The sequence below is a fragment of the Python bivittatus genome, unplaced genomic scaffold, assembly GCF_059951505.1.
Source record: "Python bivittatus isolate LINGU-HERP-01145 unplaced genomic scaffold, Pbiv_v1 ctg000330_np1212, whole genome shotgun sequence".
NCBI classification, from domain to species: Eukaryota; Metazoa; Chordata; class Lepidosauria; order Squamata; family Pythonidae; genus Python; species Python bivittatus.
In genome coordinates, this window is record NW_028277058.1 from 4,756,141 (window position 1) to 5,332,856 (window position 576,716).

Sequence of the window (576,716 nt, forward strand, 5' to 3'; positions counted from 1 at the left end):
GAACCCTTTTGTGCTCCTTGGCTGATATGAAGGAACACTGTGCATTAATAGCAGCAATGTAAACAGTTGTGGCCTTTATTTAACACAGAGATAAATGTAACTCATTGTTGGCCTTAGAATCCTGCGTTTTCATTGATCAATGCATTTTTGTTCCTTTCAGATTCAGCTCTTTCCTCAACTATTTCATGTACTGTATTTCACATGGATGTTGCTTTGGCCAGGGCAAGGTTCCTTGCAGTAGCCCACGTTGGAAAGGTTAACTGCACATCTCAAATGAGCAGAGTATATCAAAGGACTTGCCAACTTTTCATGATCTTGGCACACCTTTAGCTCCAGAGGAACTTAGGATAATCAGCTCCTGCCAAGCTCTGACATTTAAGAGTCAGGTTCAGCTTGGTTGTTTTTAATGATATGTTGAATTATTTATGCAGATATTGTCCTCAAGGACATTGAAGGCAAGAGAACTCAGGCTTGTAAGCCCACAAGGCTTTGGCTAGCCCATGCCTCTTGCTAATATAGGCCTTTGTATTGCTGTTGATATTCCAGCACTACTACAGTTCTACAGCTAGTGCTGTGCTGATTCAGAGTCAAACAGTCTTCTGGGCTAAAGACCACGTTATCTCCTGTGAAACCCTTTGGGGGTAATGGTCACAGAAAGTGAGCTGGGCTGGCAGCTGTAGGCAGGGCACACACATATTTGTGAAGTCCTTGGTGCTCTCTGAGCTTGCTTGTTTGTTTGTTAAAATTTGTATGTCGCCCATCTCCCCCAGCAGGTGACTCTGGTGGTTCACAATGAAAGTAAAACCCACAAACAGTTAAAAAATAAATACCCCCATTAATTAATTGGGTATTAATTAATTAATTAATTAAAATTAATTAATTAATTAATTAAAAAGTCGAACTACAAAAACAAGCCCTATAGATAAAAAACTACCCCACAAGCCACTTCCAGTCATGTGAGCCCCCATGCAGTCCCCAGGCCATCTGGCATAGCCAAGTTTTCATGCTCTTCCTGAAGGTCATGAAAGTGGGGGCACACCGCACCTCAGGTGGTAGGTTGTTCCACAGAGCAGGGGCCATGGCAGAAAAGGCCCTCTGCCTAGATCCCACCAGTCAAAATTCCTTGACTGGTGGAGTCTGTAACATGCCCCTTGCTGGACCGAGTGGGGTGGGCTGTTGTAAAGGGGGTGAGAGAGCTCCTCAGTTAACCTGGTCCTGTGCCATGAAGGGCTTTAAAGGTGATGACCAACACCTTGAATTGGACCTGGAAGCAAACCAGCAACCAATGCAGCTCACGTAACAAAGGTGTTATATGGGCCCCACTGGGGGCATTCAGAACGGTCCATGCCGCTGCATTCTGTGACAGCTGTAGCTTCTGGAACTCTTCAAGGGTAGCCCCATGTAGAGTACATTGCAGTAATCCACCCAGGAGGTGACCAGGGCATGAGTGACCGTGCAGTGGGCCTCCCGATTGAGGAAGGGGTGTAACTGACGCACAACATGAAGTTGCACAAAGGCCCTCCTAGCATGACTGCCACCTGTTCTTCAACAGGAGTCGTGAGTCCAGGAGGACCCCAGATTACACTCTGGGTCTGTCTGGGGTAGTGCGACCCCATCAAGAACCAAAGATGACAAACTCCTAGATCTTGAAGCTCCCCATACCCACAGCCACTCCGTCTTACCAGGGTTCAGTTGAAGCCTGTTTTCCCCCATCCAGGCCCCCACAGCCTCCAGGCACCGCGAGAGGGCAGCCACAGCATCATTTGCTTCCAAGTGTTTGCTTGCAGACATTTCATTACGCAACTAGGTAAAATCAACCGTGCTAGTGAGTGTGGGGTTTGCTCCCTGTTTATATAAAGTACTTGCCCTGACAGTTTTAGTGGGGTGTGGTTTTCTCCTTGGTAGTTCCTTGATCAGGGTTTTGTCACACTTGGTGATGTTACCTAGTCAGGTAATAAAACAACTGCAAGCAAACAGCCAAGCTCAGAGAGCACCAGGGACTCCACAGTTCAGCCCTGAGCTACAGATATTCTCTTCTATTGGATCATACATATTTACCACACACCACACACTATCTACCCACTCTCTCTTTCTTCTGCATCATGCATGTACCAGCACATGCATGTGGGCAGCCTGAACTGTACTGGGTTGTCTATTTTATAGCTTCTAGCTGTTTGAGATAGTTATGAACATAACAGTTACTCTTCACCCTGAAAATTGGGCCACAAAAATCACATTGGAAATAAAAACTTGATTATTTACTATACCAGGGTGGGGAATAGACAGGGAAAAATATGTATTATCTATGCATCTATGGTAAGAGTTAAAAAAAAAGAAGAAGTTATGGTCACATAGGACCTGCTCTATATTTCCCCATGCGAAATTCAAGAGCGAAACAGCATGTCATGAAAATAAAAAAAGAACACATTGCCAACATTATCCATTTTTATGTGCTTGCCATAGTGTCTATCACCTTGCAAACCCCTAATGCTGATGTGCAAAAATCCAGCATTTAGATTTATTTAATTATGCTGACTATGATGAGGTCCCAGAAGCTAGGAAGAGGGATGAGTGAAGAATCATCTACAGTGAGATTGACCCTTCAAATACAAGACAGTGATATGCTGCTTTTTCTCAGGGAGTATTCCCTGCCATGAGAGGACATTTCTTTATCCATCGATACAATGTCACTGATATGGGATGTGTTGAAACTGCTACCAGTTGCAAGCCCCTGAGTTACATCATTTGATCAACCTGGGAGTTGTATAATTTTGCTGCTGGAGCTGAACTTTCATCTGGAAGAATTCTACACATGGACATCCTTATAAACTGAAACCCTACCCAAGTAGGATTCCTCCATCTCATAGGACTGTGTCAATATATGAACATTATAGAACAAGGCCAGTGGGCAACTAGCCATAATGGTGCTCCACTCTGTTTCTATGATGACTTTGGGACATAAGGAAAGCTTCTGCAAGAAACTACTGTGAATTGCTATGTCTAAGGTACCTTGCACTTGCACACCTGCCTGAGATGAAGTTAAGAAATAACTCTATTGTGATTTGTGTTTTGAAGATTAGATAGGCTAGATTATAGAAAGAAGAGAGTCATGTTGTAACTTTAGAGAAAGAAGTTAAAATGTAATTGTACTTATGACTTCTTTGAAGAATATTGAAAGACACTTAATTATGTCTTTATATCTTTCCTTATATCTTGCTCTCTTTTTTCTATTTTCTGTTTTTGTTTCTTATTGCACTTTTAGCTTTTTATGTTATTTCTTTTTTAATTTTTCTGTTCTAATTTAGTTGTAGTTGTGGAGTCCTTGGGATTCTCTGAGCTTGGTTGTTTTCTTGCAGATGTTTCATTACCCAACTAGATAACATCTTCAGTGCTGGAAGGGAGTGGGATTTGCTCTCTGTTTATATACAGTAGTTTGCCCTGTTGTTTGCCCATGCTGGCTGGGGAATTCTGAGAGTTGAAGTCCACACATCTTCAAGTTGCCAAGGTTGAGAAACACTGGGTTAAGGTGTTGGCGGACCCAGGTTCAAATCCAGCCTCAGTCATGGAGGCTTGCTAGATGATTTTGGCCCAGACTGTCTCTTCCTCAACCCAATCTACATCACAGGGTTACTTTTGTGGAGATAAAATGAAGAGAAGTCTCATTGTAAGCTACCTCGAGCTTCAAGAGAAAAGGGTGGGATATAAATCAATCAGTCAAACAAGCAAGCAACAGAACACCCTTCAGAAACTCCACTGGCTACAAATTCAAATGAATCAACCTGTTTTAAACTCATTTACAGATTATCCTTTCTTCTTAACCCTAGGACAAAATCAATCAATGTCCTTTAATGTTTTTAAATGCTTTTCCTTTTCAGGGTATGTCTTCCATTTCTCAAGACTTTGGTTCACCAAAGAAGGGGAACACATTTCAGCAACTGAAAATTAGTCAGATCAATCCCACCCCAAGGCTCTAAATTATTCATTGGCCCTTCCATATTTAATCCATGTTTCAATATGCTGGCACGCAGGTATATGCAGACGCCATTCAAATTTGACAGACAGCCCTAAGGCCTTCCCTTCCCAGCCTGGAGATATATATCAGGTTCTATGTCAGTTGCCAAGAATGCAAATCAAGGGAAACCTTTTTTGTTTTTTGTTTTAAAAAAAGAGGGCTTGCCAATTTTTCTTTCATGTTTTAGCAGGTGATTGGAATTCTTAAATGCCTTCCAATTCCTCTGATAGGAAAAAATCTGTGCGCCTCTCTCTCTCTCTCTCTCTCTCTCTCTCTCTCTCCATATATCCAGCCAATACTCTTTAATGGCATTCCAGCTGTGTCTGTTCGCAGAACCTTGTTAGCAGACAGCAGTGTCAGCACTCTAAGTGAAATAAACGTTATTGGCCTGAAGTGCCGGCACAAAATGGCTCCATCACAATTGCTGATTCACACACTTTGGTGCCAGAGACTGCTTAGGCAAAATGAATATAGGTTCATAATTTTGTGGAAGGCAGGAGAACATTGAACATAAGCTTCTGGTCACTATTGCCTGACTTGAGAAGTGAGAAAAGATGATGGTCTTACAATGGCTCTCCTTAATTCTGAATTAATGAGTTGAGAAGAAATTCCACCCCTTGGTTCTGGTTGGCATAATTATTGATGCAAATTGAGCATTATTGTTGAGTGCCCTAGACTGCCTGCTGGATTGCTAAGTGTGTGTTTCTCAGCACTTCACATTCTGCAGCCCTTAATTTATCCAAACTTGATTTGGACCAAATATTAATGAAGCAACAGCCTTTCAGCATATTAGGAATGCCTTTCCTTTACTGGCATATTGGTCTAATGCTCTGTTGAATCTCTCTAAGAGTTGCAATCAACTCTTAAAAAGGGAATTTGAATAAATAATTGCATTAACAATATTTAATTAATTTAAATATAAATACATGTCAGTTAAATTTAAGTTTTGTCATATTCTTCTCCATATTTTGGACTGAAGCCTTCAGCATGCTGCTCAAGTGTAGTCATTGATTTCTACAAGGACTGTGGGTCCTTTTCTAAAAATAAGTATTGGTTTGGAAGGATGATCCACTATTGGTTACCAGCACAGATATTTCAGCAATTTGTAGTATCAGGAATTGGCAGTGGCAAAATGTCAATCTTGAGAGGTAGACCAGACAGGAAGCCCAGTCACATGAGCTAATTCTACTTTATTGTAAGGTTACATTAACAGAATCCTGCAAGTCTGGAAATGTATCTCCCCCCTGTCCTCTTTACAGCCCAAGAAACTAGGGAAGGTCCCTTCTGAGCTGGTTGCCCCAACCACATTCCTGTTGGGGGCTAAGCTGACTTTTATCTGACCATTCCCTTGGCTGCGTCTCTTCTCCTTGTCTCCCAAGGTCATTCCCACCTACCATTACACTAAATTAATACTTTCCACCAATGTCTCCACTGAACAGCATACTGTATATGATGGCATATCTGGGACAGTTTGTTCACATACGTGAGCCTTCATATCTGCTGCTCACAGGTATATATTTCCCTGTGAGTGTGCTTGATAGCCACAAAGCATTTAAAGTATGTGCTGTTATTATTTCCAACTTCAAACAAGGAAAGCACATAAACAACTTGTTTCATTATACCAGTGTTTCTCAACCTTTGGCAACTTTAAGTTGTATGGACTTCAACTCCCATGCTGGCTGGGGAATTGTGGGAGTTGAAGTCCATACAGCTTAAAGTTGCCAAAGTTGAGAAACACTGCATTATGCTGTACGCTTAAATTCTTAGTACATACTATGCAGGCTTTGAAGCATTTTCTATTTATTGGTAAGTAACTTTGGCAAATGTGTTCTTTTTTCCTACAACTTTCTCTACTCTCAGAATATAGTTAAACACACTTATTTTATATTGTTTTATTTTTATGGTTTGCTTGGTGAATTCCACAGCTCTGTTCTCTGTATCTTGGTTCTAATTTTCCCCTATTTTTTTTCCCCCCTATTTATGGACATCATCCTCATGTGAAAGTTTTGATTGTCATAAAATTGATAGCTTCTGCATTCAGACATGGAAAAGTCAACAGTGTTTAGATTCAGCTGTGATCTAAAAAACCTTTAAAAGTTGACATCTGCTTAGGTCTTGTTCCCAACAGTCAGACTAGCAGAAGAAAAACATGATATTAATAGCCTGACAACTTCCTACATATCCAAATTATCTACACTTACTTTAAGTGAGTCTTGTGTCTCTGTTGATTATTTTTTGGAATTTTTGTTTTGTTTTGTGCTTAAATTTAGAGTCACCAATAAGAAATATACTATAAACACTGCTGTCTGCATCTGCTGCGCTTGAAAACTATGGCCATTCTTTCAGTGATATTTCTTCTCCTTCTCCTCGTCCACCATCATTCCTCTGCCTTCCTGCAGCTACAAAGAAAACTCAAGGCTTACATTTCCTTTCTAAAATCATAATTCTAAGCAAGGAAAGAGAATATTAAAAAGGCCTGTCAATTTTATTATTCTTAATAACACTAGTGTGGAGGTAGCAGGGAGAAATGAGGAATGTTTCTTTACTTTCCATACTGGCATTCTTACAGTGATTGGTGGGCATAATTCAAGTGAGAAAATAATTGGATGGAGATTTTTATATAATCCTTCTAGACCAGTGTCTCCCAACCTTGGTGACTTGAAGATGTGTGGACTTCAACTCCCAGAATTCCCCAGCCAGTGTGCTGGCTGGGGAATTCTGGGAGTTGAAGTCCACACATATTCACACATCTTCAAGTCACCAAGGTTGAGAGACACTGGTCTAGAAGGTTTATATAAAAATCTCCGTCTAGAGCATTGCCTGAATTCATGAATGCCCCAAGTATCTAGCGGGAATGAAATCCTCCCCATTTCATGCAAGTGTATCAATATCATGTCTTCAGTTCTAAGCTTTGCTCTATCAAAGTGGCAGTGGAGAAGTGATGAGGGGGGTTGCACTTATGTGGATGATGTAAGGGATGAGACCACAATTCTTACTCAGTTTTGAGGCCATCATTATTTCTGGCATATGGATCTTGCTCTTTAAGTAAGGCAGAGATCGGTAAATCTTTGGTGCCAGGGCCAGTGGTCCTAATGCTGTGCCAAATGCAGAGAGGAGTGGATTGTTCATATTTTTCATTTTTAAAAAACTGGAATATGCTTATACAGAGTTTATAGTGTCACAATATTTCGGTATTTCTTGCCTTCTTAAGATGGGAAAAACTGCAGTCAGAAAGGATTCTGGGGGCCTTGAAAAAGGGGCCCAGAAGCTATGGAAGCCAAAATTTAGAGTGCCTGAGCAATAGCCATCACATTGTATCATTTTAGTAATAGTTGGTTAAGAGCCAGACTATATATTCTAGTTGAGATGTTTCAGCAGACAAAACTGTGGGCATGGGATTATACCTGGTGCTACCCCTTTTATCCCCTCGAAAAACAATGATCATAGTTTTCTTGTGAAATAAGACAAAATTAACATTTACTCACATCTGTTGATTCCACGTGAAGATGAAAGAGTTTCATTAAGATTGACAACATCTCAACATCCAAGCAGGGCCAACCCTCGCATTAGTTGATAGGATGGCATATTGAGAAGGTGCTGGCTTGTGGAAAGTGACTGTGAAGACCTGGAAGATAGGGCTATATCTACTACTTGGTCTGCCCTATTTCCTCTCCGCCAGTGTACTGGCTATCCCCAGTGTGGATCATTCAGTTACCAAGAGGCCTTCCATGCACAGAATCTGAACCCCCCATTTTGTTATGCATCTAAGGCTACAAAGTATCTTGGGTTGGCATGCCAAGATCGTAAATGGATTTTGTTTAAATTAAACTTAAAAGTGAATTTGGCAGCTGTGTCTGAAGCAAAACATTTGAGAAATCATAAAGGTAGCCAAAAGAGTGTTGAAAAAACAAATAATGTATTGGATTGGGAAAAAGAGCGTCACAGAGTCCTAATATCCTTATTCTCATTGAATCTTTGGAAAGGGAGAAAGGAAGAAAATAAAGGCACATAGTAAGTTAGTAAATAAATAAATGACCTTAAGCATACGTTGAAGATCCTGACCAGATGGAAGCAAGCCAAAAGAAACTAAAGCATAATCTGGCAATAACAAACATTTGCATACATCAATAACTTTCCTCTATGCAGTAATCTCTTACAGGAACTTTTTTCATTCATGTACCCACATTTACTGTTCAGAAAATACTACTACGGTGCATTGACCTGCTCGGCAAACATCATCTTTAATCAATCTAATGAATAGCTCTTTTGTTTGCCAGTTGCTGTGTAACGTGTCACTTGAAAATGTGCGACATAGAGAGTTTGTATCGCTTGAAAATACAGGAAATAGTGAAGTTAGCCTACAGATGTACTCAAGGGGCCTTCTTCCTACTCCCCAAATACAAAGAAGCAGTAGCAGCATGAAACAGGGGACAAGGTGGAGGGCTCTACATCTGGGACCTAAGTTTGGGATAAAGAACATATAGTGAACCAAGTATCCAAGTTCTGCTTTAAGTCATCTAACAGGAATTAGGGAGAATGAGTATTGCTGCCACTAGCTCTGTATTTTCAATAACATGGAATCAAGTTTTACTCCATTCAGGAAGTATTTAGACTCATTGTCCTTCAGAGCATCTGGACATTTCCAGAGATGAGAGAAGGGGCAAGGATCAGATGCTAAGATTTAGCAGAATGCAAGTGACATTCTGGAAATGAAGACTTCCTTTTCCAAGGAAGCATCAAGGGATTAATTTTAAGTGGTCTTCAGGTGCTGGTTTCTGCCCAGCCACCTGGTTTGGAAGTCAACATGCTGCAATGCCCCAAGTTAACAAGAGGCATATGGTAGCAGTAACTCAATAACAGCTGAGAACTAGGGATGGTTCTCAATGCTCCCAGCAAGACTCAAGATGAAAGCAGGCAAACAAGAATAATCTGGGAGGGATAATCTGTCTCAGAAGAAAGAAGACCACTGTTCTATAACCTGTTTCTATATAAAAATGAATTGCAAAAGTGAGACAGACTATTCAGTTTTGATTATTTTACAGAAGTAATAATGACTATGTCCTCCTTTGTGATGCTGTCGGTACCAATTGACTTTTCCTCTCAAATAGTTTATTTTCCTTTAAAAAATCAGGTTCCATTACTATTGGTATCTTTGTAGATCTACTGTCTGTTTCTTGGCCCTGTTAGGTCAGAGTAATGTTGCTGGATATACTTCAGCCACTATGCTACATTGGGACAAACTCTAGACCTGAACAGGAATAAATAGATGATATTTTACATTCTTAAAAATAATAAATACAGGAAGCACCACCACCCAAGTAAACCTTTTCTTCCATTGATATCCCTCTTCTTACAACCTTGTTTTTTATTTGGAGATAAACATGACCATCAACATCTTCGGTTTGCTGCTACTACTGTTCCCATCATCATTCCTATCAAGTAACAGCAAAGCAAGAGTTATTTTGCAGACTTTTAAACAACCATGTGAAATCTGGCAAGTTCTCAACAAGTCTCATTTGTCTGAATAATGGTTGGAGCCAGGGAAGTTTGATATTGCTTTGAAAAGCTGAAGAGAAATAAGCCACGAGTCCCAAACAGATAGTGAGCAACTGTTTAAGTCAGCCTCAGTGTTCTCCTGGGAGTCTGCATTCTTCTAAGGGGAGTGATAAGAACCTTTTACTATTTACCCCCATGAACACATGCCAAGAACTTCAAAGGATTTTCTTAATTGACTACAGATTGAATAAACAGAGTACTTTCTGCCAACACCATTGCAGCCTGCTCTAACTCTTGACTGTTGGCCCCACGTGAGCTTTTAAAAGGAGGGAGTCAATTTAGGATTTTGCCAAAAATGACAAGAGATTGGTGCAATCTGCTTGCTTGGCTATCTGTGGCACCAGCTCTCAGACTCACTTCTTTGTATCTAAAGGCCATTGTGTTGGATGTCCACATGTGTAGGGAATTCAATGGAACTGATGATAACGCCAGAGAGATAGTATACTGTAGCTATGTCTGGCAACTGTTCAGTTTAAAGTGAAACTGGAGGTCCTTGTTTGCAGCCAACAATATCCCTTTACCCATGGCAGTTCAATGAAAAGACTTACAAGTTCATTCTACTTATTTGCATTCATTTCAAAGATGTTTCAGTTGCTCTACAGGAGAATGACCTCTCGTGATATTTTTAAGAACACAGTTTCACCTATTAAATCAAACACCCACAGATTTCACAGCTGATAAGCAGTCGTCAGAAATTAAAGGTATGTACAGCTCAGCATAAAATAACCCACCCAAAAGATCACCATATTAAAACATTTGCTTTGAGAAATCAGCAACCTAAAAATCAACTTAATTAAAAGCCAGGTTTGGCAAGCTTGATTTATCCATTGGTAGAGATTTCCATTGACTAAAGCTGCCACTGAAAAGGCTGAGTCATGCCTTCAGATATAACTGATCTTACTGACAGCCAAAATGACAGCAGGGCCTCTAAAGTCATCTTATGACCTGTACTAGAGGAGATACCATCTTCTCACTGGATGTATACAACGGTAGATACCTACTGTGTACACGATAGAAGAGAATATGTAGCTCAGGGTTGAACTGTGGAGTCCTTGGGGTTCTCTGAGCTTGGTTGTCTTCTTGCAAATGTTTCATTACCTGGCTAGGTAACTTCTTCAGTGCGCTGTGTACACACTGGGTTCCAAGTTGGATGAAGCCACATATTTCTGTTCCTGGCAGTTTTTTCATGTGGTCTTTATCCATATGACTATCATGTGAGCCATTGCTGGATTCTGCTTTAGAGTGCTCATGATGGGGCAGGCCTAAACTCCAAAAGTATTATTTCTCCACTCTTCAAAAATTAGACATCGATCTCTTATGTAGGTTAAAGTTGCTTTCTTAGCCTGTTATTGAATCAGCGATTCTGAATATTTGGTATTATATTCCCTTGCCACCTCAACTAGGCTAACCATTCTACGTTCTTCTGACATCCTCTGTTTAAAAGAAGCATAGGCAAGTATTGTATTTATATTGGTTAAGAGTATTGATTAAGTCTTTAGGGCAGAGATGGAGTTCTTTTGAGAAGAAATGCATTTTTTTTTAATAAAGTCTCTGAGGGCCACAATAAGAAAGCAATCATATTATGATGTCATCTGAGATGGATAAATATTTTTTTTCCCCAATGCAATTATTAGTGAGGAATGAAGGTACAGTTCTGGTCCCATATTCTTAGAGATAAGCACCCATGAGACTTTTGTCTGAGTATATATGAAGGATTGTTCTCTCAGCTTATTTCTGGTCTATATCACTTTTACATATATCTGCCCAAAGGTGCCATCTTTCCTGATCTCTCATTTGCCTTCAATGTTAAAAAAAAACCCAACAACCTAATTTTTAATATCTCTTTGCTATTATTTTTTGTTTTAGTTTGGTTTTTATATTTTTATATTTTAATGTATTTATTGATTGTTTTTAACCCTGTTGTATGCCACCCAGAGTCACTTGGAAAAAGTGAGATGGGTGGCTAATAAATTGTGTAAATAAATAAACAAACAAACAAACATGCTTTTTTATCAAGAGAAGCAAAACCTCATGGCCTCAAAGGCAGTCTGTTTATAAGTAGAAGCAAATGTCAGTCTTTTTAGTTATATAGCTACATGTGAGTACTTCAAGGAATATACTTTCATAAACAAATCATTCTGCAACGTTTTTGCTATCAGGAAAAGTTCTAACATGCCTTAATAAGAAGTCCTGGAAAGACTGCAACATAATTTAAAAAAAACATTTTTGTGTGTGCTTTCAAGTATTTTGAAAGCATATTTCTAAGAATTTTCTGTCATTGATCTAGAGATATGTTTTCAAAATACTTAAAGCACACACAAAAGCACTTTTTACTATGTTACAGTCTTTCCAACACAGAGTTTGAAAGGAAGCAGTGGGTGTGTATGCCAACCAGCTTTTGAGTGTGAAGTATTCTCACTCTAAATTTTTGAGAGACCATAAAGCAATATCCATATCTAGCAGTACATGGACTGTCCTTTTCCAACCTGACAGTCCCTAGATACCTCAGTCTTTTATTCCCAGCCAATACTGGGCTCCACTAAATCTGGAGGTGCCAGATTGAGAAGATCTGGAGTAGGATGTCTCCAATCCATAAAACTTTTTAAATTAGATGTCAATTTCTTCTCTTCCTCCAAGAGCTCCATCGTTCTCCTTGCAGGAACCTTACGTGGCTGGTTAGGCTGAATCCCATGGAACAACATGGGATTTGTGGACAGAGGTTTGTTGCTCTTGCTATGTTGCATGTCCAGCTTTTATGACAAACATGTTCTTTTTCACTTGTACATAATTGCTCTGATCTTGTTCTTTGGTTTGGGGCCTGAAATTGACCAACCCTGATTTTTTGCTAACATACTTGTGTGTGTATGTATGTAACTGTTTGTTGTGGTTGCACTATGGATTTGTACATTTTGGTTAGAGGGGTGTGCATGCATTTCTGTCTTATTTTTCTGGGCTAGTTTTTATTGTAAACTAGAAAGTGCAGTGTTTTGCTGAGGGTGTAGTGTATTTAATTCATTGTGTGTCAATAGAGAGCATTATCATTAGTTTATTCTTTAATGACCTTAGGGGACGTATGCTTGATTTCTTACAAATATTGCTTCCTGCTGTATGCCCAAGGAGTTTTCCCAAGTTAAATACCATGAGTAAATAAACCCTGCTATGATTCAAATGATAGCCCAGGAAGGGGCTAGTTAGCATTTGTAATAAGAACAGCTGATATTATAGTGCATTTCTACTTTCTAAAAGTCCTTAAGGAATCAGAAAGTCTCCCACATCTGCCTCCTTCCTCCTTATGTATGTTTACTGCTGCCCCATCCATTTTTTTCTGAGCTCTGTTTTGCTTTTTTATAGTTTTCCAAGCAACCCTGCCTCTTCATCTTCTGCAGCGTCAATCCGTTTCGAAAGGGCAACCTTTCTTTACACTGCTACTACTTTTATTGCTAGGGACATGGTGCTTGCCTTCTCCTGCGCTTTCCAGTTCAAACTGCTGGATGCATCTCATTTGGACAGACTACTCATGGGCAGCCCTAAAAGGACAGCCATCCCAATGCTGCAGGTCTCCTGTGCAGCGCAGATTATCTAGTGAGCAGAGGCAAAATAAACTGGAATGCTTCAAGGCACTCAGCAAAGTCTCCAAAATGCAGATAGATAATGCCTATGTGTTCCATGCATACAGGACTCAGATGGATATTGTTAATTTTAATTAATTGATTGATTTACATCCTTCTCTATTCACAAACTCTGGATAGCTCGCCTTTAAATAAATAAATGAATAAATAATCATAACAATCTATTTAAAACAACAATCATAATAGACACAGTAGCACCTGACACGTTTCCCAGGCCCCCAGAGCTTGACGGAATAGCAGTGTCTTCCTAAACTGTGTGGGATAATGTTCTCAAGTTTAGTTGTGGGCAGTTTGTGGGGGGTTGTGTGCATTGCTATTGCCTCTTTTGCAAAGAGCAAGATAATTTCCTTGAATGTTCTTGGGATAGGGGGTGAGGGTGTTAGTCTCTTTGAGGTAGGTCAGGTCAGGAAACAGACACCACAATGATTCCAGGAATGTTACTTTATTGTTATTATACCTCACAACAATCTTGAACGCCTGCCAAGTTTTTCTTTGGCCCCTCTGATGCGAAACAGAATTAAGGTGGGGTTATTTTGAATCTTTTTCTCCTTCTTCTTTCCCAGGAGGTAAACTGTCTTTCAATTGTCCCTTACTTGTTCCTGCATACCTTACTGAAGATTGTCTCCACATTCCTCTATTGTGTTTCTCAACCTTGGCAACTGAAAGATGTGTGGCTGGCTGGGGAATCCTGGGAGTTGAAGTCCACACATCTTTCAGTTGCCAAGGTTGAGAAAGGTTGAAAGAAGAGGTGGCTAAGGTGGTTTCTCTTCTCTTCTCTTCTCTTCTCTTCTCTTCTCTTCTCTTCTCTTCTCTTCTCTTCTCTTCTCTTCTCTTCTCTTCTCTTTTCTCTTCTCTTCCTGTTTCCTTAAATTATAAAAAGCTTACTGTAGCAACAGCTTTGAACAACTCTCTGTGAAGTAGATTATGCAGTGGAAAAGGGACTGATCCAAAGCCATTCTGTGAGCTTTGTGGCTGAATGGAAACTTGAACCAAAGTTACTCTTGACCTTATCCACTATGTCACACTGAGTACTTCTAATTTATTTACTAGATGGGAAAGCATCCAAATGTTTATGTTCCAAAGAGTACATATTCCTGAACTAACTATAAGAGATGTGTATCAAAGATTAGATTATTTGCTTCCTCAAGATTATAAAGGAATTGGGCTTCCTGAGTGACCATAGTAATATAGTTCATTAGTAGGACTAAACCTTCTGACAGTCTTGAGCAGTTCATGATGGAAAGGGCAGGATAAAAGAGCTGTTGCTCATCAGCCCTTCCAGTAGCTTTTTCTAGTGTGTAAAAACAACTGATGTGGCAGCATTTCATTTTGTCAAACTTTCTCCAGGACCTCTGGACAAAGCCACAGTTTGCCTTTTAACTCTGATAGTATTTGGCATTTTGAAACATGCTCCCAGCAAGAAGGCTACCTCTGCTGAAATATGTCAGTAGCCATCTCTCCTCATTATCCAAATAGCCCTTTTGATGGATGCCAGTAGCAGACAGCTTTTCCTGCTAGTTCTAGTTAGTGGAAGTCTCACTGCTATTGTTTTAGCATAATTATCTTCAGGGTTAAGTAGAGGCCAGGCTGTTCCCCAGGAATGCTAAAGTCACAGTTGATTTCTGCTCATAATTCTCCTTTCATTGTGAAGCAAGAACCGATTCAGGACATGAAGAGATAACAGACATTTCTGTAGTAGTACAGGACTTGAAAACACCATTTGGGGAGCTGTTTCTGATTTCCTTAGAAAGCATCATTCAAGAAATTCCTTCAAGGATGTCAAATGAAAAACATGTCAGTTCACATCTTTTCTGCAAAGTGAGCAACAGGGTAGGATGCATTTCCAAGACAAGAGTCATAGTATTCTTTGAAATAAAAGTACGGTAAACCTGTGGGTGGGTGTGCACCTGAGTGGTGTGTGTTTTGTTCCTACTTGTTGCACTGAGTTTAGAAGTATGTTGCACTGAACTCCAAGAATGTCCCTTTTGTTTGTATGAGACCTACTACTGGTTGTATCATAGATAAAATGGAGGGGGTGCTCTGTGGAATCTCTAATCGAATTGGTACATACCCACTTTTTATTATCATTTGTTTCTTTTTGCATTACATATATAGTCCACCTTTTCATTTATAGAATGCTTCAGGCAACTGAGAACATTAAAAAAAAACAAAAACCAAAAAGTTGAAAACAAGATAATTAAATCTATATTAACATATACAAATACTGTAAGTTTCTTCCCCTCTGCCAAAACCTGGAGCCAGCCTGCTTATATAATTATGTTATTAGCATTGGTGCTGACTGGAATTACCTCCCAGAGACCTGAATTTTTGCCAACTTCAAGAAACATTCTTAAAGTAGGATGGAGGGAGTGCTATTCCAGTAAATCTAGGGCTACATTCATCACACACGTGTTGCACATAAAAAAGAGACAGGGCTTTGTTCTAACAGTTACAGTTGCCATTTTGACACCCCTGATGCAGGGAGAGACAGCCATTTTTTCCCAAAGTGATTTGCCATTGCCTCCTTCCTTAGGGCTGAGAGAGAGGGGCTGGCTCAAGGTCACCCAGCTGGCTGCATGCCTAAGGCAGGACTAGAACTTACGCTCTCCTGGCTTCTAGCCTGATGCCTTAAACTACTACATCGAACTGGCTCTCTTGTTATCCTTAGGGGTGTTAAAATAGTGTTTTCCCCAATGATAGCTGCAAGGTGTATAAAATCTGTTATCCTTTACCATCCATTATGTTGGAATCAAGTCATGTGACCATCAGTGGGGGCTTATTGACCATTTCCTTTCTGATCCTGTAGAACAGTGTTGTCCAAACTTGGCCACTTTAAGGTGAGTGGACTTCAACTCCCAGAATTACCCAGCCAGAGTTGAAGTCCACTCACCTTAAAGTGGCCAAGTTTGGACAACACTGCTGTAGAAGAATTCAGAGATAAAGTGGATGAAGGAATGCATAAACTGTTAGCAGAACCATTAAAAGATAATAAAAAAAGAATGTAAATGACAACATGTATAATGGGACGTGAGAATAACCTTGGGAGACAGGAGGAAGTGCCACCATCTGGACAATGGTCTGATGAAGGAAATCTGAGTCCAAAGGAGGTATTAGGGCAGAGAAATCATCTCAGAAGATACCTTCCCTAGTTTTCTGGAAAGTAAAGGCAAGGGAGGAGGGAAGTGCTTTCAAACTTGTAAGATTCTGTTACTGTAGCCCTACAATAAAGGCAGCATTAGTACTCATCGTTTTGGTTTCCTGTTTGGACTACCTCAAAGGGCTGACAATATGATCCTGGGAAAACAGGGAGCCTGAGAAAGAGACTCAAAATAGCCCCACCTTGATTCTCTATTGTATGAGAAGGGGCAGAGAGAAACATTGGCAGACTTTCAAGATTCTGTTATTGTACCCTACCCAATAAGGAGAATTCCAGTAGTTCTTGCAGTGTCTATTTGCTGACTCAGCCTACCTTGAAGTGTTGACAGGGCCCCAGTCAGCTTTGCATGCTGCTGTTCTGCTGTGATCAATTACAAACAGCAGCCCCTGAAACTTCAGACTACTTGGCAGGACCTGAAATGGCTTAAGAGTGAATTAGCAAAACAGGCTGAAACAGCAGAAGATGGAAATTACCAGTCCAAACCTCCTCCTGCCACATGGAGGAACCAAGAAGTTGGCATATGTTTCCTATATCAAGGAAGGAAAAGGACAGGAGAAAAAGTGCTGCGTGTGACTCAGCTTTTTTTTGTGACTCAGTGGTTGTTAAAATAAAAGCAAAAACAAACCTGTTCTGCTTAGGTCATGACAAAATCGGGTGAAGGAGGCAAAGCATGGGAAATGGCCTAGAGATGGAAGGCGCTGGAGCTGGACAGAGAGTCCCATTCCATTTCTTCTGGAGTGCTTTCATCGGTGGATGTTGTCTCCCACCGCTTTAGTGCTGGGCTAAGGAGGAAGGGCAGCAAAGCTGGAGAATAGATCCCGTGCTCATGTCTAATGTCCATGCACAATCAAGAGAGTTCCGTGTGAAAGTGAGCTCAGACCAGAGATGATAAAAGCAGGATAGGGATCAGCAATGGGAGCAGCAGATTTCATCCTCTGCCAACAGAAGGATGGGTGGAGAGCCACTGAACTCAGTCACAGGAAAAGGCCCCAAGAGGGAAAGAAAGGCCTCACCCTGGAGATGAGAAAAGAAAACATGCAGCTTGAGAAAAGAAAACTGTGCGTGTATTAGATCTCCCTCCAGTTCCAATTAAACAGCACAGCTACAGCAGTCAGTCCTGCCTTTCTCTGAAAACAGTAATCCCTTCCCCACTGACCAGGCACGTAGTGATAGCCATGGCTTAGCTATTGCAGTCAGTCTAGGAGTCGTGTTCTTTGCGGCTAGGTCTTGACAGTGAGTCCAGTGAGGGAGAGGCTTGCTTTTTCAGACACTCTTGATTCCATATCTTTTTCTTGGAGGACTTGGACTGCAATCAGGGTCACTGATGGTGTTTAGGCAGCTCATCCGACTTGCTGGAGTTAATTTGGTCAACACAACCCTTCTTTACTACTATATCTACCTACTCATCTACCACCTACTGACTAAATGTGTTATGGGAACCGGGCCAGTATGTATATTAATCATTATTAGAACTGTCATGCATTGGCTAAAAATACTGAAAGGAGCAGTCTTTTTATGTAAAATGAGCAGAAAAGTGACCATACATTTAGATTTCTCTACTTCTAGAAAGACCAGGGATTAATCATTCCAGGAAGGAAGGAAGGAAGGAAGGAAGGAAGGAAGGAAGGAAGGAAGGAAGGAAGGAAGGAAGGAAGGAAGGAAGGAAGGAAGGAAGGAAGGAAGGAAGGAAGGAAGGAAGGAAGGAAGGAATCTGGGGATCATAGCTCATGGGGGAGAGGAGACAATTATCTTCATGCCCCTCCCTTGCCAGATATCCAAGAACCTCCCTTTTATCTTTTTCTTAAGATTTAACATTACAACTTTGCCTAGTTGGCCAAAATGCACGTATTAGCCTAGCAATATGCAACCATCAAGCCAACAATAGCATCTGAACAGTTTTTAAAATAATAGATGCCTGACTCCCAGAACATTCATGTTATTTAACTGTGCATGGATCTTGAGAAGACGAGCAGAAGCTGAAGTATTCCACATGTATATGTGGAATGGGTATAGTTGGGAACATGTTACACTGCAATCTTTTGTATCCCTACAGTAGATGGGAATAAGCCTCATGAAACAGAGTAGAATTTACTTTGTTGTATGCATGCAGTGATTTGTGTTGGCAAACTTAAATAAGAGCCATACGATGTGCTCATTATCTTGAGATCTGAATGAAACAGGGCATCAGCAATTGTGGTCTTTAGCTTCCTTCCTTCCTTCCTTCCTTCCTTCCGCCTATTACAGTCTACCACTCTTTCCTTTTATAGGAAAAGCATACCAATTGAGAAACATTTTTAGAAGAGTGGATATTTAAGAATGGAGACAGAATACAAGGTAACTTTAACTGGAAGAAACAATGTTTTAAATGGGGGAAGCGATCAAAAATAGAACATAGGCAATATCTACTCACCAAAGAACAATATTCTATTTTAAAGAGATATGCACTCCCCTTCTCCAGTTTTCTTTTGGCACTCTCAAATGGTCCCCCCTTTTTTTTCAGAGCTCTCATTATTTTACCCCACATTCTTGATTAAGCTTGTCTTTAGTCAATCTGGATATTTCAGTGAGGAAGAAAGAATTGAGGCATGATTGCTGGATAACCTAGAGACATATGTACTTTCTTTAATGTACATGGACAATTTGCAACCAAACCTAACTGACTTGGAGAAGTAGACCCAATGAAAGGGTGGCATAAGGTTTCTCACTATATGTTTGTTTGTTTGTTTATTTATTTATTAAATTGATATGCCGCCCATCTCCCCCAGAGGGTGACTCTGGGCAGCTCAAATGTTTAAGGATGAATTTCAACCCCAGCCCATGTCAAGCAGAGCAAAACAACTTCAGCATTAGGCAAGCTGGGCATCTTTCACTTTAGGAGGCCCTCCTGGATCACTAACCCCCATCGTTTTGGATGTATGCTGAAATCTTATGGAGACGTCTTTATCCTAAAGGTACTTTTATTTCCCTAGTCCTCTGTCATGATAAAGAAAAAAACTTCTCCTTAGTTTTTCTTACCAACTATAACAGTTCTCCTCAGAAAACTCTGCTGCTCATCATTGGACGTGTCTGAAAGACGTATCCTTCCTGTACATATTATTTATTTCCAGGTGGAAAATATAACCCTAAAGTCTTGGATATAACTCTGCAGAGGTCCCACAATCTCCTTTCTCTAGTCTTGTTTCCACAATATGTTCACCTGTGTTAAGGGATGGGAGCTACGCTGTTGTAGAAACAAATAAAAAAAAGGCCAGTTCTCCCATTTTTCTCACCTAATCTTCCAAGAAGAAGACCCAGAAAGAAAGAATGGCTGAAAAAGCAAGCTTCTCCCTATATGGCCAGGCAGTACAGAGCATCTATTGCTCCCTGCTTGGCCAATGGGAATGGCTGAAAATGTCATGAAGCTCTGTCAGTAATCGCTTGGCACAAAGGTTAATGGGATACCAGGCATTTCCTGAAGTGGGTGAGGACTCTAAATTCCCAAAATGGTGACTTTTCATACAGTGTGATTGTGTGAATTAGTGTCTGATTTGATTAAGCATAGGTAGTTCCCTAACAAATGGTACTAGATTTCTCTCAGGTTTGCAGTGGCCTACAAGAGTATTTTTCACTGATGGATTACAAAACACCTACCATATTATGAGCATAAACTCAGACAACACATGTCATTTGTGATCAGCCAGTCAACTGTTGTCTGCTCACAGAGGCTCAATGAACTGAATGAGGCTCCAAAGTTTTGACCACATAGAGTGATGGCCCTGGAATTAACTTTTAACCTACAAAACATTTAAAAGTTAACATACACTTCTTCTCCTATAAAGTCTCTGCCTAATTATTGTGTTAACATAATACTGGAAAACTTTGGAATTACACTTCCCTCAAATCTGAAGTACTCTGAAACCAACAAGTGGCTCTGCTTACATACAGTTTTGATCAACTTTTTGCTGAGATATGAAGATAGTGAATTCACCATGAAAAAGACAACCAGTGTAGATATTGCAAAGATGAGCCAGAATGGCCCCAGTTCTTGACACTCCACCAGTTCCTTTCAGAATGTTGTTAGTTTTTTACCCAGCACTTCTAATCCTTCAACAGGAGGTTGTTAGCAATGCAGGGTGTGGATCTTGATTTTTGTTGATATTGTCCACCTCTGACTGTTCGTGACCTGACAGGTATCATTTCAACAGGATTGCTTGTCAGTAAATGCTTCTTTGACTTTGATTTTATGGTTATGCCAGCAGTAATGGCATCAAGCCACCATGTTTTCTGTCAGAATCTTTTCTAATTGCCTTCGATTTTTCCAAACATCAGATTCTTCTCCGATGATTTTTTTCCCTTTGTATCTATGGGTCTGTATTTAAGCGTTAGCTTCATTATTAGTGCTTCCAGTCCAATTTTACATTGTGGTGTTTCTAAAACCAGAATTTGGACATACATCTCATTTATTTAGCATTGCCACTACCAGGGAAACGTGAAAGCTAGAGAAATTTAAGCAGACTAGGCCCTTCCCAAATATTATGTTTCCTTGTTCCTTTTCATATTTCCTGAACCTTTTGTGATGCTACTTTGATAAATATCTGCTGACAGGATAAAACCTCCTAAATATAACACTCGTAGAAATGCATACCTCTCTGTTGCAAGCCTCTTGGAAGTTGAACTTCAGCAGAATAAGGCCCTGTTCAACCACATAATCTGCTGACCTTCTGGCAACAGACCTGGACACCGCATGGCCTTGTAGGAGGTTATTGCCTATAGCTGCGACTTATAGCTGGGACTTCAGGCTGGACTTAATTTCTATCCTTAAAAAGATATTTATATCATAACAAAACTTAATATATTCATATATCTGGGTTACCATCAATGGCACAGCTTCCATTCACAATCACCATACATGCTGGGAATCTTGGAAGTCTGCAGCAGTGTTTTATGCTCCTTCTTATGGTTCTCTATTTCTCTTTTCTTTTCAAAAGACAGACCATGTCCATGTATTACTACTACTACTACTACTACTACTACTACTACTACAGTTATTATTAGTCTTGGATATAACTTGGATATAACATTACATTGACCCATCCCACCCGGTCAGGCAGAGAAGATGTTATGGACCCCGTCTACGAAATAATGTTGCCTGGGGAGCCCAGAAGAGGCTTCTCTGCCGTTGCCTCCACCCTATGGAGCACTTTCCCCCCAGAGGTGAGGTGGGCCCCCAATCTCCCGGCCTTCTGGAAAGCAGTGAGTGGCATGAAGGGGGTAGCTGGCACCCTGAAGATGCTCCCGTAGGTTAATAACCTTTATTTACCATCAGTGCCTTGGAAAACATTATTTAAGTACATTGTTTATTGTATTTTAATCTGTATTTATTGTGGTTTTATTGTAAATCATCCAGAGTCACTCTTTGAATGAGATGGGCAGTGACTAAATGTGAAATATAAACAAACAAACAAATAAATAAATAAACGAGCAAGCAAGCAAGCCAGTTTTTAATTTGATGGAACCCCCAGCTCTTTGTTCTTATTAAGATTCATATCTTGCCTTTTTGCCAAATGATGCTTATTTTCTTCCATACATGTTATTGGGTAAATTCTAGTCTTGACATTTAAAGTTGGAGAGGGGATATTAATATATTATCAATATGCAATAATGTTCAGGGTGTTGGACTAGCATGGGGGAGATCCCAGTTTAAAACTTCTTTCAGTTCTGAATCTCACTAGTTAACAATCAACCAGTCACTATCTCTCAATCTATTTTATAAGGAGGATATAAATCTTATGGAAGAAAAGTGCAAAATATAATAATTAGTAATCCTTACTGCATTAAGTTCCTTCTCATGCTGTGGATTTTTTGCAGCTGAAATAGCAACAGCCTTCACAACATGAACATAGCTGTAGACCTGGGGAAACATGAGAATTTGCAGAAATGGAAACAGTATTTGAGGGAACATGCCAGAGAGCATAACTCCCCACACAGCTCAGTTAACATGTTTAGTTGTCTTGAACTGTCAGTGAGACTCTTGAGAACAGAAATGGGATATTGTGGAATTAAATGAGGGAGACATGCTTGGTTGGAACATGGGAGAGATGGAAAGGAATATCTTGGACATAGACATAACTAGTTCCTGGAATCTCCAACAGGAATACTGCAGTTCCTACTGTAATACATAAAAACCATCCCTTTGTGTCTTTATTTTTGACCTGCCCATTTTGATTATACAAATAATAATTTACAGGAAAATAGTATGACTATGAGCATTAGCTCATAGCAAAGAATCATTAAAAAAAAAAAAACAATTTGAATTATGCAAGTTACACCTGCTTCTTAGCTCTTGAGCAACCTACCTAATGCTTTGTTTTGTTTTTCCCTCTGATGAATTAACTTTGGTGCTGCAACACGAACTTTGTTCACCACAACCGCTTATGATGAAATGTCATTAAGAACAAGGAGAAATGGTTTCATATTTGGCTGTTTACCAAAACAAGGAGAATTATAAGATGGGAATTTTAAACCTCAGAGGAGGTGACTAATTGATGTTGTAGGTGTTAAAATACAAAAAGGTTTATAATCTTCCCTTTCATACAATGGCGTGCGCTGTATTTTTTCCCTCTACTTAACTTGGCATGTCTTTTCTTCCCCCGTAACTATACAATTGATTTGTGGTTGAATTGACAAGCACGTACTAAAGCTGTATTTGTAGCACACTCTTATCCATGACTACTGAGAACTAGGGATATTGGAGAAATCCATCATAGATTCCTTTTAAAAAAATAGCCTGATATGTCAAAACAGAATCCATCATTTCTCAGATGGGTGCACAATTTATGGAGTCTACTAATGCTCCTCTTGAAAGATTTTCCAGCTCAAAACATCAAATACAAAAAATGGGTATATTGAGGGAATATTCTATTGAGATACATTGTGGGAAAATGTAAACTTTTGAGAAAGTTAAATGCAAAAATGCCTATATTCATGAAAAGTTTCATGTATTTTTTTTAAATAAAATAATTAGGCACATTACATAAAATTCCTTATGTTATAAGGAATTTATATTCCTGATAAAATGTCATTATAAATTGCATGTTTTGTACACTTTGTATACAGCTGTGTACAACATGCATACAAAATATTCTTGTAAGGGGAGATAGTTGAAAATGCTGGAGATTGAAACTGGCAAGACTACTACCTCTTTGGAACTTGGATGGAATGGATTAATGATTAAATATACACAGGTGATATGGACCCTTTCTCCCATATATCTAACCATGCTATAAATTATGCCTTAACAGCCATTTTTTTCTGCCCTGCACCCATGATGTTGCTTTCCTCTCATCCAGTCCATAAGTGAGAAAGGTTTAAGTCATCCTCAGTTGTTCTTAAAGTAGCATTTACCTCTTATTCCAGCATTGTCCAAATATAGGTATATAAAATCTACTAGGCTTTATCACTCTCTGGGCTAGAGGGAAGTCAGGTAACTGCAGTGTCTGGGAACAGAGGCAATAGAATCAAGATAGGGACTGACAATGTGGATGGCCAGTTTTGTGCCAGTACTGGGAATTCAGAGAGCAGTTGTGAAAAGCAACCCAGCTGATTGTCTAACCTTCTCAAAAGTTAGTCTCATTGGCCTCAATGTGCGTATAAATGATAGCATAATTCTTATTTATTCCTGTGTTCTGGACATAGAGGTTAGTTGATAGAGGTAACTTAGTTGTCTTTTTCTACTGCATCACCAAGAAGATAGCCCACTAGGTGACTGGCATCCTATCCTGCCAAACATTTCCAGAATAAAGTCAACATAGCATTAACATATTCCTTATGAATCAATGAAATAAGTCTTTTCAGGCTTTGGGAACTGAGGTTTCTTTCTCTCCAAAGTGGTGTACTATGCTCTGTCTCCTTTCTGTTCTTAAAAGGAATTCAATTTAATTTTTATAACCTCAGTCAGAGAGATTTGTGCCATTCTTATAACTAAATCCTCTCCTTCTTGCCATTTATGATTTAAAAGTTCCAATACATTTCTTTATTCTACAGAGGAAGTATTTAAGGATATCTTGGACTGTTTTCTCGACCTGCAGGTGCTGTTTATTGCCATGTGAAGAAGGCATTTAAATACAAGCCTTGATTGACTGACTGATTGATTGCAATCAGTAACATGGTATTTAATACTGGATGATAATGGAAAACCTTGTCTACATATATTCTTATTAATTGGGTGAGTAGTGCTTATACAAACTGAAGTTGACTCATAGCCATTCACTGCAAATTTTTTGATTGATCACCATCTCTCAGTGAAACCTAGCCCACATAGTTGCTATTGTAAGGATTCCATTGGATGAGAAAATACACTGTGTTCCATAACGAGCTGTAATAAGAAAGGTGGAATAATAATAAGAGCAATAGCTAAAGCCATTTTCATTACAAGTTCTAACCATGCAGTCATACAGATACATTCATATAATTGCCTTCCGCTAGCAAAAGTCCGCTGCTTCAAAGGTTTGTGTCTGTTGTATGGAGAAATCAGTGCTAGTTACAGACTAGGAAAACTTCAGTGCATATTTCAGTAAGAACTTAAATATGTATGCTTCCCACCCAATTTCTAAATTGGCAAAGGGGTAACCTTCAATATGTACTCTGTTGGAATATGGTGGTACAACTTTCTAAGCCTTCACATGTTTTTTGTACCATTTAGCTTGTTCAAGAAATTGAAAGCTTATATACACTTTCTGGCATTTGGACTGAATAAAAGTATTACAACACAACTGTGGATTTTGGATTTTTTTTTTCTTTATGGATGGATGAAAGGAAAATATTACAAAACAACATGATATTAAGGAATGCCTGTTTCCAAAAATAAATTTCTTAGGAAAAGCTTCACACCTAAAAAAAATATGTGTATTAGGAAAACTTTGTATCAACGTTCGTGCTGTTCTTTTTGGGAGGTAATGGGAGTCAGTACAAAACTAAGATGGAACAAATATAAGTTACAGAAAATGAGAATGACAGTTCTTCCATTCAAAATGAACTCTAATTTTTTTGATGAGAGACAGTGACCTTGGACAAATCACTTTCACATAATAAAAGAAGTGCCACAATGAATCATCCATTTCTTCGGGGTGGAAGCCCCACGGGCAGGAGAATATGATAGCAATAGACTTCATCTACTTTTCTTTCCCAGAAACTGATCCTGGAACAATATAGGCAATATGACTGGTAACCATTGATAGCCTATTCTGCATAATTTGCCCACTTCCTTTAAAGTCACCTAAGGTAATGGCCATGATCTCATGCTGTGGCAGAGAATTTCATATGATTGTCAATTAGTTTCACTAAATATTCCTAGGGTTTGATACTATGAAAAAGGTTGCATTAAGTTTCTCTTTTCAAGTTCTTCATTTAATTGTTTCCTCTTCTCACTCCCTCAGGCTCCAGTCTTCACAACTACCCATGTGAAGAGTTCTGCTTCAGCTCTTCACATATGACACTGCTTGCAGGGGATAAAATGAATACTGTGTGGTAAGGGCAAAGGAATGAAATAGGACCAAGATCTTCTAGTAATAAGCAGGTCCACAATTCCTTGAGAGAGACTGTCATCTACGTGTGGAAGCTCTATATCAGACAACACAGATATTTAGATATATTCAGACATTGCAGTCATCTCATATCAAGGGCCCATATAGATACCACAGGGCACATAATTACTTTATGCAATTGTGCCTTCCTTCAGACCCCAGCTTGATCAGAGAAGCATGAGTGATCCCAGGGACAAATGAAAGAAGAACCTGCTTCAAAATCATTTTAATGTGGGCTGGTTGTATTTCTGAAATAAATTGTTTATAGTCAGCTATTGTTTAATAACTTTGGCTATAAACCACAATTTGCAGCATTTCATGCCAATTGAGAGCACTGTGTTTACATCTGTATGTTCTACATTTACACAGAGCATGACATAAGTCAGCAGAGATTTTTAGACATGGTGGGCGAAGCCAAGTACATTCCCATCTTAAAAAGAACCTCCTACACATTGCTCCATCCCCTCTTTACTCCCCTTGCTTGTCAAGTCAACATTATTTAATTGCCTTTGTAATACAAATGTAGCAACGCATGACAAGATAACAATCTTATCCAAAGAGGGCCTGAATACTCAACATGTTTCAACGACAACACTCTGAAGGATGTCTTTTCTCAAACAGGTACTTAGATCTGTTAACAGGTGTAAGCAATAGGTTTATAGATGTCATCAACCCTGTCATTTGCAGGAGCTGAAATAAGCTTTTTGACACTCTCAGCTGACACAAAATGTTTGCAGTGAGTTATAGATCCTGCTTTGTTACGGTCCTCCCCATCTTACAAGAAATTTTGTCCTACAGTTGCTTTCATCCAATGGCCATAAAAAGCCTATTCTTCACAAGAGTCTTTATATGTAATGACATTTTCTTAGCAGAACTGACAAAAAGTAGATACCCCTTTGATTCCCAGGGACCAAAATTACAACAATGATGATTGAGACCCATAGCTATGGGTTCATCCCAGACTAATAGTGTTACCTTCCTTTGGGAAGAGAAAGCAACAAGGAGCCAGAAGCATTAGGAGAAGCAGCCACTGCAATTATCAGCCCCCCAGTAAAAACAAAGACAATACTGCTGCCAATGGTTTCATTTAATGCTGGGCACAGAAATGATCTTGCTGGGTTTTTTTTGTTTGTTTTGATTTTTGTTTTTGTTTTTATTTTTTTATTTTGCTATTCATTCTTTCGTTTGATTTGATGAGAATGAATTTGCTTTCAGAATTTATTTCAAAAGAAAAGAGAATTTTGGAGAATTTCTCATGGGATATGGTGGTGTTTCTGGATGTGTTTAATTCTAAAGTAGCCACAGATGTGATTGTGAAAGTTGTGTCATTCTTTGTGCTATCATGTCTCCATCATGCTGCACACTTCAAATAAATTCCCAAGGAAAGCATCATGAGGGAACATCTGCTATGGCTCTCTTGCAGTAAAGATGCTACTGTCCCCTTAAAGGGAAATTCTGCTCTTAAGAAAGGGTTGAAGAATTTCTCTTCCCCCTTGAGAAACTCAGAGTAATTGCTCAGAATTTCTGCCCACACATTGGGTGGTCAATTGCAAAATGTCTTTTGGGTCCAACTCTAGATTCATTAGCCTTCATAAACAATGACATCATTGGCATTGTGCTACATGGGTAAGCATATCTATGCCTACTATGGCACCGTGAAGGTTGCTATAGCCTTGCATAGTATCCTAGCATTCCTATCACCCAGTTTGTCACTTGAGTTAAACAATAGTAATACGAGAAAGATTTGCAACTATCCTGAGGGTGAAAAATCCATGATTAAATCATTTCAGTTCTGTTCTCTTTTTGTACTCTCAAACTTGTCAGTCTAATTTATATCTTCACCTTCCCAGCAAGTCAGCCCATGGGAGATTACAAAACAACCATAAACAGCATTAACTAATCACAAGTTTTCATCAGTGGAAGCAGCTTCAAATAAAATAATAAAGAAATATTAGAACATGCATACATAAATTCCAAACCAGATATCATTGCACAATATTGGTCTCATGACCACGAAGACCTTGAGCCAAGTCTTGGGCCACATGGACCTCCTTTCTAGGCAGCTTTCATAATAGATTTATGGATGAAAAACAGAAAAATGGAAATGCATTCATTTAGGTAGGCAAGAGTCACTGAGAGTCAGGCAGCATACAAGTTTAGATGATGATGATGATGATGATGATGATGATGATGATGCAAAATGCAGTCTAAACATCTGACTGACTATGTGAATAATAATAATAATAATAATAATAATACAAAATCACCATCAGTCAATAGCAAAAGACAGCTTTACTATGAACAGCTTACATCCTGTGATGTTACCTTTAATACCATCAAACAACATCTGTGTATCCCAGGTCCTTGGGAAGGACTTGATAGTGGATAAAAATGCCAGTCTAAACATCTGGCTGACTGTGCAACCAACAATATAATAATCCAAGCCATAAAAAGGTTCTTAAGTTAAAGCAAGCTGTTGGGAATTTTGCTCAGAGGAAAGCCAGTTCAATTAATCCAGGGCTGGTATCACATTCCCCCAAAGAAGCATTAGACAAACACTTGACTTCCTCATTCTGGACCTATTGCAATTTTGGGGTTTCTTTCAAAGGCATCCACACATAAAGTGCATTATAGTAATCTATTCAGGAAGTAAGTAGCACATGCATCAGCTTGGCCCTATCTGGGAAGGATTGAAGTTGGTACATCAAAGGCAGATGCAGACAAGGTGCTGCTTGCCACCACACACACTTGAAACCTCAGAGGTAACACAGAAGTGCCTTTGAGCTGCGAACCTGCTCTTTCAAGGGAAGTGTGACCACATCCAGAGCAAGTAAGGACCCCTATCAGCAGACAGAGTTATGACCAACAACCAAATCCTTTGTGCATCTTGATTCAGTTTTAGTGTGTTACGCTTCATCTAGACTGCAATCTGGCTGAAGCAAGACCTCACCATGGAAGCCAGCATACATGACCAAAATGGACAAGAAAATAAATTCAGAAGTAAATCTCTGAAGGATAAGATACTCCCTGCAAAGCAGTAAAAGAGATCACTGCAACACACTTTACAAAGTAGAGGTTGCTTAATATTTGAATCAACCTTTATTTTTTATTTTATTTATTTATTTATTATCAAATTTGTCACCGCCCATCTCGTTGAATGACTCTAGGCTTACATCTTCCACCTTCCTATTATCTGACCACATAAGCCAACTGAAAATATTTACCTCAACTTTCAAACAAATTATAGTTCTACCTTGGCCACTGTTGATTGTTTAAACTATGTTTTCAGAACAGTAAATGATCCAAAACTTTACATAGAGTTTGATCTTGACTTATTTAAATAAATTGCAGATTAAACAAACTCCTGATCCCTAAATTTTGGATATAACAAGGTTATAAGTGGACTTCTGTGGCATAAAACCTGTTTTGTTTAAAAGGAGAAACAAAAACTAAAGGAAGGAGGGGACCGTTTCATGCAGACTCAAAAACAACATCTGGACCAAGACCCATCTTAAAGTTAGGCTGAAGTTAAGAAGTTTAAATATTCAACCCTTTGAAATTACGTACGTCATGTTTCTCAGCTACTATGGGAATTAAAAACACTGATAATTATCAACTATAGATACCTTTCCAGTACAGAACAGATATTACAAATGTGTAGGGATTTGGATTTGAAGCATCAGAGAGTTCAGGGAACAGTCATACAGCACTGGTATTAAAATGGGACATCTTTTCCCAGGATAACATGGTTGCTTTTTGCAGCTGCTGGGAAGACAGAGGTGCTGTATGGGATTGGCCTTCAAACCTGAAGTACTGCACTGCAGCTATCATGTAACATAAGCTATATAAATCAAATGAAATAAATACATATTAATAGTAATATAATGTAACCCAATAGTTCATATAAATCAAATTAAATAAATACATATTCAGGCATCATAATCTAAGACAGATTTTTACAGTCAACAGTTAACTATAATTATATCCCCAAACCCTATGAAAGATGTACAGGTAGTCCTCATTTACTCACTGCCTCATTTAGCGACCACAGTTATGACGGTGATGAAAAAGTAACTTGACAACCAATCCTCACATTTATGACTTGGCAGCAAAGGAAAGCTGAAGTAAGATCATAAATATAGTTGTGGTTTCGTTTAGCAACCACTTTCCTTGACAACCAATTTGCCAGTCCCAATCGTGGTCACTAAACAAGGACTACCTGTAATGTGAATTTACTGTGTATTCATCCTCCATATACTGGATGAATGTTAGAAACTGTTGTAAATTCTTTATTCTTTTAATATCTGGGTCTAGCATGCCAGCACATGAGACACATACATGTAAGAAAGTTTTGTTTCCTCACTTCCCTTCCTATTACTTCCTCTGTTTCTAATCCCTTTTCATCAGGCTAGACAACAAAATGCTTTTCTATTAGATCTAGACACCAGTCAGAAGCCATTTTGTGGAGTCCTTGGAGTTCTCTGAGCTTGGTTGTTTTATTGCAAAAGTTTCACTACCCGGCTAGGTAATATCTTCAGTTCTGGGTAACAAAATGTTTGCAAGAAAAGAACCAAGCTCAGAGAACCCCAAGGACTCCACAGTTCAACCTTAAGCTACACATATTCTCTTCTATTGGTACCACATATGGGTGTCAAATGCTTCAGAAAGCATGCAGATGGGAGGAATTTGCATGCAGGCAAACCTCCACCAAGGAACAACTATTCTTTCTACATGAATGCCTACAACAGCATACCCTGCCCACCAGCATCAGGAGAACTGAAGATGTTACCTAGCCAGGTAATGAAATGTTTGCAAGAAAAGAACCAAGCTCAGAGAACCCCAAGGACTCCACAGCACAACCCTGAGCTACACATATTCTCTTCTATTAGAAGCCATTTTGTTTTCCATCCAGAGGAAGAAGAAGAAGAAGAAAAGGCAGATGCAATGCAGTCAAAAGGAGCATGATGTAATTCTGCTCCATTGGCTGGTATCGTGGAGAAACACATACATGAACAGCAAGTTCACTTGCTGAGCTATTGCTAAAAGAGGGTGGCTGCGAAGCTACTGAGAGCTATCAAGATACTCAAGAAACCAACATGTTTGAAGAAGTAGAAAAAAGTTTGGAGAGAAACCCATAAGGAAGCAGATCCAAAATACCTTCATAGGGACAATATATGGTCACTCGGCATGGAATGATAGCTGAAAGTGAAAGAAGGATTTGTGTATCCTGGAAAGTGGCAGGACTGGCTGGTTAGAACTGTGAGAAATGCTGCAAGGCTTACTTGGATGTAATAATAGCACAGAAAATTCTTTGGATGCCAATCTTTATGTAGCCAAAATAATCCTATCTATGTACAAACCAGAATTGTAAGTTTTCATGATGTAACCTAGAGAATGCAAGAACATTTTAGAGGAAAAGTTTGCAAAATACAAGAATACTTCAGAAGAAAAGTTGGAAAGAGGGTAGATATGACAACCTGAACAGACCAGTGGGGCCTGAGGATACTCAGTGAGTGACTGGGGTAGGGTGGGGGAGAGATTGAAAACCAAAAAGGGAATACAAGGTTACATCTTGTAAGATGACACAGCTGGCTCATAAGGACCTTGAACAGAAATATCTATACATCTCTTTTTTTGTCTAATTTATCTGATGCTACATAATATGTTTAATTAATTAAAAACATTCACAGTGCAGTGAACTGTGAGTGCAAGAACTATTTCTTGCAATCTTCACTAGGTCTTCAAAAGTGCTTTCTACGCCAATTTCTTGGTCAAAACATTTTGTCTATGATTTCTAGAACTATACAATTATTTCAGCCCATTCAGGGGCCTTTTGCATACCTGCTTCTTGATAGATGTCTTTGCCACCCTTTTCCATCATATTAGATTTTTGTAACTGAACTATATTATAAACTATAGTGTTGTAGTAGATACGGGGTGATTCTAGGACTTCAAGTGTCACAAGCTCCATTCTTTGTATGGAAGTGTCGTTTCACTGCCCAGGATGTTATTCTGTCAGATTATACTATTTTCTACCTCCCACAGGTAGCAGTCAATCATTCAGCAGGTGAAAGATGAAACATAAAATGACAATATCAGGCCATGGGTGAGTGAAACTGATGGATAAGATGTTTGGCAGAATGGAAGTGAAGAAGCGATGAGGTGGGATTGAAGAAAAAAGTTGCAGCCAATTAATCAAGCCCTCCCCTTTCTACCTGGCAAATTGCCTGGGTAGTTAGCAATTAATACTTTAGGGAGGGCATGATTGATTGGCTGCTACTTTTTGTTAGAGTTGGCAGCTGTATTCGCTGCTGCTTCACAATTGCCATCTTCTTTTGTGACCTTATATAACTCCATCAGCCATTCTGATCCCAGACAGACCAAATATGTGAGCATTGTTCCCATTTCTCTCCTTGTTCACTGCCTGCATCTTAAGAGCAATCAGAAAACCTTCCTTCCCTGCCTCACGCAGGCCTACTTGCAATGTACAGGATGTCCTTGAAGATACCCTTAGAGAACTGAATAGCTCTAGGAGGGTTTCAGGTTATTAAATCAGAATTATTGGCATGAACTAAACAACTGCATGGGGAACAGATAACAGTATCAAACTATTAGAAATATCTGTGCTACAGACCTCCTCTTAGTTCATTTTACTGAGCCATGCCTAACAGAATTTTAGATTGATTCAAGCAAGAAGGAAGGAAGGAAGGAAGGAAGGAAGGAAGGAAGGAAGGAAGGAAGGAAGGAAGGAAGGAAGGAAGGAAGGAAGGAAGGAAGGAAGGTTGGTTCAAACAGAAGCTATCATGTGAATGTAGCCTGGCAAACTGTTAAGTTTCCTGAAGACACGGCTTTATAGTGGTACTTAAAATTAAGAGGAACCAAGGGCAATGTTAAGTGAATTATCATCCTCTATATTTAAAATATCTAGAGATTTTCTGGCAGGAGGTAAATGTAAGACACTGTTGGATGCTATTTGATTCAAACTTCATTATAATTAAGGAAGACATATTGAAAAGAATGGAAGAAATAAGTCATTACTTTTTATGGGTTTGCTGCAAAGGAAGGTGGACTTCCAGTGAGTCAAATTAATTCCTTGTAACTGCATTCAGAAATGATTTGCCATTGCCTTCTTCTTGGATCTATATACTGGACTTTCCAATCTAGCCAACAATCCTGGAATTCCCAATGTTTATTCCAACTTCCAACTACTTCATATTAAGGCTGACATTATCCTATAGAATTCACCAGGTTCCCCTCTGAGAAGCTTCTTATTACTCAGGTGGAAAATCCAACAGTTGAAATGTCCCCCCACCACCTTCCCTCCAGCCTCTAAGTCTGGCTCTTTATAAGATGGGAAATTCCATTCCTGTGAAGGCTGATGGATGGGTAAGAGGCATAATACCGGAAAGGCAGAACCATCATTTCTTCAGCCAGAGAAAAATCCTGCTATTGGTTTCAGTGGAATATTGTAGCAGTCCAGGTTCAACACATTGAACTCGAGGGGCCTGGTTTGGGAGAAAGCTTTTGTATAAGATTATAATCTGAGGCAATAGGGGGAGTTCAGGCTGTCACCAGAGCATCAAGGCTGACATGTATGGTCTTTTGGTACCTGAGGTAGAATGCCACTTTCTGCTCCATAATTATTTTGGATCACGATCTGTTCACCAGTGTGAAGTTCAGGAATGAAAAGTTGCCTAGAAACAGAAAGCAAGTCATTGTAGCATCACAGCTAAAGTGTTGGTCTAGGATTGGGGAAGCCTCAGTTAAAGTCCACCCTCACTCAATGGGAGCTCACTTGGTGAGTTTGAACCAGTATCTCTCTCTCACACTCCAACTTACCTCACAGGATGGTGATGGAGAAAAACTGGAGGAGGTACTGCCTTGAGTTCAGAGAGGAAAAATGGGCTATCAATCTAGCAAATAAGTACTCCCGAGGGTTTCCTTTGCTCTCAAAACATATCTAACGACGTCCAGTGAAGAGTAGCCACTATTTTGCTGAGTAAATTAGGGTAGATAAAACTTACTAATAACCTCTCGATCTCCTCTTCTAAAGGCAAAATATTCCCAGATTTGTTTTTTTCCCAATCTCGCTTCATGGGACTTAGTTTTCAGTTCCCTGATCATCCTTGTTGTCTTTCTTTAAACCTCTTTTGTCTTGTTTGTATCCTTCTTAAAGGGCATATCTGGCTCCTACAATCTCTTTTCAGAGGTCTTAGTTTCTTGTTTTGGCCTTTCTCTGACTGTGTTCCAATTTCTATGAATCCCTAAACTTGTAGTGCCCAGAATTGGACATAGTACTCAAGATGGGGTCTGACTAACTCAGAATAAAGTTTAATTACTATTTGAAAGTTACACTTGTCTTGATATAGCCTAAAATTGCATTTCCCGTTTTACAGTCACATAGTCAATTTGAAATCAATTATGATCCCGGTTCTTTATTTTCCCAAGTACTATGACCAAGCCAGTTATCCCAGTCCTATTTCTGTTTCCTGGAGAAAGAATATTGAATTTCTGTCTATCCCCTGTCATTGTTTCTTTCACTTCTGTAATCTGTTAAGAAGATTTTGAATTTTATTTATCTCTTTTAGGACACTGCTGTCTCATCTAACTTTATTTTATTCTCATCAAAGTCATTAATAAGCATGTTGAAGGGCACAGGGTGAGGAATCCCAGCCAATACCTCATTTTAGTTTGACTGAGGAACCAGATGAACACTTTTTGAATATAATTTTTGAGCAAGCTACATGTCCACTTAATTGTCATATCATCTAACACATACTTAATTAGCTTGCTAACTAGAATGTCATGGGCTATTTTGTCAAATACTTTGCAGAAATCAAGATACATTATGTTTACAGTATTTTCACAGTCTACTAAGCAGTCAAAAAAGGGGATAATTTTTTTCTGGCAAGACTTGTTCTTGATAAAGCCATACTGATTTTTGATAATTATTCCATTGTTTTCTTTTTTCTTTTTTAATATAATTTTTATAGAAGAAATTTTTAACAAGAAAAAAAACCAGTACAAATATTAGAAAAGAAACAAAGAAAATAAAGAAGAGTGTATAAGTAAGAAAGAAAATAGGAAAAAAAGAGAAAGAAATAGAAAAGAAAAAGAAAAAAGATTATAAAAAAGCAGCTTCTGATCTTTTTGACAGCGATTGTAGATACAGATATGTTTTACACTCTCTCTCTAAGGTGACATAATAATTTCTTTCTTTCCATAAGCTACCCTTTCTAATCTTCAGACCCATAAATCACAAGTTCATTTTTCTTTTTTTTCAGCAAAAAGTCCATAAGGAGTTTCCAGTCACTGATAAATGTAATTGTTGATCTTTCTCTAACCAAACAAGTTAATTTTGCCATCTCTGCTAGTACTGTCTTCTTCACCAACCATTCCTCCATTGTGGGTACTTCAGAGTCTTTCCATTTTTGCTCATATAATAGGCTCACAGCAGTAATCATATATAAAAATAATCTTCCATGGCTCTTTTCTAATTGACTGTCCATTAATTCCAGCAAGAAAAGTTCTGGTTTCAATTGAATGTTGAGCTTTAAAATTCTTTTGTATAATTATTGAATTGTTTTCAAGGTATTTACACATCAATCTCCTTATGTTCTCCCTAGATATCAATGTCAAACTAACTTATCTGTAGTTCCCTGAATTTTCCTTTTTCCCATTTTGGAAGTTGGGGACAATATTTGCTCTCCTCCACTCATCTGGCACTTCATTTTTCCAGATTTCTCAAAGATAACATACAAAGATTTAACCAAACCTTCAGTTGGTTCCTTCAGTATCCTGGGATGCAATTTATATGGACATGGAGATTTAAATGAATTAAACTTATTCAAAGTAAATAAGTATTCCCTAATCTTGCTTATATTAGTCCTTAGCTTCAATCTTTCCCCTTCATCCTGCTCTTCAAAATCTGTAGCATTCATAGAAACTTAATGAGTTGGTAAAAAAGGTGACATTTCAACAATTTGGTCTGTACTTTTACACCCAATCTGTAATCAATTATATTGTTTGTTTTTAGGAGCACATAAGATCCTATACAGGCTTGAGGAGGTCTGCTTGCCTCAATAAATACCAATGACAACATTTGTAGCAACATTCTACCATACTAACATTCCAAGGGCATGTGTCACTCCCTTTTAAACTTCAGAGATATGCAACCAGACTCTTCATCTGGTTTCTAAAGAAGTTATGGAAAATTACCCTCCATCAGAAACTCAGATTATCAGAGGAACTTCAAATACTTGGCTCTTTCTGTTTTATCCACTGGCAGTGTGAAATCACAATCATAAATTTACAATTATAATAAATAAGCTCAAAGAATCCACAGTAACTGGTGCAAGATCCATTTAAGGCATAATCCTCTATATTTTCACATGTTACATAATTATACCATAAATACAGAAATATAGTAATATGCACTCATATCCACGCATTCATAGACAGAGAAAATAGGTAATGATACTATGCTGAATTTGTTCTCCAATTTCCCAACAGTTGTTGTCCCCTAAGAAAGAAGCTACTGTTTTTCTGTCTCATTTTCAGGGTGTTTTAGAACCTTTTTAAAATTTCTTTTTGTATGGTTTGGATCTGACTTCACTGATGTGACATAATAGAAGGTGTGGATATTGTGATTTTACTCACTTCTCTTTGGCTACCCACGCTTTCTTATCTGAAAAGGATCAATGCAAGGATCTCAACCATGAAATCTTCCCTTGGTATTTAACTGAAGCACACATAGCCAAAAGACTGTTGGAAGGTTGATTGTACAAAATAAGTTAGGAAAATCAAACTTAATGCTACAAATCCCTAGAAGTCAAACATAATGACTTATAGCTAAAGTCAGTGCAAGAATCCTCTGTCCCCATCATAAGGATGTTAGTAAACTTTTCTTCTCTCTGAAAAAAAAAAGGAAAAGCATTTTCTCCTTACCCATACCACATAAACACACATACACACATATAGACATACATGGACATAGACATACATGGATGGGAGGTCTGCCATAAAATGTTGCAGAGTTGGATACTGCTGGTTAGTGTTCTAGAAAGAAAACATCCTGCCTAAATGTTCCATTTCACTGTCTGGGGGAAAAAACAATCCCTCATAGAATATTCAGTATTTTATGGCCAATGCACAATCCTATTTTAAAGAGTCTTCCCTATAGTTCTTTACCTATTTTTAACAGACTGCTGATGGCTCCTACTTTCATGTGGATAGTGTCATTTTTGACTGCAGAAGGATCAAAAGATAGAGAATTAGCATATGAATAATACTTGGGTAGAAGTGAACAAAAAAAAATATTTTTTTTGTAGACACAATGGGAAATGGAAGTGATATGATGATATGATGTTAATAAAGAGTAGCACTTTTAGCTGTTTTCCACATTTGTGGAATTTTATGGGGTCCTTATGGGATTAAAAACTTAATACATTTGTTTCCTGCTAAACACTGGCTGGAAATTGCCATTTTCATTTGCAGGCTCTTGGGTGATCCATCCACTTTTGGAAATCTGAATCTTCCACTGACTATAATTGAAAATAAGCAAAACGCTTTAGCTCCCCCCGCCCTCTTTTGACAGAATTGTGTGATCTCTTTTATGGAGTAGACACCCAGGGAATGAAGGGTTTTGGACAACTACATCAAGGCCAGAACTCTGTACTAAGAGCCACCTTTTTAAATGAAATGCCCACTAACTTTAGTTGAGTTATATAAAATTTACAGTGTTTACTCTTATGAGTGGGTTAAGACAACTGTTTGGGGTGGGGTATCCAAAAAATGCATCGATGCACATATGCGTGCACATACAGAAAATATAAGGAAAATTATATGAAATTCAGAAGTAGTCCAAGATAAGTATCCTGTAAATTTTGAGAAGAATAGGTGCAGTGAGTTTTGTAGTGGGGGGAGGGGAGGATTAATTTTCCTTCTCACCAAGCAGCTGGCAGGAAATTAAGATGAATGAAAACCATCTTATGGGCTTCTGAGGGTACTCAGTTGACACCAAGTCTCAGAAAACACAAGAGACAGGAATGGATGATGGACAGGGAACAAATAGTGGCAAAAGTGGAAAGATTTAAATTCCTGACATATTCCAGACAAATGCAGAAGGATCTCTTCTCAGATCTCACAGAGTTTGTAAAAACTATTAGTTTTCTCCCTCCTAAGGCAGAGAATGAGGAAGAGCCCTGAAGACTGGAACAGAATGCCTGAAACATATGATTTCAGCATCTCTTCCCAAATCACTGTGATTTCATAGCCATAGTAAAACCATTCACTAAGATTACAGCCCTCCCTCCCTCCTCCATTCCTGCACTATTTTCCTTACATGGAGAGCTTGCAGAGAAGTGTATCAGATCCATTTTGCCAGACATACAGTCTATGTCCCTCCAATTCTCTGCATTAACAGCAAAACTTCAGAGAGCAACCCCCCAATTAGATCTCTTTTAAATTTGTTTTAAGCATCCTAGTTCAGTCTCGGTTCAGCCAGATCTGTTGCCCCTCACCTAATGTCTAGCATGGAAAAGAGATTCCTAGGTAAAGGGAAAAACTCTCAAGCAGGGAGAAAAGAACATGAGCATGATCATACTTCAAATACCAAAGAACTACCATACAAAACTGGCCAATGACATATCCACTGCTGGTCCAAGATAGCAGGCTAATTCCCATAGACTTGAATTACAGAAAAGTAGAGGCATCTGGTCTGATGTGATCTGCTATGGAGCACCTTAGCCCCTTCCAAATGAATGGGAACAAGCAATTGTGAAACAATATTTCATACAAACTGAATTTGTAGGGATCACTGCATCTGGACATGCATCAAACAAATGAATTGAAATTACAATGGACCTTTTGCAGTCCCCAGTTTGATCCCTGGTGTTCATAGTTAAAAGGATCCAAAATGGAAGACAGGATCCCTTGTGCCCAAGAGCAGCCTGAATAGCTGTGCTACTCAGAACAAAGAAACCATGATTACAAGGGAGTCCATGGGAAAGATTAAACAAAAAAATCAAAATGTCAGGTGCAGCAGCATGATCAAAGCCCCACCTCTTTTTTACATGTGTGTGAAAGATGTTAAATAGAAGTGGGACTTTAATCACATGCATGCAGCTACCACCTTGACCTTTTTTGACCCCACCTGCAGATACCCTTGCTAGATTAGATGGGCAAAGAATTTGACCTATGTTATCATAGTTTCCATCAGAATTATGAAGGATAAAATAACCCTGGAATGTCCCCTACCCAGCCTTCCCAAAAATGTAATAATCTTGTTAAATTGGAAATTTTTCTCTCCTTCCCTATTTTCACAGCCATTGTCTGAAACTACTACATTTTTAGGATGTGACCCTATACCAGTCATTAATTTGAAAAGATAGTTTTCAGGGCTACATTTTTGCAAAGCAGTGTGCAAACAAGAATGTGATCAAGATGCAACTTCCACCATAGATAATATTTGCAAAGCTGATTTAACCTCATAAGCCAATTACACATCCAGTCAGAGGCACATTTAAATAGAAGGTTCTTTAATTCCTGTACAAATGTTCAGACATTGAGAGTTCATTAATAGGAAGGGAGTTCTGTAGTGTTGGAGCTTGGCTATGGAGGCCCTGCAGCTAGTGTACTCCAACCTAACCACTCTTAACAGCATTCAAGAAGAGCTTGTATGTTAGTATACAGACAAAAGTATATGAATAAAGGAAAGAATCCTTCAAATAGTTGGGTTCCTAACTGTTTAAGATTTAATGATCCTAGGGAACTTGCTTCTGAATTCACCTGGATAGGATTGCACTCTGAAGCATTGAAACTTTTATTTCCTCCTTGATTATTATTCAGTTGAGGTAGAGTATTTAATTCTGGTAGGAAAAAAAAATAAATACATTTCCTTACAATTTGCTAGTGCATTTCTTTTTGTGGTCAGGGTATAACAGAAGAGACAAAGAGAAAATATCCTCTGGATGTAGAGCAGGTAATCTAAGGTTAATCTGTTTCCTTTCAGACCTGAAATAATGAAGACCGCATGTGAATTGCTACCAAAATAAATAATTGCTTTGGATATTTAATTATGTAAGAATTTGTGGTTAAGAGGTAATATACCAAAATCCAAAGAACGATGGCCTTTCAGCATGAGAATGAACTTGCCACACCTATTGCTTTATCCTGGTTCCCAAGGATTCACCAGATATTGGATTCAACCACCATGCTATGCCATAAAGGCTTCCTTAAACATGACATTTAGAAAGCAAATATTTTATTATGTGTGATTTGTAACTTCAGGCAGGTTTTGCTAAATTGTATTATTTCTCTACACATAAGTAAATCCAACTAGTAAATAGGCATAAAATTTTACAGGAGTTAAACGTGAGCTGGAATGTACTTTAGATGGGTGGCTTTTATGCTTGAATAATTTGAATATGTAGTCTAGTGGTGTTTCCCTTCTTTCTTTTTTAAGGATAAATTATGACATATTTCAGAGTATCTTTTTGGAGGTAATGCATCTATTGGTCAGCCCTTCATGTTTCAAGAGAAGGTAATACATGCTTGGATAACTTACCTTTACCTCCTAGTGCCATCTCAGAAGTTAACAGTGAAGTTTCTTCACCCCCCCCAAAACTTAAACTCAGATTCTGCCCCCCCCCCCTCACAATCGATCAGTTATAGGCAAAATTGATGTAATTAAAATGGGATCTTACCCACTCTAGTGACATAACGATCTAGCCCCCAGACCTCTCAAAGAAAGACAAAAAGACAAAATAGGGTCTCCAGGATGAAAAAGGTTGCATCACCTTCTTTAAGGACATGAGAGTCAACATTACTGCTGTTGCAAATGCCTGGACAAAGGAAAGGGAAGAAGAAGAAGGAATCAGGTAAGCCATGGAGAAGAGAAGATGATTCCACAGTTCCATTCCTTTGAGCCTTCACTTTCCAGTTCCTTTTCAACTGCCCCCTGACATCCTTTCCGTTCAGTGAAACACCTTCAAGGGTTTCTACAACCAATTGCCAAGCTGTTGGTGGTTCTCTGCAGTCCTATTTCTCCTTTCTTTTGACCATCTCCAATTGATTTTACACTTGTTGGCAGGCAGCACAATATAAAATGTGATGATGACCTACATACTGACAGAAATCTATTTGGGTCTTTAATTCACTGCCAAATAAAGTTGTTATCATCTTGAAATGAATAAAAGGAACTAGGCCAAATGGTGATAAAGCCTCAGAGATGAAATGAGATTAAACCAATGCAAATTCACCTGGCTGTTTTCTAATTATGTGTGCACTGGTTAGCTATACTTATTTTTTGTCTAATCTTGTGTCAGGAGGCCAATTAAATGTGGCTGTTGTCAGCAACATGAACAGCATGTTCATGAGGCATATTTTGCAAAACTTCTGTTGAGGTATGATGATATGTAATTGATGAGTTTACAATATTTTGTTAATATTCAGAACATAAGTACTGATTGATTGCATTCAAAAGAATTTCACAAAAGAAAACAGAGTACTGTAAATATTAAATAAGGTCCAAGAAATATTCCCAGTGTATTTGCTTATTTATTTTTTAAAAAGAGTTTTGAACTCATACTACATATTCTTACAAGATAAAGTTACTGCACCTGCCACCTGGGCTGTTTTATAGGCTGAGGCTGGTGATATTTACTTCAGTTGTGTATGTGTATGTGTGTGTGTGTATGTGAGAGAGAGAGAGAGAGAGAGAATATATGCATAAACATGTATAAATAATACAAAAATAAATACAAAAGGAACTCTTTGTATTAGCAGCATGGTGAGTGCTGGATGAGCAATGGAGAATGGCTTCAAATATTCACTCATTCATCCACCTTTCTTAGTGGTCTTGGACAATCTATGAGTTTTAAGGTTCTCAGAATCTTGTGAGAATTGTTTTGGGAAGAAACATGGGGCACAACATGATAAATAACTTTGATATAATTGCATATAATTTATCTGAGCTAAACCTTTTGTCTAGCTTTTATAAATATTTTAGCAGTGCTCTTAAAGACATTTCCAAGGAGAATGCTACTGTATCGACACAGGTTGAATGTCAAATTGTGGATTAGATCTTCATCAGTGTTTAGATCACATTTGAACTCTTTCCTTTTTCAGGTAATGAAACAGAATTTCAGCAACTTCGCTGGATTGAAATGGAAAAGAAAGGTGGAGTTGGATGCCATCTGTAGACTGGTTAACATCAAATCCTAAACACCCTTCCAGAATGAGTTGATACATATATTAAACAGCATGTGGGACAAGCTGTAAAAATAAATCACGGGTGTTTTTCCTGATCCTGGAAAAAGACATGGCTGCAGACAAGTGTGCTATATTCATGTCCCACACACTGGGATGCAAATTTTTGTCTTGGAATTCAATATTTTGCACAGCCCTCTCTCTCACAGTGCTGCTTTTATGAAGTTATATTCTCTGAATAGGGGATTGGCAGGCAGATTTTGAGTTTAAAGTAACATTTATTTTATTTTATTTATTAAATAAATTTATATAGCAGCCCGTCTCACCAAAAGAGACTCCGGGTGGCATACAACAATTAGATAAAAAACAAATATAAAAAACAAGATGAAAAATATAAAAATCACATTAATAAATATCATAAAAACCAAGATACAGACCATACAGGAGGGGAAATAAAAATGGCCCCCTCAGCAATGGAGCCATCTAAGCAGGTCTCTGGTTCCCTGGGAGCCCCAGGCCTGATCACATAACCAGGTTTTGAGGGCCTTTTGGAATAGCAAAAGGGATGGCACTATTCCTTTTGTGGATGAGTTCCATCCTTATGAGGAAGGATATTCCTTAAGGTGGGTACCACAGCAGAGAAGGCACATTTCCTGGGACCCACCAAATGCAGGTCCCTAGCCAAAGGTATCCACAACATTCCTTCTGTGTGAGATCTGATGGGGCAGGCTTATATAACTGGGGAGAGGTGGTCCCTCAGATAGCCTGGTCCCATGCCATGAAAGGCTTTAAAGGTTAAAATCAGCACCTTGAATTAGACCCAGAAGCAAACTGGCAGCCAATGCAGCTTACAGAGCAGAGCTGTAACATGCACTGTTCTCAGAGCACACATAACTGCCTGTGCCACTGTATTTTGTACCAGCTGAAGCTTCCAGATATTCTTCAAGGGCAGCCTCATGAGGAGTCCATTGCAGTAGTCCAATCTGGAGGCGACTAGGGCATGAGTGATTGTAAGCAGGGCCTGCCAATCCAGGACTGGGCACAACTGGCACACAAGATGAAGCTGTGCAAAGACCCTTCTAGCCACGCCTGCCACCTGCTCATTGAGCAGGAGTCATGAGTCTAGGAGGATCCCCAGATTACACACTGGGTCTGTCTGGAGAAGTGCAACCCCATCCAGGACCAAAGATGGCATAGCTCTGGAACCAGTAAGCCCCCAAAACTACAGCCACTCAGTCTTGCCAGAGTTCAGCTGAAGCCTGTTGTTCTCCATCCAGACCCTCACAGCCTCTAGACACTGGGATAAGATGTTCATGGCATGGCTTAATTTGCCAGGAGTGGAGATATATAAGTGAGTGTCATCAGCATACTGATGATACCTCATCCCATGGTGATGGATGAGCTCACCCAGCAGTCTCATGCAGATGTTAAAAAGGAGAGGAGAAAGAATCAAACCCTGCAGAACTCCACACAGTAGGGGCCGATGGCGGCACCTCTCCTCCCTGATCATCACCAACTGAAATCATTCCTGAAGGAAGGAGGTGAACCAGCACAACACCATGCTGCCCACCCCCAATCTCTGAGCTGATCCAGAAGGATATTGTGGTTGATAGTATTGAAAGCCACCAAAAGGTCAAGTAGGGCAAGGATGGATACCCTACCCCCATTCCACCCATACCAGAGGTCATCCAAAAGTGCAACCAATATTTGAACAGAGTTCAAGCTTTGAGTCCTTGACTCTTAAACATTTGGCTTTGAATCCCAGGGCCACCTACTTTGGTAGTGCTGAATTAGAATTTTCAGTACCTTTTGTCCTGGAAAACTCCTCCTCTTGAATGGCTACATCACTGGCCTATAGAACAAGGATGGACAGTTCAGCTAGCAGGTGACCTCAAAAAACCAGAATTCCCAATTACTGCATTACTATCAATATTTGAAAGCAAATTAATATATTCAACAGGAAATAAAGCAAAACTGATGGAGAAGAAATTGGATGGCATATCTAATGACTGGAATTGCCCAGGTGTTAATCGCCTTGATGGTATTTCCACCACTGAGTTTGGACTTTAAGATTTTCTTCACTCTTCTGATGTATTCATTACTAACCTTCTTCTTGATTTCAGTGTGCTTGATGTTGTGAGCCTGAAGGATGCCCAGGTATTTGTAGTGAACTTCTTCATCCAGACTCTCAATGTTATTTCCACAGGGCCTCTTGATTCCTTCAGTTTTCACTATTTTTCTCTGGTGATGGTAAAGGTGGCACATTTGTTGTTGTTCTTGTTGTTTCAATTTATATGGCTGCCCATCTCATCTAAGCAGCTCTGGGTGGCTCATAACAGGTAAAAACATCAATCCAATAAAAGTCTTGTTTTGAAGAGCAGTTTATAATATGCCTTCTTGCGCTTGGGTTGTCCAACTCTCAAATGCCATATCACAATATGGATTCTCCATCCAATTCCCAGTCCAATCAGAGCTGAAGGCCAAGAAAAGTTTCAAACAAAGGGTCATGGATGTGGCTGCCCAAGAGGATATTGCATCCCTTAAACACGTTAAGTCCTTGAAGTGGCTGGTTCAGCACAAATCAGCCTCCCAGTTAGAAGAGCATTTAACAGCTTATATGCCCCAACATTTTAGAAGAGGTTTTTCAAGAGCTCGTTTTGACAACTAGACTCCATGGTAAGATATGGGAGGTTCCGTGGAGTTCCATTTGAAGAAAGACTGTGTATCTGTGGTGCACCAGCTGTTGAAGACATCGCACATATCCTCTTTGATTGCAAACTATATTCAGCAGAAAGGACTGTTTACTTAGATTCCTACTTAAAAACTAAAAAAATACTGGGGTTCCCAGGAGAAATTGTCTTACTTTTTGCAGGGGACGAACCTGCATATCACTAGTAAGACTACATTCTTTATATCAAAGGCAATTTTGAAGGACAAACTATTTAGATCAGATTGGGGTTAACTGCAGGGGTGATTACTTATTATGAATTTGTTCTACTGTTTTCTTTGTATTTACTTGTATATTTGTATTGGTTTTTTACTTTTGATACGGTCAGATGACTAAATCAATTAAATTTCTGTTCTGTTAACAATCCAATAAAAGCAAGTAAAAAAAGCTTGTGGAGCAGAGGTGTAATGTCTGCTGATCTCGGAGCACGCATAACTGCCTATGCTGCCACATTAATACATCTAAAGAATGAGCTTTAACAAAAGTGAAACCCCCTCTGACTCCACCAAATGCCTGTCCCACTCACTCATGTGGCCCTGTGATATTATCACCCATCCATTGAAGCCACAGCCTATCTCATAGGCACTGAAGAACTGTCTGCCTTCAAGCAACAATAAGGTGCTCTCCATGCAGGGAATAACTGTCATTTTTTAAATTAGCCATAAGGAGAAATTTAAGACAGATATTAGTTCAGAGTGTGGGTTTTTTAATATATAGGTTATACCAACAGAATCTTGAAACCTTGACAACGTCTTTCCTTCCCTTTTATACCAAAGAGGGATAAAAGGCAGGGCGATCTTGAGTTTCTTTCCCATGCCTTCCTGTTTTCACAGGGCAAGTTCATGTTTTCTTAAGGGCTGCCACATAATTTTTTCAAGACCATCTCCATACTCCTCTGCAAACATATTTATACATGTTACTTCAGGAATATGATCGAAAGAACCTGAGATATTTTTTTCCCTTGAGGGGGGAGGAAACAGTGTGAAAAAATTGATTTCCCTAGTCCTGAACTCTGATTTAGTTCCTGCTTCAGGAAGAAGGAGGAAACAGAGGAAAGCACAGTTAATTCTCAGAGCAAATTTTTAAAGCATAGTAATCATGCTTTAATGAAGGGAACACACTAGAGCTTGATGTACTTAGATTCTGTTTAGCTTCTTTCAAGATTAGCTCAGGTTGTACCAAGGAATTAATCAGCCTTAGCCCCTGAGAGCATCATAAAAGCCGGATGAACAGCAGCATTGCATATGCCAGCCAGTTTTGTTAAACTGGCACCTTTAATATATGGCTAGATTAACCTTTATACTGAAAACTGACATGGGTAGCTAATGGTCTATATGTTTAAGGAATGCATTAAGCCAAAGACGGATATTGTATGCTTCAGTTATAGTGGTGTTATCTGAAATGTAATCCTTGACTCCTTGTTGAACTAGGTCTGTGAAGTAAGTCTCAGACCATGTCACCAGAATTGTTAATCCAGCTACTAAAACTGAGAGAGGAAATATCTTGCATTATCACTGGTCAGAAACTGGTTTGGTCCCTCGTTTCCCTAAAGAGGCATAGAAAATGTTCTGAGAAACAGAAGAGAAAAGGTCTTTACCAAAAGGGTCTTGACATTTTTAGCACACTGCAGTTCCCAAGATGCTTTGGAGGCTTGTTACAACCAGTAACCAGAATAACAATAGATATATTGTCATTGAAGATAAAATCCCCGCAGGGTGAGTTTAAGACACTTTGCTGCCTGGCACTTCCTTTTTATCCAAGTGAATGTGCATTAAACTAAAGACAGCTGGATTTTTGACACATGAGGTAAAAATCCCTCAGGTATGTTTCCTCACCAGTGGCAGTAACAAAAACAATAAAAAGGAAATCAATGACTAACAATTTGCTGCCCTTTCATGTCATCCCCGTTCTGTTCCCTAAGGTGGCTGCTTCTTTCCCCCAAAGGTAGTGCTTGCCTTGGGGGTTTGACCCTTCTTTAACATCTGGGATTTATGATAAGGTATATGGGTCACAGCTCTCCATTCTGCTCAAAACTGAGATTTCCAGGTTGGATGAGATGGTACAGGCTGGCAGTGATTCATTAAAATCAGAGAGGAAGAAGAAAAGAAAAGGAGCCAGGAATTACAAGGAATTTCTTTCAGGAAATTTTGAGACTTAGTTCAAGGTTAAAACTTTGAGCAGAACTGATAGTATAAGCAGAGTAGCTTCTTAACATGGATACCAGTAGTATCTCAAGTTACATCAGGGACAAAATTAAAGTTCTTGTTCATTGCCAGGGATTTCAATGCTATATACCATAACTGGTTACCAGCTGGTGAAACACTGTTGCATTAGCCCACTGCTCTTTTCTTCAAGGCATACAATAATAATAATAATAATAAAAAAAGGCAGCATTTCTAGCCAGCTTCACAGTGTTAATTTATCCCAAGGGAAGTGAAATGTAAACACTTCTCTTTGGATCTGAAAGCTTGCAAATGTTTTTTCTAGACACAGTATTTCCATTATCACATCAGAGACAAATGCCATAAAAATTTCAAGTAGGGTACAAATCCTATCTGTGCTTAAAGCTGGAATGGAAGACCAGGATGAAAGCCTCACCTGGAATTTTTAATAAGCAACTATCACCTATCACTTTCAGACCCATTGGAGTAAGGAACCTTATCTGCTGTCTCTGATTATGCCTCCTTTGGCAGAACCAGGTGGTTGTACACAAAATACAAACAATTCTGCACCTATTACACCATGCTAATTCCACACCTACTGTTCACTCAAATCCTGATGCAACTCTAACATGGATGGTACATTATAACCCTAACCCTGTTGAATTTATGCAGAAATTAAGTGTGCAACAGGGACACCCAGAGTTGCTGCAGGTGGGTCCTGGGCACATGAAAAACTTCCAAGCAGTTGGAAGAAAAAATGCTAGGCTCTATTTAAAAAACCAAATAGAAAGCAAACATTCCAGGAAAAAAAATGGAGTCTGAATGTCAAAGATTAGCCAAGTACCTTGATTGGTTAGAAGACACTTTAGGAATTGTTTTGATGCTAAATGCTGAAAAAAAATGTTTTTAAGCTAGAGCCTTCAGGCCCACACTCAATATGCAGCTGCAATTAAATCAAGCTGTCTAAAGATACATTTTCTTCATAAGTATAATTGTACTCCTATTGCCGTGTATGCACAGGGAAGCTTCTTTTTCAGCAAACACCTTATCTTGTGGATCTCAATTACCATTAGACTCTACCCTCTGAGACTGGGCAATGCTTCAGTCTCAGTGGAGTTTAGAGCTTCATGAAGCCAAATGTTCCCCTGAGTTTGGAAAGTTTTAATCATTCTCTGATGACTTCTTAAGTGAAGTTATTACAAGATCCAACACTTACCTGAAGTAAAGTAAGAGAGAGTGCCTTTTTAATATTTCACATCCAAAAGCTGCCTCTAGTGACAATTAACTGAATGGCATTCTCCACCACTGATGAGGCATCAAGCTAGGTGAGGAGATTTGGGGCAACTGTGTCCCCAAACAGAAGGGATCACCAGGAAATGAAAAACAGCTCAGGTAGGTCTGTCACTTCTGGGCTGCAAGAATCTGGACAGCCACTAGAAGGCAGCAAAGTGATACCATTTTTACATGCCAGATATAGTAGCCCCAAGCTGGGGAGAGGGAGAGGAAGAGAATTTGACCCCATTTCTTCTTAGCATTTGCTGCTATAGGCAGTTGCTTTACTTTGCCTCATGTTAAGGTCAGTGTGCGTGCTGTAGGAATTGGGACTCTTATTTTCCATAGTCCAATCAATAGCTCCAGCACAGACATAGTGCTCACTGTCAATGAAGAACTGGCATATAAATAAGAATTATCTTAAGCTAAATCTGATCTCCTTAACCCACCTGCGCAAATTGGAAGGAGGAACGTTGTTTGGGTATTCAACCTTCTGTTGTTCTTGTAACTTGGCAAATGTCCAGGCTGCTACTCTGTGGAGGGTAATGAAGGGTCTACTCTAGATCTAAAGATTCAAGACTATTGGACAATGCCACCTTTCACATATTCTCTCAAATTCTTCTTTTTCCTGAAAAAGATGTGTTAGGGTCAGTTACTAAAGTGGAAACTTCTTACCACTTGTAGGAGTAAATCATGTGTGTGTCATTTAAACTGCCCAGTATTTTTCATTTCTACTGGAAGTAAAATATGCCACTATAAGGTCTTACTGATCTACAGCAGGGTTTACTAGGTACTGAATGACACAAGGCTTCCTGCCAATTTTTTATTATATAACATTTACTTTAGTTTGTGGAAAGGAGAAAATGCTTGTGAAACAAACACAAAATGGCCACTCCTTAAATTATTTCTAGTGTTCAAGTATTATATTAAAAAGCACTGTGATTTTTTTTTTCTTTTGGAGAGATTTGTGTTCAAGAATAAGATATGGATAGTGGTGTCAAATCCTTACAAGTACAAGTCTGTCTATATGTAGAAATACGTTGAAGAAAGCTTCCATGTAGTTCTTTTCAAAGTCCTATAAAAACTTTTCAGTGAGATCAATCAACATCTTAAATGAATGACTTACTTTCTGAAAGATGATCATGGGTGGTTAAAGTTCAACAAAAGTTCTCTCTTGTCTTGTTGGCACTATAAAAGTTTAGCATTTTGACCAACTAAATTTGAATTGATGCTTTTTTAGTATTACCAAACCTGCCCCAGCATTGGATGGATGGATGGATGGATGGATGGATGGATGGACGGATGGACAGACAGATTTTCCAAGTTGGATAGCAATTCTAAATGTCTTACACTTTGGTTAACCATGAATGGCAGTGCTTATACATTAAGTATAGATTTATATATCAATTATTCAATATGCAAGTTTTTTTAGCACGAAATGAGCTGTTGGAAAAAACTTCCAAATTACCCTAATGGAAGAACCTTTACAAATAATCTTACTCTGGATATAGACACAAGTCAGTTCAGGTTACTTCTAGAATGACCCATAGTGGACTGTTATTTATGGAGGTCCAAATCAGATAGCTTCTGCACACTAATAAAATAAACCTTTTATTTCAATATCATGGTAGACTTTGCCAACCTGGATGGACAATTGAATATGATTCCAGGAAAACTAGAAGCCCTGTTCAGTATTCAGCTGAATGCATTAACTGCTTGAATAGGTAGCAAATGAAGTTGCATACACTGGACCCCCTTCCTTCTCTCTGAGCTCCATATAAAGTACTCATCTAGAGGTCTGAACAGGAACTATACTCACATAAACTTGAATGTGAGTCCAGCATTTGAGTACATTTGGGGTTCCTGCTTTATTACAGTCCTGGATCACATGGAAAAATGTACTTCCATTCAAGCCTTCATCAGTACACTTACCTCCAGTTTGAATGCACTGGATGTTAGGGAAAATACAGTGCAGGACTACTTCTCCATCCAGCCAGAGGCCTTCTACATTTAGCTGAACACCTGAGCAGAGCTAAAGAGAAGAAAGGATTATAGAACCCTAAGAGAGTTAATGGTAGTAGCTTGAGATGATCTAAGTTATTATCTTGTCAGCTGGAAGTTATTTTGAGTTGAAACAGTGTAACTGGGCTTTGATGGCAGCGATTCTCCATAATTTCAGGCAGTGTAATGGTACGTGGGAATGACCTTGGAGGAGGAAGAGCTGCAGCCTAGACAATGGTCTGATAAGTCTGAAGGAGGAGGGTTGGCAAAAGTATCTCAGAAAGGACCCTCCCTAGTTTTTAGGAGAGTAAATGTGAGGGACAGGAAGGGTCCCTTTCAGACTTGCAGGATTCTGTTAATGTAACCTTACAATAAAGATAGAGCTAGTACTCCAGGTTGCATCTTATCTGGACTGCCTCATAAGAATAACAGGCAAGGATCTTTGTTGCCCCCAGGAATTATACTTTGGATCTTTTACATGTAGAACATCCACTGTATCACCAAGGAACAGTCCTTCCCACCATCTTTCAAGAATGTTGGTTGCATTTATTTTGGATCCTGACATAGGACAATGAATTGAGATAGGTGTGACTGGAAATTAAGCTTATAAGATGACACCTAAACAGAAGAATTGGATTTCTGTGGCACAAATCCGTTCCTATGACTAATCAGAGAAGTAATATATTTAGGAGGATATACATTGCTGGCCTGTGTCAGGTTTTTATGGTCTCCTGTTTAGCATTCATCTTTCAAATTAAAAATAGCCCATATACACTGTATGTGCAGGTAATTCCCCATTTCTACCCTGAAAATGGGCTTTTTGTTACTCGTGCTGCACTAAAAGTTAACTTTTTATGCAGATTCCGTTAAAATACACATTGTCCCTAAAATATACAATTTAATGCATTGTTGAGCCAAGAATTACTCTACAAAATCTAGGGAATGTATAATTCAAAAGATAAAGTGTTTCAATCTGTATATTCATCCTAGAAGGATTGATTAATTTGGTTTTGATTAAATGTTTGAATCTCCCCTACTAAAATAATGTATCTGAAACAGTGATAGACATAGGTCATTGTAGTGAATAGTAGAAGAAAACATATATAATTCCATCATTTCTTCTGCTGCTTATTTTTTTTAATTAATTGATAGTTTTAAATTTAGATGCAATTCCACTAAACTGGTTCCTTAAAAAGCATTAATTAGAGCTATTCAAATTGCTTAATGGAAAGTGCTGTAAGCATATTTCAAAAGTATTTTAAATGCCTCCCATTTGAGAACCAGTCATTCCAGTGCATTCTAGGTTGAGAATAAATAAAAATACCTGAGGGCAACAGAGAAATGCTTGGCTAATTTGGCATTCAGAGGCCACCCTCGATGGATATTTGCAGAAAATCATTTTCCTCCTCTTTTTTGGACTGAATATTTCCTTCAAGCACATAAATGCACCCAGTCAACACAAGACGAAGCACCACTGCTGAAGCACACCATGCACTAAAACATTTCTCATAGGCACAATCACAGAATTTGGTAAACCTTTATCAAAGCCAAATATCTCAAGGATTATTATAAAGTTATACTGAAATTCAGTTTCTCTCAGATTTCCCTAACGTACTCATATTCTGAAAATAAAGGCTGGTTTTTCTTCTGCTTTCTTGGACAGATGGAATTTGAATAATATTTTTAAGAGGTTTTATGGAGTTTCCATTTCAACTCCACAAGGTTGCTAAGGCATTTCTATATTTTTTTTCTCCTTGTTTTTAATTTTTTTAAAAAATGATATTCATAAAGATATTTTATCTAGAGCAGGAAAGCATAACCTAAGACCCCAAGCCTCTTCTGTGTTTCTTCCAGAGCATTTCCAAAAGTTGTCTCATCTAGCCACTTTTTCATGGCTCCACGTTTGTTGGGGAATAACCTTCAGTCTGGTCCACCGATAACAAATACAGCCTTTAGCCTAAACCAGTGTTTCTCAACCTTAGTAACTTTAAGCCGTGTGGACTTTAACTCCCAGAATTCTCCAGCCAGCTGGGAGTTAAAGTCCTCAAAGCTTAAAGCTGCCAAGGTTGAGAAACATTGGCCTAAACAAAGTGGCACATGCCATGTAGCTTCCTGGGCTGCCCAGAATTCTTTGGAGCAATGCAGTTGGTGCTGTTTGCCTGTCAAGGCATTCCAGGAAATACAACTGGTGAGAAACTGTGGGTAAATCCTTATGCCTTCTACCTGTGACTGCTTTTTCTTAAATGGCACATAATATGATGTGATCTTGCTTGTAAGGCCACCATGATATTGTAACCAATTGGAGGCATTCTACATTTTTTTTTATCTTCCAGGGAAGTAAATAATAGCAACTAAATAGCTGGGAAGAGAATTATTAAATTACTCCTGCCTGCTTGCAGTGCTTCCAATCCAAGCCAGGGAATCTGCATGCATACTTTGGCAGAAATGGAGTAGTAGTAACAGAATTGCATTTACGTAATGATTGTAATACTTTGTTTAATCCTAAGAGTATCTCTTTATGAGTTTCCTTTCAGCAAGTACTAATAGCCTAAGTGGGCAGGATAGCAGAATTGGGGCTGTGCTACAATCTCAGTACGGCCCTCATCAAGTAAGACGCCTTCTCCTACCCATTTCATTTAATGTAATGAATTCTCTATGTCCTGGATTATGGCTAAATGGGTTTGTGCTTCAGTAACTCCGGCCACCTTGAAGAAAGTTCTAAGCAGATTTGATGAATTTCAGTAGGTGTTACACTGGAAAGTGTTAGCACTTGGTTTCTAGTTTTGAAATGTATGTGTTACAGATGAATTGCTCTGAGACACTCTGTGTAGCTTACTAAAGCATATCAACCATATGATGACCTGAAGAGGATGCATGGTCTGAGGGGGCTTGACTTTGTTTGATGCTTTGTCTTGTCTTGTTTTCCTTTATATAGGTACATCTAGTATACCAGTTGTACCCTTTCCTGGACCAGAAGGCCCTTCAGACAGTCACTCATGCCCTAGTCACCTCCCAGTTTGATTATTGTAACCCACTGTACATGGAGCTGTCCTTGACCACCTAGAAGCAGCAGCAGGGCTAGAACACGGTGGAGTGGGCAGTGATGAGAGTGCCATATTATACACACATGACCCTGCTGCTCTGCAAGCTGCACTGGAAGCCAGTTGGCTTCCAGGTGCAATTTAACATGCTGGTTATCACCTTTAAAGGTGTTCATGGCGTAGGCTTTGGCTATCTGGGGGACCACTTATCTCCAATTGTGTCTGCCTATTTGGTTCAGTCCAACTGTCAGCTTTTCCAGGTAGACCAGACAGGAAACACACCCAGATGAGCTAATTCTAGTTTATTGTAAGGCTACATTAACAGAATCTTGCAAGTCTGAAAGTACAAATCTCCCACTGTCTCTTTTACAGCCTGATAAGTTAGGGAGCTTCCTTTCTGGATTTCTTTCTCTGCCTGATATTCAGCTGCGGGCTATACCCTCTCTTATCTGATCATTCCCTAGGCAGCATCTCTTCCCCCCATCTCCCAAGACCGTTCCCACATACCATTACATCAGCAGAGTGGTGTACTCCAAGTCCTGACAATTAAAGAATGTCATCTTGTGGGACCCAAGATGTACAGCAGTTACTGCCCTTTGGAATGATCTCCCCCCAGAGATTTGTGTGTCTCCCCCCCCCCATGTCATTCAGGAAATTATTGTTAATTGGTTGTTGTCCTAGTCCTTTGGAACAAGATGATTGTGTAGCCTCTTTTTGCTTTGTGTATGATCTGTTTTGGTTTACTTTGAGTATTTTGCTCTTCTGGTTGGTTGTATTCTTTTATAAGTTGCTTTTTGATCTTTAGCTACCCAGAATCATTTAGGAGTTGGGCAGCCAGTTAAATAGACAGACATACAGGTATCTGTCATCAATTTCTCCTACAGAAAAGCTTAGATCAGGTGGCCTAGAAACACATACATGCATACATACATACAAACGTATTCATTGTTCTAATTAAACTTATGTATTGCCACACACTAATACTTATTGCAAGGCTAGTGTTAACTTTCAATCTTGAATGGATCCCTTTGCTTTGACTTGGCCATCAATCTGTGCTAATGAACAGAATGAGCTGCACTGCAATTTTACTGGAAACACTTGTTCCTTCCTTTTGCATATTTCATAGCTATTCATCTATGAAATAATTGCTGCTTCATTCCTTATTGTAAATCTTTGCTTGGTCTTACCCAGCTACCAATGCCTATACTATATATTCAATCTATGTTATAGGGATAAACTCTCTTCCTGTTCTCTGCAGATTTTTCAGAGTATAAATTAAGATGGATTAGATCAAAAGAAAATAGTTTAACAGGGTAACTTGATACCAGAGAGCTATGGGAAAAAATGAGAAGCAATGACCAACCATATAAATGTTGATGTGGTTTGGACCAAGTACTGAAGCCGTTACAAAAGTACCAACTTCTTGGGGTTGGGGGAAAATAAATTATGGTCCTCTGACTTTTCTAGACTTGGATGAGAGAAAAGATTTTCAGCTTGGCTACCTCAAAAATGTTTTTGGTCAGCTACTCATATAATTAGAGATAAAAGAATCATTACACACATACCCCAACACACATAATGGTTTTATGTTTTAAAGCAATGATTTTGGGATATAATTTCTATATTTTCAAGGCAAGGTTGGGGGTGTACAACTGCAGTTCTGAAAACCTTGGTCAACATTCTGCCAAAGTTTAAAAACTTCAGATACTGAAGCCAGATTTCCATGAAAAAATTAAGAACATGACAAAGTTAAGACTATACTTTAAGTTATATTATTAATAAAGTTTAGATGTTCATCTGTGATGTTCATGTAGACACAGTTCAATCACCCTTTTTTAGTCTGAGGAACAGCTTTCTCCAGCTTAGTGCTCTCTAGATACCTTGCACCCATTCCCATAATGCATCAATATGGGCATTGGCTGTGGCCCAGCGGTGTTCACATGGTCTGGTCAAAAAAGATGGCAGACACAACAGTGTGATGAAAGCTCCACCTGAGACACACATAAAAAAGGAGCTGGAGCTTCAAACACTGTCACAGCTACCATCTTTACTTCTTTGATCACACAGTGCTATGGCTGACTGGAGTTAAAGTCCAACACACAGAGAGGGATCAAGTCAGGGAAGGGTGGTAGAAGCTACCTGTAAGGATGACATCTAACATATGGTGTTGCTAATTAAAGCCCATTTGTTGGATATAACATTTCTATGATGTGAAACTGGCTCAAATTATCCTACTTTGGACACGTTATGCAAAGACCTAGCTCTCTGGAGAAGGCTGTAATGCTGAAAAAGGTGGAAAGAAAGATAAGAAGAGGATGACCAGAAGCAAGGTGGATGGGCTCAGTTACAGTGGCAGTGGGTGCACCACTGGATGACCTTAAAGGACCAGGTTAAGGACAGATCATCATGGAGAAAATCTACCTATGTGGTCATTAAGAGTTGACAACAACTTGATGACATATATCATCATCATCATCATCATCATCATCATCATCATCATGCAAAATGATGCATAAAGTTTTGACCTACTGGGGAAATATTGCATAATTCCAGCCTATATGTCCTGAACTTTACAATAACAGATGTGCAAATATTAAGCAAAGGCAGGAGAGGCAAATGTAATAGCTTAAGCAATTCTCCTAGTTTGTATCATCTGGTTTTCTATGCCCACAAGCTCTTCACAATGATTTTTCACCCTTTCTTCATCCTTAAGATGAGACATACTTATTTGTGGATTTCTGGATACATGTACAGAAAGAAGGTTTGATTCCCATTTCAATGGAGTACCATAAAATAGATTGGAGCAAAACCAAGACCTATACTGATCCCATTTTTCTTCTGCATGTTTATGATGTGGTGGACAGCTTCTACAATGGTGATGTTGAATGTGACCTTAAGATGCCTTAATTCTGCCTCTGATTATGGCAAATTTTTTTCTAATGTGGTTTTAATCTGGTTGAGGTTTTTTATATGTTTGAATATTTGTTTTTAACCTGTTCCGTTTGATTGTTGTTTTTTAATTATTGTGAGCCACCCAGAGTCACTTACAGTAGGTGAGATGGACAGCTATATAAATCAATCAATCAATCAAACAAACAGACAGATATCGTGTATCCCCTCACAAACTTTAGTGGAACCAAATGGCAATATTTCCTTCTCATTTTTAAGCTGCCCTATTTATTACTTCAAAGCCCTTCCTGCAAAGTTTTTTTTTAATTAGTAGTTTATTTAATTGCTTCTCACTTTGTCTAGATACAATATATTATTAATATCATGCTTACCAGTTGTCCCAGTTGGTTCCTCCACCCTCAGAAACCCACAGATTTTTTTTCTTAGCATCCAGGAGGAGAGATCAAGCAGAACAATACATCTCAGCCATAAGACAATCTCCTACTTATTGAATGGCCAGAAACACGTGCAACGTGTTTAGTACATTTCTTCCAGCTTGCTGGAAGGACAACAGAGAGCACTCCTGGACCAGCTGACCATGTTGTGCTTCTGATGCACCACAGGTGACAAGACTTAAAGGAGTTGTTTTGTCACATGACTTCTGGGAAAGGGAGTGGGAACAGCCAAAAGAGAGCAAGAGAAAGTGCTGGAAAAATATATGTATATCAGAGGATATGATGAGATCTGAGGTCTGAGTGGCCATTGAACAGAAGAACCTTTTACAGGGCTTCATAATCACTGAAGCCAAGGAGATGATTTATTTATCACTCTTTCACTTTAAATAATAGATGAAAGAGGCTTTCTGCTTACAGGGGGAAAAAATCAGTTTCGCTACAGAAATGATGTGAAGAGCCTGGATTATCCAAAGCAATATTTATTTCTAAAGTTTGTTTCAGAGCTGAAATTAAACTCTTCTCATCCAAAACAGCAGTTCATTTTCAAATACAGATGAAATGCTCAAACCAGAGATTTTCCCAATATCCCACAGTGGAATTCATGATATAAAGGAAAATCCAGATATTGTTAAGCAAAGGGCAGCTTGAAAAATCGAGAGTTTAAAATATTACCAAGTGCTGCTGGGTTGTTAGTTAACCCGCACAACGAGTGACAGAGCTGTGTACACAGGAACACTTTTTTAGGGTGTTTTTTTTAACTGCAGCACAATTTGCCATTTGCTATAAATGACAGTTTCAGAAAAGTAGTGGGCAGAATATTTCCAGGCAGTGAAACAGAAAGATGCATGAGGATGCACAACAGCCAATCGTCTTGCCGAATACACTGAAAACAGAAGCAAGGGTGCCATTCAAAAAACAATTATCACAGAGTTCTGATGTTTAAAAAACAAAACACTTTTTTTTTACTGTATGCAAATGACATACAATTCTGAGCAGGATCACAGGTTTTCCTCAGAATTGGTCACTTTGGAAGATTCTCAGGGGTCAGTTAGAGCTCACTTTCTTGATAAGCTCACAGTAAGTGATATTAATGCTGAAAATATTACAAAAGCCATTGAAAAAAATTATCTTTGATTCAAGACATAGCCTAGAGAATGGTGGGACTCCAATTACTGCCAAGCACAATGGAATTCTGAAGCTTCTACAGAAGAAATGAAATGATTGGAAAATTTATGCTCTTGGCTGTACTTGCTATTTAGCATCTCCAGCAGCAAAATTTAGGACATTTTTTTCTTCTTCGATCCATATGATTTTCTACTGGATCTATTCTATCTCTTTGGAGAAAGTGCCAAAACTTACTGGAGAAGACTCTTCATTTTATAATGAAACAGAAAAATCTTCATATGCTGCAACTTAATGGTTGAGCATGTATCACTTGAAAGGGTCATAAATATCTGGGATGACCTTAAATGTTATTTCATATCTCAGTAAGAGGATTATAATCAGCCAATTCCACCAAAATACTACAAAACAGGAGAAATAAATGCAATATCTCTTCTATGGGTAATATCTGGAGCATGTGAGAATTCCATTTTATAAATTATATGTTCTGTTTCAAGCATGCAATTATACTCATACACTGAGAACTTGAATACGCTGCTTCAGAAAGAGGCTCTTATATTCCACAGACTGTATTCTACCACAGTGAAGCTATATGTGGATCTATTAGAATGCTTTATTAAACTATTAAGGATGATATATTCTCTGTTAATATGGCCAAGGTAGAATTTCAGCAGTCAGACCTCTTTATAGAATTTGCTGCATCATGACTGATCAAGAAGATAGATCTTGATGTTCCATCTGAACTGAAAAGATTCACTGGTATAGCTTTCAGTATGGAGTAAAAATTCCTAGTCGGTGACCAATACTGAAGACAACAGCTGTGTTTGATCCTATAGGAAGAAAAATCTAAACTATTCATGGACTTTTGGACAATCTCCTGATATTGGGCCAGAAACTTAACTTTAGTCTCTAATACTTATGTACTCTGCATATGTTACCAATAATATGTAAAGCTACATCTAATACAGGGTTTCTCAACCTTGGCAACTTGAAGATGTGTGGACTTCAACTCCCAGAATTCTGGGAGTGAAGTCCACACATCTTCAAATTGCCAAGGCTGAGAAACCCTGATCTAGCATATGCAAAATAAGTATGTTCACAAATTACAACTGCCTGCAATCATCAGTCACTGATCTGATCCACAAAGCAAAATCTGCTAAATATAGAAACCTAAAGGCAAGGAAAAAGCTTCTTAAGAATTTTGAATGGACTGTTGTTGGATAAGTTCTGCTTCCAGCAGGTTAGCTTTCCCACATTATGCAGACATATTTCCCGATCTGAGCTTAGAAGAAGCTTGCTCCTGCAGTGCCTTAACATTGCTTTAACTCTCACTACTAATTTTGTGGGCTCTATCCTCTAAAGATTTTATTAAATAAAATGGGGGTGAAGGAACAAAATAATTTTTCATGATGTGGCAAACGCAGACATCTCTATGCCTGATCTTAATGTGTTGGAGGGTATGTTAATATATAATTATATATCAGCATTTAGCTGGCAGACTGGAATCAAGCAACCTCCTTGTCTTTTACTCATTTTGTTTAGTTGATTCTAAAACCAGGTGGCAAAGTTTGTATATGTTTATAGAATATGTATGAAAAGACCTACAAATTTGGAAAAGCATATTTTGGATGCCTTGCAGAGGAAATCTTTCAAACTTGTTGGAACCCAACAATTGCTCCACCTTACAATTATCTTCATTTAGAGCTATCCTTGTCGAGTATATTTGCAACCCTCAGCCAAAACTCACTTTTTTTTTCCCTCTGCCCTAGCACAGGTAATTATTTAAAGCGGTCTTTTTTGTTTGTTTTGAGGAATGCAAAAAAATATTGTAGACTATCACAGGGTGAGATCATAAAACAAAGATATTTTCTTCACTTTGATCAAAGCAAATATGGTAATGGGGGCATAAAATTATAGTGCTTTCCTTGCCAAATCAAAGAGAGACTACAAGAATTTACCACTGACATCCATTCCAACATATTCTTTCTCTCCACATATGCTGCAGGCAGGGCACAGAGGGAGGGGCAGGAAGGCTATTTAATGACATATTCAGAAAGTTGGTGTGTTCCGTTTATTAAAACAGTATGGTTGAGATTGACTGAAAATGAAAGTATTTCTGCTAAATTCCTAAATGATAACTAACCACCGAAAATGTAAAAGGAAAAGTGATTGCACTTGGATATTTGACAAAGGGATTTTTTTTCCCTTTCAGACATTCCTTTAGAAACTTTTCTTTTATTAAATAAAAACATCCTTTTCAATGTGCTTTGATGATATCTGCTGTCTTTTTAAAGATAGTTCCTGCCAAAAAGTTGAAAACACTGCAGGACAACCTTAAGCCATTTTGCACAGAAACTGAGGGGTGGAGAAGAAGATTTTCCTAAGCCAGCCTTGGAAAGAAATAGCAAAGCCTCTGAAACATTCATCTGAAATTACTGTTGGAATCATTGAAAGAACTCTACAGGTAGTCCTCATTTAGCCACTGCCTTGTACAGTGACTGTTCTATTATGACAGTGATGAAAAAGTAACTTTGCAATCAGTCCTCACATTTATGACCTTTGCAGGTCTTTAAAGCAAAGTAAAGCTGAAGTAAGATCATAAGCACAGTCGTTGTTTCACTTAGCGACCACTTTGCTTAATGAATGAGTTGCTGACCCCAACTGTGGTTGTCTAAAGGAGGACTACCTGCATCTCCTATGGTCTCTTGCAGTACCGAAGATAGGGAATGGCAAGTTAGGCCACAGCAAAAAACTCTTTGCAACCCGAGGCTGCCCTGAAAAAAATAAGGGGCTAAAAGGGATAGTGACTGGCTAGGTATTCTGGGAGTTGAAGTCCAATATATCGCTTTGGAGTGGCTGGTGTTGGCTCTGTTCAGTGGCTGATACTGGCTCTGTTTGGACATATCAGTAGCAACTGAAGATTGGGGGACTTGACCAGTACACATTTCAGCTTCCCATAATGTAACAATCTTTGATTCACCCTTCTTATGTGATGTTTAGTCATATGTTTGTCATCTGTGAATACTAAATTGCAGAACAGAACAATTAATTACCGATATATGATTGACAAAGTTTGTAGCCAGAAAAGCACTTAAACCACAGAAATGACCCCCAAGAGAAGGGGCAACATAGAGCCTTCTTCACTTGGAATACTCTCCCTCCACGAGGTCCTTTCCACCAAGTGCTCTATGGGAAGGCTTCCAGAAGAGACAGAGTTCCAATTCTTGGTTTGGTTTGGGTTTCTTAAAGTATTATTCATTATGCCTTCATGAATCACTGTTGATACAAGCAGCCTTGAAAGGATGTGTTCTGAGAAGCAGGGTATAAATAATTGTGAAAAAACAAAACCACCCCAAAACAAAACAAAATCAGAAGCCTAAATTGTATTGTGTAAAGGGCTCAATAACAATTATTTAAAAAATAAACACTATGTATACATTTTATTTTAAAGTATTAGATTTAAAAGATAAAACTAAAAGAAGAAAGCCCTAAATAAAGCAATCTACCCCCCCCAAAAAACCTAGAAAGAACAGTAAACACTAAAACAAGAGAAACTGATTTCACGATGCAATTAAAATTTTACACTGTTCAACAATATCGTAACAGCAATATTATATTTATACATAACATTACACCTCAGGTTTTGAACAACTGATTAAACCTAGACCATTCAGAACCATACTGTCCAATCCTGCCTCTCCATTAGCCAGTTCAAAAGTCTGAAATTTCCTAGAGTAAATCTCTTATTATTACTGTTGGTCACACAGTCAGCCAGTTGTTTAGATTGGGTTTAGCAGTTTTATCCACCTATTGAGTCCTTCCCCAGATGTTGTTTGATGGTGTTAAAGATATTGCCTCAGGATGTAAGCTGTTCCAAGTAAAACTGCCTTTTGCGACTGACTGATGGTGATTTTGTCAATGGCGATGGTCTTCAAGTGGTGCTCCAGATGTTTTGGCATTGCACCCAAGGCACCTGTTACTATTGGTACTATCCTTGCTTTCTTTTGCCACAGTTGTTCTATTTCTATTTGCAGATCTTTGTATTTTGTGAGTTTCTCCAGTTCTTTCTCTTCTATTCTACTGTCTCCAGGAATTTCAATGTCCACTATCCAGACTTTTTTTATCTTTCTTATCAACAATTGTTAAGTCTGGGGTGTTATGTGGCAGGTGCTTGTCTGTTTGAATTCTTAAGTCCCAGAGCACTTTAGAGTCTTATTTTCTATTACTTTGTTTTGTGGTCCCACCAATTCTTGCTTGCAGGCAAATAGTATTTCTTGCAGACATTCCAGTGCACCATTGTTGTTACTTTATCACGCTGTTGTTTGTAGTCAGTCTGTGTGATCTTCTTGCAGCAGCTAACTAGGTGGTCCGCTGTTCCTTCAGCTTCTCTGCAGAGGCAACATTTGCTGTCTGTTGCTGTCTTCTCAGTTCTTGCTTTATGTGCATTTGTTCTTAAGGCTTGGTCTTGTGCAGCCAGAATTAGCCTCTCTGACTCTTTCTTCAACTGTCCTGCTCTTAGCCATTGCCAGGTCTTGTTGTTAACTGCTTTGCCTGCTCTTTGTGTGTGTGTGTGTGTGTGTGTGCACTAGCCATGTAATACTTTGCCTTGCCGTGTCTCTTTTCTATTCTTCATTTGGTCTTTCCTGTAGGCCAATTTGGTCTCTTCAGTATTCAGTAAGCCTTCATGGTATACTAGCTTCAGTGCATCTTCTTCACTGTCTTTGAGATATTCCTCCCATGCCCTTTTTTCTTCTTCAACTGTCCAGTGTACTTGCAACATTCCACATCCACCAATGCTCCTTGGTAAGTAGAGTCTGTCAACATCACTGCGTGGATGAAGGGCATGATTCATTGTCATTATTTTTCTGGTCTTCCTATCCAGTGTTTCTATTTCCGCTTGAGTCCAGTCCTCTATTCCAGCTGTGTATCTAATGACTGGTATTGCCCAGGTGTTAAATTGCCTTGATGGTATTTCCTTCACTGAGTTTGGACTTTAAGATCTTCTTCATTCTCATGATGTATTCACTACTAACCTTCTTCTTGACTTCGGTGTGCTTGATGTTGTCATCCTGAAGCATGCCCAGGTATTTGTAATTATCTTTTTCATTCAGACTCTTGATGTTATTTCCATAGGGCATATTGATTCCTTCAGTTTTCAGTATTTTTCCCCTGTTGATGGTAAGGGTGGCACATTTGTCGAGTCCAAACTCCATTGCAATATCTTGGCTGTATATTCAGACAATGTTGAGCAATGATTCTATTTCAGATGGTGTTTTTCCATACAGCTTCAGATCATCCATGTAAAGGAGGAGGGATGCATCAATTCCTCTGTCAACAATACTGAACAAGTCAGGCCATGGCAGATGTTTCTGATGTTTGATAGCCATGGCCTGACTTGTTCAGTATTGTTGACAGACAAATCAATGCAATGACAAACAATAGTGGTGATAGAATGTCTCCTTGAAAGATTCCTCTCTTGATGTTAACCTCTCCCAGTCTATCGCCATTGACCAGCAACTGTGTCTTCCATTGTGCCATTGATCTTTGCACAAAGCTTCTGATGTTTCTACTGAATCCTGTTATTTCTAGGCACTTGATTATCCAATCATGTGGCAGGGAGTCAAATGCCTTTTTGTAATCAATCCAAGCTACGTTCAAGTTGGTCTTCCTTCTCTTGCAGTTTTCCAAAATCATCTTGTCAGTTAGGAGCTGATCTTTTGTCCCTCTGCTGTTTGGGCAGTTTCCTTTCTGCTCAGATGGAAAGAGCCTGTTTTCAGCTGTTGTTGTTGTTGTTATCCCTTTGACTCCAGAATGACTCTGGGTGCCTTACAAAATTGAAAATTAGAAAAACATAAAGAGAAAATCTGATGCATTTGGACAACCACATCCTATATATCAAAAAAAAAAAAAAAAAAAATTACCAATAGGGGCTCCCGGTGCACCCTACTCCAAGATAATTTTGATTCTTGGCAACTATACAGACAGGTCCATGGAGTTTACTTGACAACATCTTTCAGAAGTGATTTGCCATTGCCTACTTCCTAGGGCTTAGAGAGAGTGACTGGCCCAAAGTCACCCATTTGGGTTTTTGCCTAAGGCAGAATCAGAACTCTCAGTCTCCTGGTTTTTAGCTCAGTGCCTTAGCTACTACACCAAACTAAGTCTCCATTTATTTTTACTTACTATGTGTATTGGCATACTCAACAAAGATTCCCAACAGAAACATTAAAAAATAGTATTAAACTCATAAAAATATAACAGAAACTAGATCACAAAGCACAGACAAATATTTAACCTTCCCCATGTTACTTCATTGTTTGCTCTGCCTTGTTCTATGTGTTTTGAACAGTAGTTTATTTAAGAAAATGTTCAAAATTTCAGAAAGATAATGCATGCACATAATGAATTCCACTTCGTGCTGTTCTGTGTGGGCACACCAGCAAAACAAAATTTATCCGCTTCCTCTTCTATTTCCTTAGCAACTATCTGGGTAAGGCTGATATATAGGGCTGACCTCTTGTAATGGTTTTCAATATTTTCTGATTGAGGGCTGCATGTTTCGCATCATTTAAATTAGTTTTTCAGATAGTCTTCAAACTGCTTCACCCATATTTTCTTTGGTGCTGTTTGTTGGATCTTCCATTGCGCTGGTAGCTTTCTTCACAATAGTCTGTAAGGAAGACGATGTTCTGCCATTTGTATTCATGCCCAAATCATCTTAGTCTGCACTTTTTTATTTCATGTTCAGCTGTAGGTTGTTCACTGCTTCTCAGCCTGATAGTATCCTGTAAAACAGCTGTGACTCCATCAACTCTTGCTACTTTACCATTTTTCAGTAGCGTTATTGCTGCTTTTACTTCCTCTGTTGTAGGCTTGGCATCCAAGGCCTGATTTTCTGGCACTTCAATGAGCAGCAGATCCGCTGATGGTCCCTGTGGCTTTTCATGGTTGTATAGTTGCTGGAATAATTTTTTCCATCTTTAAAACTGCTCATTTGAAATCATACAACTGTCCCATCTGCCTTATATATATATTATTGTTTGCTGATTTAGTTCTTCCACTTAGGTATCTGACAGTGGTAAAGATAATATGATGCTTGTGGTTTTGCACAGCTTCTTCCAGTTCCAGGGCCATGGTGTGTATGTCTCACACTTGCCTTTTGCTGATGGCAAAGTTCATGGTTGAGTGCTGGTATCATGCATTTTCAGCAAGCTTGGTTTGTTTGCTTTGATCAGTCAAGTCTAGGTACCAGTCTGAGATCCATATCTGTTTTCAGTATGGCATATTCATAGATAGCTTCAGATTTTTTCTTCTTCTTCATATCCATGTCATCAAGCAGTGTCAGGGTAGCAAAGCATTTGCTAATGCTATTTGGAATTCTTGTCCACATCCAGATTCAGCCAGTTTTGACCAGTTTTTTTGCTGGCGGAACCATTTGTCATTTTACATCTCAGAGTTTAAGCTGAATCTTTGCATAATCTAGCTAAGGATCAGAGCCACACATGTACATCTTTGATGGATAATAGGAAGAGGTATCAGGTAGAATGTAATCCAGAATTGATGCATCTTTGCCATCTGAGTGTGCCAGGAGCTGATGCCTTCGGGAGTGGTAGAACAGGTTGTTTCTTACCAGCAAGCCATTGGTTGCTGCCAATTACAAAACTGACACCATTTTCATTTATTTCACTCAGCCCAAATTTTTTAAGTTTTCTTCCCAGCCTTCCTTTCTGTTCTCACATTGGCAGGGAAGTTACCCGCTATTATGACTAAATCCCACTTGAGCACACAGCTGAAAGCATTTTGAAGTTGGGTGTAAAAGCCATCCTTGACATCATCTGGGCTAATGTTGGTAGTCATGTAAATAGAGAATATGCATGTTCAAATTATACATCATGCTGCAACGTTCAGAGCAGTTGAGAAGCCAGCATACTTTCGGGTTGTTCTCTTATCTGTTGTTCTCCATGTGTTTATTGCCACCAAAGTAAAGTAATGTTACTTCTTTACTGCAGTCTGGTTCTTAAATTCCTTTGGTCCCTGATTCAGTTAATCTAAGTTCTGATAGTGCCACTACTGAAATTTGTAATATGATTATTCTTTGGCAATGATTTCTTTTTCACCGACATGGTGGCCAGTGCATATATTCCAAGCAGCTGTTTGGATGTCCAATTTTGGCCTAATAAATTTATGTTTTGTTCTGGGGTATATTTATTTAGTTAGTTACTAGATTTGTAAGGCCATCCAACTCTGACTCTGGGCAGCGTACAACAAAAAAGCAAACAGTAAATAAACAAAGCAAAAACAAAAAACCCACCCCACCCCAAACCATGTAACATTAAAATATGTACAATATATAAATATAAAATATAAAATGGCAACCAAGAATCACACAGAACAACCAGAAGGAGACTCCACTCAACTGAGGGAAAAGTTAGGTCTTAACACCTTGCCTCAGGGTGAGCAAAGTTGAGAACTGTCATATAATGGGGGGTGGGTGGGAAACAGGGACAACCACAGATTCTTTGGCCAGTTGCAAACTCTTCACGAGCATCCTGGCCATGATTCTCCACCCATGTTAGTGGATCAGTTACCCTGAATGCAGTAGAATTTCTGTCTTAATTTGCCCATTGTCAAGCACCAGACCAACCTTCCTTCTTTATTCAGACTTGGAACTGGCTGCAGTTCTCTTAATGCATGCAATTGTATGAACAACTGTATTTCAGGGAGCTTTATAGCAGTGTTTTTCCAACATGTGTATGTGTGGATTTTTACTGAGAAATGTAAAAACGATGGCCAGCTATGATATGGAATGCTAGGAACAAAACAATACATGAATAATAATCTGAAATTTTGCTTTTGCAACAATTTTGCTTTGGAAACAAGTTTTCAGCACTCCAAAGTGGGGGGGGGGGTAAGGAATCAAGGGAACATTTCTAACTTAAGCATGAAGAACAGGATTGAGGAACAGTGGAACAGTACCTGTATGAAAACAGAAGAAGCTCCCTCATGTAAGGTTACTAAAGTGTTCTACTGCAAATGAGCATGTTATTACTTTTGAATTCTGAAGGAGCCCTTGTTGGAATAATAAATTTTACTATTGTTCTAGATGTTTTCTAGTTAAAATACCCTTTTTATACTTAATAGCAACTTGGAATCAAATATAAGTATTCCTTTCCCAAGGCAGGGTTATAGGATTTGCTGTCTTTGGGATTATATGAGGATGAAAATATATAAAGTATTTGTGACATTTTTATAGATACTTTATGCAGAATAGAGATATGAGTAATAGAACCAGAAGAAATATTTGATTTCCTGGTGCCAAGTTGGCCACTGGCAAACAAATGTTCAGGATTAAACAAAGTGGTAGCTATTTCAGTTCCTGGCAGATGTGGGGAACTTTGTCAGATCTTACACAATTAACAGAGAATATCAACATTGATGGAAAAGAGAATCATGAAAATTCTCACAGAAGTTTTTTGCCAGAAGAAGCATGTATGTGACAGATCTTTGAAGGGAGGGACAGTCGTTGGACATTTCCATATCCTATAACAGGAAATATAACTTGGAGGGAAAATTTGGGGGGGGGGGGTTCTCCTAAAACGGTCTCTCTGGGAAGGAAAACTTGGAAGATGAACTTCAGCTGAGTTTTCATGAACTAATGGCCTTCCTAGTGGGAAATACTAGGTCCACAGGATGGGGATTTAATGGAACATTTAGGTACTTTCAGGCATGCATCATAAATTCCTCTATCAAATTTGTAAATATGCTCTGTATGGAGGTAACTCGGGAAAAGAGCCTGAAAAAATGTAGTCAACATAAACAGTTGGGATATTTTACTGAAAGACAGTAGCCATAAAGTGTATATTGAATGGTTCATTTGCCACTGTAAGCTGACAGCCAGATTTCAGATAGAAATGTACAACCTGCAGCCCTCCAAAGACCAAAACTATGAATGTTTAATGCAAGAAAAAAGTTACCAAACCCATGAGGACTAATCACTTTAATGTTAATTAATGAATTTAAGATAGAGTGCCTTCTGAATGTCTGGACCTCAGCTCCCCAAATTCTCTTGCCAGCCTAGCCATTGCTGAGAATTCTGGGTATTGAAATCTTGAGATATGATGGCTCTCCTTTTCTCAATTTTGTTCGCCAATACAATTAATTTTGTTTCATTCATTAAATCTATTATAAATCCTCACTCTGAGAACAACCTAAAGTGAGCTAGATCACATGTATGACAGCTGATTCCTAAGAGGAAGCTGAAATGAAATTAAAGCTGAAAGCACTTAGCAGTCCCTATGAGCTTGACGTGGGTATGAGGCAGAAAAAAGATTGGGATCTACTGATAGATAACACCAAATGACTTCCAATTATTTAACAGTAGGAACCAAAAGAGTATTAATGCTTTCTAAATTAATCTCTTGGTCTATAGTCACTCCAGTGTAAAACTGTGCTTGTATGTGGCAGCCAATCCAATTTAAGGCTCATGAGATGTTAGATCAGTCTTCCCAACTTGGATGGCTCCAGATATGTACATTTCAGCTGTCAGAATTCTCAGTCATAACTATGCCAGCTGGGATAAACAGTTGGCTCCACCCATAGCTCCTATTTTCCACCTGGCTTCACACAGTCAGTGGTTTTCCAGGCTCTATTAAAAGAAGAAAGAAGCCATATGAATATAAAGTCTGTTGGCACCTGGCCCTGAATATAAACACAGGATAGAAAAGTTCAACCAATGAGTAAAACTTAGCTTCCCTAGTGATCTTGGTAAGAAAAGCTTAAGAAGTGAACTCACAAGACATTTAGCTCTCTTGACTTGTATTGCTTTTCATGTGTAGATGGTGACTGTCTTCTACAAAGGGAATGTAGTGCAAGGGCACAATGATTATTCCCACTCAGCCTGAATGCAGATAGAAGAAGGCTCTAGATGGTAACCAACAATTGCCCATAGAAGAAAACAGAGCTATTCCTATGCTGCCATTTGCAGTTTGAGGACAAAATCTTTACTGGGATCATGGGATACAGGTGCTTCCAGTGTTTCAAAAAAGGCCACTCCTACACTATTTAGCAACACAGGGTTAGCGTCTGTTTTAATCTTGCTTCCCTGGCAATCCCAATATAGCCAAGATTAAAGCTTTCTTCTCCAGCAATCTTGCTTTTGTGAGAGATTAGAGAACATTGGTAGTGAAAGAATTTCTCTGTCTGGCTGTGTGAGAAGGTGCATGATCATTATCTATATGTGTGAAAGAGCAGGCAGAATTTTCCGTATCTGTTTAAGAGCAAAACAAATTGGAGAAAATTGTGTTTCCTCATGAAAGGAAAAGGATGTAGGGAGGAAAAATAAATGTCTCGAAGAGCCTTTCCACACAACCACTATTTCTCCAGATGCTTAGAATTCTCTTTGAAACCCTTTGTGACTGTCCTCATTGCCAGGATCCTCAAAATGCTAAGATTTCCTAGCAGCTGACCAATGCCCCCTCCAGTTGGTCAAGATGGGATCAACCTTTCCTTACTTCTCTTGGTTTACTTGATGACTTTTACAAATGATGACTGGTTTCTGTGAGTGGGGGGCTTCATAGTAGCCTCTGGAGCTATGGCACCTTCACTTCTTCTAGAGTTGTGACAGTCCAAATGCCAATATAAGGGCAGACTTCCCACCAAAGGAAAACCCCTGCTCCCCCTTCCCATTCTTCTGCAAAGCTAAACCCAGAGGTATTCCTTTTTGTTCAAGACAGACAAAGGTGTGGGACCATTGTAACATGACAGTAATCCAGGGGCAAAATGAATATATAGAATTACATGTAAATCAATATGAATGTGAGCATAGATGGGAATGTGTGCAATTCTGATTGTAGCAAAGAGGAATAAATCCACCAGGGCCACTTCACAATTAGAATTCAGGAAGCCAGTAAAAGCTAAATGTTGGCACATATTTTTAAAAGTGATCAAAATGTATACTATAATCTTTGTGTTTTTACTGGTTTCCACGTGAGTTTACCTGTTCTGCATTTTAACTGATTTAAAAAGATAATAAAAAAAGGTGTCACCTTCTCAATATTGGGCTATGCTGTCCTGTATAGTTGGAATGTCCTAAATTGTGAAGTTATTTAAAACTCTTGTGTGACTGACTCAGGGCCAATCCTGGCTCTCTGGGCTACAACTGGGGCTACTAGAAATAAGCTGCAAAAATCAAGTTGACCACTAGATCAGAACAAAGACTTAGTTTTTCTGTAGCTTTTTGAGGTCCTCTTATGGTCAGCTGGATTTTTGCAACCCAGATCTAGAAGCCCTAGATTTAAATTTAAATGCACCATTGAAAGTGCTATCGGTATATTGGGAAAGTAACAGCTTTCAGATCCTGCCTTTGCTCTCCCATACAACCAGTATGTTATGTCTGTTGGTGAATTACTGCTGAAAATTTTTTTAATGTTACAGAACAGGAGATTGCAGAAGTCACTGAAATAAAATCCTGACTTGAAATGTGCAACTGATTTAAATATGGGGCTAGAAGCTAGCCTTCCTCTTCTTCCAGCCTTCCTTGGGAATACAGCTTCCACAGTTGCTATCCAGCGTTGTCCTGGCCACATTCACTAAGAATTGTGGCATTATAGTCCCAACACACCTGAAGGACAAGGGAAGAGTTCCTTCTAGATTTTCATTAAGACCATGTTGAAAAAGGCTTGGTTCAGTAAAAATTCAAATGAATGGCCAAATTGGAGGGGGCATTAATTTCTTTATTTAGGGTATTTACCCATCGCCTTTTACAGAAATACAAATAAATCAGGAGAATTGTGACTAAATCTAATCATGGGGCCAGGTTACTTGAAAGACCACATATCTCCAATAGTCTCTAACTAATCCTGTTAAATCTGGCAGGAGGGACATGCTTTGGGTCCTATCAATTAAAGATTGTCATCTTGCAGGACCCAGGAAGCCTATCTTTTCTGTCATATATAGGTTTACATGACCTCCATTCTCCTTCTTGGATGGGGGGAGGGAATTTCTCTAAATTTTAGATAGTATATATCGTGTATGGTGTTTTCAGTTACATTGATCATTAGGAATTAGTACATGACCTTATTTTCAGGAATAAATCTTAAATAAATAAATAGGAATCTTTAGACATACATAGCCATAGATATTACTCTATAGTAGGGTCCCCAAAGTGATCAATACTATCCTCTAAGGGTCGATGGGACTATCCATTATTGTTGTTATTGTCATTGTCATTATTTGCAGTACTATTAATGTAGTATGTATTAAATTATTCTCATCTAATAAATGTTTGGGGGGGGCGATGAACAATCTGAAACATTATGAAGGGGTGGATGAGCTAAAGAGTTTGGGGAACCCTGCCCTACAGGGTTTAAAACCTCTACCAGGAATTGAACTCACAGACCTTTGTACCTTTGTACTGGATAACTATTATATATTAGCTTTAGAAGTTATCTAGGTCCTGGCGCTCAGAGCTTGCAGGAAGGGGGTTCACAGAAGCTATTTGAATAGTATATGCATATGCATATGCATCCATATTCCTTTACACTGTAACTGAAAACACTACAGATGATATACCCTGTGTGAAAATAGAGAATTTCCCCCCACTCTCTAAGAGATGGGGTGTGTGTTGGAAGTCATGTAAAATACCATACACAGGGGCATGACATAATATAACTTCCATATCTCTCTGCTCTGAGAGTTTAAGGAAAGGTGGACTGTATATACCATTGACATACTTCAAAACTGCTTTGTAGTTTGCAATCATTTGGGATTTTGCAATCATAAATTGGAGCAGCATACAAGCCTGGGGAAATAAAATAAATAAATGTACATACTTTCCTCTTTTTCTCTCTTTCCCCCCCCTTTTTTGGGGGGGGGGCGGGGTATTTTGATTAAACACTAAGGATGGTTTATAATCAAACATAAAAGCAAACAAGAAGAAAGAATAAAAAGTAAAATACAAGTGAATAAATTTACATACTTCCCTAACATGTCCAAGAGCTTAACTATACTATTTTAGGTGTTCTCACAACAGCCTTAACGGACTGTGAGTACAGTGTTTCCAACTCTTCATTCAGAGGTTTCAGAGCCAAGGTGAGATTTTCACTTTGAGCCCCTTGGCTCACTGCTAAGCTATGCTATTTGGAGTGTTTTGAAGGCAGGCGTCTAAAGACATCCCCAAATATTAACTGAGTGGGAGATCCCAGACAGAAAGCGCCCCATAGTCTTTAAATTACAGTAATCTTGAGAAGTGGTTCTGTATGATTATTTGTAAAATGAGACAGTAGCTCATGAGAACATAAATTATAATGGCTTGTTTTCTTCACATAATGTTTGACAGAACATTTCCCCAAGCCCCTCCCCTGGAAAAAAAATTAATACATAAACAGCTTAGATTTTCACTGAATTTGACGAAAGGAAGAATGAGACAGAAAGAGAAAGAAAGAGATGGATTCACACACATTCAACTGCAGCTCCTGTGGCAAGTGTTTTGCGCAGATCTAATAAGAGAGCCAACACAGTATAGTGGGTAGAAAACAGGAATTGGAGAGTTATGAGTCCAAAAATCCTTCCCTAACCTGAAGGTGGGGGCAGTGGATGTATGACTTCCAGCAAACCACAATCACACAGGGACAAAAAGGATGAACAGATTAGGTAATAAACTTGTTTTACATAATAACACTTCAGACTGCCAGTCAGAACGGGTGTGATTACTTCTCTATAAAAAAGTCTCAGAAACACATTTGTGAGAAGAACGGCTTGTGGCCCAGTTGTACAACCCTTGCTTTGCATGTCACAGGTCTCAATGAGGTTTAACCAGATATAGTTTTTGGTAGGACTCAGAAATAATACTTCCTAAAAGCCTAGAGAACAACTGCCATCCAGTGTGGATAATGTGGACAATACTGGGCTGTGTGGCTCAATCATCTGACTGCGAATTAGGCAAATGCCTATATGCTAGGATATTGAATCACAATTTCCAGCATTATGGCAGGAAATCATTAACTTCCTCCTCCTCCTCCTCCTCCTCCTCCTCCTCCTCCTCCTCCTCCTCCTCCTCCTCCTCCTCATTCAATACTATTAGCTCTTCCCTGCACTCTGAATTGCTTTGATTTATCCCAAGTTAGTTGCTATATGTGAGAATTAAAGCTAGTTGGTTGCTGAGAAGGAAAACAAGGATAAGTCACATAGTCCAGGTACCCTGAAATATTTGGAGTTAACATGTGTCCTTTACAGAAGACAATCCTCTATAAGAAGGTGTTTTCTATTTAAAGGGCTGCCCACAGCAGCTGTGGTTTAATAAAGAAGAACCATATTTAAAGGTCTTTTCTAAGCCAGGGTTTGCTCATCAGCCTTAGCATCTGGTCAACCAAGTGAGCAGGTACAAAAGTTAGCTGTTTGTTGTCTTCATCACTATGGTGAGAATATATTGTATTCCTACCTAAAACTTAGGAAATATTTCCAAATGTGCATGTAACCATGAAAATCACTGCCTTCTTTATTTCACATTTATATGCCATCTTAGTCATAACTAGCTCTCTAGCAACATATATACCCACATATTTCTTTACTCTATTTGCACATTTCAGAATCCAGTAGGAGGTAAGGTATTGGAGTAAGACCAGGAGTCTCAGATTCAAATTCACTTTCAGCTTATGGATGCTTACTAGATGAATTTAGGCCAGACATCATCTCTCACTCCAGCCTATCTTGTTGGAGGACAGAATAACTATGTATGTTGCCTTGAATTCCTGAAAGAAAAGTAGGATATAAATCTTACAAATGAATGCATATATAAATATTTTACAGATAGTGGCTGAGAGGCTTTGACTTGCTCAAAGCTACAAGTAAATAACTGAGGCAAAGATTTCAAGCCAGTGCAAATACTGCTCGTTAATATCAAAATATGTCAAAACTGAGATTTGTGATGCCTATGAAAAAGGGATTTAAGAAAATGTGAGGAATTTTATATTTTAAAAGTTGGCATTTTGTTGCATATTGAAATGATACAGAATGCTGCCTAAACGTCAAAGGCAAGAAGGAAAGTGTGACTACAGCATTTGCTTGCAATTTTTAGATAAAGTAATGCTAAAGCATTTCTCAAAGGAATGGATTAAATGTTCATTATGTAAATGCATTTCCCCATCAATCTATCCTTTGTTCATTTAGATAAAGTGGTATGCCAATTCTATGTCAAACAAGTGCTGATTACAAATAAATAATTCAGCACTGTCTCCAGACTAGGAAAAAAGAGCAACAAATTGGAATAGAATGTCAATAAATTTACACGGCTAAATTTCAATCAACTTTCTCTGATTGGATAATTATGTTCCCAGGTTGCCAAGAGGGTTAAGGGAGAAGGAGAATTTCAGCTGACAAAGATTACCATCCAGAAGTGCTGTCTGCTAAAGGGGAGGACAATAGAACAAACCAAGGTAATAAGATGTCATCTCAGAACTTAAATGTTACATGGGCTTTTCATGCTTTTTACAACAATCTATGTCCAGAAATTAAGTTAGTGAATATTTCACTATCCCTGTAGGCTTCTGAAGTAAGCAATTGTAAATGAATGGAGACACGGACATGAGTGAACCAGTATCACAGTCCATTTGGCTATTATTACAAATATTTGTACATTTGGCGTGAAGATCTCAAAAGATCCAATACAGTTCCCCAGTGCAGAGAACATTGTGTGTTCAGACAATTGGTCCTACTATTATAACAAATAAATCAGCCACAAGAGCAAGATAATGGGATACAGACATTGAAGGACAGAGATGTGTCTATAAGCCCTGCCTTTCACTATCTGACGTAACTTTCTGCTTTAGGTGTGATGATGGACGTAGTCTTATCATTGCTCTAATCAACTTTTGAACATGAAAAAAGAGAAAGCATCAACATTCTTTGCATCAAGCAACAGAATGTCTTGATTAGCACTGGCATTTAATTGAACACATTCACTAAACTATCTCATATCTTTGTGCATTTGAAGTCCTCCAGAAAGCTAAAAATAGGGGAGGGACAAGGCATGTTATTCAAATCCCTGCACATTTAGCTACTCATGCTATCCTATGCCCTCTGCCAGGTTCATTCTCACATGTTTCAGGTTGTTCCCTGCCAAATGTTGGTGTATTAAGATTACACTAGACAAGAGTGAAAGAGGCATAATATGGTAATCCAGTGTATCAGAACAAGTCACTGGTGGGTGCATATTGATTTTAAATAGCTGTACTGGGGACCTCTGCACACCACTTCCCTAGTCAATTTTCCACAATTTGATAGTAGCTTTACTGGAGGAAGGAAGGTACAGGTCCAATACAGGTACTCCCCTCCCCTTACAGGAACAAGTTTAAGATGGAGAAGTTTCAAAGAAATAGAAGAAGGAAGAGGTTTAATGTCCTTCCTTCCAACACTGCCCAGCCTTAATCAAATTTACAACTGTTCCTGGTTAGTTTGAAAAAACACAATGAGAAATCCATTTGCAAATCTTCCCTATGACAACTAATTTGGCTCTCCTGTTGTTGTGAAACCTACAAGAAAGATGATGGTACGTTCACATCTAGCTTTTAGCCTTTACAACCCAAGTAGAAATTCCTAAATATCTATCCCATTACTAATGTGGCCAAAACAAAATGTTAGTAAAGATACAAGCCAAGTTTCATTCCTATCAACTGGATGGATAGATTAATGGGTCATGAAAGGCAAGGGCACATGCTTTGCACACAGAAGATATTTTAGGTTCAAATCCAACTGAGAAGGATCAGGGGATAGAAAAGTCCTGAGATCCTAAAAAACCTCCATTAGGAGGTTTCTGGGCCAGGTGACAACATCTCTAAGATGTCTTGCTCCTACTACTGTATGTTCAATGCAAGTTGTTTCTATGTAAGTACCTTAGTATCACAGGATTTCTATAAGTGTCTTAGGATCACAAGCTTTGTTGCTATGATCTCATAAAGAAAGGGATCACTGAAAGTTTCCTGAGAGGCTCAAAACCATTTAGAGAATTCTTCCTGTCTGATCTTCCACATTTAATTTCCAAGACAGTTAGCAAGCTAATTATGTTTCACTTGTAGCCTAATTGGTTCTTTCTTAATGTAGCTGTATGTTCATATTTCCTGCAGGAAATAGGATTGATCCATATTAGGCTGAGATGATGGTGCAGCACCCTTTGCTGTATTAGAGCTTCTCATTACAGAGCTTCTACATTAATCAGAAAAAGTGGAATTCTGTATTGGCCTGAATTACAGTCAATCATGACACTGATGTGGCTTAGATGGATCAAAGCATTGCATATCACATGTAACAAAAGTTGTTTAAAAAGAAAAGAATGTACTTTTTTATAAGATTAATCTTACTGATTCTTCCATACACAGGAAAAAAAAATGCTTAGATTAATTGCTGAATTAAAATTCCCAGCTTTCCCAGAAAGCATGAGTAATATTGAAAGATGCTGGGAAGTATAATTCATCAATATTTTGGGGAGTGGAGAACAGTTGCCTCATTTTTGATGTAAATCTTAGTTCTTCAATGATTTGCAGTATTACAAAACACACACACACACACACACACACACACACACCAAACATCCCCTTCCCCACCATTCTAGCAATAACAGAGAAATGTTTTGAACATAAGTATTGTTTTGAATAATAATAATTTATATATATATATATATATATATATATATATAACACATAATATAAATATAATATATAATTTATATATATATATATAATTTATATTATAATAATAATTGAATAATGTTTTGAACATAAGTATGATATTAAAGAGATCATACTTATATAAACCCCAAAATATGCAACTTGACCTCTTCTGACATTTAGTCTATGAACTTGGATGTATCACTTACCCCCAGGGAACCCTGAGAATTATAGTTCTCACTGAGATCCATAGATAAAATGTAATAAATTAGGTCGATCTTGGGAAAACCCAGTTAGTTAAGCTGCTTTAACTTTGAAGAATAGATGGAAACCCAACACCATGTATATTTATTAAAGTAGGTAATCTACTGGAAAAAAGTATAGTTCTCCACTTTCCCCCAAACACACATAGGCAGTTGTTTCCCATCACACTCACAATTGTCCTGAACCCCAGATTCCCTAGAAATGAAATGTTTAGCAAAACAATAACAGATAAATCACTGTTATTTCTTTTTCGCATGTCTGCTTTTCAATGTACCTATGCAGAAAACTAAAATTCTGAAGTCAGAGCTTCAGTCAGGCCTGAAACTTTCTCCTAGCAGAGCCCTAGACTTCCCACACATTCTTTCTTATTCATAGAATGAAGCATTTCTTCTGTAAAATCACTTCATACTACCATTTAGATCTTTTTGTCTTTCTCATGGTTATCCGTTTATTTTATTGTTGATTTCTGCCATTGCTTTCCCCAGTTTTCTTCAGTCCCTCTTCCTTACTAGCACTATCTCTCTTCCTCTTGAGATCCTTCACATATACAGTCTGTCTTCCTCTTCCCATTGCTGACATAACCTTCTTCCTCTCCCCACCCCTACCTGCAACTGAGTGTTCAAGTCTACACACCTCAAGAACATGCACGTGGAGAAAAGCTGTCGTGTCCAGTTACACCACGTACGTCTTTCCCAGCAAAAAGTATGTTGTGATGTTCTTTTCCCAAATTCTATTTTTTACATTAAAAAAAAAAATGAGGCAAGTATCAGCATGGGAAGAGAAGGGGGTTGGGTGGAAGGAAGGAAGGAAGGAAGGAAGGAAGGAAGGAAGGAAGGAAGGAAGGAAGGAAGAAAGAAAGAAAGAAAGAAAGAAAGAAAGAAAGAAAGAAAGAAAGAAAGAAAGAAAGAAAGAAAGAAAGAAAGAAAGAGACATGAAACATGGGCTAACCCCTCCTTCTAAAAATAGCGCAGTCCCTATTTGTATCAAGGGCTGCTTCTGTAAATAAAGAGTGTGACCTGTCTAAAAACAGTTGCACACTTTCAATCTTGTCTCTCATTTGTCTGAGGTACATCCTAAAATATTTTCAGTGAATTGGGTCTTAAGAGCATTCCTTCAGCTGCTGTCCGCTTAGTTAAAATAGCTTCCTTCGGTTAACGTCACATAGCTTCTGATTGGAATGATGAATGGCAAGCACCAATAAGTAGAATGGAATAATTAACAAGAGCATTGTTGCCTTCCTATGTCTCAACCGACCATCATTATACCAGAAAAGGACGGCAAGACCTTTAAGCAGCTGCAGTGAGGGAACAGCTGCCAACCTTTGTTGGGCGTAAATGACAAATGTATGCTCAGTGTACTTGTTTTTCTCTTTTGTTCCAACATCTGTGATATAGTCTATATGCCACTAGCAATTACTTGTGGAATTCTGGTAAGGAAAATAAAATATGATTACAAGGACGGAAGCAAATATGATGAGTTATTATGGCAGGAGAATATGGATCTGGCACTCTCAAAATTGTTTAACTGCTGAGTGAATGCAATCAATCAGTTTGATTTGTAGAACATATTAACTCCTTTAAAATGTTCCATTTTATTATTTTTTTTTTTTCAAATATAATCTTCCGGAAAAAAATATATCCTTTTTATAGGCTCTTGAACTGCATTCCCCTTTCGTATTCAAAACTATGCTCCCAGAAAAGTCTCAGAAATGTTGCCTGAAGCTGTTAGCCCTTCATAGACCATCAGGCAGGAAGCAAAATCTTTAAAAGAAAAGGAAAACAGAGATTTTCCTGGATTCAGCACATAAGCAAATCCACAATTTTAAAATCTATTATCTTAATTGGGTGCCAGAAGAAGGCAGCAGGATACCATATTCATATTATTGCCAAGAAAAGTGTATGTCCACATTCAGGAAGCCATCAGGATTCAAGCCCAACTTGAAAGAGACTTGACCAGACCTCACTGGGGTCCAGTTTTTAGCACAATTAAAGCCAGTTGAAATGATTTGCCAGCCACCAAGTGGCCTTCTCACATTTGCTTCACTAAACAATGGTGCTCCAAATGGTAACCAGATATAATGGTATGTGGGAAAGACTTTGCGAGACAGTTTACTTTACTTTACAATAAAGTAGAATTAACTTATCTGGTTGGGTTTCTGTCTGATCTATCTGGTAAAGCTGACACTATAGCACATTCAGGTTAAGTTTCTGGGGAAGCTTGTTTTGATAGCCAGCTGGTGGGAAAAGAGATAGAGCATTGGATTAGGATTTGAGGGGGCTGGCTAGTACAACACAGTCTTCTCTGTTTGAGGAACAGCTACCAGCTATACTTCACTAGTCCATTTGGGTGGGCCCTTCCTTCTGTTTAGTTTATATATTTAACTGGACATGTCTCCATCAGTAGCACAGAAAGACCTGTGAGAAAAAGCAAAGCTGACCAATCTAACAAAAAGCAAGACAGAAGATGACAAATCTCAGGTTCATAAATGACATCCAAGGAGGCTGAAGCCCCTTATCCTTAAGATAACTCAGAATAATAATTTCGTAGGAATTCCAGAAAGCCAAGGGGAGGCAGCTGGGAAATGCCCCCCAGTGCTGTGCTGCTGCCTCTTCTCCTCCCCCTCCCCCTCTGCTTGAGCAGAGTAATGACTGTTTACTCTACATCTTCATTTGCCACATGGGCACAAAGGCTGTCATGTTATTATACGTTACTTTGTTGATCAACAATAGTGAAAGCCATAGGCACGCCCCGATCTGTCAGTTTGCTGATGAACCTTTGACATCTCTTCTCCCTGCTATTTGTTCCCTCTCATGTTAGCAAACATGGTTGTGATGACAACACAGGCAAATCATAGGCCAAGGATTTCATGCAAATGTTTTGTTTGCAAACAAATGGAAGGTCTTTCCAGGAAAGGGGGGGGGGGGGAAGCCAATGACTTTGTGCTTTGAGACCATAATAGAAGGCAAAAACAAATGTGCATTGGTTGCTATACAAATTGGAGTGACAGCAATGCAGAAGCTTCCAGGCTAATCACTAGCAGCTTAGATAAATTATTACAAAGAATCAATGAAAAACTCATTGTGACATTTTAGCATTATTTCAGTGAGTCTGGCCCATATCGCCCAAAGGAACTGGAATATTCCCAGTGATCATTATGAGCTTTGCTTCAGGCCTTAAGGCAGGAAATTGAATTGAACTGAACTAAATTCCTCCTAAAAAAGAGGAATTCAACATTGCTGTGGTTTGTTCCCACCTTATTCAATTAAGGGGGGAGGGGGAGGGAAGGGTCTATGCCTGTGTTTCTCAACCTCAACAGCTTTAAGATATATGAACTTCATGGCTGGCTGGGGAATTCTGGGAGTTGAAGTCCACACATCTTGAAGTTGTTGAGGTTGAGAAAAGCTGGTCTATGATTTCCCACTTCTGATTCATGATAAATTCAGATATGATATGCTCACACTCATATTAAAAGGGATAATGATAAGATATTAGATATACTGTTCAGAAAAAGAGCTGGATAAGCTGCAAATCTTTCATACTTTGTATACTTCCTTATATAACTGAGGAATAGCTCAGAGAATTGCTCTTTTCGGTTAGAAATGCTCTGCTCATAGAAATACAGAAATTCAGCAAAAGGGCCAACTGCATTTTATACTAAATATGCAGGATTAGCTTTCCCATGCTTTCTATTATTACTTTTATTTTCATTCTTGTTATTGCTATGTGCCTTTTTCAGATCTCCATAAAATGTAATTGTGAATAATTATGGAACTGTTATATGGTCGCTTGGTCATTTATTTGTTTTTTCCTTGTATTTTATTATTTTAATGGGTTCTGGGTTTTTACATTGTTATTGCATATATTGTTCACTGCTCAGTTACGTACATAAGATGGATGGTTATATCAATTTTCTAAATAAATAAATAAATAAATATAAATAAATAAACTGAAACAGGGACATGGGCAATGTCTCATCATCTTACTCCTGACCCCTCAATGGAAGATATCTGAATAGAAAGTTGCTCCATACCTACCAACCCTGTCTTCTGGGTTAAAGTGAGCCTTTTTAAAATAAAAATCCAATGTGGTTGAAACTACAGGTAGTCCTCGCTTAATGACCACAATTGAGACTGGCAGCTCCATCACTAAGTGATGTGGTTGTTAAGCAAGACATCATGTGAGTATGATGGGCTTACGACCCCACTTCCACTGCAGTCCTTATGCGAATCACCTGTGGTCGTTAAATGAGACATCATGTGATCATGACTTGCGATTTTATTGTCAACTTCTCCATTGACTCTACTTGTTGGGTGCCAGCTCTAAAGTGTGCAAATACTGATCACATTATGCTGCGATGGTTGTAAACACCTACTGGTTGCAAAGCACCCAAAGCTTGATCACTTGATCACATGACCATGGGGATACTGTGACAGTTGTAAGTGCAAGGACCAGTCATTAAATTACTGTTTCAGTGCTGCTGTAACTTCAAATGGTTGCTAAACAGGGCAATTGTTAAGCAAGGACCATCTGTAACCAGTATTGTTCCTTTGGAGCAAGAAAAGGAACAGTAGAGTACTTTAGTCACTGTGATAATGACTCAAGAAAAGTCAGTATTTATTTCAATACTTAAAACTTATACCTATTAACCCAGAAGTGGGGAAAACATAACGTAACTGGAGATAATGTAACACTGGTGAATTTCTTGCCCTATAACCAAAATATATCATGCTGGGTATTTTCATGTGTCTTACAAATGTAATATCAAAGATCTCTCTAAAACTTTGCAAACATTTATGCATCCTTATCTATATGCTCTATTTGCATAACAATTCAAACAAAGGTAACCAAAGTTATGGAAATCATGTTAAATGCCACATGCAAATGGATTTCTTGTCTAATTCAGAAGAAAACACTGGAGTCCCTTAAATATAATGGAAGAGGCATCTGTAAAGGATGACTAATAAACAAATAAAAATAAAATAATCCTAAAAGACTGTAAGTTGCAAAAATGCTCTTCTCTTTAAAAACTGATCAAAAATTGTTCTATTCAAATGTTTAGATGAACTTAGCCAGTTTATACCTCCTGAAATGCCATACATATCCCAACACACCTGCATGCCAAAAACAGCAGTTTTTCAACATGTTCTCATGTAGCTTCCCATAGATGACAAGCACATGCACTACAATGGGAAAGTGATTAAAAAGCTGGGCATATCTGCTAAGGGTGTCTACAGGATTTAGTCAAAAAAAGTGAAGATGGCAGCCACGATGGTGCAATCAATGTTCTGACCATTATAATGTGCATTGCACATCTGACGGACGTAAAAAGCAGGCTCAGGTTTCACCTCACAGTCATGACCACCATCTTGAATTTTTTTACCATACCCCATAGACACCCCTGCAAGCTGGGAACAGTGCACCCCAAATGTATTCTATTAAGAACAACCACTTCCAAAAAGAAGTGCACTCTAGAGATGGTATGTATAGAAATGCATACGTTAAAAGAAGTGCACACAAAAATCTGAACAAATCTTTGTGCAGAGCTGTCGTTCTGCCTGTTTGTCTGCCTGCCAGAGTCTCGGTGCGGGGCTAGTTCAAATAAGCCTCAACTCAGGGAAAGTGAGCAACTGAGTGAAACCAAAATGGACAGACTCAGTCATCCAGACATTTGCAGCTTGTCTGAGATGAATAAGTAAGACTGACTTCTGAGCACACAGAGGATTTTATTACAACTGTTTATCCTATGGAGACTGATTTTAGGTATGATGTCTGAGGAGGCATAAATAGGGCTACTCTTGGTGTACATATTTGCTTCATGGGCAGAGCAATTTTACTCTCTTGGGTGAGAAATAATTAGAATCCTCTGCCAAATCTAGCTTTTTTTCCCCCCCCTCATTGTAATGGTAAAAGAAATATTAATACTGGTAAGGATATGTGTGCATCTTTGTGTGTGTGTGTGTGTGTGTGTGTGTGTGTACAGGAGCACATGCACCTTATATATGGTGCTTGGATGGGTTCAGACAACTACATTTGTTCAACCAGGCCTTGTAATTAATGTCATTTAACATGAGAGACAGTTGGATAAGTCCACATATCCACACATCCAGACATGTATACATACGTGCCAATGAAGATGGTTCTTCTCTTATAATGTGGGTACAAATGGGGTGGAATCCTGAACCCATCTGTCTGGGAGGGAAGATTTAAATTTCTCCAGTGTGTGCATGGCAAGACCTCACACGCTGCAAAGAACAGAAGAAAGAAAAGAAAATATATTGTCCATTATGTACATAAAGCAATGTTTAGCTTGAATCTAACAGGAAGGGAACTGAAAAGTGTTGCAAACATTAATTGCACAGTATTCTGCATAAATTTGGAAGTACAAACAACAATGGAGGATCCTTCTTCTGCAGTTCCATTTTGGAAAATAGAGAAACTAATTTACTGCCAATTCATATGGAGAATTTCTAAACATCCTTAAGTACAATGTTCTGCTCCACAGATCAAAAACCTTGTTTTTACTTTTACATCATGCACATACATACAATGAACAAATGCTAGTGATACCTCTTTAGGAGATTATCTGAGGCATTTCAAGGAAGAGTCATGAGGCTTTCAGGAGAACCAGCAAAATGTCTTAGGGTAGACCTCGCACATTCCTAGACCCTGATCAGATTTCACTTAACATATAGTTCAAAGAAAACGTGGAGATTTCTCCTTCGGCATAACATCTGAAGGATTTCAAAGGAGGACCAAAGCTTTCAGATAAGACAAGGAAAATTTCCAGCGAGGTTTCCTATTTGCACATCCCTAATAACAGACCAAATTAACAAAGCTGCTCTATCTCCTGAGTATCTTCTCACATGTTTTGTTGAAGTTACCTAAAGTGTGGAGGCATCATTTTGACCTTGGCCTATAATAATATGTCAGCTACAAAGCCGTATGAAATGAAAACAATGATGCTGAATTACAGTTTTGAAGAGATATTTTTATCCTTTGTAATATAAAAGTGAATGTATCAAAGGGCTTTAGTGCTTTCTAAGGGAGGAAAAAGCCTCAAGCGGTGCAGTCTATAAATGAAATGTTGGCGACTTACAGTAGGCACTGCTTATTTACTTTCTGTTTATAAACCTTAATGTGTGTTTTCCATGCATTCTGCTTCATGCCAATGATCACTAAGTACAAGAGTTCCTTTAAATCAGCAGTGACTGTGGTTTGGCTTCCTGCAAACTATGTAAATTTATAGTTTGGCTGAAGGCTCCAGACTGCTGCTTTTCAATTTTGGAGACTCCTTTTTGGAATATCAATGTGCATATAGAGCTTATGTGGAGCACTAGGCAGGCTTTAGAGCATTGTGGGTCAAGCACTGGAGGAAGGAGGAGAAGAATGAATCTATGCCTGGTATGAGAAACAGAACTTAGCTTGATATAAAGTCCTTCAGCATATGTGATATTCAGCCTTATGTAGACATTTTACTACATATCCAAGGCAATTTATTTAACATTTGCACCATATTTCCCACTAAATATTTTATAAGTGTCATTTCAAAATTTCTTTAACAATTCTGTAAGGCAAGCCAAGGTAACTATTATTCCTGTATTCCTTCTGGGCAAATGAGGCTGAGAGAGTACAGCATGCATAAAGTTTGTACCTGTCTTTAGAAAGCCAATAGAGAAGAAGTGACATGAAATCAATTTGGAAGGGAGATCCAGAGCACTGAGGCTGTTACTCAAGGGGCTTTGCTCTTATGGAGGTTAGTCTTGTCTATGACTTCTCCTCTCAAAGACCTTAAATATGAAGGAAGGAGAGGCAACATAATCATGAGCCCAGCCAGTGTCAAAATCATTTGGGGAGTAGGGTAGGAAGGAAGGAAGGAAGGAAGGAAGGAAGGAAGGAAGGAAGGAAGGAAGGAAGGAAGGAAGGAAGGAAGGAAGGAAGGAAGGAAGGGAGGGAGGGAGGGAGGGAGGGAGGCAGGCAGGCAGGCAGGCAGGCAGGCAGGCAGGCAGGCAGGCAGGCAGGCAGGCAGGCAGGCAGGCAGGCAGGCAGGCAAGATTCCTATCTTCCTTGTAAGGTAGACAAGGGGGTATCTTTGAAATAAAGACACATTTCATATTGTCCACTTGAATAAGGGCATATCTCTAAAATATTTCTTCTTGAGCTCTTGATGGCTTGACTATAAGACAGTATATAAGCCGGTTCAAGAAAATCCTGTTCAGACTGACATACTTTGGCAACAGCTGGGCAGGTATTCAGTCCAGACTGCAGGCTATTATGTCCTCCCACTGGACAGTTCCCTTGCTGCTTGCTCCCTCAACTTCCTTACCAATCACCTTGTGTCTGTGTGTCTCTGTATGTATACACACACAGAATTAAATTAAATTAAATTTGTATAGAGAAAGTTAAAATGTACATATATGCACGCACAACAAGCACCTTACAAATAAAAATTCCTTTCTTGCATTTTCTCTGCTTTTCTTGAATAACATCAACTGCAGATTCTGTTATAGGAGGCCTTTCTTACTTGGATAATGGTTACATACATACAAAATGTCCCTCATTTACAATGTGGCAGAGTTCTGTTTCCAAATTACTATTTTACTTTTCTTGAGCAAGAAGAAAAATGATAAACCAGTGAACAGGTAGACTTTTTCTCTATCATCTCTCTCTCTCTCTCTCCCCCTCCCTCCCTCCCTCCTTCATCTAAATAAGTAAAACAGGAGAAAATAGGCAGCTCAGAGAAATTCTGCATGTAAGGCAAGTGCATAATCATTATACTCCCAAGGAAGACCTGCTCTAATGGAATTTCCTGGTGTTATTCAGGAAAAGCAGAAAAAATGCAGCAATGGGGCATTCTTGCCAGTGGCGTCCACTATCAAAGCCCTGTCCCGTTTTAATATGTATCACATGTGCTGTAAAAAAGGGGGTTGTGCAATCTGGAGGTCTGTACCTCCTCTCCTGCAGACATCCCTAATTTCTTCTTTGGTCAATTAAAGTGCAGGAATTAGTCTAGAAGAAAATAAAGCCCGGCAGGCAAGCCAGACAGAAACACTTCATCTATCAGAAGCAGCTATTGTGAAAATGAAGCAGAAAAACATACCCAGAGGTTGCCTTTCCAGGTGACAATGGGTAAGAATGGGGCAATATAAACCATTTCTACCCTCCCACAATAGTTCCTGGCCCGCACTAGCAATGGGGTAATCTAGCTGTTTGGATAAGCTCTAAGAGAGCTTTTGCAAGGACTTTTGTATAGATAGTCCTCACTTAATGACTGACCTGTTTAGCAACCATTCAAAGTTATGTTAGCACTGAAAAAGTAAGTTTATGACCAACCCTCACACTTACGACCATTGTAGTCTCCCCATGGTCACATGATTGTCATTTGGGTGCTTCACAGCCAGTTTCCAACAAGCAGAGTCAGTGGAGAAGCTGACAGGAAAATTGTAAGTCACGGTCATATGACATTACACTTAACACCATGGGTTATTCACTTAGCAACAGTGGTGGAAGTGAGATCATAAGTCCATTGTGATTATGTGATGTCTTGCTTAATGACTGCATCGCTTAGCAACAGAGTTTCCGGTTGTGGTCGTTAAGTGAGGACTACCTGTATAGTGTTCATTCCAAAATAAAACCAGGAACAATTCAATCCTATTCCACTTTTTATCCTTCCTAGAACTATTGCAAGATGTTGCTTTACTCTGTGACAATTACAAGTGAATATTGGAGATATTTGTCCAGGGTTTTTGTTTTTACTTTTCATGACTTGTTAATAGGTTCAAACAGAAAATGCTTATCTAGTGGCAACAACACCACACTTACAAGCTACCTATCTTAAGTTGCACCCATTTTTACTTTATGTAGCACAATGCTTGGGAAAGTAGCAGACCATGTAGAGGAGAAATGGACCAGAAGCTACACTTTTCTTTTACTTATTTGCTTTGGCTTCAGAGTACCTTGAAGATACTTAAGGTGTTTATGAAGCCTCTTAATTTGATCCAGATGGAAGTAAAAAGATTTGGAGATTCAGGACAAGGTTTAAAGGGAATGTCGGGTTCATTAAAATTCTTCAGAGTTTACAGAACTTACTTTGCTCCTACACCCTGACTACCCATGTGATGATTTGGTATTAGAACTGTCTGTTAAAGTTAATAATGTAGAATGCCTCCTTCCAGTTTATATTCCAGGGGAATTGAGGAGAGAGGAATTTAGAAAGGTAGGTGGAAGGATGGGTCTGAGAGAAGCTCAGAATCCTAGCCTCAGGAAAACCTCCATCTGTCAGAAGGACAAGTATATGAACATATTTTTAGTTCCAGGGAGGGTAAGAATTGACAGCCTATATATATGTAATAGCAAGGGAACCTCTTTATTACCTATTTTCGGTTATTTAGTAGAAGGTAATTCCTTGTTCAAATGTTAACAAAGTGACTGTACTGTTCTATATCTTCCCCATGTTCTACCAAGTCAAGTTACCTCTGATATATAAAGATGAACAGGAGAAAAAGAGAAGAATTTTCAAATCATAAAAGGGTTGGGTAGCAGCAGAACCAACACGTCCTGTAGAGATATTCATGTGTTGATGGAATTATGTTTTAATGGGAAGGGAAGGGAAGGGAAGGGAAGGGAAGGGAAGGGAAGGGAAGGGAAGGGAAGGGAAGGGAAGGGAAGGGAAGGGAAGGGAAGGGAAGGGAAGGGAAAACAACACCAAAGTCCTCAGCAATCCCATGGTTCTGGCTTTGATGTCTCATGAACAAGACAAACACCATATTGTCTATATAACAACTGGTCATTCTAACACATCTATTATTTTCTTTACTGAAAATAAATTTTATTGCTCTCCTGGAAGTCTGGAACAATGTGCTGGAAAACTCTTCAACTGCTACGATATTTCTTTGCTACAGCGAGTCTATAGTAGAGTAATTCATTTGGTGGGGTGATAAGATTGGTAAGAAGCAATGACTCCCTTGCACTCTGTGTGTGTGTGTCCCTTCAAGCCAGTGTTGACTCCTGGTTACTGCCTGTATTAGTCCCTGCAGTTTTCTTGCAAGATTTTCAGAATTGCCTTCGTCTAGGGCTGAGAGATAAGGACTGGCCCAAAGTCCCCCAGGTGTTGTTGTGCCTAAGGCAGGACTGGAGCTCATGGTCTCCCAATTCCTAGCCTAGCGCCTTAACCACCAAACTGGCTGTCTCCCTTGCACTTAGCTTGAGCCTATTTTATTACACTGATTCTTCCATTGTTTTCTTGGCAACAATATAGAAACAATTTGTAACTGCCTTCTTCTTCTGGGGTGTTTTTTGATTCAGTTTTGGAGATTACCTATCCAAATACTAACTGGGTCCAGCCCTGTTTAGGTTTTTCAAGATCAGCCAAGGTCAGTTAGGTGTGCCACTGACCTACATGTTAGAACAACTTCAGTCCATGCTCATTTCCTGCCAGTTTACTTACCATATGGAAGTGGCTTGTCTGAAATGCAGTGTCAGTGGTTACCCTGTGCCTGTCCCATCACATTTCTAAGAATACCATTTCTCTTGCATTTTCTGTTTGTCCCTAATGCAATGAACCAGATGCAGAAGAATCTCACATACAGGCCATTTATTATCTTGGGGAAGACTTGGTATGTCTCGAGATCTATCAAAATAAATGAAGCTTGGCCAGCTGGGGTTTCATAATTAAACATCAAATAACCCGTACACTTGAACATTTGTAGGTTACTCAGCTTGGCTTTAATTTTACAATGAATGTGAGAGCTCCCTATGGGGCTAGTAGTGAAGTTCATTTTTTTTTTTTAATGGTCAACTAGGTTATCAAACAAATGGCTGTGCTATGAAAGCACGTAAAGTACATTTTTTTCTAGACTGTTCCCATGATTAAATGCTAAAAATATAGCTGGGTTGTCCTAAAATGCTGAGTAGGTGCCTTTTACCTTGAGACTGGATCTTCATCATGTTTTATTACCATTCATTTCATAATCATGTCTGTCAAGGTGGCATTTTGCATACAACCTTTCTGTTAAATCAACAAGGCACATGTATTGTTCAATGAACAATAGTTTGAAGAACAAGTGGAGATGTTGCCATTCAGCTATTTTGTCTGATGGATATTCAACAGAGGGTTTTGTGAAATATCTGAATATATTTTGGGAATATTTAATAACAACAACAACAGCAACAACAATTTATTAAACTTGTAAGCTGCCCAACTCTCAACTCCTATTTCTTTCATTGCTGCAAGTTTAATTTTGATGAATATAAAGGCCAAGTATTTTCTTTCCTTGAAAGTTACTAAGAATGAGCATTAGTAAATCAATTTCTTATAGAAGGTTAAATACACATTGTTGCTAGGAAGCAACTGTTTCTGAGAAAGCGAACATCATTTGCAAGACTGAAAATGTTTGTGGAATAATAAATGGCCTTCTGCTAATGAGAAATGTTTTACAGCATATAAAATTAGAACTCTGGAGTAAATGAATAAAAAGACCATGTTTCTCTTGACTTAAGTAGACATGTCTATATTAGGGTTTGTGATAACAGTACAGAAGTGGTTTGCCATTGCTGCCTTCAATGTTAACCTCCTAGTCTAGTCTACAGTCCTAAGGGGTGATTTGTAAAATGTGTACGCTCTTTTCTTATCTCCTGCTTTTCTTGCTGTTTGTTTCTAATTCCAAGGAAACCCAAATTAAGATGACAACCATTATATCTCGAGTGGGGGGAATCTAACCTTTCTCTCCGGCCCTTTTGTTTACAAAAAAATCTACATCATTTATATCTTTATCTTACTCCTAAAGAATAACATTTAAGTTTGCCTCATCTAATAAACAGACAGACAGACAGGCAGACAGACAGATAGACAGACAGACTGATTAGGACAGACAATGTTCATTTTCTCCTTGCATCCCAGTGTCATTTGAATAAATTGACTGGCAGTAGATCTGGAGACAAAAAGGCTATTTTTACACAACACAACACAACACTACTCTACTTCTCTACTACAACAGCAACCTATTTTGGACTGTTTCCTGAACTGGCTGTCTAAAAGTGCTCTGGAGCCTGCCTACCAGCAGTTGTGGTAGCTCAGCCTGTCTTGGACAAAGTGACCTGCTGTGATCTGTGGTTCTTTATGTGCTTGGCCAGAGCCACACAACCATTACATTTACTCCATAAGCACACACACCACACGTATATAAACAAAGAAGGAAAAAGAGTTAACCATGCTCAGAGTTGGTGTGATTTGGCTGCTTAGTTATGCCAGGCACAGAACATGCAGGCACAGAAATGAGAAAATAACTCACCAGTAGATCTTGCTCTTGATGGTAAAAAGAGTGATAATTTTGTTGGATAGAAGTTGGGGCTCATTGTACATACTACAAGCAAACTTGATTCAGCAAGACTAATAATTACAAGTGGCTGTGGCATTGCTAAATAAAACCTCCAGGATAGTCATAAAGAGGGAATAGTTATTATCGCTCTTAAGCAAATACAATTTAGAAGGAACAATATTGCCATCATTCCTTTCGTGCATCCCTGTAAATTGGATCCAAAGATCAATGAGATGAGATGACAAATAGGAACTGTAAGTAATACACCTCTTCATTAAACATCAGAATCAAAGATGATGTAATAATAGTGGCAAAACCTAGTTCCTCTCTATTGGACACAATTCCCAATTTCCCAGCAGTGACTAGAAAGGATGAATGCCAAGTAACCTCCTTACTGAATCATTGAGGAATATCACACTTCTGCTCATTGAGGCTACAAAAACAGCCTTTGGATTTATGCAAAATTCCTGTTTATCACAGCAACACCCAGTTCTTATTCAGACAATGAGAAAGAAAGAGAGGTAGAGAATCCCCTTCCACATGCAAGGAAGGGACCAGACTGAGATCAATATTGCCTTTGTTGGCATTCACATTGCTATCTTTGGCAGTCTTTCATTAACCCCACGTTTATTGGAAATCCTGTGACAGCACTTGTGAGATGGAATCATTTCCCATTAGTTCCAACTCCCATGTTGGCTTGTTTCTGGCCTGTAGGATTCTCCCTTTCCTACAGAGCCAAGATGCCACAGAGTCTTGCCCCCATGATTCCCTGCTGAATAGAGAAGTGCTCCTAGCAATGGCCAGCTTCTTTTCCCCTCCTTCTCCCTTACCATGCAGCTCCCCCAGCAGGCATCTGGAGGAAAACTTGGCTAGCTTAAGCAAGTAGTCTTTCTAGATACCCTTGTGTTGGCATGATAATACTACTATGAGTTTAAGCGGCATAGCTGGTAGCCAAGAAGGTAAGAATAGAAGTGCTCCGATATTGAATTATGGCATACTTCTCTTGATGACGACATTGCTTCAGCTGTCCCTTTTGATTATTCTACTACTTTCCATTTGCCCAGAGTTTAACCTTGTCTGTGGTGCTACTTTTCCATGACTTAACTAACCAGTCTGGCCAGGGGTCATCCCTGTTATGTTCCCCTATGGAAATGTTAAAGTGAAGTAGAGAATTAGTTGTTTCAGCTTCACCAAAGTCTATTTTCTTTCCGTTCAGTCTGGCCAGAGGGCTTACCCTGCCTCACCACCACCATTCTGCATATCCAATGCAGGAACCATTCCTGACTACAGAATGAGGACAGGGGACAATAAGGGAGCCCATCCAGGAGCTTCCCCCTTAAAAACTCTGGAGCCAAAGCTTCATTCAAAACAAGTTTCATTCCAAAGCCTCCTGTGATCTCTGCCAATAATGCTTTTTCCGTATTTAGACCCTGATGATTCCGAACCATGCTATTGCTAAGAAGGCTTATGATATGAATGCTATTTGGCTTGAGAAGCTGCATTGCAAGGTTGCTCTTACATTTTCTCCTTTGGGAATTGCTTTGATGTTTTACTTCAAACATCTATGGCATGAATGTAGAAACGATCATTTCTGTGGGGCAAACAGAGACTCTGAGCATGTGCAGAGTTCACTTCCTCCCCTCCACACACATACACATGTCATACTGGCTAACTGGTATCACCTGATATTAAAGGTCTATCACTGAGATCAGGAGAAAGCAGACAGAATCTGTGCAATACTGGGTACAACATTTTTGGGAAGAGGAATATAAAGTTTTCATCATCTCATTATGACTCAGCTTACTGAACTATATAGCTGAAGTTTATTCTGATGGACAGGGTTTTCTAGACTTTCAGGCAAGAGTCTTTCCCGAGTCTGCCTGGCGATGTCAGTGACTGAACCTGAAAGCATTTGGTTGCAAAGCAGCGCTCAGCTTCTGAGCCGCAGCCCTCTGCTTTCTCTTTTTTTTCTTCAGGATACTCCTCGGCATTCCTGAACTTTTCAGAATGACCATCTATACATTTCACCGCCCTGATCCAAACCAATCTCTGCACATGCTCGACTATGCACAGTTATATTCTTAAACATCTACCCCAATAAACTGCTTCATCAGTTTGTTCACTTCACTGTAAAATCAACTAGCAGTTCCGTCTCGTGAACAAGGAAAAAGGATGAAGATGAGTAATATCTGTCTGGCTTTTAAAAACCCCTTGGAGGTTAAGCAAATATTTTAGTAAGTACACATAGAGGAAACAGGTTTAAAAAAAAAATTTTTTAACTATAATCTTAAATGAAAGTTCGTGGAATGTTAGGACAGGATCCACCAATTCTTTCCCTCAGAATGTCCAAAAATGTAATATCAGCAGTTCCCGTGGAAAAAAAAGTGCATATTTATGTCTCCCTCTTTCCCATTTCTTATCTTAATTTTCTATGCTAATTGCAAATAGCAGCAACCACAATAATGTTTCAGGTTTGAAAAGGGAAACCAGAATGAGGAAAAAAACTCTCTTCCTCATTTCCATTACAGTATGCAAATACTGAAAGAATTTACAGTTTACTCTGAATGCTGGTTTACATAAATGCTTTTTGCTGTGCCAGTTTAGTTCTCTGTGGGATTCTGAAGAAATGGGGTGGATTGTAGTTCCTCATTTCTTTTAGGGCTCATTAGATAAAACACGGCTGGACAGGAAAACAAATTGATTACAGGCCCAGCCAGTGCATTTCACAATTCTGCAATTTGGTGAATTACAACCTGTACAGTTTCTAGCCAATAACAGCAAACACAAAATCAGCACAAAAAAAGGGGGGGGGGCGGGTCAGCATATTGGCATCTTTCAAAAAGTCTTAACCCAAGGATGATTAAAGGATGATCTGAATTTTCCAGCCAATTATTCCAACATGAGAATAGAATGGCTGAATTTGAGTTTGGATCAGTATTGGCCTAGATCAGTGTTTCTCAACCTCACCAACTTTAAGATGTGTGGAATTCTGGGAGTTGAAGTCCACACATCGTAAAGTTGATGAGGTTGAGAAACACTGGCCTTGATGACCGTTGATGGCTTATTTTTAAGAGAAGGAAAGAATAGGTGAAGACCATCTGATAATGACCATTGATGGCTTATTTTTAAGAGAAGGAAAGAATAGGTGAAGACCATCTGATAAAAGCTTAGTCTCAGCTATTCTCAAATCCTACCACCATGTTTTCAGTGCTTTTCTTTGTTCCAGTTGAATCTCTCTTGATCTTCATGCCTATTGCTATATATCATCCCTTCTCTCTTGTTTTATAATTCTCCAACCTCATTTAGTCTTCTGTGTTTTAAGGGCCAAGGAAGTCTCCAGGTCATATAATTTGCAAAACCTAGCCTCCCTTTTTTCAGGGAATTCCTCTGACATCCCAATCAGTTGTTTATTGTTGTTTTGTTTTGTTTTGTTTTTCTAGAAGCTAGAAGGAAAAGGTTACAGCTTTTGGCTCATTAGAAAATATTCCTTTCCCAATGCTCCACCCAACTGAATTGCTAGAAATTGTATTTTGGTGCTAGCTCCTGAGCACTATAGTAAGTTAATTAGTCTACTCCTCAAGGCCATAATGCATGAAACTGGTTACAGTTGTTGTAGGTAGATAGGGAGACTGCAGTGTCAGTATTACAACCACAGAAATCTCCCCCACCCCCAGAAAGCCACTAAGAAAATATATCAATATTTGTGCTTTTGCAAAATGTGAGTGGATATGTTCTATGTTCTGTGTGTATGGCTGACATCCTAAAAAAAAAAAAAAATTCCACCCTGCAAAAAATTCAGAGCAGAATTCTAATAAACTAAAACTACATCCTGACACCTTTAAGCACTGCCTGATCCAATTTTGCCACTGAAGGCTCAACTGCAGCTTAAGCACCCTACCTCAAGTAAGATAATCTGGCCTCAGTTATCTACCTCCCCACCCCAAATATCCTATGCTTTACCAAAATAATAGATTATTAGCAAGTTTAGCAGATTGATTTTAGTGTGTGTTAGTTGCCCCAAGTCACTTAGTCCCTATAAATTGAATCAATCAAGCAGTCAAGTGAAATGATGTCCAGACAGACACATCGACACCACCAAACCAGATGGAATCCTTGAATCACGGTCACAAACTATCTGTCTAACATAATTCTCATTTGAGATGTCTACTTTTAGATAGGTTGCTGTGAAAGAGCAGCACTTTATTTGTATTTATTTGTATTTTATTTATTTCTAGCACTGTCCTTGCGGCATTTTCTTCCTAAAGTAGGTTGTTTAAAAAAAAAATCACAAGTTTTTTTAAGGCCTTGAAAGCATGTACACAATGAACTTCAGTGCTGTGTTTTTATATCTCAGTTATTGGGTATTGCATAATACAATTGTTATTAATATTTAACTACTGCAATATGTAAGTTGCATTGCCATTTTCCTGGAACAGTTTACTGGGACTATAATATAAAATGCCTAGTCTTAATAAAGTAAATGATTATGGGATTGCTTCAGAAATGTGTATGTGTGGAATGTTGTACCTGAAATGTTGTCTTCTGCATATGACACATAGTTACCCTCTTTTAGGAGAACACCTGGTAGAGACCTTCCTGAGCATCTGAATATCCAACTGTTGCTATATGTTTCCCTAGGGCTATTCAGTTATATGAAGCTATCTTTTATGCGATTTAATATTGCAGCTGTTTAAGGAAAAAGTTTTCAAGCTGTTTGGATTCAATCCACTATTGTTCAAAAGGTGTAAAATGAGAAGTCATCAAGCAGAGAACAAGCTGATGGAGAAGCAAGTTTTTGCTTTAAACATCCGCAAATTGGTTTTAATATAGCTTCACATATTGTTGATGGTCTCCCAAGGGCTTGTGTTTTTAGTTCTGCATCTTTGTGAATGGAAGGAGTGGTTTCTTAACAGGATTGCTCGCCACTGTGTCAAGAATGAAGGTGCACACACCCAATTCTGCTGTAAATAGCCATCCATGCTTATCAGGTGCAGTGAGAACAGGTCAAAGGAGAAAGACAGTGACTGAACGTACAGTCACAAAATAAACTTGTTGAGGCATTATATCTCAGGATAAAAAATCAGTCATAAGAGGCATAGAGCTTCATGTATTTCTCTGCATCCTTTCGCCTGAGTGCTGGTCTTTCCCTCTCCAGCCTAGCCCTTCTACGCTGAACAGGAAGAACTTTAGTGGCTTCTGTAGTATGTAAATATAGGTAAGACCTTCCAAACCATTTGGAACCCCAATGTGGCTGAAGGGCTACATTTCTCACATTCAAGTGGCTGTGAGCTCTCTTGAGACCTTCCCATTCAATGTAGGAAAACTAGGGACATAGAAGCTCTGGATGGGTATGCTGGAAACAATATGGACCCTGTCCACCCACATATTCCCCCTTGCAGACAGAGCTAGATGCATATAGCAGGTTCTTAAACAATTAAAATATTGCTTGAATTCAACTTACTTTTCCTAAATTAAAATTAAATTTAAAACAATTTAGAAGATTGCTCCTAATATATTCATTATTTTTCTGTTTACCTAGAATAATGTAAAGGAAGGCAATTTAGAGTTCATTTATTCTAACTGCCTGCTCATTTCAATATCCACTAGAACAGTGTTTCTCAACCTTGGCAACCTGAAGATGTGTGCTGGCTGGGGAATTCTGAGAGTTTTCACACATTTTAAAGTCACCAAGGTTGAGAAACACTGCACTAAAACATCTCTGATATATGACCATCCAACCCATTTTGGTCATGTACCAAGCTTAATTTGGTGTTAATGTATGGATGGACAAGAGCTTTTTCTCTCAAGGCTTTTGGGAGAAGTTTTGACTATAAGGTAGAATGCACCTTTAGCATATTTACTGAGAGAAGAGTAGAAGTGCTTTTCCCCAGCAAAAAAAGAAGGTCTGTTGGCAATAGACCTTCCATCCCAGCAGCTCTGAGACACCAAAAAAATTCTTGCAATTAAAAAAAAAAAATTAAAAATCCTTGCAATTCAACCATGTCTTAGTATAAAAGGAATTGTTGCATTGGACAGAACTTTGGTGACCACTCTAGATGAACCCAGATGATTCTGTAAATCCTATTTACTTTTATTGTGATGTAAAAATAGGGAAAAGCAAGCTGTCACTCTTAAAGTTTTTCAAGCTCTACCTTTCACAGTTCTGATCATGTGGGTTCAGAATGATGGGAGCTGAAGCCTGAAGCATCTGGTAGTCCCCAGTTTGTCTACCCAGGTTATAAATCAAGATTATTTGGGGATCTGTCCCCTAAAAAGAGAAGGGATGGAAATTCAAGGCAGGACTGCAAAAGAAGGCAACCAGCCTCCCTTAAATTAAAGAGAGAAAAATTAAGGAAGGGACAGTTTACTTCAAACAACCCTAACTTTGATGTTATTGTACCCTACTGTCCCTCTCCTTAGCCTGAGCACAACATTTTGTGGGCCAAGAGCAATTAAATAGTTCAGTTCGGCTTATAAAACTGAAAGGTGATAATAAATCTCTGTTTACCGTAAGACTACTGAAAAAGTCCCTTCTCGGTTCTGGAAAGCATTGTCAAGCATCTTGGCTCTCTGTCCAAAATTCGTCACTGCTTCCCCAAAAGAACCATTTTGGAATGATGCTCCTTCTAAGTGCATAAAGCTCCTGCTGTTATTGGCTTTGAATCTCTAAGGATTACCCACTAAAGCTTCCACATGTGCTGAGGATAGGCTCATGATTAAATCTTGGTATAAGATCTTGCTGCTCAAATATATTTTCCAGGAACAAATTACTAAACCCTTCCAGAGAAGAGCACTTAATGTAAGTGCTGGCAACGTGATGTTGCCTCCCTACTTATTTATGGATGCAAAGTGAGAAACTGCTTCTGTTTAAATGGGGAAAACAAATGAACAGGAAACACACAATCTCTTCCCCTTTCATTTCAGCCAAAACAGAACTTCATTGTTCCAAAGATTTGTGGGGGCAAAACAAAGGAAGTAGAGAGTGTGTGTTTGTGTCTCTGTGTGTGCACATGTGGGGGGAGTGAAATACATTGTTAAATCTTTGTGGCAGTCCTCTTTCTCTCTCTCTTATGTACACACACAGATATGTACCCATATATACTATGTACAGTAAGTCTGAAATTACCAAGCAAAGCATTATGTTCTTATGCTTAAAACCAGCTATTTACAGCATTGGAACCTTCAGTAATGTGGATCTGAAATTCCTATAATCTTTCACCAGCAAAACCACTGGTTGCACATGCTTTGCAGCCTGATACATTCTTATAGGACCAGACACCTTGGGAAAGGTGTCCAAGAGAGGCCAGTGTAGAAGAGATTGGAGAATTCAGACTACAGAAATAAGAACGCATCACTTTGTGGAAAGATGAGTTACCTGCAGGCTTTCTACTATGGATCAGAAACCATATAGGCATTTTGCAGCAATAATTTAATGAGACAGTGCCAGTGATTTTGAAGGATCCGCATACTGACATTCGCTAAATAGGTGAGAAAGAAGGCAACGTTGCCCCAATGGCATTCTGAAGGTTAAACTAGATACAATTTTATTCCTTTGCTAGTTGTAATATGTAGGCTTTTCAATAAAAAGAAAACAGCATGGAGAGGAAGAGTACTGTGCTAACCTGGAGTGAGATTCGGGAAAGTAATGAAAGGGGCTTTAACTGGAATCCTAATTTGGAATTGGCTTGCCTCACGTACTGTTTGCAGTTCCCATGATCTCCTGTAAGCACTGGCCATTACAGATCTCTCCAAATTGTGGAGTAAATAGTCATTAAGTGGCAAGTGCAGTTCAGTGTAAGCAAGAGGAAATTAATGCATATTATTAAAAAAAAAAAAAATCCTGCCTTTAGTGAATGCTAGGGTGCTCACATCCTGCTCAACAGGTTCTTAAAGCTTCTTTTTCATATGTGAAGCATCACAGTGCAGGTAGTTTTCCAAACTACAATAACAGCTCAGTGGATGTATGACAGATGGTACAATATAATATCCACTGTATTATAACCTAAGAATAAAGCAGGGACTTCATAATTGTGGGAATTTAAGATTTAAATATTTCAGACACTTTTACTGCATACTTTATTTACTGCTGGATACCTTTGTTGTATCTTCATTGAATTTATAGATTCAGACTTCTGATCAATCTTTTCTTGGTCCCAAACTCTTGTCCATTTATTTATTTATTTCCATTTCAGTGCTGCCCGACTCCAATGGACTCTGGGCAGCTCTCTGTACATTACCATTAAAAAATCCCAGTACAAAAAAAAAAAAAAAAAAAAGGATCTGGACACTCTGAAACAAGACAAGACAAGACAAGACAAGACAAGACAAGACAAGACAAGACAAGACAAGACAAGACAAGACAAGACAAGACAAGACAAGACAAGACAAGACAAGACAAGACAAGACAAGACACATCCAATAAGGAGCCCCATCCTTCTCAACTCATGGCTTCAGAGAACAACCAGGTCTTCAAGAATGCCAACAGGGTGGAGCCACAAGGATTTCAGAGAGGAACTCATTCCACTGAGCAGGTGCCATGAGAGAGAAGAAACCTAACCCTAATCTGATGGACAGCACTGTTTAGTCAAATGGACCCAAAATATGCCAACTCTGCCAGCATATACCAGCTGACCAGAAACCGTGGGAGATAGGCATTCCCTCAAATAATCTGGCCATATGCCAGGTTGGGTTTTAAAGGTAGTAACCAGCACATTGAATGCAGATGGAAGCATACTGAGGCTGGCCATCACTGCCAGTGCTGCTGCCTTCTGGATCAGTTGAAGCTTCCAAGTGGTTTTCAAGGTTTTACATTTTACATTTTCAAGTGGTTTTACATTTTCAACCCAATGTAGAGCACATAGCAGTAGTCAGAGGACTAAGGCATGAGTGACCATCTGAAGGGCCTGTTGATCTAGGAAGGAGGGCAACTGGCACACCAGAGGGAGCTGTGCAAAGGCCCAATTGTCCACAGCTGGATCCTTGCTGCAGCTTCCAATTGCTCTTCAAGCAGGAGCTACAAGCCCAAATCATAGCTGCTTAGTCTGTCATTAATTTCACATGCCTAATTCATCAGCAACCCTAATATTCTCCTTTCTAGTAAATTGCAATCCCTTCTCACTGCTTTTATCATGCTGATACAGTAGTCCCTGGCTTGATGTTCCTTCTTTATTGATGTACCAGGCCTCTTCCCTTAGCAGTCTTCCAAAAGTGAAATTGATAACATTGCAATTTTGAAACAAACGGTACTCGGAAGCATACGTAAACCAAAGAAGGAGAGGAGGAAACTTTTGAAAGAAAGTATTAAGGTAATGCAGTGCCTCAGATTTGATTCAGAAGAGGTGCATCAGGACACATGGAAGGGCAAACGTAGCACCTGTGGCATCATTTCCCAGGATGTTGGAGGTAGTGCAGGAAGGTTCTACTGTAGCTGTTTAACCCCAGAAACAGATGTGGTTGTTTTAATGAGTCAGAGACTGTAATGGGCTGTGAAAATAACCTTGAGAGACAGGAGGAAGAGCCGCAGCCTAGACAACGTCAGACAAAAGATATCTCAGCCCACAGAAGGAATGGGGGCATGGAAAGCATCTCAGAAGGGACCCTCCCTAGTTCTCTGGAAAGTACAGACAGGAGGGGGAAAGTGCTTTCAGACTTGCAAGATTCCATTACTGGAACCTTGCAATAAAAGTAGGGTGAATATTCATGATTTTGGTTTCCTGGTCTGGACTACCTCGAAGGGTTGACAGACAGATATGATGTTTGTGCTCTTGACTGCTCCTAATTACTTCTGAACTGAATCTGAATCATCGCATAGCCCTAGAAAAGGACACTGCACAGCCCTTTAGTCAAGAGAATGGGTGTACACATGTGCTATGTAGTCTAAGAATAAGGCAATTAACATACTGCTGATATATAACACTCATGTAAGACCACTCCAGTTGGCTTTTAATATGAAATAGCCCAGTTCTTCCTTTGCTTTTATCAGATGAAAATGACGGGCATCATTAGCATATTTTTGGCACACAAACTCCAAATCTCCTGGTGACCACACTCTGTAGTTGAAAAAAAATGTTAATATTAGGGAAAGTTAAATGGAACACATGGCAGCCACAGCAGAAAAGCAAACCCCTGAACAACCATGCCCAAGTCTCCCCCTCAGATTCTGTGGTTAAAAGTCCTGAATGTCACTTAGATGTCCAAGAGAATTAAGAGATCTTCTTTCAGTGTAAAATATTATTTGTGGTGACAAAGGCAGTGCCATGTTAAAACATGACCTGAAACTGAGCTAAAGATGCAGAAATTAATGTGAAACCAATTGCCCCATAGTACTCTGTTCTTTAAAAGCCATCTGCAATTTTCTTAAAAATAAAACCTCTTGAGATAGTTACCTTTCAAGAGGGCTAGGAGATGTACATCTTATGTCAGTTCTTATGTCAAGGAAAAGGTGTTAGGAAATAAAAAGTTATAATAGTGTGTGTGTATGTGTGTTTTAATTGAGACAGGAATTTGGCACTTAGAGAGTTCTACAGGTACTGTATATGAATAATAGCTTTGTTTTCAAACAATCTTTCCATACATTACGCTCAGCTAAGTAAAGCAGAAAAATCCAGCTGTTGGATGATTTAAATGGCACTCACGGAATAATCTGTCTGCTGATATCTCTAAACTGTCAAGCTGCACCACCTTGTTAAAGATGTGAGAGTTGGACACAGTGGTGAGAAAGCTATATAGAAAGAATGTTTCCACTCATCACTTTTCTCCACTGAGAACATCAAGTAACACTGGCTGAACTTGTTACCTTACGCTGTTTCAAGGGTTTGATGAATCATCTAGGCAAATGGGAAAGGCTCAGCTACAATTTCTTCTACTCTTAGAGATCTCTGAATGACAAATTGGGAGCTGGTGCCCACTCTTTATTTTTTACAGTGTTCTTTTTTCCCCCCCTGCCTTTTATTCCTTTCAATTTACTGCTCATTCCAATAAGTCATAATCTTCTGCTAAGAATTTGGCAGTTGCAGACAAGAAGAGTAATTTGTGATACAATAACAGAGAATATTATTAATCTCAGACAGTGAACATCACCATGGATGGAGGCTGTCCTTGAGAAATTCTACAGGGGTTCAATATCCATATCAATGTGAGCCTAGACCAGACCCCATAACTATATATTTTGGGGCTATCATATTTATTCTGTGTAATAGAACATACTGTATATTTCATATCATTTTGGCCTCCAACATCAGTACTTTAAGATTATGGGTTGGATTTTGAAAGCAGGGTGGGGAGCAGAGTGGAGTGGAGTGCAATTTTATCCAGAGCAGGCAGTGCAATCAGAAGAAGCACCACCAATAATACCTTCATGTTGTCATTTTTTTTTTTTTGATTCGCATCTAGCCTACAACTGATCCAGATACAAATCAATCTCTTTGTTTGATCTGATGAAAAGTGATAGAGTTGGAATCATCAGCGTACTGATTTACATAAATTCCAGATTTGGAAATGCCTTTATATAGCTTTTTAATATGGGTAATGTATAACAAGGAAAACCAGGAACAAAGCTGTAGGATCCCCTAGAATAGAAATGAAACATTGAGGGTTTGTAATTTCCAATCCAGACAAGCTGTCAAGAAGAATATCACGGTCAATATTACTAAAAGACACAAGGAGTTCCAGGAAAGTTAAGAAGGTTGCAATCATCCTGTACATAGAATGAAAGCATGCAAACATCACTGTATGTCAGAAACCCAGGAACCACAGACTTATTCTGGAAGATTTCGCCAACACTAGCCAGCCAATGACAGATTTATTCGAAAAATCTCATCTCTTGTCTTTAAAACCCAGAACAAAACATGAGAAAGTACATCCTTACCATATGCAGGAAAAAGACTCCTACTTTCCATTTCAAAACAAAGCAGGATAGAAATCATTCATGAAATAAGTAAATAAAACTAAACTTAGTTTGCTTTAAATCCGATTTCTAGTAAATAGCATGAAAGTGAAAAAGTAGTGAAAACAGCTCATGAGAAGGATGAAGCCGCCACAAGTAGTTCCCCTTTGATGGGTACACCATGTAGCGCCTCCCTTGGCTATTTAGATGTGCAGCATGAAAGCCTGCAGAGAGGACCTTTGCGCGGGCAGTTGTATGCCAGGAAACTGCCTTTCCAGAGACGCCAGTGCTGTGGCTAGGAAGGCCAATCCATTGTGACAGAGGAAGACCATGTAGAGAAACAACAAGACGGTGCAAGTCACATCAAAGAACAAGCTAATTTGCACACTCATTGATTTTATCTCTTGTGATAAGGTCTGAAGAAGGTTTCTCTCATTCTTAACAAAGTGTTTTGTTTTTCAAAAAAACATGGCTAGGGAAAAAACAAAATAAAATACAAACAATACGTATATTAAAAACACCAAAAAGAAAAGAAACAAAAAACGAAGCAAACAGATGTTCATTTTATTTAAGATGCACAAAGAAGCTACACATCTTGCAATCAATAGATAAGGGTGTCTTGGTTTAAGGGCTGTCTGCTGGGAGGGGTCAAAAGATGGTGGATGCAACTGTGCGATCAAAGCCCTGCCCTTTGTAGACATGACATTAATGCGCATATAGAGTGGAGGGGTTTTGGTTATGCACTAATGTCTGCCGTCTTGACTTTTTCGAATCTCCTCCCACGCAGACAATCCTGGTCAATTTTAAAAGCAACAAATTAGCCCGTACAGAATCATATTGTTCAGGCTTTCCATTTCATCAGTACAGAGCCAATTCAAAGGCTGAATTAAGCCCATATTTTCCATCCCAAAATTTAAATTCAGAATGGGAGTGTATTTCCAGCAAAACCAAACCATACTTTACAAATTCAATAAATCCAAAGTTCTTCCTAATGGATAAATTCCAAGTTGTCAGGGTATAACGTCATATTAACATCTTTAAAACAGACTTCTTTTTGCAAAATCATATTAAAAATAGTTTCAATAGCCCAAATCATATGTGTCAAATACACCACAACTCCAACATCTGGACCGTAACCTAGAGTTTTAGTCCATGATATTGAAAAGGGCTGGGGACTCAGTGAGAATCTGCTTTGCACACACAACTTTCCAGGTTCAATAGCCTGTCTCCTGCATCTCTAAGTATGGCTGGAAGAAGTCCTGCCATTATCCTCAAGGGACATTGACAGTCAAGGACCGAGAATGCTGGGTTAGCTAGACCAACAGCCTGACTTGGGAAAAAGCAGCTTCCGGTGTTTCTATTGTCTTTGTCAGTTTTCAGTCATCTGGAGAATGTTCACTGTGATTGCAATAGGAAGCCAACTCTGAGTTTCAGCTGCATGCTTTGTGCATTATTGATCATCCATGTTGGTGGCCAAGAGTTTGACAGCAGCTTTTACCCATTACAACAGTGTTCCTCAACCTTGGCAGCTTGAAGATGTGTGGACTTCAATTCCCAGAATTCCCCAGCCAGCATAGCTGAGGTTGAGCAACACTGCATTACAAGATAGTGTCTCACTACAAGAAGAATTAACCGCAAAGCTCAGACATAGGCAATATAAGTACTTGTTTGGGTCTTTTCCTCGCCACTTGACACAAATGAAATTGAGCCCTATAATATTGACTACGTGGGGCTTTTTATAATGCTTAGCAATGGCTTGCATCAAGTTCCCGGCGTTCTGAGATGATTTGAGGTTTCTTCCTAGCACAGTAATTTGTTAAATCAAATGAAACATATGGCAGCAAACTCTAAGGTTCTGAGCAAGAAGTAATCATACAAGTCCTGCAATGTATGTCAACTATAGGCTGCCAAAGTTCTGGCAGATTATCAAGATTTGAATTTCAGCCTTCATTCCTTCTGTTGCTGCTATCAAAAGATGTGGAAAGAATGTACTGGATTCAAGTTTTAATAGCATTGTTTAATGGACACTTCCCATACTCTATAGCAATGTTTTTCAAACTTGGCAACTTTAAGATGTGTGGACTTCAACTCCCAGAATTCCCCAGTCAGCATGCTGGGGAATTCTGGGAGTTGAAGTCCACACATCTTAAAGTTGCCAAGTTTGAAAAACATTGCTATAGAGTATGGGAAAAACACTACTCTATAGAAATGAGAATGTATTTATGCTTTGAAGACCTTTACTAGATGCAGTTTTCTCAACAAATTGTTTCCCAAAGTGTCTGTCCCAAAAAGGGTTCATAAAAGTACACATATTGATGAAAATAGCTGAAAGAAATACTGAGGAGAAATGTGAATGGTAACTGCATGCACTTTCAAGAAGATTTTTTATAATAATAAAAAAATAAGATGATTAAAAAATGAGATAAAGAGCAAAAACTTAGGTGAAAGACTGAATTGTTCATATGCCTACCCCACTGTGCTCTTATTCACTCAGTTTAAAATTTGGTCAATCCACAAATTAAAAGATCTAATCCTACAAATTCCAGTCTTAATTCAGAAATCTTAAGTTGATTCCTTCATTGGTATCTAGGGTGAGATCCAGAATGGTGAAGCTATTGGACTAGGATCAGAGAGGCAAGGTTCAAGCCCACGCTTAACCGTGGAAACCCATTGGCTGCCCTTGGGCCCCAAAGGGTTGCTTCTGTAGGGATAGTGCGAAAGAAGATCCCCATGGAAACTGTCTTGAGCTTTTTGGAGAAAAGATAGGATATAAATGTAATATGTACAAGGTCTAGTGCTACCTGGGAACATCTTTCTAAATGCAACATCTGTTCCATAGGGGCACTAGCTGCTTCCAAAATCTGACGATTTTAAACTCTGGAGCAGCAGCATCTTCATAGCAACCAAAATAGACAATCTGATGAAAGCAGCATGGTATTTGCACAACGCAAACTCCCTCTCTTTTGTATGCGCATCATGATACCACATCCACATCCCAAAGGGGAGGAGATTTCAGTGTGACACAAATCAGATCATGTTGATCAAAACAGCCAGAGTTGTAGACACCCACGCTCTGGAGATACTAAGATGCCATCCGTTGGCAGAAAAGCACAACATCAATCCATAAACAAACAAACATTAGGGCTTATAGGCGAATAATATTCAGGCATGATCTTCACACTGATCCAACACAAGTTACATTGGTGTCACAGTAGAGATGGTCTTCATGCTTACAGCACAACAGTTTTCACCATAAAGTCTTTGCATACTCCTGAGGTAGAACTCCTTGCAGAAAATCACACTGTAGCGTGGACAACACATCTTTATTTGTGTCACCTGTACTGAGGAAGGGGAAAGGGCTGCTCACCACTCCTTGTGTGTTAAATTGAACATGGAAAAAGTAATGTCTGAATAAGACTTCTGGGTAGATACATAACATTTAGATACCTCTTGATTTTTGCCATAGTGACACATGATCTAGAATGGCCCCCATGCTAGATCTGTTTCATTGCTGCAAGACTCTGATTTGTGATATGTTTTGATATCCAGGAACTGAAACCTGCTGCAGATGTCATAAAGAGATGCATGCTTCTCACAACGACCTATACTTTGTGGCCTGATCAAAGACAAGTCATCTGCTTGGAATTCAGGTTATAAAGCTACCTTAGCATCTTACCTTTCATGTCATGGTGTGAATGCCTTGTTTTCATTGTCCCAGCAACTGCTCGTTTGTGTCACAGTGAAAGTGCAGCCAGAAGAGGGACAGGAGAGAAATTACTGTTTGCACTAGGCACAGCCTTGAAGCACAATGTTCAGTTCTTGTTTGATTGTGGCAGCAAAATATTTTATGCTAATAAATAAAAGCCATCCGCTAGGTCAGAATGCCTGCTTTTCAAGAGAGTCTTCATGGTCACTAACCAAAAGGTACTTAAATACCCCTTGCTTGAGTAGGTTTTGCTGAATAACTGCCAGGCCAGAACTGTTTTGTATTATGGAACTAGAATACCATAAATTCTCAAAGGATGAAGACGAGCTAGGGGAGAGCTTGGAGATTCATGGGGACCAGCAAAATTAGTAGGGAAGAGTTGGCTTGTACCACCAGGGTCCCTGCAGTTCCAGATTCCAATCAGGTCTTTCCCAAACACCCTGTGCAACTTGCAAGAATCCTTGCCTTGTATCCTCAGTTTGACTAAGGACCCAGATATGGTTTGTATCCCACCCTTATTTTTCTCTTATACTTAGGGCTTTTTGCTACTTTGACTGAGCCTTGGAATAGTGTTATACCTTATTTCTAATTCATTCCACCATCACCACCACCACTACCACCCCCCAGCCATAGTTATTGTTGATCTAAGACGAAAACCCAGCAACCCTTATTTGCCAGCACATCATACTGGTTCAAGCACTGAACAGGCACCAGAGAGACCCAGGTTCATCACTGAAGCTCATGGGAGGACTTTGGCCAGTCTGAGCAAAGCCTCCCTCACATAGTTCTTGTGATGAAAAACAGGAGGATGGAATGTTGTGCACATTGCCTTGAGCTTGTTATGGAAAGGAAGGGTGCAAATCTAACAAACAAACAAACAAATCTGCCTGCAAAATACACTAACTTCTATGGAATTGAATTTAATGCCTACAGTGTGGACAATGTTCTTTATGAATTCCTGACTGCAGTATTTACACGTCTGAAAGCTGCCTTTGTTTTAAAAGGAAAGCATGAAGGGATTTATATCCATCACAAACACTGGGGAGCATTTTTTGCTAAATGCCCTGTGCTAAGGGTTAACTATATCAGTCTTCCATGGAAACAAAACAGATGAGTTACCCAAAGACTTATCAGAAAGGACACAAACTGAAAGCTTGCCTAGGTATTATCTATAACTTGCTAATGCATTATTGCCCCAATTGTTCCCAAATTTTCATACCTGGAGCACACTTTTCCTACTTTAAAAAGTGTGACTTTTCATTCCATCCCATGAGTTAAAAATGTCTTTTTTAATCATCATAATGAACAGTCAGTCTTCCTCATTGCAACTGCAGCTTAGTGAAGTGTGCATTTATGAACTGATTTAGCTGGTGTCACTTTTCTCAGAGCAAATTAGATGCTTCAATACATTTTTTTTTAAATTATCATGCATTTTCTTGTGATGCCACTAGTGTTGGATCAAAGAAAGACTATGTAATGACCATGGGTTAAATACATACATACATACATACAGTATATACATTTCACAGACGCACGCACACACACACACACATATAGTACCAGAACCTCATCTATCCTACACATAAGAAAGTAAGCAAGTAAAAAATTGTGACCCTTTGGAGTCCTTGGGGTTCTTTTGCTAGAAGATAGAATATTCTATCAATTCCTCACTACAGTGCCTCCAGAAAATCAAAGATGCACACATAGATGAAGATGAAATTATGGTCCCATTTGATGTCACAGCACTCTTTACATCTATAAATCTGGAACTAGCAAAAGAATCCATATTAGCAGTACTACATAACACACCCAACCTAACCACATACACCCACATTGAAATACTCAGAATCATGGACCTCATCAACATCTGCCTCACTACCTATTTTCAGTTTGATGGACAAATATACCAACAAATCAGAGGCACACACATGGGATCATCATTGTCAGGACTCATAGCAGAGATTGTAATGCAACGCCTAGAAACTATAGCACTTATACACATACAACCTAAAGCATCTGGTATATAGATGACAGCTTTGCTATAATAAAAAAGGAACAACTACAGAAGACACATGAAACCATCAACAACATCTTTGAAGGAATAAAATTCACCAGAGAGGAAGAAAACAACAACACGCTACCCTTCCTTGATATCCGCATGAGCAGAGGAAACAACAGCAAATTAGAAACCCAAGTCTATCGGAAGACAACCCACACTAATCAAGTACTCCATTACCAAAGTAACAACCTTACCTCCCACAAGAGGAGCTGTGTAAGAACATTATTCAAGCGAGCACAAACGCATGCAGCAACCCAGAACAGCAGAAAAAGGAAACAGACCACCTATACAACATCTTCCAACAAAATGGATACCCACGCAACTTTATCAAGAAGTGCCTGACCACTCAACCTACTACAACACAACCCACACAAGCTATGAAAAGGATAACACTACATGAGAAACATCTCAGAAACTACCAACAGACTATTACAACCACATGGCATCCCCATATCACACAAACCAACTAAACCCCTCCAAAACATCTTAAGCAAACCAAAAGACCCAGTAGCCCAAGAAGGAAAAACAGGAATCATCTACAACGTACAGTGTAAGGACTGTGACAACCACTATGTAGGACAGACAGGCAGAAGGCTAGCAGAGCACATCCATGAACACCAACTAGCAGTCAGAAGACATGATGGAAACTTCTTAATCTCACAACACATGGACAGATTTAACCATAGTTTTAACTGGGAAACTGTCAGCATCTTAGACCAAGTTAAATCCAAACATGCAAGAGAATTCTTGGAAGTTTGGTATTCAGACAAGTCAGCCATCAACAGGCACATAGAGATAAACAACATCTACACACTATTCAAAAGAGACAAAAGAAAGGAAAACAAAAGATCAGAACATCTCTTCACCAGCAATCATCACCCAGATAAGCAGAGATTAACACCAAGATTACCACCAGACATACAAGCAGTAAACAATACCTTAATCAAGGAACTACCAGAGGAAAAAAATAGAACAAAACAAAGCCCAGACCCCCACCAACATTAGCAAGGCATGCCACAACATATAAACAGAGAGCAAACCCCATTCCATTCTAGCACTGAAGATGTTACCTAGCTGGGTAATGAAACATTTCCAAGAAAACAACCAAGCTCAGAGAACCCTAAGGACTCCACAGTTCAACCCTGAGCTACACATATTCACTTCTATTGTGACCCTTGTTCATTAAAACAACTACCTTTTCTGTCAATTTTCTATGACCTTCAGCCTCACTCTTTCCAGGTAAGAGTTTCTTCTGATAGTTTGTACAGATCTGTTGGTTACTTTTTTGATCATCCCATCCCAAGGAAGGAGCTGAATGCAGACAATACATGTTCTTACAGCACACATTTGACTTCTCAAACATTGAAATTCCCTAGCTAACTGATCACTCAGGATGGAACCAAGATCTTATTTGATTGTAATAGAGAACAGAGAGAGGAGTATGCAATTATGGGGGTCAGAGGACTACATTTGGCCTAAAAGGAGCATGCCAAAGGCCACAGTAGCAAGCACAGAACAAGATAAATGGTGGTTCTTTTGCAGAGTTCAAATCTTTCCAGAGAAGGCTGAGTAGAGCCTTTTCAAGCAAATACAGAATAAAATGCAAGTCATGAAATCATTGATAGAAAAGGAAAATATTTCAAAGCCTGAAATTTTCTGGTTGCTGTTCCTATTTTCAAATAAGTATACTATCATAGGTATTGGCAAGAAGGGTATACAATGACAGATGCATGATAACATAATCAGTCAAACAATACAACTTACATACCTGCATCAGACTCATGGCCCAAGTAAATAACTGTAGCATTTGTGTGATGATAACACTACACATGTGCCATTTTGACATCATCAGGTTTTTTACAGATGCTGCTGTATAGCACTACTCTGTCTGAAAAGTGTGGATCTCTCAGAATGGCCAAATCTATCAGTTTCCCTTTCCCCTGCACTTTTTTTTTTTTTTAATCCTTATAGTCTTTTGATCCTCTTGATGGAAAAAAAAATGTCAGTCATAAATCCTTGTGAAAAACAAACCCAACCAAATTTTCACACCTTTGTACTGTCAGATGCAGTAGGTATTGCTGCTGGGTGACTTACGTTGAAACGGGCTACTCAGCTGGAATTGGAAATGACAAGCCTGCCACACGCACCCGCAACAGCAGTGGCAGCTTTTGTTCAACTGCTAGAAACGTGGCTGAATGTGTTCAGAGATATTTTAGAGCATAGCAAACAAATCTCACTGCCTAGATTGATGAGTGAACAGTGTCACTTTCTCCCAAGGTCACATAAAACTTTCCTTCCCATCCATTTGTGAAGAAATGTGTCCATTTTGGAAAGTTGTTCATTAAAAACAAAAACAAAAAAAGGGAACTTGACCACATTTCCCACCATTCTTACCACTCAATTCAAGCCATAAAAGCCACCATGGGAAAAGCAGGGCAAGTTGGAGATACCCCAGAATGTCCTCCTTCAAATTGGCTTTTAGATCCTAGTGGCCAGTCCCTATGCTTAAGCACTACAGCAATTAGACAGAGCCCTCAGTCTTCAGGGGAATATTGATTCTCACATTCATTGGAGTTGTATTAAGTATATAACCTGCACCAGTTCAGATAATGTCATGTATTGCCCAGAAGACTTGTTTTATGACCTTGGCACTTGTTGGAAAAAGAAATAAAGAACTGCCTTACATCTAAACATCTGCAAACTGGAATAACCTTGTATATTTCTTTCAGCTGGGCTTCCCCCAAGAATTCAGCAGTTCTGGTGTCTGCTAAGAAACCATTTCTTTTCCAAACTCCTTCAATTTTCCTATTCTCCAGCCAAGCTGGATTTGCACACCATAAACACAGCACAGATTTTCAATCTCTGCAATTTTAGTTTCATGTACTGGTTCCAACATCAATCTGATGACTTCAGTGGATCTTTTCATCCCCTTCGCACCCCCTCTCAAAAGATCATCTGCAGCAATTGTTAATGCACATGGCCTCTGTTAAAGGAATACTTAATTGTCACTCAGCTGCAAATAAAGGTTTTCTCCCTGAGGAGACTTAGCATGCCTCGCTACAGGCTTGCACACTTAAGGACAAAAGCACTCATTTACATGAGGAAGAGGATACATTTCACAGAAAACACTAGAACTTTTTTTCTGTTTACAATTTTTTTGTGGCTCCATCAGGATGAGCTGTAGCATGTGACACAATGCAGTGTGACACAGATGGAGAACAGTGACCAACAATAAAAGTTTGAAAAGCTGGGGAGTGAGTGGTCTAAAACCTGGCCTGTGCTTCCTAACATAGCAACTCAAGAAAAAAATTATGGACATTTCTAAATAAAAAAGCTAAGACTGAGATCTAATGTATCTTCCCTAGCATAACTTCTGCTCAGTTAGATTAATAGTAAGCTTTATTAGGTATAAGAGATTTAAGGACAATAGGTGAACTGCAAGGAGGTAAAGAAATATACCAGGGTCAATATTTTTATGATGAAGACATATCATTTGTGGCACAATAAGGAACATGTACATTAAATTGAGAAGGGAAGGATTAGATCTACTCCCCCCCCTAAAATTTTCTCTATCACTTATTATTTATTTGCATTTTATATTGTCTGTAGTCCTCATAATGTTTTTGCTACTTTTGTTGGTCCTCCCCCACATTTTTAGGCAGAAAAGACTTGAAAAGGGTCTACTTTTTTTTCCCAATGTCCCAGGGCACTTCCCCACTGTTTCCACCCAAATCTTTTAGTAAGCAATTTGAAAACTATCCACAATTGTCTTCTGACCTCACAATACAGGGAACACTATGAACCAGGTAATATTTACCTTCCTTCCCTCCATTTGACCAACAGAAGAAAATGTTATCCAGTGTCTACCCTGCCCATTCAGCTATATTTGATGGTTAGATAACAGCAACAACAAAAAAATCATCATTGTACACCAAAAATAAATAAATAAAATTTTAGTGTCTTCCCCAAGCTAAGCTTTTCAGGGAATATATTTGCATGGACTGCAAAATATTTGAGAGGATACTATGGTAGGAAGCTATGTGAGGGGAAATTAATTATAAAAGTTGTGAATAAAGCACAGAAGTCCTCCAAAGGCCTAGTTACTATGTCATTTTCCTTCTGTTGTACTTCAAAGCCCTTTAGCTGAGGCAATTTTGCTGCTCATTTTTCACCCAGGCACTTTCCCTAAGAATTATTATCATAATTGTATCTTGTTAAAACACCTGGGTTGGAAAAGTAGAGAGCTAAGTCTTAACTGATGCATACAGCAGGATCATATCATTTCCACTGCCTGAACAGCTGCATTTCAAAAGGAAGCTGACCCTGGGCTAACTTTGGAGAAATCTGGGGGGCTCTGAAGGGATAAAAGGTTTAAGATCCAGCATGCTTTAAAGAGCTTATTTTGCCCATTAAACTTCCTAAAATTCCAAAAGTACAAAGAAGGGCCAACGTTTTTTACCAGGTTCACCCGGAAGTCCTCAAAGGTGAGATTAGCGGGCTTCTGGTGGCTTCCAGTGCATATATTGCATTCCTGGCCCATAGGAAGGGACAACCTCAGGGAACAGGATACTGAACGTCTTTAGGAGGCAAAAGAGAATGTAATGGTTAGCTGGAGTCCAGGAAACAGAAGTAAGGTTCTACCAACAGTAAAACAACTCCTATAAAATGTAGAATCACAGCAGTCAAAATGAAAAAGCAGCTTTGCTGTTATTTCCAAGAAGCTGGAGCACCATATCTGGTTCCACTTTGCAGGCAGCTCCTAGGTACATGCCTAGACAGTGTTTTATGCCCACTTGGATTATGTATCTTGCCCACCTGGATTATATATCTTGTAACGCACAGAGATCTGCTTCAGCTATTCAAACTTACTATTTTTCCAGAGGAGCACAGTTTATCCCTGCTGTAGTTAAGTTGTTTGCAGCTAAAGCCAGAGCACAACTGCTATATGGGGCTTAGTTAGGATCATAAAGCATCATGATTACTTTAGAAAGAATTCAAACAAAATTTTTGAGAAACATCTTTCAGGTTACCCGCTGCCTCCCAAATACAGTACTTGACAGGATGCAGGAATCAGTAAACTTGAATCCAATCTCTGGATAAATAGCTTTACCTCTTGGCTAAAACTACACCAGAATCCTGGTGGACTGACCCAACTAATATTGGCAGACAACTTCAAATCGACTTGGGAAACAGCTGCCCAAAAGAAACTGAGCTACTCTGGCTTTTCCAGTGACGCCATCTTAACTTTAGGGCTGGATCAAGCTAAAGCAATATTAAGGCAAAGGATCTTAGATACAGAAGGCCAAACAGAAATTGCTGCTTTCTTTCACAACATATTCATAAATAACCAAATTTTAGCTCTACACCAGCTTCATATTTATATCACATCACAGTTCCCAAATCCAGGAGAGCTTTATCTTTAGCTCAATTTAATGCTCTCCCCACAGCTGTTTTGGAAGGGAAATAAAGGAAAAAACCCCTAAGAAACTCGACACCACCCCTATGACATGGGTGCCATAGACACCACAGCCCATGTTCTTTTGTACTGCCAGTTGTACAGGGCCATTCACCACCAGCATACCCCTTTTTTATCTAAATTTCCAGGACACTCCAATACTTTTTATTTGCATTATTTGCTAGATAACCAGGATAAATCACTCTCTCTAAAAGTAGCAAAATTATGCATGAGCTTCACCCACAAATGGTTGCCAGTAGCCATTGATGTTAGGGGTTAACTTTACTTTGTTTTTTTGAATGTATTTTTATTGGTCAATGACTGAAATAAAGTTTCTGTCTGAGAAGAAAGGTGTTTTCTGCTCAAGAGAATTACAGAAGTCTTTCTTGTATGGTGTCAGATCTTCATCAGTGGAAGCACAATTTTGGATGCATCTTCTTTTATGTTTTGATACAACATGCCCCAGTATTGCAAAGTTGTAACTGACAGCCAATTCACATGACACAGTTGACCAACCGTGGGCTAGTTTTCAGAGTTAATTATGCCAGCTAGTCATCTGAGAGTGTAATTTCCCCTGATCTAGTTAAGTGTGTTGTGCCAACAAGGCCAGTGAATAAGTAGTGTAAGAAAGATTTGAATGTATATATTTCATCTTCCATATCATTTTTAAAAAATGTGTCCCATCTATCAGATTTCTGAAATCTATTTCACATCACAGCAATGTAATTCAAACCACTTACAGAAGACTTGATCCTTCTGGACCCATCCCTCTTCCATACTCCACAAACTTACCAATCACTTCTTCCCTTTACTTGCTTTCCATGTTCATAGTGTTTGTTTCCCTAGTTTGCCTTTCAATTATATTTCTCCTCTTTCTACTGAGTTTTCCCTTCTTTCCATTATTTTCTGAAGTTGAATGGTAATCTTGCTAATTCAGGGGTTCCACAACCCAGTGAAATCATACATGAACTTGTATAACATCTCCCCCCTCCAAAGAAAACTAATGATATCCCCGAGGATAGGATTGGGCAATAAATAAATAATCCATTTAATTAAAATAATAAAATGTGACTGTCTGCATCAACAGATCTTCTTAAGCGGTGGCATCACAAGTGCTCACTCTGGCCTTGTTCAGACAAAATGAAAAGCAAAGGTCTGAATGACTTCTGATTATATTTCAACTTTGCTTATACAAGCCTGGTCAAGGTTTTAATTTTTTTTAAATAAAATCTTGACCATCTGCTACACTGAGTTTGAGAAGCCCTGCGTGATCAGATGAAACATGTTCTCTTCCTAGTATCCAAACCTTTATTTTTTTTTTTGGCTGGATCCAAGGAGCAAGGAGGAGCCTAAAACAACTTTGTTTTTAAATGTATTTTCTGCTCAGAAACTGCCATGACATGCTATGGAGATTTTTATATCCTGGAAAAAGAAAGTTGCTTTTTTTTTTTTTAAGCATCCGAACAGAATCATGACATGATTTTTCTAGGGCCATAAGATTTTGGCTGCAAAACTCCAGATGGCCATGAGGTGGCAGCAAGGGATTAGTGTGTATTACATCTCTTCACTACCACCTAGTTGTTGCATGGATTTTGTAGTCCAAATCTGGTAGCCCTAATTTTATATGATTTTGGATTATGGTGACCATGTCCTGCAACATTTGCAACAGAAGGCATCTTTTCACATGATAGAAGAATCTATGTGTGGGAACCGGAACCTGGGAAGCAACTCTTAAGATATTCCCATCTCCTCTTTAGCCCCTAAGCTAAATGAGAAAAATTTAACTTTCCTCAATAATTGTATATTGCTTGCCTCTAGACATATGGGCAGATAAAGCAGCACTTTTGATGTGAAATTTTCTTTGCTCCTTAATTAGCAATTAATAGCCCTCAATTTGTGCCCAAAAGCACATTGGACTGAAGTTGAAGCAGTTTCGGTTCATGTCTAATGTCTAATATCTAATTCACTTTTTATTTTTTTGGAGAGGGGAAGAGGTAAGCAGAGGCATGTTTTCAAATATGTGACTCATATAACAAGCTCACTCTTGTGTGACCAACATTCCCCTCCCCCAGCATGCATATGGTATGTCATCAACCAATGATTTCATTTAAGTTTCCAGAGGCAGCTTGAAATTCCAAACACTGTAGCTTGATCTGACTGTGACAAATATCCTTAACAAGCCAGCTCATTGGGTGAGCAGGAGCAGTGTTATTCCAAGCAAGCTGCAGACCAAACCTCAAAGAAACCAAGCAAACGTAGAAAAGATGTGTACATGCAGCAGAAATGCTTTTGTTTCTTTAACTTAGTTGTAGTTTAGTTTAACTTTCCACTGCAGACTTATTTCCATTTTGCATGCTTGCCTCTCCAAGCTTTTAAAAATTGGGTCATACTGCCATGTATACGATACACAAGGAGATAGATATTTTGGTGAATTGGGTCTGTGGAAGAGAAAATTCCACAGGATGGTGGTAACTATTGTTTATCATCTTAGATCCTAAGTATAGGATACCTCTGAACATGGACATTACGTGTCATGAATTAACTAGACAAGGGCTGAAAATTGCATTCTAAGGATTTAAAAAGCTTCATTTTAAGAAATAAGTAGTATATTCATCCACACATCAAAAGGGTTAGAAAAGGCTTAAGCTGTTGGGGGCACAAATGGTGTTGGTGACAAAGGAGAACTACAGGAAACTGACACCCATGTAAGAAATACTGTAGCCTAAAACATTAGTTCAGGAAGCTGTAAAGCCTAAGGATTCAAAGAAGTCTACTGTATCAAAGCTGATAGCAACACAACACTGGGTTTAGGTTCATGATTAGTAGAATTTTGTAATTTGGCTGGATGTACTCAGCATCATATTCTATACATCTTATGGTAGAGCATATCCAGATTGTTTTCATTGTGAAGCAAGTTCTAATTGTCTCCAATGATATTCCCATCTATGGAAATGATAGAGGTGAATGTTCTTAGAGGAAAAGAGATCAAAGCAAGGAATGAAGGTAGACTGGGATATATGGTCACAGAACAATGAGAAGGCTTCAAGCTGCAATAAGACTTATATGAAAAAGTACTATTTTTTTTGTGCCATTCATATATAGAGATGCCACAACTGGCTTGTCGTTATTTACTGAAGCTATTGCACCATTTTTTTCCTTGACATTCTTCACTGGTCAGTTTGAAATGTTCTGTATTTCCTGCCATCCCTTGATTTATACATATACCCTATCTTTCTCAGCTTGATCTTACACGTTCAGAGTGGCCTTGCCTTAGCTGAAGAGAACATTCTGCAATCTGGGGCAAGGAAATCTTATGAACAGGCAACTTTTAAAAATCCATGAGAAGATCCATAGAGATGGACTCATTTTAGAAAACAGCATTAAGTATTTCGCAATGTAATCCTACCTTGGTCTGCTTTGTAATAAGAGATTCTTAAGCCAAGAAAAAGAACCCCATGTCCAACAATGATGCTAGAGTTGCTAGCTGTTCTTCTGAAAATTGAATTTGTATTCAATGAAATCATCATATTAATTCATAGCATCACATCTTATTATTCTGTCACATGTTCTTGCCTGTCAGACTGTCTCTTGAGGAATTATTAATGTGCATCTTAATTTCAATTTTCAGCAATTAATCTATAACTAAAATAAATTGTATTTGCATCTAACATCTTCTCTTTTTGAAGATCAACCATTTTATCACATCCATTTCCTTGAAAGACACATAGAAGATTTGTATGTCTTGTATATGTATTCAAGCACTGGAGAAGACATGGTCCCACCTTGGCACTCAAAGCAGCATGGAGGTGATGAGTTAGTGGCAAACTTGGTTCCTCCCACCACAACCAGCAGTTTTGAGACAAATAACTTCTGTATGTGTGTTGTAGATGTGCAGAAGGCCACTAAGGGCCAAAATAAAGGGACATGGCTGCTCTGATTCAGTCTTTATGGATCTGTTTCGATGGAGTGATTTGATCAAATTAAAGCACCACAGTGTAGCACTCTGTAAAGTTCCCAGAAAACAAATCAAAGCAAGCTTCCTTAACTTTGAAGAAAGAAGTGAAAAATATATGCCATGCACCATCCTTACAGTTTTTGATTATATTTGTTTAGTCTTTAAGTTGTTCCAATATTTGTCCCATTATAACTAGTTGAATGGATATCCTGAATAGCTCTTGAAAAGTTGCTTTAATGTCTTCATAAAGTTTTACCTTTACTTCCAACTCGTCAGACAAGATTTGACTGACCTCAGATAAAAATGCAGCTCTGAAACTGAAGCAGATAAGGTATTTGCACATAATAATAAGGCAGGAATCCTGATTTATTCAACCACCATTTATCCAAGCAATGTGGTTGTACACACAATCCAATCACTACTTCATTACTTCCCTTTGGCGTGGATAGGAAAACAAACCAGAAAGGAATAGCCTTAGGTGATATCAGATTCAGGATTACTATTATTATAGAAATATAAATCACTGTTTGTGAGAGAGAAGCCAATACATTTTCAGGATAGAGATGTCAGTTATGTCAACAACCACCAACCTCTCAGCTTCAAGACACAGGACAAAAAGTCAAGTGGCTGAGAGATTTCTGGCATGTTTGAGCCTAATAACCTAATTAAATTATGTGAAATCAGGAATTGAAGGTTTACTGTACATCCAAGTCCTGGTATGGTGCTCTGACATTTTTAAACCAGTTTTATGCCTGGTTTATAAATCCTGGCTTGTTTGGACACGCTCAACATAAAATTATTCCTTCCTGGTGAAATGGGCATTAAAGGGCTACATTTGTCTCCATACATCTCATTCACTTCCTGGTTTGATAAGAAAGAATTCCTGACTTATAAGTCTATAATTTACAAACCAGACCAAGGGTATACCTAGGCTACTGTTTGGTCTGATTGGTGGGGATTCTGCAAGGTCTCATAATATTTTTTTTTCTTTGGCTCCTTTCACCTAGAAATGCCAGTAACTGATTCTAGTGACCACCGTATACAAGGACAACCCTGGTCCTTTCATCCTGTCTTTCTGCTGCTGGGACAGTTGGAAGAATCAATAGAGTTTGAAGACTTCTGCAAGCATTCACTTGATCATGTGAAGGCTTGAAAGTCAATAGAAGATATAGTTATACATATAGCCCCTTCTCTCTGACCTCCATGTCTGAAGAAAAGCTACATATGCATTTGTCTGAATGAAAACACAGCTCTTTGCACGATCTCTGACTCTGCTTTATTAGTACATTGATTATTCTGCTGTCATTCAAGCAAATGTGAATACATCCTTCAGATCTCTTGGCTGAACTCATGAGGGCCAGACCTATATATGGATTCATTCCTCTGTTCACTTTAACCCCATTTATTTTTTTAATTTAAAATATTTTTATATAAGTTGGAGGTTCGCTGGACACGATCTGGGGAATGGCTTTCCTGCAGGCACAATATTCTAAACTCCTATTCTATATATGGTACTCTCTTATTGGCTGATGTGAGTGGGTTCTGTCAAAGACGACAAATGGATTGCCACTTTCTTCTTCTGCCCTGCATACATCCAAACCTGTTCAAGGTGGGCTGGAGAGGAAGAAGCATTTATTGTATAAGCAGACGCTGCTCCCCCATAGCCTTGTGTCAATATTATATCTCAAATATATATATAGAAATAAGTAATTCTTTGGAGTAGCTGTCGGGTCTCTTACCTCTGATGAACTGTATTTGTTACATGTAAGCAGGTAAAACTAGAACAGCAGACCTCGTCATCACTGGTGTTGTCTCTACATGACCCTTTCGTAACAATGTACCAGAAAACAGCAGTGAGGTTTTTAGGCCAGTTTATTTGTCCACCTCCCATTATCTTGCTGTATTTGATTGGATTCCCCCTGACCCCACTCCCTTGTTCCCATGGACTGAGTACTCTGTAACTGAAAGCTTAAATATCAAATAGTGTAGACAGTGGAATAATATCAATAAACAAACAAACAAAAAAGTGACCTCCATTTCTTTTCCTTTGCAATCCTGGAGATGATTTGTCTTAGATTAAGAAACTGTAGTGGGATAGTCTGCTTGTCCCCTTCAGCGTTACTGTAAGGCTAAAGTAAATACAGTTTCTTAGGTTCACTTTGAACAGTTTTATTTATTTGCATTTGACAATATTTGCAGCATAACCAAACACAAAAACAAAATTACAAAAGCAAAACGAAAGAGTAATCAAAACAGCTCAATTACTTTGGAGTAATCCAAAGTCCTATAATATGCACTCTCATTAGGACCAATGACATGTTAGAATAAGAGAGATTTTACTTGCTTGCAAAATGGGGCAGCACATATCTCCTTGGGAGCCGTGTTCTGTGGGAACTACCACAGAGAACATAATTTGTTTAGTCCTCACCCCATGTGTGTGGAGGAGGGAATTTTCAACAGGCCCTTTTTGGATTAGATTGGATAAAGATTCAATTCTGGAAAAGAATTGCCTGGTATATCCCAGTGCTACATCTCATAGGTTTTTTAAAGGTAGTCCAGCACTATGAATGGGGCACGAATGCCTACTGGTGCAACCAATGCAGCAACTTTAAAATTGGTGTTTTCATGGGGACCATGATACTGTCCATAGTAAATATCAGGGTCACGATTATTAAACTACTCAATTTTTATTGACAAATAACCATATTGGTAGGGATTATCTGAGACAGTTTCACCCTTATCTTGATCTTCATAGCCTCCTAAGACCAGATTTCAATAAATGCCAAGATCACTTTTATTCTAGTATATTATTTTTCCCTGACCCCTACAGAATTGAAGCTTGGCAAACAGCCCAAGATGCTAACAGATCTTAGCCTGGCCCTTTCACTGAATTGAAATTCTGGCCATTTCACAATTGTTGTTCTAGTCTATGGCATATACTCCAGTTTTCAAATTAGAAGAGAAAGGGTCAGGGGACCCTTAAAAAACACATATTCCAATCCCCATCTCCCCACAGCTTTTGGTGAATCCTGCCCTCTTCTTTGCTGGGATAAAAAAAAAAAAAAAAAAAAAGTAAGGGAGCTATCATGCAAGAAATGAAAGCCCTCAATCATTGCCCCCCTTTACTAGATTTTTGGTAATAGATATCTTCTAAGCTAGGAGTCTTTTTTTCATCTAAGGCTACTGTCTTAGGGAACCATGAGAAAAGTGAGTAAAGTAAATCAGGTCTCCCTAGAGACAAAGTGTTGGCACCCACTATGATGACCTCTTTTTTCCCTGCTTTTTAACATCCCCTTCTCGCAATCACTTTCCTCAGATGCTACTTGGAAATGACAATCTGATATTAGACCAAGGGAAAGACTGAACTAAAATAAATACCATATATGGTCCTAGCATCATAGGCTGCCCATTTCAATCTAAGGCAAGTCTACTATTCCTTATGTTTAAACATTAGGGCAGGCCTGCACAACATACAGCCTGTGGGCCAATTGTGGCCTGCCAAAGGATTTCATGCGGCCCGCATCGCTCGTGAGCACGAGGTCCGAAAATGCAGTATGCCTTTTTTTTTTTTTTAATAAAGTTTCCACAATGAACTGTCGCAGGGGTGATTTCTGGGAAATAACCAATCAGTGCTCAGCCTGTGAGCACTGACACATTATGATGGTGACGAGGGTGGCAAAATTACTCACTGAAGCAGCTGTGGGAGAACAGCCATTCTGATAATTGTAAATTTTACAAGACTAATACCTTTGTAAAATGGATGATCAAAAGAAGCAGAAGAACGAATTAGAACATAGAGTGTTTAATTCAGAGTGGACAAATAGATACTTGCTTACGTACACTACCAACAAAATATTGTGTCTTGTTTGCCATAATGGCCGTTCCTAAGGAATACAATATGCATTGCCATTTCAAATCAAAACATCCTGAATTAGCCAAATCAGACATCAATGAAAAACAAATTAAAGTGTCCAAATTGTTGAAAATTCTCAGTGGGGAACAACAATTTTTCAAGAAAGTACACTCAGAAAATGAGGCGGCTACTAAGATTAATTTTCAGATTTCTAAAGAAATTGCTGCTGCTGGGAAGTCTTTTACTGAAGGCGACTTCATAAAGAAGTGTTTGTTAATTGCAGTTTCTGGATTATGTCCCGATAAAAAAAATGTTTTTGAGAATATAAGCTTGTCCCGTATGACCGTGCAGCGAAGAGTAGCTGATATAGCCAGTAACTTTAACGATCAGTTAAAACAGAAGGCAAACAAATTCAGCTATTATCCTTTAGCGATGGACGAGAGCACTGATTTGAAGGATACTGCTCAACTTCTAATTTTCATTCGAGGTGTTGATGACAACTTTGAAGTAACCAAGGAACTGGCGGGTTTGTACTCCATGTGAGTTCAAACTACTGGAAAAGAAATCGTAAATCAAGTGAACAAGTGTGTAACTGAAATGTTAGGCATAACATTTGAAAATATAGTGGCCATTTGCACTGATGGCACTCCATCTATGTGCGGGAAAAACCTTGGCACAGTAACTCTTGTTGAAGAGTTTGCTGGCAAAAAAATAACCAACTATCATTGCATTGTACATTGGCAAGTGTTATGCAGCAAAGTTTTAAATTTTGACCATGTAATGTCAGTGATAGTTTTGATTGTAAACTATATTTGTTCAAGGGGACTGAAGCATAGGTCATTTCAGGCATTTCTTGAAGAAGTTGGTGCCACCTGCAACGATGTACTCTATCATACAGAAGTTTGTTGGTTGAGCCATGGAAGATTATTGCAACATTTTGTTGCTCTCAAGGAAGAAATTGTTCAATTCTTAGAGAATGACTCGAAAAAGTTCCCAGAGCTGCACAATGAAGTTTGGAATAATGACTTGTATTTTTTATGTGACATTACAGGTCATCTAAATGAACTAAATTTACAGCTTCAAGGGAAAAGTCAACTTATTTTTCACATTCTTGTAACAGTAAAGGCTTTCAAAACAAAACTGAGGTTATTCAAAAGCCAGCTGACAAAAGGAGAAATGTGCCACTTTACTACGTGTATGAAACATATTCCGTTGTGTAAGCATGCCAAGTTAGGAGAAAAATATTCAAATGACATTGAACTTTTGATCCAGGAGTTTGACAGAAGACTGACACTGTCCAAAGAAGATGCATTAAATTTAAGTTTATTATTATTATTATTATTATTATTATTATTATTATTATTATTATTAATTTGATTTGTCCCCGCCCATCTCCCCACAATGGGGGACTCTGGGTGGCTTACAACAAACTAAAATCAGCAATACATAATTAAAAGATTATAAAACCATAACTGAAGATCCTTTCTCCATGGATCCACAGGAACTCCCTGCACATTTACAGCTAGAGGTTATTGAACTTCAGTGCTCAACAGTTTATCGAAATAAACACAGAGAAACCAGACTTCAAGACTTCTACAAGAGTTTGGACAAGGGAAAGTTTAAAAATCTGCTAGATGGTGCCTTACAGGTTTTCAGCATATTCAGGAGTACCTACATATGTGAACAAACCTTCTCCATTATGAACTTGAATAAAAGCAAGCAACAATCAACTCTAACCAATGAACATTTGGAAGATATTTTGAAAACATTGATTTCAAACATAATTCTGGAGCACGATAAACTGCTGACAAGAAGTGTAATTCATCCCATTAACGAAATGTAAACAGTAAGAAAACCTTAACAGTATATTCAAATTTACCAAAGTAATATTTTTTTTCTTAAATAATAAGTGTAATAATTGAAAATTATACTATAGTACAATTAATGATTAAAACTATAGTACAATTAATGATTAAACTATTTTGCAAATAAAAAACATTATTATCCCATTATTATAACTTTACTTGGAAAGCGAGGCACTAAAAAACTATCTGCGACCTGAAGAAGTTTAGCCTATTTAATTTCGGCCCTTACCTACTGCAAGTTGTGCAGCTCTGCCTTAGAGTCTCATTTGTAGCATCTACAGATACACATGAGTGTAATGTCTCTATTCTTCCTGGGTATTTCAGGCTGGGCCTTAGGGGTGGGGGGAAGAAGGAAAATATTGAGTAGATCAGTACTGAAATGGTCCCCAAGGAATGAAAGGTGTATTAAGTATAGGGCCCAGGATGACTAGTAGAACTGTGCAATTTATTCAAAAATTTTGCTCATGAGCAAAGCACTCTGTAGATTCACAGCTTGAAGTTGTAAAGCTAAGATGTAAACACATGTGCCCAGAAGATCTTGGGAAGGCCTTGAAACAGTAACTATATTGCTTTCCATTTTCCAGAAGCAAATCCAGAGGGGTGCCAAATTATTTTATGCTGTTCTGTCCTAGTTGCTAGTATCCATCAGTCTATAGAACCCTCCTCACCTATACAGTGAATGAATGCTTGACAATCAACATCCATTTCATGGTTGTCCCTAGCTTTCCTTTCCCACTACCTGTTTAATTGCCTGCTTCTTTGCTTTACTTTTTAAAGAAACACACTCTTCTCGTTTCATAAATTCTGGTTTTTGTTTTGTTTTCCTCAGTCACCTGGACTGAACTAAGTTATTCCTCTGAGATGGAATTGGGAAATATGTCTCTAATGATGTAGCTTAAATCCAAACTTCTAACTTCAGGTGTCTAACCATAGGGTTGCTCATCAGACCTCATGTTTTCCTTTGAATGTTTTATTCACTATCTTTCCATCCTGCTTATGACACAAACACACACACACACACACACATTGGTGGCAAACTATATCACTGAAATAGCCAAATAAATGTAAATGGAAAACATGGAACACCAAAATACTGAAGCACTGGAATTTTCCATTGCACTGTTTTCCACACAAGGGGTCATCATATCTTCCCCTTGGGCTTACATTTTTTGCAGAACAAACCCTCCACCAGAAAATTAACAGTGAATCCTGGGATTTGGGGATAAATGTATCTATGATCCGACATACACCTGTGCCATAACATTGATGTCATTGTGAGAATGAGTCAAGGGGTGTTGGTGCCACTTCATATGAATCCATTATAATCCCCCTAAACGTAACAAAAGATGTATTTCCAAAGCTATCATAATCTTGTTGCTGTTCTGTGCAGTTGACTGTGTGTGTGTGTGTGTGTGTGTGTGTGTATCAAAGCACACATAAATCAAGTTTATAAATCAACCCTTTTATTATTTCTGAAGTTTTGATTTTCCTCCCCTTTTAAAAGGCAGCACTTTTTGCCACAGTGTGAAATATAAACAATTCACACATTGACCATGGAAATTTCTGCTTTATTCCATGTCCCTGTCAGGCCAACACAGAATCCCTCAACTTAGCAAATAACATGTTTGTACTGGCAGTGTCCAAATGGGCAAAACTCCCATCCAATCATTTGGAAGAGAACAAAGTGAGGGGGAAAATGTTTGGGTGTTACTGTTATGACTCCTACTCAGTTGAGGTGTTGTTTTTTTTTAATTTGTACTCTTTAAGTGATTGATATTGGAATATGTAAATACTTTGGGCAAGTATTTTATTTTTATTTTTTCTGTGAGAAGATTGGGTGAGCATCTAGAAGAATCCTGGAATTGAACTTTTATCTTCCTGCCTTTTCTACTTGCACATACACCCTGGTGATATTTTAAGTCATTCTGAAGAATGTGACTTCTATGCCCACCTTACTTATCAGCAACCATTCAACACCGTCTGCCCTGCCAAATGATGTGACCTGTTTTTCTTGAACAAGTGGAAAAGCATAGTGCTGTACAGGAAACTAGCACACCAAAATTCCTATTCCAAATTGCTCAAAATACTCTTCCCAGTCAAAATGGGAGTTGATTTTCTACCAATTACTTAGAAAAGGCTTAATTTCACCCTCCAGAATTATAGATGGAACTGCTGCTTATCACACTTAATCTTATGAGGCAGCCATTTTTAAAAAAGCCCTCTACTCCCAGGAACACAAGAGGAGTTTACCACTAGCTGCATTTCCTGGAATAAGCTGCAGCAGTCCAAAATCATTCCAGGAAGTGCTGCTGGTAGAATGCTATAGAGAAATTCTTATTCTGCTACTGATTGGTTGTGCTCCATGGGGAGCTATATGGTTTAACTTGGTGGGATGTTATTGCCAAGACTGTGCACAATTCAAAAGGAGGTGTAACTTCAGTGAGAGTTTACATTGAGCACTTCTTCAAAGCTGATTCACAGATGATGTGACCTCTCCTCACATTGCTTCTAAAAGCAAAGTAATCATGTTGCTTCATGTTGCTCTGAGCCCCTTGTCTGGCAATACTACTTGATGGAAGGTGCTATAGAAAACATCTGGAAGAACTAGAAGATCCGTCTGTCCATGCACAAGGTAGGCATAGAACTTATTCTGACTACTGGAGGTGCTGGGTGAGGTTTGAGGCAAAACACAGCCTTGACAAGGAGCACTGCACTTTCTTCTCACTCCAATGAGGAGAATCATGTTCCCGAATCGATGAAGTGCCTCAACAAGATGAAGCATAGCTGACTTCCACCAGCCAATAATACTGTGTCAAGATCCATCCACCAGTTGAATAACATTTCAAGCCTCATAAAAGCAGCTTTCATTTTCATGCAGTTTACACAGTGATTTAGAACTGCTTTCAATTTTCTTTGACATGATTTTTTTACTTTTCATTGTGGCAAAGAATTCTATTGGGAAGGGGCACAGGGTGAGATCTCTTTTTAATGGCACATTTTTCTATTGTCCTGCTGCCTCCAAACCTGCAAACCCTTCTGAGATATAAAGGTTCCATGGGAGACTCTGAGCAAAAGGAAGAAAAGCAAAGAGTCTGAAGACCCTCAGGAAAAAAAAATGGCATATGAAAAACAAAAGGTATGAAAAAGGCCCTTCTATCTGCCAGCCACAATTTCACCATTTTTTTTTTTCTTCTGCTATTGTTTGAAAGAACTTTCTTGCTTAAACTAAATGGGAATGGGCTAAAAATTGCAAAACAAAAATGGCACAGCACTGCAAGTTGCAAGAATCTCATGCTGCCACTGTGAGCAGGAAGAAGCTTCAAAACAAGGGAATCCCTGTCCCTGGCTTTGTCACCAATAATACAAATAATATATCAGTGCTGTCCCCTTCCTCAGCCGAAGAACACTGTTTTTACATTAGGCTGAACATATCTACAGTCCTCTGGATAACTGGTGTCATGACTGGGCAGAATTCCAAGTTGTACAAAGGATGGTCATTGTGTCTTTCTTCGGTCCTCCGTATCAAGATGAGGTGATGGGAGGACTAGTGTTTGATTATGTCCTTGTCTCTTCTCTGTGCTTACACAGAATACTTTCAATAAAATACTGAGCATCCCTTAACCCCGTATTATGCAAACTGTCATTATTTCATTCTGCACTGGAACCCACTCATGCACAATTCACAGAGAAAGTTGTGAATCCAAGTTTCTTTACATTCTCATGACTCAGGGTGTGGGTTGATGTAGCAACCAGATTGTAACATTTGGGAGGTGGTCTCCTAAACTGCATTTAGAGAAACAACCAGAAAAACCTCTTTCTCAGATGTACCTTGACTGTGTCATAATCTTCTAAAATAGTATATTGGCATCCACATTGTCATTAACTGACCTTTTAGAAATGACATATTACTTGGGATTTTCTTCTGCTAGAAGACATGAGGCTTTCCACATGTAAACAAAACACACAGTGGGTGATGATTATGGTAGCTAATTAAAATAAGTAAACAGATTGAAGGACATTAAAGTTTTATACTTTCTTGCCATCTGGTTTCCCTTCACATTGCATGGAATTGTGTATCTCTGTGTGTGTATATCTAAATCAATAGCAGAGTCACTGTGAAACACACCAGCAGTGAGTCAACTAATTCATAGAAACAGCCCCCATGTCTGCTGTTGCAGTCTTGCTTCTTCTTATAGGGACTTGGGTTTGTTTAATTCAAAACGATTCATCTCACTAATGACACTCCATGGGAAACCGAACAAACAATGGACAGTCTGTTCCTGTCCTGGAAAAGCAATTTGCCAGGTTCTAGTTAATGGGAGAACTCCATGTTAACAGAGTTAGAGATGACTCCAGCAATTGAACAGGTTTGGAAACAGGCCTTCAAGAAATGGTGAACAAGGATTTGAGGCCATAGTCTTAAACTGGATGTCTGGGGTTTCTTCAGGATATTTCTTCAGAGCAAGCTTATGGCAGCTGATACCATCAGCTGAGTTTGCTCAGCACTCAACTGTGTTGTCCAAGTCCTCTAAAAAAATCAGATAAGAAAAATGTGATAATGTGTCTGTTTGGAAATAATGTGCGCCAGACATTCTTTCCCCTATAAAAATGCCTGTTTCGTTATAGCTAAAGGATCATCCTGAAACGGAAGTCAGAATCTTTTCACATGTCCTTGACTGTCAATAATGGAAGACTAGAAGAGTAGATAAACTTACATCAGCTCTAATTACATTTTACATGTACTGAGAATTGTGTAAAAATCCTAGCACCTACTTTTTGGCTATTATTGGGACACAGCTTATTCAAAACTTAGAAAGTCCTTATCTCACACAAGGTTTTCAGCTGAAAATCCTCTTGCTTTTTTCCTCTTCATGTTTCTGCAAGTCACTTGCCATTTCTCAGTTTCACCCACTTCACAGAATTGCTGTAAATACAACAGAAAATATAGCCCATTCTGTAAATTAACTTAAGTGCATGGCACTTCTCTGCTATTTTCCTTTTCTGTGTGGCAAATTCTAGATTGTGAGGTTTTGGGGCAAAGACCTGTAATCATCCACTTTATAAAGCATCATGGCCTCTGATAGCTACATAAAGAACCAGATCAACAATAGCAGCTATAATAACAATGGCAACAAAACACACAACACCTTGAAACAGACTATGGAAATAAGGATTTGGTACCAGGTGACAGATCCTCTTCACCAGGCCCCCACCCTCAACCCAAACTGCATTCATTGCTCAATAGATACAGATGGACAAGAAAAATAACTTGCTTTTTGCGGGGGGGGGGAATTCCCAACGTTCTTTCCACATATATCATATGAAAGAAATTGAGATATTAGAAGTCTGAATGTGGGAAAAAGAGAAGCTGACAGAACTCTCTATTTTTGATAGAGAGCTTTGAATGCTTAATTGTTAAAGCTCTGGATTTATCTATGAGGTTCTTCAGCAATCTTTGTGAGGTTGACTTAGAATTGGGACTTCTTTTTTTCTTCTTAGCAGAGTCTCACTTTGCATTATGTATTTCAGGGTTATCTATGCAAGAGTGTATGGATATGCTTTTAAAAAGGGTGAGAATGGTCAGAAGATTGTTGAAGGAACACATCCCAAAGTGACATATCTTGGAGATAAAATAATTCATCCATATCAAGTTGGGAATCAGATCCAAAGACTATAGAGGGATCTTGGAAAATGAGCAAAGCATTGTTGCTCAGCCAAATCTCACTGTAAACAAGAAATGGTTTTGTTTTGTTTTGTTTTGTTTTAATAAACCTTGTGGTCCAAAAGAGGATTGATATGCAATCTGGGTTGGCAGAGAGTCATCCAGAATTTAACAAAACTTCATAAACCCTCTCTGCCTGCCAACAGGTCATTTGGGGAGCACTACAAACACACTATAGGCATGTTCAAGGTTTCTAGCCAATGATGATGTTAACTCCCCCATTAGAGCTCCAACACACTTGTAAGCAACCTCAGCAACCTCTGAGGTATATAATTTTTTAACAGTTATTGGCTGGTTCATAGTTTATAAAATAGAGATTTTACATATTTAAACTCGTGGGTGTGTGTGTGTGCGTGCGTGTGTTGGTCCTGCCTAGAAAATCATACAGAGGAATGTTTGTGCTCAATCCATTTTTTTGGCTACTAAAATATTGTTGGCCTATAACGTTCTTCAAATGTTGAAAATGGCTGTTGGGTCAGAGAAGACCGTTTCTCAAATATCTATTAGAACAACATGTATTTCCAGGGATTGGCCAGGCTCTGTTAATTGTCTGCTGTTTAAAGATCACTGGCATATCAATAAGCCTGCTTAATGAATCATGTTAGACTCTTATTTGTGCCCTGCTGTGGCCCTATTACAAAGTGTGCTTCATCCGGCTCTAAGTGCTTAAGTCTGTTGACAGCATTGTGTTGTTGTGATTATTTTAGTAACAAGACAGGGGTGGCAGAGGGCAAGTCAGATTGATTCTGGAGTGGCAAATGGATCAGACTAGTCTACCTAGGCTGAAAGAAATAGGTCATTTCATCTCAAGATTGATGCGCATCTACATTGCTTTCTGCATACCTGGATCAAATGATGAACTTCAAAACCAACAATTTTAAAGGAAGGAGGGAGGGAAAGAGATGGACAGGAGTACAATCATTTTTCTGTTAACTGTCTGTGGCTTAGTGAGTTAGCAAACAGGATTGAATAAAAATAGGACAGTTAATCATCTGCTGTACAGACAGCAAAGCTGTTTGTGGTTTAGAGCAGGTCATTCACCCTACCGTCATTTCTCATTTACTATTTGTTGTGTCTGCACTGGAGTCTCAGTGAACTTATTGCCCCATTGGTAAACTCAGATAAACATCTTATTCTCATCTCACTGGCATTTTATCGTCCAAACATCCTTCCTTCTTATATATCCAGCAAATCCAAACAGACTTCTAGAAACAAAGAAAGAAAAAGGCAAGCATGTTAATAAAAATTTAAGATGAATGTGCAGAGCTAGCCACAGAGTTCCTAGGCCAGCTAGATCTTGGGACTGCAACAGGCAGTGCTCCATGGGAAAGACTATCTTGGAAGGAATTCTGAGAACCTGAAGGCACTAGGTTGGACAAGGCAGTCTTAAGGAATGAGCATCTAACCACTGTGTCCCAAATGATGCATAAATTGGAAGATCTTGTAATTGGCTGGGAATATATGAAATTTATATACCCCTTCCCATTATTTACTCTAAGTGAATATTAGGAGAGTTATGGGCATAAACAAAATGTGCCTATCATGCTAATTTATAGAACATTTGATGGAATGGGTTAATTTTAAAATGCACAGCAGACTAATACAATCTGGATTTGGACTGATCCCTTTGTTTCTATAAGAAATTTTCCTCTAATTTTCTTTCAGTTCTTTCTTAGAAAGAAAGGCCACAAGTCCTCTATGCCATACACACATCTTGATGTGATGACATCAAAACTGTATTTTGTATGGTACTTTACCAATGCATACATAAACACTTGTTTTTTTGTTATACACTACATTTTAAAAAACAATAGAAATGTGTGCCAATCATATGCACATTCATGTCAAGGTCATCATTTTTCACCATTTTTTAAAAGCATGTTATCACTATACACTTATTTAGATATCTTTAAGAAGGAGAAGAACGTAGATGGGAGGAAATTAATGCTATGATGAAAAATATGACTTTATTGTGGTGTTCTGTGTAAATCTGAACCACAGACACATACCACATGTAAATTTAGTCATTCCATATTCTAAAACCCTATGTTGATATTCACATGAAATAAATTTTGGAGACATTACACTGATCTGAAGGATGCATCACTGCCATTCATCCCTTTCAAATGAGGAAATAAATGAGCATGAGTGACAATCTTGTCTCCTAATCCACATGCCCTTCACCCTGAATTATTTGTTGGTAAATGACATGAGATGCACATAAGGACAAATTCTTGATAGAGGACACCATCCAAGCAGAAAATTGTCTTGCTGGGCCAATAATTATATTTCTTGCTAATCAGCCCTTAAAAACAAAAAGTTGCAACATACCTAACAGTTTTTCAGCTAAAACAAGATACATCTATCAATCGTCATTAAGATATTCTCTTTTTATTTAGTTTAGAATTTGCAATCTAAATATTTTAACATAACTGGGTGTTGTTGTTGTTGCTGTTATTATTATTAACTGCATATGGCTGAAACAATTAGACCTTTCCAAATTATACTGCAGCTTTATTTACCTGTCATCTACTTTCCACATGATATCATTTCATATATATATGAAATCAGTTATACCATGACTAATAAGTATTTTGTTATATACAAGGCAAGTAGATTTGACCTATTTCCTTTTGGAGGACAAAAGTATAGTTAATGCTGTTGCCTGTCAACATTCCTCTCCTCTCCTCTCCTCTCCTCTCCTCTCCTCTCCTCTCCTCTCCTCTCCTCTCCTCTCCTCTCCTCTCCTCTCCTCTCTTCCCCTCCCCTCCCCTCCCCTCCCCTTCTTCTTGGTAGTATTGGAGTCTCAACATGTAAGTACCAAAGCAGACAGGAGCAAGGTATCCACAAGGTATCCTTAAAAAAGTCAAGATGGTAGCCAGAATGGTGTGGTCAAAGCTCCGCATGTGTCACACAGAAACAACAGGCAGGGCTTGGATTGCACTGTCATGGCTGCCATCTTGACTTTTTTTTTACCACATCCTGCAAGCAGAGATTAGTTATTTGTAGAAACCTATTTAGAAAAGCTATATGGGGACAACAGTCCAAATTAGTTGAATGCTGAGCTTTTTGCTGGGAAAGAAAAACTAAATATATATTCCTACTGCTGAGCTATCTGAAAGTTAGAGCCAGTGTGAACTAACTACAGTGAATCATAAATAACATTGCATGCATTTATGGTTTAATGAATACACTATTTTTCAGGGACTGTTCTTAATCACAGATTTAAGTAGCAGTAAGAGGCAGAGATCAATAGTATAGCATAATGTCATGTTCAGAAATGTCAGGAACCATTTATTCAATTATTGTTGTTATGTGTGTAGGCAGGCAATAATATGATTGGAATTCATTCCTTCAGTATTGTTCTAGAGTTTATATGGGGAAGTCTCCATGATTTGAGCTTCAAACAATATACTAAAAAGCAAAATATTAACCTTAGTGCATTCTTATGTTCATTTTTATGAATTGTTTTTCTACCAGTCCAGGATATTCTTAAAAAGTTTGTCCAGCACCATAATTCAAATTCACCAATTTGTCTTCATTCAGCTTTTCTGAGGATCCAGCCTCCACAGCCATATATTACAACTGGAAAGACCATGGCATTGCTAATATGTATCTTTGTAGTCAGTGTGATGCCTCTGCACTTAATATTTTGTTTAGACTTGTTATAGTTTTTCTCCCAAGCAGACACCTCTTTATTTCATGGCTATAGTCACCATCCCTGTACATTTTTGAGCCTAAGAAAATGAAGTCTACCAAAAAAAGTCTATGCATTGTGGAAATGCGTGTTGTGATGCTGATGAAAATGCTGATTTCCATAGACTGCATATTTAAACAGTGTGCCTGTCTTTTCCAAAAACCTTCTCTTGACCCCAGTTACCTTTGTGCTAGAGAAGATTTCCGGATCACTTTTTTTGTACTATCTCATAATTATCACAATGTGCAACTTGGTACTACAAATAGAGAGCTGCCGTACTGTTGTTGACATGACCTCTAGTGCACTTTTCAATGTTGCCACTTTGCACAAGCCAATTCATGTGTCTGTTTAACATGTAACATTTAACACGTAAACAATTGAAAGTGACTACAGGACTTTTCTGATACATACAATCTAAATGTACTACATCTATGTTTGAAAATATAAAGATGTATTATTTATTAGAACATAAAAGCTTGACCCTTGTTCTTTAATCCCATTCTTAATTCTAGGCCCAATTCCATGAAGATATTTTTTTCTTTTGAGAATGTCTGGCCAAACTAGCCCTGGAATCTTCACTCAAAGCACAAATATTCATTAGGGCTTTATCTAATCCCCTGCAGTTAGAGAACCCTGTCAATTTTCAACAAGCTCTTAGAAGTTGTGAATTCTGGAGAGCTTTCAGTGTGGATACACAAGATCTTAATTTATACCTCTAAAACTAGAATCTGATACCAATAGTATTAGTAGTAGCTTCCCAATCCTTTAACTTTAGCCGTGCAAGATTAAGGCACACATAACCGGTTTGAATAATAATGAATGAATATTTTTTCTTATGGACACTGACCAGAACTGCAAACAAAAACACATTAAAAATAAAGATAAAGTAAAAACAGAATGAGATAAAATATTACAATTGGTGATAGGTTTGTCAGTGGATAATAGAAGTCTGCCTAATTTTAAAGCAGTATAACAAAACTTAGCTACATTCAAGGAGACTGAATCATACTGATCTGATAACAACTATACATAAAAAATATCAGAATTTCCTGGGTGTTTCACCAGGTAAGGAGTTATAAGGTGGGTCCCTGAGTCCTTATAGAGGATATAGTATAGCAGGATGTGAGCTGTAGTTTCAACAGCCCCACTTGCATGGTTACTGAAAGGAAATAACTGTTAAAACTGTCAAGATTTATGGGAATTATGTAAAGTTCATCTATGCTATTTAAGACTAGATAATACATAGAAAGTCTGAGCAGATGCCCAAAGAAGTGCCTTAGTTTGAGAAAGATTTGAGTCAAGTGCTCCTCTGAAATGCTGTGAATTCGAATCAATGATGGGTAGCTGGGCTTTCTTTCACTCATCAAAAGAAATCTCTGTGCATATGCAGAGCTGCGCTGAGGTAAAATAGCAAACTGAGGCACAGATATATTCTCTCATCGCTTACTGGAGGCACAGTCACTAATTTCTGCCAGGTTCTTTACTACATAGCGGCAAAGCACTTGTGATCCTCAAGGCTGTCAGCTCTTCGAGGAAGGTCAGGTCAGGGAAGAGACCTCATAAGAACTCCTGGAACACTACCTTATTGTTAAAGGGTACAATAACAAAATCTTGAAAGCCTGACAGATTCTCTCTCCCACTCTTATGCCAAAGAGAATCAAAGCAGGGCAGTCTTGAGTTTCTTTCTCTTTCCCTCCTTCCTTCTAAGGGTAATCTGGTGTTTACCTAACAGCTATTGAATTCTTTCTTCAAGGTCATCTCTGTCCTCTCTACAGACATTTAATACGTAGCACTTTGTCATTTGTTAACAGTAGCTAGTACTGTTGCGCCTGCTGATTTTTTGATTCCACAGGTGGGAATGGTACACCATTTTAATAACAACAGAGTGCAATAGCTCTTACTGTTGCTTTAACTACATCCTTTATTTGCTTGCTACTATATGATATTGAAATGTTCTGGCATACTTGATGTCTAAAGGGTATTTGAAAGATAGTTTACAAGTCCCACCAGGGAAACCACAAGGAGGGGAGAGGGAATCAAGAAAACCAGCATGGCATCGTGATTGCAGAACCCAAGCTCTGCCCCTTTTTTACACATGTAACACATGAGATGCACATTAAAAAGAGGTGTGGCTTCCACTGTATAATCATGCCTGCCATCTTGATTTTTTTGACACCTCCCCAGCATGGACACCTTTACGTCCTTCCTTTTCCTTCTCCGTGTATGTACTGTGCAGTAACATACACGCCAAGACTACAAAATGGTGTGGAAAAATCTGTCATCACCAATAAAATTCTATTGACTATGGACAGGTGAGAGTATTGTTTTGTTCAATGCCAAGGCATCATGGTGAACTAATGTCTTACTTTTAAATATATATGACACATAGCACACTTTTAACTACTTTTATGGCTTAATTATTTCTAGTTTTACACTTAGCATACTATGCTACTTTTATTGCTCAGTAGCAGTGTTTCTCAACCTTGGCAGTTTCTGATGGGTGGACTTCAACTCCCAGAATTCCCCAGCCAGACTTGAAGTCCACCCATCTGAAAGCTGCCAAGGTTGAGAAACCCTGCTCCATAATTTCTAGCTTTATTTCTCATTTTAATTTTTGGATGTTATTATATACTTCCATCCTGGGAAAACCTGGTATTGAATGGCAGGTAAATCAATAAATGCCATCATTATCTGTATTTCATTGCTTTCATTATTCATAGCATGTAAACTGAATCATAGGTATCCATAATGCCCTAAATTATCTGGGGAAGGCTAGAATGAGAGAAATGGTTAAAGGGCATGAAAAATATAAATTAAGTGAAACTCTACTTCAATATGGATAGATGATTTGGAATGAGGTCATCAGTTGACAGGGGTGAGGTATCACCAGTATGCTGATGATACTCAATTATGCATCGTTCTCAGGCCAATCAAGTGATACCATCAATGTTCTGTCCCAGTGTCTGGAGGCTGGAGGGTCTGAGTGGGGTAGAACAGGCTTCAGCTTAACCCTGATAAGATGGAGTAGCTGTTGGTTTTGAGACCTCTTGGTTTTGGAGACATTCCACCTTTATCTCTGAACGGGGCAGTACTTCCCCAGATAGTCCTGGTATGCAATTTGGAGATCCTCCTGAACTCACAGCTCCTACTCAAAGAGCAGCTGGCAGGTGTGGGTAAGAGGGCCTTTGCACAGCTTCATCTTGTGTATCAGTTCTGCCTATTTCTGGACGAGGAGGCTTTACTCATGCCTTACCTACCTCCTGATTGGACTACTGTAATGTACTCTACAAAGGGCTGCCCTTGAAGAGCATTTGGAGCATTCGGCACCTGGTCCAAACTGCAGCAACACATGAATTTTAGGTGCTTCATGATATGTTCATGTCATACCTCTGTTTCACAAGTTGCACTGGCTCCCAATGGGCTTTCAGATAAAATTCAAGGTGCTGGTTGGCTTATAAAGCCCTACATGGACAGGGCCAGGGTACTTGAGGGATTACCTGTCTTTGATTTGCCCTACCAGATCCAGCAGAGTTGGAATGCTCCAGGTCCTTTCTATTAAAAAATGTTATCCTGTAGATCTAGAGTTGGTGCCTTTTCTGTTGTAGCACCAGCTCTATGGAACAGCGTTCCCCCCAAGATCCAAAAGGTCCCTACCTCCTTGGGCTTCCATAAAGACCTGGATGTCTTGTTCTTATCTTTTATCAATCGAAAATGAAATGATTTTCAGACCCCAAGCATATCTTATATAATTATTATTTTGGAATCTTATTTGGGAAGTTTATTATGCTGTGGGTTTTGTGGATTTAATACTTTTTGCCCCACATAAGTCACTACTGTGGGATGCTATATAAATTGTTTAAATAACTAAAAATAATAAAAAGATATGATCTAGTTCTAAAAAAAAATGCAGAATTCTGATATAATTCTGGCTAATCTACATAAAATCAGAGCATTAATATAGGTTTCACTTATAGACCTTCTTAATGGAGTTTCCTGTTAAATTTTATCATTTTTCTGAATATTTTTGATTCATTTATTTTTCTTTTTATGAAATGTTAGCCCTGCATATCAGTACAATTCCTAGGAGGGCTTTCAGAATGTATAATTCATAAGTCTGTGTAGGAAGTAGGACAAAGACTTTGGATACTGAAATATCTGTCTTCTACGGATACCCTTGACTGACCTGAAAATCCAGTGTTCGGCATTGAAGTTTCCCTGTGGTTGCCTTCTCAGTGGGTAACTTAATTAAATTTCAACTGAGCATAAGAGCTGGTTGGGGTCTGACTCCATGCTTGGCTTTTTGGAGAAGCTCTAGTAATTCCTGAAACCTTGAAGCAGATTGTTTCAAGCAAGTCATAAAAATGTCATGTGTCAGCTGCTCTAAGGCTCCAGCTGCCACGCATAACTTTCCTGCCCACCCTGTTTCAACTATTATGTTCAGCCTGATGTATTCTTTTGATTGTCTTCACAAAGGCGACATAAAACCGAGGTGGAGATTTTCAACAATGGCCTTTCCCAATTTTAGTTTTAAGGAAGTAAAGGGAGAAAACATCCTATTGAGTGCCTTGATTTTTGTTTCTCTTCAGGTTCTGCAGTTGACCTTAACAAGTATTTGAAATGATATGCAATGCATCTGGCTAGAATTACAAAAACCCACATTATTGTAATTTACTGTACTATTGGCATGTTGCAACTAGAATTAAATATTTGTTAAGTGTCCATTGATTTAAGCAAGTCTATGCCTCATCTAGAAATCAAGATGGCTCAGTTTCACTCAATCAAGACTGTTCATTTTATTATTTATTTGACCTTTATACTCTTATTCCTCCCCAAAGTTCCTAGAGTAAATTTCCCAAAAGATAGAAAACAATTTAAAGCCACAATAGACTTGATAAAAACAAAACAACCCTAAATAAAATTTCCTAAACCAAAATAGTAAAATAATTAATTAATAAGTGCATTTGACAGAGCAATCAAAGTCAGTCTGGTTCTGGAGCAGTTGTTTCTCATAAAACTCCTTGCATGTCTTCAATGGTTATTTAAAACTAGACAGTGTGGAGGCCAGGCTTATTCCCCAAAGAAAGAATTCTGTAATTGGAGTACCACCACTGAGAAGGCTCTACTCCTAGCTTCTGCACTGTAAGCTACACTTGCCAATAATGAACAGCGCCTCCCAGATGATTTCTCATAAGGGATGGGTGGGGCAGGGGAGACAGTTTTAAACTTCCGGCCGAGAGTAAGTTATGCGAAGCCACCCTGGCTTTGTCTGTACCTACTGTACCTACGTTACACTTTAGTAAACTTGTGTCAGGCCTAGCCCAAGGAACTCCAGGAGACCATGCAGATTCAGTTCAGCAATGTTTATTAGCTACAACCTCTAGCAAGAATCTTCCCAGACTGAAACTAGTTCCCAGGGTCAGCCAGTCAACACAGAGTGAATTCCTCAGGGAGGTGCCAGCCTTATCCTCTTACCTGCCCTTCAGGAGACAAAAGAGGATGCTTCTCTCCCTGAGTCTGGCCTTCATAATTCCATTCCATCACAACTTCTTTGCTGAACTTGCGTGTCACGAGAGTTTCTTTGGAGCTGAACGGGGTGAACCTTATATAAAGCCAGGGTTCACCTTTGAGCACTACCCGGTACCCACCACTCACCTTTTTCCCAGTTGCCAGACCACAAGAAGACCCAATCGACTTTGCCAGGAGATGGCCAGTGGCAGTGAGGGCATGAGCTCGCGGGATGGCAAGGAGTCTGGACCGGAGGTCATGACGGCAGGGCCAATCCTGAGCGAGGGGAGAGGAGCAGCACCCACGGCCAGTCTGCGGGATGCCAGGTGGTTGTTCAGTGTCGGGATGGGGCCCAAAAGGTTGACGAGATGTGGGGTCACGACGAGCCACGACTTGGGGTCCAGGAGCAGAGAGCTGGAAGAGAGGCTGACCCGGATGGAGAACAACTTCCAGCGGCAGCTGGCTGCCATACAGGGCATTCTTCAGGCATTGCTTTGTGGACCCGGGGCCCTGGCTGGGGCAGCCACAAAGGTCAGCGCAGAAGCAGGGGCCAGTGCGGGGCCCATGTCCAGGCTAGCAGCAGCAGCCAGCCCTGTGGGAGGCACGACGAAGGACCAGCAGGCAGCAGAGGCACTCCAGTTAAGGAGCTTGAAGAGCAAGTTCTCGGGGGATCCCGAGCAACTGCCCTGCTTTCTCAGGCAGGTGAGGAACTTCATGAACCGGAGTGGGCACCTGTTCAGCAACGACGGGGAGCGGGTTGCCTATGTAGCTGATCTGTTGGAGGGGCAGGCAGCCAGATGGGTCATCCACCAGTACGATGCCAATGCGGCAGAGCTGGAAGACTTCCCCGAGTTCATGCAGGCACTCAGGGATAGGTTCGAAGATACATTGAGCACCAGGTTAGCCTGAGATGAGATCCAGCAGCTGCACCAGGAAGACAAGACAGTGTCTGAGTACGCCTTGGAGTTCTAGTGCCTTGCAGAAAAGCTCACTGGCTGGCCAGAGTCCCTAAGGATCAACTACTTCCAGGATGGGGTCCACCCGGAGATCCTGGAGAGAGCACTCAGCAGGGATGACCCAGAGACTCTAGTGGAGTGGATCTGACTGGCAGGGGCAGCAGAAGCTGCCTGGGACTGGGTTAAACAAGGAACCCAAGCCCAGGAACCAACCACACCTGACTGCAACAAGGTGGACCTGGAGGCGAGGCGCAGGAGCCGATGGCGGTGGCTCGACGACAGAGAGGCCCGGCAGACAGCGGGTGCTTGCTACTGTTGCGGAGGGAATGGGCACCGGGTGGTGCAGTGCTCCTTGGGGCAGGACGCCCCAACGCACTGCCCAGAGGACAGGGCCCACCGACCCCTGGCTACCAGAACCCCCAACCAACCCCGGAAGGAGGCAGCGGCTCACGGAGCGGCATGTGGTGGAGCTAGTTGGCCCACTTCGAAGTCCGGCTCCGCGAGGGGGGGAGAGCGAGCCAGCGGAAAACGACAGCCGTCTATACGGAAGCGCACCCCAGTACAGCTAACAGAGCCACAGTATGAGGACCTGCTGGGAAGCAGGGACTGCTCACCCATATGGGTGAGGGTACACCTCAAGGGGGTGAGATCGGGGGCAGAGGCTAACATCGAGGCCCTGCTGGACTCGGGATGTACCCGCTGCCTTATCCACCCAGTGCTGGCATCTGCGCTGGGGCTCCAAGTGAGGAGACTCAGGGAGCCCATCGCATTTAGCCATTTGGACGGATCAACAGCAGGGGGGAACCGGCGCAGTATTGCACTGAGCTGGTCAGCATGACGGTTGGGGCCCACCGGGAGGAGCTACGGTTTGTAGTTACCCCGGTGGCTGACCATGCACTGGTGCTGGACCTGGCATGGCTCAGGCACCAGAACCCGCACGTCGACTGGGTGTCCAAGACCCTGCAATTTGGCGGCACCACCAGGCAGACTGAGTCAGGCTGCGGAGGAGACACGATGGCAGAGGACCCAGCGGAGCTCAAGGTGCCGGCAACAGAAAGGGCAGCCAAGGGACGGCAAGCTGTGGCGGCAACTGGAGTAGCGGCAGCGGGACCTGGGCAACCAACCACACACAAGGCAAGGACAAGGACAGTGCCAAGCATGACCAGAAAGTGAGAGGGGATGGCAGCAGTGGAGACGGCGGTGCCGGGACCTGAGAGGCCAGCAGCAAAGCAGGCGATGGCAGCATTGGCACTGAGAGACGTGGCAGTAACAGCAGCAGAGTCGATGGCGGCAGGAGCCGAGAGGTCCACACCAGGTGAGGGGAGAGAAGCTGGCAGTAGACCGGGACCTACCGTGGCCAGAAGAATCTGGAGATGCTTAGGACCCTGCAGGAGCTGTTGCCTAACTCAAATATCCCTGTGACCCAGCTGGTGGCGAAAGGCATGATGCGAACCCAAGTGGAGAAGCAGTGGGAGGAAGCCGAGCTGGAGCGGATGCGAGCCTTCACGGAAGTGGGCAAGAAAGATTCCTGGTTGGCGAGCAATAAAGAATCATTGAAGGGACAAAGGGGCTTGTGGTGGCGCAATGGGGAACTCTATGTGCTGGAGGGTTGCTGTAGGGAGGTGCTGGAGAGAGGGCACACGGATGGAATTGCGGGACATTGTGGATTTGTCAAGAACCTCCACCTCCTGCACGGGCAGTTCTGGTGGCTGTCTCTCCAGAAGTATACGGGAGAACACGTGGCCAGCTGCCCAATGTGTGCGACGATGAGGGGAGAGAAGGGAAATCCTCGGGGACCCCTCCAGCCAGTAATAAACCTGGCCACGGTAAGGCTAGAGCCCCTAAAGCCCTACGGAGGGCCACACAGTTATGGCAGATGGGGGGCAGTACCCTGGTAAGCCCAATTAGAGAGACGGGGTCTCTCTTCAGGGGGGCAGTATGTCAGATTCAGCCGGCACAGCACAGTGAACGCCGCTGTTGCTGTTTCACCTAGTCAATTTCACCGCCCCAGGCACAAGCAGCGAAAAAGGGGAAGTGAGCCAAACTGTGAGTTAATGGGCAACAGGTGGAGGTGGTTAACTCCGGCCGAGAGCGGATACATTGTATCACTGCTGGCTTCCCTCGAGCGCTGCAGACAAAGGGAACCGCAGCAGCTCGGAAGCGCAGCAATCAGCGCACGATTGAGAACTCCCGGCTTTACGCACAACAGGAAAACCCAACAAAGGCAACAACCACACAAACAATAGACAGCAATCAAGAAGACAAAAGAACCAGACTGAATCTGCCATTTGGGCAAGGGGGGATTACTGCGGGTAATCTGTAACTAGGCAACAGGGTAAAGCGCAGGAACAGGGAAACTATAAAACACCATGTAAGTTATGCCAAGCCAACCCTGGCTTTGTCTGTACTTACCTACGTTACACTCTAGTAAGCTTCTTTGCTGAACTTGCGTGTCACAAGAGTTTCATTGGAGCTGAACGGGGTAAACCTTACAATTCTGACCTGAAAACAGACCTGTCAAACCATTGAATCTAACATTCTTCTTCTTTCCATTCCTAGCTATTGTATTTTATTAATATGGCTGTTGTGAAACTACCACTTGTAGTTCCCTGAGACTCTAGAGCAAGTGATCTGAACAGAAGATTCATGAAGATTCACAACATGAAGATTTTGATTCACATCAGGATAACTTACAGTCATCCCTTCATAGTGAGTGAAAATCTACCCTAAATTATTCCAGTCAAACTTAGAATTCATACATCATTTGGACCTAGAGCACCATCCAAGAAGATTTATTAATGGGAGCACTGCAGAATCATCACAGTCACACAATTCCAAATAACTTGTAACTAGGATCTTTGCTGAAGTCATTTCCAATGGATTCATCCAAAGAGATTTATTGTGTGAGAAATGCCATTACTACCAACGTCTTATTATATATGAATGGGACATAATTGTTCTAATATTACCAAAAAAAACAAACAAACCTTGCATATAAACTTGAATCACTTTAAGCCTGGTGTTAAAAATTTCTTAAGTGAGTCAATCTTCTTCATCACCTTCCCTGATTGATTGATAGATTGATAGATTGATTATGTGCCATCAAGACATTTTCGGCTCCTAGCAACCACATAGATTTTCTCCATGAAGATCTATCCCTAACCTGGTCTTTCAGACCTTCCAACAGTGCACTCATCACCATTGTAACTGAGTCTATCCACCTACCTGCTGATCATCCTCTTCTCTTTCCTTCCACCTTTCCCAGTATTAGAGCCTTCTACAGAGAGATAGGTCTTTGCATAAAGTGCCCAAAGTAGGATAATTTGCACCTGGTCATTTGTGCCTCAAGTGAGAACTCTGGGTTGATTTGTTTGATGATCCATTGGTTTGCTTTCTTAGCTGTCCATGGTATTCTCTATTCTCTGTCCACCTTCCCTAGTGACCTTGTAATTTAATGTCAATGTGAAGAGGCTTTTTTATATTAAAAAAATGCACCCCGGGTTTCATAAAATGAAAAAGGTAGATAAAGTCTATCATAACAGCCTTAGAGTAGAGAAAGTGCTGTTCTGCTACTCTCTCCACATGTTCAATGAAGAGAAGTTGAAATGAACAATGTATACAGTATGTATACAGTAATCAAGTGGAAATCAATTAATTGATGTCTCTGGATGTGCAAAGTAGTTCCAAAATGTGCTTTGTAATTCCCAGCTGAGCTTTATGGCCAACTGTGGTTCTCTATAGAATGCTAATATGTCTCTATGAATGAGATCTTTTTATTGCCAGTGTTAAACAACCTCATGCAAAATGCTTCTTACAATCTACTTTTTTTCAGACAGCATTCCATTACCCCCCAAAGTGATAAAAAGCTTGGAATTCAATAGCTTATGGCTTCAGTTGTGGAACTTACAAATCATTAAGGATATTTCTTCCAATGAGGGTGAATCCCTTAAAATTGCAGATACACAAATTGTTTAGGAGGTTTCACTATTGTAGTATAATACTCCAGGATGAAATCTATTTTTAGATATAGAGATGTAAAACATTTTTAAATCGGATATATTTAGTAGAATTAAAATAAGGACAATGCTTACTTACTATACCCTGAAAATACCCAGAAACAATTTATATCCTACTCTGGAACAGGAACAGGAACATGTTGGATAAATGTACCTTGAATGTGTCTCTTGCCCATATTTCAGTCTATGATGGAGAAGACAATCTCCCTCTTAAAATTTGCTGCCATTATAATGGTAGAAAGGAGCTCCTACTTCTTTCTTTTCTGTCCTTCTTTCTTCTTTACTTACTACTGCAGGGTTATTGGTTTAACAGTATTGTAAGGTCTAGAGGCATAGGAAAATATAATTTCCCTAGGACATCTGAAATTAGGATGATAATCAAGTGACTTTGCAAACCACATTAAGCCTCCTACTGCATAGAATACCACCAGATTGGGTGACAGAGACTGGGTGATTAGAAATCACTTGTATAGAGTTCTGTCTAAACTCTCTATTCAGTTTAGGCATTCATGACAGTGGTAAAAATCAACAATTGAAGGGTGGGGGAATCACAATGTTCAACTCCACATTTGTTCATTATTTCTGGCCCCAATGCTAACTGCCTGGAGAATTTAACCCACCATTAAATGCAATTGTCAAAAGCAATGTGACCGTTTCTTTGCAAAGCACTTTAGAATAACCTGGCAGCATGTTTATTCAGAAGTAATCCTTAGCACTTTTCCTTTTAGGACTGATGGATAAACAGTTAGAAAAGAGCCATGGAAGATTATTTCAGTATATGATTACTGTGGCGAGATTATTATACAGACAAAGATGGAAAGATTTGGTATTATCCACCACGGAGGAATGGTTGGCGAAATTGACAGAACTTGCTGGAGATGGGCAAACTGACTTCTTTGATTAAAGAAAGGTCATTATTGACATTCATCAATGACTGGAAATCTCTTATGGACTTTTTGCGTAACAAAAAAAATGATTTCGTGACTTATGGGTTTGATGATTACAAAGAATAAATAGTTATAGAAAGAAGGGAATTATGATGCAATCTTAGAGAGAGAGGTTTGTTTAGAAATGTATGTATAACTACCAAGAGGAAGATTAGAAGCCACTTCCATACACACACACACACACACACATACATATATTCATATTTGCTGTTCTTTTATTTCCTTTTTTATCTCCTTTTTTCTTTGTCTTTTCTTTTTTCACATTTATTTTACTATGTTTTTTCTTTGAATGTATTTCTTATTATGTATGTAATTTTTTTAATAAAACAATTATTAAAAAAGAAGAAGTAATCCTTAGTGACTCTATTTGGACTTATTCCCAGGTAAAGCTGTGCTAGGTTGCAACTGAAATTGTGTTTACATTAGTTGTTTTGAATTTAAAACCCACTGTTTTTCTGCTCATTGCAAGAACTATCTCCTTTAGGAAATACCAAACATTAACAGCAACTGAAAGAACACCAAATACAAAACTGAAGTGATCCAGTAGGCTCCATTTCCTGTCCTCCTTCACCACTAGTTAGACTGGGAACTGAATTTCAGGAACATCTGGAAGCTGCAGGTTGCCCATCACTGTAAAGTTTTGGAAGAGGAAGGATTTATGTTATTGGTTTGTGGAGGGGAGTAATTTCACACAAAGTTGAGGGGCAGAAAAATGTATATGTTAGAGAAATAATGGGAAGAAAAAAGCTTGAATGTGGATAGATATGGGAAATGAACAAGAATTCAGGGAGAAGATGGGGAAAACTAGACTAAATGATGGGGAAAATGTGCATTCCTCTCAGATTGTATAGCAAATTGAATAAAGTACTTCAACTTAACCTTCCCTATCTTTGTTTATACATCTGTAGCAAATAATATTAAAAAAATCGCAACATTTTGTATCCATTCCCAAATGCAGCTGCTCGATTTCAAAAACATTAAACTTGGCTTAGTCAACTGAAAGAGCAAGGGTATGAAACAAGCCACTTCCTGAAGTATAGACTAAATTGAAGGCTACAAGGAGGAGGCAGATCTTGGTGTCTGAGACATATTTAGAAGCAGCAAAAGAAAGAAATCTCCACAGTGACATTGCATTACAACTTGTAGAAAAAAGGTCAGATGAGTAACTGAATTTGATGACATAGTCCAATCATGAAATAATCCTGCAGTATTCCATGAAATCCAACAATAAACCATAAAAGCTCACATACTTGAAGGTTTATACTTCCTGTGTGATGTTGCCTCCAGCAAAATGAGGCAGGGTCTGAACATATTAAAATAAAACTGGCATCATTTGCAACTCCCATTACCATCACCAAAGAGTTGGCTTTAGAAAAAGCACATTTGGAATGTTAAATCACTGTTCTCCACAAGCTGTCCAAAGAGTATGCTGGTGTAGCAATAATATACAATAATAGATTATTTTTATATATTTAATATATACTGAGCACAATTAGGAATAAAACTGGTCTTTGGCTTTTCCCATCCCCACTATCTGTTACTGCTGCTTCTTGTGCATTGAATTCCTTAACAGTAAAGGATGGCACTTTCTTCTTTACTCCAATGAGTAGAATAAAAGAAAGCATAGTGCTTTCATAGTATTTCATAGTATTTCATAATATTTCATAGAATATTATTAGAAATTCTACTATAATACTGAGCAGGAAGGTTAATATATTATAGGGAGGACCTGCCAACCACACTATTTGCTATCTGCAGGGACCACAGCATAACTAAATCTAGACACAACAGAAATTTTCTCCTGTTGTTCCAGGCCAGGAATGGCAACTGGAAGCTGGGAAGAAGAATAACCATTGTGTTATATGGAAAAATAAGCCCAACCCTCTGGTATTTATACAGCAATGGTCAATCTAGAGATTCATACTGTCTACCAGTTGCACATGATGATATTACAGTTCCCATTTCTTTCTGCATATGAAGAAGATTCTGTGTATATCTCAACTGTGATATAATATTTGAGTAGATCTCATGATCAAAGCTGAGTTTCCCAATTCAACCCAAAATAGGATGAACAACCCGGCTGCACGTGAACCAAAATTCCTTCTTTGTAGTCCTGAAGTCTTCTCTGATGACTATTGTTGATGATTTCTTCCCTCCTAGTTAAAATAATCTATGCTCTGTCCTTTCTAGTGCACACATATGCACAAGCACATACAGTTACAGCACAAAGGGAGAGCAGAAACACACAGACACACAGATGTGCTTCATTATGCAGAAGCCTCCTGCAGCCAAGATTGCTAATGGGGGGTTGCAAGGAATTTCAGAAGCCATGCTCTGTCTGTTTTCCCTGCCTTGTTTAGATTTCCTCCTGACATTTCAATTTTTTTTACTGAAACATGGAGAAGAGAGTGGATACAATCTTCTGTGGGAGGGTGCGGTTTGTAGCATGTTAGCTAATATCTTGGACCAAGAGGCTGCACTTCTTGAGATGGTCAATCTGCCAAATAGAAACCAAGCTGAACTGCCTTGGTTATTTTCTTTGGAATTACAAAGTGGACACAAAAAGAACCCTAAAGGTCAGTGAAAAGCAGAACTGAAGAACATTGTAGAAATGAGCAGCTGAACGATGAAATCAGGAAACTGCTGAGCCCGGCTTTTAATTACTCTTACTTCAGCTGCAAATACAACCTCATTTCATCAAATACAGCATCAAGAGGACATAGCTGTAAATGCATTTGTACTTATTAGATCATCTCAGCAAACCATTTTAATTAATAAATGGGGATCTATTTAACAAGACAGCAAGAAATATTTGCAGTTATACATTAGTATGTTGATTCTGGGATCTATACCAGCAGGATTAGACTGAAAGTGTAAAGGAAAATGTATATATGAACTTACTCTATATATGTATGAAGCTTAGGAAATTAATAAACCAAGGCTTATTAATCTTTCAGAAGGTAAGCTACAGGGTGTAACAAGTCGCTATATTTGACATGAGGCTCCTCCATAAAATGACATCCCCACATTAATTTCTGCCAAAGATTGCTTAGGCTTCAAGATTGTTTTTTCTCCTCTTTCTCTCCTTGCTGTATTCATTGAGAAGAAAATGCCACCTATTTACTCTCCCAGTTGGCTATACACTGTGCCATGGGATATGATGCCATTTAACTAGTACTCTGAACAAAGTCCTACAATCTGATGGATCATATGAACAGTCAGCAGGTCCTCTGCATGAATATGAAGGATTTCCAAGGTGCTAACCCCAGTCATAATGTGCAGGAAGGAAGCTATAGCTATGGGGACTGAAGTGGTGGTCTGGATTACCAGAGAGTGCGAGGTTATGGACACAACAGCAAAAATGGCCCATGCCGACACCATTCATCTGGAGGAAGACTGATGGATGTCTTCTTTTTAAAATCAATCTGCTGTCATGATTTGGTTGGGCAAGTGTATAGTACCTGATGTAATTTGTTTTGGTTTTAAAATGTCCTATCTTTTCCTACAACAAAACAGTGATTAATCCCAAATTAGTTGTGTGCTTCCCAGCAGAAATAAAACATGTTCTCCATAAGACCTCATTCTACAATTATCCAGCTCCTCCACAGGCAAGGGGACCTGTCTTTGGAGAACTTTTTCCCTTCTCCCCTTTGCCATCCATCACTAACGCAGCACGCTTTTCAAACAGCAGGAAGTAGCAAGAGAGTACGTACATTTGTTTGCTTGTTTTTGCTTTGCCCCCCCCCCCCAGCTACTTCCAAGGACAAGTGCCAAGTTTTAAATAGCATGTGGTATTTTGGGGCATGCTTGTTGCAAGGGGGCCACTTAAATTACATTATAAGGCAGTAGGTTGAGGTGGCAAAGCTTCATTGAACTGCCAGCCTGCTAGTTCTGGAACTTGAAATTCTGCTCAGCTTGGCCTCCCTGTAAAATCCAGTCAAAACAAACATTTCTCCAAAAATCCAGCCAGTCGAGCTTTTACAGATATGATGAGCACATGTCTGGATAAAAGTAAACGTCTGCTAACTGTAATAGGGAAGAGTAAGTGCTTTTTAGCACTCAGATTAATGGGCATGTTGAGCATTGCCTTTGCTTGTCTTTTTCGCCAAAGCTGGCAGAAATTTCTGCTGCCCCACTTACAATATACAGTAGGGAAATGGACACGATTTTGCAGGCACCTAACAATTCTGGAGCACATTTCCGCTCCTTATCTTTGTTTTGATCACCTAGCAGACTATTGCAGTAATACTGGACAAAGTAGAGCAGAAAGTAGCATTCCTCAGGATGCTCTCCTTCTCTGAAAAGGTCATGTGGTTTAAAATTGAACACAAGCTGTAAGGAATGGCTTTATTGACCTTTCCATTCCTTATGCTCTGCCTTGGGAGTCCCTCCCTGAGGCAAATGCTGATTATTCTGAGCTGTGCCTAAGGACCTGATTCCCACTTTCCCCATGCCCTGACATAAAAGATGGTTAGATGGGTACAATCAATAAAGAACTCGTCAGGGTTATGTGACAGCATCTTACACAACTTCTTAAGGCCCGAGGCCAGTTTAGGGGGCAGAGTAAAGGAGGCAATATTTGCTTCCACTCCATACTCCCATCCTAGCATCTACTGCATCTCACTAATGGTAGGACTGGCCTTATACCAAAGCTTCTTGGGCATGAGGAAGAATCAAGGATCATCTTCCCTGGATATCCCATCTTAAGAGCTATCACACTGTCTCATAGACCTCCATAACGTGTAGCTACCAAAGAATTGCAGCATGCAACTGGGTGACAACCAACCTGCCTTTCTTCCCCAGGCTTCTGTCCTAGAACATTGCACCATGCAAATCTCTGACAAATCACAGTCATTACAGTCACAGACAGAACGAAGCTGTAAGATAATTAATTTCAGCTGGATTTTAGCTGCTGAACCATGGAGACTACATAGGCCATTGTCCATCCAGTTAATAAATACCCTGTATCTGGCTGCATTTTGCTAGGTACCTGGCCCATGGGAATGAGCCTTTTTTTCCTGTTCATTTGGAATATAAAAAGAGTGTGCTGGTTACCCAACACTGACATATTGCCAGTAAATCATTGCCTACCACAGCTATCTAAAGTCAGAAACTGAGCTGTATCTCTTAATTCTCCTACAAAGGTTCTTTAAAGAGATACATTGGTTCAGAAATTTGGCATGCATGTGTTAGTGTGTGAATTTCCACTGCCAAGTGACATCAGCTGCCTTAGCTCTATTCCCTGCAACAGTAACTGAGTAAGAAGAAAGCCTCACACATGATAGTTAGTAAAAGAAAATTAATTTGATGCTATTTTTCTCCTTCTCACTCTTTCTCCATGGAAGGTCAGGGGGAATTGTTTTCCTGAATGATGGCTAGGTAAAATCCCCTTAACTTTCTGCCGTCTCGAGGCATAATCATAATTACACCCCATTAGATAACGAGTAATAGTTATTTTGTCATTCTAATCTTGGGGGAAAAGGACTCTTTGACTAGTCATTGCTTCAAGGGTTGTCATGAGTGTTCTTCTGCCATCCTGTTGAGATGGGCCTCTTCTGGAACTAAAATAACGTATCTGAAACTACAGCAGGGGGAAGTGGGGAGGCGAATATATATATATATTCGCCTCCCCACTTCCCCCTGCTGTACTTCAGTATATATATATTGTCATTCTCTCTCTCTCTCTCTCTCTCTCTGGGATGGCTTTTCTCTAAAGAATGGAGTGAATGATCAAAATAGATTTTTAAAAAAATTGTTTACAGAAAAAATAAAGTGGCCAGCCAATTCCCTTGCTGCTCACCTCATTTTTAATTCTGCCTTGGAATATTTAGCGTGTTTCAAACCCAGTGTTTCTCAAAGGTGGAGCAGATATTATATATCACTGATTCCTGCTGTCATGTCCTCTCATGTGCAAAGATACAATAGCACATGCTCTTCAGCTGTTGTTTTTCATATATACCTTCTCCCAGCTAATCCTTAAATCTGCTTGGCTATTCTTGCTTATAAAGTAACTTCCCCCAACACTGAGAGAGAATCATAGATGAAATACTATTTTGGTTCTTTTTAACCTGTGGAATGCACAGTTAATTGTCTCAGGGATCCTCTTTCAATCCACCTTTGATCAGTGAAGAGATCAAAGACGTCAGACACCAGCTAAGGACCGGAGGGTCCTAAATCAGTCTCAAGCTGCTGCTTTGTAATGGTTTGTTTTGACGGAGAGGCTGGTCACATGGAAGTCTGTGGAACTAGGTCAGTGAAAGCTTCTCAAGGGGAGGGAAATCTGCTGGCTTAAATCTCTCTTTTCTCTGTCCACCTTCCTTCTATCTTGTAATTACCTTCATAGTGTAAAGCGTGCAAAGGTGGATGGGTGAAAGGGAGGAGGCAAGGGATCTTGATCTCCCCAAATAGTTTTACAGCTCAAGAACAAGAAAATGAGAGTCAGCACAATGCCGGGCATGCCATGTCACAGAATAGCAATGCTGCCAATGAGCAGATTGGAGGGGATAAAAATAAGTGATTCTGCTTCCAACCTCTCCCTTCCTAGCTGATTATTAGCTGAGCCAATTGCCCTTCAAATGCTGGCATGCCTTGTAAAAAGTGACTCTGAGCTGCCTTGAGCTCTTGTCTCCTTTTGAGAGTTCTGCTGAGGGCTGCCCTTCAAAAGGAAGGAGAGGGGGCTATGACAACAACTATAGTTGATCTCTTTCTCATTCAAAAATTAATACATTTTTTATACAGTTAAGATGATGATTCACTAGTTGCGTCTGGTCCCAGTCACAACCTGGGAATGTCTGGAGATCTCTAGAAGTGGTATGTAAAGTTTGGAAAGTAAGACTATACATCACTATCCTAGAGGAAAGACAGCATATAATGGAGATGAGTCAATAAGTCAATCCTCTAGAGATCATACGCATGACACTGTGGCTGTACAAAAACCACCTAACCCAAATGGTTCACAACCTGATCTTCAGTTCTGAGAACAACACAAAGCCACCTTGTGTTGGTGTAAAGAGCAGCTCATTCTGAATCATTCCTGATTGTGGAACATTATTTGGGAAGACTAGGATTCTGTTTCTCCCTTCTCCCATTGCCTAGAATAGGAAGAACAGAAAAATTGAATGGCGTTAACTGTTTTTTGTTTTTTGTTTTAATCATAATACATCACAATTTGTAGCTACCTTAAACAGTTATGAGGGATGAAACCTTCCAAATGTCATACATATCAATCCAGGAATTATTATATTCCCCTCCATTGCAGCCATAACCTTTTTGGCAATTCTCCAGGTTGAGATGAAACTTTGAGGAAAGCAAAATCATTATGCAGGATGAAATGTGCCACATTTCATAGAAATCAGTGCAAAGATTTTCAGCTTCTAGTCTTGCTGGTAGCATCCACTTGCTCCAGTGATTTTTATAATGATTTTTGGAGGGATAAAGGAATGAGGACTAGAAGAAGAAGAAGAAGAAGAAGAAGAAGAAGAAGAAGAAGAAGAAGAAGAAGAAGAAGAAGAAGAAGAAGAAGAAGAAGAAGAAGAAGAAGAAGAAGAAGAAGAAGAAGAAGAAGAAGAAGAGGAGGAGGAAGAAGAGGAGGAGGAGGAGGAGGAGGAGGAGGAGGAGGAGGAGGAGGAGGAGGAGGAGGAAGAGAAAAAATTATTGTCTTTAAACAAAAAGATTTGAATATGTGAGGAAAACAAGGAAGGCTAGGATGGGAAAGGAATGAAGTTTGAATAAATAAACTCTGGATTAACATCAGGCAAGAATAAGAATGAGGATGATCAAAAAATAAATCAGATGGTTCTCAAAAGAAAGCGTCACAACATATATAAGCAGATAAAAGAGAACTTGGGCAACAATGCCATGTGTTTTCAGGAACACACACACATCTCTATCTCTGTATCTCCAAACCCCATAATCTTGCCTTCCATTCAAAATAGCTGATCACATGGACCCCTTTTTTGGTGTGTTCTTTCCTGCATGCTGCGAAGATACCCAAACAGCCCAACATCCAAGGTAAAGCTCCATGGAGAATTATGAATCAGAGACAGGGGCCAGTTAGACATGTCCATCCTTGAGTGAGTTAAAAAGACCCATGCTGAACAACTCCATTCTGCAAGAGATTGAGGGTTTCTGCTGAGTTGTAGCACAGCATAGCTTTACAAAGGTCTTGGTTACTTTCTGAACATGTTCATGGGAAGAAGGAGGTAAGTATTTATTTATTTTATTAAACAAACGTATATACCACCCATTTCAGTGTACAAGCGACTCTAGGTGGCTTACAAATTAAAAAAGCGATAAAAAACAATAATCTGTACAAAAATATACAAAGCTAAAGTGTGGAGAGTGTCTTCAAGCCACCAACCACTCCCAGTGCTGAGACCTCCCCCCATGTGATACTCATACTAGGTGGCAGAGCCAGGTCTTAATGCTCTTCCAGAAGGCCAAAAGAGTGGGGGCAAATCTCTACTCAGGGGGCAAGAGGTTCCACAGGGTGGGGGCAACAGCAGAAAAGGCTCTCCTCTTAGACCCCACCAGTCAAAATTCTTTAGCTGATGGGGTCAGTAATATGCCCTTCCTGCTGGACTGGATGGGACAGCTCAATGTAACTGGGACAAGATGGTTCCTCAGGTAACCTGGGCCCATGCCATGAAGGGCTTTAAAGGTCATAACCAACACCTTGAATCAGACCCAGAAGCAAACCAGTACCCAATGCAGCTCACACAGCAGAGGTGTTACATGCGCAGCTCTAGAGGTGCCATAACTGCCCATGCCACTGCATTCTGCACCAGTGCAGCTTCCAGATACTTTTCAAGGGTAGCTTCATGTACAGCATGTTCCAATAGTCTATATGGGAGATGACCAGGGCATGAGTGACTGAGAGAAGGGCTTCCCAATATAGGAAAGGGTGCAACTGGTGCACAGCACGGAGTTGAGCAAAGGCCCTCCTAGCCACAACATGAACTGTGTGAACATGAATTGAAGTGTAACTCTCCTATCTTAAATTTAAATTGAGTTTGGCTAAAAACATATTCCAGGCCAGTTCCAGGCTGAGACAGCCCTTGCATACAGTCCTCCTGTGCAGATTTTCCTGTAAGTAAGCTTAACTAAACATTTTGGGACTTGAGCAACCAAGCATGTTTAAACCATCTGTTAAACAAATAGTTACACAGCTTCTGTAGCATTTGTTTTCACCTGATTTAATTATGCTTTAAACTTTTGTGGATTTTACCTTCTTTCTTCTTTTCCATAAATTTAAGGGAAAAGGAAAACAACAGCTAATCTCCTAGGGGTTTATTTTATTTTAATTTATTTTCTGCTACACAATCATTATGTATATACTGTATGCCAAGATTTTATATTTTAACTTAGAGCCTATCCATTATTTTTCTACATGTTTCTGATAAATAATTATGGATTGCATAGTCCTATGGCAGTGAATAAAGCCACATATTTTAAGGGGAAAGATTAACCTATGACCTGACCTACCCACTAACGCAGTGAAGAGTAGTTAGGAAAGATTAGGTGTCCTGTAATGGATGAAAGGTAAAGCTTCAAAATCGCATTGGTGTTAAAATCTGTCTCTTAGTACACCATAGTCTTTACCTGAAAATAAGGACCACTTCAACTTTTTATCATTCTATTGTCACTGACCATCAGTATTTTGATATAGTGGGAAGATCAAGTAAGAAGCAGGGGAGGATCAAGTGCGAGGGAAGGGGGAGTTTTCTGATGGTTCTTGAAAATTTCTTGTCAGTTCAGCACAGGATTCCATGAAGATGCTGGAACAATGATAATAATAAGGAAAGTACTCATGATTTATCAGAGTCATTCCATGGAATATTCCCAGATAGGCCTATTACATTCTGGCCTGTAACCAGGAGTAACTCATTAAAATTAATGCAACTTTTAAAGCACCAGCATCTTTTTCAGGCTGAGTGTGCCTTGGTGTGCCAACTTGGTATGCCCATGTAACACGACTACTTCTTGTGCTGCACTGGCTCCCAGTAGGCTTCTTGGTGCAATTCAAGGTGCTGGTTGTTACCTTTAAAGCCCTACGTGGCACAGAGCTTGGTTATCATAAATGATGTCAGAAAATATGAGTTGGGCAGCTTTATTGAGATAGATGAGAGATAGATAGATGAGAGACAGAGATAAGTTTAACCTCAGAAATAGAAACATGTGTAGAACAGAATGTGTACTGAATTGATGGCAATCAGTATCCTGAACTCTGCTCAAAAACAACCACACCAGAATGTGTTTTATGTAATGGCAGCAGTCCTGTATCTTCAGTCCTGAAGGAATGAATGTATACAAGTGAACTCTATAATAAAAGTGGGGTGAAAGGGTGCAGAATCCTTTCCCCATCCATTGCTCAGCTATGCCTTGGTCAAAATCCGTGATTATTTTATAATGACTATATAGATAAACTGTAACAGGAGGAATCACTGGTGAAAAGAAGGATGGATGGATGTAGATGGTGATGATGCTGATAGATAGATAGATAGATAGATAGATAGATAGATAGATAGATAGATAGATAGATAGATCTACCCATATTTAAAGTTATTCTGCTATTACCACATACAGCAGATCTGTACTTTCTGCTTCATCATCATTTATTTCAGTCATTGACCAACAAAATTTTCATTCTGTACTAAAATTAAAGCCATCCTGTTGTGCCAATAGTTTAATTTACATAACTAAAATTTAAGGTCCTAGTACAAATATAAAAACATAATACCAATACTGTTAAGATTATAACTCTAATTAGGATTCCAAAGTCAGCTATGAATGCATCTATATAAATCTATGTAAATGATATACTATTATATAAGACTCTACATAATGCTCTACATAATACATAATGGATGTGGTCAAACATGAGATGACAAGATTGAACATCGACATCTTGGGAATCAGCGAACTGAAATGGACGGGAACGGGTGAATTTAATTCGGGTGACCATTATATCTACTACTGTGGGCAAGAAACCCTTAGAAGAAATGGAGTTGCACTCATAGTCAGTAAGAGAGTGGGAAAGGCAGTAATGGGGTACAACCTCAAAAACGACAGAATGATCTCAGTGCGTATCCAAGGCAAACCATTCAATATCACAGTCATCCAAGTCTATGCCCCAACCACTGATGCCGAAGAAGCTGAAGTTGACCACTTCTATGAAGACCTACAACACCTTCTAGAACTAGCACCAAAAAAAGATGTCCTTTTCATCATAGGGGATTGGAATGCTAAAGTAGGAAGTCAAGGAGTAATCGGAATAACAGGCAAGTTTGGCCTTGGAGTACAAAATGAAGCAGGGCAAAGGCTAATAGAGTTCTGTCAAGAGAACAAGCTAGTCATAGCAAACACTCTTTTCCAACAACACAAGAGACGACTCTACACATGGACATCACCAGATGGTCAATACCAAAACCAGATTGATTATATACTTTGCAGCCAAAGATGGAGAAGCTCTATACAGACAGCAAAAACAAGACCAGGAGCTGACTGTGGCTCAGATCATGAGCTTCTTACTGCAAAGTTTAGGCTTAAATTGAAGAATGTAGGGAAAACCACTAGACCACTCAGGTATGACTTAGATCATATTCCTTGTGAGTACACAGTGAAGGTGATGAATAGATCTAGAGGATTAGATTTGGTAGACAGAGTGCCTGAAGAACTATGGACAGAGGTCCGTAACATTGTACAGGAGGCAGCAACTAAAACCATCCCAAAGAAAAAGAAATGCAAGAAAGCAAAATGGCTGTCTGATGAGGCTTTACAAATAGCTGTGGAAAGAAGGAATGCGAAAAGCAAGGGTGAAAGGGAAAGATATAAGCAACTGAATGCAGATTTCCAGAGAATAGCAAGGAGAGATAAGAAGGCCTTCTTAAATGAACAATGCAAAGAAATCGAGGAAAACAATAGAATGGGGAAGACTAGAGATCTCTACAAGAAAATTGGAGATATGAAAGGAACGTTTAGTGCAAAGATGGGCATGATAAAGGACAAAAAAGGCAGGGACCTAACAGAAGCAGAAGAGATTAAGAAGAGGTGGCAAGAATACACAGAAGAACTATACAAGAAAGATCTTAATGTCCCTGATGTCCACGCTGGTGTGATCACTGACCTTGAGCCAGACATCCTAGAGAGTGAAGTCAAGTGGGCCTTAGGAAGCATTGCTAACAACAAAGCTAGCGGAGATGACAGTATTCCAGCTGAGTTATTTAAAATACTAAAAGACGATGGTGTTAAAGTGCTGCACTCAATATGCCAGCAAGTTTGGAAAACGCAACAGTGGCCACGGGATTGGAAAAGGTCAGTTTATGTTCCAATTCCAAAGAAGGGCAATGCCAAAGAATGCTCAAACTATCGCACAGTTGCACTCATTTCACATGCTAGCAAGGTTATGCTCAAAATCCTACAAGCTAGGCTTCAGCAATACATGAACCGAGAACTACCGGATGTACAAGCTGGGTTTCGAAGAGGCAGAGGAACTAGAGATCAAATCGCCAACATTCGCTGGATCATGGAGAAAGCACGAGAGTTCCAGAAAAATATCTACTTCTGCTTCATTGACTATGCAAAAGCCTTTGATTGTGTGGATCACAACAAACTGTGGCAAATTCTTAAAGAGATGGGAGTACCAGACCACCTTACCTGTCTCCTGAGAAATCTGTATGCGGGCCAAGAAGCAACAGTTAGAACCGGTCATGGAACAACCGATTGGTTCAAAATAGGGAAAGGTGTACGACAAGGCTGTATACTGTCACCCTGCTTATTTAACCTATATGCAGAGTACATCATGAGAAATGCCAGGCTGGAAGAATCACAAGCCGGAATTAAGATTGCAGGGAGAATCATCAACAACCTCAGATATGCGGACGATACTACCCTAATGGCAGAAAGTGAAGAAGAACTAAAGAGCCTCTTGATGAGGGTGAAAGAGGAAAGTGTGAAAGCTGGCTTGAAACTCAACATTAAAAAAACTAAGATCATGGCATCTGGACCTATCAATTCCTGGCAAATAGAAGGGGCAGAAATGGAAGCAGTAACAGACTTCATTTATTTGGGCTCCAAGATCACCGCAGACGGAGACTGCAGCCATGAAATTAAAAGACGCTTGCTCCTTGGGAGGAAAGCTATGGCAAACCTAGATAGCATATTAAAAAGCAGAGACATCACCTTGCCGACAAAGATCCGCATAGTCAAAGCTATGGTTTTTCCAGTAGTAATGTATGGCTGTGAGAGCTGGACCATAAAGAAGGCTGAGCGCCGAAGAATTGATGCCTTTGAACTGTGGTGCTGGAGAAGACTCTTGAGAGTCCCCTGGACTGCTAGGAGGTCAAACCAGTCAGTCTTAAAGGAAATCAACCCTGATTGCTCATTGGAAGGATCGATAATGAAGCTCAAGCTCAGATACTTTGGTCACCTAATGCGAGGAGAGATCTCTTTGGAGAAGACCCTGATGCTGGGAAAGATTGAAGGCAAAAGGAGAAGAGGACGGCAGAGGATGAGATGGTTAGATAGCATCACTGAAGCAATGAGCATGAAACTGAGAAAACTCAGGGAGGCAGTGAAGGACAGGAAGGCCTGGCGCAATATGGTTCATGGGTTCACGAAGAGTTGGACACGACTTAACAACTAAACAACACATAATGCTAGACATGATTAACCATAAGTATGAATAGTTAACAGAGTATATAAAATCACTAAATCACTAAAATCTACATTTCAAAACTGAGGATTAATGGTATGACTATAAAATGATGGTGCAAAAATTTAGGTAGACCAAAGAAAGGATGACACGGTATCTAAAGACTAAAACCTAAAATAATCTATTCACACCATCACACACACACACACAGAGAGAGAGAGAGAGAGAGTATATATACAGTTGTTCCTCATTATTTGCAGATTCCATATTTGCAAATTTGTCTACTCACAAAAATTTCTTTGTAATCCCAAAATCAATATGGTGCTTCCACAGTAATTCATGGACGTGTGCAGAGTGGCAAAAAAATTGAGTCATCCAGCGTGTATGTTCCTAGCTGAGGCCAAATCAGGCAATGCTCTGCCTTCTTGTTTTAGCTCTCATACTGTAAACAAGCCTTCTATATTTTCCCTAGAAGCAATGGTTCAGTATTTGCTAATTCAGCATTCACGGCAATTTTATGGAACATAGCTACCATGAATAATGACAATTGAATGTATGTGTGTGTGGATGTGTCGATGTGTGTATAAAACATACACACACACACACAAACATGTGTTTTATGGGTGTTGCCTTAATTGTTCTAATGGCTCCAATGCATAAGAGTGTGAGTTATGATGAATAGGTGTAACTGTATAAAATAAAATAAGCACCTAAATACATCAAAGAAAGCTATTGACCATTAAAACAGGCTAGAGTTAAAGCTCTCCTGAATCTGGGATTGAAATTTCGTATAAATATGAAACTGGTTTGGGAACTTCAGTTTGCTGATTTATACATGGATTCTGTGGAAGAGCAGCACATTCTGTTTGACCTTCTGTGTCTAAAATCTTAAGTTTAATTTAGCTTGAACTGGCCCTAATGGTAGATTTTGTTTTAGTTTTTGTTTTTTTCCATTCAATCATGTCCAGTTCTTGGAGACTGCTTAGACAAATCCCTGCAGTTTTCTTGGCAAGGTTTTTCAGAAGTGGTTTGGCATCGTCTGCTTCCTAGGACTGAGAGTGTGTGACTGGACCAAAGTCACCCAGCCAGCTTTTGTGCTTAAGGCAGGACTAGAACTCATGGTCTCCCCATTTCTAGCCTGATGCCTTAACCACTACACCAAACTGCTCTCAATGGTAGAATAGTATCACTGAACAAAATTAAGTTTCCTCTGGATTATTTTTCCTCAGAAAGATTTGAAATTACCTGCCAATATTATGTGACCAATCCAACAGGGTTGTGGAATAGTTTCACCCAGTAAGTAAAACTATTTATCCAAAGACTGGCTTTAACTCCTGCTTTTCACTGAAGTACCAAATTTGAGATACAGCCTGTAATCTGGAAAGTACTTCTCAGAATTTTAGTTTGAACTCTGTCTATTGATGCCATGTTGTTTTATGGTCCTAGTTGAGCTTCATATAGCAACTGTGTTCAAGCTTTAGCTGCAAACAACTTAATTGCAGTAGGTATAAACTGCGCACTTCAAGCAAAATAAGAAACTTGGATAGCTAATGCTGATCTCTGTGCATTTTGGGATACATGATCTAGGGAGCATTTCAGCTTTCAGAAGCTTGAAAAACTACCTCTAAATATTTAAAGTTCTTGACTTGCTCAATGGTGTGTCCACCTAACTTCCAGATTTGCTGTTTCAGACATCTGGACAAAATAAGGATCTTGGTCTTGGCAAGTTTATTAGTTTCTCTTCATTGCAGTAGTTGATGCATGATCCCAAGGTTCTTTTAAGACCAAGAGAGACCAAGGGCAGAATTACTGCTTCATCCACATACAGAAATATACTGATATACCTATGGGCTTGGTGGAAAGACAGAAGGCAGAATTACTTAAATAATTAAATAAAACTGGGGCCAATACACATATGTGTCTAACTCCCCTCCTTATTAGTATTTCTTTTGTGATGTGTCCTTGGTTACTATACCTGATCTTCAATCTTGAATCCTCATGACTTTTAATAAGCAAAAGCAGCAGAGATTTATCTATTGTAAAGTGTTTACGTTTATACCACAGTTTAGATCTAGACACTGTGTCAAAAGCAAATCTAAAATCAATAAAGGCTGCATGAAGGGGTGAACCAGCTGGCTGGGTATAATTTTCTACTAAATGTTGTAGCACCATAGTGTGGTCTAGTTTTCATCAACCTATCCTGAACCCAGCCTGTTCATCCATAATATTGGTATTATAATAGACCAGCCACAATCCTTAGGAATCTTGGCAGAGCAATCTATTGCTATAAAAATTGAAGGCCCACCACTGGGACCCACCAATCCCAACTGTTATTTATCACATCAAAAGTTTTAAGATATGAACCAGGGGCTTTCCCCTGAGGTAAGGAGATCACATCCACCAAAAAGGTCTCAGTTTGAGCACTTTCTGCCTGGTCCATCATCTCTACAGGCCACTCATTGCTTTCTAAGGACAGGAATGGATGAAGTTGTTCTCTTCTCACTCCCAGCCCCTTACAAATACACCTCATACCTGTGTTTACCAGCTCTGATACAAAACTGTTTTCTAATCCAAGCCATCTTGAACCTTTCAGAGCAGATGATCTCTGGCCCTTCATTCCATTCTAATAGCAGCCCCTGTTCTGATTGGCTATAGTGTCTGGAACCCCCCATCCCTTCTCTCCAGTGGCTGGTCACTTTCTCAGGTATTTTGTCTTGTGCTGCTGGGTTCCTATGTTCTCTGCTGGTCAGCAGTTGCTACTTTTTTATAATCTTGTGCTTCATCCAATAATGGCCTGTTAAATCAATGGACTATCCTCAGCTGCAGAAGCTCATGCTTCATTTAATCCTTACATCTCCCATGGGTATCCTTTCTGTTTCTGGCCAGGCTGGGTGAAGTATGCTACCCTTGCTTTCCCACCCCTTCCCTTCCAAAAACATCTCCAAGGTAGGAATGTTGCTACTTTCTATGGAGATGAATTGTCAGCTCTTCTTTGCTGCAGAATTTCCATGGACCTTACAGAGAGTTGTAGGAGCAAAAGAAGAACCTGTTCACTCTTGCTTTGATTATTGTAGCATCAGAAACCATAAGAGAAGAACAACAAAAGAGAAAGGGTCTGTGTTGTTGTCTGAGGAGATAATGGATGAAGGAACGGTGAAGGCATCCGTGTTGCAAACATCTGGGAAAGCAAAGCGAAGGCTTGAGGACTAGTGAGAAGGGAACAGTCCCTAAAAGGAAAAGGCACATGTTGAAAGACAGGTCCAGCAAGGCTTGCCCTCCCTGTAGGGATGGGAACGGCAAGAAGCAGAGGAATGACCAGTGAGGTCATGCAGTGGCAATAACCTGGACTGCAGACCAGACCAGCCCTGTTGCCAACCAGCTGTTTCTTAAGAAGCAGCCAGAAGTAGCAAGGGAGATAAGCAGCTTAGACTGCCATGTGGAATTGCTCACCATATGCCTTTGAGATCTCTTTGAATCTAGACAAGCTTAAAAATATCCTTTGACTTTATGGGGGAATGTTTAGAATAATGAGGATTTCCATGTTGTGACTTAAGTGTACAGGCATTCAGTAGCTCTGAATAGTCTAAAATATTTTAGAGTATTCTTGCCATTTACAATGTAAACATGTATTTTAGAAGTAAAATTGCTTCTTAAAGGTAGAAGCTCAGCTTTAGGTCAGGGAAAACTTTAGTAAAAATATGTTTGAGTATTATGTACCAGTATACATTTGACTAACACAGTTTACAGCGTTCAGCATTACACGATCTATTTAAATGGGGGGGGGGGGGACCAGCAAACTCTTCCCTTGACAACTAATAGAACTGAAGACTGATGCCACCGGAAGAGTTGTGCAAATGCAAATGGTGAGAAGCAAATACACCTCATGTCCTCACTGACTGAGCTGCGCCTTGAAAGAACACTGCAGATTATATCACTGATGATGTTGTTATTCCCTCCCTCCCATTCATGTTTTTGGAATGACCACTACGTACTTTGTATGATGTGGCTGCAACTCTCGAAAACAAACTTATTGTACTGTACCTTGGCTCAGAATCGAGCCAGTCATGCCAAGGTGCTTCAGATGCATGAGATTCATAACAGCATCTTTTCCTGACTCTCCTGAAAATTTCAAAGGCAATGTACAGCAGATTTGACTCTTGAAAGGACAGAAGTGGCTCTGTAGCTAATAAGCTGGCTATCTATACAATCAGGTGTAGGAAATATGGGGAGGACAATCATCTACGCTATTTGTAGTTGTACTAAGTTACTTTCATGTGTGAGCTACTAAGAATAAGTGAAGGTAATGAATAATGAAATGCATATTTTTTTAAATGAAGGGCTAGTAATGTGGGTGCTCTGTGACCTAGAAAGAGCACAGGTATACCTACACACTTGTTAATGTTGTTTTGACCAGGGATCCAAGAACCAGTTGTATCTTCATACCATTGGAGGTAAGGACAAATTGTTCTTAATTTCATGAGCATTCTATATCAACAGTGCTGAAGGTTCTGTTCCTACCTGATTGGCCAGGAAGGAGAGAAATTGCAGAAGTTAGTATTGTGTGGCCTAATGACATTTATGTGATGGAAGTTGGCAGTGTTCTTTGTTTTCCCCCAGGCTTTTTAACACTTATGTAAAACTGCTGGAAGAGGTCATCCAGGGATTAGAAGTACAATCAGCCTCTATCAGTTCACCTGTTTATGATGTTAGAGAGAGCTATCATACCTATGTCCCCCACCTTTCTCTCTCTCTTGTTACATTCAGGTGAATTAGTGGAGATATTGAAGTAGTAATGGCTATGGGAGAGACAATAAGCTATAATTCATCCCTAACAAGTTAGTGGTTACATGCCAGTCCTTTGAGGTAGACCAGACAAGGAAACCAAAATTATGAATACTAATACTTTTATTATAGGGTTATAATAACAGGATCTTGCAAGTCTGAAAATGCCTCCCCCTCCCTCCTTTTATCTTCAAGAGAGCTGGGGGGAGGGTCAAGTCTGAGATGTTTTCTCAAAATGCATTTCTGCTCTAGATTCAGATTTCTCTTATCTGACCATTGTCTTGGCTGAGGCTCTTCCTCCTGTTTCTCAAGGTTATTCTCACAATCCATTACAACACATGAATAGGTGGGTATACCTATTTGGAGAGGTTGCATTAATCTTTTTTAAGTGAGGTTGAACACTTTCTAAAGAATCAGCCTCCTGGATCAATATTTATAGCTTCTCTGGCCCCCAAAGGATTCATCTTTTTTAATAATTCAAAATTCCCCTCCATCAAATCTTGGGTACAAAGGTATAAAAGCTGAACACTAAGGCCACTGAAGTTATGCCTGGATATGATTAGAGATACAGGAGCAGAAAACATCCAAATATCAGGAATCTGAATTTGCTTCCCTTCAATGGAATGTGAAACATAGGCCTCATTCATGGCAGAAGTTTTATTCTTGAGTTTGGCACATCCAAGTTTGCTGGGTGGGGCTAGTTCCTCACATGAACAAAGCTTATAGAAACCATGTTTGCTTGTGAACTTAATAAAGCTGTGGCTTATTTATACTCCAAGATCGGTGTCTGCTGTTCCTTGTCAAGTGCAAAGTCTTATTTAAGGATAAAGGTACACAAAATGTTAATGTTTAAAGGATATAATGCTTTCCAAAATGCACATTTTAAGTTATATTTAAGCTACTTTTATGAAAAATGCCTTCAACAATATTGTGTTTGTTCAGTCATGATTTAAAAACTTTTGGAGAATGACATAGAAATTGGATGAAATGGATTTACACATGAGTACAGTTCCAACTGAAATAGGATGGAAATAGGCTAATTCAAGCAACTCCAATTGGGAGCAAGATGCTAGTATCTTGGGTGTGGATCATACAACCATTCAGATTTTTTTAAACTGCATGCATTAAATGCTGGAGGACTAAAGTGGTAAATTAGATGAAGCCTATTTATGGTTTATCATACCGAATAAACATTTGCATGGAGTTGTACAATTGCACATGTCATTGAACAAATTTGCTCCATTCCTCTTCCCTACGTGGCTGTTTGGTCATGAAGATTGATCTTGATTATCTTGATGCACAGCTGAACTTAATAATGGCCACCAACACTGTAGAACTTACTGCAATAAGGAGCTATTTATCAAAATCATGGAGAACCTGCCAAGTACAGCCTGTGAAGAAATCATTGCAACTGTGAAGTATCCAGACAGTTTGGGTGCTGAAGAAAACTAAATTATGTTTTTCTCAGCATGGTTGCCAAAAGCACAGGAAGGATGGCTTTGTATCCATCTGTCTGAAGCTTTTTTTCTAAAGGTGCATAAGTTGATACACGTGTTCTTTTTGGGGACTTCATTATAATTCAGTGCATTTTGAAATGCATTGCATTTTAACAGTGGTGTATCTTCATGTCCCCATTGGTGTCATTTAAATTCTTATGTGTTTTGCTAAGTTAATATTTATTGTAAGCTGCTTTGGATCCAGCCTGTAGAAACATAGCATATATACTGACTAAATAAAATAAATACTAATGAAAGTGTGGCCCAAAATATATTAAGGTGATACTTATTAGATTTCCCATAATGAGTTCTGAGCCAGTAGGATCTTTATATTATACTCGTAAGATTTGCTTTATAAGGGTATAAATGTAGCTAAATTGGTCAGATACCTCCTTTCTAAAAAATGTTGTTCTGCAGAATATTGATACATTATTTTGCACACCTGAATACTTGTGACACAATGATGTCATGTGCAATGATGTCATGATGTAATTGCCATCACTTGCATATTTATGTTGGGACAAGTACACCACTGTGTATTTGTATGATGTCATTGGGCACATGTTGTCATTTGAACCACTGGAATGAGGTTTCCCTCCAAGATCTGGATGGCCCCCAGTCTGCTGAAGAAGAGCAGTGAAGGTCTGGCTTTTGGTGAGAATGAGCCCCCTGCCTTCATTCCATCTGATCTGTCACACTTGCCATTTCTTATCTTTTATTTATTTTATTGTAATTTCTCTGTTTGATTGCCATCCAGAGTCATTGGAAATTGGGCTGCATACAAGTTTAATAGATTATCATTATTGGTTGCACAGTCAGCCAGTTGTTTAGACTCGACTTGGCATTTTTATCAACCTATCGATTCCTTCCCAAGGACCTGGGAGAGGCAGATGTTGTTTGATGGTGCTAAAGATATCGTCACAGGATGTAAGCTGTTCCAAGAAAAGCTGCCTTTTGCAGTTGACTGGTGGTGATTTTGTCAAGGTCAATGGTCTTCAAGTGGTGTTTCAGATGTTTTGGGCACCAAAGGTGCCTATTGCTACTGGTACTATCTTTGCTTTCTTTTGCCATAGTTGTTCTACTTCTATTTGCAGATCTTCGTATATGATGATGACGACGACGACGACGACGACAGCATGTTACAGATACCACTGACTGAATCATCCTATTATCAGGGTGAAGCTATAATAGGAAACTAATATTTTACTTTTACTTTTCTAATTACATCCCAGCATCCTAAAAAAAAAAAAAAAAGTTTACACAGCAACACATCAATATTGTATTATTACATTCATTTTTATGAACTTTACTTCCTAGAGAAATGGTTCACAGCTGTAGATATACAATCCCATATTTGCAACTTTGTAAGAATGTTTCATTACTATATACAGGTGAAACTTGAAAAATTAGAATATCGTGCAAATGTTCATTTATGTCAGTAAGGCAACTCAAAAGGTGAAACCAATATATGAGATAGACGCATTACATGCAAAGCGAGATATGTCAAGCCTTACTTTGGTATAATTGTGATGATTATGGTGTACAGCTTATGAAAACCCCAAATTCACAATCTCAGAAAATTAGAATATTACATGACATGAATAACACAAGGATTGGAAATAGAACAATATCGGACCTCTGCAAAGTATAAGCATGCATATGTACTCAGTACTTGGTTTGGGCCCCTTTTGCAGCAATGACTGCCGCAATGCGGCGTGGCATGGATGCTATCAGCCTGTGGCACTGCTGAGGTGTTATGGAAGACCAGGATGCTTCAATAGCGGCCTTCAGCTCCGCTGCATTGTTCGGTCTCATGTCCCTCATCTTTCTCTTGGCAATGCCCCATAGATTCTCTATGGGGTTCAGGTCAGGCGAGTTTGCTGGCCAATCAAGCACAGTAATCCCATGGTCATTGAATCAGGTTTTGGTACTTTTGGCAGTGTGGGCAGGTGCCAAGTCCTGCTGGAAAATGAAGTCAGCATCCCCATAAAGCTCGTCTGCGGAAGGAAGCATGAAGTGCTCCAAAATCTCCTGGTAGACGGCTGCATTGACTCTGGACTTAATGAAGCACAGTGGACCAACACCAGCAGATGACATGGCTCCCCAAATCAACACAGACTGTGGAAACTTCACACTGGACTTCAAGCATCGTGCATTGTGTGCCTCTCCATTCTTCCTCCAGACTCTGGGTCCTTGGTTCCCAAATGAGATGCAAAAGTTGCCCTCATCAGAAAAGAGGACTTTGGATTACTGGGCAACAGACCAGTTCTTTTTTTCTGTAACCCAGGTAAGATGCTTCTGACGTTGTTTGTTGTTCAGGAACAGCTTGACAAGAGGAATACAACATTTGAAGCCCATGTCCAGGATCCGTCTGTGTGTGGTGGCTCTTGATGCACTAACTCCAGCCTCAGTCCACTCCTTGTGAAAGTCCCCAACACTTTTGAATGGCCTTTTCCTGACAATCCTCTCCAGGCTGCGGTCATTCCTGGTGCTTGTGCACCTTTTTCTACCACACTTTTCCCTTCCACATAACCTTCTATTGATGTGCTTTGATACAGCACTTTGGGAACATCCAACTTCTTTTGCAATTACCTTTTGGGGCTTTCCCTCCTTATGGAGGGTGTCAATGATGGTTTTCTGCACAGCTGTCAGGTCAGCAATCTTTCCCATGCTTGTGATTCCTACTGAACCAGCCTGAGAGACCATTTAAAGGCTCAAGAACCCTTTGCAGGTGTTATGGATTCATTAGCTGATTAGAGTGGGACACTTTGAGCCTAGAATATTGAACCTTTTCACAGTATTCTAATTTTCTGAGATTGTGAATTTGGGGTTTTCATAAGCTGTACGCCATAATCATCACAATTATACCAAAGTAAGGCTTGACATATCTCACTTTGCATGTAATGCGTCTATCTCATATATTGGTTTCACTTTTTGAGTTGCCTTACTGACATAAATGAACATTTGCACGATATTCTAATTTTTCGAGTTTCACCTGTATATAGTATAGGGTCTATACTGGGTCTCCTAAACTGTTTCCCACATTTTCTGAGTGTTTCAACAGTACTTGACAAAGCCTGTGTAGGATTACTAGGTTGAAGCCAGCATTGCTTGTGGATTGAACTGGAATATAGGAAAATACTTTTAATGTGTTTATTAACCTTCAGTGCATTACTAAGAAATGTTATTTTGAAGGAATTATAATATACAATTTAAATGTTACACAGGATGTACAATTCAACTCACCCTTTTCCACAGTTGGTTCATTAAATGTGTGTTTCCTTTTGTTTACAGCTAATAATCTTTCTGGTAATTTTAGGAAGAAAAATGATGTTAATTATTAATGCTAGAGGCCCTATTATGATTACTGTTTGTTCACGTTTGTATAAATGTTAATGCCAAATAAATACAGTTCACTGAATATTCACACAAACATTTGGGTCTTTCTTCATCTTTCTGGTTTATAAAGAAACCTGGCTACAAGTAAACAAGCAAAAGTCTATGATGATCACAGAGCACTTTTATCCTGAGAATATTCATATTCTCCAATTTAGCACCCTGGACAAAGAAACCACAATAAATAATTATTCTCCATTGCCACATGGTTTGCAGCAGAATCAAAATCTATGCGTATCAGTTACAAAATAAGAACAGAGAACAAATCTGCACAAGGGTGGAATAATCAGATCAGGACTAGTCCAATAAAATAGCATTTGGAAAGTCTGGGACAAAGAGGAAAACTGAAAGAGGATTGCAAATACATATCAATTCTGGCCAAATTTCATACACCAAAACCAGGAGCAGAGGAAAGAAAATTTCCACTAGAAAATACAAGTTATTGTGGAAAGTAGGTAAAGATACTGTAATGCACTTGGAAGAACACTTTTTTCCTTTTACATTGGTATCTGTCAAGGAAAACATTGGACTGTGAAGCATTGGACTCCAAGTACATACTATCGCAGAGTGAAATTGAAGAGGTGTTCTTGAGCAGGTGCCATACCATAAATCCTTTGGGTCAAGAAAGATCTGCACACAGAGAAAGATGTTTGCAACAAATTATCTATGACAGCTTCTTCTGGATAAGTCACATGTTATCGGATCTAGTGGTAAGGTTTGGAATGTGATCTTCACAGCTCCTTAAGATCAGTAGATACATAATGAAAACAATTTCTGATATGTTTTATCATGGCCTGCTGTCCCTGCTATTGAATGTTGCTATTTAAATAATTAATGTTTGCTATTTAAATAATTAACTTCCTCCCACAACATGGGTTCTTCCAGCTAATTTCCAGCATGCTATGCAGTGTGGCCAACACATCTGGATGGCAAAGGCCATCCTACTGTGTGTCTCAGTTCAAAACTTAGTCATTTTTCTTTTGTGCAATTGGGCCATCTGAATTTTAAAAAGAAGAAGAAGGAGAAGAAGGAGAGGAAGGAAATGACGTATTCACATGTTTGTCATGCAACCTATTTCCAAATTCTATTACCCAAAGTCTTATAAACTAGATACAAGTGACATTTTTATATCTTGAATTCATGCACAGAGGATGTCCTTTACTACTGTTTTTGAACATGTCATTGTTTTCTTTGAAACTGACTTTAAACAAAAGCATATGTCATGTTTCTTAACATTTGGGGTAAAGTGTCATCATGTTGGTATATCTATTTTTAGATAGCACTGATAAATGTGTGAAGAATAAAGCTATCATCCTGACATAAAATGCATACACTAGCAAGGATTTCTAATTACAATCTGATCCTACAGGATTGCAATTAAATGAAAATTTAATAAAACAAACTCTTATGTGTGATTGGTAAACAAAACGTTTATTGAAAAACAAGTATCAGGAGAACCTCAGCATATTTAATTAGGCAAAATGCTTGGAATCATATGAGAGACTAGCAAGAAATCAAGAGTGGTGACAGAAGGAGAAGCATAAATCTTCAAGCTACATCATTCACACGCTTACCAACCCTTGAGTGAAACAAGCCCACCTGTGCTTTGGGTGTTACATTTATCAGGTAGGAAACTTGTATTGTGTGATTGTATCACGTTTATAAGTATTCACAATGTTTTATATTTATAGTAGGCAAGATTAACCTGGTGCAAGAGAGCAGTTCATACAGCATGGTGTGGTGGAAACTGAAAGACCAGCTTCTAGTCAACTTTCAACCATGGAAGTTCATTGAGAGATGTGAAACCAGTCCCTCTCTCACAGCTCAACCACTTGAGCGGTGTGTTGTTCAGGGGAAAAATGGGATGAGGGGGGTCTATGTACCTTGCTTTGAGCTTCTGAAGGAAAAGTGGGATATAAATCTAACAAGGAAAATCAATTTATACCTCTAATAACAAGTATTTGCCCCCTCCTTGCAGCCTACTGCTTGGAATTGACAGAAAACAGTGCCAGTAAGAGTGAGGAGCAAGTAACAGATACCCTGAGAAATTGTGGCCTTCAACAACAAAAACAGCTTTTAAGCTTTCCTCAATCTATTGACCCCCTTACTGGAATATGGGTCCTGTAGTCTAAAATATCTTTAAGGGACCAAGGAAGGTAGCTTTAAAGACATCCGTAGCAAAACTGTTGGCAGCCTGTCCTGGAAATATTAAAACCTTAATGTGGCTGTTTCATTGCTGAACTTATTGTTATGCTGATGCTTCTTTTAACTGAATGCTTTGACAGTGCTTTCAATGCTGATGGTGCCCTGGGTGTAGAAGACTCCATTAAATTAAGGTTGCTTACGGTCATGTTTAGGTGTCATTTCCAGTATATGATATATAAGTTGTTTTTCCTGTCAGCAATTGTTTTTGATGCTACATTTTTACACTTTTGTTCCTTCCTGTGTACTGCACTAAAAATATTGTTTTAGAGTAATCAAAAATACTGAAAATTCAAAAATTACAGTCCAACATCGATTTTATATTAGCAAGATCTCTATCCCACCCATCTCAGCAGCTTCCATGTCATCTGTTCTTACATCAGCTATCCATACTTTCTTTGCGGAATGTATCTTTTAATACCATTTTCACAAAGGAATTTCTTATCCTATACACATTCTACTTCAGTCTTTTTCCTTTCACTTCTTTCTTTTTCTTCCACGTCCATTTTTTTGCAAAATCTACTCTTGACACTACCAATTAATGGTCTGTCCCACATCCAGAACTTCTAATCTGTCTTGTGTTCTTCACTGATTCTCTCAATATTTCATCATAAACAATCAGTTCAATTATGCTTTTCAGTTTATCCCTTTCTGTGTGTACATATGAATAGATGTGCTTAAACCACATATTTGAAATAAAACAGACTTTTTTTCTAAGTAGAAACTCACCAAAGAGTTGCTATTATCACTCCTGGGTCTCCAAGTGGCCCAGTGACTTTTTCTGCATTCTCTTGTCTTGTTTTACCCACCCATTAGTTTCACCTAACAACATAATTTTCCCTCTGAATCTCACTTATCCCAAATTATGTGCATTTTCCCCCAAATTCTATTCTAGATGTTCCATCACCATGTTAATTCATACTCTTCACCATTCATACTACTTATAATATTTCATATGCGTGGTTGTCATCAGATGAGCAAGTAGAGATATTGACCTCTACTGCTGTCGGGTTCAGCCCAAAGAACTCCACAAGACAGCGCAGATACAGTTCTGTTGCGTCTGTTAGCTTCACCTCAATACAGAAATCTCTCCAGACTGAACCTAAGTTCCCAAGCCAGTAAGGCACAATAACCTGAATTCCTTAGGGTGAATGCCAGTCTCATCTTCTTAAACTTCCCACACTCCTGTTGAAGGCTAAGGAAATGCTTATCTCCCTGAGCGTGGCCTTCATAACCCCATTCCATCACAACTGCCTATCTATTGCCTATCGTGGCTTTGGTCAGTCAGGAGTTCATATAATGTTTTTTTGTAAATTAGAGGAAAAGTGGACTAGTCTCATTTATGTCCAAGCACAAGGAGCACTTCCTAGTAATGTTAAGGACAGGTTGACGGATTATGCCAAAATGCAAGTAGAGCCCAGTTTTATTGCCAACCATGGCCCTGCTCTTCTAAACAAGTTGAACTTGCCAGCATTCATGCTATTGTCCACATCCCACCAAGTAGGAGGCACATGCAGCACAAACCCAGGGTGCACATTTGAGTAACATTCAGCAATATAATCATTCAGTATTTCAATCATCACAAAGTAAACAAGGCAAATGCACAAATATATAAATATGTTCACTGATATTATGAACACCATTTCTTTTCATTGTCAGATGTAATGGTGATTAGCAGACAAGCAGCAACCCAGAAGAACGAGTCCAAAAAGATGAGATAGTATGAAATTAATTAAGCAGACATTGCTAGCTCTGCCATCTGTTTCTGCTGTGCAGGATGCTGACCTGAGAGCTGAAATTATCCTCTGGCATTATCCATGGCGCAAAACCCACCGTCACATATTGAAGGCCTTTATATCCACTTATTGTTGGAATCTGACTGATTATCAGGGCAGTGAGTTTTGGTCTGGATATATCAGCAAGGAGTTGAGAGAGAGAAGGAAATATTCACAAGACAATTAATTAAAGGAAAGAGTTTCCAATACATGCTGTGGGAAGTTGTTCAAAATTCTAAAGACATGACAAGTTTTAGATGAATGCTATCTATCTTCTGAAAATGCTGTCCAAGTTAGATGAGGGTGGAATTGCTACCTGTATGGCAGTCTCCAGGTGATGTTGGGGAATTTCTACTTGATCCCAAGTGGTTTACAGATTCACAGCTTGGGGCCACTATACTGAAGGAATGCCTCTTCCTATATTTCTTACTCATACCATAAAGTCAACTTTGAAGGAGTTGCTTTAGGTCTACTGTCATGATGAGTTGTGGTGAGTCTCTATCCAGGAGTTGGCTCTTTGGAAGTAACCATCTCCTTTGACTGTCCTCCCTGGTGATGTATGCTTGGTGCCATCCTTATTGTCTTATCAGGGTCAGGCAAAGACATTTTATTATCCCAGGCTCTTAAATAATATGTTAATGCTACTGTATTTTTTATCGTGGCTTTTATTTCCTAGTCCTGTTTTAATATTTTTGATTTTGATTTTACTCTGTGGTCTGTGTGGCATTTTTATAAAATGTCTTAATTAATGTTTGAATTAATTATTTGATCCTATTGTTTTTAATTGCAATAAAGCTCTTTGAGATTTCTTTTAATGAGACGTGGTGTAAAAATGCAAGAAGGTAGGAAGCAAGCAAGCTAATCAGCCAGAACTTCCTGATATTACTGCCCTCAGCAATAATATGACGCTTAGCATTTCATGATGTCCCAATTCCTAAGGTTCTTTGGGGAAAGATATGAAGATGAAACTGGTGTCGTGCCATTTTGAAATGCCCAAAGCAATGTTGTGCCATTACTCACTCTGACAGTCAACATTCACTGTCACTCACTAGTGACCATAACTCTATATGTTATTGTATTTTTTGTGGGCAAGTCTGATTCATATCTGAATATCAAATAAGAAATATTAATGCTTTGCCAAAACCTGTTTGCAGTTTCTTAAAAGTTTTTTCTATCTTGCAAAAGATGTTTCTGTTTTTCTACCTTATTCTCAGGGAGCTTGAGAATTTCTTTCACATTTCTCTTGTGGTGCTTTCGTTGGATGCATCATCCCTGGCCACCAAATTGTTCCTTATGGAGAAGGGATCAGTTGTGTCCTACTTGCCATCTCTATTCTGCCACGTTATGTAAATAAATGGGGTAAGGCTGGGATAAGCAAACATCACTCCCTTTAGGACTATCCATGCTAATTACCCACAGAATTGTTTCCAATGTCTCTAGAAAGTTCTGTCTTTTTGATATATAGCCAAAAATATATAAATTCTTGCCTGTTGTTTGTGTTTTTCTCTCTCCATTCTTTTGCTTGCCTTTTATCCTGTTTTGCCAGGTTTTATGTTTGCTGATATTTAATAAATAGACATCAAGCTGTATTTGTTGCTAGCCAAACTGACTGTGAGCGTGCTTGCTCTGATCTGGATATAGGGACTGACTGGAAATGTGCTTGGTTCACACTTAACTGGAAATTACCCACAGTACTCCCCCATCATTGTTTACCTATTTGTTTGTTCAGGGTGGTGGAGGGTGTGATTGATAGTGTTTTCCATTCCTCTGAAGCCTCCCTGTCTGCTCATACTTCCCAACTGAAAAGTTCCATAGAAGACGTTCACATGGGAATTAATTGAACCATGTTTTTTCAGCTGCAAAATATTTTCTGCTACAGAAAACAACAGGATAAATCATGGCCAGGGGGTGAGAGAAGGCCGGGGAATAACACTGGATTTGCCAGGTCATTCTGGAGTGGTGGGAAATTACATTAAGTCAGCTTCTGCTGAACTGTTACCCTCTCAAACCATATAACCATATAGGAGATCCTACAGTTCACCAGCCAATATGGACTTGGCTCATAGGTAGGACCATTGTGATACACTATGGAGTAAACATTTGTAAAATTCTCTCTTTTCTTTCCTTTCACAATTGGGTATATCTAGAAATGAAATATGGACTTCTTGATGGCACCAGTGATATTTTGTGGGGAGAATGCAGCTACACAAAAATTGCAGTTGAATTACAATACTGATGTTTTAAAAAGGTCCTTTTACCCTGTCCACAAAGCAGAAGTAATGAGTATATTTGTACACCTTCAGCTCTTTATTTACTCCTCCTTTTTGGAATGTAAATTATTCGGTATACCAGTAAGATCTTTGCTGTACTAAGAGTGGGCGCCCTATGATGGCATTGTGCTGATTCTTTGGGAAGAGCTTGTCTGGATCATCTTTTTTCCAAGTCTGTTGGAGGAAGGCATTTAGGAAACGTAAGGTGGGGTATTTAAGCAAAATTTTAATGTGCTTCAATTCAGATTTTGTTGAAGTGGGTTTATAAAGCCATGTTGAGCTACTCAAACTATTAATTCATTAAGAAACAGCAAGGAGAAGCATGCCCCCTCTCCCTTATTACCTGCCATGAAATCCATGTCACAAAAATCTCCAATGGGGAGCTTTTGGATTTGGGAAATTTTCCAATGTGATCTACTGTAGAACTTTGGAGAATGGGGCTTGTAGGTCACCTAAGGAAGCAGATATTGCCCTTGGTTCATGGAAGGTCATGAATAAGGTGATAAAGAGGAAAGGAACTAGTTTAACCTGGCTCAATTAGTTTTGCTCCATGATGCAAAAACAGTTCCTGCATATAGAACCTACTGAACTGATGGTTGAATGTGACTTCAGAACTACCACCTGAAGATAGCAAGCTAGGTTAAGAGGTGTGGGATAGACATTGCATTCACATAGCCCTGCTATAAGAAGAAGAAGAAGAAGAAGAAGAAGAAGAAGAAGAAGAAGAAGAAGAAGAAGAAGAAGAAGAAGAAGAAGAAGAAGAAGAAGAAGAAGAAGAAGAAGGAGGAGGAGGAGGAGGAGGAGGAGGAGGAGGAGGAGGAGGAGGAGGAGGAGGAGGAGGAGGAGGAGGAGGAGGAGGTGGTTGGAGGTCTGGAATGGAATGGAATGGAATGGAATGGAATGGTTGCTACTTGAAGCCGTTGATCCCTACCATCATTTTGAATGGCTGCAGAGCTGTCCTCCTTCACATGAGTCATTTGAACATCTGATACAATTAGTGTGAAGTTAAGATCCTTGCTTGTATGGAAATCCTACATGTCAGTAGTCTACCTTTTAAACTACTGACATAAAAAGGAAAAACAATAGAAACAATGGACAAATATGTATATTGACCTACTTCAGAAGGCTTAAATGTATATTTTTCATGAATACAAAATAAAATATCCCACAGTATAAGCTGAGAGCTGAGGACCCAGCCATCTAAACAGATCTTAGTTGATTCCTGTTTGATAGAAAACCACTGAGAACTCTATGAGTTCTCACATGAGAATTGCCTCAGGTCCATTTGAAGAAACAAGGCTATAAAATAATATGCCAAGCAAATTTTATATATATATATATATATATATATATATATATATATATATATTTGCTTGGCATATTATTTTATATTGTTGCTTATTTTACATTTGCTTGGCATATTACTTTATATTGTTGCCATTTGCACAATTTTCTCGTTAGGGTCTCAGGATTTAGTTCAACACTTTTAAAAGAATATATATTTAGGTCTTGAGGAAGGCAAAAGAAAAAAGTAAATTCAGCCAACGTATAAGAGAAAGAGCTAAAGTAGAATAAGTTTGTGTGTGTGCATGTGTGCATTTTTGTCTGAGAGAAAGGTGAACATAGTCCTTTGTGTTTCCTTGGAATGAAGTGATGAGAGAACATTCTCTTGTTTTTCTTCCTAACCATTTTGGTGAGATCACATAGTGTGTCAAGGTTTTATTACAGTTCCCTGATTTTCATTGTTTGGACACAATCATTTGAATGATGAATCTCCAGCTTAAACAGAACAAATGTCAACACATCCTTTTATAACTGGATCTCCTACACACTGACGAGCCAATACAGACTTAGTTTTTTGGCTGCCATTGGAAACTAAGGCCTAGCATCCTGCTGAAAGCCTGGGAAGCAAAATGATGTTGACTTTTCTCAAGAGATTTTACTGAAGTTTTGACCTAGTGAGCACACATTTTATGTTCCATTTGCTGAGATAAAACAACCCCCCTTTTCTGTTGTGTCTGGAGGTAAACTGCAGTGTGCTACCTTCCCAAGTAGAAGGCATAAAAGGTCTCAGGATTCAAAAGTCATTTCAATATTGCCTTAGGCAATTGGAGAATAAACAATTGAAAAAGTAGTGTGTGCATGGTGTGTATGTGTGTGTGTGTGTGTGTGTGTGTTTTAAAAAACAGCATATTTCTCAAGTCTATTAGACAAGGAGTGAATGGCCCATTTTTTCCCAGTGTGAAAATGCTTTTCAGGCAAATGTCACATGCTGAACTCCTCTTGGTGGTTCCTCTTCCTTACCTGCACTTTATCTTTTGCACTGATACGTCCAGTTTCCCATTCCAGAGACAAGAGTGTGATCATCCAGCACTGAATATCACCTTCATGTGTGAAGAAGAGGAAGGAGAAGGGACAGGTTGCATTATTGTTGTTCACTTTCTGTTTAAAAAATATAATGAAACCACATTTTAATGAACTAACCGGGGATGGGGTAGCCCTTATTTCCCAAAGTCCCATAAATCAAAGGGTCCTTCATCACAGTGACACAAATGATGTGCTTTTCACCAATTACAACATTTCCATAACAACATCATTACACAAAGGATTTAAATTGACACCAAGGATGCAATTGGTGATACTTGCAGGATGATGCCATGATGTGTATGACACAAATCACAACAGAATCTTGCCCACTGCAGGCAAAGTCCACTCAACTGAGATTCAGAAAGTTGAGATTTTATTGTATGTCCAAATGAGCTGCGTACTCTTAGAACTAAAACTTCAAAGATGCCATATCAACTACCATTGTCAGAGAAGGAGGCATTGTCTGTGAGCAGAAGTGAACAGAGCCTAAGGCTCGAGACCATGGTGTAGCTCCTGAAAATCTTGGAAGCATCTCCAGAACCTCCCAAAAAGTCTTGGAAGTGGGTCTAGAGCCACTGTAAACAAACTCTGATTTTTAATGGAACAGAAGGGAAAATGAATAAGCACAGAACAGTTATGTTAATGGCACTGAATTCGATTTTAATTACATTTCAAGGTAAAATAAATCAAATATAGCTTTGTCCTCACCCTGCTTGCTTTTTGACATGTCCTCCCCAGCATGCTGTTGTCTTAAGAGCTGCATGCTCCTGCAGACTATTTATCTGATCAACCTTCTCTACCCTTCATTTAGATTACAGAGTCCAAAATTCCCAGACAAAGTCATCAGTGAGGGACAGTAAGCTAGAAGAAGCTGTGCAAAATCATTTGCTACCTAACATTTTCCCAAAACCAGCTCTGAATTCTGGGAAATCTATAACTCCAATGTATTTTAGAGGATAGAATATATAACTTGGGGAATTTAAATGTCTGCTAAATTTGGAAGCAAACTGGCTTTTTCTTGGACAAATCTCATGAGGATAAAATGGGAAAAGTCATGATACCACTATTCACTAAGAACTAGACGCACCACTTCCATGTCACCAAAATCATCCTATAAAGCCAGAGTGATAGATTTGATGCATCTGAAGAACATAAAGGCCCTGCCCACCCTCAATTTTTGATGCATCTAAATATGAAATTCAAACATGAGAAATTAAATGTTAAGATAATGTGAAAAAGCCCAGCCTTAAATCTGTGACTCGTCTTGAGATAGATGGAGGTATAATTTAAGAAGAATTATACTTCTGTCTCTTTATAGCCAAGATGTATGGCCAGTTAACAGGCTTTCTGAAACTGTAACTTGGCATTGAATTAGGCTAATATAAAATACCAGGACTGGAACTCCAGAGAGGAAAGTAACAAGGTATCTGGGTACTTTGCTAAGAAATATTTTCCAGGCTCCAGCTCTCTAAGGCCCCTTCCATGCCCAAGGGGCATAAATCTGAGATTGGTGACATCACTGCATGTTCCTATAACATTGTGGTATTTCCCCAGAACTTAGAAAAACCAGGCTGATTAAATGGTGGGAGTTCATTGGCTCAGCTCCTGTTTCCCCTGGAACTGCAGAGGCCACAGCTTCCCAGAGAGGAGAATTCTCATTTTGTCTTGGTTCCTGCCTCTGAGATGTCCCCTCCCTTTTTCTCAGCAAGCTGTTGCCTTTGGCTTCTGCTCCTGTCTTCACTTATATCATTCCCCTGACCAAGGGTTTGCTTTTTTCCCTTCCCCCATAACCAAAAGCCAATGCAGTGAAGTGAAAAGTGAGAGTGCAGTGGGGCATCATCTGCTTTCCTATTTAGGGCACTCTCCAAGTCATTGGCTGGACAGTGTGCAGGCCAGCTCAAGAAGGAGAAGAATAATTACTGTGTCACACGCAGGGAAATCAAATGATACTTCCAGTTAAGTTAAATGGCGGCTGTGCAAAAGTGACAAAATTCAAGATGGTAGACATGGTCATGTAGTTGCTTTGATAACCTGGCCATTGCTACCATCTTAACTTTTTTGACCACCCCTTGCAGACAACCAGCATTAGCTACTGGATGGATACCAGCATTAGCTACTGAATGGAGGGGAGGACATTAATATGCCAACACAAATGAGTCATTTGAATGAATGAAACCCACCTGGATCATGATTTATTGGCCATGTGATTTCTGTCAATCTCAGCTTTTTTCAGCTGACTTTTAGATTTGAGAAAGTAAATGAGGGTGGTTGACCAATGGTGACAAAATAATCTCAGTAAGAATGACTGCAAGCAGATATCAAAAAATATTACCCATTTGACTGATACCATTCCAGGAATACACAAGGTGGCACTACTCCTTGTAGTGGAGGAATATACAAAGTGAGCATCTGTTTCTTGGGAAGCCTGTATAAATAATTCTGTGTTCCCTAAATGAGAGATAGGCTGAGAATTATAGATGGCTTCCTGACTGTAAGAAACAAAATAATAGAAGATCTTTCAGACATTTGAAATTGCTATACAGTGTTTCAGTGTCTTATTATATCATCTCAGCTTCTGCTGACGTATAATTAAGATTTACTTTGCTACACTTTATGACTATGCACTTTATTGCTTAAATATTTCTCAAGCATGTTATTATCTATATTGTCTGCAGCTTTATTGTTCCAGACCTGCTGCCTTTATATATTTCAACCTACTTTTCTTTTTCCCTTCCTTCATAATATTCTGCCAGCGCTTTGGCTTATTTTCTTCCCCAGTGAAAAAATTAGCCAGCCCCAACGGGAATTTTTGTAGCTTTTCTCTGGAGCAACAAGATGGGAGTTTCCATTGACAGTCCCAGCTCCTGGAAGTTCTCCCCCTCTCCTTCATAAAGGCACTGTGGAGCCTTACCATATTCCCTTGTCCTACTTTGCTTTGCTATTCTCCAAGACAGTGGCCAATTTATGGGTATTTAACCTTTTTCTTCTTTGCTGCAGAAAAGCAGATACAAGAAGAGAAGCCGCAGGGTAGAACCAGCATTCTGGTTGGCTGCAATATTTTGTGTCTGTCTATTGGCCAGCTAGATGAGATTCTGGTGGCCCCATGGGAGGAGGAAGACAGCAGTGGGACCACTTTTACAATAGCATAGAATTGGTGAAGAGGGTGAGACTAATAGTTAAGGAGCAGTGCCCTAGCTATGTGGAACCATTGATCTGCTAGGACAATTTGGTTAGTCATTTAATTTTCTGCCTAACTAAAGCACCAGAATTGGTGTAGGTCCAGAGGAAGTGTGCTGAGCACACTGTGGTCTAAAGGGAAAGGTTCAACCAACCATTCGCTTTCTTGACCCTTGCTTATCTTGACTTCTGACATTGTTAAAGGGAACTGACTGAGTGAGCCTAAAAGGTTCCTAACACTTCATTAAGATTGGTCCAAGGGACTTTAAAACAAGCAATGGTGAAAATAAAGAAGCTTCAATATATTCAAAATATTATGTCAGTTTTCAAATACCTCTTTTAGAGAAAGATTGCTTAAGAGAATTATGACAATTGCCTTTGGTTGAAACTGTTAGTACCTTTGGTTGAAACAAATGATCTGAACTTTTTCAATCTAGGTTTAGACTGACATTTGGCATTGAAGTAGCCTCAGTCTCCCTGGTAGATAACCACTGTCTTTGCTGTATAAGTTTTGAACAACGTGCGGTTAAATCCTCTTATTTCCCTATCTTTGAAGAAAATGCAGCACTCCATAAAAAAAGAAAACACATTTCCAATTAAAGTAAATACTGAACGAACAATGGCTCTTTCCTGGCATCCTTTATTCATAAATGCATTACTAATGCAGCCACACTTTCATTGTTCATCTCAAATTTAATTTTCTCTAGTGCTATAGAATTAGAGCATCAGCATCTCCTACTTTCTGACACTCTAATGGCCCTCTTCTCTGTCTTCCTTCTCTTCTTTGTGTATGTATGGTGGAGATTGGAAGGTGAAGTGGGAAGGTTGATTCTTACCCACTCGTGGCTTGCTACTATTTTAATAAAAAGCTTTAGTAAGACCAATCTGTATGCATATGAAGTTGCAATTGGTCTCTAGCAGAATTCAGTTCAGTGGAGAGATTCCTCTGAAAAAGAGAGAGTACTGTATATAAGATGTCATATTCTTCCTCTAGGTGACCACTTCGATGAGATGTAATTTGAAGGTTAGATGGCAAAGAGGAACTAGACTTATATGAAGACAGATTATTTGTCCATCTAGGCCAATATTATCTGCTCCAGTCAGCATTAGCTCTTGGGCCAGTCCTTCCCGTCATTGGCTATTAGATCCTTTTTAACTAGAGTCACTAGGAATGGATCTCAGATCTTCTATATGCAAGCCATGTGCTTCATCATAGTGCATGAATATGTTAATATGTATAAGGAGGCACTACTGACTCTGATGTGGCCCTTGAATTGTCAAGGTCTACATTGCAATTTACATTTGAGTTTTTTAAAAGTTTATTTTTCTAGTTAATTCCATGTGGCCTGTGTTGCCTTGCAAAACTGTCTCCAATCTAGTGAAAGTTAATGAAGCCAACTTAAATACTGCTGAACTTGAATCATAATTCATTTAAAGTGCTAATGACAGCATGGAGTCATGACGACTTTTCTTTCTGAATCAGGACCACTATGGTCCCTTTCAAAGGGAAACATGAATAGGTCACATAATGTGGCATTTTGGCTCATCTGTCTCAAGTCTGAGTGTGAGTAAAGTTTGTTTGTTTATTTATTTATTTATTTATTTATTTATTTATTTATTTATTTAATCAATTTGCATAGCTGCCCATCTCAACAAGTGATTCTGGGCAGTGAACAATACTGACTGAAAACAATTACACCTTCAATACAAAACAACTAAAATGCATAGCAGCCAAGGAAAATATCATAATCAACAATGCTAAGCCAACAATGCTAATCCCTACACACACTCAGGACTCCAGGCCTGGGTGCAGAACCAGGTCTTTAGGGTCTTACAAAAGGCCAGCAGGGCTGGGATCATCCTAATCTCCAGAAGGAGAATGTTCCATAGGGCAGACACTAAATTACCTGAATTTACAAACCACACTGTAAACTAGACTGCTGCCTTTTGTTTCCCAGATTCAGTCTAAGGCTTCTTTAGATAATTTGCAAGCAATTTCAACAAGGGGAGATTTATGTGACTGGGTTCCTCCATTCACTAAGCTACAATGTAGTTTACTTGTTCATGGTTTAGTGCAATATTCAACCCAATCCTTGAGGTTTGACTATGGCTTAGCAGAATGTGATATTACTACAAACTGTGGCTAACAGGCAGAAGTGTCCACAAGAGCAGAGGAGGAAAAGGAAGAGGAAGAAGAAGACAAGAAGGCAGGAATGGCTGCTCAATTGAAGCCCCTCCCCTTTATAACAGGTGTTACATGCCACTGTCTTGACTCTCCTCCATCATCCCAACCACAATTGACACCCCAGTGGGACTTCTCAAACATCGATCTAGTATCTTTGGGCCACACAGTAAAAAAGAGTTCGGCCTTTGATTGTGTAGTTGTGGCCACTGCCTTGACTTTTTTGACACCCCACCCCTCCATGGATGCCCTGCTAACAATAATAGTTTAGTATGATGGATGAACTGAGCCACAGTGCCATATCCAGGAATATGACATCAGAAATTGAGGATGCAGGTCATCATACGTTGTATCATATTTGCTGAGAAGTCTTCAAAGATTCACTTTGTCTCTTCCTTAAGGCCATCTCCCTTCAGTGTAACTGATGTATCTAAAGAAGCAATTCTAAGAAAAACGGGAAAACCTTTTCATACTAGTCAAGAAAAGCACAGTGGAATTGCTAAGTAGCAGTTAAAACAACACAGTGCCTTTTTTCCTGATGCTTGGAAATGCTATGAAATGCTTGGAAAGAAGCATTTATCATCTAGCTTGATGAAATTTATGAGCCTTCAGGTGAATTTTTTTCTTTTTTTTAAATGGCAGCCTATGAGTAAAATATCAGAAGCTGCCTTAAAGTGAGTCAAACTTTTGTCCTCTGATCTCAAGTTTTCTTTATATTTACTTGGAGCAGATCATTATCAGCTGTGTTGTGAATTCAGAGAGAGCCTGCAGATTTTCCACGTTTTACATCTGAGATGCATTCCCCTGGATTTCAGATGCTGCATACGGCCTGTCTCAGTCAGATTGCAGTGCTAATAAAGATTCATGAAACTTCACTAACAGCTTCCTAATGAACTCCTTAAAAGAAAGCTTTAGGGAGCTTTTAGTTTATAGCTGCAATGAATACAAGTGGCTATTGAACTAGGGGGGGACGGGATGGAGAGAGAATTGCAGCTACATTTATATAGAAGAATTAAAAGGCAATATATTTCCTTTCTTTCACCAATTCCACAATTGCTCATTTTACTTCCCATTTCACCACTCTTCTTCTTCCTCCTCCTCCTCCTGGTCCCGTAGAGAAAGCTTTTATGTTTAGAAGACTGCTGACTTATGACCATTTAAGAAGCATCGCACTGGCCAGTCATCACCACTGATAACTTTCTCTTCCAAACAGGTTACCGATGACATGCTGAACTGATCACATTCTGCTCAGTTTTGTTCCAAAGCCACTTACCCATCCAGCAGTATGGTATGGCACCGATGGCACAGAATGGAAAGCAATCTTCCTGCACTTTATAAGTTGCATTATAAATTCTGTTAGATGGAAAGAAGGAAGGAAGGAAGGAAGGAAGGAAGGAAGGAAGGAAGGAAGGAAGGAAGGAAGGAAGGAAGGAAGGAAGGAAGGAAGGAAGGAAGGAGAATCTGAGTGGGGAAATACTAAGATGCTCTTATCTATTCACAGTCACTTTTCAGTGGTCTTCTTCACATAAAAACCAGATGACTTGAAATCATGACCAGAAGTACACTACCCATGAGCTGCTTGAAAACACTGAAAGGGTTTATCCTAAGGGTCTTTTCTGGACATTATATTTATTTATTTATTCATTCATTCATTTTTGTTTTTCTTTCCCAATCCTTAAATTAAAAAAAAAGAGGAAAAATGCATTTATTTAGATTTATAAATAAATCTAACCTTTCACCAGAAGCTCAGCGCATCACACAAAATAGACCCTCCTCCTGCTTTTCCCACAACAACAACTCTGTGGGGTAGGTTGGGCTGAGAGAGAGAGCAACTGGCCCATAATCACCAGTGAGCTTCTGTGGCTGCAGGCAGACCAAAACGTGGGTCTTCTCAGTCTTAGTTCAAATTTTAACCACTACACCACACTGATCCTTTTTATTCCTTGGACTGCATTTAAAATTAACTTGTTTCCTAGCTCAGAGCATTTTTTTAATGTGAAACCCGTAAAAAATATGAATATGTAAAAAGTTTTTAAAAAGTTAATAAATATTGAATGTATTTATCTGTTTGTAAGGGCTCACAAATAGATCCTCTCTCCCTTTCATCTCCCAGTTTGCAACATACAGAGAAATAAATAGAGTCAGATGGGATTAAAGCTGGGCTGCATACCCACTGTTTGCCCGACATGAAAATGGTGGTAATCTGACTGTTCCATGACTCTGGAAAGGAAGCAGATGGGCAGAATCGGTACCATCAGACTGATGGCTGTGGCTTTACTTTCAGTGTAAAGTGGCTGCTGGTCAGTGTGACTTCCTTACTCTCTGCAAGCTGTGCTCCTAATGCACCTGAGATGGCCCATTTACAGTTGTGGTCTCCAGTCTCCAGAGGACCTCAAGATCATGACTCTAAAATTTGGCAGCTAACTAGCAATGGAGGGTTGCCTGAATGTTTTGCTTCAAGGCCTTTAAAATCACTTTAGAGTTTAAGATGGATAGGTTTACTATTTTGCTTTCTTCCCTATCCTGCTGTAAGATATAGAATCATAGAACTGTAGAGATGGATGGATCGTAGAGGTCAAAGTCCAATCCCCTGTTTAGGACAAGGTCCATTAAAGCATCTCTGACAGATCCAACTATTGTTTAAAGACCTCTAGTGAGGTCTTCATATCAATCAATATGAGAAAATGGGCTGAAAGCTTCTACCCCGTTTCCTTGAGTAACTGTACTACATCACCTAGACCACCTTTTTCAGTAAACGTTTAGTTTCAGACTAAAACACGAGCACTGGCACACATACAAATACACAAATGTGGCCCCATTTGCAAAAAAATGCAACCTAGCCAGTAGACTGTAGCCAGTGCAAGCTTGTTAACTTGTGGTTGCACTTATTAGGGAAGCACTGTACCCCAGAAAAAAGCTTCTCAGGAAGAGATAGTTGTAAATACTCAAGAAGCTGGACAATGTTTGATTTTAAGGCTATGCCTGCTGGATGGAGGACATGAGGACAAAAAAGAGGATGTGTCCTTTTTGAAAGGTTTTCCAACCTGACTGGTGCATTCCCAGGATTGTTTAAGGGCAATGGTGGCCCATGTGGTAGCCATATTTTTCATCCCTCCCCATATTGCTCCATTGGCTGTTGTAAAACTAAGTGCATCTTGGACAGGGTTACCAGATGTCCTGCCAAAGGAGGACACACCCTCCTTTTTGTCCTCATGTCCTCCATCTGGCAGGCATAGCCTTAAAATCAAACATTGTCTGGCTTTTTGAGTATTTTCAAGCTATCTCTTGAGCAATTTTTCTCTGGGGTACAGAACTTCCCTAATAACTGCTAACCACAAGTTAACAAGCTCCCACTGTGACTTTGATTAGTACCCTCCTGCCTGGCTGCTGCCTGAAATTGACAAGACCTTAATCAGTTACACACTTAAGGCTTTTGCCTCCCAACCACCTGTGATTGAAAAACCAGTCTTTCTGATGCTGGAAAAAATAATTTCATATACATGTTGGCTTTAAGCATTCTTTTATTTTTTTAGGTTTTCACTGTAATTTTTGTCACACATGCCAAGGAAGTAAACAGTGTGTGCTCCTTCCCCTCCCCACCCCCATTTGTCCTCTTTTCCAAGAGCTCATGCCCCTCCTTTGCCTGTTCAGCTATCTGGTAACCCCAATCTTGGAAAGCATTATCTTTGCAATTTGTCGAGATCATTTGCCCTATTATTCATACAGTGCCCTACTGCAAGCTAAATTAAAGTAAAGCTGAATCTCAAATACAAGGGAAGATACTCTTCTAAGTTACTTCACCTAAGTTGCTGTCTGTGCCAATGTCTCTATTACCGTTTTACATCTCAAAAACCTCCAAACCAGATCTGGATTACTAAAGGAAGATCTCCGCAGTATGTGTTGTGCACCCTTACTAAGAAAGAATCCTCGTTGTATAAATATCTTTGCTAAGTGTGCAAAGCCTCTGAAAGACAGTTGAACATATTTCTCAGGAAAAATGCACAAAATAGACTTACTTTACCTCAACAAAGATATATAAAAGAGATTGTCACAGATTTCAGTGGGAGAAAGTGGCCAACAATTTGCCTGAAGGGACTCTTAGCAGACATTATTGTATACTCAGAAAAAAATACTATATTTTGAAAATATTATTTTAAAATTCTATACTTGGGGAAACTGCATATCTCCCCACCCCTCACAAATTACAGATATTTATGCTTTTTGTAATCTTGTATTAGGAATATTCTTTGAAAAGCATTGTGGAGGACAGGCCATAAGCTGCAATTCAGCTGGCCAATGTGGCTTGCAGACAGGCACAGAGACAACACCAGGTAGGAACATCAGGTAGGAATGCTGTTTGTCATAAAGGCACAGAAAGATACTCTAGTTCTTTCTTTGTGTGGATAGAAAACTTGAGTCTTTTTTAAAACAAAGAGAGAACTTAAAGGCTGGAGAAAGAATCAAGAGTTCTGCTCATCTGCCTAACTCTCCCAAAACTCACTTATTAGAATCCTAGGGGAGCGGGAAGTCCATAAATAATTGAGACAGAGGGAATATCTGCTTTGGAAAACTGCTATCTTTGGAAATATAGGTACAAAGATTGAGATAGGTACAGTATGGTCCATTAAATGTAATTGCTGGTTTACTGAGTTATGCTAAAGTCTCCTGTTTTGTTTTTGTTTTGTTTTTTTGTTTTTTGTTTGCTTGCTTGCTTGTTTTAAATTTCTCTGTACAAGCCACAGAGGGAACTGTGTAGTCACAAAGTTATAATACTAGTATAGATCTTGCATCCTGAAATAATACATTGAATTCCACATCAATCTCTTTAAAAAGAGAACTATTTTCAAGAACAGGAGATGGAAACAGAGTTCAAAGACTTGGAAGAGGAGGTTTGAGACCTCCAGCCATCCCCACCTACAGACTCAACCTACAGAGTATATATTAGGGAAAACATGGATAATGGAGAGGCAAATTATCCATGTTTTATTTGCAAAATATTTGGCAGAACAAAACACTACATAAAATCCTGTAATGATTTTGGTGGGTAGATTTAGGGTTATCTGCACTTCATTTATGGCTGAGATCTTTTCTGGGATAAAATTCCATACCATATAGAATACTAGTATGTCAGAGTATTGAAAGGAAAGAGAAGAAAAGGATGATCGGTAGCAAGGTGGATGGACTCAGTTACAATGGTGATGGGTGCACCATTGGAAGATCTGAAAGGTTAGGGACAGATCATCATGGAAAATATCTATGAGGTCTCAAAGAGTCAAAACTGACTTGATGACACATAATTATCATCATGTCAGAGTAAAAGGATTTACTCTAATTTTCTGCTTACAACAAAAGCTGTTATATGATAATGCAGCCAACTCTTTTGCCAGTTTTGAAGTACGGTCCAAGTGCTGTATCAGAATGTTTCATTCTGTTCTCTTGTCCCCATTCAATATATAATTCAGTAATTGGTTCCTTACAATCAGTGGCAATTCAGTGTATGTGAGAGGATAGGAATCAATTATTCCTCATGATTGAGAAATTATTAAAATCATGGGAGCCATAGTTCAACCAATTTCCAACAGATTTGTTCCTTGTAACTCACTTGACCCAAGTACTCCAGAAATTCTGTTATGCCTTTATCTAAATTCACTGCATTTTGGAAATTGTCATCTTTGTTACATTTTTTACATTCAAATGTTTTCAGGGGAAGAGGTGATGAGACTGAATAACAACATTGTCATTTTATGGTGAGTATGATGTCAGTGTCACATCTAATAGACAAAAGTGGGAAAATGGAAGGAATTATGGTTCTCTTTTTCAGTAGGGTTGCAGGTCCTGACTGCAAGCTAAAAGAAAGCAAAGCTGAAACTCAAATACAAGGGGAAGGCAATCACAAATGCCTAAGCTACTGTCTATTCCAATGTCTCTGTTACCATTTTGCATCTCAATTCTAAACACATTCACTCACATCCATTGTTCCTTTGCATATGCAGGAGTTCCTCTGAACCTATGGAGTTCCCATTCTCCCCTGTCTGATAGCAATTCTGTGCATGCAAAGGAACACTGATGTAGATATCCCCATTACAGTGAAAGTGTGAAGGCCACTTATGCAAAAACAAAACTGCACACAATTTATTTGTACTCGCCTTGAAATGTACAAATCAGCGTACTTCCAGTCCGTATCAGTTTTGCATCTGCTCACACCTTTGTTTCTAATTACACATCAGCTAGTGGATTCTTTTAAGTGCAGAGATTGGTGTTTATTTTTTTAGTTGCCACTTTGGCCCAATCTGCATATTTTTGTACGCCATTTCTTTAAAGCTGGAAATGGTAGTGTAAGAGCAGGAAAGCGTGCAACTGGAAGAATGTGCCCTGAGCTGCATATCATTCTGGAAAACCTGGATTACGCTTGTTTGCTTAGATGCTTGCATCTAGTCTGCATTTCTATCATTCCTCCATTGGCCCACCTTATTAAGTAAAGACTAGAGATCTAGTGTTACTTATTTTACACTCTTCTTCCTTCTCACCAAGGTCCTTCTGATTGGACTGTGATGCACTGTGACAGATGGATTTGACAAATGATATATACATCAAGAAAGGCATCTTTGTGTCTATCTAATGGCTACCCTGATTTTGGCAACCCAGTTCTGGTAGCTCTATTTTAGGTGAAAGTTGTATGAGAAGTAATTTATAAAATACATTAATAAAATAGCAATGAGTCCTAATGGTGCCTATAAAAATGTCAGCCAAGCTACACAGAAGCTCATCCACCCAGTTTGTTATTCTGCCATCTCTACCATGTTTGCTTTTTGTTCTTTTTATTGTCATGTTTTTATCTTTTAATTAATTTGTAAAGTGCTCAAAGTCGCCGGGAGGAGGGCGGCATATACATTTTAATAAAGATGATGATGGTGGTGATTATGATGATGATTATTGTGTAAAGCCTCATTCCTGCTGGGCTTCATACTCCCCATTTCTCATAGTATTAAGAGTCTTCACTGAAATGAGAAGAGAAGAGAAGAGAAGAGAAGAGAAGAGAAGAGAAGAGAAGAGAAGAGAAGAGAAGAGAAGAGAAGAAGCCACCAGCTGGTGTTTCATAAAGGAAAAGCTCTAGGGACAATTACTGTCTTGCTGACAAAAAGAGGGCAGCACCATTTATGTAACCATATAAAACTGTGTCAGAGTGAAATTAGCTTTATCAGGATCACATCAAAGGGGCAGAGAATGCTTCATTCCAAGTCCCCTCCCTGTACATATAAGGTGGTGGCTTTCTATTTTTCAAATTAGAGCATTCTGCAACTGACTTGAAGGCCTGATATTATCAAAGCCTGAGAACCAAACATGGCTATTCGTATAACTACATTTTTCCAAAACTCCACAGAACTATGGGTTACTTTAGAATAGGCTTCTTGTGATGAAGAGAGCAGAGGTCCATGCATTTTAAAATGAAGAGTACAACCATATGTATCTCTGGTAGTATACAGTGGTGCTTCTTTTATTGCACTGCTACTTACAAATCTCTTAAACCATTCTTTATGTAAGGTTCACTGCATTCGGTGCTGGAAATAACCCTCGTGAGACACGGACTTGAGCGAAAGCTAGTTTACTCAGGTGTAATGTGTAGCCATACAAAAGCCAGGATTGGGTTGGCGCGGTTTCTCACAGTGTTTTATAGGGTTTCCCCCTTGACCCGTAGTACCCCTGGGTTCCGCCCCTGCCCTTGTCCCGGGTCACCCCTCTGCTTGCTGTGATCTCCCTCCCCTCTCCTTAATGGCAGATTCAGTCAGGTTGAACTCATGGGGCTTTTCTCATGCGGATGAAATGGGGTTTCTTAAGTCGGGTTCCAACTGGTCACTGATTGCCTCCGGATCACTGTATTCCTGAAACGTTGTAACCAGCGTTGCTCAGGGAGTCTGGGGAGCCGCCTGTGCTACAATGTTGCCGGTTTGAATTTACTCTCCACGATGTGTTAATTGCTGCCACCTGCCGGAAATTAGCTTGCGGCTTGCCTTGTTTCCCTTCCCTGACCACCTGTGCCTGAGGCGGTGAAATTGACTAGCGGTGGTGAAACTGAACAGTGGCGCTAGCTGTACTAGGCTGAATCTGACACTTCAGTCACTAGGCACAAAATAAGTTCCACTACATTTGATGGCCTTCATAGTGGCCTCAGGAACCACTGGATATAGAAATAAAATCAAAATTCTTTGAATTGTCAAGATTCATGCATTGATCCGTACAGCTTGCATTTTGCAAGAACAAAGACACTCTAATATGAAGGCATGATTTACCAAATATGGTACCAAACGTTTACCTACCTACATCAACTCTGACACTTGGAGTGATCTTTTGGGGACAACAGACACTGAGCATCCTCCAAACTCAGCATACGAAAAGTTAAAGAGATTTGCAGGTTGATGTTTGGATTGCCTCACGGAAGATGAAATTCAGTAGGCTTCTTTTCAAAGGTGCTTATAGGTTCAATTATACATTTAGGATTCAATCACACAGCACAATCGATTGGGGCAAATACATTAAAGCAATGAAGGGGAATTCAAGATGCAGAAGAGGGAAAAAGAGAGAAGGCCAGTGGAAATAGTGGGGTCCTGGGATTAAAGAGTTTAGCTTACTACTGAAGAGGAGTAGTACACAACTATCAGACTGAAAGCAGGAATTAGAATAGTGAGCAGTCAAGTAATCTAAATGTTTATATTCCTGAAAGCTGAAGTCTGCTCTCCACAGTTTTAAATAAAGATCGTTAACAGCCTTCACTTTGCTGGTAGCCGTGAGCTTGTTATGGTACATTCCAGTTGTGCTCATCCAACCAAACATTCGCTTAAAAAGATGTGTGTTTTATGAATCTGTGATTCAAAGATGCTATCTGTTTCAAAATCCATTTCAAAAAGACACCTTAAAAACTTTAAAACATCAGTTTCATTTTGGAAGAGTGTAAGGGATTAGCATCATTCTCTAACCATCATGACAACCAAATTTCAAAACAGAAGTACATAAGGGGGAGACTTTCATCTCAATGGTACGATGCCTGCTCCTTGTGATCCCCCCAACAGCCAGTGTAACTTTTGTGCAACATAAAGGAATCTCTGCACGTAAATATTCATGCTAGAAGCTGGTGCTTTGTGTTACAACAGGCTGACTTTCTATTTTATGACACTCGATTTGTCCCCACCACAGTTTGGAGCTAGTTAATTAGTTCTGATCTAGTACATGTAAAATGGACAATCAGACACACCCATGGGGAGAAGCCAAAAAATGGCAGTCATAACATATAATCAATGCCCTGCCCCTTTTTTATGTGTGTCATGGGGCCATAGCAGCCATCTTGACTTTTTTGACCTCACATGGACCCCTCTTGCTGCAGTGCTTTATTAGGAAAAGCCACTTTCAGCACAATGGGGTTTACTTGGGTGTAGAAAAGTTTAGAACTGTCCTGTAAGATCAACTTACTGTCATCCTATGCCCATAGGGAAAAGCTCCACAGCAATTAATACACTTATTTCTGACTAGATAGTTAAGAGATCCTTTCAGATCAGGAAGAAAAATCCACACATCTGTAATCAAGAATGTCTGAAAGAAGGGGGTCAAAAAAGTCAAGACAGCAGCTAGGAGTACACAGCTGAAGCTCTGCCCCCTTTTCTGTGTATCACACATGCAACTCACACATAAAAAGGGTAGAGCTTTGATCTCATGGTTGGGGCTGCCATTTTGACTTCTTAGATCCTCCATGCCCTAGTTTGTCATCTTGAGGTGGAGAAATAAGAAAAATATAGGAACTAACACTGAAATATACATATTAGAACCAATCAGGAGTATCTGCAGTGGGTCAAAAAAGTTGACATGGTGGTTATGATGGTCCAATCGAAGCTCTGCCTATTTTTTATGTGCGAGTGGTGCTTCAGTTGTACCAGTGATTGCCATCTTGACTTTTTTTACCACATCCTGCAGACACCCCTGGAAGTAAAACAGAAAACTGAAAAATGGGGAAAGAGAAAAAAACAGGCATAATAGAAAAGAATGTGAAAAGAAACGAACATTTTAAACCATCTGTAGAATCTGTTTTATAGGTACTCCTTCGGGTTCGAAGAAGACATGCTGTTGTGCAATTCACCTGCGGACATGGAGGTGGCTCTGCAGTCCCAGTCTGGAAGCACAGAGTCTAGCACAATGGAGGCACTGGAAGTCCACTGTTGCAGTAACTAGGTATTATTCTGTGATGCCACTCATGGTTTTCCATCAGTTTTTGGCAGCGCCTATCTTCAAAACCAGTGGAGGCTTCATAGCATAGGGCTCACAAGCATGTTCTATCAGCAGCCACAGCTACTAATTCCCTTGGCTGGATATCACAGTAGCATAGAGTTTCCTTCATAGCATCTTTGTAGCACTTGTGTGGATGACCTCGAGGCCTCTTTCTGGTCTCCAGTTCACAATAGAGCAACTGGCAAGATATATGGTGGTTGTCCATTTTGATGACATGTCCTACCGACTGCATCTGGGCTCTGATAATCAGAGACTCAATGCTGGTGAACTCTGCGTGGTCCAAGACCTCCAGGTTGGAGACATGGTCTTGCCAGTGAATACCAAGGATGGAGTGGAGGGCACAGTTGTGATATTTTTCCAGTTGTTTGATGTGTTGTAGGTACAGAGTCCAGGACTCACATCCATATAGGACAGAAGTGATAACCACAGCTCTGTAGACTTTCAGATTTGTGGTGATGTAGACATTGTGTTGATTGACCATCTTGTGTGCAGCCACTCCAGAGCCTGTCTGGCCTTGTTGATCGTGGAGTCAATCTCTTTGTCCAGTTTCTATGGGGTTGGTATTTGACATGAGCTGGTAAAGTACTTCAGTCCTTTTCAGGTTGATAGTCAGGCCAAAGAGCTTAACAGCATCTGAAAATTTGTTCATCATCAACTGTAGATCACTGTCTTTGTGTGCCAAGTGTAAGGTTTGCCCCGTTCGACAGAGAAACTCCCGTGACACGTGTGGTTCACAAAAGAGGTTTACTCATGCGTAACGTAGCAGTCACAAGCAAAGCCAGGACTGGCTTGGTACATTTACATTACTCCTTTATAGTTGTCTCAATCCCCCCGCGGGCCCCGTTGCTAGGTTACATATTACAAATTAGATTGCAGATTGCCCCCTGTAATCCCCCCCTTCTACTGGAATGGCAGGTTCAGCCCAGTTCTCTTGTTTCTTTGATTGTTGTTGCCTGTGGCGTGGTCGTTGCCTTCGTTGGGGCTTCTGTCGCACGCCCAGCCGGGGGCATCCCCTCGCGCGCTGATCTCTTCCTCAATTCGCTGATCTCTCCTTTGTCTATAGCGCCCGCGGCCCTCTGGCGTTAACACAAGGCATCCGCTCCAGATTAGTGAAGTGGCACCAGGTGGCCCATTCATTAGCTTGCGGTTTCGCATTTCCTCTTTCTGCGCTGGCGCTCGAGTGGTGAAATTGGCTAAAGCGCGGCTGGGCAAGTTCCTAGGCGTGCGGTGCAGGCTGAACCTGACACCAAGACCACACAGTCATCAGCAAAGAGGGTTTCTTGGATGACTGTATGGAGGCACTTTGTCCGTGCATTGAAGGTCAAAGAGAAAGCCATCCAATCGGTACCTGATATACACTCCTTTCTTCAGACCTTGGACAGTATGTGACAGCATGCAAGTGCAGAACAGTTTGAACAGGACTGAGGCTAGCCCACAACCCTGTTTTACCCCATTGGAAATGGCAAATGCAGCTGACTTATCACCACTGTAAAGGACCTGTCCTGTCATTCCGTCATGGAGCAGCTGAATCAACTTCACTAATTTCCTTGGGCATCTGTAACATCTCAGGATGATCCAGAGAGCCTCCTTATTTACCATGTCAAATGCTGTTGTTAGGTAAGACTGTGCTCGGTGTCAGGTTCGGTCAGCACGGGGCTTCAGGGAAGCATGGGGCTTCAGGGAAGCTCGCAGCCAGACCACGCGGAATCCACCGGCGGTAGCTAGCAGGGAAAAGAGGAACCGAAAGCGCCGCTAATTAACGGGCCACCTGCGCCCAGCCAAACAGGAAAACCGCAGCGGAAGCTTTTAACTATAAACTGATAACGGCGCGAGCCAGCAATGAACGGGGCCGCAGGCAGCGAAAAAAGATTGCAATGCAGCACAGAACCCGCGGGCTTGCACGTAACGGGGAGGAACCAACCCAGCGGGAGGGGGACTGGCAATCAAGGACAATAGACCCTGACCGATCCTGCCATCATGAACAATCAAGGGGGATTATTGGGGGCCCATAATCCGCAGCTGCAACATGATCGCGGGGCGGGAAAAAAGCGCGGGAAGGGGGGAATATAACAAGTGATGCAATTGTACCAAGCCAGTCCTGGCTTTGCTTGTGACTACTACGTTACGCATGAGTAAACCTTCTTTGTGAACCACACGTGTCACAAGAGTTTCTCTGTCGAACAGGGCAAACCTTACATAAAGCCAGGACTCACCGTTAGCGCTACCCGGTACCACCGAGGAGCGTTTCCTTTTCCAATACAGGCATGACCAGCGACGAGGAATCCGTGGGTCAGCTGGAGCATGAGGAACCCAGGCTCGAGGAGGGATGGTCGGAGCCACCCGGGAGCGACGGGACAGCGGCCAGGACCGGGCGCCCTCCAGCCGAGCGGTGGTCGATGGGCATGAACCAAGGGCCAGACGGTTCAGGCGTCACGATGACCCGAGGTTCAGGATCCCGGAACCGCGAGTGGGACGAGAAGTTCGCCCGACTAGAGGAGAGAGTCGAGCGGCGCCTAGACGCCATGGAGGCGATGCTCCAGACCCTGCTACAGAGAGTGGGACCACCTGCGGTGAGCGAGGGGGCGAGCAACAGGGGTGGCGGTCTGGCACCTCAGCCGGCACCGCCCACGACGCCCCGGTCGGTGGACCGACGGGCGGCAGACGCCCTGAGACTTCGAGGTATCACTGGGAAGTTCTCAGGGGACCCTGAACAGCTGCCGCACTTTTTGACGCACGTTAGGGGGTTCATGCAGAGGGGTGGTCACCTATTCGCTAGGGACGAGGATAGAGTATCCTACGTGGCCGAGCTGCTAGATGGTCAAGCAGCTAGCTGGGTGATCGGACTATACGATGCCAACGCGGCGGAACTACGGAGTTTCCCGGACTTCATGCAGGCGCTCCGGGACAGATTCGAGGACACATTGAGCGCCAAGCGGGCGGAGGACGACATCCTGCAGTTCAGACAGCGGGGCAAGTTGGTATCAGAGTACGCCCTGGAGTTCCAGAGATTGGCAGAGAAGCTCACGGACTGGCCGGAGTCCCTGAGGGTGAAGTATTTTAAGAGGGGGCTCAATCCAGAGATCCTGGAGCGGGCACTGGGGCAGGACGACCCGTCCACAGTGAAAGATTGGATCTGGCTGGCCGGAACGGCGGAATCGGCGTGGCAGCAGATCCAACAGAGCGCGAGGCGACGGGACCAGACGAGGGACCAGCCGAGGGAGAGAACCCCCGAGGAAAGGCGGAGCAGTCCACCGGGGTGCGAGAGGCGACCAGAGCCCCGAACCTGTGCTTCCGGTGCGGAGGCAGAGGCCACCGAGCGGCGCAGTGCCCGACGGAGCGGGAAGGAGCCCCACCACGGCCTGAAGTCAAGCCCCCGCGTGCGACCGGGAAAAGGGCCGGCGACCGACCACGGAAGGGGGCAGTGGCGGCGGTGACCGAGAAAGGACGCGGGGGGTGGTCGACCCCGGAGACGGCGTCCTCTGGAGAGGACTCGGAGCCGGCGGGAAACGAGGCGCGCTCTCACTGAACGGCGTCCCAGTGCGAGCAGAGGAGTTGAGGCGCGCGGACCCAATAGGAGATGAGGACTGCCCTCCGTTCCGGGTAAGAATACACATCCGGGGGGTGAGATCCGGAGGGGAGGCACAGCTGCGGGCGCTACTGGACTCAGGCTGCACCCACTGCTTGATGCACCCAGCTGTGGTCTCGGGGCTCGGACTACAGCTGAGGCGCCTCCGGGAGCCCATTGCATTCAGCCAGCTAGACGGCACGCTGGCGGGGGGGGGGGGCCAGCTCAGTATTACACCGAGCCGGTCCAGATGACGATCAGGAGTCACCGGGAAGAACTGAGATTTGTGGTGGTCCCGGTGGCCGACTACGCGGTGGTACTCGGCTTGGCGTGGCTACGACGACGGAACCCACGGGTCGACTGGACGGCGGAGGCAGTGCGGTTCGGGGTCGACAGGCCGGCGAAGTGCGAGAGCCGAGGGGACCGAGCCGTGGAGACGGGTGCGGCCGCAACCACAGACGGGCAAGTGGAGGATCCGGGACACCGGGAGACGGGGTGAGAGCAGACGGAGCCTGAGACCCGGCCGGCAGCAGCAGCAGCAGCAGCGCCGGGACCCCGGAGACCCGCAACGATCCCGAGGCGTGGGGAGGCAGCGGCGACTGGCGAGACAACCGCAAAGAGAGAGGCCGGGCCCGGGGAACCCACGACGGGCGGCAGAATCCCGAGGCAGTATCGAGACCTGGCGGCAGCGTTCGGGGAGAAGGAGTCCGACCAGCTCCCACCACACCGGCCCAGTGATTGCGCCATCGAGTTAGAGCCAGGGGCGACCCTGCCTAAGCCGAAAATGTACTCCCTGTCAAGGAGAGAAATGGGGGCTCTGCGGGAGTTCATAGACAAGAACCTGGCGCGGGGGTTCATCCAACCCGCGAAGTCGCCATTAGCGGCCCCGGTACTATTCCGGGAGAAGAAGGATGGCTCGCTTCGAATGTGCGTGGACTACCGGGGGCTGAACGCAATCAGCACGGAGTACAAATACCCCTCCCCCTGATGAAGGACTTGATGTCGCATCTGTCTAAGGGGAGGGTGTTCACAAAACTGGACTTGCGCGAAGCTTACTTCAGAGTCAGGATCCGCGCAAAAGATGAGTGGAAGACGGCGTTCAACACGCCGCTCGGAAGCTACCAGTTTTCCGTGATGCCGTTCGGATTAAAAGGGGCCCCGGGGGTATTTATGCAGCTAATAAATGAGGTGCTGCACGACCTACTCTATCGGGGCGTCCTGGTCTACCTGGACGACATCCTCATCTACACTGAAACCCTGGCGGAGCACGTGAGCCTGGTACGCACGGTGCTCCAGAGACTGCTGAAGGCACAGCTGTACGCGAAGCTATTGAAATGCGAGTTCCATCGAGAGCAACTAGACTACCTCGGCTACCGAATATCCAGCCGGGGAATTGAGATGGACCTGGCGAAAGTGAAGGATGTCCTGGGCTGGGAAGCGCCGCGAACCCGGAGGCAACTCCAAAGCTTCCTAGGGTTTGTGAACTTCTATAGACAGTTTATCCTGAACTTCGCCCAAATCGCCCTTCCCCTAACCGACCTGCTGAAGACCAAGGGCACTGGGAAAACCCCCAAGCCCAGCATGGCACTTGCGTGGACTGCAGAATGCCAGGGGGCGTTTGAGGAGCTAAAACGGCGGTTCACAGCGGAGCCGATCCTGCGCCATCCTGACCCAGATCGGCGGTTTATAATCCAAGTAGATGCGCCAGACGTGGCAACGGGGGCAGTCCTGCTCCAGCCCAGCCTGGAGGGGGCCATCCACCCATGCGCCTACGCCTCCCGCAAATTCACCGAGATGGAGAGAAGGTGGATGGTGTGGGAGAAAGAGGCGTACGCAGTCAAGTGGGCACTGGCCACGTGGAGGCATCTACTGGAGGGGGCAGCTGAACCGTTCGAGGTGTGGACGGACCATAAGAACCTCGAGGCCCTGAAGACCCCGCGTAAGCTATCCCCCAAACAGGCGCGGTGGTCCCAGTACTTCGGGAGGTTCAGGTTCACACTAAAACACATCCCCGGGAAGCGCAACTTCCTAGCAGATGGACTGTCTCGCATGCCCCAGCACGCCAGCCTACGGGAGGAGATCGTGGACTCCATCATCCCTGCCAGCAGACTGGCTGCAAAGGCGGTGACCCGAAGCCAGACCAAGGGGGAGCGACGGGACGCGGCGCCTGAAGTAAGGCAAGGGTTCACGGAGGCGGCGGAGCGGGACGCTTGGCTCAAGCAGAACCGAGAGGCGCTAACCTGCCAAGAGGGGTTGTGGTGGCACGAAGGAAAGCTGTACGTGCCCGAGGGTTGCCGACGGGAGGTCATGGAAAGAGCCCACGACAGCCGGAGCGCGGGGCATTACGGCTTCGTAAAGACGCTCCACTTAATCCGGCGGCAATTTTGGTGGCCCACGCTCCATAAGGACGTGGAGGCGTACTCGGGGGGTTGCCTGGTGTGCGCGACGGCGAAAGGGGCCAAAGGCAAACCTAGAGGGCTACTCCAGTCGGTAGCGGAACCCGACGGCCCATGGCAAGAGGTCGCCATGGACTTCATAGTAGAGCTCCCGGAGAGTAAGGGGAAGACCGCCATTTGGGTGGTTACGGACTTATTCTCTAAACAAGCGCACTTTGTAGCGTGCCGGCGAGTCCCCACGGCAGAGGGGTTGGCAAGACTGTTCGTGCAACATGTTTACCGGCTCCACGGCGCGCCCCGACGGGTCGTCAGCGATCGGGGCGGCAACTTCATCGCGCGGTTCTGGAGGGAGTTCCTGAAGCGGGTGGGGACAAAACAAGCCCTTTCTTCCGCGGCGCATCCGCAGACGGACGGAGCCACGGAACGCCTGAACGGGGGGCTCGAACAGTACCTGCGCTGCTACGTGGGGCACCAACAGGACGATTGGGCAGAGCTACTACCATTCGCGGAAGTGGCATACAACAACGCCGTCCGCAAGAGTACCGGGTTCTCTCCGTTCAAAGTAGCCACCGGGAGAGACTTCGTCCCCATGCCGGAGTTGCCTCAGCCGGAATCCCAGATCAACTCCCTGGACGCCTGGTTCGCCCAAATCGACGCGACCCGGCGAGCGGCGCACGCGGCATTGCAAAGAGCCAAAGCCGACTACAAGAAACACGCGGACCACAAGAGGCTCCCCGAGGAGCCGTGGAAAGTGGGGGACCAGGTATATCTGTCAACCAAAAACCTAAAGACGCACCAGGCATCGAAAAAACTCAGCCCGAGGTTTGTGGGGCCGTTCCCCATTGCAGAGGTCATCAATCCAGTAACCGTCAGGCTGACGCTCCCGAAAAGCCTCGGAAGGATCCACCCGGTGTTTCATTGCAGCCTGCTAAAGCTGCACCAGCCGGGGAACGCCTGGCACAAGACAGAGGGAGTGCCACCACCCATCATGGTCGGGGGGGAGCAGCATTTCGAGATCAACCAGATACTGGACGCCCGGAGGCACAAGGGGCAGACCCAGCTCCTAGTGCAATGGAAACATTTTCCCAAGTCCCACAGCGAATGGGTGAGTAAAACCCACATAAGGGCACCGGACCTAGTGCGGGACTTTTACAAGAAATACCCCGGGAAGCCGAAATAGAGCCGGGGGGGGGGGATTGTCTTTAGGGGGGCGGTATGTCAGGTTCGGTCAGCACGGGGCTTCAGGGAAGCACGGGGCTTCAGGGAAGCTCGCAGCCAGACCACGCGGAATCCACCGGCGGTAGCTAGCAGGGAAAAGAGGAACCGAAAGCGCCGCTAATTAACGGGCCACCTGCGCCCAGCCAAACAGGAAAACCGCAGCGGAAGCTTTTAACTATAAACTGATAACGGCGCGAGCCAGCAATGAACGGGGCCGCAGGCAGCGAAAAAAGATTGCAACGCAGCACAGAACCCGCGGGCTTGCACGTAACGGGGAGGAACCAACCCAGCCGGAGGGGGACTGGCAATCAAGGACAATAGACCCTGACCGATCCTGCCATCATGAACAATCAAGGGGGATTATTGGGGGCCCATAATCCGCAGCTGCAACGTGATCGCGGGGCAGGAAAAAAGCGCGGGAAGGGGGGAATATAACAAGTGATGCAATTGTACCAAGCCAGTCCTGGCTTTGCTTGTGACTACTACATTACGCATGAGTAAACCTTCTTTGTGAACCACACGTGTCACGAGAGTTTCTCTGTCGAACGGGGCAAACCTTACACTTGGCACACTTGCTCAGAAGCAGGAGGCCATTACTGTTTAGTTTTACCACCCAGTGTCTCCCAAGGACTCCGTCCCAGTTGTTGCTGTCTGTCCCCACCCTAGTGCTGAACTTGCCCAAAATGACAAGTTTGTCCAAATAATCTGGTCCAAGTCCTCATAAAAACCTTCCTTGTCTTCATCTGGACTCATGAGAGTCACTGACAATGGTAATATACCGGGACTTGCTGAGAGGAAAGCAGAGCTTCATAATACGTTCATTTATTCTAGTGGCTAGATTAGAGATGTTCTTCTGGAAAGCAATTTTGCTTGCAAAACCTACTCCATGGGTTCTGTCATCAGTCTGTGGTTTCCCTTTCCAAAAAAAAGGTATGTCCACTCATTGCTTCCTGTACTGAACCCTTGTCTGCAAGCCTGGTCTCACTGAGTGCAGCAATATCAATGCGATAACGACGAAATTTGGTGGCTACGAGTTCTGTTCATCTTTCAGAACTGACACTTTGTCTCTATCCAGCAAGGTGCAGACATTCCAGACTCCAAAGATTGGTTTTCTTTTGTTTTTCTTAATACATTTTGACCACTAAGGAGATGATCCCCCAGCTGTAGTTAGCTAGCCAGATGTTGTGAGGCAGGCAATGTATAGGGTATCTTTTCTAACCTCCACCCTCATGCAAGAGTGGCAGTGCTATCCTGAAAAGGGCTGCCCACTCACCCTAGATGCTGCTGGACATCTCTGCTGCCCCAGGTACTGAGAAGAATGACCACTGGTCCAAGGGCCACCTACGTGCAGGTTTGTGACTACTACTGCCAGTGGTCATTTCCACCTGTTGCTTCGCCACTCCCCCATCAGCACAGGACTTGACGAATTAAGTTTGGACTGAGATGAATTGCACAACAGAAATTTGTGCATACTGGAGTTTTAAGTGGAACAGCCATTGCACTGAGGAGCAATCCCACTCTCAGCAGAAGAGACCTTAATCCAGTGGCACAGATGACATTACAGCCGGAGACCCCGCCTGCTGCAGTAGATGACCAGGACAGTGTCTTGTCATGCTCTTAATGCTCCACAATGGCTGCTGGACCTGCCTTCTTGACCATTGGATTGTTGATTGATCTCCTCCGCTCAATCTGCCAGGGCCAGACTTTACATGCTGGGTTAGACCAATCCCCTACCTCACTGGCGGTTAAAGACCCATTGACTACCCTTACCTGGTTTGGGATGTCTGCCAAGATGGTTTACCGGGATGTGGATGCTGTGCATGTGGAGCCACAGGTGAGAGATGAGTGCCAGGTGGGGACCAAAGGTGAATGAGCAGCCCTAAAGAGGGCATGGCAGGCCCTTCCACCAGAGATGCCACTCCTCCCTGGACACCCCATAGACCCCAATCTGTTTTATTCAGGCTTGATAAGAGTGAAAACCAAGCCCCACTTATCTGCAAGGAAGCCACATTCAAATTAATATCAACATTGACATGGAGAGGTACAGCTTCATATTCATTCTGAGCTTAGGCACAGTGCCAAATAATACCAAGGACTATTAAGACAGATACTATCTTTTCCTTTTTTAGATTAAAAAAAAAATCCCAGCTCATTTCCTGTACTGCTTGCTTGAATTCAGGTAAGTGACAGATGGCTCTGTCTCAGACTCCTTTTATCAGTTCTTCATGTTAAAAATTGGAGCAGTTTGAAGCAATACCAAGAATGGCATTCAGTCCAGCAGTTCTTCTGCATGATGTAAAAATGGGGAAGAAGATGCTGCCCCTACCATGCAAGAGGAGAATTCTGCCCCCCCCACAAAAATCCCATAAGATATCCCATAACAAGAAAGTGCGGGGGGGTCAAGTGGCATCACCTGCAGCATGAGATCATCACATCAATGGTATGATGTCACTGTGGCTTCTACCAGATGCCTATACATTTTAAGCCAAGGTAAAAACCAGTTTGGGGTAGGGGTTAAGGCATCAGGCTAGAACTGGAAGACCATGAGTTCTAGTCCTGCTATAGGCATGACGCCAACTGGGTGATTTGGGGCCAGTCCCTCTCTCTCTCAGCCCTAGGAAGAAGAAGGCAAGGACAAACCACTTCCGAAAATCTTGCCAAGAGTTACAGAGATTAGTCCAGGTAATTGTCAGGAATCAAGATTTAACTCAAAGGCACAAAATATTATTATTATTATAAAGCCAAGGAACATAAATTGGAGGCTGGGGAAGAAGAAAAGATACATTTAAATGTGTAGTTTAGTGCTAATCACTAAAATGCAATGTGATGAGTATATATTTCATTATATGCTGTGCTTTTAACTGTCAGAGAATGCTGACAATGTTTAATCATATTATTATTGCATGTACAATACTCCAAAAGACTTTATTAAAATCCTCAATGTACCATTTCCTACCTTCCCCACTAACACCCTTTCAGTCTCTCTCTCTCTCTCTCTCTTCCTCTCTCTCAAATCCTATGTATCATATGTATAATGATTGTAGAATAATGATTGTCCCTTTCAAAGAGAACAAAATCCCAATGCCAGCATATTCCTAGGAATTATATTAAACTAACATTCATTTAAATGCAAATGGTTCATCTTTCACTTCCTACCTTGTGAAATTGAATTCAATAGCAAATGATAACATTATTTCTTTTTGGCAAGGCAACCCATCTTTTTTTTTTTTTTTAAACTCCTCCACCCATTATGCCCTCCTTAAAGTGATTTTTCAAAATGGTTCCTTGCTAAGGATACCAGATTAAAATGAAAATAAGTTGCCCAATATATTATGTTTGGGACAGTATAGAAATAATATAAAACCGTTGTTAACGACCTGACACCTCAATCTCCCAATTCCAGTAACTCTCCTGGCAACCATTCCTGATTCCAAAAGAAAGTTCATTTATTGAGAATAGGTGTACAGATCCAAAGCATTGCTAAGACTGAGCCCGCGTGCGCCAAAAGTTGCTTTTACCTTTTTTCCTTCTTCCCGCCCTTACCCCCCTGATGTCCTAGTCTTCTCACATTCTCCTGTTGGTACGACCTTGAGCATTCCATTGCCTGTGATAAGGGCCCATCTGCCTCCAACAGTCCATCCCTCCATTCATCTTCCCATAACCTTCCATCTCCCCCACCCCCAATGTCCTTTAATGGCAGAACCGAAGCAAGTGAAAAAGCAAGTGAAGAAAAAGCCAAGCCAATAATTAATGTGATTAATATTTTGTGAGGATTCTGACAACCGTTTTCTTAAAAATGGCCAAATCTGGTTTCTCTTCAGATCATATAAATCTTTCGCCTTCTACTAAAAGTGGCCTTGGGAAAGCAGCCCGCAAATCTCTCAAGATTTTGGTCCAATTTTTCAGATTTCAGGGAGCATACAAAAAGCTCATGAGATTTCATCCATTTTAATTTTCATCACCAAGGTTAAAAATTATGTTTGATTTTGCCATCCCATGGATGCCCTCTGAAAGACACCGTGTAGGTCATGAGGCCTGCAGAGATTGCTTTATGAAACACCAGTTTAGGTGGTAGTCCTCAAAACTGTCAAAGATGGTGTAGAGATCCATAAAAGGAAAGGACTGGGAACTTGGTTTAGAATCAAATCAGGCATTTCAGTGCTTTATAATGATGTTGACTCTGTCATTCAGGTTCAGGTGTGGACTTGAAAGGCCTTACCTTTCTATCATGAGGCTACCAGAGAGGGAGATATGGGAAACAGAGCCTCTCCATTGGTTCTGGTTCTCCAAAGTTTCTCCTTTGGCTTCCTTTTTGCCGATTTGTTTTCCCCTTTCAACTGCTTCTTATTGGAACTACTCTGGGAACCTAGTCTTGGTTCCTGTGTTTATTTGTAATCTTCTTTCCTCTTTTCCTTTTGTGATGTGTCTTTCAGATTTTAAAGTGAAGGCTTACAATTGAAATGTTTGCTAGTGACGTAATTTAAGCTTTGGTGAGATCCTTATCAGCTAAAGAATGATAAGAACATGCACACGATAAAGATGTTAGTGTAACTGACCATTTTAAACTATGTCCAAATATGCAAGAATTTGGAGTAAAAACTTGTTTACTCTATAGTGGTGTTTTTTATTCTCAACAACTTTAAGATGTGTGGACTTCAACTCCCATAATTTTATCTTGGAAAGTACTACATTCTGAAATGTATAATGTCCCAATGAAATTGAAGTCCTAAATTTGACAGCACTTCCAATAGCAGATGAGAGACTGCATACATAATAGTATTGTTCTTGCACATAAACCCCTAGATTATCCCTAATGTGTTATTCTGCTTCATTTGTATGTCCAGAGCTTAGTTATATTTTACCCTCTCTAATCTTCTAAGTGAACTAAAACTATTTTCTTGATCTTCATTTTATCTTGCTACTGCAGTTTTCTAATTCGGGCTGCTAAGTTCTTTTGACCAGTGTCTTTGTGCCTCAAGCAACTTGTAAAAAGGCAAAGAACTGGAGGCTGTGTTCAAGCTACAGGTAGTCCTCAACTTACAACCATTCATTCAGTGACTGTTCAAAGTTATGACAGTGCTGAAGGGACTTGCAACCCATGCACAATTACAACCATTGCAGCACCCCCATGCTTACATGATCAAAATATGGACATTTGGCAGCCTGCCCACACTTATCACCACAGGGACACTTCAATTCCCCATACCCACCTATCTCCCCCCCCCCTATCTATACTCTTTTGGCCCCCTGCCACCTTGCCTTCCACTGACCCAGCTGACCTTCACCATCTTCTTGTTCTTGCTGCTGATGAGGTGCGAAAAAACAAAACAAAAAAGCCAAAAGCAGCAAAGGCAAAAGGGCTTTTTGGCATGCCATGGCTCAGGGGCTGCTTTTAGCTTTTTTTTTTTTTTGGAACACAAAGCCCAGCCCTGCCCAGGAGCTCTTTGCAAAGGGGCTGCTTTTGGTGTTTGTTTGTTTTTTGGGGGAGGGGGAGGAATGGAAAACCCAGCCCCAGCCAGCCCCAGCAGCCAGGCCAGGCACACCTCATCAGCAGCAGGAGCAAGAAGATGGTGATGGGCAGCTGGGGTGGCACAGTGCAGCAGGGCAGCGGTCTCAGAGTGCAGGGTGCTGAGGGTGACTGTGGCTGGGACTGGGCTGGGGTGGCTGCAGCTTCCCAGGGCATGGCAAACAGCTGCACAGTTCTGGGGCTGCTTGCCACCCTGCAAGGCAGGGTGCAGGATGGCCAAAAGAGCAGAGATGGGGGGAGATACATGGTGGGAGGAGTTGAGGCAGTCCCTTACCTTACTGAGGCTCGAGGCTGGGAGGGACTAACCCCAGAATGGCTTGGATTGGTGTGGGTACTCGCTTAACCACCCACGATTCTCTGTTAACAGCAGCAGCCAGGACTGCCGGGATTGCAGTTACGTAGCAATGCAGTCACGTGACATCTCACTTTACAACCGCATTGCTTAGCAATAGAAATTTCGGTCCCAATTGTGGTAGTAAGTCAAGGATTACCTGTACATTGTATAAGTGAGAGGGAAAACTTATAAATTCAATAGATGTTATGAAATGGGCATTATCACATAAGAAAGAACTGGCAAAAATTGTCTGATGCTGGACAACAAAAACAGATAGTTTATGAGTTACAGTGATGATAATTGAAGAAAATGTCAAGCTAAAGAGTTAAGGTCTTCCATAATTTTAGCTTTTTTCTAACTCTTAACACTTGTTTCTAGTCCAGATGTCCCATAACAAAGGATATCCGTATTATAATGAATGGAGAAATTTCTGCAGAACTTTCTTCCCTCCATCAATGATGAGTTACAGTAGTTCAGCTAAACATCTATGAAATCTCAACCCATTGGTTACCAAGCAAATTTAAAAAATAGCTAAGTGGAAAATGTGAATTATGTCTGGGATCAGGTATATAATAATTTTTTAGATAGGCTAGGTGGGTTTAATCAATCAATCAATAACAAACTGAAAAATACCTTCATTACAAATTGAACCTGCCAACCAGTTAATGTTCTTGATTACATACAGCCAGACATGTCCTGTTTCAAAGTACCCTGTCCATTAATCTTTGTTCCACCAAAACAGCTTTTAATGTTTTGTGATCACCAGACATACATACTATGTAAGTTTTGGGTCTTCCCCTTATATCTCAGGGCATCTGTTGCTTTCTGTATCTTTGCCAGCTTTGAAGTTCTATACTTTGCTTTTGCAAAGGGTTGATATTATTTTGGATAAATAAGAATTAGTCACTATGTAGAATTAATTTAAGAATAGCCCACTTTTCAGTCAGCTTTACATTGATGAAATAAAACAAATAAACATAAGACTAACATAAACAGATACAGTTAAAAACTGACAATGTAATGCTAAGGGTGATATAAAGGGACTATTGTGAATGTCCTGATCATGAAATATGCTGTTTGCCCCAAGTATCTAAATGTCCCCAATGAAGGATATTGGGGATCTCCAGAGTGAGAAAGGAATTCCACAGTTTTGGTGCTGTTCTTCTCTGTTATCTTTGATTCTGCACATCTCTGTTGTGGGGAATAGGATCTCAACTCATAGCCAGATTGTAATACAGGAGAAAGATCTCAGGCAAACTTCCTCAATATGACACGCTTTAGATAAATCAAGGCTACAGTATCCAGAATTCCCAACACATCTGGAAAGAGCTAATTTGGAGAAAACTGATCTACCAACTTCTATCAAGAATATCAGATCTATTTCTCATATATATTAAAAATATCATGTGGCTGCATATATCATATGAAGATGTTCCATTTCTTCACATGCAACACAAAAATACCTATTACTACCTTTTACATATTATTATTCTTATAGAATTTTCAACATTATACTGTAAAAATAGGTACAGTATGTATTAAATCTTTAGCACACCTTTACTTTTCCCATAGAATGGGAAACAGCTCTGAAATAACCTAGACTTAGTTGTAAATGTAAAAGGGATTATTAACCCACGGCATTTTATTTTATTTTATTTTTTTAGAATAGACATCATCTCTGTTACCATGGCAGACCTCAGTAAGTGTTACATTTCAATAAACACTATTTGTTGGGGCTTTTATCCTGATGGGAATGAAATATTCTGAGCCTTAAATGTTTAGGTAATGGGAGGAATGACATTGTCCTCAACAGTTCAATAAACAGATTTACTTAACCTTAGTAAGGGCAGTCTTTCAAGCAGTCATGGTTTGTAGCAAAGCACAAATAATAGGTTTTCTTCCTGCCTTCCATTCTTCTCTCTCTCTCTCTCTCTCTCTCTCTCTCTCTCTCTCTCTCTCTCTCTCTCTCTCTCTCTCTGACAACTGTAGAACACAGGTTGCTGAGTCGTGTTTATAATGACATTCCACCTACACATGAAGGAGCAAATAAAACATATATCATATTCATCACTTTCTCTTTGCTCAGGACTGGAAATAGAAAGTAGGGTGATGTTTTTTCCCCCCATCCCACCCTTTGGCATAATGTATATGTGTTAGGATTAAAATGTCAAATAAATGCTCCTCCAGTTGACAGGCATAGGTTTTGAGACGTATCTCTGAATAATTGGAACACCACCTTGAAATTTCTATGGAAAACTAAAAGCCTACCCTTTTTTCCCTACTTTGTGGCATGCTTCCTTTCCAAAACAGCTTGATTCAGCCAGCAGCCACTGGTCTCCTGCTTTAAAGGGGATACGTTTCTAGGCTGCGGATTTAAATCAGTATGCAAAAATGTAAGTATTTTTAGATGGTGTTGAAATGCTTTTGATCTATTTAAAAATAACTCTTCAATACTGTGGGAGTGTTTTCCCTCTTTGCTCCAAATTATTCCATCATTAAGCTATGTTATTAAAAAGTACCCTCAAAACTGGGAGAGGGTAGGAAAGCTGGTGGCAGCAAAAGACATCACACCATGCTCTGTTCCCCCCAGGATGGAGGAAATGCACTCTACAAACTGAATTATAATTAAGATGTCAGTCAATAATGTTTAACACTGAGAATCCCTCATTCATTAAGTTTACTGCCAACCCTCAAATTACGTTTTCATGCAGGCAGGAACCATCTATCAGCATGGACCTTTTGTAATGTACAAATGGTTGCATTTAAAAAAACAACAACACTTAATACATATCTTAAACCAAAATGTTGCCATTATTAAGTCCTTAAATACATGATGACTTGTACAGACATGCAATTTCATCACTTGCTAGTAACCTGATTTATCCATGTTTGAACTTGGAATCATTCTTCAGGATGTTTGGAATTATGAGACTTTAGAATCGACTAGTTTTTGGAGTAAGCAATCACAAATTTGTAGATCTTCCTTATCCATATTCCAAAGTCAGTAGAAGCTTTTGGAGACTGCAGTGCTTCCATAGAGTCAAGACATCCCTGAAAATAAGCAAAATGAAGTAGTTGTCCCAAGGAGCAGATTCTCCTAAGCTGCAGCAAGGTTTGGAGGAGAAAACATTGTGCCATGGTGACCTGTTCTGGACTCCTACATTAATTTGCTCCTTCAGTACCCTATCATTTTGCTAACACTGAAGAAAGCTTTGACTGTCTGGTAAGTCAGCTTTTCCACATGGAATGAAAAAAAGTGGTAAGTCTTAGAACAGCTCAGGATGAACCAGAGCTGTGACATGACACTTGGGATAACTGTGGCAGAGAGAACATTGACATTCTAAGTCAGCCTTGCTCTCCAGCCTTGTCTTCCTTGCAGCATTTCAAGACTTCTATTCCTAACATATCTGAAGGACATCCAGCTGGGAGCTGTTCTAAGCACTTAGTCTAGGTCAGTGTTGTCCAAACACGGCTGGCTGGGGAATTCTGGGAGTTGAAGTCCACTCATCTTAAAGTGGCCAAGTTTGGACAAAACTGGTCTAGGTGATTCCCCATACAAGCAAATAAAATTTCTCTCAAGGTTCTCTGATGTTAACCTATGTTGGATTATTCACGTCTAATTATTTGAAGCCTTGAGTTTTACACTTTTCAGGGATTCATCTCTCTCTCGATCTCTCCCTCTCTCTAATCTATCCAATTTATATGGCTATCCATCTATCCAAAGAAACTCTGGGTGGCAAACAACAACAAAAATAAAATTTCATTGAAACCAAATGAAATTTTGAAGCCCTAATAAAATCTCAGTTCCCATTTATCACATATACCCATGCCAGACCACCAGTGAGTAACATCCCAGTTCCAGCACCTGAGAGAAAAGCAGATCTTCATGGATTTCTGAAAGGCCAATAGAGTTGGGGCCATCTGTATCTCAAGGGGGAGACTTTTCCATAGGGCAGGTGCCATGACAGAGAAGGTGACACTGCTTCACTGGTGGAACTGGAGCATAACCACACTGCTCAATCTGGTGGGATGGACAGAAACCATCAGGGAAAGGCAATCACACAGGTAACCTGACCTATGCCATGTAAGGCTTTAAAGGTGACAACCAGAGGATTTCCAGGGAGTAATGGTGGATTGAGGACAGCTCCATTTTCGTGGAGCCGACAGCTATGGTGGCTTAGAGGAGCTGGTGAAAGGTCCAGCTCTTGGGAACCATTTGTGGGCAAAGGAGATGATTGGATCACCCACAAGTATTCTTACAAAAGCTCCCTGTGAAGAGATAACATTTTAGCGATCTCCAGCTGGTTGAGCGCTCTGGGAGTCATGGGAAACATCAAGCACAAGCCATGGCTTGGAGTCTTCAACAGGACACTAGATTTGCTCTCAGTTCCTCTTTTAATTACCACCAGAAACTACATATTACTGGTTTAGCTGGACATTATCAACCTTCTGAAAGGGAAGTTGCTGTATACCAGGAGGATTTCCTTCTGTCCTGGAAGAAAGAAGATTTAAGTAAGTGTAAAGATTAAAAAGAAAAATCTTAACTTTTGGAAACAGCAAAAGGGAGTTAAGAATGCTGACTGGGGACAGCTAAAGGGCCACAGAGATTTGAAAGAATAGGGTTTTTATGGACTGTTTTAAATTTTATAAAAACACAGAAGATTTTGGACTTAATTGTAAGAAAACCTATTGTGGGAAAGTTTTGGCTCTGAAAATAAACAAAAGATAAGACTGGGTTTTGAAGGTTAACTAGAGGGAACTAGAGAGCAATTAAAGGAAAAGATACTTCCTAACATAATGGAGGAACATTGTCTTACTATAGAAGAATTTAAATCTGTTTGGGAACAATGTGTTCAGGACTTATTTTTAAAATTGAATCCAGCAAAGGTTATAGAAGAAGAAAAGATTCTACTGGATAAAACAGAAGCTGAGGATGATTTGAATAATCAGTTTAAAATGGACTTTAAAGAAATGCCAGATTTTAAAAGAGATATGGAAGATATAGAAAAAGTTATTATGAACCTGAAAATGGATTTAAAGATGCTTGTTAACAAGAGTGACATGGAGAAAGAAGTTGTAATGGATATACAGACTTTGCTTACTGATGTTCTAACAATTAAAGGGGATATCCAGATTACTAATCAGAAGAGTGAGCTGGAAAGTTATCCACAGAAGGGAAGCGTTAAATCTCTGAAGTTGCTTCTGAAGACAGACAGGGAGAAAATGATAAGAAATTATTATGGGGGACTTTAATTTGAAGAAGTGACTGAAGATCAAGCCTCTTCAAAAGAAGAAGAAGGTGTTCAAAGTGGTCTTATCTGACCAGGGCTAAATTGTATAAGTTTTGATTTTGGGTTGTTATTATTGGAATCCTTTTTTCTGACCAGGACTGCAAGATGATGTAAAGATTTTTTTATATGGGGATGAATCTTTTATTTCCTATTTGTTAGTGAAAGTTAGGGGTTAGTATGTAAAAGGGACCTATTGCAACTAGTTTAAAACGCATATGTTACTATTATTGATATTCTTTAGGCTTATGGGGATTTTGTAATGTTTTCCTCATTAGAGAAAGTTATAAGTCAAAATGTAAAATAGATTTAGTTGTCTAAGCTTAACAGATATGGGTTATTATTACTGGTACTCTTAATGCTTTTGCTGTGTAAGACTGATGATTAGTGTGTGTGTATGTATGCATGCATGCATGCGTGTGCGTGTATGTGTATATATATATATATATAAATATAAATAAATAATTTGGTTATTGTTTAGTGATGAGAAATGGGAAGCGGAGTTTCTTTTCCTGTAATATCAGAGAAGGTGCTAAGTTACTGAGTAAATGCTCATACTTGTCTGGAGGGTAGGGGAGACACTTTTTATATGCCTTTCTTTTTCCTTTTCCTTTTCCTTTTTCTCTTTCTTTGTTTCTATATCTTTTCTAATTATGAATTAGCTTTTAATTATGTAAAACTCTAATAAAATATTATGATAAAGGTGACCACCAGCACCTTGAATTGCACCCAGAAGTTTACTCAGTCCAGTTCACATAGCAGGACTTGGACAACCTGGGGCAGAGATGTACATGATGAGGGAGGCCTTATTAAAAACTGATCTTACATTCAGTAGCAGACAAAACTCAAAGACGCTGAAACACTGATGATCCAGCCTTGGAGCAGAGCCCGAGAGGCTGGAATGTGGCTTCAGTATTAAACATGAAGGCCACTTTCCCTGAGGACAGGCTGGCCCTGGTCTCCTGCCATATCTCTCCTTCCCAGTCATCACTATGATATCGCTGATATCTAGGATCCATGAATGGATTTATGAGACAAGAATTGCTTTGAAACTCAGTATGCTTCATTCCCCAGAGGAATCATATGCACTTCATTAATTTTGTATCATAACCCAAACAATAACTTCCCATATAAACGAAGCCATCTGCAGAATCCAATAATTTTATCAAAATGACAAAGCAAGTTTTGTGATGGCCCCGCACAAATTCTGCCCATTTCATACATATGTGTGACACAACACACATACAGAAGGGGCAGAGTTTGCATTGTGATACCCCAAGAGTAATTTAATCATTCCTCTCCCCTCCACCACCACTTTGCCCACACTACAGTTTCTTCTGCATAAAAGCCAAAACACAACGAATACAAATGAAAGACACTCCCAACCAGGATCATACTGAAGTGCTCCTCTTTAACATCTATCAGCGTAACAAGAAACTAGACATAGAATCTAGATGAGATCTAGACAAGAATTAGACAGATCATGATGACCTTATAGCCCAATGATGGGTAGATGTTGAAGGTACATCTGCAAAACAATTTGATGATTCAGTAAGAAAGTATTGAGGATGTCTATGGGTAGTGTCAAAATCTGTAAAATGGCAAGTGTAGCATCACAATCCAAGCCCTACCCCTTTTGTATGAGTGTGTACATAATGAGTAGGGCATGGATCACAACATCACTCCAGGCATCTTGGAGATTTTGACACTCTTTTGTGGGCATCACTGGAAAGAATAAAAATGATAGCAATAAACTAAAAATTTAGATTTTCATCCTTCTTGAAGCAAAAATGCCTATTAAATTATGGCTCTTACATTTTCTATCTTCACTTCCCCTTGAATATGCATTTGGAAATCTGAAGAAAGAAATAGGATGTCTTATTTTCCATGAGAGAGGAGGGTCCCTGAAATTGTACAAAGGTAAGGAGTCCAATCTAGCCAGGTCATGCATGAATAGAATCAAACGACCATTCCAGTGGCTAGATTATTGCTTTAATGGAAGATTTTAGGAGTTTATAATAGACTGTTGTTATCACCATCTATGGAGACCAAAACAGGATTCTACAAGAGGACTTCAAAATAATATGCTTCCCCAAATGAAATAGGAGGTTTGTGAGAATCTAACCATTTTAACTGCAGTACTTAACAGATGGAACAATAAAACAGCTATATTACTCTCTTTTCTAGTAATTGCCATCATTACTGTTTAGCACAAATATGTTAGTTGCTAATGACTATTTGCAATTAACTCAATATTGGGATAATAATTTGGGGATTTAAAAAATTTTTATATTGTAGAACAAATAGTCCAGCAATTATTTCTCATCTGTGGATTGTGACAACATTTTCCCTGCTATAGCATTTCAACTCCTTGGATTTTGGGCAGTGATTCACATAAGTTCCTGCCAATGCAAGGAGAAAACCATCTATGAGAAGAATGCGTGTTCTTTACCTGGAACATTGGAAGCTGTGTTGATCTGGGATAAACTATTTGTCCATTAAATCCAGATTTGTCTACTATGAGTTGCAGTAGGAAAAATATTTTGAATCACTGACTGACTGATCCTTTTAAATAGGAAAAGCTTGACATGAAGACTTTTTTTTTCAATGGAAAAGAGAGTCTTTCTACTGAATTGTGGTCTATAGTTATGCTACATTTGATATCTTCCAGTATATTAATGGCATTTGAGGAGACAGATGACTGCTCAACTTTGAATGTTTCTTCTCAATGTTTTCCTGGTAGGCCACTGAACTATAAAAGCTGCAGAGTGGCCATGATGAATTTACAATGGACAACTGTTATGGAAAAATCCATAATTTAGTATAAACTGTTAGGAATTTTTCTTAATCAGAGTGATCTTGACATTTTGGATTAATAATAACCCAGTAAGATAGATCTGATAATGAGGTGAAAACTCATGTCTAATGATGTTTACATGCTCTATAATAAGCTTGCAGCTATAACTGAGAGGTGTTGAGGGAAATTTACTGAAATATGTCAAAATGACCCTTTGTCAGAATCCTGCTGGCATTCCCTACTAACAGAATTCTGGAGACTCATAAACTATATTTATGTTTATTTTCACAAATACAATGAAACTGAATTTTTTAAAAAAGTTCCAGTGCCTTGGCTAGGAAATATGCTACATATTATTACTACAATGCCTTTTTATAATATATAATATTTTATAATATACAGGCCAAAGATACAAAGATGCCAAAGCCTGATTTAACATAAGAAATATTTAATAATACTTTCATTATAATATTGTGAATCAAGTATAATATTCTCCAAATGTATTGGAGAGACCATAATATGTATTTTTCAAGTTTGTGGCATTGTACTACTGCATGGAAATAATTATTTTCAAGCATTGTGCCTTAATAACCTAAGTTTTTTTCAGTTAAAATATTTAGTCATGGGTTTTTGAATTGGTTATGCAACTGTGTTGCAACCTTGTAAAACTAACACATTAAATGACTACATTAACACTTCATAACTGGATTGTTCTCCTCAATCCCGTGAAAGGCCACCATAATCTACCTTCTTCTGGCTTCAGTGGCCATCACCCCAAAAGCAGGTAAAAGAGGGGGAAGATTTGCATTAAAACTGCCTGTGTGTTTGTGAGTGTGGGTGTGAGTGTGTATATACATACACAAATCTAGAAATATTTGTGATAATTTAAGCAGGAATAATTTAAAGAAATTAACCTGATGCATCTTTAGAGCCATCAATTTCTGCAGGATGGAGGGACTGATTAGGTTGGCCTGACTCACACACCTTATCTCTGGATTCAGAGAGTTTTCAAACAGCACTTGGGGAATTTCCCAGCAACCTGAAGGGCTGCCCTGCTGGGCACCTTGTTGGCCCCTGAAGTTCAGAAGTGATGAAGGCACTAGACAGGATATCTCTCCCCTCTCCCCACCTATCTTTCAGGCTCCCCTGAAAGCTACTCAGAAACTTCAGCTGGCCCGGAATGTAGCAACCATGTTACCCCACTGCTGCAGGGCCTGCTTTGGTTAGTGATGGGTTTCAGAGTATAATTCAAGATGCAGCTCAGTTCCTATAAAGCTCTACATTGTGGCCAGCTATCTACATGACCACCTCTCTAGGTAGAGTCTGCCCACCCAATCCTAAGTAGTGAGCAGGAAACAACTTGACAGTAAGCATTAACTGCTAGTCTTCCACTTCTTTGGAATAGGTTACACTCAAGGCAAGGTATCCCCAGATCTCCCAGAAGTTTGTAAAAAACTTGTAAAAATATGGCTTTTCTGGAAGGTCCTGAGGGATTGACCAGTGTAGAACAATTAACACCAGAATAGTTTTATTAATCAATACAATATTGTATTGTATTTTTTTTATTTATATTTATTGAGAATTTTTTCATAGAGTAACAGACAAATCGAAAAGGAAGGAAGGAAGGAAGGAAGGAAGGAAGGAAGGAAGGAAGGAAGGAAGGAAGGAAGGAAGGAAGGAAGGAAACGAAAAAAAGAAAAAACTAAAGCTTAGAAATATATGAATTACTTCCAACCTTCTTTTCAATAGGTAATTACAATCTTATTGCCCTTCCTCCTTTATACAAGTCTTTTCAGCCCTTCACTTAATCCACATCTTTCTCAATCCATAAATCATCATTTCATTCCTTTCAGCAAAAAAGTCCATATAAGATTTCCAGTCTTTCAGAAAAGTTTTTCTTGTTTTTTTTCTTTCACCAGACGGGTCAGTTTTGCCATCTCTGCAAGTTCTGACATTTTCACAATCCATGCCTCCGCTGTGGGAATTTCATTATTCTTCCATCATCATTCATACAATAATCTTGCTGCAGTTGGTGTATACAAAATCAATCTACCATGAGTCTTTTCTAATTCATTGTTCATAAGTCCCCAGCAATATTATATCGTATTATTATATATGTGTATATATGCATGTGTGTGTGTGTATTTCAGATACCATACATTGCCTAGTCAATTAAAGCAATAAAGAAATCAGACAGACAGATAGATGTGAGTGTCAGCAAGATATAATCCAGTCAAAGTGGTTGCTATAATGGTGCAGCTAAAGGTCTCCCTGTTTGTTTGTTTGTTCATTTGTTTGTTTTTTGGTGCAACATCATGGCTGCCATCTTGATTTTTTATTTTTTTTTACCACACCCTGTGGACACTCTCCTGGATATCTAGGAGTAAGCTTCATCTCATCATAACGGGGAAGAATATGACCCAGTCTGCTGTCCAAGGGTCTACTTTGTATGGTTTCCTGCAGACCTGGATTGGATTTTCCTCTAATTTTTTTTTAAGATAGAAAACCCAGGGAGTCCGGGACATGCTCCATAGCAGAGAAATGCATCACAGGATACCTGAAGGCAAAGGAAGGAGTAAGTATTGCACAAGGCACTTGAAAAAATCCACGGGAAGTTTTTTTTCAGCTGAGAGAGAAATGTTCAAATGGGGGGAGAGAGGAGAGGGAATCCTTTCCAGGGAAGTTATGTTCTCTGGGGAAAAGTGAACATTTTGAAACCAAAAACTGAATATTTTTCTTTAACAGATCTAAAATCATGTTGTTACTTTTGGGACATAAATTATCCTCTCAACTTCCTCATAAAATGGTGCTTGGTAGGTTGAATTTAAAAGCATTGTGATGGAATGGCTGAGCAGGCCACCCAAAATAAGATTCTTATGTAAGAACAATGATCACTTACATAGGTGATGAAAAATCTGTTAATGAAATTAATGCTTAAAATGCTTCATCCAAACTTCTTAATGTTCAGTAAAGAAGCACAGGGTGCGTTCCTCACAATGCTTCTATTCATTTATGGATCCCACGAGTAAACTTGCAGGGTTGGGGAGCGGATTTCCAAAACTTTCCGATTTGCTCTCTCTCTCGACCAAGCAGGGCAATCAATACCTTGTTTCTAATCTAATATAAGAAGAATAAATGGACTGCTGTCCACTCCACTGCATTCCCAGTGCATTTTCAAGACTAGCCAGGCTAAGAAGAGAAAAGGAACTGAGCCATCAATCTTCCCCAAAGTGAACAAGAGTGTGCGCAAGCTAAGAAGAGAGTGAATTCTTCTTATTACAACACAAGAGGCAGAAATGCAGCCTGTTCTTGCGAGTACTATTTGTCCTCAGGATATAAATTATAATGATGTGTAGAAAAGTGTATATTTTCTAGAGATGGTTTGGTAAGAGTGCAGGGAGTGGATGTTGTTATTGAACCAATGATTTGAAAATAGCCCCAACTTTTTTTTTTTCTCCAATGTTTGCAATTTGCTTGCTTGAAAAACAAAAGTTAGGATGAAAATAATGGGGGAATTATTCTGCATTATATCCCCACCTCTAAAATGTTCCCTTCCTTAAGTTTGTTCTTCTCTTGGAACACAGGAAGGAAATAGCAGAGACTGGATGTTTTTGAGAACTTCTAGGATTATATGCTTTTATGTCTGGAATAACACATCATCTTGCCTTTTTTGACCCCTGCCCTCCCCATTTCAATTTGAATCAAACACTGAGTTTGACAGTGACTCAAAGATGTATCTAGATGCTGTAAACAAGGAAACTTGAAAATGTCTGAAGCTGCTTCATCTTTTGGCAGGATGGGATGAAAATAGTGGAGCCTTTAAAGAACTTTAGCCTACCAACTGCAGCTAGTTATCATCAAGGATTCATTTTTTAAATATCTTGCTACTTCTTTTACTGCAGCTGTAAGTAGTGATAGAGAAGACAGCCAGTTTGGTGGTGTGCTTAAGGCACTGGGCTAGAAGCCAGGAGACCATGAGTTCCAGTCCCGCTTTAGGCACAAAGCCAGCTGGGTGAGTTTCAGCCAGTCACTGTCTCTCAGCCCTAGGAAGCAGGCAATGGCAAACCACTTTTGAAATCTTGCCAAAAAGCTACAGGGACTTGTCCAGGCAGTCCCTGGCTGGCTCAAAGGCACAAAACATAAATAGAAGTGATGAGAAGTGCCCTACTCCAGTTTTAAAAAAAATATAAAATTTCACATTCTATAGTTAAAAAGCGAGCTCTCACCTTTTCACTTGTTCAGCTGCCTCTGATTGGTGTTGTTTGGGGGGTGCCAGCAGTGCTTGTATACCTGGTTGCATGTTAGCCTCTCCTGGAGCTGATTATGCTAAATTAAGTGGCAATAACCTTGGAAATGAATATATCTTTCAAATCTATCCTGGTTATCAAATCTACCCTTAATTAATTAACTAGATCTTACATTTATTAAGTATTCCCTTGACAAGAAACTTAATAAATCTAACACAGTGTGCCATGGGTGTTTTACAATATATAAAAGATGATTAAACCAAATAAAGCTCTCAAAGATGATAACTGGGAGGGATGGGAGCTAAAATCTAGTACATCTGGAAGTTGCTAGTTTTAAGGTGGCCAAACTAGTAATTATTCATCAGTTGCATGGATTTCAATTGAACTACTCTAGAGTAAGTGAGGCAATTGTCGTGAGGCATTATAGACTTGGTGTATACCAAAAACATTAAAAGGCAGTGATTTTTAAATATGTTCCTGTCCATTGTTTGGGGGGAAAAGCATTATTCTACAAGACCATGTCATACATGGAAGGATTCTTTTTCTTTTTCTTTTTCTTTTTCTCTTTCTCTTTCTCTTTCTCTTTCTTTTTCTTTTTCTCTTTCTTTTTCTCTTTCTCTTTCTTTTTCTCTTTCTTTCTTTCTTTCTTTCACTTCCAGGCTCCTTACAAAATGTCATGGTGCTCTTGGTTAGTTTTAAAGAAAAGGATCAAAGTCTGAATTTCAGGTCTTGATGCTCTCAGCCTGTTCTTTTTGTTTTCACAATGCTGAACAGAGCTCAATTTACCAAGCAAGTGACAAGAGTGCTCATTTGTCATTACATTATTCTTTTCGGAACCCATGAGTAATATACTCCAAGGAGCAATGCGAAAATAAAAAAAAGTCAGAAGAGGGGTTTTAAATGCTAACACTGTTTTAAGGAACATTCTTCTGTACACATGTGCAGTAGGGAAAGAGAAGACATTTGATTCATATTTTGATGTGAGTTTACCCTACCCAAATGCATATGGATTAGAAATTCCTCACAGCATGAAAGTGGGTATATTAAAGAAAAGTATACCCAGAAAAACATACAATGGATAAAAGTGAATAACAACAACAATAACACTAAAATGAGGAAATTACTCAGAAATCTGAACATTTAAGGAAGTGTGTACAACAATCCATAAACCAATACAGAAACAGGATGGAAAGAGTCAAAATGGAGTAAAACAGAACTTGACAAAGGCACTCACAAGGGATATACATGCACAGAAAAATAGTTTCCCAGTGTAAATAGTATATCTATTTATCCAGACTGTTGGTGAGCCCTTATTATTTGGCATGGATGATCATAGCTAATCTTACTTTCTTTGAGGGTCACCACCAGGATACAATTCAAATCAAACAGGTCAGTATACAGATTTGTACTCCAATCATTTGAATGTTGGATTGGATTATACAGTACAGAAGTTGGATTAATTTCCCCAATATAAACCTTTTGTGAGCCAGATGATATTAGAGGGAGAAGTTATGGGGAGGGAAGTGCCTCCCTTTTAGACAGTATCTGACCGCCTTCGCTCTGCTCCTCTTTTCCTCCAATGAACTGGAGGTTATATTTCCAGCTGACCAAAGAAAACAGAAGGCAGGGATTGTGAGCCATGACTGGTTGTTGGTGAAAGGGAGAGTGTCCCCATTCAAGGTTCTGTGACCTTCAGGAGTGATCTTTGGTGGATTAAATTAAGACTCTAGGGTAACTTGACCTGCCTGATAAATTGGATTAGGCTTAATTTATCTATCAGTGGAATACACAGTTCAATGAAAGTTACATTTGTAATGGAAGGCATGAGCAAGAAGGATTCTGGAATGGAGCTTCAAGATTGCCGGGAGGGGGAAGAGAGGTTCCAGGGAAAGCACCACCTCAGCCCCCAGCCAGAGTGTGGGAAAGTCAAGAGGATGAGACTGGCCCTTCCCTAGGGCATCATGGTTATAGTTGCTGTTGTTGGGAATTAGAATTAGTCTGGCGAGATTCTGTCTATTAGGTATAAACTAATAAAGGAGCTGAACTGATTCTGGACTGTCTCGCTGTTGTTCTTGGGCTGAACCTGACACATTGGATCTATTATGCTATTCTCTAATCAGCAAGGCCTTTTGGAGGGGGGATGGGCAAGGGTAGGGAAACTGAGTAAAAGGGTGTGATGATGTTATGCAAATAGTCACATTTTGGAACTTGCATCAGAAATTGAAATGTGAGTACATCGTGACAGTCATTTTGTGCAGTGTCACTGTGCATGTTGTCCTTTTGATGTCATTGCGGTTTGCTGCAGATGATGTTTCTTGTCAGTATTCATTCCTGCAGGTTCTGCATATTGACTTATGCATATGCATAAAATCATGATAAACACAGACAACATAGAGAGAAATCAATTATATTATGCCAAAAGAATTCCCAGCTACCATGAAGTCATTTAAGTTGCTATAATTCTGTACAAATCATATGTTGTACTGAGTTGTGAAACACGAACAGAAATAGCATGCTCCTGAGATGGACAAACCCAATATCTGTAAAACATTTATGCAGAAGGGGGGATTTGAGTGCCAATCTGAGCACTGCTGCCATAATGCAATAGTAGGTACTTCTGTCGAATCTGGGTGTTCATGAATGATGAGGATGTAATTTTTCCCCATTATATTGTACTTGATTAATTGAAACTGATGTTGCAATTCTATGAGCGAAAGACAGTCGCCTGTTTCCTCGTTGTAATTAACGCTAGCTAGACAGGAATTTTCCCTTCTCTAATTAAACTCCTAGACTCTGCATGAGAAACTTCAAATGAGAATACTAAGGTAGTGAAATGGGAGGGGAAAAAAAACCTTTAGTGTGACAATTGGTAGATTAGCTGTAATATAACTGTTTCTAAATTTACAATGCTATTAATGTCTTCCAGCAGCTAATCTGGATCACAGGCACTAAAGACAAGAAAGCACATTAAATGTTTAAACTCTGATATACAGAACTTATGTTTTGTCAAGCCTCTGATGACAAGGCAAAACACGGCAAGAATTTATTTCCTAGGACACAAAGACTCAGATTAGTAGATTTATTGTAGTAAAACTATGAAGCCATTATGAAAGAATTCCAATAACTACTGTGTATGAAATTTGAGCTCTATTTATATTATAATCAATGTTCAGTTTCTTGCATCTCTTTCTCCCACCTGTTCTACATAAAGAGCTAGAAGTAACATCTTCTAGGCCAGAGATACAGTTTCCATTTGTTCTTTGTTTTGGTAACAGCTGATGTTGTCCAAAGGGGATGCAGTGACGCAGCGGCTTAATGTTGCTGAAAGTTGCTGGCCAGAAATGGTCAACACTGCAGCGGTTCGAGTCCAGCTCCACGTGGCAGAGTGAGCTCCTGTCTCATCCCCAGCTTCTGCCAACCCGGCAGCTTGAAAGCATCCGCGAGTAGATAAATGGGTACTCTCACCCCGGTGGGAGGAAAAACCCTAGCAGCACCTTGCATGGGAGACGGGACCAGTTGCCAGTAGCGCGGAAGCCGCGCTCGCCCGAAAAAAGCAAAGCAACGGAAACCCCGCCTCCTGCGCTCGCCAGCTGGGCTCTGCTCTAGGAAGCAGGCAGTGGCAAACCACTTCCGAAACACCTTGCCATGAAAACTGCAGGGACTCATCCAGGCAGTCACTGCAGAATTTTATCCGCACGATTGAGTGCAGATAAAAAAAAAAATGTTGTCCATCTGAGAATTAACTTTTATGCCAACTCCCCCTTCAAGATCTCGCCTCCCTCCCCTTCCTACCTAGAGGACTCTGGTACTTTTCTTCTCTCCCTCTTGTGGGACAAGCTGGGGAAGGACCTATAATTTGTCACTCTTCCATTAATTCTCTTCCTTTGGTGGTTGAAATTGTAGAACTTCCTTCCTGTCCAGGAAATAAGAATCTGTGCATAAGAATTACTCCTCCCTTCTCCTTTCCAAAACAGTCAAGGGCATGGGAAGAATCTCCATTTTCTCCAGGAAGAGACCACAGAGGAGATTCCAGTGCCACAATCTCCTGGTCAGACATGCTATGCAAAGCAAAACTCGTTCTCCAGAATTCAACAATGGATGGAAGGTGGAAGAATGTCCACTGCAACTGGAGGAACAGAGACAGACAAGAAAAGGAAGCTTATTTCACATGCTTGTTTATGTACACCTCCTCTTGGCTAGAATCTGTCTTGTGAAAGCAGACCAGGATGGATTGGGTCTCTTACAGACAGTCACCTATCACTTCCTTCCATGGTCCAAAGTCAGTGTCCTCCCCCTCAGAATCTAAAGAGTCTAGAGGAGGTTCAGGAAGATTGGTTGACCAATTAGGAGGAGGTTTGGACTTGGGTAGACATTACCAATGGAATTGGCAAAGATGGTGAGGTGGACAGACATTTTCACCTGCTTCCAAGGATCCCTTAATGTCTGGGTATCCCAGGAAAATCGCGTAATCCAATTTTCCTTTTTGCATTGTGAATCACTTTGAATTCTTCCTTCCCTCAACTTAGGAGGGACAGAGAAGGATAAGGAACACAGAAGGAATGCAAGGACCAGAAGGGAATGATGGAAAAATGCATATACTCTCTTGACCCTGTCATAAAAGCAGGGAAACAAGAGGCTTGTTCCAAGCTCCTATTAGCACAGCACACTAAAAAAACTGCAACATATTTCAAGGCTAAAACATCCAAGCCACAGACTGTCTGGTCTCAGCCTCACCAAAGTGTTCCTTAGTGGATGTGTTGTGCCCTTGAAACAGGTTATTCCAAGTGCTAAACATAGCCAGGGCTGTTATCTAAAGTAGACAACAACTGTTTCCAACAGAGAATTACAGTGGAAACACCACTCCAAAAACATGAATGGAAAAAGCCAAAAACTGAAAATGATGTAACATTAAAGATAACATCTGCTGACACCTTTATGCAAATGCCATGATTTACATCACAATGTTCATGGGATGATGTCATCATACATGGATTGTCATTTGCCTCCTCTGCACCTTCCCCAGTTGTTGATCCAGCCAGCCCAAACCCACCAGTGGTTAGATTATCCATAGCTAGTGTCCGTGGTCTCTGTGTCAAGATATGTGAATATATATATAAGTAAGATGGCACCCAAAGATGAGCTTCTGTGAGAATGCCTGAGGCAGCAGCAGACATGGGAGGAAGTTCAAGTGGAGGAAGTACCATGGCAAGACAAGCCCCTGCATGGGATGTACCATCGGCAGATAGCTGAAGTGGCTGACATTGGGAAATCCTATCAGTGGCTGGAAAGGGGTGGACTAAAAGACAGCACCGAGGCACTGATCATAGCAGCACAAGAACAGGCACTAAGCACCAGATCCACAGAAGCAGGGGTCTACCACACTAGACAGGACCCAAGGTGCAAACTGTGCAGAGGCCTCAGAGACAGTCCAAAACATAGTGGCAGGGTGTAGGATGCAGGCAGGAACAGCATACACTGAACAGCACAACCAAGTAGTAGCTGGCATTGTGTATGGGAACATCTGCACAGTGTATGGGCTAGACCCCCCCAAGTCCAGATGGGAGATTCCACAGAAGGTCGTGGAAAATAACAGGGCTAAGATCCTGTGGGACTTCCAGATCCAGACGGACAGGCAGGTACTGGCCAATCAACCAGACATCGTGGTAGTAGACAAAGACCAGAAGACAGTGATAGTGATAGATGTAGCAGTGCCAAGTGACAGCAACATCAGGAAGAAGGAGCATGAGAAGCTGGAGAAGTACCTGAGCCTGAAGGAGGAAATAGAGAGGATGTGGAAAGTAAAGGCCAAAGTGGTCCCAGTGGTGGTAGGAGCACTCGGGGCTGTGACTCCTAAGCTGAGAGAGAGGCTCCCAGGAACAACATTGGAGCTCTCTGTCCAGAAGAATGCAGTGCTAGGAACAGCTAAGTTACTGCGCAGAACCCTCAAACTCCCAGGCCTCTGGTAGAGGACCCGAGTTTGAGGAAGACACGTACCACGCATAGGGGTGGGAAGGGAATTTTTATATATAAAGGGCACAGTGTTCATGCCCTGTTGCTAAACTTCTCATTCAGACATATGGCTGGTCATGATTGGAAACAGACTGCTGACTGGATCAGCAATCTCTTCTTATGATTTATTCTGGAACTAGCACAGAGGGAGAAAGAGACTTAAGAAAGAAAGGAAACATTCTGAACTCCTGCAGTCCTCCATGGTCTATGATTATCATAGCCCCTTGGATATTGCTACTGACCCTAGCAATCCTGTTTCTTATTCAAATGATAAGGGTTAAATGATTCTGAACAAAAGGTATGTGATGCTGGTTTATCCTCTCCTACCCTGTGTTTTCCCCTCCTTCCTCAGGCTGTTTTTCTTTCCAATTGAATCTCTGCAACTGGAGGCATTTTCCACACCTCAAGAGATCAGCCAAAGTGGAAAAGCCATTTTTTCGGGGAAGGATTTTCATCTGTGCCACTGTAATGGAATGTGAGAATGATCCTGGAAGATGGGGGGAAGAGATGCTGCCTAGGAAACAATCAAATAAAAGGGGGAGGATCCCCTAGCTGAGTAACAGGTAGAGAAAGAAACTTAGAAAGGACCTGTCCTAACTGATCAGGCAGTAAATAGGGATGGCAGGAGATTTGTACTTTCAGACTTGCAAGATTCTGTTAATGTAGCCTAACAATAAAGTAGAAGTAGCTCATCTGGTCATGTTTCCCATCTGGTTTACCTGGGAGGGTTGACAGCCACCTCTTATTTGCATAATAGTTTGACCCAGTTAGTGCTGTACATGAACTCCTACATTCATTGGGGACTCCTACAGACACAAAGAAAGAGAGAGAGGTCTTATACAGCTGTTTAGATGCAATCCTTATCGATCTGTGTTTATACTGCCCCAGGTGTAAGTGAGTCAGTGCATATTTGGAGAAAATGTGCCCTTCTAACCATACACGCACACATACACACAAAGCATAAATTATTGGTTTCCTAAGGGAAATGCCATACCTATTACGGTGCTCTTAGTGGGCAAACATTCCAAACCATTCCATTTGTCTTTTTTAATGATAGGTTAGGATTCACCCAATTGTACTGGGATTTTTTTTTTTTTTTAAATTGGATGATGTCCTTTTTAATGTGTTTTGCTCATATGCAGTTTGCTAACCCATCCTCAGTGCTGGTCCTTCCCTTTCTTAGCCAAAGTAAATAGTTACCTGACATTCCAGGATATTGCATTCAAGTATGACGTCTATGTAAATGCTAACCTTTCTTTTTTGGTCTTTTTTTTTTTTTTTGGTCTTTTTGTGTACATAACACGAGCACAGCCTGTCATTTGTACTCCTAAAGCATGAAGAAGGATGGTTCTAATTATTAAATGGAGTTTGGAGGAAGAAAAGATCTCACAGTCTGATCTGGTAACTTTATGGTCATGGTGCCCTGATAAATTGCATTCTCCAGTATTACAAACATTTCCCTTTGAAAGTTCGGAGCCACACTGACACGTGCTTTCCAACCTGTTCAGCACACTATGCTTCTGATAAATCCAAGCTGTCATTACTGCCCCAAAGAAAAGGCAATGTGAGAATAAAGCAAGTTATGTGTGGTGCTGACATATGCACACGACTGTGCGTAAAAGTAATAGGAAGGTTTCACTTGAGTTTCACTTTGTTAACCCTACAAATGCCATATACCAGCTGTGAAGCACAGCGAGCAAAAGCTTGGCTTAGTTCTTCACCTGTGCCTTACCTCACCCTGTAGCCTATGGATTTTTGTACAGAAGGAATGGGAGAAAACTAGAAAGGAAACAAATGGTGGTTCAGGACCTCTTTTCCTCTGGTGGGGGGGGGGTTATTTTAAATTATTTCAAATGGAGAAATGGAGGTATCAGCAAAGAGCCCTGAGGTTGCAAAAGTACTCTCCACCTCCAGAAATAGTGTTTAGATCTTCCTTCATGGAGGAGACCCCTCCAAGCATCCTAAATGACAGAACAAATTTGTTTGGTGGTAGTGGAATTTTACTGAAGTGCTCCACACTGTAATATTTTGCTGCTTTTTTGTTTGTTTGTTTTTTGGTGCCTTTGAGCCAGTGTTGACTCCTGGCAACGGCCTGGACAAGTCCCTGCAGTTTTCTTGGCAAGATTTCAGAAGTGGTTTGCCCTTGCCTCCTTCCTAGGGCTGAGAGAGAGTGTGACTGGCCCAAGGTCATCTAGCTGGCTTCATGCCTAAGGCGGGACTAGAATTCATGTCTCTTGGTTTCTAGCCTGGTGCCTTAAACCACTATACCAAACTGGCTTTCTTTATGTCCTAGTTGTCTTAAAATTTGAACCTTTACTAGAAAGAAGGGTGCATTTCTTATAAAATGTATGCAGGTAGTCCTCAACTTATGACCATTCATTTAATGACTGTTTGAAGTTATGACAGTGCTGGAAAAAGTGACTTACATCTGGTCCTTAAACTTAAGACTGTCACAGCATCCCTGTGGGCACATGATCAAAATTTGGGTGCTTGGCAACCAGCATGTATTTACAACAGTTGCAGTGTCCCTGGGTCACGCGATCACTATTTGCAACCTTCCCAGGGGGCTTCCGACAAGCAAAGTCAATGGAGGAAGCTGAATTTGCTTAACAACCATGTGATTCACTTAACAACCACAGCAAAAAGATCATTAAATTGGGCACAACTCATTTAACGACTGCATCACTTAGCGATGGAAGTTCTGGTCCCAGTTGTGGTCATACATCGAGGACTACCTGTACAGTGTTAGGAAGATTATCCCAAATTACTCCTGCAATCATGGATAGCAAGGCTGGGCAAAGTGTAAATGAACTGCTTATGTCATGCTATCATCATAGAATTAAATGAGGTCCAGTATCCAGTTATCTAAAACTAAACACAAGCCATTAAGAAGAGTTGCTACATCTGATGATAAATGCCAACACCTAACCCAATACAAAACTCTTTATTTTAGATTTCCAAGAAGTTGAATATTCTAAAAACAAAGACCTATCTTGGAAAGGAAGCAATAGGCCAAGATTTCTGAAGTAAGAGAATAATTAAGTTCTAAATGGGTTCAATTAAAGCTGTTGGATAAGTATCATATACCAATTTTGGGGGTGAAATGACTGCAATCCAAGAATTTGGAGTTTGATTATTATGGTGCTTATTTAATGTGATGTTTCTGAGTGATTAAGTTATTTCATGTAATTAGAACAACAACCAGAATTTTATGCCTGCCATCTGGCTGTTGCTGCATGTCAGCTGTCAAATATAATCAAATATGGATAAAAACCCAAAGCCATAGTAACAATACCTTAACTGGGATTTACTATATTGTCATAAACTTTTGAGCAAAAGTTTTAGTTGAGTTCAGCCATGGCAGAAAGATAGGGGCCTGGAATTTGGTGTGAAGCCCAAAAGTCTGTGCTCTATAAAGTCCTAAGTGGGAATATATAACTTTATTAAAGGTGAAGTCTCCTAAAGCTGAATTCAGCTCCTGTGACTTCATAGACTTTAGTGCTTTGCAATGTTTTAGATTCATTTCAGAAGAGGTATTCCAGAATGCATGGTAGCACAAAGACAGTGCAATTCATTATTTTTAGAGTTGCATTGCATGGTTGCTACAAGAAACTTGTGATACAAACCAAACTCACACAGACTCCATGTTGCTTTCTTTGCAGCAGTGCTGAACTGGTTTGCCATGCATTGCCTTCTTTCTGGATATTGTCTTCAACTTCTCAATCTAGTTTACAGCCCTGGTCTCCCATCCAATCAGAGCTTACTGCCATGGCAATAACAAGACTCCATCAAACACATGGAATTTTGTTGCAAAATTAGTCATTTGATAATTATATGGGGAGCAATGAGGACCTTAGTCCAACTCTGTCCCTCTGGAAAAAGTTCAGGGTTTTGTTTTTAAAAAAATCTCTTTTGCAGTCCCCTAGATGCATTCCTGAAGCAATACTTAGTCTATAGCAGTGTTTCTCAAACTTGGCCGCTTTAAGACATGTGGACTTCAACTCCCAGAATTCTCCAGCCAGTATTTCTGGGAATTGAAGTCCACATGTCTTAAAGTGGCCAAGTATGAGAAACACTGGTCTACAGCCTAGTACAAGAGGCTGGCCTGCCCCAAACTGAAGCCAAATCTGACAGCCAGGTCAAGTCTTATCTTGGAACCAACTGGCTTGTTGTCACTAATACTGTCCGACAACTTGAGAGCTACATGGTAGAAGAGCATCTTGGGCATATTTCCTTCAAGTATTTATTATCTCTAGGACTATATAAAACTAAAAAGATAACTAAACAGAGAATCTTGGATACAGAGTTACAGAGTGACCTAAGCTGAGCTTCAAAAATGTATTGACCCCCTCAGAGATTTCCAAAAACCTAAGTTGAACACCTTACTTGTATCCATCCTAAGTATCAATGAGCAATGTACAGAGCCTGATTTAATCCTCTTTTACAAGCCAGGTTTCACAAAACCTGTTTCCCAGAGGTTCTGCCCATGGGAATCAGGTGACATTCACTAAACTGAATGCATTCTACTATGTGGTCAATTTTATTCTGATTTTTGGCTTAGTTTAATTCAGCCTGTACTAAAAAATATATCAGGTCATTCAGATGAGTTTTACATTAAAGATTTTTTTTAGTGAAAGAGACTCTAAAGTCATACTTTCAATTCCCCCCCCCCTTTTTTTTCTTAGCAACAAGAACTCAGTGTATGATTGCAACTCCATAGCACTCACCTGAACATGACATTTGAAGTACGAGTCAGATTAGGTACACTAATATTATATTACTAGGTACTACTGCTATACTACTAGATTAGGTACACTGACTATTCTACTACTACTGCTGATAAGCTTTTTGTTAGTTCTCAGGATTTGATGGAAAACATAATGCAGAACACCTCTTAAGATTTTTTCTTCTTTTTTAATATTTTTGTTTGCTTGTTTCAGCACCCCCTTTCAATTTCAGCCACATTGCTTAGCATTTAAGGTCATTTATAGCTAAAAAAGCCTATCTGGATGATCCCACCTTTTTCTGCCAATTTTACTAATAACCAGCAGGAAAAGAATGAAGCCATGGCTTGAGATCTAAAATGCATTCCAAAGATCAATATTTTCTTCAGCTGAACATTATGCAATCTAAGTGCTCCAAAGGCCTCAATATGCACTCTGTAGTGGTCGTTTAGGCTGCCAGCTATTGCCTTCCTCCATCCATGTTTTCCTTCTCCCCAGATCCCCCCTTCTTTTTAAGACTCCACTTTCCTTTGCTAGCTCAGCACCCTTTTGCTCTCCTACAAGAAAACCATCCTGTGGAAAACTAAGCTAACTCCTACTCTCAAGTTGAACTTATCAGCTCATCATCACAAAGTCTTAGTTTGGGTTTCTGAACTGTCTTCGTACCTCTGTGAGATTCACAAGGAGGCTTGGCTGCTCATAGCCTGTCACTCTATTACTGCATATTTTTTTTAACAGTGTTTTGACTGTCATCTCCTCTAAAACCATAATAAGGTTTGATTAGCCATCTTGGCTTTGTTTTGTTTTTGTGTTTGTTTTCCCCAAGATCAGCCAATTTCAGCTAGGTTCTGCAGGTTTCAATAAATTAGTTTCCAGTAGATGGATTACTGAGATACAAAACCAATAATGATGACTGCAGTTTTTGATGTCATCAACTGTAAACTCAAATAAATATTAATTTTATATATCATTAAATATCTACTAAACATGGTTAACACTAAATGTGACATCATATTCTGAAATAAAACATAGTTGGAAATAGGTCCAATATTCTAACATCAAGGATATATTTTGATAGGATGAAGATAAATCCTAGAGATTTTGAGGAACAAATTGACTTCTATTGATGAGTAGCAGGTATACTGGATCGGGATGCCCTTCGAATGGTCACTCATGCCCTTGTTATCTCCGATAGACTATTGCAATACACTCTACATTTGGGGTCCAAAGGAGGACCCATATGACACCATTGCTCGTGAGCTGCATTGGGTACTGGTTTGCTTCTGGGTCCAATTTAAGGTGTTGGTTATCACCTTTAAAGCCCTACAGGGCATGGGGCCAGGTTACCTGAGGGACCGCCTCTCCCCCACGATTTCAACCCATCCCACCTGATCGCACAGAGAGGGCATGCTCCAGACCCCCTTGGCAAAAGAACTCCGACTAGTGGTGTCCAGAAGGTGGGCCTTCTCTGCTGTAGTCCCCACCTTTTGGAACATCTTGCCCCTGGAGGTGGGACAGGCCCCCTCACTCCTGGCCTTTTGGAGGGACTTGAAGACCTGGCTCTGCCATCTGGCCTGGGGTGGGAAGGGAGTCATCAGATATGGGGTTGGCTAGCCCCCTAGAGGCCTGGTGTGGCTTCCATCGGCCTTCTGGATTTTTCCTTTTCCTTTTATTCTTTGTAAATGTGTCCTCTTATAAATTTTAGCTGTATATTTATTTATTGTTTTAATATGTTGTAAGCTGCCCAGAGTCCCCCATTGGGTGGAGATGGGCGGGGACAAGTTAAATAAATAAACAAATAAATAAATAAATAAAATACTATTTCCTATGTTTCACTTGGAGAACTCGAATAAAACAGTAATATAAAAAGAGACTGTGATGATCTAAATAAAAGCCTGCCTTCATGGTAATTTCTGACTGCATATGAGATATGCTATGGAAATTCATTGAAAAAATAAGGGTGATCTGCCAAAATGGACTCTCACAGCAAAATTGAATGTAGTCTATTATCATCTATCATTTTTTGCTCCAAACTTCTGCATCCCCTTCCCATGGGGAAAATATGTCCAAAAAAAGGTAAATAATTGAGTAACAGAGAAAAAAGTCTGCTACTTACATTTATCTTTTAAAAAGTATACAATAAATAAAGTTATATACACAATTTTTTATATTAGGGGAAAGTATACTGTACACAACAGTAAGTGGAAATGATTAATGACAATGAATGCAACTTTCCAACAATTAAAAAATAATAATATTGAATGGGTCTGAATAAAATAAATGCCACTGATTTGGACAATTTAAAGGCTGATCTTCATATCATTAGTGATATTCTGATTCCTGCAATAAGATATGACTAACGCTGATCTTCATTTTGATTGTGTCTGCTGTGGAAGATACCACTCCATTCTAAAACACGTGTTATTAACAGAACTTAAACCAAGTTGATATTGGTGGTGGCAGAAATGAGAAAATGTTGCAGCTTGCAGAAGTCATAACTCTGGAATGGAATGTGATGCCCTACTAGCCTGTGGCTGCTTTCTTCCAGTGACACGAAACATAAGGAAATATTAGCCCCACCAGATGACTGCTTTTGCCAAGCTTTTGGACATATACATGCTCATGTTAGCTGGATTTCCTAGATTTCGTGCCCTTTGTCAAGCCCAATATAGGTTACTCATGCATAGACATCTCTGTATGTCCTTGGCATTTACGATTCCCAGGCAACTCAGTGACCCGAAGGAAAAGAAATGGAGAAATGGAAGAATAAGCTGAAATGAAATCCAAACAAGATGGAGGTAGTCTTGGCAAGAAGAAGCTTGACACTGGAACTGACATGAAACCTGTTCTGGATTTTTCAGGGGAAAATGAGAGTATGATTTGACTCCCATTTCTCACTGGATCTGTAAGTGGCATCTGTAGCAGATAGTTTGTCAGCACAATTACTGCTGGTATGTGAACAGCAACTCTTCCTGAGCACATCAGCTCTAACAGGGGTTATCCAGGCCTTCGTAAAACCCCATAACAACTACTGCAACGAGCTCCTACTCTCTTGGTAGATGGGAAGATGGCAAAAACATATTCGTTTCGCAAAGCCTTCAACCGTTAAATACTTTTAATGCATTTGATTTTAATGTTGGTTTGGATTTCAGTATTTCATTCATTGAAGGTTTCCAATCTTCCCTTTTGGAAAAGGTTGTACAGGAGGTGCCTGGACAGCAGTTGCAAAAGATCTTGGAGGAAAAGGATTATCTAGACCATTTCAGTCAGGTTTCAGACTAGGGTATAATACAGAAAAGTGCTGGTCGCATTTGTTGATGGCCTTTGGCGGAGCCTGTCAGCCCTTCAAGGTAGTCTAGACAGGAAAGCAAAATGATAAGTACTAATACTACCTTTATTGTAAGCATCCAATAACAGAATCTTGCAAGTGTGAAAGCACTTCTCCCCTCTCCTGCCTTTACTTTCCAGAGAACTAGGGAGGGTCCCTTCTGAGATGCTTTCTCCATCCCTATTACTGCTGTGGGCTGAGGTATCTCTTATCTGACTGTTGCCATGACTGTGGCTCTTTCTCCTGCCTCCCAAGGTTATTCTCACAGCCCAGTACGGCACAGGATGAAATTGGGACATCCATTTTTGTACTTCTTTATCTCTCAGCAGCTTTCAGTACTATCAACCATGGTATCCTTCTGAACCACCTATTGGTAGGGCATCTGTTGTATTGTTCTTTGTAGTGTTTGTTGTTCTAGTTGCTTTGGTCTGGGCTGCCTGTTTTTACAGGTTTTAATTGTTTTTTTTGGGGGGGGGAGGATTTTGTAAACCACTCAGAGTCTTCCAGAGTGGGCAGCCATATTAAATTGAATAACTTAAATTAATTTATTTTTATTGGAACTCTACCTACCATTCTATCTACAACAGTTTTAATACAATTTAAAATTTAAATTAAAAAGTAAGCATTTAAATGAACGAATGAATTAACAAAAGTATTGCAAAAGTTATGGGTTTTTACCTACTTCCAAAATACTGGGAGAGCAGGGGCCAAGCACATCTTTTAGGGAGCACACTGCATAGCCTATGAGCCATACAGCAGGTCCTTGCCAATGTAACAGATAGTTGAACCTCTGGCAGTAGGCTTATCTTTAGAAAGACGTCTCCTCCTGATCTGAGCAGCCAAGTAAGTTTATAGCAGAAGAGATGGTCCTTCAGATACTCTGGCCCCAAGTAGGTGGATCAGCTTAAGCCCCAGTTGCATCAATTTTATTATTATGATTTATACTCGGTAGCCACCTTGAGTGTTGTGATAAACAGAGAGGATAAATTCCATAACAAATACATAACAAATTTCAGGAAATGGCAGAATGTGCCAAAATCTCTGTTTTAAAAATGCAATGGTGGTGGGGAGGAAGTGTCTTTCAGACTTCTAGGCAGGAAAGTGATATTGTTGGCTGTGCCTTTGAATAACCTAATGTTGACATGGACGCCTGTACTCTCAAACTTTATGCAGGAGTAGCTACTAACGTTCAAGCTACTATACTCATCTGATTTATGCCTGATTGGGAATCTTGACTATGTGGAAGCCAATAATAACAGATAGATGCAAGTATCACTGTCCAAAGGACAAACACAGAAACCCACCATCATGTGGGACAGAATCTGAAATATAACCCCAGCCTAGCTTCTTAGAAATTTCAAGAAACCCTTTTGATGCAAACAAGCTAGGAGAGTATCTTGGAGACTGAAATAAGTAAACTTTGCAAAAGTATAAGAAAAACAATAGTAATCATGATAGATTAGATTCTGATATAATTACTGGAATTTTTATTGGTCCCCACATTCTTTCCTTACAAATAACTGGAATTATCATGATGATGATGATGATGATGATGATGATGATGATGATGATGATGATGATGTCAACCAACCAAAACCAAGCTCCAGTATCTTAAATGGCATTCTTGTAATGGATTTGTTTATTTGTGGCCCACTAAAGTAAGTATATTTTGTTATGCACAATAAAGAAGCATTTAGGGACATGCGTCAAAGGTACTGGAACAAGTTGTGAGAACAGCTTACAGAAGTTCACTTGAGTGCAGAAGCTGAAACAGTCCATTCGATACCATAAGCTTGGCATTAAAAGCTCAGTGCTCTTATTTCCCCAGTGACTCTGTTAAAAGCAGCCTACCATGGTGATCACGGGCACGTGATGACAACAAAGGACTTTCATTACTCCCAGAGGTAGCACAATATGAGTAAGCAGTTTCAAACGTCATCTAAGCCTGCATTCCAGTAAAATCCAGCAGTTTTGTTACAACCTCAAAATGACTCATGACTCAGCAAAACATATCTTTACCACTGACTAGCTAGCTCATCAACTTTTTATATGATGAATTATAATAATTACATAATTTAAAATACCAACCACAAACAAAAAACACTTTACCATGTGGGAATAACACATTCTGTGTTCACATTCCTAAGGTCCATGGCTTTTATCCTTGGGTCTTTGAAGATTGTGGCTTATTTTGTGTGTGTGTGCATTTTGATGCCCCCAATTGTATTTATTTGTTATATTTTACAATTGCCCAATAACCAATGCCCTTGGTAGCATGCATATTAAAAAACATAAAATACAAGATATTAATAAAACAAAGACAATAAAAGAAGTTATTTTTAAAAAAAGATAATATGGTTAGCTGCTCATATGAGCCAAAATAAAACTTTACAAGTGCAAAGTTCTAAAACCAGATCCTGAAATCTGGGAATGAACCAAAATCTGATTGGAATAGTGGTGTGATTTCATTCAAATTTATGACTTAAGGTTCAACGACAATAAGAATGGCAAATCTTTTAGAAAATATTAGTGCTGCAATTTTTGAGCCAGATAACTTCAAGAATCCTCTTGAGGGCTTAAGGGCAGTCCAAGTTATACCCCAAAGTGCTGATAGAGAAGTTATATTGAAACAGTACAGTTGCAATTTAAAATAATAAGTTAAAAAAACATTTTAAACAAAAACATTTTAAAAGCTATTTTAAAAAGTAAGCTCTGCCTTTTGACCACTTTTTTGGGGATGGCAGGTTTGTTGGCATTGTTCATTGGCAAGGTTAGCCTCTTGCAGGAATGTCATAATTCACTACTGTTTCTGTAACAATTCTTTTTAATAATAATTTAAAAGATGATCTGAGAAATATTTACAATGTCACTACTGCTATGAGAACCAGTTTGGTATAGTAGTTAAGGCATCAGGCTAGAAACCAGGAGACCATGAGTTCTAGTCCTGCCTTAGGTACAAAGCCAGCTTGGTGACCTTGGTCAAGTCCCTCTCCCTCAGCCCTAGGAAGAAGAAGGCAGTGGCAAACCACTTCTGAAATTTTGTCAAGAAAACTGCAGGGACTTGTCCAGGCAGTCGCCAGGAATCAAAAACGGACTTGAAGACAACAAACACACACACACCTACATATATAATATAATCTTTATATATGCCATAGTCTTATAGCAGTACACCATCTCAGCTCACTCACACAATGAAGAATATTCACTCTGTACACGAGAAGACAGTAAAAGTGGAAAACATGGGCGGGTGGCAGGAATGGAAATAATGAAAGCTGAAGAACTGCAGATAGAACACAGGGACTAACAAGCCTATACTACAGATTAAAAATATAAGGCAATGGAAGAAAAAATAGGAAGAGTAAGAATAAAATGATATGACAGGGGAAGAAAGTAAATACCTCAAGAAAAAGCAAAGCATTAAAACACACACACACACACACACACAGCAGAATAAATATGAGTCTCTGTTTCTCTCTCCCCTCTCTCCCCACCAAACAAACCTGCCTGAACAAGTTCTAGTAGAAGTACTCTGATGGGTTGGATTTGTGGAAGAACACACTGGCTGATGATTCATGTCAATGTCAGAGACCATCACACCATTTAATCACCCCTTCCAAGCTTTGTCCATATATGGAATGAAAGTTGCAACAATAAGTGCAATTCCACTCAACCAGAAACTCCACTGAATCTCCCAATCACATTTGATCCTCTCTGAATCATTTCAAAAGCACTTGATTGCATTCTACCCCTCAAACTGAACTGGAGATTGGATTCAAAGATTGGATTAAAAGGGATAATTAAATCAAAACTTGTTTTAATCTAATCACCCCCTGGAAGTTTCATATAGCCCTAGCATCAAGTATTCAGAAAGTCTTCTTATAGGTTATGTCATAAATATGGACAATTGCAAGACAAGTGTCAACTTTATTGAATTTTAGAGTACACAATAAAAAAATACATATTATTGATATTTTTTAAAAAATTGAGAAAGATAACAGCTTCATTGTTGATGTTTGATGGAAAAGAGAAATGTGGTACTCTTTTTATAAAGGATAAAGATAGATTCTTGACAAAGAAGCAGAATACTGTATTGGCTTCATACTCAGAAGTGCTGTTTCCTACATCTTTAATTAGACTTACTGATTTATCCCAACATTCGGTAAAGCTCCATGTTTATTGATGACTTTGTACAAATAAAAGAGAGGAGCACTTCTTTAATTTCTCTGGAATAAACCTTCAACAGTGTCATTTGTAGCAGAGGGAACAGAAAGATAAATATCCTTATGGTTTCCAGCTAGCATTAACCCAGAAACCTTTCCTCATGTTTACTGATGGGATGACTGAAGTTGTCATATTTGCATGGTGATGTTTGGCAATTGATAAAATGCCTCATTTACAGCAGTATCATATAATTCAGTGTAAATATAATCCACCATCAAAAGGCCACCTCAGTTCCTGGATTAATGCTAGTTAGAAACATGAGGAGTTTCTCTCTGCCCCATCTTATACCAAGCAAATTCAAGGCAGGTTTATTTTCAGTTTCTTTCACACACTTTCCAGTTCTTGGGACTGAGCGGCCATTTCTCCTCATTTATTCATTAATTCCCCAAAGGTCATCTCTATATTCCTCTACACATACTGAGGCAGAAATAGTAATGACCAGGGTTTTAAAAAATGTTTATACTCTGTTATATAAACTGGAGATATCTACAACTGAACAACAAATTATTAAACTGGAGGAGGGAATATTGAAATGGAAGAGATCTCTTAAAAATAAAAAGACAATCCAACCTGTGAAATTGGGAAAGCCCCTTATCCTGATGGCTTTCCAGTTGAATGAGATACAGTTTTTATAGACCTATTGGCACCTATACTAGAGGTATATAATTAATCATTTAATCTCACTACATTTCATCCTTCATTCTATGAGGTCTATCTCACAATAACATTAAAGCCTGAGGAAATCCCTACCTGATGTGCAAGTTATAGGCCAATGTAATTGGTTAACATGGGTGCCAAAATATTAACTGCAACATTAGCTAGGGGATTACATTTACAATTCATCTCAATCTAGATTTATAATAAACAGGCATATGAAAATATTCAGTTGGCAATTGATTTCTTGGACATAATGGCAAATAAATTAGAATTGGCTGTTTTAATGTTGTTAGCTGCTGAAAAGACCTTTGATAAGGTCCAGACTGAATTTTTGTCCATTGGGTTAATATTTGGTATCTTTATCTAGTGGCTAGAGCAATTATAAGTGGGTTTGTTTCTTGACCCGTTAAAATATATTGTCACCTATGAAGGATGCCTCTGTCACCTCTAATATTTAATTGGCTCTTGAACCTTTAGCTTCTTTCTGTAGAAAATCTCCAGATATTACGGATATGATGACACTTCATATTTAGTACAATCTGTTCTTACATACTGATGATATCATGTTATTTCATATAAATATTCACTATTACTACCAAACCCTATTGAAGTTATTGAAGCAATATGGATTATACTCTGATTATACCATCAATTGGAAAACATCCAATTTGCTTCCTTTAGGATTTAAAATATCCATAGACTATTGTGGGTTTTATGATTTACATAATTCTATAAAATACATGGGTTTATAAGTTTCTCAAAATATTTCACTGTATGTTGACTTGAAAGTATCTAAATATATAGATGTGATTTCAGTAGATATAAACTGGTGATAAAACTTCCATTGAGTCAGTAGAACAAGATCAATGTAATCAAAAGGAATATTACATCAAGACTAAAGTATATTTTAAGAGGGATTCCATTATTAATTTTTAATAAATATTTTATATAGATAAATAATTATTGAGAAAGGTTTTATGGCAATCCCAATTTATCAAGCAACCTATCAAGATTGGTCAATATGTATGTCACCTTGAACCCTTAGCAGATTCAGAGGTATCTGCAATCCTATGATCCTTAGGAGATATCCTGCTTGATGTGAAACCAATAACTTAATTTTACATCAGATTTTTTTTTAAAAAATGATTGTTATAATTAGTTCTATAGCTGAAATGTGGAGTGAAGAATTATAATATGTAGTCTTGGAAAATCGTGTCCAAGTCTTACAAAATGTAAACTATACTTTTTATGATTTAAGAAAGATGTTAATTCATAAAAAAATATTGTTGGACCTTCAAATAATGTTTTTAAAAGATTGGATATCAGATACGGTGGAATGGCAATACATTTGAGAATCAAATTGGCCCCAACCCTGCTGTCTTTCCATAAGGCCCTGAAAACATGGTTTTGCTATCAGGCATAGACAGCCAGGAGTGTGGTAGAACCTGTGCAGTGGCTGTATTGATTATTATTGATAGAAGTTAAAATATCTCAGTTATTGATTTTTTATGGTTTTTATGTGCTTTTATGTTGTTTTTATTGTTCTTAAATCATTGTTTTTGTATTGTTTTGATATTTTTATACTTTTTTTTAATTGTGAGACACCTAGAGTCATATATCTGAGATGGGCAGCTATATAAATTGAAATAATAAATAAATGCATTCTTTAACTCATGATTTGGTCCTGTCCAGCCCTAGCTCTGTTTTGGTTTCATGTTATAGCATATGTTAATACGATTTGGGGGGGGGGGGATGTAACAGTTAAAATGTAAACCTGATAGTAAATTATATTCCTAAAACAGTACATTTGTCATTTTATTGGCCTTACTGAGCCTGGGACTCAGCAAAGCAGTTGATCTTACATGAATGGAAAGTACAGTACTTATCTTCCTGATGCTAGACAATGGATTCAAGATATGTGCTATCTATTTCTGAAATGTCTTTATATTCCAAAAAGAAAAGATGGAGCAATACATTTCTGTATGGTCTAGAGGTAATGATAAATTTAAGGACTGAATTAAATCCATAGTGATACCAAAAGGTTGCTATGGATCTCTTTTTTAAAATTAGTTTTAAATGTTTATTTTCATCAGTATAGTGTATGTAGGATTTTTATACTGTATAATCCCAGTATTTGTTGTAAGATCTGACACACACACATACATGTATGCATACATATCCACATTCATAATACATTCATACAGTTTGGTCCTAAAGTGTCAGCACTGTGAAGCTCAGTGAAGCAAAGGAAAAGATATGTGAAGAGACTAAAAGGAATGGTTATGAGCAAACCCTGTTACATATATTAAAGTTTCATAGCTAGGCACGAGGACCAAGACGTTAAGCTAAAAACTCCATTGAAAGGAAATTTGGGGCAGAGGCTAAAGGAAGACAACATTGACATATACATGTTCTGAAAAAGATGCTTGTGATACTTTTGTGATGGATCACTTAATCAAATCAAATACTCTGCTGTTAAGCTAGTCAGCTACGGTACAGCCTTTGTGAATGCTCTGCTTTTTTGTTTTGCCTAAATATTTTGACTGCAGTGACACTTTCCTAACTGATTAAGCAAAGCATAGGTTTTGCTTTTGGCCTCTTCTTCTCCTCGCTCTGCAGTACAAATTGCAAGAAGAAGGCAAGGGAGGCCAGAATAAATGCAGCAAAGTTGTCAGGAATGTGGCGCACATGCAGCATAAGACAAGGTTGTTCAGAAATTGGGCCTTGAGGAATAAGCTGGTGATTGTCAAAAATTGGCATCTCTATCTATTGTCTCTGTTTCACAGAGATTAATAAAAGAATCACAGAGATGATTAAAAAAAGTCTCTTTTTATGGCAGCTATTTGGCAAGGAACAAAAATGCTGTTTTATGAAATAGCTGTTGATGTTAACAGACACACTTCTTTCTCATTAAATGAGTGCTACTCTTACTGCTAGCAATGCCTTTTTCTTTTATTGATAGACTGTAATTATATCCCACTCAAGCCAAGCCTCAGGTCAATGAAATGGGTAGCAATAGTTTAAGAAATCAATAGCAATAGAATAGGCTTTGAAGTAGCTTTTGAATCAGGAATGGTAGATTTCCCTTTAAACATGTTGGGAGGCTCTGAGGCTTTCAGGTAAGGCCTAAATTACTATTTTTTTTAAAAAAAATTATTGAAGAAATTTTTCAATAGAATTAAAAACAATACACATTTTGAATTAAGGAAGAATAAAGAAAAGTAATAAAAAGTTGAAAAAGAAATAGAAAAGAAAAAAAGGAAAGGAAAGGAAAGGAAAGGAAAGGAAAGGAAAGGAAAGGAAAGGAAAGGAAAGGAAAGGAAAGGAAAGGAAAGGAAAGGAAAGGAAAGGAAAGGAAAGGAAAGGAAAGAAGGAAAGGAAAGGAAACCAAAGGAAACCAAAGGAAACCAAAGGAAAAAGAAAAATTCTAAAGAAGTGGCTTCTGATCTTCTTGACAGTGGTTATAGATACATTTATATTTTATCCTCTCTGTCTAAGTAATACATAGGTAAGGCCTAAATTATTCAAAGACATACTTGGGTCATGTAGACCTCCATATCATATGCTTCAGACTTTCTATATGATTAGAAGGTATGAAAAAAAGTCTTTAGCTTTATCAAAGATTTCTAGAACCTACTGCCAGGAGAGCAATCCATATTGTGTTCTACAAACACTATTTCTTCTGGTGAAATCTACAGTAATATCTTCAGTGGGCAATGGGAATGCTGTTCCTATTTTCAGTTAGAATTCTACTTCGTTTAGTCCATATTAGAGTACTGCCTTTTGCTATGAAGTGAAACTTTTAAATAAAGATTATCATAAATTTTCAGCTACCTAAGTAACACAGAAATACATTAATCTGAGATACTATTTCAAAAAACAATGAGGGAGAGGTATTTTGGAGGGAAGTCAGGGGTGTGAAATAATGAAAGCATGTTGTGCATAAGCTGTCCCCTTTTGTAGGTACATTGTGATGTTGAACACAGGCATGAAAGGGGCAGAACTTGAATTGTAACAAGCCTCTCAAATGATTGAAAAATTGATGAAACAGAGAACTGGTAGACTTATTAACAAACAACGAAAAAGCAACACAGAAGAAAAATAGCTCAGGAAAATAAAAATAGTAATATAAGCACATCCTGCTAGCTGTCAAACCAAGGACATTCTGCATGTAAAGGAACTGTTATAACCATTATGCTAATAAGGAAGACCTACTGTCATACAACCTGCAATAGGTGGTATTCAGGAAAAACAGAATAAAATGCAGTGAGAGGGTAAGCCTGTCTCTGGAAAGAAAACAATCTTTGGTTCGTTGGTTCATAGGAAAGTAAAACACAGGAGACAAATCAGACAGCAGCAGTTGAATCAACAGAAGCTGGAAAACACTACTTTGAAAGTGGAAAAGGAAAATACACCTAGTGGTCACATTTGTAGTGGGTGATGAGTAAGTATAGACAACATAGCTGATTCCTGTCCTCCAAAAATGGTTGCTGACCTGTACTGGCAAGGGGGCAACCTGGCCATATGGATAACACCTCCATGAAAGTGCATAATGGTGACATTGGTGTGATTACATCATGTGCATGTCATCATTTTGTCATCATCATAGTTTGCGGCAACATTGAATAAGGCATTGAATTTTGCAGCATTCATTTGCTGTTGTTGGTGGTTTACCATATCTAAGCCAAAGAACACTCTAGATTGGATTTATCTACAGCTTTATACCCTATAGCCATTCATTATGAAAAGAAACAAGGAACCTTAAGAGCTGCAAAGATGCTGCTATTTGGGCTGCTATGGCAACAAGTCTTTGTATTAAAGCATAGAGTCATGTGGCTTGGTTTCCTAAGGCTAATTAATTTTACTAATTATTGTGTGATATCAGCCACTGTACGCTTTGGTGACCTAGTGAAGTCAGCAGTGGAGAATACCTTGTTTTTCTCCTACAGCTTTCCGATCCTACTGTGTGGTGATATTAAAATTGTTATTAGCAATGCATAAGGCATGTAAAAAGCAAATACTACTGAATAAGATGCAGAACACAGAGCCCAAAATATCTTAATTCACACATTTAAATCTTTATTGCTTTTTCTAATGGCTGTCATTACTAAATAGGTTATAAAAAGTTCAGTAGTGAAGCTTAAAAGTATGTAGCATTTAATTGGCCAGATGTATGAAAGGTTTCTGAAAAACCAGCAATAATATCCATGCAGATGCATACATAGATGGATGTCAAACTCTAACACAGAAAGATCAATCTATAATTCTGCCATCCCTCAATTAATATCGGAAGTAAAACTGAAAGTTAGAAATACTCTATTACGCTGCAGCATATGATAGTAAATATAAATATAGATATGGATATAGATTACATTACTTATATTGCAGAAATTATTTGATTTCCGCACCCACCTCCCTTTTGTAATTTGATGTGGGCTATAAAATCAAGAACAACCACTGGTATTTTTCTTGATTTTACAAGGCAATTAACAATTAATTATGTATCAAACATACATCTTGGTGGCAAAACTAACTAAAGTAAATAAATAAGATGTTTTCTATCATTTAAGGCAAAGACACAGGTGATGGGGGAAAGGGGATTTGAAAAAAAAATTGTTGTGACAAATTATCAGCCAAAGCACAGATGGCCTTTGCTATGGTGACTGCAGAGAATGAAAAATTAATGATATCTCAGTGGTCTGTTAGAAGAAATTGCTTACTCAACAGAGTAGAATTCGAGTATGTGTGTGCTTATAATGCTAAATACAATGAAATCCATAGAAGTAATATTTGACTATAAATACACAAAGGCCATTTCTACATGTGTAGAAAGAATGCAACTTGATTCTGCATTCAAGAGCAGAGCTGAATTACACAATTGCATTTCTAATTGCAACTAAAACTGCCAGACATTAAATTTACCTATTTGATCATCTAACCATGTTCAAATTGGTAAATTTGCCATGAGAATGTTACTTCTGAATCTGCACATCCACATCTTTAACTTCTTGTTCACTTCTTGTGGTGGCCAATATAGTGAAAAATGCAGTAGCTGCTATTGTTTACTTGTTCAATGACTCTCAGGGTGCTACGTGTTGGAGTTACACTACCTGGTCCTATTCTCAGTTACCTGAACAAAGAAAGCAATGCCTGAAGAGGGTTCTTAGTTTCTATGGAATAACTGAATAAGATTGGCATAAAGGCTTGAACACGTACCCTGTTCATACTTCAGAATTGAAATCACTTCCCTCCAGTTCTTTTTCTCCCAGATCAAATATTTGCACATTCAGAGTCACAGCTCTTCTAATAATGTAAGGATGACTAGTTATAAGGGCTACTTATCAATTTAAAAAAAAAATCTATATGTAGAATGTTCTCTGTGTGCTTTCAGAACTCCAGAAAAACACTGAGAAACAGAACTGGCATTTACAAAGAATTGAACAACCCAGTGATTGACTTATTCCCAACTCTGTACGTTCTGATTCATGTGACATGTAAATTAGTTTATACTGGGTAAGCACTATTAGAAACAAGGATGCTGGATTAGACGGATCTTTGGCCTTTCATCTCTTTTCATTTATATTGTGAGAATTAGTTTTTATGGGGAGCATACTTTTTGAAGAGTACTTCAGTTTCTTTTTGGAAAATACATAGCAATCTTATTTTGAAAAAAGCAACCACATAATAAATCTGGCTATGCCCTGGAAATACATTGCCACATTCATTAAGTCATTCTCATGCCATGCTAGGAAATATCTATGTTTGTTAAAAGATAAATTTAATTAATAGATAATGGCTCATTCTCACACCATGAGGATAAGTCATCATTTGTTTGTATAAAACAGTATTAATGGAAGCCATGTCTTTCAGATTTCTGAAATTAGCAAAGCTTCATGTCCTGATAAGACATTTTTCCATTACATTTTAAATGAAAACTCTTTAAGACAATGTTTTCCATAGTTTTTCCATTTATTTTTATAGCACCCTAAAAATGCCATGAGAGCCAGGTTGGTGTTGTGGTTAAGGCACCAGGCTAGAAACTAGGAGACCATGAGTTCTAGTCCTGCTTTAGGCACAAAGCCAGCTGGGGGACCTTGGGCCAGTCACTCTCTCTCAGCCCTGGGAAGGAGGCAATGGCAAACCATTTCTAAAATCTTGCCACGAAAAATGCAGGGACTTGTCCAGACAGTTTCTAGGAGTCAACACTGACTTGAAGGCAAAAAGAGAAGAGAAGAGAAGAGAAGAGAAGAGAAGAGAAGAGAAGAGAAGAGAAGAGAAGAGAAGAGAAGAGAAGAGAAGAGAAAGAGAAGCCCTATATTCCACTGATCCAGAATAGATTCACAATACTAATATGATATAAATATGTTATAGAATTGCTTGGGCTTGAATGAAGGCCACAATTACAGAGATATGTTGCTACAACCTGGTTCTTCTTGGCTATTAATGGTTCCTACACCACAAATGTGTGAAATTTCTGTTTAATACCACATTAAAATAAAAACCAAACTCTTCCCCCCAGTCAATTATTTAATATATTGGGATTATGTTGGTACAAGTGATAAGTCTGTTTTTAATTTGTTCTACCTAATTAATTCATTTGCACTGAGAACAAAGAACACTGGATATTTTTTTAAAGGTTTAAAACTAAAGAGCAACCCAAAATGATTATGCTAACTAGTGGTAAATTTAGCAGTCGTGCTGGTAAAGGTTTAAGAACCAACTCTGCCAGCTCCATTGCTGCTACAATGTTGTGCCACTAGCAGATGATCGGTGTGCTTGGCATTCGGGCTCAATTCTGTTCTCAGCTGGCTTGCAAAATTCCAAAAATTTAACAATGGGCTCTCACAAGCCAGGACAAGCTGTCTCCAGCACACAATTGATGCTATGGATGCAGTATAAAGAGTGTTTGCTGTTGGTAACAAAGAATAAAATGGGCCACCTTTCTTATTCCTTGTAGAGAAGCTGCTGAAAAATAATTCAGCTTCTGGCATTAATTAGATTTGGCATTTGCTTTTTACAGAAGTTGAGCACACCCAGAACAGCTTGTATGACAGTTGCCTTCCTAAAGAATTAAGGGCTGAAAGGATATTGATGTTGCTTTTAAGCCAATGCCTGAGGCCATTGCCCCACTCTGCCTAAAGGTAAAGCTAGTCATGATAAGTCCTCTATAGTATTTTCCACAAAATCATAATTTCAGTCTCTTCCCTAGAGAACTACAGAGCTTGTAATTCACATCTCCCACTAAGAGTTAAACAGAGATACTGTTATTCTGGGAAGTGGATATTGCCATTTGTTTTTTCCATTCAGAGATTTCAATCAATAAAAAAGTGTTAGTGACCTATACTGTAACTCAGTCTAAAATTCATCTAGGCAGTAATCCAATGCACATTTACTTGTGAAGAATTCTCATGAATCCAATGGAATTTACTTCTGAGTGAATGAATATGGAACTGTACTGCTAGGGTATTATAAGCAACTATCTTTCACTTTATCTCTTACCTGCAAGTTCCATTAAAGTTAATAGAATTTACTGAATTTGCATTAGTATGGTTTTATTCTTTAGGTTAAAGTTCTAAAAGCACTTACACTTTCTACGTTCTGATGGAATTAATGAGTAATCATTCTTGGACTGATTTGAAGCTGAAGTCATTCCTTTTTCAACTTTTTTTTTTTAGCTGGTATATTTTTGTTAGGAAACCATTTAATAACTACTATCACTCAGTAATTTCAGTTCAGGCTCCCATGCAGGGAAGGGCACAGGTTAGCTTTAAAATTCTTGAAGACAATCTACTTATAATAGGTGCTTAGGTGCCACCTGCTGTTCAGGTCAAACCTTTTCTAAGGTGGGACAGAAAGCCAATCAAAAGACATGTTAACCATTTATCATCAGAACATACGTCTTGCAGTTAAGATCATATTAGTGCTACTGCTGACAAATTATTTCCAACAGTTTCTAAGCATTGCTGGCTACCCATCGCTAGATCCCTACCATCTGTGTTTTTATCAGATTATAGATTAATTGTATTGCTTGAAAATCTTGGTAACGGAATATTTTTACTCATGGAGTAGCTTCCATTATCAGACTGAGAATTTCTTTCTTGTGTACCCATATAAAATATACTTTTGGTTCTGCAAGTTGTCAGAAGTGAAGGAAGCAAATTACCTCTCAAATCTCTATACAGGATAAAACTGAATGTCTCAACCCAGTTATAATTTCAGGCATCCTCAGTCTTTGATGCTGATGTACATTCCTGTTTATTTAAAAATGCATATGCACAGTTTCTTGTACAATGTAGGTTAGAGTGAATATTATTATTATTTATTAATTAAATGTATATGCTCCCCAGCTCCCAGCAATATCATCATGATCATCATATCATCATCATCATCATCATAAAAAAAGCTCTTTCACATTTGAGTCATAAAAGAACTTTTGGGCTACAATGCTTGGTCAAATTTGAACCTAATCAATTAAACTGCATCTTGGAAATCAATGTAAACTGAGATAGCGATAGAGAGAGAGATAGACTGTATATGAGAAATCTGATGATTTGTACTGTAAAAATGAATGTAATACCTAGGTGAACCTAAGCAGTACATTCATTTTTACAGTACAAATTCATTACATGCTTCAAATCACATTGGTTCTTCTGAGCATACAACAAATCTCAAGCTTAGCAACTTTTAAAAGTAAAATAAGAAAGGCAAAATAAAGCAGTCCTAATAAATTAAAGGATAGTACTGAAGTTAGAAAGTTGAAGCTGAAAGTCAGTATTAATTGGTTGTAATAAAGTAAAAATGGCTATTGGTTTGAGATCCACAGTTTTTCTTTTTATAGGATGTGGAACTATTTATGGATTCAGATTTTAACCTAAGAATTAAAGAATTTTTAAAGACTTTAGGTGTTCAAAATTCATTGAAAGTAATGAGAGGGTTTTTGGATGGGGAAAGAGATACAGGGAGCTGCAGGGAGGGGTCAAATCGTTAAGACGATAGGTGTGTCATGTGATTGATACCGCACCCTGGTTTTTCGTGTGTCCCACATAAGAAGGGAATGTGGCTCTCATCACATAGTTGCAGCCACCATCCTGACATTTTGACCTACCCCCTGAATATATATAACCATTTCTGAACAAAGACATAAAGTAGTTCACTGTCGATGTGCATAAAAAATGGAATAGACTGGCTGTCTATAGGAACGCTCACTGTGTTCCTTGGATCTCTGTCTCACATTATGAATGAAAGTATAAAAGCTGTTTTTCCACTGTAATCACCTTTATTTCCCCATGTTGTGGTACAGCAGAAATACTTCTAAACTTACTATAATATATTCAGATGCCGAGTTCTCTCTTTCAGCGAGATTTCATTCCATCATAGCGTGGTGCAGGTTCTCAAATCTTCAGAATGTACAGTGCAGAGTGGCTGTGATTGAAACAGAATTGGTGCAGAGGCAGAGACTCACATTCAGAACTGTTGAAAGACAAAATGGGAGGAATGAAATTTAACCTGAACATATCCTGTTCAAATCAATGGAAATTACTCCACAGTATTTGTCTAGTAAAATCATAGAAATATTCAACTGGAAATTGTTTGGTTTTATTGCAGGAAACATTCAAAACATTTCTCAAGTAATTCTTAGCTAGATCATCTCCCAAGGTATCTGTTCATGTGAGTGTGTCAAAAAAGTTAAGATGGCAGCTGCAATGCATCTAAAAATGGGGGCAGGGCTTTTATTGCATGGAAGTCATCTCGACTTTTTCACCCCTCCCTGTGGATGCCCCTGTTCTGAGTCTTCCCTGAAATGGAACATACAGGTAGTGCTCACTTACCAACTGCCTCATTCAGTGACCGTTCAAAGTTCCAACAGTGCTGAAAAAGTAGGTTTACGACTGGCCCTTGAATTTGTGGCCATTGCAGTCACCTGTGGCCCCGTGATCACCATTTGTGACCTTCACAGCCAGCTTCCAACAAGCCAAGTCAGTGGGGAAGCCAGCAGGAAGTTGCAATTCATGGTCACATGACATTGCACTTAATGATCAAGGGTGATATGTTTAACAACAGAGTTTTCAGTCCAAATTGTGGTCAGTAAGTGAGGATGATCAATATTTTAATACAGTTACTGCATTTAATATATGCATAGTTGGATAAAGGGCAGTAATGCTTACCTGGAATAATTTGTAGATGTCATTGTATCAAATGAATTTCAGTAATAAATATTAATGGCCATTATATGCCAAATTAAATATATTTGTATTCACTTATTTAAACAATCAAAGTTAACCTTGTTAGATTTATTTAGTAGGAAGCCATTAAATCAGCTGTGGATATTTTGCCACCCACAGGATTCCTTTAAACCTCTTTTTATTTATTTTATTTATCTAAGATTTATTAGTTGCCTTCTAGCTAACTGCTATCAGAGCAGTGTTTAACCACAGCAGCTCAAGTTGTGTATCTATCAATTAAAATATAATATAACTGGAAGTTAATAGAAATTAAAAACAGCAATCCATTAAAAGCCACAGAGAGTAAAACATGCATTATATCCTCTCCCCCCCCCCGCCCCGGAAACACACAAAATTAAAATCCCTGAGAAAGATATCTGACAGATGTCTCAAAATCTGTTCCTTCTATATAATAATATACATTTTCTTAGAATTTCTGATTTGCAGAATAGCACTTTTCTTCTGGATCAGGACTTCCCCTTTCTGTTGCTTCCTTGCTGTTCCCAAGCTCCTAAAATCCACCCTAGAGAGTTCTCCAAGTCTTTTCCTCTTGCTTCCTCTCTGATTAGAGATGCAGTGCTTTCCACAGGGATCAAAATACAGCACCTTAGCTAGAAATGTTGCTATTAATGCAGAGCTAAAACAAAAACAAACAAAAAATAGAAGAATACATTCATTGACTGATTCACTTATGATAAACAGCACTTGGTCCTGCATGTTCATAATAGGGTCAATCGTCTTTCAGAACGTAATGATGACTGTTTAGATTTTTCTGGGCTTGAAAAGTTAAAAAAAAAAAAAAGTTTGGTGCATTCTGCTAATCAGCCAAAAGAAAGCTGATTCACCATTACTAAGAATATCAGAATCTTATATTTAAGAGTAAAGGGCCAGGATAAGTAAAGACAGCTTAATGTGTCTTACTTGGGTTGGGCAAAAATCTGTTACAGTGTGTTGAACTTCACAGACATGAAAATGAATCATACTTTCCCCAGCAGCTCCAATTCACTCTCTCACGCTCTTTCTCTCCCTGGGTGGGAGAATTTCAGTTGTTGGGCTAATTCTCACCACTGGGCTGGTCAAAGAGAAAATGCAGGTGATCAAATGAGAAGATTAGGAGATATGGCCTTCTATGACTAACCCTGCTGTACCACCCAAGAGACAAAGTTGAGTCTTATGAATGAATACAACTACTGGGTTTTTTCTTTTTTCTTTTTGGTCTAGGCACTGCTGTGCCTCAGTACACTCACTAATAAATAAAAGTTAGAAATTCCTCTTCCAATTTCCAATATTATTTATTTATTTATTTGATTTCTATCCTGCCTTTTGTACAGGAACTCAAGATGGCTAACATAGTATTCCTCCTCCCATTTTTCCTCAAAGCAAAAACCTTGTAAGGTAGATTGGGCTGGAAGCAAATAACTGCCCCCAAATAATCTAGGGAGCTTCATACAATGGCCAAGGATGAACTAGAACATGGGTCTTCCCACCCCTAGTCCAATATCTCAAGCACTACAAGACTTTCAGTATACTTGCACAGGTAATTACCATATCATTACAGTAGCTTATGTTACGCTTTTCTTATAGAGATTCCTTATGATGTTGGTATTTTATCTCACCCATTTGATTGCATTCCTGTGTTGCATATTTTTAAATTTTGCTAGTTACCGGTTGCATGGCACCCCTAATACTAAGCATTAAAGACATCTTATTGAATTCAGTGTGATTCTTGCTTGCCTGATCTGATCAGGGCTTGAGAAAAGGCATCAGTGTTAAGCATGGGCCAAGGCTTAGATTATGGTGGTGCCCCACCATATTGCAGATTTTGCCCTCTCACATGCCCACAGATTAGACTTAGGCTTCACAAATACATCTCTCCCTGTAAAAGTATTCTTCCATTCTTAAGGCCATTCAGGGTATTCCCTATTACTCCCACAGAGCAGAATTAGCTAGGACAGACTGTTACTGTCAGATGCAATGTGAAATTCTAAAATCTTTCCTGTCAGAAATAACTGTGTTTTACTTATTCAGGAAACAGCCCAATTTATTTCAGACTGATTTGGATCCTTCCCTATATTCGACTCAACAAAAATTGAAATCTCAGTTTAGAAATGTGAATCCACCGCTGAGTTTAGTGAAAATCAATAAGCAGTTGCTACTATTTTGGTTTGTTATAATCAGGTAAAATCTGCAACAACATTACTTATTAAGGGATGAAAAATGTCAATTTGGAGAAACAGGCTTTCCATTTGGGGAACCTCTGGACTGAAGGCCTAATAAATCCTGGGAGGCCTCCTTCTCTGGCCCATAATAGCTTCCCCCCCTCTAAATTGCTGTATTTTAGGATGTGAGGGTACACAATGATCATTCCTTGTCCCTTGCACAGCATCCCTTTCTCTGGCTGGAGAGATATCAGGACAACCTTTATATACAGTATCACTATTGTAATCTTCTATTGTATATCAGATTTCAATTTTATCAAATACTTAAACATAATTCCTTGTCAGTATCAAATACAGTTTTCAGAGAATATAGATTTTCTCATGAACAGAGAATAGCTGATAACAAAAATATAAAAAAAGAATTTCTAGGATTAAATCTATTTCAGCTCTGGCAGAGAAATACTGTTTTCCAGGATATGTTGAGGAAAACTATGATGAATGTTAATTATTAGTATATTTCCAGCATACCCTTCTTTGAACCCATATTCTAATCCCTACAGGTGCTTATGATTCTTCCTAAAAAAAACCCCAAACGAAACAAAACTTTGCTTTTGATGCAAAATATCCAAATAATGCAGTGGAAATGTATCAAAGGTACAGGATATTTGATACTTCAGATATTATTTTTAGGAAAAAAATTGGATTGTATCTATTAATAGTCACCAGAAAAAACAAAACAAACAAAAAATGAATAAACAATACAGATGTCTTTCAGCCTTGCTTGAAGGGATCATTCTTTCCCTACAGAAAAGCCCTTTTTGCACAAGACACCATTTTATAAGCCTATTGTCATGTGTGTGTTTTATATCTACAAAATAATGTTGTTTTTAATTCCTTTTGCCAGGAATTGAGAAACCAGCTTCCTTTGGCAGACTGTCAAGCAATCTCTGATCCCTAACTGAAGCTTAATTGGTCCCTAGCAGAAATTATTGCAAAGAGTGGGCACAGCATTGAAGTGCAGGGTCTCATGTATTCATATTAAATACCTCTGCAAAAATATGAAATTTGTTCTCTGGCCTTTCATTTTAGGTGACCAGAATAAACTCAAAACTTCCTTCCTTCCTTCCTTCCTTCCTTCCTTCCTTCCTTCCTTCCTTCCTTCCTTCCTTCCTTCCTTCCTTCCTTCCTTCCTTCCTTCCTTCTTTTTCTGTTAAACATTTGTGTCTGTCCCAGTTTTTCTATGGAACTGCATGAAATGTATACTTGTGATATTTTTTCTATGCAATCTGCCCTAATGTATACTTTTTATCTGTGCAACATCCCCTATATAGACTTCATTGAAACGCAGCTTTGCTCTAAGACACTTTTAGCCGATTTGCCCAAATATACCCTGATTTTTATGCAAATGTTCCAAATGCATGCTTATTTAGGAACCTTTCCAGCTAAAAATAATAGATGACTCAGAATTTTATTTGCTGCTGTTAAGTCACATAATCATGTTGCAATATAGCTTGGAAGTAATAAAGCACATGAGTGGCATCACTGAAGAAGGCTAACGTCTAGAAGATGAAGGCAGTATACATACTGTGCATCCTCTAATTTTTCTCACAACCACCTTGTGGGGTAGGTTGGCCTGAGAGATAAAGAAATCCCATGAGGAGTTGGCTTTCAGGACTGAGGGTGCCCTTAAAAGTGTGTTTCCCTAATCAATACTATATCTATCTATATCTATCAATAATATCTGTATTATAAATTGTAATTTTAAATTGTGTTAGCAGGCTTCTGAGCAAATTGCCACATGTTGCTTTTCTGGTGGCAATACCCAATTAGGGATTCCTTTTAGTCAAAAGATTTTGGAGAAATCAATACAATCTTCCACTAATCTTTGACAATCTTGTCATTGGCTTTCCGAAGGCACATACATTGACATAAGAAATTGGCTATATTACTGTTGTTAGCTGCTAAATTTGATCTCACAAAACTAAGGGGGCCTAAATGTCTACAAAAATTGGAAATTAGCAGATGTATAAAATACGGGAGTCAGAAACCCAATAGTTCTATATGTATGCATGTATGTATGTATGCATGTATGTATGTGTATGTGTGTGTGTGTGTGTGTGTGTGTATTCCCTTCCTCTTTTCCTTTTTTTCCCCCTTTTTTTCTTTTCTTTTTTACTTTTTTTGGTATTTTAATTCTTGTTAAATTTGCTCTGTTTGTCTATTTTTTCCTTTTATTAACATGTAAAAAATATAGATATGGATATGGATGTATACTAAGTAACAATACAATGGAGACTTTAATATTAAGTAATCAGTATAAGATCAAAACTTCCATTATACAACAAATACTTTGATGTGAATCATAGTAGTTCTTTTTTCAAAGTTGTATTCAACTTTGGATGAAAAAAAAAAAATAATTTTATGTTTGTAATATTGACATACTAAATTGTAATTAATATTGATGGAATCTTTTTTTCTCTTCTCTATTCTTAATACTCTAAGCTGTCTAAATAATAGAATGTTAATAATTTTTAATCATATTATATAAACATTACTATTGAATTGAAACAATACAATGTATCCAGGTTTACAACAATGTAATAAAAGGGGGGGGGAGAAATTGTTTGTATTCCTGTTGTTAGTTACAAATTTTGATCTCACAAAACATTATATAACCAACCAAACCAAAAGCAGTGTTGTATTTCTTCAGGAAAATAGTATTTAAAAGTGAGGAATTGCTCTGGCTGAAAAATTAAAACACGAGGAATTTACAATCTGCTTGCTTGCTAGTTTGGTTATTTATTTATTTAAATTTATGGTCAAACACCAAAGTGAACATATCAGGAAATAAACTGAATATAAATATCAAGAAAATTGCACAGCTCTATACATACAAGCACTGAAACTCCCCAAATTGCTATGCAATTAAGTACTTAACAGAGAGAATAATTGCAATAAATTTGGGGACTCTTCCAGAAGTATCTAGATCTCTTTTAGCTAAGAGAGGAGAGTATTCTCATGTGAACCAGCAGGAAAATGGGTTAGGAGAAGGATTATTAAGTCAACTCAGCACACTATTTATTTAGCAATTTTATATAGCCGCCCATCTCACAAGTGTGACTCTGGGCAGCACACAACAAAGACAGTTAAAAACAAATATAAGCAACTATTACAGCTAATGAAACACAAATAAAACCAAGACTTCAGGAGAATAAAAAACATCCTATACACAATGCAACCATCTCACAAGCTCCCTGTTCCCAGGGGATCCCCAAGGTTGATGGAAAAACCATGTTTTAAGGCAGTGTTGTCCAAACTTGGTCACCTTAAGATGAGTGGACTTCAACTCCCAGAATTCCCCAGCCAGCCATGCTGGCTGGGGAATTCTGGGAGTTGAAGTCCACTCATCTTAAGGTGACCAAGTTTGGACAACACTGTTTTAAGGGCTTTCCAGAGGGCTGGTAGGAATGGGGCTAACCTTACCTTGGGGGAATGATGTTCCAGAGGGTGGGGGCCACGGCAGAAAAGGCTTGTCTCCTAGGTCCCATCAGACAGAATACTTTAGCAGACAAAAAACCAAACAAAACTATATATTCTATAGATGGAGGAATACAAGAGTGCACAGTTTCTGAGGTATCGTTATTTAACTGTAGATACCATTTCTTAGCTATAGTGACGTAATTTTCCTCACAGATTAATTTAATTTGAACAACTATTGTTCTAGAAAGAAATATTACAAATGGATGTTTAAAAAAATGGCAATTTCTCCTTTAGAAAAACAACTCATTATTCCCCAGGGCCCTTTTCCTGCATGTTCTGGATTAGGCCACTGTTGTGTTTCAAGTAACAATGAAACAAATCCTTCATTATCATCTAATTTGTTCATCAATGTTGCTAAGTAAACAGTACAGAGCACTTGTTGCTCTGAATTTCTTTGAGAGAAGAATTGATTTTGAAAAGAATGCCATGAATTTTCCATACACCTTTTTCCTTATGACCGATTAACACTTGAGGATCATTTTTTTTTCCTCTTCATGTAGGTCTTGTGAATGAATAAAGTGAAGGAGGATGCAGAATCCACAGCGTATGGATACAAAACTAGCTTTCCCAAACTTGGCATCAAGAACTTTTTTTTTATTTTGATCATTGTGATTTGAGCTATAAATTCATCTTTATTTAATAAAAGGTGAGTAAGTGGCTGAATCAGAATGTAACGCATTCCTTAACAGACAAAGCAGCCATCAGACTTTGGAGAACATCTTAAATTTGAACTCTCTTTGGGACTATACTGCAATGCCACCAGATTTACTGCTGAGTGTGGAATGCCTACTTGCTTCCATTTGTAAATAAACCAAATCTTATAAAAATGCAGCACTGCTTTTCATCTTTTCACAGCCCAAGGTCTGAGTGCTTACTAATTGCCAATGAGAAAAAAAAAAAAAAGAGTTTAATGTTGTCCAGCTGGCAATTTTCCAACATTTGAAAAGAAAATGATCAAAACAACGTTCTTGTATTTCCTATCTTCACTTTTTTCCCCCTATTATGCATATCTAAATGATGTTTGCTGATCTTCTTAGGAATGGTTTACTATGCTTCATTTAGCTCTTTTGTACTGCTCAGTGGTAAATGTTCAGTACTAAGATAACAGCATTCATTTATTCATTGACATAATTAGGAGCTAGTGAACATTCAAGCTGGACATAAATAATCACCATCTTTAGATCAGAAAGTAATTCCCTCAAGTGAGATGATCTTCATTTTTATTTTGTTTGGCTGAGACTTTCATAGTAAAGCTCCTCACCGCCAAAAGCTCTATATGGTGTTATTCATTATTTGCAGTCACCTAAATATATTAATTTCGCAGTCCATCTTATAAAATAGCCTTTCTCTTTAAATATGCGACCAAGTGTCTGTATACCAAGCTACTAACGTCAGCATATATGTAGGGCTTCCAGATAGGAGAAGGGTGTAACAATCAGTGTGTTCTCGGTTGATAACCTGAGACCAAAAGAGAATAATACAAAGTAAATATCATTAAACCAACGTCAGCAATCAGTATAGGATACAGAAAGGCATAAGCAGGAAGTGTGTAGTAAAATATTCCAACACTTTACATGTGTTTAAACATTCTCTGGCATTATGCCAGTGTTTCTGAACCTTGATAACTTTAAGATGTGTGGACTTCAATTCCCAGAATTCCCCAGCCAGCATGCAGGCTGGAGAATTCCGGGAGTTGAAGTCCATATATCTTAAAGTTGCCAGGATTGAGAAACACAGTTCTACTGCATACAGTAAATCTAAAACCCCTGGGACAGAGGAATGCCTGCAAAGGATGTGGGGGACAAATATTTAGTGCTAGAGAATCTGAGAACTACTGTTTATGACAGCATTCATCCAAAGGAGTGCCCTTAAATAGCTTTTTAATCTAAACTTATCCATGATTGGTATTGGAATCAATTCCTCCCCCTTAGCATATAACAAGGATGTTTTCCTGCACATATCATTATTACCGTTTATCTAAATATAATGTGGATGCTTTTCTTTCCCAGGGGGACTTAACTTGCACATATATCGCTATTTTTATCCTTTCTGAATAGAATGCACACAGATGGATTTTTATACAAAGGGGCTGATAATAAATAGCTATATTCAGTTCTTCTGATCAGAGCCAGAGATCAAGAATAGTGCAATAGGCATGAATTAAATGCCATCCTTAGTCTCTTATAAATAAATCTTTCTTAGAGAACATTTAGTTGCACTGAGCTGTACTGGGAACTGTAGCTCTTTATCCAACCACACACTGGAAACTAAGGGTGGTACAAACAGCTGGAGAAGGTCCCCACATCTCCCTTACTCCCCACCTCCCCTGCAAATCTCCTGATTTTGGAGAAACTCATCTCCTTCTTCATGTTTTTAGGCTCCCTGTTAGTCAATTCAGATGTTATTTTTGCTCCACTGAATCTTATTGAATGTATAATAACTGTGAGCTTCCATGCGCAGTGCATTCCCTAGCCACTTCACAAATTGTATTCATTTAGGATCTGATCAAGTTCAGGACTCCTTAAGCACGCAATATCTATCCTGAACAAAATAAAGACATCCTTTTAATATTCTTAAAGTGTTGCCATAAGTACCATGTCTAACATTTTCAGTATGATTTTCAAGGCAACATTGATCTTCCTTTCCATTTTTCATCCATATATGTATAATCTCATTCAATATTTCACATTTATAAGACTAGGCTATGCAGAAATCTTTTTGTTTCCCAGGTTTCTGAAAAGCTAGGAAATGGATATCCTGTTCTTTTTCTCTCCCTACCCTGCTTTGAAAGGATCAGTGAGCTGTGGCATGTAAGGAATTATTTGTGCCAGTAAGCATATAACATCACATCAGTAAGTCCTGCAATGATGTCTGTGGTACACAGAAACAGACATTCAAAAATGCCTGCAAGAAAAGGTCAGAAGGTTGGAGACTTGGAAATAAATTATTAACTGTCAAAAGAGAGTGGTTTTTTATTTATTTATTTTATGTTAAAGGCAGGATTACTTACTGATCCTGGGGCTGTGCCAGGAAATTGACATATAGATGGCAGGTAAGGTTGGAAGTTAAATCTTGGAAGCCTGGATTTACATCTCTCAGTTTGACTGACCCTGAACTGTTTAATTCTCAGAAGTGTTCTGTAGTTGGTGGATATCACTGAGTTCTTGAAACCAGGGGAGCTGGTAAAGGAAAAAGTTATGCCAAGATACAAGACTTCCAAATTTGTGTTGGTTGATGGTGCGGTCAATTAATTGACATTGTGGAATACCTCATCCGTTTTTCACATGGTCACCTTTGTTCTGTCTGGTAGTTAACCAGACAATATCACTAAAGCATTAGGGCCTACCACCTCAGCCAAAAGAATGTTTCTTTCTAATTTCCTCACAATCCTTAGCAGAAAACAGTTGCATTCATTCCATATCTTATTTACAGTGATTTAGGGAAGTAGATCAGTGCAGACCTTTACTACTCCAGTGCTCAAGTTCAGGTTGTGGATATGGCATACAGAGGTCCATATAGAAATCTATATGCATGATGCCTCAACGTGTGTGATTTTTCCCACCTATTCAAAAAAAAAAGGAAAAAAAGAGGAAAATATTGTATACATCCAGTACACTGCATGTGAATTTCCTACTAGTGCATGGAGGAGGCATGTATTTGTATTACTACCGTGTGAGGAGGCATATGGTAGTATCCGAACCAAGTCTGTATTTATTTCAAAAGCAATTTCATTTCTGTTTATGAGGATATACATGGATAGTATGAATCAATAAGGTATCCTTACATCTACTATGTATTAGCTAACTCCACCTAATATCTCTGCATTAAGGTGGCATTAATAAGTTTACCAGTTATTTTCAGTTTGTTAATTTACTCTTTTCTTCATGCCCATTGTTTCTGTCAACATGACTACTTGTCTTATTCAATTTACATTCAGTATAGTGACAATGGGAGCAATCTCAAATTCCAGAAATATTTGTATAAATGCATGGCCCCAACATTAAATCAGATGTAACAGCAATCTGCCATAAAAGAGCATTCCCAGTAATAAACTAACAGTGTCATTCTAGTGAAATCACAGTCTTCTTCAAGAATCACACCAGCCCATTTAAAATGAAAGGTTAATGTCTCTCTTTCTTTTTAAAATTGTTTCATCACTAGATAAGCATCCATTTGTTTCAGTTATGAAAAAAGGATTTATTTCAGAATCCAATCTTGAGACTTTCTGATCTGCCAATAAACATTGGGACTGGATATATTGATGACCAAACAAGTAAAGCTCCATCATCAGTAATACCGCATAAAATATGTGAGGAACACTTAGGTAATCAAGTATGCCAAAAGAAAGTAATCCAATTGCGTGTAAGTGTGTGTGTCTGTATGTGTATGGGTATAACATTATAAACTTTTCAAGAGAGCTAAGACTTCACACAATGCATCCAAATTATGACAATTTGCACTGATCATTTGTAAGAATTCTGGATTGATTCATTCTAAGATCTATTTGTTTCTTTTCCTAGCTATTTATATTATTTTCAGCAGTCTTTTCCAACACCAAATACATGTATGGTAACCATACAGTATGCAATTATCTATGTAATTCATTGCACTTTTGCATGGTAGTTTTAATCCTTTCATTCTCTTCTGTTTGTAAGCCAGTTTTAGGAATTTGAAATACAGGATGTTTTGATGGAACACAAGGCAAAGTAAGACGAAAGAGACCTCTAAACTATTGTAGAATTTTACCTTTGGGTGACGCATTATCTATTCCATGAAATAAATTGATTTCTGTATGACCTACTGAAGCTGGCCTAGTTCTTTTTTATTGTTAACTGCAGCAATATTTAAAGAACCCAAACCTCCCTCCAAGCAACTGACTAAGGGAATAATGCAGGTTGAACTTATGTATGTGGAAAGAAATCAGAGTGAATCATAAACATTTATAGTGATGGCTTGTTGGAATACAAATGTCTTTGTTCGTGCGGAACATACTGTGGAGGGTGAACTAAAAAATCGGAAAAGAACAAAACAAGCAAATGCTTTTATAGTGGAATTTGTTTACCTTGACTGCTCACTTCTACAATTTCTGTAATTCAGATTTTTTAAAAAAGACATTACAATGGTCTTTTCACAAAAATGTAATGTGGGAGAAGAGAATGGAAGGCCAGGAATTGATGTACAAAAAATAGAAAAACAATTGCTGCATTGCAAGTTGGCATCAAAAAACATGTAAAATGGTGGCGGCTTGGAGAAATAAATGGAATTAATCATGCTTCCTGCTTTCAATATTTTTCAAAGATCTAAAGGGAAATGGTAACATCATTCTCCTAGTTAAAAAGAGCAAGTTTTTCCAATCTAGATACAACTCACATACCTCTGCATAAAGGTAAATGTGAAAGTTCCACTTCAAATGTTATAAGGAAGGTGAAAAACAAGAAGTATGAGTGAGCCAAAAGTGTGAATGATGTATGCTTCCTCTTCCTCCCATAGTGTATAGGTCAATGTAAATAAAGAAGCCGTAAATCTCTACCAAAATAGGCAGTCTGCCTCTCCAAAGCTTTGGGCTTCTAAAGTAACAATAATACCTCCTAACAACTAATTTGCTGCCATTTAGACTCTTGAAAATAAGCTAAAAAATAGACCAGCAGGTTAAATAAAAAGAGACTGTTCATGATATATTTAGAAAAGGAAGAGCTAACACTATATTGTTAACTCTTCCTCTTCTAAATAAAGATTTCTCCCATTTGAACTTTGTCCTATTTTGTCTTGCCAGTAAGTGATTTGAAGCTACATAAATATACACCAGCAACTTCAAGGAACTATTTTTAAACCTTTGGAGACAGGAACAATTATTTGGTCTGTTTTGGGGGTTTTTTTCCCCCTTGAACCATTTTAATGAACAATAACAAGGCATTCAGCTTCCGGGATGACTTATTTCATGCTGAGGAAAACATCAGGCTCCAGGAGCCCATTCCTGTTAAACTGAAAAACAGGAAAAGGGATTCACATTCTTGATATGCTAACAATTTCTTTTAATTCACAGGCATGCCTCAGTGACCAGCTCATTTAGAAACATTAGTTTCAGGTCAGAGAACTGCACATTTAATAATCACATTAAGGTGCTGAAAGGCAATTCTGTTGAGCAAGTCAATCTAGCTCTGCCTTCCTCAGTATGGTGTCCTTCATAAGCATAAAACTACAACTCCCATCATACCTAGACCACAGTAGGCTGCATCCCTGAAAAGAGTTGCAGGAAATAAGCCACCATTAGCAATTTAGAGAAAATATGCATAGGCTTGCATTGCACTTGTATAATCAATGAAAAACTTGTCCTACAGAACCTTACTGAAATGGAGGATGGAAGTACGTGGTTGAAAGGTATAAAGAGAAACATGTATAGTAATATTGAGGGAGAAATTCCTTTGGTTCTCATTTTAATGAGAATCGTGGAGCTGCTTACCTAAGGATAAGGTTGTAGATCTGAAAAGTATCTGGCTGCAAAACTATGATATCACAAATATCAGCAGAAATTTATCTGCAGGAAGAACAATGTCCTGATGGCCAGGGAACTTACCCATCATGCCAGCCATTTGCAATTTTTTGCCAAGCACATAGTGGATATTGCAAAGGTGGGAAAGAGTTTGGCCTAGCAAGTTATTCTGATTCTACTTCTAGTTCTACTTCTGCATGGAGTGAGGCCTGGGATATTTTGTTGTAACTCAGACAGCAGGTCCCTAGTGATTTTTTTTTTTTTAATTTTATTATTGGTCAGTGGACAGAGTGCTGATTGTCTCTTAATGTTCCCAGCATGTGCTCAATATTCCAGGCAGGAAGATGATTGCACATCCGGCTTCAAACCACTTTAGAGGTATTAGGGCAAAGATGATGCCCTTTCTCCTCAGCACATTATATGTAAGATTACCTTGAAAAGCTGCTTTCTTTGGAAGTAAATCCCATTCATTTCCAGGAGCTGCTTTATATTGAAACAGCCATTATACTGATGTAATGCCATATTGTCTAGACTGACTGGCAATGGCCCTCTAAATTTTCAGACAGCAGTTTTTCCTTAGCCCAAGCTGGAAATGCCATGGATGGAACCTAAGTACTTTCCTACCGAGATATAATCCTTCTTTATGTGAAAAAACCAAGTAAGAATTATTTCTGACTAAACAGGCGGAGGATCAAGCTGTAATTTTACGAGTGACCACAGACATGATTTGTGGGAGTGGGTTCTACTTTGTTCTATGCACATATGCATATAAATACATTGGTTTGCTTCATTTATACAAAGTAGCACTGGAATAGAATATAAAGAAGTAAACAACTAATCTCTAGCCTGCCAAAAAGTGGGAAATGTTTTATTTAGATAGGGCCTTAGATAGTTAAATTTAGAGATGAATTGGGCTACCCAGTCCCACAATTGCTCTGATTTTATTTAGAGTGGGTTTTATTGGGGAATTAGTTTTGCTGATGCTTTTATGTTGAGTTTTATTGGATTTTGTGATTTTTATTATATGGAAGTTTGTTCCATCACCCAGAGTCTTAGGATAGAGGCAGTACATGAATATTTATTTTATTAATTTATTTTCCAATATTTGTAGAGTGCCCCAATCACAAACACTGGCATGGTACAAAGCAAGGAAACAGGCAGCAAAGACAACAAATCAAAAGCAGTATTGATTACAGTAAAGCTACACAAATAACAATAAGCTACAATACAATAACTAATAGCTACCTACAATTGGAGGCACCAATTAGGCTGTTTCAGGGGAAGAGAGACCTCTAGTTTGTTGGCAGTTCCTTCTTCCATTTTGGATGCCTCTACTTGGGCCCCTGGTGGCCAGATTGTTAGCAAGTTGGTGCTGGTTAATGACAGGTCTATCTGTAATAAGACCACATCCATCCACGATCCAGTGGCGGATGCATACACAGACCTGTTGTATATCACTGTTCCCTGGCTGAGGAAAGACAGTGATGTTTCACTCTCAGAAGTCTGCCCAGTTGGGTTTTAGGTTCTGCACCAAGCTTGAGGCTTGGAGTAAACAAAATATTTGGATTCAGTAAATACAATACTGCAGGAGATAAATTAAAAGAGTTTTGTGAAGGAATTCTTTGTTGTATCAAGCAACATAAACACAGACTTTATGCTTAGACATTACTGGATGGATAATATAAGAATCAAGTTGACTACATAATAGAAATCAGAAGATGGAGAAATATAGTCTAGTCAGTCTAGATGCTTCCAAGTGCAAACTGTGGAAAAGAATATGAATGTTTGCTTTCAAATACATGAGTTAATCATACAAAGATAAAAAGATTAGATATGCCAGCAAAGTTGATCTGGAGAAAGTAGAGACAAAATATAAAATCAATATAAGGAATCCCTTCTTCTCCTTCTCCTTCTCCTTCTCCTTCTCCTTCTCCTTCTCCTTCTCCTTCTCCTTCTCCTTCTCCTCTAAAATTAAAGCTATCCTGTTGTGCTACAACTGTCAGGTTTGTGAGGTAATCCAGATAGGAAATATGCCCAGATGAACTAATTCTACTTTATTGTAAAGTTACATTAATGGAATCTTGAAAGTCTGAAAGTACATTTTTCCCCAATTGCCTTTACAGCCCAAGAAACTAGGGACAGTCCCTTTCGAGGCATTTGCCACACCCACATTCCTGCAGTGCGATAAGCTGCCTCTTATCTGACTGTTCCCCTGGCTGTGGCACTTCCCCCTGTCTTCCAAGGTCATTCCCACATACCATTACAAGAACAGATTCAATACATGTAAATAACACAACAGAGAATCTGTGGAGCTATGGAAAGAGATAAGAAACATTTTGAAAAGTGACACAGAAAAAAATATTCCCAAAGTTTCAAAGAAGAAAAGATCATCGGCTTTTAAAGCAACCACCATGATAGATAAGCAGAGAAAGATGAGGACAAAAGATTTGGCAACAGGAAGGATGGGTGACCAGTGAATGCAGACTTTCAATGTCCTACAAGAAAGAACAAGAAAGGATATCTCAAGAATGACAAGAAACAGATAAAAATAACAAGAAAAGAAAAATAAGAGATTGTTTATAAGATCAGAGAATTAAACATCTATGATAGGACTATTTAAGAGTAATCACTGAAAAAGTGTAATAGTAACAAATTAAGGTAAAGAGGTTAAAATAAGTTAAGTGAAGATCGAAAGATATACAAACAGAATTGCAGAAGGACAGAAGTTATGGTAGCAATGGTATATATAAATCACAATTTTTCATACAAAGTAGTCACCTACAAATAGTTGAATCTATAATAAATAACTTATGATTTAGGACTGGGTTGAAAACTTCTTCCACTAGACCAGTGCTTCTCATGCTGGCTGGGGAATTCTGGGAATTGAAGTCCACACTTCTTAAAGTTGCTGAGGTTGAGAAATCCTGCATAGACAAATCTGTACACTGTGTCTTTGAGGCTAATAAGAAGGGAATAACTCCATTATGTTCCAGAAAGGTATAGTGTGGCCGCAATTCTGAGGAAGTTGAGCTTATCTAAATTCTACTTACACTAATGGCAATTAAAACACAATCCTATGACTATTTACTCAGTGGGAAAATATGCACAGAACTGCACCCTTAATCTCCAACATTATCAGCTGAACTTAAAGATCTGTTACTATTGTATATGTTGTCCCAATATTGAAAAAGTTGAAATTTGGGGCTAAGTTGTATCCAATGATGTTGAATCCCCTAGTAACTTCTAATGTGGGACTATGAAATACTATTGAAGATGGTTCAAAATGAAGATATTTAATCTTTTTTTAAAAAATGAAAAATTGGATTTTTGTCATTGTCACAGCTGAAATAAAAATATGCAGACAATGATCTTGATGACTGGCATTCAAGTATAATATACAAGACATTCATTGAAACAGAATGTAATAATCAGTCATAAGAAAACTATTAAAATAAAAGCAATTTCTGCTGCAAGGCAAGGAAAGTCCCCAAACAGGATAGTTGGGTTATCAGAAGATGGTCTTTGTCCTGCCATGAAGTTGGGGCTGGTAATCCCATAATTTGATTCAGTGATTCACAATGGAAAGTGTCAACATTTTGCTAGATTTTTAAGTTCCTTGAGCCAGAAACAATTTCAGTGAGAATATTTTCTTATCCATTGTGTTCTTTACTATGCAAGGATTATGAACTGAACGTTACGTAGGACTACACCCTCATGAGACATAGGCAAAGATAACTTATTCAAATATGGCTATTCTAGCAATGCAAACTTGACCTTCCCGTCAGGAAGTTACAGCCTTGATGCCATCAGTGAGCCTGAGACAGCAATTTGTGTAAAAAGTGGCTGTTGTTGTCCCAGTGCTTGACATCTTGGAATGTGTTTGTTGCTGCTGAATATAGTCACAAAGTTGTGTCTGTTGCCTCCTTTTTCTCATCTGTCCAGTAATAGAAATTACACAGTGTAAAAGGAAATGATTGGACTATAAGAGATGGCAGACACCAAAAATATAAATGTTGGCTTAGAGGCAGTGTTGTGCCAAGTAAATAGATTGCTCTTTTGTTCTTTGTTAGCATGTGTGCGGTTTAAATAAATTGTTCATATGCACTGCCGCCTCTATGCTATATTTTATCATGTAAATTTTAAAACTTATTTATACAATCATATATAATATCAGGTACAGAATAAATTAAAGTGCACAATATGATATTGCCACATTGTGAGCTTTGCTACTCTGTGCTACTTATGGGGTGGCTACTTGTAGTACTGAGCATACTTGGAGTATGTTGGAGTATGTAGTGACATCAGAAATGAGACCTTCTCCCTGAATGAACGGCGCAACAGAATGAACACATCATTCAGAAAGTTCAAAACTTTCAGTGATGCATCCCACTGCCTACAAGCCAGAACAATAATAACAACCCACAACAATGATTTCTATGCCTCCAATCTTTGAAAACTCACAACAGCTTATAGCAACATTCTAAAGTACAAGAAAAAAATCTACAATAACCAAAAAACATGCTACGTATTCATAAACAATGCCAGAAACAACCATTAATATATCTTTAGTAAGGGAATACATAAATAAGCAGGCAAATGTTTATAGCTACATTTAGTCTTCAGTAACTTCCAGAAAGCCATTACTGAGGGTACTAGCTAACTTGTAGAAGGAACTGTTCCAGACAATTGATGCCAAGATGGAAAAACAGCACTTTCTCATCTCTGGCTCCCACACCTTGCAAAACTAGGTGGAACAGCCTTTTCTGTTGTTGCACCTGCCTTTTGGAACACCATTCCCCCCTGAGCTTGGTTGCCCTGACTTTGCTGGTCTCTCAGAAGGCCTTTAAAACTCGGCTGTTCTCCCAGGTATGGGGATAAGGAGATTAAGTGAGCCTGTGAGTTACGGGCAGCCATATATATTGAATAAATAAATAAATAAATGAACAGCTTCTCCCAAGAGGACCTACTAGGATGGTCATTATCAGATTGAAGGTAATACTATGAATAATAGAACTTCTGAAGTTTGCACAGACCTATGGCATACATTTTGTCCCTTAATGTCCCCCCAAAAATCTGGGGGCTGAAAAAGGAGTGCTGCAAGTTGACTGTGGGTTGCCAACCATGCTTTACAAACTGATTGGACAAAAGAATGAAGGGTAGGTCAATCAATAGCTATTAATCATGATAATTCCATGTAATCTCCAAGCTGAGAATTCACTTATCTCTAAATACTGTTATCCCCAACATCTACTTATGAGCCATCTTGACTATACACTACTGCAGAGGCAGGCAACCTTCAGCTCATGGTTCAAATGTGGTCCCAAAGGCTATTTAGGTAATACAAATGTAGGTAACTACACTCCAATGTTTGTTTGGAAGTTTGTCCACTTCTCTAGCAAAAAGGAGAAGGAGAAGGAGAAGGAGAAGGTGAAGGTGAAGGAGATGGAGAAGGAGATGGAGAAGGAGAAGGAGAAGGAGAAGGAGGAGGAGAAGGAGAAGGAGAAGGAGAAGGAGAAGGAGAAGGAGAAAGAGAAGGAGAAGGAGAAGGAGAAGGAGACCCTTCCAACCCTATGATTCGGAGGAGAAGCAGAAGGAGAAGGAGAAGCAGAAAAGGGAGAGAGAGAGAGAGAAGGAAGGAAGGAAGGAAGGAAGGAAGGAAGGAAGGAAGGAAGGAAGGATGGAAGGAAGGAAGGAAGGAAGGAAGGAAAGAAAGAAAGAAAGAAAGAAAGAAAGAAAGAAAGAAAGAAAGAAAGAAAGAAAGAAAGAAAGAAAGAAAGAAAGAAAGAGCTAAGCTGGAGGTGGTAGGTAGCATCCTAGAGGGCTAGAAGGGGTTTCAAGGAGCAACTTCAACAATCTGTCTTTTGGTAAATGGGTGTTATAATAAAGCAGGACTATCTGCCAGGGGAGCCATTTTGTGACCGCATCCTCAACATGCTCTCAAAGTTTCAACTGTGGCCTCAGAAGGTCATCTTCTCTTTAAATACTGAAAACAAGGAAGCTGGACTATAAATGCTTTTCTGTTCTCACAAATGCAGGTAAACTCCTGAACCAGTGAGTCCTGTGTATAGTTTCCCAACAATCAGCTGAAATCAGAATTTAGCAGTAAAATGGTATTAAAAAGGATTAATTTATCCCAATGATAACACAGTCTTTTAATTAGTGAATAGTTAGTTGAAAAATGGTGACACTCATGACCAGAGTTGAGACTCAGTCCCTAAAGAGATGTGTTCTTCTAATGCTTCATTTATCTTCTCTATTTTTTCCCCACTGCAGACCTTCACTTTAATGTCATTTTATTTCTTCTCGACCATCTGCATCCTTAGAAACAATTCATAGCATAGTTTGGTTTGTTGCAGAAAATGCATAACATGCTGTTGTTATACTGCTGAGAGAGTAATGGGCTTACGGCTCATTAAAGTTTAATTCCACGCAGGAATTCTCTGTGTTCACCAGTAAATATTTATTGATTTTTAAAAGTTGGCATTAACCTGGTACAATCATGTGGAATCTCTTTAGTTCAAAATAAAGCAGGATCAAGAAAAAGAGGGTGGGTGACGCTGAAAGAAAAAGGCCACAACTGCTCACAAAGGTTATAAAGAGATATAGGTTCATCCTATTGCTAGGATGTCTAGACCCAAATACAGCCAAAAAGAGGTAGAAAACATTCCCCCCCCCCCCCAATTCTTCTCCCTGATCCCAAATGACTTCTGCATTACAGAAGCATGAATATCTGTGTCTGCTTTTCCCCCAGCCCACATCCCTGCATATCCAGCTTGTATGTGTCCTTACCAAATGTGCACACGGAGCATCTGGCCGAGACTTGCGTGATGTGCAAAATGTTATAATGCAGCTTAACGTCTTAGAGATTGGAGGCAGGACTTGGAGGGGCCAATCCCAACCCTATTTGAAGAGAATGATTTGTAGGCAAACTCCTGGACAGAGCTTTATTTGGAAGTAAATTTCTTTGAATCTAAGGGGAAAGATTTCCAAGTAAATATGCATAAGATTGGACCTGCTAGCACCATTCCTCAATGGAAAAAACAAAGGATGTAGAGACCCCATGAAAAGGATTGCAAGCTCAGACTAAATGGGGACAGGCAGCCTCTGGCTGGGGTTGGGGGATGGCTGGAGATGGCATGACTGGCTGGGGAATTCTGGGAGTTGAAGTCCACATATCTTAAAGTTGTTAAGTTTGAGAAACACTGTTGTGTTTCTCAACACAACATTGTGATCTACTTTCTCTTCATTGGAAAAAGCCAATGTGGGGCTCTCCATTAAAACAGCTCAAAGAATTCAGCCATTCAGTTTTCCAGATAGACTGGAAAGTGGTGAATAATTTCAAAATACTAGGAAATATCAATTGCCATCTGTAATGCTGCATATGGAGATACTACTGGAGTCTGGGCAACCACTAGGGGACAGTCATGTGATACAGAAAATCCTATCTCCTTGCTGCCCTCTAGTGGTGGTCTGAATATTAGCAGCCCCAATCTGTCAATCCTAATAAAATCTGCCCATCATTCCTTTCATCCCACTTTTGCTTTTTTTTAATCAAACTCAACTGCAACTGCCTTTATATTAGGGAGCTTTTCCGTATCTGGCTTCTCATAGCTGTCATATTGTGGGGTGTTTTGCTAGTGCTAAGTAAATAGCAGGGTCTTTGGTAAAACTAGGAGGAGGAGCAAATTGCCTCATTCAAAGCATAGGGAATAATAATCTCCTAATATGCTCCCTTACAAAATAGAAAATTCCCCCCTCCCCCCAATTCTTCTCCCTGATCCCCAATGACTCCTGCATACAGAAGATACAAAATGTTCCTTTCTACCTGAGTTCCCAATCAGAGCAAACAGGATGCTGCCCAGTAATGCAGTGTTTGCAACCAAACATATGGTCTTCCTTAAACAACTGATGGCCTTGGCAGGACAACTTAAAGAGGGAGATAAAAAAAGGATGCCAGGTGTTCCCCCAGAGCAGTGTGTATCCCAGCTGCAATGATGGTATGTGTGAGCCAGCTGGTTTCCATAGCCAAACGATCTAGAAAGTCAGTATCAGCCCCACTGGATGGACCAGGCCAGGAAATCAATTCCACAGGAAGACTAAAATGACTCTTACTGGGCTGGCTATAATAACAGAATCCTGCAAGCCTGTTTGTGTTCTATCTCCTCTTCCTTCTTATAGTTCAGTGAATTAAGGAGGTGTCTGCCTGAACCACTTCTGAATTTTATCTGGCCATTTTGGACTTCAAAATGCTTCATCCCCTTTTGCCTAGATAACATTTCCTGCATCTTCCTTACCCTCTACAGTCAGCAAAGCACATTTTTAAAGACACGAAATACATCACACATGCCAGAAGCTAGTCTGCCCATTTTATCTTAAATATACAATATGCTAATGTCAGATTTCAGCGTATCTTATATTAGCCCTGTTTTTTCCTCCATGCTGCTTCCATGTGTCTGACAAAGCCCAGAGAAAGATGTTGCAATGAAAGTGTGAGAATATAGTGTCATAGAACACTTGACTGATTTCAGCTGAAAAGTGTTCTAATGGTAGCATTTAATGAGACAAACTGCATCAGGGAATGGTGGATTCCTCTGCCAGAGATTCTAAAATAGAGGCAGAAAGGACTACTTAATGAAGATGCTTTAATTGTAAAATTTGTCCTGGGAATTGGACTACATTATCTGGGAGGTTTCTTTATAACATTATGATTCTATAACATATCCAGAAATAATTTAAAGGGATATTTGCTTACATTTGCTTTACATTATTGTTTTCTTCATAGTTAACTATAGGCAGGAATGATACTATGTATATGAAGGGAAAGGAATGGAAGGGAAATACAGATTGGGTTCAAAGACAGAGTATTTATATAACTGATGGCATGAAGAAGTAAATATCTGCATAAATCCATTCTTGAATTAGTTTAATCAGCTGTTGCATGTGTGATTAGAATTGGTTTCATCTATGTATTTTTTAATAAATGCATGTATTGTGTGCATAGCTTGATATCATATTTTAAAATAATATCAGCTTATCTCTTTGAAAGGGGGGGAAATAACATGCAATTCTATGCATTCGATGGACACTCTTTGGGGTTTCTAGTACAAAGTTGTATAGAGAAATCCTTTTTTGTGCAGATAAGAAGGGCCTTTTCTGCTTCAAACATTGGAGATTGTTGATGTCCAAGCTAAGATTTCTTGATTGCCTCTAATAAAAGTAAAGTAAAATCTCACTTGGATCAAGCTGAACTCCTGGTGACTTTATGGATTCATAGATGTAGTGATTTTGGCAGCAACAGGGAACTGATTAGCTATTGCCTTTTTAATTTTTTATTTCTTTTCATCTCCCAGTCTAGCCTATAGACCTATAATTCCACAGAGGCTGCCTAATCCTGGTCAGTTTCTCAGGTCAAAGTCAGGTACTATTATTTTGATAATACTGACTCTTCCTAGCCTCCAGTAAAGCATTACTTCCTTCATGCTTGGGATCTGCCATCCTGGGTAGTTACATTCTCGTCTTAGGAAACTGGATAATTTAATTTTGCTCCCTTTAGAGAGAGAACTGGGATATTTTCAATGGAATATACTTGCAAATATTAGAAAACTAGAGATATTCCTTGGGCTCTACGAGGAGACTTCCAAAGTGAGTGAGTTGGAAAACTACATATTTCTTGTCTTCCCCCAAAACTGTGCTAATTTTGGTTACTTAGTGCATCTCAAAAGTATCTCACAAGTAGGGAGAACTTATGTAGGCATCTATCCTTTAGTATTACCTTCAACCTCAACCTCAGCTTCTCTTCAGAAAAAGAACTGCCACGTCTGCCTGTAATGGTGAGAACATAATGCTTTGAGTGTGCAAAATCCCCTATCAAAGTAATTTCAGGGATAATAAACTTCAGGCACACAATGTATTGTTTTATAAATGAGTAAGCACATTTCTTTTGTTTGTATGCATTAATTCAACCCGCCAAAAAATTCCTCTACCTTTTTCTGAACATTTGCATTCAATTTCATAAGAAAAATATATCTTTATAATTAAATGGAGAAAAGGATAATGCCATTCTCCTGGTTGGAAGTAAGGTGCTGGTACTTCGTAGAATTATAAGGTGTATGTGTGTGGAAAACTATCCTACCTTTCCTTGTACAATCAACTCTCCAGTCAGCCTTCCCAGAATAAAGTGAAAATGCTATGAAAAGAAATTCTAAAGTAGAAAATAAATGGGAAATAATTTATTGGGTGCCCTTTTCTGGAGCTGTCCCTCTTTTTTGCAACGGTGGTCCACGTGAGGTCAGGACAGTATCAACCCTGTTGACATTGAAGAAAACTTCCAAGTCCTGCTTTTCCAGAAAGATGGGTTCTCTCCCAGCACAAGCAAATATTGGTAATAAGACCACTAGGCTAGGAAATAGATTGTTATTAAAGTTTTGGATTTGGTGTTGTTTTTTTTAAAATTTGTTTTATTTGAGTTATGTATGATTAAGCTGCTCAGAAACTTATTGCAATTGAGCAGCATATAAATTGCAGGCATCTAACAATCAATCAATTCATCCATTGATCCATCTATCTATCCATCCCATGGTCAAATATAAGCACATGATTAATATGTATGTGTTCGGTATTATGTAAGCATAGTTTGAGATATAACATATCCTGTTTCATAAGCTGAGGTAAGTACATTTTATTAACCACAAAAGAAGAAAGAAGAATCAAGGGACAAAATCCATTCTCCCTGTCATGCAATCAAATGCCAGTTTGAATTAAACTGACATTTAGCATCATCAATGCTGATAAAATCAAAGCTTTGGCAAATTTTCAGAGGAATGGAATGTTTGAATTGAGTGACAACCACTGAAAATATTACTCTGTGGATTGTTACAGTTTGACATGACATAAGCAAATATAACTTAGCACCTTTTCCTCATATCCCAGCCCATAAAGAGCATAAAAAGCTCATGTGTTATGAGAAATTATTCTTATCAGGCCACAGATGTTTCCAGCTTTAATGTAATTCAATCTACACTGGTGTTCAGAGGAAGTCATGCAAAAAATTGTTGAAAATACAGACACAGATACCAGTATTGATATACAGATAGTATTTTGACTCCTTATAGTTAACAATTGTAGGGTTTTGTTCCATGGCAAAGCTTGATTTTCAGGGCACTAAAATGGCAAAAACTTGATTTTCAGGGCACTAAAAGGAACAATGGACATGGCACATGAAGCATGGATCTATAATATTCTTTGCTTTTAACAGCAACAATTAAGTAAAGTTTACACTGGAGGAGGAGATTGGAATGCCAAATCTTGACCGGTGGAGGCTGCAACACTGAAGTGTAATATATTGTTGGCAACTTCCTTAAGGAGGCAATGCAAAACAATAGCCTGTATTGCAGTTCATCAGCACGGGGAACAATGTCCACTTTGTAGCTGACATTAATGTAAACCATTTCTACTACAGACAGAAGTTTCTTTCTTCATGTCACATTATTGCTATCAAAATCATGCGTTTGGCAAAATAGCCTACATGATGAAGAAGGTCTGTTTTAAAACTCAAGGGAGAAAACCAAGCCATTCTTTAACATAGCTGTGTATTCTTGCATAAAAAAAAAAGCTTAGTGTTATCCTGAAAGTAGGAAATTTAAACAGAAAAACTCTAGGCGTACTTGAAATGTGTGAAAAATTAATTCAGTTCTCATTTCAGTGTGAAATTATCCTATTCACAATTCCCCGTACGCAACAATATATTGAAATTTACACTTTTCTCTAATTCAGTAATGTGAATGGAAAAATGCATATATTTAGAAACATGAAAACAAAAAATGCATATTTTAGGGGAAAGCACTCAGAAATCCTTATTATATAGTGTGCAGAGGAAATTAGTTGGTAAAACATGCATAGTAGCCAAACGTACTGAGGAAAATATTTATGTTATTTATATAGCAAATTATTATGGTGCTCAATCCTGAGGTAGCTTACAGAAATATAATCAGATAAATACAATGATAAAAACCATAAAAGATAAAACAATTAAAAGTCTATGTTTTGAATGGTATGTTTTGAGCTCTTTCTGTTCTACAATATAGGCCTACCCCACCCCAAAAAGAATTTACTGTCATGTTAAAGATATACCTGGTAAGTTCTGAAAAATGGGTCCAATGAATGACTTAAGACATGGGGTGACTTCTAGAGCAGTGTTTCTCAACCTTTGCAACTTTATGATAGGTGGACTTCAACTCCCAGAATTCCCCAGCCAGCTGTTGAGAAATGCTGTTCTAGAGTAACAAGTGACAACTGTGAGTGCAAATTGGACTTTTGCTATGTAATGCTTTAAATACATTGAATTAAGTTCAAAGATGACTTAAGTAAGAGCTTCACCATTGTCTCCTTTTAGGTGGAAGGGAATGCCACTTACTTGAGAAAGTTGTTAATCATGTGAAAAAGCATTGGCAGGATGGGGTCTTTGGAGTGCCTTCTAGGCTAAGTCAGATAAAGATCTGATAAAGAATATTTAATTAGATGTTGTTCTGGCAAAGTAAAATCAAGCCTAATTGGATTGGTAGAAGTTTATTCAATAATCATAATACAGAACAGCTTAGAGGACACCAGCCAGGACCACTAAAAACTGTATCAGTCATTTAACTGTACTGAAAAGCTCTATTGTCGACTCTTTATAGATGTAACCAGGTGTCAGCCCTCTCAGGTAAACCAGACAGGAAACAAGACTAGATGAACTAATTCTACTTTATTGTAAGGCTACATTAACAGAAACTTGCAAGTCTGAAAGCACAAATCTCCACCCTCCCTATTTACTGTATGAGTAGTTAGAGCCAGTCATTCCTAAGTTTCTTTCTTTGACCATTACCCTATTCTGGACTCCTTTCTCTTTTATCTGATCATTCCTAGGTAGCATCTCTTTCCCGCGTCTTCCAAGGCCACCCTCACATTCCATCACACCAGGGAAGAAATCCATTCATTTCTTTTCCTTATTGATCATCACAACATAATTCATAAGGATACTTCCATCATGTTATGTCAGTTTTAATCCTAGACCTACACTACAGTCACTCATGCCTGCCTCCATGCCTCATTGCCTGTAACCTTTGGGTATATTATGGAATAACACAGACATAGGACAGGAAGCGCTTAGCCACTGCTGTAGCATGCATAAGAGAATTATTATTTCAGATCTCTGATAAGGTCACTAGCCAGGTTTGAGCAGCCTGGACACCAACAGATTCATCAGCCTACAGAGGCTTACTAGGTTAATTTAGTCCCTCTTCTGCAGACAAGAATATGCTTGTGACAGCCTGCTTTCTCCAGGTGATAATCTGTTTCTGGTAAGAGCATGACTTCTGGAATCCTAGTTAACTGATCCATCCAGAAGAATAACAACAAAATGATATTCCTCTGGGGTAAGTTCCAAAACAATTTAGGTGAAACTATTAAGCAATTTGGGTGAAAGCCACACAGTCATGAGATCTTGAGCTGTATCTGTAAAGTTGCCTTGGTGGGTGTAAAGGAATGTAGAACTGGCTTGGGGAAGGTATGAACGAGTCATTGAGGCAGAAAGGAAGGAACAAGCTGTTAAGGAGAGACTTGGAGAAAGCCCAGAGATTGAAGCAAGTGTGACAAAGAAACTCAAAATGACCTTGATTTTGTTTAGTAGAAGAGGGAACAGGGAGAAACAGGGAGAGGATTTCAAAATTCTGTTAATATTCCCTACAACATAGTATTCCTGGAATTCTGTGGTGTCTGTTTTTGGCCTAGCCTACCTCAAAGGATTGACATTAATCTTGAAATGCTTTCAGTCATGTACCCTGTAGCTAGGGAAAGAAAACTACTAATTAAAAATGTTGATCTGTTGGGTTTTAAACCAGCAACCTTCTATGTACTAAGAAAGTGTTCTAATCATTGTGCTGTTACAGCATTCATGATAATCATGGCTCTAAAAGACATTACAGACTAACAGGACACTAAGAAAGGAATTTTTATTTTAAAGCTGGTTGCTGTGTATTTTGAGGCTTATCAGTTAATGTAACTTTGTGTGTAAAGAGAGAGAGATGTTTAAGGTGCTAGACTAGGTCTAGGTGTGGGGGAATCCATTTTCTAGTCATCTCTTAGACAGAGATGGCAGTTGGGTGACTTTGGGTCAGTCACTCTCAGTCTAGTTTGAGAAGTTTAAAAACATCTATTTACTGACCCACACTGGACCAGTTTAGTAGATTATAGTCCATAACCTTAAATGAAGAGGCCTACATCCTACAGTTTTGGACTGATGATAATTATTATATAATATACTGTACATATACACACATATACAAGTATCTCTGTCCAGAAAGATTCCTCCCATAGGAAGTAAAGTGATTGACAATTGCTTTCATGGAAGTCATAACAGATTTGGAATTATCTAAATGGGAGGATGTGGTAGCCTGTTATCTAGACTGAATACCTTGCAATGTGTTGCGAAAGTGTCTCAGTCTGGACAGGATTTTCTTAAATTGGCTTACAATCAGTCAGTTAGCATCACACGGGACAGCAACAGCTTAATGATATGGTACAGATAACCAAGACCAGAAAGAATAAGAAATTAAGCTAGCAATGCAAGGACACAAATTGAAGTTATATGCTGACAACATTGTACTTACAGTTACTCAACCGAAAGACTTCAGTAGTGTTAATGGAGTGTATATAGTAATATAGCTTTGTGTCAGGTTATGGGATTAATAAAGAAAAAACTCAGGTGTTGATATGGAATTTGGTTGAAGAAGAAAAGCAATTCTGCATTTCATAAATAAGTTTAACATTACTGTAAAAAGGTTAAATATTTAGGAATTTATATGACAAAAAATAATAATGAGTTATTTTTAATTAATTAATGAGCTAGAAAAGTAGGTATTTCTAGTTGGAAATAACCAAACCTGTCATGGCTAGGAACAACTTTAGCCATTAAAATGAATATTTTACCATGACTTAATTTTCTGTTTCAAATGATTTCAGTATATATTGAAAACAAGATATTGGATAACTGGCATAAACAACTATGAACTATGTATTGTCCAATAAAAAACTAAGGATTAATTTCAAGATTTTACAAGATTTTAAAGAGAGAGGTAGATTAGTGGTTCTGAACTTTGAATTGTATTATTGTGCTAGTGTCTTAACATAGGTTTCAAAGTGGATTTTATCTCCTTTTGCCCAGATACTCTTATGAAAGAGGCAGGATTTCCAGATGGTTGCATAAATAGCTCTAGGTTGATACAAACAGAAATAAACAATCTATAAGAGGTCATGTAATAATAAGTAATGTATTGGTTGTCTGGAACAAATATAGGAAAAGAATAACTCCAGACTTTCCTCCTCTTGCTTCATTATTAAATGTCTACATTTATGAAGAGGAAAGCATTAAGAAATTTGCTCACTGGTAAAGTTAATAATTTGTTTAGATTGCAAGATTTAATTTTCAATAAGACAAAGATAAAATCTTTTGAGACTTATACTTCACAATGGTCTAGTCTACCTGATTGATTTTGATATCTTCAGATAAATAGCACAGCACTAAAAGAACTGCAGAAACAAGAGGGAATACTGAGAGACTTCATTGAACTAGAAAATCTTACAATACACAGTTGGGAACATTTGTTGGGCCAAATTTATAAAGTGCTATGAAATTTATAAAGTGCTATGAACAAGTCAAAAATTAAATGATTAAATGGATGCAGAATTTGAATGCAGTAATAGAGATGCAACAATGGGAATTTGAATGGAAGAAGAGTATTAAATTTACTCCAAATATCATATTTAGACAAAATTACTACAAGACGTTTTAGCACTGGCATATCACTCGAGCCTTAACTGCTAAAATGGATAATTCATTCTCTAAAAAATGCTGGAAACTTTTTGGTATTTGGTAGCAATGCTGTCAAGCTCGACAATTCTGGAAAATGATTCATACTACAATGAAACAAATTTTAAAAATTAAATTCCCATTTCAACCTGCAATATTCTTGTTAAACTTTATTAAACTACATATTTATTGTAAGTGCACTGAATTAGCTTTGTATATGCTAACTGCTGCAAGAATATCATATGCTTCTTATTGGCAAGTGGTCTGATTCCCTCCTTTGAAGAATGATTAACTAAATTGTGGGAGCATGCTTCGATGTGCAAAATAACTTTGTGCCTTTAAAAGTAAATCTGACATATAATTTAATTCAAATTGGAAACATTTCTGGACTATATCTTAATACATGGATACCTCATCCAAAATTTGGTTGTTTCTATGTATAGGGTTCATATTTCAGTTTCATGGGATATTTAAAGTAGAACAGATTCTCAGTTTTGACTCCATCTATGGTAGCTTGTATTTTTATTTGGTGATTTATAATGATTTCATCATAATTTTTTATTTATTATTGCTCGAAGCTTATCAGTAATTTTTAGTTTTTTAAAGTGATATGTTATGTTTAATTAATCAAAATTAATTAATGATATACTGGAAAACTATGCTGTCCTTCACATTTTACATCCCTTGTTTACCTATTTGTGCTTTACTCTTTTATTCTTTTTATCCATTTTCTATTTGTGTTTTTTTATAGAGTTGCTTAAAACAACTCTGCTCCCCTTTAGGAAAGCTGTTAATTCCCCCAGGCATTAGGGGCCAGTTAAGTGGAGTCCCCTTTTGGTTGTTTTGTTATGATGCTTGGTCACCATTTTATATTTCATATCTCATATTTACATATTGCATATGTTTTAATATTATGTATTTTTGTTTATGTTGTTGTTACTGTACCCTGCCCAGAGTCACATTGTTCAAGTTGGGCAGCCTTACAAATCTAGTTAATAAATAATAAATAATTTTTTTCTAAATAGTTCATATAAATAAGGAAGGGATAACTTTCTAGAAGAACAAAAGGGGGTGAACACTTGCATAGGAGAGAATGAAAGCTTGGATTGTAATCACTTTTTTGTTAGATATTTAGATATTTATAAATATGTTAGACTAGGAGCAGAAACCTGAGTTCTTCCTTCAGTACAAAACCAGCTGCTTGATCTTGGGCCAGAGTCTCTCACTCAGTCCTAGGAAGAAGGCAATGGCAATCCACCTTCAAAAATGTTGCCTAGATAACTGCATGGAATTATCCATTAGTCTCCAGAAGTCAAGTCTGACTTGAAGAGGCGAGCGGGCAGGCAGGCAGGCAGGCAGGCAGGCAGGCAGGCAGGAAGCTGTTTCCCCATTTCTACTTAAAAACAAAGCCAATGTATTTCTGCAAGAAATGGCTTGGCATGGACTTTGCAGCTGTACAACCAATCCTATACAAATAGGCCAAATATCCCATGGAATTATGTTTCATCATCCTGCATCATCATTTTTATGGTAGCAGAGAAATTGCAGCATAACAGCTTAACACTATGCCAGTGTTATCCTGCAATGTATGCATGTCAGGGGGGAAATGGAGAACATCCTTCACATCCTTAAAAAGCATGATTAAAACCTCCATTTCGAGTAGGAATTCTTCTCCACTTCAGGAGCAACAAAGAACCAGATTTAAAAAGTAGGTCTCTCTGGACATAGGCAAGGATAATCAGAGGTATGGAAGAGGAACACCCCTGACTATCTGGGGATAGTGAAAGCCAAACATTAGTTAGAAAGTCAGCAATACTGGTTGTGGCTTTATTATGAGCAATAGTCTAATGGAATAGAAAGTAGGGTATGCATCAGGGGTGTAATGTATATAAATATATGCAAGGAAGAATGAATGGGAGTTTTGCATGTCAGAGAAGAACTGCTGAAAAAGTTTTACAATGGAGTCTAATTGGAGGTGTTAATGTTATTCTTTGTTAATTTAAAAGTCAGATTCAGATGTTTAACACCACTTTGCATGAATCTGCATATTTAACTCAGAGATGTTATGTTTGAGTTAACAATTTGTGAACTCCAGGGAGGGAGATAAGAAAATGGAGAAAAGTCTTTATATGCAGGTTTGCTGGTTCTTATTCATATTTCAAGAAAAGCTTCAGGATAAGATGAGGGGGTTGTTTAAACAGTTGGGTGTACAACCTTTTTTTTTTTTTTTTGGCCCATGAATAAATATCATTCCCCTCCTGTATGTTTCCAACAATAGTCAAAGCAGGCAGTTGCTGAATAATACTGAATTCTTCATTTTCTACCCATTGTTGTCTTTGTAACCAAGCTATTTCCAGCTCATGGCTGCATATTTTTCATGGATGCCCAACATCCTGAATTCTCTTTTGTTTCTCTCTGACTCACGCCTATAGGAAAAGCACTACACATGCTTTTGGTGTGTTTTCCTTCTCCCCGCTCCCTTTATTGGCATTTTTCTACTGTAAAAATCAAATAACAGGAAAGAAGTTTCCGCTTTTCACCACATAACAGCTGCAGCAGATGACTAAAAAAGGGGGGGGGGAGAAAAATTGCCCCAAATAACACCTGAACTATATTCCAGTCAGGTGATCTCATAATAATAATAATTGATTTTTTTAAAAATACAGGAAAGTTCCGGACTTGTGTGTTTATTTTACAGACCGTTGTTTGCCCTCAGTGGCTCTAGTGGATTGACAGGAACTTGGGGAAGGATCCAACATTGTCCAATGCTATTGTTTTTCTTTCAAAGTTCATGAGGGTTTGTTTCCACTATGCTGTTTTCCAGTCAACATGTTTAGGAGCCAGTTTGGAATGCAGCGCCTTAAAATAATCCATTATCTCCCCCCCCCCTCCGCAGGGGAGAGGGAAAGCTTTTATTCACCTCATCCATTTTTTCAATGTTAGTGTGCAAACAGACATATGCACCCACACATAGATACACATAATCACACACACACACACACACACATATCCCAGGTGAAGTGAAGTAAGGTTTTGAGAAAGAGAATGATGGGAAAAAAAATGAATATTTTATTTCAGCGTTTCTGGAGGTCAGCCAATTATATGAAACCATTAAAAACACATCCAGGCTCTCTAGGATGACGATCAAAGTAAACCAAATATCACATCAGTGCTCAAGAAACATGAGCTGACACTCCATCTAATCCTGCCAATTTCTGTTTTTGTAATAAACTTCCCTTTTAATTCGATCAAGTGGGGAATTAGAGCATTAGCTAAGTTGCAATAAGCCATTTTCTGGGCCTCACCAACAGACTTTCAAGGTTTTTACCTCCCGATTTGTTTAGGATGTTTGACCATTATCAGCATAAATCTTAGGGTTCTCAGGGGTCTCAGAATTCATTTAAGTCCAACATTAAGGCTCAGGAGTTTGTTGAGTTCAGGGAATGGAAAGTCTGATCCATATTATAAAGCAATGAGAAATCTGGAGAGTTTTATAAATAAGGAAAACATCTGTACAGAAGTAACATACATCTGGGTGTACATATGGAGTACTTTTTCTGTTCATAATTATAACTGAATCTATGTTTTGATACTGTGAAATTCAGAGTGAAGTAAATTCTCAGACTGATCTAAAACCTGATGGAAATGGGGTAACTAAGATGAATCAGTTTTTATTTGCTCTTTTAAATAGAAATAAACTCCAAGGACCTTGCTTTAACATGCAGGCTGATTCATACTGACCATGAAGGGTTAGAAGGTTTAAAAAGGGTTAGATTTACCTCAGCCCTCTTTATGTTTTTCTCTCCCAAGATTAAAAATTGCACAAAAGAAAGCCGATAGCCCTCCCTTTTCTCTCTTTCTATGAGTTAGAAGTCAACTTTCTGAAAAAGGAAATCATTTCTACTTGTGGAGGTTCCATGAACTCTATCACTATTGCAGAAGGTGCAGCTATACAAGAGATCCCTTGCTTCAGGCCATATGCCCCTCAGTTCATAGACAGACGCACTAAGAAGAAAGGCACGTAACCAAGAAAGAGCCTGCAAGAGCTCTTAGTACTATGATTTTTAATTACCTGATGGAGAGAATACCTGAAAGGGCCTATTATAAAAGCATAAAACAATGTACATGTAGCATTCCATGCAGGTTCTTGTTTTAGGATAGCCACAGACAATGTTTTCAGCTCTCTACAAAGCTAAGTACATGGTTTTTCTCTCACTGTAACAAAAATGTGATAAAGTGAAGGAAGAGGTGGGCAAGCTAATGTCCTGGAGCCACGGGGCCCTCAGTTTAATTTTAACTATCCTGGGTTAATTTCAAAAGCTCTCTGTACCCATTGAAGCCACCAACATCTGATAAAAGTCCCTTGTCTTTTCCTTGGTGTCTTGACTCTTGGGAGAGAAAAATAAAAATAAAAAATGGGGTTTCAATGAAAGAATGAGAGAGAGAGAATGAAGGGGCCTGTCCACTTTTGAATCTGATACAATCCACCTCTGACATTTCTCTGTTGAGAAGAGGTATCCCTGAAATAATACAAATGCAATTTAGCCAGAAAAAACATTGCTCATACTAGGTTAATCTGTGCACATATTCTGTATGCTTTGAATCCAGCAACCGTATAAAGTCCACCAGCACAAGCTGATAGGCAATGTTAGGGATATGCAACATAGTCAAAATTATTGAAGGCAATATTCATCTGGGCAGCTCCTGAAAGGCACAGTGCATCATTATTTGAATCTTTCTCATGAATAATCCACACTAAGAGTGAAAGAGCAACAATCAAAATGTTAAGGCTCCCAACTGTCAATACTCTCATACCTCATAACTCTATAGTCTGTATCTTGCCCTATATGAAATCTTATGATCTCCTTTCATCTTGGCAGCTTTCAGGACTGGTGGTCAGGTATGAGTCTTGCTATCCTGGCCCAAATAAATACACTAGTAGGCACAAATCCTATCCTGAACCCCCTAGATGGCCCTGTATCTTAAACATTCCTTGGGGCATCTTAAGTACTTCAGTCTTAATATTCTCATCAGCCCACTCTGATGCCCAGAACAGCACCACTGCTGGATGTAGTGTCCTAAGAAATATCAGCTTGCTCATGTGACTGCCACTTGGGCCATACATTTCTGACATACAGTTGCTTCAGGCACACTGGCCAGCACTAACGCTTTTAATCATGTGCCACATGTGGGCAGAATCCACATACTTAAGTGCCTTTCAGTAGCTTCCACTCAGTCTCTTGTCAGTTTTAAATCAGCCGACCAAGCTGGTTCATGTAATATATTTTTATCCCTCCTTATGAACAGCCCTTGCTCTTTTAAAAGGCCTAAGCTGATGAAGAGACAGTGGTGTGACAGTTACAAATGGCATTTCCTCCCCCTGGCAGAGCTGCTTGAAAAGAAAGCGGAATTAATGGGAGTCTAGGAAAATTGAGACACCAGAGCACAATGTTATAAGAAGCCAGGCTGTTCTGGTTCAAGCATGTGTCAGTTGCATTCTTCAGCTCGCTTTTCTCTGAGTCTAGACTTATTTAATTAAGCTAAACAATGCAAGCAGGAATGAAGTTTTGTTATCGGCATTCGCCACAGGAAGCCATTCAGATTGCTTTTAAAATAAGAGTCTTCTCAGTCCACCAGATACTCAGTAATGAAATTATTCTGAGAGGCACTACCCTAAAAAGAGAAAGAAGACATTTCTTCTTAGAGGAATAGATAATATATTTTTTAATGCTTATGTTATTGTTCACTTATTTCGCTAAGTACATTTGCTATGCAGCTTTAATTATGCCACCTATAATCTCTTACATTTTCTTTGACTGGGTCTTCTCCCTCAAGAAAATTATCTGGGAATAGCCTCCTTAGGGAGAGAAAAATATATCCTGTCAAAATTAAATTCTGAAAAAGGAAAGCCACATTTTCCACAATTAAAATATGTTATGTAACTCCTATACTAGTAATCGGTGTAACACTTACCACTATTCATATTCCTTCCACTAAGGCAAATTTGGATAGCTATGTGTATTTTGCTGTACACATGATATTAGACTAAATTGGGCAGGTTGCACAGATTTTTGTATAAACGGTTCCACTTTTCATTTGTTATGTACTTGTATCTAAGTACAAGACTTATTTTTCACCCATAACAATCCCATGAGGTAGGTTGGGCTGAGAGAAAGACTAGCCCAAAGTCACCCAGTGAGCTTCCATAGCTGAGGGTGAACTAGAACCTGGGTCTCCTCACTCCAACTCGTACTCCAACTCTACTCTTCTACCCGATTAAATCTGCCTGTTCCACCAGATCCAACAAAAAGGGCACCTTACTGGTTACATTTGGTGAGTCCTAGGCAGCAGGCCTTTTCTGCCATGGTGCCCACTTTATGGAACATCCTCCCCCTTCCCAAACTGAGCCTGGCTCCATCCATATTGACTTTCTGGAAGTCCCTCAAAACCTGGTTGTGCCATCAGGCCTGAGGACCGCAGGGGACTGGTGAGATACTAAGGTGGCTCCATTATTAACATCTACTCTTTACCACATATTTGTTCTTTTGTAGCCTTGTGCTTTTATAGCTTTTTAAAATAATAATAATAATAATAATAATAATAATAATAATAATAATAATAATTGCAATACCTGGAAACAGCAGAATAGAAGAGAAAGAAAGAACTGGAGAAAATCTCAAGATACAAAGACCTGCAAATAGAAATAGAACGACTGTGGCAAAAGAAAGCAAAGATAGTACCAATAGTAATAGGCACCTTGGGTGCAATCCCAAAACATCTGGAGTACCACTTGAAGACCATTGGCCTTGACAAAATCACCATCAGTCAATTGAAAAAGGCAGCTTTACTTGGAACAGCTTACATCCTGTGACGATACCTTTAACACCGTCAAACAACAACATCTGCCTATCCCAGGTCCTTGGGAAGGACTCAAAAGGTGGATAAAAATGCCAAAGCCAGCCTGAACACCTGGCTGACAGTGTGACCAACCATAATAATTGTTCTGTATAAGATTATAATGGGGGTTTTTTACCCTTGTTGTATGCCGCCCAGAGTCGCTTGTTTGTGAGATGGGCAGCCGAATGAATGAATGAATGAATGAATGAATGAATGAATGAATGAATGAATTCCTTATCCACTATGCTAAACTGACCATGTTTTTTTCTCCCAGTTAATGGAATGCAGAATTACAGCCTAAAACTGAATTCTTTTCCTACTTACTTGGGGGGAAAAAATCACCTGAGCACAAGAAAACTTATTCCTGAATAGAGAGGCAGCATATTATATTGTTGGGCAGCAGTCCCATATATTGTTTGGGAATAAACTCAATAGAGGAATATCCAAGTAAATATGTATGATTGGAATCATAGCTACTCCAAGTGCAAACCACTATGTAAACTGAAATCTTAAGCTGTGAATATTTCAATTGGTTGTCTGAATTGAGTGTAAATATTATCCTGGAGAATCCCATCTCCCCTGTGTGTACTGAATGGAGGGACTGGAAAGTGGCATTTTGTGATCAGTCTGGTAGACATGTACTCAAAAGTGTACCTGATTGTATACTTCCAGCAGTTGACTGAGATACGCATTTTTAAAAATGATGTTTTTCTTCAGCTTAACCAAAAGAGCAGCCACATAAAGTTTTATTTCTCTCAAATGAGGGCAATATTTTACAAGCACTTGAGAGTATGCTATCTTCTGTATAATGTATATATGTTGAGGAACCAAAGGATGTACACTGTAAATGAAAGATTGGATACAAACATTTTTAATGGCTCCATTAATGACATGATGAGAAATGACTGAAAACATTTTTCATTGACTAGATGCCAAGACAGCCTCCCCCTACTAAAGAAAGGATAATAGCATTTGATTTTTTTTTTAAAGAAAAAAAGAAGTTTCCCATCAAAAAGCAGTTTTTCACATATCTTTACTATAGTGGATAATTGACCCAGAGAATCAAAGATATTTGTCCCTTGGCAGTGATTCACAAGCCTATTCTGTAATGGAAGAATGGATTCAAAGCCATTAAATAAAAAATGTTGTAGTGTATGGTACACAGAAAACAGGATAATTTTCAAGTTTGAGGAAAGTTGAATTTCCAGTGCAACCCACCTAGAATGAACATTGCTATACAATGTTGATGTATTGTTAACGTGTTATAGCTTTTTATACAAAGCTTCTTTTCATATGTCTATAGATAAACCAGGTTTTCCACACTAAAATAAAAATCCACACTGAAGCAAAATTCATCTGCTTATCCTTACCTTGCACTCACCAGCCCGCAGAACAGCCTGGAGGGGACATGCCCAGGTTCTCACAGGAAGAGGTACGCTTGCACCACTATAGTCTGAAATGGCCAGTAGGCACCAGACTGATCTCATTCTCTATGGGTCACCTTCCTGTGCCACCAACAGGTTGGGTAACAAAGCACATCAGATTAGGCCCTCCTTGATACAGCTGCTGATAGCAGGACAACTAAGGACTTCTTTGCGCTGCCTCAGATACAGGCTGAAGATGAGATGAAGACAATGTCATGGGGATGCAGCCAGGGTGTATTTTTCCCATCTTAGTTGCATGTAGGGAAAGGCCTTTAGTACTTAGAGCAAACACACATCAAGAAATAGAGAGGCAGAAGATATGTAATATAGAGGACACTAGAGTGGTAGTCTCCTGTACATTAGCTCTGATATCATCTAGCAAAGTTTGTTTTTTTTAGAAAAGGCTGGATATCCTTGAAGCATAATTTAACACATTACTTAAGGTGTGTATCTCCATTTCTTTAATGCAGTGAAGACAGAATGGCTTGACTCTTCTGTTGTAATTATGTATAGGATCTCCTGCTTCTTCCAAGATAACTTGAAAGAAGCTGTCTTCCAAGGCAGTTACTGTAGCTTGAATACTTTAGATGTGCATTGAGCTAGGTGGATTTCGCTCTTCAGGGAATAGATAATACATAGATGGAAAATTATTCAGTTTCTCAGGTTGATGCAAGATAGCAATGTCATCAAGATAGCTCAGCACACCAGGCCTGAGACCAGACACAGCAAAGACCCTGAGTGTTTGTTTTAGTGCCATTGCCACTGATGCTGCATCAAAGAAAAGCAAATTTGTTCTGGGGATAACAGCAGCAACAGCTGAAGTTGTCCAGTAAATATCCAGTAAAATGACTTGGTAGGATTATCTCTGGATTACTTCCTTTGTAGTAAATATTCCTTGTACTTTCAAGCTCCTGAAAGCAGGCTTGTTATTGTATATTACACCATTTTCAATACATACTCATTTTGTAAATGTTGTCCTGGATGTGTGCTGTTGTGCCATCTTTCCAGAGGTAAGGTATAAGGCTACAAGTTGTAATTCCATGAAAGGAGACATGTTGACATCACAAACCCTGGGAGAAATTTGAGATGTTTATTAATAGAAACACTGTCACAGATACAAACACAACCTTCTATTTACTCACAGAGGATAGTTTGTTTTACAGTGTCTGGCAGTGAAAATAGAACATTTGTTTGTAGGAAAAAATAATGTACATCTATGCATGGAAAGATCCTGCTTGAAGATATTCTATAGTTTTGACCATCTCTATCACCATATAGTGAAGAAAAGCATGTGATAGATTGTTCCACCACTGCAGCATCACCTCCAGAACACTTTGGGGGATCTTTTCCTTAATACGGTATTTTTATTTTGTTGGGCTATAATTGCAGTTCATTAAAATAACAGATTCTTTGAAATTAAATGTATATCGATCTAAGTATAGAAAGGCTGTGTTGTTATTATTAACTCACCCTAAACTGCAGAACATTTCAAGTGTTACATTTTGCAGTTTATGACATTGTCACAACAGCAGTAAAATAATGTATGGACATTCTCATTTATTCTAACTCTTTCATCATGTCAAATAACCATTCTATTTAGCACTTATTCTAACTTTTATAAAATCTGAAAGACAATGCATATCAATGAATGCACACTTCAGTAAGAGATATCAAGTAATGAGCATCTGAGAAACACTCTTCAGAGAAAATAAAATGATAGTACATAATTACGTTAAGCTTGCAGATGAATTGCTTCTGTCAATCAGTCTTGTGCACTGTTAATAAGAAAATGAGCACACAGATTTTAATCCCTTGCAGACTTTTTTGGGAAATAAAATGTGAGATTGTATCGGAATAGGAGTGTCCATGTACAACAAGACTGGGTTTGGGGACCATATTCAGCATTTTGGAAATGTTGCACTTCATTTAAAAGCAAACCCTCGGTTCTTTGGTCTAATTTAGTATCTAAATCTCATTACAAGATAGCAAGATATCTTGCATTATGTAATATGTTAGAAATATAGATGGCTGTACTTTTTTCAGCAGAATGGGAAAAATTTATAGACAACCTAGAATGCTATGATGCAATCAGTCTTTCTAAATTTCACTGAAACCAGCCTAGGCACTTTTGATCTAGGTCTTGTTCAGGTGACACATTCCCACGTACAATATGCTTCAAGGTGCAATGGCAAGAGTAGCTTGGCAAAGAACTGGGGTCTAACAGCTGAAGCATGTCTGCCTGCAGATAACAGCCCATGCATACACATGAATACCTCTACTTGAGCTAGAATCCTGATAATGCACTCTTCATTAAAATTTAATATTAATTTTCATGGGAAAATGTTTGATAAAATTGAAGAGTTATTTTGTGCAACAAGAAGATGAGTAAAAATGATGACTTCCTGAATGCACTGAGTGCTGAGCGCACACACACACAAAACACAATGTTAGAATTATTTAGCCACTGGAAGTGGTTGGTTAGCAAACAAATGCTACTATGTAGCATATGGAAGGCTACAGTAGGGTTTAAAATGAATAGAGAAACAGAATAAATCATTGCCAAGGAATGGAATGCTAAGCATTCTATGTTAGATACAAGTGGTATTTACATGTCTCCAAAATAGTTTCCCCTTCTTTTATTGCTGTTGCACTTCACCAAAGCTCCAAAAATACCGATGAAGACTGGAGCTTCAAGGAGGACCCGATCAAGAGCTTAAATAAACAAAGCTAAATTTGTCTTCGTTGCTTTTTTCAGTTTACCAAAAGATCTGTCTGAATTACTCCAGATTGCCTTGAGATTCCAGACTCATCCAAATCTGATAAATATCACTGATTAGCCATACTTAAACTGTATTATTTAATTCCATTGAGTAACCACACTTAAATAGCACTATCCGGTTTTCTCTTTCCCCAAGGCTGAGGTTTAAAAAGTTAACAGTTTCTCCATACAAGGTAATCCAACTATTCTTTTTAAAAGAAAATAGAACCACAAACCTAAAGAGCTTTAACCCAGATAATTGTAAATTCCTAAAATTACAAATTATTATCTTTATAAGACAGCACATTATCTGAAGAAACACTGATAGACTGATGATAAATACATAATATTAATTTCCTAGGTCTCATAGATTTATTCATTACTGTTTTCTGTAAGTAGGATGTATGAACAGTAAGGCACTTGGCCAAATATTCACCTGGAATTACCTATCCACCTGCCAAGCTATGAGTTCTAAAATGGTAACCAGAGTGATATGGAGCCAGAATTCTTCCTGTACACAGGCATAACTATGCCTCCACTTACTGCTTTGTTTGTTTGCAATATACTGACAGAGGGAAAAACATCACTGCTAGGAGTTCAGAAGAAGGATGATCTATTCCTTCTGAGAACCAGAAAGGCTCATCCAATAACTGACAGCTTTAAAGTGTATGAAATATAATGGAGCCAGATGTGCATCACAATGAGCTTCTAAAAGAACCCACAGGAGAACTCTCTAAGCTCTGATGGAAGGACAATGTGTGGTGGAATGTATGACAGAATCATCTGCTATGAGTTATGGAACAAAATCGAGGGGGTGTGTGTGTCTGTCTAACATTGTACAGGACAGACAGGGGAGAAGGCCAGAATTACATGATTGTCAGCAGTTCCTAAGGAATCCTGTGGGATACATTTTCTAGAGCCAACTGTATTATATTTTTCCAGTTTCAATATCATTTTCAGATGACAACATTCTGGAGATCAACCTTCCATGGATGCTAATCAACAGAATACACAACCATGCTCTGCTTTGCTTCAGATCCTCTGACTATTTCACTTTTCATGAAGATTTCTGTGGAGAATCTTTAACTGCTCACCTGAAGCCATATATTTCACCACATCAAAGCTAACGGTAACAATTCCCTTGATATTTCTAGTGTTTCCCCACTACATATTTAAAAGTTCTTACTGAGGTGTGTGGGGTTTTTTTTTTGGTATTCTCTCATTTGCATTTTCCAAATTTAGAGACTGTGAACTGATGCTAAGTAGCAATGTGACGTTCAAACCCACAGGATGTGAAAGTTCTGGATTTTCTGTATTTTGCACATTTTCTTGCAAAAATAATTAACTGTCTTAGTCCTGCTCTTAAATTCACATCTAATAAATAAATAAGTTCAGACAGAGAATCGATGGCTTACTTGATGTTTGGCCACATTGTCACTGGTCCCAGTTAGCAATCATGGTAATCCAAAACTATTCAGATCATTAATTAACTCCCATTTTAAGCAATGTATGAGGCATGCTATATATTCCAACTATCAATAATGTTCTGATATTTTGGATTATTTGAATCTTATTTATGTGTTACTTATTCTTCAGAAAACTGTGGTATTATTACAGAAATATAGAACATTGCATTCAGTGAAGTTCCACCATTTCCAAGAGGTGCTCCTTCAAATTAATAAACGATGCAGCTCTGTGTGTGCATCTCTTAAAGTGAATTTTCTGCTTTCATTGCAATAAACAGGCCACCCAAAATAGGAGGTTTATGTATGCAGCACAGTATAATAGGGCTCTGTCTATAGGAAGAAGTTAAATAATTTCCAATGATACATTTTAAAGCCAAATAAGGCTTTGGCTACTTTGGCCTCATAAAGTTTAGAGTTTTTCCCCTTATATTTTAGAATATAAGAATATTCTTATATAGAATATCTTGGATATTCAGCACCTGTAGAAGCAGAAGCAAATTTGAATGCAGGTGAAGAAATTGATATAAGGCCTCAGTTCTGTACAGCATACTTTCTTCTTTAGCTACATCCAGATGGAAAATTCCAAGTTATCTGATACAAGTTTAATAATTATGCTAGAACTGTTAAACTGAGCTGGGTAGTTTGAAGCCTCTTTACAATTATGAATTTTGAATAATGTAGATGTTTGATAATATTAACTAGACATAATCCAGTTAATTATATATCAGATCTATAATATACTTCCAGTTGTTTGCAGATGGTAATCTAGATAATCCACCAGATTTAAAAACTCTGTGATCCAAAAGTTCAATGTGCATGCATATACGTTCAAAAAGGTCCTATATACTGCAAGAAAACCATTTCAGTGAAACAAGCATATCTGCAGTATGCAAGAATGCCACTTGGTCTGGGGTGGGGAGGGAATACTTCAAGCGTGGGGATGGCTAGCCCCATAGAGACCTGCTGTCTTCAGCCCCAGATTCTTCCTCTTCTTGGACTCTCCTTTTCCTTTTTTAGTAATGTTTTTAAATCGATGTTTTATGTATTTACGTATATTTACGGTTGTAAAGTTTTGTGTGAGTCGCCCAGAGTTCCCCCATTGGGGGGAGATGGGCGGGGGAGAAATTAATTAATTAAATAAATAAATAAATAAATAAATAAATGAAATAATCTCTGCTTTGAAATAAATGAGAACATATATGGAAGTTACAACTAGTGCAAAGTCTGGCAAAAATCATGAAGTCCGACATTTTATTTTATTTTTTTATTATTAAATTTGTATGCCACCTATCTCCCCCAGGCGGTGACTCTGGGTGGCTTACAATTATAAATGTCATTCAAATACCAACTCTAAAGGAACTACAGAGAAACTCTTTGGCATTGCGGTTAAGACAGAAGACTAGAAACAACCTACTATATTTATTAGAGGTGCCTATCCAAATTAGGAGAAAATAGCTCTGTATGCACAGGACTCAAACTGGGAGCAACCATGTCATCCAGAGATGTGTGTAGCACACACATCAGTGGACCAGCATACCCCATCTAGAAATGGCATCACACATTCAATACCCATGAAAAATGAATACCTGAACAAGGTTCCATTGTCCTTATTCATTCCTTGGGTGTCATTTGAAACTGGTTTACAGTGTTGACATTTAAAGCCTATGAAAAAGCAAGAAGCAATTTAATTTTTTCCATTTCTTCTAAAACCATATATCCATATTTCCTTGAAATAAATCCTTATCTGCATCCTTACTTATTCAAAACTTCCAAATTGGTATTTCTAGTTTTTTAATCAACCTAATTTATTTTAATAATGTTGCAATTTATTGCAATTCATTGCGATTTTCAGATTTGCCATTCCATTAACTAGGAGGCAAAACATAATATGCCTTGCAACTCTTCCCACCCCACCCCACCCCAAAGTTTTATTGACATTGTGACATAAAAGTCAGGTGGGAAATAGATGGTTCTTGCAATTAATGTACTAATTAATTGAAATGTTTTCATGCAAAGATGAAAGTGCACTAAATGAATAATGGCCACACAAAGAGCACCATACTAGGCTTTGGCTAAGTGTGTAAAAAGCATTGTGCAAGGAAGCAATATTATTTAAACAAGACTATTTTTTTCACACTTGAAACATGTTTTAAGTGTATCTCTGTGCTTTTTGAGGTTGGTGTTTTGCTTGTAATAATAGCAACTAAAAAAACAACCCATAGCTTGGAAATTATCATGTTTTCTTAAAGAAATCTGTCTACTTGGATATGCTAGCTAATAAAAATAACACCATCTAGATCAGTGTTTCTCAACCTTGGCAGCTTTCAGAGGTGTGGACTTCAACTCCCAGAATTCCCCAGCCAGCTGGCTGGGGAATTCTGGGAACTGAAGTCCACGCCTCTGAAAGCTGCCAAGGTTGAGAAACACTGATTTAGAGCTATGCATGGCATTCTCAAGCACAAGGGGTTAACCATTCATAGGAACATGATGTAGTAAGATTCTCGGTCTAGTTAGGTTAATATTGTTTACTGTATCAACTGACCTGAGTTTCTGGTTTCTCAGGGGAAAAAAAAAATCCTGTCCCATTCCTACCTAGAGGGGCCAAGCATTTAAATCTAGGATCATCTATATGATAAACATGTTCACTACTTTCCATTTCAGAAAGAGGATCATTTGCACATAAATCTTTCCAGTCCATTCACTGAAAGAAAGGTGAGTGGATGGAATAACTCATTTACTCATTTAAATAAGCAGGCTTATTTTCTAGAGCTGGGCAAAGCATTCAAAAGAGATGCTTCATAAAGTGTGAAAGCAGCCATGTCTCCCTGAAGACTTGGTATAGCTGTTTCGAAGGCTTTCTCTGGCTGTGTGTGGGCATACCTAGCTGGGCACAGTGAAAGCATTGTTGGCGCATACAAAATATATGTGCAGACTCCTGGGAACAACTGGTGAAACAGCCATATGAGCCTACCAAAAAATGTGGCTACTTTAACACTTTAAGAAGTTGTATTTTGCTCATACTAACATGCTGTGTGAAATTCTTCTTCCACAGCTTTAATATTTTCCTTTCATGAATAATACTAATGATATGATGATTTTCAAGTAATAATTGGATTATTCTCCTTTTATATTTTGACCACTCTCTTTCTCTAACCCGAAAAAGGACCAGCACTGTGCAAAAAAAAAAAAAAAAAACCTATGAATTAATGGTAGAAGAAAATGGAATATGAATATATTAAATAATTTGAAGTAATGACAAGAAAATGATTTGGGAAGACCTCTAGAGTGAAGTACGGATGACAAAGACTTCAGGCCAAGTTCATTGATCATGTCTTAATCCAAAGTTTGAATTATTTTATGACATAGATTTTTATTTTTATTAATTTCATTGGTGAAGTGTTGGTGCTGTTATCAATACACTGAGAACTGGATTTTAATATGGGTAAAAGCACACTTGTGAAGAGAGATCTCTTTGGAGAAGACCCTGATGCTGGGAAAGATTGAAGGCAAAAGGAGAAGAGGACGGCAGAGGATGAGATGGTTAGATAGCATCACTGAAGCAATGAGCATGAAACTGAGCAAACTCAGGGAGGCAGTGAAGGACAGGAAGGCCTGGCGCAATATGGTTCATGGGGTCACGAAGAGTCGGACACGACTTAACGACTAAACAACAACAACAAAAGCACACTAATATTTAGTGTAGATTTTAGTGTGTTTTCATGTGGATACAGCCATGGTTTGTTCTTGCCTGTTGCAAAAAAACCTCCACAAAATTTCTGGTCTTTGCAATAACAGTAGACTTCCATGAATTTTAAATCCTTCTTTTACAGCTTAGTGAGATTATGACTGCTCAGCACGCTTTGCTCTGGTCACATGTATATACACATCTCTGAACAAAATAATCTTGGGAACTGTAAATAGGAGAAAGAGAGAGAGAGAGAGAGAGGAGAGAATGATCTTCAAAATGACCTGTTTAAATTTTCATAAAGCACTCTTAGCGGCATGAAAAAACAAACTTCAATTTGTATTGACTCCTCCTTACAAGCTGAGCTTCATTTAACACTTGGTGTTAAATATCTGTTGCCAGACTTAATAACATTTATACCAAAGTGATACAAAGGCCCTTCATTTGCATATTCAGAGAGGCTGAGATGAGATTTTGCCACTGAGTTTGTACGGAAGAGCACTGATGGTTCCACTATCTATCTAATCCAGCATTCTGTGTCACATCATGGCCAATCAGATGCATTCAGGAACATAACTCATAAAATCTTCCTACCTGCTGTTCCCTGTTATTTAAGATATGTTGGTTGTGATTCTACAGATACTAAACAGTAATTAAGTTGTGATGTCTGAAGAATGAACAGACATTTGAGACCCAGATCCTCCATTAATTTGTCCAGTCCTCTTTAGAGATATCTAAATTGGTGACTACCTGGTGCAGGGAATTCCGAAGTTTAATTATTAGCTGTGTAAAGAAGCACTTTTTAAAATTGGTGTCAAATAAAATCTAATAAAACTAAAATACATTTTGTTCTCATCGATGGATTTCAAAGCCATTACTGAAAATGAGGTGCTCAATACTAGACTGAACTACAGGGAGGATTTCATTCTTCCTGAACATCAATCAATCAAATATTTATTACAATCATAGACTAGCATAACCTGAACATCTATTACCCCACAAAATGATTTATGTCATTTGTGTAATTACATATGTGTGTGATTATGTGTAGGTGTGTGAAATGCAATGAACTTGCCTGAAATTTCAGTGAAGATGGTTGGATGAAAATTTCATCCATTGTATCCAAGGTTTGCTAAATCAAAACTTCACTGTACAGTATTACAGAATGCAAGTGTAACACTATATTTAGAATGTTCACACACATTTCTTCTTAAAAAAAAAAAAAAAGCTAATAATCAGTTAGACCCAGGTAGCCATTTTCTCTTGACCTTCCAGTTTTTCTGGCTCTGATAATTAGCCTGCTGAAGGCTAATAAAATATAAATAAATATAACTGGTTATATCATGTCACTTTCCCTTTCATGTGTTAGTTTGACAGCTAGTCTGGTGCAGTGGTTGGACTGGGATCAGGAGACCTAGGTTCAAGCTGTCATCTGACCCTGAAATTCCAAGTGTGATTATCCACAGTCACTATCTGTAATCCAACCTAACTCACAAGGTTGCAGCTATAAGCATAAAATCAGGGTAGATTCTCTCAGCTAAGACTAAACATGACTAAACATGTAGTTGGTTAAAAAAAATAAAATATGCTGATGATTCCAGCAGATTGTTTTGATATGAGGATACAAAACTTCAGAAAACTATGCCTTGTGCTTCCACCAATTACTTTGCTGCAACAGAACAGTTGAACTCATATTTGGGCAAATAAGCCAGTTGTGTCTTTTCTTCAACTAACCAGCTTGAAGAAATGTAACACAACCCATGTGGGTGGATGACTGTGAAGCCATATTCAGAGACATATGTGAGGCTCAAGCTTTCCTGGGAGAGAATTTGCATTTAACTTTTCATATCACAACTCATCTGCTGGGTGGTATCAACAGCTGCAGAGAGCAAATAAGGCCACAGGTCTACTCGGGGACAAGGGACAGTTGCCACAAAGGAACTCAGAAAGGCAAGTGTCTGGATAAATGAGCTTTCCTCCCCTCCCATCCCCATGCCCTTTTCTAAATGTTGTCTGCTAGCAAAATAACAGAAGTGCAAAAAGGAAGCCCACTTTGTAATGAAACAAAGGATGCATGGAATTAGAAAGTGATAACATGATTTATTACAGGGAAATCAAAGCAGAACTAAAGTACAGAGGCATAAATATCTGCTCAGTGCTGTGAAAAGGTGATCAATGAGCATTCTATACATTTAAGCCATGCCATTAGGTAGAAATGAACCTTACTTTTTCAAAATCAGAGTAAGCGGTTTTTAAGTAAACAAAGAATGAGTAAAATATGGGAAAGAAAGCAAAGTGCAAAAGATCTTATTCAGATAAGTATTATTTACCAGCTTCACATCATCTATGCACAGTCCTGCCCACCTTTTCTTAGTGTATTCCTAATTTTATTCTCTTTAATATATTTTGCTTTTGTACATATTATTCCCTGATGAATTTTGTGTGTGCTTTTCCTTAAAGTACACAATTTTCTGTTCATTTTAATTTAGGAAAACATGGTTTCAGTGTATAGCCCTATGCTAGTTTTTGTATAGGTTCAGGAAGTGCAGATTGAATAAGTAAGCAAACAAATGTTTCCACTATTCCTGTAGATAAGTGCCACTCCCTACATAACGTGAGAGCAGCAGATAAGGTCAGTTTCCAGCAGTATTTGCAAAGGTTAAATTCCCAAAACATTCCAACAAGATCCCAATAGACTGTATGAGTTATCAGAATAGTATATCCAGTCCCCCTTCTCATAAGTTCTCAGAGCATAGAAATACAGATGTTATATCATGCCATTGCCGCCCCCCCCCCCTCCCTTTTCCTGGAAAACCTCTTGGAAATCACATAAATCACACAGTGAATCTAATTCCCTAGGAAAATAGAATGTATGGTAATGATGTGACATGATATGAAAGTTCTCTCATTCATACATGGAAGTCACAGAGTCAGATTGTAGTCTTTTAAGCAAATGTTACGTGACTTGCTCCTCTCCCTTAACAGGCTTACTGTTTGTGAAGCCCCAGCACCCTGGTCAATGTCATGAGGCTGAAAACACTGTTTGCAGCAAGTGCCTCCTTTTTATAATGAAGCTGGCATTTGTATGAGCTTAAACACTGGTGGGCAGGTCTAGGTGGCTTGAGAAGAGATGGCAGAGACACAGGATGCCCGCAGAGAATGTCCCTGGCTTACCAAAATTCTGGCAGAAATAGAGTTAAAAAATAACATTAAAGGCTGATTTTTACAGGCAAAATTTGCTGGTAAAATAATAATAATTGTCTTGTGATGGCCTTTCTGTATCACTTTTTTCAGTAAACAAAGGAAAGAAGCTAGATAATCTGACCAACTTGTATCAGCTTCTTTAATACACCGAACCAAATACTTAACCTGCATCTTTTGCAATATGACTTTTGACTTAGGTTTCACTTCATTTATCACGGGATTGGCATTGCGCTAGGATATATCATTCCCCCCTCTTCTTTCAATACCAGTTAGCCAAGGCAACCCAGGATTATGGGTGTCCACGGCAAGGGTGGCTTTCATCAAATCACAAAAGCAGCATTGCATCACCCGGCCACAAGTTCCTCCTCTTTGGGACGCCTGTGCAACATCGCAGCACAGGTACAAAAGCCGCAAGCCTGGCATCACAACAGCGCAGTGCTGCTTTTGTAAAACTAAGTCGTTTTACACACACACACACACACACACAGAGACAATGCAGAAACTGTCACCCAGTGACCCTATATCAGAATCTCTCATGAGTTTGCCCTCCCTCTGCCCTTGAAAGTCTTATTTACAGCAAGAGCTCCCTAAATTAGCTAAGGGTAGTATTAAGCTGATCAGAGGACTAGTCTGTCATATTTTAGCCAAAGTAGAAAGACTTGCTGACTTTTTACTTCTCAGGTGGACCCTAACAGTCCCTGACCTTCCATATGGCGTTAACTCCCTTGTAGTAATGCTGGCCATGGAAGGTATCATAGAAGGAGGTGAGGTGACTGGCGACTACCCTGCAGATATCACTGCAGGATGTCTGTGTGCCAAGAGGAAGAATTGTTCGAAAGCTCAAGCACATTGTGATAAAAGGGCAGCTGAAAGGAGAGGCTCCGTTTAGCTTGGCAGAGGCCTGCGGGATGCTCTCCAGCATTGAAACTCGGGCAGGACCTGTGCCAAGCACTGTCCTGAGCTTCTGTAAGTAGCCTGATGAACACTGTTCATCTTCTCACTCATTCCTCTGTTCATCCTGATGAAACCGCAGACATTGGCTAAGGACAAGAGCCACAGAAATATTCAGCAAATAACATCTTTGCTGATTTGCATCCCTCTATTTAAGCAAGAAGGCAAGGACAGGATACACTCTGTATGTATATATGTATGCACGTGCTACACGCATACACATCCAGAGAGACATACTGTTCTTACTTTTCTGATGGAATGTGAAAGAAACATCTAAATAATCTGTATTTCCAGTGCTCCAGTCGTCATGTCCTACTGCTATTGTTAAATCTGATCATTTCAACAAAACCCTTTGTTTAGAGAAATCATTAGCAAGGTCCTGCCTATCATTAATCATTATGCTAAAGAATATCCTCATTCTTTCTTTTCCCTCTCAGTCCAGGAAGGGGATGGAAAAAGGGGAAAAAAAAATATATTCTTTCTGTTTGACAACTTATTAATGAATAATTATTCTGTCTGACAACTCCTGGCTCTCTTCCTTTCTCCCCTTTTAGTGTTCCTTCATCCAAAAGAAACTAAGGCAGCTTCCATCACAAGCAACACAATGAGAGCAGGTAACCACTTTCCTTTTTCCCTTCCAAACTGAGGACTTCTCTGTATGTCCTTTCTTAAGTTTTCTCCATGAATTCAACTTCTGCCCCCACCCCCACCATTCCTTACTTTTTCTATTGGCAAAAAGTTTGCTGTATCTACTGGTCTTCCTACTTTTTCTACAGTCAATATATCATTGTAGCATTAACTTTTATGCTGCTGAAGATCATGTGAAGTACTTGAGATGGTCACAATCTGTGTGTTAACCTGCAACTTGTTAATTGTAACTACTGAATATCAAGCTCTAATTTAATTGCCTGTATGCCATTAGCCTCAGATAGTTTTAATAAACTGCATTAATTTGTAATTAACTACAGTTTCAGGGTTTTTTTTAGTTCTGGAACACTTACAACTGTTTCCTAAATTTTGGTGTTCAATCCTGACATAATAGACTCCATGGGAAACTTGGAGGGGGGGTGGGCAGGGGCAGGAAGATCCTTTCTAAAGATAAATTGGCAATATAAAGTTCTGTTTGCAAAACAATTGCATTGGCCTTATTAGAAAAGGTTGTCTGAATTGCCAAATAGTTGCATGTCTTCAAATATTTTAATTCTTACATCGGTAACAGGCTGGCATGAATCCCCAAAGCCCAGCACACAGGGGCTTATTGGATCAAAGCAATATAGCATTCTATTACTAAATCCAATTGAGTCCTGCTACAGGAAGCATTCAAAGTAACTGCCTATCCAATATAATAACTGCCTATCCAATACAGGCCAATATCCAATAAAAGAAGGAATAAAAGCAGGATGATACAGACTGGGGTTGGATTTTAAAGCATCAAATCCCTTATTTTTACTAGTCTTTTTTTTTTTTTTTATGAAGTCATCTAAAGCCCATCAGGAATAGGTAGGGAAGGCAAGTGTTAGTAGATATGTCAATATCTTTGGGAGCGGAACTAACTGTGAGAAAAATGCAGAATTCCTAACCACCCGACTGCCAAGGGAAAGCTAGGCAGATAGGGAGAAGTTTTTAAAGAATATCTAGGTGGAGAGTATTAATTATTTTCCCCAGCTTAGGTTCCAAGAAAAGAAAATGGGGAAGGAAAAATGGATTTAGGGGAGATTTTCAGGAGAAAAAGCTGGTATAGGAAGGATTGCATACATAATCAGTGACCACCATCCTTGTCTTACAAATGTCCTCTACCCAGCATTTCAGATATCTGAGCAAAAGCAGAAAATTTAACCATTACTGCTCCTACCCTCTCACACAATCAAATTTCTAATCATTGCTTTTCAGCCATCTGTAATAAATCAGAAGCGATATTAAAATAATTGCAGAAATGGAGCATGTGGCTGCCCTTGACATTTTATTTTATCATCACATTTGCTTAATTGTTATAGAGTTCTCATTTTTTCCATAATCCAGGGTAAGCAACAACTAACTCATAACTCATTTTTTTTTAAAAAAGTGATCTTCTGACAGCCATTAAAAATATTAGGAAAATGCAACTGTTTATGGAAAGTTGCCTTTTCATCATGAGCTCAAGGCTATTTCATATGATGAATTACTTAATCTGGAGTGGGCAAGGGGGTGTGCATCTTCTATGCATAGTAGATCATGGTGTGCAGCGGTTTATTTTACTGCATTTTTGCATTTATATCCAGCCTTTTGTCTCACAATCCCATAAGGTCAGTTGGGTGACAGAGTGATTGGCTCAAAGTCATCATCATATTCTGTGGTTGAGTGGAGATTAAACCTGGGTTTCCCCAGTCCAAGCCAAACAACTCTATCAATACAGTGCACTATGTGATTCTAGATATATGTGATAAGTCCTTCAGTGTCAATTATCTACTCAAAATGTGTACACAAAGAATTAAAATAAATATGTGTATGCTTTTCACACATAATAAATGCATGTATGGTGTTTTTCTCTTATTCTCCTGTATAACTGGTTGAATAATGATGTGCAAAATAGCCTTCAGGGGAGTAGTGAGCATATTTTAGAGACAAGGTCAGAAGGGTAGGAGTATGAGTATGAGTCTTGATGCTATAAATCATGGAATATTTATGGACTTTTTGGGAGCCCTCTCACTCTTCCAAGTGTCTAAGCTCAGTCTTATCAATGGTACATTGTGAGCTTTCTTTTTCTCACTGTCTAGACAAAGTTTTGTGTTTCTGAGGACAGTCTTAACCTTCGACCAAAGCAAATTAAAGAGTGAAAAAGAAAGCAGAAGGATTCAAGACAGTCCCATTCTGTCAGTTCACAATATGAAATACACGCCACAAATTGAAAAGATGATAAGAGGACAAGGAACACAAGAACACTCAGGCATCATGTCTTCAACAGTAATTCTCATAATGACTGGCTTCACTGGAAACATTTTAGAGAAGAGAAGGCAAATCATACAGCTGGCTATCAACGAGTCAGAACCAATTGTGTTTACTTTTCAATTCTCATTCTTCTGCATCCTGATGGAGTAGTTGCGATTAGCTATCATTTTAGGGAAAAGAGCCCAAATCAGCTAACCTATAGCAAGTAACAGGTGGCATTCCAGCTGTTGCTGAATTAAAATTCCCAGAACCCCTAGGAAACATGGCCAAAGGTGAAGGATGCTGGGAATTATAGTTCAGCAACAGTTGCCTACTTCTGAGCTAAATCGTAGTAAAACTGATAGATTTACCAAACCCCTGACCTCTCCTACTGCAGCTGGGTGGAATTCTCAGATTGTAAAAATTAATGCCTTTGGCCCTTTTCTTCCTTCTTCCAGCAGACAACATATGAGTAAGCAAACAGAGCTGCTTTAAAAACAGCTCCTGTTGAGGAGTTGTGTATTCTGATACCACCGCCGATAATGAAAATAATCTCATCCCTCTGGTCACGCATTTATTGCTCACTACAGCATGACTATTTTTTCCTTTGTGATCACAGGATGCTGGTGGCGTTTTTGAGTGCGAGTAGGCAAAACTGACACACAAGGACACACACTGAGCTGATTTACAAGCCGTAGGAGACAAGGAAAAAAAAAATACACTGTCTCTGATTCAAAGCAATAGAGCCTACTTTACCCCAAGGAACTTCTTTGTTGTCGTCATCTTCTTCTTCTTCTTCTTTTTTAAGCTATCCTACTCTCTCCTGGACTCTCTCTCTTCAAACAGCAATAACTGTAGGAGGAAAGAAAAACACATCACAGAGGAGGATACCATTTATATCAAGAGATATTTTTTTCTTTTTCTTTTTGAGACAAAAACAGAAGGAAAGCCAAAATGAAATATGACAGACTAACATTACTTTGGCATTTGATCTTCATTTGCCAGAGCCAGAGCCCAGCTCAAATTGTTCTCATTAAATAATGCCTCCTTCAATCTCTTTCAGTACCAGATGCCCACACTACCATGTGGGTGACATTAGCCTTAGGTGAGAAAGAGCAGACTAAGAAGACAAAAATATCAAATTCTTCAAGACATAACAATTTATGTGTTCCAGTAGCCTGTTTCCATTAATGATTAGCTAATTTTAAGCCTTAATGTTAATTGTTAACATTTCTTGCCTTTGGGCTAATGTGAAGTAATTAAACCTACAACTTTCTCAGCTAGCTTCAGTTGGTGGTTTAGCATGGAAGAGAAACTCAGATTCTGTTCTCAGTGTTCAGACAGATCTGGATGGTAGATATCAGTTATCCATAATATGGAAGCACTATCAGGATCACAGCAACAATTATTTCATTGTTTCATACCCACACAAATACAGCAGCTTTGAATACTCCATTCAGAGATGTTGATGGAACAAGAAACTTGCTTCAGGATGAGTCTGGAGATAGAACTGGCCCATTTGTGCTTTGCAGTGAAATATTCAAACTGATGGGGTCTTAAGGTGATGTGATACCTTTTATAGAATTAGTGATTGTGAGAATGAATATTATTAATAAATAGAAGGTTCAAGAGACTTGGGCTGGATTAGGATCTTAATAGGAAGGCACAAGAGGCTTTAAGTTTTACAGTCTTCCATACTCTGGTGCAGCCTTAATTCAGATTTGGACCTCCAATGGACCAGCTATTAAATCAGAAGAAAGATTTCAAGAGTGCCAAGGGAGTGTCTGTGTGCGATGGCAAAACAGGGGGGTTATTATGTTGCTGGCAGGGCACATTAACCCGTGGGCAACTTGACATGGTTTTTTAAAATGTCATCCCGAAACATTTCCAGTGTTACCAAAAAGCAACGTCATCAGTGCCAGAATACATATAATATCCAAAACACCTCTTGATCTTTTAGAGTGTGTTAGGCTTAAGTGCAGGCAGCCTAGCTTAACCAGTTTGTTTCAAGGAACAGGGCCAAAAACATTGTGTCTTTATGAAAAGTGTGTGTGTAAGTCTTTGTGTGTCTGTTTCATTTAATTCTGCTTATATGATGATGAAATATATGCTTACTGCAGGCTCTCATCTTCCAAGAACAAGGCTTTTAACTGTCACTTGCAAATTGCAAAATATGCTTCAGTCCCTTTATTTGAATAAAAGATAGCATGAATCCCAATTTAAAACAGCAAATCCTTTCTTTCCAGCTATCTGTATTATATAACTTGTGTTTTCCAAGATTTTCATGCAGATGAAACTGTTTAGGATTCTTTCCCCTCTTTTAAAGCCAGGAGTGATTGATAGCATCTATTACATAAAATCTTCTATTATGGTATTTCTTAATACAAAATGTGTGGATATTTCTCAATACCAGCTTGGACTTATTTCTTTCAAAGCAAATTTCTGGGCTTGTAAATACATGGCATTGGTGTAGACATCAAGGGAGGAAGGAAGGAAGGAAGGAAGGAAGGAAGGAAGGAAGGAAGGAAGGAAGGAAGGAAGGAAGGAAGGAAGGAAGGAAGGAAGGAAGGAAGGAAGGAAGGAAGGAAGATAAAGGTTATTATGTACTAGATGTGAGAGTCACTGAATGCTGAATACTTGGAAAACAGCTAGGATTCCATCCCTAGGGACAAGTTGTTCAAAAGTAGAACATGAAGTTTCAGAAAGTGATAGAACCAAAACAAGCAGCCACTCAGTAACCCAACCCCCCCAAATGCCCCCCTTCCCCCCCCCCCCAGATCTCTATAAATACCCACAAAAGGGTCACATCACCCTGGGCACAGAAAGAACTGCTCCTGTCTGTGCTCCTGCACTCTGAAGATGCCGGTCACAGGTGCTGGCGAAACGTTAGGAAACAAAACTTCCATAACACGGCCACACAGCCCGGAAGACCCACACCAGCCATGATAGAACCTCCTTTGTTAGGAGCTGTAAACAGTGATTGGGTGGCCATTTATCAGGGATGTAATAGCAAATGTTGTAATATGAATGTTAACTGCACATTACACTACATTAGACTTTTCAGATACCTTTCACTTCTTTAATTTATGAAAATATCATGGTCTGGGGACACCCAGGTACAAATCCCAGTCAGTTATGAAAATTGTTGGGTGATTGGGTGTCACTATCATTCAGCCTAACAACCTCACTGCTCACAAAGATAAAGTGACTACAGTACAATATTAAAGCTATCATAAACACAATAGAAGCATAAATATTCAGAAGATAAACCTGAATAGCCATTAAAGACAGTAAATATCTCCCAAGAGATTTAATTAGAAAATGGACACATTTGATAATCTATCTTTTATCCAAATGATTCTTCCCTCCCTCCCTCCCTCCTTCCCTTCCTTCCTTTTCTTTTTTTGCATTTCAAGAGATGACTGTCCTATATATATAAAAAAAAAATGCAGATTTTGATAAGCTATTTGAAAGTAAATGAATTGAATGAAATTCTCATCCACTCTTTGGGGGAGGTCTTGCCAAGCAAGCTCCAAAAGAACTTCAAAACTGTAAATCTGCTTCAAATGAAAGCTAATTCCTTTTTTAATTCTTTTTAAGGTTTGAGCTTAGACATTTATTTATTTTTATGGTTTAATATAGAGAAAAAGGAAGAAAAATTAAAAAGAGGCAAAACTACAATAACTTACAACAGGGAGAAAAAACAGCAGAACAGAAGAAAATAGCAACATATATTACATACAGAGAAAGTCAGTCAACCCAATTTTTAAACACCTAATTAAACTATGACCAGAGTTACACTGATCAGTCTTTCCACTATATTGATACAGAATGAGTTCATAAACAAAAAGTGAACACATATTATAGAACCAAGATTGTAATCCAGGAGTTGTATTGTCTTTCCAATACACACACACACACACACACACAAATGTATAAATCAAGCTCAGTAGTTCTTCATATAGTAACACATCCCAGATTTTTGCTATATAGTTCAAAAGTACATTCACATTTTTAAACATTGTTGATCTTTCTAATAACATATTAACACACTTATCAGTATTAAACCAAAACAGGACATCATACCCATACTGTACTGATCCGTACACTAAATTTAACTATATCCCTTATTCCAACCCTAATTTCACTCTAACACCAATAAACTTATTAACTATAATTCTAACCCCAGTAATAAATCTGTATTGTAACATAGATGTAAGGGAAACACTGACCACTGACCACAAAAATTCACCCTAAATCTAACACTCTATGGTGATTGGAATAACATTTAGCTTGAATTAATTATACTATTCAATAACCTTGCTTGCATATATGCTATTATATTTTTCTGATGGCTCTTTTAAGTGAGGAATTCTTGTTATGACTGCAGTTTATTGTTAAATGCTTACGTTTGTGCCTAGAGAATAGATTCAAGGATGTACATGGCTTTGCTTCCTTCTCACTCCCTCCTTCCCCAGTAAAGTAGAGGGTCCGTTTGTTAGAGTAACAGAGCCTTGACAACTCTCATATATCAAAGCTGCTACTTTGCATTCCAAAAAATGTGCCTAATGTTTTCACAGCATGAATGGCACCTGTGTTTCCCTTAGTATTATCTTGTGTCCTGATCTGTGGTAAAACAATTCTCTCTATTGGTTTCTCCTATTAGTGTATACACATGATTAATTTTTTTTGATCAACATTCATTTGAACTGGATGTTTAAATTGTGCACACAGCTAAGCCAAAAACCTCAGATTCTTCCTACTTATCTGAACAGAATTGGAAGGATGCTCCACACCAGGGTTTCTCAACTTTGGCAACTTTAAGATGTGTGGACTTAAAGCCAGCTGGGGAATTCTGGGAGTTGTATGGAGATGAAGTCCACACAGCTTAAAGTTGCCAGGGTTGAGAAACCCTGGTCTGGAGTGTATCTTACAAGGAACTGGCTTTGCATACACAGGCAAAATCACATCCTGAGAAGATTGTATTCCAGCTTTTCTGAATAACCAACTTTTCCAGGCAGAGTGGGATAAATATGAATTTCTAGCTTGGCTCGTATTGAAAATACTGGGAATTAAGCACCTAATGAAGAATATAATGTCTATGTATTTCTTTTTGATAAGAACTTATTTGCATAACTATGATTAATAGATGAAACATTCTCCCACATTTTTATGTGTACATATATCTATTTTGTTCAGTAAGTCTCTGGTCACCAAACTATATTGTTTCAGCCCAATTCTAAGCAGAAAGTAGGCAGTGAGTTTAAGATTGCAGCTGATGCCTCTTCACTAGTAAAGCCTTTACAATTATGTTAACTATCTATTTACCATAGAGTAACTATTAGAAAGGGGCAGTGAGGTTAAAAACGTTCACCATCTATGCTCAAAAGGCACATCAAGCACTTTCTCTTTATGTCTTCAGGTCTCACAATACAGCAGCAAGGACCAATTCCTTGACTGTCAAAAAACGCCATCCTGTGTTCCTTTGAATATGCATCCTGCATATAAAAGGAATTCTTTCTGCGGAAGGTTTTTACTGCTAGCCTTACATTCCAAAATCACTGCCTTTCTCAACCATTCCAAAGTTAAAACCTATTATTTATTCCTTAATTTGTGATATCGAGGAATGAAAAAGATCAGTCTTCATATGTGAAAATTTAGGGGAACGTGGCACCACAAAACTTGAAAAAACCTTGTACTGGTGTCATTGTGACTCACCATGTTCTTGTTGTTTTAATCTTTCTTGAAATAATAAGGGTTTTTTTTCCAAAATGAGTTGATACATCATGATTATTAACTTCTTTGATATTTCTCATTTTGAAGGCTAACATGACAAATTATAGTCAGAGCCCGTTCTTGCTTAATTCAAATAACACCTTTGGTGTAGGCTTTGGGAGCATAAAGTATTTGTTCTGAGGTTTGCTTGCTTTGTTGCTTTCTTTTCAATAAATAAAAATAGTTCTTTCTCTTAAGTGGAATAATGACAAGGAGGGCATAAGAAAATGAAAGCATCTCCTATTTCCTTTCACTGAACCATCTTCCTCCTCCCGAAATGAAAGACAAACTAGAAGACTGTAATGGCTTCATCAAAAATATGTCATTCTTGTCTTCAGTCTCGGTGTGTTTTTGTCTATGCATTTCAAAATGATGGCTGAAATTTACATCCAACTTGCATGATCTCCCCAATTGTATGATGCTTCTCCTTAATTCTACATTTGCTTCCTATCTGGTCCCAGGTCCCACTGACGATGCTCCTTATCTTACTTTTAAGACCAATATGTTTCTGACTCTGCTAGTTCTATTATCTTGATTGGGATTAGGAATTTCATCCCAGATTCTGCTGGGAGCAAATTCATCTCTGGCAGGGTGAATGTAAGCAAGAATTTGATCTTACTCAGGAGAAACAATGGCAGCAGCAACAACAACAAAACATGTACAAAGTGGCTGTGAAGACTCTCCTGTTTTTATTTTAAAAAGCCAGAGCTGGGATCTTTGCAGAGTAGAATCCTCTCTTGTTTTCTTTATACTAAATTTTATTTATTTATTTATTTATTTATTTATTTATTAAATTTTTCAACTGCCCATCTCCCCCAATGGGGGAACTCTGGGCGTCTCACAACAAACATTAATAACATAAATAGATATAGATACATAAAACATCAGTTAAAAACTTTACTAAAAAGGGGAAGGAGAGTCCAAGAAGATGAAAAATCTGAGGCTGAAGACAGACGGCCTCTATGGGGCTAGCCATCCCCATGCTTGAGGTATTCCCTCCCCACCCCAGGCCAAGTGGCAGAACCAGGTCTTCACAGCCTTACGGAAGGCCAGGAGTGAGGGGCAAGCTCCTGGGGGCAGAAACGTTTCCTCTGAAATACTCCTTGTAGTGGTAATGTGGAAGACCATTGTTATTTGGAGGAGTTTATGTGACATGGTTTGATTTCTCCTGTACATGTTAAGAAAGCTCACTTTGAATGATAAGAATGCTTAGCTATCTTGTTTTCCTCTTTTACTTAGAAGTTGGGGACAGGGGGAGGAAAACCCTCAGGATTGTTTAGGTTAAGCACTAGCTTATCTGTACAGTTCTCAGGCTCTGGAGCAGGTATCACATCTAGTCAAGGTCACTTTCAGGGCCCCTGACTCCAGAACAGAGTCATGGGGTTGCAGTGCCAGACTTCAATAAAAAGCCCTGGCCATTGCCCCTGGAAGTTGGAGCATGGACACAGGCCTTGGGACTAGGTGCTGTGTTATCTAAACCAATTTGGGGTCTCTCTGCTGTGACCATATGGTAGCTCCCGACAGTAGGGGAAGAGTTTTATCATCTTGCTTGGTATGTTATGCTTTTATACAATGCCTATGTATTCCTGTTTAATTCCATCTTATGCTCTTGTATTCCTATTTACATCGGTTTGCTAGAGTTAACAATAGAGCTTAAAATCTCCTTACCTACTGGTGTGTTCATTGTCTCTGGATCTAAAAGAACTAAAAGAACCAATTGCCTGGACATCTGATCACCACTTTGACAATTGGCAAAACACTCCTTCAGCCATTTTCCTGCACATTAATATATTATATAAATCATCATCATCATCATCATCATACAACTAGGGATGAAGAAGAAATTGGACCCCTTCTCTAAAGAACTCTGCTGGTTAAAGCTAACATTTAAAAAAAGTCTTCATGCACCATCCTACCATCACTTCCCATCTTCATCTATTCTCTCACATCCTGTGATACTACCTTCAGTAGGTTGCATCATGTTACCTCTCAGTGGAGGCAGAGTGCCTATAAATACCCACTGCTGGTGGGAGCGGGATATGAAAGCACCTCAAAGGCATCTGGTCGGTCACAGTGAGAAATAAGATGCTGGACTAAGTTGATTCTTGGCTTGATCCCCCCCTGGCTATTTTTATGTTATCTTCATGACTCAGATCCAGGGTGAACCTTATAAAACTCACCTCATCTCTCACATTTATAGTACTTTTCCAGTGAAAGTGTTTTATAGGACTATGCAAAGACTCAGGTTGAAGACCATTTGATCAAATCTCTAAATCATGCTGACTGAACCCAACAGATGATTCAGATCAAATTATCCAATCCAGTGCCATTTTTAATCAGCTCAGAAAATCCAGGATGTCAGAATCATCAGATAAAATCAAACTGACAATCCAAACTGAATTGATGATTCGGGACCAATCCACACTCATGTAGCGCTTTATGATTTAATGATTAAAGGAGTCTAACATGTCAAATAAAAAGCGTAATGCTGGATCACTGGCCTATCTTTTTATTTGTATTAACTGGGGCTCTAGCCATTGCCCATTTCTCTCCTCTCCAGTACATGAAAGAACCAGAAGAAACAAATTGATGTTGTCTTCCAGAGTCTTTCTAATCCCTGAGAAATAAATGTACATTTCTGATCATGGCAAATAATTATCCCCATTCTCCAACAGTCAGGTTGCTGAGCAATACCTGACTGAATTCCTTTTCATGCATTTAAATAGATCTTGATGCAGATATAATGTGTGCATATTCTCAGTGTTTAGTCATCCAGAGTCTTATAGTGAGCGCAGAGATGCCTCTCAGAATGTCACAGCAATGTAAACCAGTGTGATATATCATAAGAGAATTTCTCATCTCTTGCACCTGTGCTTTCAGTTCATGGAGATAAATAGGATTTCCATAATCTAATATAGCTACTGTTCTTGGTTACATTAGCTAAGCTATGTTAGGCCCATAAAATCTGACAAGAGACAGAAAACAAAAGCTTTTGTATGCTGTGTGATCATGCAGTTCTAATGGAGTATGGTCTTTATAATTTGATTGTTAAAAAGCCACTATCTGCTAGATATCACAGTCTTCAATCATAATTGACTTCCTCTGCCAGTGAATCATATACCGATGCCAGTGGAACTCATTTTCATAGAAACACGTTCAGGCTTTAAGACCTATACCCCCAATATTTTAATGTATAATTAAATATTATGATGTATAATGATATAGTGATGGCTGTCATATGAAAACACAGTAACAATATAGAAATAAAATAGGTCTTTGCAGACAGAAGAACTTTTTATTTTTAAGTTAGCAACAAGAATAAATATGCATAAAGGAATCCATCATGGAATGAATCAGTGTAGTTTGCTAAAACAGACTCCAGTGCACCAAGGGGAAGTAGCAATGAATGAATGTCTTAGTGTCCATCATACTTCATTTAAACATTCATAGAAGAAACACATAGCGCATAGAATAGCAGAAATGGAAAGGGCCATTTAAATTGTCAAGTTCAGCCATCTGTTCAATTCATGAATCCAATCAACTGGGGGCTGTTAGCTTCTTCCTGAATACACCCAGAAAAGGGAAGCCCAACACCACTCTGGGTAATTGGTTCCACTGATGAATGATTCTTCCAATGGCTTTCTCAATCCATATCAATCAGGGACTGGCCACAGAAGCATCTGCAGGGTAGCTATGAGGAATATTCTAGCTACCGGGTAGATAAAGTTGCTCAGATTCATGCCAAGTTGGACTCTGACTGGGCAGGTCTGACTGAGGTGCCTGGGGCCCAATTTTAAGTATTCTCTGGAATGTGTTTGAACTGCTGAGGAGATGAACAGGTTGTCTGTGCTGTTAGTTCAGCCCCCCATTTCTTGGATCCAGTCCCTCCTGGGTTGTGAAGATGGCCAGGAAAGTGACCTGTGATTGGGTCCATGCTATAGTGTCAGCCTCTCTAAGGGAAGGGGTGATAGCTCTGGTGCACCCCCTCCTCAAAAGGCCATCTTGGGAACCAATGATTTTAGATAACTACCATTCCATTGTCAAGAAGGTGGCTGAATTGTAGCTACTGAGATCCTTGAAGGAAGCAGATTCTGTAGACTAATTTCAGTCATGTTTTAGGCTGGGATGAAGACAGCCCTGGTCATGCTTGTAAATGATCTGTGAGGGGGTTGGAACATCCATCCATTTGCTTCTTAACCACAGTAACCTTCTGGATCAATTCCAGGGGTTGAGAACTGGTTCTCTTCCTTCCTTCAGGGCCAGTTCTAGTTGGGAGGGGGGAGGTCACTACCTAGAGCCCTCCTTTGTGGGATGCCACAGGGCCTGATGCTTTCTCTCCCCTCATATTCAAAATCTATATAAAAACGCTGGGTAAGGTTATCCATGAATTTGGAGTTCGATATCCTCAGTATGCTGATAATGACCAAAGCTGGCCAAGTGAGGTTCTATTGTCTTCCAGTGCCTGGAGACTGTGCAGGCATGGATGGGAAAGAAGTATATCCCATTCAATCCTACCAAGACTGAGTGGCTGTGGGCATTAGGGCCACCTACCTATTTTTTTTATAACTTTATTAAATGTTTTAAAGAACAATAAAAACTAACCAAAACTAATATTAAGAAAGAAAAAAAAAGAAAAAAATGGAAAAAGAAAAAATGGAAAAACCAGAAGTGCAAAAAAAGGAAAAGAGAAAAACAACAAAAAAAGATTTGACTTCCAACCCACTACGCAACAGATGTAAGTAACAATGTGCATCTATCTCTTGCTCTAAATTTACTACATAATTTCCATTAATTCTATTAACCCATATTTCTTATTATCAAACCAATACAACATAATTTCATTTTCTACATCCCACAAAAAGTAAAAAAAAAAAAAAAACCAATTAACACTAAAATTACACAATGTCTTATCTCAATTCAAAACTGTCGATTTCTCCACCTCAGCCAACTCCATCAGCTTCACCATCCATTCTTCCACTATAGATAATATCTTATCTTTCCACCTTTATGCATTTAAAAACATTGTGGCTGTTACCATATACAAAAAATAAAATTATAAATAATATCATATCCTTCCACTTTATGCATATTAGAATCTTACTACTACTGTTATATATAAGAACAAAAATTTCATAAATTTAATAGCAAATATATTTTAACCTTAGTTAACTTTATACCAAGATCCTTAAAACATTGTCATTCAGTCCTGGTCACAAAACAAATCCCACTGATAACTACTGAAAGCCCCAGAATATATGCTAACCATAGAACAATAAATTCACTTAGTAAATCTTCTGTTTACTTTTTAAAAGCTTAAACTTTAATCCTTTCTTTCTTCCGGTTGGTTTCCCATCAACTCCTTGTCTTCTCCCAGGAACATCTCCAATAATTTCTTTTCGTTTCTTCCTAGGAACAACCTCACCGATGCAATACGTTCCTTTTGCAAATCCAAAGTAAAAAAATCTTTCCAGATTGCTCTTCTCCATTAGATGTATGTTCCCTTTGAACATTGTAACATCAATTGATTCCATTTGTAATTCCATTCTAGCATCTTTTTCCATATCGTCCTTTGGCCCTCTTAAATCCATATTTGAATTCACAACTTCTTTATTCATGTCACCTTCATAGTCTGACTTTTTTGGAACTCAAGTTGCACATTCGGTTCAGTGTCCACCTCTTTTTCAAAGTTAATCATCTTATCTACTCTTTCCTCTATCTTTATTTCAAAGGACTTAAATTTAGTTCCTAGTTTATCAAACATTGACTGGAGTAAACTTAAAAGGGTTATTTTGTCTTCTAATGGCTGTTCCAAGGGACCCCTCTTAGCCATTTCTTCTTCTTTTTTTTCTTTCTGTTTAGATAAGTAAAATGTATAGCCAGATATAATTAATTACAAATGAAAGTAAACTACAGTTTATGCCCTCTAGTGTCTTTCAAGCTAGAATTACAGGCACACATGTTCACTTCAAAGGGATTTCACAGGAATCAAGTTACAGTCTAGTTCTGTTTTTAAAGCCCCACCAATCAGCAAATGGAATTGAACAAAACAAGAAACTTTCCCATAGAAAACACAAACCTCGTTGCTGCAGATGGAGTTTCATTAAAAAAAAAAAAACTTTTAACCAATAAATCTTCCTTTTTTCACTATAAGTAAATTTTAAGTCTCTTTTAAATTCTGCTTTTCCTCCAGCTTTTTGAGAATTAATCAGCTTAACTTAAAGCTCTATTTCTTCATTTAAAAATATAGTCCCAGAAATAAGGATAAGCCCCAAGAGATTTACTTAACTGTTGTGAAGGAAGGTCTCTCTATTAAAAATAGTTGTAAACCAAGGTGTTTAAGAAATGAGAATCGGTCAGCTCTAGTGTCCATTAAAGGCTGCACAGCAGTGGTGAACTGAGGTGGTTCCCCCACCTCCCAGCCATTCAACCCGAAAGCTGTTTCGGGGCTTCAGTCTCTATGATTAGCTTTTGAGGAATGGCTGTCTGTAGACCATATGGGCCAATTTCCTCGCTTCCTCCTTAATTTGGGAGCAAACTGGGTGGCCAGTGCTTGCTGCCAGCCACCAACCCAGCTGCAGTGTCATCTCTTCCTGTTGTGGAGAGATGTTTAAGCTGCCATGTTCCCATCAGAAGTCCCTTGGGCCACCTACATCTGGGGATATTCCATCTTTAACTTGGATGGGGTTGTACTTCCGAATTCAAGAGTGGTACACAATCCTAAGTGAAGCATATGGCAAACCTGGAAAGCTAAAGGGCAATAATTATGGAAAGAAAACTGAATCCACTTATCTTACTTATCATCATCAATAACAACAACACCATCAACATCCTATTGGCCATTTTTAGGTTAGGGTTAGTCACAAGTAACTTTAAAAAGAAGTATTTTAAAGAATGGGTCAAATAGTTAGGAGAATGCCCAGTAAGGAGACATTCTATGCTGAGAACTCACCACCACGCAGACCCTTTCCTGTCTCTCACATAATCTACACCAGTCTTACAAGCAGACCCCCTGTATGTGGAAAGGCAATCTCTTTTCTATTACGTTTGTGTTAACTTACATTAACTTTACCAAGTACAACTGTGAACAGAGAGCTTTTGTTCATTAAAAGTGCTATGTAAGGTGTACTTAATATACCACTGATCCTTACAGGAATATCCAATGTTACCTCTGTACGAACTCCTGAAGATAGGATTCCTTAGGACACCATACTGTTAAGCATAGTTTCCTCATTGCCTCTAACATGTGCCATGAAAGGACTTTTTGTTTTTTGAAGGAGTTTCAATATAAAATTGATGCTGCAGAAGCTGTTACAAGACTTGTAATAGTAGTTACAATATAGACCACATTTATACTTTTGAGAGAGAGAGTGAGAGAGGAAGGACGGAGGGAGTCTACTTTCCTGAACTACATTTTAAGGGCCCTTGTCATTCTGTGCAGATGAATCCAGAGAATTTGAAAGGCCTGCTAACTCTGCTCAGCTCTGTAAAAGAAAGAAAGAAAGAAAGAAAGAAAGAAAGAAAGAAAGAAAGAAAGAAAGAAAGAAAGAAAGAAAGAAAGAAAGAGAAAGAAAGAAAGAAAGAAAAACCAGACTCTTGATTCCATATTAAAGCACAAAAACATTGCATTTGGAATAAAAGAAGACCAGAAAGCAAGACTGAAATATTGATCTCATGCTTTGCATATGTCTTGAGGGTTGGAATGGTTGTGTTTCTTTGCCATTGATACTGTACATGAGCAGATGATTTTTTTTTAACTTTGAAGGCACTTTAGGTATCACATTTTGGAACAAGAATATGCCATTCTTGTTCCAAAATATGATACCTAAAGTGCCTCCAAAATTTTAAAAAAATACTCCATTAAAAAATAGCACCTAGAGGAAGAACACCAAGATCAGTCTTTTTCATTTTTAACTTGTTTTTACAGTGAAAGTTTGTTCATTTGGTGGAAGGGAGTCTCCAACATTCCTGAATATCCATTAAATTTGCAAGTATGGCACTGGCAAGTTATGCTATTTGCATAATGACATCATTACACAAATGACACAAATCACCATGAATGATAGGTAAAATGTAATAAAATTTAAGTCCCTCTTCTTGATTATTTCAGATACAACGGTCTTGTCTGTTATTTCATCAGGATGTCCTGATTGAAATGTGCTCCATTATTTCCCATCTTTGGGGATAAATGGGAATATGTTCAATGGAGCTTCACTGTTTTTTTACCTTGTAAAATGAAAATAACAGCTCCTAGAAATAAAGGGAAAGACTTTGGGTAGTTCCATTATTCTTGGACATCCTGGAATATCATTCCTTTAAAGTCCTTGGCACCAATGGACATTCCATTATGCAAATAGAGATCTGAGAATTAGGAAGACACTTTTAAGGGGTTAGAATTTTAGTCTATCTTGCTCAGTATTATCTACAGAAAGGTACACAATGACTGAACCTTCCTAGGCTGAGAAAGCTAATGAATATGTGGAGTAGGTGTCGTGGGTGAGTGTGAGAGAGGAACAAAGAGTGTATGGATTCACACATTGCACGAGCCATAGTTTTCTGTTTGGGCCTGGTGTCATGTATGAATCCAGCCCTTTGGCTTATAAATCATGATTTGGTCTTAGCATTACATCTGTACCAAGCAATTAGGGCTTGTCCAACAGACAAATATGGTTTATTGCAATGTCTGAACTCATCTTTTTTGTTGCTCTGGTAAGAAAACATGAACTCTAGGCAGTGTCTCAGGTTTCAGGCCCCATGATGCTCCTCCCAGTGATGGATTCTTTTTATTTTTTTTATACCACCTACTGCTGAAAGATGTTCTGGGCGGCTGCATTGAGCAATTCATCCATTCCTCCCTTACATCCTCTCTAAATACTGGGATGGAGTTAAAATGGTACTCAGTGCTGCTCAGTGTTGATTCATGGTGTTCCTAATTTCCAATGTTGGTGCTGTAAGACTACCAGGACCCCAAAACTGGAAAGGGGGTTGATAGAGCACCCATATTATAGAAGAAAGAAAGATACTTTCATTGCAGCCTATACTGTCACACCCAGAATCCATCCCGTTAAAAATAAACTTTTGACACAAAAGCCCATGAAATATGATATTTGCTTTTTGTTTATTTCCTATAGCGTTCCTTTCTCTGCACCAAGGCATTTTGCTTGTGCTGTATATCATCCATTAATGTTGCTGCTTCTGTGTCTGGTTCTTCTTATCTCAATGAATTTTTAATGAACAATTGGAGAGAGGAATAAATTATCAGCATTCTACCAAAACCGCCACCAGCTGACAGTTTCTAATTGAACATAATGGTTTTATTAGTGTATTTGACTAGACTTTAATCAGACTTGTTATTGTTAAAATAATTTCCTGTGATTGTTCTGCTTTTCTTTTAATACTCTGTGTCTCTGAAAATGGATAACAAATAAAAAAAAAATTAGACTTACCTAGCATGAGCTGTTCAGTTGCTTATTCTTGTCAATTCCAAACACAGTACTTCAATTTGGCTCAACAGAGAGATATGAGTAGAATTTTCATTTGGGCTAAAATAATGAAAAGATGTTCAATAAACACCTAGTGATTTATTGCAATGAGAACCTTCAGAAAACTATTCTCAAACTTCCTTCAAAGAAGCATGTTTTAGTTTTTAAATGTGTGCATCCATATACCTAAAAAAACAAAAAACAACCTGCAAAAATCAAGTTTGCTGGATCAAACTGAATGGATGTGTGTGAGAATTGGTAAAAATATTGTCTTAACTATCTACATTAATACAGCAGTATTCCAGTCTGACAGAAAAATGTAATTGTTAAAGTAAATTTCCCATACATCCTGCTTTCATTCATTGACACCTACATTTTGCTGATGGAGGTATTTTAAACACAATTTTCCCCAGTGTAGGCTTTTTAAAAATTTAACATTTTTTTTGTATCTTTCAGAAGCAGTCTTTTTTTTTTTTCCCAAAATTGGTTGTAGCTTATTTTTGATCAGCAAAAATTGAATGCATGCCAGACCTCACATCACTCTGAAGTCCACTGGGAACTGAATGCCCACATCAAAGTTCAATGGAAACTCTCCTGCAATTCTTTTCCATCCATTGTCAAAGATAATCTATTCTAGCACCTTGTCTCCTACAAAGGTCAACCAAATACTCTAATCAAGTACAATAAGATGTTCATTTCAGATATTATGCCAATAAGTAGAGAAGGAAAAATCAGAACTAGTAGCTATAGTGATGTGAGAGGAAGAAGTAACTGTCTATATCTTCATTGTACCAGATGAACAGAGCTTTCATCTCTATAGTATATAAATCCTCATTTGAACGTTTTATGGACTTCTATTGTATATATTGTAGCATGCAGCCAAAAAATAATTCCCTGTACCCATTCTCATTCATTTTGAGAGGGAAGAAAAAAGTTTTGAAAGCTTTTATATGGCTAAGAGGTTTTTGCACATCTGCAGTGTAAGGATGTGAAAATGTCTTGTGTTTATTCTCTTGAGCATTTTGAGAGTCAGTGTGGGGGTGGTGGTTAAGGAGTTGGAGTGGCACCAGGGAGACCCAGGCTTTGTCCATCCTTGGCCACAGAAACTTTCTGGGTGAGTTTGGACTAGTCACTGTCTCTCAGCCCAACCTATCTCTTGGTTATTGTAGAGAAAAAATGAGAACGGTAGATATGCTTAGCTTTGTAGCCCTACTTATTTTCCAGGCCTGGTATCATATCAGCAGCCAGATCAATGGCTGGTAACTTCTTAATAACAACACTAGTCTTGCTTTTTATCTTTATTAAAATAAGAGTTGTGCAGATTGGCAAAAGTTCAAGCAAAGCAATTCCATTGAAGATGCCACACAATCTCCTCACCCCAAAGAGTGAAAGCAAAACATCTCCCTCAAAGATATGCATAATCTGACTATGGGTTAACTACTGGAACTGTTAAAGGATACTTTGGTTATCATAAGTGTTGGTGGATACTGTGAGATGACCCAGAGCATCTTGTCTAGGTAGCAAGAAGTACCTCATTGAGACAATTCACAGCCACCTCATACTGGTCTAATTAAAAACAAATTGTAACCCCCACCCCTTTTTTTTCACATCTCTTTGCAGAATACATTATATGCCCCTGGGGAGAAGTTCCATCACTGTTGTTATTGCTGCTGTTTTGTTATTACCTGTATTTTCAAATATAAACTAAAGAACTACTTTTTGAGTTAGATGTGTGGGGTGTAAAGTGGAATGCCAGTACACATATTTAGCTTCCTGAATTAACAAGAAATAATTTGTAACTATTTCATGCACTATTTATAGAAACATTCTTCCATGAATTCACCATCTGTGATTATTTCTCTCCCCAGCCCCAGTAAACACCTCTGAAAAATAATTAAAGTGTTAAGAGTCTGCAGGAAAAAAAAAAAAAACTTGCTTAGTGAATAAACTCCTTTACCCCCTCTACCTCATGCATCTCTCTCTCTCATATAATCCAGACACGTGCTGCAAGGCCAAGGCACCTTAATTAAAATGAATGCAATTTCACAGCAAGGAGTACAGCAAAAGTGGAACAATTGAAAAAATTGGTTTTTATTTATTTTCTTTCCACTCTTCCCCTTTCCAAATAAGGCTGGATAATATTTTAGCTGGCAAAGGCAATAACACTGCATGGAAAGTGAGAGAAGGGCTTGAGGTAGAAATAGAAATGAATATAAATAAAAAGTAGGTTAAGATTTACAAATCTAGGGTGGTGCCTTTAAAAGTGAGGGTGGTTTCACCTTCATTTTCAATTGTGTATTATGTGTCAGGTATATTATATATATATCAGAGGTAGACAGCCTAAGCCACTAATTCATGGCCACCTCTTTTTGCAGCCCTCAGAACTCCCTTGGATAACTATTGTAAACACTGACAATATATTTCCCCACCATTTGGGGAACATGAAAAACACATTGAAATATTGTAGAAATCCTAAAAGAAATTTTTAAAATCGAAGCAACATCTCTGCCCCCCCAAATTACTTCTCAAAGTGTGGGAAAGTAAGTGAAAATCCTAGCTCCCTCCATGCATGTGAGATTGCCTCACCAGTTTTGCATCATGGTCTCATGTAGTTGAGATCATCCATATCTATACGTCACTCACAGCCTCCAATGTTTCTTGCCCTTGCTATATGTGATGCTTCTGAGAAGTAATTCTAGGAACATCCAACAGAGTACTACAACCACTCGGCATCATGGTAGCACAGAAACCAACAAAATCCCTCCAAAACATTTTAAGTAAATCAAAAGAACCTGTAGCCCAAGAAGAAAAAAACAGGAGTCATCTACAACATACAATGTAAGAACTGTAATAACCACTATGTAGGACAGACAGGCAGAAGACTAGCAGAGCGCATCCATGAACACCAACTGGCAATCAGAAGACATGATGAAAATGCCTTAGTTTCACAACACAGAGACAGACTCAACCACAATTTCAATGGGGAAACTGTTAACATTTTAGATCAAGACAAATCCAAAAATGGTAGGGAATTCCTGGATGCTTAGCATTCAAACAAATCAGCCATCAATAGACACTGAAAATAAATCCCATTTACATACTATTTAAAAGATACAATCAAAAGCCTAGGAAAGAAACAAACAGCTGGGAACACATTCCCTCCAACAACCAACACCTAGATAAGCAAGAAACAGCACCAGATAAACAATAATGGAAGAAACATTACCTAGTCAAAGAACCATTAAGGAGGAAGCCCCACCTCCACCAAAACTGGTAGGACAAGCCACTATATATAAACAGCCTGTAAATGCCTCTCTTCCTCACACTGATGATGTTACCAAGCCTGATAATGAAACATCTGCAAGCAAACAACCAAGCTCAGAGAGCATCAAGAAACCAACAGATTGGAATTTCTTGTGCCATTAGCGCAATCTGTGAAAGGAGAATCTGAATGATTCAAATAATGAGTTCACCAGAGGTGAGTTGAAAGCTGCAAAGTGTAAGTTTTAAGCCTAACAGGAGGACTTTGAACATCTACTGCATGTGTTCTGAAGTATTGGTGACTGTAGAGATATTTTCTGACCCTATCCTTCCTTTACACCTCTGGAAAGGGTTCAGTCCAAATTCTTAAGACCCATATTTCAGGTAGCCCCTTGTATCCCAAATGTAGCACTAAGGAGGGAATCAGGATTGTCCAAAGTCAAAACGGGCTCATGGACTTGTATTATAGCACATTGGTTGAAACTACTGTTTTTCCCCACAGGTTTGGGTTCTTTCCATATCAATGATAACTATAAATCAGTATGGTTCAGGCCTATTTTACAAAAACTTCAACATCTCAGCTTCTCTAGTGAGGCATTCCTAATGATGGGCTACGAGCGTGCACTCAGTGAATTCAAATAGCGTATCAAAGACCTGGAAGTCCAGCAGGGGCAGTCCACTTTGCCTAAAAATGTTTTTTTGAGCAGGCAAGCCTTTTCTTACAAGTCAGCAAGATACCTAAATTACATCACTGTCCCCAAATTTTGGAGGGCACTAACTCTAGCATGCTGCAATGCTCTTCCTACAGCAGTTTTGGAGGGCAGATACAAAAAAGTCCCATATGAGCTGAGATTGTGCCCCTGTGGACAAGGGGCTATTGAAACTATAGCAGATGTCTTGTTATACTGTATTTTTTTATAAGGACTCACAAAACCATCTAATAACTCCTTATCTGATAAAATACCCAGGTAATTCTGATCTTTTTTATGTCCAGTTGTTGCTATCTGATCAGAATGATTTAGTTTCCCTGCACGTAGCTAAATTTTGTTATACTGTCTGCAGAATTAGGCAGATTTTGACTGCCCACAGGTGACCCCACCAATCTGTATATATATTATCATGTGCTGTTCATTTTATTTCATGTATTTTTAATGTATTTCAATATATTATAATGTATTATTATTTGTAATTCTGGTCCGTGACCATAATAAAGATGATGATGATGATGATGATGATGATGATGATGATGATGATGATGATGACGACACTTTCTGTGGCTGACAACCTCTTGTTATTTGTCTGTCTTTCACCCACACTGCATACAATACTTTTATGGACAATGCTACATCTTCACACAGTATTGTACATAGGAGTTTCACTGGAAAAGGTAATGTGAGTCAATCAGATGTGGGCTGGAAACCCTTTCTAAATCTACTTTTGAAGAATTCACCTGGAGATGGAACTGCAGCTACCACAAGGAAATATCAGGCCCGGGATGATGGACATCATTTATCCCCACATTTCACCCCTGTGGTTCTCTGAAAAAGATGTTTCAACATTTAGTCATCCACAAATGACTTAGCAAAATGAAAAATAAATTTCCTACACCCTAGTGCGCAAATGCGTAGTATTTGAGCCTTCTTAGCTCTTCCTCTTTCCAGAGGAAACAGAGCATTGACTGATTGACCTAACTGACAGGCACCACGCTAGCGTCATCTGTGAGAATGCTGATTAGCCAATCCAATTGCCACCACCCCTTTCCTCCCTTGCAACATTTTAAGTTCTAAGAAAAAAACCCTGAACTTTAAAGTAAAGCCTAATAAATGTGAATGATTGTATATATATAAGCCTGAAGGAGAAGGTGGCTTTTAAAAACCCAAACACTGGTCACAACATGAGAAAAGGGAATGAATCTGAGCCTTTAGAAACTGAATTTCACTTGATATGTAGGATGATTTTAAACATTTTTCTTAGTAAGTTGCATGGTGAAGGGAGCCCCATTTACTTGCACTTTATATTTTCTGAACTTTTTTGTAACATTCTAGTCAATGGTTCACAATCTATGGCACACAGACAATCCTCAGTCTAAAAAGGTACTGCAGGTACCAATACCAAACATTATTTTGTAGTAGCTAAAGTAGTATTTCTCAGCCTTGACAACTTTAAGATGTGCGGACTTCAACTCCCAGAATTCCCCAGCCAGCCATGCTGGCTGGGGAATTCTGGGAGTTGAAGTCCACACATCTTAAAGTTGTCAAGGCTGAGAAACACTGAGCTAAAGTCTCACTAGATCACCCATCTCCCAACTTGCTGATGTTTTTGCTCCAAATCTTGTGAGACTCCAAGCAAAGCCAGTGAGCTCTTCCAAAAGTTGATATCATTTGAGATACAATGTATCTATGGGGTTATGTATGTCGCTGCATTGGCAGCTCCATGTTTCCAATCCCCACGATGATTTGGGAAAGTTTTTGATGATAATATAATGGTCCACATGAAGGAAAGGACTGGATCCAGTGTTGTAGGTGGACTACAAGCAAACAAAGCAAGCTTGCTAAAAGCATTCCCCAATCATGGAAAAAATGCTACTTGAATTTGAAAATAATTTCAAAGAAACTCTATAAACATGAGGAACCAAGCACGGATATTTTCACTGTAAATATTAACCTTTGAGAAAATGATGAGAAATGAGAGAGAAGCTACTGAAAAGCAGCCATTACAAGGTTCCTTCTATAATTATAATGGCTCCTCTGCCTGTCTGTCGCTTGAATTACCAAGTTCTCATGTGTGGTTTTCGTGATACTGAAAACCACAAGCGAGCAGTTCTTGGAACTGTTCTGAACCTAAGCAGTATGTTTTTTCTAGAAATGTTGTAAATATTTTCCTATGTGTAGTGTATGCCTTAATTACACAGCTATGCAAAAGACCAGAATGACTGAGAAAACATATTCAGAAATATAATAAGGAATTCTTAAAACATGCATATATAAAAATTACTTTAATTGCTATATCAGCTGTAAATTTTCTGCAAGATACATTTCAGTTTCTTCCTACTTCAGTTTATGCATTTTGCATGCATTTTTATTTTATTTTAAGACTCTGTGAAGTGTTTTTGAATATCCTTAATAAATAAAGGAATGAAGACAGAACATGCTTTCTCTAACCTAAAAGGTTCTTCCACCTTTAATATCAAAGGAAATCAGGTGTAGTGATTAGAATCCTAGACTAATTTTGGAAAATCTAGTTCAAATCCATTCTCACTGATCTGTAACCCAGGAAAATCATGGGCCAAACCCCATCAGTTTACTCTATCTTTAGAAGGCTATTTTGAAATTAAATGCATGTCAGCTTAAGATCTTTGGGGGAAGTTTGGGAGATAATACAATAAATGATCATTCGTAATATTAAATGTCAGTTGTATCAATGATACACCTTCCTTCTTATTTGCTTCCATTCTCAGACTAGAAAGCTATAGGTGTTAATTTGTCAGGGTGTCATACTAGAAGCTACAAGACCTCCCCCTCAAGAGGTGGGGTTATCTGTAGAACCTCATACCCAGAAATAGCTACTATCCATTAATTTCCATTTCAAAGAAAAATACCACATATTTTTAAGATTTCTGTCAAGTTATAAAAGTCCAGAAACTTTTTTCAGCAGCAGTGTCTGGGGAGGTGGGTATGGGGTCAAAATTGGCAGATGGAGTATTGTGATTGAAGCTGACAATAAAAATAAAAAGCAATAAAAATGGAAGGCAGGGGATAAAACAAAGGAAGGGAAATATAACTAAACACAGTTGACACCAAGACCATAAACTATATCTACACTAATACAGTATATTAGTGAAGTATTTGGACGTGATGAAAATAAAGACAGCCTGTAAGGATTGAAAGATACGGAGAGGTATAGAGAGTAGTGTTGAGGTAGGCTACAGGTAGTCCTTGCTTAACAACTGCCCTGTATAGAGACTGTTCAAAATTATGATGGCACTGAAAAAGTAACTTTACAACCAGCCCTCGCACTTACAAATGTTGCAGCATCCCTGTGGTCATGTGATCAAGATTTGGGCACTTTGCAACCAGTGGCCATTTACAACAGTTGCAGTGTCCCACTGTCATGTGATTGCATTTGCACGCTTCACAGCCAGCTTCTGGCAAGCAGAGTCAATGGAGAAGCCAGCAGTGAAATTGCAAATCACTGTCACGTGATTTCTTGCTTAATGACCACAGTTGATTCACTTAATGACCACGGCGGAAGTGAGGTCATAAGCCTGTCACAGTCACGTGATGTCTTGCTTAACAACTGCATCACTTAGTGACAGAGTTCCCAGTCACAATTGTGGTTGTTAAATGAGGACTACCTGTAGATCCAACAACATTTCCTTTTTTTTCCCATTATGCCATGCTTTTAATTTCTTTGGCTTGCTACTTCTTACATATTTCCTGCACTTGGCATACTGTTGCTTAACTTGAAGAGAATTGGGTATGTATGCATGCATGAATTTTAACAGCTTCTCATTTAATGTATAGATACTTTAATTGCTGATCAAAAACTCAATTTCTCTAAAAGAAGGACTGGAAGAATTTGAAATTAAAAAAAAACTTTAACAAAACAACAACAAAATGAACAGATTTGTCCATGCAGGCAGGATGCTTATCCTTTCAAGGACAAAGTTTGAACACTTGTTCCCTTAACTCACTTGCTGAATTAAGATTACAACAGCAAACTTTTTTTCCCCAAGGTCCTCATTTTCAACACCTCTGCAGCAGGATCCTCTCCGTGTCAGAATCAGCTGAACTCAGGAAGTGGTTATGGCTGAGGATTTTATTTGCTTCAGTTTGGGGAAGAGCCTCCCACACTTGCATGCTTCTTTATAAATGAGATAAATGAGAAACTTAGATTCCTAACCTATCAGTATGGGAGGAAACCAAAATATGCCTGTTCTATACTAGATGAAAGTTGTCCTTCCCCACATTGTGACACTTGTATAAGACAGTTGCTGTCTATCTCATCTTTCTCCTAGATAAGATAACATGCTTGAGTTTTTAAAGTAAATGTCACAGCTTCCATAACTCCAAAGCAAGATGAAAAGCATTATTTGAACAAATTTCAAATGTGGATTACATTATGAAAGTCCACTTTCCATCAAAAAGCCCTAAAAATAACAGTAATGTGCAGACAATTGCTTACACTAGAACTCTCCACAGGACTAGACAGACAGATTTACATGGTTTGAATGACATCTTTTGAGCATCCCACATAAAAGATGTAATTAGTTTTCTACGGCCAAGTTTTCAAACTGTTATAAGTCTGTGCTGATGAATTAGATCAACAAATTCACACACACATATATACATGCGCACACACAAACTCGCTCTACTATGATCAGAAATGTGAATTTCTCACACTGTGCAAATGGTAGTTCAGAATTTTTCTTGCCTTTCTGTGCATTTCTCAAAAGTCTGAGTTCAGTACTCTTTATTCCTTGATAACTGTGCTTTGCTCATTTGCAGGCACCCGTCTAAACACTACCTTTTACATTTCTTTTCCAGCAACAAGTTACTCCCGTGCATAATATTTCAAGGTTCGTTCTCCCTCTTGCCTTTTTTGCTAGCTACCAAACTTCCTCTAATTATTACTTTGTTGTTGTTGTTGTTTTAACATGGCACCTTGGTAATGCAGTGAATGGCTTTCTGATTATACAAATGAGAAACGTTTATAAATGTTTTAATAACCAAAAGAAGAGCTGTCTCCAGTCAAGATGCAGATTTAGAGCAGACATGGCTGGCTGCACCACAGCCTACTTATTCCTCTCAAGAAAGCTTTGTATAATTCAGAACGTCTTGGAAAACCCTGTTTTGAGATCCTTAGACAAGAATAGCCTCCTTCCTTAACTTTAAGATGACCCATTTTCATTTTCAAGGTGCATGTAAGGGACTCATTGAGTTTTCCCACTGAATATATTTTTCCTTCTTTTTCATATCAAAAAATCTTAGCCTACTGATGGTAGTGTTTGCATATAATTTAGTTTGGGTGGAGGGGAGGAGAGGAGAGGAGCTATATCTTATATGCCTTTTTCAGGTATTGGACCTCAACAAGGAATTTTATTATGTGTGCATACTGGCCCTACTACAAATGTCTAGGTAACAAGTTTTAAAGGTCGACTGAAATCAAAGTCTGAGATTTGGTGATCTAGGAATTAAAACCTGAAATGGAAAACTGATTCTGAACCCAACTCAGGCATGACATTCTGTGGTCCTAGACAGACATTTCAGGCCCAAATAGTCTATATTGTTAAGAAGGAGAAGCATCTAAAGAAATATACAGTACTGAAAAAAGAGAGATATTGCAAGTAAGCACAGTTCTGGTGCTGGCCTGTGCAAGGACCTCTTTTTAATGCTTCTGACATTCCTAGAGATATCAATCACTTGCTAGGCTCAAGCCAAGTAACCCAATGGAGGGTCAGGGACAGGGTACCATCTTTACATGCCCAAATTCCCAGGGTCACTTCCTAGCATCTTCAGTTAAAAGGTTCACCTCAGTGAATGAGGTGACCCTTTTAACTTTCAACCTTGAGAACCTTTCTCAAAAGTAAAAAGGACCAGTACATGCTGGAAATCAAAACTGTCCAGTATTTTTAAGCACTGCACTACATTTCTTCTTATCTACATTCCAAAGAGTTGGTTGGCCTGTTGAAAATACTAGAATATAAACCCATCCAAGCCATAACCTGAAGATGAAACTTTAATCTCCTGGCCAGATGAAGCTGTTACAAGGATGTTAAGAGATAGTCTTGGCCAAAGTTGCTCCTAGCTAAGTAAATCAGCTCCTAGCTAAGTAAATTACAGGAACAGATGGAGGACAAATTACACATATCAAAGGCGAGGGAGTAATCCTTACCACGTCATCTGGAGGTTTTCTCAGTTAGATTGTTTTGCTTGTAAGTATGATCTGTTCTGTTTTTCATCGCCCCAATTTAACCCAAATAGTGTGTAAGCTAATTTAAGCTCTTAAGGAAATAGCATCAGGGCACCAATGAAATCTGCTCCAGTGTATTTCTATGGAGAAATCTTGATGGCCCAGCCTGGTATATACTGAAGAATGTACTTTGCTGCTCTAAGTCAATGTTCTGCCACCTGGCCATGGGATATCCCCCCATCTTTTCATGTGCCCCTTAGCATTGCGTTTATATCTTAAGGGCAGAGTATCACTCCTAAGCCTAACAAATGTTGCAGCATATGCTCAACCACTAACATAGCAGTGGCAATAAATCAGGAGCTCACATCAACAGCTGCAGCTCACAGTTCACAATTTGTTAGTTGGAAAAGGTGCTGCCAAACTCCTTCTGGTTTTTTTGCCACTATAGACTAACCAGCTCTTCTCCACAAAGGTCTATAGCAGTGTTTCCCAACCTTAGCAACTTTAAGATGAGTGGACTTCAACTCCCAGAATTCTGGCTGGCTGGGGAATTCTGGGAGTTGAAGTCCACTCATCTTAAAGTTGCTAAGGTTGGGAAACACTGGTCTATAGCATAGGAGTGGGAAGCTGAAATGTTCAAGAATAGAACAGAGAAGACAGGGCTTAGGAGACAAGATTTTGAGGAAGGAGAAGAGAGAGACATCAGCCAAAGATTACAGGCCAGAGTAGGTCCCCAGATGGGAGATCCCCATCAGCCATCTAACCTTGCAGTTTTTCATACATTGAAAGTAATTCAGACGGCCTAATTCATTCCTTGTCATCCCCTTAATGAACACGCATACAGACTTTTCCCTTTAATATTTTTCAGTTGACAAGCAACATTCCATCTCTTGCAGGATACTAAAGATGCCTAAGCCTAATTGGATTACTCCATGGTAGAATAAGTTTTTTGTACTCAGAATCCCCCATAGCATCTGGACCCTTCCTTTCCTTCCCTCCTCCCCTTCCCCATGCTTCTCTTCTGGTTTTAACCCTGGATTCAGAATCAGAGAGAAGTATATATAAAGCCCAGTTTCCAAAATTTATATAACATTTTAATGTCGTCAAAAATAGAACTTGGGACCACACCATAAAAATGTTTGTTCTCTCTAATGACTGAATTGTATGAGCCAAAGTAAACAACAAGAACAACAACAAACAAAAGAACTATAGGACCCAGCTCTGAGAAGATAAATCAACCTCTTGAGATAGACCCCAAGATCATCAGGACAAGGGAAAAGAATGTAGAATTTTTCCGTCAAGTAGAGAGTCAATCAGAAGTACATGTTTAATATGATGATGTTTATATTTACTTAGCTTCATTAGGGCTCTTCCCCTAGTATTCATAGGCTTGTTACCTAAATTATATACACAAGGCTGAAAAAAAAGTGGAGGTGGGGGGAGAATGCTGTACAGTGCTGAACTCCCAGGTTCAGGAAGCTTGATATTCAACTCACAAAGTCTAATTTTATATTTTTACGCTGGTTGCAACGACGACGACAAAATCCCCAAAATTACTTTTTCTTAACTAGAAAAAGAAATGCACATCTTATGGCAGCACAGTAGGAAAAACAAACTCAGTCATATATTTTAATGAAAATGAAGACTAAAGGCACATTCTTTCTGGCATTTAAAAATACAGCAAGGCAGAATGATCCAGAATTAAAAATTATCCCCGAAAGTGTATTTTTAACATCAACAAGCAATGCCTATAATTTTATTCTGAAACTTCTTCTGTAACCCCTCATTAATTGCTAAATTGCTCTTTCGGCAAAGTTTGGAAAATAAAGCCAAGCTATAAGCACTATTGCTTCATGCCAAGAACAAATTAATGGTGGCAATTACCAAGCTACAGTAGATTTCCATACAGTTAGCAATTAGGTGGGCAGGTCATAAGTTAAACACTGTATCAGATCTACATAATATAAGGGCATATAATATAAAGGAGTCCATTACAGTCTAACTCTCTGGTCTTCTGTATCAGCACAATCACCAGGATATCACTGCACATTGGGAAATAGAGGGGTAAAATTCATAGCGAGATTCAAAGTTCTTTGATTCAAAGACCTGGATATCTTCAGGATTTAACTCCCTCCCCCCATCCCACAAATCAGCATATTAGGGCATTTTGTGCAATTACTCTTCTATACTTTGGCACTAAAATGTGTTCTTCAATTTCCTCCAAAGGTTTCGTCCTCTGCAAAAGAGGCCTTTGTTCTTGTGTATCATTCCCAGAGTGGTTTTTAATTACTTTGAAAAGGTTTGGAAAAGGAGTTTGCACTTGTATTTTGTAGCTGCAGGTAACAGAGGCTACTAATGTCATTGTTGTTTTCTGTTCCATGTCACCATCTCACAGCTGCCCTAGTTTCCTCTTAGTCTCTGACCAAAAATAAACCAACATCCATAGGAAAGTACTTCGTGACAACCGATGTGCTGAAATTCTTGCTGCCCTTTGTTTTTGACTGTTTTTCCCATAGACTAAGAATGAAATGTATTTCCAAGGTTTAGAACTGGATGATATAGGATAGGAAGCAAGGTGCCCACCAGGATCCTACAGTTTCATCAAACTGATGAAATCTCATGCTGCCATATTGCAAACTCAGCCCCTTTTATTTCATGATGCTTGTACAAAAAGGATGGAGATTTTTTACAATGGTATGATGCTGCTTTCTTCATCTGGCCTCCTTTGAATCCCCTCTGAGGATAATTCTGGATAGGAAGTAAGGATTCAGCTCCTTATATAGCTGAGGATTAGACTGCAAAAGGTTGAAATATGGGCAAAATATTGTTTCATATCTCTTGGCACACTCTAACATTTTTGAAACTGAATTCTATACTAGCTTGGTAGTAGAAATGCACAACCTAAAACTCTGTGATTATATATGCCCCACCCAAAACAAAAAACAAAAAACTTTGTCACAGCCCCCAGGGAACAGTAGAAATTATCAAATTGTAATATTGGAAGGGACAAAGGAAGAAAAAGTGGTAAATATTAATGCTGTGCATTAATGATTCCAAAGGAGTGATTGAGAATTCACATGAACAAGCCACCTCTGCATCAGCCTGAAAGTAATTCAGGATTGCATGGACCCCGGGAGGGGGGACCAACTGCTTTAATGAAAAGCACAGGGGTGTTATATTCAGACTTGTGAGTAGTCTGAAGCACTTCAAAATCATTTTCAGAGCAAACACTGCTTTGAAAATTGCACAAAATTGTAGTGGTGAACAAAGCCCTTCTCTTGAGATCCTTAAAGCAACCATGTCTTCACCAGGCTCATAAATTTGCTGGGAAGGCTGTCCCCAGAGGGCTGTGCTTTTATGTGAATGCATAGCCATTTGACTGGTGTTCCCAGTGGATGTGTTGTCTACACGTAGGCAACTGGGGAGAGCATTTGAAGAAATTCTACAAGCCTCACAAAGGTAGTGGCTGCTTTAATAAATTTTAGAGAAGTGATTCATTCATGTTAATGCCAGTTGCAAATACGTTTTCAATGCTTTCCACAACCCTACAATTATATACTTGACCAGACAAAAATCACATTATGTACAATTTTAATCAAATGCAAATATAAATGAAATCGAAATAAAATTTGGTTGCATTCTGGTTTCTAGCATACCACTTAAGAGCTACATGTGGCCCCTGGTCTGGAAAAACTAGCACACTCCTGTCTCAGAGACTAGAGAAAAAAATAACATTATTATTTTCCACCCCATTGAAATTCCTGTTAGTGATTGGAATTCATGAAATATGGTATTGTTCCCCAGTGAAAGAACCACTGGGATTCTTTATCTTCTATTCATGAATAATGAATATTTTTCTCTCCTTAGCAATCCCCCCATAAGGCTTTAAAGAAGAGAAACCTTGGAAGAGAAAGCTTTTTTTCTTTTTTCATCAGTGGTTAGTACCTTTGGATTATTAAAAATCTCAGATTGTATCACAAAAGGTGTTCTAGTGAGGTTTGCTTTATATTTGTCTACTGTCATTATCAAATCAGCAGGGAACAGCATCATATAAAAGCCTGTGCTCACCTTCACAACTGAATGCTCAAACTGAGATTAAGGAAATTTCTCCACTAAAAATTTACAGCATCACTGAAATAATATGAAACCTGTCCTCAGTAGTGTTACACCAACACAGTGAGTGGATGACAGTGGGTGGATGACACTAATGGGGATCCTCTCACTCTTTCCACATGATAAAATGATTGAGACTCCATTCACTAAACATCTCCAATGTTTTGGAAGATGTTTCGACCTTTGGAGACAAGCTAAGAAACATGACCACCATTTAGGGCTGCCAAATTCATCATGTGTCCATGAACCTGGTTAGACCGGGAATGAAAATTCAGTATCTCTGATAAGGTACAGCGTACTGCCAATGTAGCCTGCAAACAACACAGTTATTTGGCTGACCAAGTTCATATCTTTATTATCTTTCCAATGAGTGAACAGTTCCATATGCAACAATTTCCATATACCACATAAGTACAAGCCACCCTTTATTCTCAGACTATCTGAGCTATTGGTAGGTTCCTTATCTAAGGAACTGTTTGCTTCCCCTCTACTGTAGAAGGAGAAGAACTTCATTTTCAGATAACCATTTCCCTTTGTCCAGGTGAACTTGGGATCAAGGTAAATCTTTCTAAGCTAAAATCATGCTCTACATTTGCCAAGTCCCAGACTTAAAGATCTGATTATGGACTCATGGATGGACCAACTGAACAGATGTTCCCTCTTTGCCTGAATTACTTGGTCCTAGTTGACTGTGCACAGGACTGGGAAATCACAGTTAGTCCTTCCTTTCCAACATAATATATGCATGAGTGCAACACCTCATAATGCCCACCTAAACTGACTAAAGTATAGCTTTATCACCAACAGCATCAGCCCATGTAGGAGGCAAGTTCCCAGTTCTTGTAACTGCGAAGTCTTTCACCTTCATTCATTCTGTACACTCGCTTATCTTCTGCTATCCTGTTTTCCCCCTCCTTTTCACACATACAACTCTAACTCTTCCTCTTTATTTCAAGGAAACACCTCTTTCAACTGCCTTTCTTTCACAGCATGTGATAGTAAAGCCTTTAAGTCATTCTATGAGCTTACTGGAATCAGAGAAAAGGTGCATTCTCCAGGCTTAAAGTAACTATGATGGTTGCATTCATGCAGACCTCACAAGGATCATACAGAGGAAAATCAAAGCACAAGGCAAAGTTAAACATTAGATTTAAATTTATGAACAAAAGAGATAGCAGACTCTTGTGTGAGTTCAAAGGATCCAGACCTATTTGTTGCATCTGAATGCTGATTCAATAAATAAATACATTCAACTAAAAAGCATAGACAGAAGTAGCGTCTGGCTTCAAGGAGGTAAGATAAAGGAGAAACTCCAAACATCTCTGAGTAATAAGTAAAAAGGCATTAAGTATGCCTTTGGTGCTCAGAGGGCAGCGGCTGCTGCTGTTTGACATCTTCTCTTAAAGGCCTGGTTGTGAGAATAAAATATAAGCAAAACAAATTACAAATAAGCCATTTGTTTTGACTTTTTCCAATAATCTTCTGAATTTATATTTCTAGAACCATAGTAGATTATCTATCTTCTTTTGCAATTTTTTGTTATTCGTTTCCATGTTTAATTAGTACTGCCTAGGTATATATGTAACACTGATGGGAAAGTTCTCCAGATCTAACTGGAGTCTTCTTTCTTTCTAGCTATTTTAAATCTGTTTTAGAATTTACGCTGCAGTTCTCACTGTTCTCAGTTCTAAAATCTGGTAGCTAATACTATGATCATTGAAATATCTATTGGCACAATACTGCCTACAAAATAGAAGCTAATTTGAATGTCACATATATTGCCTTCCTAACCAATTCAGTTCTAAACTAAGACTTACATGACTTGTACTATCAATTTTTCAAGTCCAAAATAAAGTATGTAGGGACACAATTATGTTAATAAAATATTCACATCAACCTAACACCATCTGTGGGTGTATATTTTGATTATTTAAGGGTGTGAAAGGTGGCCGACATTGATGAACAAAACCTTTAGGATGAATTTAGATAAGCCAAAGTACATAAGTTCAAGTCTCTTATGTGGGTTTGTCTGAATGATAATGTGACTCATCCAAGAAAACACACCAGCAATCAGTGCAGCTCCCGAAGTGGTGGTGTTATATGTGCCAAGTAGCCGACACTATTTACAAGCCAGGTAGCTGCATTTTGTACCAGCTGAAGCTTCTGAATGCTCTTCAAGGGCAGCCCCATGTGGAGTGCATTGCAATAGCCCAATTTTGTTTCATAATAATCTGGAAGGAACTTTTTTCCCAAGGCTGTTGAAAAACACAAATTCTCAGTGAATGCTAGACTCCAGAGGGTTAAGGCTCCTGAGTTTTTTGAAAGAGAGATCTTTCCTTATAGGTGTATCACACTGTTTCTCTGACAGTGTAGCTCAAAAGAGCTGCAGAAAAAGGCATTTGGCTGGGATGTCAGGATTCAGGCAAACCTGACTGCAGGGCTAGTCTACCTAATGAAAGAGAAATTAGATGATGCTACAGCAGATGAATAGATAGTCCCAATGGTGCATCAAGCGGGGTGGGGGGGCAGATTTCATGAACCAGTGGGAAGTGATTCATTCAAGGAGCATGAGAAACCATGAATCACTACTCAGCTTTGCATTTACCATAGAAGCAAGCTAAACATTCCTGTCGTGGGGTCAGCCATTTTCAAACCAGAAGCCAGTTAAAGTGATGTGATCAATCTGCTAAGCATGACAGAATTAAATTGATTTAATCTCCATTCTTTTAGTAGAGCCCATGAAAGTTATCCTGGGGAAGCCATTTAAGATCAGCTAGACATTACTTTTGATAACCACTCGCAGGAGAAATAGCTGACTGTCATCTGTTTTATCCATTTATCTTGGAAAAATAATGTATGAATGGATTTTAGAGTAAGCCTGCATTCTTTCCTTACCCGTGTTTCTTCCCTTACTTAAAAGCAAATCTGACTGAGATGTATCTACCAAATAAACATCTTTCTTTTTTATTACACAATTACATTACTGCAAAGTATTGTGCATTGGGATACCCATGAAAACAATTTAAGTTTAAGTTAGTCTGAAATGGAACTGCAAAGTAATTGCCATCTCTAGGTCTAATTCAAGATTTTGATACTGATCATTAAAGTCCTGAACAACTCAGAACTAGGGAAATCAAAGATTGTTTTTCCATTATGTATCCACCCAAGCTCTTCAAGCTCTCTTTTAGGATCACACCAAATGAAAGATGGTAGTACCTATCAAAAAAGGCCTTCTTCATTGTATTTTTGTGACCAATTTAATTTAAGTGTCCGTTGTACCTTGGGATAATGGATTTGACAAGCTTCATACTTTTTTGTGCTGCTTATCTTGCTCCATGTTATTACTTCATTATTTCATTGTATTTTTTGTTCATGTTTTTAGTAACTTTTAAAAGCTTTGTAATCCACCAAGAGAACTTGGGTTAATGGGCACATTAGACATACACCAATTAAAAAAAAAAAAAAATAGAAGAGCATAGATACCACCAAAGATGGGGAAAAGGAAGTTTATGAAAGTAATTACTATTTAGCATTTCTATATATTATTTGGGAACCTACTTCCCTTTCTGACATGAACAACAACTTCTAACAGTCCCAGCCAGTATGGCCAATGGTGAAAAACACTAGAAGTTATAATATAGTAGCAACTGCAGTAGATAAAAACAAGTTCCCCAACCCTTCCATATACATGTAGACCCCAGAGATCACCATAGTTTTTCTTCTGAGAAAACTTACAGACTTGTGTTGTGCAAAGTCCTTTCATTATATAACTTGGAGCTCTACCATACTATATTTAGGGTTCAACAAGAAGTTCATATACTTCATATTTTTTTTCCAACCCAAAGTCCCAAATATTCACAATGTCTTTGCAACCAAGAAGGAAAGAGATTTACAGTATTTGAATGGGGGAGAAAAGAGAACTGATATTTACCTTTTCAGGTGGAAAGGTCTGAATCGTTAGTTCTTAAATTTTGTTTGAATTCAAACAATGTTTATGATATTGAATTAGGATTGCTGCCTCTTTCTTCTTCCCATGCCAGGGAGATAAAACACGGTTCTCTGTAGATTAGTTATAATTCTGTTCAGTTTGTGTTTTTAATGCTGGTTAATCAACAGTTCACAAATTTATTTATAAATGAGAAGGGAAAATGAGATTCTGAAAGATACACACACACACACATACACATATACATATACATATATATATACACCCACACATACATACATACAAACTTGGATGAATCTTCTTTTATTCCTGAAATCTGACAAATCTCTAAAATCTGGTATAGTATAATCTACCTGTTCCTCTTGTCTAGTCTACAATGATGTAGTTAGGCTGATGAACCCCACTGGTTCTGGTTGACTAAAGTTATGTCCAAGGCAGCTAGAGGGCAAAAATAGCAAGGACATTTTGAAGAGTAAATTGAAAAAAAGAAATAAGATTGAGACAAAAGATAAATACTTTCATGTTTCAGGACAGAAAATCTGGTGTCAGGGAGAAAAATACCCCAAAGGGCAGATGGTAATATCCAGTTATAAGAAGTGAAGCAAAGGTCTTGACCACTGGAAAAAAAACCCAATATGTTAGACAGACTCCAGTTGCAAAGAATTGTTTTTATTGCATAATGGCTCCTTTCACCAAGCATGAACACCTTCTACAGAATAATTATAAACGTAACAGAAGAGACAGTGAAATCTTAAGCATTTTAAAATGAATATATTTCCATTTGGTAATACATTAATGTTAAGTGTGGATTTTTAATCTTCCTTTGCATTTGTCTATCTTGGTTCATTGACTTAAATAATATAAACAGATATGTAAAATCAGAGACGTTGTTGTTATTAGAAAAACAAGGAACACTTTCTCTTTACTGTCCTTTGGGTCGATCTGTAGGAGAACCTTTTACAATTCAATTCTTATCCTTTGCAGATAATAATATGTAAAAACAGTATAGCTGAACCAAAGCACAAAACTGTGCAGCTAACTTTGCCAAACCTACACTTTAATCATCTAAATTCTTGTTCATCCAACTGTCTATATTGTAACCCAGTTTTGTCACTTTCTATGTCTTGCTCACTTCTGCTATTGATGCTAACCACAGTTAAAGATCCAGTCTGTTGCTTGAGTTTCTAAATCTATAACAGGCCTATCTAAAGTTTCTATTTTGCTTCCCCCCAATCAATTAGGTAAAGGTAAAGATTCCCTTAAGTCAAGCCCAACTCCTGATGACTTCAACGATACATCCATGTAGTTTTCTTGGCAATAAAAAGGGAATGGTAGCACACTGTGGCTTTGCAAATCAACTTGAATCATGATTTCTAATTTGATCATCCAGTTGGCTCAGTTGTATGTCTGAATGCAACCTTCATTATATTGTATTCCTTAACCACAACAGCTCATGGACATGCTTTTGGTTTTGTCCATTACAATGATTTTTAACAGATGTGAAGCAAAGATTTTCTAACAGCTTTATTAAGCCTAAATTGATTCTTATTGTCCTGCTGGTTCAAATATATAACCGTTATTAAATCTATCTCCTATTTGGGCCTGAAATCTTGTCTGCTACTTCTTATGAGAATTTACAGACAAGCCTTTCAGATGAATTTACTTAGACAAAGAAAAATGAAGCAACAATTCAGTAATGTCTCGCCCCCCTTATATCAGCCCGCCCCATTCAGTCTGGCAGAATGGGCATGTTGCGGACTCCACCAGTCAAGGAACTTTGGCTGGCAGGGTCTAGAAAGAAGGCCTTTTCTGCCATGGCCCCCACTCTGTGGAACAACTTATCATCTGAAGTATGGTCTGCCCCCACTCTTATGGCCTTCCAGAAGAATGTGAAATCTGTGCCAGATGGCCTGGTGGCCTGATGGGGGCTCACACTGTTGGAATTGGCTGGTGGGATAATTGATTCTGCTCCCCCCCCCCATCATCTTGAATTGTATGTAGTCTTTTTATGTAGAATTATTTTTGAGCTAATTTAATATGGATATTTATATTTTTACTGTTTTTACCATTTGGATTTTAATTGTGAGCCACCCAGAGTCACCCTCTGGGGGAGATGGGCATCATATAAATTTAATAAATAAATAAATAAATAAAGTAAACTTGTGCATTTCAGAATTAAAATCTAATATTTATAATCTCATGCCCCATGTGAGTTGGCAAAGCCAGGTCTTCACTCCTTTCCAGAAGGCCAGGAGAGTGGGGCCCGCCTCATCTCTGAGGGGAGAATGTTCCATAAAGTAGGTGCAATGGCAGAGAAGGCACTCCTCCTGGGCCCTGTCAGTTGACATTCTTTTGTAGATGGTGTCTGTAACATACCTTCTCTGCCTGACTAGGTATACTGGGGATGAGATGGTCCCTCAGGTAACCTGGTCTCCTATGTTGGAGTGTGTCCTCTGAGATGATGTTAAAAAGCTTGATGGGGCTCTTATGCTATATAAAATGAATGAATGAATGAATGAATGAATGAATGAATGAATGAATGAATGAATGAATGAATGCTGATAGAAATTACAGACTTTTGGTGCTGGCAGGAATCAACACCGCAACACACACACACAGTTTGCTGCTTCTCTCTTGAAACAGAGTTCCTTGTAAGACTCTAGATCCTAAGTCTGAATCTTAAGATCTGAATCTATGTGGGACATATAAGGAAACCTTACATGTTGACAGCACCTTCAACAAGTTATGTTGAAAATTCAAAGCAGCACATAGTCATTTCTAATGATTTGCCCATCCCTAATGCACTTTTTAAAATCTCAGTGCCATCTCTCATCCAACAGACCTTGCAGGTTTTTGAAATGTGCAGAGCCTGTAAGCCCAGCAGTATCAGCAATGGTCTTTCACTATCAGTATTCTAACAAGACAAAAAAAAATTCAGATATTTAGTCCAGGTTGCCTGTGCTTAATTCAAAAGATGGTGAACCTTTACTACCTTCCTGAAACAGTTTTCTAAAACAGATAAAGTGTTTTATTTGTCTGCAGTTTTTATCATATCCCATTTTAATGATATCATTCAAGAATTACAAAGAGGGATGAAGATCAGCCCCATTCTTTAACCCCAAAGAACAAAGGGGTCTTCCAGATTCACTGCAGCACAATTCCAGGGGCATATGTTGTTCACCTTAACAGCTCTCAGATAAAGTGTTCAAGCTATAGAAAGCTTTAGTTTAATCCAATTGAAGTCCGCGGCGTAATGCATTTATGATTCTGTAATGCATGGTAAGTTCTCTTGCTGCTTTTAAATCTTACACATATGCTCTATTAATCCCATCTGTCCCTCAGTAGATGTAGTCTGGCACCAGCAGAATTATTTTTGAAAAGAATGTAAATTCCATAACACAGCTGCAAGCACAACGCTGCATGGCAATTGTCGGACAGGTTGACAAATGTTCATATTTTATGGGGGTAATTTCTGCTTTGCAAGATTTACCTTTACTCTTTCCTTTCCTTTACCCATTCCTCCCCCCACCCTTATCTATCTCCAGAGTCCAGAGATATAACACACATATATAGACAAATACAAATATAGAGCAAAACCTAAAGGGTTTCCCTGGTATTCCCATCTGTCATTTCTTTGGTGGTTTTTTTTTTTTTAAAAAAACATCCATTCATTAAACATTAAACCAATTCATAAAAAGAACTGGAGTAAGGAAATATGATTTAGTACAAGCATCCCCTTCACATTGTTTAATTTCCAGATCCAATATGTGCCATGGCTACCATGTTGAAGAACAGGTGCACATTTCTACTCTCCTTTGGCCCTGCCATTCTCCTTCAGCCTAGCCTATCCTACAGAGTTTTTTTTAGGATAAAACTGGAGGAAGGTCCCTGTGAGCCATCCTGAGCTTTTGAAAAGTTGAATGAAAAGTATGACATAAATATAATAAATGAATCAAAGCAGTTTTGTTTTTTGGTGCCTTCCAGTCAGTGCTGACTCCTGGTGACTGCTTGAACAAGTCCCTGCAGTTTTCTTGGCAAGATTTTGGAAGTGGTTTGCCATTGCCTCCTTCCTAGGGCTGAGAGAGAGTGTCTGGCCCAAGGTCACTCAGCTGGCTTTGTGCCTAAGGTGGGATTGGAACTCACAGTCCCCAGGTTTTCAGCCGGTGCCCTAACCACTACATCAAACTGGCTCTCCAATGTATCATAGAGTTAGAAGAATCACAATTACAGCAGAAATGTCTAATCCCTTATTCATTAAGATAATTTCAGATCTAATCAGAATCATTCTGCATATTCAGATGGTTTCAATTCAATTTGGCATGTCTGTTGGTTATAATTCTACTAGTTCAACAAACAATGTTTTATTGAACTAGCAATAGTTTATTGGTCTGGGAAAAGCCTTGAATCAGCCAACACAAGTTCCTAATTTCATATTTTAATTTGGCAGGAGTTTAAAATTGCTTTTTGAGTTCAGGCATTAGGTTAAAATATGGTTTTTAGAATAAAAGAATAAAATGAATTGGTTGTTTTATTAGCATTTATCAAAACTGAACCAGAGTTTAGTGTTGCCACATTTTTATCAAGGTTTCTTTATGAATTCATTACATAGTTTTATCCTTAAATAGAAGTATTTAACAACCAAAATTTTCAAAGGAGAACCCCATCGATGCTAAAGATTTACCCTGGTAGTTTGATATCTAGCTCATTTGCATAACAGAAGATCACATTCCAATTTGTTCTCCTGATCTACTTGCACTCAATATTTGTTCTTAGAGTATTTTATATTGCTTTAGAAAGGGTCTGTGGCTTTCTGGCACTGCTGAGATTTTGTATCTGTAATGGTATGTGGGAATAACCTTGGGAGATAGAAGGAAGAGCCAGCGATTAGACAAAGGTCAGATAAGAGGCAACTGAGTCCACAGAAGGAATGGTGGTGTGGCAAACATCTCAGAAGTGACCCTCCCTAGTTTCTTGGACTGTAAAGGTGAGGGGCAGAGATGTACTTTCAGATTTGGAAAATTCCGTTAATATAACCTTACAATGTAGACCTAGTACTTCTGGGTGTGCTTCTTGTCTGGACTACCTCAATAGGCTGACAGTATCCCATTCTAGCAACATTATAGTGAGCGGCATCCATGGGGGGGGTGGGGTCAGAATCTGCAAGATGTGAGGTACAAAGTTGCACTTCAAGCCATGCTGCTTCTTTATACATCAATATTACACACACATCCAAAAAGGATGTGGCTTGGATCCCAGTATTGGTCCCACCACCTTGCAGATTTTAACCATCACCACTAGGATGTCCCTTTTACTGGTGGAAATTAGTTTTCAGATGTTGAATCAGTTTCGCCACATTTCTTTTTAACTTCTCAGGATAGGAGGAAGGGAATTCCAGATAGGAAATCAGTTTCAATCTATTTATTTGTTTTACTTCATGCCTACACAAAGTGGAACTGTAAAGAACCTCATCATATCTTTCAACTTGCATTCCTAGTCATCCGTGTTATTCTGCAACTTGTGCTGGTGTTATAAATATACATAATGAAATACATTAGACCTTTTATACACTTTCAATTTATCCTGAGCTCTGATTAAATCTATGGCATTAGAACTCATTAGAAATATAGTGGATAACATTCTTGTATCCATTAACATGTGCTCACTGAGCAAGGATTGCAGCTGGAAACAATATTGGTGCAGCAGTGCCTCAAAAATGAAAAGTTTAGCTGAAAAGTTCAGAACATAGACTGATCAGTAATTCTTGGGTTTTTGTTTGTCTCTTTTGTTTTTAAACAGAGGTATGCTTATGCCCAACTTCCAGACATCCTGATAAGTTCCAGTTTCATTAAGGTTTATAACCAGTTCACCTAGCACAGTGTTGTCCAAACTTGGCCACTTTAAGATGAGTGGACTTCAACTCCCAGAATTCCCCAGTCAGCATGGCTGGCTGGGGAATTCTGGGAGTTGAAGTCCACTCATCTTAAAGTGGCCAAGTTTGGACAACACTGACCTAGCAGAAGCATCTACCAGCTGGCATAGCATTTCTGCATATCTGCAGGAGCCATATCTTCACCCAGGACGTTATTATAGGCCAATGAAGCAACTGAAGGACGACCTGTCTCCACTTATACCTCCCCATCCTATTAGATTTAGTTCAGCTGGCATGCCTCAAGTCTCACTGTTAAGGTGATATCATCTATTGGGACGTGGCTTTTCTGTGGCTGCTCCTGCTCTGTGAAATAGCATCCCTCCCCCAATGCTGCACAGCCTCAACCCTGTTATCACTTAGGAAAGCCCTAACCGTGTGCCTTGGAGCAGGGTGATTGACCCTGCCTTGATATTGGAATTGTATCCCTTCGTGTTCATAGTAGTCCTTTCCCCTGTATAGTAACATATCTTTTTATTGTTGTTATTATTGTTATTTGGTTTCCCATTATTGCTTTTTCTACTGTTCTTTTGTTTGAATAATACTGTATGTCACCTAGAGTTGCTTGGATAATTGAGGCAGCTCCTACAGTGAGTGAGTGAGTACATGAATTATTTTGACACCTAGTTTACAGCAACTGGTGTCCAAGTTCAAGTGTAGAAATGAAAAGGGATCCTGTCTGTGTTTGACTCTTCATGCTAAATATAGCCATACTTGGGTACAACTCCCAATTGGGACTTTGATGGTCAATTTGGATTGCTGAATGAGTAACTTGTGAAATGGCCTTAAGGCAAGCAGAACCCAACCCAGTTGCCATGCATTTGGATGGCAGGAAGGGGTCTTGATATGTCCAGTTGTTCAATGAATTTTTCCTTACCAGGCATACATTGTTGGTATTGAGTCCTAGGCACTTTCATAAAATGATAGAACTGGGAGAAAAAAAATTAATGTTCAGAGCATTTTGAAGCAATGTTTATTCATAAGATAAGGAAACAAGATAAACTCATTTCCTGAATAAAAGAACAGAAATGGCAGCTACTTCCTTTGGAGATACTTACTACTGAGTCAGGATTTCCCTGATGTTGATATAGTTTGTGCTACAGACTGTGGGTGAAAGAGAGTATGGCTGGGCACTTAGTCCTATAGCTATATTAATATGTAATGAAGAACAAACAATGGATTGGAGGATGCCAATACCTATTTTCTCAACCTGGATTTATTGATGTGTCTAAAATACACATTAAACTTACCACAGGAATGCTTCAAAAAGCCTTCTCTGTGGTGAATGATCCCTCTCCATATCTTAAACTTACTTGCCTCCTGGATTGTTGCCATAACATCATGGGTCTCGCTCTCCCCATCGCACATTCCCAGCCACTGTTGACCAGGCAAGATTTAAATCACACAATGTTACTGTCAATCCATGTGCTAAGTCATTCTAAATATGATCTCAGAATTAGGGAACATACCTCATGAGGAGGCAGCAGCATTGTGCAGCATCTTCTTGGTAAGTGTAATGAGTATTCTGGCCCACAGTCAACTGACAACCACTGACAAGGGAAGCAGATGAGGGGCTAATCATGACACCTGTCTTGGAAGAGCCAAGTCTAGTTTCTCAGCCTGATCACAACTTCCATGCCTTTCATGTATGACTTTCATATAGAAGAAGTACCTTCCATACAAGCTGACAAATAGTTTCAGATGGTGTTTTGTGACCCATCAGCCATTAAACAAGCAACAGGACCCAAAGCCCTACAAATGACTTACAGCTGCTATCTGATCCAAGTGCTGAGAGCCTGCCTCTGTCTTGCATCAAAGGAAAGGCTCTCAGGAACATTTGTGAGGATTGTTGCAACAAAGAATGTCTGGGTTTTTACACTGTGTGTATCATATGTATTTAGTTATCATAAAATTGTAAGGTTCGCTGCATTCGGCGCGGAACAGAAACCTTGTGAGGCACGGGCTCGGACGAAAGCTAGTTTATTCAGGAGTAATGTATAGCGGTTACAGACAAAGCCAGGATTGGCCTGGCGCAGTTTCTTACAGCAGTTTTATAGGGTTCTCACCTTGACTCGTAGTTACCCCTCGGTTCCGCCCCTTGCCCTTGCCCTGGGCTACCCATCTGTCCGTTGCGATCTTCCTTTCCCTTGACTTGATGGCAGATTCAGCCAGTTTCTGTTGTGTTATAATCTTCTTCCTTTGTCTGCCCTCGCATTCCTGGAGCTTTTCTTATGGTGAGTTGGAGTGGCTGTTTTAATCTGGTTTTGAATTACCTACCAATTGCCTCTGGATTGCTGCGCTCCCGGTGTATCGGTGTAGCGTAAGCCGGAGTTGTCCGGGGCGCCTGGGGAGCCGGCTGCGCTCCAGTGTTGCTGCTTCTAATTGGCTCCCTGCTGCGCGTTAACTGCCCTCCCCCTGTCGGTGATTTACCTGCAGTTGCCTTGTTTCCTTGCCTTGATCACCTGTTGCCTGAGGTGGTGAAACTGACCAACAGCAGTGAAACTGACTAATGGCTCTGCGCCAGCAGCGTGTGCTTCCTAGGCTGAATCTGACAAAAATGGGGATATTCCAGATGCAAGATTGGGCTTTTAAAAAATAAAAACTCCACAAAAAGTGTAATACCTTGACAGAAGGTATTATAAACAGCTGAAAGAGAATTACAGAAAAATAACTGAAAGTTCAGAGTATACTTGAGAATTTTGGGGAAGAAGATTTAGAAAGAGAAATGGAAAACTTACTTAAAAGTTATTTTGACCTGGCCACAGGTGAAACTATAAATTCATGGGCAGCACAAAGAAGAACATTACCATATGATACACTTACTAAATTCATATATCACAAGACCAAAAAAAAAAAAAAAAAGCAATATTAGGATTAAAAAGGAGTGATACTCTTTAAAATTTGGAAATTCCTCCAGATGTACCTCTAATATAACTGACATTATGGATCAAATTAAAATGATTTTAACTAATAACAGTGGAAAAATGATGAAGCTAAAAAAGGAAAATGCACATATATATCTTCAAGAGACTCATATCTAAAAAAGCAATGTGAACTTGTTGGAATGCAAATATCTCGGTCAAAAATTTTCAGGCCTTGGCAGGAGAAAAATTGAACAACTATACATGTGAAAGATTTACTTTGGAATTTGGAAAAACAAATTCAAGATGAAGGAGGGGTATTTATAATACTATAATGTCAGACTGAATTTGGGGAAATAACAGTTGCTTCCATTTATGCCCTAAATGGCACCAAAATCAAGTTGTACATTTTTTTTTAATTTCTTTTTGAAATTGTAGAAGGAGATATTTTGGTTCTCAGAGATATAAATGGTGATTTTTTTCCTCCAAACATTGACAATTCTGCTTTATCTAAAAGGAACTCTGGCAAACTCCCCTCTCAAATGTCTTAGACCATATGTAATTAACATTTCTTTTTGACATGTGGAAATACAAATATCCTGCAGAGAAATAATAAACAAATTAGGTTTTAGTTCATAAAGCTTACTTGAGAATAGCTGTTGCAGCTTCTATTTATGCAGATCATAACCCAATAACTGTATGATTAAACAGAGGAACTTCCAGACTGAAGAACTGGAGCCTTATCTATCTTTTACTACTGCAAGAGGACATCAGATTGAAGTGCCAAAAGGAATTAAATAGTTTTTTTGAAATCAATTTAACTTCTGATTTTCTTTGTCAACCAGATGGGACTCTAGCAAAGCACTTATGAATAGATTATTTATCTCTCTTCATCATATAGAAAGCAAGCTATGCAGAAGCAGGACATACCTGTGAATGAACTGAAGCAATTAGAATTAAGACACAAGTGTAAGAGTTTGGGGCTTAGAACAAAAGCCTAAAATGATTTGTAATCAATTAGATTTAGTGGAAGTAAATAAAACTTATAAGAAGTATAATGTTGTTAAAGAAAAATACTTTGAAAAAGGCAAGTCAGGTAACTTGTTGGCTTACCAACTGTGAAAAGAACAAGGTAATGAATAAATATTTCTTTGTAGGATGGAACTAGACATGTTGCCACAATGAAGAAGTTCATGGAGCAATTTGTTAAATACTTTTTATAAATTTTATAGTAAATAGACATCCGATCTGGAAAAGACTCTTTTAAATACAGTGCTACTTACAAAATTTACAGACCAACAAAAGGAAGTTTGTGGGAAACTCATAACAGAAGATCAAACTGAAGAAGCAGTAAAAAGAACTTGACCGGAACAAAGCTCTTGGACCTGATGGCATCTCTGCAATATACTTCAAGACATCAATACGCTTTTTGTTAAACCATTAACCCAGGTAATGCATCAACCCAGGTAATGAATGAGGTTCAGTAACATCAAGAATTTCCTCCACCATGGAAAGAAGCTTTCATCTCCCTGATTTACAAAAAGGGAAACAACCAAACCCATCCAGAGTCATAGACTTATTTCCTTACTTAATGTACATTGCAAGCTCTTTATGGCAATACTTGCAAAAAGTTTAAATGGTCTTTTATCTGAAATAGAATATCCTGATCAGACTGGATTTGTTCCAGAAAGACATATGGGAGATAGCATTAAATATATTGACATCTCCAAGAGGTAAACCAGATCAGGAAACTGACTCCAAAGGAAGACTAGAAGAATATAGTAGCAGATTCTTGCAAGTCTGATTGTGTTTTTCCTCCCTTCCCTCTTGTACTGCACTCCAGTGAATCAGGGAAGAGCCAGCCTGAGACTTTTCCAGGGCTTAAGGAACCCTTCTGCCCTTTTTGTTTATGTGATGGTTTCTAAATATTTGTCTCCATGGCTCTCTACATATATCTTTAATTCTACTGACAATAGGAATCAGAAAAAACAAACAAGTCAACTGTGATTTTTCCTGATGTGGAGAAACCTTTTAATAATTTGGAATGATGTTTCACGCTTATGACTCTGAAGAAGACGAATGGGGGTTCAGACTTTTTTACATGGTCACAAAGTATTTATAATAAACAAGAAACCAAGATAGTAGTAAATGTTTTTTATCACAAAAATGTACCATACTGAAGGGGCAAAACAAGGTTGTCACCTTTCTCCTTCCTTATTCTCATTGGCATTAGAGCCATTGGCAAAGAAGATAGATCAAGAAAACAAAATTTCAGAAATTAAATTAGCAATTCAAGAACATAAACTAAACTATATGTGTCCTTACAGTCACTCAGCCAGAGGATTCTTTAGAATTGATAATGGAATGCATACAGCAGTCAATTCAGTGTCAGGATGTCAGATTAATAAAGATAAAACTCAGATGTTGACATGAAATTTAACTGAAGAAGAAAAGCAATATTTTTACCAAATAATAGGGTTTAAATTTTACTTGACAAAAAATAATAAAGACATGTTTAGAAATAATTGTTCACAGATCTGGAAAAAAATAACAGCAGGTATCTTAAGATGCAGAAAAGTTAAAATTGTCTTGGCTAGGAAGAATTGCAGCCATTAAAATGAACATTCTACCAAGGCTTCATTTTCTATTCCAAATAATTCCAGTAAAATTTGAAAATAAGATATTAAATGATTGACAGAAACAAGTAACAAACTTGTTAGGGTATAACAGAAGACTGAGGACTAAATTTAAGATGCTATAACATTTGAAAGAACAAGGTAGTCCTGAACTTCAAACTGTATGATCAAGCTAGTTGTCTAACCCGGTTTACAGACTGGATCATATCACCTTATGGTTGGGATACCTCTGTTGAGGGAGCAGGACTTTCCGATAGTTTGTGCAAATATCTTTGGACTGATACAGAACAGAAATAGATAGTTTATAAGAGTTTATGTAATAGTAAGCACTGTATTAAAAGTCTGCGATAAGCACAGGAAAGGAATCAGACTTATCACCTTTCTCCTTCTTATTAAATATTTGGTGTCATGAAGAAGAAAGTACAAAGAAATTTGCTCAGTGCAGAGATAACAAAGCATATTGACTACAATATTTAATTATTAACAAGACAAAGATGAAACCTTTTGAGACATTCTGTTCTGAATGGCCAGACCCACCTAACCAGATTTGGTATCTTGAAATAAGCAATGTAGTTTTAAAAGAACTGCAAAAACAAGGGGATGGGACACTTATGAGACTTTACTGCATTTAAAAGCTTTATAAAACAAAATTTGGAGCATTTAGTGAGCCTTTTTTATAAGCTGTTGGTGAAATATGACTGATGGACTGAAGATACAATAATCATACACAGCACTGGGAATTTAAACACAAGAAAATATTAAATTCACACTGAATGTTATATGTTTTATTGCTGGTATATTACTCCAGTATAGATTGCTAAAAATTGTTGGAGACGTAATGATCAGGTTTGATTGTTTTTTCTATATTTGGCAGCAATGTTGTAAAGATCAAATGGGAAAATGATTTATAATAGAATGGAACAAATTATAAAAGCTAAATTTTCTTTTCCATATTATTTTCTTTCTTTCTTTCTTTCTTTCTTTCTTTCTTTCTTTCTTTCTTTCTTTCTTTCTTTCTTTCTTTCTTTCTTTCTCTCTCTCTCTCTCTCTCTCTCTCTCTCTCTCTCTCTCTCTCTCTTTCTTTCTTTTACTAAATACTATTATATTTTATATTCCCACAATCTAGCTTTATATAGGGTAACTGCTGCAAGGCACTTTTATGCTTCTCGGAAAGTACATATAGTTCCTTCTGCAGAAAACTTGCTAAGTTGTGGGACTATATCTTGATGTCCAAAATATGTTAATACTGCATTTCAAACATACACAAGATTTAATTCAGCTTGGAAGGCATTTTTGGATTATCATTCTATACATGGACTTGTACTACATCTGAAACTTGGGTTTCTCTTAACATGAAAGTCTTGATATTCTAACTTTCAATGATCTGGTAAATAAAGATAGATCTTTTACTGCTCTGATAGAAATTACTGCAATTCCTATATATAAAAACTTGGATTTTAACAATGAAAGGAAGTTTTTAAAATTCAGTTATATAAAACTAATGAAATGCTGAAACTTTTACCTAATTCTATGATACTTGTAAATCTACTGTTCAATCACTTTATTTTTTATTTTTCTCTTTCCTATGGAGAGTGGAAGCCATGCATATCTCAGGGGCACACTAAGAGATTTCTTTAAGCTTCCTGTAGTATTGCTAATTTGTAACTTTCTAAAGATTTAAAATGCATCAGGGATTCTAGATTTGTAAAAGTATTTCTCTTTTTAAAAAAATTAAAAAAGCAACTGTCCTAGTATATATCTATCCACCACCATTTTTCTTCATAAGATTTCTCTGGGAATCAAACTGATATTGGTTACAACAGTTATCATTCCCAGAGGCACTCTAGCAGCTGAGGATGAGAAAGATGATCTTGATAGCTGAACTATTGTTGGGTATTCAAAAGATTTCTTTATTCCGTGAAGTTCTCCTACTTACAATAAACTACAGTATCAGTGAATTTCAGCATCATTGATGAAAATGCCAAATCCCAGATCATATCAAAAGGGGAAAAAAATGCATACAAATGTGTTTTCATACATGGATTTGATCACAACTCAGTGATGTATTACATGGATTAAAAATCAAGTCAATGGAAGGCAATTCATGAGTAGCTAGACAGTATTTCCATTCAAAAATATTTTAGCAAATAACATAGCATATCAGTTATGGTAAGAACTAATCTGAAGAGATTAGGCAGCATAATAACATCACACTACAAACTGTCAGACTGCTCTGATGGCTAATGGACTGAGTCAAAAAATTTGAATCTAAGCTTTCAAGGATACTATGATTAAACAAAAAATCTCAGCAAGAAAATAAAAGATTTCCTATTAACCACAGCTGCACAAAGGGGATTGCTCATATTTTAACATCAGTACACACTTAATAAAGGGAAACCCACTGCAAATATTGATTTCATTTTTATATCAAACAATTGTCTGTAAAAGGCTTATAATGCTTTTTACAATACCCTCAAGGTTTTTTCCCTTTGCCTTTAAAGAAGAGACTTTTGTTTCAAGATGTGAGTAAAATGCCGAACTACCATACAATAAGCAATCTGAAATTGCTGGTGCTGGAAGACCGCATATCCCCCTATTGATTAGTATCTGAAAGCAGACTTATAAATTGCCCTATGGGCAAGAATACAAATTGCACTTTAGCTTACACAAGCACATCTCAGTGCATCTAAATCAGTTCTTGAATTATATTATCTATCTACATATGTAAGATCCATTATATTCTATATTCTGACAAACAGAAAGCAGAACTCCAATTTTCAACGTTGGTATCATTACCAACACCTTACCAAATATATGTGTGCTATAGTGATGCTGTGTGGTTGTAATATAGCCTGTTGGTTGTTTCTGAGATTTTTTTTTTTTAATGTATCGTAGTGTTATCCTTTTCATAGCTTGTGTTTGTTGTGCTGTAGTGGGTTGAGTGGTCAGGCACTTTTTGATAAAGTTGCATCCCTTTTTTTGGAAGATGCATAGGTAGTCTGTTTCCTTTTTCTGGTGTTCTGGGTTGCTGCAGTGCATTTATGCTCGTCTGAATAATGTTTTTACACAGTTTCTCTTGTGGGAGGTGGGGTTGTTACTTTGGTAATGGAGCACTTGGTTAGTACTCCACAAACCAACAAAACACAAACCAACTAAAGCCCTCCAAAACATCTCAAGTAAACCAAAAGACCCACTAGCTCAAGAAGGAAAAACAGGAGTCATCTACAACATATAGAGTAAGGACTGTAACAGCCACTATGTAGGACAAACAGGCAAAAGGCTAGCAGAGCACATCCACGAACACCGACTAGCAGTCAGAAGACACAATGAAAACTCCTTAATCTCACATCTGGACAGACTCAACCATAGTTTCAACTGGGAAACAGTGAGCATCCTAGATCAAGCTAAATCCAAAAATGCTAGGGAATTCCGCGAAGCTTGGCATTCAAACAAATCAGACATCATAGAGATAAACCACGTTTACCCACCATTCGAAAGAGACAGTAAAAAAGCTAAGAGGGAAACAAAAAGACCAGAATACATTGTCTCCAGTGGCCAAAACCCAGATAAGCAAGGATTAACACCAGACAAAAGATCAAGCAGAAAACAATACCCTAATCAAGGAACTACCAAGGGGAAAACCACACCCCCACCAACACTGGCAGGGAAACTACTGTACACAAACAGGAAGCAAACCCACACTTACATTGTTACCTAGTCAGGTAATGAAGCATCTGTAAGCAAACAATGAACTCAAAGAGCACTGAGGACTCCACAGTTCAACCCTGTGCTGCACATATTCTCTTCTATATTTTCTCTCAATGATACCTTTATCTAATCCTCATTGTTTTGCAGCAATCTTTCTTTTATATGCATTTTTCTTCAACCACAGCCTCTTTCACATAATCACACATTTCTGTGACACTCTGTAACAAAATTGTCACTCTGTTCCAACCAGCCTCCTCATCCTCTTTCCATTTGTTCTATTGAGAGAAAATACTTATACTTAAATCACATATTTGAATCAAATAGACCTTTTTCTAAGCAGGTGCTTGGCAAACAGTCATTATTCTCATTCACTCTTGGGTCTCTGAATAGCCTAATCAATTTTTCTGTACTCTCTCATCTTGTTCCTACACATCCATTAGGGTCACCTAACAGAATAATTTTTGTCCCCTCAATTGCATTCATTCAGAGTATAGCACAATTTTCCCTTAAACTCATCGCTGATTCTTCCATTATCACTGTTCACTGGTGAGTAACATCCAGTAATCACCAACCTACAGATTCCTACTTTCATATATACTCAAAATAACACAGCTGACACCAATTCATGGTTTCATGCATAGAATTTAGTCCTTTCATTTAGAATTAACCTATACCTTCATTTCCCTGTATCTATTCATCAAGTCCACTCCACAAAATAATAGCATTTTTTATCAAATCTATTATCTTTCTCATTTCTTCTTGTTTCACAGGCATATAACATACTCCCCCCCCCCACTTCTTGCTTCCTTCCTCCCTCCTCCTCCCTTCCCTTCATTAATTGATGGACTTTGCCATTTAGCTTCTTACATTCTAAGTCATAATCTTCTGCATACCATGGTTGTCATCAGTGGTATGGTACGTTGGTTAAGGGATTGGACTAGGAGTGGGGAATATGCCACCTTGAGCCCTTGAACAAAAAGTGGGTTATAATTCTAATAAATAAATAAATAAATAAATAAATAAATAATACTATGAGACAGTAACTTGCTATATCACATTTTTAGTTTAGTCTTATTTTGATATGTATACTGGCCTTGGACCCAAACAGTAAAGGTTTCATTTGATTTCAGACACTAACTTGCCTTGGATGTGCTCATCATGGCAGAATTGACATACAAATAGAACTATAATTAAGCATTAGTAAGTAAAAGAATTTCACTATAGGCGCTGCTGGGATTCAGTCTAGAATTTTCATTGCCAGCACATCCATGGCAGGATGAATGTCAGTGGGAATGAAATCTGGCTACATAGTCATTTCTTTTAAAAAACAAAAACAAAAAAAACCCCTCCAAACTTCTTTATCAAGTTGCTACTATTTCCTTTAAAAGAACTGCAACCTCCTGCAGTTATTTTGGAATATCATTCCCTAAAATGTCCATTTTGCCTGTGTGTGCATTTATGGATGGACAGAAGACCTACATCTACACTAACTGAGAAACAGCTAGTTACTCAACACTTCAACATAGTGAAGAAGAAGCTGCTCTCACAACTTGAGATAGACCAACTACACAATACATCCCAGACCCAAAAAAAACCCAGAAGAACAACTGGATGTGCAGCCAACACCTGAAGCTCGAATGTCACTGAAACCCCCTTCATTACTGAGCACAGCAGTTAATATGAGGCATAAGATCATGGATAAACTAGCTATAGTCAATCCTCATGACTGATTACCAAGGCTCATTGATGAAGTACCATCAGATAGTATGCTAGAAGATGCCAATAGAGCCCTCCAGACAATTCCCACTACCCCCATAACTCAAACCAATGAACTGGCATGTGCTACAGTCACTGTAATCCTGGAAATGCTTGGCTACATGATTAAGAAGAACAGCAGTACATATCCCTCCTGGAAAATGAGGTTGGAGGCTAAGATCAAGGCAACTTGGAGAAAAATTAGTCACTTGGTGGAATTACAGAAGGGTGTAGAGATTAAGGATAAGACTTAGCTACTGAAAAAATGCATGGACCTGACTCCATCTGAAGCCCTAGAGACTGCTAAGCAAAGGCTCATAGCACTGGCTGCCAGGCTAAGGAGACATTAGAGAAGCAGAGACCAAGAAGATAAATGTCCTGTTCTCCAAAGAACCATCCAAGGTGTACTCCCAACTGCAGTGCAACAACATAGTAACAGCAGAACCACCAACAGCAGAGACTGAACAGTACTGGAAGAATACATGGGAGAAAGAGGAGATACATAGCTCCAGTGCAAAGTGGCTGCAGGACCTGAAAGCAGACCACAGCAATCTCCCAGAACAGGAACCAGGAAAGGTGATTAAGACTGATGGGGTGGAACTACCAGTGGGCCACATAGCAGACATACAGACCAGCTACAAGTACCTTGGCATCCCACAGTCACATGGGAACCACGATGAGGAGGCAAGGAAGACAGTTACATCCAAGTACCACCAAAGGATAAGACAGATCCTGAAGAGCCAACTCAATGGGAAGAACAAGATCTATGCCATCAATAGGTACACCCTGCCAGTCATCAGATACACTACTGGTATAATGAGCTGGCCAAAGGAGGACATGGAGGCTGCTGTTGTGAAGACCCAGAAGCTCTTCACAATGAAAAGAAGTTTCCACCCCAAGTCCAACACCCAGAGACTGTACACCAGCTAGAAAGAGGGCGGGCAGAGTCTGGCGAGTGTCAAAGCCACTGTCCTGGACAAAACCTACCATCAGTAAGATGGCACCCAAAGATGAGCTGCTGAGAGAATGCCTGAGGCAGCACCAGACATGGCAGAAAGATAAAGAAGAGTAAGTGCCATGGAAAGACATGCCTCTGCATGGGATGTACCATCGACACATAGCTGAGGTGGCTGACATTGGAAATCCTACCAGTGGCTAGAAAGGGCTGGACTAAAAGACAGCACTGAGGCACTGATCATAGCAGCACAAGAACAGGCATTAAGCACCAGATCCATAGAAACAGCAGTCTACCACACTAAACAGGACCCAAGGTACAGACTGTGCAGAGAAGCCTCAGAGAGAGTCCAGCACATAGTGGCAGGTTGTAAGATGCAAGCAGGAACAGCATACACTGAACAGCACAACCAAGAAGCTGGCACTGTGTACAGGAACAGCTGCATGGTGTATGGGCTAGACCCTCCCAAGTCCAGATGGGAGATTCCACAGAAGGTTGTGGAGAATAACAGGCCGTAAAATGTTACAACCGATGACCATGGATGCACCCCTCAGACTTAACAGATACCAGCATACCACAGACAACCTCAAGGAGCAACTGGAACAAACCATGACCCCAGAGCACACAAATATATTGACAACCACCATCAAGAACACATCCCAAAGACAAGCTGAGGAAAGAAAAACAGAACTTCAAACTAAACAACTCCAACTAAATCCCAGAAACAAAGAGGTGCTTGAACCAGAATGCCTAAACATGTGCAGCTGACCACTGTCCACGCCAGAACACAATATCCTCCAGAAAGGCCTCAACTATAACATGGACAATGCTAATCAGCTAGAATTCTGTGCAGCCTTAGAAGCAGCATTTAAAACTACAGGACTTAACACTGAGACCCAAGAAAACATAAAGCAGATAATCATACCACAGATCAGAAGAACACAGTATCAGCGCCAACTCAAAGCAGAGGACAGAACAGCCCTCAATAGTCTAAGGAAGGACCAAACCATCATCATCCTCCCAGCAGACAAAGGCCAAACCACAGTTATTATGGATAAATCACAATACTTGCAAAAAGCCAAAAAGTTATTAGAGGACAAAGAAACCTACATCCCACTTAACACCAAACCAATACAGAAACTAGACAACCTAATCAAGAGAACCCTTAACAACCTAACCAAGAAAGGCCAAATCACAAAAGAGGAAGAAGGGCAGATGAAAACCAGTGGACCCATCCTCCCACATTTCTATGGATGACCAAAAACACACAAGCCTGACATACCTCTCCAACCAGTTGTATCCTTACCAGGGACTCCAACATACAACAAAGTGAAAGAACTGACAAAAAAGCTTGGACATCTCACAGAGAAGAGTGAATATTCTATCAACTCCTCACTACAGTGCCTCCAGAAAATCAAAGATGTACACATAAATGAAGATGAAATTATGGTCTCATCTGATGTCACTCTTTACATCCGTAAACCCAGAACTAGCAAAAGAATCCATATTAGCAGTACTACACAACACACCCAACCTAACCAAATACACCCAGATTGAAATATTCGGAATCATGGACCTCATCAACATCTGCCTCACTACCTATTTTCAGTATGATGGACAAATATACCAACAAATCAGAGGCACACACATGGGATCATCATTGTCAGGACTCATAGCAGAGATTGTAATGCAACGCCTAGAAACTATAGCACTTATACACATACAACCTAAAGTATGAATCTGGTGTGTAGATGACACCTTTGCCATAATAAAAAAGGAACAACTAGAGAATGAGAAACAATCAACATCTTTGAAGGAATAAAATTCACCAGAGAGGAAGAAATCAACAACACGCTACTCTTCCTGGATATCCTCATCAGCAGAGGAAACAACAGCAAATTAGAACCCCAAGTGGAAGACAACCCACAATAATCAAATACTCCATTACCAAAGTAACAATGCAACCTCCCACAACAGGAACTGTGTAAGAACTTTATTCAAACGAGCACAAACGCATTGCAGCAACCCCGAACAGCAGAAAAAGGAAACAGACCACCTATACAACATCTTCCAACAAAATGGATACCCACGCAACTTTATCAAAAAGTGACTGACCACTCAACCTACTACAACACAACCAACACAAGCTTTGAAAAGGATAACACTGCCATACATCAGAAATGTCTCAGAAACTACCAACAGACTTTTACAACCACATGGCATCTCCGTAGCACACAGACCAACTAAAGCCGTCCAAAACATCTTAAGCAAATCAAAAGACCCAGTAGCCCAAGAAGAAAAACTGGAGTCATCTACAACATACAGTGTAAGAACTGTAACAAGCACTATGTAGGACAGACAGGCAGAAGGCTTGCAGAGCGCATCCATGAATACCAACTAGCAGTCAGAAGACATGATGAAAACTCCTTAATCTCACAACACATGGACAGACTTAAGCATAGTTTTAACTGGGAAACTCTCAGCATCTTAGACCAAGTTAAATCCAAAAATGCAAGGGAATTCCTGGAAGCTTGGTATTCAGGCAAGGCAGCCATCAACAGGCACATAGAGATAAACAACATCTACGCACTATTCAAAAGAGACAATAGAAAGGAAAACAAAAGGTCAGAACATCTCCTCACCAGCAATCATCACCCAGATAAGCAGAAATTAACACCATGATTACCACCAGACATACAAACAGTAAACAATACCCTAATCAAGGAACTACCAGAGAAAAAAATAGAACAAAACAAAAACCCCACCCCCACCAACACTGGCAGGGCATGCCACAATATATAAACAGAGAGCAAACCCTGTTCCATTCTAGCACTGAAGATGTTACCTAGTCGGGTAATGAAACGTTTGCGAGAAAACAACCAAGCTCAGAGAACCCCAAGGACTCCACAGAATAACAGGGCTAAGATCCTGTGGGACTTCCAGATCCAAATGGACAGGTAGGTACAGGCCAATCAACCAGACACTGTCGTAGTAGATAAGGACCAGAAGTCAGCAGTGGTGATAGATGTAGCAGTGCCAAGTGACAGCAATATCAGGAAAGAAAGAATATAAGAAGCTGGAGAAGTACCAGGGCCTGAAGGAGGAACTAGAGAGGATGTGAAAAGTTAAGGCCAAAGTGGCCCCAGTAGTGGTAGGAGCACTCGTGTGACTCTTAAGCTGGGAAAATGGCTCACCAAGGCGAAGCCTGATTCGTTTTTTGAAGCCAGTATCAGCTAAGTGCTCTTAAATGCAAACAAATAATGCAGACTCAAGATAGAAAAGAAAGTATACAAATAAAAGTCACCCAGGCCAGAAATAGCTTTATCCTAGGTTGGACCAGGTTCTGTGCAGATCCAGGAGACAGTTTTGTGAAATCCAGAAAGCCAAACCATTTTCAGTTCTTGCCCATCACTATCAAACATGCTACAAAATTTAAGGACCAGAGAAAGGAACTGTAAGCTTTCAATATTTACATTATTTAAATTTATTTTATAGTGAGTATTGGTGCTGCTTACGACATAGCAAGGCACACTAGTTTATAATAAATCACTGACATCGTTATCCAACAGGGATCAGAGCTGGTTTTAGGGGGGTCTTGGAGTATGCTCTACATTGGGGTCTCTCCACACGTCTCTGAGTTCCACCTACTGTTGCCACAATGCCCTGCCCACTGCCTGTATCCTGCACTGCATCTGCTCTATCTCTGGCAGCACTAGCAACTGTGAATGCTCCTACTTCCTTTCCCGGATGCTCAAGGCCAGGGAGGCAATAAAGGAGAAGCAGAACAAGATGCCTGAGCAGGGATGTCAAGAGAGAGAGAAAGCTCTCTCTTCTGGTAGCTGGCCACTGCCAAAGCATGTAAAGAAGGTTCTGTCCAGCCTGCCTGACCATTGCCCACCACAGCCAGGGCAAGGAGGATCTCCTCTCTCAACATCTCATGTGGGATGAAGCTTGGAGGCCATACCTAGGCTGCATTCCAGATGATTCCTAGATGGCACCAAAGAAATACAGACACCTCTTAAATCATCTGGATTTTTGCAGGCCAGGTCCAGTAGCCCTAGCTAAAATAAAATAAAATAAATAAAATAAAATAAAATAAAATAAAATATAAAATAAAATAAAATAAAATAAAATATAAAATAAAATAAAATAAAATAAAATAAAATAAAAAACATGTCTGTACATAAAGCAAGAAAGCAGAGAAAAGTGTGTGTGAAAGAAAAAAAAAAGATCCTGCTTCTTAGTCTGCATATAAAGAGAGAGGTGAATTGTATCACTTTGTCCAGAGTTCGTACAGCGTCATTGCATTCTGTCCCTTTTATCATTCACATGCCATGGTTTTGTCGCTCAAGTGTCATTATGGAACTACCTGCACGTAATGGCCGCATTTGTGGGATGACATCACTCTGTGCCTGCCATCACTGTAGCACCACTGGAGTTTGCTGTGGACGATGCTAAGAAGGAATCTCATGGTGACAGGTGGGCAGGTGTATGTATGTATGTATGTATGTATGTATGTATGTATGTATGTATGTATTTATTTATTTATTTATTTATTTATTTATTTATTTATTTGGCTGTCATTCTGACTTTTTGTGCAGCTGAAATGGAGACAGCTGCTAAAACAATTTTATAAAAATCTAGAAGAGAGAAAGAAGGAAAATAGCTTTTCAAAATAAAGAGTTTTTCCCTTACTAAAGAAAAATGTGTTTTTTTTCCTTAAGTAAGGGAATCATCTTCATTATCATCACCATTTAGCTTTGTATCCAATATATTTCTCCTAGTTACACCTTTTAATCTTTAGTTTATGAGTATTCTATTCTCTGTCAGATACAAATTCTAACCAACATGAACATGGGACATAAAGAAAATGAGAACTACACAGACTGTTTCTTAGTATTTGGCAGTTTCATCTGACTAGATTGAATTCCTGGGTCATCCTGCTCCAGAATGACATTGGTATTTCTAAAGAACAAGCTGTTTTGAGAGAACAGGGTTCTGTTTTATTTACTGATACCAGACTGAATCTGCTTTCCAAGCTCTAAAGGCAAGAATCAAAAGCAATTCAGTGAAATCCAATGTGAATAATTAATCTAATTTAATGGAGGGAACCTTGTGCTTTAGCAACTTCACAACTAGAAACAGTGTTAAATGAGACTTCAGTAAAGCGTCTTTCATTAATTTATCAACTCCAGTCTAAATTCACATACTTGGAGTAACTAGACTCAGAGCCTTGTATAAATATTCTTGCTGAATAAACCTATGTTAATATTGCTGGATTAAATTATGTCCCCTTTATTTTCATGAAAATCTTTCTGTCCAAATTCTTTCTCTTCCTATCCCATAGGTCTGTCTCCATATACAGTGCAATTTCTCTTTCTTCCTTTTGGTAGAAAATCCATCTGGCCTTTAAATCACTTCTAATCCCCAGAACTGACCTGTTGCTCTGCAGGAATAAGTGTCCTACATTAGCACCATCATGATGGCCAAACAGATGAAACAGAGGTGTCTGAATGGGCAGGAAGAGTTTTTGAAGTACTGGACCCAAAAGGCAGGACTAGATTCTGTTTCTAGGAGCAAAATATCTTAGGCCCTCTAGTTATTTTCCAAAGTTTACTTCAATCTGACTGAAGTAACTGTACATCCTTCCCATTCAACATTCCCCTTCTTGAATTGTCTTCCCTTTGTCAGATTGTAAAGTGTAAGTAGGAGAAATCTATATGAAAGGCCATATCCATTGTGCCAAATAGAGCATGACAAATCTTTCCAAGTATTAGAGGAGATTCCTTGGACAGATAACTCCAGACATGGAGCACACCACCACACAAACCCTTTATTGAAAAGCTTTCTTCAAGCAATGGAGACATCCAATGGAAATACTCCAATGATCATTTTAGTGTACAATATCCATTCACAAGCTATTTAGTATGCAGTCTTCTGTGTCTACATAGAAGTCTTACTAAATTCATTCCAGCCAACTCTCATATAACTGTATATGTTTACAGCCTTAACAAATATAAGCAAGAAAACATCTGACCCATTATTACACTCCAAAGAAAGTTAGGCATGCCTAAATCTCAAAGAAATCAATAGAATTAAATGCACAGTTAAGCACATAATTCATATTGATTTCAGAGAAATGGAAACATGGCTTTCTTTGCATTGTATATCGTATATTTCATTGAACATTGAAATTAATATTTTCCTAAGTGCTTTACCACTGTAGCCTAAGACTACCTGAGCCATGCAGAATTAAAATGATATATTAGATTATTAAGGATAATTACTTGAAATATTCTCTATAAGTGCTAATGGCAAAGAGAAGCACTTTAACATCTCACTGGTTTTGAGGGGGAATATATTATCCTATGAAAGTTAATGATGGCTAACAATGCTCTACCATAGCTGGATTAATCTGGGGTTCCAATAATCCAATAATTGTTGGGTTCCAATAATACTTCCTTCAAAAGTGCAGCTCTGCTAGATTTCAGCTGGAATCCCCAGATAAACAATCTTTAGTATCATTAATCCAACTAGATATAGGACAACAGTTTCCACTCTGGATTTGTATCATTATATAAATTGCTTTCTGTCATGAGTCATGCAAGGCAAAATGAAGAATCCCTGATGTGCACTTTCAAACAATAAGACTACTTTAGCAACAGCTGACTTGTTCATTGGCCATATGAGACTGATCTAATTAGCTAAACTAAGTACCTCTTTGAATTTCTAACAAATGGAGTCGTTTTTCTATGTCAGTGCTTACTTTTCTGTCTTGAAAGAGATTACTGGCACGGTGGACTTTCTCAATTATCCTTGAGGTAGATGTTTCAAAACATAGTCCGTCTGCATTTTACAAACTTTTTACTACTTTCATAAACATTGCCATAGATTTTCTATAAAGTATGTTCCATTGTCATAAAGGAGGTTTATTTCCAAAGGCCCTCACTCAGAAAATTCTTAACGTGACAAGTGCCTTCATTAGAGCACCAGTTTCAAGTACTCAGGTAACCAATCCATGCCTCCTAGAACCTGCATACATGGCAAAAATGGACGTTATTTGTTACAATCAAAGAATTTTCTTGTAGCGCTTTCTTTCCATCTGTAAAAAAACATGAAGAAAAGACATCTTAAATATATGTCAGTGAACTTCTGAACCTCATGGATTGCACAACAGTATTGTATGTTGGCTCCAGTGCAGTGGATTAGAGATCCTAGTTTGCATAAAACAGGATGACCCTGCTTGGGGAAAACTGGACTTTGATGACAATGTACCAAATTGATCAATACTGTTCTTATTGTTAGCAGGGAATGCTGCATATGGCAGTGGTGTGATTAAGGCTGTTAACCAAGTCTAGAGTTTCTTTAACTTTAAATGTAAATGTAAATGTAAGTGTAAATGTAAGTGTGTATGTGTGTGTGTGTGTGTGTGTGTGTGTGTGTGTGTGTATATAACGTCTCAATTGATTAATGCCCTGATGGGCAATGGGAAATAATATCTATGGGGCCTTCTGGTGACAATGGCAGATGGAAGTTTGGACTTGGGACACAGAAGTGGAGATGTAAAGCTCATGAATTAACAAATGAAAAGAAATGAAACAAAGAAAAATAGATATTTTACATAGGAGTAAAGAAAGGAAAAGAATGTCCCAATAATCCTGGGTGAAGAGAGTCTGATTTTGTGGGGGGGGGGTGGTGGTGGTGGTGGTGGTGGTATTTATTTATTTATTTATTTATTTATTTATTTATTTATTTATTTCTATTCTGCCACATTGCCATGTTCCTGTCCACTTTGTAATGTAAATGTGAGAGTTGGGTACGTAGGAGAAACATAAGCTTAACACAGTGGGAATGACTGGTAACACAAGGAGTGATAAGGGCAAGAATACTGAATGAATGTGGATTGAATACAAAAGGAGGGACCAGTTTGAAAGAAGTGCATTGAGGTGACTTGGTCATATAAAGAAAATGATCAGTTGCAAAACAAATATATGAAGGAAGAGAGAAGAAGGTGAGAGGAAAGGGAAGATGAGAAAGTAGACATTGAATAGTGTTGATGAGATATTCAACAATGAAGAGATGAGAAGTTGAAAGAACAAAAAACAATGCATGAAGCAGTATAGCAAAATGGCTGAAGCAAGGATAATCTGCAAGGATAGAAAAGTACAGAGAGGTATGGTGAATGCAGCTGGCATAAACTAGATTTAGTCATTATTTCCTTTCTTTTTCTTATCTTATATCTTTAATTTCCTTTGCTTACTATTTCTTACTGCTTTTCTGCATTTGGCATAGTGCTGCTTACCTTGAAAGAGAATGGCATGTTCTATGTATGTAGAAGAAAAGGTGGAGGAAGCTACACGTACTTCTGCTTAGCTAGCCAATGGGGAGAGAGCTATTGTACAATGAAGCCATACTAGCATTCTCCTGGCGTTCTTTTGACATACAGGGCCTTCCTGAAGAAAACGGGTGAGAGTCTATAGTCCCAATGGCAACTTTTAACACCAGCTGGGGTATCTGATTGGGTTAGTGAATGACTAGGTCAAGCATGTTGTGAGATCAGGTTCACTATACCTATATTGATTAGGAAATGTACACAGTTCCCTTTCTGTATATGAAGGATGGGCTCATATTCCATGAGACATAACCAATGCACAGAAGCACCAGTTCTGCATACTAACTAGTCAACTTCCATTATTCTTCATACAGTGGTAGACATGGCACACCTTTAAAAGAAATTAAATCGGGAAGCAAAAATTGTGAAATGGTTTGGTTTAAAAGATTACTTTATAGATTCACCTTCAGCTCCACTGATTATATATCTCATTTTAAAAACACTGTTCAACTGTTAAGTGTTTCCTATAACCTCACATTAATCCAGGCCCAATCCTTTTAAAAGGGTAAGTTTCCAATAAGCTACTATGTGATAAGAATCTGACTGACTGAATCAATCCCAGGGTTTGTACGCAAATGAGCTTTTGATCCTTTCTCTCCTGCCACCATCCTCACAATTTCCTGAAGACTCTCCAGCTAGCTATTCAGAACTAGAATGAAGATTTTTATATGCAATTTTCACTTGAACTGGAACCACACTGGAATCTTCCAAGGTATTCCAATAGGCAGGTAACTTTAAACAGCACCTGCTCTACTGTCTTCTCTAGTGATCTTGGTGCTACTCGAGTGATAGAAGGTAGATCGGACCTTCTACATGGTAAACTAGGACCTCTGTATGATGACCTGTATGCACCCTTCAGGGCAATCAGCCTGTTGGGGCATTTGTTTCCTCATGGATCTAAAGTTCTGTACAGAGGTTCTAGCTTACTGATTAGACAGGTCTTGAACTACCTGCTATTTCTAGAGAAAATGGTAGAAATATATCTCTGTAAAGCAAACTATCAGACCCATGTAGAAACAAATGTCCCAACAGGCAGATCACACCAAGATCCATAGAGCAGGATTTACTTTTCAGAGTTCTGACAGATGGTTAAACCCACTGCTCTAGCCATCTGATAAAATTCAGCACCTCCCCCAGTCCAAGCAAGGGGGTGCAACTAGTAGACAATCTTCAGGCAGATAAATCTGCCACTTGTTAACTATGTTTCACTCTAGTAAACTGTTAGGATGGTACTGCTCACTGGCCTTATTGCCAAAGCAGACTACAGATTGGCCACATAAAAGGTGCAAATTAAACCAGCATATTTTTGTGCTGCTCCACTGACTAAAAGAAAGCGCATTACACAGGCTGTCTGGATGTACTGTACCTCACAGGGACTTGTGAACACGTGCTTTGCATGCCCAGAAGTTACTGATGTCACAGAAAAGTGACTTGCCAAAGCAGATCGCTCCCATCTTGACCTTCACTGAATGGTAGCAATTTACCTCTGCAGTGTGCTTGGGCCAAACTGAGCTCAACTGATCTGTCTCTACAAAGCATAATATCTTCCTGAAGCAGAGGCTGACTAACACATCTAGAGCAGTACTGGATTGAAAATTTACGCCACTCTGTCCAAGCATTACAATATCACGTCTATTAATAACAAAATTCAAATACATAGCATCATGCTAAATGTTTCACATTATTAGATTTTAGGCATATGCCCCACATTGGAGTTCTTATTAAATAAGACATTGCACCTCACTTGGGATATTTGAACCAAACTTCATGGTGACCCTTTCATTAGAAGTGCCACCAAATTCTTTCAGAAATTTAGGGGCATACAACTTTAGTGGCATTAAAACTTTTGCTCCCATTTTTTTGATACCCACTGCAGGGACATGCAGGCTATATGAGGCCATGTGCCTTTTTTCAACTCTAGGACCCTGAGAGATCATGCTGCTGAACTTTATGCATAATTTTGGTATAGTTTTTGAAAGAGTTTTGGCATAAAATGAAATAAAATGGTTGTGTTAAGCACACACATACCCCAAGAGAAAGGAGGCTAGAAAAACTGACTTTATCCCCTCCAAGTTATCACTGCTGTGTTCCCTATGACCCTCAACTGCCCTCCCTTCCTAATAATAATTTTCAAAAACTACCTGCCCCTAGTTTAGGCATATGGGGAGGGGGAGAAAGGAAAGTAAGAGCTGTGTGTGTTTTTAAAGGCTAAAGGTTTTTTTATTGTAGGGAACAAATGCATTATTTTCTGTAAAATTCCTGTGATCAATACATTAGATCCGCCGATCTTCAAAGAACATGTTAACCACTTAGGAAAACTGAGAGCATCTAACAAAGAACCTCAAGAAGTGCAATTCTGGTATGGAGTCTTCTCCTACAACCCTATTTTGTGGCTTCTTCTATGCCTGTACAAGAGGCTAATTTCTTGCCTGATTCCTACGCAGCTGTGGTGGCATTCCATTCACTGTGCAACATCATTTTAGAATTGTTTCTCAAGTTCCATTGTGTTTGCATTTACCGAGAAGGACAATGCACAATGATAAAGGAATGATTTCTATGTGCAGAAAGAGGGCGTACATATCTAGTCTAGAGTGCCCATGTCACAAGACCTGGCAGTGGGAGGAAAGACAACAACAGTTTTTGGTGTGTGTGTCTTTAACCCACATCAGTCTGACTCTATTGTCCTGTACTATTTGTATCTGACATTTCCTCTCAAACTGACATCTGTGGGGTTACTATACATAGTTTTTACAGTAATCCAGCAAGGTACATTGGGCTGGAAAAAAGGGGGAGTTATTTCAAACCACAGAATGAAGCTGAGAAATGGATATAGTGAGTGACAAGAAAATATTGCAGACAATTTGAATTATGTCACTCAGACTTCCAGCATATTGCATTCCATTTCCCCTTTCCTGGTTCCGACTCTTCCCCAGCAGCTCAGTTCTTAATGCGTTATTTTGGTGTTGGCACTCATTATGTTGCTTCCTCTTGTATGTGTGTGCTGTACCCCTACCAATTTTCCTAAGTTTCCTGATCTTGGGCACCACTTTTTTTACATAAGAATGACAAATATTCCATGAATGGCAACGATTTCAGAAACACACAGATTGTAAATGTACGTTCTGACAGTGTGGAATGGATGGAAATAAATGGCTGTACATTGTTCAAAGTTTTCTCATGCCTATCATACCAGGGTACAAATTAGAGCAAGGAACAAGAAAAGGCTGTTATAATAATGCTGTGTTTGTGCACTATTCAGAGGTCTTTGCAGAAGTGCCACTGGAAGACAGCAAACAGATACAGAAAAGCCTTAATTGTCATCTAGCGGTTGCCTGGAGTTTTGCAGTCCTTATCTGGTGGCTGTAGATATTTTAGCAGTCACAATTTGTCTTAGAGCTATGAATGAAATAGATCTTTGTATCATGAGAGCCCTTTTATCCTTCCAAATTAATCAAGTAAATCTTTAAAAACTTCTTGGAAATATATATTGCTTAATCAAACTTTCTTAGGCTTAATCAAGCTCCTGAAAAGAGGAATGAGGAATCTATGGCACTCTCAAGACTTTGCTGGACTGTAGCTTCCAGCTTCTCTCATCTTGGTAATGCCAGCTCTGATTGCTGGAGTTGTTCTGGAGGACCACAGGTTTCCTATCTCTAATATGGCACTACTCTATATGGATAAGTAAGTGCATTCCATATATAATTTTTTTATTAAAGATTTTTAAAAAGGAAGATGAAAAGTAAGACAAACTAATATAAAGTAAGAAAAAGAAAGAAATCAAAGGGAAAGCTAAAAGTACAAGAAAGGGGAAAAAAGGAAAAGAAAAATAGAAAAGAAAGGGGGGAAAAGATACAAAGAAGTAGCTTCCAATCTTCTTTACAGCAATTGTAAGTACAATTATAAATTTAGCTCTTCCTCTATGGTTATAATTTATGGTTGCAACATAATTCTCTTCTTTCTATAATCTATCCTGTCTAATCATCAGAACTATAAATCATAAGTTCATTTTATTCTATTTTACACAAAAAAGTCCATAAGGGGTTTACAATCAGCAATAAACACAGATATTGTCTTTTCTCTGATCAAAGAAGTCAATTTAGCCATCTCAGCAAGTTCCATCATCTTCACTAACCATTCAGTAGGTATTACTGAATCTTTCCATCTTGGTGCATACAATAATCTTACTGCAGTTATCCTATACAAAAACATTGTATCATACATTCTTTCACTCGTTCTTCTGTTTCAAAATTCAATAGAAGTTTATACATTTTACCAATTACATGTTCAACATTTGTACATAATTCCATTTCAAACTCAGTCTACAGTGTTCAAAATCATAAACTCTTTTGTCGACTTGAAATCTTTCTAATAACCGTAAATAGGAAAACTATTGGCAACTACGTCCTTCTGCCACCAATTCTTCTCTTGATTTTATTTTATATTCCCCTTGACAACATTCTAGTATCTCATGATAAGTTAGCCATTTGTGTTTGCGTATTATTTCTTGTCTATAAAATGCTTTTTTTGCCTTGGAAAAGACCCTGATGCTGAGAAAGATTGAAGGCAAAAGGAGAAGAGGACGGCAGAGGATGAGATGGTTAGATAGCATCACTGAGGCAATGAGCATGAAACTGAGCAAACTCAGGGAGGCAGTGGAGGACAGGAAGGCCTGCTGCAATATGGTTCATGGGGTAACAAAGAGTCGGACATGACTTAACGACTGAACAACAACAACAGAAGTGTTTTCAGGCACAACCTGGATTTGTATCTATTCCATATTACTAATATGGCACATCTAACATAATGATTTTTTAAAATCCACATTAACCTTGAGTTAGTTGTACCACAGATACCCATACCACCCAAATCTCAAGTTACGTCCTTCTAACTCCAAGAGCCTTCTATTTCTCAGCAGCACCCAATCTTTCATCCAAACAAAACAGCAAGCTGCAAAATACAATTTCAAATCAGGTAAACCCAATCCTTCCATTTCCTTTGCATCCCGTAACACCCTATATTTAACTCATGTTTTTTTTCCCCTGCTACACAAATTTAGATATATCCTTCTTCCACTGTTTAAATGGTGCATCAGTTTTCCAAACACATATTGTCTGAAACAAAAACATCATTCTAGGCAAAACATTCATTTTTATCACAGAAATTCTTCCTAGCAATGACAGTTGTAGTTTCTCTCATCTTAAGATGTCTCTTTTAACTTCATTCCATGTCTTAGCATAGTTATTTTGAAATAACATGCAGTTCATATTTGTCATAGTGACACCCAGATATTTTACCTTCTTCTCAATCTTAAAACCCATTTTATTCATCACTTCTATTTGATCTTCTATTTTCATATTTTTTGTTAAGATCTTAGTCTTCTGTTTATTAATCTTGAAACCTGCTAATGCACCAAATTCTTTTAATTTGCCCATTAATGTTTCAATTCCCTTTAAAGGATTTTCCAAAACTAACACCAAGTCATCTATGGATAAGTGCATTCCTGATAGGCTAAATCGTTCCTGGTTCCCCATTATTTAGGCAGGCAATGAAAAATTAATCCATTTGTCTAGAAGCTTCTAGTTGTTGACAAACATTCACTATTTAGTCTGTCTCCAGCCTACTTCCCCACTCATGCAGCTGTGAGAATTTCTCACCCCCACCTTGTATCTCAGTGGGCCTGATGTTTTCACCACCTGCCAGATAATAATCCGTTCCGGATCCACTGTCTGCTTCTACTTAAAAATAGAGCAAAGCACCCCTTCTATTTTTTTTTCTTTTTTAACTCCATGATTTCATATAGGAAATTCCATTTTCTTTTCCCAAAGAACAGCATCTTCTGTAACTGTAATGGTAATAGTCTGGTTTTATATATGTATATCAGCTGGAAGTTCTACTTAAGCCAGGAATAACAAGGTCAGCGTCTGACAGCATTCCAACAAAGCTTCAATTCTTCCAGTAGACAAGAAGGAGCTCTTGAAAAGGCAACACAAACTCACTAAAGACATATTTGCTCTGAGGTAATTGCTGACATAATTCTGGAGATTGGGGCAAGGGGGAGGGAGATAATTCTCTGTTTTCTTAACCTTTTTGCCTGCTTTAGAGCTGGAGAGGCAGCGTAGTGAATAGGAAGTAGATATAAACTTTACATGGTGACAGCAAGTCTTCCGAATGGCATGGCAGCTTCTGCACAGAAATGTCCTTTAACTTTGATAATAAAGGCTGGCTTGATTCTATTTCTCTCATCCCACCCCTAGTTTTATTCCTACAATGAGCCCATTGGGGAGGGGAAAAAATCATCTTTTTTATTTGGCTTATAGAGCTTCTGTCTCCTTGGAAAGAAATAAAGTTACAAAGGCCTTAATTGGAGACTGTGAATAGGATCTTGTTTGCAACTCTCATCATAATTGCAAAGCTCTATTCCATGTTTCAAATTAGACTCTTCTGATTGCTAACATGAGAGATTTAGGTTTTTATCAGGGTTGGTTTGGTGAAGGGACTGCACAAATTTACTGTTATTCTCCATTTATGAGGAGGTAATTATGGCATTCTGCTACTCTTTGAGTCTTTTTTTTAAATGAAAATGCTTTCATTAGACCACCCCGTATCTTAGGAACAGAAGAAATGGTCTTATATCAAATTGGATAATTGGTCCTCCAGTTTGGTATTGTTTCCAACAATGACTGCCGTGTTAATCCTCTTTTACATCGTATGCCCACTGCCATGTGAATGCATTCCAGCTTCAATATGAGTTCCAAAAAGCCATTTGATCCATCTGCAGGATGGAGATGGAGATGGGCCCTGGATTTGGTGCAGTCATAGGAAACTGTCTTGGCTCTTCAGACAGGTTCCTCAATATTTCTCTTTTTAGAAAGTCAATGAATCAGGAAGCCCTTGATTCTATTCTGTTTTGCTTCCCATCCTATTATCATAGTCTAAATGTCTGATTATGTAATGGAAGGTATGTGTGAGGAGGATACTGGAATGGAGGCTCAAGGTTATCAGGAGGGAGGGGGAGCATTCCTGGAGAAGTTACTGGGCAAGCGCTTCCTCAACCCGCAGCAGGACCATGAGAAGGTGAAGAAGCTGAGACTGGCCCCACTCTAGAGTCTCATGGGGTATAGCCACTAATTGCTTTAGCATAGGTTTAGTCTGGTGAGATTCTGTCTGATAGGTGCAAGCTAATAAAGGAACTATTCTGGACTAAAATGGACTGCCTCGTTGTCATTCTTGGGCTGGGCCTGACAGATTAATTGATTTGGGGCTGAGGCCCAACTTGTTTTCATATCTTTTTTATTCTATTGATAATAGTTAATGAGCTACTAATTCTTTCATTATGTGTTAGGTTATGTCCTTCTCTATCCCAATTATTATTACACCCCTTCCCTCCCCTCCCCTCCCCTCCCCTCCCGTTTATTTCACACTTCACTGGCAACAGTTATTACCATCACTCTAGTTATTTTTATGGTGTGCCATACTGGTTAACAGCTTTGATAAACACGAAGTTAAATATTTGTAAAAGGATTAAAAATAAATATAACTCTTTTCTAACACAGTCAAATTATTCAGATCATTCATTTATTGCAGTTCACTCTTTCAACAAATGTCTCCTACACACTTCATTCATTGCATAATGTATTTAGAAATCCTACTAACTTAAAGCTTTATGAGCAAAAGAATTTTTATGCAACAACTTGGATCACATGAAAAAATGGACAATAATAAATATATAATAGCACAGCTGCAAAATATATAATGTTGTACCTAAACTGTACATGAGAAAGATTGTTACATCATGGAATTTTTTAATTCCACTCAATTAATTCACTTTAAGCTCTTAAGAAGAGCTATAAAAATAGAAAATCTCCAGGTTTTGTGATATTTAATTTTCACTTTCATATTCAGGCTTTCAGAAATGCATTTTCCTCACTGTGACTGACCTGGTTTAGATGGCAGACTGTTTGTCACCACATTTTGAATAGCTGGTTTTATTCCCATGGTTGGCGCATTAGCACCATAATATCCCAAGATAATTAAGCAAGTCAACTCTTGGATAGGAATAGGTATAACTGCCTCCTTGAGACTGCTGTCATTTGCATGTTTTCTCTATATTTTTATACTACAGTGGTTCCTCGGTTCATGAACTTAATTCGTTCCACAACTCTGGTTGCGAACCGAATTGGTCGCGAACCAAATCAAATTTTCCCATAAGGTTCAATGTAAATATGGTTAATCCATTCTGAACCATATGTATTTTTTTTTTAAACCACAAAAATATGAAACAAAGTATAGTACAGTACAGTATGAAGAGAGAGAACACTAACCTTGCTTGAGGCAACTTCTGGCATGGAGGACAGGAAGGCGTGTGGGGAGGCAGTTATTGTTTGGAGGGAGAGTCCCCCTCCCTACAGGAAGCCACGACCACATGTCACAGCAGGGAAAATGGCCGCGGGTCGTGTTCGTCACCCGATGCGGAGTTCGCAAATGGAAGCAAAATTTTGCAAACGGTGCTGTTCGTGAACCGAATTGTTCATGAACAGAAGCATTCGTGAACCGAGGTATTACTGTATTTCCATATCAATCTGAATTGCTGCAATGGAGCAATTTCATGAGGACCTATAGAAAAGGTTCTTTCTCATGTCCTTCAGGTTTGATCTAACAGGACAGGACCTGGAGGGGCATGCTTTCCCCTCCTTGATATTTCACTGGCTTAAAAACTAAGTTTTCCATCCCAGTGCAATTTCTGTCCAATTTTGAGGGAAGGAACACAACTGGGAAATTGGAGGGCTTTGGATTTTGTGAATCCTGAGATCCTTTATGTACATATTACTTTTACTCTCTGCAGACCTTTCTGCAGCCACAACACATCTGTGGGAAGGGTCAAAGGAAGCAAATAATGAAAGCAGCTTTGCATTGTTACAACACAAGCTATGGTAGGTATGGCATGATGTTGTATTTATGTACCAAAGAGGAAAGATGCATTGCAATGGGGCAATGCTACTTTCATGATTTTGATTAAAAAAAAAAAAAAAAAGAGGTTAGGGTTAGCTATTAGCTCTATCCCTAACCCTAATCCTATGAATGCCTCTGAAGAAGACTTGTGAAGTTGGAGCTTCCTTTTTTCTTTTGGTAAAAATTTTTACTGAAGTTTAAAATACAAATATAAAAGACTGATACAAACTAAGAAAAAATATAAAAAAGGAAAAGGAAAGGAGGAAAAGTGCGGAGAAAAATAAAAATTAAAGAAAAAAGATATATAAAGAAAAGAAGAAATGACTTCCCCCCATCAAGAAAGTACAAACAACTTCAGTAAATTATCACCTTCTCTGATATTTCAACAAAAGATCTCTCCTTCCCATGTCTCATCTCTTATCAGTAAACAAATTATAAAGCCTCATCATTCAACCCTAATCAGCAAAAGTCCATCAAGAGTTACCTGAAATAACATATATATTTTAACCTTGATCAAATAAATCAATTTTATATTCCTTTACTTTACTTCTAACACAGTAACTTATCATTTTCTCTAAAATACAGCAAAAAAACCCTCTTCTTTCCATCACTTATCTCTTATCTATAAACTAATCTTTAAAGCCTCATCATTCAGTCCTAGTTAAAAAAAAAAAAGTCCATTAAGAGGTATCAGAAATAACAGCATATATACTTTAACCTTGATCAAATAAACCCACTCTTAATCAAATGAGTCAACTTTGTATTCCTTTCTTTCCTTTTAACACCATAGCTTATCACTTTCTCTAAAACTACAACAAAAAAAATATCTTCTTCCTATATCTTATTTATAGGCAAATCTTTAAAGCCTCATGATTCAGTACTGGTCAAGAGAAACCCATGAAAAGCTACAAGAAAGAACATCAGGTATATTTTAACCTTGATCAAATAAGCCAACTTTATATTCCTTCTTGATATTTACTTCCTTTAAATAGTGTCCCAAAAGCTGATTTCTTTTCATTTTCTCTTTGTCTTCTCTCAGGAACTCTTTCATAAGTGTAACGTGTGTCTTTTATAAGTCCAAAATAAGAAAGTTGTCTAAGTCACTCTTCTGATTTATTATTTGTGTGTCTCTTTTAGATATTAAGACATCATAGTTTCATTTGTAAATCCAGTGGAACATCTTTTTCCATATCATTCTTGTAATTTGTCATTTTTAAATCCAAATCTAAAACAGCCAGATTCTTAGTCGTATCCTCTTCTATCTCCTCTTTTAAACCTATTTTTATGGTAGCAGACAATGTTAAGAGAAGTTTCTGAGTGCATTGTTCCCAAATATCCTTAAATTCTTCCAAAGTTAAAATATTTGTCTCTATTCTGTATTAATGGGTCTCTTCTCTTTTAATTATAATCTTTAGTTCTTTCTGGTTGCCTCTAGTGTCCAGTCTTCAAAGTCTCCTCTTATCATGTTTTTCTCTAATCCACAACATTTTCCTATGGGAAGATTTCTTACACTTAGATTCAAAATCTTCATATATTGTTAATAGGATTTTAAGCAACCCATGGGAAGGATTCTTATAATTAATTTCAAAATCTTATTTCCCATTCATCTGGCCCCTAGTCCATTTATAACTTTCCAAAATCAACATTCTAATCAACCGTTTGCTTTTTTATTTCAATATATATATATATTTAAGTCCTTACACTCACATGGAATTTATTACTCTGAGGATTGAAGGAGAATTACCCAATGTAATGAAACCTGTCATTCTGAGGGTTCTTAATATCCAAAAAGCAGTTAACAATTTCCAAAAAAGATTTAAAAAGGAAGTGGGCAAATCTAGTATCAGTTTGAAGGCTCCGAACCACAGCTTGGGCAAAGGTGACTTTCCCTCAGCTCCCAGAGTTCTAAAACCTGCCGGAGACTGCCATTGTATGGTCTCCTCTTGGGGAGCCTCTGTATGAAGCACTTGTGGGTGATCCCAGGTCCTCCCCTTTGTCCAGAGAGAAATTTCAAGGCACCAATGTAATGTACCAGCTCCTTGTTTTGCGGTGGTTGTCTTCAGTTCACCATTGCTTCCTTGGAAGTCTGGGAAGTTGGATCTTCCTGAGGACAGACCTGTGTCTCTGACCACAAGACTTACTGTATTTGACAAGGTTTTTGAATACTGTATATAGTTACATTCACATTCTTTTTGTTTAGCAATAGTGGCTTTCTGTAATAAGAAAAAAATAATAGATGTTTAGATGAAAATATGTAATTTCTGTTTCTTCAGAACCAAAAGTGTTGTGCTTCTAAAAATGAAGAAACATTAAATCCTTCTGTGACTTTTTAAAAAAGATCTATATAAATTGGAAAACACTGGTGTTTGAATCAATGTCATATGATTTAAATGAATTTATTGTGCAACTAAATATAGCACAGTGCAAATATTTTTCTGCAGAAAAAATAAAATCTTCAAATGTGTTAAATCTCCAGAAATGGATATCATACTTGTATAATTATATTAAAAATATTTTTAAAAAGAATGTCTTTATCTACACTGCATTGCTTGAGTTCTCTTTAAATCAGAATCATGAAATACAGTACTTACATCTTTAGAAAGTAATATAAATCATTAAATGTTATTAATATAAATTAAACGGTTTTATGCAAGTGCATTTACTATCAGGTATCTAAAAAAGGGCTATGAGTTGAATAACTATAATAGTGAACAATTTTAATATCATTAGTTACTGAGAAGGAAATAGACATAGCTAAATATGTTTACCTACTTAAGGTAAAAACAAGGAGTTTTTAATTGTGTCCTCAAAGCCTCTCCTACCATGTCATAACAACATCACTAGTCCAGCAACCTGTTCTCACAGTGCCCAGACACTAAGAAGCCTACTAGTCTCCCAGCAAGTGACCTTCAGAGGCAGTTGCACTGCCATCAAAGTTAATAGCCATTAATCCCCATGACTTCCATGAAATTTTCCATCTTTCACCAACACTCTAGGTCCTTTTCACATACTAGAAGGACATCCATGGTCAGATCCCTTCTGAGGTTGGTGATCATGCTCTGCTCAGTAAGGGATAAATCTGACTTAAACAGGATACATTTACTGCCAAAATAGTATTGCTAAATTTATGAAAATGTAACATTTGGGGGGTAGTTAAGCCCATATACATTTTCTTCTCTGAGTTTCTATAATATTTTTCAGTGCAATGAACTAGATTTTCAGCTTAAATTCTCCTTATTTGCTATCATTTTCTTCATTTTGACAGGTTCTTCTTCGCAGAAATGTATTTTGATTGAAGTTTCAATAATAACAATCAAAATAAGTGTCCAGGAAAATGTGGAAAACCCCACTGTATACAGATTATTGGTAAAATAACCTAATGCCAAAGTATAGCTGTTTCCCCATGTATTCGTTACTTTCATTGTTTGCTCATTTAAATGTCTTTATTCTGTGATAAGTTGTATGGTTGTGCTTTGTTTTACCAGATCAATCTTCTAATACTGATTTCCCCCACCCCAGATGCAAAAGAAAAAGCAGGAAGAATTATTAGCAAAGTTAACATTCTGCAAGTCCTTCAAGACCTGGCTACGTGATCAGGCCTGGGGCTCCCAGGGGACCGGGGAGATTTTGCGATGACTCCCTTATTAACTTTATCCCTTCCTTTTTTCTGTGTTTATACAGTTGTTTTTTTTATTTGACCTGCTTTTATGTATTTATTCTTTTTAATTGTTGTATGCCACCCAGAGTCACCTTGTGTGAGATGTGAGATGTGAGGAATATGATAAATAAAAGAAAAAATAAAATCCTATTTTTGTAATACAATGCAATACAACTAGAAGGATAAATATTGCGCAGGTGATTGTTTTCTTTTATTATCCATGAAGTTATTTAATTCTTTGTAGTGCACCCAAACAAGCAAACAAGCAAACAAAAAACTTTCTCTACTTTCGCAGCCCCAGTTCTGTGGCAAAAAGTCAGGAGGCCATTTCTGCAGTGTCTGCAATGGGCCAAGAAAAAGAAAACTATGGGCCAGGAAATTGATATCAGACTGGCTATAGCACTGGCTCAACTTCAGATGTTTCTTTTTCTAAAAAGGTCATTTACCACCGAGATCTAGTAGCCATTTCCTCTCAAAATGCTTCCATGGCATTGTGCCACATTTCGGACAAAGTACAGGGCTGGAGCTGATCCTTAAGAACAGCGGTTTCCTCCTTCTATATTTCAGCATCCTTTCACGATAGTTTTTGTCATCAGCAGAAAGTGACACAAGAATTGGAACTTTGATGTCACCTTAAACAGGGAATTGCAACGGATACGTAACAGTTTCTGAAATTCTTTTATAACAGCTTTCTGTGTTTGTATTTTTTTCAGAATAAGCCTGCTTAACAGAGATCTGTGTCCTTTAATCTTGCATCTGCTCCAGTTCTCCTGTTTGCCAGGAGAAGCAAGGGAGAATGAAAAAGTGGAAAATAAATTTCTAAAACAATGAATGAATTGATCAGTCAACATCCCCTGTACATAATGTATGGCCTGTGCAGTTATTACAATCGGCAAGAAAAATAGCCACTATGAACTGTGGCTTTTCTAAAGTTTTTGAACTGGAGTATCCCTGAGATCTCAGCTTTAGTCACAACTTTCAACATTGCACAAAAAGACAACAGTTTGGGATGATTCTTTCTCTTGCCAACATCTTTATGTAGATCTTCTCTGAAAGTTTAACTATTTAAAATATGGTTAAAAATAAATTCAAATAGTGCCCCTCCCTATATATAATTGCTGGTCTGAAATTAGCTATAGAAGGAACATATAACTTTCTCATATAGATTAAGCTGTATCCATTTCAATTAGCTAATTTTAGGCCATCACAATAATTTTCTTTATTAATTAAAATATTGGTTTAAATAAGTTTAGATAAGCCGTGCTTTACATTACAGATCCAGAATCTCCAATGATAATTAGAGTAGCAGTGAAATTGTGTAAGATGTAAATCAAAGAGTTCTTACGTATAAGTAGTTCCAGAGACTGTTCACATTAGTTGGTGTGTGTGTGTGTGCGTGCGCGTGTTTATATTTGCCCACAGATGCACAAGAGTCTTGAATCAATCATTCAGCAATCTTTGTCCTATTTCATATTTTGTCTGATTTTACATAAGCCCTTATAATCAACATGATTTCAACTTCAGGAATAATTTATTCTGCAATACATCTTGATTTGCTAGGTGTTTCCCTTTTGAAACAGACATAGAAAAATTGCTATGGCAACTTGCTGCAAATGTGCTCCAAAATATGCAGAAAATATCATACAAGCAAAAAAATGTTTACAAACTGGGCCTGGAAAATAGAGATTACATTTCTTAAATTGCATTTGAAAAGACATAATAGGAACAAAATTAAATGAAAGATCATACATCTGAAGGAGCAATTGTTGCTTGATATTTTTATTCAAGTTATTGTTTTAAATGGCTCCCATGCGTTCAAAGAAGTAATTCAATCCAAAAGAAAACTAAACAAATAGATGTACTGGTATAAGCCAAATAACTCAATAGCAAATTCTCACATCTTTTTAGGATAAATGCAGCACTCCTGACTTTGAATTTCCCTGGCAATGGATTGCAGGAAGTAATCATCATCATTCCTTCCTTGCCCCCTCTTCCATCCTCTTCCTCCTAATTTTGAATATACAGAAAATAAGGAAAGGAATGGAGAAGCTCTCTTTATAACTCCTAATACAGTACAGGTAGTTCTCATTCAACAGCCATTTGTTCAGCGACCATCGGAAGCTATGACAACACTGAACAAGGGGACTTAAGACCGTTTCTCATAGTTGCAGCCATCACAGCATCCCCAGTCACGTGATTGTGATTCAGGCACTTGGCAACCAGCTCACAATTACAATGGTTGCAGCATCCCGTGGTCATGTGATTGCCATTTGTTACCTTCACAGTTGGCTTCCGACAAGCAAAGTCAACGGGGAAGCCGGCAGGAGGTTGCAAATGGCGATCATGTGACTGCAGAACAGTGCAACCACACGGGATTCACCTAACAAGCATAACTGCCACAACTGCTGTCTTAAGTCAGCGCGATCACATGAAGTTGTGCTTTACGACTGCATCACTTGGTAACAGAGTTGCTGGTCCCAATTACCATCATTAAGAGAGGACTACCTGTATGTAGTTTCATGTCAGCTGGTGACATAATGGTTGCATGGTGAAGCTGTACTGTTTTTGAGCTGAACGGGGTAAACCTTACACAAAGCACCCAGAAAAATATGAGTTGAGCCAGGTAGAAGGGAATTGCTTGTAGAGGGTGGAATTGCTCCATGCAAACCTAGTTAGCTTGAATGAAATGCCGTTAACATTTGCCCTTCTCGAAAAGAAAAAAATTAAGTCTGACTTAACATAACCAGTACTCTTTGGGATTTTTCCTGTTTTCCCAGTGAAATATTGCAAATAGGATTCTCTTTAGAGCCTTTTTCTTCTTCCTGGCATCCTCTGAGATGTTAATGATCATTCCAAGCAAAGCCCTCGCCTCTTGTATATTTTCCTTAGTCCCTACTCTTAAACTAAACCACAGAGCCCTGGAAACAAATTTAACACAGCAGATGTCTACCCAGCAAAATGGATCAGACCTACAATAATCTGCACGTGCCCAAGGATGACTTCAGTGGATTGATCTAAAAATGAGGGAGGGCATATATACAGTACCATAAAGGAATTGAAGTAGTATGTTGATTTTCATTACATCATCCTTCAAGTTACTCAGTTGCACACATGGTAGTAAACTTCCCATTTTATGAATATGGCAATCCAGAAGATTAACAGAGAGGTTGACAGGAAGTAGGTATCCAATGTAAATTTTGGAATAGAGGAAATTAAGGAATCTATACATTTTATAGGGATTATCTAGATAGGTGGTAGGCATATTTTAAAGTTTGTCAAAGGAAATTTTTGAAGAAGGCCATGGCAAATCATTTGGGTAGCATGACAAGGAACAGATGTGTCCGTGTAAGTCAACAAGAGTCAAACTGAACTTAGAGATGATTTTAATAGGAAAATGAAATAAGTTGATGTTGGGATAATAAATATATCTGCCTTTATTTCTTTATCCTTTAAAAATGTTTGGCAAGCTGTGTCTTTTACATACTGCCTTGAGAATACATAGAACTTTGGGGCAAGTGTGGTTTAATAGTAAAGAATCTTAACAATTTGGAAATATATAGAAAATATTTTACTGCTCTTAACTGGAGGCTTTATCTTCAACAAGAAAAGGCAATTTCAGGAATATTTTCCTTGATATGTTTTATTCCTATATGAGCATTTTGGAGCAAATCCAGCAGAACATGAGAAAAGTGGCTTAGTTACACTAACAACTAAGTTTGTTTGCTTGTTTGTTTCAAAACAAGAGTAATGATGAACTATATATCTGTAGTCACTTCCTATCAAGACAAAATAACCTGGTACAGTTCTTTCCCTCTTTGACTTTAGTATTTATATGAGTAAATAAAGATTTGAAGCCCAACTCGTACATTTCCTGATTTCCCTGCACTCCTAACTAAGGCTGTAAAAGAGCTTTTCCATTCCTTTCCTTTCCTGTGTGACCCCAGGGCCAGCACAAATGTGTTGCCATGCGCCATCATGACCATGTCCTACATAAAGCGATTCAATATGAATAGAAGGCACATGTTTCAGACCCTGAAATAAACATATATGGAAAGTCAGGAATTATGTCAAAGAGAACCCATTGCTTCAGTTACTCGGACTAACTTCCCACTCTATCAGTCTGTCTTGAGACGATGCTGACTTTCAGAATGAATAATTTCTTTCCATAGACATTATTGCCGAGCATAGTATAAAGTTTAAGTTGAAAGGACAGCAAGCAGTTTGTGGCTGCTTTCTTTAATCCACACATGGATGAATTCAGTCTGCAATAGCAATGTGCACAATCTCTTATTTATGTCTGAAAGTTTTTTTCTAAAAAAAAAAAAATGCATGGGACTGTTAAAAGTTTTTTAAAAATGCACCCTCTCTTGTTAACATTCAGTCACTGCATCAATGAATCTTATGTGTTTGTTTATGTATGTATATATCACTTTCATATTTACTTAATATGCCTGTCAGGCACCATTCCACAATAAAGCAAATGTGTTTAACTCATTTTCAGAATATATTGTATATCATCAGATGAAAATTATACTTCCAGAGGCGACAATCCTTTTAACAAAATTAATTTTGCATATCAGCAATTAATTCTGAGATGTGATGAAACATGAACACTGCATTTTATAGACTAGAAAGCATTCCGGTAATTAACTTAATGGAATCCTGAGAAACTTTAATTTCAGACTCAAAGGAGGGACAGGGTAGTCTACACTGTGATGTGTTTGGGGCTAAAAGAAATTAAGTATAGATGGTACTTTTCAGATCTGTTTGGATTACACTTTTTTACAATGTGTACCTTCTTGCTATCTCTGGGCCCAAAGGACTAGGTGTATAAATATTTCAGGTGAATAAATAAAGCATAGTCTATTTGGGCTAGGCAGAGCTACTACTATAAACCACTGAAAATTACCCGATGATAATGTGCAAACGCATAATTTAAGGTTTAACCTGGTTCTCATTAGCTTTGAGTTGGATAGGAAGAGGTCGTGTGCAAGACACTTAAGAGCAAAAACTTTTTCAGGCAGCAACATTTGTGAAAAATCATATATGCATCGCTCAACAGAATACCAGGCAGAATTGTTTGTATCAGCCATTCTTGTAAATTAACCATTCTTTATTTAACTGAGTCAGCCTCTATGTCAGATGACTGGAAAGAAACCAATATAACACTGATTTTTTAAAAAAATCAAATTTACAAATTTACATTTTCATTAAGAATATGGAAGAACAAGATTTGTTAAATAATCAGGATGATTAACCCAGTCTTATTAATAATTTACACATCATTATGAGAACAGACAAACATGTGTGGACAGGGGCAATCTTACAGACATTCCTACTACACAGGGGGACTTTCTAAATGGCTCCTGAGTACATTTAGGAGTCATGCAACAACAACAAAAAAGCAATTAAATAACAAAAATGGAGACTTGAAATCAATTTTCAATTCCCACAGTGAAGCATACTAAGAAGTGGAGTCACCTGCAAGAATATGCAGTGGAACTAATGTTGTTTAATTTAGAATACTAAAATATTTAAGATGATGAAGACAATGATTAGGCATCAAATTTGAATGAGTCCTGAATTGGTGAAAAAGGGTAATCTGAATGGATCTTTTAGATGCCCAGGGCAATTGTTAGTCCAGATAAAGTTTCAGTTGTGTTCTGAATCCCTACTGCTTTGAAAGCCATTTTTATCAAAACCATTTTTCTGGACAATTGGTGGGTTGAGGAGAGAATGGGGAGTGATGGAAAGGTTTCAGTGTTCAGCAAGTATTCTATCTAGGGATCAGGGATACATGGCCTGTTGATCTTTTATTTAAAATCTAAAGCAATTAATAATGAAACTAAAGGCTCCTAACTTCAAAGAAGTATAATGATAACTTGATAGTTACTTGTATGACCTAGGGAGTAGTTCAATGAAAATATCAGTATATGACACTGAAAATAATATTTTTCATTTTAAAGGTACTTCACAAAGCTCCCTTCTATAAGCATAAATTCACTAAATGTATGATTTTGGATCTCAGAACTGGACTAGTGGTTTTCTGATTACTGACATCTGCCATTTAGAAGTTTACTGCTGCATTACAATGAAATATTACATGTACTGATAATGAAATTTACATTCCAAAACTCTAATTGAGAATTTCCAATGTTGGCTTTAAAAAGAAAGTATGATATAGCTTGAACCATAATGCAATCTCATTGCTTAGCAACCAACAATAGCTTAGTTCCAAAATGTTAATTTAGCAAGCCACAGTTCAAAATTAACCTAGGGCAACTTAAACAGAGAAAGTTAGAAAAACTTTCAGCAAATGTTTTAGGTTTATTATGCTGATATTCCCTGGTCTTCTTCTGAGGAGTTTAAGCAGCATATGTAGCATTCCAAAGGCCCCTTCAGATCACATGCCAAAATGATGTGATGACATAATCAACTAGAGACCCTTGCAAACATTAAGCTAAATGTTGATGGGAAACACATGTTCTGTCCAGGTCTTCTACCATCTGGATTGCATACTTTTCTACATTCTGTCATGCAACATTCATCTGCAAAAGCTGCACATTCTGGAAAGTTCTACCTTAGATGGTAGACCGGGCAGCATTCATGGATGCCTAGAGAAACTCACATTCTGATTTGTACTGCATATAAGAAGAAATGGGGTGAAAGAGATGAATACAACTTAATTTAACATTTAAACTAGCAAACTATATTGAACCTAAGAACACTGAATTATAACTTCCTGGATCCAGCTCAACACCCCCTTCTTTCTAGATGTAATCTACCAGGAAGGGGCATGGGGCAAGAAAATGTATGGTTAGCCCCAAATTTCCCAAGTATGTTGACATCATTGAACCTTAAAACCAAAACTCATTGAAAGAAGTGAGCCCAAATGAAGCCTTGCATACTACTAGAGACTGAACTGCCGTGGAGCCTAAATCATGAGCAATTTGATTGATATTTATTTATTTTATTTATTTATTTAATAGACTTGTCCCCGCCCATCTCCCCACAACAGGGGACTCTGGGCGGCTTACAACAAACTAAAAACAGAAATACAATTAAAAGTTATAAAAACCAGACATTACAAAGATAAAAAGGCTAAAAAATCCAAGAGGCCGATAGGGGCCACACCAGGCCGCTAAGGGGCCAGCCAACCCCATTTCTGATATCCTCCCTCCCCGCCCCAGGCCAGATGGCAGAGCCAGGTCTTCAAATCCCTCCGAAAGGCCTGGAGTGAGGGGGCCTGTCTCACCTCCAGGGGCAAGATGTTCCAAAGGGCGGGGGCTACAGGAGAGAAGGCCCGCCTTCTGGACCCTGCTAACCAAAGTTCTTTTACCGCAGGGATCCGGAGCATGCCCTCTCTGTGAGATCGGGTGGGACGGGTTGAAATCGTGGGGGCGAGGCGGTCCTTCAGGTAACCTGGCCCCATGCCATGTAGGGCTTTAAAGGTGATAACCAACACCTTGAATTGGACCCGGAAGCAAACTGGTACCCAATGCAGCTCACGGAGCAGAGGTGTTATATGGGTCCTTCTTCGGGCCCCAAAAATTGCTTGCGTGGCCGCATTCTGGACCAGCTGAAGCTTCCGGATATTCTTCAAGGGTAGCCCCATGTAGAGTGCATTGCAGTAGTCTATCTGGGAGATAACAAGGGCATGAGTGACTGTTCGCAGGGCATCCCGATCCAGGAAAGGGCATAACTGGTGCACAACCTGAAGCTGTGCAAAAGTCATCCTGGCCACGGCTGCCACCTGCTCTTTGAGCAGGAACCGTGAGTCCAGGACCACCCCCAAATTACACACTGGGTCTGTCTGGGGCAGTGCTACCCCATCCAGGACCAACGATGACAACGTCCCGGATACAGAGGAGCCATTAACCCACAGCCATTCTGTCTTGCCAGGGTTCATCTGGAGCCTGTTGTTCCCCATCCAGACCCTCACAGCCTCCAGGCACCACGAGAGGGCGGTCACGGCATCACTTACCTCACCAGGGATGGAGATACTGTATATAGTTGAGTATCATCAGCATACTGATGATACCTCATCCCATGATGATGGATAGTCTCACCCAGCGGTTTCATATAGATGTTGAAAAGGAGTGGAGAGAGAACCGAACCCTGCGGCACCCCACAAAGGAGGGGCCGAGGATGGGACCTCTCGCTCCCTAACACCACCAATTGGGATCGGCCCCGGAGAAAGGAGGTGAACCAGCACAAAACTGTGCCGCCCACTCCCATATCCCTGAGCCGTCCCAATAGGATACCATGGTCAACGGTATCGAATGCCGCTGAGAGATCAAGGAGAGCAAGGATGGTCGCACTACCACCATCCCGCTCCCGCCAGAGATCATCCATAAGTGCGACCAATGCCGTTTCCGTTCCATAGCTGGGCCTGAAACCTGACTGATAAGGGTCCAGATAATCCCTTTCCTCCAGGACCCTTTGGAGCTGCGAAGCCACCACTTTCTCAACCACCTTCCCCAAGAAGGGGAGGTGGGAGACTGGACGAAAGTTGTCCAGTACAGTAGGATCCAGGGAGGGCTTCTTGAGGAGGGGGTGCACCAACGCCTCTTTAAAGGGCACTGGAAACACTCCCTCCTGCAAGGATGCCTTAACCATCGCCTGGATCCAACCACGTCACCTCCCGAGCTGCTCTCACCAGCCAGGAGGGGCATGGGTCCAGATGACAAGTGGTGGCCCTCACAGTCCGGAGGATCCTGTCCACTTCCTCAGGAACCACAGGATCAAACTGTTCCCAGCTAACTAGGCAAGAACAATCCCCTGGTATTTCCCCAGACCCTGCACCACGCTTGGAGTCCAACTTGGAATGAATCCGAGCGATTTTATCCTGCAGGTGCTCTGCAAATTCGTCTGTGCGACCCTGCAAATGAACAACCACATCCTCCTTACCAAGGAGGGACCTGGTGATCCCAAACAGGACTGCCAGGCAGCACTCTGCAGACGCAATAAGGGTGGAGAAGTATTGGCGCTTCGCCGCCCTTATCGCCATAATGTAGGCCTTAATAGCGGCTCTAACATGTGTTCGGTCGGATTCAGTCCATGTCTTCCTCCAGCAGCGCTCTAGACATCTCTTAACCCTCTTCAGCACCCTCAACTCCTCCGTAAACCATGGGGAGTGTCGGGGCCGACGTGGCAAGAGAGGTCACAAAGGCACGATCCTGTCCAAGTCCCCGGCTGCTTCTCTATTCCAGGCAGCAGCCAGGGCCTCTGCTGGACCATGCAGCAGGTCCACGGGAATATCCCCCAGCTCCCTCTGAAACCCTGACGGGGTTCAATCGCATGGGTCCTGCCTCCATGCGGAGGGGGGTGGCATAGGAGAAACTCAGGGTCACCAGGACGTGATCTGACCATGACAGCGGGGAAAGCTGTACAACTCCCCTCAGATCACTTTGCCATTGCTCAGACAAGAAAACTAAATCCGGCATGTGGCCATTATCTCGGGTTGGGTCCCGCACAATTTGAGACAGGCCCATGGCTGCCATGGTAGCCATGAACTCCTGAGCTGCCTCAGAGGACCATCCCAGGGATGGCAGGTTGAAGTCCCCCAGAACCATAAGCCTGGGGAACTCCACTGCCAGCCCCGAGATGGCCTCCAGCAGCTCAGGCAGGGAGGCTGCCACGCAGCAGGGAGGCTGGTACAGTAGCAGCACTCCCAACTGTTCGCGGGCGCCCAACCTAAGAAATAGTGTCTCACAGCCAGAAACTTGTGGAGCAATGCCCCTGAAGGCCACTAGAAACTCTCGGATGACAACAGCCACCCCTCCTCCCCTGCCCTGGTATCTTGGCTGGTGCCACACCATAAACCCAGCTGGGCACATTTCCGAGAGGGGCACCCCCCCCTCGGGCCCCAGCCAGGTCTTGGTGATACATGCCAGGTCTGCCCCCTCCTCAGTGATCAAGTAACCTATGATGGGGGCCTTGTTTTTAACTGACCTGGCATTAAACAGCAGCAGCCGGAGGCCAGGGCCCCTATGAACCTGCTGGCCAGGACCTGGGAGTGAGCAAGGAGGGCTGGAACACGCCACCGGTAGCACACACAGGGGGCGTCTTCCCCGAAGATGGCCCGCCCCCCTGCTCCCGCAATAAGGTCCCCTACCCATCACCACCTCGATAATGTAGCCCCCCCCATCATCCCCGGGGGTGCCAGGCCCAAGTACCTCCAATCCCAGGCCCTTGGAGTCCCCAGTCTGGGGCAAAGATCCCTCCATCCAATCAAACATCTACATTCAAAACCAAACACTCCCAGGAGAGGGGAGATCTCACCCACGCACCAGCTCACACTCTCAGCGCAGGCTGAGACCCACCCCCCACCAACCTCACACCACAATTACACTCTGCCCCCCTGCACAACCTCTCTCACTAGTTGACAGGGCGGGCATCCCATACACACACTCACACCTCCTGGCTCTCACCCAGCAGGTGGAGCCTCACATCCCCATACGCTCCTAGACTCCCCCCCCAGACTCTCACTACCAGGAGGAAGTCCCAAATACCTACTGGAGGGACCCCACGGCTCTGCACTGGCACTGGGTGGGATTGAATAGGGGTGGCTAAATCCTGGAGCCCCAGTTCGCCCCTCTTAAAACAAGAGTCAATTTGGATGCCATCCGGCACACACACACACACACCGCTGTCCCACTGTTCCTCCAAACCGAGGGATCTTCCTCCACAGCTGGGCAGCCGCCTTGCATCGGGGCCTGCTGGAATTCGCGGCACCGTCTGAGGCTTGTTGGGGCCTGCTGATCCTACGAGACCTGGAGTCCGTTGGGTCGTTGAGCCCACTGGGCCTGGGGTTGGAAATGCCGTGTTGGGCCCCACCAGAGTTCGTCGTATTCTGCTGTTGGTTGCTGGAGCTTGCCACGCTGCGCTGCCGTTCATCTGGGCTCAGTTGGGGAGATAAAAACTTCTTTTTTTCCCCACTATCATTACCACAAAGTAGGGTCAGTAATGAGCTCTTACCTGTCTATGATCTGATCTGACATAATTTTTCATCCACCTATATTTTAGTTTTTTTCTGATGTGTTTCATTGGTGTTAGTTGAGATCTCAGTTTTGCACTGTGGGAAAGGATGGCCAGCAGCAACTGAATCAAGTCATCCCTATATTCCACAGAACAAATCAAAGCAGCAACAGGAGCACCAACCATTCAGGCTGATAAATCTGAAATCCTTTGGAATCTATTAGACATCAGAGGTGTCTTACTCTAATAGATCCTCACTCCTGAAAAGAAGGGTTGCGGAATGCCTAAAATTCAACAGGAATTGGTCTGACCATGCAAGAGAGCAAATGTAAAATCCCCCGATTTCAGATCACCTTCCTCCTGACCAACAGGAAAACTCAAATCTAAAATATAACCAGTTGGGCCAGCTGAGACAGATCCATGGTAGAATCTCAGATATCAGGCCTCACTCTCGGACTGATGGTAATGCAAATTTTGAATATGATATTGTGGAATCAAAATGTAGGACTCAAATGCAAAATAATCAAGGCTTCACTGTAGTGTTTATTAGACAGTGCACACTGGAGGAGACCCACCAAGGGTTAGTGGGACACACTCCCGTCCAGGCAAAATGGATACCCTGATATTTATACACTTCTACAAAAAGGGGAAGGGAAAAAGAATGCATACACATACATATTCATATGATGATGTAGGCATACCTAAATAAGCAATATTTCTCAAGTTCCTTTCTGCCCCTCTGTTATCTACTATCTACAAGGAAAAGAATAGTGTCACAAAGAAGAAACAAATTAGTTCAAGGTGCCAAATGCCAGGAAGAAGGCATCCTCCTTCAAGACAGATGCCTTGGTATATGGGGATGTTTGTGATAAGGAGTTTACAACCAGCCTAGGTCCCACCAGCTTCAAGGGTACTGCACATTCCTTTATATTTCAGTTTTATTAGGGCAATCCCATTCATCTGAGGCCTTTAAAAACTTGCTTCTTTCACCCAAAGATGTATTTTCCTCACAGTTCCGTTTCTGTGCTTCATAATACATTTTCTTTAGGAAACCAGAGAACTCTGATTTCCAAGTGATTTCTCTAAGCCTCATCACTTGGAAAGCAAGTGCTTCCAAGAGATGTTACTCTGCACTGGCAAGTAACTTTCCATGCTCTTCCTAGGCATAACTCACTAGTATAAAACTGCAGTGCCATGTATATGGCACTAACCTTCACATTACAGTGGAAGGGTCTGTTAGTGCAGTATTTACAAGCCAAGTTCTTGCACCATATAAGTATATGCTGTTTGTTTGTTTTTTTAAAAAGGGTAGCTGTTGATCACTTTTCAAACTTAATCTTGAATAATACTGAACTTCAAAATCTGGTACCAAAATATTATACAACAGAGACAGAGAGAAATCTTTGGAGCTATTCGGATATACAGAATGACAAATAGTCATGAAGAAACAGAAGCCACTTACCTAAAACCTGTAGACTATAGAATAAAGATACCCTATCTATTATATATTTGGATGTCTGAGCACTTTTTTGCTATTTCTCAAGAGCTGACTTAAGTAGGGAAAAAAGGGACTCACTGATCTCATAAGTACAAAGCCATGCAGTTCCTTGCTCAACACTGACTCTCCCCCCATCATACGCATGCACACACATACACACACACACAGAGAGTAACTTTGGGGCTCCACTAATATGTCTTAGGTAGTAACACGGATAATGCCCACATACTTAAGTATGTCACAGATTACTTGTTGGACATTCATAAGATTGGGGCAATGGTTTGTGCAATTTACTGTATCTTAATTTCAGCTGTCAATAAGGAGGGCATAGAAGGATGTATTGATATTCATCTAAGCAATTTTGTGCAACATAATTTTGGGCCACACCCAAGTCAAGCAAAAGCTGACATTCACAGACACTGGTATTGAAGAAATGGCTTGGGCTTGTTAATTGCAAATGCTATTGTTAATAAAACATTTAGAAAATGCTTAGCTTTCTTTTCCTAAGCTAATGTATTTGCATAAGTGGCCCAAGAAGACTTAAAGCATTTACAACAAAGATGATTTTGGTTAAGGTTGAGATGGTTTATGGATTACTCAATCACTCCTAGCCATAATAGCATTGATTGAAAAGATTGCTTGTTGTTCCTTTTTACTCTATGCATAAAAATATCCATAAACTTGTACCTTAAAAATAGCTTCAGGTTCATTTTTTATTTTGTATTCTAGTATACAATTAATGCAAATAAACTCACAAGAGAAAGTTTGTGTTAGCTTAACAGTTACAACACATGGAATTGTAACTTTCAAACATTGAATTCCCACTTCTACCTGTTTCTAAGGTTCTTAGAGTCTATTGTGCAAATTTTATCAAAGTATGGCCACTAATAAGAATGTGGATCACAAGTGGGCAAACCACCATTCATACTATAGTCTGCATGTATGTCTAACCCTGCTTGTGCCAATTACAAGCACTCCAAGATCATACTGCTAAAATTTAACACCTCATTCCTTTTCCTGTTGAATGAAATCAGCCTCCCAATGGGTGTATTAAGCCATGTCCCCAACTCTGAAACAAGATAGATACATTTTTGGAATTGTTTTGCCTCTGAGATTAATGCCCAGGCTTGTTTTTGCTTAGTTTTCTTTCTTCAGTTGTTTTGCTAATTATGAAAGTCACTAATCTCTCTCTTTTAATTAGTATTATGCAGTAAACACACTTCACAATACACAAACACAGCCCTTCCCAAAACAATATATAGTGCCAAAAAGTTTAGGCTCTCTACTAACCACCTCCCCTCCATATCCCTTGAAGCCCCTAAAGGCACATCCCCCCCCCAAAAAAAAGAGGATTGCAGCCAAACTTAATGATGTTGATCAGACAAATTTGGTTCATTAGTTGATTGTTTCTATCAAATTATTCATGAAATGTCTTTCAACTCCTCAAAAGTGGCATATTAGTTAAAACTTAAAACAATTATATGAACAAGTAACATAATTAAAAAAAAGGAAAAAGCATGATATTTGAAAAAGAGAGAGCAGAATTATATCTGAAATCTAACAACAACAACAAAACTAAACACTGAAGGCATTAATCTAACTCTCCTATGAAGGAAGGCCTATTTTTCTGCTCCCACCAATCTAACCTGTCCTGACAGTAGGATTTATAATACAACTAATGGAATATATCTTAAACAGTGGACAAGCTCATATGAGCTGAAGCAATCCCTGAACATCCTAGCTGCAACCCACAATTAGTAACTACGCACAAGAGCAGAATGGAAGCCATACAGATAGTGCTGTATTCAGACCGATTAATATCTTCAGCAAAGAACATACTAATAAATAATATGGCTGTTGTGTTCGGCAGTCGTTTCAGTTCCAAAACTTCACTATAGAGTACACTGTAATAGTAGGCTAAGAGGAGATGTGGAAGACATGGGTCATAGTAGCCACATCCATCTTCTCAAGGAATTGTACAAGTGGAATACCCAATCTTAGCTAGTCAAGAACAGTCCTCTTGAAACTTACCCTGCCCTCCAAGAATAATGTTCAGGCCATCTCATGGAGAGATACTAACTTTTGTATGACTGAGTCTACACAACACACTAAGCCATAATAGAACACAATTGCTATATTTACCCAGCATGCTGTGAACAAACCAACCATATTATGGCTTAACAGTATGATCTGATGATGTGATGGAATGTATCTATGAGGAGAAGAGTGATATGGGAGATTAAGGCTATCAGGAAGGAGGGAGCGCATTCCAGGTGGGGGAAAGGAGGCAAAAGGCAACACAGTCCACAGGGGGAGCGTGAGAAGAGTAAAAGATGTAGGATAGCCACTCCCTAGAATCTCACAGGGTATATTCACTAGTTGCTGTAGTATAGATTTAGTTTGGCAAGATTCTGTCTATAACGTGTAAGCAAATAAAGGAACTGTACTCAACTGGACTGTTTCATCATTGTTCTTGGGCTGGGCCTGACAGATTTCGAGAAAATGCTAAGACAATGGCTGGACCCCAAAGACATGCTCAGCTACAAACCACTCTCCTCATCTGAATCTGGTACAGCAGGTTGTATCAACCCAGTCTTTATATTCCTTTCTCCAATCCCATGATAGTTTGAAACAAAAAGAATCAGTGGAACAAAACTTCAGATGCCCCACAGCAATATCTAAAGAGAATAGAAGGAAGCACTATTCTGCTGGTTTTACTTAAAAACAACATGTAAGGCTTCCAAGGAACTTCATTTGAAACAGGTGCCTGAATGAATGGCATCACTTTACAAATTGCAACATTTCTTTCCGAAAGCATTATTAGTTTATTAAAAGAGGAAGCGGAAGCATGGGCTACCATGAGTCATAAAGGAGTTTCCGGACCATGTGAATAAATAAACAAAGGGTTGATGTAATAAACTCATCCCCAAACTCCTAGGAAATGACCTTCTCTAACAAATCAGAAGGAGAAAAGGAAAGAAGGTACTCCCTCCTTGTTGTCTGAAAAAGGACAAACAGGAACCTAGCTGAAGATGTGTTAATAACCAACAGTTATGCCTTAATACAGTGTGCTTTGCACTTGTGGTTAATCTCAGCTGCAAACACACACTGCCTAAAAATAGAGGCTATTTTCAGAAGGGGAAAAGGGCATTTTCCTTCCTTTAGTCCAGGTCATTATTTTGAAGGGGAAACCATGGTTACCAGTAATTAGAATATGTGATTAGCTTCTAAGGCTAAGGGTTAGCTGCCATACTGGATATTTAAGTGTGTGAATGCCATTCAAGGCAAGGTGTCACTCCATCTGTGTAAATTCAACCTTTATTAGCCAGCAGAGCAATTTCCACTGGAGTATTTTCATTAAATCAGATGCATGTTCCAGGCTGCTCTTACTATTTGCATCAATTATCATTCTATAATACCCTGCACTTTAAAGTGGGGATAATCAAATCTTCTCAACCTTTGGCACAATGAGTTACTCTTTGTCAATCTAAAGGGAGAGAGCAGGAAAAGGTATGTCCCCATCATCAAATGAAGTATCAAGCCCAACAGAAGCCTCATTACCTTGTTATCTAGAATTCCTGATTAGGCCTCGAAATTCCTTATCCCTTTGTAACTCATTTCATTATGGCATACAATTTACTGATTCTGAAGGCTCATGGTTCTTAATAAATATCTCACTTAAATGTTTTGTAGTTACTAAGGCATTGGACAGGCACCCAGAAATCTCAGGTTCAAACCTACCCTTAGCCACAGAAGTTACTGGGTGAGTTTGGGTGAGTCACTTTCTTGCACTTCACAGGTTTGTTAATGTGGAGTAATAGGGGAGAAGAAAGCACGGTGCACCACTTTGAACTCTAGAACAAAAAAGCAATACAAGTAGTCCTTGCTTAACAACCACAATAGGGACCAGAATATACATTGTTAAGTGGGGCAGTCATTAAGTGAAGCATCATGTGACTGCACCCAATTTTATGATTTTTTTTTTTTTTTTTTGGCGGTAGTCATTAAGTGAATCACACTGTTCTGCATTGATTTTGCTTGCCAGAAGCCAGCTGGGAAGGTTGCAAATGGCGATCACATGACTGCAAGACACTGCAACTGTCATAAGTGCAAGCTGGTTGCCAAACACCTGGATTGTGATCATGTGACTGTGGGGGTGCTGCAACAGTCATAAGTGCAAGAACCAGTCGTAAGTAATTTTTTTCAGCATTGTAACTGTGGATGGTCACTAAATGAATGATCATTAAGCGAGGAATGAAGCTCAAACTCAAGCTCAGATACTTTGGACATCTAATGCGAAGAGGACTCTTTGGAAAATACCCTGATGCTGGGAAAGATTGAAGGCAAAAGGAGAAGGGGACAGCAGAGGATGAGATGGTTAGATAGCATCACTGAAGCAATGAGCATGAAACTGAGCAAACTCAGGGAGGCAGTGAAGGACAGGAAGGCCTGGCACGATATGGTTCATGGGGTCACGAAGAGTCGGACACGACTTAATGACTGAACAGCAACACCTGTATATAAATCAAATAAATAAATATCTCCCTAGCCAAAATTCCAAATGCAAACAAAACAAACAATTTACCAAAACCTAGAAACAATATATTGCTGCAGAGTTATAAAGGTAAACAGCTCCTCTACCCATGAATCCAGTGTAAATTCCAGATCAGAGGTTCCTGGTAACACGGGGAGATCTAAGGGCTATGAGAATAAAGAAGGAGGATGCAAAGGTTGTGATAGGCACATGGGATAATGGTGAGTTTACAATATGCCAGCTCCCCATGTTAGAATGTCTCTAAATGTTACTGCAGGAGCCACTTCTTGAAGTGAGGGGCAAAACAATCAGGCTATCTTCAGATACAGCTTCAGTTTGAGACAGTATCCTAAATCAACTTTCCTCGATGATTATCATGTTGCCATCAGCACTGGTTTTTTGTGTATCCCTGTTGTGCAAATCCAACACTGAACTTGAGTAGCATTTTTAAATGATGTTCTTATTAAATCTTAAGAGATGACAATAGCAAACAAGTGGCAGTTAATGTATTAGCTGGGCAAGAGCACTCCTGTTCAAAACACTGTTCCCACCAGTTGGACTGAACAAATCATTAAAATAAACATGTTGACTTTAGTAATGAGGAATTCTTTTAGCTCAGTTCAAAATCATTTTGGTAATTATGAGCTTTCTCAAGTTACAGGGAAAAAGAAAACATTAATTCTCTTCTTCATGAAGTTGGTCCATTCTTGTTGATGATGCCACACGAATGCATATTATTCTTGACCGGAATTGTAATTTGCAGCTCCAGCTTCCTAGAACATAAGGAATCTCTCTCAAGTTCCAGGGACAGGACAAAGGTTTTTGGTTTTGCAAATGGGTTAATAACCACACAAAGTGTTTACAAGAAACAATCAGGGGGATTATAGGGGTCTGACACACGAACACACAAAATTGCTTTTGATCATTACTGATTCCCATCAGATCCTCCAATCTGGTTTCATTCAGATAAAGTAGTTTAATTATAAAGAACATTAGCTTTTGTGCCAACCAGTATCTGGCTTTGGTTACTTGGTCTGTCCAATGATAGTTTAGCAGGCTTAAACCCTCGTTTTGCTTTCAGATCCAGAGCTGAATACTTCTCACTTCATAATATAATTACATAGATGACAAGGTGAGCACATTTATTTATTTATTAGGTCTATATCCCACCTTTAACTCAAGGCAGTGTACATAATGCTCCTTTCTTCTATTTTCCCTACAGCCACCACCCTGGGAAGTGGGTTGGGATGAGAGTAACTGGCCCAAAGTCACTCAGCCAGCTTCTATGCCTAAGGGAGGACTAGAACATACAATCTCCTATTTTCAAGTCCAACACTTTAACCACTGGATCTAACTGACTCTCAGTCATAAAATGAAGATCTCTGAATGGAATGGAGATTGGAACTTACTGCTTTCTGTGTGTTTGTAGGTATAATTCTGTGCTATATTTTTTTGTTTGGCAACTCAGACCATTTATTTTGAGAACATGTGTGGTTGATTCCCTAACCACACTCTTGAGATGTTGAAATTCTAGAGAACTTGTAAGTCAGCTTTCTACTGACTCACAAGTTCTCCAGAATTTCCACTGACTTCTTACATCCTCCAAGAGGACATCAATCTTTACATCACTTTGCCACCTGCTCGGGGCCCAGCTCTGTCTTTCCCACCCCCATGAAGATGTACAGCTTCTATACTGTCTCTCAAGTTGCTATTATTTCAAATGCAAGGAAAGGACAGTACCTTATCACAACAATGCCACCTCCAGAACAGCCACTTGAATCCCCGCCCCCTTTGGAAATCACTAGGCAAATGAACATACCATGAAATGAAGAGGAAAAAGGCAACATGTGAATATTGGTCTTGCCCTCTCCAACTGGCCAGCTAGAGAGAGCACAGAGATTGGCTCAGGGCAATGGCAATCACCTCAACTACTGTTTGCTTTTAAGACACTTTGAAGGGTTTGCACATGAAACTCAAGAGTGATATAGGTATGTAGCCTTTAGTTAGAGCTAGCTCTGGTCCTCAAAGACTGTATGATTTTATTTATATAGACTAACAATAATATGTATCATTGATATGTGTCTTTTTGATATGCACACCACTGCAGAGCAACTTAAATATGGTTATTTATAACACAGTCCCCAATTCATGCTGTCCAAATTTGGAAAACTATTTCTATTCACACTGCATTGCTACTAGGAAAATGAAAGATAAATGTGGACAGTGAGACGCTGTTTGCCTTTAGCCCTTTGTCTCTATTCCCCATTTATCTTCCTACATATATCCTTATATGCACTGTGGTTCATTGTGCTATTTATTCCAATTCTTTAAATCTAAATAGCTGGAACTTTTCCCCTTAGCTTCATCAGAGCCAGAGGACATTTTTTTAAAGGACAGAATAAGAAACAAAGAAACAGAAAAGAGAAAGTGATGAGAAGAAGAGGTATTGCAACAAAATGTGTGGGGAACTAGGATTAGTGATGACCACATGGATAAACTGGACAAATCTGGACATATTCCTTGGAATGTGACAGATCCTTCCCAGAATTGGATTTATTTTTATATGAGGAAGTCCATTTTAAAAATAGCAAGTCAACCTGTTCATCAAAATATTGAACTAAGTTTGCAACGTCCGTGTTCAGAACTGAATACTTTTTCCGTAAGTCTGTAGGTGTGATAAAATAATGCCCATTTCAATCTAGTCATGGGAGTGAATTCTATCTTCTCTTTTTTTCCTGGATAGATTCATTGAGGGGAATCTGTATTGCTAATGTAAAATAACAATGAAAATGATTCAAATGCCTTGGCTAAGTTATTATGTCGATATTGGATTTAGGAAGAGAAGAGGAAGAGATCCCCATAAGTGTGTATTCTGAAAAATTGTTCAGAACATGACCTTTGTGACCTTAGAAAACCTGCAGCCACAATCTGCAAAAGCCAATTAAGGTTCTCATAGAAAGTACTTGGAGAGCCCTCTACAGGTTGTTTTGGTTTATTAACTCCATTAAGACGGATCTCTTTTGACAGACTCTCAGAGTCAGTAACCTCAGACAGCTCATCTTTATCTGTCTTGAAGTTGGGTGAAATAAATAGTTTATATGCCATTTATCAGAACCGAAATAGCAGAGGGCATGCACAGACAACCTCCCTTTTATGGCATGTTTTTTGTTTTTTTCTGACAGCACCATCTCATTTAGACTACCCCTAGCATACCAAAAGGGGGGGAAATGTATCATGTCTTTGGGTCTCTTCTTCCATGAGGGTTTCTCTTGAAATTTTTAATAGAAAGCAGGGGGCAGCTGTGGCCAGGAGGGCTTTTGCATAAGTTCATCTTATGTACCACTTGTGCCTTTTCCTCAGTCAGGAGGCCCTTCAGATGGTCACTCATGTCCTGATTACCTCACAACAGGACTATAGTAATGCATTCTACATGGGGCTGCCCTTGAAGACCATCTGGAAGCTACAGTTGGTTCAAAATGCAGCAGCAGACGCAGAAACAGATATTTTTCATTATGCCCATGTGTCACTGCTGCTACACAAGCTCCATTAGTTCCCAGTATGCTTCTGGGTACAATTCAAAGTGCTGGTCACCACCTATAAATTCCTTCATGGCGTAGGGCCTGGATATCTGAGGGACCACCTATCTCCAATTGTTTCTACCTGCCCATTATGTTCAGGCAGAGTGGATGCACTCCAGGTCCCCTCTATTAAACACTGTCAACTTGTGGGACTGAGGAAATATGCCTTCTCTGTTGTAGCCCCCACCCTCTGGAACAGTATTCCTCTAGAGATACAGAAGGCACCCACTCTCCTGGGGTTCCCAAAAACCCTTAAGACATGGTTCCGGTCCCAGGCCTGTAGTTAATGTGTTTGTGGGTTCCATGTTGTGGTTTCTTGTTATTTTTATAGTTGTTTCAATCCAGGCTGTGTTGTTTTATGTTTTTAAATATTTTTACTGGGTTTGGATTTTGTAAGCCACCCAGAGTCTGCTGGAGTGGGGGCGGGGGGCATAACCAATTTAAATAATTAAATAAATAATAAAGGATTTTGGCCAGTTGATCACTATCACACTCATAGGATTAAAGTTTGAAAGTGTTCACTCTGTCATTTGATGGAATCATCCAAAGTTTAGACTTAACAACCATTAGAGATTCAACATGCATCAGCTCATTCTTTTCCCCCCAGTCTTCATAATAGATAAGGAATGCAGCCCCATAAGTTGCCTGCTAGCAACAGAGCATGCAAAACTAAGGATATACTAACTTTTAAAATTATGTTAAGATCATCATCAACAACAGCATCATCAATTCATGGAGAGGTGGGGATGAAAAGATAGAAGATTGGATTAATCTGTCAGTTTCTGTTTTGGTTAGTTCCTCCACACGTTAAATTTGGCTTGGCTCATTTCTGTATCATTATGAAACATTGTATGAAAAATTGTGTGTTTAATGTGCATTTCTCCTCATAAACACATTTTGTACGCTCTTAGTGAGCCGTGTTTCCTGAATAAAATGCATCAAATGTTATCTTCATTTATAGCTTTGTGTGCAGACTCACCTATTTTACACACCGTTCTGTGCATGTTCTCTGGTTTGCACGCTTTTTTTACAGATATTAGTTGAGAATGTTGGTTCATGTGCTCTTTCGGAAGTGTGCAACTCGGACAGTAGTAAAAAGTTCATCATTTAGGGTGTGGCCATTTGAAGAGGTGATGAGGTTTTATTTTTTTTTCTTTGATTCTCTTCTGATCCCTCCCTCCATGTTTTAAACAAGGATGGGCAATTTTTGGCCCTAAGGCCACATCCAATCAGCATCTTATTTCAAAAGCATTCAGAAAATAATAACTTCAGAATTCTGGCAAAAGGATCTGCAGAGCTGGGCTGCAAAAATCCAGTTGTTCATTAGAAAGCAGCAAAGGGCTAAAAATTTTGTATCTCTTTGCTGTCATCTAGAGATTATACAGATTTTTGCAGGCCAGAATAGGTAGCTTTGTCAGACAGCATAGAAGTTAGCAGGAAAGGGGAAACGATGCTAGAAACAGAGGAGCAAAGAGTTGCATGTTGGTGATGGGCGGAAACAATCTAACATTTTTTGCAATATTCAAGGTTCCTTCTAGTACAGCCAGCAACTATACTTTTTTCCCCCTTATTTATTCCAGAGTAAATTTGGACTGAGATTCTTACATATGGCAGAAACAGGAGAGTTAACCATTGACCCATATTGGAGACCCAATGGATCACTTTGTCACAATGTGTGAATTGGAAGTGAGTGGGAGAGGGAAATGGAATAAAGATCCACTATAACATCCCAGTTCAGATTAGATCCTCTGTATTTACCTCAGAGCCCATGTGCTAAAAATGTAGTCTGCCAAGGCCCAAAATGACCCACCAGATCCCTTTGGGCCCTCAGACCCCTACCAAAAAGGACACAGGTGGCTTTTTTCATTTTAAAGGACTTGAGTAGGAATTCATGGGATGAAAAAGAAAACTTTAAATTTTGCAAATGCTTAAGGCACCCATTTTACATCTTAGAGCTCCTGAAATCTTTCACAAATGGGCCCTTACTCCTCTCACATTTGGAGTGTGGTCTTTCACATGCCAAAGCACGGACAGTCCTCAAACAGACAAAAGTGATGCATCCCTGCTCTGGAAGGCAAAATAAGCTATTGAGTTTGGACCAGAGGTGTCAATAATTGCTGCTCCTATTTATGGATTGATTGATTAAGAGAAATCCACAGCAATAGCCCTAATGGTTAAGCTCTTATTGACATCATTGGACCCCTTCAGTTCAGTTAGACTTGATGGCCACTTGCAGTTCCATGATGCTCCACTGCTAGTGCCAGGCCCTGAATCACAAAAATTGAATGCTTTAAAGTTGTATTGATTTACTGATACAGTTAACTATGTGGGGGAATTAAGTAACTGCAATAAATTAAGCTAACAACTGTCCTCTTTACTTGATAGTCCGTCTCAGCTTTCAAAAGTTTAACAATGTGAGATGTTGTGATATACGATATGATAGGATTTTATAAGACAGCCAGTTTGGTTTAGTGGGTAAAATTCTGCACTAGGAACAGGGAAACTAGAGCTCTAATCCTGCCTCAGGTATGATGCCAACTGGGTGACCTTGGGCCAGTCACTCTCAGCTGTGGGAAGAAAGCAATGGCCAACCACTTTTGAAAATGTTGCTTATAAAACCACATGAACTTGTTTGTGTAGTTGCCAGGAGTCAAGACTGACCTGAAAGCACAGTGACATATGATACAATTCGATACAATACGATTATGATATGATGTATGATGTGATGTGATGAAACATTTGGAATCACTCCTCTGTATGCATCCTCACTAGCAAAGATGGTGATCCTTGCTATTACTGTAGGTGCTATGCCAACTGAAGTGCAGAATATGCCACAAATTAATCCAAATAGGAGAAAGAGCCTCTCTGGTGTATACAATAGTACTTATGCCACATTCTGTGCCATGGTGTTGTTTGGGGAGCATCATGGTATATGGATGAAGGCCACCCTCTACGCCATACGAGGTCCACAAACCAACCAGTTTCATCCACCAAGTTCAAATCAGTTGCTTAGTTGCTTTTTCAAAGCAAAGTGTTGGGTTCCATGATGCCTCTCTCCCAAGTGGCAGGCTATTATCTAATCATAGTTTGCACATCTCGGAGTGGCTCTTTATATAACCCCAATAGCCCTGTCGATAGATATAAGGTAGGTACTGGGAAAACTAGGAGTGAGACAGTGGCATCATGGCAAATTTTAAAGTGGAGGAACTCATCTTGACAGGGCCAAGATATATCCTTCTTCTCCAATAATCTGACTTCAAGTTCCATCATAAAACATAGGCAAAAAAAAAACCCACCCTCCTACAATTATGTTTATGAGACAATACTGCAATCTTATGCATATTTTTCCAGGAACAAACTCCATTGAACTTGGTGATGTTTATAACTGGCTACTTAGCTCTAATTTGTAAAATGCATTCATCTTTAAGAAAAGATTTCCAGTCAAGTGATATTCAATCTTTAGCTATGAGAAACAAATACAAACTACCTTGCCAAAGAACCACTAGCTTGAAATAACATTCATCAAAGAAAAGAAAGAGCAATGCAGTCTTTGTTTGATAATTTAGGTTCTCCCTCAAACTTCTGAGACACAAAAATGTGTAAACTGTTTTCATGCTGCTGAAGAAGTCATTGCTCTGTTTGTTTAAAAAAAAAAAAGTCCCAGAACTTTGCTCCCCCCAGAGTCTTCATTTATTATACTATTGCTTCAGGGAACCCCAAATTGCAAAAATACAAAGCATCTTTAGAAAAGAACTTTAAGGTGGAAAAGCAGCATCTCTAAACATTTCAGTGAAAACTAAATGTGCTAACATATTATAGAAGGTCAGGCATCTGTTACAGAGGGAGATGGTGGAGGGGGGGCAGACTATCTGAAAGTGGGAATGGTTGAATCTTGCTTTGAATCTTGAAATCTTTTTTATTTGAGTGGTTAGTTGGAAATCAGACTGGTCCATCCCTAAAGATAAATTATAATCTGATTAATGATAGCTGAGGTAAAAGGCAGAATGAATCTAGCAAAGGGCAAAAAATGGTTACAGTATGTGAAAACAAATGTAATTTTGCTTCAAAAAAATTCACCAATAAACAAAAGGAAAAAGGAGTGTCCCAAAGTGCAGGGGGAAAAAAATCAGAAATAATCAAATGCATAAAGAATGAAAAGCTTCCTTAAAATATGTAGTCACTGAAATCAACATTTTAGACATACTGTATTACTTTTTATGCTAAGTATATGCCTATATATTTTAGAGGAATTTATATAGCTGTTGCTGTATAATATTCCCATGAGGAATGTGTTGTTTTCAATTATTTATTTTTATTTATTTAAATGATTTATATGACCGTCCATCTCATGACAATGACTTTGTCTATATTTTTAATGTAGTTTGTGTGTGGGTGTACATACACAGATATACAACATGCTGCATTAAAAATAAGTATTAAAGACAACATATCTGTAATGGCAATATTAGAGGAAAGAAGGGAGGAGGGGAAAGCATAAAAAGATATAACTAGAAGGTACAGCAGTCTAAAACCAAACCAACATGACTATCTTTTTGCACAGTTGTTCCCCTTATTTCCTTCCAGCTTTGTCTTTGTGGGGCCTCTGTCTCATCTCAGGGACAGGCTGAATGTACACAAAGGTCAAGGATGCCATTTCATAGCCTTTTCTCTGAAGTCCTATTCCAGTTATTTTAGACTCCCTAATTGCCACTTCAAGGATAAACCACTGGATGCAACCCAGGGCCTTCTGCTGTGTTCATGAATAGGGTTAACACAAAAGGCTGCTTTTCCTTTCAGTAGAGAAACAAAAACAATGTTCAAGAGGACACCTGTCTTCTGTTTGTCAGATATGGAGGGAATTCAATAAAACATGATTAGCCAAACAACAGAGGTGATAGATGAACTGTAGAAAGGACATTCTGAGTGCTGCAGGCAATACCAGTAAAAAATTAAAGGTAATGGTGCATAAGTGTATTAAGAGCAAAAACATTCTAGAAAGAATAGAAATAGGATGAATAGAAGGCCTTCTTTCTGTCCATCCATCCATCCATCCATCCATCCATCCATCCATCTACCTATCTATTTGAAAATAATCCCCTAAACATAGATACTTGAACAAATGGAATTCAAAGATTCAAATTCAAATCAAATGAACCCTCAAGGTAGGACTTTTCCAAGATGTGTCATTCAAGAACCCCAGTGAATTCCATCCTTTTAAATTGACTTCTATCTTTAGTACTTCAGGCTGTTGAGAGAATGTGGAAGATGCAAAGAAACTATACTTTGCAGTATAGATTGCCAGTCTCTAACCTATTGTTTGTTGGTAGTAGCAGCAGCAGTAGTAGTCATTGTCATTAATTTTTATTCAGTACTTTGGCCTTACAGTTCCAGGACAGGAATTCTAGGGTATTTGCGTCTTTAATCCTGAAGCATGGTACCAACTAAGGATCCCCTGAAAAAATATATAGACTTGTCATTTAACCATTTGTTGTTAGATGTGGTTTTGCAAGGGTAATATTTTGTCTTAAATGACATGTAACCATATTCATCAAGTTTCCAGTTGTGTCTTTGTTGTTGTTCCACATATAGCAGCAATATAGTCCTTAGATATAAACAGGGTAGGTTTGCTCTGAGTGTCCATCTGGAGAATCTGAACCCAAAGCCAGCAAATTTTTAAATTAAATTAAATTAAATTAAATTAAATTAAATCCCATTAAAATGTACATGGCCATTCATGGACAGAAAACATGATGTCTTCAGAAAGTCCACTGCTGCTGGACATGGTAGAATTTAAAAAAAAAAACAAAGAAAAATAGAAGAGACTTCTTGATTACCTCATACATTTTAGTGAAATATTCCTGGGGCAATGTTAGTAAGTCCACTCCCTCCTCTATGTTACAACCTTTCAGATATCTGAAGGCCTCTATTCTGCCTCCCCTTAGCCATCCTTTCTGTCTGCTCTTCATAGGACTTGGTCTCTAAAGCCTTCACCATGTTGTTTGAATTCACTCCAGTTGGTCCTTGTCAGTTTTGAACTGGACACAGGACTTCAAGTTTGTCTGGCCAGAGTAAAGTAGAGTAGAACAATTACCTCTTATGATCTAGACTATATGCTCCTGTTTAATGCATCACAAGATAACCTCTGCCTTTCCCTTTTCATATGTACAGCTGCCAAGCCAGATCTCCCTCATCCTATACTGGTGCCTTTCATGTTTCCTACCCAGATAGTCAGCAAGTCTTCAAATACTAAATTAGCGTCCTGGTTTCACTACTTATAGCATACTTTGAAAATGAACTTAATACAGACACACATACTCTCTCTCTATATATATATACCCCCCCTCTCTTTCTCTCACACACCCCCATATAAATATACACACATAAAAGGCACACCCTGATGATATAGCACATTTCAAGAGAACATCTGCTGAGAAACAGAGCTTCTCTCACTGGCCTTCAGATTTGCTGAATCACCATCCTAATCAATGTTAGCTCCTCCCTCCACCCCATTTCCTGACTTGGAGGAACTCCAAAAAGGATTTCAATAACTGGCAGCCTATTGTAAACATTGTCTGCTTTCTAAAGAGAAAATGTAGGAACATCAGCTATCACAACAAATTGCACGTACCTTGCCCTGCAGCACAAGTGATGCTAAGTAGCCAATGCGTCTACTTCAGAGACTGATATTTCTAGAATGTACCCATTTAACTTGAAAGGATAGAGAAGAATCTCTTGCTTTATTTTCTTGACAATTATGAGGTTACATATTTCAATTTAGCTTTGTATTTAAGATTTTCCTAGGCTGCTTTCAGAGTCAAACCATCATAAAGCAGGAGCCATTATATAAATCCACAAATACAACCATTAATGGCCTGTTTTTAAAGCATTAAATTAGTAGGACTGTTACAAAGAGAGATACTAATTGCAGGAATCCAATTAAATTAACTGATACTGAAATAGTGTAATTTACATGCTAAACTATCATAATCAATTATTATTTACAGCTAATAATGTGCAAATATAAATGTATGCTCATTAGGTTCAGTTCTTTATTTATAACCCTAAAGATAAGAGTTACAAATTTAAAATGAAATTGAACAAATCACAGATATGAACATAATTTTAAAACACCCTTGATAATAATGTGCAGCAGAAAAAATTGTGGAGGAGGAGGAGGAGAAGAAGAAAGTGGCTGCATTAAAACAACTGCACAGACTGCTATTTTCTTAGAGGAAGGTTTTATGTTTTTTATCTAAGATCTTATACAATTGGAGACCTGAAACATCACAGTCTCCATAATAGACTGGAAGGACCATTAAGATCAGAGAAGATCTTACTGTGTGTGCCACAACTGACAGTTGTTTCTCAACCTTGGCCATTTTAAGATGTGTGGACTTCAACCCAGAATTCCCCAGCCAGGCTGACTAGGGAATTCTGGGAGCTGAAGTCCACATACCTTAAGGTTGCCAAGGTTGAGAAACACTGCTCTAGAAAGTAGACCCTTTCTTTGGTAGATTCCTTTCCCCTAACCATGAGGCACCTATTCTCATGTTTTTTGGTGCTTATTGGCAATGAATCTCTTTATTAGGCCTTCCCTGAAGGAATGTTATAGTTGTGGGTGTGGTTTTCTTTCCAGCTCTCCCACTGTACCTTTTAATGAACATATTTTTACAGCAACTGTTGCTAAGCCTATTGCTACTGCTTCATCATTTATTTTTGTTGTGTTTGTTATTGTATCTGATTTCAAACTGGCTGTATAGGAAGTAGTATGAAAATGTCTGGTCTGCACACCTCTCTGCCCAACATAAAAACCATGTGGCACTTCCCAAATTTTGTTCATTCTTATCTCTCATCACCTTTCAGTCAGTATGCCAAACAACAACAATTTAATTTCCTTGTAGCTTTGGCATCCACTCTTTCTATCTTTCCTTTTCTGTAGGGGAAAAAGAACCATCTTCACGCACACCTTAAAGAAGTTATGCAGCTGATCCATAAGCCACCTGGATACATATTATAACATTACTCCAATAACCTCCTTTCCCTTTAGACTTACCATTTTTCAAAAGCATCCTGAACATGGGTCAATCTACTGCATATACCTCCAACTTGCTGGGAAGAAGTCAACAGTATGGTGACTTGCAAAGAAGTCTGCAGATTAGAGATCCTAGCTTGGATAGAACAGCAGGAACATGCTTGGGGTAAAACTGGGCACTTCTGCCATACTGCCCCAAATGTGCCAAATCTGATTGGTACTGTCCTTACCATTAGCTTGGAATGCTACATATCTACAAGTATGACAAAAGCTGGTTACCTAGTTTACCTCTTCTCTATCTGACTGAAAAGGACTTTGTGAAATCCTCAGTTGACCAAAGCCATGATGTGCAGTGGAGGTCATTAACAATGGGCCTACCAGGTGATATCTATGGCATATTGAAAACTGCAACTTGGAAAGTAGAAAATTGCCTGTGAAAGTAGGAATCAACAGATTGATGACAGTTGCATGCTTTCCTCCAATGAATGGGGGACAATGGAAGAATCAATAATGAATTTGTAGAAAAATAATGCAACATTTTGAATGAATGCAATAAGTGGGAAATTTACTCCATTTAGATGACATGGATAGGAATGATGCAAAAGAGTGCCAGGAAAAAAAAAAGGATTGGGACATTTGAAGGTCCAAGGATGAATGAAAATGGTAAGTGATGGGAATATGCTTAGAAAAAGGTATGTTTATTTTAAATACATGGTTTAATCATAAACCTATTCATATGCATATACAGCAAAGGACTGAATATAGATTTGAAACCATGACTGATTTGTCAACCCCACTGGATGGACCAGAACAGGAAATCAACTCTACAGGAAGACTAAAACTATTCTTACTGAGCTGGCTATAACAACAGATTATAGTTATAATTAGTTAACTGGTTATAATCCCATAAGTCTGATTGTGTTCTACCTCCTCTTCCTTCTTATAGTTCAGTGAATTAAGGAGATGTCCACTTCTGAATTTTATCTGGCTGTTTTGGACTTAAACATTTTCAAGAACGTCTGATAAGCTCTATTTCATTAGTAGCAAGAGAAAAAAAAATATTTTCTTTTATTCATAAAGTGTGGGGAAATCAAGACATGATAATATTATGGAGCAGTCAGGAAAATGGACTTCTAACTGTCCTTTGTAAAATATTGTAAAATAAAAATCCTAGGGATCCTATGATAATAGAAGAAGTAGACCATATTCATGCAAGCAGAAAACACAAGCAAATAATCAAGGAATAGTGGAGATGGAAGAAAGATTCTATAGGGAGTCTTTATGGGACACGTTAAAGAAAATATAAAAGCAATTGTATTTATTAACAAATTTATATGGCCACCCAACTCACACACAGTGACTCTGGGTGGCTTACAAAGTAAAATCCCCAATAGAAAATCCCATCAACACCCACCCCTGTGGTGGCCAAAAACATAATCAAAACAACCACTTGATCGGCTCCTTTTCTGCTTGAGGTCCCCAGACCTGCTGGCAAAACCACATCTTCAGGGCCTTCCAGAACAACATCAAAGTGGGGGCCAATCTTAACTCAGAGGGAATAGCATTCCACAGGGAGGGGCCACCATGAAAATGGCCCTTCTTCATGGTCCCACCAGATGCAAGAGAGAACATCAAAAAAGAATAAACAAATATAACACAAGTGAATAAACCAGTTATTTAAAAATATCAAGGTTATAGTTTTCTAAAATATCACTAATTAGTTGTAAATAGTCACACATACTGTATATATATCACATTAGGAGCCACAGTTAAACTGAGCTGAAAGTGAGTACCAAAAACCATAATCAACATAAGTCACTGAATAAAGCTGTAAATTGTAATAAGTCAAATCCATAATGCTTCAGATTAGCATCCTTTTGTAATAGTAATAGTTCATGAGATCTCCACCTATCCAATGTGGAAGCTCCTTTATTTTGTCTTACAAAAATTGGACTATGATGTAGGTAGGAACTACCACATCTATAAAGTTGGTTTACAATGAATTAGCAACCTAACACATACATTTTATGAGCCAGATTGGTGTGGTGGTGAAGGCACCAGGCTAGAAATTGGGAGACTCTGAGTTCTAGTCCTGCTTTAGGCACAAAACCCGCTGTATGATCTTGGGCCAGTCACTTTCTCTCAGTCCTAGGAAGAAGAAGGCAATGGCAAACCTCTTCTGAACAACCTTGCCAAGAAAACTGCAGGGACTGGTCCAGGCAATCACCAAGAGTCAATCCAGACTCAAAGGCTATATAGGTAGTCCCCAGTTTAAGAACGAGATCTGTTCCCAAGGTCTGTCCTTAAGTTGAATTTGTATGTAAGCCGGAACAGTATTATGTAAGCCGGAACTCAAACCATTGCATATTTAACTCAAATCATTGTGTATTTCACTTGAATTTTGCTACAATAGGCTCCGTTCTTAACTACGGGTCATCTGTAACCCAGGGGCTGACCTGTATGTATGTGTGTATGTGTATGTGTATGCATGTATGTGTATATGTATGTGTATGCATGTATGTGTGTATGTATGTGTATACACACACACACACAGACAAACATACTGAAGAGTAGTAAGTATACTCTCTCTATGTAGGATGTTTAATACCTCCGGCATGTTTTACTTGTGGTTATACTCTATAGGGGAAAAAAAAAAAAGCTGGTACCTACGTTACATGCATATTTCACACATATCCAGATGCAGATTCCTCTGTACATGTAGGATGACTATCATCTCTTGTCATACTGTAATCTTTAAACTCTCATAACCACACATTGTAGTTTGTAGCTATTTACGAAATAAATATGACTGCACTGTATAGAAGATAATCATACTTTTCATGAACATATTTTTCAAGGTATGCCAAGTTCATATCTGACATAGCCTTCTGGTTTTGGTCATCCTGAAATGCTTTAGTCCAGTTGTGCCATCTGTCCCTGCAAAAAGAGGTGTATGTGACAACAATTCAATATTGTACCTCAGTGGGGATACAGAGAAGGCGGTAGCATATTAGATAAGCTATTAGTCATCCACAGAATGTCAGCAGATATTTAAATGTTCTATTAGTCCTACAATTGTCAACAGATGCTAGAATAAAAGCTGCTACAAATTAAAAATATCAGTCAGTGAGAATTTTCAGTCAGAATACTATTTCAGGCTGAAATGTTAGGCTGGCCTCAGAAGTCCTTTCAAAACTAGTTTCCTGTATGCTTCGAGTCTTGTCAATGAAGTGGTCCTAACAGCAATAGAACATTAGAAAAGCTTCTTTGCTACATCAGTTCAGATCAGAACAGGTTAATCAAACAGATGGATGGACAATTAGCACAGGCGTGGCTAGCCAAATACCCAGTGCTCTCCCAAATACTAAGCCAAGGCAGCAATCTGCAGCCCTCCAGTCATTTAGACCTGCACTCTTAAAATTCCCTGACTCTTTAGCCAATGGTTGGATATTACGGGAATCTGAAGTATCTGGAGAACACGAAGAACACTAAATGCTAAGAGAACACTAAGTTGCCTACCCCATGTTAAAGAAAGTGCCCTGAAATTGTCATCACTGTTTAAAAAGATCATTTAAAGTTTGTTTACTCATACTTTACTCATGCTGACTTATCCCTCTGTATTTAATGAGTGGCTGCTGCTTTTCTAGAGCTGGAGGGGCTGGGAGAGATTTGCTCTATAGAAGCTGTTCTTCAATGCAGGGAAATACAGATCAGATTGTCTGCCTTCATAACCATGATTTCACCAAAAGGGAAGGGACCAATGCAATATGCAAGGCAGCTGATGTAAAAGTGTGTGGTGGTATCAGCTTCTCTGTGTATCTGCAGCCCCTGATTTCATGCAAGTGACTTTATATCTTTCCAGATGAATCCTCCCAAAAATACCTTTCAGAAATGCCTTTGCATGTTAAGTACTTCAGGAACCCAGTAACACACTGCTTTGATCACACAACATACTAACTCCTAAATTTCGATTAACAAAGCACAATTGCTTTGTTCACAGAATATGCAATGCCTCTCCCCACAAAACTAGTTTATAACTTAGTGTGATGTCTGTTCACACACCATGCTAAGACATTGGCTGGATTACCACAACATGCTGGTGTAAACTACCATGCTTTATTTAAACCATGCCAGATGTATTGTCCTCTTGTGTTTTGAAAAGAGAATGTCTTGACAGCAAAATGGAAGGGAATGAAGGAAGCAAAAAATTCATTTCTAAATCTAAATAGGATTTTGATCCAAGCTGGACATGGCTTCTGAAACACAGCTATCACTGAAGATAGTCCTGACAAATCCTCAACATTGCCATCTAGCTTTAGCTCATAATTCCATTCAACATGCAAAACTTTCCAAATTTAATCGTTATATAACCTTAAGTAGTACAAGTAACACCCTGCCCAAATCACTCAATGACCTTTGCCAGTTCACAAAACCACTGAAATCTATATGGAATAAAAAGGTAACTCAAATGACAACACTTCTCAGTACACCGATTCTTTTTTGAAAACTTACCTTCTCCATTCCTTACATATTAGGGCCTCAGCCGATTTCATTCATAAAATTCAATCTCTCCATATTGGGAACGCAGATAAACCAGTTACAGCTGCAATGGATGTAAGTTCTATACAGCATTTATTTATTTATTCAGTTCATAAAGCCACCCACGTCACATACTTGACTCTGAGCAGCTCACGCAATTCAAAACAAAAAATTGAATTAATTGTCTATTTATAACTATAAATGGACAATTAAAATGAAAACCATTAAAAACCAATTAAAACAGTTTAAAACTTAATTTGCAGGAAAGTACAATCCATACAATGACTAACAATACAACCAACAGGGTCCATACCACCACTGGATCCCCAGGCACGATGACAAAGCCACGTGTTATGTGTATTTGTCTCTTAGTGTCTTTGAAGGACTATGTCTAAACATGTCAAGCTTTTATATAATAAATATGTATACCTGCACTCATCCCCCCCCCTTTTTTTTTGGTGTTTAGTGCTGCCCCATTTTCTCTGCATGTGAGAACTTGGTCAGCTACAGCTTCCCTATGATGGTGATTTTGTATGAAATAAGGACAGTACCTACAAAATACACTTAATACTGCATTGGCTCATGAACGATGGTGTTAAACAGGTCAGCCAAATACACTCCCTAAGATGAGTCATCAGTGTTCTTGAATTCTTACTTTTAAGTCCAACAGTCATTGTTTTAATTTGGAATATGCTCAGCACTTCGTGGGTTTCAAACTTCAGAAAACTTGACTAACATTGATACTTTTTCAAAAAACAGAATGAACTAGAATCAATCTAAATTAACATAGTCAGACTCTGCAGGCTGGCCATTAACTGATTCATTAATTAAGATAAGTAGAGCACTACCCACTGTTAAAAAGCAGGGTTTGTCGTAAGTGAACATAATTAAATGGGTAAGTAAGAAATTACCCAAAGTAACATCAAAATATTTCCCTACAGCTCTCCTCAGCTTGGGCAGCTTGAAACAAGAAGAGTAAGCTGGTACTTTCTGACCTCTTGAAAATTATAATAGTTTTCTTTTAAGATGCCAACATTTGTTAACACTGCTCTCAAAGACTGGCTTAGAATATGTTATCCAAGATAAAGGTCTTGTGGTCAAAGCAGAATGTGCCCTTTTAGCGAACATTTTATCAACTGGAATCAGGGAGGAATCAAATATAGCATGAGGTATGATAAGGAAAGAAACAAAATAAAATGACAAATGTAATGTTGCTTCTTATTCCTTGAGATCTGATGCATGTAAAAAGTTGGTAGTTCACTCATGGCAACCACATGGGCACATCCATACAATTTGCTTGGGAACTATGTGGAAGTGATTTGCAATGACCTTCTTCCAGGATATTCGTTTGACTTCTCATTCTCCCTAAAATCCCAGTTTATCCTGGTTGTCCCCCATCTAAATATAAATCTGATCCAACTTACCTCAGTGGAGTAAGATTCCCTGTGTTATGTTCCATGAAGCTTAAGTTTTGGAATCTAGAAGGGGCTGGTGGGGTAAGCATGAACCATGTATGCTGCAGCTTGCTTACCCTTTTTCTTTTGACACTGACATTCTCAGACCATTTTTCCCAATACAGTGGTACCTCGGGTTATGAACGCCTCTACTAACGAACGTTTCGGGTTACGACCAGCTTCAGCAGGAAAAATTTACCTCGGGATACAAACTCGCCTCGACTTACGAACCGGATCCGCGGCCGTTTTCCCTGCTGCCACGCGGTTGCGGCTTCCTGTGGGTGAGGTTGCGGTAGCAAGGAGACGTTCGGTGAGGCTTGTGGTGTGTTTTGCGGTGTTTTGCGAAGGTTTTTGGTGTGCGTGTTAGCATGGCTCCAAAGAAAATGCAGAGCAGGCTTGGCGGGAGTAAGGCTCTGAAGAGAAAATTGCCTCGGGTTGCGACCAACTCGAGTTGCAACCAGAGTTACGGAACGGATTAAGTTCGTATCCCGAGGTACCACTGTACTTGAGGATTGGGAGATAGTACCAGATACCTAGCCTCTTTTAACACATCAGTGAAAATAAATGACCAAAAATTGCCCTAATGAGAGTCACTATTTTGCTTCTGAATTTCAGCAGTGTGATCCCGGGGGGGTGGGGGTATTCAGGGAGTTGGAACCTCCCATGTGCCCCACCTATTGTAGGTTGCCCATCTTTTTTGTATCCTGTAGTATGGCCAGTGCCCAACAGGACCCCAAGAGTAATGCAGCATGAAGTTCAGTTTCCCTTATTTTATTGCCCATTTAATAGCATCTCTTTCTATAATCTTCTCTTCCAATTTTGTCTTGACCAAAATAAATAATTTAATCAGATTCAGTTGAAAAATCATCCTCAAGCTAAAGACATTTTCAAAATTTAAAACTACTTTAGAAAATGCTTTCTTTTATCCCTTATCTTGTAAAATGATTTTTTTGGCTTTGTCGCTGTTCCTTCAATAACTGAAACGGTAAAGCAGTGATGAAATATTTCCAGTTCAAATGCTGGAGAGCTGACAATTTTTTTATGGGACTTTTCTTAGCAATCATCAGCATTTCATGCATGAAGCTACTAAAAGCAACCTAGATAAAGCAGGTTTAAAAAAAAAAAAACAGGGCTGCACCAATAAATGTTTATGTCACTCAAATAATATATTGCACAGAATATAGTAAAATGACCCCCACAACACAAACAGCTTTGCTCTATACAGAGAAAAGATATGAAAACCTATGACATAGTTCTAATTATAAGACTGCTGGAAGCTTATGACATGTGGACTTCTGAATTGTTACCAGTGAACATTATCCAAAGGTCTGCAAGATTTTAACATACATATGAATATCTTCATTGCTATACCTATATAGAACCCTGTGAGTGCATTCAACAGTGGTGTTCTCCTGGAAAACACATATTCCCAATAGTGACATCAGGCCAGGACTTTGGGACAAGTGTGACTTACAGTCATCATCACATAGAGAAGGGTAAACAACTCCATAAGACCATTAAGAAATGAAAATGATATAACCCTTTCCACTGCATGAACTTGGAACATTTTCTAAATTATAAATTGAGGTGATTTAAGGAACTGATCACAATTCATGGCAGAATAGATAGCATATCCCTACATTAGATGGAGAGAGAGTTACATAATAGGCTCATTTTGCAGTGGCATTTTAGAATACTAGGAATCCAATCACTCTTTTAAATCCATAGCTTTAACCCAAAGATAGTAAGTCAGCTTCAGAATCCTAATGTTAACATTCATAATGTTGAAAGAGCTGCCATAGAAGGAGCAGTACAGTTGGAACCAGAAGATAGTAAGAATTATCTTAGTGGTTTCTGTCCTTCCCCCAGTTCCAACAAAACTCCTATATAGTGTTAACACAAGTTTTCCTTCTAGAGCTAACAGCAGATTACAGAAGGGATATGTGTATTTGGAGCATGGAAAAAGAGGAAATTTCCTTTCCCACGTACCACAGTCCTGATAAGCTCTTTTTTAAAATTTATATATGGTAATTATTCTAACTTTCTAATTAACATCACAATTAGTTTAATTCTTACTTTTTTATGTAGATAAATACAAATACTCTATAAGGGAAACATCATGTTTAAATTAGAGTTTAAAAACAGCTAATTCAAATTATTAGGCCTAGTAATTAAAGATGTAGTATGTAGTACCTTAAGCGAATGTGGTGTGATGGTTAAAGGGCTGGACACAGGACCATGTTCTTGTCCTAGCTTCACTAGAGAGCTTAATCTTGGAACAGACATTTCCTCTCAGCCCAATTTATCTCATAAGGATGTTATTTGGGGAATAATTTAGGAGACATCCTAACGTACGCCACCTTGAGCTTTCGAGAAAAGTAAGGATCAAGAAAATATCCAGCTAACTAGGTATACAGAAAGACAGAGGGACATACACTGGATCTGGGCTTTATCCTCCTCAAAAACCAGACTGAGTCCCTGCCAAACAGTGAACAATTCTTGGAAATAATGTCATTTGTAATATGGCAATGTCATTCCAAGAATGATACTGGGAGCATGAAAGAGTAAGTCCAAACCTTCTAGAGGTAACCAAGAATTATGCCAACCTTAACAAAGAAACATCTTAGATAGCTACCAAAAGTAACTGGAGGATATAACTGAATAAAGAATTTATCAGTAGAAGATGCTATTTTTATTAATGTTTCCAGTATATAACATTACAACTGCTCGGTTTGTAGCTGGCAGTTTTAAATGTATCTATTCTCCCAGACTCTCATAGACTGAATAGCAGTTTAAAAGTAGTTTTATTAAATTACAATAAGAAAAAGGATTCACTGCTCTTTCCCACCCCAAGAGTCAGTCCAGCATCACAAACAACAAAAAAGGAACACAGCTAAATTTGGAGCAGCCCTGAAGAAGACACCTTGTTTGGGAATCTCCACTGCCATTCTGCCCTGTCTCCCAGAGTTTCAAGTGCTGCCAGACAACAACATGCAGCCCCAATCTTCCCCTTTCTTGTCATTTTGATTGCTCATAACTCTTCATGCAACAGCTATAGGGGGCCTGTAGAATTGGCTGGGCCAATTCTTTAATGCTTCATGCTTGCCACTCTGTAATTACTGTTTTTGTTTCACCGGGAGCTGTTTGGAGTCTCCGTGTCCCAAGGGTCCTGGATTTTGCCCAGAAGTCCAAACAAAGAATATCAGTCAGGAGAAAACAAGAATTTTGAGTTTACTACCCTCTCCAGAATGACTTGCAGGTGATTGTTGTCACAGTCGATGGCTCCTCTGGAGTAATGCTACATATGTTTCTACTTTCACAAAGTCATGGATATGGAAGCATATTTAAAAAATAAAAACAAACATAATCATCTTGGCAGTTGCATCTTTTATTTCTATGCCTCCGCCAAGTATAGAAGAATAAAATTGGAAGCAAGCACTGAGATTGCCTTTGCAGTATAATATGGATAATGTTTGCCTTACCCTATGCTAACAATGGCTTAATTCAAGCCATGAGGAAACAGACTGCTCTGTTTGTTGAAAGCAGCTTTCCTCAATCTGGCCTTCTCCAAATATATTAGGAGTATAAATCCCAGAATTCCCACCCAAATTGGCCAGTGGCCATGCAGGCTGAAAATTGTGGGAGTTGCAATTTTAATTTGCCAAATTTAAGTTGCCAAATAGTTATCAGTGGTGATGGGAGTTGTAAGGTCACAGCAGATCCACCCTGATTTAAAGCATCAGCCTTGTAACGTAAGCTAACAGATGGGCAATCTTTTGATAAGCAGGGATTGCATGTAATTTTTCTTTGTGAGGAGGATCACAGATAATAGGCAGTCATGTAAAGAAGAATGGGTTGGGGGAAAATAGGGAGGTTTTTTTTTTCTTTTCTTAAAATTACCTTCAACCACTTTAAATCCTAAACTACAGTTTTCACATATTCCTTCCTCAAAATACCAGGAAACAGAACTTCCAAATCTCAATAACTGCAGTCCAAGAGGGTCAAAGAATAGTAAAAAAAAGTGTTTGCCATAGGTTGCCTAACCCTTATACAGACAATACCTTATCAATATCTTTGGTCTGGATCAGAATGTTGTGCTGATCCAGACCAAAAACAAGGGAAGAAAAAATAAGATGAACAAAATTTCAGAGGATACTTTTACAGAACAAGGGTTGCAAACATATGAGGCCTAATCTAAATTTTAGAGCCAAGCCAATGTTGGATTCAGCTTCTTTTCAAACACATCAAAAAACACATCAAATATTCAGACAATGGGAGTAGGTGGGAAGATGAGTTTGAACTCTTGATTCATTGATTGATTGATTGATTGATTGATTGATTGATTGATGTGCCATCAAGTTGTTTGATTGTCTCCATGACAATCTATCCCTAACCTGTTATTTCAGGTCTTTGAACTCTTAATACAGGAAGCCAAATATGACTTAATAGGAATAATGGAGACTCAGTAGGATGATTCCAATTACTGGAATGAGAGGATGAAATTGCTTGACATAATAGAAAGGGAAGAGGAGTTGCACTATATATTAAAAGTATCCACATCTAATTACAGCTCCTAAATGCATGAAATAGGTGAAACCAAGAGGGTCTGGGTTTGTGGAAGAACAAGCAAATACAAAATTGTCATTGCTGTCTATTATTACCTGCCCAAAAAGAGATGTGGATACTGCTTTTCAGAAGCAAATGGCAGCTCTTTCTGACCTGGCTTGCTGAAAACTTTCTCCCTCAAAAGGCAGAAGAAGGCACGTGAAAATAATCTATCCTTGTCTTAATAATCATAGGGAAGCCTTCATCAAAGAAGTGGAAGTACCAGGAACATTGGGAGGAGGTTATAAAGTTGGTGTTTTTGATCGTAAGGAAACTAAAGCTGAATGTAGTCCAATATTTATCTTGAACTTCAAAATCACATATTTACACTGGGAAATTAGCTGAAAATGTACAGGAGTTCTAAAGCAGAATTATTTAAAGCATAATCGCATACAATTTGAAGGAAAAAATGGAGGACAGGAAAGGAAGCTAATGTGGCTGCCACCTAAGCAACTTAGTAAAATCTGAAAATATAAAAGCATACTTTAAAAGGAGATGGATATATGAATAGGTCGTCAAAGCAGATACCCCAGAACTGTAGTGAGAATGTCAGAAAAGCTGAGAATGAGCTGAAATTAGGGTAAAGAATGTTAAAAATAACCAAAAGGAGGATTCTTTAAAAAAAGAAAAAAGAAAGGAAGAAAATATTCAGTCTACCAAATGCTCAGTCAAGACAACAAAATACTGCCAGATCATGACACCAACAAGAGCAACTACAGCAGCAGTAGAGCTTACTCAGCTCCTGTTCTCTCAGTCTTATCAACAAGAGGGAATATATTGTGAAAACCAGAATAAAGGTGCAGGATTGAATCTTGGGTTTGGTAGAATGATGCTGAGAATTTCTCTTAGGACTATGTAGTAATCCAGACTGGAAGGGAAAGGGTGATCTGGAGCACACATGGGCTTTTTAAATCAAACTTTTTCTTCACATACGAACCAAGGCCAAGGAGTCATTATTTAAAGAGTTGCCAATGGGTGTGACATGCACATGTGTGCATGTTCCAAATCAACTTTTAGCCTTCAAAAAATACTGCATGGTGCTAATATTGATTTATACTTAATGATGTTAAATCTCCATTCTAGGGAACTGAAGGAACTTGCTGATAATTTGGCTGAAATTTTACGCATTGAGAATCCAAAAGAACTGATGAAATGCCAGATAATAAAACTTGGAAAATTTGGATCCAGGAACTACAGATCTAATATCAAAACCTGGGAATATACTATAGCATCTTCAAAATAATTAGTAATTACCAGAAATTAACATGGAATTGTAAAGAATAACTCTTGCCAAACTAACATAATTGTTTTGATCAGGTAACTTCTTTAGTAGATTATGGAAGTGCTATAGGTATAATATATCTTGATTTCTACAAGATTGTACAAGGTATCCCGTTACATTTTGATTAATAAGCTAGTTAAGTGTGGTCTGAATGACATGACAAATAAGTGGTTATAAGACTACTTTAATAATTGCACTTAAAGATCATTTATCAAACAGGATTCCTAGTTCTATACTCTGCGAAATGTTTATTAATATATTGGACAAAGAAATGGGGGAATATTAATTAAATCTGCAAATGACACAGAATTGGTATGAAAAGCTAATACATAAATTACAGAAATAAAATTAAAACTGTTTTTGATAAATTGGCTGAAAATAACTTAATGAAATTTAATAGATACCAAAACCAATGTTATTTACTTAGGAAACAGAAATCTAAAGTACAGAACAGAAAGATACCTAGCTTGTTAATAGTAGTTGATTAAAACTGAATATGAGTGGACAGTGTGATGTGGCTGCAAAAGATTTAGACGACATCATCAGAAATATTGTTTCCAAAACACAGCAAGTAGTCATTTCACTTTATTCTGCATTTGTCAGTCCTCACTTTGAGTATTGTGTCCAGCTCTGAGCATCTCTCTTTATGAAGGATTCAGAGAAACTGGAAAAGGTTCAAAGAAAGACAACAAGGATGATCAGCAAATAAAAAGTATGTCTTATGAAGAGATGTTGAAGGAGCTCAGCAAGTTTAGCTTTGAGAACAAAAAACTGAGGAGGGATGTGATAGCATTCTTCTAATACTTGAAAGGATATCTTGCAGAAGGTTGTCAAGAAACACGGGGAGAAACAGAGATGCAATTGCAAGAAGAAAATCTAAAAGTTCACTGTAGCGGGAGTTTATGGCAAGTGATGGAAAAAGTTTTCTTGGAGTGACAGAATCTTTCTTCAATTACTCTGTTAGTGCCAAATTACGCAGTAATTACACATTGCTCTACATGTGAATGGCACCATCCACTAGTCAGCAAAAATAATCTGAGAAATCACTTTAGGATTAAAGGTGCCTCAGAAGGTTTAATGCAAAGGTGTTTAGTATAATTGTTAATGGAACATCTGAATGGTGGCCACTAAAACTTTATAAATTCCCCTGAAAGTGAATTCTAACAGAGATTCTCCATACCTTAAAAACTGAGCCCACCAGGTTGTCCCACTGTGAAAATGGTGCAGCATTTTTACCCAAGTTGAAATGAAATGGTCTCGTTTTTTTGCTTCTCAGCTAAAGTGGGTTGCCACATGTCCATATTGTTGAAATGATAGAACTGAATCTATTTAAATAGACATATAGAGGGTTTCCTTGCACATTCTGCTGAAAACCAATGACCTTCCAATTGCACGACTAATTTTCTCAATCATTTCAACAGGACATGGTGATTCCAAATTTTACATGTGTTATTGCAGCAGATTGTCAGCCCTTTTGGGAAGCATTTGGGGTGAAAGCTAGTGGTTTTACTCCTTGCTTTAGGTTGTTTATTACCACCTCTGTGTGTATATGCACCTTCAAGTCAATGTTGACTCCTGGTGACTGCCTGGACTAGTCCCTGCAGTTTCTTGGCAAGATTTTTCAGAACTGGTTTGCTCTTCCCTTCTTCTTCCTCGGGCTGAGAGAGGGAGACTGGCCCAAGGTCACCCAACTGGCTTCGTGCCTAAAGTGGGACTAGAACTCACAGTTTCCTGGTTTCTAGCCTGATGCCTTAACCACTACACCAAATTGTCTCTATGTTACCAACTCTAGTCTTGTATTATTGGTTGGATCCAAATGGTTCCAGAAGCACATAACAGGACACATCTGTCAGGAAATCTCATTTCAGGCAACCCATTTTGTATACAATCAATTATTTTCACTGATTTACTGTGTCACTATCTTTGGGATATCTTTTGTCTTTCTTAAACTTAAAATATCTTTTACTACATTCTATAAAGTGGAACAATACAATCCTTGTTACAAATAAACCAATATTTCTGGTGTTGCTTTCATAAAAGTCAGACACAGTTTAACCATTTTTTCAGGGCCAAGATTTCTTTTCAAAATCTCCTCCCTTTTCTCACTTGCCTGAAATCTTTTCTACTTCAAAGTAAATCATTCCAAATTCCTAGGAGTAATAATTTTTTTAATGAAGTGCACACACATCTGAATTTGGGGGTGAACTTTAAAAAATGTGAAGGGAGGAAGGGGAAAAAAGGAATAAGAAATATAAACTTGAGCATAATTTAATATAATTATATCATCTTAAAGAGAAATTCAAAGACTTTAAATATCCACATTCAAATGTGTAGAGCATGATAATCTATTAGGGAATAATTGGCTAACATAGCTAAACATATAGTCTGAAATTCAATAAAACAATATTTAAACTGAAATACTTTTTTTCCAGTACATTTAGTTCTAGCATTAATTTTTCAGACACCGTTGCTTCCCACACTGTAAAATACCATTCAGCCAAAGAATGGTTACTTTATTTTTGCAATGTTTTGCAATAATAAATATAGCAATATATTTATTGATTTTTTAAAAAATGTGTTAAAATGTATGCAATTCGCATGTCTTATCTAGTTTTGACCAAATTTTTGAACTTTGCTGCAGGCAAAGAACTACATTCCTCACAAAAGACAGACCTGCATTTCAATGAAGAGACATTCAGAAGGAGGATCTGCTTGCCTGGCACAGTGTGCTGTTAATGATCAAGATCTATCTGTCCTGACCTGACCACACATTCTAGATTGGGAATATAAGAAACCGGCCTGATTATCTTTTTAAGCAAGACAGTGTGTTCTATCAAAATGGACTCCATAGTGAACAGGTGCATAATAGTATCCACCTTGGATTGAAGTTCATTCAATTTAATGAACAATTTTTAAAAATGCATTTGTTTGGGAAAGCTACGTATAAACGACATAGGAGAAACACGTATTTGGAAAAACTGGAGAGTGGGAAGCATTTGTTTCAAGACAGTTGCATACAAAAATGGATATATTGGGGAAAATGCAATTAAAGTTTCTAAATTAGGAAGAGATGTGTAACCTGTATTTGTATATGTCAACATTTATGGGTTGTTGTTGTTTTTTTTTCAGTATTTATTTACTGGATTGGATTTTTTTTTAAGTAATAACCTGTAGAAAAAACCCACAAACTAATGTTTGAATGTCTGCCACATTGATATAGATGCAGTTAGACAGTAATGGCGAACCTATGACACATGTGTCAAAGGTGACATGCCACGACGTTTTGGGTGACACGCCAGTGTTCACCAACACCCAATAACAACTATTCTCCTTGTCTGAGTTACCAAAGAAACTGAGTTGTATTTCATTTTTGTAATTATTTACATTTCTTTATATAATACGTAGCACCACACATGATTGGACTGTATTTTTTTAAAATAAATGACTATGTAAAGACTTGTTTCTCTTTTGTTCGGGAAGGGGTGTGACTCATCAACAGAGTCAAATTAGGCACTTTCTGAATTTTTGACACACTGAGCCCAAAAGGTTCGCCATCACTGAGTTAGATTGTTTCATGCATGTCTTCTTTGGATGACAGCACTTTGACGTGATGAAGGTGTCTGCCCAAACTGATGGAAGTAAGACAATATTTTGAATCATTGGGAGCAAGCTACTGAAGCGGATGGAATGCCTGCTGAAGCATTCTTCTTTCAGTGTGCTCTCCAACAGGCTGTGAAATCTTCCTCACTTATGGAGACTGCAGTCAGGAAGCATGGAATAAACTAGCATTGCTGCCCAAACAACACACTAAAAACAGGGCAGATATCCTTAAACTTTCCAAATCAACATATATAGTCCCCCCGCCCCCACCTTTTTTGTTTTATTTGTTTGTTTACTCAGAATGTTGCTCACTATAGTTGCTTTAGTGATCTGTTGAACTGAATTGGCTTGAGAATATATGCTGTCAAACTTTTCCATCAATAAGAGAAGCATAATATAGTTCAGGGCATTATTTTATAGTGAATGCATAGGAGTATCCCATCATATCAGCATCTTACAGCTGCTACACCGAGGTATATTTTGCAGTAGATGACAAAAATGAAGAGCTTGTCTACTGAGCATCAACTGTCATGTGGCCTTCACTAAAGATGTTATTGATTGTCAAGATTTCCTTGTGATTGTCTCCATATTTTGAAGTGGCTGCAGTCTCCTTGCAATATGTGTGGAAACAAGTGTTTTACGTTTTTAGAGTTTCTACTGGGACATGAAATAAAATGCAGCAGTGTAACCCAAGCCCTAAACCAAGTATTCCTGTGCAGAGTTGCACCATCCAAGAGGTAACTTGTCGTCACAGTTCAGGCTTTGGTGTAGAGCAGAATATTTCCAGGGAAGCTAAGTAGGAAAATGACATCTTTTGTTTCCACTCTCCTTCATTTGCTACTTCCACTCTCCTTAGTTTGCCAACAAGGATTACTTTACATGATTCCTTAGCTTATGTTGGTGACTTTAACTGACAAATGATGTACTTCTGTGAACCTATGAAATTCTCTCTCCCCAAATGTGTTGGAATGGCTACTTAATTAGTAGGTGATCCTGTTTTGCGTTCAAAACACTTTAACACCTAGGCTCACAAGCATAGTTCTAATACATATATCAAGAGGAGCTAAAATAGTACATCTGATAGAAGGTAACATCTTGAAATATGCAAATCACTGGAATATGGACAACTGCATATTGCAAGGCAAATCTGCTTATTGGTTCATCCTAAAAGCTCAAAAATGTTTACTTGGCTTTCTTTACTTTTAGAGGAACCAAAGATACGATCATGTCTTTATTTGTGAATTACCTGATGGATTCTATCTTTATATATTTGCAGATCTAAAACGCAGGAAGAGTCTTTCCTTTGCCTCTCTGAAAGATATTAAAATAAGAGATGGGTGATAATTTACTTCAGTTCCAGAGCAAACCTTTATTGGAGTCAAGTTCTTTTATCAAGCAAAAGTCTTTTGTTTTTGTTTTGTTTTTTTTAATACAAGAAGTTGGGTGAAGCAAAGTGTTATTTTTATGCCTTTCATCTTTTGTGAAGGTTACAGTCATGAGTGGTTGCAAAGCAATTACAGTCTGATACAAACTGCAATTCAGCTGAGATTTGTGAAGTCAAATTGTTTACAGTTCTGAGGTAAACTGAAAGTCTTAGTCCAATCTAGCCAAGAGGTCTGTTTATATGGCTCTTGCCAAGCTAAAAGTGATTTTGCCACTATGCTACCGGCATGTAGTAAAACTCAACCTGGTCATGCATTCTGCTAGGCAGCCCAGAATCAGCATCACCTCAGGTTTTGTGACATTCGGTTAGCGCCCAGGTCATAGACTGCAGATACAGGTCTACCTGATCTTCAGCTTTGTGACTTGTGAAATATAATTATTTCATGCAAACCTTCTCCAAACAAAATACTGGACAGTCACAATGCAACCAAAAATGCAGCAAAGGTGTCACACATGGGAATGCATGCCTTGGGACTGAGAAATTAAAAAGAAAGAAAGGCCTCTCACACGAAGGGCATTTATGCACCAAAAGGTTGAGTTGAATTGTTATCCCTACCCCTCTTTTGTGTCACTAGGATATGAAAGAATGTTAATGGAGAACTCAGTCTGGGGCATTCCACTTGTAATGGTCGTGAAGAAATATGGAAACTTGCATTAAACAAAATCCTCAACCATTTGTCTTCCTTCAATTAAAACTCTACCAAGAAGAATTGTCTGAAAAGAAAGTACCCTGCTGAAACCCTGGTAGTTAAGATTTCTAAAAGGTATATACTTAAAAACAAAAGGATGAAAGGCAAAGTACTTTGCTAGCTATAAACAAGGACTTCAGGTAATTTACATTAATAGCTACACACATTAGAAGAAAGGCTCTGTTTGTTACCAATATTGTCAACATATTCAGCTGCAATCTGCACATATATCCTGCCAGTTCAAAATACCATCCTACTAACAAGGATTGGATTTGTATTGAACCATGCATTCCTAGCACTGTTCCTAATACCCATGCTTAAAGCAGGGGCTCATCGTTACAAAAGCTTTGTGAATAACCTCTAGCTGAATGAATTCTGAAGCAACCATTGTGCTGGGTTCCAGAATATGCAGAAGCATGACCATGTGGAACAGTGTGTTAGAAATGTTGGTCTGGTGTTCTATGTCCTCCATAGAGATATACACAGAATCTGAATAATCCTCCCCCATACCCCCCCCCCAAAAAGTCAATTGCTCCAGATTATTTTTATATAAATTATCTGCTTGGAGATAATGATCCTAAATTTTCATGGCAAGTAGCACCATTTTGCTTGACAGCATGCAAATATAGTGCTTCTACAATAATTATGTTTTATATATGTGTGTGTTTGTGTGTGTGCATGTGTGTTTTAAATATTTGACCCTGGCTTGTGAGCATCTGATTTCCTGAGCAATAGGATTATATCTTTAAAAATCTTATATAATGTTTTAATGGTTTATTAATGCCATATTTTGCCTCTTAATAATTTAGCCATTAAGTATTTTACTGTTTCATATATTTAGTACTTTAGCAATTCAGTAGCTTTCAAGAATTTTAATTTTTGGATTTATTTATTTCATATTTTAGTATTTCATATTCTGTTTCACATTGTTTTATTTCAAACTGTGTAATTTCTTTGGAAATTTTCTTAATATTTTCTTCTGGGTCCTGTAATCTTCCATGTAACTATATGATCACCAACCATAATAAAAGTGATTGGTTGGTTGACTGATATGTTCAAATCTCTAGATGCTAAACCACTTCAGTATAAGTACTGTATTCCCTCAAATGGTGTGAAGTTGTATTTGAGCACGTGGGACACAAAGTTCTGAACTCTTCTTCTGCTCCAGTTCCAACAACACTTACTCAAGGGGTACATTCAGAGTTCCATTGATAGCCATGAAAACAAATAGGATTAAATGAGCCCCTCAACCCATCTTTTCTATTTGTCTCCCTGTCTTCCACAGCTAGGGAATGCTGGTTATAGTGGACATTCAACAGTCTACTTATGGCACATCTTTTCTGAAGAAATATGATTGTTGGCTATTCTAGGACAGAATAGAAAAATAGCCCAAGTGACTGCCAAAGCCAGAACTGATGAGTTAACAGGGCTGCTAAAGTAAAATATCAAAAATTCTTTGAACCTAATCCTCTCTGCTGCAAAATTGTCACTTTTCTAACTGAGGAAAAAAAAAATCAACCCAACCATTGTCTCTGATCATTTTGAAACACCACAACTACAATACAAGTATCCTTCTTACCATCTGAATACATATAACTTATGCACTATCATTCATGAGCTAATACATTTATCAATAGAAAGATTAGAACCATCAGATGTGTAAGAAGGAGCTCGAAACAACATCAATGCATTCAAGTTCTTCCATATAATTGTACAACATTACAAGCAATCTAAAATTTGCTTTGTATAACATAAAATACTCATAATTTTACAAAATTCTCCATTTTTAACATATACCTAGAGCACTTCATCCACTTGAAATTCAGTTCCACCCATCTCCCTAATTCCCTAAGACCCAGGGAAGCAGATGTCATAGGTGCCATAGAACTTGATGGGTTGTTATGTGGACCTTTGATCAGGACTCAAGATGTTGATCAGTCAGCACTTATTTCTTGCTTGGTTATTTTCCTGTCATATCTAGATAAACTGACAGTTAAGCAATTTTGAAAGGCTGTATGCTGAGCAAATCACAGGGTATTTATCACAATCCTTTAACCCAGATCAACTGAGAGCAATAAAATGGACTGTACTTGGAAGCCCAGTTTAAAGGTCCCAATAACCCAGAAAGCGTTAATAGCACTTTGGCTGCCTAGTCTGGTGCTGTATTTTATTTTATGCTTCTTCCCCAAAAGCACCATAAATCAAGTCTAAAAATAACATGGTTTTGGTCCTCCTGCATTTTTCAACCTACAGTACAAAAACTATATAGAAAAACATGCATTATCAGGGGAGAAATGTACAAAAATGAACATAATACATTTTACAAGAACAAAAATGCTTACAAAAATTACAGATTTTTTTTCTTTTTGACCAAATATGAAAGTCAAGGCACAAATGGACCAATTTATTACATTTATTATAGGGAGGGAGGGAGGGAGGGAGACATGCATGAAACTGATTATCCAGAGACAACATTTACTGTGGAAGCTCACAAAGACTAGATGCAGTATTGAAGGTTTTCATGAAAGCAGATGCAGTAATAGGCTGCTTGATGATGAATAACATGAAAAGTGGTACAAACATGAAATGGACAGAATCACCATGACTAGTAAAAAGTGAACTATGGAAGGATGATCCCAGAACACATAGTTAGTGGAAGTTCAGATTGACCAGATCAGGTGCTCAGAATTTTACTGCATCACATTTGACCAAGCTCTTCATTGACCTGTATTATGTCAAAATTCTCAGTAGATGCTCATTGTCAAAATTCCTTGGCAGTTTCCATGCAAGCTGAGCTCATTTTAAAATTGTGTGTGCCTCCCTCTGTATATAGATTGTGGTTGTTGTTGCTAGGTGCCTTCAAATCAGTATTGACTCCTTGCAACTGCATGGACAATTCCCTGCAGTTTTCTTGGCAAGATTTTGGAAGTGGTTTGCCATTGCCTGCTTCTTCGAATTGAGAAAGTGTGACTGCTCCAAGCTGGCATTGTGCCTAAGACAGGACTAGAACTCACAGTCTCCCAGTTTGTAGCCTGATGCCTTAATCACTGGCTCTTGTGGATAGACAGATAAGATAGATAGATGATGTATAGATAGATAGAAGATGATCGATAGATAAATAGACAGACAGACAGACAGACATATTCTATTCTAGCCCCAAACCCCTGTGAAAGTTGAGGCATTTCCATACCTTGTTTTCAATGTCTTTTTGCTTTTTTTCAAATCCTAACTTTTCACAAAGGATTGTGAAAATAAATTCTTTTAAATAAAATTATTTTTAACATGCTAGAAGCAGCTGTGATTAAATCAGATGTACTTGCTGCCTTTACACTATTTCCTTTGTTCTACTGCCTTTTAGGGTACTGGTTGTTTCCATTGGTCGCTTTATACTCCCTGCCTTAATTTTATAGTTGGTCATGGTCTTGAGCTCAGCTTAAATGAACAGAGGAAAAAAAATACATAAATGGGCCTCAGAATGGTCTCTTTGAAATTCTTTTTTTTTCCTTAATAAAACAGAATAAGTATACAAAATAATACATTCTAATATAATGGAAACCATTCTAGACAATAGAGAAAATGGGTTTCAGTAGAGGCAAACTATCTTACCAGATATTAATTTCTAAGTTTTTCAGAGTTATAGCTATTTCCTAACTATAGTATTGAAAACAACATAATTGACTGGGTTGTGGAGACCCAATTTCAAATTCCAGCATGGCCATAAAGCTCATTGGGTGACCTCAGGCTAACTTGCCCAGCTCTGCCTAGCCTTTGTCCTAGGCTTCCTGTATTCAGAAGATTAAAAAAACAAGTTGGCCAAACCACATATATAGCTTATTCTTTCATGTTTAATGTATTTCTATATTAAAGAAAACTATAGCAGGCAAACAGGGAAAGAATAGTAAATAGGGTGAGGCTGAAGCACTCAAAAATTCCTCAAAATCAAAAGTCTTGAGACCTTCAACACCACATTCATGACCACCTATATCAGCTCATTCCGTGATTCCATTAGAACACAGAGAAAACGGTACACTAGCCAAGTCCTTGTTCTTAACCAGCCAGTCAGAACAAGGTACATAACCTTGAAAATAGCTGACTTTAGCAATATTTCACCTACATCACTGGATCTGTACCTCTCCTCCGCAGAATAATGAGCTGGCTGGAAATGAGACCAAATAGGGCCTCCACTCCATCCTCCCATGGTTGGCATGACAAGCCTCAAAGCAAATTTTCAGCAGAATGAAAATTGATGGGAAAGGTCATTAATATCTTTACCACCAAGGGGGTTTCCTCCTGCCCTCAGCTTACCTTTGTTTTGTTTTTCTTAGCTGGTTAGACGTTTTCAAACAAAATATGGAGTTACAATCATCCATTATTTTTATTTTCTAAAAGCCCAATGAGGACATCTAGAACCATGAGGACAAAGAGATATTCTTGTGAACAACTGATGCTGGCAGTTGGCGCTTCATTTTGAAGGATACCAGAAGCCCTTTATGAAAGCACACACATTTGGGTAGGGGCAAACATATTGGCAGGACTGAAGAAAGGTCACTCCAGATGCATTCATACCAAAGGGCCCCAAGATGCTTACCTTTGCCTTATGGTAAGGAAGCTCCAAGGTAATACCCATAGAGCACTCTGAACATGTGATAGTGCTATAGAAACACTGTGTTTATTGTAAGTCTTTCAAACAGAAATGAAGTGGTAGGGAGGTAAATTATTTTGACATCTGCTGGGAGAGAAACTGTGCCAAGCATGGTCTCTCCAGGTCACCTTCTCCATTAGACAGAGAAAAAGGGAGAAGAGAATCAGCTAGAGTACTCTTGACATGATACAAGTAAGAAGACTTAGTTGAGGAAGTGGAAATAGCAGGAACATTGAGAGACAGTGACCATGTAAGGTTCTTGATTTTAAGGAAAACTAAGAGAAAGTGACCATATAAAGTTCTTCCTTTTAAGGGAAAAAAGTGGGTGTAATCAAACACAGACTTTATTAAACTCAGAGTAATTATCACTGGATTCAATGGCAGGAATAAGTAATGGAAAAGGAACTCAAGATGGGTAAGATTTCCTTTTAAAAAGGAGAGATTAAAAGGCCAACTGCAAATAATTCTATTAAGGAAAACAATGAAAGGTGGAAAAGAAACCAATATGGCTCCATGGCAAACTTACTGAGGAAAAAATAAAAGAGGGCCCATATAGGAAGTAAAAAGAAAGACGGGTTATAAAAAAAGAGTACAGGCAGATAGTCCATAATCATACAGAGCTGTCAGGAAAACTAAAGCTCAGAATAAGCACAGCTTGGCAATGGATACTGAGAACAAAAGGATCATTAGATATGTCAAATAAAAAAGGAGGGGAAAAAACAGATCAACAGCTCCTGAGTGAAGATAGCAAAATGCTAACAGGTAACAAAGAAAAGGCAGTTTTTTATCTCAGTCTTCTCCAACAAGAGGATAACTACCAGACAATTATGAAGACTAGAATGAGCCTATTTGAAACTTGAGATTGATAAAAGCCTTGTCAAATCATTATGCATTTCTTTGAGAACCAATGGACAACTAGTACCACATAATTGGGAAGAAGAATTGTTATCCTTTTCCTCAAGAAGGGAAAAAGGAGGGTCCATAGAACTACAGACCAGTCAGTTATCAATATCTGGGAAAATTCTAGAGAAGATTCTGAAACAATTAGTTCATAAGCACTTGGGAAATAAACAGTAGTTATTAGGTGTCAGCATGAATTTCTTAAGATTAAGTCCTACCAAACTAACTTTATTTCATTTTCTGATCAGGTAATTGTATTAAATTGTGAGAATGCTATAGATGTAATATATCTTGATTTCTACAAAGATCAATAAGTTTGTGGTCTGAATGGTCTAAATGGATTCAAAGGTGGTTCAAAAATCATACTCAAAGAGTGCTTTATCGTTAACTCTTCACTGAAATGGAGTGAAGTATCAAATACTGGATCACAAGGACCATTCCTGAATCCCCTACTTTTCAATATTATTATTAATAAATTTGATGGCAAGGTGGAGGGAATGCTTCTCAGTTTTGTAGATGACACAACACCGGATAGAAAAACTAATATCCTAGAAGATTTAAATTCAAAACAAACTTGGTTAAAGAAATAACCTGAAAATAGCATAATTAATTTAACAGAGTCAAATGTAAAGCTTCACTTAGGAAAAAGAAATCAAATGCAGAGTTATAGGGTGTGGGGGCCACCTGACTTGTAGTACTTATGGAAAATATTTTGGAATAATAGTTGATTGCAAACTGAATATGGTCAACAATGTGATGTAGTTTCAAAAGACAAATACAGGTTTATATTTATTTATATAAAGGTATACTTTCCTTGAGTATTGTGCCCCAGTCTTGTGTTCTTCAATTATTCTAGCCACACACTTGAGGAAGAACAAAATGGAACAGGTTCACAGAAAAGCAGTGATGATGATCAAGGGCTAGCAACTCCACAAAGAAACATTAAAGAACCAATTACCCACAAAGACATGCTGGGTGTTTTCTAGAATAGCTTAGACTATCATTGGTCAGGGATGTTTTGATCTGGATTTCCTACAGTTCATTTCTCAATATCAGCATAACTATTTTAACTGACAATTGTTTCCACTAAAGGAGTAGATTTAAATATAGCAAGAAATCATTCCCAAAATGAACGATGCATGGACAGAATAGATGAAGGCATAAAACTGATATATTCCCCCGCCCCCAGGAACTATGTAAAAGAAACTCAAAAGCGAACTTTGTTGCCTGAGATTGAAAAGCATACAAAAGCTTGGCATTTGCACAAATGACTCCAGCCTCTAAATACATGAAGTCTGTTAGCAATGAAAATTACATTCAACAGCAAATGGTTTCTAAGGAAACCAAGCTGAAGTCACAGCACCCAAGCCAGCTGTGCGTGCTTCTGCTGCAGGGAATTTTCGGCTGTCACATGGAATTCTGTTTTCATGCTCTGCATCTGCCGAAAGGATTATTAACACATGGGTAATTCCTAGCCAAAGTTTTGAAAAACACACACACACTTCAATCTAATAGTGAATATTATAATACATGCCTATATCAGCTAAGAGGGGGTTTCTTAACCATGTGTATAATTAAAACATTTTTATTAATATTATTATTACCTTATCAAGAAAACATACTTTAAGAATATAAAGCATGGGAATGTCTGTTGCTTTGCTCTGTGGTGTAAGACACGGTGTAGCTGCTATATTGAGACCCAGTGTGGTGTAGTGGTTAAAGGCACTGACTAGAAACCAGGACACTGTGAGAAGCCAGTTGGGTGAACTTGGGCCAGTCCCTCTCTTTCACTGTAATGGTCTGTGAAAATGTCCTTAAGAGACAGGAGGAGGAGGAAGAGGAGCAGCAGTCTAGGCAACAGTCCGATAAGAGGCAGCTTAGCCCACAGAAGCAATAGGGCTGTGGCAAACATCCCAGAAGGGACCCTTCCTAGTTTCTTGGACTGCAAAGGTGAAGGGGGAGATATCTACTTTCAGACTTGCAAGATTCTGTTACTGAAACCTTAAAATAAAGGTAGTGTAGTTGGAGTTTCTTGTCTAGACTACCTCTAAGGGATGACATTCATCTCTAAGAAGAAGACAAACCACTTCTGAAAATGTTGCCAGGAAAAATGCATGGAATTGCCGATGTGGTCTCCAGGAGTCAAGACTGACTTGAGGGCACCAAAACAAAAAGGGAAGCTACTATACTATATCCATGGGTGTCCAAAAGCGCAGTAAGGAGGGTAAATACAACACATGAGTGATGATGTTATCATGCAAATTCAGCCATAACATACTGGTCTCCATCTGACACTACTATCTCTAACCTCTAACAATAGAATTCACTGCAATTTCTTAATAGATATCTATAGCAGGGTTTCGTAACCTTATCAACTTTAAGATGTGCGGACTTCAACTCCCAGAATTCCCCAGCCAGCCATGCTGGCTGGGGAATTCTGAGAGTTGAAGTCCACACATCTTAAAGGCGCTGAGATTGAGAAACCCTGATCTATAGTAAGGGTTGAGAAATCCTGATCCAGTGTAAGGCTGCAATCCCCTTTAACTGGATGTAATTATCAATGGATTACACCAGAGTTATTCATCTCAATGGGGCTAGGTCCAAGGTAAGTGTGCACAGAATTGATTGATACAAATGTATATCCACACCCACCCACCTATACACACACAGTACCATCTAAGTATGGACGTTTGGTGAAATATCAGAATCTCATTTCAACTTCTAGAATTTCACAACCAAATTTTGTGACTGAGAAGTCAACCTCCAGCTGTATTATAAGCAACTACTCTTAATTCTTGTAAAATACAATTACAAGAATGAATATCTGTATGTTTAATGCTTTTATACTCAGGCCAAGACATCTGTGGGGAGGGGGGAGAGGTCAAGGGAGAACAAATGAGGAGAGCAAAGTTGTACCATCATGACTTAAGCTCTGTCCATATATACATGGATCATGACCATCACAAGTATGCACGAAAGGGACAGAGTTTGTATTGCAATAGTGTGACAATGCTTTCACCGTTTTGATTAAAGCTTTACATCCTGGAGATGCTTCCACACACCAGTAGGAAATCTGTATGCCTAGGGGGTGTCATTTTAATTTTTTACATTGTTTTGAGACCCCATGTATAGCAGAAGATATGGTAGTAGTATCTTAACCTTACTGAACGGTACAAGGCTAGAATTGAACCCCCTCCTTTTTTTTTTTTTACTTTTTCAGAGGTCAATTAGGACATGATCACTTACTTAGAATTATTGATCAAAAGGTAGGTTTCTAGTCTCCAGGCACACACATTAAATTCTATATTTCTATGACAACAAAGTGTTTCATATGTGTCAATATTTCAATATTCCATGCAAGTACAGGTAGTCCCTGGGTTAAGAACGCCCAGGTTACAGATGACCCATAGCTAAGAATGGATTCTACTGTAGCAAAATTTGAGTTAAATACACAAGGATTTGAGTTAAACACACAATGGTTTGAGTTCATTACACAATACTACTTATACGGTATTATACAATAATACGGTTCTGGCCTACATACAAATTCGACTCAAGGACATGGAACTCATTCTTAAACTGGGGACTACCTGTATTTTTTGTAGCTAAAAACAAACAAAAAAAAGGACAAGTGATCCATTATGATAATAAAACATTCCCATTACTCTAGGAAAGGATCATATCACTTGAAAAGATGTGATAAATCGTGTTGCTAATAATTATTGCAATTAATAAGGTGGCTGAAGGTAAGAAATCTGTCCACCCAGACCCTGAGAAAAATAGGCAATGTCTAGTCCACTGAAAAATATATTAAAATTATAATTCTAATTGTTTTCCACATGGACATGCAATGTATCATTAGCTTTGTAATATTTCACTGGCTTAGAATAATCAATTAGGCATCTCTCAACATAGATCATATACATTCAGTACTGTTGGCACGGTAATTTGACATTGGACAGTATGTTTGCAAAGATGACTAGAAACGAGCAATTTTCGTAACATAATACCAATACTCTAAAACTTACATTATAAACAGATTTGCAAGAATATAACTTAAGGAAATCACATCTAGGTCCTAAATGTGAAGGCGGTTCTTTAAACTATAAAGATTTTTCTCAGTTACTTAATTATGTATTTTGTCATATAGGATGAAATACTATTAATTGGAATAAGAAATCTTTGAGCAACCTTGTGATTAAATGAATAGCACAGTGAATTGGACTGGGGAAACCCAGGTTCAAATCTTCAGCTGGCCATAACACTCTTTGCATGATCTAGGACAAATCTTTCCTTTCATTCTCTAGCTTAACCCACAGGACAGCTCATTGGGTTAAAACCCAGATTAGGTAAAATCATTTATATCACCCTGAACTCCCTGGAAGAATAGATATAAATGTAATAAATAAAGGAAACATAGTATTAATGCCAAATGGTATAGTTTTTTGCAAGAAATGGGAAATTGTTTCTTAAACAATGAAAATAAGGAAACTAAGGATCTTAATTCCCTCTTCCCATATATATTCAGCTCCCAAATAAATAAGAATAATAGAACTCCTTTCTCCTAACCAATTAAAGTCATGTTCTGGGATATGCTGGATCAAGAGATTGCAACCAGAGTGAAATACAATTTATATATGCCAAACTACTAAATGCATGAGAACCCATCAGTTGTTCAAAGGCTTCTTAGGAGCTCCAGCATGCTCATTCATAATATGCTGGCAAAAGAATTAACTCCTTCATGGTCAACAGGAAGCATCTTTAAGCAAACAACAGTCACTTTCCTTCTTAAAAGGCAGCAGTGCAAAAAATCCTACCTCCTTATGCATTTGAAACTCTTATCCCTTTCTTTTTTCAGACACCAACATAAGTCCAAATTAAATCCACTGGATAGATATGGAATGAGGCTCCAGCATTTAGATAGAGATTTTTTTCAAGCCCATCCTGGAGATGCTATAGACTGAATAAAACATGTTCTCTTTCATTAAGTATGGTACTTCTGCATGATGGTCCTTCTGCACCCTGACAGGATATTTCCTTTTTCAATGTACAGGAAGTCCTTGCTTACCGACTGCCTCACTTAGCAACTGTTAGAAGTTACGACAGTATGGGGAAAAAACCAGCTTTGTGACCAAACCTCACATTTACAATTGTCACAGAGTCCTGAAGTCATGTGATCACCATTCGGGCACTTTGCAACCAGTGCGCATTTACAATCATCACAGCATTCTGCAATCATGTGATTGCCATTCGCATGCTTTCCAACTGGCTTGCAACAAGCAGGGTTAAGAGAGAACATGGAAGCAAAATCGTAAGTCGCGGTCATGTGATGTTTTGCTTAAAGACCATGGTGATTTGCTTAACAACTGAATGGGAAGTGATGTTGTAAACCCGTAATGATCGTATGATTTTCCACTTAGCAACTGAGGTGCTTAGCGATGGAGTTGCCAGTCCCAATTGTGGTCACTAAGTAAGGACTGTAATGGAATATTAACCTGGCTCTGGGAATGGGGAAGGGATGAATGGACCATTAAGGGAGCAGTTTCAAAAAAAAAACTGCCTTGATTTTGTTTGGTATAAGACAGAGTAGAGAAAAACTTTGACTGGCTTGCAAGATTTTTTATTATACCCCACAACAATAAAAAGCATTCTTGAAAACCCTGCTGCTTTTGTTGTTGCCTACCAAAAAGGGTTGATGCTCAAGGACTAGAATAGAAACTTCAAGTCCTAGACTTATGAGCCATTCTCACCAAACAGATGAAGCCTGAAGAGCAGTATTTCTCAACTTGGCAACTTTAAGATAAGTAGACTTTAACTCCCAGAGTTCCCCAGCCAGCAGAGCTGAGTATTTTCCAGATTATTTCTGAATGTCTTTCTTTCTGCCTCTAGAACCATCTCTGGAGGTTGTGGTTAAAAAGTGAGGACACAACTATTGTCCATTTCGAAGCAGGAATCACATTAAAACTACAGCACAAGTCCTACAAAACAGGTAACTTAAAAAAAAACAACTAAGTACTCCATCAAACAGGAGAAAAATAGCTCCCCACTTTGTATCATTACTCTAGCTACTGTTGCCCTTCAGCTCCCTAAAAATGTTAAACCTAGGCTGCCCATATCAATATAAGTAAAATACTCTTGCAGCCAGAAGAAATTCTTTTTCTTAATAATAAATGGGCATTTCTCTTAAAGAGAGATGCTGAATTTTATCCACACAAAACACCTAAGCCTTTACTCTTTGGCCATTTCTACTCTAACACATGTGTTTTTTAAGCACAGAACAGTTTGTTTTTCTCTTCCATTCAGCAGAAAGAGAAAATCACGCCAACTGTCACTGAATATATTTTCTGACTTATCTTATTGGAGTTTCATATCGATGGAAGGAATTATAGAATGAAGGCAGATGGTGTTTGCCGCTATGTGAAACTTACTAATGGCAAAAACTTGCATTTCAATGGGAGGAGTTTTGTCCATCTGTGTGAATGCGTTATAGAAAGGGGGAAAAAATTCCCAGTGCAAGCTCCATTGTCAGCCAACAGCCTGTTGTTTGAATTTCAGCAGCATCCAGGCCACTCACATTAAGATGTTTAGAGCGGGTTTGTGTAATTTCATTTTAGCTCACAACAGGCCTACTGGAGAGTGTATGTGTATGGGTGTGCATGCTACGCCAAACTGTAAATTCTCCCCATTCATGAAAACTAGGCAAATTAAAAGGAACATACCTAAATGGGAAATGAACGGGGTAATTCCTTTCAGAATTTGTAAGGAGAGAAAAGGGGGGGGGGGGTGACGACTTCTGAAAAGGCTGAGGGAGATCTGTCTCTTTGGTTTTTAAATTTTTATCTAGGTCTAGGTCTAGGTCTAGGTCTAGGTCTAGGTCTATGCCTATGCTCACTTATTTGCTTGCAGTGATGCAAAGACTCACTCGTCTTCTGTATTTATTCTTCTGGGGAATAATCACTTGACCAAGCAGTTATCAGTCACTCAGCGGTGCACAGTTGGGTGATCATTCTTCAGAAGAAGCTGCAAGGGCTGATTTGCTACAAAGGAGAACTGGGTACACGAGCTTTTGAAACTGAAATCCAGAAATTCAGACCTCATGCAGTCTTTATCTGCAAAGCAAGTTGTTTTTCTTTCTCCCATACCAAGACTGTTTAGAGAAATATCTGCAGGAAACAAATAAGGGGGGGGGGGGAGACTTTCTGACAGGAATAAGGGGAGGGGAGACCCCAAATGCCAGAGCTAGATTTGCAGTGATGTGTTTGTGCCTACATGCATGCGTGCCTATTTTTGGTTTATTTGTTTCTCCTGGTTTTATTTTTGGATTAGTTAGATAAAAACAAAAAAGCAAAAAGAAACTGGAGAGGAATACATATATATACATAAAATAAACTTTGCACTACAACAAAGGTATAATATGATGATATATAAAAAAGAAAAAAGCACTTTTTTTTCCCCAACTGCTGATTGTTACTTAAATGTTTTTATTCTATGCTTGGAACATCTGTGATTATTGCTCATTTATACTTATATCATTCTAATTATTTTTTTAAACAGTTTCTCGTTTTCTTCAAAAACCACTTTCTAAGTATCTTAGTTTATCTCTCTGCGTGATATGTTGTATATAAGGGAACCATTCCTGCTTGAATTTGGTTAAACTTCTGCTGTGAATATGTACACTTAATTTTTCTATTGCCTCATATTCTCCCATTTTAATCTCCCAATCTTATATTGTCAGCAGCTTCCCTTTCCTTTTTTTATGTCTTTTAATATAATTTTATTGAATGTCTTAAAAACAAGAGTAAAACATTAATACAAACTAAAATAAAGAAGGAAAAAAGAAAAAGGAAGAAATCAAAGAGAAAACTAAAGTGCAAAAAGAAAAAAGGGGGAAGAAAAATAGAAAAGAAAGAAGAAAGATATAGCAGTTATAAGTATAGCAAAGTTTCTCTTTTTCAGTGTTGTGCCAGATTGATTATTGCCCCTGTCAGCATATCTCTTATAAATTATGGTGCTTCTCATTTATATTCTCTGGGATCATACCTAATAAAAAATATTTGTGGTTTTAATTCAACTTTTATTTTTAGAATTTTCTGGACGTTTTGGTATATTTCTTTCCAGTACTTTTGAGTCCTTTTTCATAATCATCACATATGGTAAAATGTTCCTTCTTTGTTGTGGCATTTCCAACATCTATTGTTGTATGATTTGTCCATCTTGGCAATCATTAACTGGGTTAATTACCATCTGTAGAACATTTTGTACTAATTTTCCTTCAAATTGTAGCTTGGTGTAAATTTTATTGACTTTTTCCATAATTCTTCCCATTATTCCTTCTTAAAAGTTTTGCATCCATTTTATCATACAATTTTTAATTTGTTCGTCCTCCGTGTCATACCTGAGTAACAATTTGTAAATATGTTCTAATATAAGACCTTGATTCTCTATAAGTGTTTCAAATTCTGCAGTGTTTCTCAGGGTCATGCATGCTTACAGTATTTATTCTATATTATTTGGAGGAGTTGATCCCTTTCTTTATTAAAACTGATCCTGGGCTTGAGACTACAAATACCATCATACCCAGCTCACAGTTCATGGTCAAGATTATGGGAATGCCAATGCACGGCCACCTGAGTACTAAGATGACGACGACTGTTTGTAAAATATAATAGGCAGTAGTATTTATTATATATTGTTTATTTTAAAATATTTCTAGATTGTTTATCATTAAAATAAACCATAAGCAGTGAACATAATGAAATGGTTACCTAAAAACCAATAAACACATCTATATAATACATATCAATACAGTATTAAAAACTGGGGAAAGCTTGATAAGTGTTTTCAAAAGATACAGAAAGTGTAGCATAAAAGATGCTTCATATATAGCTATGGGGAGAGTATTCTGAAGAGTTGAGGAAATAGCCTAAATGTTAGCCTGTCTACATTAGAAGAGAAACATGCCTGTATTTTGTGTATAACAGTTAAAAGAAATTAAGAAACAGATGCTTCAGATACCCATTTTATCCCTGAAATCTCCTCAACCCCTCTCCCAGAGTAGGTCCATTTGGGATGGCCCTTGAACTGACAGATATTTCATAACCCTGGTCTACTGCATGGAATGAATATAATATAATATCTATAGGGGGAATATAATATCTATAGGGGGAATATGTGGCTTTGGTGGAATATCAAGGATCCCACATGGGTGAGGCAAGGGGAGAATGGGTGTGATCAAAGCAGCAAGTTCTACATCCCATTCCACATTTTCTTCAGCACTGTCCATAAGGTGATACTCTCCCACACACCATCTTCCTCCTGAACCAATCTTAAAAACTTCAAGTTTATTTGTAAATCAATGGCACCTAAAGAGGAAGGTCATAAATACTTATATCTGGCAATGGTGGGGAGCTTTTACAAGGACTGCATTGAGTGTGATGCAGTAATGGATTTTGCTGTTGATCATGGTTATTTTTGTTTTATTGTGGTTATTGATGTTTTTACATCTGTTTTAATTTGTTTTTATTTGGTTGTTGTTTTTAACTGCTATGAGTTGCCCAGAATCACTTAGGTGAGAAATCAAATAAATAGATAGATAGATAGATAGATAGATAGATAGATAGATAGATAGATAGATAGCAAGCAAGCATGTGGCCTTTTTCAGGCATATGTGAATCTTAGAACACTGTTTGTAGACCCATGGTCTTCAGGATATATGCACAAACCAGCTTCTAGAATAAGTCCCAGACCGATAAACGATTAATGAAACCACTATGTAAACAACCAGCTGCAGACTTTCCAGTTATCTGTAAAGATAGCCACCTCCTCTTCTCAATTCTACCATGAGGATGTGAGAAAAAAGACTCCAAAGGTCTATGTGCTAATGCACACAGAGATGCACTGGTTCTAAAATGAAAATAATTTCATTTGCTGGAACCTTTTAATATCCTCTCATTCATTTCAATAAAACTTGCTAAAGAGAACCCAGTGAGACTCATACTTGGAAAAATTGCTTCTATCTAGAAGATCAGGTGTAGTCCAGTACAATTCCATTCACCATTCACATTAACTCCCCTTCCCTGTTCCAGTTACCATTTTCTCTGCCTTAGCCTACTACAGCCTTTTTATACAAAATATCTATATCTGCATGTAGGCATGTGTGTAAGAGACAGAGAGAATGTGTTTATTATAATTCAAAATCTGTAGAGGAGGAGTTTGGATTTCTTTCACAAGCTAATTGATTGAAACAATAATAAACTGAGATATGGGGAGGAATCGTGCTACTTGTGTGTGTTCAAATCCAATACTTAAATAATAAAACGAATTCCAAGTGATAGCTTTTATATTATCAAATAATACTAAACATTATTTTTAATTTGGTTTTTATCCCGCCAGCCCAACCATTTCCTTAATATGTCTAAAGTTGACTGCCTATGAAAGATTTTTGAGGAGCTGCTGTGTCCACAATTTTTTCCCCTGATTATGTGGATGCAGGGACAACTTCCAAATCTGCAATAAATAACTGCCTTAATTGCCATTAACAAATTAAATTAATTAGCTTCCTTGATTAAATGAGAAAATTTGGGAGGAAAATATTCACTTACCTAGTGTTATTTAGGTGGATTTGCTTCCTTGAAATATATCTCATAATTCTGCATTTCTCTTATCAAGACAGGTAAATTTTGTTATTTTTTTATAATTTAAATTATATGGGATAATCAGGGAGATGATTAATAACTGGGACGAGTGGAGAAAGGTTTCCACTGTAGGATGAGAGAATGAAACTTAACCACTTTGACATCATATATTTTACATATTTACTACAGAATAGCATGTAGATCTTGACATTGCAGCCACATCTGAAAGTATTGACATAATACCAGAAAAATCAACTTTTAAAATCTTGCATATGCAGAATAATAAACCAGTTCCATATGCTGGAATGCATGGATATGTAAAACGATCCCATATTACGTTAGATCATTGGTTTATCTCCGTTTTGTCAACAGTGATTGACTTCCTAGGTTTCTTAAGTTTACATCCTTATATGGCAACATCAGAAAATAAACCTCTGATCTTTCCCATGTGAATCATGCATTCTACCACTGAACTCATTTCCCTCCATCAGGCTCAGCTGATATGAGTACACATTAGTCACAAACCTACTGTAACCATGACCAGCATAACATGTTCTTAAATGTGACTTGCAACAAGGTTTTACTGCTGATTGCTCAAATATCTGAGGTTTGTCTTGAAATTACATTTTCATGTTTGGTGTTGGTTTTCACCACTAAGGCTGGATAATAGCTTTTCTAAGCCTTCTGTGAATCGTTGATGACAGAACAAATAGGTATTATTCAGATGAGATAATATATGACTTTGTGTGTGTGTGCACACGTGTGTGCATGCCTTCAACTCCATTCCTTTGTCCTGGCAACTGCCTGGACAAGTCCCTACAGTTTTCTTGGCAAGGTTTTTTGGGAGTGGTTTGCCATTGCCTGCTTTCTAGGGCTGAGAGAGAGTGACTGGCCCAAGGTCACCCAACTGGCTTCGTCCCTAAGGCAGGACTAGAACTCATGGTCTCCTGGTTTCTAGCCTGGTGCCTTAATCACTACAGCAAACTGGCTCTCATTAATAGGAGATGCCATTTGTACATGAATGCTAAAAACATAATGAAGGGGAATTAGGTAGATGTGCATTAAATCTCCCACACCATTGAAATCTGATTCCTCCAAAATGCATGATGCTGTCTTAGACAGAAGACCTCTCCCTGCCAGCTTCTAACTGTGCTATGAACATATCCTGGTTCTGCCATTAACACTGTCTTCATCTCATCCCAACCCCATCAGTGGCACAGACTTCAGTTGTCCTTACCTGCTTCAGTTTAAAGGAGTATCTTCCTGTTGAGATGGCCACAATCCATGCGAGTTTCAAGATGTGTAAAAATCTGATGTGCTGATTGACAAAAGCCTGAGAAAAAACCAACCTGGAGCAGGAAGATTGCTTTCCTCCTCAGCCAGCATGGCAATGGGAATGAAAACAATGAGAGAAGGGACAGGAGTGGAGGAGTTCTTTCAGAATTCCACACATCTGTAAGTGCAGAGCTGCAGATTCTAATAGATGAACTGACCTTGAACTAGATGCCAGACATCATTCCCCACCCCACTCCCATATCAGCAAAGTCAAGATACTTCCACTTAGTGGCATGCAGAACAGAACAGAATAGGGATTGGCAGTGATGGCAGCTTAGTTTTCTGGTGTCTCAGGTAAATAGCTATTTTTAATAAACATCTGCACTTTGATTAGAAATTCTTTCTCTAAAATTTCTAACAAAAAGTCACTTTTACTATCTATAACCCTTGCTCTAACCAGAGACATGAAGGTTAGAGGTTGCAACACAGGAATCCAGCCATCAAGCAATATACAGTATCAAAGTACCACTTCCTACTGGCTCCTGAAAATATTTTGAGTTTAAGACATGTAATGAGAAACAAGCAAGCCAAAGACCAAGGGCTATTTTCCTTGAAATCATTATATATTCATTTGTTTATTCATTCAATTAGTATTAAATATATGCCCTGCCTTGCCACTAAAAATAGCATTCAGGGCACCTAACAACAACCAAATTGCAGATAAAACGCAAAACTGTAACTGCACCAGAAAACAAATATTAAATCAAATGAATTATAAAATAAGCACAGCACCAAAGAGATAACGTACAATCCATCCAGCTGATGAGTCAGCTGAGTCGCCAAAAGTCTCAGCTGAATGAAAATAGCTTTGCCTGCCAGCAGAAAGTGAAAATAGAGCAAGCTTGGTGTTTCCTGGCATGGCATGTAGACACTAAAAGGTTAACTACATATTACACACAAATCTGTACCAAAGAACCCCCCTGATACATTCAGCTTCCTAGGATCTTCAACAAATTAGCTAGAGGTCTACCTCCAAACAATGATATTGCTCATCTGGAGATCCTTCCACTGAAATCCATTATGAAGTCCATTATACATTATGAACATCTAAGGAAAAGGATGATATATATGTATAGCTGCACATGTTACTGTCCTCTTCCTGCCATCCTTAGAAATACATATGGGGGTCTGTGGCAGACCCATGATGGTGCTACGTGGTTTCTAATTGGTGTGTTTAAGTTACTGATAAGTTGAATGCCAAAAATAGTATATATGAACTCTCTTACAAATTATGCTGACCACATGAAGGGATGAAGGGCAAGACCACCAAACTCAGTACTGTATTTCTGCTTATGGATACTCTATATAAGATACATTCACTCTTTCAGTGTCATTGTTGCAAAAAAAGTGTTACAATTCACTAGATCTGTGAAATCAACTTCTACACAAAGTAATTTACGAGCAGCTATGGTTTCATCAATAGCTGTTTTATGACAAAGAAAACAACCATTAAGGTATTATGAAATACATTTCATGCCATTTCTGCATCTGCTTTAGGCACTGTTTCCTAAGCCTCAGCTTGCCTTCTCATTTACATCTTCACTTGTTGCCGCTAGCAACGATCACCTTTTAAAAATTATTTCCAGAGTTAATTTCTATAGATTTATTCAAAGCTTCCATAAGTAGTCTTTATTGCTTCTAACCAGTGCAGAAAGCTAGAGGTTATTAAACATGACACTAAAGTGTGTGCAGTTCCAGATCAATTTTCAAACCAGCTCTAAATGTAAAAATGAAAACATCTGTAAAATGCTGCAGCAGCTAATCACATACCAGGATTGTGTACTTGTAAAAAGCCTGATAAAACTGTGCTCTGGATACAACAGCAGTCTCAGATGCATTGCCTAAGGAAAAATCTTGGAAGTCCAAAAGTAATTCATGATGAATTGCAAAAGTGAGATTGTGTATGTGTTCATGTGTGAGTTGCAGAAGTAAGATTTTGCAACACACACACACACACTTTAGGTTTCCCTCACTGTTCCTAATACATTTAAGTAAGGAACTCTTAGCCCAAACAGGATATATATGAATATTAATATTCATTTATTGACTAGGCTTACATGCCACTCCAATTACTATCAATTCTGAGCAGTATACGTAACCAAAATCCATAAATCAGATTTAAACAATACAATGATTACAACAATGAAATAAAAAACAACTACATATAGTACAGTAACATACTATACTTATACACCAAGGAGCATAAATCACATTAAACAAGTAGGCATTCCATTACAAGACAGAACAACATTATAAATCTCAACCCCAAGGCCTGCCAGAACAGGCAGGTTTTCGTGGCTTTCCCGAATTCCAGTAAAGTTAGGGGAGTTCAAATCTGTGGAGGAAAGTTGTTCCAAAGAAGTGGGATGGTGACTGAAAAAGCCACCTCCATACTCCCTGTTGATAACCTTCCCAATCAGAAAAGATATGGAGGGAGCCATTGTACTAGGTATCACTGGCCGGAGAAATATAATTGAGAGTAGGCAGTCCCAAAGATATCCAGGTCCTCTGCTGTGTTGGGTTTTAAAGGTGGCAACCAGCACCATAAACTGTACCTGGAAGCTAACTTGTAGCCAGTGTGGCACTTAAAGTACTGCAGTGGCATTATATGGGCAAACCAAGATGCACTCATACATATTCAGACTCCTGCATTCTGGACCATCTGTAACTTTCATGTGGCCTTCAAGGACAATCCATACAGAAGATGCTTCAATAGTTCAAATTATCAGGCACTCAACAATTATTTCTAAAGTGCTTTGTTGTACAATTGTATCCAAAATATACTGTCATACTAAAGACAGTGATTTCCTATCTGTGTCAGTTTTAAACCTTCTCTCTCTACATTTCTAAGAATTTATTCCTTTTCTATCTGATTTTTCTATAGCTAGAGTTCAACCTCATCTTTAAACTTTTTCTCTTCTCAGCAATATTCTCTACTAAACACTTCTTCACTTCATGCCTCCTGTTCTCATTCTTCCTGATTAGCAATGTCTCTGTTAACACTTTCTTGATTCTTGTATTGCTTTACTGCTTGGTCATTGACTTTTATTACTTTTACTATTTCATCTTCATCTTTTCCACTCCTCCCTCTTCCCCCAGAAACACTTGTTTTCCTTTTCCAGCTTCTTCCTTCAAGCTTCTGGATCTGAGATCAGTTGCTTACAACAGGATAGTAGTTACTCATATTCTCCTGATGTGACACCATTACTTTCTCTCAGCCTCCCTAGTTTCTCAGGCTGGAAAGGATACTAGCAATATTGATGTCAGCCTTACTAGGTAGACCAGACAGGAAACATGACCAGATAAGCTAATTCTACTTTATTGTAAAGCTACATTAACAGAATCTTGCAAGTCTGAAAGTACAATTCTCCCGCTGTTTCCTTTACAACCCGAGAAACTAGGTCTCTTCTTAGCCTCTTGCCCCACCTTCTATTCAGCTGCTGGCTATGCTGTCTCTTATCTGTCCATTCCCTAGGTGGTGTGTCTTGGCCCTATCTCCCAAAATCTTTCCCACATACCATTACAATAATTGCACTCATCTCTGTGATGGCATCACTTCGTCTTTATCCTGGTCGTCGGCTCCACTTTTGCAGAGCGGTCTTCAGTTCGCCATACCTCCCTGGAAATCCTAATTGGTGCCATTTCCTGGTGGTCTTTCCACTAATAGTGAGTCTTAGAGCTATTGGGGAAAACCACAAATAATGAAACCATTATTTCATTTTTGAATAATTAATAACCAGTGGTTCTGCTTTATGATGTTGCTCCAGGGCCTTAAGACTGACCTGGGTCTAATAAAATAGCAACATCATCTACATAAAGCAAAACTGGCAATTGGTTTTCTGCCAGTTTTAGTGCATATAAATCCAATTCTTATAGGCATATTATAAATGACCTAATATAGGCATTAAACAAAAATAGGGCAAGTACGCCTTCTTCCTTTACCTCTTTTTCTATTGGGACAGAATTGCGAAACTGACTGGCCTGGTTGCATCTTTTCTTAAGTCTTGTAAATCAGTAACAGTAGTCATTTGTTGATGGAAGAGTTCTCGACTTAAGTTTGAAGACCGCTGTAAAACCCACCATTTTTAGCAAATAATTGCAAATTTGGGCTGCATGTGCATTTGTCTGCCAGACGTTGCCAGCCCAGACAGTAGTCTATGGTGGGGCTACCCTCTCTAAACTCACTGTGGTCTTTTCCTGCTTCAACCAATCACAGATCTGTCAACATATTGTAGGTGTCTGATATTCAGTTAATTTGCAAGGCCTTTCTTTGGCTGTTTTTATCAATAGGAGCTAAAATCGCCTTACTCCAATCATCTAGTATTGTCAAACCTCACACAACTGGCCAAGATCCAGGAAACAAGAATTCTGCAATGTATTTCTTGACTGCTTGTTCCTTTACTGTTGATGGTTGATCCTAAAAGGCAGAGGTTATCCACCACTTCGACATCTTCACTGTTAATTCTAAGGCTGGTTATCATTAGTTTGGTCTTTAATTTTTAATTTAAATCTTAATTTAATTTTAGTCCAATGTTTTCACTGTGCTCTTTGGCTTTTAGTATTAGGGCTTGCAGATCCTTTGCATTTTTGGCTATCAAGGTACCGTTATCAACATTGCACAAGTTACTGATGTTTCTTCCTCCAATTTTAAAACCACACTCATCTTCCAATCCAGTTTCCCTTAATATATATTCTGCATACAGGTTGAATAAATAAGGGAAGAGTATGCAGCCTTGTTGCATGCCTTTGCAACCCTGATAGGTTCACTAATTCTAATGGGAGAAGAAATAATTCCATGGGACTTGCTACTATCCAGTCCGAAATCAAACAGCATCTGACAAAACCAACAACGGAAACTGACACTTCTTTGACATCAAAGAATCATGAACTTAGTAGATCTCAAAAAGGGAACCCTTCTTCCAAGTTTAGCCACAAAATACAAAGGATGTATGACCTGACCCCTGTGAAACATGCTCAACTTTCTTTTGTGATCAAGCATTCCTTTCTAATATGGTTTTTCCTGGCCTTCAACATTTCTGGAAATGTGACTTTAAGTTGTTTGGAGTGTTTTACATCTGCACTGCCTGGATTTGATTGTTTTATTCAGGGAGGATAATTATGATAAAATGAGGCAGGCATGTGTGAAGTCTACCTAAGCAGAGTTGCTTAAACACTGTTTGGCATTGCTATTTATAGTGAATCGGGGAGCTGGATATTGCAGCCAAAGTGCTATAGAGCGGCTTTTCAAATTCTCTCTGGAATTCTGCCACTTCCAATTAATCCTTCACAAACTATACACTTTCAGTACAATGCAGTTGTGTGCTATATTTAGCATGCAGCCTCCAGCATTATAATAAAACTGACTGAGGAATGTTAAGTCAGCCACACATGCAGACAACAATTTGCATTTAATGTTCTGTAACCTCCATTACACGATGGTGCTGGAATGCCTGTTAATAATGAAAGGCCATATGTAATTGACTGGAGTATCCAATTGCTTGCCAGTCCCTTTGTTAGCAATTCATAGTTATGTTAAATTGATGTTTCTCGTTTCCTTGCAAATGGGATCATAAACCAATTCAAAGGACTGCCTACTGTTTCTAGCTTGCCACTAGCATTTTCAGAGAATCTCCATTCTAATAGAGTAAAGTTGCTGTGGAGTTGTTCCAGCCCTGAAAGACCTGTATTCGCCCCAACCTGAGGTCCATTTAACATAAAACAAACCTTTGGAACTTGTCTGGAAAAGTCAATTAAGTGTCGGGTGTCGGTTTAAAAGGCAGCAATTTTTAATTTATTTTTTTATTTATTTATACATCACATTTATATAGCCACCCATCTCACAAAGTGGCTCTGGGCGGCGAAAGAGGACTAATCAATGTTACGAATAACTCTATTTTAATTCTCTGGAAAGACAGCTGGTTGAATCCAGAAGAAGTTAATCATGTGCTAGCCCCAATGAGATCAAGGAGATTTCATAATTTTTCCCCGTGAATTTCAACATAATTAAAGTGAGACAAATGTCCTTTGAATCCCACACATTTCAAATATAATGGCACAACATTTGTTATGGAACGTACCATTTAGAACATTTTTTTAAATTTCTTATCCCACCTTTATTACTTTATAACTCTACAACTCAAGGCCGTGAACACACCTAATACTCCTTCCTCCTCCTATTTTCCCCACAACAACAACCCTGTGAGATAGGTTGGGCTGAGAGAGAGTGACTTACCCTAAGTCACTCAGCTGGCCTTCATGCCTAAGACAGGACTAGAACTCACCATTCCCTGCTTTCTAGACCAGTGCCTTAACTGCTAGGCCAAACTGGCTCTCTTTACTTTTTAAGAGTATCTTGCTTTAAAAAGCTTTGCATATGTGTATGTGTGTGAGTGTGTGCTGTCACCAGCACAACTTTTTTTTCCCCCAGGCTAAGGAATGCATCAGATCTTTTGCATGGTTGTCAAGGCACAAATTCAAAAAAGCAGTGGAGCAAGGACATTGATTTAATCTACACTAAATTTAGTGTAGTTCTTTATTCTTTCCAATCATTTATTTAACCATTTTCTCCCTCTGACATACTAGAGTTGACAATTTGTTCACAATGTGAAGAGTGCATGAAGTGTGCTTTATGGGGGCTCCAGGGAGCCTTGGGGTCTTGGGTTGTGTACCTCTACTTTAGAGCTCTGCAGTAGCTTGGAAAAAAGTGCTCAGTTTGTACCACAATCAGTTAATAGACGCACCCTGCTGGGAAGGCTAGAAGAAAGAATTACCCAGAGTTCAGTAAGGTCTCTAATGTTAGATTAGGGTTAAATACATAATCCTGGAAACTGCAGGAAGAATTTCCAGCCCTCATTTATTAATGAGAGATTCTGAGAATGTTCTGAACCGTTTCTTCCCAATTTTCTTGACACCTGGACTGAGTTGCCATTTATGAGATAAGCTACCAGAGGATTTCCTTCCTATCTCTTGGTTGTTTATGTTTAACATCCTTCCAGTTCTCTCCTAGCATCCGCATTTGTCCCCGGGAGTTTGAAATGAAAGCATGATGTAGATCAATTTGGTAGACACCAGCTAGTCCAAAACTAATGACATTAAGGAGGCTTAACTATTTTAGTAAAATATAAATCCATGCGATGGCATCAAATCCTCTTTCGCTTTTAAAGAGGGAGGTAAAGGCCAGCAGTAATTCTTTTGGAGATGCAAAGGAGGTATTAAATGCTACTTTTATCACAGGATTCCTCTTTTCTGTCCATCTAAACCTAACCAGCCTAGGCTGCTTGTTCGTTGGACTGATTTAGGCTAATTTAGAGTTTACCTTGCTCCCAAATGGCCAATTTCTTTCTTAATAGTGCACACTCTTCTGTCTGGCAATTCAGGTTCTTGTATTCCAAAATACAACCAGAGCTATGGTTTGTAAATGAAATAATGTTGGTTAATAGAATATTTAATTATAAATGTTTATTTTATCTGCATGTGTGCTCACGCATTACACAATATGCTTTTAAAATATTCTTTACCTGGATGGCATGGAGTCCCTTTCAGCACGAAGTATCTGGCTCTATGTCCTATGCCTATGACTCAGAAAAAATGAAACCTAACCTTATGACAATAATTAATATTCAGTGCAGCTGAGGTCACATCTGGTTTTTAAAATATCCTACTGTACCAATACATAAAAAAGCAGGTTGGGCAAGATGGTCTGTTCCAAGGACTCTATATGTAGTTTTGCTTCACTCTTAGCTCTAAATTTAGAGGAATTTAATATATAAGGAATCCTAGGGCATCTGGGATAGTATCCTAAAGCCACAGATTGTAGCCTTAAGAAGGCAATTTAAAGATTCTGTGTATTAAATCAGGACCCGCAGATTTTCCCATAGTAGTCCTGAGGGATTTATAGTTTGTTCATCCTTGCTTAATCAAACCCAGTAGATAACGCATTTCATTATGATGTAGCTACTGATTTCATAATGTCACCACTGTTCTCAGTACAAATAAAATGAACTGTTCTTATGAGCAGTAGCAGCAGTCACCAGTAATCCTCTGTGTTTTATGACCATTGGACAAGCCAAACACATATACCTTGCATGCATATTTTTGTTGTTTATATCCCCCTGGACCATTGACCAATACTCCAGTACAGTATACAATACAATGATATTATATAAAAATCAAACACAATTCTTATTTTAAATTTAGAATTAAAACAACATAAAAGAACAACATAAACAATTAAGCATCCCTCCCAGTAGGGGAATTAGGGGAAGAAAAGTTACAAGAAGGAAGATCATGGGGGGAGGCTCAGTCCCTCTAATCAAAGAAGTTTTGAGATACTTTCTGTGATTCCTATACTACAGCTTTATTGTTTCAGAAACTGACTCTCCTGAGGGGCACCCATGGAAGTGTTCCTACTTTCTAGCTGAGTTTTCCTCCATCGGATCCAAAGAAAGGCAAAAGAACAGATAGCTATGGATAGAGACAGAGAAAATAGCTCCAGTGTCTTGAATAAGTGGAGAATTCCATAAAAATTTAGTTGGGGGAGAGTGGACACCCACCCACTCTTGCCAAGGCTGCTATTATTACAGAGACGCTCAGTGAAAGCGGTCTCTCAATTTGACAGGGAGGGTCCATAGTCTACTGCAGTGTTTCTGAACCTTGGCTATTTTAAGATGTGTGGCCTTCAACTCCCAGAATTCCCCAGCCAGCATGCTGGGAGTTGAAGGCCACACATCTTAAAATGGCCAAGGTTCAGAAATATTGATCTAGCAAAAGGAAGGGGAAAAAATCCTTACCAGGGAGTGGGATAAGAAAGGATGAAGCCAACTGATGGAGTCCTTAGTTGATGTGGACTTCATCTCTTTCCAGCTGATTCTGAGCAGGGGAAGAGCATGGTTTATGGGAGTTATAATTTGGGGAATTACTGCATGGGTCTTTTAATATGACTTGAGGGACTCAAAATAGAAGAATTGGATTCCTGCACTAGGCAGGATGTTGGGCTAGATGATCTCCCAGGGTCTTTCCAACCCTTAAATTCTATGTTTCTGTGACTCGGTAGCACAAATGTGTGTTGAACTGTCAACCTCACAAGTATGTTTACCAAAAAGAGAGGCAGAAAAAAAACCCACTATTTTGATGAATAATACTTAAAGCTTTTCGATGAATTTGCTTCCCTGCTCTTTTTATAGTTAGTCTATTAAGAGGTAAATTTATGATGCCTATTGTCTGGGAACACAAAGTAGTCCAGCATGAAATCATTCTTCCACCACCAGACTTAAATCCAGTATGGAAAGAGACTGATAATCCTGATTATAAATGTAATAATCCTCTGAAATATTTTTCAATAGCAAGCAAATCAAAAGGATGTAATTTTAGCTTATCAGTAACTGACGGCAGTGCTGCAGCTAAATTTAGCAGCCTAAATGCTAATCATTCTAAAAGCGTAGCAGTATTTAAAGTTAGTATTAGGACCTTGCAGTTTCCTTGTGCAGGAAAAGTTTTTCTTAGAAGACTAAACAACTTTTGATATTCTTTCACTAACTTTATATGACGGAGTTAAGAACCCAAACAGTTTTTAGAAGATCTCAGTGGCACCTCAAGGTGGCAAGAGAGAATCAACTGATTAAAACAGTGTCCCGGCATTGCAAGACGAGCCCTGCCCGTCACATGCTCACCCAAAAGGGGTAGAGCTTGCAGTGCCAACATTGCAACACTGGTTTTGACAGCAAATCCTTCAGACACTGCTGAAAGATCTCATTGGATCACCTAAAAGAATCCTAGCTAACTTGACCAAGTCCTTTGCTACTAAGAACAGGACATGATTTGAATGCATTCTTTGTTTCAAGGATTGTCTAGAAAAAATAAGAGAGGCCTTGATGTTACTCATTTAACAGTTAGTTACCCAAAAAGCCGATGAACGGGCAACATGCCATATGGTCACTATTTGCTTCACAGTTTGTAGATGCATCTTCCTATTTGAAGAAGCAAAATAAGGTGATACAATTCAAAAGTCCCATTCATCAAATCAGCAATACAACGTGAATCAATTCAGTTCATGGGTGAGTTGCACACTCCTAATATTTTGCTTCTGTTTAAATCACAATAATTATTTTTATACATCTATAATAGGGACAGGTAACATCATGTGTGATTCAGTCTCTTCTTTGGTCGCTCTTTTTGTTCATAGGTTTCTTCTTCATTGGTCATCACTTTCGTTTTAGCACAAATGCATCAAAAAAGCCATCCCACTATGGGAACTAGTCTGACGGCTGTCATGACACCTGTTAAGTCCTGTTGTATTTCTCTTTTCTTTTCCTTCACCTAGCAGCATTACTTAGAACAACAGTGCAGCAAACAAGTGAGCCTTTTCCTGAAAAACAAGTGAGGATTATGTAGGAAATCCTTTCAATTCTCAGCACTTCACTGCTTTGTAAACATTGTAACAATGTTTACATTTTCCGTGGAGAAGGGGGCAGAACATGCTCCTCCCATATTAGCTTTAAACATGCAGCAAATGGAATGAAAGCCATCAGAGTCTCAGATTCCATGGATTAAAGCTATTTATGGACAGTTATATGCATACACAGCTCTGTTCCTATCTTCTGCTGAGAACACAAAGATATGTCATCCTATTCCCATTTGAGGAAACTCTGCTGGATGGATGAATGGATAGATGGATGAATTTTCAGTAAATTAAAGCACAACCATGCAGAGGATTAAGACACTGATAAAGCAGTTCTACCTGATCCATACAATATGGAACTGCAGCAGAAATACATAGTTCAACTATTTCTTATCCTCCATAAGATATTTTGCGGAATGCCAAACATCCAAATGCTGCCAACATAATGTAAAGCATTCATGGTCTGAATGTGTTGTACAGTTATAACAGTCTTAAAAAATAAAGCATCGCTAGGTTTGCATTCTTATGGGAAAATAGCAGTTGAGTAAGTATTGCTCGTTTTAGAAAGAAAGAAAGAAAGAAAGAAAGAAAGAAAGAAAGAAAGAAAGAAAGAAAGAAAGAAAGAAAGAAAAAGAAAGAAAGGGGTCATTTAGTGCTGTTATCCATTTTTAATCCTTCTTGTATTTTTACTATTTTATGATATAGCTTTTATTATTTTATATTTTAAAATATTAAAAATAAAGCACTCCTTTTAGTACTTGAAATACTGAAATAATATACATTAGCTCCTCCAGTCCCACGATCTCCAGATGTGTTTGATTTCAGCAGACCATGCATTACACTGGGAAAGTTTGTTATACATGTTGACTTGAGAAAAGATGCAACCCAGTGCAATTGGATGTACTTCTGAGCAGACGCTTTAGGACTCAGCTACCAGTAACTTTCAGGGCAATTTTTGTTCACTCTTCCAGTTGCTGCTCTCCATCGTTTGTTTGTTTGTTTGTTTGTTTGTTTTGCTGTTTTTATGGCATTTATAAGTGTTTTAATTAAGTATGGTGTAGCTGCCTTAATGGTTTTCTAAGAAATGGTAAGATTTCCAAACATGAGGTTTTGAATAGAGAAAATATGAAGGTGGTAAAGAGTAGACGGTTCCTAAAGCCTCAAAGCTTTTTTTAGGGGTTCAGGAGTCTATAGCAGGAAAAGAGGCCCAGGGAAATTGCTTCCCTGTAAAAGTTGTTTTGCAAATGAAAAGGCAGCATTGCTACCAGAAGAAAATAACCTGTAGGAAAAGAGTATTCATGCCAAACCATCTGTACTAAATGTGGAAATAAAGCCATTGGATGAATATAGTGCAGTCTGTCTACTATATAACTGTATTGGGGAAATTGGCATTTGCGCTACTTTAAAATTATCCACCATTTCCATTGTTGTTCTCTGAATAATGTCTTCATTTCAGTCTTTTAGGCTTTAAAATGTGTATCTTTTTATAAGCTGGATGGAAAAGACAATGTTCAGAGATTTCAGATTTATCCAGTTATTAGAAGGTGCCAAACAAAATTAACTAGAGGAGAATAAGCACATTTTCATTAAGTATTTTCATCCCTGTAGATGGTTGCAGGACAAGTGCAATTTCACTTCCAGCTGTGGTGGAGTTTCCTCTTATGTCAAAAACCTTAAAAGGTTTATTTTACAATGTCAGCTTGTGTTGCAAGATTCAGATAAATATTCTCCCAATCCTTTGGATTATCGTCCAACAAATACAACCCAAGCAGTAAATAAAATAAAAATAAAAAATATATTTAGATTATTTTATCTCCCTTCCTCTCTTGCCACCCAGCACACAAAGAACCATTCCACTTGATATGAAAACATATATTTTTAATAAAGTATTTACTGAATATATCATTTAAAGCAAGCATTGTGTTATATTGCATGGAGGATATTAAATCCTGACATATGTAAATTATGACATAGGTGAAATAAAGGTAAAAATGCCCTTGATTTATCTCCCAGTAACTATATGGAACTCCCCCACCACAAGTCCTGCTATGCTGCCTCATCATGGTGGGAGGAAGGGCGTTCCTGGGAGGGATGAGTGGAGAATACTTATCAGGAGTGAATGCCAAGAGTATATATTCCCAGCAGGGTCACCCAAGGCATGAAGGTCATCCCATTTGCCCAGCTAAAGCAAGGAGGAATCTATATTGGGCAACAGCGATATAGGAAGATGCCAAAGATGATCACTTTCGTGACAATGGAAAAGGCATCAATTCATACTGCTCAGGAGAAGACAATGGAAAACCATTCTTGTATTTTTACCAAGAAAACCACATGGATAGAAAATGTGAAATGATTGATGATATAGTGCCAGACGATGGGCTCCTCAGGTTGGATGGCACTCAGCACGCTACTGAGGAAGAGCTGAGAAACTTTGGAATACTAATGGTGTTTATGGCATGGCTAGATTAAAGCCCTCAGGACATCTAGTTGCTGATGCTGCCATACAGGAAAAGAAAATCCGAAGCTGCAAAGATAGAATTACAGTAGGAACATGGAATGTAAGAAGCATGAAAACAGGAAAGCTCAGCACAGTGAAAGATGAAATGAAACAACTACAAATTGACGTCTTAGGCATCAATGAATTGAGATGGCCTGGGATGGGACACTTTCAGTCAGAAGATCACACCATTTATTACTCAGGATGTGAAAAACAAAGAAGAAATGGTGTTGCTTTTATAGTTAGGAAGGGTATAGTAAGAACAGTACTTGGCTACAATGCAATCAATGACTGAATAATATTGATTAGACTTCGTGGACAACCCTTTAATATGACAGTCATTCAAGTTTATGCTCCAACCACCAATGTAGAAGAAGAAGAGGTTAATGAGTTTTATGAACAAGTTGAATTTGAAATCAACAGAACATGCAAGCAAGATGTGCTGCTTTTGGTTGGAGATTGGAAAGCCAGAGCTGGAAATACAAAAGAAGAAAATATAGTTGGATTGTATGGCTTAGGAAACTGAAATGAAGCAGGAGACCGACTTATCAATTTCTGCCACTCCAATGATTTCTTCATAGCTAACGCTCTCCAAATAACCAGAATGATGCCTCTATACATGGACATCACGAGACTGAGTATACAGAAATCAAATTGATTATATGATTGCTAAAAGGAGGTGGAAGAGCTCAATTAGAGCATCAAAGACAAGGCCAGGTGCTGATTATGGAACATCTCATGAACAGCTCATGTGCAAGCTCCAAGTTAAGCTAAAAAAGAAAAAGAAAGCCACTCAGTTTTCACTATATGATCTTGAACATATATCCATCATTTTCAAGAAGAACATCAGGAATTGCTTTGAAGTCCTGAACCTCATTAACAGAGAACCAGAGGAATTATGGAATGAATTTAAAGAAGTTGTTAAGGATGAATGTGAAAAGCAACTGCCAAAAATGAAGAAAGAGAAAGCAAACTGGATGTCAGAACAAACTGTGGAAGAAGAGAAGAGAAGCCAAAGCCAAGAAGAACAAAAATTTCAGAAAGGAACTTAACAAAGAGTTTCAGAGAGCTGTTAGAAGAGACAAGAAACAGTATTACAACAACATCTGTAAAACCATTGAAGATAGAAACAGACACGGAGATTCCAAGCTCCAATTGGTATGCTAAAGGATGCCAATGGACAGATTCAAAGGAAGATGGAGTGAGTATATTGAAATGCTATACAGTAGAGATGTCAACATTCAAGATACCTTAGAAGATGTTCCTTACTTACCAGTCCTAGAAGATGAAGTTAGATCAGGACTCCACATATTACCAAGTCAGAAGACTACAGGAACTGATGGAATACCCACTGAAATATGGCAAGCCAGAGAAGAAAAGTCATCCAAGGTTCTAACCAAGCTATGCAAGCAAGTCTGGAGAACGACACAGAGGCCAACCAGTTGAAAGAGTCAATCTACATTCCAATACCAAAGCAAGGAGACTTAACAGAGTGTGCAAACTATCATACAATATTCTTAATTTCACATGCTAGCAAAATAATGCTTAGGATCATCCAACACAGATTAGAGCCCCTGATGGAAAAAGAGATGTAAGATGTACAAGCTGGCTTTAGAAAAGGCCAAGGAACATGAGACATTATTGCTGATGCACACTGGATAATTGAGAAAGCCAAAGAACACCAAAAAGATGTAGTGTGTGCTTAATTGATTATAGAGAAGCTTTTGGTTGTGTCAATCATGTCAAGCTATGGAAAGTGCTCTGAAAAATGGGAATCTGAGAACATCTCATTGACACCATGAGAAACTTATATACAGGCCAGGAAGCCACAGTATGGACAGAACGTGGTGAAACAGACTGGCTCCAGGTTGGCAAAGTAGTGAAACAAGGCTGCATACTCTCTCATTATTCAACCTATATGTGGAATATGTATTAAGGGAAGCTGGATTGGAAGAAGATGAGTGTGGTTTTAAAATTTGAGGAAGAAACATCAATAACCTGCACTATGTTGATGACACTACTCTGAAAGCCAAAAATGCAAAGGGTCTGCAAGCCCTTGTACTAAAAGTCAAAGAGTACAGTAAAAAATGGGACTAAAATTAAATGTAAAGAAGAACAAACTAATGACAACAGGTAAAACAACCAGCCTTAGAATTGACAATAAAGATATCAAAGTGGTGGATAGCTTCTGCCTTTTAAGATCAACCATCAACAATAAAGGAACAAGCAGTCAAAAAATACACCACAGACTAGCACTTAGTAGAACAGCCATGAAAGCCTTAGAAAAGATATTCAAATGCGTCTATACCTATAAAGATCAGAATCATGCAAGCCATGATATTCCCTGTGACACACTATGGAAGTGAAAGTTCGACTTTAAAGAAGCAGGATAGGAAGAGTATTGATGCCTTTGAATTTTGATGTTGGAAAAGATTCCTGAGAATACCGTGGACAGCCAAAAAACAAACCGATGGATCATTGAAGAAATCAACCCAGAGTTCCCACTTGAGGCACAAATGACCAGGCTCAAATTATCCTGCTTTGGACACATTATGTGAAGACTCAGCTCTCTGTAAAAGTCTTAATGCTGGGAAAGGTGGAAGGAAAGAGAAGAAAAGGGCAACCAGCAGCAAGGTGGATGGGCTCAGTTACAGTAATGATGAACACACCATTAGGAGACCTGAAAGAACAGGTTAGGGACAGATCATCATGGAGAAAATCTATCTATGAGGTCGCTAGGAGTTGAAAACGACTTGAAAGCCATCATCAATCAATCAATTATATGGAAAACATTGTGCTGTTTTGTGGCAACAGTACAGAAGTGATTTGCTGATACATAAATGTATAAACATAGTGCAATAAAAGTACTAAGAGATTAATAAACATCTCTTAAATATTTTTATGAGATCTCTAATTAGGTTGGGCCAATGGATGCCCATTTAACACAGAGCATTTCTTTGCACTGTCCACCCCTCCACCCATCTATCTGTCTATATAAAATCAGCCCAAATACTTCAGGATAAAGGTCTTTTCACTGGAGGCTAGGGACCATAATGTTTGATAATTATCCATTGTGAATTGGTAGATTTTTTACCTAATTTCTCAAGCTACAGCTAAGAGAGAGTGGCTGGCCCAAAGTCACCCAGCTAGCTTCCATGCCAAAGGGAAGACTAGAACCTGGGACTCCCCATTCCTAGTCTAGAACCACTAGGCCACAGTGTCCTTCATATGTAATCTTCATTTAATGAATGGCACATTGCTGAACAGAAGCAGCTATTATATGTGAGTGTATGTGAGAAAGAAAGAGAGAGAGCAGAGGGAGGAAGTGTTTTATAGTCAGAGAACCAAGATGCTACTCAGGATAGATTTTTCATGATCATATTCATCATACGACTATTATATGAAGTTTCTGAAAAACTTCAAGAGCTGAAAAACAGAGCTTTCCATTATGGCTCATGTTAGATTCCACTCCTTGAAACAATTTTTCCTCTGCTTTTCAGTTTCATTGTATTTTCTACCCACCCACAACAATGAAGCACATGTGTTTGCCAGCAATAAAAAGCATGGAAGAGTTTTTGCCTCTAACATCTTGATTATTTAACAGAGCAATAAAATACTAAAGATATTAGTGTATGCAATACAATCTGCCCACCTAGATTGTATTCAGCATTATTATTAATGGTTCTCCCATTATTTGTAGTACAAGCCCTTCTCAGGATTTCATGACCATTAAGTTTTACTCAATGCCCATTAAAAAAAATCCATTGCTGAGTTATCACCTTTTATGAAAACCAAGTCATCAATAATATTATTTACATTTTTTTACAGCATTAAAGCCATTCCTCTCCCTTTAAGTTGTTCCTAGTTAATAAACCGTGTTATTTGCTTTACCACTATGGGTTAAAGAAAGCCTGTTCGTTGTATGCTTCCTTGCTTTATTTATTTATGGGGAACCAGAAATATGAAAATAATTCATATATGAATCTTCTGTTCATAATGTTCATAATGAATCTTCTGTTAACCCAACTTCGATAGAGCCCATTAATACTCTCTCTTTATGAAGGATGAGTCCTTATATTGTCCTCCAATTGTGGGGGGAATAACCTGCCAGCACATAAACACCTCCTCCCACCTCCATCTAGAACTAGGGCTTCCATCTAACAAGGAAGGATTGTATCATATCTGTGTTTAAACTTCTTCCTCCGCAGCTACTTTATTTCCAATATTCTCCCCTGCCTAGCCAGGGAAGGGGAAAAAGGGGGAAAGCTTTACCCATATCCCCAAAAATGAGTTACACTGAAAGGACCAAGCAGATATAGTTATTAGAAACTAGATGAGATGGCATGGGAGCCAAAATGAGAATCAGGAAGCACCAGTTTATGTAAGAGAAAAAAAGAGTGATACATTAAAATATGTGAACATTTTACCTATCAGACAAGAGGACAAGGAGCACAGAGATACAAACTATTTTCTCTGTCATTTGTTCATTAAAGAAGCCACTAAAGCTAAAGGTCTTTGCTCTTAGTCAAGAACAATAATGTACTCCGTTTGCTAAACCCTTGCAGTGTGAGACTGTAGAGTGGATGAAGATGACAACTCTTATTAAGTAGAGAAAAATGCTGGGTACTTTGTGTATAGAGGCCTTCCCATACAGTGCAGCATTTTCTCAGCCAGACTAATTTAATTCTTGCATCTACCAGGTTAATAAGGAGGGGACATAATCCCAATGGAGATATGGGTCAGAATGCCAAAGAGGTATTTGTTTATGCTGAGAATTGCAGGCTCCAAGTAAGCTCTTTTATTTCTTGGGTTAGAAGCTTACTTATCAATATTTGAACTACAAGATGTCATGTGCTTAAAATTTTAGCAAGAAATAGGACACAAACCATAAAGTATTGGGGGGAGTGCCCTCCAAATATAATTTCACCTACCCTTAATTTAAAAAAAAACACCTTCTCTTCAGCAATATGAAGCTCACACTTCTATTACAGCACAAGAGGTCAGAGCTGATATCATTATGCAGGCCTTGCAAGTCTTAAGCCAAAATTAGCTTTCTACTTAATGCTTACCCCAGGGCACTACCAGTTATTAAAAGGTCATTTATTCTTAATTCATTTTAATAGCACATTGAACAATAGCAGGAAACCAAATTTTGGGTGCAAATGGAAAGGTGAATAAAGACATAAGGTAGAGGTTACAGGAAGAGATATTCATACAGTTTCACACATTGCTGCATGAGTATACCAACAACAGAGTCATTGTTGAAGTGTACTCTCTACGAGTCTCCCTTTGAAAGCTACTCTGAACTTCAGCTGGCGTAGAAACCAAATGGTGGGATCCCATGATCTTCTTACTGTATCAACCATGCTGGCTAAATTCAAAATGGTTGTTACAGTACTATCATCTACTTGCCCTTAAGGTTTGGCTCCAAGCTATTTGAGAAGCCATGTTCTTCCAAGGAGACTTGCCTGATCTTAAGCACACCTGGTACATCCCTATGTTCTTACCCAAAGCATTTTAAATGATGGTTGATACGAACAAGGTCTTTCCTGTGACATTATCCTGGATGAAGGACTCCTCTGTCAAGTATTTAGGTAGTTTCTGTTATTAGTAGCATTTTGTCACTCTGTAAAGTTTGCTCTGTTTTCAGTTTCCTCAGATTTTCAATTCTACTGTTTCATACTGCAAAGTATTTTAATTATGGCTGGCTTTCTAAAGTTACTGTATTTATAATTATGTGAAATGCTGATGTCTTCATTCACATGGTTCGTTGGATTTGTAAGCCTTTGGAACATGTCTACCAGCAGAGGGAAAGTAGAGAAAAAAGGTCAGTATAAATAAAGTCATAGAGACCAACAGAACAGAACAGGTCCTATGATAATATACTTGAGCCTGAGTGAACAAATGTCACCAAGTTTGGTGCGATTTTCATTTCTTTCATCTAATATACAGTGTGCAAGTGTGAAAAAGTTATTTAGTATATAAAAAGTTATAAAAGTATATTAAGTAACTACTGTACTTGTACCACTTTTGTTGGCAATAGCTGTAACCAAATGCTTCCTGTAATTTGTGAACAGATTCTCAAATTGCTATGTGGGAATTTGGGACTAGTCCTCCAGGGCAAACTGCTTCAACCCTGTATCATTTTAGGATTTTCTAGCCAGAATTGCTTCTTTTACCCAGGCCAGTTTCCATACAAACTCTCAACAACAGACTATTTTATGGTATTGCTTAACTTGGAGCTTCTGGTATTGAAATTAGAATTGTAGTCAGATCTGAGGATCTGCAAAGATACTGTACTGTTGCCTCCCAAAGGATAAAATGGAATGGTCAGGTGAGCTTTTGGTGACTTATCTCATAAACAGACAGGAAGTCCAGCCAGTAAGAAACCTGAGAAGGAATGGTTCAAAATGTCCCAAGATTCTCTCTGAATTTTGTGAGGATTGAAAATTTCTCTGACAGTTTCCAAGATTCTGTATTTACTCCAAGATTAGGAGTAAATTAACATTAAAGATACCTTACTGCAGTCTGTGTAATTCTTGCTTTCTTGATCTTGGCCAGTTGTGTGAGGTTTGACAATGCTAGATGATTGGAGTATGGCGATTTTAGCTCCTATTGATAAAAACAGCCAAAGAAAGGCCTTGCAAATTAACTGAATATCAGACACCTACAATATGTTGACAGATCTGTGATTGGTTGAAGCAGGAAAAGACCACAGTGAGTTTAGAGAGGGTAGCCCCACCATAGACTACTGTCTGGGCTGGCAACGTCTGGCAGACAAATGCACATGCAGCCCAAATTTGCAATTATTTGCTAAAAATGGTGGGTTTTACAGCGGTCTTCAAACTTAAGTCGAGAACTCTTCCATCAACAAATGACTACTGTTACTGATTTACAAGACTTAAGAAAAGATGCAACCAGGCCAGTCAGTTTCGCAATTCTGTCCCAATAGAAAAAGAGGTAAAGGAAGAAGGCGTACTTGCCCTATTTTTGTTTAATGCCTATATTAGGTCATTTATAATATGCCTATAAGAATTGGATTTATATGCACTAAAACTGGCAGAAAACCAATTGCCAGTTTTGCTTTATGTAGATGATGTTGCTATTTTATTAGACCCAGGTCAGTCTTAAGGCCCTGGAGCAACATCATAAAGCAGAACCACTGGTTATTAATTATTCAAAAATCAAAGCTGTGGTTTTCCCCAATAGCTCTAAGACTCACTATTAATGGAAAGACCATCAGGAAATTGCGCCAATTAGATGCTTTAAATACCTATTTTTCACTCCTCCAGAAGGATAACCACCCAACTAAGCTGTTTCTTCCCTAACCTGAAGAAGGCAGCAGCAGGTCTCAGACTGTGTTGGAACCAAGAAGGAAACTATCTTTCAGCTACATCTAAGTGCTGCAAAAACAATAGCTCACCTTTTATTTAGGTTGCAGTTTGGACTTTTTTCCAGTTTTGGTACTTATGAAACAATAGAGGCAGATTTTTTTGAAGAGTTCTCATCATGACACCCAGGTATGTACCTCATGCAGCATCCAGCCTCCTCTGAATAATAGGCAAAAAACTGGCAAGCAATGTTGTTTGCCAGGCGAAGGATTAACTTACTGACCACAGGACTAATTGCACTGGGCATGTATAGATCTAAATAGTGGGAAAATATTACAAGCAGACCGTACACCTCCAAATGTCTGTTAAGCTGAATTTTAACTAAAACTGGGGAGACTATTAAGCGACGCATCAAGGATGTAGAATTAAAATGTGAATTCAGCTAAATCCCTAGGATGTATCACTCTATTTGAGAACGTTCAATATACTTTCCTGAAGATCACTAACCATCCCCAATATTGCTGGGTCTTTTCCAGATCCTGTTTGAATGCTCTCAGCTTGCCGGCAACATTTCAGCTATTTTGTTATTGCAAATCAAGGGAGGCTGAATTAACAGAACATGTGATTTTATGATGTAAGTTTTATATTGATGTTTGATTAAGATTATTATCATCCCCTCCCCTTCCCCCCCCCAACCAAAATGACTGGCCATACAAATGGCTCCTCTCCTGTTTATACTATTTTTATCCAGTGCCTTTCTGATAGTAAAGACTTGAGTGCTGATGTTAGCCAAGATCTGCAGATTTTTTAATGCTATTCTGTGGTTCTTTGTGACTTCCTGTACAATTTTATTCCTGGTTAAATCTTCTCCATTTCAGAATGATGTTTCTGATTGTGAATTGATAGAGTCCCAGAGCTTTAGAAAGGGTTTTGTAAGCTTTTTCCAGACCAATAGGCATATATGACTGTTTAACATGAGATTTTTCAGAATTTTCTTTTCAGCAGGATATGCCTCAAAAATCTGTGTGGTGAGAATGAGATTTACACAAGGAAGGGCTGGCCCAAATCATCCCTGATTACATTAGAATTAATCCTACTCAGCAGAATGAGTATAAGCCAATTCTCATGTACCAGAATGATTTAGCATACATTCCTGTATTCTCTTTGGTCATTCTGATTTACAGCAATTGGAATAGATACAAGACTTTAAAGGCCATAAGCTTGGAGTAAAAAATGTCTTAACTGTATGGCACTTGTGACAAGGAATGCATCTGCAAAAAGGTTCTAGCAAAAGTTCTCAGAATAGTTTCCCACAGAAAAGGGCCACCAACTGTCTCTGGAAGGCAGGAACAGGCATTGTCATCCTTTACTTGGCCTCAGAGCACTGAACTGTAACCCCTGCATATGTTTTCCTATGGTGTGTTTAAAATAGCATTTCCTGGCTTCCACTAGCTCAACCATTGCTATCCAGTTTGCCTGCTGCACTTGACTTTCTTCTAGCAAACCCTTGCACTTTGAATGGCTACTGAACACAGTCACAAGAATACCCCGACTAGGACGGTGGTTGCAGCGCTTCGAAGCCATTAAGAAAAAAACCCTTCATTACATTTTCCCAGATTCCCCATCTGCTGGGCTCTCTAATCTCTTCTGCACTGCTGTTACAACAGAGATTACAGAGCCTAACCTGAGAAAACGCAAGAAACGATTTAAAAAAAAAATTGTAAAGATGATTGCTGGGCCTGTACATTTTGATGTTTCAGCTTTACAAACAGCATTGTTTTTCAAAAAGTAGATATGTCCAGGAAGACTTACCCACCAAAAGAAAAGTGATTGGCAATTGCTTTCATGGGACAGAAGATGGGGGGAGGGGGTCAAGGCTGTCAGCTGTCCAGACTGAACATTTGGCAAGCTGTTGCCATAGTGTACAATCTGAACTGGAGTGAGTCATCACTCTCACTTCCATTTTCTCAAAGTAAAACTTCACAAGTGTATCTGGCAGCTTGGACCTTCTTGGTTTGGAATTCCTGTTCTGTAGAAGTCATAAGATATATGGCTTCTTTTATAATTATATAAATACAATTTCATAATTATAAAAATTATATAAATATAATTATGTAAATCTTTTATAATATAAGTTATACATTATAAGACTTGTAAGCCATAAGATATGTAATATATATCATATGCTGTGTTGGTCATTGACGCTTTTTCAGGTCACACGTAGCCAGGCCCAGAGCTATTTTAGAAAGCACAATTTTTTTCATTAGATTAAACAATCAACGATTTAGGACTAATGATATGTTTATTGCAAGTGTACCACTGATTCTTTGCCATTTTTTTCTTAAACTGGGTAATTCATGCTACATTTTGATTATAAAAGCTCTTCATTTTGCTTTAAGAAAGGCACAGAACATTTTAAATGGAATACATAAGCAGATTTTTCTTCATTTTTAAAGAAAAATGCATGAATAAAGCTAATTTGTCTTAAATTGTTAACAGGGCAATAAGAGAAAAAACAATTGTTATTTTTGTAAATATAATGCAGATGGTTAGTGACTGGCATGCATAATCTTTAATAGATAATAGAATTGCCTCTAGCCAGTTAATGTTCAGAGCATGCTGTTCACTTTGTCAACATTTTGTGTTCCTTAGAGAGAACACAGTGAGATATATCTTATGGTGTGAGATCAATATATGGCTAAATTGTCACTACAAATACAATGTGCATTCACCCACCACACTGAATGTGGCTTATAAAGACTTTTACCAAATCCTCTGCCCCATTATATGGAGAAGGTGTATGCATGATAAATGACAGTGTCTTAAATAAACATTCTGTATGGAATCTCTGTACATTCACATTTTATGCATGTAAGTTGCATGAGAAGAGGGTAAACCAACATATAATGAAGAGAAACATTATGTTCCCCCGTCAGCTTAAATTATTTTCTCCAGAACTGTTATGCATAAGACTTAAAAAAAAAAAAAAAAGGTGAGCCATAGAGTTCAAAGATAGGAATGGAGATGTGGTTCTTTTTAGTATCTTTATTGTTCCCAGTCTCACAGCGCCTCAGCATACTGATTTTACTCACTGCTCCAATGCTCTAAGAGCAAACTCTGTTTAAGTCATAGTAGTATGATATTCTGAACAATGCATATTGCATGCAATTGTGGCAGGTGAAGAATATTAAACAGGTCCAGGAGAAGTCAAACACAAGTGTTACGGCTGAGGAACTCTATGGAGGCAATACTTCACTCCTTGAAAACTCAGACCATATCTGAGTAATCAATCCATCCTTTCTTTCTAGTGATGTTTCAAACAGTACAATAAGTCCCAAAGCACATAAAGAGGACCAGCTTACAAATTTTGTGGTAATATGAGAAGGGGACATTCAGTTTATCCACTTCACCTATTAGGGATTATTTTCCTGGAATCTTTTTTCTTTGTTATCCATGGCCTAGGTTTTCAAAAATGAGGGAAATAAGTTCCTTTCATTTCTTTCAGCTCCAGCAGTTATGAGTAAAGTCATTGTTTGAAAGTCATCAAAGTTCCTCTCAGAAGAATAGAATAAGATGTTCTTCAGGCCTGAATCTTTTGTCTCTTTTTTTTCCTCTTCCTTTTGTATTATCTGTAAGGAGAACCTCCTCCATCTATTACTTAAGTCCCTATTGATAAGCAGCATCATTACTCATCAGAACATATCTACTGCAATTCATAAATTTAGTTTCACAGATTACAGTTCCTGTTTAGTCATTTAGATGAAAGCCTCCTACAGCCTCTCTTGTTGGAACTGTACACGGCCAATTACATCAATGACTCTCTCTTCATTATTAGTGTAGTTCTTGCAGGCACAGTTCCTATTATATAAGAGGCAGCATGTGTTTTCTAGAAAACTAAAAAAAAAAAATTGCTTGCAGTTAAAAAAAAAAAAAAAACAGATTCATAAGACCAGTTCATTTCAGCAGAAAGCAAAACTATCCAGACATGTCTGTTACAGAGCAGTACAAAAAAAGCAGATTTTTTTTCAGGCAGCCAGACTGCAGATGGCAAAATGTTCTATGGACAAAGCCTGACAAAATGCTTCTATCTTCCAACCCTCACTGAATAGGAGGAAAGAATTATGTTAACTTGGCATCATATGGTATGCTGACGTGTGGAAAAGTTAATCTACATCTTTTCTTCTTTTTGCAACCTGCCTTAAGAAGGGAACACCCTACTGCAGAGAATCAGGATTCTGGGTAATCCATCAAAATCAAGCAAGAAGCAAATTTCATCCTTCAGAAAAGAAAGCTTTCTCAGGATTCATTCTCACAATAATTTAATGCAGGTTAGTTAGCTCTTGAACCCTCCAATCCTAAGTTGCTTTTCCAATACAGTTTCTATTTTAAGAAAACACTTTCCACTTCAATTTGTTGATGAAGATCAACTGGGCAACTGGCCATGCCCTTTAGGCATTTCACTGGCCTCAAATTAACTAAGTTTCATAAGTAGAACCAGCCCTACCTTTCAGCAAAGTAAAATGGTTACCTCAGGCAGATGATTTTGAGTGCCATTAAATAATAGCAACTTGCAAAGGAAAGAAAATCAGCAGATTTTCTGTCATGTGATTAGATACCACATATCATGATTTCTATAGCTCAGAGAACATTTGCTGCTCTCCCACATTTTTGAGGTGGCCATATGCAAACTCTTGAACACATTCAGCATTCCCTTTAGTATCCCAAAGAAAAGTTTGCTTAATTAATAACTAAATAAATAAACAATGGCAATCACTCTTATTTTCAAGGAACAAGAATGGATCTTTTCACACCAGAGCAGCACCAGCAAACCTCAGAGGAAGCCTACAAGGTTCCTTAGAATATAATTTAAAATCACTGTCCCAATCCAGCCTTTTGATCTGAAGCCCTCCAGATATGTTGAAACTACAGCTCTCTAAATCTCTACCACATGGGCCAAGTTGGGGGCAGCTGTCCTAATTCAACCCTATATGAAATAACTATAAATCCAATGTCATCTTTATTAGGAAATATTTCAAAAGCAAGTTTTCATTCAACAAGTTGGATAACAAATAGTAGGAGAAAATGCTGAGGTCATGCATTCTGAGCCTGCAAGCATGGAAATTTCATGACTTCAGTCTGACATCAAAGGAGACTGCAAAAATTCACATTAGTTTTCACTAGATCCTACTTCAATCAGGACAGCCCCAAGGTTGTTGACAGATGATTTAATGACTGATAGATTGCTGGATCACAATCAAAGACCAAAATGCCATATATAATACACTCAAATAAAAACAAAATGGCAGACTAACATAGTAAGAATAAAAAGGAAAAAGGAAAACCAAGAAATTAATTAAATGCATTGCAAGTCAGTCTGAGCATAGTAAATCAGTCAACAGACATTACCAGTATTAAACTCAGAACCTTATGACATTCATAATCAAACAAAATTTGGCAACTCTCCCAGATATTTCTATAGACCAATCTGCTAGCAAAAATGAAGTGTTTTCCTCGCCAAGTTGACCCAAACAGTTAATTAGTAAGGGCATTACTAGTTCAGATGCCTATGAAGGATGAAGAAACAATGGGGGATATTCCCTATTTGGGAATGTTTTTAACAATGAAAATATAGGTTAGAAATTCTAAAACAAACAATTCCCCTTTGTGAAAAATTAAAATATAAAATCCAGACATTAACTCAAACTTGCTTCCACCTGAGTTCAGTATCAAGTCATTTGTTCTTCCCTCTCCTTTTATATCAGCTTTGTAATATGTCAACTGATGAAGAGATGTGGAAATCTCAAAAGTATCAATCTTTTTTTTTTTTTAACCTAAAGTAGACCTGTGTTAAATAGCTACCTTTCACCTCAGTAAGGTACAGTAATGTTGGTTATTACCTTTAAAGCCCTTCATGGTACAGGACCAGGTTATCTGAGGAGCCGTCTTGCCCCTGTTACATCAACCTGCCCCACTAGGTCCAGCAAGGGGCATGTTGCAGATCCCACCAGTCAAGGAATTTTGACTGGTACGATCTAGGAAGAGGGCCTTTTCTGCCATGGCCCCTGCTCTGTGGAACAACTTACCACAGTTCCACAGCTTTTGTTCAGTAGCACAAAACCATTAGCAGATGCCAGACATAATGTGTGATTCACCAAGCTGAATCCAACTCTCACTAGCACTATCTTGTGATCTCCTAATTTTGTAGTGGGGTGTGCCCCGATTCTCATGGCCTTCAGGAAGAGTGTGAAATTTGGCTATGCCAGATGGCCTGGGGGCCAGATGGGGGCTCGCACCATTGGAATTGGCTTGGGGGGTAATTGATTCTACCGTCTCGCCCCCCCGTCATCTTGAATGTTTTTAATCTTTTTATGTATATGATCTTTTTATATAGTTTGACTTTTTAACTACCATATTTTTCCGATTATAAGACGATACTTTTTTCTAAAATCCTTACCCTAAAAATTGAAGGGCGTCTTATTCAAGGAAGTCAGCCAAGAATCGCGCAGTTGCAAAACTGCCCATACTTTGTTTCTGCAGAGAGGCTTCCTCCTTGCTAGCCTCCAATCACGAGTGAAATAGCTTGTCTCCCAAACAGACTTCCTCCAATCACGAGCCTGATGTAACTGACGTCAGCTGATGCTGAACAAACCAGTTAGAGGAAGGCTGATTGCACAGACAAGCTATCTGCAGTTTCACTCGTGCTTGAATGTAATCAGTTATGCAAAAGAGCCTGGAAACAGAGCTGCAGAGAGACGGTTTGGACCTCCTCCCACCGAGTGTATCAGGTAAATGTTAACTAATTACTAAATAAAAATGTGTTCTGCATTATCTTTAAAATATTGATTTCTTAATTTTGGGTTGGAAAAGTGGGGGTCGTCTTGTACATGGGGGCGTCTTATTGTCAGAAAAATACAATAATTAATGTGGATATTTATATTTTTAACTGTTTTTGGGTTTTGCTTTAATTGTGAGCTGCCCAGAGTCACCCTCTGGGGGAGATGGGTGGCATACAAATTTAATAAATAAATAAATGCAGTAACTCAGCTTCTTGAGGTACCTACATCCCTTCTGAAAACTTCTCCAGCATGTCTAGTAGTTGAACGAGATGTCTATACTTGTGCAGCCTTTTCCAACTTTTGGACATGCTGAAGGTGGTCCTAGAAGGGACCCAAAGCAACATGACAGCTTTCTGTTCTTTTTAGAAGGTAGGGGCATGCTTCAGAAAGATATTTTGTTCAAAGCATTGTCCAAATGAAACAACCCTATGAAGCTTTGCACAGTTCTACTATGTAGTGCAATACCCTGTCTCAACTAACATCAACAAAAGGAGGGATATGAGCAAGAGATTTTTATATTATCCAACCAAGCTGCTGCATTATTTTTATGTAAGTCAACAATATGTGACGTTCAGTAGCACAAAACCATTAGCAGATGCCAGACATAATGTGTGATTCACCAAGCTGAATCCAACTCTCACTAGCACTATCTTGTGATCTCCTAATTTTGTAGTGTGATGCACACAGCAAAAACAGTACTGTAAACTGATTGATACCCTGATGATACAATATACATTTGAGTTAGTCTGTTAAAACTTGTATAGACCAGTACAAGTCATTGAGTAAATGTTCAAGCTTATATTACCCATTTCTTATTTTATCTATATCAAGTTAAACTGTAATGATGGATCAGCTAGTAGCTTTTCCAGACAATTCCATAATTCCTGCAGGAAGATGCTATTCTGTTCAAAAGCCATTCATTTCTTTTTGTTTGAAGTCAGTAATCACAGTTGTATTCAAACTATTTATTCTCAAGGTTCTTAATCCAAAAAGAGCATTCAGTCACTAATTATAGTATGCAGAATTGCACAGGCAGCCTCTAATGGGTTTTTTATAAAGCAAGACCAAAGATAACTTAAAAATAAAAACACAGAATATTGCACAGTGTGTTTGCTCACAATCAAAAACAAACATTAAGTATTACCATTAGCTAAAGACTTCTAACAGGGATAATTAGAAATATGGTATATTGAATCAAATAATAATAATAGTAATAATCCCCCAATGAGGTACTACCTTGACATGGATCTGGGGCTTGTGTGCTCCAAGGAGGATGAGAGTTATGCCAGAGGTTCAATCATACTGGACAGGTCTCATCAGAGGAGCCAGACAAAGAGTGTCTATCCCATAAATAATACGGTGAGATATAATTTACAAAAATCTATACCAGAACAGTTGTCACCCAGGTCAACAAGGACCATGCTAGGTGTTCTAGTTCCTGGATATCTGGTGACAAGTGGGCTACAGGGCTCAGAAGTGTTGGCTGAGCAACCCGGGCCAGCAGCCGCAGGACTACTGGAAGAAAAGTTATTTACCCATCACAAATATATGAAGACTGGGAAAAAAAAGAAAAGAAATAATGATCTGCTATTACAAATCAAGTCCAATAGGAAGAGGTTATCTGAAAAGAATGCAGCAGTTCTGGAAAGAACAACATTCAGAATCAGAAATAACAGAACAGAGGCTAGCAGATCAACATTGATTTATAATATGAAATGAAGTATTCACCGAAGTAGAATTGGAAGAACTGCAAAGGTCTACCCAGGGCAAAGAAATCAAAGCCTTGCCAAAAGCAGCTCAGACTGTAGAGGCAAACCGGAGGAGTCAGCAGTAGAGGAAGCCAGCATAGCTATAGAATCGTTTTCATTCCCAAACCCTCTCCTTCTCCTCCTCAGAAAGAACAAAGCCCTCTAACAAAAAAAAAAAAAAAAGGAATTGAAACAAAGAATAACTGAGCATCCAGAACAGCACAAAAACAACAGAATAAGGCTGCCTGCATTGAAGCTTGTTACAAAGAAACAGCACAAGTATTAAAAGATGCCAATACCGTAATATCAAATATAAGTACCAGCTCACTGCAAGAAACAAACCAACTAATGTACAGTGTATATGCAGCTATAACTGAATACCTTGGATGCAAAATCAACAAACAAGAAAAAAAGCCAAACAGTGCATCACCAAAATGGAAGATCAGGCTGGAAAATAAGATCTGCATGCTAAGTTCAGATGCAAGCAAGCTAGAACAAATGAAAGAAAAGAAGCTGAAGAATAAGAAGACCAAAGAATACCTGATCAAGAAATATCACCTAGAAACAAGGAAGATCAAAGAAGCACTGGAAATGATAAAGCCACAAATAACAGCCATAGCCAAGATGATCAGCAGATATGAAGCTCGAATTGCACACTATAGGCAGAATCTCCAATTTCAGTCAAATCAGAAATGTTTCTACCAATCCATCAGTGAAGAGACGCCAATGAATCAGTCATTGCCTGACAAAGAAGAAACAGTACAGTTCTGGGGGCAGCTATGGGACAACCCAAAGAAATACAACAAGAATGCAGCATGGATAAAGGAGGTGAATAAAATAAAAAAGAAGCTGGAATGAAAGAACTTGTAATAATGGTTCAGAAAAGGCAAGGAATATCAAGAATTGGTCAGTAGCAGGTGAAGATGAACTGCATGGTTTTTGGTTGAAACATCTGACTAGTCTGTACCCACTCATTGCCAAGCAGTTTAACAACATACTGCAAGGCAGTGAAATTGAAGATTGGTTAACATCTGGCAAAACCTACCAGCAAAAGGGGCAGCACCAGCCAATTACAGGCCAATTATCTGCTTACCAACAACTTTCAGATTGCTAACTGGTGTGGTAACTGACACCGTCCAACAGCATCTAGTTGAAAACAAGCTCTTTCCATCTAAGCAGAAAGGAAACTGCCCAAACTGCAGAGGAACAAAAGATCAGTGTCTAATATACAAGATGATTTTGGGAAATTGTAAGAGAAGGAAGACCAACTTCAATGTAGCTTGGATTGATTACAAGTAGGCATTTATCTCCCTGCCACATGACTGGATAATCAACTGCCTAGAAATAACAGGATTCAGTAGAAACATCAGAAGCTTTGTGCAAAGATCAATGACACAATGGAAGACACAGTTGCTGGTCAATGGCGATAGACTGGGAGTGGTTAATATCAAGAGAGGAATCTTTCAAGGAGACTCACTATCACCACTACTGTTTGTCATTGCATTGATTCCTTTGTCAACAATACTGAACAAGTCAGGCCATGGCTATCAAACAATTAATTAATTTATATTTATTTGTATTTGTATTTCAAATTTGTCACTGCCCATCTCACTGCAAAGCAACCCTGGGTGGTTTACAGTAAAAAATAAATATAATTAAAATACACTACAAGATTCCTATATAAATAATAAATATCTTCCAAGAAACTGATTTTAACTAGAAGTTATTAGACTTGGGGAGCATCTTCAAGGCACCAGCCACCCCCGGGGTTGGTTATATCCCTTCTCACCCCACACAGGTTGGCAGAGTCAGGTCTTCTATTCCTTCTGGAAAGCTGGGAGGATAGGGGCCCACCTCACCCCTGGGGGGAACATCAAAAACATCTGCCAGGCTATCCCACCTCCTTTACATGGATGATCTGAAGCTGTATAGAAAAACACCATCTGAAATAGAATTGCTGCTCAACATTGTCCGAATATACAGCCAAGATATTGCAATGGAATTTGGACTGGGCAAATGTGCCACCCTTACCATCAACAGGGGAAAAATAGTGAAAATTGAAGATTCCAAGATGCCCTTTGGAAATAACATCAAGAGTCTGGATGAAGAAGATCACTACAAATACCTGGGTATCCTTCAAGCTGACATCAAACACATTGAAGTCAAGAAGAAAGTTAATAGTGAATACATCATGAGAATGAAGAAGATCTTAGAGTCCAAACTCAGCAGAGGAAATACCATGAAAGCAATTAACACCTGGGCAATTCCAGTCATTAGATACACAGGTGGAACAGTGGACTGTACTCAAGCTGAACTAGAAGCCCTGGAGAGGAAAACCAGAAAAATAATGACAATGAATTGTCATTCATTCATGCCCTTCATCCACACAGTGATGTTGACAGACTCTGCTTACCAAGGAGCATTGGTGGATATGGAATGTTGCAAGTACACGGGACAGTTGAAGAAGAAAAAGGGGCATTAGAAGAATATCTGAAGGACATTCAGTGAAGAAGATGCACTGAAGCTAGTACACCATGAAGTCTTACTGAATAATGAAGAGACCAAACTGGCCTACAAGAAAGACCAAATGAAGAATAGAAAAGAGATATGGCAAGGCAAAGTATTACATGCCCAGTACACAAAAAAAAATAGCAGGCAAAGCAGATAACAACAAGACTTGGCAATGGCTAAGAACAGGAAAATTGGAGAAAGAGGCAGAGGGGCTAATTCTGGCAGCACAAGACCAAGCCTTAAGAACAAATGTATACAAAGCCAGAATTGAGAAGACAGCAACAGACAGCAAATGTCACCTCTACAAAAAAGCTGAAGAAACAGTGGACCACCTAGTTAGGTGCTGCAAGAAGATCGCACAGACTGACTACAAACAATGGCATGACAAAGTAGCAGCAATGGCGCATTGGAACATCTGCAAGAAATACCATTTGCCTGCAAGCAAGAACTGGTGGGACCACAAAACAAAGTCATAGAAAATGAAGAAGCTAAAGTGCTCTGGGACTTTATAATTCAAGCAGACAAGCACCTGTCACACAACACCCCCAGACTTGACAATTTTTGATAAGAAAGACAAAAAAGTCTGGATAGTAGACATTGCAATACCTGGAAACAGCAGAATAGAACAGAAAGTACTGGAGAAAATCACAAAATACAAAGACCTGCAAATAGAAATAGAACAACTGTGGCAAAAGAAAGCAAAGATAGTACCAATAGTTATAGGCACCTTGGGTGCAATCCCAAAACATCTAGAGTACCATTTGAAGACCATCGGCGCTGACAAAATCACCATCAGTCAATTGCAAAAGGCAGCTTTACTTGGAACAGCTTATATCCTGCAATGATACATTTAACACCATCAAACAACAACATCTGCCTATCCCAGGTCCTTGGGAAGGACTTGATAGGTGGATAAAAATGCCAAATCCAGTCTAAACAACTGGCTGACTGTGCACCCAACCATAATAATAAACTAGATTAAATCTATAACAAAATCTGTAGTGGTTTGTTTCAGCCAGCCAGCCTTTTTCTCTTTAGAATATTCTATCCCATTTCTCTAGTATGATAAAAGCAATGTTGTGCCATAAACTCCGCTCCTTTGGGGCCTGCCTGCAGACACCACTTCATTTCTCTCCCTCCCAATTGATCCATTACATTCTTCACACAAGGTTCAACATTCCATATCTACAAAGTAGATTCAGTTTTTACTGATCCTCCGTCTCCCTTTAAAAAAAATAAAAATTGGTTCATCTCTCTTCTGCATTCCTGCAAACCTGGAGGTTCCCTCACATCTACTAGTATGACCCACTTGCATGAGGTTGCTGCCACATCAACACTGGAGAATGACCGTGTTCTTGAAATATTGATTTCCGTAGTACCTTTAAGACGTATTTTATATTGGTAAACATTGGTGTGTAATAACAAATGATAGTTTTCAACTTTATAAAAAATGAATACCAGCTTTATTTCTTGCTTCAACACTACACTACTCATTAATGAGCAGAGGAGGGTCAAGAATTCTTCAGAGAAATCCTATTAGAAAAGTCCTTGCATGCAATTAAGCTCTAGACATGTACAAGTAGAAGTGTTTTGACTAAAAACCTGCAAGCAGATATATGCCTTCATTTGCAGTTCTTAAAAAAAAGACACTAGTTCAATGAGGCCTGATGAGTACTTGAGTACTATGTGAATTTGGGCCACACAAAGACACGCATGCTTGTCTGCACTCATGTGATTTTATTCATATTGTTGGGCTGGACCAGAGATAAGCTCTCTGTGAATATATTCAATTTTTCATGAGAACTGGAAAACTTGGAAATGGCTGTTTTAGCATCCCAAAGTTGAAAAATTACTCTGAGAGTTTGGTGTAAGACTATAGCCATTATTAATTATCTGATCCCTCTTTGTATCATCCCACTGAGAATTCTTGATGAACTCTGGTGACTTGTTCATACTGGGGAAAAAACAGAAGAAAACGATGTCCATCCATGGACAATGGATGACTTAATTCTGACTCATGGACCCATTCTGATTCCGTTATGTTCATCAGTATTCAAGGCATATTCCACATGCACCATAAGCTATCATTCTAGCACTAAGCAGATTTAAATCCAGTTAGTTTCAAAGCAACTATGTCCTATGGCTTCAGAATATACCTTAAGACCATAGAATTGCTGGCACCATCTTTAAGCTACTTGTACTTTCTGATACTACAAAAACATTTTGGTGTTCTTTCATTTGAAAGAAACCAGCCTTGAAAAAGCTACCCTGAACTCTGAAAAGGAGTGGCTATTTTTGTAATGCTGATGTTACAAAACGTCTACACAAATCATCTCAAGGGCTTTCTTTTACACTATGCTAGACTGCTTACGTCAATGGAACAATGCTCTTTTATCTGTATCATAAATGTGAAGGATATCTGAATTTACATTCCTAGCAAATTAAAACTATTGGCTAAAACTATTCAGCTGTTAAGCAAACCATAACAGAATGTGTGTGTGTGTGTGTGTGTGTGTGTGTGTGTGTGTTTTAATGTATGTGAACAAAGTACCAAGCTGCAGTCATACGTAAGTATTTATACCTCAGTTGCTGTTTCTCTCTTCTAATTTTAGCAAAGTACCAGGAATTCATTTATTTTATTGCATTTTATATGTATGTATGTATGTATGTATGTATGTATGTATGTATGTATGTATCTCCTTGATCCATTGACATTCTGAGTTATGTACAATTTTAAAAAATGAAATGAACAGCAACAATAGTAATTCCTAAATGCCATGGTTGCCCATTATCAGTCAGAAGCATGTAGAATAGAAGGTCTTCACAGACTTGAGAAATGCAAGAAGATATAAGGCTGCAGATATTTATCAGTGGAGGGTATTTCATAATGTGGGGGCCACTAAAGTACTGAAACAGCCTGCCACCCAGCCAATACCTTAAGTACCTTGTGAGGAGGAGGGGGTAAATATTTAAGATAGACAGATTCAAGTTTGGTAGGGCAGTTTGGAAGACCACAATGTTCTTATAAAGTGAGTCAGGCTGTGTTCATCTATTGTGAATCTGATAATTATTGTTGGTGTTGTAACCTAACACCAGCATCCTACAAATTACTATTTCTACAGTTTATGGGGAAGAGTTATGACAGCATGCAAGCTCTTCTCTTTTCACTTAGTCATGTTCCAAAGGAGGAGTGGCCACAACGAGATCCCCCATTGGGGCTGATGACTTCTGATACACTTTCACACATATACAGATTTGTTCCATTCACTCACACCCTTCTTGCACACATTTTATTCACTCAAATACACTGACACCCACTCCAACTGGGCTTTAAAAAGTCTCCACTGACAAGGGAAAATATTTTGAAGACTGATTACCAGGTTATGATTATTGTTTTTTGAAGAAGTCAGAGATTGCAGAGGAAATTAAAGTCCTACATGGTGGGGAAATGTTCTTATTGATGATCAGTTGATACTTTGGACCAGACAGCTTGGAATGTTCTTGCACTTGGAATGTTGAGGACTCTGGTAAAATGGCTGTGCGTGACCAACTATAAGACAACTATTTATCAAATGGCAAATTAGTGGGCTTAGGTGACCATGAATGGGACCAATGTCAACGCATGGACTATGGCTTCATAAAGAAAATAACAGTTTATGTACTTTCCAGGGGTATCTAAAAGAGCCAAAATGGCAGCCACAGTGGTGCAACTGAAGCTTTGCCTGTTGTTGTTGTTTTTAATGTGCAATGCTCATACCAAACAGGCAGAGCTTCAGTTGCACCATTGTGGCCACCACCTTGATTTTTTAATCACACCCTGTGGACACCTCTGATACTTGCATCAGACATAGTGACTCAAGTCTTTAATTGCATCTTTGTGTGATGACAATATAGTCCATGTGTCATCATTTTGGCATCACTGCAGCTTATTCCAGAACTGGTATGCTTTTCTCTGCCATTTCTCAAGTGCTCCTGGATATTCTCATTCAAACCAGATTACCTTTGTCTATTTTCTAGGCTGGTGGACATTGGGCTGTAGCAACCTACTACTTTTTTTTCCCTAACATACAGGGCCAGAGGCATTCTTTAAAACAAAGATGAGCCCAGAATCTTCAGAAGGTTTCCTGTCTTGTTTTTTTCTTTTTTAAATCAAAAACACCAGAAAATAATGTCAAATAGGGCAGGGAGCCTAGCAGGCACTTACTATAAGAAGTTGTAACTGGGTGAATTATGAAACAGGAGTTTTATCACTGATGTTTGCAGTCCATCAAATGTTGCATTTTTCTTGGTTTAAAAAACTGCTTCTATATTTTAGTGCTCCAGCAGGCTCCTCTTCATGCACAGATTTATTCAACTGTTTCTTTAGCCTTATTACCCACACTCACATATCTACACACACATGCACCCCAACTGCAAGGAAGCAGGTTAGAAACTCCAAGAATCAATATGTATATCCTAACTGTGATGGAAGAGAGCAGTAACACAAGAATAACAGCATGATTCATCCTCAGCACATCACAATATTGTCCGTTTACCCTGAAGTGAAACGCCAGCATACTTCTGCTACAATTCATGGGCCCTTTCTAAATAAGATATTGTTTGGATTCCGTTAAACTGCCTGGCTGTATATCAAAGGCATTATAGAAACAGGGGCCTTGACTTCAACATGTTTGGTTTGGATCAGTGAATTGAGCACTTGCTGAGCTGTGGAATACAAACGCTGAACGGCTCTCAGCAGTTCCCCTACTGGTGCCATCTTTCCCTTGCCTCCTGCTAATGCAGTCATATGTATGCAGCACGCAGCCATTTTATGAGACTGCCACTTGACAAAATGTGCCAGCTCATCATCGCCTCCAGACGAGACAGATTTATTATAATTCAATATGTTCCTCGTAAGCACTCCTTTCTGTCTGGCCCAGCCTTCAGAATAACAACAACACATTCCTATGACACGGCAGCAATGATTTCCTGCACGTTGGAGAGAAGGGGTAGAAAGGAGGAGAGATTTCTCTCCCTGCCTGGCTTCCTCACCATCGATGTGGGAACGAGCAACCCTCTTCCAGCAGGGGAGAATTAACTTGGGAAGCCCAAAATGCAAGCATCAGACAGATGCAGCTTAACATTTGCTGGCTGGAAAGAAATCTCCTGGTAGGGTTTGTTTTATATTCACAAAGGAAACGCGCCGTGCTGCAGACGCCTCATACAGAGCAGGATACTGCAGAGAAGGAAGCCTGCTCACAAGGCAGGGGAAACCTAGAATGTTAAATCCTTGCTGCAAGCAAGCTGAATAAGGAGCCACGCAACAGTTCTAGGATACCCATGAGGAAAAAGAATCACCTGATGATGGAAATCAAATCAATAAAATTGGGCAAGCGCTGACATGCAAGTGTCCCTGCCCCAAACTCTAAAAATAAAATATCCTGCACTGTTCCTAATGCCAGTCACAGATGTGCATCCTTTTAAAAGTATTGAACATTACACATACTGCAACAATGGCCATAGCTGAACATCACATCTTCCAGACCCTTAAATCAGGTGCCTTTTAGCTCCTAGGTAAATAGATCTCTGTAGGCAGATGTGCCTGGGAGATCGCCAGGGATTTCTCTTCTCTTAAACGTGAACTGCCGGTTTTGGGGGCTTGATCTGCTCTTTGCTTTTCTCAATCTTCAGTTGCTCATTTTCTCTATAGGTTTCCTGCTCCTTGCTCTTTTGCTGTCAGTTCTAGTATTTCCACACCTCCAGGTCCTTAGGATACCAAGAAGCTGACATGCACAGCACAATTAAATCAGTGGCCTAAGTAATCCATCCCTCTTAAGCAAACACTACAACCAGAAGGTTCTACTGCCAGATATTCCTTATCAGACCTCAGAAATCTATCTGGATGTATCTTTTTCCTCTATGCCTGCCAAGCGAAGGTCAAATATGTTCTTCCCTGTGCAAACAGAGGCCTCATCAACATAGCTTCCTTGACCCAGCATGAAGACACCCCAATAACCATTTCCAGAGAGCATGTCTTCATGCCAGGGCCTCTGTCTCATCCTTACCCCACACCTAAGGCAGCCTGAAGACAGTTCTAGATGCTCCATTCTGGAAGTGGTGTTTTCCCTCTTACCCCAGCTCAAGACTTTCCATTATACAGTCCGTGGTGCTATGTGAGAGGAAGCTTGAGAGGACATGGTCAGGAGTCTGTTCAGCTTCAACTGATCCAACAGGTCTACTGTAGGACTGCCCCACCCCATCTCTGGGTTCAGCTCATATTCTGCAGTGCTGATTTGGCCACAAGGGAGACCACAACTTACTTTCCCCCCCCCTTTTTTTAAATGGGTTGGTCAACCACTCCACTTAGAGGGTACAAAACCCTGAAATAGACTTAACTATCCCCAGCCTAATACCTGTAAATTAAAGACATGGCTCTTGTGCTTCTGACTCCTCACTTTTTCTCCTTGTGTAATGTTCTTATGGTGGTTTGCACTTGCCCATCCAATCCCAACAGCAAAACCCCATCCTCAAACTTCGGCTCTTCAACATTCCTTACCCTGTGTCTATACCTTGGCTGTACATATCCAGACAATCACTAGTTGGCAAATAAAAGATTTTAAAACTCTAACTCTTTGCTTCTACATAGTGTTTGATAAGTGAACAACTGAGCCACAATTTTTTAAAAAATTAAAACTGATTTTTTTTTATAAAGTTCAACCAGTCGACACTACAATTAAAAAGGGGGGGGGGAGCACTGCAAGGATTAACCAGATGGCACCTGCATGCCAATTGGAGGAGGCCTCTCACACATTGTTGAGCAGAACAGAAATTTCAGCCAAGGGAATCACAAATCATGATCTTTAAAATGTTGCACACATTAAAGGTATATGGACAGCAGTTCAGAAGAGACCTGTTCCAGGTGTGTGGTAAGGATGTTCAGCAGAGGCAGCAAGATTTAAGGCAGCAAAGTTGATACACTCTTCAAGTACTAGCTAGGGAAGTGTCACATTTCCTGAAGACAATTTTCCTTCTTTCCTGCTCTAGGTATGGGCAACTAAAGGGGAAAGAAGGAGGCCACCCACACTTGCCAGACAATCAAGGCATTGCAAATATATCTGACCATTTGAACAGAGTAAACTGACTATTGTAATCAGCCTCTTTGATATGTTCTCTATAACTCTGTCTGTTTTATATTAGATAAATGATAGTCTTGGACAACATGTACCACTGCAGAATTAAGTTTTGACATAAAAATATGCAGTTCCTTTGCCATTTGGAATATACCATTTCTCACATTTTTAACACATTCCCCAATGCAAAACATCCATTCACACATAGACGTTTAGTTATTCTAAATCTTAAATGTAACTTGAATAATTAGCTTCTATGGTGAAAAATTCACTCAGGAGTAGGGGAAAATAAGGCACCTATAAGGAAATAACTTATATCTGTCCTATTTTTGTTGTTGTACTAGACTAAAAATGGACAACTTGTGGCCTTTAGGCTGTCTGCGGCCTCCAATCCTTATCCATTTTTTACATCCCCCAGGGACTTCATGGGATCATGTCACCAAACGCTAGTGACAAATCTGTGATTTTCAGTAATCTGATTTATTTTAAACAAAATAAGGCAGAATGCATGTATTATGCTTCTGCTGGTTTAATGCACCTGTTTTGAGTCAATGCCCAACCTCCCCCCCAAAAATGTTTTGAAATGTCTCAGTCTTGGCTCCTTCAGTGATGTTTCCATATCATGACAACTCCTTCTGCAGTCCTTGAAGATCTAATTCTTTCTTTTAAAGAAAATAGTGTGAATACAAAACAGATGGTTTTCTCCCTTCTTTATTAGCTTGTTACTTATAGCATAACCAGAACAACTTGGCAACCCTTTGACCAAGACTTTTTTGCAGGCTTATGCTATGTTTTCCATACTGCAAAACAACTGGCAGCTTCAAAATGGGACAGACAAGTAGGTAATTTCAGGCTATCATTATTCCAACAGCTCTGATTCCAGAGCAAGGGCTAGGATCTGCTAAAGATCGCTAGTGATAAAAAACTTGTAGATCTGTAACAGTCCCTCTGAAATTATCGAAGTTATTCTTGGATTCCATAAAAAAGCTGCAGAACTTTGGATTTTGCTCTCCCTGCCCCTTCTGCTCTCACTATCATAATATTATTATCATAATAATATTATTCATTACCAAGTCAGAAAGCTACAGGAATTGTTGTAATACCCACTGAAATATAGCAAGCAACAGAAGAAAAATCAATCAAGGTTCTTACCAAGCTATGCCAGCAAATCTGGAAAACAACACAGAGGCCAACCAATTGGAATTCCAATACCCAAACAAGGAGACTTAACACAGTGTGCAAATCTATCATACAATATCCTTAATTTCATATGCTAGCAAAATAATGCTTAGGATCATCCTACGCAGATTAGAGCCCTACATGGAAAATGAGGTGCCAGATGTTCAAGCTGGCTTAGAAAAGGCCAAGGAAAATGAGACATTATTGCTGATGTCTGCTGGATAATTGAAAAAGCCAGGAATACCCAAAAAAAGTCAGTGTGTGCTTCATCGATTATAGAAAAGCCTTTGATTGCATCAATCACGTCAAGCTGTGGAATGTGCTCAGAAAAATGGGAATCCCAGAACATCTCATTGTCCTCATGAGAAACTTATATACAGGTCAGGAAGCTATAGTCCAGACAGAACATGGCGAAACAGACTGGCTCCAGGTTGGCAAAGGAGTGTGACAAGGCTGCATCTTATTTATTTATCCTATATGTGGAATATATCTTAAAGGAAGCTGGATTGGAAGAAGATGAGTGTGGTTTTAAAATTGGAGGAAGAAACATCAATAACTACACTAATGACTACCCTTGATAGCCAAAAATGCAAAAGATCTGCAAGCCCTAGTACTAAAAGTGAAAAATGGGACTAAAATTAAATGTAAAGAAGAAACTAATGACAACAGGTAAAACAACCAGCCTTAAAATTGGCAATGAAGATATTGAGGTGGTGGATAGCTTCTGCCTTTTAGGATCCACCATCAACAGTAAAGGAACAAGCAGTCAAGAAACGTGTCACAGACCAGCACTCAGTAGAGCAGCCATGAAGGAAAAAATATTCAAATGCTGTGGCGTGTCTATTCCTACAAAAATCAGAATCGTGCAAGCCATGACACTCTATGACACTTTATGGAGTGAACGTTGGACTTTAAAGAAGCAGGACAGGAAGAGTATTTATGCCTTTGAACTTTGGTGTTGGAGAAGACTCCTGAGAATATCATGGACAACTGATGGATCATTGAACAATTCAACCAGAGTTCTCACTCAAGGCACAAATGACCATGCTTAAATTATCCTACTTTGGAGACATTATGCGAAAACCCACTTTCAAGAACAGTCTCTAATGCTGGCAAAGGTAGAAGGGAAGAGAAGAAGAGGACAACCAACAGCAAGGTGGATGGGCTCAGTTACAGAGGCAATGAGTGCACTGTTGGGAGACATGAAAGAACAAGTTAGGGATAGATTGTCTTGAAGAAAATCTATGTGGTTGCTAGGAGTTGAAAATGACTTGATGGCATATAATCAATGAATCAATCAATTAATCATAATAGTATTATAGGCTATGTTCAGATTAGTAACTATAGTTCTATTTCTGAGCAAGTAATCTATATACCTTATTATTTATATTTGCAGTTTGCTGGAAATAACACAGTTTAGCCTGTATTATTTCCAGATCTGAAGGCAAATTGTATCATAACTCTCTTCACAATTACAACACCTCATGTTATTGCAGTAATGTATCTAGATCAGGACTGAATTTTTGGATTCTTGTATTCTCTGAGCTTGATTTTCATCCTGTGAATGTTTTATTACCATGCTAGGTTACAATATCAATGCATTCTCACTGCGCTGATGTGTCACCTACTATAATAATAAAATGCCTGCAAGATGGAAACCAAGACCAGAGAACACCAAGAACCCCACCCCTAATGTCATTCAAAGTTCATCTAAAAGTCCACACAGCTGATCTTCTGTAATGGTTTAAAACAATCCCCCAAAATTCAAAGAGGATTTAAGCAGCTTAACATAGAACACCTTTCCAGGAACTGTCCTTGTGTTATATCTTTCTTAGTATTTAGTCTTGTTTGAGATATCAGCATGCAAACTATAAATCCATGATTCAGGCTGGACCTCCTAAACCCAAAATGGCCCAGTTTCACCCTTTCAGTAAATATAGAATTTACCTGAGCTGTGACTTCTTCCATCTGAAAGCAGCTGATGTTCAGTGAATGTAGCCAATAGAATTCAACCCAATATATATTGCTCCATGACTTCCAAGAGACATTACCCAAGGCTGATGGAGCAGTCACCAAGTGTTTTTAACAGTACATGAATGAATGAAAACTTTATTGTCAAAGACCAGCAACATTAAAGTAAGCCAAAACTCAAACAAAGGCACTATTACATAGCACACAAGAACAAAACTGAAATCACGTGTAACCAGATGCACTATATTTTAAAAAATATCATGGAGACAATATTGTCTCAGGTTGGGTTTTCCATGCTAGCACAGAGTTTGGTTACTTGAGTGCCTGTCTAATAATAGAAGGGAGACATTGATTTTTTTTTTCCTGGACAATCTAGAAATCCTGATAAAAACTCACAATATAGTCAGACCTGACTCACATGGATACATCCATCCCTTGTAAGAAATCTTTTTACATCAGCCTGGCAGATGGCAATACATTAAATGGGGTTGAGAGAAATCTCTGCAGTATTCTGCAATTTCAAAGTACTCAGATAGTTAGCCAGCACCATTACAAAATACATAACCTTTTAGAAGATCAGCAACCAGCTCCCATTGTCCCCCCACCCTTGCACTTTTTTGCAGCCAATATAGTTCAATCCAGACTAACCTAAGAGTTGTCAAGACCAATATTTTTGGACATTTTCTGGAAAGGCTAAAGGCACCCATTTTATCACCTAAAGCAGTGTTTCTCAACCTTGGCAACTTGAAGATCTGTGGACTTCAACTCCCATGGGGCTGGCTGGGGAATTCTGGGATTTGAAGTCCACACATCTTCAAGTTGCCAGGGCTGAGAAACACTGACCTAAACCTTCCAAAATTGGGCTGATTTTTTTCCAGTTTGGATTTTCTTAGGTGGCATTTTTTTCCCCTTAGCCCTGCTCAAAACATGGATCAATATTTTTGGTCACACCCACTGCCTTTTGCATTCCTGAAGAGCCCCCCAAAATAAACATAATCCCTGTTTGCAAAAAGGCTGTCTGCCCCTGTCATCTACAGAGAACTTTGCTATTTGCTCATGAAGATGAAAAGAACAGATATGTCATCTTTCAGATAATATTTTGGAGACTGTTTGTTTGTCCCTTCAGCTAGCCAAAGAAAACATTCTCTCTTCCATGTTTATATGACCAAGAACCATGGTCCAGCTGTAGGGCTACCAGATCTGGACTACAAAAATCCGCACAATCGCTACATGGCAGCAAAGAGTATTCTGTTATCTCTCTGGTCATCTGAATGTCTGAGATGCTGCAGACAGTGCAAAACAGCTGTGATCATGTCTTGTGCCCAGACAAATACATGAAGAAATAGTGTTGTTGAGCATGAATCTCCTCTCTCCAGACTATTAGAGAATTCTTCCTCCCTAAGAACTAATTTGGCAAAATCTCACCCCCCACCCAGTTTTTCTGTTCATATGTATAGACATTTTGAGAAGACAGTAGCACATGGTTCAAATAAGAGACATAAAGATATATACATATATAGATGATATTAGTAACCTCTATGTAGGAATGCCCCAGCTCTCTTTTCTTGTATTATCTAAAAAAGGGAGAGATCACCTAAAACCATCTAGATCTTTCAGGCATAAGTAAAATAGAAATTATGAGTAGAATTAAGCATTAATTGCATTCTCTTGTGTCCATGTATTCAGTTACAAAATGCATTACTTAACCTTTCACCTACTCTCCTAGAATTCCACTTAATCATATATTTTATATTATGTGTGCGCCACCTCATGGCAATTCTGGGTAATTTTTCTTAAGAAGGCTTTGCTTCCCCTTTTCCCCATGTTGTAGTAAAATATATATTGTGTTATGATTTTTACATACTAATCATTTAAGTGCCACCACAAATATATAGAATTAAGACAGGGAAAATACAGTTTCAAAAGCAATGTTTCTCAACCTTGCAACTTTAAGATGTGTGAACTTCAATTCCTAGAATTCCACAGCCAGCCATGTTGGCTGTGGAATTCTGGGAGCTGAAGTCCACACATCTTAAAGTTCCCAAGGTTGAGACACACTGTTCAAGAGCAATGACCTAGATCACCTCTTAGCAAAGCAGGCAGACTAAAGTGACCAGAAATGCTGTTTGAAGAAGCCCAGCCAATGAATCTTGGAATAGATTCTATTTAATAACCCACAAGGAGATCTGATATGATTTCAATGAATTTTTGTTTCAGTGTTCAACTTTCTTAATACTTTCTCACAGCAATAATTTCCATGTAAGGAGCTGGATTCTCCAGAAGATCTCCGTTCATCTCAGAGGTTCAGCTAGTTACTGCAAAGGTTTATGAGCTCAGTGTCCCTCAACAATGTCATTCAAATACAATAGGAAAAGCCTATAAACTATTGGTTGACTCTGTATCAAAGCAGTCTAACTGTATTTATATTCCAAACTTAGTACAGTAGACATACAGATGACATATCCCAAAAGATTATACATATGCACACATGCACGTACACCCATGCAAACCTTCTAGGAAGCCTTTACCATGTTGCAGATAAGTTAAAATTAGTTCAAGGATGTTCTTTCAGTTCATGGTTAGGAATTCAAAGCATGTGAAGATCAAATCCCTCTTTCTGCACTCCTGAGAAGGGGAAGAATGGAGGGAATTGGGGACATGGGACATATTATCTGTATGTACTTTAGGGTTGTGCACACTTTAGACTTTCCTGCACTGCAGCCTTAAGCTGCTTGACTCACAGGTGCAAACCAGCTGAAAATGAAGCTGGCTTTAGCAAACCTTTTCTTGATTTCAACCCCTTATTCTGCTTTGGCTATGGTGAAAAGCTTGGTCCATACAATGCTTACCACAACCCAGATTGTGAATTCCCCCCTTTTCTTTTATCCTCCCACCCATGCCAGGAAAATAAGTACCAATCACTTTCTTTTCCACAGATAGGTATCTGAGGACATGTAGTCCTGTTGACAAAACTTCCATATGAGTCCTACTTTGTTGACTCTCACTCGTACTCCTTTCCGTTTGATGTGTCCACAGGTTTATCATTATTTCTGTCACTTGGGTTAGAAGGTAAATGTAGGATAAAATGGCTGTGAAGGGTCACCACCAGTTACTGGAGGAGAAGAGGACATTCCTGCCATAGTCCACAGTAGCCAGTTGTAGTGGGGGATTTGCCTAAAATGAAATGAAGTGCAGAAGGCAAACCAGATAGGACTGCTTATGCCCACCCAAGTGGGAAAATATTTGTGAAGTGGAGCAGAAAAAGAATTGTGGGGTTTGCATTTCTAGTAGGTTGGGGATGAGCAGAAGAAAAATGTAATACGTTCCTGCTATCAAGAAATGGATAGCTGTCCATATTCATGCTGGGGCAATCTGGCTGTGCAGATCAACCCTTTGAAAGCTATTCAGAAGTACCTCACACTCATGCCAGCACACTTTTCTCTCCCATCCATTAAAGCAGTCTTTAATTAAATCTGGAATAAATTAAAAGTTGTCTAATTTGGAATGTCTAAAATTTAAGTTAAAATTATTAACTTGGTGGCCAGTGTTCAGCCATAAATCTTCAGCTAGTCCAGATTCTGATTTTAAAATATTTTGGCTCATAGTTATTGTTGTTTTTAACATGAAGTTTAGAATCAATAAAGTGAATTAAAATGGTTTCTTTATGTCACAAGCAGTGTGTGTGTGTCCATTACTTGTGCAAACTTTGAACAATCCATAATTTCAGTGAGGCCTCATTTCAAGTGAAGCACTCTCCTTGGCTTGGTGGTTCCAGAATCTCCAGTGAAGGTAGTACCAAGTGGCCAGCATTCCCGACCACTATGTCTAGAGGGAAATGGGCTGGCACCACCTCTGTGCCTTTCTGCAGTACTGTTGACCAAAGTTTCTGCCCACTGCATTACAGACAGGATTTTTATCAATACAGTATTAACAAAAAAAATCTGTTTGATGAGTGACAAAAATTAATAGCAGTAAACACAGCAAGTGAGGGTTTTTTTTCAGGAAAAAAAAATCTCATTTAAAAATAGCTAATAATAAAAATCTATGCAAGTCTAATAAAAACTAGTTTTACAAAATTGACCAGAATTTTCTCCCAGGAAAATGTATATAGGATTGCAGCCTAAACTGTTTGAACTGATGCTGATTCAGAAACACCTACTGCAGGATCAGCAAAACCTACAAGTGAGAAGTTCATCCAAAGTTTGATGTATAATTTCTAAAAATAACTGCTGAAGAACATTATCATAATGAATATAATGGTGAACACATCTCATCCAATACTGTGATAATTAGTCTGTTTTTATAACATTGTTCTATGTTTTTCACTTTGTTGTATTTTTTATAAATGTTAATGAAATTGAAATATAGGGTACATAGTTTGTACATCCATGTGTCAAGATGTAATGGTATGTGGGAAAGACCTTGGCAGATAAGGGGGAAATATGCTGCCTAGGAAATGGTCAAATAAGAGACAGCATAGCCCACAGCTGGGCAGGGCAAGAGGCTCAGAAGGGACCCTCCCTAGTTTCTCAGGCTGTAAAGGAGATGGTGGGAGAATTCTACCTTCAGACTTGCAAGATTCTGTTAATGTAGCTTTACAATAAAGTAGAATTAGCTTATCTGGTTGTGTTTCCCGTCTGGTCTACCTGGTAAGACTAACATAAGTTAATGGAGAAGTCTCTATAGATTCTTGCCTTGCCACTGTATGATCAGAATCTTCTTTACATCTTGCATATTCCTTTCAAGCAATTGTCCCTTGTAAATTAGGGCTATCAGATCTGTGCTGCAAAAATCTAGATTGGTCAGCAAAGTATTAGTGTTTTCTATCTCTTTGTTACCTTGTATGATTGTCTGGATTCCTGCATCCCACATCAGATAGCCCGAAGTAAATAAACTAGGCCCTAATGAGCAAAGGTGGAAGGCGGGTTGGGCAAATGTCTAAAATTTTATTTTGCTCAGCTTCTCCCTGTATTAAATTTGTCTGTCTGACCTTAATGTGTGCCCAGACACATTTCTACATCCATTTGCAATTTTTTTTTAAATCTATTTTTTTTAAATCTATTACATTATTTCCTAATATTTCTATTTTTAAACATATTGTTTACTGGTGATCTCCCCCTAAAACTATGCATTTGGGTGTGCTTTTTCCCAAATGTAGGCACACTTTTCAATAGTGATGGAAAATGTTTAAAAACATAAATATTAGCCTGTAAATATACTACAGACTGAATATAGGTTTGGAAGGTTCACACTGGGTATTTCAAGTTAAGGTGTGAACGGCATGAATTCTTGTCCCATCCGTCCAAGGATATTTGACTAAGACTCAGAAAATTACTAACACTACCAAAGTTGCTGAATCAGGCAATTGTCTAAATGAAAAGCAGATTTATCTATTTGTACTGCGATGGAAGATTTGTTGTTCAGTCCAAATCTTAATGTGGACTGACCCAATTCACACTTCTTATATAATTTCACACTGAAATTCTGCTTCCAGAATTTTGTGATTCTTCATCTGAGAACTTTAAAATATAAAGAGAGAGAGAAGAGGGAGGGAGGGAGGGAGGGAGGGAGGGAGAAAATGGGTACCAATATTTTCAGTGCAATAATGTTCAGTTATGACTTCTACTGTCGTGTAATATAAAATGCTCAAGGAGATCATAAGCACAGGGACAACATATTTGCTTCATTCTTTTGTCCCTCAAATCCAGATGTCACTGCTACCAATACGAAGAACCACAATGTTGTTCTGAGCAGTTTACCAGAGAACTGGGTCTCAGACGGAAGCTCCTGTTTTAGCCTTTTTCTGCCAAATGCAGCTGCTTATAATGACTTGGAGCACAGAATGCTCTTCTGGGGCCTCTCCAGACAGAATCATCAGTTACATTGCAAGAATCTGCAAAAATGCAGCCAGATGTCAGAATGTCGAGATCTCTTTTGCAAGCCTTGCAAGCCTGCTTCAAAAACTTGTCCTTGGCTGTCTTCTCCTATCTGCACATGAAGCTGCATCTCTGACATCTCTGGGGAAAGTGCTATATGCAAAGTGTCATCTGCAAAGGATGCTGCAGCTGTAACAGTTGGGAGAGAGATGGTTTGTCCACTCTAACACAAGCTGTAAAACACCGCTTTTGAATTGTGTACTTAAACTGGACTTCTGGATAGTCAAGTAGAAAAGACTCATGGACGACTGGTTTTATATATGGTAACTGCAGTGATGCTATTATATGCACAAAGATGGGAAAATACAGAAATACCCACAATGGAGGAGTGGACAGTGAAGATGGCAGAACTTGCTGAGATGCGCAAACTGACATTTCTGATTAGGAAAGGGACAGTAACTACTTTCATAAAAGGCTGAAAATCCTTTATGGAATTTTTGCTGAAAATGGACAGAAATGAATTGGTGATCTCGGGATTTACTGATTAAAAAGCGTTGTTTATGGGAAGAAGGGAACCATGATATATAATTTGGGAGGATGAAAATGGTAATAATTATGTTTGTAACTCCTGTAAAGAAGAATGAAAGTTACTTCTTTAGATCTTTTTCTTTTTCTTTCTTTTCTCTGCTCTTCTCTCATCTTTTATTGTTTCTCACTTTTTCTTTTATCTTTTCATCTGTTTCTCTTTTTTCTAATTCTTTCTTTATGTTTCCATAGTTTTTAATCCCATAAAAAAATTTTCTCAATAAAAACTGTATATGTAAAAACAGAATAGTGTACTTAAACTGGACAGTGCTTCAAAAAGAAATGGATTCTCTGCACAGACCTTTAACTGATGCTAGCATCAATAGTATCTATACCAAATAGTAATAGTTGGTTGACAGAAGTGGCCTATAAACCCCTAAATAAATAAATAAACAAGCAAGCAAGCAAAGACAGGCTGTACAGTAGGATTACAAACCTACTGCAGATTTATTATTCCTCCCCTGGACTGTATTCTTGATCTAATGCATCTTACCATCAATTATTATAACATAATCAGCTTTTGATCTGATTCCAAGGGAGGGGCTATGGCAAAAACTTCAGGAATCCTCAATGGATAAAAGACTGCAGCTTCTTATCCAGACTCTTTATTCTAATACCTCACTGAGAATCAAATGTTCCCTTTGGGGCGACCTTTCTGGAGTTGTTTCCACCAAAAGAGGGGTAAGGCAAGGGTGTATTCAAGCCCCCTTACTTTTTAATTTGTACATCAATTCAATAATTCAGGCTCTCTCATCTTCTCATCATCACTCTCCAATGTTAGCAGATTGTGCGATTCCAGCCTTGTTGTATGCAGAGGATATAGTAATTTTGTCTGTCTCTCAGGTGGGAATGAGAAGGGCATTGAGGGTATTGGCTTCCTTTTGCCTAAAAGAACAACTTGTAGTGAATTATCAAAAAACTAAAGTGCTAGTGTTTGCATAACACAACAGTAGATTACATAAATTGCAAATTGATGGGACTCCAGTAGAGCAGATATGTAGTCTTGGGCTGCAGTTCCAGGCTTCCTTATCTTGGAATGCACATTTCTCTTATTGGGCAAGTATGGCCCAAAGTAGCTCCACAGCTGTCTTAAGATTCTTCTGTTCAAAGGGGCACATTGTATTTCTGCATCTTGCAAGGGTTTTCTTGCTAAGGTCATCTCTCATCTTCTTTATGGTGCTCCAATCTGCATTTTTACAAAGTTTAATATCTTGGAAGCTATCCAGTTCAAATGTGTAAGAGCAATACTCACAGTTCCAAGATGCACTAAGAATGCTGTTTTATGGTTAGAGACAGGTTTGGTTTCTGTGGGTGCCAGAGCCTTGTTCTGCCTCCTTAATTTTTGGTTGAAATTGATTTTTTCTCCTGTGGGTCTGGCTCCATTGGTTCTGTAAGACCATTTTAAATCAACCTGGCTAACAAAGCTAATAGCAAACTCCAGTCCTTAGGACTATCTTTGAAAAGTCTCTGTCCATTAGGGCTTGAAAATGCCAGAAGTCATCTTAAACAACGTATCTGGGATATTGATTTTCAAAGCAGGTTAAGCCTAGTATCCAACCTTACAGTTTATGGATTCTTTTCAAATGGGCATCTACCATCATTTTATTTCTCTTCAATTTCATTGGACTTTCACCTGGGCCAGGTTGGATGCAGTTCTGCAATTCTGTGGGGGTGGTATATAAACATCCCTTTTCAGCAGTGCTTATGTCCGTGTGGAGATGACTCTATGGAATTCCCTAAGTCATATGTTCTTTTGTTGCTCTCTCTATAGGGAATCAAGGAAGATACTGTATATAGCTGTCCTACTTTAAAGAACTACCCTGGTAGAGAGCACAATGTCTATCTGTCACTGCTTCTATCTGACCAGGACCCTGACATATCTTTCCAGGTTGCCTAATTTTGTGCTATCATTTGTTTTATCCAACCTACCTTCAGTTGACATTTAGCACAAATTTTGATGATTGCCACTGCTGTTCGTACTACAGTTACTATAATAATGCATTTTATATAATTTTATTCGTTTGTGTAGGGGTTTTTTAGTTTTATTAATAATTACAGGACTATGTATTTTATTGTTGTGCTTTCTGGCTCAAAGGCCGTAATAAAGGTTTGATTTGAACATGTAGCTTGCCCCCTAACCATTTCAATAGTCAGCACTTACCAGAAATTATGCAAGGTGAAGGGGGAGTCCAACACTGAAGGGTTATGGACAAGAAGCACAGAAAAACCTGGAAACTAAGAAAATAGTTCTGACGTAAATGGTCACTCAGTGTAATTAAAAAAACTATGTACTGTATATGAGTGTGTGTGCTTCTTTAATAGACAGAAAGTTATACAACATTTTCCAGTTATTAATAATTTCCTGTATATAATCCAGAAAGAGTTCCTTAACCCCAATTTTTGACTAAGGCCTCATTTCCATCTGTCTCATGGAGGTATCACTTTGGACTCTTCATTTATTAGATTTATATTCATTCAGCCTCGCAAGGCAACACACACAGCACTTCATCCTATTTTCACCACAACAATCCTGAGAGATAGGTCAGGCCGAGGGAGACTAAAACTTGAATCTGCCTGATAGCTCAACATCTACACCACCCTGACTCCTGTGATTAAATCTTCCTCCCCAAGTCCATATAATGGGCTCTTTGCATTTTCATGTTCTGCAGTCGGGATAGATTGTGTATCCTTATGCAGATGACATGAGGAAGCTATGGGAAAGCCCTACATTATAGTAGAGATCATCAGAGATTTCCACACTTCCCTGCACGCTACAGCTGTTCTATTGCACAAGCCAAAATCTCTAAATGCAGGTAATGCTTTGCATGAACAGAAGCATCTGTGTCAGTGGACTGCAGGAAAACCACAGAATGGTAGCCTTTGATTGCTTACGGACGGAATTCACACAGCACAATATAGTTTGTCAGATGCGGTCTTAATGAGTTAGGTGAACCCTGACATTTTGATTTCTTAATCGGGATTTACTGCTTAGCATGCTGTAGTTTATTCAACACTCCATGATTAAGCAACCTAGTTTACTGTGCTGTGCAATCTTGTGATAAATTTGTCAAAGGACAGCATATCCTGGCTATTTTCATTTAGATAAATGTATCACATTACAGCTGTTTCTGGAGAGGTTAGCCAGGGTAGTATTTTTGCAGCCAGAAGAAAGTCCAGTGTGAAAAACAGAGATGAACCAGTCTGATGGGACTGTGATTCTCAAAACGTTTAGTGATAATAAATGAACTAAACTCTAAGGTGCCACAAAACTTTCTTCTCTTTGAACATTATGAATCTGTGTGGCATACACATAAGGGACATATACACATTATATATACAGATTGTTTACCCGAGCCCACAGCATGCAGATCTCACAGCTACTCAATCCCAATTGCTATGTTCTCCTAAAGAGAAGATCAACCTGCAACATCAACTCCCATTTCTACCCGTCACCTAACCCACATGTGAGTCACAGTGCAATTAAATTAAGTGCTTCCCCTTTTATTTTTCCACAGAATGTAGTTGGCCAGGATCAGATGACATTTGGGTTCATCCTACTTCCCCTCCCCCAAACAGGAATAATTCCCCCACGCACTCATTTCCACATCCCCATTTCCGTTGTGAAACTACTTTGTCCCTTTAAATAACCTGATTGTCAATCACATTGAAAAATGAACGCGCATGGCTTTATACAGGTCACGCTTCCCCTCCCACAACAGCTGTTGTGTTTTTCTTCCTTTTACTTCACGTCTTCATGAGCATTTGCACTACTGAAAGAGAGCTGACTTCTCCGCTGACAAAGTAATCATATTACATAAGGATGAATGCACTTTAAATAGTGTGGAATGCTTTTCAACTTCAGTCTCACTGGTTTCTGAAGTAAGACTACATTGCAATATTTTTTTTACCAAACAAAAAAAATCCCTTAAATAAAGAAAACTCATTTTGATATCCTTGGGCAAGTGTTTTCCAATGTTGAAAAACAATAGAAAGTACATGGGAAGAAATTAAGTTTCCTTCTGGATCAACAACGGGCTCCTATTGAAAATGTTTTTTTTTTTCCTTGAAACCTGTGCATCTTGACTCAAACACCCACTCAGTGATTTACTTAAGATTTGCTTAAGAACATTTGTATCCTTTTTTTTTTTTACTTAGAAAGCAGTGAAGAAGATAATTAAAAATAGAATTTACTTTAGTTACGTGATAATTACTCAGTGGCAGGAAAAGGACTTTTAAGAATAAAATACAGCTTTAAAAAAGTAGCCATTGTCGGAATTAAACCTTTCATTTAAAAAATGGAAACTCACAGCTGCAGAGAAATGAAACTTAGAGGCTAGAGGCTAAAATTAGGGCAAGTGTGAGACTTTTTGGTTTGCAGGCCTTACTGTCAGTTTAGTATGAGGAATTAGCATATTTCATCATTCCTGTTTAGAAAAATCAATTAGGAGCATCATGGCATAGTGAAATAATAAGGTCAGCTACCTTGCAAGACAAGATACAGAAGAATTTCATTTGTGTTTTAAAGGAAAATTATCTAACTTTAGTTTTATTGATTAATATGCAAATCCTAGCATCACTGTCATTTAAAATTTACATTTCCATGAATGGTGTGACCCAGTTCTCCACATCAAACAAATTCCCTCCAAAATCATAAGGACAGTTATACAAAGGACTGAAAGTAATATACAAAAATGCTTCAAGCCAGGGACATTAACTGCTGAACATACATATATTTGAAGAAATTGTGAAACAACAATATCAAGAAAGGTGCTTCAATATGCGCACACATTTTCCTACAAAACCTCTTACTAAATATTGATGTGGAAACAGGAAGAACCCAGGTTAAGACTTCAAAAAACACCACAACTGACAGTCACTAGCCCTTGCAAGTTCTGTGAAAACCGTATTTTTGCTGTGTGAAAAATACTTAAGGGCATCACTTAGCACACTTAGAATAACCGGTATAAAACTCTTGAGATTCACTGGGAAAAGCTATTATCTAAATAGGTTCCCACTTTTCTGCTGATATTGGACCGTTTTGTACATTTTACATTTTAAAGACAGTTCACTAGGAAGCTTTGCTTCAGTCTTCAGTGTTTCTTTCTGTAAAAAACACTTATCTTTGCACTTCAGTTTAAGTGGGAGGCCAGTATATACAGTGATTGAAAAGCAAATCAAATCAATCGAGATGCAAAAACTTACCAAAGTTAAAGAAGAAAGCACTTTTGCATGACTTCTGTTGTAAAAAATGGTATGTCATAATTCAAGGTACTGTATAGCTTATAAAGTTTGCCATTTTCTTCAGGAAATTCCTGGACATGTCAGTATATAACACTTTAGTGTAGGACTACGTCTCTTGGGAAACAGGAGGAAGAACCACAGACTAAGACAATGGTTAGTCAAGCAGCAGCTGAGCCTACAGAAGGAAATTGGATGTGGCAAATGTCTCAGAAGGGGCCCTCCCTAGTTTCTTGGACTGTAAAGGCGGGGGGGGGGGAAGGTGTACTTTCAGACTTGCAAGATTCTGTTGATGTAACCTTACAATAAAGTTAGAGCTAGTACTTCTGGGTGTGCTTCTTGTCTGGACTACCTTACAAGGCTGACATCAATCAGCCTTGCATATATATTGTGTTCTCCACATACGCACTGTGGTTTGCTATAAATTGAAAGCAAATGCATTTACTCATCTCCTCTTGTGGGCAAAAGAAGAGTCTGAAGATGAAGCTTTGTGTGATCATTTGTCATCCCTTTAACCAAAACTGAAGAGTGGTATATAGTCCATTGTCCAGAACCTTGAAGAAGACACCCTCTGCTCCAGCCTCTGCCACTCACACCCCACCCAAATGCTTGTTCAATTTCAGTGCCCCACCTCCTGAACCACACCCTGTGCATGTTCTGCTTTTTAGAGCATCCCACTCTTCTGTGAGTGCTTCATTTTTCCATCTACCCATCACCTGATCCATTGCAGCTTGGCATCTGCCAACCACTAGCCATACATGCCTTTCTCTCCATGTGTGTTCAACCTCTGTCTCTCCCACTGCATGCACTCAGTCTCACCCCCTTGTCCACATTTGGCTTCTGCCTCTTCCCCCCACCGTTATGCATATTCTCTCACTTACCTTTCTTGTGCCCATTCAGACTCTTGTTCACTATCAACCCTGCACACTCAACCTCTCCCAATCATCTCATACATGCATTCTTTCCTGTTCTTCTCTCCCCCCTCCACCCACTTTCTCTCTCTGTGTCAGAGAAAGTGGCAAAGGAAAGCAGATGTAAATTTCCTTATAGCAAACAATGGGCCCCGAAGGCTGCCTTACAAACAGCAATAGTAAATCAGAACAGGTTTATACTGAAAGCCACATCCTTAGCTGCAGAAAGGGAAAAGGGGAAGAGGACAATCCCTTTGCACAACTACCAAAACCATCCTAGTAGGATTTAAGTTAATTCTTAGATGCAGTTGAGGCTGAAACCAATACAAAGACTATATATTTCACGCAAGAAAGAATAAATATAGCCAATAAATGCACCACATACACAAACTCTGCAATTACACTTGTTACAGTAATACTACCATTACTTTCGCATTTATTATCTGCAATGAGCCACACAGGACTATAAATTACCCATAATTTCACATAAAATCATTATTGTTCAAAACCACAGCTTTTGTTATACGTAGCCAATGGATAAGAAACAACAAAAGCATATTGTTTGCATTTTTCAAGTCCTGTCATATATTTAAAATGCATGGTATGATTTATTAACTAATGCAGCCCTTCATGTATTTAGCATCTTCCCCACGGTATTTCTGGATGATGTATCGAACCAGAAGATTGTTTCCTCTTGGATTCCACTGAGACTTGTTCAAGGAATTCTAAGATATTTACAGTAAATTAAAGGCTAATTAGTTGAAATGAAATGCCGGCACCTGCTCGTGCACTATTTAAAGACTTTCACAAACTGATCTGATATTTCAGGACATGGATTCCCTCCTCCAAATGTTTTTAATCATATCACAAAATGCAGCCTAAAGTGCTAGGATTCCTAGGGTATTAATTTACGTTAGTTTCTCCCCTTCCAGGGACTGAAGAGTCTTTATTGTATTAACATGCTGGTAATCAAGACCAAGAGTATTTATGATTCCTGCCCTGGCATTAAAAATGCATGTTCCATTCAGATTCTATGAATCTCAACATGAAGGAGGAAATGAGCAGTTTAAATGATAATTGACTCATGAGGAGCTCCAAAGTCAGTTTCCACTTGTGTAAAGCACAAGTTCAACTGATGTTTTACTCCATAGCCATTAATTCTCCTGTGCGCTCACTACAACAAATGGAAGAAATTATTTTTCACTTATCAGACACAATGGTCTACTTGGAGATATCATTCTCACATTTGGCTTATGTAGACAAGGAAATAGGAAAATATAAAATCTCCAGCAGTATGTCAGAAAGTCTAGCTGACACAAGTTCCAAAGGTAAACTAACACCCACCCCACTAGTTCACCCTGTCAGAAAGATGGAAGAAAATGCTATTGCTGATCACAGCCCCACTCCAGGATGGCAAATAAACAAACAAGACAATCAAGAAGTGTCCTGGTCCCAAGGCCAATTCAAAGACATCTGGCCAGAGAACCAGGAGCACTGAACTAGGCAGTCACCAAGGCAACCTCTCCCACCCAGTTTCCCCAATCTGCTGGGCTGTAAAGACTAAGGAAGATGACCTTGATGGAAATATACAAGAACCATTATTTAGTCAAAAGGGGATGAAACGCTTTTTAAGTCCAGAAAAATGAGGTAACATTCAGAAGTGGTTCGGGCAGATGATGTAGAGACTAAGGAAGATGACTTTGGAAGAGATGTGTAGAAGCTGTTGTCTAGGCAAAGGCACTGAAGCGTTTTTTAAGTCCAAAATGTCCAAATAACATTTGGAAGCAACTCAGACACCATCCTGATTCACTGAGTATAAAAAGGAGGACGATGTACAGCAAAATCAGACTTGCATGATTCTGTTATTATAGCCAATCTCAGTAAAAATAGTTTCATCCGTCTTGTGGAGTTGGTTCCCTGATCTGATCTACCTAGTGGCTGTGATGTGGCCTCACCACACTACTCTCGAGATGGCCCCCCAACTATAATTTACCTCCTGCCATTGCTGCCTCACCACTGCCACCTGTGTCAACATGTCTGCAAGGTCTACGGAGCTGAATGCCACTGCTATCGCCATCAGGGCCATAACCATTGCCAAAGTCATCAGTCTGCAAGACCAGCAAATCCTAGTCACCAGGACTCACTGGATGGGACGTAAATAGACTCTTACCCTTGCAGACAAAATACAAAACAGACAAATCCCCAAACAACTCAACATGTACAGATCACATCAGTCCTACAAACAAGTATCTGTTATAACCCTACCAAAATCCTGGTGCTTTCCAGATTGTGCTGTACTTCAGCTCCAATAATTCCCAGCTAGTCTTACCAGCCAGGAATTCTTCATACTGTGGTTACAACACATCTGAGGTGGGGGGAATAACAATGCCTTATAGAATGTGCCAGCCAAATTTATAGATAGCCCCTGGTGTCACTGAACTACTCTCAATGAAAATTGTGAACATATAATACAAGCTTTATGTGTTGAACTGAACTCTCAGTTTTCTGCACATTGCTGGGAGTCCAATACATGAAAAATTTGTCCTTTGTTGTAATTTCCAGTTATCTAAAAAGAGCTTACATTTCTCACTTTCTCAAGGTACGTAATACAGATTATGAAAAATTTTGATAGATGTAATTGATAGGCTGCAGTTATACAGTGATTTAGGTACACAGAAAGAATGAAATCAATAGAGACCATATCCTTCAACAGACCTAGCTTTGTGGTGGCCTGTGACCTCCCACTCCTACATGCTGAGGAACCCAGCTGTTTAGCTACAAAGTATCTAATCAAGTCCGTTTTATTTTCTCTATAAAAACTGATGGGTGAACATTTGCACTTTTAGTATGGAAGGTTTTAGCCTCAGGTTTTATCGTTTTGATAGGCGTGAGCTTCAAAAATTTACAGTTGCAAACCCCAAGGTCTCCTGTTCCATAACTTCAATGAAATTTGAATCAATGGCAACTAAATTTTTAATGAAACAATAAACTTCCCATAATGTTTTAATATTATATTTCTTTTCAACTTTTGGGCCTAACAAATAAATTTCATATATCAAATAAACAAAAGAAATAAACACACAGATAGAAGCGCTTTTCTGAAGAAGGTAAGCAGTTATATAAAAACATCTTCCACTTTGACATTTTTTCCTTCTTTATCTTTTAAAGAAAGACTACATGTGAATTCTATCAAAGGTGGTTTTTAGCCACCATTTTAATGTGCACCTTTCAGCACTGTGCTATCGATGTCTACATGATGTGGGTCCCACTTAGTTCAATAAATTTATTCCCACATATTTCACCATGGCTTAATGGCTGCTGATGTAGGCATGTTGAAGAAATCACAATGACATCATAGGTACCGTGACATCATGAAGCAAATGACACAGGCTATATAATTTGCACCTGTCACTTCCCTCCTTGCTTCCCCTGTGGACATCCATGGCTATTTATGAAGATATTTTCAATGCCTCTTTCTTGAAAACATGGGTGGGATTTGCTTAATTAACATACTTCAATTAGTCAGGCTCAAGTATTACTTAAATTCTAATCAATAACAGCAACAGCAACAATAACAATAACAATAACAAAAAAACCAAATACATCCTAAAGCTCTTATCCACTTCTCCATATCAAGCCATAAAATTCAATCATTTTTATGTTTTTATGTAATCCTTTCAGTGTATCTCTTGACAAGTGTGCAAATATTTGAAAAATCAGGGCCAGCCAAAATATAGTGGCTTGTCTGACTGAGTTTGGGTATGTGAGCGTCTGTTTTATATATTCAAAAAGGAAACAAAAATCCTCCTTTGCACACTCTACAAGAGCCTTTCTGTTAGAGACACTGAGAGATGAGCTGCTCTGTTAGCAGGGTTAGCCGTTAACACCAGCCTTTCCCACCTCTCGGACTGGCCCACAATCTACACTTCCAAAGGATTTGAACATTTAATCCAGGTTAAGAAAAGGACAACACAGATTACAGCCTGGTCCAGAGCCACTTAAGCTTGACCATTCAAATTTCAGCAGATTTCGTCCCATTAATGCTAAGGAGCCTCGAATGCCTTCAGCTGTGTTGAATCTCATTTTGGCATTAATTAAAAAGCCACTATCAGTTACACAGACAGCTGCTTGTTGGACTATTTTTGGTCAGAATAGAATGGTTGTTCAAGGGAAAAGAACAAGCTTGACTGCTACAGCACATAACATTTTGCTTCTTGACAGTTGTGATATATCCTCCTCTCGGTGTTAAAGGCCATGTGAGACTGAGCGACAGTTTATAATACTGGGGCCCATGCTGATGGAAATAACTTTGACTTGACCATTCACCCTCCTCTTGAGAGCTGCAAAGTGTGATGTTTTCTAAATACCTGTTGTAATATTATTGCACATAGAAGAAAGGGTTTATCCATCACTGGCAGTCTGCGGTGTCCTTATTTGACCTCAGAGACTGTTGCTACAAAGCACTGCCTTAAGAAAAAACTAATACCTCCATGATTGATTACCCCATTGATTTCTTCCTGCCTGCCTTTTGAAAAAATGTACACATATCAGCCATCATTTAAAATAAATATAAGATACTTACAGCACGGGAAAAAGCAGTGCTTCTTTTTATGCACAGTGTTTAGATTTTATCATTTATAATTGCATTTATTACTTATTTTTGTTTGGATTTGGGACTTGTATGTTTGATCTGTTACTTCTGCCCACTAATGTGGAACAATAATGTTACCTGTTGATCGGGACATAGAAACTGTATTTACCTTGTGGTCAAATTCTCCAGGCTTTGGGAGATCAATCCTAAGGTATTTATAAGGTTTGTTGCAGACGTTTCACCCTGCTTCTCTGCAAAGCTCCCTCGGTGAAACAGTTCAGAAGGGGAGGGGGGTTTGGAAGAGGGGCCTGAGTGGCAACAAACAGATGTGGAGGACCAACAAAATGGAGACAACACCACTCCCAACAATCAATCAATCAACACCTCCCAGGAAACCTCCAATCATCAATCAACCCTCCTGAGTTCAAAACTTATACAGATTACAGATTCTGTACAAAACTCTGCCCCCTGCCCCAAACCATTGCACTGAAGAAGCCTCACAGAGACACTAGAGCAGTTTCTCAAACTTAGCAACTTTAAGACGTGTGGACTTCAATTCCTAGAATTTCCCAGCCAGCCATGCTGGCTGGGGAATTCTGGGAGTTGAAGTCCACACGTCTTAAAGTTGCCAAGGTTGAGAAACATTGCACTAGAAGAAACACCTGCAGAAAACCTGATTAAGGCCTTGGTATTGATCTCCCGAAGCCCAAAGAATCTGACTACGAAGTATGTATAGTGAACTTGGGCTACGTCTATTCCAAAACCATAAGAAACTATACTGATCACATCACAGTCCCAAGTCATTGCCAAGCACCCTTAGAACCTCATGACTGAGTTCTTGTGCTAAATTATCAAAGTATCTTAAAACACCTCAATAAGAGCCAGGTGACAGGAACTTTGGGAACAACTTTAACCATACTTGTGTTGCAGATGAATCCCCGCACAAAGCTAATGCCGATTTTGAATAAGGAGTTGCTTCTTCCCAATCACATCTACCCATCCCATCAGGTCCAGCAGGAAGGGCATGTTGCAGGTCCTGTCCATGAAGAAATGTCATCTGATGGGACCCAGGAAGAGAGCTTTTTCTGCTGTGGCACCCACCCTTTGGAACATCATTTCCCCTGAAGTAAGATTGACCCTGAACTTGCTGGTCTTCCAGAAGGGCTGGAAAACAGGGCTTTGCCATCTGGCCCAGGGATCCAGTAACATGGGTACAGAGCCTATCAAGTGGCTGTATTGCTAGGAAATCAAGTGCCTTCTCCTGCAAATTATGTGGGATTTTTTATGGTTCTTATTGTTTTTAATGTTTTTTAAATTATTTTTGTTTTCTTTTTTTCTTTTTTCTTTTTGGTTACTTTGTTATATTGTTTTATGTTTTTTAACTTTATATGCCTCTCGGAGTCACATATGTGAAATGGGTGGCTATATAGATTTACCAGATAAATAAATGAGGCGCATATCAATATTATTTGGTATCCACCACTAACAAAGAATCATTCAGAGACCTCAATCCCAGCAGAAGGCAACATTATTGGAATATTATCTGCTCCAAATCTTAAAGAGCAGAAACATATACATACAGAGTAAGACGTGTCTGTCTGGATGCTATGGGAAACAGGTGGCTAACACTAACAAGCTTTTTCATTCTTAGGCTTCCTGAGATATTTCTGAATCACAGCCAAAGCATTTTAATGGTAAGCAGCACCACCTTGAATTTAGAAAAGAAACAACATTTACGGTATTGGAACTTAATTTATGCAGAAGAAGTTTTGTCCCCTGCAGTTAACTTGAGAAAGTGGTCTGATTGTAACATTCTGGGATTCAGCTGCAATTTTGGGATAAGCTTCAAGGTCAGCCACATATGAAACATGTCAAATTAGCCCAACAGCAAGTTAAGGTATAGTGGTTCTCTTCTAGCTTGCGTTTCGCTGTGGTACATGGCGCTGCTTGAGAATGAAGGAAGGGACTTAGTTTCAGAAGTACTGCCATGCTGTGAACCAGTTCTTTCTGGGGAAATACAGTTGCTATACAAACCTCTGCCCTAAGATAGACCTTGATTTCAATTGATTTCAAGGCATTTTTACACTGAAAACTGGACTCAGTGGTAACTGCAATTCTGTATTTTATTTTTTGATGGCTTTCTTCAAAACTCCCCTGAATAATACAAAAGATGAATCAAAGAGGATGATTACTTTTTCACACTGGCACACTGCATCATGTTTTAATTAAATAAAGGAACAAGTATTAAACTCAGACTCCCTTTATTTATCAGTAGGACCCACACAAAGTTCTGACCGCATCCAGTGGTAAAGATATGAAAAATTCAGAAAATCCAAGAGTATTTTACACAGAAATACTTTTTTCACAGAACTGTAAAAAAATTGCTGGGATTGTTCATATATATGCATACAGATACAAAGACCCACATATACAATGCTCTATAATATACATATATGCAAACCGCTACTTTAGACATTTGTTCATCTATCATTATAGATATAAATGATGCTTTCCTGATACAGCAGCATGAGTGTCAAATAAGGTAGATTAGACCCATTGACAAAATGAATGTTGCTGGCTTTCAGCAGGGGGATTAATATTGATTTTATTTTTGAAGTCTTAAAAGCTTGTGATAAACTCTCTGTGTCAATTCAGAAATACAAGAGGATCATTTTCCCCAAAACACCCATCATTTTTCATGATTAATGCACTGATACTTTAAAAAAAAAAGCAAAACAAAGAATAAGACATAGAAATACAGTTTTACCCATAGTGAAAAACGTCAAATTTCTAACAAAAGGTGAAACAAAAAGTAACATAAAAGTGTAGACGCACATCATCAGCTGAAATAATGTTTCACAAAATATTCTTCATAAAGTTGCAGAAGTGTCCTCTGAATATGACTCCGCTGCTTATCCTTGAGTTCATGGAGTATACAATCTTAAGAAGTGTACATGTGTATTTAGAGCATGTACAATATACAGTCGTGTGTACACCCTCTTTGAGTTCTATGATTTTATGTATCAGGACATAATAAAAATAATCTGGTCCTTCGCAGTTCTCAAAAGTAGGTAAATACAACCTCAGATGAACAACAACACATGACATATTACACCATGTCATCATTTATTTTACAAAAAGAAAGCCAAAATGGAGAAGCCATGTGTGAAAAACTAAGTACACCTTAAGATTCAATAGCCTGTAGAACCACCTTTAGCAGCAATAACTTGAAATAATCGTTTTCTGTATGACTTTATCAGTCTCTCACATCCTTGTAGAGGAATTTTGGCCCACTCTTCTTTACAACATTGCTTCAGTTCATGGAGGTTTGTGGGCATTTGTTTATGCAAGGCTCTCTTGAGGTCCTGTCACAGCATTTCAATCAGGTTGAAGTCTGGACTTTGACTGGGCCATTGCAACACCTTGATTCTTTTCTTTTTCAGCCATTCTGTTGTAGATTTGCTGCTGTGCTTGGGATCATTGTCCTGTTGCATGACCCAATGTCGGCCAAGCTTTAGCTGTCAGACAGATGGCCTCATATTTGACTCTAGAATACTTTGGTATACAGAGGAGTTCATGGTCAACTCAATGACTGCAAGGTGCCCTTGTCCTGTGGCTGCAAAACAAGCCCAAATCATCACCCCTCCACCACTGTGCTTGACAGTTGGTATGAGATGTTTGTGCTGATATGCTGTGTTTGGTTTTCGCCAAGCGTGGCGCTGTGCATTATGGCCAAACATCTCCAATTTGGTCTTGTCTGTCCAAAGGACAGTGTTCCAGAAGTCTTGTGATTTGTTCAGATGCAACTTTGCAAACTTAAGCCATGCTCCCATGTTCTTTTTAGAGAGAAGAGGCTTTCTCCTGACAACCCTTCCAAGTAAACCATGCTTGTTCAGTCTTTTTCTAATTGTACTGCCATGAACTTTAACATTTAACATTCTAACTGAAGCCTGTAGAGTCTGAGATGTAACTCTTGGATTTTTTGCAATTTCTCTGAGCATTGCATGGTCTAACCTTGGGGTGAATTTGCTGGGACGCCCACTCCTGGGAAGATTGGCAACTGTCTTGAATGTTTTCCACTTGTGAATCATCTTCCTCACTATAGAATGATGGACTTTAAATTGTTTGGAAATGGCCTTATAACCCTTCCCAGATTGATAGGCAGCAACAATTGCTTCTCTAAGATCATTGCTGATGTCTTTACTCTTTGGCATTGTGTTACACACACTGCAATGCTCAAAACCAGCAAACTCCTAACACTTCGGCTTTTATAGAGGTAGTCACACTTTCTGATGATCAATTGATCAAGGGCATTTGATTAGCAGCACCTGGCTGCTACTTAGCCTCTTCATACCTATAGAAGCAGTAAGGGTGTACTTAGTTTTTCACACACGGCTTCTCCATCTTGGCTTTCTTTTTGTAAAATAAATGATGACATGGTGTAATATGTTATGTGTTGTTGTTCATCTGAGGTTGTATTTACCTACTTCTAAGAACTGCTAAGGACCAGATGATTTTTATTATGTCTTGATATGTAAAACCATAGAACTCAAAGAGGGTGTACTTTCTTTTTCACACGACTGTATATTAAATAAATAATAAATCTTAAGAGTTCCAAGGCCAAATCATGCTTCACATACACACAAGCGTGGACAAAAGTCTGAATGTGTGTAGGTTTATTATGTATATGTATATGTTCATATCAGGATGTGAATTATACAACTTGGCTAAGATCCTTTTTTTGTGTTCCTTGAGTGCGTACATGGACAGTTTGGCACACAAAACTTTAAAATGGATAGATGGATGGATAAAGTTCAACAACTGTCCTCAAGATGATGGACTGGTGTTCACATGTTGAGGATGGGCAGAGGGGGCTCCTCTTTAGATTACCGTTATGTTTTCAATGAGACTACTGTTACACTTGGATTGGCTGCAGCTGGTGCAGAATGCAATAGCTACTTTTCTTGATGTGGCATTTGGTTATGTGCAGAAGCATTTACATGGAGACAAAGAGAGACAAGTGACAAAACATGTATCATGATGTCATGATACAAAACCTGCAACGTGCACAATTGTGCCAGATGGAAAGATGCAAGTACATAAGGGGGGATTTGCTTTATGATATCACTTTGTATGTAACCTTGGTTTGCTGCAGATGCTATGGCCATGTACATTTTGCTCCTCAACTAAAGCAGTTGCATGGCTGCCTGATAATTACTGAGTCAGATTCAAGATTTTGTTTTTGGACAATATGCTGACTGTACGCTGACCAGGCTAAAATGGTAGGGTTCCACAGGCAACTGATACACTCACTTATCTGATTTCATTACTTCTCAACAATCTTTGTAAGCCTGTGGTCTGTCTTGCTGTGGTTTAGTGTGATGTGTGAACCCAGCTACCTTGGTTTGTAAGCCATAATTTGCATTTAGTGTTACTACAATCCAGTCCACAGTAGCCTATTCAAAAAGCTACAATGTTTGTTGTTTACACACTGTATAAACTCACCTAATGAGTTTCTCACTTAATTCAGCTGAGATTTTAACTAGGTAGTCATAACCTTTGTCTCTGTGAATTAATAACATTTAAATCTTATGGTAGCCAATTTCGCCTGGTAACTTGGACTTGAGACAGCTCCATTCCACAAAATCACCCCCACCAGCAACCAGAGCAGTTACCATATGATGGAAAATACATTGTCTAAACCAGACCAGTTCAAAAACGATCAAGCAGTCCACACCCTGCAATTCTGCTACCACACGGGAAGCTTTTCCATCTGATACCTGTAATGCCACTCTTTACATAGAAAGCATATTCCATTCTTGATGGGTTACTATAGCAACCCAGATGCTAATATTTTATAATATCTTTCCTATTGGATAAAAATATCATAAATTTGAAGGATAAGTTGTTTAGGTAGAACAATAGGGCATCTGATATTGAATCTACAAGCACTTAATAAGAAGCATGCCACGTAACGGCACGGTGCTATTATCATATCACTTAGTAGAATGGCAGCAAATTATTGTATTACTCACATCTCATTGGGTCTATGCAAAACGATCAGAGAAATACCTTCAAAGATGACATTGAGCAGGCTCCTTTTTATGCAGCAAAGTGGTTAAAAGTACATTCCCATTTTTAAAATGTGGCTCATCTCTTGACAGCTTGCTGATGCATCGCCCCTAGAGCTGTTAACTATGGCTTTAAAACTTTTGATAATTATAAATCCTGCAGTCACACTAAACTAGATTGACAGGTGAAATACTGATTACTAAGAACTTATTAAGGCCTACTTTGCCACCAATTATACTGACATTTGACTTGATCTGACAGTTGTATTGAGCAAAAGATTCCTCAGAACAGAACAATTTAATTTTTAATCCTCATCATTCATGGATAATTGTTTGGAGCAGATTCATTAATACTCCACTAAAAAATATATTTTTATCTGGGCATGGAGTACCCTTAATTCTAGCCATTGAGAAATTCTTTCCAAACAAGCCCTCGTGAAGCATTTTAGGGTTCACTGTTTGCTTTCCATTAGCTTTTAGGTAAGGAACCTTTCTCTTTAGTATTATTTTCTTGTAATCCCCATTGGCCATCAGGACAACAATGACAAAAGGTGCCTCACCTGTAGATAATTTATTTATTTGTTTGTTTATAGTATTTATCTGTGACTTTCCTAGAGTGCTTAGAATCTGAAAAGAAAGAACACTGTGGGGGGAAAAAAAAAGTATGGGGGCCTGTTCTTAATGCTTCATTATTTTCATAATGCCAAGCTATGATGGAAATGAGATTCACATGGAGATACAGGTAATATTACAATCTTCAGAGTATCTGTGAAATTACCCTAATTTTCTAGCACTGTAGATCTTTATCTTGTCTCTCTCACATGGCCATAATATCACAATCTAAGATGAACCAATGAAATTGAATTGTAAAATGAATAAAATAACACCTTCAAATGGTACATAAATAAACTTCAGAATTTTCTAACACGAAATTTAGTGACTTACAACTATAAATGGGGATTAGACCTAATTAATAGCTTATAAATTCTTATTAAATATGATTGTTATATAGTACTAGAAAGAGCAAACTCTGTGCTAATAATTCTAGGAAACACCAGTGGACTATTATGTTGCCAGTTGATACTTGCTTGATTGAAAGTGCTAAATCAAACAGGTCTTTGGTCTGATCTATTGTGGCTCTTTTTATATTAATTTTGTTTTTGCATCTTGTCTGCCAAGGAAACCCCTGTATGTCCTCCATAGAATAAATTACTGCAAGAGTAACTGGGATGTTTTTTAAGCACATGCCAAATTCATTTCACCCTAGTCCATTGTATTTCTCTACCATCCTGGTGATGGGCCATGAATTGAAGATCCATAGTGCTGGACAAAAGTTTCATTTATGGAATTTTGCACATCATTTCTAAAAGTCTCATTTATAAATTTGCTAAGCTTATTTTAAAAAAGATATGTTTCTTATTGCTATAAATATATATCCCTAAGAGTAATGCAAAATCCATTGTTTTAAGACCCAATCATTCATATTACAAGTTTTGAACAAAGCAGCCAGGGTGGTATCATGGTTAAGGTATTGGACTAGAATTGGGGAAATCAATATTCAACACCACTCTCAAGTAATTGTTAATGGAGAAAGAAAAGTAACTTGAAAGTATAGTTTTTATTGTAAAAAAAAAATGACAATTTCTCTGAAGGTTTGGCAATAGCTAAATGCTGTAGGCTGGCCTATATTTGTATATAAAATAGGTGTGTGCATTCCTCATCTGTGAATCTGGCTTTTGTGACATAAAATAGGTCTAGTAACCTAAAGGGAAATTCCACATGCACTTTCATTTTGTGGAGATGTCAAGATCACTTTATGATGAAAGGCTTGCTTTACCCTCAATAGCTCTATTGCAATGAATTTGGTGGCAGTTCAGGCTTTAAAAACATAACCTTTCTATTATATTATTCGTGGAACATACATTGCTATGGAATGAATTGTTGTACCAGTCTATCTTGTCTTACACCACTACCCCAAGCATGTTGACACAGGCATAAGTGCCACTGATATCAGCAAGGGGTGCTCATTACTAGGTGCATAAGGAAGACATGGACAGCAAGATGAGGCTCTGTGCTAAGGATCACTGATTTCTAATGGCAGTTCAGCTATGCTGAAGATAGCTGATTCTTCTTGCACAGCTTGGGGAAATCCTCATAGACTTATGACCATATTTACATTTTCATTAAGATGGTTTTAATTTAACATATTATTATATGCAAAAAAGGCAACTGGTTTCAGATTATTGGAAAGCACAAGGCGAACAATAAACCACAAGCTGTTGGATTATGATGATTGCTGCAAAATGCAAAACTGTCTCATTTATCACCCGATCATTCTTCACAAACCAAGAATTTCAGTCTTCCAATGAAGCTTCAGTTCTCCAGTTTAATATCCTATATATTTCCCTATCAGGAACACCAGATAGGACAAGATTCCTCTTAAATACATTCAAACAAATTCTTCCACCCTCCCCAGTTGCAAGTAGATCTATAGTAGAACATGCTGATTACGCCCACAATCATAAAAATGTAACCCAATTCAGTTAGAATTAGCTGAACTTTTACCATGCTCCCAATGAAAATCATGCATAACAGATAACCCTTTTATCTCAGGTTTTCATCTGAATTCCTTCTTACTTCATGGCACAACAATACAGACAACCAAACTATTCAACACTCAGCTACTTTTGGTTTTGGCCAAAGAGGCACGTGACAAATAGTATAAGAATTCCTTTTCTTTAAAGCTTGCTTAACATAAATGATGGCAAGAAACAAAACTCATCCTTCTTCCTGTAGCAATGCAGTTCTCTCTGTTCTTATGATACTGTTGGAATCAAACTGTTCTGTTAACTTTTCTAACAATTATGAAAGAAAACTTAGGAAGCCAAATCATGTTAGATTGACATGGCCATCTAACAATCTTAAGCTCTTCATTCAGATAAGAGAGGTGTACCATGAACTTACTCACAACAAGCCTTTTTTTTTCCAGTGTGGAATTTATAAAAGAAATACTGAACGATGCATTGATTAAATACATTTGCAAGGCAGCTCTAGGCTTATTACAGCAGTATACACCACAAAGTGATGACTTAAGAAAACAGTACTGATGTCACAAAGAGGTTTAGATGAAGCCATGGTGTCTACTGTGCTGCCCCACAGAGAAAAGTTCCCCTTCTGCCCTGGACACTGGGCCTCCTTCTCCTGGGCTCCTTAATGCAAATATAAACCACACAGAAGCCTGAATTCATTTCTAACCAGCTGTAATGTATTTTTACTTTTACCTTTTCACAATCCACAAGAGCAGTTTTTAAGCTGAGTTTCCTGCAGAATTAAAATGGTCCCATGTCTTACTTTACAGAGAACAGGCCACTATTTAAAGGTATCCTCTGTTTGAAGAACTGTTGAAGCCATCTGGTGTAAAGATTTTATAAAAAGAAAAACCAAAACAAACATGAGTTTCAGGGGCTTTGGAGTGGCTCATCAAATACCCACTGAGCATGTATTAAGTTATCAGGTCACAAACCTGCCCCACTATCAGGAGATATATGATTTCTTCTATTTAGCTTATAATTATTATTTTCAGATTTATCTCAGGTTTTCATCTGAATTCTTTCTTACTTCATGGCACAACAATACAGACAACCAAACTATTCAACATTCAGCTACTTTTACTCATGCTCTTTGCTTAAAAGAGCATAGACTGCTATAATATATTGACTCACTGACTGACTGACTGACTGACTGACTGACTGACTGATTGATTATATGCCATCAAGTCATTGTCAACTCTTAGCAACTACATAGATATTCTCCATGATGATCTGTCCTTAACCTGCTCCTTCAGCTCTTCCAATGGTGCTCCCATTGCTATTGTAACTGAGAACCTTGCTGCTGGTCATCTTCTCTTTCCTCCCACCTTTCCTAGCATTAGACCCTTCTCCAGAGAGCTAGGTATTCACATAATTTTTCTGAGGTAGGACAATGTAAGCCTAGTCATTTGTGCCTCGAGTGAGAACTCTAGGTTGATTTGTTCAATGATCCATTTGTTTTCTTGGCTGTCCACAGTATTCTCAGAGTCTTCTCCAACACCAAAGTTCAAAACCTTGACAGAGGTACCAAAAAAGAGTAGATCATTAAAGTGCTAATGATTGTGGAGCAGAGAAAGCAGTGCATTAAATAGCTTTCTCTCTCCATACAAGATATCTGATTGCTCAAATAACATTGACTGTTCACATACTAAGTATCTGAATATCTAAAGTAGCTTTTCTTTATTTACTTTCATGACATTAAAATAAGACTGATGGAGGTTGTTTCCTTGGAAATAAATTCCATCAAAGGCAACTGGCCTTACTTTAGGGAAATCTGTCCTGTGGATAAAGCTTATAGTATCCAGCAATATTTGTTGCCTGTTTGGTGCCATTCACCCCTACAGTTTTTTTTTTTCTCTTTTTCCCTAGTGCCACTATGGCTGATTTGGGCACAGGCCAATATACTGTCCTACCTAAATGATATTAGGTTAAGGACGTTTTAAAAACATCTTCCTTAGCAGTCATTTTTAACTGCAAAGTGCTTTCCATTAACATGATTCTGCATGTTGTAATGACAAGTGACTGGAAGCAGTTCCTTCTTCCAAATATTATTTTGCCACTAAGATGACTCCTAGGTTTTTTCAGACAAAACCTTTCTTGTCTCAGGAGGCTGTGGGTGGCAGACAGAGTAGGAACTCAAAATTATAAGGAAGCTAAAGGGATCCGTTTCAAACTGGAATTTGTTACTTGTCTGGAGAAAATGATGGGGATGAATATGCTCCATGCACAGAATCCAATTTGAAAGGGGGGTCTCTATAGAACAAACATGCACAATTCAAAGAGGAAGCAGGGTTGACCTTGCAAATTCAGTTGCAAACATCTTGTGACAAATGTTTAAAAAGTTATAGGTGACCCTAATGAAGCTGTCCTGAAAATAAAAGGGCATAGCATGGGCTAGGAATCAAATCTGCTTCAAGAATCAAGTTGTCTACACACACATACTTGGTCCATATCCTGATGCTGGGCTTATAGAAGCAATACCATGTACAGTAGTGTGAAACCTAGATTTACTTATGTCATATTAGATGTCACCAGCAAACCTAACTAGTCCACTGCTCCAGACAGAGAAGTCTTTTGGGAGAGCCTGGAGTTGTTGGTTGTGCTTTAACAGCATCACTATATAATGGAAATAAGAAAAGAATTTGCAAAAAATGCTGAGAGGTCATCAGTTTTTATCCTAAGAAAGGAAACTGCAATTTCAAGGGTTTCATTGCAACCTGTTGATTCAGTATGCACGTGAGTCCAACAAATAAACTGAAGGTAAGTACCACAATTAGACTAATAATATTAAACTTCCTTTCCATTCCACTCATTCAGGTAATCTCAGCACAAGTACCTAGTTATCAAGTCAAAATTTTGATCATATATAACCTTCTATCACCTGAAAAATAGTGCAGTTAAATGGGTAACTCAGGCCTACATTAATCAGACTGAATAAAACTCACCAGTCTGAGCAGCTCAAGCTGGCTTACTTCACATTTTCTTCTGCTGTTAAAAGTGTAGCAGACAGGGACTTTTCAGGCCATAATACATAGACTGAGAATATGTATTATGTTTTTACTGAGTACATACTAATACAGTGAGATTCCTTTGGAGATTGGGTGGTCCTTAAGTGAATGACATATAAGGAAACTATTTTCATGGCCTCTTTATGAACACATCACCAGTGTGAGCTGGAAACATCCCAGCATGCACCCCATTATATCTCGTATACCCCAGACTGCCCTACATGATGCCTTCTCAATCATCTCTTGTTCCCACTATTGTCTAATGACATTGCAAGTAAAAGATTCACTCAAAATTCAACAAATACCTGTCTGATTTTACAAGCTTGACTTCTGGCTTGCCCTAAGTTCAGCAACTCATAAATGGCACAGGCCACAGATCATTGGGCTCTGTGTACATAGATGTAGATATATGAACTTGTATACAATTCATAACGGTACATACTTGGGTTTAAAAATGAAATAATTGCATTAGCTCATTTTCTTAAACTTTTTATATGTCTTTTGCATAAATAATTCTCTTCCTGACCTACCTTATTAGGTTTGTTTCTTTGCTCTTGGCCTTGTTAAGCATCTCCAGGGTGCAAAACTCAAACAAGTGTGGTCTTCGGCTGACACGATACTGCTTGAATTATGTCCTGAAAGTAAGTAAGTAAGTAAGTAAGTGTGTGTGTGTGTATATACACATACATACACACATACACACACACACATGCACATACGCACACACATACGCACGCACGCGCACACACACACAGAGAGAGAAATATATACATATATATTCCCCAACTAAATAAAAATAAGATGCTCTTGGGTTCAATTGAGAAAAGGTGACTTCAGACAGTAAGAAAAAAAAAGGGAAAGGATCATCATTTCCAAACAAAAGAGGGGAAAAGGGGGCAAGCATTGCACTTTACAACAAAGGTCTTAAACAACAAAGGTCTTAAAAACAAAGCAGTTGATTGAATAGCCCTAATAAAAACTATTTACAATTTTTCATTGTTGGGCCTTAAGCAATTTGACTTGTATCATTCTTCAAAATTTCCTCATATCTTGATGCTCTCCCATAAAACAAAAAAAGATAATAAACAAGTCTATGGCTTCAGATAAAGAGGGATTATGCCCTGGTTGGAAATAGAGACAGTCTGTTAATACCACTTTCCTACATGTTCAGTCATGGCATCCACTTATCTCTACATTAATATGCATCCAAATTAAAATTCATATTTAGCATTTGTATTTATTAACCTATTCCCTCTCAAAAGCATGCATTACTAAAAACATTCATTGGGTAGTATCCAAATGTGCTGTTCTGCTGGCATATGTAATTCTATGAATTTGTAATCATCAACTTCTTTGCATCCTTAAATCTGTTCTGCAGTGCTGGAGAACTTTTTGAAGCAAATTTGCAATCATGCATGTTAGTAAGGAGGAGATTAATGGAAAGTTCCATTTATGAAGTTTGTCACTGAATGAAGCCCATCACTTTCCAAAATACACATTTTTAATGTATTTTCATATTATCTGTGATTATATATTCAGGATGTGCACAAGCTTCAGGAGAACTAAGATCTGATCTGTATTCTTGTACTGGAGATATGAATCATGTCCATGTATCTGTGTTGCTCAAACATCCCTGGTCAGTGTCTTCTAGATGTTACAATCAAACTTTTGACCATTTCCTCAAATAAATCACTGCATTTCTTTGGAACCTTATGAAGTTTACCCCTTCATAAACTTTTTTTTAGAGCTTGTGCATATCCTAGCACCCTACAGATCATTCATTTCCATCTTTTAAGGATTCAGAAGGACCAATATACTTTGACTGGTCTTTTCCAGACCAAAAATCTAACTTATGTCATGCTGTCGGAAGCAGTTTGTCTCATTTTGTTATCAACTACTGGGTCAGAGGATGCAGAGAGAGGCATCCTACCAGTAAGGCATGGGGGAATCTCCCTCTCATCACTGGTGATGTCATTCGCGAGGTATCACTGACAGATCTGTTACTATTTTCCAGTCAGAACGTCACATCTGATATGGAGAAACAATTTCTAACTAGTAACAAGTGTATCACTTGCTAAATACTTCAAAACCAGGGTACATCTAAAGGCAAATTGCACAATCAAATATTAGTTTCAGCTGTGACAAGGATGTCACCATTCTAATTCCCCTCATCAAAAAAAAAAAAACCTCAAGACTACACAGTCGAGGAAAAAGAGGCAGTACTATTCCTTCCAATTTCACACCACTCTTTGGTACCTCTGAGCTGAATCGATCATATGCTTCCAGGTGAAGTCTTTCCTCATATGATCAGCCTAAAACAGTGTGGCCTAATATAAGAGACCTGGATAGAAACAGGCACAGGTCCATTTGCTTATGAAACTCACCTCATAGCACAACAATTCTTGTGAAGCCAAGCATGAAAGATGACATGCCATCTCACGTTCCTTGTGTGACAAGTAAATTTTTTTAATGGCTTTATTTTTTTAAATTTTTATTTATTCATTTATTTATTTAAATTTATTGGCCACCCAAACCCCGCAGACTCTTACCTTTCTGCAGCTACTTCCTCTTGCTCATTTAACAAACTACTCACTAGACCTATGATTCCGCTCAGATCCCAGCAATAGCCAACTGATTTATAGGGCTCATTGTGCAGAATTCCTTGCATCTTGGCCAGCTGCACCTGCAATTCATAGGAATCTAGATTTGCTTCTTCCAGCCTGTAGTTCATAGCAAATAAACTCTAACTGGGCTTTTTTTTTTTTTTTTTTTGAGAGGGCTAATTATTACTGTGAAACTAAAGAATCAAAAATACAACTACATGAAAATTGATTATATTTTTAATCTGTAACTGTAATTTTCCACATTATATGGATAAAAAATTGTTATTAGATTCAAAACATATATAATATACTCATACGTCTCCACGTAGTTCTGTAATTATTCTTGGTTTGATGTCCAGTCTTGAGACCGAGTTTCAATCATACGCAAAATAACATCTGAATCAAACTGTTTCTAAGTGCTATAATTTGGAATGTCTTGTATGCAACCAATCCAGTACCAGAACTGTGACAAATTTATTTTCCTGAATCCCAAATATACAAAGATCATTATTGGTTATGTATACTTCCTGAAAGCTTTAGTACATCCATTCTAAATACTCAGAAAGAAGCATTTTTGCCCACCCACCCCCCAAAAAAGAACTGCCAGTTCTATAACAGGGCAGCTGGCATTTTAATTACTGTGACGCATTTATGGGTTCAATACTGCACATGCTGTAGACCTGATTCAAACAAAATAATTTCAGGAAATATTGTAAATCTGTACTCAGCAGTGTGGTCTTTGTCATTAGAATTTATTCTTTTATTATAGTCATTGTGTCTTAGGGTCAGAGCCTCTTTATTGTTCTTTTTCAGCAGATGTTCTGAGAGATCACAGATACTTTTTTTTAACAATCTCCTGCTAATTACGGTCTGCCATTTCTCCACACTTCCTAGCTTTCAAGAGGCCAGTGGGTCCCTGTGTACCATCTGTTCAAAATTCTGGTCTTTGCCCTCTTTTAGGCCTCCCTAGACCTTAATCCATTTTTGTTGTCCATTACAGAGATATCTCTCCTTCAGACACACACATTCATGGGGTCATGTCCTTTCCCTCTACACCATAGCACATGCCACCATCCTGAGGGATTCAAGAGCAAGGGTAAAATTACATCTACTAAACTCCCTCCATGCCACTTCTGAATGAGAACAAAACTAAAATTGCCTTTTGCATTATAGTTCTTTCCATAATTTACCCATGCATGCATTAAATGTATACATACACACACATCTACAGGCACACTTCTCAGAAAGATAAGATGCTATAATTTAATTTCCAAAAGGACTCCAGAACAATTCCAGAAGATTCAAACTAAAACCATAAGTGCTGTATTTTTCTTGATGAAGTTCTAATGCACTCTACATGAAGCTACCTTTAAGACGACTTTAAGAAATGGCAATTGCTGAAAAATGTAGCTGCCTACTTACTAGCAGGTAAGAGTCACTTTAGCCCTACAACACCTATAATGCAGGCAATAGCAGGGGTTACTAATAGGCTTCCAGGTGCATCTCCAAATATTGGTTTTGACATTTAAGCCCTACATGCTTGGCTTCTACTTACTCACCAGAACACCTTCTCCAGGTAGAACTATCCTGCCTAGTGTCCTCCTCCCAGCAAGAAAGGCTATCTATCCCCAGCACAGAAATGAGATAATGAGAGTCCTGGGGGCAGTGCTTCTTGGCTGTGGACCCCATTTTTCAAGACATCCTCTCTCCCCAGTACCCCAAGGCTAGACTGGTACAGACTCTGACAACACTTTGCAAAACAGTGAAAACTGAACTATTCCATAGGACTTTGGAAATCTAAGGTTACCTATTCAGTGGGACCTATCGTTGGTATGGTTGGCTATGATTAACTGAATTACTGAATTATTTTTGCTTCATGGATTGTTATAGTCTTATATATTTGATTTTATTGTGAATTGGTTATGTTATTATAAACTGCTTGGAGACTTATGATTTGGCAGTATATGAATTCAATAAATAAATATATGAGACAAATCATGCAGGGATGTTTCTTCCAAACACATTGAGGGATGTCATTTTTTTAGGCCCATGATCTTCAAGAACTGTTGTCCCCCACTCGAATCTATTACAAAAAATGACCCTTCTGTCAACCATGATGCAGAATTCCCTGAAACATAAATCTCAACATTTGTGATTGTGCTCAGTTTTCAATCAGAACTGATGTCTGCCTTTCCTAAGCTAAGTGATGTTTACTGTCAGGCAAAAAGAAAAAGAAAAAAATAGAAAAAAATCATGCAATCTTATTTAATTAAATAAAACATAATTTGTTTTTGAATTTGAAATCTCTTTCAAAGGAGGCAAGGCATTTTGTGAAATCTTCATGGTCAGAATGTGGTCTTCTTGCACATGTCCAGCTGTAAGGCAGCCAAAAAAAGCATAGGAGAGTATTAATGGTAGAATCATTTCTCCAGCACCATCACCAACTTTCCACACATCAAGTTAAATGCCAAGGAAAGACATTATGGGACCATTCCTTCCACTAAGGATTGAATGAAAAGTAGTGCCACTGCCTCCATTCATTTAAATAGGGATATTTTACTAAATGAAGTAGAAAAATAATGAGCTCATTTGTTACTTATGTTTATTTCTCCACATAATCACCACCATTTGCTACACAATCCTGCCAATGATGGACAAACTTTTTAAAGCTTTCACAAAAGAACTCCACACATTGTCTCTTCAAATGGATCCTGACACCTTTCCACCTTTTTGCTTGAGTCAAACAGATACCCACAAAGATATTTCTTCAATTCTGGGAAAAGTTGCATGGTGCCAAGTCTGGACTATGTGGTAGATGGGGCAAGATGGTGAGATCCAACTTCACAATTGCCTTTTGGATGTGAAGCCTAGTGTGATGATGTTGCAGCAGAATTTCCTTCTGGTGCATCCAAACTCTGCTTAATCATTGTTTCAAAGTTTTGAGCAATGCAGTGTAGTGCTCTGAGTTGATAGTGGTAGTAGGTCCAAAGAAATCCATGGTAATAAGACTGTAAGCCTAAGTTTTCTTGCTATAATCTGAATTTTGAATTTTTTTTCACAGGTAAAATTCTGTGATGATATTCCATGGACTGAAGCTCCATTTCTGGGTCATAATGATGACTTTTCATCATTATGAGTTTCACTGGCTGTCACAATGCCATGAAGAAATTCCTCGCCTTCGTTCTCATAGCATGGCAACCATTGCTGGCAAATTCCAACTCTTCAAGCTTTTATCTCTGCCTCAGCATGAAGGAACCCATCTTGCACAAACCATCCAATATTAATTAATATTGTGACCTACATGTTCTTGTGAAATGCTAAGCTTGACAGCAGTTTCCCTTTGAACGATCTGTTGATTGTCCTTAATCAGTTTATCAGTATATCTCATGTGAAATATGTTGATTACTGTCACAGGTCATTCAGTTCATCTTGGATCACACAAAACAGCTCTTCCCAGTTCACCATCTTTATATTTTTGGACCCAGCAATGCACAATACTCATGTCATTTCAGCAGTCAAAAATTCAATCACAGTTTCCATTTCATAAATAATAATTGCTTTCTCACAGCAAATTCCTGCCAATTGAAGTGAAAGAACAAATCATAAAGAACACTTAAGAGCTTCTAGCATATCAGCGTTATCATCTGTTGGCAACTTGGTACATTGCAGGCATTAATTTTTATTCCACAAAATAGCAAAAATCAACAATACTTCTCCCTCTAACACCTCCAATAAAGTTACAGAAATATAACCTTATAGAAATTAGAAATCCATGTTCAAGAATAGTAAAAAAAAAAAAAAAAAAGCCCAAACAGGAAAAAAGTCTGAGAAATTGTGTGCCAGATTTAAATTCTGAACAATGACCTGAAATAATCTCATTGTGGGTTTGTAGGAAATTGACTGACTTCTGCCTTACCCATTACCATTCAACTCTTGCCAAGTGAGCCTTCCATGTGGCTTAACTCAAGGAACTGGAAATACCCAGTCTGGGTATTTCATAGAATTCCATAAACAGAATAAAATTTAAACTTCTTTGCCAACTCTAGTAAAGAAACATTGCCATATCAAAGCTTTCATGGGCTCATGTTACCACATAAATAGCAATGAGGAATCATATCATTTTCTTTTCCTCCTCATAATTCATACACAAATCCATTCCTTGGAAGTTCTCAAAGTTTATCTGTTCCTCTAAAGTAGGTTCTCTTCCCATTTATTTCTTGAAGAAATGGACTATTTTACTGATTCGATTTCTAATCTAGATTTTCATCTAGATTGCTCATTTCAGACTCATACGTAGTCTTTTTCTTCAGATTTGTGATGCATTTTGTTCAAACAAACTAGCTAGATTGTAGCTAGGAATAGCTATGAAATTCAATTGCTTGTCTAATGAAAAAAGAATTGACTATCAAATGTTGTTATGCAACTCTTAATAGCTTTATCACAATACACACACACAATGCTATTTTTAAATGAAAAATGGAAATTTGACTATGCATTTTGTGAGAAAATTTAACATGTTTAATTTCATATAACAGAGCAATTCTGCTAACAGTGGCACTTCCAGTGTTAAAACAATAGATATGTAAGTGCACATGAGGTTATTTTTTTTCTTCAATTGTATATTAATAAGAAAATACAACTATATGGAATTAGGAGTAACATAGATTCATTCATTCATTCATTATAGCCTGATCATAATGTATCACAAACTCTGTAGAATTCCTAGCTCCTCTTCTTGCATCTTGCACCTCTCCATTAATATACAAAAAAACAAACACGTGGATATTTTCCATATCCATTGTTGCACTTCTCAAAAGGGCAGACATACTGGCATGTGAACTTGCTTTAGGATCCACTCCTTCCATATAATTTGGGTGGGATAAAGGCATAAGTTATACAACTACTATGAACTGCTTGACTAACGATTTAGGGAAACTATGATGTTGTATTAAGCAGATATATTCCACTAGCAGATTTTAGTTTTTTCTCACACAGAGTTTTTCTTTTTCTCTTACCAGGTTTTTCAGCTGATTGAGCTACTGAAGTATATGTATGCATATGTTGCCTTTCCTTTATAAAATGCATGCCAGACCATGTGAGGATTGTTTATGACTGAATATCTATTGGGCAACATCCAGATCTTCCAAACAGCAACATTTTCCATTTGTCAGACTGGTCAAGTAGAAAAGAGCTTTCTTATTTTGTAGAGGGGATCCAGCTGGAAGGTCACAGATCAAGCTACAGCATCCAGCTGAAACATCTCTGACATGGGTCACTGATCCTTCTTTTAAGGGCTGAATTATTCCACATGGATTAGTGGTGGGAAAACTCATTTTATATTAACATTAATTTTATTCCTCCTGTATTCCTCATTCATCACCAGGAATTGCTGGGTTTAGACTGACAAAAAAAGCTTCATATATGGTCCATAAGCACTTATACAGTCTATGTGCATGTGACTTAGGAAATAGTATGGTATCATGCACTACCATGGAACATTTCTCAAATCCGTTGACAGCTTACCGATCACTTGATTCTGCTTTCTAAACTTCACTGAGTTTGTTCATTAGGGTTGACTTTATCACCATATCATTGTGTTGGATTGTATGAATTGAAAATGGAATGTTTTGGACCTGAGTGTGTGCTATGTGTTGTTGTTGTTTTATATTATGTTTCATTGTTTTTAATCCTCTGTGCACCACCCATAGTCACTCTCATGAGATAAAGTATATAAATCAATAAAATAAATACATTTTATCAGGTCACTGAATTGTCTTGATTGGAATGTCTTCTCAGAAATGAGTCTTACCAAGTTGAGCAGACTTCTTCCCAGCCAAATTGATATATGGTTGTGCAGTCATGCATTTTATGCAGGTTTACAAAATGCATTACTGAGAACAACCCATTATTTATGCTTCAGTAACAGGAAATGATTGCAGAATAATACAAACTGGAATTCCTCCATCATTATGCACATGTATCAATGACTGAATAATTTTTACTCCACTTTGCTCAAGGCAGCTAACAAATATACCAAACTTTTTAAAAACCCTTGAATGTTTTCTGCAGTCCTTTTCTGTTTCCTGAATGCCTACTTCACCTTGAATCCTTCTGTCCCCTATTTTACAGACATCCACTTTTGTACAGATTACAACACCAGGATTTTCCACCCAGACATACCACCTTTTAAATGGCATGGTGTCATTTATAAACCATTGCTGGCAGGTTACAAGCAGTAAGCTGTTTGCAATCTAGGGAGCACAGAATATTTCCTCCCTCACCCTGCCCCCCCCCCACTTTCGCATCTCCATTGTGGGTGGAATGCACATTCTAGCATATTCATTTGCACTGTTTCTCCCTTGGCAAAGGTTGGTTACTCACTAAGACTGCAGCCACTCAGCTCTCATTTCACAGTTATTCAACCAGCGCTAGTAAGCACCTGCAATCTGTCCTAGTTGCAAACAAAGCAAAGGGGTGGGTTTAGAATAGTTTACAGATCAAATGCACTGTGGTACATCAGGGTAGTTATCTGGAGGTTGAGTTGTGGCAACTGGACTTTTCTTTTTTGGTAGAGACTTTTCGCTACCTGTCCAAGCAGCTTCTTCAGTCTAAAAAAGTTGGTTAGGGGGACCCCATAAAAGTCTTCCAGGGTGGCTGTGTTTCTTACTAGCATGATAGGCTCATTGAGGGACAATAGGAGATGTGATTAGTAGAGTCTTTGAGATGTAGATGCCTACTCCTAATCCCTCAGTCATCCCCAGGGGGATGTTAATTGTTGCCTTCCTGGTGAACTTTTGAACTGTTCTTAATTTTCTTGGGAACTGTTGAAAGGACAGCCTGGAAAACTGGGGACAAGTTGTGTCTGAGGCCCCCACCTCTACTGAGGGAAGGATTTTCCACTTTGGCATAAATGGATTCTAGACAATTCCACCTGGATGACTGAGAATCTTCATAAACATAAACATGTCAGGGTAGTTGTATAGTTTCTGCAGTAAGAGGATAGACACAGTGGTGGAAAACCCCTACTGGTTTGCAAACTTGTGCATCCAACTGGGTGGGGAAGAAGGCAAGTGATGTCACGTGCATCTTGACATGATCATAACAATGATTTGTACTATGTTATTTCCCAGACACATTACCTAATTCACATCACTTGAGCAATTTTTCACGGCACATGTGACATCACTGTGGCTTCTACCAGACCCCCACACCTAAAAACACTTTCCCCCCCAAATGGGTAAAAGAAGGAATGGGGGGGAAACCCTCATGCAAATAGATGTAAAATGCACAGAGTAAAATGAAGGCTAGAGACTCACAACTAGTGATAGAACCCATTGCTGTTTCTGCATAAATAATCTACATAATAGGAGGATGCATTAAAGGGAAAAGTAATTTATTTTTTATCTTTATTTAAATATAAAAGTAATTGTCTTGGAAGACAGCCTACTGAATATTTTCCAGATCAAAAGTTATTTTTCTCACTCCAGTTCTGATATGACAAGTGGAAATAGGATATTTGGGGTCCTGAATATCATGGGGAGCATTCTCTTCCATTGGACAAATAATTTCTTCCAGAAATAGGCAGGAGAGCCATCATCCAGATGATTGTGTGTCAAGCTCAACTGCAAAAAATCAAAGTTCAAAACTACGTCCAGTAACAAAGTCCTCTCAGCAGCTAGGACAGCTCTGCATCTTACAACTCTGGCCTACTCACATTGTTAACAAAGCTAAACACTATTATGAATTCTTTGGAGAAAAGCAAAGCAATAAATATCAAATAATCTTTATGATGCACGATACAGATGTTTCCTGGGAAAACAAAGAGTTTGATACAATGGTTTCTGTACAGCATTTCTTATTTAGTGAAACTATCTACTACAAAAAAAACTCATATTGATTTTGTGGCAATAAATGAAGATTTAGAAGATGTAGAGTTAAAGGATAGTACCACTTTAGCTCCCTGTAGTACACTAATACAAATTCTGGACACATGAGTTGTTCTTTGATGACTTACTTTATTAGGTTTCCAAATCATGCTGATGCCCAAAGGGCATGAATAGAATTGAAATCGTTCTACACTGCTACAGGAAACATGGGAAGGGTCTGCTTTATGGAGTAGAAGTTAACACTAAAATAATATACAACAGATGGTCATTTTTTGCTGCCCATCTTACTGGACAGTACTTTGTACTGAGCACTGGGAATTCATTGTGTGTCGTAGCCAAAAATATATAAGAGGCATCTTCTTAATGCTTTGATGGTATTTGTCACTGTGAAAAAGTCATAGAGAAAAGAATGGTATACTTCAATACTAACAATTTACTATAATATGAGAACATTGATACAATTCCCTTTGGATCCTGCAGGTATTCCTCCAACAAGGTTATGTCTATGTTTTTCACAACCTCCATTTACAAATTCTCTTATGGCACTGCTTCTTAAAATTCTCATATTTTAACACACACAGAGCCTTCTTCCACGATACTTAGGTTCTTGCTGTTTTATTATAGTTTGTCATTTTTTTTCATAGATATACAAGCAGGCCATTATACATGCAATAGATACATGTGCTATTTTGGAAAGCATTTTATTTTACTGGGCAGTGTTATTGTTATTGTTTATTAATTTTCTGTTGTTATCCAAACGCACCGTTGATCTTGCTGTTCATCACCGAAGACAAATTCCTTGTATATATTTTATACTTGGTCATTAAAGTATTTTGTATTACAAGTCTTATATTCTGATAGCCATGTTACTCAGGGCTGATAGTAGGTAGGGACTGCCATATCAGGAAATAATCATGGTAAAGATTTAGAGATGGACTTGTATATATCATAGCCTATGTATCTTCTATAAAAACCAAAATCCATGGACCCTACACATTATTAAACTAAACCACAACATCAGACAGTTGCTATTAGTGCTACACACTGTTTCTGAACCAGTCTTATAATATACATGGCAATTATATATACAACTGCCACAAAAGCAGTGACAACCATTAGACTATTTTGTGTGTGTGAAGCCAATTGTAATCTCTATCTGAGATTTAGCAAAATCTCAGTAAACTTGCAGGTTAATTTTCATGCTGGCTTGGGAATTCTGGAAGTTGAAGTCCACATGTTTTATAGTTGCTGAGATTGAGAAATGCTGCTTTAGAAGATCATTTTATTTATACTTCGAGAAGCTATACAAAAGCACCCCGATACCTTTCATGATAAGAAATAATTAAAAATGTGCAGTGGACTCAAACAAAGCCCAGATCTGATTGATTTGGAACTGAGATAGACAGGCACCCTACTTTTGAAAGCTCACTATTTTGAGACTGAATTTATCAAGAAACACCAGGATGAGAAGAAGGAGGAGAGTACTAGTTTTTCTGGAAAACCTCATAGCGGAGAAGTAAAGGAAGCTTCCAGATTTAAAATAGGGGGGAAATGGGAAGAAATAAGCTTATCCATACTGAAGTTATAAACAGAGCTGAAGTTGATGGGCAATGTATAAATGTAGCATAGATGCCACCTTTTTAGAAAAGAAATAACTAGGAACAAAACTATGTTGCATATTCTTCAGAGGGTATGGAAATACAAGAAGCATGAAGGTAAACCAGAAAGATCTGGAATAACCATATATGAATAGTTGATTCATTATACATTATAATCCTGTTCAACTGTTATAAAGAAGGGTACAAGTCACCATATGACTAGCAATGAGCAGCCCTTCCTCTGTCATAAACTGAGCTGGTGATGTAAGGAAAAAGGCACATTTAAGGCATGATTGTCTGCACTTGAGTAGCTTTCATGTAAATGCAAATGTTTCCAATCCATGCAGAACCCTTTACTCTTAGAATCCCAACTATATTCAGTAGACTTCACCCTGCACTGTCAACACAGAGACCAGCTCTTGGTTGACATTACCACCACAACTAGAAAGGCAGAGGTTGTTTTCACCGTTGCTACCATGCAGGACTGAACAGAGCTAATGTTATTCATTATTGCACCAAACAGAAGCCAGATAGTTGATAGTGCAGGAACAGCAACTTTAGAAAACGTTCTAACGCATGCAGTATTGATTAATGGAAGAGTTTCATAAGGATGTACAATTTATCTTACTGAATCAGATCAAGGGCCATCTGTCCCAGTTTTCTGACTCCAGTGCAGCCAGCCAAATACTTTTGGCTCACAAGAAGGACATAAAGGTGATAGCCATATGCTGGAATTCAGATGCATACTTTCTCCAAGCATGGGACTCCATCTAATTGACAACTGAAATACCTTCACCTATCTATCTCCCATGGATTATTCTTTCACATCCAAATTCAAAACCAGTTGTAATCTGAGGCTGAAAGGAGCATCACTTTCTGATCCCCTCATCAGTGTCACACCGATGTGTCTACGGAGTAGATGCTGAAGCTCCCCATCTAAAACTTGCAAAAGAAGTGCGAAGCAGGAATGCAACTTGCTTCTGCTGTTTCAGGTTCTCCTGGAAGTAACTAACTTACTCATTCTCTTCACTTAATTTGTGCTCCACTTTTCAGACAATTATTGCCTTAATAATTCCCTACACAACTGCTTTTCACTGTAACCAAAATAAGAGAGACAGATCCTACCCTCACTCCTATGAACTAAAGAACCAAGACACAAAAGGCAGAGAGGGAAAGTGAAGAAGGAAGATAGCTTGACAAATGCTGGAGTGAAGCCATGAGTTATAAACAGGCACTTACAGCCAGCTGGGACCAAGCTCATCTTTCTTCCTGCTGTCCTTGCCAGGAAAGACATGGTGCAGAGACCAGAGGCAAAATAAGACATTACATTTATTGCCTAAATTCAATTATATTCAGGGAAAGAAAGAAAGAAAGAAAGAAAGAAAGAAAGAAAGAAAGAAAGAAAGAAAGAAAGAAAGAAAGAAAGAAAGAAAGAAAGAAAGAAAGAAAGAGGGAGGGAGGGAACAGTAGCTGCAGCAGAAGCAACCCTGAGACTTTAGGGTTACAGGGATCCTGCTATCTCTTTCACAATAAACTCTTCTCCCCAAAGCTGTTATCTGCATACATAAGGAGACTTTCATTAATGCTAATGGAGGTTTTCTTTGAAAGAAAAATCAAAGCTTCTCAGAGGTCCCCACTACAACCCAAGATTCCATCCAGTCACACACATCTACTGCAGCTTTATTCCTGCTGTAGATTATTATTGTTGGTCACACAGTCAGCCAGATGTTTAGACTTGATTTGGCATTTTTATCCACTTATCAAGTCCTTCCCAAGGACCTGGGATAGGCAGATGTTGTTTGATGGTGTTAAAGGTATCATTGCAGAATATAAGCTGTTCCAAGTAAAGCTGCCTTTTGTAATTGACAGATGGTGATTTTGTCAATACCAATGAACTTCATGTGGTGCTCCAGATGTTTTGGGATTGCATCTAAGGTGCCTGTAACTATTGGTACTATCTTTGCTTTCTTTTGCCATAGTCGTTCTACTTCTATTTGCAGGTCTTTGTATTTTGTGATTTTCTCCAGTACTTTCTCTTCTATTCTGCTATTTCCAGGTATTGCAATGTCTACTATCCAGACTTTTTTGTCTTTCTTATCAACAATTGTCAAGTCTGGGGTGTTATGTGGCAGGTGCTTGTCTGCTTGAATTCTAAAGTCCCAGAGCACTTTAGCTTCTTCATTTTCTATGACTTTGTTTTGTGGTCCCACCAGTTCTTGCTTGCAGGCAAATGGTATTTCTTGCAGATATTCCAATGCACCATTATTGCTACTTTATCATGCCATTGTTTGTAGTCAGTCTGTGCGATCTTCTTGCAGCACCTAACTAGGTGGTCCGCTGTTCCTTCAGCTTCTCTGCAGAGGCAGCATTTGCTGTCTGTTGCTGTCTTCTCAATTCTGACTTTGTATGCATTTGTTCTTAAGGCTTGATCTAGTGCAGCCAGAATTAGCCCCTCTGTCTCTTTCTTCTATTATTATTATTGTTGTTGTTGTTATTTTCCAATCTGTCCAATGACTAAAGTTCTCTGGATGAATTTCATTACTTAAAATGGTGAGGTTTCTAAGAACAAAAGAAAGCAGAAATGGTAAGCCAATGAAATACCATTCATATAATACAAGGATATTTATATGAAGTTGGAGGATGGTGGTGAGCAATACAAGGATATTTATACGAAGGTGGAGGATGGTGGTGAGCTTCTCTCTACTAGATCTGTTCCAACAGAGATTGGACAGCCATCAGTCAAGGACACCTTCAGCTGGATTCCTGCACTGAGCAGGGAGTTGAATTTGAAGACCTAAAAGACACCTTCCTTCCAATTCTTTATTTCTGTGAAAGGGCACAGTGTAGAGCAGTGTTTTTCAAACTTGGCAACTTGATGATGTGTGGGCTTCAACTCCCAGAACTCCCCAGCCAGCATGCTGGCTGGGGAGTTCTGGGAGTTGAAGCCCACACATCATCAAGTTGCCAAGTTTGAAAAACACTGGTGTAGAGCAAGAAGTTAAAATCAAGCTACATACAAAACTACAGAAATGCCTAGAAGGAGTCCCAAGGCACAGGACAAAGCAGAATTATTCATCGCAGGAAAGCAAACACCTGGCAGCTGCTCATCCCTTACTGATAAGCAGCCCTAAACTGGTCTTTCTTTGACAATCACATTCTTCCTAGAGGTCCACAGAGGCAATTTCTCAATCCCTCTTATTCCTCCAGCTGGTGGTAGAGGGTTTTTATTCATTTGCAGTATTTATATGCCCCTTTGAACAAAAAAACTAAGATAACTAGCAAGAACTTAAAACATCTGTCTTCAGCAATAAAATGTAAAAAGGAAGAATTAAAATTACTATAAAATTAAAGCTAACATACAAAGTTAAAATGAAGTGGAAATTATGAGAAAACAAGATTCAAACCAGCAGCATGTTCATTACATGGATGCCCCCAATGCCTTTCAGAACAGCAAAGTTTTGAGAGCATTCCAAAAGGTTAGCAGTGGAGGAGCCATCTGGATTTCCATGGCCAGCATATCCTGAAGGGCTGGGGTTGTCATCAAGATGTCCTGCCTTTGAATTCCCACCCCCCTGAACTCCTGCAGCAAAGAAACCCTAAACACCTGTCAACATTGCCGGGCAAACCAGATAGGAATCATGAGCAGATAAGCTAATTCCACTTTTTGCAAAGCTACATTGACAGAATCTTGCAAGTCTGAAAGTACAATTCTCCCACTGTCACCTTTACAGCCTAAGAAACTAGGGAGGGTCTCTTCTGAGCCTCTTGCCCCACCCACTATCCAGCTGCAGGCTATGCTGTCTCTTACCTGACTGTTCCCTTGGCAGTATCTCTTTGCCCATTCTCTCAAGGTCTTTCCCACATTCCATTACAGCACTAATCCTGTCATACTTGAACAAAGTAGATTGATTCTACTCGAAGAAGGTCCTGCAGGTAGTCTGGACCCAAAGTATTGGCAGCTGCCCTTTGGCATGATCCACCTCCCAACATACAGTTGGCCCCGACCCTTCAGAACTTTAGAAAGGCAGTTAAGTCTAGGCTCTTCCCTTGGGCACTTGGGTCAGGGTAAGCAGAGTTTCCATTTGGTGGGATCTAATACATTTCAGCCTCTGTCATTGAATTGCTTGTTTTAGTTTCATGTGCTTCCTTTCCTTTTGTGTTTTGTTTTTTACTGATTTTTGTATGCTGCCGAGAGTTAGCATACAAAATCAGTCTGATTTGGATGGCTATATAAATGCTTTAAATAAACGTATATAGAGTTTTTTAGATGATTGTCAATGCCCAGGTAACCCACTGACAATCCGTATAGAGCTCACAATATAGGCGTAATGTTACTCAACAGCTCTCACCCACTAGCATACAGGCTGTTATATCTGGAATCAACTGCAGGTTCTGAGTAGTCTCCAACAGCAGCCTCATGTGGAGCACATTAGTAATCCAACTGCAAAATAATGAAGCCAAGGATGACAATCACCAGGGCCTCATGTTCTATAAAGGGCCAGAACCTGTAAACCAATCAAAGCTTGCCCAAGGCCTCCTGGCCACCAACTCCACTGTTATTCCTATAGGACTGATGAATCCAAATTGTTCCATTAAGGGAGGTATGAGCCCATCAGAGCCAGTGTGGGAGCCCACAGAGAACCAGATGATTTCTGGACAAATAACCACTCCATCTTTCAAGGGTTTAGTTTCAGTTTAATACATTCTACAGTATGCAATCTCTTGTGGCTTTCAGGCATATCAGGACATCTACTACATCTCCAGTAGAGAGTAGGGATCCAGGGTAGAGATGTACAGTTGGGTATCATCCACATATTGATGCTACCTGATCCAGAACCAATGAATGAACCTTCCCAGCAGCTTCATGTAGATATTAACTAACACTAAACATTTCTTCTCCATTTTTAGTTATCACTATCATTAACTACGATGGAAAAGAAATTGCTCTCATTTTTCCCCTGAAGTAAAGGAACTAGTTATTAGATTCTTGTGAGTGGCATATAGGAGTCTAGCATTAGTTTTAGTTAGGAGAAGGTTGAAGGCCATGTGTGAGTGTCCTGTCTTTCACTACACAATCACCTCTGTGATTGCAGGATTGAGTGTCCACGCCTGGTCACATGGTTGCTCCAGGAAGTGCAACCAAGCAGCAGCAGTCTCTGCATGGCTGTGAGTGCACGGAGTATTTTTTTTTTTTATGGTTCAGAGAAAGACAAGACCCACTCTGGTAATTCAGGTACAGGAAGGTTGATGTCCTGGTTGTAAGCATCTTGCCTTTCATTGCACAACGATCTCCCCAGTGTACTACAGTCTCCTCTACATGGCCTTATAGCTTCTCCGAGGAGAGTTGCAAAGAAGTAGGGAGCTTTACGACTAGCCTTGCATTGCTGTGAATGTCTGGGGTGTTTTTAATTACTGAAAAGGCTTCCTCATTCATGTTTATAAGGAAGTGAACCCCCTCCATAAACCAATGATTTTTTATTTATTTTTTTGTCTTCAGACCTTTAAATTAACTATCTAATGTAAAAAAAAGAGGGGGTCAAAATCTGTACTGAAAAGCAGTCAGTAAAATGGATTGTATTTGCCCTACCTGTCCACCTCTAAGATACACACACTCATGTTCAGAAAAGCAGGTTTCTCATGGAAGAGCTCCCTCGAAGTCTAATGAGGACTCCAAGCTGTCATTCAGTCACTGGATGACCCAAAGCTCATTCACTGCCCAGCTGGAGCTAATTGCTGCTTTGGTTAAGGAAGCTAAGTTGCATTTCATGGCCTGACACCAATTTTCTCTTGATCTAATTTAACGAGAATATGTTTTCTGAGGGCACTGTAAATGTTTCATTAGAATAAAAATGATGGCTTCACAACCTCTTTTTTTCCTCTTCTAATTTAAAGATAAAATCCTGATTTAGCTAAAGGAAAATAACAGAGGCTTTTGCACTAATTCTGTAGACTTGTTTGCTTGACCACAGTTTGTTGAATGAATTACAGAGGTCCAGGTTTGCACATGAAGCTAACCATGAATTACAGGCCACAATGAATGGGTAAACCCAACATCTTAACCCTAAACCAAACAGGCCACATTCTGGCTTAGTGTGTTATATGAACCCAACTTTGTATGTTCAGCTTCTTGATACAAGAAGAAAAGAAGAAGAAAATTGTAGTTTAATCCCTCACTATCACAATTCCCTATTCGTGAATCATGGTACAAAAGATCTGGGAATATCATTTCACAGGCAAATGTATCCCAACACAGACATTTTTAAGATGATGCTCAGGAAAGTAATAGTCAATTTTTCTAACTAGGTGGATTGCCCATGTTCCTAGATGATGCTAGGAAAAATATCAGTAATTTCCTAAACACAAATCCCTTCCTCTTAAAATACAAGCCACTATCACCTGCATATGAGAAACTACCAAGGGCTATTCAAGCTGGGCTAGTTTGTTTTACCTACCATGGCACTGTGATGGGACTATGTCAGTTTAAAGAAGAAGGCAGTTGGTGGTAAAGATTGCCCATGTTCCTAGATGACGCTAGGAAAAATATCAGTAATTTCCTAAACACAAATCCCTTCCTCTTAAAATACAAGCTTAAAATACAAAGAGAAGAGAATGGCCAGGGCTAGGTCAAGGCCAGTATCATGAGGATAGAAGATATAATTGAGATTGCCAGACCTTTCCAATGGTGCTGTAAATAACTGATGAAAAAACCACACTCTGATTGGTTATCCCTGCAATTATTAAAAAAAAAGAAAGAAAACAGAATCTTCTTCTGCCCTTAAGCAGACCAGCAAATTTATGGTCAGGTATTTTATTAAAAATTCAAACATAAATCTGGCAACCAGAAGTTTGCCCTACAAAGCAGGCAGTAAAACCGAACAGATTTATACCGATCCAAACATCCCTATTGGGGACAGGCCCTTATTAGAGAGATGGTACCGAACATAGGATAAAATTCACACTGAATGTGTTAAACGTTTTTCAGTAATGTCTCACCTTCTCACTTGGGCATTACATCTTCGGCTACCCCATGGTCTTTTGCTGCAAACTCAGGCAAAAGTTCTTCTCTGCCAATTTAGCAGTTCTGCCCACATCACATTTGTACAAAGATATGTTAATAAAATATATGGATCTATGAATTCATATGTGTATTTTACTGTTTCCACCAAAGGGAGGGGAACAGCTATACTATGGATATGAATGGCACCCAAATTCAGTACTGGATGCTTGAAGTCTCCTAATTTAATTACATCTAAGCCTCTACAATGGGATTGTAGCTCTTCTGCTAAAACATGTCTCCAGCCTGCTGCTGCAGAGATCCTTTGTTCATAGGGTCTCAAGAAGAAAATTGGAAGTACAATACATTTTCAGTCAGCTTAGAAACAAGAACTTTAGATGGCAAAATTGTAGGAGTTATAATAACTGTATTTTCAGCGATGATTTTACAATTTAACATGCAACAGCGCTCTCAGGCATCAAATATGTATGAAAGTAATTCATAATACATTGAAAATCAACAGTGTTGGAGACAACCCAGCCAGCCAGTCTAGATCTGACCCCTATGCACATTTGCATGGGATCAATTCTTAATTGGGCTTACTTCTGAATAAAAACATTTCGTTTTTTTGCAACGCTTGCCTCTAAGTCCAAACTGCGGTCTTATACAGTCGGAAGGAGTGTTGAAAAATAGCCTTTGAAAGGGAGAGCTTTCTCTTCTGTTCCCCCTCTGCCTAACACCTACTTTTACCTGGCACTTCTGACCCAGCCTCCACTTCTGTCACACTGTAAATTCAGTTAAATCAGTTGCTACTGCAACTAAATTGAGTATTTGCATCAGGCCAATGAATGAAGCAGATGGTGCCTTTGGAAGGAAAGCAAAGGGGCAGCCCTGTCAGGGTTCTAGTCTACTCATGGGCTGTTCCTAATGAAGCCTTTATTTCTCTGAACAGAGCATCTTGGTGCTTCAGTTCTGACTGGCTGCTCAGATCAGCAGCATGCCATCACCACCAGTCTCTGGAGTTAGTAACTTCACGGACCTCAAAATACAACTTCCAGAAGATATTTTTTTCCCCTTCATATCCATAACCAATAACACCAATGTTTTTGAAAGTATGAAACTCCTACTAGTAACTGTTTTAGGAAACATGAATCCCAGCCATCAGAGCAGTTCTGCTAGCAGAACTTTTCCTGATCAAATCTCTGGGTCAGATGGCAAAGACTGGTTCCTGCTAGCAAAGGCAGATTTCTGACAGGAAAAGGGACATGTCCCTACAGAAGTGGCTATCATTTTATCTTCTAATATCTAGCGCATTCCTCCATTAGAACTACACTACAAACTTTTGTTTCCTTCAAATCAGACTCTGCCTGCCAGCTACGTTGACAAGTCCAGGTGGTTTTCTAAACAGCATTTTCAGAAGTGGTTAGAAGTGCTATCTCATGATGGTGGGGAACACCATTTCAAAAATCTTAGTCCCTAAAGTGTTCTATTTGCACTGTAATTTTGTACATGTTTACTCAGAAGAGAATCATGTTCAGTTCAATGACATGTACTCCAAAAGTGCATATAGGGTGGCACCCTATATGTAATACAAACAACAACTTCTCCTATTCTTCTCTCACCACCAGTGTCGTTGGCCAAAGGCTAAACAACTGTATGAAATCAGAGCATCATGACCATAGAGGAAATCACAGGAAGCTACTCCCAGCCTACAAAGTTCTGCATGCTAGAAATGTATATAGCATACTTCAACCTTTGAGGTCACAGGAGGCTAGACAATGTGTACTATGTAGCTACAGGCTAAAGAAGACTAGAAAACTGTAAACAAGCCTGAGACATGCTGATTAGGAATTGTGTAAATTGAAGTTCAACACATTTTGGGTCAAGGAAAAATGGCATGCTCATGTATAGAAATATTGATACAACAAGGCTGAATGCTTACCAGCTACTTCAAATGGTATTTACAAAGTATTACTCACAGGACTATTGTGTAGAAAAATTGTTTCAGATCATGGAGGTAAATATTAATCACACACCAGTGGACATCAGTTAGGACTGAGGGGGTATAATTTTGACCAAAATACACTCAGGTGTCATCTTTGAAAAGATGAACTCAAATGAAAGTGACAGGAATGCACTTTTGACATCATATTTCCCTTTGTCCACCTAAGCCTGAGGAAAAATCTAATACTTCAATTTTATAGTTCAGTAATTTTAAATTAAAAAGTGTTTTAGCTCTTTGTTCAATAGCATTAACATGAAATCCTGGCACTGCCACCAAATTAGCATCCTCCGTAATCAGCAGCTTAAGGCCAGCTACTCAGAATGTCTCAACAGAGCACTCTGACTTCTTCCACTTAAGTTTATTATAATAATGTAAAAAGAGAGAGAAAAAAATAGCTATATTACTATCAGTTTCCTTAGACAGAAATACTATTTAAAAAAAGAAAAAAGCAATCACAGTAATTCCTTATGAAAAGAGAAAACTATAAGCCATTTTATTACAACAAAAGCAGAACAGCATAGCAAATGAATTCAGCATAAAAACATACTTTGTCATTTGGCACATTTGTGAACACATAAAATATAATCACTGACTAATGATAGCTGTTTTTAGAGCACTGGATTAGTATCAAATTATGTAAAAAAAAAAAAAAAAAAAACAACCCAACAACCCAACAACCCTATCAAATGTACAAGTGGTAGCCTGAGTTAAAAAATTTCATTAAACTTTAAACTAGATATTCTTTTTAAAAGTAGACCTGGCAACCACACCTAGAGCTAACAACGCCTAAATTTTTCTGTCACAAATTGTTGTCTTGTCTTCCCAAAATGTGGCCTGCTAAAACAGAACAGGTTCACAGCTCATGGACACGCACCCAGGTATCATTTCTCTGTGACTGGTCAGTTGAACGTGTGACACCCCTGAATGAATGTTTCTTCCATAAATAGCAATACTCCTTCTGTCTGCAGAAAGGATTTGAATGCAGGTTATCCTCCTAATGGAGGAAGGAAGAGCAGGAGAATTAGGTCAATTCTCCTTTCTCCCTTTGGCCCAGAACTTCACACACACTTTTGGTGGTCCCCATACTAAAGAAAAAAAATATCCTGAAGGATAGAGCCAGCATTGGCAATAAAACACCAGCATCATCATACAAAGACAGCAACTATTATCTGGAAGCAAGCACATCATGTACAGATTCCAAGGAGGAATGGGGAGAAAAGTACCCAAGGAATAAGATAAGAGATTAAAAAAATGAGTGGCAATAAACCCATCATGCAGAGTGAGATTTTGCTCGGCAGTGCAAACTATGCAAGAAAAAGTACAAGCTGAATGCTTCTTATTATAATACCTTCCCATTCTCTGGGACTGCATTGGGCCACCTCAAGTTGAAGGAGAAGTGAGTGTAAGTGTGAGTGTGTGGGTACCTTTCTTGTTAAATCAATAATGCTTTATTGTTGTTGGACCGCAAAGTTCTTGTTACTTGTTGCTAACTCAATAAGTGGTATATGCATGTTTTCTCTGAATAAATTCCCTCTGCTGACCAAGGCTGTGCACCAAATAATCTCAAAAGAACCGATCTCAATGGTTTTCTAGTTGTAGATCAAAGCAAGTGGGTAGAGCTTGGAAAAGTCAATTTGGTGAAGTGGTTAAGGCATCAGACTAGAAACCAGGAGACCATGAGTTTTAGTCCCTTCTTCGGCACAAAGCCAGCTGGGTGACTTTGGGCCAGTCACTGTCTCTCAGCCCTAGGAAGGAGGCAATGGCAAACCACTTCTGAAATCTTGTTAAGAAAACTGCAGGAACTAGTCCAAGCAGTCACCAGGAGTCAATAATGACTCAAAGGCAGCAAAAAAAAAAAAAAGAAAAAGAAGAAGAAGAAGCTTGGAAGTGCATGATTCCACAGGAAGCATGTCAGCCCTTCAAGGTAGGCAAGGTCAGGAAAGAAACACAGGCTATAATAATAGAATCTTGAAAGCCTGATAGTATTTCTTGATTTTCTTTCTTGCACTGACTTGTTTTCCCAGGCTAAGCTCATGTTTTGCTTGTGATCACTGCATACCTTCTCCAAGATCATCTCTGTGCTCCTCTATAATTAGGAAGAATGACTGACTATAAAAAAGTTATCTAAAAAACAAAAACAAAAAAAGGGGGTGGGGCAATTATAAGTTGAGGCTTTGTAACATTCTGCTGTCCTTTGGATCAATTTTTCATGGGATACATCACAGACAGCTGTAAGGAAAATGCAAATCTGTGAAAACTGAGTCTTGGGGGGATTCTTCCAGGTTGTGATTAATAAGGAATTGGCCACACCAATCCAATCATGTTCAGAGTCTTGGACAGAGATGGGCTACTGGTAGTTTCAAGACTGCAAGTGATCCCAAAGCCATTGTATGCTCTTCCTGAATCTATCAGAACAAGCTGCTGAATTTTAGTGGTACAGTTGCTAATTTAGTAGTACAACTGCTAATTACCAGCAGCATAATTTCTTGCCTTTTTGAAAGAAAGTATGCTTTGAAGAATCAAACCTGCCCTTCCCCACAAAACGGGACCCCCTCCCAAAAAAATCATTCTTGCTCAAATGATAAATATGGCTTCATCCACTTCAGCTGTTACTCCCTCTTTATATCCCACACACATGCACGAAAGATTACCCACTTCTGATCTATATGTTCTCTTGAAACTAGTGTTGTTTTTTTTATCACTGTCCAAAGTGCTGCAATATTTTACTCTTCTGCATAACCTCAACCCTTACACATGCTTTGTACGAGCAGCCCCTGCAAATAGTTCCGATAACCCTCCTGGTGTCAAATGCTGCTCCGTGCCTCCTTGTTGGGTTGGGGAAGACACAGTCATCTTCATCCTCCTTCATTCTAGTTGCATTGGTTACCAGCTGATTTGCAGTCCAGAATTAAATATTTATATATCAGGAATATGGCCTGATTCACTTGTTAAAATCTGGTTAGCAGGCTTTGCGATCAGTGTCATGTTTGCGGTACATAATAACACAATGAAAAACCATCTAGAAGGGCCTCAGCAGATTGATTGATTTACTTATTTATTTCAATTTCAAGGCCAGCCAACTCAACAGCCCTGAGCTTACCCTTATATACAGTATATAAAAAAAGAGAATAAAGTCGATCAGAAACCAGCTCTATAAGAAAAATAAAACCAAAAACTAAAAGGACTTGACCACCATCCTATCCCATGGTCCATGTCTTAAATCTCTCTTAAACAACAGAGACTAATACAGCTTTTTCTTAAATATGTTTTCAAAGGGCTACAAAATCTATCTTTGGAAATGTACATAGCTGCTTCATCTGATGTTGCATTTTTTCCCCCATGTTCCTTGGTTTGTTTTTCACATTTGGAATTATTTCTGGTAAACAGATATGAGTAAACTAAAGAACAATTTGATGGGTTGGGCAGAATATTGCCATTCTCAATTATTCTACCAGTAAATAGAAAAGAGTTATAGGATTAAAAATGAGCACACTAAACGAAAAATTGCTCAATTTCAACTTGGTTAGTATATTATTACAGCTTTTGTAGTTAATCCATTAAGTTTAGGTTTTTCGGCTAACAGCTGGCATCCTAAGTAAAACTCACTAAAAAGAAAATAGCATTCCTAACCTAAAAGCGATTTTTATTTGCATTGCCTATGAACCAACAATTTCCTCAGTGACAACAAATATATCATCACTTTTCTATTGCAAGGCCTCTAGCTATTTTCTTTCTTGATACAAACAACTTTTAATATATCCTTTCATATGTTAGTAATATACTTCCACAGATTTATCATAAAATCAAAACTAAAGAGATTTTTTTTCCTGTCAGAAGACTAATGGCTACAATAAATTCTTGCTGTAAGATGAAAACATGAAAGAGGAGAAATGGCTCGCATCATCAATTTCCTATATAACGCAATGTCTTTTGTTCAGTTAAGCTGGACAGTTATCCAGCTTCTGTGGCTCAAGAGATACTCTTTACTGCAAGGCGAGACTAAGACTAGGTCCTCCACCAAACAGGTACAGATGTTACATGCTCAATTCTTCACCATTGATAACTATGTCTGGATGGTAACTTCAAGCCCTGACTGAAATCCAGCTTAAAATGGGAATACTGGGAGAAAGAATGATGATTAGATTTAGTACAACCTTGGCTGAAAACAGTGGAAAAATTGGATAGAAAGAGGGTTAGGAGCTTCACAATTATTTAAGCTTGGCATTGTATTATAAAGACCGACTACCTATAGTCATGTCTACTGTCTAACCTCAAAAGCAATCTAATTTCCTCTTGCAAGAATGATCTGGCCATTCCCAGGAATAGCTGCATCCATTACAAGCCACGATACATCAAAATACTCCCAAACTTCCAGGGATTCCTGTTTCCAAACTTGCCTACTTTGAAGGGCTGACATAGACTAATATAGAAGAAGATAGTACAGGTATATAGATCTCAGGCTTCAAAGAGTAAAAGTAGCACCTAAAGGACCTGTGATCATCCACTAATTTGGATGTTTCTCACACCAAGTGCACGACAACCTCATGGATGAAGCAGCAAGTAAGAAATTGTATTCTACCTGCTGTTCACAACTACAGGTCCAGTTTTCTGATACAAAAATAGGTAGGTCATGATTAGTGCAAGTTCAAATAATGCGATATTTGATTTAGTGCAGATTGTAAATTGATACCAGGTCACATTTAATGCAGCCCAAAATTCAGTGAATGTGAGGCTTGTGTGGGTGCAATTGAGGCTAGCACATCCGCAGTTGCAGTTGGGATTTTAGGTGCTGCTAATCTTCATGTGTGCAAAATGGAGAAAAGGAAGATTCCATCAGAGGAAAACAGTACAAGTTTTAGAAAGAAGAGGCTTGTTATGACATTAGACCAAAAATCTTACGTAATTAAATGACATGAACATGGTCATAGCAACGCTAAAATGGGACGAGATGTTGGAATGCTTGAATCTATGGTCATTTTTTGCTCTTGTTCTTATTTTGCTTTCTATAGCTACTCTGTGACTTTGTTAACCATAAATTTAAATTATAAGCATACTCTTTTCATCCTTTACTGCAATCGTTCATCAATATACAGATAAAAATTATGTTTAAAATTTTTCATTGCCTATTTTTGTTGAGCTGGAACCATTTACCAGATTCTCCATAGAAATATCACTTCAAATAGTGCAAATTCAAATAAGGTGGCTATTTCATGGAATTCATTAACTGCACTAACTGAGACCTACCTGTGTACTGCACATTGCTTAGCCCAGGGTTTCTCAACCTTAGCAATTTTAGGATGTGTGGACTTCAGCTCCCAGAATTCCCCAGCCAGCATGTTGCCTGGGGAATTCTGGGAGTTGAAGTCCACACATCTTAAAGTTGCTAAGGCTGAGAAACCCTGGCTTAGCCACTAAGAAAGCTACTGTTTTATCACCATGTTTTGACATATATCTATTAAATCAGGTGTTACTTGAAACATTTGGCAGCTTTTGGGGCAGCTTTGCAGGGAGAAAGATCTATATGAGTATTATGAATTCATAAACAAGTTTTACACCAGATTCTGTCTCCAAACACCTTTCTGAACACAAAGACAAATCTTTTAGGCTTACTGAAAGGCCATTACTTTCCTCAGAATAAAATAAAAAATAAAAACCAGGCTTCAGTATTGAAATTTATATCTCCATTATATGCTGACACTTTCAGATTCAAAGAGTAACTGAATATGTGTTTCTGCTATTGGGAAAACGTGTCTTTCAAAGTGAAGAGTTCCACATATATCTCTGTAAATGGTAATAATATCTAGCATTGTTTAATGTAAACGCTAAGTACTACATTATTTTTTTGTCATTATGTTTTTGAATGTGCTGTATTCACAGTAATGGGTAAATAATACTAATTTAATTTGTTTCCTCCATATCAGAGAGAGAATGAGAGAATAAATCATGTTCCCAATAGAGTAATTGGTTAGTTATTACTTTAGAGAATCTTTTAGTCAATATATACACCTGGGGCCCAAGCTGATCCTGCATTATGTTTTGTTCTGCACTGCAAAGAAAATTAAAATAAAAAAAACTGAACACATAGCATACAGTATTCTACTAAATTCATTAAGGATGCTTACTTGATATTAGCTGAAAAACAGATTCCATTCATTAGCATAAAATGCATGGGTACAAAAAGCTGCTTCGGTGATAAACAGTACTGTGCTACTATTGAAGAACTTAGCATATTTTTGCTTGGAAAACATTATATAAACTTCCGTAGTATAATTAGCATAACATTCTAACAATTTTGATTCATGTCTCTAACCAGAAAGCTAGGAAATTGTACTGGATATTAATAAAGGTCTTAAGAGGCTGTTGACAATGCATAAGACCTAGATAGGATCTACAAATTCCCCCCACCTAAATAAACTTTATTAAAAAATTAAAAATAGCTGAAATGTCACAGGATCACTCCTCTTGTGAGTTTACAGTATTCTTGCATGCGATCTAATGTGATTTTATATTCTCACCCAAAATCTAAAGAGGTTTTTTTTTTTAATTATTCTTAGGCAAAAGCTCAGAGATGGTATTGACAAAATATCATAAGTTTTTGGTTCTTTTGAGATTTCAAATCTTTTTTTTTTTTTTCCTTTTCCAGATTTGAAACGGTGCCCAGGTCCAGATCTAATGAGATCCCACATTTTCATCTAGTACCTGATTTCATCCCCTGGGCTAGAGAAAACATTACGAAGCACAGAGGAAAAGAATGACATTAGTATTGTGTATTTTTTGTTAAGTGTCGCTGCACACAACTGTCCAAATTCTACCTCAGTCATTCTCAAGCTTACTTGGTAAAGACTAATGAGCTTCTGTGACTCATGCAGCTAATCTCAAAGAAGAGTGCAGTTTATAGCCCTGCGAACTTATTTCTGACTCAGGCTAAAAGCCAAGCCAATTGTTCATCTGAATTATTATTATTATTATATTATACATTCGATTTATTGTCCGCCCATCTCCCCCCAATGGGGAACTCTGGGCGGCTCACAAAGTACATATATATAATTCTAACAGTGAGACAATGAAATCTTACAAATTAAACAATTAGTGCTGTTACGCTGTGTGACCAGCAGGGGTCGCTAGGGAGTCATCCGGGCTTTTCCTCTTCCGTAGATCTTTCTCGCCGCTCCCATCGCTCGTTGCTCACGCCGGCTGCCTTCGGAGTTCGCCCAGCACCGATATTTTGCTCCCCCGCGCAGCACCGCCGGTTCCTCCCATCTAAACGGGAGTACCCATTTATCTACTCGCAGATGGAATAGCTTTTGAATTGCTGGGTGGGCAAGGAGCTAGGACAAGGGACAGGAGCTCACCCTGTCCTGCGGAGCTGGGCCCGAACCGCTGGAGTGCCGATCATTTCTGACTGGCAAACTCCAGCGTCATTAAGTGATAAACCTGAGTTCAGAGCTGAGGAGACTAGAGTACAAACTTCCCCGACATAAATTTTTTCCAAGCTAGTCTAAATCTACTTCCAAATTTGGAATTCATCACCGGCATTATTCTTCATCATTATTATTGATTAAATGTATATGCTGCCTGACCCCCAACAATTCTGGGTGGTTAGAAATAAAAATTTTGAAAACAAGAAAAAAATACAATAATAGACAAAAATGAATAGTAAAGATGGCAAGGATGACAAAACCTGGATGGAACAAAAAGAAACAAAGCCATACAATCCAAAGAGGCTTCACTCATCCTCACCCAAGGCTTAGGCAAAGGGCCAAGTCTTCAAGGTCCTTCAAAACACCAGAGGGTGGGAACCATCCAGGCACGCTGGTGCATGGTGCAAGCTTCCATCATCAACTCTTCCTAACAAACTCCCTACTTTGTGTACCAAAACATATTTAGATGTAGAAAGCACAGGACCTTACTTTCCCCTATAATCATAGGGCCCATAATGAATTGGGAGGGAGAGAGCCTGCAGCCTAAATTCTGCATTCAGATCTTAGTGTCCTTCCATGTGTCCAGCACCCATTTTCAACCTCCCCTCCCCCGCTTTGCATTCTCCCCTTATTTTGATTTTGGCTCTGCCCCTGGTGGACATGGCACTCATTGTCCACTCCCAACAGTGTCCCAAATTAAAGCCATGGATAACCTTCACCACCACTGTTTCTAACTGACCAGTCTTAAGAAAGGGACTATAAAACAGATGAAGGTGAAGATGTCCTGTGATGCTTTCTATAATGTATCAGGATGCAAAATGAAGGGAGATGCATTAAAATGGACCTGATGACTCAGACCCAAATGAAGTGATTGCTGGTGAACTCATTCTGAACTGAACCCACAGAAATGTGTGAATCATTTTGAGCAGAAGCTGGACATTTGGGTCTAAGACACAATATTCTCCAAGTAATTCAAGTATGTTTGTTGTTAGCTATGCAGCAATACAGAGTAGTGTTGTTCTTTTTAATGTTGTTCTAACATTAAGTGAGAATTAGTTCAGCCTCAACATGGTGGCCAGAGATTTAGAAGCAGATAAAAACTAAATCATATTCAGGCCTACATAAGAACAACCCCATTTAACAAAGAATGAGAGTGCAAATATCTCATAATATAGTAACAGGTGTAATATAATGAAACAGATTAATGAGAAATATATGCAAAACAAATTCCTACTAGAATAGAAGCAATTTAACCTTAGCTTGTTCTTTGCATTGATTCATGGACCTTGCAGAGATTAAGCTGGCCTAATTCTAATTTGCCATATTTCCATTCAGTAATTTTTACAAAAGCTGTAAATAAAGACCAAATCTTTAAAATTTCCAAGTCACACTTGTTTGGGAACCTAACACGTTTTGCCTCTTTTCTTCCTCTCTATTCGGATCAGTATGTTCCTAGAACTTTTACCACAAGTCTGTTCAAAGTTTGACAAATGGTGTTAGGAACATAGTAGTATCAGTACTGGTGTGCTCAGCTTCCTAAATATTCCAGACACAATACACATTCTCCAGCCGCCAAAATATTGTCAATGTCCTGCGTGATACATGCAAGCTTTAGGAAGCTCTTGTGATGTTGTAATGCCACCATCTGGTTGGGGAATAAAAACATATGGTTGAGGAGGGAGAAAATGAACATTCTGTATTTTTAAGATGTGGAAGGGAAATGTTCATTGAAATGTTCAGTCACATGCCAGCAACAAGTCTTGCAAATATACAACATGTACACTGAGTTAATCTTGTTCATTTAGAGACCTCAAGAAATCAGAATATAGAGAAAACAGTTAAAAGGAGGTGAACATATTTTGTGTGCTGTTATACTGCTGTTCCAAGGAGCAGTGTCATTAATATTAATACTGCATGAAGATCTGTCCTCCAATTTCCTGGAAATTTACTTTCCCTGCAAAAGAGTCTTCTATTTTTTTCTTTTTTCTTTTTTATTTATTCTAATGGCAGGAGTTTTCATTTTTATTACTTTCTCAGTTCCTCACAGTTTTTGATCTGAAAAAGCAACTTGTGGGAGATGTTCTTCATGATGTCTTACTTCGGGATTTAATTGAATCATGGGAAGCCAGACAAGTTTCTGACCATGAGACAGGTGACTCTACAATGAAAGAGAGAACATTTTCTCTGCAAGCAGATGAGATAGTCCTTTCTTTTTGAAGGCCTGGGGTTTGGTTAATGAGGATATGACAGAGACAGGAAACAATACAGCAACTCCCATTACAATAATAATCCTTCTAGAGCAAAGGTACCTGTTCCACTCTACTAACAGCAAATATTATTTAAGGACTGAATGTATACATTGACTCCATTCATAGAAATCAATTATGTGAATTAGAAGTGACTGGTTCCAGTTCTCATCACAAGCCTGACATGGAACTGGAAAGTTACTGAAGATATATTTTTGGAATTTAATTCCCAAAGCATCTCACAGAATGCTCAGCCAACTCAGCCAATCTGTCTATACAGATCATGAAAGTTTACAGCTGATGGACCAAATGTGAGAACTAGTTCTCACACTGAAAGACAGTGGTGTACATGGGAGGAGGGGGGGGGTCAAAAACATTAAATGGTGGTGCAGCAGCAGGATCAGTGCCCTGCCTCTTTTGTATGTGTGTGTAACACTGGTGCACATACAAAAGGAGCAGAAATTCAATTATGCTGCCATAGCTGCCATCTTGAATATTTTTTTTATTTCTCCTGGACACTTCTGTAAAAAAAAAAAAAGCTGTCCAAACAATATACAGATCCCTATTGCTCCACAAGAGAGGCAGGCCTCTTCTCTATTTCAGCAAAAGAACACAAGAAAATGTCCAAAACTTCTGCTGCCTTAGTCTGCCCATGTATAGGTTTCTCATTAGTAAATTATGTACTTGCTGGAATTCTTGTGTTAAATCCTTATAATCCTTATCCTTCTTCCTTATAATGAATATAATTAATCAGAGTTCTTGTATATGAATATGTGGCCTCCATCAGCCTCTTGGATTTTTTATCTTTTTTATCTTTTTTCTATCTAGTGTGGTTCTTTTTATAACTTTTAATTATGTATTTATGGTTTTAATTTGATGTAAACTGCCCAGAGTCCCCCATTGTGGGGAGATGGGCGGGGACAAGTCTACTAAATAAATAAATAAATAAATATAATAATAATAATAATATATATAAATATAAATATATATATATATGTTTTCAGCCTTCACAGCAAGGAGGGAAAGCTAACACTAAAAGATGGAAAAGGTACCCTGAAGCAGAGTGTGTTACCACATGTAGAATAGGTAGGACACCAGACCTGGCTTGAAACAAATCAGGTTGTTATATAACCACCTTGACTCATGCCTCAGGTTAACAAGCTAATCGCACACTTTCAGTTACGAAATTGAATATTAATCATTCACGGTTTAGTGTGTTGCTATATCCAAATTCAAATGACAATTTGTTCAAACAATGGCTTATTAACAAGCCAGGTTGTGATTCCAGTTTGATATCTTAATGAGCTTATATATAGGGCTGTGCAGCATTTTGGATTCAATCTCCAAAAGGTGTGTCAAAGCAAGTGTGAATGAAAACAACTGACTGTAAAATCTTAAAGCAGCTGTGCCTCTTCCAATATGTGGGGTATACTCAGGCCAGTCATGTGATCTCAGGGAAAGACATATCTGCTCTAAGCTGTTCCAGAGAGTTACATTCATGCTCCTGTCATTCCACATCACCTTTTGGAGTTTGAATCATTGCACACTGCTAAAATATAATATGGAATATAATAAACATATTGTGCATGCTCCAATGACTCATTCCTTATTGAGTCTGGACACAAGCCACAAACTGTGTTTGATCCCTCATTTGTTTATCAATGTTATATACTGCTTTTCTTCAGTAAAACACTCAGGGTGGCTACCGACAAAGCTATATTTAAAAGTTAGGCACAGGTTTTAAGCAGAAGAAACAGTTGTAAGCACCCAAGGTTTGTTCTGAACCACTGATACGATACTGAAAAGAAACAAACTTTTGATAATTGTGGCTGCCTTTGTATGAATGTTTGCATGTATAGACATGAATGTATATACACATGCACATACATATGCACACACTCACATATATATACACCTTGGGTTTTCCCAGATAAAAATCACAGTGGGCATAGAATGACTTTACCTCAAACGTCTGGGCTAAATTTTCAATGACTTTGGGGAGAGTTCTTTACATGTATTAAACTATCCAAAGGATTATAGGTTTTAATTTTTGTATCTTTCTTTAGACAAGCAGCAGGTGATTATATCTCCACATTCTTGTCACTGGCTGATGAATTTCAGAGGCGTGATATCTGGAGGTATAAAGCAAAGACTCAGAGGTCACATGCAGCCAACAGATAATCCATCAGTCCTTTAAAAGTAGAGCTACCTTAGTTAGGCAGCAAAAAATCCAGATAATCATGATATGGTAGCCCGTAGTTAGATTTCTATATCTCTTTACCGCCATCTCGTGGTCATCTGGATGTTTGCAGCTTAGACATGGTCACCTTATTTAAAGTTTGGTCATTAAGTTTCCCATGATATAGCTTCTGTTGTCTCCTACCCTGTAACAGCTATGAAGGATATGGCTTTGTAGCCCTTGTGCTTCCTCAAAATAATCCTGACGTGGCCATGGAAACTATCAGATGAAGAGGCCTCTAGTAAAACACTATAGAATCATTACAGATGGAGAAGAATGATCATTGGTACTCTTAATAATTGGGCAGTTGATGGAATCTTGGCAGATACACTGGCCTTGCAGATGTGAAAAAGCCACACTGGTCAAAACATTTTCACCGACACCTGTACAAAACATAAAGCTTTCCTTCTTGCCTTCTAATCATCCTATGTGCGGAAGAAGCAGTCTGACCTATACTATCTCATGAAATGACTGAGTGATTGAGTGAACACATAATGCCTGATGGGGCACCTAATAAATGAGGGACAGGGGAGGGGGGGTCCAAAACTACAAATATTTTATTTCCCTACTAGAATTCTGACACGGCTTATCTGGGACTGAATGTCATCACTTTGAAATGAAAGGCTTGGCTAAATTAGTTAACAGCACCGCTGCCTCAGAAGAATGAAGGGAGCAGATGTGCTGTCAGATGACCTGGTGACCTTTACCGCTTAAAGGTCAGAATCTGTGCCTCTGCACAAAAGGGTGTCATTTGAGAATTCAGTTTTACATATATTTGTCATGTTGCTCAATAAGAAAGATATGACAATATCTAGCTGGTCCAAGTCTGCCAGGGTCAATCCAAATGCAGCAGAATCCTGTAGGTCACCTTAATGGTTCTACATTATAATTCATACCAATGTCTGCATGTGCTGGAGCAAACTGTCTCAGTATTATGCTTTTGATGTTTGTTTTTTCACTAATCGCTTCACTGACCTCATGGTTAACCAACCACTTTGGATCAGAAAATTATCCTATGGAATTGGATCCGTGTGGCAGGACATCAGCTGTCTAATAGCTATAGAGGTGCGCCCATCAATCAATATTTTAGGTCATATTGGATCCTCCATCTGCCAACAGGAAGAGAATGGATTGAGAATAAGTAGTAAACAACTTGCAGATGTAAATGTAGATACTTTATAGGAAACACATGATTTTATTTTTACCCGAGAAGGAAAGTTTAAGGAACATAATCATTTTTGAAGTAATGAGGTGAAGGGGTATGCACACCTTTGAGTCAGTATTAATTCCTGGTGACTGCCTGGGTTCGTTCTTGTAATTTTCTTGGCAAGATTTTTGGAAGTGGTTTGCCATTGCTTTCTTCCTAGGAATGAGAGAGAGGGACTGACCCAAGTCATCCAGCTGGCTTCCTACCTAATGCAAAACAACACAGTGCAGTCCTATATATATTACTCTGAAGTACTGTAAATCCCACTAAATTCAGCAGAGCTTACTTCTGAATCTCCTCAAACTCAGTAGGCCTTGCTTCTGTGCTTTATGAATTGGTGCTTCTTTTTCTTTTTCACCTGCCCAGTTTCCCACACCATCTAGAGACCTCTCTAAATTCTTCTGGTTTGGGAGAGAATCAAGCCTGAGATTTGGTATGGAGGATGGTAAAAGGGACAGGAAAAAAGAAGAAAAAATGCAGACATTTCGCTGTCTGAGAAGCTTCCCTCAAGGCGCTCTGGCTTCTTGCCAGATCTTTGAATTGAATTGAATCGTATCACTTCCATTGATCTACTGATAGTTTTATGGCCATTAGTTACATTCCAATAAGTAATTAAGTACCTACACAGGATTAGAGATGCAGGCAAAGCTGGGAGTGTGGTGATGGGGTGGGGGGAGGGGAGGGGGGATAAAGCTCATTAAAGTCTAAGTCGAAAGATTGACAACCTTTTTGCAAGTCCAAGAAATTATTTCTCTCTCAGATAAAACCAAAGTTAGAGAAGAATTGTTGGCTTCTCATATTTTTCTCATATAAAATGTGAAGAGTTCTTTTGTTCTCCAGTCAATATGGGCTCTACATACTGTTTCTGACAAGAATCTAGGTGCTCCATTCCACACTATGTACAGCTCTCAGTCTTCCTCAATGGCAGCTCTAGCTAGAGTATACTACAATACTCTAAATATAACCTAACCAAAACAAGGATTCCTGTGGCCTGGCTACTATTCCTGAATAGTAATGGAAAGAGCTGGAAGATCAAGAAAAGCTGATGAAAATCTTTTGAGGCTGCAGAGATGACTTCTACCTCCAATGACAATAGATGAATTAAAGAGATATATGTTTGCTCCTTCAAGGGCAGTTCAAGTCCACTCAAGGGGATGGGGGGTGGGGTTAGGGGGCAGAGAGACATGGAGTTATGACATCATCCCACAAACATCACAACTTATACACCTGTGTCATACATCATGACCCAACTGCATAACTGCATCATTTGTGCAATGCCATCATGGCACATGTCATCAATTTGATGTCATTGTGGCTTGTAATAGACACTTATTAACCCAATTCAAGTTTGTTTATCTAGTTTTAGTGATAGACCACTTTAAAGAGCCTTATCTTATCAGGATTCAGCATTCATATAGAAATGCTCATTCAGCCCATTATAGCATCTAGACAACATCAGATCTGTACAACTATACCTGATTGACTCCAAGGACAGGGAGACTGGCACCCAACATCAAGGCCTCTAATGACTTCACCCAGCAGCTTCATGTAAAAATTAAATAATACAGAGAAAACCACTTTTTGAGGGTATACAGTACAATGATTATCCAGCTACAGAAATTATAAAAAGACACCTGTAGACAGCTATTATCCAGCTACAGACAGTTATAGAATCTTCAATTGTTCTGTCTCTCATGGATTGAAGAAAAGAGTTCAAGTAGTGTTCAGTTTCAGTTCATTTTATTGCTTATTGATTAGTCAGATGACTATATCAAACAAAGTATTGGACGAATAATCAGATTTGGTTTCAGTCACAGTTCAGAGTTTCAGAAAACAGTCCATTCAGATCCACATTGACTTGGGGGCCTCTCAGTTCAACTCAAGGCTTGAATTTGAATCACCATTTCAAACTCTAGATATACATATTTTCCACAGGATTGTAGCTAATCATCAAGTAAACACCATTCCTTCTTTTCTTTTTTGGCAGAATCAGGTGACTTGTTCAAGAATAGTAATACATCTTTTGAGTAGATGGGTATATCAGATTACAAAGAATGCTAGAGTTGCAGGTGATTTTTTAAAGATTTCTTGATAAAATTTAATAGCAGAGTTAACCTTTCTGAGGGAATTATGCCTGCCAAGGATTTTTTGCAACAGCAGTCTTCCCAATTGGGGAATATACTAGCCATCCATGTTTTCTATAAAGAGGTCTTCTGAAAATAATACCCGTAGAGCCATGGATTTTTCTGAATGCTCACAGCTGTATATAGGAATGCTAGAGATCAAATTATTTGTAACAAAAAAAAAATTCATTTGTCTAATACCCATATAAGGAATATTTACTGGAAAAAAAAGAACATAACATTAAAACTAATAGACTGAAACATTGTTTTAGAAAATTAAGGAGACTAAGAAAAAGAAAAAGTAAGCTGTTTTCATAGGTTTACCTGGATTTAATATTGTGAAGGGTTTTCTGTTCTGTGTTTCATGGTATTTAAATGTATTCTAGGTTTGTAAACCACCCTGAATCTTGGAACAGGGGTAGTATAAAATAAATGTAATCGATAAATAAGTTTACTTAATTTAAAAATCAGAATACTAATCAATAAATATATCCTACGCTCCATTCTACCATAGCATTCTCTTTAGGCAACCTATGGACTTCCACCTATTGTTGGCTACTCTTCCCCAATCCTTCCATTTCACTATTTTGCTATCAATTCCCAGTTCTCTTCCTCCTTAATACAATACATAGAATCTCAGATTTGATTCAATATTACTATTGGGGACTTATTTCCAAATTTGCATCTATACATAGAAATCGCCATATGCAAATGTCATAGAAAGTTCTATCATGTGAATTAGGATGGTGTTCAGAGGCCATCACAACTAAACATAGCTTGGAGCACAAGCATGAGAGAAAGAATGACACTAAAGAAGCATGAGCCAAGTGCTCTCTAACATTTCTTTGAATAAATTAGCTGGAACTGCCATAAATTAGACCTGATATAAATGATCATCAAAGCCTACATAAATATAAATGGAAAAGTTTATAATTATTTGATTTATTTACTAATTTAAATATTGACAAGCCCATCCTTTCCTGTACAAGGTTGGAATTAAGACTAGATGTACACTCTGTATATTTTGTTAGTGGTGATACTTTTCCTTTAATCCATGATGTAGCTCTCAGTTAACCAACTCAACTGTGTTTTTTGTTTTTTGTTGGGATTTTTTTTTGTACAGGGTTTATTTTATTTCATTATTTTCTGTGTGAGACTGCAAGAGTCATTTTTGATTGCAGCAACATAAAAATATGTTTAATAAATAAATAAACTCACACAAAATATTGGTATGTGTTTAATCTGTTTAGCTCTACATATTAGTATGATATAGGGGGCTGTGGTGAAATTCGTGCCTATCATAAACCAACAGACAAAATCAGTTCATTAATCTATCTTGACAGATTAATTTCATTGCATTTCTAACTTGTCAGTTCAAAACATGGAACAAATAATAAAAAAACCTTTAAATCAAATATACAAAATCAAGACTAATTTAATATATTTTCTGCAAGCTGATAATTTGATCTATTTTTCAAAGCCCTGATAAGAATGCTTGTTAAAGTGTAAAAATATAAGCCTATTGGGTTTTATAAGGAAAGAAAGATATTGAGATAGGAAATTGACTTTGGGGAAGTTAATTCTTGAAGAAATGTGGGAAAACCATATGCATTGTACCTGCCTGAGAATACAAAATAAAGCTTGTATGTTATTTATCTTTTAAACATTGCTTGAAAAAGATAATATTGCTCAGTAAATAGCAACTAAGAATTTTGCTTTGTTAGAAGACAGGAACATTTTCATCAGGATGTTGTTGTATAAAAAGAATGACTTAACTCTTTACCCTTCCAGTAGTCCTTATCCAGATTGCACCTTATTCCTATTATTTGCAGTGAAAGCAAATCTCCCTTTTGCATTAATTGAAGCTTTCTTTGCAATGCAAATAAAAAGTGGGATGGTGCAAATGAGTTAAAACAGCCATCCTCAACCTTGGTGCTTTACTAAAGTTTGGACTTCAACTTCCTGAATTCTGAGCAATGGCCATCTTGAACAGAGAGTTCTGGGAGTTGAAGCTGACACATCTGGACTGAGTTAAACATTCTTTAGGCCTCCTTGCTTATTAATGTAAGGTTTACCCCATTCGTCTCAGAGAAACTCTCGTGACACGTGTGTTCAGCAAAGAAGTTTACTCAAGCGTAACGTACGTAAGTACAGACAAAGCCAGGATTGGCTTGGCACATCTTACAGCACAATTTATAGCTCCCCCGTTCCTGCGCTTAGCTCCTGTTGCTTGGTTACAGATTACCCACAGTAATCCCCCCCTCACTCAAATGGCAGATTCAGTCCGGTTCTTTTGTGTTCTTGATTGCTTTCTATCGAAGGCGTGGTTGTTGCCTTCGTTGGGTCTTTCTGTTGCGCACAAAGCCGGGGGTTCTCAATCATGCGCTGATTGCTTTGCTTCCGAGCTGCTGTGCTCCCCTTTGTCTGCAGCACTTGAGGCAAGCTGGCGCTGACACAAAATATCCACTTGTGGTTTAGTTAAGTGGCGCCAGCTAGCTCATTAATCAGTTCGCAGTTTCTCACTTCCCCTTTTTCTCTGCTAGCGCCTGGGCAGTGAAACTGACTAAGTGCGGCTGAGCAAGTCCCTAGCCGTGCCGCGCCAGCTGAATCTGACATTAAAAGAAAACTCAAATAACTATTACCTTAAAGAATGGAAACCATTGATGGACTATTTGCAAAATGCAGGTGGGGTAAAGCTTACATGGGGATTTGAAGATTAGATTATAAATGTAATGGGATATGTTTTGACAAAGAATTATTCCTACTTAATGTATTAAAAACTAGCATTTATGATAGTCTTATTATTCCTAAGACCAGAGATAGATTGGAAGTTATCTATTTTTCATATCTTTTTTCTTTTTCTTTTACTTTATCTCACTTTTTCTTTTCCTTTTCTTTATAATTTGTATTTTCAATTTTCTTTTTCATTTCTAACTTTTAACTTTGTAACTTTAAAATTTCAATAAAATATTATTTTAAAAAAATATTCTTTAGGCCTCCTGATCATGTTCTTATTCCCAGACCTTCTTTGATTTGGGGTTTTGTTTTGTGGCTGAATTCTTCTAATTTTTCCCATCATTTGTGGGGGAGGGGCATCTGGAATATTTATTTAATCCCAATCAAGGACCAAACCAAAATGCTATGATCCAAAAAACCCCTGGTAGTTCCAGACTCCTACCTGTACTCTGGCAATCTTCTGGCAACAATACAGATGTATTTGCAACTGCTATTGTACAGGATAGTTTTTACATAATAGTAATATTAATAATAACAGTCATAACAATATAATTTCAAGTCAATTAAAATATGTGTATTTGTGGACCATTAAAACATTGTTAACTAAAAACCTCCAAAGCTGAAACATTTAAAAAGCAATCTTTGTGAAGGCATTCTGATGTATCATCAATCAGCTGTTCAGTGAGACCAATAAATGGTTGACAAATAGAGGTCATTTAAGGTTAGCACTGCAAGCCAAGAATACAAATATCTTCCCAAAATTGTAGGGGTTAAATTTATATTTCCATTAATCTTGTTCCACTGCACAACAATAGATGGCTAGTAGGACAGTTCTTCTCAAAACATTGAGTAGACAGTCCAATTTGTCACAGCTGCTGTGAACAGGGCAGGATGAAAATTTCCATAAACTGGCCATTTGATCAGGCTCTTCACAGAAGATAAATACGTTCATCATACAATTGTGGCATAATTATACAAACTGTAGGACAAGTCTATGTTATACTATTGACTACTGCAAGCAAAACACCGGTAGCTAGCAATCAATGTTCCCTTTAGCGTACATTCTCAAATTGATTCTGAGCAAGTTACAATAATAATGCAGTGATATAAATCATGTTGCAGCACTCTGAAGGTATGGTTCCTACCCTGCATTTTGGAAGACAAATTAAGCTTTATCTAAGTCATACAGTTGGAAGTTACTCATGATAAAATGGAAATACACATTATGACTCAGTGGAAATGCACTGCAGGAAAACTTTTGAGTGTGCATTTTCCATACTCCTTTCTCAAAAGATATCAGTATGACCTGCTCTTCTCAAGGTGATCATGACATGACCATCATAATAACTTTTGCGTTGTCCATGAGATGTTATTCAAAAATCCCAGTTAGCATGAAAATCAGAATGGAAATTCTTATTTCTTTTAATTTTAGGGAGAAGAAAAGTCTGTAATTTGTAGGGATTTCAAGATGGACAGAAGAAGGTTGAAATACACTGAACCCATCTCTGGAATATGATATATTGGAGTGGAGCCCATGCTATCTCAAGGGGAGAACAGACTGTGTTATCATTTCTAGGAAGTCTCTAACAATATGGCTGTCAGGTTTGAAACCAATTCGTCATGTGCATGTGGAAAAGGACAGTTTTTTCAAGAAAAGTTTCTCTCCTTGGAGGAGGACCATGTCCCAATGTGAGAACAGAACACATATTTATATAGAGAGAAAGATGTACACAACGTTCTTCCAGATGAGAGCTGGTCTTAAGTAGTTTGCTTTTGTCTCTGGGGAAAAGCCATTTAGATAGCCTCTGCGGTAGTCTTCAGATCCCCTTCACTGAACTGAAAGATGTGAAAAGTGCTTCTCAGAAATTACACTCAGAATTGGGGATGATGTCCTAACAGATGGCTGTTTCTGCCACTTCATTTTGATGACTTATCAAACACTTTGGCCTATAAATCAGTTAAAATATTACCTGTCTGGTATTATTAGTGGTATTATAGCTGCTGCCCTCTACAGCTTCCATGACAACACTGTTTTTGTGATTATTACTGTGACATTTTTAACCACTGGTAGATTTTTTGTTATTCATCTTCAGAATAAATAAACAATGCAAACAAGGAAAAGATGGATGTTTCCTCTACAGAAATATGGACAGCATATCCCTAGTCTGATGTGAGATTAAGGCTATCAGGAAAGACGGGGTGCATTCCAGGAAAGGAAAGGAGAAAAAAGACAAAACAGTCCTCGGGGGAGCGCGGGAAGCATAAGAAGTTCTTGATAGTCACACCCTAGAATCTCCCAGGGTATATCCACTAGTTGCTGTAGTATAGATTTAGTCTGGCAAGATTCTGTCTATATGGTATAAGCAAATAAAGGAACTGTACTCAACTGGACTGTTTCACCATTATTCTTGGGCTGGGCCTGACATCCACATGTTTAATTTCCCATTTTTCATATTGTTAAGTAATAGTAATAATGCACTTGTACAGCATGAAATGAAAGTGCAAGAGTAGTCTTGATTAGTATATGCATATTTTTGGGTATCCCCCTTCTTTTCTCTTGTTTAAACTTTTTGCACATAAAATAATAATAACCTGCTGCCTTTAGTTTCATTACTCATCTACAAATAATATTCAACTTTAAGTCCAGTCAGCTTCAATACATGACATGAGGAAAGCGGCCAAAAGAATTTATCCTTTGCTTCCAGTAGCAAAGTATCTTCAGCCAACCCTAAATATTAGAATACAAATTAGCATTAACAAAATACTAGTCTATGTATTAAAACAGAAATGGAAAACATGTCTTCTCTCTAGGACTGAATAGCTTTGGGGAAGCTTGTGAGATTTATAGCCTGCCTTCCATTCAGGAGCTCAAGGTAACAGACACGATGTCCCTTCATCCTCTGAGTTGACTGGGATGAGAGAGAGTGACTGTCCCAAGGTCACCCAGTGAGTCCCCCAACTCACATGCTAATGGTCAGTGTGGACAGCCCTGTTGGGAAAAACAAATATGTAATGTAGCTCATTTGCCTACACAAACCATTTTCTTTTGCCCAATATGCATCACTTTCTATCAGCTGCTTAGCTCAGTAGCAAAGAAACAGCAGAGGGATCGCCCCACCCCAAACATGGTTTTTACAGCCACCAAAGAACTTGAAATGACAGAGGTCTGTTGGTAGGCCTGAGGAGAATGGCCGAGCAAATCTGGAAGAACTGGCTAAGACAGCTAGCGAGCAGGATCCTGCCAAAGTGCTATAGCTTCTCACTGTAAATGGTCAAGAAGTTAGCCAACTGTCTCCTTTCAGTTTTTGGTTGTTTTGGGTGTTTTTTTTTATTGTTGTTGTTGTTTAGAATGGCCTGAAACTGAGGGTTTAGGCTTATTCAGTTTTAAAAATTTTGTGACTGTTTCTTTTAAAAAGGATTGTTTTCTTGTTATAATAATATAAGTTTTCATAGGATTAAAGTTGTGGTTGTTATTATCACTAGATTCGAATCTAGAAAGAAAATGATAATGATTTGAGGTTATTTTAATTCTTACTCCTTTAGTGAATCCTGCATTAAGTCTCACTGCTTAATGTCATGTTTCATGTCCACTTTATTCATCTGCCAACACAAAGCAGATTTAAGTTACAAAATAATGATGCTGGAAAGTCTATTTGGCAATCAATTTATTCTCAGTGCAACCCTGATTAGAGCATGAAATCACATGCTGAATAATGAAACATTCTGCAAGTTCTTTAATATCTGTGTTGTGCTATTCTCAACTACATCTAATAATTGGTGCCAACAACTGCACCTACTATGTTAACCCTGATAGCTAATATAAGAAAATGCTACTCAATTAAACAAAAGTGGCTTTTCCAATTATTTCAGAATAACATGTCAAGCTGCGTAATACTCCCAGATCTAAGCAGCTGGATTTTAATTAAATAACAATATTAAATTAATTGTGTAATTATAGACTGTATTTCATTGAAGGGACATTGAATCTGTAGCACTCCAAATAACGCTAAAGTAGAACTATCATAAGCCCAAACCACTTGCCATAAATTTTGGGAGCACAGAGTTCCCCGTACTAATTTTTAAGCAACACAAGCAAAATCAAAAAACAAAGATATAAAATCAGACTTTGGGGATCTTGTAATATTGTTAAAGCAGTCTTTCTCAACATGGGGATACATTTTGGCCTACACCTCTCATCAACTCTAATTTACCGGCCATCCTGGCTAGGGCTGATAGGAGTTGAAGTCAAAAGATCTGGAGAGGTTTAAGTTGGAGAGGGTGAATTAAACTATTGGCCCACATAATCCAGCAATGTATTTCCAAGAATGGCTGATTTCATGTCCTTGTAATGCTCATAATCAGATCCAGAATATTCTTGATAAGTCAGCTAAAATTCAGCTGTAATACAAATTTCACTGAAAGTTGTCTGAGCAGAAGACTGTAAGAGGGCCTTTAAGCATACCATCTGAGACTTAAAGGAACTGAAGCAAATTTCCAAATCTGAAAAGCAGATCTAGAGGGGCATTTCACTCATGAGCAAAATATACCCCACAAGCCGTATATGTAAATTTGTAACTGTATCTGTATTTAACTATAAAATCTGCAAAGAGAAGGTCCATTTTGACATGAACTGGAACTTAATAATGCTGAGGTAGTAGTCAAAGGGGATGCTTCAGCTGAAATGTTCTTCTAGTAGTTCTTTTCTTTCTTGTTTACTCCTCCACTTAGGACAGATTATTTCCTGTTTATAGGCAGTGAAACTGAAGCACAGAAGGAAGTTGCTGGGAGTTCTATTAAGGACAACCTTGAAAAAAAGGAGGGCCAGGCCTGTCTGAATTTTCACACCGAGGCTTCAAATAACTTCTCAGCCACAGATGTGACTTGATGGTGTTAGGCATGTCAGTACCTCACAGATTAAATTATATCTGTAGGACTGCTTTAAGAATAAATGAGAATGAGAAAAGATCAATGGGACTTTTGAAATACTTTATGTGCCGAAAGGAAAGTGCTTTATAAATATGGAATAGCTATAAAATTTGAGGTCCATCCAATATTCTCAATACTGAAGGACTGCCTTCTCCTGTATTCATCTGACTGTAGAGACACTCTTGGTAGCTGCCCCCACTCTTTGGAACTCCCTCCTAAAAGAGATTCAGGTTGTTCGTCCTTCATAGGCTTCAGGAAAACTCTGAAGACCTACTTGCTTCAACTTGCACAGGAGCAGGGTGTAATTTGAAGTGTAATTTGTGTGGCACTTGCATCTGTTAGGTATTTATTTATTTATTTATTTATTTATTAAAAAGTATATGCATTTGGGGTTTTCTGGGGCTATTTTTTATATGTTGGCATTGTTAGTCACCTACAGCCTTCAGCGATGGACAGTATACAAGCAAAGTCAATCAATCAATCAATGAGGAGCAAAGTCTCCAAGTTCAGCTTAACTCTTACATCCATGACATTTTCTTGGAAATAATATAGTAGTGGTTTCCTATTGCCTTTTGCCAGCATGTTTTCTTTGACTTCCCAATCTGGTCTAGAATTCTGTTATCTTCCAGTGGTCTCCCATCAAAATTCTAACCAGGTCTGACCCTATTTACCTTTTTTGTGTTCCAGCCCAAAGTGAGGCATCTTCACCCCAGTCAAGGTTCTTCTTTGCTTTGGCACATCCAAAAGGCCCTTCCACCATCTTCTAAATATGTGAAGAATGGTGGCTATACAGCTACCTGTGGCAAGAATGATATAAGTAAGCAATAAATAAATAAAGCTACTGTGCACATTAATAGTTCCCACAAAATCACTTCTCATATTCTGTGAATTTATGGACTGGGAAAGAATGGGAATGTCCTTTTAGAAATTGAAAATTCATAAGCTAAATTCAGGTCTTGAAGCTATTCCTGTAGTTTTTTGAAATCTTCTTGTACATTTGTCAAAGTGCAAAAAAGAGAGTGAAGACAACATGAGGAAAAATTCAACCTGTGAATGGCAAAGTGTTCACACTCTAGTATTACGTATTTCTTCTTTACTTGAGTGTGATGGGAAGTGAAGTCCTCACCTGCTCATGGATCTCAGTCACTTTGCAGTGTACATTGTCATGGGAAATGGGAGAACTAGTAAGCAGACCAATGTTTTCCTGGGTTAGTGTTGAGTCTCTTCATTGTTCTGTGTAGCCCCTACTTCACTCTTGGTGCTAAACAAACATAAAGAAAAAGCAGCAGCTCAGTGAGATAGTTCTTTGCTCATGGCTGATCAGATTTTCTCCATCAATCTAATTTAATTGAGAAGTCTATTGGGCTATCGTGTTGCTCTGCACTTGGCTCGGCTTCTTAACATGATATCAGTCTCTGTAGATACATTTTGTAAATCACTCTCCTCATTTTCTTACAATGAGAACTGCAGATTCGCTACACTTTTAACATCATTAGTCCAGTTAGCCAATTCATTTCTTCTGTATATGTCAGCCTTGTTTTCTTTTAAAAAATTCTTAGTAAGTATGGTAGATGAGTGAACATTTGCCACTTTCTTTACATGCTTCTTAAAAACAGCAGCATAATCTCACAATGAAGTGCATCCATTTATCATTAGGACTGAATTGTTTTTATACATATGAAGCTTTTACAACTTACTATGAATGCTTTCTGCAGATAAAAATTCAACTGCTCAGAAGAGACATCAGTTTAATCTGTAACAGTAATATACAATTTACAGCACAGACAACATTTCAGAATACCTTTATGCTCTCTCTGAATTGTTGGAGAATTTCCTTCTTTCCTATGAAAAAGAAAAAAAAGTCATAACCACATCACTTTTTCTGATCTCTGACAAAACACTGTTACCAGCCAAGGTCTCACAGAGCTATATTTAAGACGGCTTTGTTACAACTGGATAATTGTCTCCCTTAGCAAGAGAGTGGGGGGGGTGGGGGGAGAGAGAGAGAGAAGAGTTTCATTATGAGCTGGACAGGAAGTCAAGGAATCCAAATTCAATTCAGATGTTAAGTCACTGTGTTTCATATATATAAACATTTATATATATAAAAATAAAGATAAAAACTAATGCAAACTAATATAAAGTAAAGAAGAAAAAAGAAAAAGAAAGATATCAAAGAGGAAGCTAAAAGTACAAGAAGGGGAAAAAAAGAAAAATAGAAAAGAAAGAAAAAAGACAAAAAAACTGGCTTCCAATCTTCTTTACAATGATAAATTTATCTCTTTTTCTAAAGTTACCGCATGTTTCTCTTCTTTCTATAATCTATCCTGCCTAATCATCAAACCATAAATCATAAGTTCATTTTTTTCTGTTTTCCGCAAAAAGTCCATAAGGGGTTTCTAATCAGCAATAAACATAGATACTGTCTTCCAGGTGAGGATCTGTGGTGTGCTAGACATCCCTGAAGGAGCAGGGATGGCATTGCGGTGGAGATTGGTGACCAGACAGTGAATGCCTGACCCAGTCTTTCTGGATAAAGGAGAGATTGTGAGATTGCACACTACAGCTGCCCCTTGTGAGTAGACTGCAGGAACTGAGTTTTTTGTGGTTGACTCGTGAGTTGAGCAGTGGGAGTCAAGGGATTTCAACCCAACTCACAGCCATAATGCAGCCAATATGGACACAAGGTTCGTACAAGCCTCACTTTCTTAAACACTTTCAGATGTAATTGATTTACAGCTAAAATTAATTTACAGCTAAATTCTCAACAAATTAAGCTTTTATGATGACCGTTAACTATGTTAACAGTAAGAGAAATGGAAATAAGAATGAACTATGTAAAGCAAAAAAAATGTTGAATTTGCCAACCAACCAGGAAATGATTGGCATATAAATTACAAAAAGAAAAAGAAAAGAAAATGATGTTGAAACTACAAGAGGGAGATACTGTATTAATGGATAGCATGGCCATGCAAAAAGCATTTCATCCATATTATTCTAACTTGTATAAAGCAAGTGACATTTCTCTGGAGAAAACAGATGTGTACCTAAAGAAACAAAACAAAACAAAAAAATAAAGGTTCCTGGACCAGATGGATTATCAGGTTCTTATTATAAATGTTTCGAGGATGAACTTTTGCAACCATTACAAAATACAGTGAACTCTTTCCTGCAGGGAAGAAAGATGCCAGAGAGTTGGAAAGAGGCCAGTGTAGCACTAATACCTAAAGAGGGACAAGATTTGACTTCAACAAGAAACTGTAGGCCGATATCATTACTGAATAATGACTACAAGTTGCTTACAATGATTCTGGCTGATAGACTGAAAATAATTTTGCAAGAATGTATTCATGAGGATCAGTGTGGGTTTTTACCTAAAAGACAGTTAAAGGACAATCTTAGAAATGGGTTGGACCTTTTGGAACATTTGGAGCAACATAATGAAAAAACAACCCTCACTGGTTTTCTTCGATCTCGAGAAGGCCTTTGACAGTTTGAACTGGGCTTTCCTGTTCAAAGATATGAACTTTGGAGAAAACTTTATAAAATGGGTAAGATTGATTTATACTTCACAAAAAGCACAAATAATTGTTAATAGAGATCTAACAAAACTTTCTATCTCACAAGATTTTATATCATGTGAGATATAAAAAGGAACAAGACAGGGATGCCCACTGTCTCCTCTCTTGTTTATTTTGGCTCTTGAAATACTGAACAGAGATATAAGCCAAGATGAGAGAATTGTGGGAGTAAATAATAAAAAAGAAACGTATAAGTTGAGGGCTTTTGCTGATGACCTGGTGCCCGGTTTGGAAGATCTTTTAAAGGGAATTGAAACATTAATGGGAAAACTAAAGGAATTTGGGGCATTAGCAGGTTTTAAGATCACCAACAGAAGACTAAGATGTTACCAAAAACATGAAAATAGAAGATCAAACAGAACTGATGAATAAAACAGGTTTTAAGATTGAGAAGAAAGCAAAATATCTGGGTATACTATGACAAATATGAACTGCATGTTATTTCAAAATAACTATGTTAAGACATGGAATGAAGCTGAAAAATATATGTTAGAATAGGAGAAACTACAATTGTCATTGCTGGGGAGAATTTCTGTGATAAAAATAAATGTCCTGCCTAGAGTGATGTTTTTGTTTCAGACAATACCTGTTTTGACAACTGATGCACCATTTAAATAGCGGCAAAAGGATATATCCAAATTTGTGTGGCAAGGGAAAAAACCACAAGTTAAATATAAGGTGTTACAGGATGCAAAGGAAATGGAAGGATTGGGTTTACCTGATTTGAAATTGTATTTTGCAGCTCGCTGTTTTGTTTGGATGAAAGATTGGGTGCTGCTGAGAAATAGAAGGCTCTTGGAGTTAGAAGGACGTAACTTGAGATTTGGGTGGTATGGGTATCTGTGGTACAACTAACTCAAGGTTAATGTGGATTTTAAAAAATCATTATGTTAGATGTGCCATATTAGTAATATGGAATAGATACAAATCCAGGTTGTGCCTGAAAACACTTCTGTTGTTGTTGTTCAGTCGTTAAGTCATGTCCGACTCTTTGTGACCCCATGAACCATATTGCGCCAGGCCTTCCTGTCCTTCACTGCCTCCCTGAGTTTGCTCAGTTTCATGCTCATTGCCTCAGTGATGCTATCTAACCATCTCATCCTCTGCCGTCCTCTTCTCCTTTTGCCTTCAATCTTTCTCAGCATCAGGGTCTTCTCCAAGGCAAAAAAAGCATTTTATAGACAAGAAATAATACGCAAACACAAATGGCTAACTTATCATGAGATACTAGAATGTTGTCAAGGGGAATATAAAATAAAATCAAGAGAAGAATTGGTGGCAGAAGGACGTAGTTGCCAATAGTTTTCCTATTTACGGTTATTAGAAAGATTTAAAGTCGACAAAAGAGTTTAAGGTTTTGAACACTGTAGACTGAGTTTGAAATGGAATTATGTACAAATGACAAACATTTAATTGCTAAAATGTATGAACTCCTATTGAATTTTGAAACAGAAGAAGAGGTGAAAGAATGTATGATAAAGTGGGCTAAAATTTTTGGTTATAATATTCAGATAGAACAATGGGAAATATGTGGCTAAGGGGATTGAAATTTACACTATGTTATAATCTTAAAGAGAATTTTTGTAAAATGATGTACCATTGAAATGTCACCAGAGAAATTGCTTCGAATATATAAAGGCACTTCAAATTCATGTTGGAAACATGAACAACAAGAAGGGACATTTAATCACGCTTGGTGGATGTGTGAAAAAGCTAGAAAATTCTGGATTCAAATATACTGATTCAGAGGATTTTAAAGATGAATATACAGTTGAGACCAGAGGTCTTTCTTTTGGGACTGATGGACAAACAGTTGGAAAAAAGTCATGGAAGTTTGTTTTTGTATATGATAACTGCAGCGAGATTATTGTGTGCACAGACGGAAAGAGTCAGAAATACGTACAATGCAGAAATGGTTGGTGAAGATGATGGAATTCCCTGAGATAGCCAAACTGACTTATTTGATTAGAGTTAAGTCACTGAGTTTCAAATGAGTGGAATTCATGACAAATTTGAAATATAAATAAATAAATAAATAAAATTCTAACTCCCCCTCCTTAGTTATGACACAACAGTGTTCCAGCAAAAACAATAAAAAGCTCCAGTTAGAAATGTTTGTGGTTACCAGGCTGTCTCCCAACATGTTGGGACTCCAATTCCCAGACTATCAAGCTGGCATGGACTGGAAGTGCCCCCAACTACAACTTGTAGAGGGAGTTGTAGTCCCATCAGATCCAGAAGGCATCCGGTTGGTGAAGACTGATGTAGATGAAGTGTTGATGTAGTGTTATTTTGTCTGTCTTCAGCTGAACAGGTATATTTAAAGAGATGTGCCTTTGTTTATAACAAGAGATTAGCTTACTGGGAAGTAAGCTCCTATGAATACACTGAATTTACTTCTGAGCGTACATGTAGGGAATTGCACTATTAAGGAAGATAACATTTTCTTTTTTCCATGCAAAACTAAGTAATACCAAATGAACCATAAGAAACGTGCATTTGAAAATGTGAAGGATTTTTTTTTTTAAGTTGCAAGTGGCATGTAGAATGTACCACAGATAAGGACTTAGAGCACACATATTCCGCAAGAGCTAACATAAAATACACAGACACACAAATGTGATGGGCAATTTCCCACTCGTCATTTATCCTTTGCCATTGTTTTTCTCTAGTCCTAACCTGCCATAAAAGGGCGAATCCATGGGCATGATATTGTACAGAGCTTGCTTTTATTCTACCACACCCTTTCCCCCCACCCCCACCCCCACTCCCATTCATTCTGGTGATAAAATTTGAAAGCTAATAAAATCAGACATATTATAGCTGCATTGATGAATAGCCTTGTCTGGGTTTTCTGTCTGGATACCAGAGCAGACAGTGTCTGGAGTAGGAGAAGGAGGACGGAAAAGGAGGGTGTGAGAAAGAAAGAAAGAAAGAAAGAAAGAAAGAAAGAAAGAAAGAAAGAAAGAAAGAAAGAAAGAAAGAAAGAAAGAAAGAGAAGGGAGGGAGGGAGGGAAGGAAGGAAGGAAGGAAGGAAGGAAGGAAGGAAGGAAGGAAGGAAGGAAGGAAGGAAGGAAGGAAGGAGAACTGAAAAAAGGGGGAAAGAACATCGAGCAAATGGATTGTGTCTGGCTGCTCCCATTATTAATACTGATTTGTATAAGGAAACACTAAAAAATTTAGGATTTCTCCCTTTACATAGCAATCACCCCTCCTACCCTATTTAACCTTTAAATGCTCTTTGTTCTTATCATTGATGGAAATCATCATAATGACCACGGCAAGGCTCTGTGAGACATACGGTAGATATGATATTAGAATATTGGACTGGGATACTGTGCTCTCTGAATCAGGGGACTGTGTTAATTCATCTGCTGTCCATTTTCTTAACCAGAGCAGCCTACAAATTATTATGCCTTCTATCATTTGAAGAGACTTTTGCTTTATTCAAATGGTTGTTACACTGGACTTTTCTTTGGGAATCAAAAACCAGCAAGACAAGTCTCTATGGGAATATAGATGTAAAGGAAAGCAGGATGGTAAACTTCATTACTTACATTGGCTTAATCAATATTCTTATCCTCCATTTCTAATAATATGTTTTAGTCTTTCTCAGCTTGGTGAGAAAATGTGTCTAATATAACATCCATTGTACCTAGGAGGCAGAAGGTAGTGAAGGCTAGTAAAAAAAATATGTCTTCTGTGTTTGACTGAGAGCCAATAGTACAAACTTGGAGAGATAAGATTTATGCAGTGATCAAAACCAAAATGGGAGTGGAAGAATAAAGCAATGAACTAGCACCTAGGACTGTTAATATTGATAGAGACTGAAAGAGTTTTCTCTGATGTCTGTATAAGGAGAACAGAGTATTCTGTAAGCAAAACAACCCATTTCTCTGTGATTAACCGTGATGGACAAATAAATATTCTGTTTCATTAGATCATTTATTCTGAACATTCAAGGCCCCAAAATCTTCTTATTCATTCTGTTTAGCCGTTTTTGATTCCATGAAATGATTAGCAACTTTAATATGAATTAGTCTAATTTGATAATTTCTGGTTTGAAACAAAGAAGAAAGGACATTTTGGTACTTTTCTGAGTTTTGTGCCATAGCTGTTCTGCTTTGAAGTTGTACGTTTGATAAAACTGTATCTAAAAATATGCACACTGAAAAAAATGATCTGTAGAAGTTATATACTAGAGGAAATTGCTTGCAAAATAATATGCATACATTAGGGAAAACTGCATGCAGAACAGAAATGCTGATATACACATTTTATTTATTAATTTTCCTAATATATTATCTTTACATCCAATACTAATACTTTAGCAAGAGAATGAAGAAATATGATGCAATAAATGTGCTTCAGAACTTTCAAAAGTTATAAAGAAGGGTTTATTCACCCCTCTCATCCTTGTCTTATGAACTTTTAAGAAAGTGCTGCTAGAATGGTCTAAGTGCTGATAGGATGATCTATATTTGGGTATCTACGTTCCAAGCATAATTTGAAACTTGTAAAAAGAAAACCCTCTCGCTGCATTTAAAGATATGACAGAATGAGTTCTGTAATCATTATACTGCAAATTGTGTTAGAACTAAGTATTACTCAAAGATCACAGCTCTCATAAAACCAGTCGTAGAAACGTGGCATAGATTAAGGCATGAACCAGGCATAGATTAAGTTGTATGTTTTTATATGCTGTTTATCTACAGCAGGAGCAGAACAGGTCTTTTTGAGAAGGGCTCGGCTTACTTTTTCCTTCTATCAAAGGTCCCCAGAGTCTCTGATGTAATGATACGCTGGGATTTTCAGCCTATTTTTTTTTTTCTACAGGTGCATTCAGTCTATTGGTGACCTAACACTCCTTCATAGAAATCAATAGAAAATACCTAGTGTGAAAGTCTGTGAGTTCAATTCCTGGTAGAGGGTTTGAACCCCATAGAATAACATCTGACTACCCATATCTGAGGAGTTCCAATAAGGATGAAACTGGTCACATGGTGCCTCCTGGTAATCGATGTAATATAAAACTACGGCACTGTTATTTGGCCTTTTGTAACTTAATTTCCAACCTACAATTTTGGAGGGCTTGGGGAGTCTGAGTAGTCTGTAGGCTATGGGTTCCCTATACAGAACTGATGGAATCCTTCGGAGACTCCTTCAGTAGGAGAGTCCAGGATATACTTTCCCAATCTTCTTTTGAAAATGTTCCTGTTGATAATTTAACCTTCCTTTTTATTTATTTATTTATTTATTTATTTATTTTATTTTAAAGCATAACGCTGAACTCAAAATTCTCTGCTGAAGCCATTTAAGGAAAGTTTAAAAAGTTACATTTTGTTGCATTTCTACATAAATATTAAATAAATTAGAAATTAACCAGAAGCCCTTAATCAACTGACAGTCTTCAAGGAAGTCGAGCTATTTGAATGTTGATGGTCAACGTCTGGGGATGGGAGGAAAAATCAAACCTGCAAAAAAAAAAAAAAAAAGTCTCTCTTCTCTTTGTCATTCCATTCTCTCCCCCCTCAACATATATAACGTTACTCTTAAGCTTCAAATGCTTTTATTATGCCATAATCTGATTGCTCTATGCTGATGATAAATCACTCTATCCTTATTGCATTTCATCTCATTCTGTTTTCATTTTATTCAGTGTAACAAATTTAGAGTTTTCTCTCTACCAAATTCAAGTATTGATGTGCAGGAATAATTAGAAAAAGACAACTGGGGTTATAAAACACTGAAGAAGCTACTTGCTGACATGAGTATTTTGGAATAGCTTTAGTGATGCGAATAGAATTTGTTTTAATAACCTTGAAATGCCCAACAATATATTAATGCTGTCAGAGGATATTACTTTTTTTTTCCTTATCTTCTGATGCAATATGGGAAATAACTCCCAGGATCTTCCTTTCTCTATTTATATAATGGGATTCTCAAAATATTTTTTCAGAAACACTAAATCCTGTTTCTCTATCTACCCTTCATTAAGCATTAACCACAATCTCAGATGCACAAGTATAGATTTGTTAGAGTTCTCTCTTGGTAGTAAGCATAGTTCTAATAGACAGTGGTGTGATTTTATTAAAACTGTAGAACACGATTACTCTCCAAGGTCCTATTGCCATAATATACTCTGTTAAAATCTATTGGTCTTCTAAATATCCAGTGTGCTACAAGGAGGGGAAGAGAGAACCTCTGGAAATAAATTAAACTAGTATGTTGCTACTGAGAAATGTTTCAGATATACTAAAGAGTTGCATTTTTTTATTTCAAGTTTTGCTAAGCTGAGATGTTTTTCTGATCATTTTTCAGCAGCCCTTTCAAATGAATACTAGGAATGCAAAATTATTTTGTCACATATCTGACTGACAGTAAATGTTTTCATTTCCAGTAGATCCCTGGTGGTATGAATGCCGGCTATAATAAAGTCTGTCAAGTACTCATCTTGGATAATCCCAATCTAAAAATAGCAGACGTGTATTTGTGTGTGTGTGCGGATGCATGCTTAAGTATTTTGGCAGAAAAATGTATTAATGCTCTAGATCAGTTTATTGCTAATGATTTCCTCAAAACATCTTATATACTGCAAGAAGAATTTGGATTGCCTAAAACTGCTGAATGGCAATATACTTAATTAAAAATGTCTTCTGATTTCTCAATTTGGACATGATGTATGAGCAGCTTCTGAAACTCTCAAATTATTCTGTTGGAAAGTGTTTTGGATGATCCTAAGCCTACCATTTATTTCTATAGAATGCTTAAAAGTATTGTTAACAGGGATATTAGTATTTCGCAAGAATGTGGAATACAAAATTAGAATATTCTGTTATAACAAATCAATGATCTTATATTTTAAAGAATGTTAAATATGTTTCTTATGATCTTAACAGAAGATTCATTCATTGAGTTATTCTTTTTCATGCTTCTGGGGTACTTTGGTAGATTTTTAAGACAGGGTGAGTGTCAACTTTCTCTGAGCTGAGTTGAGTCACTAAATAGAATTCATTGTTTTAGTAATACTTTAATGAAATATGCTATTTTGTATTGATTATGGGGTTTTCTTCTGTTTTTTATAAGCTGCCTAGAGTCACTTGGTCTGAGTTCACAGATGGTATAAAGGCTTTAATAAAATAAATAAATAAACTATTTATGCTGGAATTGTCATATATTTGAGAGGACTGTGACCCCCATGATTTTGACTTCGTCAATGATCCCATTTCGTCTAATATTCACCTTACAGTTAATGTGATTTGGGGAAGAGAAATAAGGTTAAAAGATGTTAATGTGAGGTTTAAACAATATGCTAAAAACTTGGAATTTATTGATTTGTGAAGAATTCTAGACTTTCTGAGCTTGAGTGTAGCTAAAAAAATAATTCTGCATGGTTGGAAAGAAAATACCAGTCTGGATTTAAAAGAAGAAATCAATTCACTATTTGGAATTAGCTCTTTATTGATGAAACTGGAAGAATGTTCAGTGTGATTCCACATGGGAAAGATTTAATTTGTTGTTTAAGAACTGAGTTGCTTTTACATAGTAATTGTAATTTTTTTAAACTTATTATTGTGGGGAGGTTATTTTATTTTATTTTATTTTATTTTATTTTATTTTATTTTCATACTTCTTTGGTATTTTGCTGATGTTTCTGCCTGCCTTTTTCTTTTCTTCTTATGTAGTCTCACAATAAAGAAAAAATTAAATGTATTATGGAATTTCATTGGATTACTCTCTCTGAGCCCAACCTATTTAACCATGTTACTGTTCTGGAGATAAAATGAAGAGAGATACATGTGCAGAAAACAGCAACAAAGTTGGTGAGAGGCTTGGAGGCAAAATCCTATGAATGGTAAAATGAAGTAAATATGTATGTTTAACCATAGTGCCCAAATATAGGAAAAGAACCAATGGGTGGAAGAGACCTATTGTACCATAAAGAGAAAAAAAGTGTTAATGATTAATGTGTTAAAAATAAGGCACTGTTAAATCATAATAATGGATTCATCTAACATAGTAGTTCTTAAATCACCTATTTAAGGTTTAACTTAGTTAAATATTAGTTAAATAATAGTTTAAAATAGTTAAACTATTTCCTTCAAATGTTTTATTTATCTGAAAATGTCTGTGAGGATTTAATAGCATCAAACCAGGTTAGGGAGAACTTAACAGAACCTAGTTTAGAATGTGAAATCCCTATTCTCACTCTGCTTAATTAATACAATTTAGGCTGAAATCTGGATTTTTTTGAGAAACAGACACCTGGCGGAAGTTATCCACACAGAAGTTGGCTTTATCCATCACATTAATCCATAATCTGGTTTGTTTTCATTTTAGCACAATGTAAATCCAGCCATAGCAGTTTAACATTCTGTAGCACTGCAATCATTAAGGCTTGTTCAACAAATTGTGATTTAACATTATGTTTTAGCGTGATGTGTGAACTCAGCCAATATATACCCTGCATTAAACAGAAGTCTCAATCCACACTCAACAAGGACTATACATAATATTTATTATGCCTGTGGAAATTGGCTTGGAATGCAGTTTACCCTTTTGAGGCATGAAGATGACCCAATTTTCCTTAGCAATTTTCTTTGAAACTTTAACTGGCCGTTCCAGTAGATTTTTACATCTGTGAAACTTTTATTGCAACTGCCCAAGGAGGCCTCAGAAACAAGGTAAAGCAGAGCAAGAAACTCCCCAGATTATGAACCAGCTCCATGGGGAGAGATACAACCCATTCAGTCCCCCAAATGAACATTAATGGAACTTGTTCATTTCCATACCCACAGCCATTCCATATTGCTAGGATTAAGCCTACGCCTGTTTCTTCCCATCCTGACCCTGACAACTTCCAGGCACTCAGACAGAATTCCTCCTGATTGACCAGAGGTCAAGAGATACTGCTAAGTATAATCAGCAAAATAATGATATATGACCCTGTGCTGATGGATGCCCCCTCCTCCTCATGGCTTCATGTGGATATTAAATAGAAGGGGTAACAGAGTCCAATCCAATGGCACCACACAGTGAAGACCCCCATCACCACCACTCAGTGAGGAGAACCAATGGAGATCAGTGACTCCCACTTCCAGCCTCAGAAATAGTCCAGGATACCATGACTGGTGGTATCAGAAGGAGGTAAAAGATCTAGCAGGACCAGTGTGGTCGAACTCCCCTATCTCAGTCCCACCACAGGTCATTCACAAAAGTGATCAATGTAGTCTCAATTCCATAACCAGGTCTGACTGAACAGGTCTAGATAATTTGCTTCTTTCAGCATTCGCCACCCAACAGTACCTTAACAATCTTCTCACAAAAGAGGGTTGAGATGGTTTGCAGTTAACCAGAACAGCTGGTTCAAGTGTTGACTTCTTGAGGAGAGTGTGAACCATTGCTTCTTTCAAGGCAGATAGCACTACTCCCTCTCCCAAGGAGGCATTTACTACTGCCTTGACCCAGTCTGTCACCTTCCTTTATTATTTCACATCCTGTACTCTGGAGCGGGTCTTGACCACCTTCTCTGTAAATTGCCTTCAAGAGTGTTTTTACATCTCTCCCTCAGTCTTCTCAAAGGTAATCTATCCCAGTTCATTCTATCCTTTTCACTTTCTAATCCCCTAACTATTCACTGCTCTTCTCTGAAAATGCTATATTATGCGTTCCTTTTAAAATGTGGTATCCAGAACAGGGCACGATACTTAAGATATGGGTATGGGAATCTGACCAAAGCAGAATAAAGTGGAATTATTACTTCCTGTGATTTGGAAACTATACTTCACTTGATACAGCCTTAAAACCCACTACACCACAACCAACACAAGTTATGAAAAGGATAACACTGCCATACATCAATAACATCTCATAAACAACCCACAGACTATTACAACCACAAGGCATCTCTGTAGCACACAAACCAACTAAAGCCATCCAAAACATCTTAAGTAAACCAAATGACCCAGTAGCCCAAGAAGAAAAAACAGGAGTCATCTACACCATACAATGTAAGGACTGTAACAAACACTATGTAGACAGGCAGGCAGAAGACTAGCAGAGCACATCCACAAGCACCAACTAGTAGTCAGAAGACATGATGAAAACTCCTTAATCTCACAACACATGGACAGACTTAACCATAGTTTCAACTGGAAAACTGTCAGCATCAACTGGGAAACTGTCAGCATCTTAGACCAAGCTAAATCCAAAAACCTAGAGAATTCCTGGAAGCTTGGCATTCAGACAAATCAGCCATCAGTAGACTGGGGACATAGACATAGGGATAAACTACATTTACACACCACTCAAAAGAGACAATAAAAAGGCTAAGAAGGAAACAAATAGACCAGAGCACATTCTCTCCAGCAGCCAACACCCAGATAAGCAGGGATTAACACCAGATAAATAATCAAGCAGAAAACAATACCCTAATCAAGGAACTACCAAGAAGAAAATTCCCCCATCAACACTGGCAGGGCAAGCTACTATACATAAACAGGGAGCAAACCCCACATTCACTAGCACTGATGATGTTACCTAGTCAGGTAATGAAACATCTGCAAGCAAACAACCAACTCAGAGAGCACCAAGGACTCCACAGTTCAACCCTGAGCTACAGATATTGTCTTCTACTGCATCCATGTATTCATTTCATTATCATACCATCCAGCCCACGAAAGCTGGATGTTAATCATACCCCCAGATGCTTACTAATCAGAAGGTCAGAAAAAAGTCCAACCTATTTTTGCGAAGTCCTTGCCTCATCACTTAGAAATAGTCCTTGTTCAACCCAGATGAACAGGAATGTGGTTACTTGCAAGCTCCATGTGTTTTGAATTGTACTGGAAATGTCTTTTATTTGTTATAACCCTAACATTATATGTATGCCAGTTACTATTTATTTTTTCATGCAGCTGCAATAACCAGTTCATTGTCCCTCGGGATACGCCTCTTCCACTAGACTTATGCAATCAATATACCTTAGGATTTCTAATCCTCCTAAAAACTGTCTTGAAAGCCTATCAGTTTTAGGATGCTTCAGGAAAGGGTCAGTGACAAACCAGTCAATAAGATGAATCCAAATCTTCTAAGTTTGCACATTTACTCCTGTATAAATAACTGGAGGACACAATGCACAACCACCCTTTCACCCCTCTTTCCCTCTGCATGCCATTCCTTTTTATCTTCAAACAGAACCACCAATGGATTATTTATAGATTGGAAGAAAGCCCTTTGAGTAAAAGTACAAAGGGCACAGATCACAAAAGATTGATTTCCACAACTCGTTACAGTCATAAACCCATAACCCAAGCAAGTTCACAGGGAAGAATTCCCTTCTCAGGGTCAACTGCTTATTTCTGGCACATGCTTCCAATATCCCCCAGGGAGCCCTTAAAAAGGGCATTGATGTAGCACAAGTTGAAAGAGCCAGTTAAAGAATCATTTGGAGCCTCTCTTTTCTCTCTCCCTCTCCCTCTCCCTCTCTCTTTTTTTTATCCTCAGTTCCATGAATTGCAATAGATCATTTAGAGGAAAGGCTATCTCTCCACCCCAATGTTGTAGGCAACACCTTCATAGCATCTTCCATAAATAATGGGTAAATAATATTTGCACTTGGGCCCACCTTGTAGTGTAAAATTGTGCTGCCTCCTTCCTTTTTAAAATTTCTTCCTAAAGAAGAACTGTTGTATTTCTTTGCTTTTTGTATCTTCCTTCTTCATATGCTACTGGATGAGACACACCCCGCTCAACAGATCTCAGTGACAGATTATTTCTAATTTATATGGAGAGAGGTACTGTAGCTGTACGATAGACATAGTGTCATATTGAGACTCCTGAAACAAAGAATAAGTACACTCCTTACATTCAAAATCATACAATATTCAGACATTTCAACAAGTAGATTTACATTAGTTTAATAGATTGGAAAGGGAATTCTCAGACTCCATGTCAATGACCATCCCCACATTTCTTGGATAAAAAGCCATGCTGGCTAAATGTTTAAGCCATGCTTAAAATGGACAAATGTTTACAGCAGTGATTAGGATTAATACAGAACAGCCCCCCCCCAAAAAAAGTGGGAGATGGCAGAGTTCAGACCTAGATTGACATAAAGAGGCTATGGAACTATGAAGAAGAGAGGCAGGAGGCTCAGACATCACACAGAACTGAATTCTGAACCAGCAGCTCTAACCCTGAATCCCACAGACATGATAAGCCATTCCCCACCCCCTAGTTTTGCAATCCATGGAGTTATTGTGCTAAGGGCTAACAAAAGTAACCACGAAAAATGAATACATACCAGGCTTAAACTAGAGGTCTGTACCATTAAGGGCTGCTCCTTTTCAGGACAGGGGTGGAACCTGGGGGAGGACTTTAGCTGACAAAATATTAAAGGATTCTGTGGACACAGCTCTTATTCCAAACTTTTGTTTTCCTGCCCAGTTGACTTGGAGTAAGACAATAAGGAGATAAAGAATAGTTCTTGGTCACTCCAGCTACCTTAAGCAAAACATACAGGAATTAGGATAATTAATGAGAGGGTAATGGCCAGTTTACTCTTTGTCTGTCTTCCACTGACATAAAAATAATATGTAGTAATCTCAATTTGAATGCATCTGTGAAAGCATAATATTCAATTAAGAGACATATGCATCATCAATGAGAGAACTTTGAAAGATGAATTGATTAGATAACTGTAAATTCCAACAACACTCAAATGCCAACAGGACCCTGTCAATGTTGTGACCTACAATACTTCTGATTTTCTGGGGACAAATTAGATTTCCAGCTTCACCTTAGTTGTAAGGCTGAGGCAAGAGGCATATGAATTGTATGCCTCAATAAATAGTTTCTGCCTCATTTTATATGACAATGTGATTATATCTCTGAAGCTGGGCAATGACCAAGACACAAACTACAAGAATGCCAAGTTCACAGAACTAATTATTACCAAAGGGATCTGAATTCAATCTGGGAATACATCTATGATAGAAATCCTGCTTTCCAAGACAGTCTAGACAGCAATAGTCTACACCACTGTTTCTCAACCTCAGCAAGTTTTAGAAGTGTGGACTTCAATTCCTAGAATTTCCCAGCTAGCATAGTCCTCACATTTTAAAGTTGCTGAGATTGAGAAACACTGATCTACACCCTCCCCAAGCATTGAAGGAATGACATCAGCAGTTATCTGAGTTCATCTATTCAATTCTATATTGTTTATTATTTTTTAAAAAACAAAAGAATAGAATTCATCTATTTTGTCTCATTTGTCATACCATTAGGATTGCCAAGAGAGTGCAGAATAAACCTATAGAACTATAGAAGTCAGATTTCATCCTCTGTATAAATCACAAAGAGGACAAAGTGTCAGATATCTTCTGGTTTACTTATCTGAGAGCTCTACAAATCCTGCACTTTTTAAATCTGCCTCTTTCTGTTTTGTCAAAACAAAAGTTTTTGCTGAATCAGACCATAGGCCTATCTAGTCAGCAAACTCTTTCTCTCGGATGTCTTTGGGGGAGAGGGGGCCTTCCAGCATGACACAGGGACAAAAAAACCAGTTCCTGCTATTGTTCTCCAGCTTCTGATCTTCAGAGACAAATTGTCAATAAAATAGAGATGCAGCCACAATGTACAAATGTAGCTTTCTGTCTATCTTCTCCTATCAATTCAAAATGAAAAATTTACTAAGTCCAGGAATGATAGGCCCTCATTTTTAATTTCTTACAGTGGAAATCCTGTCACTAGAAAGTTCACATCCTTTATCATTCTATGCATCTGTTGAACAAGACATACAAGAATTAGAAGACTAAATGCCTCAAACAGGAGTTGGTTTTTGATCATTGGGGGTGCTTTTTGAAGCCTCCTGAGACACCCATTCAGAGTGAACAAATCAATTCAAAGGAAACATATTTTATTCACCCTTATTCCCTATAGGAATCCCAGCTGTTAGTTTCAGAGAACAGCTTCTACAGACATAGAATTCTTACAAGAACAGCTGCTGTTACGCCACAAGCTTTGTCAGGCACTGGTGTACATATTCCAGAGGAGAAAACAGATGCAACTTTGTATTTTCAGTTTATTACGGAGGACATGTAGAATGAAGACAAGTTTGTTGTACTCTGCTAAAAATGGTAACCTATGATCCACTGTAGAAAGCTGTCTAGAAGAAAATAGAGGTTACCACACTGCTACTATAATCCTCCTGAGGAAAAAATGAATACAAATTTTAAATTCATAGCCAATGGATGGAATAGACATTAACCTTGTTTCCAGATTGAGGCCAGTGGAGATGGGCAATGACAAAAAATGAGGGTGTGGAAAGAAGAATGTGTGGCAGTGAAAACACTCATGCTCCATCTTTTCCCTTTCCCTGAATTGTTTGTTTAGATCAGTGTTTTTCAAACCTGGCAACTTTAAGATGTGTGGGCTTCAACTCCCAGAATTCCCCAGCCAGCATGCTGGCTGGGGAATTCTGGGAGTTGAAGTCCACACATCTTAGTCACCAAAATTGAGAAACACTGCCCTAATGTTTTGAAATTCTAATGTTTTGTTCACTGCATCCTGTAAACTAGTCTTCGACACAAAGAAATACTGGCTGGGGAATTCTAGGAGTTGAAGTCCACACATCTTAAAGTTGCCAAGTTTGAAAAACACTGGTTTAGATTATTTTCTGGTTGTCTCATTCATTGATATTCAAAATTAGACCATGTAACATGAGTTATATTCAAAGTTAGACCATGTAACATAAATGCTAAAAATATTTCTGATCATTTTCTAAGAAATAACAACTCCATTTTACATACATTTTTCAAAAGGTCTTTGAAGATATCGTTGTTGAATGATAAACATTTTATTAAGCAGATGGAACTCTCAATTTGACATAAATGAAAGACCTACACAGATGGTCTTGTATTCCTTGATATATTTAGGCTAAAATAAGATGAATTACTTCAAGTTTGATTTACATTTCAAGAGGATTTCTGAGGGGGGGGCGTTATTCCTTTATGCTATTTCAAGCTAATTTATAGGATATTAAATAAATTTCTCTGGTAGATGCATCATAAATATTTTCATTTAGATTACAATTAATGATTGAGAAAGGTGGGTTTAATTTTCCACATTTTCAAGTTTATCTTAGGACATTTAATTTAGTGTCAGTTATTGGCTGGAAAAAAAAGCTTTAAAGTTCATCCCCTCTTTGGAAGCTATATGAACTCACTGAAATCCAGCAAGTTATGGGGGTCCTTGTTTATTTTTTACTTACGTGAAAATCTTCAATATTTTTTTTTTAAAATGCTGGTTAAGGATGCTTTTATTGCATTTTCAGCATCGTAGAATCTACCAGGGCATCAAGAACCATGGATTTTTTATGTAGGAGGAACTACCAAAAGAATTATTGTACAATGTTGTAAAGGAAAGTCTACACCTAACAGTGGACGCTGACATGTTGTTTATATGTGCAAGTTGTTTTCTTTTTCAATGAAGTACATTGATGCAATAAAAAAAATTAAAGAAAAGGAACAGAGCAATATCAGCAATAGGGGGGCTGGTGAACTTTTCCTTATCTTCTTGTTCATTCATCCCAATCCCTGAAGGCTGTTGTTTGAAACCTGCAACAGCTCAACTTAAATGATTTCCTCCTTAAGTATTAGCATTTCCAGGATATTATGACCTTTCCTGCTTATACAGGATGGTCTGGTGAGCCAGTTTGGTCTAGGGCAGTGTTGTCCAAACTTGGCCACTTTAAGATGGGCCAATTCTGGGAGTTGAAGTCCACTCATCTTAAAGTGGCCAAGTTTGGACAACACTGGTCTAGGGGTTAAGGCACTGGGCTAGAATGGGGAGACTGTGAGTTCTAGTCCTGCCTTTGGCACAAAGCCAGGTGGGTGACCTTGGGCCAGTCACTCTTTCTCAGCCCTAGGAAAGGGGCAATGGCAAACCACTTCTGAAAAACCTTGCCAAGAAAACTGCAGGGACTTGTCCAGGCAGTCACCAGGAATCAAGATTAACTCAAAGGCACCCCCCTCCAAAAAAACCCCCCAATGCTGGGTAGCATTTGCATCTTTAAGGCCCATTCATTTGGAGAAAGGATAACACTGAAAATAGCATGAAAAACTACAGGCTATCACTTCGCTGTATTTTTTGCATAGTAAGGGAATCGACTGACAAGCCACTTTTGGAAAGCTAACATTCAATGAAAGATGTTAACATTTAAAACTTTCTAGAGTCTAGGCATGCATAAAAAAATACCAAGGTGTATCACTCCAGCAAATTTCTTTTATGTTACGCTAAATAAGCTTTTCTTGCAGGAGCTCTTGGACAAGGATGTAATGAATTTTAATTGCAGGTAGAAGATGCACTGAATTCTAAGTACAAATGTCACATGCTGTGCCAGCTACTTCCACAATGCTTACTTAGGCCTTACATTTCATTTTGATCGCTTTTTAAAGGAAAGCTCATATGCACAGAGGGAATCATTTTTCTTTTAAATTATTAATTAAAAGATTAATGCACACCTTCCAATCTCCCTTAAGAGCCATGTGCAAGAAAATGGAGCTGCTTTTAATGAGGTGTTCAAGAGAAATAAAACATGATAGTAGTTTGTAGCTGTATTTCTTTTGTTATTAAGAAATTCTGTTGCCTTCCTCTGCTGAAGCTCAGAGCTAGACTGCACGCTCTCCCGCAGAAAACCTAGACTTTGACTTGGTTTGAGTAAGAAATGAATCAAGGCCAGAAATGGCCACCTGATCAAATTGCCATTTTGCTGGGGCCACTCCCAAAGGACTGGACATTGTGTTCTTAAGGACCCAGCTGATCAGTAATTTGGCTATCCAAGGTTTTCTATCAGAAAACTGAAGTTCTACTAAAATTCAAGTGCATCATAATTAATCTATATGATGAAGTAGGGACTTCAAAGTGTAATAGAGCTTTTAAAAAGCTTGAATACACAGGAAGTTATGAGAGATTGGCAGTGCTGCTTTGGCAGAGGAACTTTATTAGAAAAGCTGTACAACAGCTCTATCCTGATTTATTATATATAAATTTATATAATAAATCAGGATAGACACACACATATACACATACATATACATATACATACATACATACAGTATATATAGTTTCTTTTGTATCTAATCCAGCATGAGTCCAGTTACATGTTTCTGAAGAAAAGTGGTAAGATCAATTTATGATCTATTCATTTTTTCCTTTGGATTTTAAATTAATTTTTCCTCTGACCACATGTCTATAGCAGCCTTCTCAAAAAAACAAGGGGCAAAGGGTATGTTTCTTTTTAAAAATAATTGTACCCTCAAAAGCAGGCTTTGAAATAGAGCCAGAGTGTCCTAAAGTTGCCTCATTTGGTTCATGTCAAAGGAATGATTTCAACCTTTGCAGCCCAGAATGTATATCTACTACCTGGCAAATCTGTGGTTGTTTATAATAATCCCTATCACACTGACATACATTGTATATTATAAATCTTTCATTTTATTCTTGGACTAACTTTCAACTAATCAGAATCTCATCCAGAAAACTATGCATTTTCATAGTGCGTAGTGCATTTCAACTACGGAATTTCAGCAACACGGATAGATTAGAGGCCATGAAGAAGACACTATCAAAATGGCTGAGTTGGAAATAGTGAACAAACAACCATTTTACTCAACATAATATGTACCAGGCATTACAGACTCCTTTAAGCAATTTTTGGCTTCCCTCTTTATGCTACTTATTGCAAAGCAGCCTCATAAAAGAGCCATATAATTCTTTGCCAGCACAGATTAGCAGTAGAAAGGAAAGTAGAGTTAGCTCACCACTGGAAGCTAAGGTGACATAATAGGTACCATATGATCATTTGAAAGAACTCTTGATTTCACTCTACCTGTTGCAGCTACGTTACTAGAATAAGTCACCAGATGAAAGGAAATTGTTCAAAGCTTTTCGTGATCCTAAGTCCTCACATTTATCATATCTCCCATGATTCTTTTTGGCTTGCAAGATATCTAAAAATGGCTATAACCTGATCAGCTTTGGGAGGAACTGGGAGAAGTTAATGACAGGAATGGTAGTGGAATGCCTCTCCCTCCCATTCCTATTCTCACCCTTAAAATGAAAAAATAAATTCTGCTGCTGAAATGCAGCCATTTTCTTGCTAAATTTTGGTGACATGATCTCAGAATACTGCAAGCCACAAATGAAGTGCATTTGTGAAGTTACATGCAGCTTGTGGACTGAATTGCCCATATCTATGTACTATAAATGATACTGAGCAAGCCAGAACAATTATGTGATTAGCATATTGCAGATCCTATACAACTAGGATGATGCAAAAACTATACTCAGATTTAAAACTATGAAACCTATGAACTACTTATATAAAAACAGGGCTTCCATAACATTCAAAGAACTGATGTGCAAATGTGATTTTTCCTAGTTAGCAGCCAGGGGTTCTATGCTCCCGGTCAAGAAACAGAATTGCGCATTTCCTGGAACTGCTTTTCTCCACACCTATAAAGTAAGCCATATCTTCCATGCCTTTTTATTTTTCTCTTTGTAGTCTGGCTCTCCTTGGGTGATTAATAATATACAGAAATATCTACATTTTATTTAAGAAGACAGAAATCATATTTGCCAGCTCGATCTTCTTCCCCATTTGTTTTTTATGTTCGTTATGCCACTGACATTTTACTGCAATTCTTCATAAACCCTGGAGAATTTATCTGATACCTTCCTTCTGGAACAGAATGAAATATATGCACAGTCTGTCAGCAGGTCATCTGTCTCTTGCCAAGGTAGATTTTTCACTTTTTATCAGTGGATTTCAAGACAGAGAGATGCCTTGCAGATTGCCTAAAAGCTTGCTTTATTAACCTAATACTAAAATGATTGCTCCACTGAAGAGAGGCTTAAAAGATTGGTTACAAGGCTACAAAGAAATACACAATAGCATTATTACCCATTCTGTGAAAATGTAGAATATATTTTAGGGAAATGTTTAATCCAAACACGAGGAATCCTCAATATAATGGGATAGAGAATATATAGCAATTGCTTTCCACATATGTTGGGACTGGAGATCCCAGAAAACCCACCCAGCATGCAAACTCAGCATAAGAAATAAAACTTGCAAAGCAAAAACCAACAATTCCTAAGCTGGGGAAAACCATTATGTCAGATATCTTCCAAGGCCATCAAGAGAATGGCCGAGGATATGTTGACTCAGAAAGGTGGGAAGAAAACGCCTAGAATTTAAATTGTGAGGTATAAACCTATGTAAAGTTATATGTCATGCAGTGGACAAATATTCAGTATACATACAGCTTCGTTCTTGTCTGCAGTAGATGTTTATCTTGTCTGAGCAGTTTGTGAGCCTTCAAATCCTGACAAAATGGTTAATCTACAGAACCTGATATTAAGGGAGTTGCAGTCAAAGCACATATGGAAACACCAGTTTGGGGAAGGTGGGAATACATGAAGGAGGAATTTGTCAACATTCTTCCATTTATAAGACGAAAAGCTCAGTGCCCTTACTTAGATTAAAATGTAATGAGTTTTATGGAAGAGACATCACTTAGTGTGATAGGGAAGCAAAAACAAAGATAATATCAGATTTATTTTTCATGTATTTTTCCATAAATATTTCTTGGTGTTGAAGACTAGTTGCTAGGATGTGGTGAACAAAACATTAAAATTTCAAAACATTAGGGCAGTGTAACTTTAAGATATGTGGACTTCAACTCCCAGAATTCCCCAGCCAGTTACAGCATATGCTAGATACTGTATTAATCTCTAATCCTTTGAAGCCAAATTCACTGCTGCCAACAATAAAAATGTTTACCTGACGCTGTACAAATAATACAGAGCATAATGATTCCTGCTTTCTCCTATTATTTGGCATGGTATTCTTGAAGATCCTCTTAAATCAGGGATGAGAAACTTAAGGCTCTGGGCTTCCAGAGGGTGTTCCAAATTATTTTGCTGATTATCAAATAACAGTAATGATTCTAGCACCCTGAGATGGGAAAACAGTGTGAATTTCAAGAAACTTTAGAGAGAGGAAAAAAATCAGTTATCTCAAAAAAGAGGAGAAATCCCAGCTATGCCAATCAACATTAATCACATTATCTTCACCCCCACTGCAGACCTCAGCTCCCCGACCCCCAAATTCTGTGCAGGCACTTGCCATCAAATACCTGCCCATCCTTTTTAAACTAATGCCTACTTAAAGGCCTATATCAATGCTTCCAATGAGCCATGTATCCAAGTTAAATATACAAGCAGATACATGCGCATTCTTCAAAATCAAGGTGATTGATTGATTGATTGATTGATTGATTGATTGATTGATTGATTGATTTGGCTGTCCACTCCCACAAATGTGACTATGCAACATGTACATCAATATAAAACAAAAATTCAAGTACAATTAAACTACTCCAACAACTAATAGATTATTGGGACCCCTCAATATGTATTGCACCTCACAAGGCAGGATCTCTTTACATCGTGGCTCCAATGCCTGAGGGAAGAACCAAGTTTTTAATGCCTGTTGAAAAGCCATCAGGGTCAAGATAACTGTATGTCAGGGGAGAAGGGTTCATTCCAGAGGGGAGGTGCTACAACAGAAAAGGCACGCCTTTTAGGTCCTTTCAGATGACATTGCTAAAGAAGAGACTTGAAACAGGCCTATCCTATTACAGCATGTGGAATGGACAGAAACAATTGGACAAAACCAGTCCTGCAGATAATCTGGTCCTCTGTCATGTAGAGCTTTATAAGCGATAACCAGACCCTTGAACTTCACTTAGAACTAAGGCATGAGTGACCACAAGCAGGGCCTTCTGATCCAGAAACTGGCACAATTGAGTTGCTGAACAACTTGAAGATCCCTAAGTTGCACACCAACTCTGACTGAGGAAGGGCTCTCAGGCAGAATTAACAGGTTAGGATTTAGAATTAGACTGTTATCTCCCCACCAACATGTACTGGAACTGTTCACCCCAAAAAGGAGGAAAACACAAACCTGCCTCCCACTCCAAATCACCTGAGCTGGTCCAGAAGGGTTCCATAGTCAACTCAAAATCCACTGAGATCAAGAAGGGCCAGGATGGATGCAGTCCCTCCACATTCTTGGACTACCAAAGGTCTTCAGAAAGCACAGCCAATTAAGTCTCAGTACTATGTCCCTGAATCCAGGCTGAAAGGGATTCAGAAAATCTGTTTCCACCAGGGTCCTTTGGAGCTACAGGTAGACTACATTCTCAACAACCTTCCCTTGAAAGGAAGGTTAGAGACAGGCAAAAATTATTCAATTCTGTTGGATTCTATAACAGAACCAGTGGAACCACTCCTATCTCAAGGATAGACTTATCACTGCATGGGTCCAACCCACACACCCAAACACAGACACACACACAGACGCACATGAACACACCCCTGAGGCTTGCCCAACCAGCAGGGGCATGGATCTAACCCACAGATAGTTACACTAACATCCCCTAGCACCCTGTCCACTTCCTTAGGACTAACAGGATCAAACTCATCCCAGATAACTGAACAAGACCATGCTTCAGTCAATTCCATACAACCTGGGTAGCTGAAGTCCAACTCACAGCAAATCTGAGCTTCTTTATCCACCAAGTGCCAAGAACAATCCACACAACGATCCCACAAGTACTGGTTCATCCCAGCAGTCAGATGATTCACCAAATTGTCCCCTCCCCAGTGAAGGCAATGGATTCCAATAGAGTAATGATTTCCAGGAAAATATTGCTTCTGGCAAGTGCACAATTCACTTTGAAGACAGCATTTGTACCTATGTCTCTAAATGATGCTCTGGCTGATGAGTTAAATAACATTTTATCTGCAAAAATCTCCTCAGACTTTTTGCCCAAATACTGCCTTTTAGCTGCTCAGACTACAAGAACCTTCTTTGATTAATTAACAACTATTTCAGAAAACTGACAATCTGAAAAAAATATCTGATGCTCACATAGGATTGTTCCCAGAAATGCTGAAAACATACTTCCTTTAGCAAGTTTCTCTGCTGAATACTTACCACTACCTCAAAAATAGTAAATCTTGTGCTTCTTCAAGATCAGGTACTATAATAAAAAGGATTATGAATTCATGTATCAACATAAACAACTAGTTCTGTCTCTTCTTAATAACAGCATTTATGTGTGGAAATATGTGGAAATATGGGTTTTGGTTTCCTGAATGCCAACCACTCACTGCCAACTTCATGCTGTTGACCTTGTTCATGCAATCTGGCCTTCCATTATCACCAGCAGAAAAATGGTTTAATGGTTTTTCAGCAGCTCGGTAATACCATCAATGTGCCTAAAAATGAGGATCTTCCTGACAATATTTGGAATTATCCCCAACTGGGTGTTCATTGATCAAAACATGAAATCTCTTCTAAATAATATTACAGCAGCTTACACACTTCAAAATACTGTGTCTAACTTGGATAGATACCATGTTTCTTCTAGCTTATCTCGATCCTTAACAGCAGGGAGTTTAGCTAAATGCTCTGCCAGCTGATGAAATTTGAGGAAACGAGTCCTTGTGTAGACAGCAAGGGATTTTGCTGTCTCTTTATTGGCTGTGCAAGCCCTTCAGTTTTGGATAATACCTCTGACTGTTCATCTTTAGCCATTGTGCAATGGGAGTTAATCAGTTTGCTTTCAAAAGCACCAAGTGAAGTATGTGTATCTAATAACTTAAAGCCCTTAGATATTGTCCAATCCAGATTCCTAATAGGGCTATTTTGGATACCTTGCTGCATTTTGAATGCAGCACTTTTTTTAGAAACTGTGATGATCCACCTGGAATCTAGGGTTCACATATGCCAGCTATATATCTGGTTCAAGCTTCACTTTCCAGTAACTCCCTAGCTGTCATAATCCTTTTTGATATTTTTTCTTGTTTTCGGAAAGCCAGAATTATCTGTGCCAGTGCAGCTTCTCCTGTAAAGATATGGGGCTACCAAGACAGAATCCGGCAACAAATGTCTGACATAGCTCTCCAGGTAGAGCAAGGTGAATTAGGCAATCAATACTGGCAGGACATAAAGGAAACTCTTCCAAGCGGTAAATTACCTATTCAATATTATCTGACAAATGCACTGTAGAGCTTTTTCTTTAGCCACTTTCATGGCTCTCTTTATGAGATATTGGAAGGGAGGGGCACAATACCTCTTTTACAGAGTAAACCTGCCCCTGTGACCAGGAAGAACCTGAGACTCTATCCCACATGCTCCTTCAACGCCCTTTCTACTGCAACCTGTGCCCTACCTTCATACCTTGGCTTGCTGGTAGAAGTCCCACCTGTTCTGAGGATGATCTCCTTTGCTGTTTATTGTCAGACCAGAACCCTAATATTTCCCAGAGAGTGGCAAATTTATTTCAGCTGCCATTGTACACAGAAAAAATCTCTCCTAATTTTAGCATCTCATAAATATATAAATAAATGTTTTACATGGTTTTTATGTCTTCTGTTATGTCTCAATATATATGAAAGCCAGTCTGGTATAGTGGTTAAGGTATTGGAGCAGGGAGATCCCTTTGGCCTGTCACTGTCTCTCAGCCTAAGAGTAGGAAGTGGAAAATATCTATCTATCAACCTGTGGCAGATTGCAATCCGTAATCTTCAATAAGTAGTCCTTCACCCTGCAGTGAACTGACTTGGGCTGATGATAATAACTACACACCCATGTACCACAATATATATTCACTTTGTAGCCTTGTAACTCAGTATATTAGCTCCTCAGTATTTTATTCGCTAAGTAGTTTTATAACTTAGTCAATGAGTTCCAATAGAAGAGAATGTCAATGAGTTTTAAATCTTTAGAGTTTTTAAAATCTTTTTCTTTTTGTGTTTATAATGTTTGGTAGTCTAAACCATTTTATTGACTTCTATTAATCTTTCAGAAAATGTTTATGCATTTTAATCTGAGCCTTGTAACCTTTTAAAAAAATTCTATAAAAGGCTGGGCAGTGATCACAAAAGAGATACCATTACTCTGAGCCCATTATGGAAGAATACAAACCCAAATAATAAGGGTATACACTTTCTACAAAACAATGATCTGGGTTTCACAGTTATGCAATGAAGCCCCCATTTGTGGTCTGTCTGAAGTGGCTTCCAAAGGCCACACTGACACTCAATATATTTGCTTCAATTAATTTATGCTGCTATCTTAATGCAGGGCAGATTTCAAAGAAAAAAAAAACCTGCATTTTTTTGGCTCTCCATTCCCAGTCATTTTGAGGAGAAAGAATTGATTTCAAGTTCTTTTTCCAAAAAGATAAGAACTTCAGAGAAATTCTCTGCATTACTTTTTTTCCCCTGCAAAGCGAATTTGCTGTTGTCTGCACATGTATGAGGAAACAGCTGACAGCAACTTAACAAGAAGCTGTGCAAGCATTAATGATTCAAAGAGCAATGTTCTGTACCTATTCCTTGTGTTAAGAACTGCCTCTTTTAAAGGACTTGCCCAGTTCTAGTGCTTTGTATACTAGCCAAGAAAGCAAAGGATTTTTTTTCCAGAT

The 576,716-nt window shown here is 38.7% G+C and overlaps 2 long non-coding RNA genes across 10 annotated transcripts; one reads left to right on the plus strand and one right to left on the minus strand.

Annotated features, from left to right (window-relative positions):
• Positions 1-213,988: 213,988 nt before the first annotated feature.
• Positions 213,989-434,287, minus strand: LOC112541514 (uncharacterized). 9 transcript variants are annotated; one of them, XR_015796357.1, is made up of 11 exons: positions 434,045-434,287; positions 313,290-313,385; positions 298,828-298,923; positions 291,076-291,238; positions 288,914-288,989; positions 283,050-284,173; positions 281,414-281,473; positions 255,909-256,010; positions 253,839-253,906; positions 245,849-245,997; positions 213,989-220,714 (listed from the first exon to the last, which is right to left on the minus strand). It is a non-coding gene; the product is annotated as an uncharacterized LOC112541514 (long non-coding RNA). The 9 variants fall into 9 exon arrangements; XR_015796355.1 differs by lacking the exon at positions 213,989-220,714 and adding an exon at positions 229,600-230,676; XR_015796361.1 differs by lacking the exons at positions 213,989-220,714; positions 245,849-245,997 and adding an exon at positions 280,588-280,639 and having other exon boundaries at positions 252,340-253,906; positions 284,062-284,173.
• Positions 361,820-374,870, plus strand: LOC148215884 (uncharacterized). The gene is made up of 3 exons (XR_015796364.1): positions 361,820-363,807; positions 366,633-366,720; positions 370,259-374,870. It is a non-coding gene; the product is annotated as an uncharacterized LOC148215884 (long non-coding RNA).
• Positions 434,288-576,716: the final 142,429 nt, after the last annotated feature.